Source organism: Necator americanus, chromosome X (genome assembly GCF_031761385.1).
Source record: "Necator americanus strain Aroian chromosome X, whole genome shotgun sequence".
Classification (NCBI taxonomy): Eukaryota; Metazoa; Nematoda; class Chromadorea; order Rhabditida; family Ancylostomatidae; genus Necator; species Necator americanus.
This window is the reverse complement of record NC_087376.1, coordinates 20,197,478-20,658,080: the sequence shown is the minus strand read 5'-3', so window position 1 is coordinate 20,658,080 and position 460,603 is coordinate 20,197,478. Positions and strand designations below refer to the sequence as shown.

The 460,603-nt window shown below is 42.7% G+C and overlaps 85 protein-coding genes across 124 annotated transcripts in view; 41 read left to right on the top strand and 44 right to left on the bottom strand.

Annotated features, from left to right (window-relative positions):
• Nucleotides 1-771: 771 nt before the first annotated feature.
• RB195_024433 (uncharacterized protein) lies at nucleotides 772-114,047 on the bottom strand (the record flags this gene model as incomplete). Of its 6 annotated transcripts, XM_064212207.1 has the most annotated exons (29): nucleotides 772-912; nucleotides 6,168-6,233; nucleotides 6,340-6,420; nucleotides 6,710-6,826; nucleotides 6,890-6,966; nucleotides 7,038-7,171; nucleotides 7,249-7,371; nucleotides 7,440-7,528; nucleotides 18,491-18,610; nucleotides 18,700-18,813; nucleotides 32,682-32,774; nucleotides 32,884-32,965; nucleotides 33,045-33,132; nucleotides 33,201-33,317; nucleotides 33,395-33,467; nucleotides 33,520-33,666; nucleotides 33,796-33,925; nucleotides 43,354-43,502; nucleotides 49,800-49,895; nucleotides 54,495-54,636; nucleotides 78,395-78,462; nucleotides 78,542-78,687; nucleotides 85,060-85,144; nucleotides 85,199-85,306; nucleotides 96,425-96,555; nucleotides 104,296-104,419; nucleotides 104,480-104,518; nucleotides 104,617-104,704; nucleotides 104,782-104,846. In XM_064212207.1, the coding sequence occupies 29 exons, from the start codon at nucleotides 104,844-104,846 to the stop codon at nucleotides 772-774; spliced, it is 3,033 nt and encodes a 1,010-aa protein (XP_064068087.1). The 6 variants fall into 6 exon arrangements, with proteins under 6 accessions (XP_064068087.1, XP_013292671.2, XP_064068088.1 ...); XM_064212208.1 differs by lacking the exons at nucleotides 772-912; nucleotides 6,168-6,233; nucleotides 6,340-6,420; ... (3 more) ...; nucleotides 7,249-7,371; nucleotides 7,440-7,528 and adding an exon at nucleotides 18,384-18,416; XM_064212206.1 differs by lacking the exons at nucleotides 772-912; nucleotides 6,168-6,233; nucleotides 6,340-6,420; ... (9 more) ...; nucleotides 104,617-104,704; nucleotides 104,782-104,846 and adding exons at nucleotides 31,355-31,486; nucleotides 96,678-96,804.
• On the bottom strand, nucleotides 14,937-15,470 carry RB195_024439 (uncharacterized protein; the record flags this gene model as incomplete). The annotated part of the gene is made up of 1 exon (XM_064212214.1): nucleotides 14,937-15,470. The coding sequence occupies one exon, from the start codon at nucleotides 15,468-15,470 to the stop codon at nucleotides 14,937-14,939; it is 534 nt and encodes a 177-aa protein (XP_064068095.1).
• Nucleotides 24,705-25,187, top strand: RB195_024438 (uncharacterized protein; the record flags this gene model as incomplete). Its single annotated transcript, XM_064212213.1, has 1 exon — nucleotides 24,705-25,187. One exon carries the CDS (start codon nucleotides 24,705-24,707, stop codon nucleotides 25,185-25,187), a length of 483 nt encoding a protein of 160 aa, XP_064068094.1.
• Nucleotides 25,329-25,619, top strand: RB195_024437 (uncharacterized protein; the record flags this gene model as incomplete). Its single annotated transcript, XM_064212212.1, has 1 exon — nucleotides 25,329-25,619. One exon carries the CDS (start codon nucleotides 25,329-25,331, stop codon nucleotides 25,617-25,619), a length of 291 nt encoding a protein of 96 aa, XP_064068093.1.
• Nucleotides 28,180-28,674, bottom strand: RB195_024436 (uncharacterized protein; the record flags this gene model as incomplete). The annotated part of the gene is made up of 1 exon (XM_064212211.1): nucleotides 28,180-28,674. One exon carries the CDS (start codon nucleotides 28,672-28,674, stop codon nucleotides 28,180-28,182), a length of 495 nt encoding a protein of 164 aa, XP_064068092.1.
• Nucleotides 29,336-30,037, top strand: RB195_024435 (uncharacterized protein; the record flags this gene model as incomplete). The annotated part of the gene is made up of 1 exon (XM_064212210.1): nucleotides 29,336-30,037. The coding sequence occupies one exon, from the start codon at nucleotides 29,336-29,338 to the stop codon at nucleotides 30,035-30,037; it is 702 nt and encodes a 233-aa protein (XP_064068091.1).
• On the bottom strand, nucleotides 102,100-102,378 carry RB195_024434 (uncharacterized protein; the record flags this gene model as incomplete). Its single annotated transcript, XM_064212209.1, has 1 exon — nucleotides 102,100-102,378. One exon carries the CDS (start codon nucleotides 102,376-102,378, stop codon nucleotides 102,100-102,102), a length of 279 nt encoding a protein of 92 aa, XP_064068089.1.
• A 519-nt stretch (nucleotides 114,048-114,566) lies between the features above and the next one.
• On the bottom strand, nucleotides 114,567-115,562 carry RB195_024432 (uncharacterized protein; the record flags this gene model as incomplete). Of its 2 annotated transcripts, XM_064212204.1 has the most annotated exons (3): nucleotides 114,567-114,857; nucleotides 114,951-115,342; nucleotides 115,445-115,562. In XM_064212204.1, 3 exons carry the CDS (start codon nucleotides 115,560-115,562, stop codon nucleotides 114,567-114,569), a joined length of 801 nt encoding a protein of 266 aa, XP_064068084.1. The 2 variants fall into 2 exon arrangements, with proteins under 2 accessions (XP_064068084.1, XP_064068085.1); XM_064212203.1 differs by lacking the exon at nucleotides 114,567-114,857 and having other exon boundaries at nucleotides 114,918-115,342.
• Nucleotides 115,563-116,201: 639 nt separating this feature from the next.
• On the bottom strand, nucleotides 116,202-116,609 carry RB195_024431 (uncharacterized protein; the record flags this gene model as incomplete). The annotated part of the gene is made up of 1 exon (XM_064212202.1): nucleotides 116,202-116,609. One exon carries the CDS (start codon nucleotides 116,607-116,609, stop codon nucleotides 116,202-116,204), a length of 408 nt encoding a protein of 135 aa, XP_064068083.1.
• A 290-nt stretch (nucleotides 116,610-116,899) lies between these two features.
• On the bottom strand, nucleotides 116,900-117,382 carry RB195_024430 (uncharacterized protein; the record flags this gene model as incomplete). The annotated part of the gene is made up of 1 exon (XM_064212201.1): nucleotides 116,900-117,382. One exon carries the CDS (start codon nucleotides 117,380-117,382, stop codon nucleotides 116,900-116,902), a length of 483 nt encoding a protein of 160 aa, XP_064068082.1.
• Nucleotides 117,383-123,039: 5,657 nt separating this feature from the next.
• Nucleotides 123,040-153,151, top strand: RB195_024429 (uncharacterized protein; the record flags this gene model as incomplete). Of its 2 annotated transcripts, none has more annotated exons than XM_064212199.1 (10): nucleotides 123,040-123,097; nucleotides 126,233-126,333; nucleotides 126,431-126,556; nucleotides 138,481-138,623; nucleotides 138,690-138,829; nucleotides 138,899-138,995; nucleotides 145,607-145,766; nucleotides 145,828-145,987; nucleotides 148,229-148,377; nucleotides 153,068-153,151. In XM_064212199.1, 10 exons carry the CDS (start codon nucleotides 123,040-123,042, stop codon nucleotides 153,149-153,151), a joined length of 1,218 nt encoding a protein of 405 aa, XP_064068080.1. The 2 variants fall into 2 exon arrangements, with proteins under 2 accessions (XP_064068080.1, XP_064068081.1); XM_064212200.1 differs by lacking the exon at nucleotides 153,068-153,151 and adding an exon at nucleotides 149,895-149,984.
• Nucleotides 153,152-154,094: 943 nt separating this feature from the next.
• Nucleotides 154,095-154,526, top strand: RB195_024428 (uncharacterized protein; the record flags this gene model as incomplete). Its single annotated transcript, XM_064212198.1, has 1 exon — nucleotides 154,095-154,526. One exon carries the CDS (start codon nucleotides 154,095-154,097, stop codon nucleotides 154,524-154,526), a length of 432 nt encoding a protein of 143 aa, XP_064068079.1.
• A 955-nt stretch (nucleotides 154,527-155,481) lies between these two features.
• Nucleotides 155,482-155,862, top strand: RB195_024427 (uncharacterized protein; the record flags this gene model as incomplete). 2 transcript variants are annotated; one of them, XM_064212197.1, is made up of 1 exon in its annotated part: nucleotides 155,482-155,862. In XM_064212197.1, one exon carries the CDS (start codon nucleotides 155,482-155,484, stop codon nucleotides 155,860-155,862), a length of 381 nt encoding a protein of 126 aa, XP_064068077.1. The 2 variants fall into 2 exon arrangements, with proteins under 2 accessions (XP_064068077.1, XP_064068078.1); XM_064212196.1 differs by having other exon boundaries at nucleotides 155,545-155,862.
• A 1,109-nt stretch (nucleotides 155,863-156,971) lies between these two features.
• Nucleotides 156,972-157,478, top strand: RB195_024426 (uncharacterized protein; the record flags this gene model as incomplete). Its single annotated transcript, XM_064212195.1, has 1 exon — nucleotides 156,972-157,478. The coding sequence occupies one exon, from the start codon at nucleotides 156,972-156,974 to the stop codon at nucleotides 157,476-157,478; it is 507 nt and encodes a 168-aa protein (XP_064068076.1).
• A 1,303-nt stretch (nucleotides 157,479-158,781) lies between these two features.
• RB195_024425 (uncharacterized protein) lies at nucleotides 158,782-159,078 on the top strand (the record flags this gene model as incomplete). The annotated part of the gene is made up of 1 exon (XM_064212194.1): nucleotides 158,782-159,078. One exon carries the CDS (start codon nucleotides 158,782-158,784, stop codon nucleotides 159,076-159,078), a length of 297 nt encoding a protein of 98 aa, XP_064068075.1.
• Nucleotides 159,079-161,019: 1,941 nt separating this feature from the next.
• Nucleotides 161,020-161,562, top strand: RB195_024424 (uncharacterized protein; the record flags this gene model as incomplete). Its single annotated transcript, XM_064212193.1, has 2 exons — nucleotides 161,020-161,136; nucleotides 161,410-161,562. 2 exons carry the CDS (start codon nucleotides 161,020-161,022, stop codon nucleotides 161,560-161,562), a joined length of 270 nt encoding a protein of 89 aa, XP_064068074.1.
• Nucleotides 161,563-162,535: 973 nt separating this feature from the next.
• Nucleotides 162,536-163,431, top strand: RB195_024423 (uncharacterized protein; the record flags this gene model as incomplete). 2 transcript variants are annotated; one of them, XM_064212192.1, is made up of 2 exons in its annotated part: nucleotides 162,536-162,973; nucleotides 163,045-163,431. In XM_064212192.1, the coding sequence occupies 2 exons, from the start codon at nucleotides 162,536-162,538 to the stop codon at nucleotides 163,429-163,431; spliced, it is 825 nt and encodes a 274-aa protein (XP_064068072.1). The 2 variants fall into 2 exon arrangements, with proteins under 2 accessions (XP_064068072.1, XP_064068073.1); XM_064212191.1 differs by having other exon boundaries at nucleotides 162,536-163,066.
• Nucleotides 163,432-163,629: 198 nt separating this feature from the next.
• RB195_024422 (uncharacterized protein) lies at nucleotides 163,630-164,903 on the top strand (the record flags this gene model as incomplete). Of its 2 annotated transcripts, none has more annotated exons than XM_064212190.1 (3): nucleotides 163,630-164,090; nucleotides 164,165-164,518; nucleotides 164,576-164,903. In XM_064212190.1, 3 exons carry the CDS (start codon nucleotides 163,630-163,632, stop codon nucleotides 164,901-164,903), a joined length of 1,143 nt encoding a protein of 380 aa, XP_064068070.1. The 2 variants fall into 2 exon arrangements, with proteins under 2 accessions (XP_064068070.1, XP_064068071.1); XM_064212189.1 differs by having other exon boundaries at nucleotides 163,630-164,222; nucleotides 164,354-164,518; nucleotides 164,570-164,903.
• Nucleotides 164,904-166,534: 1,631 nt separating this feature from the next.
• RB195_024421 (uncharacterized protein) lies at nucleotides 166,535-167,248 on the top strand (the record flags this gene model as incomplete). The annotated part of the gene is made up of 2 exons (XM_064212188.1): nucleotides 166,535-166,668; nucleotides 166,729-167,248. The coding sequence occupies 2 exons, from the start codon at nucleotides 166,535-166,537 to the stop codon at nucleotides 167,246-167,248; spliced, it is 654 nt and encodes a 217-aa protein (XP_064068069.1).
• A 4,248-nt stretch (nucleotides 167,249-171,496) lies between these two features.
• Nucleotides 171,497-172,979, bottom strand: RB195_024420 (uncharacterized protein; the record flags this gene model as incomplete). The annotated part of the gene is made up of 2 exons (XM_064212187.1): nucleotides 171,497-171,586; nucleotides 172,860-172,979. The coding sequence occupies 2 exons, from the start codon at nucleotides 172,977-172,979 to the stop codon at nucleotides 171,497-171,499; spliced, it is 210 nt and encodes a 69-aa protein (XP_064068068.1).
• Nucleotides 172,980-173,288: 309 nt separating this feature from the next.
• RB195_024419 (uncharacterized protein) lies at nucleotides 173,289-174,562 on the bottom strand (the record flags this gene model as incomplete). Of its 2 annotated transcripts, none has more annotated exons than XM_064212185.1 (3): nucleotides 173,289-173,622; nucleotides 173,674-173,838; nucleotides 173,970-174,562. In XM_064212185.1, the coding sequence occupies 3 exons, from the start codon at nucleotides 174,560-174,562 to the stop codon at nucleotides 173,289-173,291; spliced, it is 1,092 nt and encodes a 363-aa protein (XP_064068066.1). The 2 variants fall into 2 exon arrangements, with proteins under 2 accessions (XP_064068066.1, XP_064068067.1); XM_064212186.1 differs by having other exon boundaries at nucleotides 173,289-173,616; nucleotides 173,674-174,027; nucleotides 174,102-174,562.
• A 198-nt stretch (nucleotides 174,563-174,760) lies between these two features.
• RB195_024418 (uncharacterized protein) lies at nucleotides 174,761-178,794 on the bottom strand (the record flags this gene model as incomplete). Of its 2 annotated transcripts, XM_064212184.1 has the most annotated exons (9): nucleotides 174,761-175,147; nucleotides 175,219-175,692; nucleotides 175,916-176,004; nucleotides 176,642-176,835; nucleotides 177,824-178,057; nucleotides 178,128-178,283; nucleotides 178,412-178,485; nucleotides 178,542-178,652; nucleotides 178,726-178,794. In XM_064212184.1, 9 exons carry the CDS (start codon nucleotides 178,792-178,794, stop codon nucleotides 174,761-174,763), a joined length of 1,788 nt encoding a protein of 595 aa, XP_064068064.1. The 2 variants fall into 2 exon arrangements, with proteins under 2 accessions (XP_064068064.1, XP_064068065.1); XM_064212183.1 differs by lacking the exons at nucleotides 175,916-176,004; nucleotides 176,642-176,835; nucleotides 177,824-178,057; ... (2 more) ...; nucleotides 178,542-178,652; nucleotides 178,726-178,794 and having other exon boundaries at nucleotides 175,126-175,656.
• A 575-nt stretch (nucleotides 178,795-179,369) lies between these two features.
• RB195_024417 (uncharacterized protein) lies at nucleotides 179,370-179,864 on the top strand (the record flags this gene model as incomplete). The annotated part of the gene is made up of 1 exon (XM_064212182.1): nucleotides 179,370-179,864. One exon carries the CDS (start codon nucleotides 179,370-179,372, stop codon nucleotides 179,862-179,864), a length of 495 nt encoding a protein of 164 aa, XP_064068063.1.
• A 3,508-nt stretch (nucleotides 179,865-183,372) lies between these two features.
• RB195_024416 (uncharacterized protein) lies at nucleotides 183,373-187,966 on the bottom strand (the record flags this gene model as incomplete). Of its 2 annotated transcripts, XM_064212180.1 has the most annotated exons (3): nucleotides 183,373-183,507; nucleotides 184,488-184,571; nucleotides 187,271-187,966. In XM_064212180.1, 3 exons carry the CDS (start codon nucleotides 187,964-187,966, stop codon nucleotides 183,373-183,375), a joined length of 915 nt encoding a protein of 304 aa, XP_064068061.1. The 2 variants fall into 2 exon arrangements, with proteins under 2 accessions (XP_064068061.1, XP_064068062.1); XM_064212181.1 differs by lacking the exons at nucleotides 183,373-183,507; nucleotides 184,488-184,571 and having other exon boundaries at nucleotides 187,235-187,966.
• A 250-nt stretch (nucleotides 187,967-188,216) lies between these two features.
• RB195_024415 (uncharacterized protein) lies at nucleotides 188,217-189,893 on the bottom strand (the record flags this gene model as incomplete). Of its 2 annotated transcripts, XM_064212179.1 has the most annotated exons (4): nucleotides 188,217-188,358; nucleotides 188,566-188,745; nucleotides 188,912-189,100; nucleotides 189,340-189,893. In XM_064212179.1, the coding sequence occupies 4 exons, from the start codon at nucleotides 189,891-189,893 to the stop codon at nucleotides 188,217-188,219; spliced, it is 1,065 nt and encodes a 354-aa protein (XP_064068060.1). The 2 variants fall into 2 exon arrangements, with proteins under 2 accessions (XP_064068060.1, XP_013299509.2); XM_013444055.2 differs by lacking the exons at nucleotides 188,217-188,358; nucleotides 188,566-188,745; nucleotides 188,912-189,100 and having other exon boundaries at nucleotides 189,252-189,893.
• A 435-nt stretch (nucleotides 189,894-190,328) lies between these two features.
• RB195_024414 (uncharacterized protein) lies at nucleotides 190,329-190,760 on the bottom strand (the record flags this gene model as incomplete). The annotated part of the gene is made up of 1 exon (XM_013444056.2): nucleotides 190,329-190,760. The coding sequence occupies one exon, from the start codon at nucleotides 190,758-190,760 to the stop codon at nucleotides 190,329-190,331; it is 432 nt and encodes a 143-aa protein (XP_013299510.2).
• A 674-nt stretch (nucleotides 190,761-191,434) lies between these two features.
• Nucleotides 191,435-191,962, bottom strand: RB195_024413 (uncharacterized protein; the record flags this gene model as incomplete). Its single annotated transcript, XM_064212178.1, has 1 exon — nucleotides 191,435-191,962. One exon carries the CDS (start codon nucleotides 191,960-191,962, stop codon nucleotides 191,435-191,437), a length of 528 nt encoding a protein of 175 aa, XP_064068059.1.
• A 4,395-nt stretch (nucleotides 191,963-196,357) lies between these two features.
• Nucleotides 196,358-196,894, bottom strand: RB195_024412 (uncharacterized protein; the record flags this gene model as incomplete). Its single annotated transcript, XM_064212177.1, has 1 exon — nucleotides 196,358-196,894. The coding sequence occupies one exon, from the start codon at nucleotides 196,892-196,894 to the stop codon at nucleotides 196,358-196,360; it is 537 nt and encodes a 178-aa protein (XP_064068058.1).
• Nucleotides 196,895-197,286: 392 nt separating this feature from the next.
• Nucleotides 197,287-197,922, bottom strand: RB195_024411 (uncharacterized protein; the record flags this gene model as incomplete). Of its 2 annotated transcripts, none has more annotated exons than XM_064212176.1 (1): nucleotides 197,287-197,922. In XM_064212176.1, one exon carries the CDS (start codon nucleotides 197,920-197,922, stop codon nucleotides 197,287-197,289), a length of 636 nt encoding a protein of 211 aa, XP_064068056.1. The 2 variants fall into 2 exon arrangements, with proteins under 2 accessions (XP_064068056.1, XP_064068057.1); XM_064212175.1 differs by having other exon boundaries at nucleotides 197,287-197,718.
• Nucleotides 197,923-197,939: 17 nt separating this feature from the next.
• RB195_024410 (uncharacterized protein) lies at nucleotides 197,940-198,305 on the bottom strand (the record flags this gene model as incomplete). The annotated part of the gene is made up of 1 exon (XM_064212174.1): nucleotides 197,940-198,305. The coding sequence occupies one exon, from the start codon at nucleotides 198,303-198,305 to the stop codon at nucleotides 197,940-197,942; it is 366 nt and encodes a 121-aa protein (XP_064068055.1).
• Nucleotides 198,306-198,422: 117 nt separating this feature from the next.
• RB195_024409 (uncharacterized protein) lies at nucleotides 198,423-218,873 on the bottom strand (the record flags this gene model as incomplete). Of its 2 annotated transcripts, XM_064212173.1 has the most annotated exons (11): nucleotides 198,423-198,643; nucleotides 201,745-201,836; nucleotides 212,119-212,251; nucleotides 212,315-212,394; nucleotides 216,100-216,256; nucleotides 216,800-216,950; nucleotides 217,123-217,204; nucleotides 217,463-217,673; nucleotides 217,731-217,808; nucleotides 218,369-218,485; nucleotides 218,543-218,873. In XM_064212173.1, the coding sequence occupies 11 exons, from the start codon at nucleotides 218,871-218,873 to the stop codon at nucleotides 198,423-198,425; spliced, it is 1,653 nt and encodes a 550-aa protein (XP_064068053.1). The 2 variants fall into 2 exon arrangements, with proteins under 2 accessions (XP_064068053.1, XP_064068054.1); XM_064212172.1 differs by lacking the exons at nucleotides 198,423-198,643; nucleotides 216,800-216,950; nucleotides 217,123-217,204; ... (1 more) ...; nucleotides 217,731-217,808; nucleotides 218,369-218,485 and adding exons at nucleotides 198,687-198,873; nucleotides 198,948-199,063; nucleotides 214,395-214,506 and having other exon boundaries at nucleotides 201,764-201,836; nucleotides 212,315-212,414.
• A 5,708-nt stretch (nucleotides 218,874-224,581) lies between these two features.
• RB195_024408 (uncharacterized protein) lies at nucleotides 224,582-225,163 on the bottom strand (the record flags this gene model as incomplete). Its single annotated transcript, XM_064212171.1, has 1 exon — nucleotides 224,582-225,163. One exon carries the CDS (start codon nucleotides 225,161-225,163, stop codon nucleotides 224,582-224,584), a length of 582 nt encoding a protein of 193 aa, XP_064068052.1.
• Nucleotides 225,164-225,581: 418 nt separating this feature from the next.
• Nucleotides 225,582-226,226, bottom strand: RB195_024407 (uncharacterized protein; the record flags this gene model as incomplete). Its single annotated transcript, XM_064212170.1, has 1 exon — nucleotides 225,582-226,226. The coding sequence occupies one exon, from the start codon at nucleotides 226,224-226,226 to the stop codon at nucleotides 225,582-225,584; it is 645 nt and encodes a 214-aa protein (XP_064068051.1).
• A 117-nt stretch (nucleotides 226,227-226,343) lies between these two features.
• On the bottom strand, nucleotides 226,344-226,937 carry RB195_024406 (uncharacterized protein; the record flags this gene model as incomplete). Its single annotated transcript, XM_064212169.1, has 1 exon — nucleotides 226,344-226,937. One exon carries the CDS (start codon nucleotides 226,935-226,937, stop codon nucleotides 226,344-226,346), a length of 594 nt encoding a protein of 197 aa, XP_064068050.1.
• Nucleotides 226,938-227,620: 683 nt separating this feature from the next.
• Nucleotides 227,621-234,162, bottom strand: RB195_024405 (uncharacterized protein; the record flags this gene model as incomplete). Its single annotated transcript, XM_064212168.1, has 5 exons — nucleotides 227,621-227,737; nucleotides 228,986-229,110; nucleotides 229,190-229,319; nucleotides 229,382-229,464; nucleotides 234,063-234,162. The coding sequence occupies 5 exons, from the start codon at nucleotides 234,160-234,162 to the stop codon at nucleotides 227,621-227,623; spliced, it is 555 nt and encodes a 184-aa protein (XP_064068049.1).
• A 10,259-nt stretch (nucleotides 234,163-244,421) lies between these two features.
• Nucleotides 244,422-244,715, bottom strand: RB195_024404 (uncharacterized protein; the record flags this gene model as incomplete). Its single annotated transcript, XM_064212167.1, has 1 exon — nucleotides 244,422-244,715. The coding sequence occupies one exon, from the start codon at nucleotides 244,713-244,715 to the stop codon at nucleotides 244,422-244,424; it is 294 nt and encodes a 97-aa protein (XP_064068048.1).
• A 10,015-nt stretch (nucleotides 244,716-254,730) lies between these two features.
• On the top strand, nucleotides 254,731-259,142 carry RB195_024403 (uncharacterized protein; the record flags this gene model as incomplete). 2 transcript variants are annotated; one of them, XM_064212165.1, is made up of 5 exons in its annotated part: nucleotides 254,731-254,847; nucleotides 254,919-254,997; nucleotides 257,357-257,436; nucleotides 258,437-258,754; nucleotides 258,933-259,142. In XM_064212165.1, 5 exons carry the CDS (start codon nucleotides 254,731-254,733, stop codon nucleotides 259,140-259,142), a joined length of 804 nt encoding a protein of 267 aa, XP_064068046.1. The 2 variants fall into 2 exon arrangements, with proteins under 2 accessions (XP_064068046.1, XP_064068047.1); XM_064212166.1 differs by lacking the exons at nucleotides 254,731-254,847; nucleotides 254,919-254,997; nucleotides 257,357-257,436 and having other exon boundaries at nucleotides 258,338-258,754.
• Nucleotides 259,143-260,365: 1,223 nt separating this feature from the next.
• Nucleotides 260,366-260,773, top strand: RB195_024402 (uncharacterized protein; the record flags this gene model as incomplete). The annotated part of the gene is made up of 1 exon (XM_064212164.1): nucleotides 260,366-260,773. The coding sequence occupies one exon, from the start codon at nucleotides 260,366-260,368 to the stop codon at nucleotides 260,771-260,773; it is 408 nt and encodes a 135-aa protein (XP_064068045.1).
• A 5,046-nt stretch (nucleotides 260,774-265,819) lies between these two features.
• Nucleotides 265,820-287,737, bottom strand: RB195_024401 (uncharacterized protein; the record flags this gene model as incomplete). 5 transcript variants are annotated; one of them, XM_064212159.1, is made up of 14 exons in its annotated part: nucleotides 265,820-265,979; nucleotides 273,260-273,338; nucleotides 273,470-273,643; nucleotides 273,910-274,001; nucleotides 274,298-274,447; nucleotides 276,841-276,965; nucleotides 277,066-277,214; nucleotides 277,421-277,502; nucleotides 279,428-279,534; nucleotides 283,923-284,008; nucleotides 284,090-284,196; nucleotides 286,912-286,993; nucleotides 287,530-287,649; nucleotides 287,706-287,737. In XM_064212159.1, the coding sequence occupies 14 exons, from the start codon at nucleotides 287,735-287,737 to the stop codon at nucleotides 265,820-265,822; spliced, it is 1,545 nt and encodes a 514-aa protein (XP_064068040.1). The 5 variants fall into 5 exon arrangements, with proteins under 5 accessions (XP_064068040.1, XP_064068041.1, XP_064068043.1 ...); XM_064212161.1 differs by lacking the exons at nucleotides 279,428-279,534; nucleotides 286,912-286,993; nucleotides 287,530-287,649; nucleotides 287,706-287,737 and having other exon boundaries at nucleotides 284,090-284,186; XM_064212162.1 differs by lacking the exons at nucleotides 279,428-279,534; nucleotides 283,923-284,008; nucleotides 284,090-284,196; ... (1 more) ...; nucleotides 287,530-287,649; nucleotides 287,706-287,737 and adding an exon at nucleotides 277,979-278,107 and having other exon boundaries at nucleotides 276,841-276,983.
• Nucleotides 287,738-288,033: 296 nt separating this feature from the next.
• Nucleotides 288,034-288,555, top strand: RB195_024400 (uncharacterized protein; the record flags this gene model as incomplete). The annotated part of the gene is made up of 1 exon (XM_064212158.1): nucleotides 288,034-288,555. The coding sequence occupies one exon, from the start codon at nucleotides 288,034-288,036 to the stop codon at nucleotides 288,553-288,555; it is 522 nt and encodes a 173-aa protein (XP_064068039.1).
• A 104-nt stretch (nucleotides 288,556-288,659) lies between these two features.
• RB195_024399 (uncharacterized protein) lies at nucleotides 288,660-289,250 on the top strand (the record flags this gene model as incomplete). Its single annotated transcript, XM_064212157.1, has 1 exon — nucleotides 288,660-289,250. One exon carries the CDS (start codon nucleotides 288,660-288,662, stop codon nucleotides 289,248-289,250), a length of 591 nt encoding a protein of 196 aa, XP_064068038.1.
• Nucleotides 289,251-289,445: 195 nt separating this feature from the next.
• Nucleotides 289,446-289,769, top strand: RB195_024398 (uncharacterized protein; the record flags this gene model as incomplete). The annotated part of the gene is made up of 1 exon (XM_064212156.1): nucleotides 289,446-289,769. One exon carries the CDS (start codon nucleotides 289,446-289,448, stop codon nucleotides 289,767-289,769), a length of 324 nt encoding a protein of 107 aa, XP_064068037.1.
• A 1,388-nt stretch (nucleotides 289,770-291,157) lies between these two features.
• Nucleotides 291,158-294,441, top strand: RB195_024397 (uncharacterized protein; the record flags this gene model as incomplete). Of its 2 annotated transcripts, XM_064212155.1 has the most annotated exons (4): nucleotides 291,158-291,306; nucleotides 291,368-291,484; nucleotides 291,559-292,186; nucleotides 292,261-294,441. In XM_064212155.1, 4 exons carry the CDS (start codon nucleotides 291,158-291,160, stop codon nucleotides 294,439-294,441), a joined length of 3,075 nt encoding a protein of 1,024 aa, XP_064068035.1. The 2 variants fall into 2 exon arrangements, with proteins under 2 accessions (XP_064068035.1, XP_064068036.1); XM_064212154.1 differs by lacking the exon at nucleotides 291,158-291,306 and having other exon boundaries at nucleotides 291,468-291,484.
• Nucleotides 294,442-295,655: 1,214 nt separating this feature from the next.
• On the bottom strand, nucleotides 295,656-313,325 carry RB195_024395 (uncharacterized protein; the record flags this gene model as incomplete). 3 transcript variants are annotated; one of them, XM_064212150.1, is made up of 7 exons in its annotated part: nucleotides 306,862-306,932; nucleotides 308,703-308,814; nucleotides 308,866-309,003; nucleotides 309,085-309,225; nucleotides 309,282-309,475; nucleotides 309,616-309,732; nucleotides 309,854-309,887. In XM_064212150.1, the coding sequence occupies 7 exons, from the start codon at nucleotides 309,885-309,887 to the stop codon at nucleotides 306,862-306,864; spliced, it is 807 nt and encodes a 268-aa protein (XP_064068032.1). The 3 variants fall into 3 exon arrangements, with proteins under 3 accessions (XP_064068031.1, XP_064068034.1, XP_064068032.1); XM_064212152.1 differs by lacking the exons at nucleotides 306,862-306,932; nucleotides 308,866-309,003; nucleotides 309,085-309,225; nucleotides 309,616-309,732; nucleotides 309,854-309,887 and adding exons at nucleotides 295,656-295,670; nucleotides 298,266-298,369; nucleotides 298,824-298,997; nucleotides 313,234-313,325 and having other exon boundaries at nucleotides 309,282-309,399; XM_064212151.1 differs by lacking the exons at nucleotides 306,862-306,932; nucleotides 308,703-308,814; nucleotides 308,866-309,003; ... (2 more) ...; nucleotides 309,616-309,732; nucleotides 309,854-309,887 and adding exons at nucleotides 296,796-296,834; nucleotides 298,266-298,369; nucleotides 298,824-298,997; nucleotides 302,247-302,350; nucleotides 302,424-302,479.
• On the bottom strand, nucleotides 303,440-304,118 carry RB195_024396 (uncharacterized protein; the record flags this gene model as incomplete). The annotated part of the gene is made up of 2 exons (XM_064212153.1): nucleotides 303,440-303,774; nucleotides 304,025-304,118. The coding sequence occupies 2 exons, from the start codon at nucleotides 304,116-304,118 to the stop codon at nucleotides 303,440-303,442; spliced, it is 429 nt and encodes a 142-aa protein (XP_064068033.1).
• A 245-nt stretch (nucleotides 313,326-313,570) lies between the features above and the next one.
• RB195_024394 (uncharacterized protein) lies at nucleotides 313,571-314,008 on the top strand (the record flags this gene model as incomplete). Its single annotated transcript, XM_064212149.1, has 1 exon — nucleotides 313,571-314,008. The coding sequence occupies one exon, from the start codon at nucleotides 313,571-313,573 to the stop codon at nucleotides 314,006-314,008; it is 438 nt and encodes a 145-aa protein (XP_064068030.1).
• Nucleotides 314,009-314,126: 118 nt separating this feature from the next.
• Nucleotides 314,127-316,227, top strand: RB195_024393 (uncharacterized protein; the record flags this gene model as incomplete). 3 transcript variants are annotated; one of them, XM_064212148.1, is made up of 4 exons in its annotated part: nucleotides 314,310-314,585; nucleotides 314,638-314,892; nucleotides 315,030-315,220; nucleotides 316,104-316,227. In XM_064212148.1, 4 exons carry the CDS (start codon nucleotides 314,310-314,312, stop codon nucleotides 316,225-316,227), a joined length of 846 nt encoding a protein of 281 aa, XP_064068027.1. The 3 variants fall into 3 exon arrangements, with proteins under 3 accessions (XP_064068029.1, XP_064068027.1, XP_064068028.1); XM_064212146.1 differs by lacking the exons at nucleotides 314,310-314,585; nucleotides 316,104-316,227 and having other exon boundaries at nucleotides 314,776-314,892; nucleotides 315,030-315,233; XM_064212147.1 differs by lacking the exons at nucleotides 315,030-315,220; nucleotides 316,104-316,227 and having other exon boundaries at nucleotides 314,127-314,681.
• Nucleotides 316,228-318,745: 2,518 nt separating this feature from the next.
• Nucleotides 318,746-319,255, top strand: RB195_024392 (uncharacterized protein; the record flags this gene model as incomplete). The annotated part of the gene is made up of 1 exon (XM_064212145.1): nucleotides 318,746-319,255. One exon carries the CDS (start codon nucleotides 318,746-318,748, stop codon nucleotides 319,253-319,255), a length of 510 nt encoding a protein of 169 aa, XP_064068026.1.
• A 7,384-nt stretch (nucleotides 319,256-326,639) lies between these two features.
• On the top strand, nucleotides 326,640-327,308 carry RB195_024391 (uncharacterized protein; the record flags this gene model as incomplete). The annotated part of the gene is made up of 1 exon (XM_064212144.1): nucleotides 326,640-327,308. One exon carries the CDS (start codon nucleotides 326,640-326,642, stop codon nucleotides 327,306-327,308), a length of 669 nt encoding a protein of 222 aa, XP_064068025.1.
• A 104-nt stretch (nucleotides 327,309-327,412) lies between these two features.
• RB195_024390 (uncharacterized protein) lies at nucleotides 327,413-328,003 on the top strand (the record flags this gene model as incomplete). The annotated part of the gene is made up of 1 exon (XM_064212143.1): nucleotides 327,413-328,003. The coding sequence occupies one exon, from the start codon at nucleotides 327,413-327,415 to the stop codon at nucleotides 328,001-328,003; it is 591 nt and encodes a 196-aa protein (XP_064068024.1).
• Nucleotides 328,004-329,111: 1,108 nt separating this feature from the next.
• RB195_024389 (uncharacterized protein) lies at nucleotides 329,112-344,127 on the bottom strand (the record flags this gene model as incomplete). Of its 3 annotated transcripts, XM_064212142.1 has the most annotated exons (12): nucleotides 329,112-329,143; nucleotides 329,235-329,332; nucleotides 329,448-329,530; nucleotides 329,615-329,664; nucleotides 329,715-329,739; nucleotides 330,533-330,613; nucleotides 331,612-331,712; nucleotides 331,819-331,898; nucleotides 334,300-334,422; nucleotides 339,894-340,060; nucleotides 340,122-340,214; nucleotides 344,080-344,127. In XM_064212142.1, 12 exons carry the CDS (start codon nucleotides 344,125-344,127, stop codon nucleotides 329,112-329,114), a joined length of 981 nt encoding a protein of 326 aa, XP_064068021.1. The 3 variants fall into 3 exon arrangements, with proteins under 3 accessions (XP_064068021.1, XP_064068022.1, XP_064068023.1); XM_064212140.1 differs by lacking the exon at nucleotides 330,533-330,613 and having other exon boundaries at nucleotides 329,112-329,170; nucleotides 329,615-329,739; nucleotides 331,617-331,712; XM_064212141.1 differs by lacking the exon at nucleotides 330,533-330,613 and having other exon boundaries at nucleotides 329,615-329,739; nucleotides 331,617-331,712.
• A 3,511-nt stretch (nucleotides 344,128-347,638) lies between these two features.
• RB195_024387 (uncharacterized protein) lies at nucleotides 347,639-362,100 on the bottom strand (the record flags this gene model as incomplete). 2 transcript variants are annotated; one of them, XM_064212137.1, is made up of 12 exons in its annotated part: nucleotides 347,639-347,647; nucleotides 347,816-347,909; nucleotides 347,966-348,040; nucleotides 348,157-348,294; nucleotides 348,343-348,483; nucleotides 355,910-356,049; nucleotides 359,373-359,517; nucleotides 359,571-359,706; nucleotides 359,819-359,960; nucleotides 360,013-360,141; nucleotides 360,229-360,303; nucleotides 362,026-362,100. In XM_064212137.1, the coding sequence occupies 12 exons, from the start codon at nucleotides 362,098-362,100 to the stop codon at nucleotides 347,639-347,641; spliced, it is 1,299 nt and encodes a 432-aa protein (XP_064068018.1). The 2 variants fall into 2 exon arrangements, with proteins under 2 accessions (XP_064068018.1, XP_064068019.1); XM_064212138.1 differs by lacking the exon at nucleotides 362,026-362,100.
• On the bottom strand, nucleotides 350,675-351,169 carry RB195_024388 (uncharacterized protein; the record flags this gene model as incomplete). Its single annotated transcript, XM_064212139.1, has 1 exon — nucleotides 350,675-351,169. One exon carries the CDS (start codon nucleotides 351,167-351,169, stop codon nucleotides 350,675-350,677), a length of 495 nt encoding a protein of 164 aa, XP_064068020.1.
• RB195_024386 (uncharacterized protein) lies at nucleotides 362,038-365,057 on the top strand (the record flags this gene model as incomplete). The annotated part of the gene is made up of 4 exons (XM_064212136.1): nucleotides 362,038-362,186; nucleotides 362,248-362,364; nucleotides 362,439-362,689; nucleotides 362,749-365,057. The coding sequence occupies 4 exons, from the start codon at nucleotides 362,038-362,040 to the stop codon at nucleotides 365,055-365,057; spliced, it is 2,826 nt and encodes a 941-aa protein (XP_064068016.1).
• RB195_024385 (uncharacterized protein) lies at nucleotides 362,775-365,057 on the top strand (the record flags this gene model as incomplete). Its single annotated transcript, XM_064212135.1, has 1 exon — nucleotides 362,775-365,057. One exon carries the CDS (start codon nucleotides 362,775-362,777, stop codon nucleotides 365,055-365,057), a length of 2,283 nt encoding a protein of 760 aa, XP_064068017.1.
• Nucleotides 365,058-365,124: 67 nt separating this feature from the next.
• RB195_024384 (uncharacterized protein) lies at nucleotides 365,125-372,045 on the bottom strand (the record flags this gene model as incomplete). 2 transcript variants are annotated; one of them, XM_064212133.1, is made up of 4 exons in its annotated part: nucleotides 365,125-365,145; nucleotides 365,376-365,507; nucleotides 365,567-365,632; nucleotides 371,935-372,045. In XM_064212133.1, 4 exons carry the CDS (start codon nucleotides 372,043-372,045, stop codon nucleotides 365,125-365,127), a joined length of 330 nt encoding a protein of 109 aa, XP_064068014.1. The 2 variants fall into 2 exon arrangements, with proteins under 2 accessions (XP_064068014.1, XP_064068015.1); XM_064212134.1 differs by lacking the exon at nucleotides 365,125-365,145 and having other exon boundaries at nucleotides 365,358-365,507.
• Nucleotides 372,046-372,562: 517 nt separating this feature from the next.
• On the top strand, nucleotides 372,563-373,129 carry RB195_024383 (uncharacterized protein; the record flags this gene model as incomplete). Its single annotated transcript, XM_064212132.1, has 1 exon — nucleotides 372,563-373,129. One exon carries the CDS (start codon nucleotides 372,563-372,565, stop codon nucleotides 373,127-373,129), a length of 567 nt encoding a protein of 188 aa, XP_064068013.1.
• A 1,656-nt stretch (nucleotides 373,130-374,785) lies between these two features.
• Nucleotides 374,786-375,178, top strand: RB195_024382 (uncharacterized protein; the record flags this gene model as incomplete). Its single annotated transcript, XM_064212131.1, has 1 exon — nucleotides 374,786-375,178. The coding sequence occupies one exon, from the start codon at nucleotides 374,786-374,788 to the stop codon at nucleotides 375,176-375,178; it is 393 nt and encodes a 130-aa protein (XP_064068012.1).
• A 389-nt stretch (nucleotides 375,179-375,567) lies between these two features.
• On the top strand, nucleotides 375,568-377,173 carry RB195_024380 (uncharacterized protein; the record flags this gene model as incomplete). Its single annotated transcript, XM_064212129.1, has 3 exons — nucleotides 375,568-375,659; nucleotides 375,735-376,337; nucleotides 376,579-377,173. 3 exons carry the CDS (start codon nucleotides 375,568-375,570, stop codon nucleotides 377,171-377,173), a joined length of 1,290 nt encoding a protein of 429 aa, XP_064068009.1.
• RB195_024381 (uncharacterized protein) lies at nucleotides 375,865-376,344 on the top strand (the record flags this gene model as incomplete). Its single annotated transcript, XM_064212130.1, has 1 exon — nucleotides 375,865-376,344. One exon carries the CDS (start codon nucleotides 375,865-375,867, stop codon nucleotides 376,342-376,344), a length of 480 nt encoding a protein of 159 aa, XP_064068011.1.
• RB195_024379 (uncharacterized protein) lies at nucleotides 376,697-377,173 on the top strand (the record flags this gene model as incomplete). The annotated part of the gene is made up of 1 exon (XM_064212128.1): nucleotides 376,697-377,173. The coding sequence occupies one exon, from the start codon at nucleotides 376,697-376,699 to the stop codon at nucleotides 377,171-377,173; it is 477 nt and encodes a 158-aa protein (XP_064068010.1).
• Nucleotides 377,174-377,192: 19 nt separating this feature from the next.
• Nucleotides 377,193-377,579, top strand: RB195_024378 (uncharacterized protein; the record flags this gene model as incomplete). Its single annotated transcript, XM_064212127.1, has 1 exon — nucleotides 377,193-377,579. The coding sequence occupies one exon, from the start codon at nucleotides 377,193-377,195 to the stop codon at nucleotides 377,577-377,579; it is 387 nt and encodes a 128-aa protein (XP_064068008.1).
• Nucleotides 377,580-381,733: 4,154 nt separating this feature from the next.
• On the bottom strand, nucleotides 381,734-382,477 carry RB195_024377 (uncharacterized protein; the record flags this gene model as incomplete). Of its 2 annotated transcripts, XM_064212126.1 has the most annotated exons (2): nucleotides 381,734-381,874; nucleotides 382,136-382,477. In XM_064212126.1, 2 exons carry the CDS (start codon nucleotides 382,475-382,477, stop codon nucleotides 381,734-381,736), a joined length of 483 nt encoding a protein of 160 aa, XP_064068006.1. The 2 variants fall into 2 exon arrangements, with proteins under 2 accessions (XP_064068006.1, XP_064068007.1); XM_064212125.1 differs by lacking the exon at nucleotides 381,734-381,874 and having other exon boundaries at nucleotides 382,040-382,477.
• A 1,787-nt stretch (nucleotides 382,478-384,264) lies between these two features.
• On the top strand, nucleotides 384,265-389,923 carry RB195_024375 (uncharacterized protein; the record flags this gene model as incomplete). Of its 2 annotated transcripts, XM_064212123.1 has the most annotated exons (7): nucleotides 384,265-384,413; nucleotides 384,475-384,591; nucleotides 384,666-384,916; nucleotides 384,976-387,405; nucleotides 388,956-389,256; nucleotides 389,527-389,680; nucleotides 389,816-389,923. In XM_064212123.1, 7 exons carry the CDS (start codon nucleotides 384,265-384,267, stop codon nucleotides 389,921-389,923), a joined length of 3,510 nt encoding a protein of 1,169 aa, XP_064068003.1. The 2 variants fall into 2 exon arrangements, with proteins under 2 accessions (XP_064068003.1, XP_064068004.1); XM_064212122.1 differs by lacking the exons at nucleotides 388,956-389,256; nucleotides 389,527-389,680; nucleotides 389,816-389,923 and having other exon boundaries at nucleotides 384,976-387,425.
• Nucleotides 385,002-387,425, top strand: RB195_024376 (uncharacterized protein; the record flags this gene model as incomplete). The annotated part of the gene is made up of 1 exon (XM_064212124.1): nucleotides 385,002-387,425. The coding sequence occupies one exon, from the start codon at nucleotides 385,002-385,004 to the stop codon at nucleotides 387,423-387,425; it is 2,424 nt and encodes an 807-aa protein (XP_064068005.1).
• A 479-nt stretch (nucleotides 389,924-390,402) lies between the features above and the next one.
• Nucleotides 390,403-394,392, top strand: RB195_024374 (uncharacterized protein; the record flags this gene model as incomplete). Of its 2 annotated transcripts, XM_064212121.1 has the most annotated exons (6): nucleotides 390,403-390,579; nucleotides 390,637-390,688; nucleotides 390,834-390,927; nucleotides 393,834-393,938; nucleotides 393,987-394,031; nucleotides 394,383-394,392. In XM_064212121.1, the coding sequence occupies 6 exons, from the start codon at nucleotides 390,403-390,405 to the stop codon at nucleotides 394,390-394,392; spliced, it is 483 nt and encodes a 160-aa protein (XP_064068001.1). The 2 variants fall into 2 exon arrangements, with proteins under 2 accessions (XP_064068001.1, XP_064068002.1); XM_064212120.1 differs by lacking the exons at nucleotides 393,834-393,938; nucleotides 393,987-394,031; nucleotides 394,383-394,392 and adding an exon at nucleotides 392,811-392,925.
• Nucleotides 394,393-400,913: 6,521 nt separating this feature from the next.
• On the bottom strand, nucleotides 400,914-404,815 carry RB195_024373 (uncharacterized protein; the record flags this gene model as incomplete). Of its 2 annotated transcripts, XM_064212119.1 has the most annotated exons (5): nucleotides 400,914-401,041; nucleotides 401,171-401,251; nucleotides 403,224-403,804; nucleotides 404,046-404,648; nucleotides 404,724-404,815. In XM_064212119.1, the coding sequence occupies 5 exons, from the start codon at nucleotides 404,813-404,815 to the stop codon at nucleotides 400,914-400,916; spliced, it is 1,485 nt and encodes a 494-aa protein (XP_064067999.1). The 2 variants fall into 2 exon arrangements, with proteins under 2 accessions (XP_064067999.1, XP_064068000.1); XM_064212118.1 differs by lacking the exon at nucleotides 404,724-404,815 and having other exon boundaries at nucleotides 403,224-403,824; nucleotides 404,330-404,518.
• Nucleotides 404,816-405,205: 390 nt separating this feature from the next.
• RB195_024372 (uncharacterized protein) lies at nucleotides 405,206-405,598 on the bottom strand (the record flags this gene model as incomplete). Its single annotated transcript, XM_064212117.1, has 1 exon — nucleotides 405,206-405,598. One exon carries the CDS (start codon nucleotides 405,596-405,598, stop codon nucleotides 405,206-405,208), a length of 393 nt encoding a protein of 130 aa, XP_064067998.1.
• Nucleotides 405,599-407,254: 1,656 nt separating this feature from the next.
• RB195_024371 (uncharacterized protein) lies at nucleotides 407,255-407,821 on the bottom strand (the record flags this gene model as incomplete). Its single annotated transcript, XM_064212116.1, has 1 exon — nucleotides 407,255-407,821. One exon carries the CDS (start codon nucleotides 407,819-407,821, stop codon nucleotides 407,255-407,257), a length of 567 nt encoding a protein of 188 aa, XP_064067997.1.
• Nucleotides 407,822-408,622: 801 nt separating this feature from the next.
• On the top strand, nucleotides 408,623-408,853 carry RB195_024370 (uncharacterized protein; the record flags this gene model as incomplete). The annotated part of the gene is made up of 1 exon (XM_064212115.1): nucleotides 408,623-408,853. One exon carries the CDS (start codon nucleotides 408,623-408,625, stop codon nucleotides 408,851-408,853), a length of 231 nt encoding a protein of 76 aa, XP_064067996.1.
• A 1,371-nt stretch (nucleotides 408,854-410,224) lies between these two features.
• RB195_024369 (uncharacterized protein) lies at nucleotides 410,225-410,590 on the top strand (the record flags this gene model as incomplete). Its single annotated transcript, XM_064212114.1, has 1 exon — nucleotides 410,225-410,590. One exon carries the CDS (start codon nucleotides 410,225-410,227, stop codon nucleotides 410,588-410,590), a length of 366 nt encoding a protein of 121 aa, XP_064067995.1.
• A 132-nt stretch (nucleotides 410,591-410,722) lies between these two features.
• On the top strand, nucleotides 410,723-411,226 carry RB195_024368 (uncharacterized protein; the record flags this gene model as incomplete). The annotated part of the gene is made up of 1 exon (XM_064212113.1): nucleotides 410,723-411,226. One exon carries the CDS (start codon nucleotides 410,723-410,725, stop codon nucleotides 411,224-411,226), a length of 504 nt encoding a protein of 167 aa, XP_064067994.1.
• A 5,481-nt stretch (nucleotides 411,227-416,707) lies between these two features.
• RB195_024367 (uncharacterized protein) lies at nucleotides 416,708-417,024 on the bottom strand (the record flags this gene model as incomplete). The annotated part of the gene is made up of 2 exons (XM_064212112.1): nucleotides 416,708-416,873; nucleotides 416,951-417,024. The coding sequence occupies 2 exons, from the start codon at nucleotides 417,022-417,024 to the stop codon at nucleotides 416,708-416,710; spliced, it is 240 nt and encodes a 79-aa protein (XP_064067993.1).
• A 1,374-nt stretch (nucleotides 417,025-418,398) lies between these two features.
• RB195_024365 (uncharacterized protein) lies at nucleotides 418,399-420,320 on the bottom strand (the record flags this gene model as incomplete). Its single annotated transcript, XM_064212110.1, has 3 exons — nucleotides 418,399-418,518; nucleotides 419,420-420,090; nucleotides 420,212-420,320. 3 exons carry the CDS (start codon nucleotides 420,318-420,320, stop codon nucleotides 418,399-418,401), a joined length of 900 nt encoding a protein of 299 aa, XP_064067991.1.
• RB195_024366 (uncharacterized protein) lies at nucleotides 419,408-420,073 on the bottom strand (the record flags this gene model as incomplete). The annotated part of the gene is made up of 1 exon (XM_064212111.1): nucleotides 419,408-420,073. The coding sequence occupies one exon, from the start codon at nucleotides 420,071-420,073 to the stop codon at nucleotides 419,408-419,410; it is 666 nt and encodes a 221-aa protein (XP_064067992.1).
• A 2,211-nt stretch (nucleotides 420,321-422,531) lies between the features above and the next one.
• Nucleotides 422,532-422,747, bottom strand: RB195_024364 (uncharacterized protein; the record flags this gene model as incomplete). The annotated part of the gene is made up of 1 exon (XM_064212109.1): nucleotides 422,532-422,747. The coding sequence occupies one exon, from the start codon at nucleotides 422,745-422,747 to the stop codon at nucleotides 422,532-422,534; it is 216 nt and encodes a 71-aa protein (XP_064067990.1).
• A 69-nt stretch (nucleotides 422,748-422,816) lies between these two features.
• On the bottom strand, nucleotides 422,817-424,668 carry RB195_024363 (uncharacterized protein; the record flags this gene model as incomplete). The annotated part of the gene is made up of 3 exons (XM_064212108.1): nucleotides 422,817-423,732; nucleotides 423,833-424,414; nucleotides 424,496-424,668. 3 exons carry the CDS (start codon nucleotides 424,666-424,668, stop codon nucleotides 422,817-422,819), a joined length of 1,671 nt encoding a protein of 556 aa, XP_064067989.1.
• Nucleotides 424,669-424,812: 144 nt separating this feature from the next.
• RB195_024362 (uncharacterized protein) lies at nucleotides 424,813-426,266 on the bottom strand (the record flags this gene model as incomplete). Its single annotated transcript, XM_064212107.1, has 2 exons — nucleotides 424,813-425,190; nucleotides 426,177-426,266. The coding sequence occupies 2 exons, from the start codon at nucleotides 426,264-426,266 to the stop codon at nucleotides 424,813-424,815; spliced, it is 468 nt and encodes a 155-aa protein (XP_064067988.1).
• A 4,953-nt stretch (nucleotides 426,267-431,219) lies between these two features.
• On the bottom strand, nucleotides 431,220-437,241 carry RB195_024361 (uncharacterized protein; the record flags this gene model as incomplete). Of its 3 annotated transcripts, XM_064212106.1 has the most annotated exons (5): nucleotides 431,220-431,406; nucleotides 431,471-431,542; nucleotides 436,550-436,605; nucleotides 436,694-436,789; nucleotides 437,236-437,241. In XM_064212106.1, 5 exons carry the CDS (start codon nucleotides 437,239-437,241, stop codon nucleotides 431,220-431,222), a joined length of 417 nt encoding a protein of 138 aa, XP_064067985.1. The 3 variants fall into 3 exon arrangements, with proteins under 3 accessions (XP_064067985.1, XP_064067987.1, XP_064067986.1); XM_064212105.1 differs by lacking the exons at nucleotides 436,550-436,605; nucleotides 436,694-436,789; nucleotides 437,236-437,241 and adding an exon at nucleotides 436,237-436,325; XM_064212104.1 differs by lacking the exons at nucleotides 431,220-431,406; nucleotides 431,471-431,542 and having other exon boundaries at nucleotides 436,574-436,789.
• A 663-nt stretch (nucleotides 437,242-437,904) lies between these two features.
• RB195_024360 (uncharacterized protein) lies at nucleotides 437,905-440,748 on the top strand (the record flags this gene model as incomplete). The annotated part of the gene is made up of 1 exon (XM_064212103.1): nucleotides 437,905-440,748. One exon carries the CDS (start codon nucleotides 437,905-437,907, stop codon nucleotides 440,746-440,748), a length of 2,844 nt encoding a protein of 947 aa, XP_064067984.1.
• Nucleotides 440,749-441,388: 640 nt separating this feature from the next.
• On the bottom strand, nucleotides 441,389-442,578 carry RB195_024359 (uncharacterized protein; the record flags this gene model as incomplete). Its single annotated transcript, XM_064212102.1, has 3 exons — nucleotides 441,389-441,554; nucleotides 441,601-441,801; nucleotides 442,397-442,578. The coding sequence occupies 3 exons, from the start codon at nucleotides 442,576-442,578 to the stop codon at nucleotides 441,389-441,391; spliced, it is 549 nt and encodes a 182-aa protein (XP_064067983.1).
• RB195_024351 (uncharacterized protein) overlaps nucleotides 441,895-460,603 on the bottom strand; it is a gene marked incomplete at both ends in the record, with an annotated part of 82,117 nt that continues 63,408 nt past the window's right edge. The window contains 10 exons of one of the 2 annotated variants that reach the window (XM_064212092.1): nucleotides 441,895-442,348; nucleotides 442,397-442,568; nucleotides 442,660-443,017; nucleotides 443,272-443,398; nucleotides 443,465-443,898; nucleotides 443,945-444,196; nucleotides 450,479-450,608; nucleotides 450,672-450,874; nucleotides 453,713-453,860; nucleotides 453,917-454,002. In XM_064212092.1, the coding sequence (XP_064067974.1) occupies nucleotides 441,895-442,348; nucleotides 442,397-442,568; nucleotides 442,660-443,017; nucleotides 443,272-443,398; nucleotides 443,465-443,898; nucleotides 443,945-444,196; nucleotides 450,479-450,608; nucleotides 450,672-450,874; nucleotides 453,713-453,860; nucleotides 453,917-454,002 (2,364 nt within the window). Of the gene's footprint in view, nucleotides 442,349-442,396; nucleotides 442,569-442,659; nucleotides 443,018-443,271; nucleotides 443,399-443,463; nucleotides 443,899-443,944; nucleotides 444,241-445,791; nucleotides 445,871-450,478; nucleotides 450,609-450,671; nucleotides 450,875-453,712; nucleotides 453,861-453,916; nucleotides 454,003-455,832; nucleotides 455,944-460,603 lie in introns of those variants that run through there. The other variant, XM_064212088.1, reaches the window with a different exon arrangement.
• Nucleotides 456,055-458,551, top strand: RB195_024358 (uncharacterized protein; the record flags this gene model as incomplete). Of its 2 annotated transcripts, XM_064212101.1 has the most annotated exons (3): nucleotides 456,055-456,123; nucleotides 458,185-458,327; nucleotides 458,392-458,551. In XM_064212101.1, the coding sequence occupies 3 exons, from the start codon at nucleotides 456,055-456,057 to the stop codon at nucleotides 458,549-458,551; spliced, it is 372 nt and encodes a 123-aa protein (XP_064067980.1). The 2 variants fall into 2 exon arrangements, with proteins under 2 accessions (XP_064067980.1, XP_064067981.1); XM_064212100.1 differs by lacking the exon at nucleotides 456,055-456,123 and having other exon boundaries at nucleotides 458,188-458,430.
• RB195_024357 (uncharacterized protein) lies at nucleotides 458,703-459,107 on the bottom strand (the record flags this gene model as incomplete). Of its 2 annotated transcripts, none has more annotated exons than XM_064212098.1 (1): nucleotides 458,703-459,107. In XM_064212098.1, the coding sequence occupies one exon, from the start codon at nucleotides 459,105-459,107 to the stop codon at nucleotides 458,703-458,705; it is 405 nt and encodes a 134-aa protein (XP_064067978.1). The 2 variants fall into 2 exon arrangements, with proteins under 2 accessions (XP_064067978.1, XP_064067979.1); XM_064212099.1 differs by having other exon boundaries at nucleotides 458,703-459,020.
• Nucleotides 459,590-459,934, top strand: RB195_024356 (uncharacterized protein; the record flags this gene model as incomplete). The annotated part of the gene is made up of 1 exon (XM_064212097.1): nucleotides 459,590-459,934. One exon carries the CDS (start codon nucleotides 459,590-459,592, stop codon nucleotides 459,932-459,934), a length of 345 nt encoding a protein of 114 aa, XP_064067977.1.

Below are 460,603 nucleotides of genomic sequence, written 5' to 3'. Positions count from 1 at the left end.
ATAATGAATGTGGCAAAATCTAGAGCCTTTTGGCTTTACAACACAAATGGTACATTAAAAATTTGCGACATAAAGGTTTTGTTAAAACAACAGAAGCGCAAATTACAAGTTATTGCGTAAACTAGATAGATGAGCAATGAGTATGAGATATAAAGGCAAATGTGAAGGGCGTTCCTACCTGTGGGTATACAAAGATTCTGTATGAAGCTTCATATCCTGTGGAACCTGAACTCATTCATTGTTGGCAATCCAAAACTCTTTCCTCCCCCTCCCCAGTTAAATGAACAAAAAAAAAAAAGAAATTGCAACCTGACTAAAACACTGAAACAAGGAAGAACATGAATAAAAGAGGATTGTCTGAATTGCATCTACGAACCACTCCCTCACTATAAACGTCACCAGTATATATTATGTAGAGCTAGCTTCCACTTGTAACAATGAATACAGAGCAACGCTTAATCTATGTAAAAATAGGGTATATACAGTAGGTGTAAATTTTACACAACATGAAAATCTCACTCAACATCTGTATAATTTGGTGAGTTAAGTTTTCAAGGTTTTGGTTGGCGTAAAACAGAGCAACCATAGATGAAATATTTTTCGTACGCAAGCCTAAATAATCCCTCTCGCATACTTAACCAAAAGCAAATTCGTTACATGGATGAAATTGAATAAACCGAAGCCATACTAATACGAATGATGACCACTAGACACAAATTGAATAAACCGAAGCCATATTAATACGAATGATGACCACTAGACATGTCACTGTTAAGCGATTAAAGAAAAATCAAAGTTGAGGAACATCTGCTGATCAGCTTCTGTTATTATGTGTTTATCCTTTGCTGACGAAAAGCGTGGTTTTTCTTTGGTAAACTCGTCGTCAAAGTTCGACACGTCTTCTGCATTTTTCTGAAACGTTTTTTTTTTTAACAAGCGGATGGGAAGGTATAAGTAACATCTATTTGAAGAAAAATATAATATAATAATATAATAAAAATATAATATAATATAAGAATATATGTTGCAGGCATCTCCTAGGCTTTGTGATAAAAGAAATATCTTAGATATTAGTCTACCATCTGCAGATAGTTTTAGTTGTGTTTTTCTGCAGATATACATCTAAACTCGTCCTTCCTGCGCACAAACAACTGCGACAACGTGGCACAACCTTGAGAAGCATATGACACAGAAGTCACGATTATCTGCAAAGACATAGTCTAATTAAGAGATGTGCGATAGTCCTACGAGTTACAGTCCGCGTAAAATGTATTGCAGAAGGGCGACGGAAGAAGCGCAGTGCTCCCTCTCCATACAGAGCGACAAAGTTCCCGGAGCTCTTATTTTCCTTCTTCGCAAAATAGTTTGTGAGTTTGAAAAAAGCAGTTTGAAAAACGAAATTCATCATTTTTGAACTAAATGCAACTTCGAATCTAGTCATGCATACCCTTGCAGCATTTACTGTCAAGCTTGATTCACGGAGGCGGGACAAGAGGTACTCGCGAAAATCAGCTGACCTGCTTTCAGCGCCGTGCACTTCCGCTTAATTACAACTGCCGCTCCACTAGCTAAACAGCATCCACTGCCGTCTTGGATCACCTAAACCCCCCTCCCCACTACCCTCGAACCAACGCGGCGTGCGATGTTCGCGTTGTGATGGGGCGATGGAAACCGCGAATTTGAAAGGGAGAGAAGTGAAAAACGGGTTGACGCGACAAGTTCTGACATACGGATATAGGTAAACTGAGGATGAATTATAGAAGTCGACCTGGGCGCAAGTGGATGGCGCCAAATAATGTTTCGTGTGTAACTACACACCATGCAGGCAATTACGACATGATAAAATAATATTTTCTGACTTCGATTTTTATCTCCGTCATATCTTCCTCTACTTGTCAGGTGTGTATTATTTCTCGTCATTTCTCTCTAGTTAAAGTTAATTTGTTAGCTTGTTTGTCTCATGCATGCATTTTGTGTACGTTTGCATACAAGCTCCTTTTCTGTGGATTTTTCTCAGATATACGTTGCGTCCTCTAATGCGTGCTATGACATGCAAAATGGTAATTCCATCGGTTTTCTTCTTCTTTACGTTTCTTTTCACATATCTTGCTGTACCTTCTGCCATCCTTTGTTGTCGGATGTATATAATCACGCAAACAATTTGCTCTGGAGAAGCTTGATGTATACTGACATTGAATCCAACAAATTTGATGGTTTGTGTTGCTACTGATTGGCTGCATCCGAACGCATACAGCACACGCGTCTTGCGCACAGTCTGAAATGTCCAGGACTGGCTTCCTCTTAGCCTACTCTGCTTTGCGTAAGTGGGCGCGCTAGAGAAATATTGTAGAGAATTTCTTTTTACATATGATCAGTTTCACATCTTATGCAGTTTCCTGCAGTGCAGAAAAGGTGTTTGTATCTGAGAAAAATCCACAGAAAAGGAGCTTGTATGCAAACTACATAAAATGCATGCAAGAGACAAACAAGCTAACAAATTAGCGAGAGAAATGACGAGAAATAATACTCACTTGACAAGCGGAGGAGGATATGAAGGAGATAGAAGTCAAAATCAGAAAATATTATTTTGTCATGTCGTGAGTGCCCGCATGGTGTGTGTAGTTACACAAGTGGCGTTATATTCGACGCCATCCACTCCCGCCCAGGTCGACTTATATGCTTGTTAAACTGAGCACTTATTATCGGAAATTAAGGATAAGAAGTAAATCATTCTATGTAATTAAAAGATATGTCGTCAGAAGCGTAACTCATCTAAAGTGGATCGTCTAAATGGAGGCGAAATGATCCACCCTTTCAACTTGAGCCTTTTTGTTTTTTAGTGACATTTTATACGGTGGCAGGGTGAATGATAAGAGTGATATGCGTGAACTACGTTGGCATCACTTAAAAACTCCACGCAGATAACGGTTATAACAAAAACGTGTTGCAGAAAAAATAATAACACGTATATATTTTCAGAATCCCATAAGTTCACACATTTCACGCCCTATCTGTTCTACATAAACTCGCAGTGCAAAAGTATGTGTTCGACACGATGTCTTTCAACGACTTCAGTGTTCAACTCCCAACTGTAACAACTGCATGCACAGCAACTTTATGTCCTTATTACTTTGCATACATTCTTTAAGCTCCTTTCTACCTTTTATATTTTATCGCTTCATTTCTATCTGTTCTCTGCATAAAATCAATGTGACAGGTTGGATATATTAGTGGTGAAGAGAGACATCTGTGTCTGTCAGAAACGTTTAGGTGCTAGAACTGTGCTTAGGTGCTGTGCATGTTTGTGAGGCATTAGTCGCGCCTCCCCAGGCGTACGATGCCAGTTTTACTTAGCCAGATTTGCGAAAAGAAATACCTAGAAAGCGAAAAAAGTAAAGAAATATAGTATGACATCGAACAGTGTGACGTTTTTTTAAAAGCACATCCCTTGTATATTAAGAGATGAGTGACTGGTTTCCATCTCACAATTCAGGACAAATAATAGCAAATGGTAATAAACACTTCCACTCACACTTCTAAGAGCTATTTCATCTACGTGAACTTCTAAAACAACTCTTCTTAATCTATCGTTTCAAACAACTTTTATCGCTAAGTGTTTTCCCTTTTTGTTCGTTTTAAAAAGCATCGTAACAGCTGCCGGCGCGGCGAAGAAATGCATCGTGAGGTTGCCGACAGAGTCCACAGCTGCGCGGCGAAATGGACGGGGAAAGAGGTGTGGTCGGGGCGTCAGCGAGACATAGTACAACAGAACCGATCAGGTTAATGTAGCGGTTGTGACGCTCTCAGAAGTCGTGCAACTATCGACGCGAATTAACATTCTGGATTACCGGAGGCACATCATACGGGTACCTCTTGACCTTTCCCCCTGATTCAAAGAGGCAGGCACAAGAATACATGCGCAATCCTCTGCGCATACCGTTATTGATGGTGCACAAAGTTTAGCAATCCAACCGGATGCAAACTTATGAAGCGCATGCGATCCAATGCAAGAGGTGACTAATGCAGATATGTTGAACACGACAGCAACGCCCGACACATAGGACCATTAGAGAAGGCGCAACCAAAAATCCCCACCATTCCCGTACCTACATTTTTAAGGAAGGTGTAGGAATATAATAATTTTTGGACATTATTTTCCGCAAACGTACATGACCAATCACTGACGAAGTTAGAAGAGTTCAACTACCTATAGTCGGCTCGCGCTGGGGAAGCACGCGATGTAATTAAACGATACACCGTTACAGAGGATAACTAAGATTACACAATCACGCTGCTGACGCACAAAGATATGGGGACAATTCTAAACTAATAACAACGTTACAAGCTCGTCTAGAAAATGCAAGGGCAGATAACTACACGATCTAAGCGCAGAGCAACCTTTTAGAATATGTCATCCCTATTGTGACGCAACTAGGAAACCGGAGGTTAGTCTTAATCGTCCATACCTTACGCAGAAAGTTGTAGCGAAGTTTACCCTATCTATCCAACGAATAATACTTGAGCGTCGCTGAGGTAGGAATACCAACGAAGGCGATTGTATAATGCAAGGTATTCTAAAGGATCTTGATAAGCATATTACCAGAGGAACGTATTCACGATATGGTTGAAAAGAATGTAAGCAAAGGCGACGTTGTCTGCATGTGAAGTCCACAACGACCAAGGACCAACAAACCATATTGCTTGTTCTGTAAATTTGAAGGCAAAAAACCTGCATATTACATACGGTATCAAACCATATCAGAACGACACATCATGATGCAAAAACGCAAGTTATGCCTCAACTGTGGGAAACCAGGTCATTTCCTCAAAGAATGTAAAAGCGAAGGATGTCGTACAAAGCAAGGTAAAAAAAAAAAAACAACGCGCAGCAAACCAAACATATTCAACGCTAATAGATCCTAGTAAGAAAGCAGGAGCAGGGAGGATCGAAAATTGCACATACCCACTCAGTTCAGATGTCATTACTGGCTCAAACGATCAATTATTGCAAGAACCCCAAAAAGAAAACATGGTTCTCTGCAATACTGATTACAAAAGTAACTAATTAGGAGACGTGTTACTTCTGACAGGGTGTGCTCAAATTTGTGATTTTGACCCAAAAAAAAAAACATTAAAAGATGTAGAGATTCTCCTTGATACTGGCGCAGACAATTCGGTTATCACTGAACCACTGCACGCAACTTAGAGCTGGATTTGTCATCGTCGCGCAAGTTCACTACACATAATTTCGAGACAAACGAACCCAAAACTGCTGAATGCAGAATAACTACAGTAGACCTGTTGGATCGCGAAAGGCAAAAGCATCCGATACAATTATGAACGACTCCAATACTCACGGGGACCGGGAAAATGACACATTTAACGGAAGAGGATAATTCGTTCATAATGCGCAACGGCATAAAATTGTCCAAAAGAACATGGGAAGAGTAATCGATGCCACAGGTCCTTTTAGGGTGTGATCAACGACAAAAACCACTCGACAGCCTGGGCAAGAGGCTGAGATTGGCTAACGTCCTCACATATGAAGGGTCCACACCTTGATAGACCAGTGCTGACAATATTGCACTTGTTTCTACCCTGTCGAAGGATTTCTCGTATTCGACGCAGGTTAACACAAAGGATAGGCGACATTGTCGACAAACCTCCGTGACTCACAACACGGTTTGGATGTGGTCCACGCAGTTGAAACACTGAAGGAATGCTTCGCTTCGTCCAGCGCGCTAGATATGCATATGCGGATGTCCTTGTTGGATACCTTGTACAAGATGGTCAGCAAGCATATCGGACGGTAACTTGTCGGACATATCGGACGAAGGTCCTCTCGCTCACCTTATGGATAAGAACAGTTTGCGAACCCTTTACTAGTTTGGAAGTTTCCTTTCCTTCTGAAGATAGGACCTCATAAACGCTACTAGAATTAATTAGATGAAGCGGATGACCACCAGCCCGAAGAAAGTCTGCTGATATAAAATTAAGTCGGGGGGCTGCGCCAGGCTTCATGCTGTTGGTCGCGACTCGCACTTTCGGAGGGAGAATCTGTGGTGGAGCTTCACCAGTGGAATTTGTTATTATGATAACAAGCTTAAAAACTTGCAAAAAGCATCCTTTTGGTGAAAAAACAGCAACGAAATCAAAAGGAGACTTACAATCTGGGGCACAAACTGAGGCTTTATCTCTTTGCGGAGTAGACGATCCCATTCCCAATTTATATGCTAAAATTTAACAAATCATATACATTAGCCACACAGAAACCAATTATTAAGACCAAAGACTTTCGAAATATGAGCTCTATCAGAACTGAAATAAAGCAACTAATACCTTGAAAAAACGCTGCATTTTGACGTCTTCGGCATCTTTCTCCCCCGCTCCTAATCTTTTTTCGGGATTCTTCCTCATTAGCTGAAAAATACTACAGCTCTTCCAATACATAGTTAATTCGCAAAGAATTTGGAAGAATAGCTCTAAGAAAATGGTTTTCTAAGCTGAAAACTTTCAAACTTCATGATAGCAAAAATAAAGTCTTGAAAATGCAGTTCTAAGGGAGAAAACAAAGCAACAACAAAATTACACCGGTACGATATTTCAAGGACACTTTCAATAGTAAATAAAAGAAGTATGCTAGGCTACACTATGAGAAAAAAATTTCTCTGTAGCAGTCAGAAATAGAGGAAACAAAGCAGTAACGTACCCTTCGCATTATTGAAATGCTTTCGATTGATAAAAACCGCGGATAGCGCACTTCATCATTCACTATGCTGTCGAAAATTTCTTCTTCGTCATCACCACTAAAAGGAGGCTCACCCACCTAAACCGTGATGCACAATTTGAAAACAAGAAAACATAAAATATAAAGAAAGCGAAATCTGACCAGCATTTCGAAAATGAGAACGCCTAGACCCCACCAGTCAATAGCACGAGTATAAGATGATTCGGTTAGTACTTCCGCTAGAAAAGAGAGAGAGTGTGCAACAGAGAATCAATGCATAAAGTTAGTTTTGTAACTGCACAGAACATACGTGCAAGGAACTCCGGCGTACCACAGAAGGTACTTGTTTTGTCGCAGGGTCCCATACCTTCTTTGCAAAGACCAAAGTCTGCAAGCTTCACAAACCCATCCTTATCCAGAAGCAGGTTGTCTAATTTTAGATCCCTAGAAACAATGTCGCGCATAGCTGTGAGGAATTCAGGAACATTATCAATTAAAAATTTGAAAGTTGTGTACTGGACCTATATATAATGTTGTTTTTATGGAGAAATTCAAGGCCAAGCAGGACACACGCAGCATTAAAACAACTTCTTTCTTCGCTGAAGATATCGTCATGAATATGTCGCATAAGATCACCACCCATGCTGGAAAAGTGGAATTATGTGATCACGCCGAGAAACAATGTCACAGCTACAACCCAAACTACAATAACCTGTACTCCATTACGAAGAATACGTGCTCCGCAGATTGGAAACACCCGAAAGAATTGACAAGGAAAGGATGACGTGAAACAGTAGCTACCTGGAGTATCCTCTTTAGGCGTAAGTTATTGTCAACGATATACTCACAATATGTTCGACGTAGAAGAATGTAAGTGCTTGTATTGAACAATTGAAGTGATTCCTTTGAGGATAAGTATGTGGATCAAAACACTAACACAAATGTAGTGGCATGGAGCAATAAATAAAAGAATATATCTCCTAGTGGAAATGAGACATCCATTTCTGTAAAATTACCCAGTGTCGGCAAGACGATGCTGATTTTCGAACGAGATCTCTGCTGCGAAGTCATTATTCTAGTGTTACAGTTACAGAACTCCACTGTCTCACGCGGAAATCCAAAAAGGAGCTTGACCTTCGTGAACAAAGACGGATTAAATTATCCTTCTAACGTGGAAATGCGCTGCTCCCTTTTATAGTTCTTATTTAGGTGTGCTATAAATCACAGCCAATGCGAAAGGTGAAACTTAATATACTGCTGATCTTCACATCTAAATGTAAGACCAACTCCAGAGTATAGGTACTCGTTCCTAGCACCAAAGGTTCAATAGTGAAGAAGCTAAAAAAAAAGTGAAGTCATGCCTCACCAAGGTTTTACCGCTTCAAAGTGGCGTGAGATCCCCCTTGAATTGTGATACACAGTGGAGGTATTTTCCTCGGAGTGGTAGCCCAGGGAGGGAAGAAGTTCGACATTTCCGACTTATTCGGAAATCGGAACTCTAGCTAAGAGAAAATCAAAACTAAGATTCTCATCGTTTTGGCAAAACACCTCCTAGTGGATCGCAAGATGGTTTTTTGATCCATATAGGTTGCCGACGGCCTGTCAAAAAACATGATCATTGACCTCAGATCCGGATGATTCAAAAATCTGACACAGTGCCGAAATCTCGCGAATATGTTAGAGGCCGGCCAACATCCCAGCAATGCATGGCTCTATGGTGACGAACTCAATGGAGTCTGTTAAAGAAAAGCCACAGATACCATTGGAGACATCAGCGAAGCAGGCATTTACCCACCTCTAGCTTTACTAGTCTTTGCTCATTTCGAAACTTTAATAGAGCTTATTTCCTTTTTGGCATCAAGGCTTTGTAACGCTGCTACCCACAGATCCGATATTAACGATACGAATAACCATAATTGAGGCACAATTTCACTCAGCGTGACTATTGTATTCGTAATCAAATTCGTAATCATCAACGTATGCTAGGATCCCAGCTGCTGAAGTTTTAATGAGTGCAGGCAAGAAAAGCACAGAAGTTGTTTACGAGGATAGTTGTTTTCATAATAGTTTACAGTTTACGAAAACTCCAGCGAATGGTGCAGTTGGTTGGTTTTACTGGATTTCTGGACAAAGCTTTAAAGAAATGGGGTCGATACACATATGGTCCCGACAGCTTTCAAATTTTCCTACATTTTTTCTGTCGTCGAGAGATGAGGGTGCGTGTAAAGAGGTTCCCCGCAGATTTTCAAGCATGTCCCAATCATGCCTCGGCGGAGCAGTTAGCGATGGTGCGTATCCTAAGGAGATTCACCTTCGTTGCCCCCGAATAGCTGACTCTACCTACCTACCGTTAATCATACGCTGCATCACCGTCTAGGATATAATACACGAGCTACGAAATTTTTAGTTGATTTTCTTGAGCTCTAGCCAAGATTGGCATTGATCTTCTTTTATTAAATAACAACTAACGTTTCGGCGTTATCGCCTTCGTCAGAGCCTGGAAAAAATCAAAGCCATCTGTGATTTATCCTTTCAAGGGCCTTATCACCCTATAGAAAGCATTCAAACGATAGGTAAACTCAAACAGCAACACATCAACTAGTGCTTACCTCATTCATTAGATCTGATTATGCAACAGGCCACCCCACGTACCACAACTACGAGTCACAAGGGTTTTATATAGGGACCTGTCGAACCGCCCCGTAAATCAAAACCCGCACAGATTTTGATATGGGGTTAGTTCGTTTGTGATCGCAATGCGCTCATCCTTCCTGTTCATTTTTGGACTTTTGGCGGTGATCCTAAATGTCCCCAGTGTTCTGCGTGTTGTGATCTCGGACTTGTAGAATACTACACTAACCTCTACCTCTACTTCAGAGTTTTGATCATATATTCTACGGTGTGGGGTGGAGAGTTTAGATTTTGCGAGTCCATCTAATCCTTTTTCCCTATATAGTCGCCACCGCACAATGTGAATGTGATACGATACACCACTTCTGATACCATGCAATCACCCTCTCTGCCATAAGAGCAAACCACGGAGCTGCGAGTTGTGCAGAGTCGGTCATATGCACGATTACGTACCAGTTGACCTTTGAGATCCGCTGGAGGTATATACACAACCCCACGTCACTCTCTAGACCCGTTTTTTGTAGACAGCTCCGTGCCCCTCTCCTTACATCATGGGATATGTAAGGTAGACAGAACAGGATCTTTTCTGGGCCGTCCACTACCCTGCATCTTTGAAAGGGATCTCCAGTTGGGTACCCATTGGATATAGCCACTTCATGAGCCAAATGCGCAGACTATGTCTTTCTCCTGGCTACTCGATGTCACTCTTGCCTCTTGTCGCCGTCCTGTACATGTTACCTAGACAGATCTTTTCATTTTGAACTGAAATATAGTGGATTAAGATGTTTTTGCCACTGGGTTTTCGAGACTATTTAGTCTTCCATCTCCCAAGTAAATGTGCACATTCAAGAAAGCCAACCAGTTGTCTATCGGTCTCTCCCTTGTGAACTTAATGTGCGGACACTGCTGCTTGAGAAGATTGAAGCACGTGTTTAGTTCTGCTTGTGTTGAGCAGACGACGCAACAGTCATTTATGCAACGATAATACAACAGTGGTTTGCGGTTTATTATAGGCTTTTCGATCTTGGACATGGAAAGAACGGCGAGAGTGGGTGCCAACCTTTGTCCCATAGCTAAGCCTCTAAGTTGTCGGTAGTACTGTCCCGACTATCGGAATACAGAGCGATTCAGGCATTTATTTATTGTTTATTTTCATTCAGTGTCATGATCTGTCTAGTGCTCAATCAGTACATGTTCAACGAAGCCTGGCGCTGCGTGAGCAGTTCGTGAACGGCCTGCATCGCTACATCGTTTGAAACATTCGTAGAGTGACGTAACGTCAATGGACTCTATTACACATTCACGTTCAGACGAGATACTGCGAGGATGTTTTAGCAAGTTGTTAGGACTACTGAGGTGAGCAGAGCCATATCTGAGCAGCTGATTTAGGATTATGTTGAGCAGCCAGGAAATTCTGTCTTTGGGGCCCCGATATCACAAATGATGGGTCTCACTTTAAAATTACGTGGATTGTTCGAAGCGAGACCATTTTCAATCAAAAAATCATCAATTAAAAACCACGTTTCAACATGCCAAGATTCAAAGACAGTCGAACATGGGCTGGTACTAAATCGTTTTGGAGAATCAGACACAGCTATTAAGAATTCTGTGATGTGAGGTGATCTCAAATTTGTAACTGTACCCGAAACACGGGAAACCCTCACGTGCAATATGAGAGAAAAATGCACCCAATAGCTTCGAATTACGTATAGAAAAGTTTCGTTGAAAAAGCTTGCACTGCAGCTTTCAAAAGTGACTGGAATGAGGATAATCGTTATCCTGTCCCAAGCTTCTTTGTACCCTAATTTATTTCTGGACAGAGGGACCTCATATATCTCTGACCTCTTGGAAGAAATAGAGTTCACATAATAAGATTTCTAGACTTCCTGAAGATAATACCTAGACTAAACCCGCTCCCGTTCTCTCATTCTTCTCTAGATATTTCTTTTCTCTTTTCTGCGTCTCCATGAGCGACTGCAGCGTGGCTTGGCCGAGATATGTTCGTTATGTTTATACCGAGACATATCCACTAGACACATGAGATCTCGGAGACATTCGCCTAAGATCAGTCGGGACCATCTTTACCGTTCCCCGTGAGATGAAGAACGAATTATTTGAACAACTCTACTCAAGTATCAGGCCGTCACATGAGTCTCCTCCAACGTCTTTGATGACCTAATCTTTCCCGCGCATGTTCAAATGTGTTATGGTTCAGTGAGTGCGAGGATTGCACCCTTTAGATTTTCAGCTCGTCCTACTGTGGTGTGAACATACCAGCCTATCGTATTCACTTTTTCTCTTTAGCATCTATTGGAATCAAATCTAACACTCTTTTAATCAATCTGTCCTCTCACAATGAGATTGACCTATTTAGTTTTATCCCAAGTTCTCTCTAGCCATTTGACCTACGAGAGGACATGGAATCTTTGTGTACAAACATCCGCTTCGTAACGCTGACCTGCCGATCGCTGTCGAGCGAACTCCAACGAGTTGCTGTGTCCAGACTGCTGCAATATCTGCATGCGCCGCTTTCTGCATTGCAGGAAACGCGCATCAGAGGAGGTCTCGTCATCAGAACTAATCATCAAAACTACATTACATATTGCGGCAATGCTGATGAGAGGAAACTAAGAGGCTGCGCGGTAGCTGTGAGGAACGACTGCAATAACCTGATATAGGATTTTGGCTTAACATTGTCAAGAAGCGCTTTTGTACGACTGTGGAAGCATAGAGGACACAAACTCTGGATCGTAAATATTCACGCACCTAAGCAGACCGCTGAAGATTATCGCAAGAATGGTTTTTATGACTCAACACGCTGATATTCAAAATAACCAGCCAAGAGACAGCTATCGTCAGAACTTATATTGTATCGCAAAGATGGATTTCGAACAGCAGTGCTTGAAAAATGGTATTGTCCCGCGCAGCAAACGTCGGACAACAGCAGTCGCCTGGTAGATCCTTGTAACCAGACGAACCTCATCATTGCACCCAAGATTAAGAGGAAGCATCGACGTCACCAGCTTATGTGAGAAGGGACAACCGCTTTAACACCAGAAGAGCAGCGCAAGCGGAAGTAGATAACTTTTAAACTACAGCTCGACTACGTTTTGACAAGGAACATCCCTTGTCGAATATCTGAAGGTCTAGAGCTATGTGGGAGGTGGCATTTGATTTCGATCGTGTGGATAAATATTGAAGTGCGGACCAAGAAGAAGCTTAAGGACGCCAATTCTCTCATCAGTTGTATACAGGATGCTGCAAAGAAGACGCTCCCAATTTTGAGTTTCCCGAAGAAGTTCGCCTGTACACCTGCGGAGACTAGATCCACATACAACTCTGTGTCGCCCGCACTACTGGGGATGTGAGCCACAAAACGCGTCTGAGGTGAAAGTTGCTTCGTTAGCTGAAATGTAGTTGCCAGAACGAATGGACTTCAGGGGCTAAGGAGTTTTAAAGGGCAAAGGAGGACAAAAACCCAAAGAACGCCTATTTTTGAACAGTTTAGCGGTAAAATGAAGAGATGTTCGCCTGTCCTCAACACTGTCAATGGAGTCACTGTCGGGCAAGCAATCTTACCTATCTGGAGAGAACATTTCAACATCTTCCTGAATCGACAAGCGCCATCAACCACTGAACTCGAGCATGTCCAACGACGAAGGTACACCGCGGTCAGCGAGGAACCACCGACAGGGTCGGGAGTTCTGGCCTCTGTCAGAAAAAAAAGAATGAAAAATCTGCCAAAGACGATGGAATGAGCGCAGAAATGCTGAAATCTCTTCCTCCTTCTGGAGTCCGTGAGATGACGATTTACGATTAACCTCGCTCTCATTGATAGGCCAGTGATTAAAATGCGGCGGGGGTACTCGAAGTCTTATCCAGTAAGCCTTCCTAGACTTCGAAGCCACTTTCGGCTCTCCTCACCGAGGCGGTCTTTTCAACGTGCTTCCGCCGAGGGTGTTCCAGGAAAGTTCTTTCGCCTAATCGAGGACATGAATAGAAAAACAACCGCTTCGAGCACCAGTCGGATCTAGCTCATCGTTCAAAGTGGAAACGTGAGTAAGATAAAGGACTGTCGTGTCGCCTTTCCTGTTCAACTTTGCATTCGATGATATCATGCGAAGAACAGCTGAGCAATATCCTGCCGATAGCACCATCTGCACGTCCCTTGGTCGATCTCAATTACGCCGACGATGTAGTGATATTCGCTTCGAGCAGCGTCAAGTTGCAACATGTCGTCGACCTAGCGTCAAAGTTAACTGCAGCCTACGGTTACAACACCACCCTGATAAATGTAAACAGATATGGGTCTCCGCGAGACCCTCAGCAGGAATCAGGGTGAACACAACCAATTGAACTTATTGAGGAGTTCTGATATTTAGGTTGCATGCTGAAAAACGACAGCTGCTATGAGAGAGATATTCACTAAAGATGCGCTAGAGCCACTTACTTCTGCATTCAACTCCTTAACTGCCTGTAGTCGACTCCCATCAAGAAGTCAAGCTGCGAGTCTACCTATCCGCAATTCGCCCTATCTTAATCTACGGATCGGAAACTTGCGCAAAGCTGTCAACAGTAATGGAGAAGCTTGACTGCATAGAGAGAAAGCTAATTAGACGACTGTTATGTCCTTTCCTCGTCACATTATAAAGAGTTCATCTTATCATCTTGTCCCTGTTGTCCTGAGAATGTTCCCAGACTCAAACTGAAAAAGCCTCCTTATCGTAAAAGAAAGTTCTGGACGGAAGTAGTGAAGGAAGACTGAGGAAACTTGGCAGCGACAGGCAGTTCAGGCAAGACGTAAAGTTTCGCGGAATATGGACAGCGACGGATTGATAGATTCTGTGCGAGCTCAAGCTGAAGATCGAACAGGATGCCGTTGATTGATGGCAGTTGATGGTGGCATCATAGAAGATGGCGATGCTCGACATCACGGAAAGAGGAACTGTTTAGAGGCACGCTTGGCTACTTTTGGCCAATGATGTGCCATGACGAAGAACTTTACTCAGAAGTGGGTATGGTGTACCGGCGGATGAAGCGAGGAAAACATCACCATCCTGCTCCGCGCTCTAAAGTAGTGGCAAATAGTCTTCGCTTTCTTTTCCACATTATAAGGAGACAATCAGATCGCCTTGTCCAAAGTGCTTTGGGGATGCTCCCAGACTCAAACTGGAGGATGCCATCCGGAAGTAAAAGAAAGTTCAGGACGTAAGTAGTGAAAGAAGACCTTAAAAAACTTGGCACCGACAGGCAGTTTAGGCGAGACATAAAGTTTCGCAGAATATGGAAGAGCTACGGATGGGTAGATTCTGTGCGAGCTCTAGCGGAATATCGAACACGATGGGCTCAGATATGTTCACCTCGGCGAAGATGCAGATAAGCCGTATTAGGCTATAACATCTGCCCTCTGTTTAAATGAAAAATATGGATTCATATGATAGAAGATATTAAGGTGTTCGGAAAGTATCTGCCGAAATACGGCAAAATTTCAGAACAACACAACTTTTTAACAACATTTTATTATTCGACGAAATAATCTCCATCAACATTGACAACCTTCTCCTAACGTCTCACAAGATCACAGATTCCTTTGGCGTAAAACTCCTACGGTGGGTGCGGTAGAACTTCCCATTCGAGCTCCAGAATTTTCTGGGAAGTCTTCTTCGCGATGTGAGGGCGCGTTACCGTGCAGCAGGCGAACGTTGTCGAGCTTCAGGTGCTCCTTGCGGATCTTGTCGGCTAGTCTTTGCAGTTGAGCGCAGTAGACCTCGGCAGTAACTGCCGTGTTGTCCGGCAGCAGCTCGAAACGGTAGATTCCATGAACTCCCCACCAGACTCTCAGCATGACCTTCTTCTCATGGATTTCACCTTTCACGAAAGGATCCGGCATTTCATCGCTAGCGCAACACGCACGTTTGTGGGTGTGGTTGACGTAGAGGACCCATTCTTCATCTCCAGTGAAAATGGTGTCCAGCCAGTCGAATCTGCGGCTTCTGGATAACAGCTGAGTGCAGATTTCCAGCCGTCTTTGGCTGTTGCCGTCGCTCAATGCATGTGGGAGCCACTGACCCAGCTTCTTCACCATTCCGAGAGATCGCAGTCCTTTGCTCATGGTGAACAGCAAACAGCCAAGACTGGCAGCAAAATACCGCACACTTCATATGGATGCTGCTCCGCCAGATTCTTCAGTTCGTCGAACGATATTGCAGTCGATCGACTGCGGGACTCATGTTCGAGTTTCTTGTTTCCGGCTTTGGAGCGCTGGAACCAGGCGCGCACAGACCGCTCGGAAGGGGCTTCAGTGCCGAATACTTGACTTAAGCTTCGATGGGCTCCAGCGGCGGGGTGGTCAGATTCGAACGCGTAAAGGAGTACGTGTCGAAAATGGGTAGAATGTTCCGCCATTATAGGATGAAATAGGCATGGAAGGAGCCAGATATGTTATGTGTATACAAGCGGTAGTGTCCTTATATAATACATTTAAAACGAGAACTTCCAGAACATCTCAAAAAATCTGCGCTACTGCGAAATTTTTGGCAGATACTTTCTAGACACCCTAATATTATGAATATATACACACATAATACGACTGTAGCGCAAATGGGAGGAGGTTGGACTGCTCCTGCGAGATCAATGGTTAAAAACCGCCCTACAGCCAAGCAAGACTTTCATTTCTCCGAAGTTGATAGACTGGTGCCCGAATTGTCTAGGGAGGATAAAAACACTGACTTCACACATCGGCTGCCCCGACACGGATTGATACACAGAGACTTCATTCTTTATAATACTGTACATATTCCTCTGGGTCGCGAAGACAGGACATTTCTCTTAATTCGGAGCTGCCAACACCGACTAGGTGTTGTGGGCGCCGGTCTAGAACTTCAGAAGACATCTTTTAAGCGCTTTGTGAGTAGCACCTTTTTGGACGCAGCGATATCTGCCTATGTCTCCGCTACGTAGCAGAACGCTGGAGGAACGGTCGAGTCGAATAGATAAGCGTGAGGCTAATTGTTCGTAGTTTCCCTGACATACACGAATGTTCTTAATATTTAGAGAACGTCCGAGATACAAATATGATGATGTCGTCAGAACGAAGATTCGCCAATTGAACTCCTTTCAGTGAAACTCCGTGATTATCCCAGGTCAGTTTTTTTTTTTACATTACAGACGTTTTTAAGTGTCTTAGCAAACAATTCCGATTAGACTGTCTACCTGAGAGACACCCATGCAGACCTTGACTCGACTGGTCTTTTTATAGAGAAGTCTGTGAGACGACTACGTTTTCGAGAATAGCTCCATTACAAAGGTACTGTTTGAACACCTCCACAGTTAACAGGATTGTACTTGCTGTGCACATTTCAGCTTCTGCGTCGTTATCCGATCACGCTTTGGAATTCTACTGTCTTATTTCCATCGACGACTTCGCCTTGAAGGAACATTTAGCATCTGAATTCTTTGAGAGTGTGTACACATCAACTCTAAACAGTTCCCCACAAAATTGCCTGATTACTTCGTGGATTTCAGCTTTTGTTTCCTGAACATCCTTTTTTTTTTGTTTTTCATCTGAGCTGGCAGGACTGATGATGTCGAATGATATTTCATATTCAGTCGTCTTCATATTTGGCGTGATCATCTTTTGCTGACAATGAAGCGAGAGTAGTTTCTTGAGTAATGCGCACGTTTCAATTTACGATGAACAAACGAGGGCCTCTGAAGCTGTTTGTTTCAATTGCCATAGACGGTCAAACTTTAGAAACGTGTTTTTGAAGTCGGCGGAGTGTTCAAGAGGTTGCATAGTGTCTGCTCCATCTCTGCAATGAACTTGCACAGTTCTTCGTATTCAATGGAACGAAACTTCGGGTTGAGAATGAATTACTCAAGACAGCAAATGTTGTCGTTCGTCTAGTTCTGATTTTCCCAACAGGTTTTCATTGAAGAGTTCCTCGAACAAGATGATCATCAGCTCCAAACTATTATAATATATCAGTCTATTCTATTATAATATACCAGCCTAATATATCAGCCCTATTCTCACGTCCTCTCTCTGCATCGCTTTCGTTTTATTCTGGTGTTTTCAGAAATCCGAAGTGAATTTATTCGCTGGGTCTATATGGTCTGAGGACATTAATATTCAAGCAGACAGAAAAAAAACGAATTTAATATCTTCTCGATTGAACTCTTCAACAAGAAGTAGCATACGGTTGTTGGACATCACTGGATCTGCCATGAAAGAATTTGGTTCTAGAACCATGAATTCCTTTCCTATGGAGCTTCGTAATGTTCGAAAAACGTCTGCGAAAAATTTTAAGTATTTTTGGAAATCCACTGAGCGTTCTCTAGAGAAAAAGCGTATGATGCTAGGAACGGCAACATAAATGCGATTGAAACAAATATGGAACATATTTGGCCAGCTCATTACTCGTCTTCCTATGTCAAAAGGCTTTTCAGCATTCACAGTAAAGAGTAACCAAAGAGACCAACTTCTCCCCAGACGATATCAGAAGAGATTCCCCATTTAAAACATCAATACAACAAGAAGAATGATAGCCACATCCTATCTTCTGATGATATGATAATGAGTGAATGCTTGCGGAACATGTCCACAAAAGTAGAACAGAAGAATGCTCGAAATCAGGTAGAATTCGAGAGCTCTCTGCAGGAATTTCGAGCAAAAACAAGTGGAATGAGCACTTAACAATCACCAATAATACATTTCCTTTCATTTTTTCATTTTACTACGTAAGATGAAGATCTTATGCACGATAATATCTCAAGATTATTACTCATCATATAGGTTGGATGTGACATATATCTTTTATTAAATTTGGGCTGATTTCAGTAGACGATCCATAAAGGACGAAAGGAACAACGTTCAATTAGTTGTCGTCACATTTCTTGTTTCTACCCAATCTAGACCATAGACTGAACGAAAAGAAACTGGTATATGGGACTCAGGGTCTGTCAGCTTAATATTGCAAGTTTATTCTGCATTTTTCACATTCTTCTTCAAAGTTCTTGTCGTACACTATGGAGACACTTTCTGGACAGTCGACAGATTCTTGGATGTGTGAAAAAAAAAGAAATTACAACAAAAAATCGAAGCGTACGAAGGAAGAAAAGAAAACACCACACCTCAAATATACGTTTTTCGACTAGAAGCGACTCAACTTCGTCCCTTCCGAGAATATCTCCCTTTTTAAGGATCTTCAGAGCATAATATGCTGACGTGGGCTTATACTGAGCGAGAATGACCTAAATTGTAAGTCAATGACAATGTCAAATCAATCTAATCTCTAATATACAGCATCAAATGGGAAGGACGAAGTGCAAAAGAAGCTCACTTTTCCGAAGTGACCCCTTCCCAGAACGCTAACCATGCGGAACATATCAATAGACAAGTTGGTGCCTTTCGAGATCACTGGAGCAGCAGGAATCTGCACTGTCGGTTTCGGTACCTGTGCAGTTTTCTTTTGAAGGCTCAACTAACGAAAAATAAACATTCGTTCATGTTAGACATTACATATCATTAAAAGTAAAAATAACTGGCGTATCAATCCACTTAGGATGCGCCAACGCGATTTACTTCAATTCGTAATCGTTGGGGTTTTGGAACGCGTGTTGGGATATACAATGACTTGCGGGGCCAGTCGATGATCAAGTCAGTATTCTTATCCTCCAGACAAATCTGGTACCAATTTATCGAGTATGATATGATGTGTCAAGTCATTGGTTTTATTCTCGTAAGACAAGGCTAGTACCAATTCATTGGTTGATCGACTCCGGAGGGATGAAAGGCTTAGTTTGCACTAGGGCGGTTTTGAACCATGACCGTGTGGCTACGCATTGACTACGCAACGGACTTCCAACCGACTTCGCCACACCAGACTCTTACATACTATTATACAATATATATCATATATAACAAATAAGTTATACAATATATCAAATATGTTATACATTAGAAGCTTCTGATGTTTCTGGAACTACTCTCTAGTAATGGCTCAGCAGTTCTCTGCTTGGGCATAGAATTTCCAAAGTCAAGCTTACGATGGGATTTTCCTAAGGGAGAGGATGGGTATTGCAGACTTCGTTTCGACGCCCGCTTCTGTTTCCGTGCGTCAACACGTAACCTAAATGTACGAAAGTGGCGGTACGTAGCTAGGTTTGCTCCTTACAGGAGCAATTTTACAGTAATTTTGGCAGAATGGAAAAACTGAGTTCTGCAGCGAATATCTGGCCCATACAATACAATATTTCTCCTTTCACACGTAATTTTACTTTTTTACAGTGGCAACAAACGGTCGAAAGTTAATCCTCGACATTCACAGTGATCGACCATGAGTTTTCAAGTGGTATAAATCTCGCCAGGTTAAGAACGGTTATAACATCGTACAGGGAGCAGTTTATGGAACACCTTCACAAAGTTTGCTTTACAAACATTTGTTTCCATTAACGGCAGGAAATGAGAATTTGGTAATCCTATCTATCTCTTACCTATATCCTGGAAGAACGCCAAATACCTGAGAAGTGAAATTAAGAATTCTTATAGAGACAAGCCTTCGCTACAGCATATTATATAGCGCTATAGCATACGCTATAGCATACATATACCGAAAATATAAACATATTTACATCTAGCCAGAACTGAGTGATTCGACACTGCTCGGCCAGAAACCGGAATTTCCTCAAGTATCCACATTGCAAAAATCGGGTACGATGTTTGAAAACCAATTATCATGTTTTGACAGAACATCTAAGCAAAACTCTAGATGCAAAATTTCACCTTTCCAAAAGGTTTAGCTGTTTAAATCTGAAAAATGGAAAATGTCCAAAAATGAGTGAAAAGTTTTCAACTAGCCTTATTTAAAATCGAGAAGAAAAGCCAAAGCTATTTGAGCGGCTGTATGCATGGATGTAAGCAATTTTTGAAGAAGAGATCTGGCAAACATTATAAGAGTAACAACAAAAAAGTAGACGTACGGACGTGTAGATTAAGGTAGAATACAGTTGTCACGACCACGAAACGGTTCACAATGTCTCATTTACTTTTCGACTAAACTGCTTGGAATTACCGTTTGCTCTTGGTGCATCAACAAGCCCGCTGATTCCAATTCCTGGCACCATCGCACCGCGCCAAAGTATCCGTCACACCCCATTAGATGGCAGCAGCCTACTCGATGCTGTGAGACCCCTCTCAACTAATTTTATCACTTTAAAGCGCCAGGCACCTACCTGAAGCCATTGAGACGGTTTCACTGCTTTCTAGTATTTCGTTATATATACCTATATGTATTTGTATATACGTGATAGAATACCCCCCTTATTATATTGCATGATACTCCCAGTAATGGAACCAGTGGAACTAGTGGAACTAGTGGACTCCTTGTGCCAATCTTGACGATGGGTGACTTAGCAATTTCTTGCTGATCTAAACTTTGACCGATGACGGGCTGCTTCGCTGGTTCTAGCCGTGTTCTGATCAAAATGTTTTGTCTTATTTGCACTCAGTTGTCAATACGAGTACAAAAGATCAACTGCTTGAATAAATAAAGGATAAAGGACAAAGTGTCTGGCGTTAATCAATCCGCTTGGGGTGTGCCACCACGTTCACTTCAATTCAGACTCGTATGACGTTTACGAACGTGTAACTGGTCTATACAATGACTTGCGGGGAGTAGTCGATGTCACGTCAGTGTTTTTATCCTCCCAGACAAATCTGGTACCAATTTATCGACCCCGGAGAGATGAAAGGCTTGGTGAGCACTAGGGCAGATTTGAACCTCCGATCGATTGTGCAGGCAGCGGGACCTCTAACTTCCATTCTGTCGCGTGTCTAACGAAAATTTGAGAAAGAAGTGAGACAGGTCCAAATGGTGCAAGGTAGATGACCCACCGCTAGAAAACAGTTTGAGAGTGGTCTAAAGGTGTCGAATTCATGCGCCGGCACCAAAAAGCTGTAAAATGAGATGGGACGGGTCCTGCGGTGTCAGATAAGTGTCTAGGTGCAGCAAAGCGGTAAAATCGGATGAGACAGATTGCATTGCTGCGTTAAGAACTGAGGAGGCTCCAAAGGTAGGAACTGGTGCGACGGCGCAAAGACAAGAACCAGCATAGTATCAGTAATTGGAGTCAGTGTAAGCACGCATGCAAATGTTTGCTTAGATAGTTTCTTATGGCTTACGTGAACTAACGTAAAACCTTTATCAGTATTATCCACGTCATTTAATGTCGGCACATCGTTTTGTGTTGATTGTTTAGGAAAAAGAAACTTATAACTCGAACAATGCTTCGAAACTGTGGTAAAACAATGCTTCGAAACTGCGGTAAAAAACGAATATAGATGTAAAGTCAAGCTTGAATATTCTTCAAATGTAGTACTAACGCCTTTAGGAAAAAAAAAACTTTCATCAATGTTTGGATCTAAAAGGGAACGAAAAAAGAGTAGTTATGGAAAAGATAAATCTAATTAAGTGTCACTACTTTTAATTTTTATTAACAAACGGCTGCAAGCGAAGCAAGCACCACAAGAATTCTGAAGTCCGACGTTAATCGAACGTTCAGACTGATTTTTTACAAAAAAAAAAATGGAACTAGCCACAGGTGGCGTCATATTGAGCACTAAGAAGTCGAAGTAGGCAAATTTCATTTCCTCCACAGCTTGCACATTGTTTCGCACTCATTCGTTACGGCCAATTCAGTGCATTGAAGAACCATCTGTTTATGAAGATAGCTAATTGGGGGTGCGGGTTGGTGATTTAGGTGAGAGGCTCAGTGACAACCAGGATCACGCGTGTGATGGGATCTTCCTATCGGTGGGTCGTAAGAGCGTTATAAGGATGGAGAGGGAACACAAAAGGGTGGAGGGATGCAGAGTGGAGCGGTAAGTGAATGAAGCACAGAATGACGATTGGAGACAATGAAACAAATGCGAGGTTCAGGGTAGTAACGTAGCAGCGGAGGTCCTGCGTATTTTCATGCAGTGTTGCTCACTGAAGATAAGAGGCATCACCCCATGAATCTGGCGTGGTATGGATTTTCGCCTGCGGTTCTTCGAATGAAATGAATTGCCTATCTGGGCGTCCCAATGGATTTTCGACAAATTGCAGGCGGGCGCAAAGGAGGACGTCGTAAATTAGGTATATTCCAACGAAAATCCATACCACGCCAGATTCGTGGGGTGATGCCCTTAAATGTTGAGTAAATTTTTACTATTTCAGTAGTAGAAAATGAGAATGAACGTTTCTTTGTCCTTCCAGATGCCACCATTAGTGGAAAAGTTCAGTATTTGTTGGAAAATGAAAGAGCAGGATGTAAGCTTATTTTAATTGCATATATTTGGAACAAACTCATAGAATCATTGTATAAAATATCGTGGGAAAGTTCAATTTTTGTGGTAATCGCTAGAGAAGATGAGAATGCAAGATATTGTATTAGATATGACTTACTGCACCGAGAGTCCGCCCCAAAATTGACGGTTTGGCAACTCTTTGTTGCTCTAGGCGGAGTTCGATGTAGTGGGTGTTGTGTCGATGGCTCACCTTATGCGTAATCATAAAGCTCAGGAGTGCGCTGGGATTTTCTCACCAGAGGTCGTAAGAGGGGTGTGGGAGCAAGAGGTGGTCGCAAGGAAGATGGAAAGAAGAGGAAAAAAAATGAAGACAGCAAAGAGGAAAGCAGGAAAGAATAGAATTGCATTTAATTTTGAGGAGTTCAGAGAGCACATTTTTTGTAGAACTACTGCAGGGTAGGCTCCATAAAATGCTGAATAACGACGCCCACAGTAAATTTCATAGAATACAGTTTTGCATGTTTGTAGAGACGGATTTTGTCCATAATTGAATAAATTCTGGTGTTTCCAATTTCCCTTGTTTTTTAAACATAGTTGGAAAAAATTTTAAAATGGAAAAAAAATCAGAGAAACTCTCTCATTTTTTTCCATTTTAGAATTTTTTCCAACTATTACGTTGGTGACAAATTAATTTCAGTTTCGAGGTATGTGTAAATAAAACAATTTTTTTACCCTAAATTATTTCGTCTCAAGGCAAACAACACATACCTTTTGTAGTTTTTTTTTCCTGCTATTTCAAACTCTTTCAATATATAGCTGTCGCTCCAATTTTTTCAGCCGGCTTTTTCTAGGGCTCTGAAAAATCATGCACAGACACGACAATCGAGTCATCATGCTTTACGAATTTAAATTGGGACACTTGGCGGCAGAAGCATCTCGTAACCTTAACAGGGCTTTTGGGCCAGACTATCCTTGCGAACGGACAGTGGAGCTCTAGTATAAAAAAAATCGCTTCTAGCGATTTTGATCTCGAAGAAAAACCGGGTCGCGGTCGCAGGTCGTCGCTCTATAATGAAGATCTGGAGAGAGCCGTGCAATCAAATCCGGAGACTAACACACGGACGTTAGTAGAAGACCCGGGCGTACATCATACATACTACAGTAGTTAGACATTTGGCGGAAATTGGCAAGGTGAAAAAGATATCAAAGTGGGTGCCTCACGAGCTGACCAAAGAGCAGTATCTGACACGTTACGGCAAACTTTTTCCGAGCTCTTGATTCACATTCGCGTCAGCGACAGTTCACTAATTCAGACGATGTTGAAAGTGCTTTCCATAATTTTGTTGATTTCTGTAATCTCCTACTTCCAAAACCACCTCCAAAACGCATGTAGTGTTGTAAACATCGAATTTTGGAAAAATTACCATCAAAATGTTCTTCAATTTTCTTCCGTTTTGAAAAATCAAGATGCCGACGGGGATCGAATTCTTCACCGCCTGTAATCACTGTCAAGGAGTAAAATTGTGTGTTAGTAGGAAACATATGAAAATGCTTTTAGAGCGTGTCCTGCGCCGTTATCAATTCTTTTTTTCCGCACATCAAAAATCAAGATTCTGCCGGGAATCGAACTCTTAAAAATTTGTAATCAGGGTCAAAAGAAATTGTGTTGCCGAATGTACTCTGAGAATTTTTTCATGTTTCAACTTATATGAGCACACGTGTATTGAGATACCTCTAATTCTTGCAGTGAGCTGTCAATGCTGCCTATATTAGATCACACAATTTTATTTTACTTATAGCACTATGGGGCCGCCTATACAAGTCTGACTACTACCTACATGTGGTGACCGTGCTTTCACCGAACGCAATAAGGCATTCCAGTATTCGCTTTGGTAACGTACGAGCTAAACAGTTACAGGGCGCATGATTCTCATATAATGCGAAAAGGTGCAGTCGTCCACCACATCGCCAAAGCCCACAACCTGAAAGGTCAATTGCCTAGAGGGAGCGTGGAATCTTTGGAAACCACTATCCGCTTTGTCACGCTGAACTGCTGAAATGTCGAGTGACCTCCAACAAACCGCACTGTCCAGGCTTCTACGAAATCTCTGGGTGCCGTTTGCTACGCTGCGGGAAACAGGCATCAGAAATCGCCCTTTCATCAGTATCGGAGATTACACTATCTACTGTAGCAATGATGATGATGAAAAGAAGATAAGCTGCGCAATAGCTGTGAGGAACGACTACGCCAATATGATGAACGAAGTTGGCTCAACGCAGCTAAGATGCGATTTCCTACGACTGCGGGATCACAGAGGACGCATATTCTGGTTCGTGTGTGCCCACGCATCCACGGAGACCGCTGAAGAGAACAACAAGGACGCTTTCTATGATGAAGACAATGCGTTGATGTCTAGGATACCCAGCCAGCAGTTAACCATTGTCGGAATCGACGCAAACGCGAAGATGGGACGCGAACAAAAGTTCGATTTGTTAGATAAATGGTGCTTCCCCGTGAAACATACGTCAGATAACCGTTAAGGTTTCGCGACGCGACGTCAGATAACCGTTAAGGTTATCTGACGTCGCGTCGCGAAACATCGCGAAGAAATCACGCGCGACGAACGAGCTAGCTTTCTTCCTGGCCGATCTACGACTGACTAGGTGTTCATCGCCTGGAGAATGATCAAAATGAGGCAGAGGTATCCGAAGCCAACACATTTAGCCTTTCTGGACTTCAAAGTGGCTTTCGACTCTTCTCAACGAAACCATCTTCTCGACGCGCTTCGCGCCGATAGAGTACCGGGAAAGTTTCTTCTGTTACTTGATAACATGAATCAGGGAACAACTACTGCAGTTCGAACACCATTCAGATGTACAACACCACTTCAGGTGGTAACTGGAGTAAGACAAAGGGCAGTGACAGGATTCTTCCTGTTCAATTCCGCCATCGACGACATCGAAGAACAGTAAATCATTGTTTAACCGATATCATCCTAGCACCATTAGTACGCCCCCTGACCCTATCTCGACTACGCTGACGCTGTGAGAGTGATGTAGGTCATAGATGCGCTAAGGCCTATTCTACAATCAACCACTTGACGGAGTGTTGTGGTCGATTCGCATCGCTCGCAAAGTCAAACTCCAAGCCAACCTATATGCTATTGCCTTATCGTGATGTACGGATCGGAGAGGTGAGCAGTACAAGTTAGGAAGCTGCTTAGACGACAGCACGATTATTTTAGGCCCAGGGTATACCAAAATGAAGTTCTTTGCATGGAAGTAGATGTGGTGCACCGGTGGATGACACGTGGCAACTTCTGACACCGTCGTTAACAGAAAAGCGTCTTCGCTTCTTCGGTCACATTACAAGGAGACCAGCAGTCCGCCTTGTTCATAGTACTCTGAAGACTCCCAGATTCAAGTTGGAAGAGCCCACCCAGGCGGAACCAGAAATTCTGGACCGAAGTAGTGAAAGAAGGCCCTGGGGACGGTCGGCGTAAAAAGAGAGTACAGGCGAGACATAAGGTTTTGCAGGATATGTAATAGTGGAGAATGGCTTGATTCTGTGCAAGCTCTTGCTGAAGATCGAGAAGATTGGCTATGTTCAAAGACGACACACATCGATGAAGATGCAGGGAATCGCGTCATGTGATACTAATAATAATAGTGATAATATCAGCCCACCGATCAAGTCAAGCAAGTCATGGCACCATATATTAATATTTACTATGTTGTACTATTTTAATTTATTTATTAAAGTCCGATTTGTTTTTTAAATTCTATTTACCAAATTTAATTTTTGACTGCTATGTGAGCGGTAATAATGGAACGAATGAGGAGGGTGTTGGGGCACGTTTTCAGGAGTGGTTTTTTTCGCAACTGCACGGTTGACACTGATAATCATATGCTGTATTGTGAAGCCGTAAAAGAATCCATGTCACCCATACAAAAAAAAATTGGGAAGAGGAGAGTGTTCAAGCCTTAACAAAATGCGCTAGTAGCCTGACCACTCTTGACCTTCTTCATTTAACTCCCTTCCCTTTCGGACCAGTTCTCGACCTTGTCGAAGGTTTAAGGATCAGCCTCAATAGCGGCAGACGATCAGTGAATTCGATACCTAGCTGCGCCGGTTTCACAACCAACGTGCTTGAGTCATGCGCTGAACACTAGAGATACAATTGTAGGTTGCACTAATATCTGGCTATTTTTCTGATTACGTCCTGTGTGATTACAAAAAATGCTTGGAATTTATCGTTTTTCTGTCCATCTTCAATTGTTAAAGTTTACGGAGAGAGAATTAAGAAATTTTTCTTTTTTGTCCGTAGTACCAAGAAGACAAATTTTTCTTCTGTTCTCTGAAGTACCAACTTTTATGAACCAGCAAAGTTAGGTTTGCTCTCACTGTATTCAAGAACACTTTTTTTGAACACTTTGTAAATAAGCTTCGTCTGCAACTCTTGAACATTATCTAAAATCAGTAAAATAGAAAGGCAAATTTCGAAAAAAAAAAGAAAAACCAATTGAATTCGACTAAATGAGATTTTAAACTAAGCACTAAGTAAGAGCAGACCTTAACTGCCCAAATTCATATCTTTCATAGCTTCCACGTTGCTGCCAGTCCAATACATTGGAAACTCTTGTATTTCAAAAACGCAACGTTCAAGATTTTCTGACTATCGAATGGCAAATGTAAAATCCGGTGGATAATAAAAGCGTGGAAACACCATGTATTAGAAGAAGCAATGTTGTCACATTTGGAAGATCGTAAATAACTTCGAGAAAGCGCCTTGAGAAAAACTTTTACTAGTGCTCCATAGAATAAAGTTTGCTCCACAAAATAGTCAAATCACTGTTTTTGTGACCTCCTAGCTTTTTTAGAACTTAGAAAGAAAGAGAAAGAAGAAAATTTTTGAGATCTTCTAGTTTTTTTTTTTTGGAATTTAGATGGGACGAAATTTTTTCGACTCTTTTCGGATTTTTCCCATCTAGATTTTGAGTCAATCGGACGGTCCGGAAAGAGGAAAATCACCATATGGGGTTTCCTTAGATTCTTATCCGAATATATGAATGATTTTCAAAAACGCTGTTCCACTTCCATGGAATGGCAAAAGTTGCCAAATTTTCGATATTTGCTCGAGCGCGGAAAAGCGCATGGTCTTAAAAAAAAAGTCTAATGACTCAGGGCACCCCCTCTACGCCGTACATGGAAATGGGGAAAAACTGCTCTTAGGAACATGCGACAGTAGAAGTGCTGGTGGAGTTGGCGTCCTCGTCAAAACGAGTATGGCAAAGAACATCAACTCTTTCGAACAACTTACGACCCGAATTGGACGTCTGCGGATGAGAAGATGTAGACCAACCCCAACTTTGACTATATTCGTCGCTTACGCTTCAGCATCAAGCTACGAAGAAGAAGACGAAGCTTCGAAAGAGCAGTCGAAGATTTTACTTCACAAGGAAAGAAGAGAAAGCCGCCACGCTCAGAGAGCGAAGTTCCAGAACTATCATTAACTGGGATCCCTTTGCTACGCTAGCCGGTTTTGGGGAAGATTCCGCAATGGACAACATCGACGAGGAATATGACCGGCTCGTTGAACACCTTCACGACTGCACGAAGACGGCTGAGAGTTTTAAAGAGACGCCTATCTCTTAAACCCTTGAACTGATACACCAGCATGGAGCAGCACAAGCCGCAGGGAACCAAGAACTCACGTTCAAGCTCGCAAAGCTTTGCAGGGAGCCGATAAAGGAAGACCATAAATAGAGAAGAGCAGAAGTGCTGGCTGAAGCTGCAGAGGCGGGAAGAAGCTTCCGCTATGCCCTTCGAGACTTCGCCAGTCGCAAGACAAGGATGACTGCTCTTCGGAACCCGAAGGGAACAACCATTGCATCGAGAAAGGGAATGGAGAGAAATATCCACGACTTCTACTGTGATCTCTTCGACAGCCATGTCCACTTGCTTCCCCATCATCCGAGGGAAGACGGACATGTCATTCCAGAGATTCTTCCCTCCAAAGTACGACATGCAATCATGTCGGTAAGAAATCGTACGGCACCCAGTTCCGACAGAATAAGACCAGAACACCTGAAGAACCTTCCGTGAGTACTCCTCAACACCCTGGCGCGGCTCTTTACGCGTTACCTGTCGGAATGCAAGGTTCCTAAACAGTAGAAGACCAGCAAGACCGTGTTGTTATATAAAAAGGGAGATCCACATGAGATCGGCAATTATCGTCCAATCTGCTTACTGTCCGTCATCTACAAGCTCTTTACAAGAGTGATCCTTAATAGGATTGAAAAAGTCTTGGGTGAAGGACAGCCATGCGAGCAAGCAGGGTATTCGAAAAAGATTCAGCACGACTGACCACATTCACAGTGCTCCGAAACTCATTGAGGTGTTACGAGAGTACAAGATGCCGCTCTGTCTCACTGTCATCGACTTGAAGAAGGCATTCGACTCAGTTGAGACGGAGGCAGTCATGGAAGCATTGGAGAACTAAGGCATTCCTACTCAGCACATAAAGGTACTTCGAGAGTTGTACAGTAACTCCACGACCGGGATTTCCCCATTTTACAAGAACATCATCATTGACGTGAAGAGGGGGGTCCGACAGCGCGATACAATTTCACCCAAAATATTCACAGCCACCCTCGAGAACGCAATACGAAAGTTGGAATGGGACGAAATGGGAGTGAAGGTTGATGGTCGGCAGCTACACCATTTGCGTTTTGCTGATGACATCGTACTTATAACACCTAGCATCAACCAAGCGGAACGAATGCTGACCGAATTCGGCGAAACATGCGGATGCATCGGTCTTCAGCTGAGTCTGCAAAAGACGATGTTCATGCGTAACGGATGGGTCTCGGATGCCCCATTCAGGCTCAACGGATCGAACATATCCGAATGCATCAGCTACGTTTATCTGGGTCGGGAATTGAACATGATGAACGACCTGATCCCAGAGCTAGGCAAGAGGAGAAGAGCGGCCTGGGGAGCGTACAAGAGCATCGAGGATGTAGTGAAGAAGACCAGGAACACCCGGTTCCGTGCTCACCTCTTCAACACCACCGTACTTCCTGCTTTGACCTATGCTTCGGAAACCTGGGCATTTCGCAAGCAGGAAGAAAACGCGGTGAGCGTCATTGAACGCGCAATTGAAAGAGTGATGCTAGGAATACCCCCCTTCACGCAAGTGAGGCACGGGATTCGAAGTTCTCTCCTACGTCGACGATCGAAGATTAGAGACGCCGCCGCGTTGGCCAAGGAAAGAAAAGTAAGGTGGGCCGGACACGTGATGCGCTTCAACAACCGTTGGACAGGAGCTGTGAGCGACTGGGTTCCCCGCCATATTAAGCGCACCGCAGGAAGACCGCCCACCGGATAGTCAAATTTCTTCACGAAGCGCTTCAAAGAAAATTATGATGCTCTTCGAATCTCACGCGAAAGGAGGAACCACTGGGCGACTCTGGCACGCCATCGGGACACACGGAAGAATTACTGCCGCCCACTCGTCCAGTTCGAAGATTAACGGGAGTCAAGGTAATCAAGGACTCAGAACAAATCTGATGTTGAGAAGAAATTATAAAATTAATTAAAAAATTAAAATTAAAATTAATTAATTAGAATCAATTAATTAATCAGAAGAAATTTCACTTGGATTTCCGACTTTCCAAATTTTAGACAGGACAGAGATGGGAAACATGATATGCTTCCAATCTTTATACCATTTGGTTTGCAAAAAAAAAAGAAGGAACTAAGCGGCTACAAAAAATAGTGAAATGACAATTTTATAGGACAAACCTTTCTCTAGTGTTTGCCAAGGCGCTCTATCACGAAGTTATTTGCGATCTTCCGGACTTAACAATGCGTGCAGAGCTTTTTTTAGACATTAATTCAGGATTAAGGGCACTGCCTCGATCAATCTCAAAGAACATGCGTTTTCAGAACTGTTTGTAGTTTGCGAACGTGGGTGCAGTCTTACGATCACGCGGTGCGAGCCGATGTGTTAAGTTAGTGTTCTCATCCTCCCAGACAAATTTGGCACCAATTTATCGACCCCGAAAGAAAAGTGAAAACCATGATTGATACTAGCGCGGTTTCCTACCATCGATCGATCGTCAATCACTGCGGAACCTCTTGCAGACTGCGCTACTCCCGACCATTGTGGACAATTAATCCAAGTTTAAACTGGTGAAAACTATGTAACATCAAACTCTCCACCTTTTAGAAGTTCCTATCTCTTTTGCGAAAATTTCGCTCAGCAGAGTATCCAACCTGTGTTGCTCCATTATCATATTGTTAAAACAAAATGTTGATTTTCCGTTTTCCTTACTCATCGTTCCTCCGTAATTCGACCTATCACCTTCTTCTTCTTCTCTTAATCAGTTCAAAGGTTTTAGAATGTTGACATATTTAAACACTTCAGCAAATTTGCTTCAACTGTTTGGTGTTTCTTCGCTTCAATCACCCACCAAATTTCACCTTGTCCTCCGTCTCTCAGCGGATTTTCGACGCTGCGTTCTTAAAACAAAGAAAATTCTAATATGTTGAATTGGCGGTAATAGAGAACTATCACAACATTTGGAAGAGGTCGTATTCAACGGGGTCGTGCCCCACCACTACGCTTGAGCCTGTGCCAACTGAACCTGGTGTTGGTAGGTGGTACAATAATGTAGTTCGTCTTCATTAAAACGCTCAAGCATCAATCCCAGGCAGAAGTGTGATTGTTGTATGCAGCTGTAAAACAGTAAAATGAATATGTTTCGAATCCAACAATGAACTGTTCGATGAGGTCCTCAGGATCTCCATTCTGCAATTTTCGGCACACAGAACTCTGAAGTGCAGACAGTACTCGTCTGCCAAAAACAGAATTGAAAGGAACTGCATTAGGGGTAACAAGCACCAGGTTTGTATAATTTCTACAACACAACCGATTTCACATTGCATCATTTATATTACAACATACTAATTACGCAGCTGCAATGCGGTCACTATATTCGAAGCCTTTAGTCTGTTATTTGTGGGTGTTCATTGCTCTTATGAGAGCAACAAAATATTTGCCACAGTGCAGTTACCACGATAGAACTGCATAAAGCTATAAAAAGGCGATTTCTAGCCAGCATAGATGTTTGTTTCCAATTCAAATAGTCCCTGACGTCGTAGGGTACGCAATAAACTCCTGCACAATGTTCCCCTAGATAATCTCTCAAAAAATGGTTCTACATCCTTCAAGTTGCGTATAGTAATGCTTGAAAGAAGAGCAACGGAGGAAAAGTGTCATATTCATGATCAGTATTCGAAGCTATTCTGACTGCTACTAAAACAATTGGGGAGCACAGTTAAGCGTCTACACTGCAGAAGATGCCCCAGGGTTGTTGCCGCCCCACAAGTACGCTCTACGGTTTTACGCACACAAAAGCTTGAGATATGAAAATAGTAATTGGTACTTTTTTGCTCATGGAATGACTACTTCCCTTCTCGAGAATGACTTGATGCGCTGCAGTTGTCACAAATTTCACCAGCTTCCATTTTTTTATATTGTTTTGCTAATTTTGAGAAGTGGAACTTATTTTGAAGTAAAAGAGATTCAAGGACGAGTATAGCGCAGTCGATAAGAAGTTCGGCTGTGACTGCATGATCGATGGTTCGAAACTGTCTTGGTGCCAACTAAGCCTCATCCCTCCAGAGTCGATAAACTAGTAGTAGCCTTGTCTGCGAGAATAAAAAGACTGACTTGACACATCGTACCTTAATATTTACCTTACTAATTTTATTTTGTTGCACATCATACAACAATGGATGGTGGAAAAACAACTCCTTAGAAAGCTAGCGAACTGTGAACTATTCACTATCATTGATTTCAAAAGTTAATCGCCACCCTTTTTTGGTTCCATGATTTATTATGAAAGGAATAATGCTTTAACCATTTCACTCCTCCAAGAAGTGTGCGCTTCATTCGTCATCGAGAGGCGTTAAATAAAACCATCTGTAGGATGTCAAATATTTCGTGAATACCTTTATGACCTTACCGGAGATGACAGACTGACAACTTCCTCGTTCGTCTCACCAGGAACAGTTGACGATATCGACATTGTCCGAAGATTATGTATCAGCACAGTACTCTGAAGTAGAATTACAGCATAACAAACGATCCCAGTTAATATATTAGATAATTTTTGTACCAGCACAGTCTAAAAAGTAGCGTCCTGAAGTGTGAATAAAAAAACCTACCTCTTTTTGCGAGTGCTGATGTCGGTACAGAGAAGTTGCGGATCTTTCACCACCTAATGATAACGGTGATGTTTGTGAGGGTCTTAATGCTTCATTTTAATAAAGAATAGATGTGAAATGAAGAAAAATAGATTGGTACCACTGCTGGAGCCGCAATATACCTGTTGGAAACATCTACGTAACTTCCTGGACGCTCCTTGACCAGTTCTCTTACAGCAACCGAGCAAGACTTGCTGGACATCCCATGCACTGTACAATAAGCGAGGACTGATAAAACCGTTTATCTGAATATTTAAGAATCAGAATAAGTATCATACCTGATTGCGCAGCAGCGCTACCGTAGTCGACAATTGGTTCATTCTCACGACCTTTGAGCATGCGGGAAAGGGCATGAACTCCAAGCTGTTTTTTAGCGCCCGCCATATCCTTGCGCTCTTGAAATTGAAACCAACGTAAATTACCCAAAGCAGCAAACACTTAAAAGAATAGTAAATACTGCAAGAATACGTGCCTTTAACTTTAAATAATCTTTTCTGGCGCTCTAGCTTAGGTTTGCGACTCACAACTGGATTCAGGTACTTGAACTGGAAATAACTGTGTCAAATGCACTACCAAATTGGAGGCAAAGAATACAACCTCTGCGAACAAATCGCCGTGAGGCTCTAGATGCAACACCATTCCTGCTTGTCCAGTAGGTTCCACAAAGTTGGCCAACTTCACAGCTGTGAATGCACACATAGACCGAGAGTCTCGGTAAAAAACTTCGATCTCTAGTTCTTTCGACTGAAAGATAAATTGGACCGTTGACCGTAAGCTGACTACTGATACCAGCGTAGGAAATCGTAGTGTATGAAAAAATCAGTTTAAATTCCAGGTTTCCGACTTCTTAATTCCACTACGAACATAACTCACTCGATCAAGGTCTACACTGAATCGCTGGTCCCAGGCTTGCTGACTAAGAGGACGAACTTCGGTAAGACCAACTATTCGGCTGTCTACACGTAATAAAGCAAGCACTTCATCAGAGTGTCGTGTTAGAACACTAAAAAAGGGCAGTTCAGAGGAATTCCTCGTAGACTTCCGTGTTTCGCTATACATACCTATCAATTAGTTTTACAATGCGGGAGATTAGTACGTAGATCGGTGAGGGAAAAGTTGAAGTAACAAGTTAATGTAAGGCTTCACGAAAAAACAATGCTTTACAAACAAAGGTACAACATATGATCCATTTCCCCTTCTCACAACAACCACCTAAGGCCCCCAGACAAATGGCTTTTTCTTGCTTCTCGAGGTAAGAGGAATTTTGGTCATCTCTAAAGATACATCGAGAATAAATTAAGATTAGTAAACTTGAAGTTTCCAACTTAAGTGTTACTAATTTTTATCAAGTATCTTTGTCTTTGTTCCTCAGTGGACCACGATCTCTAGTAATACTATCTCCCGTGATTTGGTTGCGACCAGAGGACAGGACAGCCATTCGCGTTACGGTAACGGAGAGTGACGATTGAAGACACCGCAGTAAACATATCGATTGGCGCAACAGTTGGGATTTGTTATCTCGAAAGGAGCAGAGAAAAAATGAAAGGATGAATAACACGTATCAGCGAACCACGAAATGAAAAAGGAGTAAAACAGTAGCTTGCAAATCAACAACGAAATAAAGACCAGGCGATCAATATAATGCGGGAAACTACTCGGACCTTTCTTTCTTTTTGCAGTTCTTCATTATTTTGTTTCGTCTGACAGTCCATAAATAGGACAATATAGTTCTAGCAAAGTCCAAAAATCCTTTTCCTCCAGTTCTACCGCTTGTTTTGCTCCTGGAGTTCCTCTGAGACTACACCTTGTAATAAATTAATTTCTGTCTAGCCCAGTGGTGCAATTGCGCACGATTAGCATTTGTTGTAATCGGAATCACGGTAAAATTCCAAAGCATATCCTAGAAGAAAGCTAACTATTATATGCACAACTACATCAAAAAGCAGCGATTATTATAAATCGCTACAAAATAAAATCGAAGAGCAAAACAAGAATGAAACTAAGTTAATACAACTCTTTACTAGTACTACATAATCATATTCAGTCGCAGTTATACAGAGAAGGAAGTTAGGAGAGGGGGAGGGCACGCTCCAAAAAGTGGTCGTGATGGCTACCTAAGCAGGTTTCTTGAGGTCTGAGCCACTAAACAGAGTTGGTAGATCTGATATTTACGTTGATTAGCATAATTACCCTACACTAGCGCTTGTAGCACTCGAACATCTACACCGCTCGCGTTCGCCTGCTTTGTGACTTAACGGGAAATTTCACAGCTAGAGCACAATCGCTCCTCCCATACCAATCAACGATAGTAAGGCAGTCGCCAAATTCTTCCTTGGACCCTCGACTCACGTTCCGGGCACATACATAGTAATCAGAGGTAAATAATGAAGAGTAAGCAAGCTAACAGAAGTCACCAAATGAATGGCGGATTCCGTTGGTTCGGTAGTATGTTCTGCGACCTTCGGGAATATTTCCCAACCAATAAGAATTTTGAACGATTTTTTCAACTGATAAGCTTACAGACAGGAGCTTAGGAGGTCATTACACCGAATTCTAACACAAAATTACAATTGGCGGATAAAGATAATTATGCTAACTAACACATTTACTAAATCAACCAATCCTATTTACCGGCTCAGACTTCAAGAAACGTAAGTTACTAAACCTCAGGTAGAAAGGTTTAGTAGGTTGTTCACCTACTTAACCTTTCCACCTGAGTATAAAGGTTGTTCACCTTTTTTGAGCGTTGTTAGAAGACACTTCTTGGTGTCTTTTAACAACGCTCAAAAAAAAAAAAAAAAAAGGTGAACAACTATAAAAGGCAAAACGAAGAGATGCGTCAGCAGATTCGAGATATTTAGACATACTTGCTTTCTTAAGGACAAAAAAAAAAGGCGCAAGACACGAACACGAATAGGACAACGGCAGGAAGTACAACAACAATAAAATAAAAACGACAGAGAAAAACGGAACACAAGAAAACGGAACGACAAGGTAAAAAAAGTCAAAAGAATACTATTGTAGGCAGGTGAAACGGACTCCAAAGAGCTTTTCGACCCCTGTGAAAAACATAAGCGAACTCGTGCACATACGACACGATTTAATGTTACGCTGAACATGTGTAGTTCGGCACTAACTCAATACTACACCATTTCGGCGAGAGAGTGCCTGCTACGACAAATGCAAAATAAGTCACTGTTGGATGCGTATCGTTAAGTATCCTCAGACCTCGCGACCACCTATCCTTAGGGGAATGACTGCCAACGGCGATTAGTTGCGCTGCGCAGTAGTTAATAGCGTCAGCATAGCTTTGCGCTGCGTTCGCTGTATGCCCTACCCATCAGATCGTCCATCTTCGGCGCTCATCTTCTAATGAGTTGCGAAACATGCCTCGCATGAGCACGCTATCTGGCTTTGATTGATTTTTTTTTTTGTACGGAGTATCGATCGCGTACGTATAGAGATACATAAAACGATAGCATACGAGATCCTAGAATCAGAAAATAGTGATTTATTTGGGTAGAACAAACAAATCGAAACTTTTACAAATCACTGCAGTATCTTACATGCATTAAATACTCTGTATAAATACAAATATATCTATGTCTTCTATATAGTTTTTTTCAATCACAAATCTACATGTTCCAAAGACGAAGTTCTCTTTTCTACACCATTTAACTTCTATTTTGGAACGTTTTCAATTTTCAGTTTCATTAATGTTTTCTGATGTTGTTTTGTTCTTACACAAATCTTCCATGTTTTTGCGCCATTTTTGGCATTTTCATTTTCTACGTTTTTTTCCCGCTTTCTACGATGTTGCTTTTTTGTTCTTTGAAGCTTTCTAGAACTCAACTCTATCACATTATTCCAATACAAACACGGCACATGATCTCAGTGACATGGAGTGGATGGGCGTAGTTTAGTGATCACAGCTAGCCTAAGACATGCCTGCTCTGGTCTGGCGACAGCCTCTTCTGCAAGCACTTATCCGACTGCGGATACCTAACAACCGCCTCCTACCGTTCTCCAAGAAGAAATGAATAAGGACCTGTGTGTTGGCTTTTTGAAAGGAAGATTTGCGCTACAAAACGGTTAAAATGTCTTAAAAGGGTTAAAAAAGACGATTCTCCGAATATGCGTGTTTTATTTGTTCAAAGTACAGCAAACTATGTCAAAAACAACTACCAAAATGGCAGGAAAAAGTAGCAGCTAAAACAAAACAAATAACAACTTTACACCCGGACGAAAAAAGAAGCAGTGCAGTTCGCAAGAGGCCAAGATTACGTCATTAAGAAGTTAGTGAGTGCTACGCGAACGATAAGAGAAAATTAGGACCAAACTTTTGAGAAAAACCACCTGCACACAGTAGAAGAGATGACAGCACTACAAAGAATGTGCAGAATCAGAAAAAGAAAAAAGTGAAATGCACGTATAGTCGTGTAGTCTAGAAAACATGTGATGTGAGTGGATCGGATTTGCTCACTTTTAAACTGGCGAATCTTCCCTCAAAACTCCAGAAGAGACAGCAAAGACAGAGCGTCATAGAAGTGTGATCGGACCACACATTGTTCAGCACTACGAAACGATCGCTTGAAAGCGATATATTGCGACGAAATATGAACGCAGGCTTGATTTTGTTACCTAACTACAAAGATGATCTCTTCCCTGACAGTCAAATATCACAATTGTCATTCTATATTTGTATGCATGTGTTTATACAAGAAAGCATTACGTTAATGGAGACTAATGTCTAAACTTACACCTGGCTGCGAGACGACCCGTCCTTTGGACTAATGCTACCGCCCCGCGAAATTCAAAAGGATCACCACCTCGTCCCTTGTTTCAAAGGATTATGCTATGTTTGTTTCATTTTCGTGTGTTTCGCTGTTTTTACATCCGTCCTCGTCTTTGTTTCTGCCTTTCCATTCTTTATTGTTAGCCTTACGTTCCTTTCTTCACCCTGTCTTTACTTTCCAGCCTGTGAGTGTTTTGCCCCTACCAATCCCTAGTGCCAAAAACTATTCCAAGTTATGATGATAACGAACTTTCAGATATTTACACTGTTATCAGCGATAGCTATGAAAGATTAGTTCATTCCGTGAAATTTACCACACTAAATGGCTAACATGACTTCTGCATTTCTTGATGCGACTAGTTGATTGGACAATCACTGTTAACTGGCAAAAACAGTGAAGTGAAATGGCTTTATCATAGATGACAGATATCTTGTTAGAAACCAGATTTCTCATGTTGTGAGCAAAGAATACAAAGTTATTCTCCGTGTCATTCGCAGTGTTCATAGATCTGATCCGAAAATATTGTTAGGTTTCCTCAATTCTTGAGCATCGTCCCGAATATTGCTTTCAGATCTAGAGTGCCTTTCAAAAAATGAAAAACAACATAAAATAAATCTGAAAAGGTCCCGCAAATGTGCACAAGGACACGCTACGACTACTTTAACAAAATCAGTCAATTAAAAAAAAATCTCGCGCATTCCGTTTTACCTCTAGCAAGCGCTTTGTTTCAAGTCTTTTTGAGAACGCACGCGGATTTTTCCGAGGAGCTCTGAACAGAAACAGCATATCCGAGTCAAATTTCTGACGTCGTTGTTTCCCAGTTTTTTTTTGGAATTTGCTTTGTTCCGAGATACTAGGCAAAGCTAATGTTTAATGGATGCCTGCAGCTAGTGTTCCTGGTCCTCGTCAAAATTGTTGGATCGTAGGGTCTGCTATTTGTTTGTATACAAATTGAAAGTCTTTTAAGTACAAGGCTAACCCCAAACGATTCTTCTAGAACCGTAACCTATGTGTCAACATATTAGGTTGGTCCGAAAATTTGGACAAAAATTTATTTCTTGATCCGGAACTTTGGAGGCTTTGAATTAAAATCTTCTGGTGATCGAATATGGTAGAATGTTCTAGAAGCTTTCACCAGGAGGGTATATAAGGGCGCGCATTCTACTCGCATTCAGCCATGACTTCAACAAACCAAGGTCAAATTTGAACAATCGTGCTCTGGGCTACGCTTAAGAGAGATGCAGTATTCTGGTGAACCGTCGCCCGTTTGTTCCAACGGCTCGAGTCAGGAAATATTTCGCTTGGGGATCGAGATCCATCTGGCCTCGCCCTGGTAGCCCGACTGACTGTAATGATGAAGTATTGCAGAGACAATCGCATTGGCACTACACTCGATGACACTTAAGTGCGGCCGTACACCAATCGTCAGACATCTTCAAGCTCTCGCTTACAGAAAAGTGGTCCCGATTTGGGTTACCCACGAACTGATTGCTTCGCAGCTGGGGACAAGAGTGTGTGACAGTATCTGCTTTTGTGCCAACAGAGGCAGGAAGTTCTCCGCGGAATCATTACAGGGGATAAGAGTTGGGCGTTGTATATTAATCGTAAAGGCAGAAAAGTTGGCGCCCGCTTGATGAACCATCTCCTAAAGAGTCGAGAAGAGAGTTCCACGAAAAGATTTTGCTGTGTTGCTGGTGAAATTCTAAGAAAATGGTACTATGACATGCTAAAAAAAAAAGGGCGTGGGAACTGTCTTAGTTCCTATGAGGCACGTTAGAACTACAGTACATGCGATCAGTGATCCGATCCTCCTCAGAAATAGACAGGAATTTTTGCAAATTAGACAGTCTGGAGCCGGTATAGTGTAATCGATCACAGGTTCGGCTGCCACTGCACGAAGCCGCCGGAGTGCCAACAAAGCCTTTCATCTTTCCAGAATCGTAGTAGAATTAGTAAAGTACCAGACACGGATTGGATGATAGAAACACTGACTTGACGCATTGGTTTCCTCCGCAAGCCATTGTAAGGAGGAGCACCTGTTCATAAATCTCAAATGATTCTAAATTCGAGTAGACCGCTTAGGCGCAACTCCGGAGGGACTATTCAACACCGTGCACTTTACCTCGATTACCCTAACTACCGTTGACCTTCGAACTAGTCGAGCGGACGCCAGTAATTCTTCTGTTTGTCCCGATCGCGTGCCAGAGTCGCCCAGTGGTTCCTCCTTTCGCGTGAGATACGAAGGGTATCATAATTTTCTTTGAAGCGCTTCGTGAAGAAATCCGACTATCAGGTGGGCGGTCTTCCTGCGGTGTGCTTAATATCGCGGGGAACCCAGTCGCTCACAGCTCCGGTCCAACGGTTGTGGTTGAAGCGCATCACGTGTCCGGCCCACCTTACTTTACTTTCCTTGGCCAACGCGGCGGCGTCTCTAATCTTCAATCGCCGACGTAGGAGAGAACTTCGAATCCCGTCCCTCATATGCGTGAAGGGGGATACTCCTAGCATCACTTTTTCAATCTCGTGTTCAATGACGCTCACCGCGTTTTCTTCCTGCTTGCGAAATGCCCACGTTTCTGAATCATAGGTCAAAGCGGAAAGTACGGTAGTGTTGAAGAGATGAGCAAGGAGCCAGGTTTTCTTGGTATTTTTCACTACATCCTCGATGCTCTTATACGCTCCCCAAGCCGCTTGTCTCCTCTTGCCCATCTCGGGGGTCAGGTCGTTCATCGTACTCAATTTCCGACCCAAATAAACGTAGCTGCATTCGGACATGTTCGTTCCGTTGAGCGTGAATGGAGCATCCGAAACCCATTCGTTGCGCATGAACATCGTCTTTTGCATATTCAGCTGAAGACCGATGCATCCACATGTTTCGCCGAATTCGGTCAGCATTCGTTCCGCTTGGTTGATGCTAGGTGTTATAAGTACGATGTCATCAGCAAACCGCAAATGGTGTAGCTGCCGACCATCAACCTTCACTCCCATTTCGTCCCATTCCAACTTTCGTATTGCGTTCTCGAGGGTGGCTGTGAATATTTTGGGTGAAATTGTATCACGCTGTCGGACCCCCTCTTCACGTCAATGATGATGTTCTTGTAAAATGGGGAAATTCCGGTCGTGGAGTTACTGTACAACTCTCGAAGTACCTTTATGTGCTGAGTAGGGACGCCTTAGTTGTCCAAGGCTTCCATGACTGCCTCCGTCTCATGTGAGTCGAATGCCTTCTTCAAGTCGATAAAGAGGAGACAGAGCGGCACCGTATACTCTCGTAATACCTCTATGAGTTTCGGAACAGTGTGAATGTGGTCAGTCGTGCTGAATCTTTTTCGAATACCCTGCTTGCTCGCATGGTTGTCTCTCGAGCAAGACTTTTTCAATCCTATTAAGGATCACTCTTGTAAAAAGCTTGTAGATGATGGACAGCAAGCAAATTGGGTGATAGTTTCCGATGTCATGTGGATCTCCCTTTTTATACAACAACACGGTCTTGCTGGTCTTTATCTTTACTTTACTTTATCTTTAGAAAAAAAAACCAATTCCTTACAAAAGAAATAAGGTTTGCCACTGACAGTGATCGGCAACGAGTGTTCAAGTTTGGATTTTGTTATGTCCCAATGTTATGTTATGTCATGTTTATAACTTCCTTGAGGATGCACCTTGAGAAGAAACTTTAGTCGAATTTGGTGAAGGAAGATTTGGCTCTACGAAAGATCGTTTTTTTTTTGAGAATTTGTCTTGAAATTCGTATGAGATACAGACAGGAATTTTGGCAAAGCTTCGACCTTTTTCCCATCTAGCTTAGGAGAAATGCGACATCTTTAAACAGCGGAAAACGGCACTCTGATTTTGAAAAATCCTCCGCTACAGCTGGTATCCGACTGTTTTACATTAGATATGAGCTCAATAATAGACAATTGTTGCATGTCATGCACTTCTTGACGAAAGACCAAAAATAACTGACTTTGTGCGAATGGAGAAATCACACTCCTGTTTAAGGAAGTCGGTCACTTTACAAGTTTTGAAATTCATCAGAGATCTTTCTTAAATGAAAATGCACCCCTCTGTGAACATCCCCTCTGTTTGACGCTTTCCAGCTCGGAGAGAAGTGCACATTTAAAAAGCAATTAATGCTCTTGATAAGAAGTAAGTTTTAATGTCACTTAGGCGATCTGTAGCACTAGAACCTCTTCTGACGCAATCTCAAACATTAATCTTTCATTTCGATAGCTTTCATAAACAGTGCATAAAACATAATTTGCTCCTCACAAAACTTAATAACGCAAGCATTTGCTACGTATGCTAACACGGGTATCAGCAAATTCAGCGTCTCAGCAACCTGAACTGCAACTTCTGTCTGACACCAGTTTGGAAGTCACAGCATAATTTTTTTTTAAATCCCTGTTCCAAACATAGCTGAATGATAGGTTCACTTCCTGCTTTATGTACGTTAAACTACTTGAAGAAATTTACTGTCGTTTAAGAAAACTGCGTGAAACTGAGGTCTTAAGTCACTGAGCACTTTTTTAAATCACAGGTGAAGTGCACTTTTGTGTCGATATGAGCGTGTGTTGTCGTTCTATGCGATGAAAACGTTCCTTAGATTTTTGCAATTTCACTTCTAACGTTCCATTGTCTTTGGCTATTCACACATACCATGCCAATAATAATTCGGCTCGATTACCCCATCAAAATCGAATTTATTCTCGTCGCTGAGTATGGTTTTTTTTTTAATTCATCGAGTCACCCTAGTGGTCACCTCCGATTCAAACACCGTCATCAACATGGAATTGTGTCTGACGAAGAGAGACATTTATTTATTTATTATTTATTTTTTCACTGATTGAAGTTCGGCTTATTTGGTAAGCCTCAGCATTTCTTCATCAATGAAACAAAAGCAAAATCAAAAAGCAAAAGCAAATCAATTAAGGTCCTCTTTGCGAGTAATCCTTGCATCGTTAAAGGAATTTGAGGTTCTTCGTATAACGGCTCGCAGATACGTACTTTTCAAAAGTTTTCGACGGAAGGAAAATTTCTTTAATCCATGTTCACCTATGGTGGTCGTGAAATTGTTGTTCAATCCAATTTCTTTGGAAGATTTGATCTAGCCTTTTTTAAATGATAACCAAAATCTGAGTTTCACTCCAATTTCTTGAATGATAAACTTTAAAAAAAGTTAGAAAGAAAACATGGAACCAAGAAAACAGAATGATCTGTCGCCGACTAAGACAGATGATATTTGAAGAGCACCGATCCTCTCGTTACGCTTTGAAAAGAATTACTTAAAAAAAAAAACTGCAAATTGATTTCAGACCAAAACCTGTAATCCTTGTATTCTTGAGATGCTGAAATTCCTGGTACACGAATTAGTACCTTTTAGATAGCTAAATCTTGAACTACTCTGTTTTAGTGGGGATGAACTATCTTTTTATTCACGAATGGTACTAAACCCGATGTGAATGAAGGTAATTTAGCTACAACGGAATGATGCATCAGAGGGAACATTAACGAAAATCGCGATTGTTGCAAAGTAGTCCGTGAAGCTTGAACACGAAAGTCTTTTTAGTAATAGATGAAGAAAAAACACTAAAATGATTAAAAAGAACTTAAGATGAACTTAACAAAACGAACATACCTATGACCCCGTGTGGAAGATGTGCGAACTTTACTTCGACTTGTACTTTCAACTGCCAGGTAACTCGATGCCGTTGCACCCAAAGCCTCGGCACGTGGAAGGCGCCCAGGTATATCATTTATCAAGTTCTGACATCCTATCAGTCGTATCTTAACAGTGTTCTCACTTAGGAGACGGTCGATATGTTCACATTGAAAAAAAAAACAGCTCAGCAGCGAAACTATGAGAAGCAAAATAACGCACGAACAAAGGATGGCCATGAAAAACAATTGCTCGCAGTTATTTTTTTCCTTCACAGAGCAGGTGTGGCTCAGTCGGTTAGGGGTCCGTTGTACCCACACAGTACAAACTAAACCTTTCATCCCTCCGGGGTCGACAAATTGGTACCGGACCTGTCTGGAAGGGTAGAAACACTGACTTGATCATCGGCTGGCTCCCGCAAGTCATTGCAAAGGCCAACACGGATCCCAAAACCTCAGCGATTACGAATTCAGGTAAAAATAAAACGCGTTGGCGCATTCTAATTGGATTGATATGCCAGTGACCTTATCTTTATCTTTATTTTCTTCATTGATGGTCTGTAAGTACCATACGAAGTTCTATATGTCGTCATGCCTAAGTCGCAGGTACGGGAACGTCAAACTAGACTCAAGTATATACTGAACAGACTGAAGGGACAACAGTATATTAATATACTGTTGTCCTTTCAGTCTGTTCCAACCTGATTTCTATGCTAGGGAACTCCTGGTAACTCTTTAGCCAAATCAAAAGGGAAAACCCCAGTTACCTTCTTAAACCCAACAAAGAGACCTTTTCCTTGTCCCTTCTGGAACCTCGCTTCGGTATTCCTCACAAACCACATCTATCGGTTACTTATGCCTTGTCCTTGTCCCTTCTGGAACCTCGCTTCGGTATTCTTCACAAACCACATCTATCGGTTATTTAATTGCCTTTTTCTTAGTGTCTACAGTGATCATTGCAACGCAGTTGATAACAGGTTCGGCTGTGACCGCGTCAGTGTTTCGAATCCGACCGAGGTCAACTATGTGGTAGCAAATTACTTTCCAGCGTTGCATCGTTCTTGTCATAGCCTGTCGCGCCCCGAAGCGCGTACGACGACTGATTGGGAGTCGCATCAAAGCAAGAAAAAGCGTGCGGAAACGGTTGAAAGCGCAAGAATTAGAGATTTCAATTCGAGATTTCAACCCGCTGCAGTTTTTAGGTAAGCACCGAAGCTTTTATATTGATTTGTTTAAACTGTAGCAATCTTAATTACAGTATTAAGAGGTAACGTTCTGACGTCGTTGCCTGGAAAATCGAAGTAGTGATTTATACTCTCAATCATCATCCTACAGAAAGCATTCAGACGATAAGCACACTCAACGAGCAACATATCAGCTACCATGAGTCACAAGGGTTCATAAGACTTGACGGCCCGCCCAATAAATCAAAAGCGGCACAGATTTTTATATGGGACCAGTTCGTTTGTGATCACAATCATGTGATCACACGTTCTGTTCATTTTTGGACTTTTGGCACTTATTCAAAATGCCTTTATTGTTCTGCATGCTATGATGTCGGACTCGGAGGCTAGTATCGCCACTTCTAGGTCTATTTCGAAATTTTCATAACCTGTTCTACTGTGTACTCGGAGTCGGATGGAGAGCTTATATTTTGCGCGCTCATCTAGATTCTCCCTTACCTGAATAAGCAATGGGCGTCCCTTTTACCCTATGTAATCGTCACCACACGATCTGCACGTGATAAGATGCACCACTCCTGATAACATGTAATCAGTGACACTTGAGGTCCGCTGGTGGTATTTCCACAACCATGATGTCATTCTATAGACCAGCTTGGCATAGTCAACACCGTACTGCTCTGCTCATGTCATCAGATATATAAGGTAGAGGGAATGGAATCTTCTCTGAGCCACCCACTACTTTAGATCTTCAGGAGAGATGTCGTGCCTGTCGAATGACAAACTTTACAGTCCGATACCCATTGGACATTGCCACTCCACCAGATGTACGGACCACATTTTTTCCTGGCCATACGATGCCACGATTGTCGTCGCCCTGTAGATATTACCTATAACAGTTTTTTTCATTTTACTGGGATACGCTGAAAGATAGTAGAATAAGATGTTTTCGCTATCCGTTTTCGATAGCAATTAGTCATCTATATCCCAAATAAATATGCAAATTCAAGAAAGCTAACCAACTGTCTATCTCGGAATGCAGGTACGTCATTATTAAGACATGTAAGATTTTTCGACAGCCTTGCTGTACCAGCTGTTTCACCCCATACCCTGTTTAAACGGCGATATCGTTTCTTAACCACATTGGCGAAAGATATAGCGTTGGATTGTCATCCTCAAAATGGTGATGGAGAATCTGATGTTTCCAACTGCACGAAGATAGCGCATTTCAAATGAGCCTCCGCAGCCTCTGTTGAAACGGGGATATTGCTTTCTAAACTCATTGGCGGAGGAAGGAACATATAGATTTTCATCATCCAAGGTGTTGTCCCGTTCTCTATCGTTATCGTTATCTCTATATCTAGATCACATGATAGAGCAACAAATTCACCATCCTTGTCACTAACCGAAACCTTGATCTTCCCAGCTGAACAAAAACTGCAAATCTCACATAGGCCTCGGCGTTCTGCAACATCTTCAAATAACATATGTGACTTTAAAGGCATCACCCCACGAATCTGAGGTGGTGCAGATTTCAGGTGGAGTATTCTTATAAGGGATAGTAGATTATGGAGAGGAAGTGATTCTGTCCATTTCTTCCTAATTGCCGTAAAAAACGGCCCAAAAGATACGGCTTCGGCCGTTCTGGCGCACTATATCCTACAGGGAGTTCGACTGGAGCGCGCCAGCCTTGTGCGGCGCCGCATCTTCCGGGCCGTTTTTTATGGCAATTAGGAAGAAATGGACGGAATCACCTTCTTCTCCATAATCTACCATTCCCTATAAGAATACTCCACCTGAAATCCGTACCACCTCAGATTCGTGGAGTGATGCCTTTAAAGTGAGACCTATCATTAGTGGTATTGAGGCCTCACAGATAGAATTTCCTGACTGCTTAACATAATCTTAAACCAGCTGCTGAGATATGTCCCTGCCCACTTCAGTAGTTCAAAAAAAGGGGGAACGGTCAAGAGGTACCCGTATGATGTGCCGCCGCGTATCCAGGAGGCTGAGTGTCGTTAATTGCACCGCGCGTCTCCCGATACCGTCATAATCGCTACAGTAGCCTGATTGCTCCTATTGTGTTAATCCTTCAAGACGCCCCGCCCACGCCACCCTCCCCTCCCATTCCGCCGCGCCTACCGCTCTTACGACGATTTTTTTTCGCCGCGCCTACACCTCTTATGATGCGCTTTTAAAATCGAACGGAAAGGAAAGTACCTGGTATTAGATGTTGTTCGAAGGTCTACATAAATTAAGCTTGTAAGTTAATATAAAAGAAGGAAAGAATGAAATAAGTTAGTACAAGTGATATGCCATTTAGAAATGCGAGTGAACATGAAATTATCCTGTTTCGACTTGTTAGGTGGAAAACACTCATCCATCTCTGGGAATGCAAGAGATGTTTAAAAAAATGTCCCACTGATCTTCTTTACTTTTTTTTTTCGCTTTCTAAGAATTTCTTTCTGCTTATCTAGCTGGGTAAAACTGGCAAGGCGCGAATAATGCCTCACAGACATACACTGTACCCAAAGGTATATCTCAAAGATACAAAGGTCTCTGTTCGCCACTAATACACCTAACCTGTCATATTGATTTTATGCAGAGAATAGATGGAAATGAAGCGATAAAACACCGTTGAAAGAACTTTGAAGAACCATACAAAGTTCTATTATGTAAAACTGTATAAAACGTACAAGCAAGTATTGAAATATTTGACATGCGCTCTACATAAACATTATATCTATGTAAAATTTTGAAAAGGTAAAATGTAGAAAGGAGCTTAAACAATGTATACAAAGTAATATACCCCCCTGTTGCTGTTATTATAGCTGCAACACTTGAAAGTTGAACACGAATTCGTTGAATGGCATCGTGACAAACACATACTTAAGCACTGTTGGTTTATGTAGAAGACTTAGGGCATGAAATGTGTTAAATTATGAGATGTGTGAAAATATATGCATGTTATTCTTTTCCCTGGAGCATCTTCTTGAAGTAACTTTTACTTATGTAAAATTACATCGGATAGAAGGATCTACTTCTCTTTTGTTCCCAATAATATGCGCTTATTTTACTATATCCGTACATTCGAATTCGCTGCAGCAATTCGTCTTTCACTCCTCTTCCCTTCAAAATTCGCACTATCCACCGTTTAGTCGCGCGCGGCGTTGATCAGAGAGCAATAGGGAGGCGGGGTGTAGGTGATCTCAGGCGGTCGTGAAGGATATCTAGCTGGTGGAGCGGCAGCCGTAATTACGCGGAGGAGCGCGGTGCTGAAGGGAGGACAGGAGCGGTCAGTCGGTTTTCACGGGTACCTCTTGTCCCGCACCCCTAAAAAAAGTCCTCAAAAATCTTCTTGGTACTATGATTGAACGTGAGTGTGTTATAGGCAATAAATGTGTCTAAAATGAGTAAAATGAAAAATCTTTTATAGGTAACATGTGCAGATTGTCGCGGCAAGGGTGACATCGTATCGACGGGAAAAAATGTAGTCTGTACATATTGCCAGTGAAGTGGCAATGTTCAATGGGTATCGGACTGTAAACTAAGTCATTCAACAGGCACGGCATCTCTCCCGAAGATCCAGTGTCGTGGACGGCCAAGAAAAGATTCCATTCTATCCACCTTACATATCTGATTATATGAGCAGAGCACTACGGTGTTGACTATGCCAACCTGGTCTACAGAATGACGTCATGGTTGTGGAAATACCACCAGTGAACCACAAGTGTCCGTGATTGCATGTTATCAGGAGTGGTGCATCTTATAACGTACAGATCGTGTGATGACGACTACATAGCGTAAAAAGGGCGCCCACTGTGTATTCAGGTATGGGAGAATCTAGATGAGCTCCAAAATCTAAGCTCTCCATCCGACTCCGAGTACACGGTAGAATAGGTTATGAAAACTTAGATCAATTAATAATTAATAATAATTATTCAGTAGACCTAGAAGTTACGAATAAAGGTATTTCGGATAACTACCAAAAGTCCAGAATTGAACAGAAAGATGCGTTCATTGCGATCACTAACGAATTGGTCCCATATCGAGATCTGTGCAATCAAGATTTACGGGTCTGACCGCCAAATCCCCTATAAAAAACCTTGCGACTCAAAGCTGGCAGTATGCACCGTAACTTGTGTAAACATTTTATGGTGGAATGCCCGAAGCCACCCATTTTCTAGAAATCGGTGATGCTAACACTCAACAGTGTTGAGGGAAATATTCGCTTCGATCTTAAAGTAGACCCTATTTCTTAGTTGTTCTTCCCAGAAAATCGGCGACCTTAGCCAACATCCACATGTATGTTTATTTGCAATTAAACTGCACAGATGATGCATTAAAGCATGTTCGCGCCTAATTTTGAATCAAGTCAGTAGGAATGTGTAGAGACGCGACGATCATAAATGGTGGCTATATGCAATGTTTGTCATTGTTCTGAATTTCTAACTTCTTTGCTGTACTCAAGTTGGCTACGACTAAGATAGAACGAAAAACATTAACATTTTGTTTCGACAATGTCATGATGCGCAGATTATCTTTTTTTTTATTTCTAAGTATCTAATGAGTAGATTATTTCTAATGATCGCAAATGATTTCGCGACAAGAAGTCATTAAGAGATACTTTTGGCAATGATTACGGCAGTGCTTACGTCATTTCATGTTGCCACATCATTCTGTGCAAATTGCTGGAGAAAAGGACGAAAAAAACTAATGCTTCAAATGTTTAATGTTTCCAAATTGCAGCGGTGATAAAGGAATATATGTAGGTGTAGATCATAACTTCCTAGAAACTTTATCTGAACTTATCGTCCAAACGTTACCATATTTCCTTCTCTAATGCATCTATTACGACTGATCTCACGAAACCACTTTATTCCACGTCAGTAATATTAAAGACTCATACTTCTAAGAATTTTCAAGTTGAAAACAGAAACATATTTGTTTTCTATACGTATTCACACCGGTAAAAAAAAATCGCGAATATTCACTCTATGAACGAGTTTGGTTGTTGCTTTAAACGTTCAAATACAACTGAGATCCATAGATTTATGATGTTCCATGCTGCAAACCCAAAATATCTCCGCCTTTAAGACAATCACACCTTTCGTTTGCTTCTTTGAACGCGTCATTTTACTATTAGAGTGTAATCAAAAAAATGTGATGAAGATGCTAAAGCCAAACACACGATTATTCAAAATTGACTTTAAAGAAAGAATCTGAAATAAAATAGGGAACCCACTTCTAATCTGCCACTGACAGCAAGTGAAGGAGGTAACGTACTCAGTCGCCTGTTGTAAATACCACGAGGTAAGCTGGCAGTTTTTGAAGAGTTCCCCTAAAACTGAGAAGAGCAAATGCAGTCTAACCGAAAACTGTAATAAAAACAAATGTCAAAAAAGACCACGAGAGTGAAAGTTGCAGACAAACAATTAGAATAGAGAAAACATCAAAATCCTCCATATCAATGTACGATTATCAACAAAGCAGAAAAAAGCTTCCTGCACACTTTAAACGATAGATGGCCGATACGCTCTCACTTTCTCATTCTCTGTAGGTACAATAGATATTAGCCATAAATAAGCATTACAACAGTCTATTTGAAAACAACGCAAGGGGATTTTTATTGTCGGGTTCTCATGAATATGACAAATAAAATTTGAAACGTAGTTTAGCAACGAGCAACAGCAAAAAGCGAATCTCCTTTTATAGACATATCCGGTTGCGGAATGAGTCGTAAGCGTTTTCTTTTCAAACTCAAAAACACATATGGAAACAAAAAACACTGCCAAAATTTTGTATACTATCGGACAGTTTCGAATCTCTAGCTCTACACAAGAGTGGTGCTTTGGTTTTGATTTCCAACATTAATTTTATTGATTTTTATTTTGGCGAATCATTAAAACGAAAAACCGAAAAAGTGGGGAAAACAGAACATGTTCGACAATATTTGTTTTTTCTTTGCGTTTCACCGAGACGGTAAGGTCGTTGAAGCCGAAATTAGCGCTGTCTATAAGGGGAGCAGTAAAGAAGGAAGTTAAAGAGGAGCAACAGCAACAAGAGTTCAAAGAAACATATCCACTACTACGAGACATAAGTACAACCACTAGCGTCAATAGCGAACCTCTTTGAAGTCGCAACCTCCAAGGTATTTACTTCAAAAAGGATATCAATGGCTTCTCATTTCAAATGTAACCTGCATTCTAAGCACAGCTTTGCTGGAGCAGCATTTGTTGATTAGTGCAGGAATCGAAGGGGATGCGTGATGATTTTAGGGGTGTGTATAAGGACGTTGGAGGACTAAGGATTTCACGACTTCTGAAGAATATTAGTGATTAGATGTGATTTCAGTGCCCCATACAATACTGTAAAGCACAATGTGAGAGTTAAGTCTACACATTATCTTAAAGCGCTGCGAGAGTTTTTGCTGTCTGGATTGAGAAGCTCCCTCGCTGACGTTAGAACTCTTTCGCTTACCAAGAAGACTAAACTGCCTGCCCTACCTCAAAAAAAAAAAAAAAAATCAGTGATCTCTATTAAAATAGAACATTTTCATCTATACATTATTCCAATACATTTGCGACTTGTGCAACCGTTCGAATGCTTGCAAAAAAAAGTTTTATCCCAAGAAACAAACCCTTTCGCGCTCAGAAGGAATCTGAAAGATAGATACTGCAGAAAGAAATCCCGACAACAGGTGTGAAATGAAACTGGAGTAGGGACCGGAGCTAGAAGGATAAACGATGAAGTGCATCGCCTCGATCAATCTCTATGGAGATGCGTTTTCAGAACCGTTTGAGGATTATGAACGCGTCTGCAGCCTTACAATTACTTGCGGAAACTAGCCGTTTGTTGTTGTTTCAAGTCAACGTTTTCATCTTCCCGGACACGTCTGGTGCTAACTTATCGACCCCGAAGTGATGAAAGGCTTGGTTGGCATTAGGGTAGTTTCGAAGTAACGAACGATCGAGCAGTCACAGCAGAACCCCTCACCGACAGTGCTAAACTCGTCCCACAAGCAACATGGCAGAAGATCACTTATAATTACGACCATTAAATCAGTGACTGAGAGAAACATATTAGAAAAGAGTCCACGTAAAGAATGCTTGCTCTTCCTAAAAACTCGGCTGATTATGGTTCGATTAGTTTGGTCACGCAATTTTGTGGTTTTTCGCTCCTCTTAAACTTTCTTTCACCTATCACCCATATGCATCGATCAGAAGCAAACAATAGTCTGATGGCGTCAAATATGTGTTGTGTGGTGGCTGAAAAGTTATTTCCTACTTCTCGATTCTTCTTCTTCTCAGCTTCTCGATTTTTTTGGTGAGTTTCGCAACGCGCCGACGGATGTCGTTGTAGATCAATGAATTCCAAAAATCGCGCCCCTCAAACGTTGGACGTGAAAAACCATGTAAGCGTAAGCGGCTGCACTCGAAGCGGCACGGTGCAGACAGTCGAATCGAGCTGGAGCCATCGCGTAGTGGGGCGAGGAATGGAGCAGGGAAGGGTCCTACCTCGATGCTAACCACAACACTTTACCGCACTGTTTCGAGCACAGTCGTTTACGCAACTGCACCACCCTTCATTTCGTTTTGATCCTCCCGAACGCCATGAAGATGATATGTTCCATTATATTTACATATTTCTAAAAAAATATTTAATACTTCCGCCCAAAGGTTCTCTTTTCGACCAGCGAGTATTTCCAGCTTGAATCTGAGAGCATCTCAAAGCCAGCTTGCACAAGACTATTTAGATCCATTTCTTTCTCCGACCCGTACACCATGATGGGACATAAAGGAAGGAAACCGAAACGTGACTTCGACTTTACCAAACTCGAACTTTGACTTCGTTGGCGATAAAGGAATGTCGAATGGACCTTCGACGCCCTTCGACTATTCAAATGCCATCTTTCTGTTTTCTGGTGCCGGCGCACTAATCTGACGTTAAAATCACTCTCTCTGCCTTCTAGCTCCAACAAGCTAAAATGGCGCTGTCATACCCATTCCACACTAAATTATTGCTTTCTGAAAGAGTTATATCTAATCGCATCATGCTGCGGGAATGCTCCTACTCCCTTCTGTTAACAACACGCATAAGTTATGATGTGAAGTCGTCCCATCCCACGTCATTACTGTTTGGCAAAAACATGTGATGATGTTCAGAACCTCCGCTGCAACACGATGAAATAAGAATTAAGCGCCAAAGTTTGTTAGACGCTTCGCAGTTTTTCACAACAACATGAAAAAGTCTTTTTCTGTTTAGCAAGTAGTGCTGAGATTAAACATACAACAAACGTGTTTGATATATAAATATAAATATAAATATATATATACCAGTCTGAGCGTCCGGCTAAAGCCGGACATCAGACTTTCTGTGGCGTTTGCTTCGCTCGCTTTCACTGATCAACGAAAATTAATATTAGTGTTATTAGTTCTATGAAATTGGACTTGTGTATCTCCAACAATCTTTCTTCTTTTTTTATATATAACTAAAAGCGAAAGATTTCATAGTCTTCTTTCTAAACGCGTCAGTTCTACATTTGGAGAACATTCGAGCTTCAGCTTCAAACACTCCTTATCAATACATTATAGACAAAATTTAAAAGTATCACGTGAAATATGAGTTTTCCTCCTGTTTTCTATATACGGTTATCAAAGAATGATGATTTGGCATAAAATGACGTGAAAGACATCATCCTACTGATAAAGATAACGTTCCACGTCGGATCACATAAACATCTTGCTACTATTTAAGCGCGCGTTTGCATACGTGTTTCCACTTTTTGAGAACGGCATGCTACAAACTTGAGGCGAACGAAGAAGGAAACAGGCACGTGGAGGAATCATAAAGGTGAAGAGCAAAGCGCCCAGTGGTCAAGGCTATGAAACGGCTGCAACCATTTATCTTTTGCGTCATGCACACTAAGTTACTGCGCACCAATGACCGGGTCCACCGACGCCGGTGGATCCGTCGCACCCCATATTATAGCAATCTGGCACCGGCATACTAATCTGACTCCGTTGGACCCGTCGCAGCCCCTTCTATAGGTATCTGGTGAAGGGGCGCCAATGGACCCGTCGCACCCCCTTTTATAGGTATTTGGCGCCGGCGCGCCAGTGTGACGCCGTTGGACCCGTCGCACCCCCCTTTTTGAATTCCCTGACTCACACACACACGTGACAGAATAAGTCCGTTATTATATATCATGATATATATATACATATATATGTGTACACATATATATGTATACATGTATATACATACATGTATACATATATATATATATATATATATATATATATATATATATATATATATATATATATATATATATATATATATAAGCTTATTATATATATATATATATGAAGGCTTCCAAGCTCTTCTTAACATATGACTAAGACCAACCTGTCCTACCAATGCTTTCATACATCTCTGAATTGTGGCAGTGGTCAAGTGATAAACTGCTCGCATTTCACACCATCAGCCAGGGTTGGGATTCACTAGCAAGGCAATATTTTCTCCTTTTTTTTTGAGTATTCTCAGATACAGACACACGCATACACGTACACTAAACCCGTTACCAAAATCGGCTCTTTTTTGAAGAAGGATTTGTGGCCCACGAACAACTCGGATCTCAATCAATTTAACGTTTGGGGTTTTCTTTATGACGCACGTAATTTTTTGCTACTCTGTATATATATATATATATATATATATATATATATATATATACATATGTATATATATATGTTATATATGTATATATATATACATACATATGTATATATATATATATATATATATATATATATATATATATGTATATATATATATATATAAGTATATAGATATATATGTATTGACTATTGAATTATATCTATAAGAAGTAACAATATCTACAGCAAAAAAATTGTCTATGGATATGACTACTCACAGGAGGACTGCTAGGTGCTGATCCAGGAGGACTGAAATGGCGTTCTGCAAGTCTCTCTTGTGGTGATGATGAAGGAATGCGGGTTTCCTCCACCTCATTGAGCAATTCCCTGCGCCGATTGGATTCAGGAGGAAGCTGTTCACTAAATGAGGCCTCTTCATCCAATGAGACATTCGCAGAAAGTCAAAACGGAAATAACTGAAACATTACGGAACATTAAGAGCACAAATGAGAATTGCGTGAACACAATAAAACACACAGTGGTTAGAATCATGAAGTCTGCGGTAACATCTACTCATTAAATATTCGTCAATGAATGTTATTCGTCAATGAATGTTATTGCTATGCTGCGCATTACCACAGTATCGCTTTCAAACACACATTTTTCTCAAGAACCGAAGACGTCAAATGCAGGAGCAAATTTGACGATGAAGGGCGAAGTGCGTTTCTCATCCGCTACAGCTGCTATGAAGTGCCGGGTTATCACCTAGGGCACAGTAACTGTTAATTAATCTCCGGTAATGTTTCTTCCACAGCATAGACTGCTGCGTGAAACAGCTTACAGTGACCTCTATGAGGGCGATTTGCATAAACTCCAGTTGAGAATGGATCTTCATTTTACCAGTAATCAGATGTAAATGATTTCAGAGTGCAATCTTCCTCTGAGTATCACAACCATCAACTTAATTTTATTAGAGGAACAAGTAAAGAATTGCACCTCGACACCACCGTAAACAAGGTGCGAACCAAGTCTGAAGCGTTGAGCTGTCGCCCAAAGATGTTGGAGATATATTTAATTGAAATGTACTGGAAGCATTTTATATATTCTAGTAGCATTGATTCATTCGCTTACCCTAGTAAGTTTTTTTGAACTCTAACTCCCACTACCCTTTCTTTCACACATCTCATCCAAAAAATCGATATGCTTGAGCTATGCCAAAGCTTGATCCAAGAGCATCGTATCCATAACATACCCGGTTTGGTTAGCGCGAATCTGTGATGAAATTTTCGTACTTTGTAGGACGATTGATACCATAAACAATCGCAAAGTAAAGAAACAACAAAGAATAAAATTTTGAAAAAAATGTTCTAGATGTAAAAATGTTGGATACCCTCAAAAAGTAGATTTACACCCATAGCAAAGAGTTATATGACAAAATAGAAAAATCCAAACTCCAAGAGAGATTCTCTACATTCACATTTCAAAGTTGCTATTTTCCATGCAAGTGGATTGAGAGAATGACCATCACTAATCACTGTCTGAAGTTATCAGTTTCTTTACCAGTTCTACGCAAGACCAGGTTTGACATGCGCGGGTCATGGAACAGATGCCCTGGAATGATTTGTAGGTATGGTTAAAGGCATCACCCCAGGAGTGGTACGGGTTTCAGGCGGGTAATGTCTATGCGGGGTCGTAGATTGTGGAGAAGAGGGTGATTCCGTCCATCTCTTCCTGTGTCGGTGTAAACGGACAACCGCGGACGATGCGATGAGACGTTAGGTGATGCGCAACCGTTGCGCGTCGCCCCTCCTGCGATTCGTCCGAATTGGTTTTGGACGAATCGCAGGCGGGACAGGGCGCAAAGGTTGCGCACTACAACAGAGGCCGTCATGAGAAACAGTTCCTGGGTCCGTTTACATGCAATGAGAAATGAACGGAATCACCCTCTTCTCCACAATCTACGACCCCGTATAGACATTACCCACCCGCCAAAAACCCGTACCACCCCAGACTCGTAGGGTGATGCTTTTAACTTCTAAGTGGCGCAATAACGGACAGTCATGAATGCTAATGCTAGGTTATGGCGGACGCAGAGGGTTCTTCATAATACGTAGCCCACCAAATGAAGCAGATATGAGAGCAGAGAAGATTACTATCTGAACTGAAAAGATACGCACAACTTCTGAAGAAGGCGTAATTAATAGTGAGTACTTTTACTAAAAGACAACGAAAAAACCCAGAAAGATGTTCTACATCCCTTAGAAATTTACTATACCACTTAATGCAAAACAAAGCGAGCGAATGCAAAATATATAGTCAGGTCAAAACGATATGAATCACGAGTGTAGTTGCGGTGCATTTGCGTACGCTTTCAAAACGGTGCGGTGGAGGCAGCAGTTGGAACCGAGGTGGTACTGCAGCGATGGGTTGTGCCAGAAAGGGCTTCACTACGGTATTAGCCGCTACGCTCTACCGAAACGCCTCGAGAGAAGCCGAGCATACAATTGCACCGTGCTTCATGTTCTTTTGATCCTACTATAGTTTAACTGAAGGAAAAACAGTGCATTTAGAATTAGCAGATGCTGAGATTCCAAAAACCCTACACAAACAATGATATTGAGAAACAATCCCGCAAATCCGATGAGTGTGCTACTGCGTAAATGGTCCTAGGTTTTTATCCTTTGTTCTGCATGCTTACCAACAGAGTTTTGTTTAAAGAAAAGAGGTGCGGCTCCTGAAGATTATTTTCAACTAGCCGTTCTCTAAATAAAGAAAATGTTGATTTTTTCTGAACCACTTATCCCACAATCATTAATTCCAAGTTATTCCAACAATACCAAATATAATTAGGATCTAGAAAAAAGGAAACTACAATTGCTAATTAAGTGCTATGACGAAGTAAGGAAAGAAATCCCAACCTAAGAGTAAAGAAGGACAGGCGTTCTCAATAGTGTGTCGAGGGGTTACTCGCCTACTTACACACACAGGTCCTCGTAGAGTATCAGGAAGCAGGTTTTTTTTTTAGAAAATTTATAGTGTTCCATTCATATATTGGAAGCAACGTATGTTCGTCTGATTATGATCTCAAATGTGAGAATGAGGTGGGTGAAGCGTGTAGTTGATAAAAGATCCTCCTGAAAACGACCCCCTTCCCCCCTCTATGGAAGACCCCTAGACAATGGGGCGCATCAGGAAGTATCCAGAGCGACTGTCAGAATATATCCTTAGGAGTTGTGTGCGTTGATAATTGCGCTACGCTGCGGTCAGTAGAGGCAGAAGACTTTTCTGCAGCGCACGCCGGATGCCAATCTACTCTCCACGGCACCTTTGGTCCTAGGCAAATTGACCAAAGGTGTATGAACTCCAGAATGCGATGATGAGCGATGCAATCCGCATAGATGGTGAACATGAGCATGGAGGAGTGCTGTGTAAGATTCAAGAGATCAGATATTTACTTCTAATCGGATTCGAAACTTGAGAAACTTAGAGCTTGGCTTTATTTGTGTCTGAAATCCTATTTGTACTCGCCTTATTTTTCCAGTGTTATGGGTTATCCAGATATCCTTCTAGAAAACTTCTTCGTTTTTCATTTCTTTTGGTTTATGTTATTGGTGGTTGACTGATTGTTGCTGGTATCAATCGTCCTGCCAAGTGCAAAAACCGTCTTGCAGAGGAACACTATCCCTGCAGGCATACATTGTGGATAGAACACCGTATGACTGTGCCAGTCAACGATTATTTCTAGCCATATCGATTTCTTACACATGGGTAAATATGAATATATATATATATATATATATATATAATATAAAGTCGGTAAGAGGTTCCGCTGTGGCTACAATCGACCAAGGATTCGAATCCGCCCTGGTGCAAACCAAGCCCTTCATCCCTCCGTGGGCGATAAATTGGTTCCAAACCTGCCTGGGAGGATAAAAACACTGACTTGATTATCGGCTGGCCCCCGCAAATCATTGTGTTGGCCAACAAGCGTTCCAAAACGTCACCGATTACGAAATGCAGTGAAACTGTTGGTGCATCCCAAGTGGATTGATACGCCAGTGATGTTATCCTTTTTATAGCTATTATATAGTAACAAAGTAACGGTCTTCACTGGCCGTATTCATATAAAGCAACCTTTGAAATGTGTCAGTCATTTTGTGCCTCAAAATGCGCCTACGGCTTATACTCACCTTTACGAACTTTGTTTGCATTGCCTCCTCACACTATGAAAGCCGTTGGGTATGTCACATTATGTTGTGTTATATAGTGGGTGTGACTTTACACAAGATAAACGAAGGTTAAAGCTGACATTGCGTTTCGTTGCCTTCTTACATACTGTCGGTTTACTTTTGCATGCTGTTATCCCATCATTCTTCCTTCATTCTTGAAATTATAATGCCTTTTCCCGTCATTTTTATCGAGCAATTTTCATTTACAAACGGTTTTCTCATTGTGAAGCTCATATTTTACCTTTCCATTTCCTTATAAGCCCTTTTCATCAGGGTATACAAGTAGAAATATCACGCGCGCTTCCGGTGAAAGGCGTGGGCGGAGCTGTTATAGGCTGAGGGCGTAGATGATTCCTCTCAAACGTGAATGCAATGATGAGATTTTTCTGCTCGCAAAGGTCTATCAGACGAGAGTATTTGAGTGATATTGTCAAGCGATAACCGAGATTGTTAACAGTCTTTTATTACTGTTAACGTTTCGGCGTTGTCGCCTTCGTCAGAGCCTGCAAAGTAAGAGCAATCAATTTCTGGAAACCAATTTCTGCCTGCCTTTCACAACCGACGACTTCAGTAAAGCTATACGGGCTAGTCTAGTGAAATGCGGTCTCGAGAACCAAGTGAGAATTGTGGAAATACCTCCAACAAATCTCAAGAAGCAATTAGTTCGAAATGGAATGTACAATCGCTTCTGTACTACTCTATACTGTGTAATATGCCCATTCTGGAAGGAAGGCGACTGCGTGGTCTCTGGTGTAGACTATCTGATTTCGTGCAAAACATGTGGGGAACAATACATCGGTGAAACAGGGCGACCCTTTTGTGGCCGCATTAAAGAACATCTAAATGGGATGAAACAATCGAATGCAGCAACCCCCCTCGGAGCTCACCGCAGATAATGTGCCATGAGAATGTCCCTTTCTATATCGCTGCCACGATTTTATCGGACCCAAAATTATAGCTCGTAGAACTCTAGAGGTTTTGGATAAATGCAAAAGGTCCAAAAATGAATAGAAAGGAAGAGTGCATAGCCGTGACCAACGAGTTGGCTCTGTATCAAGACCCATGCTTTGATTAACGGGGTCATATGCGGGTCGCATCCTAATTAGTATTAGCGGAGCGATTCCACCACGCGGATGTCCGCTAACATCAACACGCCGCTACTGAGGTAGGCACAACGATTTGGGCTCCTTTGGTTTGTTTCTGGGTGTAATATCTTAGGGGATGATGAATTGATCTGGATGAGGCATTTAAGAGGATTGCAAATATTCTTACTTTCCAGGCTCTGACGAAGGCGACAACGCCGAAACGTTAGCTGTAATAAAAGACTGTTAACAATCTCGGCTATTACTTGACCATATCAATCAAATACTCTCAGTTATTATGCCAAGATTCAAAGAAAGTCGAACTTTGTGCTTCTGAAAGGTCTATCACACGATTTCCGATGTTTGCTCTATGGGATAGAACCACTTTCCGAGCCCATCGGATTGTTGTTTAAGTCCAATCTTTGCATCCACATCAATTCCGACGATTACCGATTGCTACCTTGGTATCTTGGATATCTACGTATTGAGTTCACTATAGACCGCGTCCTTGTTGTAGTCATGTTGTTGTGGTCTTCTTAGGTGCGTGAGCACTTATGATATGGTGCACCTAAGGATGGCACGTGGAAAACGTCTTGCCCGGCCTTCTGAAGTAGTCACGGAAAATCGTCCTCGCTTCTCTGGTCACGTTATAAGCAGACCATCTGATCGCCTTGTCCAAGTTGTCCTGACGATGATTCTAGGTCCTAATTGGAAATGGCCCCGTTGTCGTAAAAGAAAGTTCTGTAGAGATGGTGAAGGAAGATCTGAAGACACTTGGCGTTGACAGGCAGTTTATTCGAGACGTGAAATTCCTGTAAGGAAGACTGTAAAAGGCGGATAGTCGCGCTAGGCCGTAGCACACTCCCGCCGATTAAGTCAAGTAAGTCAATATAAAGTGCTGCAAGTAAAATAAAAAATATATAATATAATAGAGACGCGACTGATAGCTCACTGCAAGGATTAGAAGTGTGTCAAAACATGTGTGCTCATATAAGTTGAAAAGATGAAGCTCTCAACGTGCATTCGACGACGCAATTCTTCTTCTGACAATGATAACAAAGGGTCAAGGGTTCGATCCCCACCGGACTCATTATTTTTGCAAAGTAGAAAAAGCAGTTGGGAATTACAGAGAAAACAGTTCAAACCATTTTCACACTATATTGTACTGTTTGCACACAATTTTACTCATCGATAATAAAAGAACGGTTGAGATTCCCGCTGGAATGTTTCCATTTTTGCAAAATGGAAAAGAACTAATTTCGAAGCAGAACGCTTTCTAAAAGCATTTCCCTATCATTTTCTACTTCCTACACACATTTTTACTCATCAATAGTGACTACAGGAAATGGATGGTTTGATCACCGCCGGAATCTTGATGTTGCAAAACCTGCATTTTGCAAGAGTTACTGAGAAGAATATTCCACATTTCAGTTTAGGAATTTCTCTGAAATTGTATTTAGAACATTTTTCGCCAAGTATAGATGTTATTTAGAGGTCACTTTAAGGATTAGAAATAAGCTCTGATTGGAAATTACTGCTGGACTGGCCGGATTTTGTTAGCTTGAAATGAACATGAATAACGGACTAAAGAAGAGACGGGGTAAGACAGAAGTGGCGGATTTTTGTAAAGGAAGATTTGCACTATAAAACGGTTGAAATATCATTTACTGGGACCCTCTGGTTTTCTTTGAAAGCCAGTTGAGAAAAAGTTGGAAAATTTAGCATTTTTCTCAACTTCTCCTCAAGAAACTTTTGAGAGGACGAAAAATACCTGGAAGAAAGTGAAAATAAATTATGTAGCAAACATCCTCCTTTACAACATACTTCAAATCGAATTCATTTTTTACAGACTGCTACCTCAGTTATTAGACCTTGTTATAGTCATACAGATTTTGACCCGTAGCAGAAAATTTCAGATTTCGTGCTGTTCTCGTTGCGAGATTACGGTAAAAAAGTCGCGGTTAAAAAATTCGATGCCATATTTTGATAGAGCATCAAGGGAAACCCTTGAATGCAAATTTTGGTCTCTAAAGGTGTTCTGGTTCTCTCCTAAGAGAAAAACTCGAAAACTTGGGGGAAAATTTAGAATTTTTCCCAACTAGGTTTCAAAAAAATTACAAAAGCTAGAAGCTCCAAGCCTTATCGCAATACAGAAGAGATCTCTCTACAAATCGCCGCCAGCTTTATTGCATGAAATTCACTTTGAGAGCTGTTAATCGAAAATCCGTGGAGCCTAGTTTGTACTAATTTTATCCCTAACAGCGCCTGAAGATGTCTTTTTTTTCGATCAGTAATAGCATTGATATTGTTTTTTCGAGTGATAATAAGAAATTCGTTAGTGTTGGATAAGAAATGTGCTCTTTAGGCACTAATTGCAAAAGCCCCACTTTTGTCGAGGATTGATCCCTGACCTGAATAAAAACAGCTAGACATCACGTTGCGCCATTGAATGCAAGTGACCCTTTGCCTCAACTTAGAGTACGTAATTCATTACATAATTCATTGGTTGTAATGAAGGAGTGCCGAAGCAATGTTCGAGCTATGAAAGAAATGAAGTTTTTCTCCTACGGCCTCTTTGTACTCAATACGAAGTTACCTCTGGTTAGTTCCATTTCTTTTTATAAAATAACAGTTCAGATGAGTAATGTTTGGATTTGATGGTTATGAGAGCAAGCTAAATTCTTAGGAGGATAAGAATTTTCGTTGAGCCATGTGCAATTAAACACTTTGCTTTCCATTTCATTATCCTCACAAGTTCTATTATATTACTTATAATCTGTAATATTTACATCGTACTGAGTTCGAAGTAGATTATCTGAGCAAAAAAAAATCTTGACATAATATATAATATATAATATATATATATATATATATAAACTACATACAATATAAACTCTCCAGCGTCAAACCATCTCCATGCACCTGATAGGCGATCACTCTACCGTTTCACCATTGTCCAAAGCTAATTGATAATTGATAAGATAATCTATTTGATAAGGGTAAATAAACTTTTATGCATAGTGTACATGAATGTTTGTTTCCAAAATTTTCAAAACACTGCAAGTGATTAGTCCTTCGATTATAGAGACAGGTTCAAAGTTTTCTTTTAAATTTTATTAACTAAACTATCGTTAACTAAACATTTTTTAAGTCATTAACTGAGTCCGCACAACCGCAATTTTTGAAGAAAAAGTGAATGAGTGCACAGAAGTGTTCGAGTAAGCAGTAGGCTTCCTATTTTGGCGTAATATGAGACTTCCAGAACAGCAGCTGTATCGGCACTACTGTGGAAACACAAGAGAAACAGAAATATGTGGAAAAAGTGCAATGGATTGAAATATTTATTCCTGCATTTCCATCTAACCATTATATAATTCCTAGCCATTACTTTTCTGACGATTTTATTCCAGGTTTTACTGCTGTTACCTGTTTAGAAATATTAGTTATTGTTTTGGTTCCAAAGAAATGAAATCCAAAATTTAATGAGGTTCCAAAGAAATATGACAATGTTAGAGAACTCAATTTAAATATGATAAGAAAAGAAGAGTCGAATGCAAAAGTTTTTTAAACGTTTTATCTCAGCATTACTTGAACAGAAAGGTCTAGAACTGATCGCATCCATAAGATCAACTATGGATAAATGAACGGCATACTTAGTATTGAGCAACGCTCATCACTGCTTTTCCATTAGAACGATTTCATCTTTTTCAACGCTCTGCAAAGAGTTCGTTTGTTCGTTTGCTTATTTTTTACCATCATTTATGTCTACTTCTCCGTTCTGTGTGCTTTCTTTCCGTTCAATATCACAAAGCTACCACCTCATTTTTTTTCAACATTTTAGAGGGCGAGTGTTGTGTGGTGGTCAGAGATTCCGCTTCCTACGCGATCGATCGAAGGTTCGAATCTGCCCTAGTGTTCACCAAGTCCTTTCATCCCTCCGGGGTCGATAAATTGGTACCAGACTTGTCCGAGAGGATAAAAAAACACTTACTTGACACATCGGCTAGCCACCGCAAGTTATCGTATAGGCCAGTTACACGTTCGTAAACCTCTAACGATTCTGAATTGAAGTGAACGTGGGGCGCATCCCAAGCGGATTGATTAACGTCAGAAACTTTATCCTTTAACTTTAACCATTTTAAAACTGCTCAAATTAGTAGGAAACCTTCGCATTCTTCTTTTGGTCCCGTTAAATTGAGATTCTGGATAATATCACATAATAATACAATCATCATGCTATATAATAACGTGCTTAGTCCGTATGTGTGCCACGAAAATACCATTTAATGATGCAAAACTCTGCTCCGGTGATGTGACGAAACGTAGGCATGCAACTGATAGGCGAGCACTCAACTACTGGACCACTGCCTACACTTATGCGTTCATGTATGTTATCCTTGATAAGGCAAGTTTGTTTCTGTACATATGTTAGTGAAGGTAGATAAACTTTTATATGAATGTATACTTCCAGATTTGCAAATTATCATGCTACATAAGAACGGGCTTATTCAGTCAAGCGTGTGCGTCTGTGTATGTGTGTCTCAGTCGAGAAACTCCAAAAAAAGAGGGAGACGGGTACTAAGGCGCCGATTTGGTGAGCTGAAGCCCTAACGCGGTAAGATTGGGTGAGACGGGTCCTACGGCGTCGAATTCGTGTCACGGAGCCAGATAGCTGTAAAATGGGGTGGGACGGGTCCCACGTGGTCGGAATGGTGCGCCGGTGCCAGAAAGATGTAGAGTGGAGAGAGACGGGTTCCACTGCGTTGGATTGGTGCGCGGGAGCCCCAACGAGGTAGAATGGGTCTCTATGGTTCCTTCGCATATCTATTTCCCAGCATGTCTCCCTGATGCTGCTTAGCATCCTTTCTCAGAAAGAGGAAACACACGTGCAAACGGCTGCTCAAATACAATACATAGTAGCCAACGGTTTATGCTACTTGACGTAGAACGTTATTTTTATGACTACGACATTGATACAACATTTCATGTTAGCATATCATTCTTTACTAATAGTTGAGAATGGAGAAAACTCATACTTCGAATAATGTTTCCAAATTGTGGAGGTTTGAGAGAAAAATAGATGCAAAATCAAGTTTGATTGTTCTCCAAATATAGAACTGACGCATATAAAGGCAGCATACCACGAATCTGAGGTGGTGCGGATTTCAGGTGGAGTATCCGTCTACGGGGTCGTAGATTATGGAGACTGGGGTAGTTCCGCTCATCTCTACCTGCATCATTGCAAATAGCCGCCTTCAGAATGCTGTTTTGTACGACGCCATCTATTGCAACATTCACTCTCTTGCGCCGCCTCCGCCCTGCGATTCGTCGAAAATCCAATTTGGAGTGCCCCGATAGGCAGTAAAGGACGCTACGCGCGCAAGGGTGGCGCGCTACAATAGAAGGCATCGTGCAAAACAGCATTCAGGGGCCGGTTGCTTGCAGTGATTCAGGAAGAGATGAGCGGAACCACTCCGGTCTCCGTAATCTACGACCCCGTATACGGATACTCCACCTGAAATCCGTACCATCCCAGATTCGTGGTATGCTTCCTCTAAAGAAAAACCGTAAAATCTTTCATTTATGCCTAAGTTTTCGGGCAAAAAAGTTGAGCGTTGATAGAAAAATTCTAATTTTGCAAAAAAAAAAAATGTCGCTATTGTTATTTCTTATTGATCGGTGAAGACGAGCGAAGCGAACACCAAAAAAGCCTGAAGTCCGCCGGCTTTAGCCGGACGTTCAGGCTGGTAATCTGACCTCATTAATGAAGGTAAATTCAGGCTGGTAATCTGACCTCATTAATGATGACATAACAATAGTGTAATATCAATAATATTAATGATAACATATAATATATATATATATATATACATATATTATATTCCTGAAAAACAAAGCTGCTGATGGGAAATACACGGTTTCTCCTTTGGATAGTAGATAAATATGTATATAACCTCATTAATGAAGTCGAGGTTATTCTTGACACTTCCAGCATTTCGCACCTTACATTCGCTGACCCAAGCCAAAATGTGAGGATGTCAACAGCGCCGCTGGTTGCCATTAGCGTTCCACCGGGTATTTTCTTTTGAAAGGTTTTATTATGCTTCGAAATTGAAAGTAAAGGGAAGAAAACTGTTGATATGTGGAAATTGTGTCAGTGAATAAAGGATGCAAATAATGAAAGTGTCAATATCAATCTCAACTTCATTAATGAGGTCAGATTGAACTAATTGAACGAATTATTCAGCTATGGGTTGGAACGGAGTGTCACAGAACTCATCGCATGATGTGAATGTGCACAACTATTTGTTTGAACATGGATAGGATTAAAGAGACTTGTAAGTAGTTCTCAGTCATCAAAACCTCAAATTAACGATAATTAGCACTATGAACGCACTTTACAAGAATAGTTACTTTACAAATTTGTCGTCACTTCTTAATTCTTTAATGTATGTTTATTCAATTTATCAACTAATTCCTTGATAAACAGGGTGTGACCCAGGTGCAAATTGTAGAGCTGATGCCAATGCTACTGTATTGCTCATTTCGAGGTTGTCCCGCCCACGTTGTGCTTCGTCGTTTACGATGCTCGCGCAGCGACAACACGACGCAGAAGTAGAAGAAGTTGAGGGATTTCGTAAAAAGAAACAAATGAAAATTCTTCCTGATATTTTCATTCTTAGTGTCTCAGTTTGCAACCATGTGAGAAGACTGTTTTAAGAATTTGAACATACTTTCTGAATGTAAAAGAATTCGTAAATTAGTCTTAATCGAGCTGACGGATTTTTGCAGAGCAGCAAACGAGAAATAACCTCTGTGTAAACTCAAAGAGAATCCTCCATGTGCGACTTTCGATAAACCTCGGCATGTTGATGTTTCAACAATTGTTCTCTTTAATTGAGCCGGACACGAGGTTGTTACAATCCTTTATTCGTGACTAACGTTTCGGCAATATCTCCTTTTTCAGAGCCTGAAAGGATGAAGTCGAACGTGATTAATCCGATAAAACGCCTTATCCGCCCAACAAAGAAAGTCCTACGTTTACTGTTGGGGCTCATAGCTACCAGTAGAAGATAACATCGTACCTTAGGACCAGCTGACTATCCTGCTACTGCTGGATACCTGTTGTGAGGTGACTAGCGCAATTAAATATCAATAAAAAAACTCGCGCCCTTCAATAGGGCGCGAGTTCTCGCGTAATGCAGAGACATTCCTCCTTGCGATTCATCTTTGGGCCCTTGGAGTGGATAAAAAAAAAGCCTCCAAAGCTTTGCGCGCCGCAATACTAGGTTCGCGCGCCAAAATCGTGATCCTAACTTCAAAATCTTCTCCGTTATGATGCCGCACCCTATGACCACCTAATGCAGTGCAGTCACATGATTTCCTTTTGCCGACAACACTGCACACAGGAAATCATATAAACAACACATGAACTCATGCAATCACCCTCATCGTTGTCCGGGCATTTTGCACTCCGGTGTAGTGCAAATACAATCATATAGGCGATTCCGAATGAGTATTTGCTTAAGGTTACTAGGGAGGAGCTCCACGATGGCAACAGATTCTTCAAGTTTAGCTTTCCTCAGACAAAAGGGTACCTTCTCCATGCCAGGTTTGTTTTGGGATTAGTGCTCTTTTTGTGATAGGAACATAGGTGTGTAGCCGTTACTGACCGCAATTTTCCTAGCAAGCTCGATAGATTCTCGTCTTTCCTCTTTTGCTGTGCAAACGGAGGTGGCCGTGCGAAACATACTTCGTACTAGTGACCTTTTAACTTGTGTGGGATGAGCAGAAAGAAAGTGAACTACGTTATTCTTATTACTGGGTTTGCGGTACCACTTTGTCCTCTTTGTCCTGTGCGTTCTGTTTGAAATATGCACTTGGACGTTGAGGAAAGGTAAACATTCTCCTTTAGGCTTATCCCGAGTGAACTTTATGTAGCAGAAAGAATGTTTATTAGATGCACAAAAAACTAATTAATGATTAGATAGAATCATGCTTTATAATAACTTATTCTGTCACGTGTATGTATGTATGTGTGCGTCAGTCACGAAGTTCCAAAAAGGGAGAGAGACGGGTCCCACGGCGTCGGATTGGTGCGCTAGCGTCGTAGAGCCGTATAAGAGGGTTGCACGAGTCCAAAGGCTTTGGATTGGTGCGCCAGCATAAGAAAGCTATAAAGTGGGTGAGACGGGTGCCACGGGGTCGGATTGGTGTCTTCTAAGGAAGCTGTAAAATGGGGTAATTTGGTTCCTATGGCGTCCAACGGAGTGGAATTGGTGTGCCTTGGTGTAACAGTATCGCATAATAATTTCGTGTACATGTTGCAAAAGGTAAATGAGATGTTGCAACTGTTCTATAGTGAAGGCCACTGCCCGTAAGCGTTTCACCTGTATGACGTTTGCCTATTTCCTTGTACGACTGCCTCAAGTTGGTAACATGCCTTCTTCAGAAAGTGGAGACACCCATGCAAATAGCTGCTTAAATAGTAGCGAACAGTTCACATGATCTGATGTGGAACGTTATCTTGATAAGTACGATGATGTTGTTCACGTCATTTCACATGAAAACACCATTCTGTGATAACTGTTGCGGAAAAACAGGAGAAAATCCAGATTTCGTCTTAAGCTTTCAAATTGTGTCTATATTATATTGGTATCGAAGGAATGTCGAAGTTTGAACGTTCTCTATATGTGGAACTGATGCTTTAAGAAAGAATACTATGAAATCTTTCATCTAAATTTGTACTAAAAAAAAGAAGAAAGCATAATCAGAAGGCGAAAAACACAATTCTAATTTTACCGAAAATCCCACTACTACTTTTACTCTCCCACTCTATCCTGAAACGCACCTAAGAACGTCAATGGCTTTAAATTCTCAATTGAAACAGTTGTATTCCAAAAGATTTTTTCAGTGGTCGCGCGTCGCGTCGTGATGCGGCAGGTCAGGGCATTGATGGGGCACCATCAATACCCTGTCCTACCGCATCACAACGACATGGCCTGCCACTGATGTCAAGAACAATTAGCGAATGCAGTGACTTTGACGGCAATTCTGCACCTAGCGCTCTGCCCGCACCCTTTTCAAGGCCGTTGCCGGGGTGAGAAACGTCCTGGCACCTTCTTTTTCGCCCATAATGTCGATAGATTCAAACACATGACCATGACACTTTTTTATTTTCAGCGGGACAGTGGCATTTTCATTAGGGCCAAGTGAACCCAGGAAGAGAGGCGTTGGAAGTTTGTCAAGACGATGGAAGAGGATTTTAGAAAAACAAGGAGAGTTCGTTTGTATTTGAAAAAGCTATTTAAAAGTTCTTTTGGTATTAATTCTAAAAAAATCAAGAAAGCATAGAATATTGCAACATTTGTGGGATAACCCAATGTGTATTTGAATGGATCAGATGCACTTTTCTTTCAAGTGAATGCGTACATTTTAACGTGATGTCGCGTTAAATTGCTTGAAAATCAATCAAACAATCACTGTGCTGGTTTCTCATGACAGAAAACAAAATTTTCACAAGAAGCAAACGCTTGTTAAACTATAAATTGTCCAATTAACTGCATGCTATTATTATATTTGCAGTAACTTTATTCTTCGCATTTGTTTAAAAAGAGGAGCACACAGCGCAGTCTGTAGTCGATGTTTCATCTGATGATGACGTCCATAAATCTCTCTTGACCTACTTTCGCAAACCGTTTCTATCACAAATGTTTTCATCACTGAATAAAGTAGCTTAGGATCTTAGGATTCACACATTCATTGAGCTAAATTCTCTACATTTAGAAATTTAAAAACATTGGAAAACGGCGCTGATGACAAACACCAAATCAATGGTTTCAAAGTTCGGTTAAACAATGCCAAGACTGCGCAAAAGTCGAGTCGAAATCCAAGTAAGGTCAATAATTTTGTGCATGCAATAATTGAATGCAGATTGGAATTCTTCCTTCGCAACTTTAAATACAGCAGACCATTGCATAAAGAAAACAGACCTGAAGTCCATGAGATTGCAGAAAAAACCCAAAGTTCACAAGTGTTATTTCGCATGTAAGTTAAGCAGGCGTTGTTGGACCTTATAAGAATAATTGATAGCAAAAAGTCATTTAACATTCCTGAATGTCGGTGAAGTTCAATTTCGTGCCGATAAGAGCGAATGTTGCATTCCTTTGTAAAAATGCTCCTTCTTAGGTTGCCAAAAAATCAACTCCAAAGTTTCTTTATGAAAATAAATGAATGGTTCTTAAGCACATGATATCAAAAATAAGCCAATCTGCTTATCTCTTCAAAATAATTCCTTTTTTTTTTTTTTGCTAAAAACGATGTTTTTAACTCATGAGTACTAGTTAGTGGTCGTCTGAGACTAGAATATCTTCATCAATATGGAATACTGTAAGAGAAGGGGTGCGTATCGCTAGGTATGCGTAGCCTCCGCGACAACCTATCCTTAGGAGAATGACTGGCAACTGCGATTAATTGCGCTGCGCAGCAGTTAATAGCGTCAGTAGAACATTGTCCTGCGTTTGCCTTATGCTCCGCCCGTCACATCGTTCATTTTTGGCCCTCATCGTCTAATGATGTGCGAAACATGTCTCGTAGGAGCACGTTATCTCTGGTATTGCTTCTGTACGGAGCATAGATAGCTTACGTATAGAGATATATCGGATGATTGCACACGAAACGGTAGAAATAGAAAATAATAGTGTTTTATTCATGTAAAACAAGCTAATCGAAACTTTTACTAACTATTGCACTATCTTACGTGGCTTAACTACATCTATATCTTCTATGTAGTTTTTTTTGTCAATCACAAACCTAGATGTTCCAAAGAAGAGGTTCTCTTTTCTACACCATTTAACTTTTATTTTGGAACGTTTTCAATTTTCAGCTTCATTAATGTCTTCTGATGTTGTTTTGTTCTTATACAAATCTTCCATGTTTTTGCGATATTTTTAGCATTTTCATTTTCTACGTTGTTTTTTTGTTCTTTGAAGCTTTCTAGAATTCAACTCTATCACTTAAGCAGTACAAACTCGGCACATGACCTCAGTGACGTGATGGATGATCCTGGCTTCCTGGCCTCACAGGTAGCCTAAGATATGCCTGGTTTGGCCTACCGACAGCATCTTCTGCAGGCACTTTAGCTGCAGATAATCGGCTGCGGGTACCTAACGATCGCCCCTTAAGGACAGTAATTGATCAAAGATCGGAGAATTTAATAAGGTTCAATGGTACGTCTTGATTGCAGCAGTAGGCTTTTCTGCAAACTATCCTCGCACCGCTAGAATCTGGCGTTGGCGCATGACGGCTCGCTTATCTCTTTCGGTTAGAAGTATTGGAGAGTTGGAAAACGTTCACTAAACATTTACACAGTACTTGTAGAAAATTGATAACCACATCTACAATTTGATTCGACATTTTCATCATCTTGTCGCTTATCTATGCAACTTCCTTAGAAGCTTTCATTTGGTCTTTTTTTAATCACTAAGACGTCCCAGAATTTTCCACTTCATTTTCTTGACGGACATTAGAAATAAAAAGGTAGTTACGGATCTTCCTAATCGCCGTAAAAAAACGGCCCTGAAGATGAGGCTTCGAACGTTCCGAGGCGCTGTTGTCTACGAAGAGTTCAATTCGAGCGCGCCACCATTCTGCAAGCGCGGCATCTTCCGGGCCGTTTTTCACGGCGATAAGAAGGGATGAACGGAATCACCCTGTTTCCAACAATCTACGACCCCGTATAAGCATATCCCACCTGAAACCCGTACCACCCCGGACTCGTGGGGTGATGCCCTTAACTGTCAGGTTAACAAATAGAGTCAATCATGCGCGGAGAATTCGTCAGTAATCACTCAAACATTCAACATAGTGGACGGCACAGGGAACCTTACATATGTTCCGTCCACCATACATATCTGATGGCATGAGCAGAGCGGTAGTGTCTACGCAAAGTGGGACCAGAGAGGAGCGTGAGGATCGAGCAGAAACCATCAGCGAACTCCATGTGTCAGCTGGTACGTAATCGTGCGTATGACCGACTCTGTACAACTCCGAACCAGAGTCAAGCGTGTGATGTGAATTTCTCAACGTGAGGGGAGGGGAGGGGGGTGGTCGTAAGAGGGGTGTAGGAGCAGGCGTTGAAGTTATAATAAGAGGACAAAAAGAATAAGAAAGAAAGAAAGGAGAAAAAGACAAAGGGGTGGTCGATATTCCCTCCAGATGGCTAGAGTTGCATCCCCGACACCGACTCTAAGGACATTCTGGGAACATCTCTTTATTCTGGTGCAGTACTGTCCCAGTAGAGTGTAGGCTTTTCACGGGTTCTCGTTCAAAGTTCTTCGCTCTTGAAATCGCTCTTGAGGACATAGATGATTGTAGCGTCGTTTGCCCAACACAGACAAACTTGCGCTTTAATCTTCCCATGCAGCAGTACCAGCTCAATAAGTTCATAAGAGAGAAACCTCTAGGAAACTGGTTGCATTTGTTGAATCTGCATATTTATCTACTGGGTGGGATTTGGACGACTAAGTAGTATCGAAAACCTGGCATTAGAGAAAATCCTATCGTTTAGTGCATCAAGTAACATAAGGTTACAAGTAACATGCACAGAACGGCGGGGGATGGATGAAGTAGACAGGAAAAAACGTGGTATGTAAATGTGGCTCTAAATTACCAATATCCAAAAGGCACACAACTGCTGGAGACTGTGTTACTCGACAGGGATCAAAGAGAAAAAGACAACGGTTTTCTCTTTGACGGGGGTGGTCGATGTTAAATAAACAGATATAAAAGGATGCAAAAAAAGATGGCGTGCAGTATTTTTTTTAAGATTTTGCTGGTAGAATTTGACAACTTTAGACTAGTTTGGGAAAATTCTAAACAAATAAAGGACATCGAGATTAGGAAACGAGAAGAGAGAAATGATGAGAAATGTGAGGGATCATCAAGACCAAGGCAAGAAAAAGAGTTTACATTATACAATACGGGACTAAGCCATGCGGCCTTGCTTTAAAGTTTAAAAAATCTCACCAAGAAAATGGAAAATATTGAGTATGAGAGAAGGAATCAAAACGAGTGAGTATCCGTATTCCAAACTCAAATGTCAATTTGAGGGCAAACCATCAAACAACAAAGTAAATAAAATGCACTATAAATAATATAATAGAAGTTGTGAAAGTAATGAAATGGAAAACAAAGTGTTTTAAATGCGTGTGGGTAAGTAAAAATTCTGATCCTCCTAAGAATTTAACTTGCTGTCATAACCATCAAATCCTTTACATTAGAAATTTCCGGATTGTTATTTTATATAAAAGAAACGGAACTAACCACAGGTAACTTCGTATTGAGTACTAAGAGGCCGTAGGAGACAAACTTCATTTCTTTCATACCTTGAATAGTGCTTCGGGACTCCTTCCTTACAATCAATCAAACATATTATGTACTCCATTGAAACGCCTATTGATGCAAGAGGGCATTGCTAGGTGAAGGCGCAAGGCGATGTGCTTTTATTGTGATGATCCAGGATCAATCCCACACAGTTGTGTGATTTTTGCATTTAGCGTTTGGGAGTTTGAAGAGCATATTTCTCATCCGACAATGACGAATTTTCTTATTATCGCTCAAAAAAAGCTATTTCGTTCACGCTACCGTGCGAAAGAAAAAAGACATCTACAAACGGTATTAGCGATAAAATTAGTACAAAGTATGCTCCACAAGTTTCTGAATAGCGACGCTCAAAGTAAACTTCATACAATAAAACTTTCACAGAATTGAAGAAAGAGATTTTGTCCATATTCAAACAAATTTTGGTACTTCTAAGTTCCCTAGTTTTTTTAAACTTAACTGAGAAAAATTCTAAGTTTTTCCTCAAATTTTCGCGTTTTCTTTCAGCTAGCTTTTGAGAGAATCAGAACAGCTAGAGATCAAACTTTGCAGTCAAGGGTATTCCTTGAGGCTCTGTCAAAATATGGCAACGAATTCTTCAACCGCGGTACCGCAACCTCGCAACGAGAAAATGTGCGAAACTTCCGATTTTCGGCTGCGCGTCAAAATCTGTATGACTTCGATCAAAGTCCAATAATTGAACTCAGGATCCACAAAAACGAATTCGGTTTGAGGAATGTTGTATAGGAAAATTTTTTCACAGTTGATTTTCAATTTCAATGGTTCCAAGTGGTTCCCATAGTTCCAAATAGTTGAAATTTTTGCTAAAATTCTCAACTTTTTCACAAATAACTTACAAAAAATAGATGGTCCCTAAAAAAGACATTTTAACCGTTTTGTAGCGCAAATCTGCCTTTCAAAAAGTCAACACACTTGTCCTTCTTCATCTCTACTTGGGGAACGGTAGGGGGCGGGTGCCCGCAGTCGGATAAGTGCCTGCAGAAGAAGCTGTCGGCACACCAGAGAAGGCATATCTTAGGCTAACTGTGATCACTAAACCACACCCATCCATCTTCACGTCACTGAGATCATGTGCGGTATTTGTATTGGGAATAATGTGATAGAGTTGAGTTCCAGAAAGCTTTACGAGTTCAAGCTCAACTCGTTCATGAAGAATCGCAGGCAACCGTTTTAGACACTCTTCTGACCGTACCGACGCAAAAAAAAACTACATAGTTATAAGGAAATATGTAGAGAAGAATAGTGTAAGATGTCGAAATTGCCGAATAAATTAAAGAACAATGTAATTGAATGCGCATATTACTTTGTGTGGTGTTCTAATAAGAGGACAGGAGCAAGTTTTGTCTAGATCTTACTTTTAGGGAGTCCTATCAAATGAACTCTTTTTCTTCCAATAGATGAGAAATACAGAACGTCTCTATCTAGAAAAAAAATTGGGCTGGAAAAAGTTTTGACTTACACGATAACGATAATCCTCATTCCCGATACTTTTGAAAGCTGGAATGTTCATATTTCACGCAAATGGCTCACGCTTCTGGCAGTGTTACAAATTTGCAATCACATCACACTAAATTCCATTGGATGTGTCTGATTCCCCAAAACAACTTAGTAACTCGTGAATTATATCCTAGCCGGTGATACAACGATTAGCGACAGGTGAGCAGAGTCAGCTACTTAGGTAGCAACTAAAGGGAATCTCTTTATGATACGCACCATTACTAATTGCTCTGCTGAGGCGTGATCGGGGCATGCTCGAAAATCCGTCGGGATCCTCTTTACACGCACCCTTTCTTCTTCCGTCCATTATTCATGTTTACTTCAACCTACCAAGATCTGCCAGTCCAGCAGTAATTTCCAATCAGGGACTGTGATAATCGCTAAAATGACAGGAATGAAAATTAGTAGGAAAAATATCTAAATAACAACTATATGCGGTGAACAATGCTACTGGAGAGTTGCAGAAAAATTGCTGGTCAAATGTTCTTGCCAGTAATTTCGGTTTTGCAGAAAACACGATCTCGGCGGTGATCGAACTATTAGTTTTTGTGATCATTATGGATGAGTAAAAATGTGTGTAGGAGGTAGAAAGCAGTGAGAAAGTGCTTTTAAAATGCGTTCTGGGACGGTATTAGTTGCTTTTTCAACTATGCGAAAATGGAGAAATTCCGACAGGGAACGACTCTCAACCGTTCGTTTCCATTGTCGAATAGTAAAATTGTGCGCAATTAGTGGGAAAATGGTTTTGAAATGTTTCATTCCCTGCTGTTTTCTTCTATTTTGCAAAAATAATGACTCCGATGGGGATCGAATTCTCGACAGTTTGTTATCACTGTCAGAAGAAGAATTGTGTCGTCGAATGCACGTTGAGAGCTTCTTCACCTTTTCAACATATATGTGCACATATGTACTGAACCACCTCTAATCCCTTCAATGATTTATCAGTGCTGTCTTTATTACTATTAATCAATTAATTTATTTATTTATTTGCAGCATTTCATATTAATATTCACTATAGTACTGTTTATTACTACTATTAATATTAACCATGTTATATTATTTTGATTTACTTGTTAAGCCTTCAATCTGTTTTTTATTTCTTTTTATAATAACTGATTTCTGGGGAGCCTTCTATGGAAGGGACGTTTTCAACAGGGTTTTCTTCAAACTACACTCCTGACTTTAGTCACAAAGATAGGGTCATGAGCGCCTGGCGGCAAATCACAATGACCAACTGAAGGCAACGCTCGATGCTCACCCGCTCATAACCATAAAGAAAACTGCCAGAGCTCAAGGCGGATATGTTAAAACGCACATCAAGTGGAATCCAAAACACTGAACAAATCCAAACAACAAGTAAGGAAACCACCTGCCAGCATGATTCACAGAGGTGAAAGATGTTTCGAACAGGTGCGTATCGTTAGGTACCCGCTGCCTCCGCGACAAACTATCCTTAGGGAAAACGAGAGGCAACGACGATCGTTAATTGCTGTGCGCAGCAGTTAATAGCGTAAGCAGAGCATTGCGCTGCGTTCGCCTTATGCCCTGCCCATCACATCGTCCATCTTCGGCCCTCATCTTCTAATGAGGTGCAAAACATGCTTCGCAGGAGCACGCAGCACGGAGCATAGTTTTTTTTTTCAATCACAAATGTACATGTTCCAAAGACGAGGTTCTCTTTTCTACACCATTTATTTTATTATTTATTTTATTTTATTTTATTTTTATTTTGGAACGTTTTCAATTTTCAGCTTCATTAATGTTTTCTGATGTTGCTTTGTTCTTACACAAATCTTCCATGTTTTTGCGCCATTTTTGGCATTTTCATTTCCTACGTTTTTTTCCCGCTTTCTACGATGTTGCTTTTTTGTTCTTTGAAGCTTTCTAGAACTCAACTCTATCACATTATTCCAATACAAACACGGCACATGATCTCAGTGACATGGAGATGGATGGGCGTGGTTTAGTGATCACAGCTAGCCTAAGATATGCCTGCTCTGGTCTGGCGACAGTCTCTTCTGCAGACACTTATCCGACTGCGGGTACCTAACGACCGCCCCCTACCGTTCTCCAAGAAGAAATGAAGAAGGACAAGTGTGTTGGCTTTTTGAAAGGAAGATTTGCGCTACAAAACAGTTAAAATGTCTTGAAAAGGTTTAAAAAAGACGACTCTCCGAATATGCGTGTTTTATTTGTTCAAAGTACAGCAAACTATGTCATTAAGAAGTTAGTGAGTGCTACGCGAACGATAAGAGAAAATTAGCACCAAACTTTTGGGAAAAACCACCTGCACACAGTAGAAGAGATGACAGCACTACAAAGAATGTGCAGAATCAGAAAAAGAAAAAAGTGAAATGCACGTATAGTCGTGTAGTCTAGAAAACATGTGATGTGAGTGGATCGGATTTGCTCACTTTTAAGCTGGCGAATCTTCCCTCAAAATTCCAGAAGAGAAAGCAAAGACAGAGCGTCATAGAAGTGTGATCGGATCACACATTGTTCAGCACTACGAAATGATCGCTTGAAAGCGATATGTTGCGGCGAAATATGAACGCAGGCTTGATTTTGTTACCTAACTACAAAGATGATCTCTTCCCTTACAGCCGAATATCACAATTGTCATTCTATATTTGTACGCATATGTTTATACAAGAAAGCAGTACGTTAATGGAGACTCATGTCTAAACTTACACCTGGCTGCCCGCCCTTTGGATTAATGCTACCGCCCCGCGAAATTCAAAAGGATCACAACCTCGTCCTTTGTTTCAAAGGAATGCTTAGAAAAAACAACTTCATAACTCTTCCCCTCACAACTTTTCTTCTCCTCCTTCCTTTTCTATTAATTTGTTCTCCCATTGTACCTTTTCCCTCCTTCCTTTTCTATTAATTTGTTCTTTCATTGTACCTTTTCATAGGTTTAACGTTTAACTGACCCATACAATGACTTGTGGGAGCTAGCCGATGTGTAAAGTCAGCGTTCTTGCCCTCCAAGACAAGTCTGGTACCAATTTTTTGACTCCAGAGGAATATGAAAGGCTTATTGAGCACTAGGGCGGATTCGAACCTCCGATCGATTGTGCAGAGAGCAGAACCTCTAACCGACTGCGCTACACACGCCCGAAATTAGCACTTTTTTAAACAAGGAAACCTAAAATTTCATTTCATTTCCGTTTTTCGTCTGCGCGAAAATATGACTACTCCTGTTTTCCGAATTTTACATACAGTTCCCAACACTTCTGTTGTTTGAAGTTACCATGGCTGCCGTAGCAAAGAAATATTTGTTGCACAAATACAAATGTATCTATAAGAAATTATGTTTTCGTAGGAAGCTGCTCAAAATTTTAGTGTCAAATCGAGACCATTTACTCACTTCGGGTCCGGTGGTGCTCTTACATAATGGTAAAAATGACATAGGAAAATGAAGAACACAGCCTTGTTTCTCCTTCTCTTGTTACTGAAGTTGGAACAATAGCGAGGTTAAAAGTGGGTATTTTGCTCCTACGTCAAGATATATTTCATATTGGTGGCCCCCTCGATTCTAACGGCTACGTTCCACCGCGCCGCTTGCAACGCAGCCGCAATTAGACCGAGTTTCATTTCGCCTTGACCTCACCATAGTCAATTGAAATGGTCGTCGTCAGCTGCGGAAGAAAGGTCGAAAAGCCAATGTTCCAGTTTCATCCTTTACTTTTAAATCCGAAGATTATACTGCCCTTTCTTTCTTGTATCAGGATTTATTGTGATCACGAACATCTTTAGTTCTTTAGTTCACGGTAAGAGTTCTTGCAACAGCGTATAGCATTCATCTTCTATCTTCTGCTTGAGCCTATTTCGCTGAAACAGCGGAGGAAGTAGGCACACGTTGTACCACATTGAATTTCGCATCGCGTTAGCATTGGTCCAAGGGGCGAAGACCCCCGCAGCAGAGTGTAAGTTTAGATGCGAGTGTTAATAGAGGATTTTACTCACATGTACTTCCTCAGTGCCAATAGAATGAGCTCAACTTTTTCTTCGGATAGTATTAGTGTTTGCTGGGCCTAAAAAATAAGTAAGATGGCTGACTGAAATAAATGGAAATCACCTACTAAGAATAGACCACAACTAATGTTATCTTACATCGCTGAGACCCTTGTGGTCCGCCTTTTTTTGGGCACGAAGAATCTTTATCATATTTTTCGCTCCTTCGATAATGGCAGCTTCCTTCCACAAGCGAAAAAGAAGGTCATCTATAACGATATCCAACTGAGACTTTGACTCGCTTCCTGCAAATAGAAACGGCAATCTTGAGAAGGAAATAAACACAAAATGTACAATCACTCCGAAAAAAAAAAACACTGCCTGCCTTAACGAGGTGCTTCCAATCCAGCACAATTACATGCAATTACAATTACAGCTCATCACATCTACCGACTGTCGATTAGACACTGCCACAAATGCAAAAGTAACCAAAAGCGCATCCTAAGCTCATCTTAACCATCACCTGTAGAAGCGACACAGATTTTGTGCTCGGTATCCTTTAAGTGGCAATCTTCTCGAGGATTCTGTCTATGTTTCTAGTTGCTGGGCTTTAACCTCAACAGATTCCTGGAACACTGTGTATGTTTGTGTATCACTGTGTGCGTCTGCGTATCTGCATGTGTGGGTTTGCGTATGTGCGTCAGTGTATGTATATGTGTATATATGCGTATGTTTAGGTGCATATGTGTGCCTCTGCAACGGATTACCGCGTCAGTAGTGGCGTGGAGGTGATTCTGGGCGTCGAAATGCGACACGCAGAGAAATAGGTCTCCTGCAGGTCCTTCCGAGCTCTGAAAAGGAGTTCGACTCCTCCGGCTCCTCGAAACCGGAATATCACCTAAGAGTAAACCACTGCAAAGAAAGTCTAAAAGTCTAGAAGAAAAAAGCTAAGAAAAAGAGAATAGCTCAGTAACTTGCACACTGGGCCCAGCCGTCTCAGACATCGGACGCACATGCTGCTCAGGACGACTTTGATTCTGGACCAAGTCGACACACGCACCACTCGCCATGGAGACTGTCTCAGACTGTGCACTTAAAACGCGAGAACAGTCTCCATAGACGATAACTTGCATGTCCTTCTTGGAGCAATAGATATAGCAGCAGACATATGCACTAATCGCCATGGAGACTCTCGGATTTTGTCCTTAAAACGAGAGAACAGTATCTACAGACGCTGACCCAGATTCCCTTCCCTAGCTTCAGAGCGTATCAAATTCCAAGTGATGATTTAAGAGACCAATAGCAGAGAGAGAGAGAGAGCGACTTACGACAGATGAATGACATTTATTGTACATTCGTCATTCGTGGAAAGAAGGTTCCGTTGTGGAATGTAGGCAGAGTTTTGTTGTGCACATATCTGTCGTCCATCTTGTCAACTTTAACGAGAACTTGTCACTTCGTCTGGCCATTCTTCGCCTCCGTGCTCTGCGCCAAAAACCGGAAAACGGTAAAGAGGGTCCTCTTCTCGGCGACGCCTTTGAGATGTTAGGGGTCCAGTGGATATGCTGGGGTATACGCGAATATATCTCGACGAGGTCACGCTCCGGTCGTTCACGGAGGCGCAGAAAACCGTCTTAGATGCTCTTCTGGCCGCAGAGGCGCAAAGAATTCCACACTTATAAGGAAACATGTGTGAGTTGTCGAAATTACTGAATAAATTGAAAAGAATGTAGTTAAAAGTACCTATCATTTTGTGTGAATTTGTAAAAAGAGAACGGGAGCGAATTTTGTCTATATTTTGCCTTCAGCAAGTCTGGAAATATTATCAGATTAACTCTTATTCACATAAGAGGTGAGAGATACAGAGGATCCATCTGTCTGGAAATAAATTAGGCTTGAAAAAAGCTTGGAACTTGCAGGATAACGATAATCCTCATTCCCGTTACTTTTGAAAGTGAGCAGAGTCGGGTATTTAGGTAGGAATGAAGGCAAATCTCTTACTCACACCTCGCTAATTGCTCTGCCGAGGCATGATTAGGGCACGTTCGAAAATCCGGCGGGACCCTCTTTACACGCACTCCCAAAAACTTATCAGCATCATCAACTGCTACTCACCAACATCAACAGCTGATGAATCCGAATTGGACGCGTTTTATGACGAGCTGGAGGAATTGGTTCACAACGGGAATTCCTTCTACAAATTCGCTGTCGGGGACTTCAACGCAAAACTAGGAAAGGGTACAGAAGAGGAATACAAGATAGGAAGATTTGGATTAGGGACAGAAATGAAAATGGCAATGGTCTCGCCGAGTTGTTGTCCGCTTCATGAAGAAAGATCATCGTTGATGGACATGGGAGGTCGCTCAATGGCGCGACACGTGCGGATATCGACCACATACTCACCAACCGGAGGTGGTGTCTACTTGACGTCTCGGTAGTAACATCTTTTTGTCGCGGTTCTGATCACCGTCTCCTTCGTGCGAAAACACGACTTAGCTACACAGAAAGAACATCTGCTATCGGCAACGAAGGAGAAAAGAAGTCGTCCACGACGACTGTGTACTCGAGGACTGCTCGTCCCAAGGTAACTGGCACATCGAGGAGGGCCCAAACGTGGACTACGAGATGCTGCTCAGATGATTACGAGCCTGTACACAACGTGCCTCAAAGCCGCGCATGACAAACTTGGATCAAATTTCGAAGACCATCAAGGAATTGTTGGAAAGAAGGACTTGAACCGAATCCATCGCACAATGAGCGGTTAGTAGCGAACGCTAGCTGCAGAGAAGCGTTGCAGAAAAAACTTTCGAAAAACAGGCAGAAGAAGATTCTAGAAGCAGCACAAAGAAAAACGAGCCTAAAGAAGTGCCGAAGGGATCTTCTCGAATATAATATTCCGCTAGCGGCCTTGCTGAGAGAAGACGGGACTCGCACGTTTTCTCGTCGTGAGATGGAAATTATTACGGAGAGGTTCTACTCGAACCTTTTCCGTTCATCAACTCCTGTGTCAAGCCCGATATGTCAAGCTCCCCGAGCCCGATGTGTCAAGCCCCACTAGTGAAGATCCGCCACAGATTCTCCCTCCGGAAGTACGAGTCGCTATCAAGAGCATGGAACCTGGTACAGCCCCCGGACCTGATTTTATATCAGCAGACTTTCTTCGGACTGCTGACCATCCACTTCATGTAATCTTAGCGGCGCAAATGGCGTCCTAGCTTCAGATAGGATTACATGAAGATAGATAGGATCCCAGACCAGTGGAAGACCTCGCGAACCGTTCTTATCTATAAGAAAGGTGACCGAGAGAACCTTCGGGGACTATCGTCCGATATGGTTGCTGAGCGTCTTATACGAAGTATTCATCAAGACCATTCTCACGCGCGTATCTAGAACGCTGGTTGAAGTCTAGGGGCCACTTTCAAACCGTATCGAAGGTCATAGAGATTTGCCGGGAATCGCCTACCCTCTGTGTTAACCTTTGTCGACAATGACGAAGCATTCGACGGCATAGAAGCGAGTGCAATACTGTCAGCACTGATCGATCAAGGTGTGCACGCATCTCATGTGTGGACATTAGCTAACTGCACCGACTTATGAACCACTGCGACACTACTTTTCCACCGCCCCTCGCCATGCCTACTGGAAAGCGAATACAAGCAAACAATACTATATCTGTTGTGAAGCTGTTCACTGCACGCTTCTTGCTGTACTTCAGTTTATAATGAAATGAGTTGCTCGAAAGGAAAAGGACATATGTGTTGATGGAAAATTCCTCTAGAACGTTCGTTTTGCGGACGATATCGATCTCTTTCAGAATTATCAATGGAGCAGAGAGGATGCTCAAGGAATTAAACGAAGCAGGGAAGATAATAGAATTGCGAATAAACGTAAAGAAGACACAGTTTATGAAGAACATCAATTGCGAGGACCGAACTTGAAGGCTCCCAAATAGTGGAAGCTTCATCATACGTGCATGTCGGAAGTTCCACGAATATGGAGAACGACCCGAAGAAAGAACTGAATAGAAGGCTGAGAGCAGCGTAGATAGCATTCGCACCCGCCAGAGAAGCAACGGATCAACTGACGGACCAAGACCTTCCTGCCCATTTGTTCGACTCGACAGTTCTTCCAGCGCTCTGTTACGCAGCGGAGACGTAGGCAGACACCGCTGCCACGTCTAGGAAGCTACTCACTACCCACAAAGCTCTTGACGGATGTCTTCAGAAGTTCACAACACCCAGCCGGTCTTCGCAGCTCCGACTTAAGAGCAATGTTCCACCTTCGCGACCCAGCGGAATACATTTGAGAACAAAGGGTAGTTGGGCCGGTCACATCATGAGAAGAATCTACGATAGATGGACTAAAAGAACGCTAAAGTGGATCCCAAGAGATACTAAACGCCCTCGAGGGATGCCAACGAGATGGGTTGTTGTGTTCACTGCACGGATGGACCAGCTGAGAACTCAGCTGGATACGCTCGAGGAAATCGCCAACGTCACTCAAAAAACCTGAGCACATCTTGGATGACAATGGCGAGGGAAAGGAACGACTGTAAAAGATGTTGGGGCTAGTATGTACAGTAAAGACGGGCCACATAAGTATCTAAGTAGGTAAATGCAGACGTATATGTGGGTGTATGTGAGTATGTCATGTGTATGCATGTACGTGTATACGTCTATGTATTTGAATGCGCATGTGTGCATGTATGTATGTGTGCGGATTTATGTGGATGTATAAGCAGGGTTAAGCGTGGTGATGGGACGCGACATTCTTGAATACAACCCCTTCTTCTTCTTCAACGTTGATGCGACAATTCTCGGTTGCTATCAACTCAATATATTGGAAATTTCGTGTTTTTTGATAAACCAAAATCGAAAATTAGCCGAGGAGCAAATGGCAAATGAAATTCGGTAGCTGAAAAGCGAAGAAATACCTAGTAGAAGAATCAAGTTTGCTGAAATGCTGTTGAAATTTCGGTATTGATATTGATTTCTATTCCATTTTTATTCTAAAATCTATTAAATATTTTCACATACTGATTAAGGCATATAATACTACAAAGAAAAGAGGAGTCAGGAGCATAGGTCGAATAACAGAAGAACAATGAAAAAAAAAAAACTAACAAATTAACATTTTGTTTTGACAGTGTGAAATCGGACGGTGCAGGTTCGACACCCCGCTGATTCGAGTTTTTGCAAAAGAAATGAAAACTTGAAATCACTTCTAAATGGCGAAGAATTTATTTTTCAGCGGCTGAAAAGTGGATTTAATGGAATTTAATGACCAAAAAAGATGGGAAAAATGTCATTTTTCCCTTTCTTCTTCTCGTCAAAAATTTGGAAAAGCCGCGACGGCCTGAAATCGCGTGATGTGAACTCTGATAGTGAATATACTCGGCAACAACAATGAGTCCTTGTTCAAGATCGTACACCTTCTGAAGCGTGAACCGAAATCAGGGATTTTGGAAGTTTTCCCATTCCACAAAAGCGGAGCTGTAATAATTCACCCACATATTCGTACAGAGAGACTAAAGAAACCCTCATATGCAGAATTTCTTTTTTTTTTTCGGGCCGTCTGGTTTTCTCAAATTTTATTGGGGCATGTGCATGAACACAAAATTATATCCATTATCAAGTTCATAGATGAAAGATCTCTTGGCTATCTGTAGCTCATAACGGAGCTACAAATTGGTAATCACAGTGCACTACCAGGACGGTTGTTCTAAAGTTTGGGATTTATTTAATTGGTTTGATGAGTTTAAAGTAGGTGAAGGAAACTAAATACTTATTGTATCTAGTTTCCTTCACCTACTTTAAACTTTCTGTATTTACTGTATCTAGAAGGGTCTTGGTGAGACAGACTCGGCAGTCCTTCCAGCGCTCTGTTACGCAGCGGAGACGTGGACCACTTCAGAATAAAACAAAAATTGACCCCTCTATTTTGATACGAAAACATATGAAGGTTATGCAGTTTCTCAGTGTTGCAGCATTTTCACGCTTGAAATACAATCAGGAAAAAACGACCTGGAGTTCGCTACAGTTGCGCAAGCGGCTGCACTCGGAGCGGTGCGACTGAGTGTGGCGGAGGTCAAGCGTGTGATGAGATTTTCCCATTGGAGGTCGTTAAACGCATCACTTTACGAATCTGGGGTAGTATGAATTTCCGATGGCTAAAGACCATACGGGTCGTTGATTGCAGTAACGAGTGAGATAACGTTCATTTCTTCTTAATTGCCGCAAAAAACGGCCCGGAAGACGCGGCGCGTGCACAAGGGTGGCGCGCTCCAATCGAACTTCGAGCGTTCCGAGACGCTGGTTTTTACGACAAGTACGGAACGCTTGTCTCCGCAACCGGAAACGAACTCAATGAGAGTTGAAAAAAACACACAAACTGACGAAGTCAAAAACTAACTACGTATTACGAAAGTTGGCGTTTGAACTTCTAACAGATGTTGCTATCTTGAAAGTTGACGCAATTATCGTAATTGCATCATTTGTGGAAACTTTGTTACAGCAGCCTTCCTTGGAATCAGCTCCATCTCGGGACGTTTGTTAGCACATATTGTGCTTTATTATTAAGATACACAACTTTCAGTAACTTTAAGACACACGAATGTCAGTACCTTTCTTTCGGACTTGATTGTACGTTGCTTTTGAAAGGAGGTTATCAGAACTTACCAGCAGTGGGAGAATTAATTTCGTATCCTTGGTGAGCGATTTTTTCTATTTGCATCCGTAACAAGGCAATTTTAGCTTTGCTATCCTGGAGTAGCACAATGTTAACAGCGAAATAAAACAGTAAACTTAACAGACCTACATCAAGCATATTTTTTGAGTCTTCAAGGTATCTTCTACTAGCTGAAGTATTCGAAGACATGAACTTCTCCAAACCATCTTTCACCTTCATTTCTTTTTCGAGATCCTTCTAAACATCCCCAATATTTAATGAAGAAAGACGACAGCATACGGCACAATTAACCTTATTACTAAGTTGTGAATGAAATTCTACTTAAGTTCTCATTATACCTACATATTTATAAGCAATTAATATTCAATCCGTAAGAGCAGAAAAAGATCGGGTTTCAGTTAACAGAACACTCGATGCATAAAATTCATGATTATTAATACTTTTGGGGGCAGTGTACACATATCTGATCGTTACTTGCAAGTGGTGCTCCTGCTTTTAGTAAACAAGCAGGCACTTGAGTATACGTATTGGGAACTTGCGAGCTATATATCCTGCATTGTTATATGGCAAAATCTTCCCCTACATTGCAAACAGGTGCTGTCATTCAGCACTATGCCACAGTCCATACCCTGAAAGTTCGAATGCCTGAGGGAAACATTGAGTCTTTGGCAACAAACAAATATTAATACTTTAAAAAAAAGTGGCCACTGTACTGTCACACTGCATACGAACCAGCGTAAAAAAAACGCTTATAAGAGCGTATACTTGTTCCGGTAAACTTACCAAGCGATAAACGCCGGATCGTCGGCACATACTACCCTCTACTTCACTATGCGCAAAGTTCAGATTCAGACTAATCTTGCCGACACTTCACGGCAGTAAGAATTGGGAATTTGAATGAACACAAAAGTTGGCAAAGCGAAGCGTTCATTGAATAATATACAGGATTGTGAAATACAAAATTGTCTTTTCTGCATTAATAGTCTGTCTCTTCCATTAAGCTTTCCAGTTTCGAATGAAAAAAAAACATTGTAAGTTCGTTTAATTGACAGGCCCAGAGGAAAAGAAAAGCTACCTAAGAAACGCTTCTTACTAGTGAGAATTGAAAAAGGCTCCGAATATCTGATACACAGCACTATATCTAATATCTAAATCACCAAATCGAACAATGCTTGCTACTCCCATATTCAAGTATTCGAGTCAATCGATTCAAAGGAGAAAAATGGTCCTCTACAGGTTACCGCTTTGAAAAGCGAAGTGAATTGAGGAGCTCAGAGTAACTTCTAGGCTGTTTTGCTCTGCAAAGGGGACTGAAAACCTCACATTGGTTGTCCGTTCACCCTGGTTTTTGGTGAGGTTCTCGCTGGAATCCGAATCCACTCGCTTTTGGTCAGACCGGAGAATCAGTCATATGGAGGGCAGTGAGGAGAGTGGGAAACGGCTTCGAAGTCCAGGAAGGCTGACTGCACAGAATTCGAGTGTCGTAGATACAGATCACTCATCTCACAATAAACACCTGGTCAATCGTACATCAGCCAGGACAAAAACCGGCTTGTTTATCACGAGTGGTTTCTTCGCGATGTTTGATAAGCCGTTCCAGAACGATCCGCTCTAAGACCTTGTTCATTACACCACCAAAGATACTCTCGGTAGTTCTTGGGTTCCGTGATGAATAACTTTCTGTGGAGGGAAGTTATGACAGCGTGTTTGCACCAATCAGGTATCCTTTCTTCAATCCTTATTGAGGGGATCATCTTCTTCATCTCACGAATCACAGAAGGAGGAAGAAATCTCAGCATTTCAATGCTGATCTCATCATTGCCGCCAGACTGCATTCCTCATTTTCTGGACAACGACCAGTAGTTCCGAATCAGTAGGTCGTTCCTCGCTGACCAGGTGCTCGAGCTCAAAGACTGATGGCGCTTGTCGGTTCTGCAAGGTGTCTAGATGTTCCCTCCAAATGGCTAGGGTTGCATCCCCGACACCGACTCTAAGGACATTCTGGGAACATCTCTTTATTCTGGTGCAGTACTGTCCCAGTAGAGTGTAGGCTTTTCACGGGTTCTCGTTCAAAGTTCTTCGCTCTTGAAATCGCTCTTGAGGACATAGATGATTGTAGCGTCGTTTGCCCAACACAGACAAACTTGCGCTTTAATCTTCCCATGCAGCAGTACCAGCTCAATAAGTTCATAAGAGAGAAACCTCTAGGAAACTGGTTGCATTTGTTGAATCTGCATATTTATCTACTGGGTGGGATTTGGACGACTAAGTAGTATCGAAAACCTGGCATTAGAGAAAATCCTATCGTTTAGTGCATCAAGTAACATAAGGTTACAAGTAACATGCACAGAACGGCGGGGGATGGATGAAGTAGACAGGAAAAAACGTGGTATGTAAATGTGGCTCTAAATTACCAATATCCAAAAGGCACACAACTGCTGGAGACTGTGTTACTCGACAGGGATCAAAGAGAAAAAGACAACGGTTTTCTCTTTGACGGGGGTGGTCGATGTTAAATAAACAGATATAAAAGGATGCAAAAAAAGATGGCGTGCAGTATTTTTTTTTAAGATTTTGCTGGTAGAATTTGACAACTTTAGACTAGTTTGGGAAAATTCTAAACAAATAAAGGACATCGAGATTAGGAAACGAGAAGAGAGAAATGATGAGAAATGTGAGGGATCATCAAGACCAAGGCAAGAAAAAGAGTTTACATTATACAATGCGTACGGGACTAAGCCATGCGGCCTTGCTTTAAAGTTTAAAAAATCTCACCAAGAAAATGGAAAATATTGAGTATGAGAGAAGGAATCAAAACGAGTGAGTATCCGTATTCCAAACTCAAATGTCAATTTGAGGGCAAACCATCAAACAACAAAGTAAATAAAATGCACTATAAATAATATAATAGAAGTTGTGAAAGTAATGAAATGGAAAACAAAGTGTTTTAAATGCGTGTGGGTAAGTAAAAATTCTGATCCTCCTAAGAATTTAACTTGCTGTCATAACCATCAAATCCTTTACATTAGAAATTTCCGGATTGTTATTTTATATAAAAGAAACGGAACTAACCACAGGTAACTTCGTATTGAGTACTAAGAGGCCGTAGGAGACAAACTTCATTTCTTTCATACCTTGAATAGTGCTTCGGGACTCCTTCCTTACAATCAATCAAACATATTATGTACTCCATTGAAACGCCTATTGATGCAAGAGGGCATTGCTAGGTGAAGGCGCAAGGCGATGTGCTTTTATTGTGATGATCCAGGATCAATCCCACACAGTTGTGTGATTTTTGCATTTAGCGTTTGGGAGTTTGAAGAGCATATTTCTCATCCGACAATGACGAATTTTCTTATTATCGCTCAAAAAAGCTATTTCGTTCACGCTACCGTGCGAAAGAAAAAAGACATCTACAAACGGTATTAGCGATAAAATTAGTACAAAGTATGCTCCACAAGTTTCTGAATAGCGACGCTCAAAGTAAACTTCATACAATAAAACTTTCACAGAATTGAAGAAAGAGATTTTGTCCATATTCAAACAAATTTTGGTACTTCTAAGTTCCCTAGTTTTTTTAAACTTAACTGAGAAAAATTCTAAGTTTTTCCTCAAATTTTCGCGTTTTCTTTCAGCTAGCTTTTGAGAGAATCAGAACAGCTAGAGATCAAACTTTGCAGTCAAGGGTATTCCTTGAGGCTCTGTCAAAATATGGCAACGAATTCTTCAACCGCGGTACCGCAACCTCGCAACGAGAAAATGTGCGAAACTTCCGATTTTCGGCTGCGCGTCAAAATCTGTATGACTTCGATCAAAGTCCAATAATTGAACTCAGGATCCACAAAAACGAATTCGGTTTGAGGAATGTTGTATAGGAAAATTTTTTCACAGTTGATTTTCAATTTCAATGGTTCCAAGTGGTTCCCATAGTTCCAAATAGTTGAAATTTTTGCTAAAATTCTCAACTTTTTCACAAATAACTTACAAAAAATAGATGGTCCCTAAAAAAGACATTTTAACCGTTTTCTAGCGCAAATCTGCCTTTCAAAAAGTCAACACACTTGTCCTTCTTCATCTCTACTTGGGGAACGGTAGGGGGCGGGTGCCCGCAGTCGGATAAGTGCCTGCAGAAGAAGCTGTCGGCACACCAGAGAAGGCATATCTTAGGCTAACTGTGATCACTAAACCACACCCATCCATCTTCACGTCACTGAGATCATGTGCGGTATTTGTATTGGGAATAATGTGATAGAGTTGAGTTCCAGAAAGCTTTACGAGTTCAAGCTCAACTCGTTCATGAAGAATCGCAGGCAACCGTTTTAGACACTCTTCTGACCGTACCGACGCAAAAAAAAACTACATAGTTATAAGGAAATATGTAGAGAAGAATAGTGTAAGATGTCGAAATTGCCGAATAAATTAAAGAACAATGTAATTGAATGCGCATATTACTTTGTGTGGTGTTCTAATAAGAGGACAGGAGCAAGTTTTGTCTAGATCTTACTTTTAGGGAGTCCTATCAAATGAACTCTTTTTCTTCCAATAGATGAGAAATACAGAACGTCTCTATCTAGAAAAAAAATTGGGCTGGAAAAAGTTTTGACTTACACGATAACGATAATCCTCATTCCCGATACTTTTGAAAGCTGGAATGTTCATATTTCACGCAAATGGCTCACGCTTCTGGCAGTGTTACAAATTTGCAATCACATCACACTAAATTCCATTGGATGTGTCTGATTCCCCAAAACAACTTAGTAACTCGTGAATTATATCCTAGCCGGTGATACAACGATTAGCGACAGGTGAGCAGAGTCAGCTACTTAGGTAGCAACTAAAGGGAATCTCTTTATGATACGCACCATTACTAATTGCTCTGCTGAGGCGTGATCGGGGCATGCTCGAAAATCCGTCGGGATCCTCTTTACACGCACCCTTTCTTCTTCCGTCCATTATTCATGTTTACTTCAACCTACCAAGATCTGCCAGTCCAGCAGTAATTTCCAATCAGGGACTGTGATAATCGCTAAAATGACAGGAATGAAAATTAGTAGGAAAAATATCTAAATAACAACTATATGCGGTGAACAATGCTACTGGAGAGTTGCAGAAAAATTGCTGGTCAAATGTTCTTGCCAGTAATTTCGGTTTTGCAGAAAACACGATCTCGGCGGTGATCGAACTATTAGTTTTTGTGATCATTATGGATGAGTAAAAATGTGTGTAGGAGGTAGAAAGCAGTGAGAAAGTGCTTTTAAAATGCGTTCTGGGACGGTATTAGTTGCTTTTTCAACTATGCGAAAATGGAGAAATTCCGACAGGGAACGACTCTCAACCGTTCGTTTCCATTGTCGAATAGTAAAATTGTGCGCAATTAGTGGGAAAATGGTTTTGAAATGTTTTATTCCCTGCTGTTTTCTTCTGTTTTGCAAAAATAATGACTCCGATGGGGATCGAATTCTCGACAGTTTGTTATCACTGTCAGAAGAAGAATTGTGTCGTCGAATGCACGTTGAGAGCTTCTTCACCTTTTCAACATATATGTGCACATATGTACTGAACACCCTTTAACCTCCCTTCAGTAAGCTATCAGTGGCATCTGTAGTATTATCTATTATTATTTTGCTTGTGGCATTTCATATTAATATCCATTATAGTACTATTAATTAACGTTTGCTTGTTCGCTTATATTATTTTGATTTATTTATTAGGCTTCCAATTTGCTTCTTTAATGATATTTATTATAACTAATTTTCACTGCTGTATGAACGGCTGTACTAGTACGAATGAGGCGAAGAGGTTGATCTCTGGAGGGCCCTCCATGGGGACCGTGGAGGGCCGTTTTCCGGAGTGTTTTTTTTTTCAACTACACAATTGTGCATGGTATCAGGGGTGTTGTATCACGTGCAGGTCGTATGCTGACATGTATATAGGGGGGAACGAGAAGCTGGCTGTGTATTGGGTATACCCCCACTCGGAGCATACCCAAGAATACCTCACGAAAATCCAAAGGAAAAGTTGTCACAATTGTCCTTTCTAGTCCGAGATCACAGCAAGCATAACAATAAAGGCATTTTAGATAATTGTCAAAGTTCCAAAAATGAACAGAAAGGATGAGTGTTTTGCGCTCACAAATATTTAAGAACAGTCAATCATGAGCACAGCATTTCTTTATTTCCTCCACTTTCTAAGCCTTTCTTTTTGCATAGGAAGTCAAATAAAGCTGGCTCCAACACTTAAGATAGCACGAAGAAGGCGCCGCAGGCATGCCTTGTACCTTACGCAAGTCTCGAAGATAGAGGTGTTTGTTCCCAAGTCTTACGGGGAACGGTAAAGAGGGTCCCAGCGGATTCTCCGCGAATACCTCAGAGACATTACGTATCCACTGGATAAGTCGCTGGATACGCGACCATACCTCGATGATGTAGCGCTCCAGTCGTTCATAGAGACTCAGACAACCGTCTCAGATGCTTTTCTGGCCATAGAGGTGCAAAAGACCACACAGTTATAAGGAAACATGTAAAGAAGAATGCTGTCAGTTGTCGAATAAATTAAGAAGAATGTAGTTAAAAGTACATATCATTTCGTGTATGTTTTGAAGTAAGAGGACAGGAGTGGATTTTGTCTAGATTTTACCCTCAAGAAGTCTAGAAATCTTATCACATTAACTCTTTCTCATATAAGAGGTCGGAGATACAGAGAGTCCATCTGTCCGGGAATAAATTAGGGTACAAAAAAAAACGTGGGACCTGCAGGATAACGAAAGTCCTCACTCCCATTACGTTTGAAAGTTGGAATGTTCCGTTTTTAACGAAATTTTTCATACTTAATTTGGAACTATTAGATGCACCTTTCTCTCTTATTTTACGTGAGGATTTCTCTTTCTTCTGGTATGGTTACAGCGTTGAGATCACCTCATACCACAAAATTCCAGTGGATGTTTCTAATTCTCCACAACAATTTTGTAGCTTGTGAATAATAACCGAGTCGGTGACGCAGAGTATGATGTTTATCTGTAACCACACAGATAAACATCATACTCTGCGTCACCGGCTCGGTCAGGTATTTAGCTGGTAACGAAGGAAAATCTCTTTCTCGCATCACTGGTAATTGCTCTAGCGAGGCATGATCAGAGCATGCTCGAAAATGTGCCGGGACCCTCTTTACACGCACCCAAGTCTTACACCTAACCGGTTATACTGATTTTATGCATAGAATATACAGAAATGAACTGTAGAAAGTAGAAAGGAGCTTACTGAAATGTATGAAATTTTATTCAATGAAAAAGCAAGTACAAACAACTATTAAGATATATAACTTGCCTCTATATAAATGTTATATACGTGAGAATTTGCCAAATTATCTGAATAATTTTTCAGTTTAACGGGACAACTGGCTGCTTGACTGAAAATGTTTGAAAGTCATTCTATTCTAGAATTTTAGCACTCAACCAACCATAAGTGTGAACTTGTGGTGTGTTTCTCAGATGAGGTCAATGTAAGCATGATAATAGCATATCACCTCGCACTTTTTATGCTTATATCTTCGAGTTGGATGAAAATATTTATTTCCTATCTGTATTCCACGTTAACCAACAATATACGCTCAATCTGCCATTTTTGTATTTCACAATCTGCTGTGTTGATTTGCTTTTCACTCCTATCTTTTTGTTCCTTTCCCAATTCCCAGGCTTCACTACTCTGTCGCGACGCGAATGTCGCTAGTTAGTTCGAGGACGACAGAAGGGCATAATTCAGGTGATCACAGCCTGTCGTGGAAGCTCCCTGAAACTACCAGCAGAGGTGATAGCGGGGCGTTCTGGTGGCTGCCGCGGCCCGCGAGAATCGTCGGTGGCATCGTTGCAGGCAAAAACGAACATTGGATCGAAGGGGAAGCGTGCTACCCTCGAAAAAGGCGCGGAAAAGGTAGTGAGCAACCACCGCTGATACCACCAATGGGTCACGAAGGAAGATTGAGACAGCATGTAATGAAGAAACAGAAAAAGGAAATACAGTCTACGAGAGAAAATCCTCTCGAATACCACCTCCTCCTTCTCCAATGTTGCTGCGACAGTTCTTCGTTACTACCAACATATTAGGAATTTCTCTGTGTTGTGTTTCGAAAACACAACGACTAGAATTAGCCAAAGAACGAATAACGAATGTGAAATTCGTTAGCTGACAGAAGCGAAGAAACAGCAAGAAGTAGAAGAGTCAAATTTGGTGAAATGTTGTTGAACTATTGGTGTTACAATATTTGCACGTTCTAAAATCTATGCCATATCTCTAAACATTGACTGAAGCACATACTACAACAACAAAGAGAAAAGTGAGGTGCATGTGTCGACTTACAGAGGAACGAAAAAGAAAAACGAAAACATCAACATTTTGTTCTGACAATGTGATAATGGGACCACGCAGATTCAACACCTAGCTGAGCTATGTTTTCGCTGAAATGAAGAAACTTGAAACTATTCATAAAACGTGAATTTAATCGAATTCAATGATAAAAAAGTTCAGATTGTTTGCACACTGCTAGCTAAGGAAGATTTCAAATAACTTCGAGATAAGAGCATGTAAAGACAAAAATTCGGTAGGTTTTCATGGAAGAGTTGTTCTACAAAGTAGTAATACCGCTTACCGGAAACCCAAGTTTTTTTTGCAATTCAGATTGGACGAAATTCAAAATTTTTTGAGTTTTTTTTTTGGATTTTCCCGTCTAACTTTATAAACTTTATAGAACCAGACGATTCCGGAAAGGAAAAATTCTGCACAGAGTTTCTCTAAATCCTTGGTACGAATCTAGCAATGATTTTTTGGAAGTCTGTTCCTTTTCCTTGAGATGGGAAATCTTGCTAAATTCATGATTTTTGCTCGAGCGCCGAAAAGTATCTGATCATGAATAAAATTTGGTAGGTCGGAGTAATGTAATGCTAAGCAAATCGTTTTCCGGGATGTTGTAATCGAAAATTTTGAGACACGCACGGAACATGCATCCATGCTACTGTGTCTTTGTTGTCAACATGTTACTGTGCTACCCCTGCAAATTGAAATAATGTAATATGTGTAATAATTTAGTATTATTTAATATATTTTTAAATATATGGGATTATTTAATACTACAAATATTTTGTTCTGATTATTATGCTATGCTCCATTCACTACTGCCCACCGCCCACTCTCTTACGACCCCCATGGAAATGTCCCATCACAAGCTTACCCCTGCCTTCGAAATACTGAGATAGAAGCTTAACAAAGGAATACGCCAAACACCGAAATAAAGAGTGAAGCCCTCAACTGTCGAAAAAAAAACTGTTGTGTGCGAAAAAGAAAATGACATGGGAATCGTATATGTAGAAGAGTAGAAAGATGGTAGATGTGACAACGCAGGTCGATAATGATCCAAACATTTCCTCTATAATATCTAATCGATATCAGCTTATAAGTGCGAATCTGGGAGGCCAACCCGCGCTTCTCTCGAGGAGGCAATCCTCTCAGCGGTTGTGCGGGTGCGGCTGGCATTCCAGCATGTCAGCACAAAAGTCTGTATCCAAACAGGATTGATTTTTGATTTGATTTGACTGGCGTTGGACGACCAACCCAGCACACCAGATGCCAGACCCTGCAACACTGTCTGCGCGATGTGAGTGGAGCACGGCTAGGAAATGAGATTAGGACAACGACGTTGAAGAAACAGATTTGCCACTTCTAGGCACCTCAAACTTTGATTTGTTCACAATGATAGCACTTTATCGACGAGCCGAACATTATTTCACTTCTAGTACCTCTACATCACCTCTAGTATGGAGTTACCCTCCTTTCTTTTCGCCACTTTTGTTGTAATGGACCTTGCTGGCCTCCTGAACGTACTAGTGGCAGCTAATAACTCATTGTTCTGTGGCCTTCTTCAACGGCGGTATGCTTTGCAGTGAACCTCATTGTGAACTATCAATAACCACTTGGTCGATGAGCCACCAGACCTCGCCGCCCGTGCCGTTGTGAACTCTGCCGGCAGCTTAACTGGTGGAGTGGCAATCGTAATTAAAAAGCGCGCATCGCTACAGACAAAACAAAGGAGGCCAGCCAATTATCGCAGATACCTCTTGCCCCGCACCCTAAACAACGTAGTCTAGTTGATGAAGAAAGTCGCAACAAACAGCACTGGGCAACCCAATGAATAGTGCACTGGACTCAGGTGCGGACGCCCTTTGGTCTGGGGTCTTCGTGACGTCGCACTTTTTTACGTTTGGCGAAGGAATTCTTATCACTTGAACTGCACCCCATGAGCTCGACCTTTTTCACGTAAGGAGGATCCGGGTCCTCCTCATCGCATTTAGAATTGAAATATGTTCGCAAGCTTCACATACCTGCTACTACATAGTAATGCACCAAACTACTCTAGGCTTTGCTTATCTCCTTCAAACATTGCATCGTAAAAATAGAGAAATCAGGTTCTTTCGTGTGGTTATGACTGTGCATAGCTTTCTAGTTAGGAAAGTTAGAAAATAGTCTGATAGTCAGGAAAGCAGGAAGTCCTGCCTCTGGCTAATGTTTATCGGTTACCCACTCTTCCAGATCAAACATCCCGGATTCCGAAGAAGAATAGCTATGTTTTTATAACCAAAATTAGCTAAAGATTGAAACTTCTTCGCGATTCAAATAAATGGAGAGATAGGCCTAAAAGACCCAACATTAAACCTGTCTCCGCAACAATAATGTTCTGCTCTTCCATAAATAATACTTGCTCATGTGAGCAAACTGTGGGGACAACTGGTCCATAATGCCACAGTACTCTCAAGTTAGCTAAATAGTATCGAGCTCTTACTTTGATCATAGTGATCATCATGTGGGACACGCGCGTTAGAGGCATCACCCCACGAATCTGAGGTGGTACGGATTTCAGGTGGAGTATTCGTATACGGGATCGTAGAAAAGGAGAAGAGGGTGATTCCGTCCACTTCTTCCTAACTGCCGTAAAAAAACGGCCCGGAAGATACAGCTTCGAGAGTTCCGGCGTGCTATTTTCTACGAGTTCGATTGGAGCGCGCCAGCCGTGTGCACACGTCGCATCTTCCGGGCCGTTTTTTCCGCCAATTAGCAAGAAATGGACGGAATCACCCACCTCTCAATAATCCCGTATACGAAAACACCTGAAATCCGTACCGCCTCAGATTCGTGGGGTGATGCCTTCAAGGGACGCCGGTAAAATATGTACATGTCTCATAGGTGGTTTGTATTCAGTATTCGTTTTAAACGTCGATCGCTCAAAACATAAACGTCGTTTAAGCATTCTTAGTCTTGGGAAAAAGATTTCACCAAAGCAAGTTTGATATGGAAATTTTTAAAAAAATTGCACCTGAAGAGCAGACAGCCTTGCATTCTCCAGTATTTGATTACTGCTTCCAGCGACATCGACTTCGTTCGGTAAGTCGAGTGTAGCCCCAGTAACTCCCACAACAGCATCATCGCCTCGTGATTCTTCATCATCTATAAACGATCACAACAATAAGAGTGCAACACTCCTCGGTCACACGTAGAAACCGAATAGAAGTGAGACTACAAAAAGCCGAACCATATGCAAGTGTGGTGGTCGATTACTTTCTACTTACCCATCAATGTTTGAGGCATCGACAAAACGATTTCAGATGAGTACAGGGAAGAGAGAGTGACGCAGGACTCTGCCACTGCATCATCTACGCCACCCAAAATCTCTTCGCTCCTGCTTGTTCTAACCATATGATCCCTTTGAAAAATGTTGGCAGTATAGGCGCAACCTACCGCAACGGCTTTTTCCTTTTCTGTTTAATACCTCCAAAGCGAAGGTGTTTCCGCAAATACTCACTGCATACGACCAACAGACGACACTGATAACGCACAACAACACTTAGTTACCAACTAATACATGTTATTTCAACTAAGCTATCTTTCTACAATTCGACTAATTTAACACCAACAGAAGATCACGCACCGCGACCACATGCAACTTCTTCTGGGTTACGTCGACAACACTCAATAGAGACAGCAAGGACTAAGTCGTTTCTGGATATCTAACAACCACGACACAAAACTTGCAGTTTCGATGGAAGATGGGTGATATTATTCAATATGGTACTGGTATGAGATTAAATGAGACCGCAAATACAAGTCTGATTGCTGCCTGCTGGTGGTGGCCCTGCTTTCACTATACGCAATCAAGCACTTGACTGTACGCTTTGGGAACGTACGAACTATATAACCTGCGCAGTTAGCGCAAGATTCCCATATATTCCATAAAGGTGCTGTGGTCCAGCAAATCGCCAAAGACCATAACCTGAAAGGTCAACTGCCTGAAAGGAGCATGTAACCTCTTGCAACAACCAGTCGTTTCGTACGCTGAACTGCCGAACAATGTCGACTGAACTCCAACAAGCCGCCCTGTCTAGGCTTCTGCGATATCTCTGAGTGCCTTTTGCTGCGCTGCAGGAAACACGCATGAGAGATCGGCCGTCATCAGCATCGAAAATTACACATTATACTGCGGCGATGCTGATGAGAACAAACTAGGTGGCTGCACGATAGCTGTGAGGAACCATTACAACAACTTGGTGGAGGAATTTGGTTCAACGTCGTCTAGATGCGCCTTTACACGACTGCGGGATCGCAGAAGGCAACAAAACGCCTTCTATGATGAACTCAATGCGTTGGTGTCTAAAATACCCAGCCAGCAGGTGGTCATTGTCGGAATGGACGCAAATGCGAAGATGGGACTTGAACAACAATCCGATGTGCCAGAAACATGGTATTAACCAGCAGAAGGTAATTCGGATTAGGGTGAGCGTCTCGACATAGGTGAATAGGCGGATCTCATCATCGCTTCCACGTTCAAGAGGAATCATCCACGCCGTCAGCTCACATGGTAGGGTTCAACCCGTTTAAGGCGTGAAGAGCAGCGCAAGCGGAAGATGAGAATTCTCAAATATCAGCTTGACTACGTTCTGACGAGGTAAACTAATTACTATCCTGTTTTCCTCAGTTTCGAGATACGGTTCCAGAAGATAAACCAAGGAGTTCCTTCTCAACCGGAAATCGATAAATTCTAAAAGATGAAGATTACAGAACAAAATTTCGCTAACGTGTGTGTCTATTCATGTTTCAGCACGAACCAGGAAGCTTTGCGATGCGTATTCTTTCAAAAAGTGCATTCAACACGCAGCAAGGGAAACGCCGACGGTTCTAGGGCCGCTTTTGTTCGCTAGAGTAGAAGTTCGCTTCGTATCTAAGGAGACGAGATCCACATATAATTTTGTAGGCGCAGCCCGCAATACTGGTGATTTTGACCAGGAGAAGCGTCTGAAAAGGAAGGTACGCAGTCAGCCGCAACAAGACCGCGAAAACGAATGGATGTCGAAAGTAAAGGAGTTTGAAAAGGGGCGAGAGGACAACAATTAGCGGAAAGAATATGTTTTGCTAAAACGTTATGGCGGTAAGATGAGGTGTTCTCCAGTCTTCAACTCTGCCAAAGGACTGGGTGTTGGTGAAGCAATCTTGTCACCTTGTGAAAGTGAACCACAGATCGAGTCGGAGTTTCTGGTCTCCATACAAAAGATGAAAATGGAAAATCTGGTAGAGACGACGGAATTAGCGTAGAAATGCTGAGATGATGTGACAAAGATCATCAGCTCAATATGGATGGACGAAAGGATACCTGACGAAGGAAGATATTCGTCACGCACCCTAGGAAGTATCGAGGAATCTCTTTGCTGCGTTATGCACAAAGCTTTGAAAAAAATAATCCAGTACCGATTTATTAAACAAAGCGAAGAAACAACGATGGCTTTTGCCATGCTCCACGATGATCAAGTGTCAGCAAAGTTCGTTCGCTTGCTTGGTGACATGAATCAATGAACAACTGCTGCAGTTCGAACACCAGCCGGATGTACAACACCGCTTGAAGTGGAAAGTGGAGTGAGACAAGGGCCACTAGCAGGACCCTTCCTGTTCCACTTCGCCATCGATGACACCCTGCGAAGAACAGTCAATCACTTTTCTGTAGAGAAGAAGAAGAAGATAGTCTTATTACACTCAAGGTGCCCATTGACTAATCTCGAGTACGACGACGATGTTCTTATATTCCCGAAATCAGCACGAAATTTGAATATGTTGTCGAGCTTGTATCAGAGTTAGCTTCAATCTATTGACTATGCTGTACCTTGATAACTGCAAGCAGATGTGGGTTTCTTCGAGTTCTGTTACCAGGCTGAATGCTGAAAAACAACAGAAGCTACAAGAAAGATATTCAGCAGAGATGTGCTAATGCCTGTTCTGCATTCAACTCGTTGAGAAAGTGCTTGTGGTCGACTCCTATCACTCGTGAAGACAGGCTGTGTCTATCTACCCGCAATTCGTCTCATCATGATGTAAGGATGGGAGACTTGGGCAACACCGTCCACGGTGGTGGAGAGGCCTGACTGCACCGAAATAAAGCTGCCTAGACGGCTGCTTGGCTACTTCTGGCTTAGAGTTTGCCACAATGAAGATCTTTACGCGGAAATCGATGTGGTACACGGGCGGGCGGATACAAACTTATACGTAACAGATAATATGCATATCCTCTTCGAGCTTATGCTGAAATTTTCCATGTCTTTTTGTTTAAACATAGTACAGACCATCGGAAGTGATGAGAAAGATGTAATTTTCAACTTTTAATTTTTTTAATTTTATTTTTTTTCAATTTAAAAAAGACTGAATTTGCCGAGAGAAAATCTGCAAAGTCAGATCCACTGAAAATAGCTCGCAAAAGTTGAGTAAAACAAAATCTGCATAATATGACCAATATCTTGTCGTAAGAACCCAAAATTATGGCTAACTTTACGTTCATTTTGGACAAATGCTAAAAATTTAAAAATGGATATGTTGGAATGGATATGCTGCAGACAGACCAATGCGCTATTTTTATACTAAGACGTGATAACGAGCCTTTATCTACGATATCACGTCTGAATGGAATTATAGCTACTACAATGTGTAACAAAAAGATGGATTAACCCCTATGAAAGCCAATAATGGAAGATTTTACTATCTGAGGCTGCTAATTGATTCAGCAGCAGATTCAGCGTCTTAGAAAATCTAAGATTACACATTTTGTACAACAAAATTTCGATGCTTTTATTTATTTATTCAGACACACCAATGGTGCATAAAGAAAAGAAAAAAAAAAGAGAACAGTTGTCTGAGTCAGAACGTTGAGAAAACCTTACAACCTATCGTCAGTGGAACCTGGGACAGCCTTTTTCGTAGCGGATAACACGTCAAACTTGTTGTTCTCCTAATCCAAAAAGTGAAGAGTTATCTTATGATATCTATTATTTATTATTATTATTATTATTATTATCTATTATTATCTATTGATATTTATCTTCATACCGAGTTTTGAACAACCAACTTGGCCCAAGGCAACATGACACATTGGGATCTGTAGCGAATCCGAGGGGGGAGGGGTCTTGAGGAAGAGGGTTCACAAACTTTCGTCATTCCCAGACGAGTAACCACCACAATCTAGACAAGAACAAACCAGCAAGAAGATGCAGAAGTCAATAAGAGGAGGTTATTAAGAGATAGCAGGGGATATGACGGAAAATCAAAAAGAGATGTAGTTGCAAGACATTAGTGTCCTTGTTAGTGAATGAGTTTCAGCGACTTAGGTTTATAGGTCGGAAGGAAGCAAGGAGTGGCCACGCAGTTAGCTGAAAAAAGAATAAGCACAGGAGAAGGATTGCAAGAAAAAGAGGAACGTGAAAAATAATTAAGAGATATCACTGGTGGGAATCTATCAGTCCGTACTGTGCAAACGGCATCAGACATCTGAAAGTTGAAAAATAAATCTAGTAGAATGAGAACATCTAATAGAATAGAGAACACGCGATCAGGCATCAATATTCTAACAACGGCATAGGTCAATTTTCTCCAAACTCGTCTTGAATATTCTAGTGTTTCAAAGCCACGAGGTAAGAGCTCCAACCATCCTGTAGTTCTACAGAAAAAGTTACTGAACATCAGAACAAAGTCTCTATGTTGACTTTTTGCGTAATATAGGTTCAAACCACCAGCTCTTTCGCTAGTACGTGATCTGAAGTACCAATATTTGCGATATTTACTTACTGATGACTCGAAAACAGGTCAAGTCAGCGTATATACGTCCGTTCCTCAAGCTGTCCATACCTTTTTTGGGACGGCCGTTGTAGCTAGTCACCGTTAGGTCTAATTGTTTACAGATTTACAAGGTTTAAGCACCAATTCATCCGTACTATACTCAGCCATGTCTCCTTTACCTACATGCATAATCAAAGACTCGTCGTAGTTAATGCGCAAATCCCATTTGGAAGCATAGATGCGACAGTCGGACCCAATGCTCCGACCCCCTTCACATTAGATGGTTGGCGAAAGGACCCCCTTAACTTTTGGACGGTTGGAGGAGGAACCTCCTCACCTTTGGACGGTTGGCAAAAGAACCCCCTTCACTTCTGGACAATTAGCGAAAGGATCCTTATCACTTGAGCCTCACCCCATGAGCTAGACCCCTTTCACCTGAAGAGGGTCTGTCTCCTCCCTGTCGCACCTGTGTTTAGAAGCCCAGTCAGACATCCTAGGTAGTGATATCCGAAGTGCAGTACGTACTTCGTTGTGAATCTCATAATCATAGATGCCGTAAAATTTGGACCCTCAAAGCGAAGAAGTTATGAGCGCATTTGATAGGTCGATTGTGTAGATAAGAAGTAAGAGAGGGAGCAAGGTTCCATCTTGTGGAACTCCACTTATTCAACGGAACTTGGCTAAGTATTGGCCAACTTTGACCGACGTACTTCTCATGTTAGGAGAACAGATCATCCAGCCTAATATATGACCCCGTATTCCAAGGTAGTGGAGTTTTGCAATCACAGAGTATGATGAAAGTATAAGTACACCTCAATTTTACCACCATAATTTAGTTTTCGCGCTCCGCTCTGGGCCCAGAAGAGGCCTTATCGACATACTGTATTCGTATGATCATGTTTACTATGTTCCGTGGATATTCACTGACTGCAAAAATCGAAAGACGAAGGCCGAGATCGCACGATCCCTCGGTTTGACTCGGGTAACGGTCGCACAGATCACCAGCAAGTTCCAAACGTTTAGCACGATCGAAGAAAGTCCAAGATCAGGAAGACCTCCCCCACTGTGATGACGAATCAACTCGTGGACCTCGTCCGAAAGCGCATCGGCCGGAATCCGAAGCGCAGTATACTTCAGATGGCCCGAGAGTTGAAGGTATCGGAGTACACCATCCGAAACCATCGTGAAAACGTTCTAGGGTGTTCAAAATGTGGCTGTCTTTCCGGACAAGAGCAAGCAAGCCCACCTGATGAAATGTTGTGCCCAACACGCCTGGATGCGCTCTGCAGAGCACCTCAGGGCGGTGTTTTCTGACGAAAAACTCCTCACCGTTGAGGCCGCTTAGAATCGACAAAACCATCGTGTGCTTTCTAGGACATGCCAAGAAGCTAACACGAGAAGTACAATCGAGCGGCCCACCCGGTTCAGGTCATGGTTTAGGCGGTTGTGTGCGCCACCAGCAAGACACCGCTGGTGTTCGTCGAGCCAAATAAATTCAAGGTAAAAATCTACAAGGAATACTACCCCAAGACCATACTCGAGGACGAGCTGCTGTCTTGGGCCAATTCTCACTTTGGGACTGACCCTTGGACATATCAGCGAGACAGCGCGCCGGCCCACCTGTCCAAAATCGTTTAGCAGTGGGGCCGAGACCAGCTACTGTACTTCGTCGCTACTGACGATTGGCCGGCCTCCTCCCTGTACCTCAACCCTTTGGACTATGCCGTATGGAGTTATCTGGAGAAGAACACTTGCGCTACTCCTTATTTCAACAAGAATTCTAGCCAGAATAATAGTGGAGTCACTGAGAGACCGCTCTTCGTCGAGAATTGGAGAAAATCAACGAGGTTAGTAGAAGTCGAATCGGAGGTTAGTAGAAGTAGAAATAAACCCATGCTGTTGAGTGGTAGTCAGAGGGAACATTTCTAGCCAGAATAATAGTTTAACCCTGATCACTTTTCTCCATAACTTTCACCAGCGTTGGTAATAAGCTAATGGTACGGCAGTTGTTTAGCAAATTTGTACCTGGGAATTTTAGAATGGCTGTGACAATAGCGTTTTTCTATTGAGATGTGAGCTAGAAGAGAAAATAAAGTAGTAGCACACTCCTCGTACACGACTGGTGGGATTTCATCATGCGTTCCACTAACAAACCGTTTAAGAGATTTGAGGGATTCCTAGATATCACATAGACGGACATGTTAACAAGAAATTACTGCACTGCTATTGGACAGGATCAATGCCAACAATTTCCGTAATGGTATCGCTGCAGCTTGAAAAAAAAACATTGGCAAAATGCATAGTTAGAGCATTTGCTCTGTCAGCATCTCTAAAATAAGTAGCTCCTGTCTGATCCACGAGATATAGAAGCCATGTATTCGCTTTCATTTTGTGCCTTAAGTTCCATTCTATTTTCTTGATAGACAGTAGAAATTAAAAATAGTTCAGGAGAAAACATAGAGCTAAGAAAACGAAAGAACCTGTTATCGCCTTAGGCATGAAATTTGAAAGGACCTATTTGTTCGTTATACCTAGAAAGAGGTTTAAAAAACTGTAAAATTGAAACGGATGTCAGCCAAAGTAGTAGTCCTAGACGTTTTCCGAGGCGCTGGATTTGCTGCTACCCTAATTATTGACACCCTTCAGGTAATAAAATCTTGGGTTATTTAGCTTTGCGGAGATGAACCCTTTTTATATAAGACACTGAATATCAGCTGAGTCCGAGTGGTTACCGGGCTTGCGGGTCCAACCCTGGTTTTTCCTCCACAAATTATCGACAAGTGAACAGATAAGTTTGAAGCATCAACATTTGGTTATCACCTCGTTTATGTATAGAAGGGAAAAACACGAAGGTGATAATCTGATTTGAACAACATGTCTCTTGATTGAAAAGGAGACCTTGTTACTCCACCTGAAATATTCACACTCGTCTTTTTGATGTCTGCCCATAACTCTGATTTCAGCAGAAGTACTCACTAATTTCTTTAAGAACCAATACGGTGAAGACACACAGTTTGATTCGTCTAAAGAAAAATGGACTAGAATGCATAACATTCCCTGCTGTTTCCAGTGTATTGAACTATGGCGAAGATAACGAACCAAAAGCGCCTGTATCGTACACATCTAGTATTTGAAGATCATCCTGCATGTTGCTTATTTGGTCACTGAGATCACGAACTTCCTTTTTCAAGTAGTCCGATTGTTTCTTCCCATTTGTCGCTTTCTGTAGGAGAAAAACGAGAATGAAAAACAAAACAAATACACTCCACCTTACAAATCGCACCTGCATTTGCACATATCCTGCTTTAATCCTCATTTGCTTCTTAACGGCAGATCGAATGATTTTTTTCAACTCAATCACCCAAAACAACACAAATGAACAACATATTGTCGACTTGGAAAACTTCCATGTACACTAACCTCCTTCTGAATACTTCGTTCGTCCTTTATAGAAAATTGGTACTTTTCAGCAAGCTGTGCTACCTCCCTAGGTACAGATTCCCCTAGCCTAGAAAAAAAATCCTCATTACATAGAAACCTTGACAAAACGTTCTTGAAAGCAAATTTATCGGCGGAGCGACGAACGCGGCTGGCGATTCTTGAGAACCATTATACGAACTCCATGCCGCCGGCGGCACAACATCCGCCATGTCTGATGATCCTCCTGTAACATGGTTTTTATAAAACGGCAGTTAATACATCCACCGAACGATACAATTTCATCTGATGATTGCCTTGATGAAAGTAAGTTAACTAAAAATAAGTAACTCGCGAAGAAAGCGACATTTCCCCAACATAAAATAAATATTTATGTATCGTGACTGTGGATGACGAACACTACTTCAAACAATAACGAAGAAAACTCCTCTACAAAATGCTGCACAGAAAAACTACGTGCATAGAGGGGACAGAAAATCAACAAACAAAAAATAGCTGAACCTATTTCCAGAAGCACCCAGAAAGCTGAAGATGAAGCACACCATGCAAACGGAAGTAACAAAAAATGCCACAGATTTCTACCAGCTCATTGAAGTTGGATAAAAACAAAAGTAAAATCTGTTCCCAACCGATCACATGAGCAACATATTCAGGGAGAACTAGCCAAAAGATTTAGAATCGACATACAAAAACCAGTTCAGCTTCGGATGTTCACGGTAGAAATTCGAAAGAGATAAACGACTGTGATAGCACTGCCATCGTCACTAAGGTGCCACTGCATCTGTTCAGAAGTGAGGAGTGCCGGTATCGAGCGCCGCTATCTGGACTATCTTTCGCGGCTACATCGCAGGGCGGCGCGGTTGCGGTGCGGCGCTGCTGTCTCGCCTAGGCGACAGTGGAGCGAGAGCGCGCAATTGATCCATATGTGGATTTGTATACGTATATGAAGGCAAAGATATGAAGATGTTGTAGAATGTTCTAGGAGGTCACCTTAGTCGTATGATCCTTTGACGCTGGAGCATCAAATCATCTGTTGCTGTTACCTTCTCTTTCTTCATTTTCTATATACTGGTGGAACGTCTTTTCTCAGCTCTTCTTCCTTCAGTCATTTCACTACATGACATTCTTCAGTCTGCTCCGCCATGCAAACCTCTCCCCTTTGCAGTATCTGTGGGAAAGGAAATTTCTGCTGCGAAACCTGTATGAACATACAAGGACGCAGTAAAGAGAGCCATTCACGCGGAAGAGTTTGATTGTGAGGATTGCGGAAGAACATTCTTCTCATACAGTGGATTCAAGAAACAGGAAGGGATGTAAACATGCAGATAAATGAAATTTGCTGTGATTAACGTAGTTACCCAAGATAATTTCAATTTACTTTTAGAATGTTCACGGAGTCGCTGCTACAACATCACGAGCAAGCGTAGCAGATTCTTGCACAAGACATTCCGTCTAGTGTCCGGGTTGCGACCAAACATTCTGCAGCAACTCAAACTTAGCAAAACACTGTGAGGAGAAGCACAAAGACGGATATTCGGACTTCTCCATCATGGAAAGAACATTCGATTCTTGGACAAACTTTGAAATACGTGTCAAGTGTCGTCGCACAAGAGATTGCTAGTTGTCTTGGGTGCATCTACAATTTTCTATTCACCTTAGAAGTGGTTGGGTTCGAAGGAACGCGAAACGTCTCCTAAGCTTATAAGGCGAGGACACGCTAGCAGAATCCAGAAACAGTAAAGACGATATTTACACCTAGAGGATATGGAAAATAGATCGACTCGCAGGAAGTGAAGCAGCGATACGAAAGCACTAGGCGTGTACATAAGCATTGCTCTTGCTTCGCAAATGTAGTAAGTTACTCTTGCTCAAGTATCGCGCATGTAGATGAGAACGCCACTTCTACTCTTCAAGTGGTGTTAGCAGAGGGTTAATAAAGAGATTCATTATTATTGTTATAATAATTACTCATTAATTATTCACAGATGATGTCCACTAAATACTATGGGCGCTTACAAACGTGAACACGTAACAAACATGAATAATGACTAGTATCAACATAACAAGGAACCCGCTGTGCGAATGGCAACAAATGGTGGGTTATAACGGATTAATTACACTGCTAAGCATCCAAATCACTATATAAGTATATGTTACACCGTAATGATGTTATGAAAAGCTATCAACATGTACACTAGGTGGAATAAATATCCGTACAAATTATTTTATGTAACAACAAACAGGAAGCCAAGTCGAGGGACTATAGCTATATTAAACTCTAATAACACACATAAAGCAACTAAACGTATATTATTCTTACACTAGACTTCTTCAAGCCGCCAATGACCATTTTTGCAAACGGAACACTATCTACTTTCCCGAGAATAGCAGGCAGTGTGCGACCAGGCTTTGCAAACTATCGTTTGAACAAGGGCGGGTGTAGCGCAGTCGGTTGCAAGTTCCGCTGCCTGCACGACCGACCGGAGGTTCGAATCCGCCTTATTGCTCACCAAAAATTTCATTGCTGTGGGGTCGATAAGCTGCTACCAGACTTGTCTACGAGGATAAGAACGCCGCCTTGACACATTAGCTAGCCCTGCAAACCATTGTATATGCCAGTTACACGTTCGTAAACCTCAAACGATACTGAATTGAAGTGAACTTGGTGGCGCGATCCACTTTACCCTTCGTCCTTTTTTTCGTTTGAACGGCTTACCCAAAACACTTCATCGTGATTGCTCGCATTTGGATTTCTTCTACCACAGAAAAAAAAACAAGTCTGGAGGAGTTTTCTATCCGTTTGCAGGATATTTCACGCCTCTTCTTTCAGATCAATATCTCATCTATGAATTTCTTTCCATTCCATTTTCTCTCCGCTTTTCTAGTCAATCTCTGAAGTGTGTCGAAATAAATAGGGCAGGCGAAGTCCGCCATACTGTAGCATTTCTGCACTTGCTGTTTTATACTGTGTTTGTATACAGGGAGGTTTTGGTCCTGCCCCAGTCGTTTGCATAACGAACCTTCTACCAAAGAGCGTTCGTACTACAGCATTTACATCGTCATTCCCTCTATTCAGTATTTCGATCCAATCTACTTTAGACAACTCTCCCGCAACCTCAGAGAGTAGCGCTTCCATCCAAAACTTTATTTCGAAGAAGATAGTGGAAAGAGAACAGCAAAGTCCAACACACTTTTAGTTGTATGGAGAGCCTCTCTGCGATCATCCTGCCTTCTAACGTCCTCTAGAGCTACACTTTCATCGTTTACAAAATTATAAGATCCGACATCAGGAGCATTTTTGCAACGTGTAGCGGGGATCGAGACGGTGTTACCGCATTTGACGAAGATGACGTCGAAATTTCACAGGCATCCAAGCGATTCCGTAGGGGTCGCAACATACGACTACTTAAGAAGAGAAGTGATGGTAACACTGCTCAACACATGACACATATCAAACACAATGCAGTTGTCCTGACATGACACCCGTCAGGACAACTGCACTGTGTCTGATATGCGCAGACGCCACAACGTTCGTGAGAGTTAATCTTGAGTTAATATGTACTTAAACAAACACTATTCGTGTTCTCATTGGCTGAAGCTTACCTCTTCACTACAGTTACAAAGCGAATCGTTGATAGTCACTTCGTGCACAACTCCACTGCGACTTCTAGAGGCCACATTCCGAAGGTTTTCTGATTCTTTCGCGATTGTAGTCCAAATCAGACTCAGATTCGATCTCCATTTGAGCGCATTGAACAAAAAAGACACCGATGCATCTTTGGATTTCATCAACGCATCTTTGAGACATTGTACTTTCCCATACACATACATGAAAGGTTAACAAACCAAGCAGGAAACCATCTCCGCTCAAGTCATCTGTTTCAATTAACTTCACGGCTACAATATTGTCTCTATCCTGGATCAAAGACATTAACGAAGCGCGGTCATCCTCGCAGGTCCCACCATTCACCAGTCCATGACGTGAGGTAATATTCCTAGGAAATGTCAGAAATCCTCGTTAATTTCACATCCTTTGTCGTTTGATTTTATTAAATCCAGGTTTGCTGTTGTGCATTCTTTTCCGCTATCCATCTTGTCGATCTCAACTTTGAAGCTATCTGAAGTGTTACCAATGGCTGGAAATTGATATAATGTGGATATTGTTGCAGCCATACCGTTTGCGGTGGAATGCTTGGTACTACATCAGCTTAGTCGTTGACTCGCTTTCACTCTAAAGTAGGAAGGATGCGTAGCTGATGTTGTGCCCTATGTGCCCAAACCACGCCGTGACTTCAACTACGTTGTCACCACGGACTCTAACCTGCGAAAGAGGGCTTCAAATCTTTTGACATTATTTCATACCTGACCAAGACTACATTTGCGAAGCAAGAGCAATGCTTATGTACACGCCTAGTGCTTTCGTATCGCTGCTTCACTTCCTGCGAGTCGATCTATTTTCCATATCCTCTAGGTGTAAATATCGTCTTTACTGTTTCTGGATTCTGCTAGCGTGTCCTCGCCTTATAAGCTTAGGAGACGTTTCGCGTTCCTTCGAACCCAACCACTTCTAAAGTGAATAGAAAATTGTAGATGCACCCGAGACAACTAGCAATCTCTTGTGCGACGACACTTGACACGTATTTCAAAGTTTGTCCAAGAATCGAATGTTCTTTCCATGATGGAGAAGTCCGAATATCCGTCTTTGTGCTTCTCCTCACAGTGTTTTGCTAAGTTTGAGTTGCTGCAGAATGTTTGGTCGCAACCCGGACACTAGACGGAATGTCTTGTGCGAGAATCTGCTACGCTTGCTCGTGATGTTGTAGCAGCGACTCCGTGAACATTCTAAAAGTAAATTGAAATTATCTTGGGTAACTACGTTAATCACAGCAAATTTCATTTATCCGCATGTTTACATCCCTTCCTGTTTCTTGAATCCACTGTATGAGAAGAATGTTCTTCCGCAATCCTCACAATCAAACTCTTCCGCGTGAATGGCTCTCTTTACTGCGTCCTTGTATGTTCATACAGGTTTCGCAGCAGAAATCTCCTTTCCCACAGATAGCCACTGCTTTTTCCCGCCAGTCACACCAATTCATGAACTTGATAACGCAGAGATATGAGATTATTACTGTGGTCACGGCAACTCACAAGATTATAGCCACGGTAATCAACGGATCAGCTGGCCAAAAATGAGCCCTGCTTAACAATGATACACTCACAATTTCATCATTTCGATAGCACAAGGAAGGGAAGCACTATGTTACAATTGAAAAAGATTCATTTCCGTGGATGAGTCCCACTCTCAGCTCGATCTTGTCGTTTCTTGGTGACACAAGTAGCTTATGATGCATTTGTTGCTCCGGTCTGTATATGAATTCCCGGCACTGCAAGTTAAAAGAAAGTTTGAATGTGCTACTTGGTGGTCATATGTCTGCGTTACCGTCCAAACACTCAAACGTTCAATGAAAGCATGCATCTGCTCATTAAGCAAGCCACTAAAACACAATAAAGGCTTTCTGTTGGGTTGTGTTTCCATCTCTCTCCTAATAAAAAAAAGTTTTGAATTTTTTTTTGCTTTGTTGACAATCCTATGAGTGGATCAGCTGATGAAGTAGCGTGAGCGGACGTTTCATTTGTGGTCATTCATTTGTGGTTATTTCATTTGTGGTCACCGAAGGTGTTTGAACATTCATTACTGCATACTTCGCCACTTTAATTTTTTTTTTAAATTTGTGTTCCAGTCTCTGGGCAATTCAACACGCAAAAGTTATTTACAAGATTCCGGTTATCACAAATTCATCATCTATGTAGTGATCTACTACTCTCAATGAGGGTTTGAAGAGGGATTTGATGTGTTTATACAAGAAGAAACGCGCTAAACTAAATGTTTCCCTTTATTTCATTTGTGGTCACCGAAGTTGTCAAATGAGCTGCTTTCCACTGAAAAAAAAAACAAGAGAGCAGATATCCTCAAAATAGTCTTCTTTGGATTAAATTTGAACTACGTAGCGTAGTAGAGAGTTTGCGAAGATTTTTATACATTTAATTTAATTTATATACGGAATTATTTTCATTACATGGACATAATTGCGTGAGAATATGTTTTCGTTCAAGTAAAGGAACATCCAGTTTGTGTGGAGTGCGGAGATTCTGGGGTCTCGGCCCGTATCGTTCCAGTGAATAATAGATTGTTAAGTAAATCTTTATTGCTACAGACGACCGCACAGTACCAACGAAGGCGAAGTATATCTAACACATATCACGCAAGAGCTACTATAAGTGGGCCACGCCCATAACTACTTGAGTTGCAGTGAGATCACGATAAGTTACTATCATCGGCATGATGATATAGTTAGGTCAAAACGACATGAAGCAGTGACAGTTGTGTAGCAGCTGCGCTCAAAGCGGGGCGGTCGAGTGTAGCGGTTGGGATCATGTAAGGATCCTCGCTGCCGCCACTCATCTCTGCAGCTCTCCGGGGTCCCATCTCGATTCCCACCGCCGCCCTCCACCGCACCGCTTCGAGCTTAGCTGTTTATGCAACTGTCCGAGCTTCATGTTATCTTTGACTCGATATTTACTTCAAAAGTCGTTGAAACTTATTGATTCGTTAATTGAAACGGATTCGAGTTATAAGCTTATCCTCTTTTACTACATCTTTTAGGAGCATATATGTATATGTTTAAATGTTTCGAATAGGTTACGTTTTTTGATACTGAGCACATCAATAGCCATTCCCCAACACGACTGAAGCTTTTTCATTCGTCTTTCCACTATTTTTCCTAACATGCGCCGCTACCAGTGCTTGGAGGAGATTCTATTTAATTTTATATTTCAGAAACATCAGATTATGTTCAGTCGTTGCACCCGTCGTTCGCTATAGCGAAAGCATTTTACAAACCTATTAAAATAAAACATGTAGCACACTCATGACTCCAAACTAGGATATACCGCTCATGACGGATGGTTTGATATCAATTGAAGAACCCGTGTTTTACATCTAGTAAAGTACTCTCTGCGCCATGGACTCTATCGGTTTGTACATACACAAAACGTAGAGGTGAATGTGAAGCTGCTTGCCTGGCCATTATATTATGGCTCCTTTATATTCCTAACAAGTCTGATTGACCGGCTAACGCTAAGCTGGGGCAAGCTTCCACCTTCACTGATCAATTAAATGTAGAGGCATTTTCCAAGAAATAAAAATTGTATTTTTACTAACTACGCTTCTTTCATTTTTTCGTTTTAGAAGTTTAAGCATTCACGAAATGGTCATGAATTGAAGTGATGACTTCACGGTTCTCTTCTTAAAGGCGTCTGTACTACGTTTGGAGAATATTCAGACTTGATTTTACACCTACATATATTCCTTCGTTACCGTGACAATTTGGAAACATAATTCGAAGCATAGGATCTTCTTCTCTTTACAACAACTGGGGCAGAATAATGCGCTGACATGAAATGACATTAACGTCATCATCGTACTGAAAAGATAAAGTTCCACGTCAGATCATGTAAACTGTTAGCTACTATTTAAGCAGCCGGTTTCAATCATGTTTCCTATGTCTGAAGAAAGGATGTTACCAACGTGATAAGGCAAACGTGCAGGGGAATAGACAGGCGGAACAGTACATGGGGGAGAAACGCAACAGCAGCTTTCATGATCACATCATTTTGTTTGCTTCTTCACAAATTCGCTTGAAGGTTTTGCGCGGTACTACTGCTCCGCAGGGCTGTGGGATCCGTCTAAACTATTTGGTGGTTTTCTGGCGCTGGTAAACCAATTCGATGACCTGAGAGGACCTGTTCAACCCCATTCTAGCGCTTTGTAGCGCTGGCGTATGAATTGGACGTTGTGGGACCCGTCTCACTTGATTATAAGTGTTATTGGCGGTTGCGGTCCAATTCGACGTAGGACCCGTCTCGGTTCATTTTATCGCTTTCCGGCGCCAGCACACCTATCTAACGTCGTTCGACAAGTTTCACCGCGTTCTGGAATTTCGTTACACGCACAAACACACACGTGACACAATAAGCTCGTTATTATATAAAATGATGATGATTACGGAAGCGTATAAAGAGGGTCCCGACTGATGTTCGACCATTCCCGGGTCATGCAGAACAATTAGCGATGGTGCGAATCCTTAAGAGATTCATCTTCGCTGCTACCTGAATAGCTGACTCTGCTCACCTATCGCTAATGAAATGCTGCATCACCGGCTAGGATATAATTCTCGAGCTACTAAATTGTTTTGGAGAATTAGACACATTCAGTGGAATTTTGTGATGTGAGGTAACCTCAAATTTGCGACCTACCAGAAGCAGGAGAAATCCTCGCGTGAAATATGAGAGGAAGATGCATCTAGTCCACTCAGTAGACTTTTCATTTGTCTCACTTGAGTAAGCTGATCTTCGATCGCTCGCACTTGTATGCAAGGTGTACATAACGGCGGCGCCTTAACTCACGTCGTCGCAAAAGCACACCACTTAACACTCTCAATCATCTGCAATCTATCCGCATCCCGCAATCTACAACTCCATCACTAGCTTTTCCCCTTTATTCTCCTACCACATCAAATTTGTAGTATGCTACCTTCAAAAACGAGAATGTTTAGTCGGCTCCAAACGAAATGAAACACGGAACAATTAAGCAGCTGCGTTCGAAGCGGCGCAGTGCTCACAGCGGTTGGAATCGAAATATTACCATCGTCAACCACAACGAGGGAGGGTGGCAGCAAGGGTCCCCTTAGGTTTTAACCGCTATGCTCCCCCGCACCGGTTCGATCGCAACTGCTCATGCAACTGCACCGTTTTTATGCTTATGTGTATGGTGTATGTGCGCATGGTGTGTGTATGGTGTGTATTAGGTGTGTGTGTATATGATGTGTGTATGGTGTGTGAGTGTGTGAATGTGTGTATGGTGTGCATATGTTGTCTGTATGTTGTCTGTGAGTGTGTGTATCTGTGTGAGTGCATGTGTGGTGTGTGTATGGCGTGTGTATTGTGTCAGTGTTTATGTGTGTGGGAATAACTCGCTCAGTCACTGTGTGGGGGTCGCGTAGACAAGTTTGATTATGACCTGCAAGTGGTGGCCCTGCTTTCAGTAAACGCAATGAGACACTTGTATATACGCATTGAGAATGTACTACCTCTATAACCGGTACTGTTACAAAAGCTTCCCATACATTGCAAAAAGGTGCTGTCGTCCACACCATGCCAAAGTCCACACCCTGAAAGGTGAAACGCGTGAGGGGAACATGGAATCTTTGGCGACAAACATCCGTCTCGCAACACTGAACTGCCGTTCGCTGTATAGTGAACTCCAACACGCCTCTCTCTTGTGGATGTCGGCACAGCCGAAGATGAGTAGCTTTATTGAAGTCGAACCCGGCGAAGAGTACAGATGTGGACATAAAAACAACAGGATGATACAATGTATCCAACGCGGGTTTACTCTACACGAATAACACAGTAAAATTCCCATCCTACAACACCTCCCTTTTCAAGTAATCTCGTATCGAGTTCTTCGTGGGTCTTCCTGTAGTAGGCGGCGGGGTCATCGAAGGCGTTGCGATCTTTGAGACGAGTCGGCAGTCGGCGTTACATCATCGTCCTTGCTCGCGGAATCGAGTAGTAGTGGTCGAACACATCCAAGAAAGTGTTAGTCGCAGTTGTGCCAATCCTGGATCGCAACTGGTTTACGTGCCGATTCCATACTTCGTTTCTACAGCGAACAGTGTAGGTTGTGTTTCCAACACGGCGTTTGATGAAACCTGGAGTCCAAATAGGTTTCTGTCCTCGATAATTCCTGGCAAAAATCGCGTCGTTGATCTCAAAGCTGCGGCGTCGTGCTCCATTTCGACGATTTAATTGAGATTCCATTTTGACATCTCGTGTACTGTTTGTGAGATTTCTAGAAGGTAACATTAAATTCAGCTCCGTTCGCAGTCGGCGTCCAGGAAGGCTTCGGCAGTTGAACGCTGGTCAGGTGCAGACGGACAGAGAGTGGAGCGATATGCCATCAGAAACGTCTGTAGTGCGCTTACTGTTGGTTCCTCCCCCTTCAGCTTACCAAGTCCTCTTTTGAAGGTGTCCACAAAACTTTCTGCTTGTTCATTGCTTAGTGGATGGAACGGCGGCGTGCGAATGTGCATGATTCCTCGGCAACTGCAGAATAAACTGAGACGACGTGAACTGCTTTTCGTTGTCCGTGACGAGCGTCTCTGGATTTCCGAACTTGGTAAAGATTCACTTCATTGCTTGGATAGTGCCCGTTGAAGAGATCAATGACAATGACACATTGAAGAGATCTGGACGATTTCCGGCCACTTGGGGTAGGCGTCCACGATAAGTGGATAGTATAGTCCTTCCATCGGTCCGGCGAAATCAGCATGAACTCGAGTCCACGGCTGGTGTGGTTTCCGCCATGACTGTAGTTCAGCTTTGATCGAATCCTTTGCCACGAATGCACATCTTCGACAGGTCTTGACGAGTATTTCGATGTCGGAATCCATCGTAGGCCAATAGACAAAGCTTCTTGCAAGCATTTTCACCCTCGTTTGGCCTGGATGAGCTTTGTGTAGTGTTGAAAGAACACGATGTCGAAGTGAATTTGGAATCACTGCTTTCTGCTGTTGTAGTAGTGCCACAGAGGAGAATGGCGGTTGAATTTGGGCCAGTTTCCGGGCTTCATATAGTCGATCACAAGCTAGATAAGACTATCGGCTTGCATAGCACTCCTAATGGATTCGGTGGATACTGGAAGATGACGACAGTTTTCTGAGATTTCAGAAGTGACATCAGCATCTACTGAGGCGATTGCGTAGTCCTCCGGTATCGATGATTGTGGCGAGACGTGAAAGAGCGTCCACTTGGCCGAAATCCTTTGTGTTGATGTACTCGATAGTGAAGTTGTAGTTGAGCAGCATCGTGGCTCATACCTGAAGACGGTTGGCACCGTAGACTGGAATTTCTTTTTTGCTTCCGAAGGTTGCCAAAAGTGGTTTGTGGTCAGTCGTCAGCGTGAAAGCGTCGTCCATGGATGAAACGATGGAATTTCTGCACGGCGAAAATAAGAGCTTCCTTTTCAATCTCGCTGTGGTTCTTCTGTGGTTGTGTCAAGCAACGGCTTGCGTGATAAACGATCTTTTCGCAGCGGTGACAGAGAGGGTTCCTCCTGTAATTTGAAGCATCAGTGGCAACGGTGATCGGGAGACTTGGGTCGAAGTGGGTCAAAAAAGAGATCCGAGCTTAGGATTGCCTTAATCTTGTCGAAGAAAGACTGGCACTCCGGTGTGCAGACATGCGGTAGTAGACAAAATCCTTCTTCGTAGGAGTGTCTAAAGGAGTGCGTGTGGAGAACCCTGGCGAAGTTTCCGTAGAAATTGATGAGTCCCAGAAAAGAGGGAGTTGACTGACGTCCTTCGGAGCCAGTATCTTCTGGATAGCTTTGATCTTTTCTGGATCGTCCTTGTGCGTTGACGACGAACAAAAGATAGGTGATCTCCGTCTGCAGGAAAACACATTTGTCGAGTCGAATGAGTTCGTAGTCTTGTATCCGCTTAGATCTAGTCTAGTCGAGCATTGTGTTCGCCGATGGTTCTGCCAGTGACCAATATGTCGACAAGGTAGGCGGAAGCTCCGTCTGTTCCAGCGATAAGAGCATCCATACATTTTTGGAATATACAAGGAGTTGGTTTCACTCCAAATGGTAGTCGGTTAAAGCGATACAGTCCACGGTGCGTGTTGATAGTGAGTAGCTGCTTTGAGACGTCGTTCACTTCCAATTGAAAATATGCTTCGGCTAAGTCGAGTTGTGAAAAGTAGCGTCCTCCGCTGAGTTTCGCGAAGGTGTCCTCAGGGGTTGGAAGAGGATGCTGGTTTTGTTCTAGTGCATCGTTCAGTCCGGTTGAGTAGTCTGTGCAGAGGCGGATCGATCCATTTTCTTCTGAACGACGACGATGGATGCTGCCCATTCTGATCACTCAGAATGGGCAGCACCCATCGTCGTCGGCTCCAGCACGTGTATAAACACAAGTCGATCGATTTCGATTGAAATCCTTAACATAGCAGCATAGGGCACCGGGCGAGCCTTCAGAAAAACAGGCTTGGAGTTAGGCTTCAGAGCGAGTTTAACCTTTGACTTGGTACAACATCCCAGTCCAGGCGCGAAGACTGCTGGAAACTTCTTCCTCAGGTGCGCTGCGAATTCAAGGTGCTGAGCGTATGAATCCGCGACATCAGCGTCAGCATCAGCGACGGCGTATCAGCTACATTGGCAAGTACCATATCCTCGATGACCATCAAACTTGCATTCGTAGCATCCCCGAACGTTGATCCGTCCGTTGTAGCTGATACGCAGATCAGACTTCAGTGTCAGACGGAATGGTTGCAGCTTCGGTCGACCTATGGCGGTCCAGTCTGCTGTGCCCAGCAATATTACGTCTGCTTCACTATCAAGACGCATGCGTACTGTCTTCTCATCAATTTTTACTCTACGGTAGAAGCGGTTTACAGCGACGTCAGCATGAGTCGAAGCGATAGTGACGATGTCGGCAGATTTCCACTTCCGTTGCGGATTCCGCTTCTTCTTCTCCGGGAAATTTTTGCAGAATCCTCGCTTGTGTCCAGAGCGGCTCCACTCGTGGCATCTCTTCTTCACGAATGTGCAGTCTCTAGACCAGTGATTGGGTCCGCACTGAAAACAAGGTGACGGCGGCTCACGATTTCGACTCTTTCGCGAATCCATGACGTTGACGTGCGGTGGATTTGATCGTTCGAAGAATGCGACATTTCACCTATTCGCTGATCGATGCCCACTCGCGTTATCTTGCTCACCTTTTCTTTGACCTTTCTAGAGTCAACTTTAAACATTATTAGAATCCTAGAAAGAACAGACTTCGTATTATCATGAAGACTGGTAAATGAGGGCGTTCTTTCAGAACTTTCATCTTCTTTAAAATTGAGTCTTCAATTTCCGCATCCCAACTGAAAGATCAAAAATCCATCAATTCTCAAGAAGCAACTTTCCCACATAGTTTAAAGGATAAAGTTTCTAGCGTTAATCAATCCGCTTGGGATGCGCCTCCACGTTCACTTCAATTCAGAATCGTTTGAGGTTTACGAACGTGTATCTGGCCTATACAGTGACTTGCGGTGGCTAGCCGATGTGTCAAGTCAGTGTTTTCATCCTCCCAAACAAGACTGGTACCAATTTATCGACCCTGGAAGGATGAAAGGCTTGGCGAGCACTAGGGCGGATTCGAACCTCCGATCGATCGTGCAGGAAATGGAACCTCTAACTGCTACACTACACCCGCCCATTTTTTTTTTTTTTGGAATATCTGGGTAAATTCGAGCCCAGTTCTATTAGATTCGTCGTAGATAATCATGATCATGAAATTTAATAACGGGCTTATTCTGTCAAGTTTCTATGTCAGTCACGAAATTCGAGCTATAGAAGCCATAAAGCTTTTATAGCTAGCTACCTAGCTACCTAAAAACTAAAAGATAACTAAAATCCAGCTATGAAATTGGTTGCGACGGGACCAGCGGGATCGAAATGGTGGGCAATAAGTTCGTGTGCATGTCGCTAAAGGCAAATGGAGCGTTGCAGCCATTTCATAGCTGTGGCCACTGAGCGCGTTGGTTTTCACCTCTACTGCTCCTCTGTTTCTCTATTTCCTTGCACGTTTGCCTCAGTTTGGTAACATGCCTTCCTCAGAAAGTGGAAACACGAATGAAACCGGCTGCTTAAATAGCAGCCAACAGTATACATGGTCCAACGTGGAACGTTATCTTTATCAGTATGGTGATGTCGTTCACGACATTTCATGTTAAGTCATCATTCTGTGATAACTGTTGGGGGAAAGCAGGAAGAAGACCCGTACTTAGAGTAATGAGGGTAATGCTTTCAGATTGTGTCTATATTATGTTGATACCAAAGGAGTGTTTGGAACTGAAGTTTGGATGCTCTTCAAATGTAGAAATGACGCGAAAAAGAAGGAAACTATGGAATCTTTCGCCTACGTCTATAAAAAAAAGAAAGAAGAAGCATTGTTAGAAAAGCACAGTTCTAATTTTGCACAAAATGCCACTACTGTTAATTTTCATTGATCAGTGATGGCGATCGAAAAGATCACCACAGAATGTCTGAAATCCGGCTTTAGCCGGACGTTCAGACTGGCATTTTATATAGTTGCAAAGGTGCATGAACATAAATCCAGTTTTCTGGCCAAGAATTGGGACATTTGCATTGGAAAACACATTTATCTGCTGTTGAAATGTGAAAGAAAGGAAAACCATTGTGGTCCTTGACCAGTTTTCTAGTGATTGTCTCGTATGTAAGGGTCTGATTACTTTCCTAACCTTCACCCGCTAATGCCTCTCACTGGCATTAGTGAATTTTTGTGGTTTCTCCTAGCAGTCCGCGCGTTCTTTTTCTTCTATGGCCACTTATGCGAAAGAGGTGCGTTAGTTGGAGGAACAGCCGAACAATTAATGTCATGGTGTTTGTGAATTCATTTGTGAATTCACTTGGCACTGAAGTTAGACGGTGACCCAACATATTCAGGCAACGAATTATGATCTCTCGTGTTGCGAAATCAGTATTGTAGATGTCACCAAATTGATAGGAAATATATTTGTGCACCACAAATTGAATAATAATGCGAAAGTCGAAGAAAGAATATTGTCAGTGCTCAAGAACGTTGACAGTACAAGAAATATGGCGGATTATTGCGGATACTTAGGACTATGGAACGCATTTTACACTTAAAGATAGGTAATTTTCTATAGCGAAGAGACAATCGAGGGTGTGAGAACACTTGTTGTACTCGTGCTGCTGACTGCTTTTTCCTTTGCAACGGTGATCGATTCTATCTGAACCACTGGTAGCCACTCCACTGAATCTGATAGTAATTATATGTTTCAATCTCGATGTCTCAACTAGGTGTACTTGATGCCGCTCTTATAATGCTGACATAGATGTGAGAGGGCGTTTGCCGCTGCACCCTTCCTCTCGTAGGCAAACGCATACTATAAAGGATAGGTATTGTTTTGGTGGTTTCGCTGATGTTCTTTGACGGGACTTCTGCTAAAATTGCCGTAGTGAGACGTGCGACATTATTTGAGCAGCGGAGAAGGTAGTAGTAGTCACGTGACTGTGCACTACAGCATGGCCGCTGTATAATTGCTGCATGGCGGCTCTTGTGGAAGATTGGTCCCTCGCGATGGTCACATCAGGATCGTGTAAATAGGCGTCACTGATTTAGTTTCTTTGTGGCCCTGTAATTATTTGGCCCGTAACGCTACACAAAGTTTTTGGATATCAAAGCAAGTTGCCGTTGTATGCACTAGCACATCGTGCTTATCGAAATCACTGAAGAGGCATAATACTCATTTAAAAGCAGCATAGTTTTATCACGCAGCGAAAATGAGCAGGCCATGCTATCAAAAGTGTGTCAGTTCTTGTAAAAACTGATAGTTGATGAGTTAATCTAGCGGCAAAACTGAATAAGGCGTCCTCTTAATTGAAGCTAGTTTTCGTAGAGGTGGGAGAAGCAGAACTTTCAGTTCTATAGAACATTCTTCTAAGTCCAAACGGTCTAATTTTAACAAGCTTAGTTACTATGGCATTTAATAAATACTTTTCATGATAAGTAATAGTTAAGTGCTCAGTGGTGTCCTCGCGTATCGTGTTCCTTTTTTCTTCTGTTCTTTACATCTTTCATCATCATTCATCATCATCATCTTTACATGTATTTTTGAAGTTCTCGTAGTAAACGTCGCGTCTTTGGGAGAAGAAATTCTGGCGAACTCTTAATGATCAACCAGCGTTGAGGAGAACTTGCGAGGTTGGGAACTTTCCACTAACGTTAAGTTGTTTCTGCGTAATTCACAAATCTAAGAAGTGACATTCGCCCCATGTGTCTAAGAAGTGGAAACTACAGAAGTATTCAGAGCAATCGGGCTGCACGACAGCTGCGAAAGCAGTCCGACAAAATGACTAGTGAGCCCCAAAAAATGGAAAAAATTGCCTGATTGCCGTAAAAAACGGCCCGGAAGATGCGGCGCCGCACGAGGCTTGCGCGCTCCAATCGAATTCCTTGTAGAAAATAGTGCCCGGAACGCTCGAAGCCGTATCTTCCATCACCTCTTCCCCATAATCTAGGACCCGTATACGAATACTCCACCGGAAAACCGTACCACTTCAGATTCGTGGGGTGATGCTTGTAAGGAGTTTGTCAGGAGGTCATGTTCTCCAATGCTCCAACCGTTTTTGCTGTATGAGAAGAAAAAGCTGAATAAGGTTCAGAGAGCAAAGAAAGCTCTCGTCTGAAATCGTTTTAACGTATAAGCTTATGTGCAAGTCAAAATCTAAAGATTAACATATCTTCTTACTGTGTTCATCCGGGTGGGGCCGACCATATTCAAGACTTTTGCCTACTGAGCAATCAGACACATGGGGCGAATGTTACGTAGGTATAGAAGCAAAAGCTCTTTTCTCTGAAGATGAAAAAGCGTTGTGGCTTAACGATCCACCTGTTGCCTCGTTGAACACAGCGACAGGTGTGCACGCTAGGCCATCACAGTCATTTATTCTTCATTCTCTACAGTCACCCCTAAAGCTCTCTGAGATGAAGAATGATTGATTTTGTAGTCATTAATTTGTGGGTAACCCAATACACGTATTTTGTGGAACACTCTCATCAATCTTCATCATAACATTCTCATTTACGCGTCAAATACTATTTTCTTAAATAGTTTTTGTATAATAGAACCTCACATTGGAAAGTGTGCTCGTGTAAAGATATTATATTATTATATATTATATAGTAGAGGAAATATTACAATACACTTCTCAGGAAATTTTATTAGATCACAATTACATCCACCAAACAATTAGACAAATCTGCAGAAATTTCTCACTTATCCGACGTGTCAAATACTTTTTTCTTGGTATCTCTTAGAAGTAAAACTCATGCATACGGTTCCAATAGATTTTTTTACCAATTGACTTTCCCACACCGAAGACCATTTTAAGTTTGCACAACTAATACTCTTAATTCTTCTAACTCATTAGTGCTGTTGTTGCTTACAGGTTTAGGTTTTAGTTGTAGGTAAGGTTCCCAATATTCCTATAGTCTGAGATTTTTTAACATATACAGTGTATTTTTTTTACATAAGTCCTCTTTCTCACAGAAATATCACCATTGGTCGTTGGCTTTTCCTTTTGAGTTTTATAACGTTTTTTTCAATAATTTCCACTTTTTCACTATAAAGTCTCCTACGTGCAATTAACTAGTTTAGAGCACAACAATATGTATGTAAACAATGTTGTGCTTTTATTGTACATATTTAGGTCTTAACAGATTTGTAGACGTGCACAGGGACTTATGAAGTGATCTTGCGTAGACTTTCAAAGAAATTGAACTCTGAATAGTTATCCTGTAAGTAATGGACAAATCAATTCAAACATAATGCTTGTTCTCCAGTTTGTATCATGCAGAATGAAACGAGACGTTTTGTAATAGCAACACTGAGGAAAAAGGATGGGTATCTGTGGGAGAACTAAGAAATCTTTTTATTGTTAACTAAATCTTTTTGCGCAAACGTTGACATACGAGTATGAGTTATTAATCTGATAAGTGGAAATACTTTGACAACCGCATACTTAGCTAAATAGTAGTCATTCGGTAGCAACTTTAAAAACGTACGTTTTGGGAATGCCATCAGCAGAGATATTGAACCGAAGCAATAGTTACTTCTCAGAATTCCAACTTCTCTTTCGTTGTATAGATGATCGCGATAATATCTGCAAGAGAAACAAATTCGCCGCCAAGAGTTCTTATTAGCATCAAAAACGAAGTTTCTTATGGAAGAGTTGCTTCTCTGTCGGATGTCAATGTGCAGAGTTTCGGCTACGGAGATGATTCAAAACCGTCCTAGAGCTAAATTATGTTTTCATCCCCCCAGTGTTGATAAATTGGTACCAAACTTGTCTTGGAGGATAAAAACACCGGCTTCGTACATCACCTTGCCCCCAAGGCATTGTATGGGCTGTATATACGTTCAAACCTGAAACGATTCTAGACCATGTATTTATTTATACTGGCGGTTGAAGTGACTATCAGTGATATTAACGGGTTATCAGTAACTTTCAAACAGTATCGCGTAAGAATTAGCTGAGTAAGTGACTGAATCTCTTTCTTTCAATTTTCTTCCTCGCACTATCCTTTCTTCTTTGATCCTCCATGCTTATGTTTCTGCTTGCCTGTCCTTTTGTAACAAAGGCTGTCGTCATGCGTGACCTAATTATACGCAATTGTTTGTACGGAGTACCGTTCTGTAACCAGATTTCACGCGAACGAGCTTTGTTTTGTTATTTATGCATCTTCAGAGATTATGCTACTTTGGTTGGCGTTGCTGAACGTGATCACTGAAGTTTTTATGGATGGTTTTGGTGAGTTTCCGCGGATCTATTCGACTTTACTCTTGGGGCATATGTATGAATACAAACTTATATCCATTATCAGGTTCATAGATGAAAGAACTTTTGGCTACTTGTAGCTCATAGCGGAGTTACAAATTGGTATGCACAGTGCATTACCAGGACGGCTGTTCCAAAGTTTGGGATTTATTTAGTTGGTTTGATTAGTGTAAATTAGGTGAAGGAAACTAAATACTGTATTTACTGTGTCTAGAAGGGTCTTCTGCACACCTCGCATTTTCATATTGTAGTAGAAAGGTTGCATGCCTTTGTTGAAAGCCAGAGAATGTCCTAAAAGTTTCGTTTTAGGCTTCTTTAGAGAATTTCTGGAGCAGATTCCTACCTAAGGAATGTAACTTGTTGTATCGCTGTGTTTTGAAACATTTCGTACCTTCGTACCTTTACACCACTTCAGAATAAAATAAAAATTGACCCTTCTATTTTGATACGAAAACATATGAAGGTTATACAGTTTCTCAATGTTATTCGAGCGTTTTCACGCACGAGATACAATCAGCAAAAAACGACTTGGAGTTAGGTGCCGTTACGGAAGCGGCTGCACACGGAGCGGTGCTACTGAGTGTGGCGAAGGCCAAGCGTGTGATGGGATTTTCCCACTGGAGGTCGTTAAAGGCATCACTTCACGAATCTGGGGTAGTATGAATTTCCGATGGCTAAGGACTATACGGGTCGTTGATTGCAGAAACGAGTGAGATAACGCTCATTTCTTCCTAATTGCCGCAAGAAACGGCCCGGAAGACGCGGCTAGCGCGCTTTTGTAGAACATCGAGCGTTCTGTGGCGCTGTTTTCTACGGCAAGTACGGAACGCTCGAAGTTCTATTGGAGCGCGCAAACCTTGTGCACACTCTGCATCTTCTGGGCCGTTTTTTTTACGGCAATTAGGAAGAAATGAGCGTTATCCCACCCGTTTCTGCAAAATGCGACTCCGTATGGCATTTAACCACAGGAAATCCATATCATCCCAGATTCGTGGGGTGATGCCCTTAAGGGAAGGGGTTGCAAATGAAGGGGATCGTAAGGGAGTGTGGTGGGCAGTAGTGGATGGAGGATAGCATGATAACCAAGACAAAATATTACGCACAATTAAATAATTTCATACACTCCAAGATATTACACTAAATAATGTTAAATAATTACGCATATTACAAAATATTATATTAAGTTCTAGGGGTAGGATCATAACACGGAGGCATCAACATTTCGTTTTGGCAATGCACAATGTGTTGACAATGTGGCAATGAAACCCCGCAGGTACGGCAGCCCGCTGAGTCAAATTTTTGCAAAAGAGTTAGAAACTTGAGACCACTTCTAAAAAAAAAAGAAGAATTTGATTACACGTAGTGTTCAGCAGTTTAAAAGTGGATTTATTGGAATTCAATGACCAAAAAAGCTCAGATTCTGTGCACATAGTTAGGTCTGGGAGATCGCGAATAACATTGTGATAAGAGGACCTAGAGAAATGCATTGCAGGGCCTTTTATAGAAGAAGTTTTGCACTACAAAATATTTGCGTTGTTTTGGAGACTTTCTAGTTTTTGTTGGAATTTGGATGAGCCAAGATTTAGAATTTTCGATTTCTTGGATTTCTGCCATCTAAAATTTGAGGAAGCCGGACAGCCCGAAAAAAAAAGAAATTCTGCATTTGAGGGTTTCTTAAGTCCCTCTATACGAATATGTGAGTGAATTATTACAGCTCCGCTTCTCTGCAATGAGAAAACTTCCAAAATCCCTGATTTTGGTTCACGCTTCAGAAGGTGTACGGTCTTGAACAAGGACTCATAACTCACAACAATTTAATGCTATGCGGATCGCCTTTCGATATGTTGTAGCCGAGGATATTCACTATCAGAGTTCGCATCACATGATTTCAGGCCGTCGTGGCTTTTTCAATTTTTTGGTGAGAGGAAGATGGGGAAAATGCCATTTTCTCCATCTTTTTGGTCATCAAATTCCATTTAATCCTCTTTTCAACTGCTGAAAACTACGTATAAATTCTTCGCCATTTAGTAGTGGTTTTAATTTTTCATCTCTTTTGCAAAAACTTGAGTCGGCGGGATGTCGAACCTGCGTAGTCCCATTTCACTCTGTCGGAACAAAATGTTAATTTGTTAGTTTTTTTTTTTCATTGTTATTCTTTAGTTCGACCTATGCATCTGACTCTTCGCGTCTCCTTGTCGTGTCATGTGCTTTAATCAGTGTTTAAACATGTTTCATAGATTTTAGAATAAAAATAAAAATATTTGAATACCAATATTTCAAAAGCATTTCAGAAATTTGCTTCTTCTACTACAGCTTGTTAGCTCGCTTGTCAGCTACCGGCTTTCACATTTACCATTTGTTTCTCGGCTTATTTCCGATTTTTCTTCTTTGAAACACACGAAATTTTCAATATGTTGAATTGGTAACAACTGAGAATTGTCGTGGCAACGTTGGAGAAGATGAAAAAGAAGGGAGGGGGGTGAGGGATTGGGGTGTTCGAGATAGCCGTGTCCCATCATCACAGTTGACTCTAAGTGTGGCGATGTGATCGAAAGAGGACCTTCACTAGCACCACTCATCGCTGCTGCCCGACTTGTTCGCAACAGATCAATCGGTGCGCTTCGTGCGTGGCTGCTTATGTAACTATATCGAGTTTCTGGTAGTTTTGAACCGACTATACATCTGTACAAACCATTGTATCCGAGAATCAGCTCTATCTACTTCCTTTCTGATAATACTTTTTACGTGGTTCTGAACCACGGCGGAAGGCGTAGAGTTCGGATAGTAGACTGCGGAACTTTGTGTGGTTCGGCTCATCTTATCCTGATCAAGAATCGCATGTTTAAAGCTCGTAAGAAACTGCTGGGAACCGCCTTATTCCTACGAGGTGCGTAAGAAAGCACCCCTATGTACACGCTCTGGTCCCCTCAGCAGCCTACTTATTGGCGTAGAAGACGCCGTTTTTTACGTCAACTAGGGAAAGATGAGGAAAGATGAGCGGAGCCACGCTGGGTTCCGCAATCTACTTTCCGATGTCTACGGTTTCGTTGTGGATTCCGCACAAGTCAAAATCGTGGCATGCCGCCTTTAAACGACTCCTAATTTCAGTTGAAGAAGTTGCTTGCTCATCAGAAAGTTTGACAGTGATGCTGAATAAATCTGATCCAGATATTGCGCGTTGGATGAGTGATTCAAGGGCACAGCCGGTCGTGAGTTTGTGGTAATAGCGCGCATGTTTAAAGCTATGACCCGTCCAAAGACATATTTTCTTTGCTTTTTCTCAAGTCTGTCCATTTTTATGTTCAGGTGTATGTTTACGGTCACAAAACGCTTGTTCCTTGCGGAACATCGCTGAAAAATGATAGAGGACAGCAGAACTACAAACTCTCCATTCCCTATGGTAAACACTGTGACGTTCATCTAACAGATTTGGTAAGCCCTTTACTTGTAAGCCAAAGGTCTCTGTGTGAACTATCACTCCTTTGGAGACACCTTTGTTTGTTGAGTTAATTTACATGCAAGACTGATGAGTCCTGACTGCGACCATGTTCTTTGGTTTACTGGTTGTGCTCCAAGCTTCTTAAACGGTGTGACTCAATTTGATGAAGTTACGAAATGGAGGACATAGTTAAAAGCCGTCCATATTTTAACAACAGGAGCAATAATAATTAGATTCTCTAAAATCGGAAGGAGATTGTTTTTTATCCATAAAAGCAACTTAGAATCACGGCATTTTCCGCATTCGGTCGTAAATCCTTCATTGTACTTGAATATTGTACTTATCCGCTGCAGCCTTATTGAAAAATATGGCTACTAATTCATGTGGTTCAATCCAATTAAGAAAGTGTGTTGAGCTTAGATGTTGACCTGTTGGCAAAGTTGGGGGTTATAGTACTTAAGCATATTATTTCTAATAGCTACTAATTATGTATAAATTTTAAATTTATAAACTGTTATCATAATAAATAATGAGGGTCTTATTGCGTCACGTGTGCGTCAGTCATGATATTCCAGAAATCATTCAGACGGTTCAAACGGCGTCGAAATGGTGTTTTAGTGCCAAAAAGGTATGAAATGAAGTGGGACGTGTCCCACGGCGTCGGATTAGTGCGTTGGCGCCAGAAACCGCTAAGAGGAATTTGGCGATCGTCGGAATCGAACTCAGCGGGACTACTGGCACCAGCATTGCTTTATAATTTCAAGCGGTTTTGTTTTGAAGTAAATGAGAATTTGTGAATCGCTTTGTGGCCGTTACAACTGTATGCACCCTCACGTACGCCTCCGTACCCGCTTGTGGTAACCCTCACCATGTTTACTGGCTCCTTTCTTCAAACAATGGGTGCATGCATGCAGACAGCTCTTCAAATAGTAGTTAGCAAACAACATGAATTGATGTACCACTCTTATCTTTATCAGAATGATGATGGTGTTCATGTGACTTCACGTTTGCATTCTGCGTTAATTGCTGAGTAGAAAGAGGAAAACGTTGTCTAATACTTCGAAATATGTTTTCGAATTGCTGCAGTTTGAAAGGAATATAGGTGTAAAATCAGCCATGAGTATCCTCTGAATGTAGAATATTCAGACATTTATAGGAAAATGATTAAAAGAAGCCTTAAACAGTGCGTATGTTTCTTTAAAAAAAGAGCGAAGTAAGCTTCTTCAAAAAAACCTGTTCCAGTTCTTCGGTAGAAATTTGCGGGAAGTGCTCCTGCTTTCCATTTGTGTTCTTAATTGAAGAGAAGTGAAGCGAACTCCAGAAGAAGTCTCAAGCCCGGCTTTAGCCGGACGTTCAGAATGGCACTTAATCAGCCACGAAGTCATAAGTGATTGATAGTAGTTTATTTCGTAATTTTATTTCGTATTCAGATGGAGGTTCAAAAGCTCGCGAACTTTTCTACTTGAACTGTGAATAGAAACTATCTCGACATATCAGTAAACAAGAACATCATAAGCAATTCAAAAACAGAACATCATGAAAATGTCTACATTTGGGACAGAATCTAGAGAATCAGCTACGGTAATAATACTTTCTGATGAAAATGTAATGTTTGTGCCTTTTGATATGTTCTTCGAAGAGAAAATGAAAAAAAAACTTCCCATGGTAAAGTCTAGTGGAACATTATTGGTGGCCTTTATTGGTTTTTTTCTTTTAAATTAACTATTTCTTACTGGTATCCTTTTTCAATTTATTTTTTGCTTATGTTGTCAACTTTGATCCTAAGCCATTCAGCACTCTGCTCGGGTTTCAGAAACTGTACCATCCAATAATATTGATATCTGCAGCTGTCCTTTTCGAATATAGATATGATTAAGCATGCTTGGGAATTTTCGATAGTAAAAGTGTCAATTTTGCAGTAATCTGCTCCATTCGAAATGGTGCGGGATTAAAAGGGACATTTGCTAGCACAACTCTTCGTTGCAGCCCGCGATGGTCCCATCTCCATCACAGGCGGTGGTTCCATGTCGTTTTCACCCGACTACAGAGTCTACTATTTCTGTACTCCTTATTCTTGGCACAGAAACTAAGCAAATTTCCAAATCAATGCGTCTAAACAACAAACTCTTCAAATTTCCAAACATTGAGAACGTGACTTTGCAAAGGTATTTTTCTTTGGTATAGACATGCAACTGATTGACTTACTTGTTTTAAACGGCGACCGGATATTACGAGCTAATAATTATATCCGCACTCTCGCAAGGGTGTCGTCTTTGAACATGTCCGATCCTGTTCTGTCTTCAACTAGAGCTCGCATGGGAAGGATCAATTTGTCGCTGCTCCATAGTTTGCGTTACGTCTCTATTGAACTGCTTGTCAACGTTAAATGATCGCAGATCTTTCACCACATCTGTCCAAAACTTCCTTCCACGACCAGGAGGCCTTTTCCAGTTTGATTGTGAGAATAGGACATGCGAATCCTTAGGACAACTGGGACAGGACGACCAGCCAATCTCCTTATTATTTTATTGGCTAAAAAAGCGATGACGGTTTTTTGTGACTACTACATAAGGCCGGGGAAGATTTTGATATCTTTTCGCGTGAATGCTGCGTAATGTTCTTCGTTATGGCACATATCAGCCAAAAGGAGCCTAACAGTCGCCTGATCAGCAGTTCAAACGTTCTCGTGTACTGAAACTTTGGCATACTTTTGTCCGTGTTTTCCAATACTGTGCCTACGAGGTTTTTTTTTTTGACGAAGTCTTTATTTGTCTGACATTTCGGCTTTCTCGGCGTCTTCATAGGCGTAAATAAAAGGTGGTTGGAACAATTCTATGTTTATTCCGTCAACTGCAACACTATCCTGGGTTAGTGTCTCGATAATCGTTCAAGGTATTGAAAACGAAAGCCATATATATTGAAAATACTCTTACATAGTGTTCCAGGGGATGTGCTGCAGCTGGTAGCATGCATTTGTAACTGTTCAGTGCACCAGCGACACCAGGGACGATATAGATGATTTGATCCTGACTTACTTGACTTAAATGGCGGACTGATGTCATCGCCTGACGCGATTATGCGCATCTCCAGAGAGGTATGTCTCTAAACATGGCTCTGCCTAACCTTCTCGATCTTCTGCGAGAGCTTGCACAGAACCTATCCATTCGTCGATATTCCATGCCCTGCGAAACCTTACTTTCGCGTGAACTGCCTATCCACGCCTAGTGTCTTCAGGTCCTCTTTCACCACCTCAGTCCAAAACTCACTTTTTCTGTCAAATTGATTCTCTCATTTTGAACCCAGCAAACTATTTAGAACTCGTTGAACAAGGCAAACTGCTCGCCTAATTAACGTATGATCAAAAAAGTGAAGACGATTTTCTGTGGCCACTTTCGATGGCGGTGCAAGATTTTGATATCTTCCACGTGTCGCCGGTGCAGCGCATCGATTTCTGCGTAAAGATTTTTATTGTGGCATACCCTTGACCAGAAATAACCAAGCAGCCGTCTAAGCAGCTTCCTTACTGCGCAATCAAGCCTCTCCACCACCGCAGATGGTGCTACCCAAGTCTCCTATGCGTACATCATGATGAGGCGAATTACGGGCGAAAAATGGGGCGAAAATTTAGACTCGCAGCTTGAATTAGTTGGCGATAGGGGTCGACCACAAACACTTTATCAAGGAGTTGAATGCAGAACAGACCTTAGCACATCTCTGCTGAATATCTTTCCCGTAGCTGCCGTTGTTCTTCAGCATACACTCCAGGCAATAGAACTCATCCGAGTACGATCCGTTGTCCGTCCATCCTAATTTCCGTTTGTAATCTCCGAGGAGAATCTCACCTGCTTGCATTTATCCAGGCGTAAACGTAGTCCATAGGCTGCAGCCAGCTTCGACACAAGGTTATTCGTTGATCTATGTAGTCAAGTGAACGGAGGAACTCTCGCGGTACTCAATCGGTGCGAAGCGCGCTGAGAAGACGACCTCGGCGAAGTGCTGAACCACCTTTTTGTAATTATGGGAATCTTTTGCCATATAATAGTGCATGTTATATAGCTCGTACGTCCCCAATTTGTACACTCAACCGCCTGATTGCGCTTAGTTAGAGCAGGGCCACCACGAGCAGGTAGCAATCAGACTTGTACACGCGGCCTCATACGGATTTCATTTGCACATGCACTATCAGGAAGTTATAAGTCACAGAGCGGTACAATTGGAAAAAAAAATTCATTCGTTATCGACAAGCATTTCTATCATTCATTCAAGCGTTTCTTTCAAGTGCTCAAAACGTCTCCAGAGTCTTTCTTGTCGATTTTTCTTTTTCGTAGGCAGAGCGTGAGTTGTTTCGGAAACGCTCGTCCACTTCGGACTGTGTTGATGTTATGATGCAACAGTCAATGTATCTGCAAGACATTATCGGTGTGGGCGACAGCTTCTTCAATTATACTCATGAAGCAGATTGTCAGTACTGGTGCTAATCTTTGACCCATTGCTAACCTTCTTAATTGTGCGATTTTTTTTCCAGACCACGTGAAAATGTTACAATTAAGGCATTCCTTGATTAGGGCCATTATGCGAGATTTGCTAAGATCATGTTTCTATGTTGTTACTATGTAAGTCTATCATCTCACATAGACCTTGTAATGCCTCACTATTTTTCACATTCGTATAGAGTGAGGTCACATTGAAGGAATCTATCACGCGGTTACCCTTAACTCTCGCGTTACGTAATCATTCAAGGAAATGGTGCGTGTTCGACAAATTGTGATGGTAGTTTAAGTAAAATCTGGCTCACAGTTCTATTAAAGGCAGCATACAACGAATTTGGGGTGGTACGGATTTCAGGTGGAGTATCCGTGTACGGGGTCGTAGATTATGGGGACCGGGGTGGATCAAACTCATCTCTCCCTGTATCACTGCAAGCAACCGGCCACTGAATGCTGTTTTGTACGATGCCTTCTATTGCACCCTTGCACGCGAAGCGTCTCTTACTAAATATCGGAGCAATCCGAATTGGTTTCCGACGAATCGCAGGGCGGAGGCGGCGCAAAGGAGAGGGGAGCGTTGGATTTGTGGTATGCTGCCTTTAACTGGTGTCGGTTCTTCATACTACAATTTACGAGAGAACTAGGGTGTGTCATGCAGAATATTCATAACTAGGAGCTGTACTGTCTTCAAAATATGTAGAAGTTCCTGCATTGCATTTCCAACCTCATCACACGCAGTTAAAGCTCATTTTTGTCGTTTTTGACCTCTACTCTCTTTAAGACCGTGAATTGCTAATGAAATCGGAGCTCTGAAAGTGAGTTTTACACCATTTCTGAATTCTTAGAGATGTTGATAGCAGTCCGCATTTAAAGCAGTCGATGTTCAAGAAGATATTACTAGATTTTCAAAGATTTCCGCGCGTCTCTGCGGTTTTTGCAAACGCACTCGGTTCATTCTTTTCCTCCCGACAATCAACGGTTTCTTACAGGGTTTTCTACCACATTGTCCGCCAGCACATGAACAACGTTGAGCAGTCCTGAGAGAGATAAAAAATCTTTAAAAATTCAACCAGATCTTCTTGAACATCGACTAGTTAGAAGAACCAATGTTTTTCTTTCCATTCATATTTAGAACAAAAAAAAAATCCTTGTAAAAGTACAGAACATGATAAAAGAGCAAAGAAGGCAAGCACAAACAATGCAGCTACTGAAAACTTGCTAAACTTTTCCTGCCCGAGCTATTTCCTGTGGATCTGAATTTTCAAATTTTATTCATGCGATTTTCGCCTCTTTTAAACGGGTTTGCTCTTCCTACATTACTTTCGGTTGTATTAAATTTAGCTAAAAGAGGATGAAAATCGAAGCATAAGCTCGAAGAGGTGGGGCGTTGCAATAGATGGCGTCGTGCAAACAGCATTCTGGAGGCGGCTGTTTGCGGTGATGCAGGGAGAGATGAGCGGAACTACCCCGTCTCCATAATCTATGACCCCGTATACGGATACTCCACCTGAAATCCGCACCACCTCAGATTCGTGGTATGCTGCTTTTAAAGGACCACGAAATTCGATCCGTTAGTCTTCCCACATAACCTATTATTGGTCGGATTTTGAACGTGGTTGCTGATGTTGAGTTCATCTCATCGGGTTGCAGTTTCTGTTTTGGTGAGGCTATATTGGATGTAGTTGAGTTCGCCACAAAAAGTGTCCTTGTGCTCAGCGCTTTAATTAGTGCGAGTATCTAGAATCCAGAGTTTGAGTCCTCTGCGATCTTGCACTCATACAGTGGCGCACCTTGACTACACTGATCCATACTCCTTCAAAAGGGTGTTGTAGTCATTTAGCAAGGCAATTGTGCAGGCTACTCTCCTTTCATCAGCATTGCCGCAGTAGACGGTGTAGTTATCGATACTGTTGAGGCTGTAGGGCGATCTCTGATGTGTGTTTCCTACAATAGAGCAAACAGTGTATGCAAATATCGCAGTAGTCTGGATAGAGCAGGTGGTTGCAGTTAATTTGACCCTGATCGACAATTCAACATCACGGTTATTTGTTGTTAAGGATTCCATGTTCGTCTCAAGTATTTGATCTGTCTGAGAATGGGCTCCGCCAGTGTGCTGAAAGGCGGCTCTTTTCTACAATATTTGGGAATATTTGCCAGTTCGTGACAGTTCATGATATTTAGCTCTTACGCTTTCGGGGCAATACTGTGCGGGGGAACGGTAAAGAGGGTTCTCCGCGAATACCTCCGAGACATTACGTATCCACTGGATATGCCGCTGGATACGCGACCATACCTCGATGAGGTCGCGCTAAAGTCGTTCATAGAGACCTAGACAACCGTCTTAGATGCTCTTCGGGCCATAGAGGTGCAAACAACTACACACTTATAACGAAACATGTGAAGAAAAATGCTGTGAGTTGTCGAAATTACAGAATAAATTTAGAAAATGTAGTTAAAAGTACATATCATTTTGTGTGGTTTTGAAGTAAGAGGACAGGAATGGGTTTTGTCTAGATTTTACCTTCAGGAAGTCTAGAAATCTTATCACATTAACTCTTTCTCATATAAGAGGTCAGAGATACAGAGGGTATATCTGTCCGGGAATAAATTAGGGTACAAAAAAAAGTGGCACTTGCAGTTAACGAAAGTCCTCATTCCCATTACTTTTGGAAGTTGGAATGTTCCGTTTTTAATGAAATTTTTTACACCTAATTTGGAATTACTAGATGCACCTTTCTCTCTTATTTTACGTGAGGATTTCTCTTGCTTTTGGTATGGTTACAGCGCTGAGGTCACCTCATATCGCGAAATTCCAGTGGATGTTTCTAATTCTCTACAACAATTTTGTAGCTTGTGAATAATAACCGAGCCGGTGACGGTGAGTATGATGTTTAGCGGTAACCACACAGAGTTAGGTATTTAGGTGGTAACGAAGGGAAATCTTTTTCTCGCACCACTGGTAATTACTCTGGCGAGGCATGATCAGGGCATGCTCGAAAATCTGCCGGGACCTTCTTTACACGCACCCTACTGTGCGTTACTCAGATTCCTCACTGCGTTTAGTGAAAGCAGAGCTACCACCTGTAGGCTACAGAAAGACTTGTATACTTGGCTCTTGGATAACTCACCAGTTTTAATCCATTTAGCTTTGTTTATTCTTAGGACTGGAACTGCGTGAGGCTGCGGGCGGAAACTACAACTGACAAGGGACCCGTCTTGTTGTCAGTTGTGGAGGAGGCAATAACAGTGTTGAAATCAGTTTCAATGTCTTTGAAATGGGAATGAGAGTTTTTGAAAACGAGGAACGCAATGCGTGACCTGCAGTTGTTGTTAACGATAAGAGCATGATGCCTTGCTGCAGATTTTGCCTTTTTGTGCTCAACCATCATGAAACATTTGTACGCATGTGGAAAAGCTATCCGGCGCCGAAAAAGGTGACTCGTTCGTCTTCAAACAAGCAGGTTACCATAACCGGATTCGTGCATCGCATGGCCGCGAACAGCAGCTTGTTCGACTTTATCATAATGTAGGACGAAGAATAGTCTCTCCACGATAATTATACCTAGAAACTATCGTAGTTGTATTCCAGAGGAGATGTTTTAATGCGGATCCCTAGGTGCAAAAATTGAGAAGAGTGAATGAAACGTTGCGCCATCCATTAGTGGATATGACATTTAAATTTCTTGGGGCCAAAGCGGAGCTCGCATTAATTCCTCAAAATAATATCATGGACATGAATTCGAACGCCTTTCCTCATTCGCCAAAAAAGCCACATTTACAGTTGACAGAAATACGCCATTCCTTCTGAGGTTGGTACAGTATCAGGGGTCCGAGAACAAACGCAAGAATCGCGATGTGCGATCCCAACTGCTAGCTCCGCCGCGCAGCTTCGAGAGCAGCCGTTTACGCAGCTGCTCCGGGCTTCATGCAGTTTTGATCCGACAATACAAATTGTGGTGGTCAACTTTTCCGAGTCGCGGCAAGCAGATTTCTTCGAAGAGGGTATTTTTTGTCTTTGTAAATGATGGGGAAAAGTCATAGATAAAGATGGAGAATATTTCTTAGGTTACGCTCTTGAGGTCCTTCTCTTATAATATACTTTGTTTTTTCTCCTGTGTTAAAACGGTTATCACATTCCGAACAACTTAATGAAATGATTTTATAGCATGTCGAAAACGAACAAAATTAAGATTAGAGGCACCGTTTCATACAGAGGAATTAGATATATTACTAACAGATACACTATTGATTTTGTGATTCTGCCTCATTAAACGGTCACGCACGCTCTGTGAGTGGATGGTATAGAAGAGGGCTCGCTTCACATGTGGTCTTCATTTGATTCGGAACAGCTCTGGGGAGTAGGGTTTGACGTTCTTTGCTTGTCGCTTTGTTCGTCCGTATGGAGGAGCTTTTGGTTTTCGGGAAGACGTTAGTTGGCAATATATTTTTACGGTTGTCATATCTGTGAAATATTCCCATTTCTGTTGTGTTTATAAGACGTTTTTCCCTTTTCCCTTCCGTCTTTCCCCTCTTTTGGCATTACGCGCAAACCGAATTTCTTCTGCGTTTTGACGGTAGAATTTCACGTTTCTCGTGGGGAGCCAAAATTTCTGGAGCCAAAAGAATTTCTTTGTTCGGCTGGAAGCAAACTATAACACACTGATTTTCGGTGTTTCTATACTTCTTCGACCTCAAAAAGCTGCAACAGAAATGTTTGGTGTGTTCAATGTGTGATAAACGTCATCATAGAGATCATGTTGTGAAGTTTGGTTTGTGCTTCCTTCGGGCGGTAATTTTGACACAGGAGACATAAAACGTCTCTAACAATAATCTCTTAAACTGAATTCTGCCACACGCAAAAAGCGAAAACAGTTCCAGCGTAGTGCTCAGATCTGCTGCAATCAGATTAATTTCTTCAGGTACATGTAATACACATTTATAAAGACACTAACTTACCAAGACTTTTACTACGAAGAAGTTAAAAAATGAGTGGTCGAATGAATGGCTTACCCATGCCCTGCCGTCATAATATGTGCTGGTCTATTTATAGGGCTTTGCGAAAAGAAGTAGAAAATGAAAGGAATTACACTGGACCAGCGCAATTCCATTCTTTTTTGGGACCAATTTTGGTGAAAGCATTCAGCGAGTTAAGTCTACAGTCTATTAAAACTGCGGTTACAAGGGTTCTTACATATGCTGACGAGGAATTAATATACAGGACCGTTAAACGTTCGGATTTGTGGTGCATTACCGCCCAACTGGTGAAAATCGATTGGCAAAGTACTGTTGTTGCTCCCCGAATAACTTGCTTCAATCCTAAATGGAAAGTTGAATTCTGTGAATTTTACGAATATGAACATTAACACACTTAGTCTGTTAATGCAGAAAAGAGCGTGAGAAACGGCCCTGGTTGCACGACATATCTAAAGATGCAACATATAGCGGGCAGTAGAACGATGGCAGTCTGCAACACATTTGCGATTGTGCAGGTTGGAAAGCTTCTTCTGCTTATTTGGGTTATATTAGTTGGGCTGCGAACGTTGGACCACCATGGGATTGCGCGCGTCCTGTCGATTAATACGTGATAGTGGGGGGACTGGTACAACCAAAGGTGTTTCTCGCGATTTTTTCTCGATTACTGGACAGAATTGAACATGGTCACGATCATAGTCGTGAATTACCTCCTTATTCCTATCCACTCGTATATAGCACTCCATATAGAAAATTCCGTGATATGCTGCCTCTAGGTACGTGCTCAAAGTCATTAATCGCCATGAGAGTGTGGAAGTAACGCAATGACAGTGATTATGATGCGCAGACTGAAATGAGCTGGGTAAAGATCATGGACTCAAATTTTCGTGTTCTTCATAGTCTTTCATCACATATTATGTATACTGTGATCTACTTCCGGTATGATAATGTAGGCGTTTTGCTCCTAGTAACATGCTGAGTACTGGAAACATCCTGCAGGAAAGAAAAGGGAGACGACAGGGATAATCAAGGTTACCTCCAAGAGAAGGTGATAGACGGGTCTATTAGGTGATGGAGAGGGAGAAGACGAAGTTCAGTGCAATCTATCATTCAACGGGGATCAACAAAAATAGGAGATTAGAGCGAAGGAGCAATTGCAGGGCAGTGGTCTACTCATTTCTACTTCCGCCTACTTCTCATCATTTCCCTGAACCAGAATGGACTGGCGACAACTGTAGCTACCATCTACTCTAGACATGAGCTTTGTTGCGGTCTCATATCTTTGTTATGGGTGGAAAGTGTTACGAAGTTTTTTTTGATTAGAGAGAATTCCTTGCTTACATGCAGGGTTCAAAATCGTTCGCTCTTTTTCCTGATCATCATCTTGCATCTTCATCCTGGTGTTTTACAGTCGGTCAAAAGAGCTGCTCACTGCAAGATATTGATTTATTTCTGGAGTTGATATAAGTAGCAATTGTTCCACGCATTCTTTTTGCTCTTTCAAGCTCTTTTCATGAATGTACCTTGTGGTATACATGATAGAGAAGTAGTTCAAAAATAGACAAGGTCTGAATTCTATTTAAGGAGTGTGCAGCCAATAGCCAATTGTGAGATTTTGATCGAATTGATTGTATAAAAAGCCTTTATCACAATTTTGGACAAACGGACTGGCGAAAATCCAAGAAGGCCAAGAAATCCACTTTATTTGGACTTTCCAAAATCCGGTCGACCATATCAGTGTTACATCGTTTTTGTATGGCTGTTGATGACAGAGAAATAAACAGTAACAATAAACAGCATACAAATAAGGATTAAATAGCTAAGTATTAATAATAATAGTATTAATAGACCCTCCATAGTGATTAGAGTACGCTCAATCCGCCACCAATTCGTCCCGAAGAAAATCGTAGTGTCTGCCATTAATAAATCCGCTTGGGATGCGTCACCACGTTCACATCAATTCAGTATAGTTTGAGGTTTACGAACGGGTAACTGGCCTATACAATGACTTGCGGGGCTAGCCAGTATGTCAAGTCGGCGTTCTTATCCTCCTGGACAAGTCTGGTGCCAATGTGTCGACCCTGAGGGATGTAAAAGCTTGGTGAGCACCAAGGCGGACTCGAACCTCCGATCGATCGTGGAGACATCGGAACTTGAACGGTTTGATTAATAAGTAGCAAAAAAAGAGCAATAGATAACACACGTGCCTCTACTATGTAGCTCTTATCATTATTGTATATACATACTCACCATACTTATTCAAAATAGCATAGTGGAAGCTCTTATCGACTGCGCTACAGCCGCCCCCAAAATAAATAAAAGAAAATCATAGTTTATAATAGTCACCGCACGATGCTTAAAGAGAGCAAATCTGTCGGAAGTATTAATTCTACAAAGATTATATGAAAATCAGGGAATAGAAAATGGTGCGATACAAATAATATTTGGTGCGTTCAAAGGAACCAAACTACCGCACAGCGGAAACAACGATAGCCCTTGAAGACAATGTCGATACTAGCCTGTCGAAGGTCGTACACATCAATCACGTGTTCTGCTTATATACAAGAAGTGTTCAAACGATACGATACAGCGATGTCTCAGTGTTAGTTTTTTAAACTCTTGCGGCAGAATGGACGCCGTTTTTCTGCTTTTCGAAGGCAGTTTTCAGAGCTCATGAAGTGTTGGCATCAACAGGGGGAAAACCAAAGCCGAAGGTTGAGATGATGTTTCGAAGTACTGATGGCAGACCACTGAGAACTGCGAAGTTTGGAGACATCGTGGAATTCTATGTTACACTAACACCAGACAGTAAGGGGACAGTAAGAACTGTGTTCAGCACTGTATGAAAGATTCTTGAGTATATTAGTCTTGTTATAGAGGCTTACCACGGGATTTCGCCGAAGGAATGCATGTTCAGTGATCGAGAAGATATGCTTTCTCCGGATGCACGACATCTTACTTTTGTACAGAGCAGGTTAGTACGGAGATGTTAATCAATTGGTGAATCCGCTGCGTTCCGCTTCTTCCTATGATGAATTCTACCATACCTATATTTCTTCTCCTAGTTTCTATACTTGTCCTTGTACTCATTTGGTGCTTCCGGCGCCTCTTCGCTCACTTCCACCATCGTCTAATTTGAAACAAGTTTATTTTCCAGTTAAAGGCATCACCCCACGAATCCGGGGTGGTGCGGGGTTTAGGTGGGTTATGCCTATATGGGGCGTTGATTGCGAGGAAGAGTGTGATTCGGTCCACTTCGTAGTTGCCGTAAAAAACGGCCCGGAAGATGCGGCGCGTGCACAAGACTGGCACGCTCCAACCGAACTCGTTGCAGGAAATAGCGCGCCGGAACGCTCGAAGCCGTATCTTCCGGACCATTTCTTACAGCAATTAGGAAGAAATGGACGGAATCACCTTTTTCTCCATAATCTACAATCCGTATACGAATACTCCACCTGAAATCCGTACCAACTCAGATTCGTGGGGTGATGCCTTTAACTGGAGTCGGTTCTTCATACTACAATTTACGAGAGAACTCGGCTGTGTCATGCTGAATATTCATCACTAGGAGCTGTACTGTCGTCAAAATATGTAGAAGTTCTTGCGTTGCATCTTCTTAATGAGGAAGGAATGGCGTACATTCAAGTGGCGGAAATAAAAAAATACAGATCTTGCTTCAAAAAAAAAAAATAAAAATTTCTAAGAGAAGGAGTACCACATTTCCGAATCAGTACTCTTCACTTTGTGCACTTGTATTAATATGTTTCTATAGTTGCACAGTGCGTTTCTGCTACGTTTAATGGTGCGACAAATCGAATACACCTTGTGCGATAATCGATTATATTTCACAAGTGACTACAGCTCACCCCCCTTAAAGGCAGCATACTACGAATCTGGGGTGGTACGGATTTCAGGTGGAGTATCCGTGTACGGGGTCGTAGATTATGGAGACCGGGGTGGTTCCGCTCATCTCTCCCTGAATCATTGCAAGCAACCAGCAACTGAATGCTGTTTTGTACGATGCCTTCCATTGCAGCGCGCCACCCTTGCACGCGAAGCGTCTCTTACTACCTATATGGGCAATCCGAATTGGTTTCCGACGAATCGTAGGGCGGAGGCGGCGCAAAGGAGGGGGAGCATTACGAGAGATGGCGTCGCACAAAAGGTGATATTCTGGAGAAGGGTGTTTGCAGTGATGCAGGGAGAGATTAGCGGAACTACCCCCGTCTCCATAATCTACGACCCCGTATACGGATACTCCACCTGAAATCCGCACCACCTCAGATTCGTGGTATGCTGCCTTTAACTGGCGTCGGTTCTTCATACTACGATTTACGAGAGAACTAGGGTGTGTCATGCAGAATATTCATAACTAGGAGCTGTACTGTCGACAAAATATGTCAAAGATTTTCGCGTGTCTCTCATTCGCTGTTCATGTGCTGGCGGACTGACTGATAGAGGCCTGCAAGAAACTTTTGGTTTTTGTGAAGGAAAGGATGACCCGAGCAACATTCGCAGATGCCGCTGTTGCATTGAGTAGGACGCGACTGGAGACGTGTGCTATAGATTGATTATTCAAAGTTTATGATGTTTGAAAGTGAAAGGGACAAATTTATGCTCGATACCCAATCAACCATAGGTTCAGTCGCAAATATCAAATTTCTACTACTAATTAATCCTATTACCTGCAACGCAAGTGTGGTTTTTGCAAACGCACTCGGTTCATTCTTTTCCTTCCGACAATCAACGGTTTCTTACAGGGTTTTCTACCACATTGTCCGCTAGCACATGAACAACGTTGAGCAGTCCTGGGAGAGATAAGAAAATCTTTAAAAATTCAACCAGATCTTCTTGAACATCGACTAATCAGAAGTTAACTGCTAACAACATTTTCACGAATCTTGATAGCGATCCTCGCAGTAGTTTTCTTTGATCAGACCACTACTAGGAATCTTCACAATATCTTTTTTTTTTTTGAAACATTCACTACTCCACTAGTAATAGTATTTGGATGAGCATTATAACACCAACAACTTTATTCTTGCTTGCAAGCGAAAAAACAGTTTTGATAATTAGCTCTTGCGCATTTGAAGCAATGTTTTTCTTTCCATTCATATTTAGAACAAAAAATTCCTTGTAAAAGTACAGAACATGATAAAAGAGCAAAGAAGGCAAGCACAAACAATGCAGCTACTGAAAACTTGCTAAACTTTTCCTGCCCGAGTTATTTCTTGTGGATCTGAATTTGCAAATTTTATTCATGCGATTTTCGCCTCTTTTAAACGGATTTGCTCTTCCTACATCACTTTCGGTTGTACTAAATTTAGCTAAAAGAAGATGAAAATCAAAGCATAAGCTCGAAGAGAAAAAAAAAACATTTGTCCAGAATTGTACCTTTGTTCTCAACAAATCTTGATCGAATCGAATTTTATTAAACAGGTCAGTCGCGGAAATATGTGGATATGTCGGAAAGAATAATAAAATGAACAAAGGATAAAGTGTCTGGCGTTAATCAATCTGCTTGGGACCACGTTCATTTCAATTCAAAATCGTTTGAGGTTCACGAACGTGAAACTGACCTATACAATGACTTGCGGGGTTAGCCTGTATGTCAAGTCAGTATTTTTATCCTCCAAGACAAGTCTGGTACCAATTTATCGACCTCGGAGGGATGAAAAGCTTGGTGAGCACCAGCACGGACTCGAACCTCCGATCGATCGTGGAGGCATCGGAACTTGAACGGTTTGATTAATAAGTATAGTAAGAAAGAGCAATAGGAAAACACACATTCATCTATCATGTAGCTCTTATCATTACTGTATATACATATTCACCACAGTTATTCAAAATAGCAATTTGAAACTTCCAATTTCATAATTGTAGGTAGTATCAGTAAGCAGCAAAGATGACACTTGTCGGAAGAAAACTTTCAGTAAGTCGGAACATCCATAATTTCAAAATAATCAAATTAGTAAACGGGCAAACATTCATACTCGACAAAAGTGAAAACTATAATCAAAAACGGAAACCGAATAACTCAGCAATCACCAGGGACTAACATAGTACAGGGCAACGAAACCTGTGAAGTGACGTGCTCGCGGAGATCCTCCGTTGCGAACGTTTGAAGAGGATATTCCCGTTATTTAGCTGCACGAAAGATCTTATAGCCAAGCGCTAAGTATAGAGCTGTTTTCTATGCTACTGTAATTATTCATCTGCTCTCAGACATTGTCCCTCTCAGGTTATGATCTTTAGCTTGCGACGCTAACATTGCGACAGCGGTCTGGTCTCTGGTCGATTTTGGAAATTAGGCGTGGTTGTAATATACACTCATACTTGTAATATACATCTCCAACCCTAATCCAACATCGTCGATTTGCCGAACGAAGACTGCCTTGTTTTTGCCTGCATGGAACTAAAAATTGTGTTAACATTAAGCATTATCTTAAATTTACTTACTTAAACTTAATCGACGGGCTAATATGATTGCCTGACGCGAATGTCCGCATCTTCGCCGAAGTGTGTCGTCCTTGGGAAAGCTCTCCTCTCGATCTCCAAGAAGAACTTGCCCAGGATCAATCCATTCGTCGGTATTCCATATTCTGCAAAACCCTACGTCTCGCCTGAACTTCCTTTCCACGTCAAGCATCCTAAGGTCTTCTTTCACCACCTCAGTCCAGAACTTCGGATTAAGATGAGTTCTCTCCTGCTTAAATCTGGGAGAATCCTCAAAGCGCGTTGAACGAGGCGGTCTGCTGGTCTCATTGCAATGTGGCTGAAGAAGCAAAGACGATTTTCTGTAGCCACTATTGACTGCGGTGTCAGGTGTTGATACTTCCCACGTGATCTTCATCGGTACACCACATCGATGTCCGATGAAAATCTTCATTGTGGCATACCCTAGCCAGAAGGAGCCAAGCAGCTGTCGAAGATTCCTAAGTCGTAAGCAGCTTCCAACAGCAGCTATGTAGTCGATTTTTGCCGTCACTGTGGACGGTACTGACTCTCCATTCCGTGCATCATGATAGGGCAAATAGTAAATAGGTAGACTCAGAGCTTGACTTCGCCAGTGGTAGGAGTCGACGGCAAAAATTCCAAAGAGTTGGATGCAGAACAGGCCTTAGCGCTTCTATGATCTACATCGCTCTCACAGCTGCCGTTATTCTTCAGCATGCAGCCCATGTAGCAGAACTCATCTTCGAGTTCGACTGGCTGCCAGTCTACTCTGTTGAAGGTTGGAGGCTTCAAGGAGACTCACATCTGTTTGTAATTATCAGGGTCTAGGCGTGATCTGTAGGCTGAAGCTAGCTTCCATACAAGGTCGATAAGATATTGATGTTTCGTGCTGTTTTCCGATAATATCACAATATCGTAAGCGTACTCGAGATGAGTCAAGGGGCCTCCTGATGGTGCTAGAATGATATCGGTAAGACACTGATCTGCTGTTCTTTAATTTCGTCAATGGCAGTATTGAACAGAAAGGGTCCTTCCACTGCTCATGTCTTACTCCATTTACTACTTCAAACGGTGTTGTACATCTGGATGGTGCTCGAAGTGCAGCAGTGGTTCCCTTATTCATGTTATCAAGTAAGCGAACAAACTTTCCTGGTATCGGCGCAAAACGCGTTGAGAACACGGTCTCGCTGAGGAGAGTCGAAAGCCGCTTTGAAGTCCAGAAAGGCTGACTGCAGTGGCTTCGAATACCACCACTGATTCTTCTCCAGACTATGAACGCCTGGTCAGTGGTAGATCGGCCAGTACGAAAGCCAGTTTGTTGTTTCTTTGTGATATTTAATAAGGCGACCCAAAATGATTCGCCAACATAACATAACACGCAGCATTGAAATACGTCAGTAGTTTCTTGGACCCGTCATGGATAACTTCTTGTGAAATGGAGATATGACGGCATGTCCCCACGAGTCAAGTATCCTTGTGTCCATAGGGAATGAATTACCTTTGGTAGTTAAAGAATTCCAGAAGTAGAAGGGGATTCCAGCATTTTTACACTAATTCCGTCGTCTCCAGCAGACCTCCCATTCCTCATCTTTTTTTGGATACAGACCAAAACCTCCGACTCGGTCGGCTGTTCCTGGCTGACAACGGTGAACATCAGTCGTTAGACGCGCTCGAACTCAGGAGCTGATGGTTCTTGCCAGTTCAGCAAGATGTTGAACTGATACCTCCAAACTAGTGTGTTTGCATCACTAAAAGCGACTCCATTAGCCATGTTGAGGACTGAAGAACATCTTTTTATTTTGCCTTTATACTACCTCACTAAAGCTTAGGCTTTCAGCGGGTTCTTGCTTTGTGCTGGGTTGTGCTTCCATGCCTTTTCAAACCCCTTCGCTCTTGATATCCATTCATTTTCGCCATCTTGTTGCAGCTGGCGATGCAGCTTCCTTCTCAGACACTTCTCCTTGTTGGAATTACCAGTGCTGCTTGCGGCATATACAGAATTGTATGTGGATCTTGTCTCCGCAGATGCAAAGGCAAACTTCTTCCGCAGCATCTGAACCAGAATTGTTTCGCTTGCAGCGTCCTTGATGCACTTCGTAAAAGAATCCTCATCGCAAAGCTTCTTCCTGGTCCCTAATCCAACATGAAAAGACACACGTTAGCGGAAATTCGTTCTGCATTCCTCGTCTTTCAGAGCTTCCATTTCGATTTTTCATTGACGAGGTACTCCTCAGTTCCTCTTATGGAACCGCATGTTAAGGTTGAGAAGAACTGGGCGGTGCTCAGAGTCACATGCAACGTTCCAAGCGTAGCCGAGCTGAAGTTTAAGAGTCCTCATCTTCCGCTTGCGCTGCTCTTTAGGCGTTAAAAGGGTTGACTCCTGCCACGTGAGCTGATGTCGTCAGTAATTCCTCTTAAACGTGGAGGCGATGATGAGGCCTATCTGTTCACATAGTCACATTCACATGGTCGCCGTTGGCTTTCCGCTGGATGATACCATTTTCCCAGCACATCTGATTGTTGTTCGAGTCCCATCCTCGCTTTTGCGTTGATTCCAAAAATGACCACCTGCTGGCTGGGTATCTTGGACATCAACGCACTGAGTTCATCGTAGAAGGCGTCCTTTCTGTTGTCTTCAGCGGTTTCCGTAGGTGCATGAGCACTTGCGATCCAGAGTTCACGTTCTCTGCGATCCCGCAGTCGGTCTAAGCGCATCTGGACGACCTTGAGCCAGATTCCTCCACCAGGTTGTTGTAATCGTTCCTCACAGCTATCGCGCAGCCACCTACTTTCCTCTTATCAGCATCGCTGCAGTACATGATGTAATTCTCGATGCTGATCACAGGCTGATCTTTCATGCGTGTTTCCTGCAGTTCAGCAAACGGCTCGGAAAGATATCGCAGAAGCTTAGACAGGGCGGCTTGTTGGAGTTCACTCGACAGTGTTCGGCAGATCAGCGTGACGAAACGAATGCTTGTTGCCTGCTTGAGGCTTGGAAGATTCCAAGCTCCCTTTAGGCAGTTGACTTTTCAGGTTGTGGGCTTTGGCGATGTGCTGAACGACGGCACCTTTTTGTTTTCTTATTCTCCAGAAAGTAGAACTCTATACAAGGGATTTGTGGGGTTTTAGTTGTCCTGTGCATGAAATGTCGGAAATCATTGATCCTTTGGCAAATGTCAACGAAGAAGTCTACTTCTCAAAATTCAAGACTTTTCGATTTGGAAACCAAAGTACGGTGTTTGCTCAGTGCACTGTGCAAGTGTGTCTTGATGGCTCGGAATGTGTCCAGGTATGCGGTCAGTTAACTAATATTCAACGTAACTAATCAATTAATTTTTCTGCGTTTTTAGAATTGTTTCAAACGAGTATCAAATTCCAATTTGACAGCGGAGCGACTACGGTTTCGTCACAAGAGATCTTCTAACGTGCAGTACAGCAAAACAGATTTGTATGAGCAAGTGTCTGTGCGCGAGTCGCTAACGATTCTTGATGAACAGGAAACAGAAGAAGGTACAATTTATTATTATTGTCATTCTTTTGCAAGCTGGAATCTACCACATCTGTATCGGGTTGAGGAATAATTCGTGACCCTTATTCAACTAAAAACACACACAGAAATAAAAGCTGTTCCCTAAATTTTGTACCGTTCGCACCCCCTTTTATAGCTATCTCGAATCCAGCGTTATTGGGACCCGCGTCTTCTCCTTTGACAAGCTCTACCACGCCGGCACACCAATTCGACGCCGCAGGACCCGTCACACCCTCCTTTGTGGCTGTCTGGCGCCTTCGCGCCAAACCGACACCGCGGGACCCGTCTCACCCAATTTTGCTGCTATATGGCGCCGGCGCACCAATCCGGCGCCGCCGGATTCGTTGCAAACCATTGACACATACAGGCTAATCTCATTATAAATCATGATCATGATATATATTTATATACATACATATACATATAAACATAATATCGGCGTTCTGCAGCAAAAAGATATGTCACGCGAAACATCTATCCTGTGTTCGTGCGTGGAGAAATCAGCACAATTTAGAATGTTCTGCTGATTACACCCACGTAATTCAAAGTAAAGAACATAAAACCATTATTATTAATAAATTATCATTATAGAGAAGGTTTTTTTTACAAATGGTTTTAAAAAAAACTTTCTTTAAACCTGAAAATGGTCGCAAAATAAAAACCACTGAAGAACTGTTACAAATTTTTTGCCAAGGAAATTTTCGTACTACACGATAGCAGTGTTTTCAATTTTTGGAATTCTAAAGGCTACTTTTTTCAAATCATTAAATTCAAGTGTTATGCATATAAAAGGATTCATTTTTGACACATTAGTCAACGCTGAAGCTTCCTATGAGATGATTTGTGTCGTTTATAAAGTGTGTCGAATGAGACATGGAAAACCCACACATTTGGAAAAAAATGAAGGAAAGATTTTTTCCTCAACCCACGAGAATAACGAAAATTTATCATAATTTGCCTCAACTCGTCTTTCCAATTATATAGACATCAATCCGTTTGCGAGCTCGAGAACCATCGACAGAGTTCAGCTACTATTCTTAAAACCTATCTTTAAAATACATTTTGGAAAAATCACCCGTTTACCGATTAGCAGGACTGAGTCCCATATAATCGCACCATGAAGATATGTGATCAGGGTCAAGCGTGTAGTTAGGAAAAACCTTCCTGAAAACGACCCCTCCACTCACAGAAGGCCCTCCAGAAAGCGATCCCTCATCTCATTTTTTCTAGTACAGACGCTCATATAGCAATGAAGAATTAGTTATAATAAACAGAATTAAAGAAATAAATTGGACGCTTAATAAATAAATCAAAATAATATAATACAACAAATATTAATAAATAGTACTATAATAGGTATTAATGTAAAGTGCTGTGAGTAAAATAAAAATTTGTAATATAATATAGGCACCGCTGATAGCTCACTGCAGGGATTAGAAGTGTGTCAGTACATATGTGCACATATAAGTTGGAAAGATGAGGAAGCTCTCAAAATGTATTCAAAGACAATTCTTCTCTTGACAGTGATAGCAAACGGTCGAGAGTTCGATCTCCATCGGAATCATTATTTTTGCAAAATAAAAAAAAAACAGCTGAGAACGACAAAGAACACATTTTAAAACCACACTATTTCCTATTATCTCCACACATTGTTACTCAGACAATGGAAACGAACGATTGAGAGTTTGACCCTCGCAGGCATTCTTCCATTTTTGCAAAATGAAGAAAACAAATAGCACCTAAGCAGAATGCATTCTAAAAGCGATTTCATAGTGCTTTGTAAATCCTACACACAATTTTACTCATTGACAATGATTACATACGATGATTAGTTCGACTCCCGCCGGAATCTTGATTTTTGCAAAACAGAAAAGAATACTGACAAAAAATTCACCGGCACTTTTTCTGAAGCGGCTACATACTTAACAATACGGTGAAAAACGGAGCGTTTCTTTTTCTTCTAATAAATTTCGGCAAATGATGTTCTTGCAGAAAAAAATTCAAAAGCTTTTCTCTCAAGCTGTCAGTGTAAAGTGTGTGGTGTTCTTGAAAACGTTTATAGGCTTAACCACACCACTAGTAGTAGTAGTGGTTCTGCGACAATTCGTGTCTAGGTCTAAACCAGACAACTGTTTGTTTCCCTTTATTGATTAATCTTCACATGTGCTGGAAACGGTTCAAGCATACCTTCGGAGTCACCGTAAAATAAACATTTTATTCAGTGTCGTCAAGGTCCATTGAACAATGTCCGACGTCAACATCGCGTTTCCCTTTGTCGTTTGTGCTGTTTGTAGGAGTGATCTCAACAATTTGCATTGCATCAGGTAGCACTGCAGTTTACCTGAGTTGCCGACTCCTGAAAAGAAAAAAGGTGAGTTTTTTTCTTGACATACGTACCCACACATGGATATTTGTCCATTCGGAACTGACTTTCTTTCACTGCCATTCCAAAAAAGTTACCCTAAGAATTACACAAAAAATGGTAATAAATAAATGGTTTGCAGTGCGAAATTTCTAGTTGTTTTGATAGCACTTTGATTGCATGCCTGCTCCACTACATAGTGTACCAGTTTGAATGTCCTGCTAAAGTCAGACTTTTTTTGTGGTTTTCTTCGCTCGCCTTCACTGTTGTTGTCTGTTTTTCTAGCAACGTTTCCTTCTTTCTTTTTTTTGCTGTAAATTAAGGCGAAAGATTACATAAATTTCCTTTTTATACGCGTCAGTTATACATCCGAAGTATATTCATTCATCAGCTTCAAAGACTCCTTAGATACCAATATAATATAGCTACAATTTGAAAGCATTACTCGAAGTATGGGAGTTCGTCCTGATTTCCCCCAACAGCTATCAGAGAATGATGTTTAACATAAAATGGCGTGAACGACATCATCGTACTGATAAAGATAACGTTCCTCGTCAGATCATGTAAACTGTTGGCTACTGTTTAGGCAGCCGGTTTCACTCGTATTTCCATTTTCTGAGGAAGGCATAATAACAACCTGAGGCAAACGTGCAAGGAAACAGACGCAGGGGGGAGTCATAAAGGTGAAAAGCAATGCGCGCAGTAGCCATGGTTATGAAACAGTTGCAATTTCCCAATTACCTTTTGCGACATGCACACGAAGTTACTGTAAGATAATACAGCATTATGATACAACAATTCGACGCCGGTGGACCCGTCGCACCCCCTTTTATAGCTGGCGCTGGCGCACCAATCCTTTTGTTTCTTAATCGCATCATCGAAATTTTTGTTTCTTAATCGCATCGCGCTGGCCTCAAAAATAAGCGTAGCAACAAGAAGTCTGCTATGCAAGCAACTAGCGTCTAAACTGAACTATCCTTGATCATTAAATTGATAAGTAATTGGAAGTCTGTTACTCATGAAATGCGCTCGCGATGCAAATAACGATTCCGTTGAGTGTTTAGCAATCTAGTGCTTCTTCCAACTAATTCTTACTGTATTCATATTCAAACTCGTGGTAATAGACCTTGATGACCTTGTAATGTAACGTTTCCAAAGTCCCAATTCGGATGGCTGCAGAACGGCTGCCTCTCGAAACTGATTACATGAAGGAAAAAATCTTGACAAAAATATTGGCATGAAATAGTACTTTCAGTGGAAGTGCCAGTGGCTCTGTTTGCCATACATTGGCGGTATTCACTAACCCAGACACACTAAAGAGCTGCCGACAACCCCTGTGGTTGGCGTCACTGTTCTATTTGATATTTCGTCCAGTAGAACAAGTGCAATGATTTTTGAGACTAAGAACTTTACATTGAGCTATTACTAATGCCATGATCGTAGCGATAAGGATGTTCCAGGTCGGCCACGTAGTCTGATACCTGCTATTCAAGCAGTTGTCTGCCTGCGCTTGTCTTTTCTCTCAGAAAGGATTTGGCGAACATGATGACGGTAATGCACAGAGGAGTAGACAAACTGTATTCAACACTATGAATTTGCGAAATTTCTGCCGATAAAATAAATTAGCGACTTCGTACACAACTCATCGGAAATTACTACATCTTACCATGACAAAGCCAATCAGAAAACGAAAATTTCAATACGCATTCAGTTGTTCCAGATATGAAACGGTTCTTAGAGTGTCATTTAGACCAAATACAAATGTAATTGAAATTATTGATTGGTACCAGTGTGTTTAACGGCACTGGTCCCACCACATCTCACTGATTCACCCTAGGACCTGTCGCACCTCATTTTACTGCTTTCTGACGTTGGCGCATCAATTTAACAGTCATGGTGCTGCTATGGTTTGCCTTTTCTTCCTTACACGCTTTTGTTTGAAAAAAAGAGTTGACAGCGAAGAGAGAAAAGAAGCTGAAAATGGATAATCTATCTAGCACAGTGAAATCGTGATGTAGATTTTCCTCTGGATTCCTGCGGCTATGTGTGACTGCACTAATATGATGAATGCCGTGGTTAAAACAATAATAAAGTGACACAGGCGAAAAAATCGTTGCTGCACCACTGCAATGCGCAGCTACCACAGTCGCCTTGACGGCTTCCCTTAACGGGTTTCACTCTAATGGATGTGACATCAAAATTGCGATGCTAAGCGGACAGAAAGTGATAGGTTTAGGTGTATTACGTGGCGCAGAGAAAATTCACCAAATTTGTAGTATAATACATGATAAGGGCGGGTGTAGTGTAGCTGTTATTATATCATATCATATCATAGAGGTTCCACTTCCTGCGCGATCGATTGGAGGTTCGAATCCGGAATAATAATAGGAATAAGAATAATGACTTCTCGTTGCGGACCAATTTCTCCAGCTCCGTTCTATTCGGTTCTATTCGAAAAACGCGTTCTATTCGGTTTAATCAGCTGTTGATGTTGGTGAGCAGCAGTTGATGATGCTGATGGGTTTTTGGCCCAGAGGGCGGGGCGGAGAGAAGATGACCACCTTACAACAATTTGCTGAGGCGGTGATGAATCTTAGCAGTGGTATACTCTTAGCTAGGTTTACGATTCCGAGAAGCCGGAATGTCGGATGTATCGAACTCCTCAGCTCCGCTGTGCATCGCAGTTCGACGCCCAGAGCCACCTCCACACCACTACTCGAGGCCGCAAACCGTTGTGGAGAAAATGTATGTACATCTGTATGTATGTGTGTATGTGTGTATGTGTGTATATGTGTGTATGTGTGTGTAAGCAAGTAAGATGTGATTATGTTCACGATCTTAACTTACATACGCGGAAAAAAGAACTGAGTGCGAAAGTTTGTAGAAACGTTGCGATTCGTAACAAGAAATGCACCATGCACATGAAAGATGTAGTATACATAACTGTACAAGAAAAGTCAGCAATTAAACAAATAAACCTCGTAAACGAGTGCTGAAAAGGTGACAATGTTTATACAAAAGGGAGTAGGTGAGGAGCATTTATTACCCCAGTGTTGAGCACATCTTTCTTCCGAAGTTGAACTTATGACATAGGGTGTATAAAGTTATAGATCTTTCTTTTCGCCCTATTCATCTAGTAATGCTAAGATCAAACGCTGAACAAGGTTTTATATTCAATTCTTTTTTTTTGTCGTTTTGGGTTGGAGCTCTAGAACGTCACCACATGTTTTGTTATTATCGAATATGTTAGCAGCAAAATTTGAAAAAAGAAGAAAAGTGATCATAAATCACGATGTCTTAGCCCCTAGAAGGCTGCAAAAAAGGTATTTCAAATTTGAAAAACATCAGAAGAAAGAATTTCGAAAGAGAATGCGATAACATTGTGGTTTGTGAATGCTTTAAACAAAATCCTTTCAGCCTATCTGTATAACCGAACGACTTATCACTTTCACTCCTTCCGCTCTAGTGCCAACCAAGCATTTCAGACTTTGGAATCGATAAATCGGTGCCAGACTTGTCTGGGAGGATAGAAACACACCGTTGATACCAGGGTTAAGCGTAGTGATTTGACCCGACCCTCTCCGACCCCCCACCGATATTTTGTGTCTTACGCCTGCGGCGGTGAGGACACATAGTCGCGTTCGAGTACGGTATCATTGCGAATTTAAAACCGACCATTCTCCCTCCCCTCAGGTTCGACTCGGGCTGAGCAGGTTTTTGCAAAAGAGATGGAAATTTGGAATAACTTTTAGAAAATGAAGAATTTAATTCTACACAGTTTGCAACAGTTTAGAAGTAAATTAATATTCTTATAAATTATAAATTAGTAAACAAAATTTAATGACCGAAAAAGCTCAGATTCTGTGCACACAGTTAGGTCTGGCAGCTGGCGAATAACTTCGTCATAAGAGGACAAAAAGAAAAAGTTAAGGTGGTTTTTAAGAGAAGGCCTGCCCTAAAAAATTGTCATTTTGCTGTATTTTTATAACCTCCTACTCTTTTTGGAACTTTGATGGGACGAAGTTTGAAATCTTCCGAATTTTTTTTTTTGGGTTTGTACCATCCAAATTTTGAGACAACCAGAGGATCCGGTAAAGAGAAATTTTGCACATGGGGTTTTTTTAGACCCTCCATCCGAATACATGGGTGATTTTTTAGAACGCCGTCCCATTTTTTAGAATGGAAAAAATCACCAATATCCCAATTTTAGCTCACGCACCGAAAGGTGAGTGATTTTGAATAAAATTCGATAACTCGAAGCAAATTAGAGCGGAGCAAACATCTCCGAGTATGTTGTAGCGGAAGATTTTCTCTATCAGATGCTGCATCAAGCGTTCTCCAGGGCCTTGCCGTTTTTCCAAATTTTTGACGGAACAAAGATGGGAAAAGTGCCATTTTTGCATTTCTGTCTCATCAAAATTCCAAAAAGACTAGGAGGTAGAGAAAAACAGCGATGTGGCTGATTTTTAGCGCAAACCTAGTTCTCCTAGAATTTACTTAAACTTTTTCTTTTAGTCCTCTTATAACAAGTTATTTGCGTTCTCCCAGACCCCATTGTGCACAGAATCTGAGCTTTTTTGATAATTAAATTTAGTTAAATTTACTTTTAAATTACTTAATTTACTTTTTACTGTTGTAAACTGCGTAAAATTAAATTATTCATTTTTGTTTTTGTTCCAAATTTTAGTCTCTTTTGCAGAAGCGTGCATCGGGCGGGAGTCGAACCTGCGAGGTCAATTGTCACATTGTCAGTACATTGTGCATAGTCAAGACAAAATGCTGATTCATTTTTCGTCTTTCTTGTCGCTGTACATCTCTTGTCGATTTATGCATCTCATCCTTTTTTGTCCAGCTTCACGATGTCTACGTACTTTGTAATATTATATTTTGTTATGTATGTAATTAAAAATTCTTAGTTTAATATAATATTTTGTAACGCACCTAACTGACAAATATTATTAAATATTTTGAACCTACGCAAACGGAATAAAGGCGTTGTTATGTAGCATGATATCCCCTGATCCTTCGAGGCGCTACAAAGTGGGTTTCAGGATTAAGTGGAGCCGTAAAAATATGAATCAGATGTGAAGCCAGACACACGCGATAGAAGTATGTTTATCAGCCCCAAACTCCTCTAATGACAGACTGTCGGACTCTCTGTTTTGCATACTTTTGCTTCTCCCGCTATAATTGATGAGTAAAAGTTTAAAAGTTTTATGTACTGTAGTTTTATGTAGGTCACCTTCTGTTTGGTTTGCAACGCAGCATCAAATATGCTGTTGTTATAAACAATGCATCTCCATCAGAGGTGTTCGAACAATGAAGCTCCTAGCGTTCTTTCTGAATAAGACAGCACCTAAAAGATTCATTCGAATATTGTTGAATATAGAATGAGGGCAACGTATGGAGGAGTAGACATGCGCGGAAGCACGGACCACGTAAACAGGCAGAGAGCCATTTTAGTAGTAGTTAAACATTTACCTGATCTGACTAACGATCTTTATCTCTATTTGACGTTCGAGTCACTTTATCCTATCATGACGTGCTGCACTTAATGTTGGGAAAGGAGGCGATAAAGACTTTGATTTGTAGCGATATTCGAGCGATGTGGATATAAAATCAAGCTTGAATATTCTACAAACGTTATGCTGTTGTTATAAACAGCATAACGTTTGTTATGCTGTTTATAACAGCAGCATAACGTCAGAAGGAGTGACGTACCACAGATGAATGACGGTACACTCGTCATTCGTGGAGAGAAGGTTCCGTCACGAAATGTAGGCGGTGCTGGTTTTGTTGTGCACCCACCTGTCGTCCATCTTGTCTACTCTCACGAGATCTTGTCACCTCGTCTGGCTATTCTCCGCCTCCGTCCTCTGCGCCAAAAACCCATCAGTATCATCAACTGCTACTCACCAACATCAGCAGCTGACGAATCCGAAATGGACGCGTTTTACGAGGAGCTGGAAGAAGTGATCCGCAACGAGAAGTCCTTCTACAAATTCGTCGTCAGAGACTTCAACGCAAAACTAGGAAAGGCTACAGAAGTGGAATACAGGATCGGAAGATTAGGACTAGGGGACCGGAATGAAAGTGGCAATCGTCTCGCCGGGCTGTTGTCCGCCGCTCGCCTCTTCATGGGAATTCTAATTTCGTGAAGAAAGATCGTTGTTGGTGGACATGGGAATCGCCCAATGGCGCGACTCGTGCGGAGATTGACCACATACTCACCAACCGGGGGTTGTGTCTGCTTCACGTCCCGGTAGTACCATCCTTTTGTGATGGTTCTGATCACAGTCTCCTTCGTGCGAAAATACGAGTTAGCCACACGAATTCGATTGCCTACTCGAGGACTCCTTGTCACAAAGTGACTGGCACTTGAGGAGGATCCAATCTCGTTGTGAGATGAAAATCATAACGGAGAGGTTCTACTTGAACTTTTTCCGTTCATCAACTCCTGTGACAAGCCCGATCACCCCCAGTGGTGAAGCTCCACCACGGAGTCTCCCTTTGGAAGTACGAGTCGCTATCAAGAGCATGATATCTGGCGCGGTGCACATGATGTCCACCCCTCAGAAGGAAAGGATCCCAGACCAGTAGAATTCCTAGCGAATTGTTCTTGTTTATAAGAAAAGTACCCGAGATGACTTTTGAAACTACCATCCGATATTCTTGCTGAGCGTATTACACAAAGTATTCACTGAGATCATTATCGCGCGCATATCTAGGACGCTGGATGAAGCCCAGCCTCAAGAACAAACTGGATTCCATGAAAGGTTCAGCTGCTTGGACCACATCCAGACTGTGTCGAGGATCATAGAGGTTTGCCGGGAATACCGCTTGCCCTTTGTTCTAACCTTCGTCGACTATGAGAAAGCCTTCGACAGCGTAGAAAGGAATACAATACTGTCAACGCTGGTCAATCAAGGTGTGAACGCGTTGTATGTGAGGACATTAGCCAATTGCTACGATCAATGCACCACTTGAATACAGCTTTTCCAGCGCCCCGGTAATTGGAACGATGAGATGATACTTTATAGCCGAAGTTGTTTATGGCTGCATTGTAATAGGTAATGAAATCACTTTCTTGGGAAGGAAGGGGCATACGTGTTGATGGAAGATTCCTCTCCAACCTTCGCTTTGCAGACGACATCGGTCTCTTTCCATGAAAGAAAGATGACACAGTTTTTGAAGAACACCAACTGCGAGGACAGAGGAGTACAACTAGAAGACTACCAAATCGTGGAAACTTCGTCATACGTATACCTTGGACGTTCTATGAACATGGAAAACGACTTGAAGGAAGAACTGAATAAAAGAATGAGAGCAGCATGGGCAGCATTCGCACCCGTCAGGCGAACAACTGACGGATTTCCGTGCCCATCTCGACAATTTTCCCAGCGCTCTATTACGAAGCAGAAGCCTGGGCAGACACCATTGCCACTTCTAGGAAACTACTCGTTACTCACAGAGCCGTTAAGAGATGTTTTCTGAAGTTTAGCAGACGCACACAACAGATAGCCGGTCTTCGCAGCTCCGACTTAAGAGCACTATCCCATCTTCGCGACCCAGCGGAGTATATACCGAAAGCAAAGCATAGATGATCCGATTACATTATGAAAAGAATTGATGATAGATAGACCAGAGAACGCTAGAGTGGATTCCAAGAGATGATAAACGCCTTCGAGGCAGACAGCCGACAAGATGGGGCTAATGTGTTCGCTACACGGATGGACCAGCGGCGAGCTGAACTGGATACGGCTTAATGACCTCATCAAGGTCACTCATGAAACATGAGAACATTTAGGATGATAATAGCGAGTGAACGAAACGAGTTGAAGAGCTGCTGGGGCCCACGCGTCCAGTGAAGACAGGCCATCTAATTATCCAAGTAAGTAAGAAGGCAATCTTGAAAGGTTTTGCGGCATACTTGCTGCTGGTGTCAGCACTACATCGGAGGAATATTCAAACTTGATTTTGCAACTATCTTCCTCCTATACCACCACAGTACAGCTTTTCTCGCCTTCTCTCTTAACAATTAACATGGAACGACATGCTGGGATTAATAATAATAATGGATTAATTAATATAATATGCATACACTATCTGCTGGGATTGACGAAAGATTCCTGATCAGGTTAAAAGTAGAAACACCGAACTGCCCCGTTTTTTACAGTCTGATTAAAACGCATAAGCTTTCAAGTAACGACCTACGCTCAACGTCAGCGGAGACATATAAAATAAGGCCAATAATAAATTGCGTAGGAGGGCCAACAGACCGTTTCCCTTGGTTTCTAAATAGAATTGTGAGTCAACTACTACCAAAGTGTCTTCTCATCTATCGAGCAGTTCACAATTCCTTGAACGTCTTAAAAATGCAAGATTCGAAAAAAATTGTGTCATGGAGTCATTTGACGTGACGTCTTTCTACACAAATTTTCAAACCAAACAGGCGTTACAAGCGTTATCTGAAATGCTAGATAGACACGGCCGTAGTATAGAAACTAAGCAAGCAACGTATAATGATCCTGATCAACGAATGCATCCAGTGCAACATTTTTAAATGGTCAGGAAAATTTTTCTCTCAAATAAGAGGACTTGCTATGGGCCAAAGGTTTGCTCCAGATCTTGCCGTTTGCTTTATGAACAGAATAGAACAACCAGTGATTGAATGTCATCCACAGATGTACTGCCGTTATATTGATGATTGCTTCATTATAACATCAACGCAATCCGAAATGGACGAATGCTTTAGAACTTTGAATGAACGATCGCAGTACATAAAACTCACTCGAGAACAACCAAAAGGTGGTTGGCTGCCTTATTTAAATGCTCAAATAAAACTAAACAATGGCATTGCAAGTGTGAAATGGTATCGCAAGGAAAGCTGGAAAAACACACTGATAAACGCAAAGTCAGCCCATCCTAATGGCATGAAAAAGGCAATTATCCGAAATATGACCAAAACAGCAACAGCAATGTGCACAGGGGGTAGAGAACGGGAAGAATCACTAAAACTAGCCACAAGCATAGCTAGTTCAAACGGTTACTCGAGATTGAAATCTAACATCCAATCGAATTACGAACAACACAGTGAGGATCCCACGTGAAGGTAGAATTCCTTTGTGCATCCCCTGCATCTCGTCTCTGACTCCTTAACTGCTGCTATACACCGGAGTCTTCTGCAAGCACAGCTGCAAGATGATGTTGTGTATAGAAGAGGGATACAGGATAGGAAGATTTAGACTAGGGGACCGGAATGAAAATCGCAATCGTCTCGCTGGGCTGTTGTCCGCCGCTCGTCTCTTTCGTAAGAATTCTGTTTTCATAAAGAAAGATCATCGTTGGTGGACATGGGAATGGCCCAATGGCGCAACTGGTGCGGAGGTCGACCACATAGTCACAAACCGGTGTTGTTGTCTACTTCACGTATCGGCGTCTCCTTCGTGCAAAAACACGAATTAGCCACACGAAGTCGCCTACGACGACTGCGTTCTCGAGGACTCCTTATCCCAAGGTGACTGGCACATCGAGGAGGACCCAAACGTGGATTACGAGGTGCTGCTCTGAGGATTACGAGCGTGTGCTAAACGAGCCTTGAAGCTGCGCACGGAAACACTTGGATCGAATTTCGAATATCACCAAGGAGTTGTTCGAAAGAAGAAGGACTTTGAGGCTTGATTCGAATGCATCGCACATTAAACGGTTAGTAGCAAACACTAGCTGCAGAAACGCGTTGCAGGAGGATCTTTTGAAATACAGGCAGAAAAAGATTCTGGAAGAAGCTCAAGGAAGTCTGAAGAAGTGATGTACGGATCTCTGCGAATATAATATTCCGTTAGCAGCCTTCTTGAGCGGGTTTCGCACCTCTTCTCGTCATCAGATGGAAATCATTACAGAGAGATGCAACTCGAACTTCTTCCATTCATCAACTCCTGTGTCAAGCCCGATCATCCTCACTAGTAAAGCTTTACCACGGATTCCCAATTTGGAAGAAATGAATGGAGCGCGGTTCACATGACCTCCTACCTTCAAAAAGAAAGGATCCCAGGCCAGTGGAATCCCTTTCTCACGCGCATAATCTACAGCGTAGAAGCGAATGCAATACTGTCAGCGCTGGTCGATCAAGGTGTGGACGTGTCGCATGTGAGGACATTAGCCAATTGCTACGATCAATGCACCACTTGAATACAGCTTTTCCAGCGCCCCTCACCACATCCATAAGAAAGGTGGTAATTGGTACGACAAGGTGGTACTATATCGCCACAGCTGTTCACGGCTGCATTGTAATGGATAATTAAATCACTTTCTCGGGAAGAAAGGGAAATACGTGTTGATGGAAGATTTCTTTGCAATTTTCGATTCACGGACGACATCGTTCTCTTTTCGAGAAGTACCAATGAAGCAGAAACAATGATCAAGGAACTGAACGAAGCAAGGAAAATAATAGGACTGCGAATAAACAGAAAGAAGACACAATTCATGAAGAACGCCTACTGCGAGGACGGAAGAGCACAACCTAAAGGCTCCCAAATCGTGGAAACATCGTCATACGTATACCTCGGACGTTCTATGAATATGGAAAACGACTTGAAGGAAGAACTGAATAGAAGGATTAGAGCAGCGTGGGCAGCATTTGCACCCGTCAGAGATGCTACAGACCTAGAGCTACGAACTGACAGACTAAAATTTCCGTGCCCATATGTTTGACTCGACAGTTCTTTTAGCGCTCTATCACGCAGCGGAGACGTGGACAGACACCGCTGCCACGTCCAGAAAGCTACTTCCAGAGCTTTTGCAAGATGTATTCTGAAGTTTAATCTGCGCACACAACACCTAGCTGGTCTCTTCTGCTCGAACAATGTTTTGTCTTCACGACCAAGCGGAGTATATTTCGAAAGCAGAGCATAGATGGGCAAGTTACATTATGAGAAGAATCCACAATAGATGGGCTTAAAGAAGGTTGGAGTGGAACTCAAGAGATGATAAATGCCCTCGAGGGAGACCACCGAGGAAATGGAGTGATGTGTTCGCTACACGGATGGCCCAGCTGGAGCACAGCTCGGGGACCTCGTCAACGTCACTCGCAAAACCTGAGAACATCTTGGATGACAATGGCGAGGGAGCGAAACGAGTGGAAGAGATGCTGGGCCCCCACTTCCAGTGAAGACGGGTCATCTAATTATCCAAGTAAGTAAGAAGGCAATCTTGAAAGGTTTTGCGGCATACTTGCTGCTGGTGTCAGCACTACATCGGAGGAATATTCAAACTTGATTTTGCAACTATCTTCCTCCTATACCACCACAGTACAGCTTTTCTCGCCTTCTCTCTTAACAATTAACATGGAACGACATGCTGGGACGAAATGACCTGAACGTCATCATCATACTGCCAAAGATAAAGATCCTTCGTCAGACCATGTAAACATCTAGATACTACTAAAGCGACTCTCTGCATGCGTGTATCGAATTTCTGAATAAGCCGTCTGGCAAGTCCTGAATCACTACTCAGACTGAATCTGCAAAAAGAACAGAAGGAGGAAGAGCATGCGACCTCACTCCTTGCTGGTCCAGTCTCTATGTTTTTGACACCATCGCAATTTGGTGCGAACTCGTTGTGTCTGCGGGTGTCAGCCGAACACAATATACGGGTTCTCGGGCAAAGAAAGGTTGTCTCCGGCCATGTTCTAATGCAGAACACTACCAGAATGCAAAATAACCGCTTGCTGATTGACACCCGCTGCCTTTCCCCATTCCTTCAACTGCCTCATGTGGCAGGGCCGGGAGACCTCTCGCAAGATGGTCCCGCACTTTCATTTATTTCCACAGAGTTGCTGATATGTTATGTTACTTCACTTTTCTCATCCTTAAATTTTGCACACCAGTGTTAATATAGGGACTAAGCGCGCTATTATGCAGCATGCTATAAACATCCTCCTATAACAAGGACTGGATGGTACTAAACTTCTTTGTTAACGGTTTTCTTTAAAGAATGCGCTCTACTTGAGATAAAAGAAATAGTCGTAACAACGCGCGAGCGCCGCCCGACCCGACGTGGGGCATCGTAGCCAGCAAGCACTAAGCGTGATGTACCTTGTTTCATGTGTGCACCCCCAAAAATAATAGTTTCTTTCTCTGCTCGGCTTTTTCTCTCTCATTACGCAGTGAGGTTCCCACAATCATTACAACTCATCGCGTGTAGTTTCATTTCGGAGAAATAGAAAACTATATCAGTACTTCCCAAACTCGACGTTCTTTGAGTTATAGATTAGAGATTAGATTATAGAAGAAGCGTTTTGAAAAAATGAACAAATATTATTATTAATAAACTTGTTGATAAGAAACTTCACAATTTCTGAGAAGAGATAACACGAAGGAGAGAACTGGTAATCGAAGAGACTAAGAAATTAAGGGCAGTGTCTAAAGTTAAATACAAACTTGTTGTTCTTATTCTGCTGCTAACAGTGACCGCAGTGATTATTCATTGTGCCGTGAGTGAGTAATTAGATCTGGCCTATATTTGGTTACAGTTACAATCCCTAGATTAATTAGAGGCATCACAGTCGGCTGGTAGCGAGGTTACGTGGCGCGTCCCCACGTGCCGGATAGGACGTTAATTGCGAATCTAAAGCGACGTAATGCCTGCCCGCAGATGGGTTCAGGGGATGGACTCCGTGTTTCTGCTGTGCCAGGACCGGCACATAATACTTCTGTATCCCGCACATCGGTCCGGCCAAAAGCCTGCAGTCGAGTGACTGGAATGTGCAAGGTAGGAGGTTTGAAGTCGCCTTACAGATGAGCTCCACCTGTCCTCTCTGGAAGGACGATAAGTTCTTCTTAAACTTATGGGACTTCATTTCTCCAAAAGTTGGTGGAGTTGGTGTCGTCGACAACACGAATATGGCAATAAACATCACTGTATCTGTTATCTGTGTCTGTATCATTGGTTTTAAATTTTTATGCAAAACACAGTAATAGAAAAGAGTCTCCTGATTCCAGAGGAAATCCAGGTACGGTAGCGCCAGGTAGGAGGGGATTGCAGGAGTCATGTAGGCTACCGAAATGGAAAAGGACTAGGATGCCGATCTGTAATTATAACGCACGTACGCTTGCATCGGAAGCGGCCATCGAAGATCTGATGATGCAAGCCAAGAAGATCAAGTACTTGGTAGAATTGGAAGGAAATCCACTATGAGCTCCTCCCGTCGGGCTGATCACTCAGTTTGGACCCATAGTTACCACATTGAAGCAGACAATAATCAGATGTGGTCAGAATTGATCAATGGGAAAGGTGATGTGTTCCATCAAGATAACGCCAGGCCGCACACATCTTTTACGGAGTGTCAGAAGCTACGAGAGCTTGAATGAGTGATTATACCGCACTCTACGCATAGGTCAGACCAATCATCAAGCATCTATCCCTTTTTCAAGCATTTTCAAAATTTTCCTGATCGTACAAAACTGACCTCAAGAGAAGCTTATTAAAATGAGGTCAAGTTTTTTGCCAGTAAGGACGAGGACTTCTTCAGTTGCAGCATTATGAAATTGCCATCAAAATAGACAAACGTTGTCGAACCAAACGCATATGTTAATCTGAATGGGCTATTCCCAACTATGTTAGTTTCATCGTCGAAATAAAACAAAGAAAACGCGCAGAACTTTTTACTTCACCTAATATTTCTACCCACGGATCTCCCTTACTAGAGGAATCACAGCGGGTTAGTCGCGAGGCTACGTGGCGGGTTCCTGGGGGGCGGATAGGGGGCTAATCGCGGACCAAAAGCTACTTTGTGCTTGCCCAGAGACGCAGGTGGATTCAGGGGATGGACTCCTTGTTTCTGCTGAGCCAAGACTGACTTATGATATCCTTGTATCCTGCACGTCGGTCCGGCCAAAAGCCTGCAATCAAGTGAGTGGGAGGTGCAAGGGAGGCGGTTTGGAGTCGCCTCCAACAAATAAGCTCCACATATCCACTCCGGGAGAACGGAAGTTCTCCCAGAAACTCATGGGACTAGAGGCTTGCAACCTGCTCATGGGTTTTAAAATTTTATGCAAAACACAGCAACGAAAAAGAGTCTCCTGATTCTGGAGGAAAGCCTGGTACGGTAGCGCCAGGTAGGACGGGGTTGCAGGAGTCATGTAGGCTACCGAAACGGAAAAGGACTAGGATGGCGATCTGTACTTATAACGCACGTACGCTTGCATCGGAAGCGGCCATCGAAGACCTGATGATGCAAGCCAAGAAGATCAAGTACGACGTCATCGGACTGACGGAGACGAGACGACATCACCCTCTCAACGCCGTATATGAATCTGGAGAAGAACTGTTCTTAGGAACATGCGACAGTAGAGGTGTTGGTGGAGTTGGCGTCCTCGTCAACACGAAAACGGGAAAGAACATCGACTCCTTCGAACAACTTACGACCCGAATCGGACGTCTGTGGATGAGAAGATGTGGTCCAACACCAGCTTTGACTATCTTCGTCGCCTATGCACCAACATCAAGCTACGAAGAAGAAGTCAAAGCTTTCTATATGGACCTGGAGAAGTTCTACCGAGAAGATCATGCCTTCTACAAGGTCATAATTTGGGATTTCAACGCCAAAGTTGGCCCAAAAAGAACGCATGAGGAACTTCACATCAGGACCCACGGCCTGCAATGGATTGACCAGGGCAGAGGCTCTCCGAGTTCATCATGACGACTAAGACCATCCATGGGAACTCGCAACACAAGAAGCCGTCCTCTCTACGCTGGACGTGGGAGTCACCCGGTGGAGGGTACCGTAATGAAATAGACTACATCATCGTCAGTGAAAGGTTCTGCCTGACGGAGGACGCTGTTGTACCAAAGTTCTATACGGGATCGGACCATCGCCTCCTCCGAAGAAGATTTTCCCTCACAAGGAGAGCAAAGAAAGCCGCCAAGTTCAGAGAGAGAAATCCCAAGGCTATCATCAACTGGGATCTCTTTGCTACGCTAGCCGGCTTTTGGGAAGATTCCGCAATCGACGAGGAATATGACCGGCTTGTTGAACACCTGTCACGACCGCGCGAAGTCGGCTGAGAGTTTTAAAACCACCAAGAGACGCCTGTCTCTTGAAACTCTTGAGCTGATACGCCAGCGTTGAGCAGTACGAGTCGCAGGGAACCAAGAACTCACGTCCGAGCTCGCAAGGCTTTGCAGAGGCGATAAAGAAAGACCTTAAAAAGAGAAGAGCAGAAGTGCTGGCTGAAGCTGCAGAGGCGGGGAAAGCCATCCGCTATGCCCGTCGAGACTTCGCCAATCGCTACTCGGATGACTGCTCTCCGGAACCCAAAGGGAACTGCCATTGCATCGAGAAGGGAGATGGAGAAAATCATCTACGACTTCTACTCTGATCTGTTCGACAGCCATGTCCACTTGCCTCCTCACCATCAAAGGGAAGACGGACATGTCATTCCAGAGGTTCTCCCGTCCGAAATACGACATGCTATCATATCGGTGAAAAATCGTACGGCACCCGGTCCCGACAGAATAAGACCAGAACACCTGAAAAACCTTTCGCCAGTACTCATCAACACCCTGGCGAGGCTCTTTCACGTTACCTGTCGGAATGCAAAGTTCCTAAACAGTGGAAGGCCAACAAGACCGTGTTGTTTTGTGAAAAGGGAGATCCACATGACATCTTCAATTATCGCCCAATCTGCTTACTGTCCGACATCTACAAGCTCTTTACAAGAGTGGTCCTTAATAGGATTGAAAAAGACTTGGGTGAAGGACAGCCATGCGAGCAAGCAGGATTTTGAAAAGGATTCAGCACGATTGACCACATTCACACTGTTTCGAAACTCATCGAGGTATCACGAGAGTACAAGGTACCGCTCTGTCCCACCTTTATCGACTTGAAGAAGGCCTTCGACTCAGTTGAGACGGAAGCGATCGTGGAAGCTTTGGGCAACCAAGGCGTCCCTACTCAGTACATAAAGGTACTTCGAGAGTTGTACAGTAACTTCACGACCGGAATTTCGCCATTCTACAAGAACATCATCATTGACGTGAAGAAAGGTGTCCGACAGGGTGATACAATTTCACCCAAAATATTCGCAGTCACCCTCGAGAACGCGATGCGAAAGTTGGAATGGGACGACATGGGAATGAAGGTTGATGGTCGGTAACTACACCATTTACGCTTTGCTGATGACATCGTACTGATAACACCTAGCATCAGCCAAGCGGAACGAATGCTGACCGAATTCGATGAAACATGTGGATGCATCGGTCTTGAGCTGAATATACAAAAGACGATGTTCATGCGGAACGGATGGGTCTCGGATGCCCCATTTACGCTCAACGGAACGAACATATCCGAATGCACCAGCTACGTTTATCTGAGTCGGGAACTGAACATGATGAACGACCTGACCACCAAGCTGGGCAGGAGGAGACGAGCGGCTTGGGGAGCGTATAAAAGCATCGAGGATGTCGTGAAAAAGACCAGAAACACCCTGCTCCGTGCTCACCTCTTCAACACCATCGTACTTCCTGCTTTGACCTAGAAGACCAGGAAGAAAACGCGGTGAGCGTCATTGAACGCGCATTTGAGAGAGTGATGTTAGCAGTATCCCGTTCCACGCAAGTAAGGGACGGGATTCGAAGTTCTCTCCTACGTTAGCGATCAAAGATTAAAGACGCCGCCGCGTTTGCCAAGGAAAATAAAATAAGGTGGGCCGGACACGTGATGCGCGTTAACGACAACCGTTGGACCATAGCCGTGAGCGACTGCGTTCTGTGCGATATTAAGCGCACTACAAGAAGACCGGCGACCCGATGGTCAGATTTCTTCACGAAGTCTTTGAAAGAAAATTATGATGCTCTTCGTGAACCACGCGAAAGGAGGATTCACTGGGCTACTCTGGCACACGATCGGGACAAATGGAACAATTACTGGCGCCCGCTCAACAGTTCGAAGATCAGCGGGAGTCAAGGTGATCAAGGTGACCAATATTTCTACAAGAAAAAGAGCAGGATGATTTGTTGCTAGCAGCAGAAATAAGATTAATTCTCTGGTTTAAATTTACAATAAGTGCCACTAATTCAGGCTTTATTGACTACTGAGAGCTAATGAAGCGGGCATAACAGGTCTGCAAGTTCGGTGTTGTGGGGTTAGCCGGAAGTTCCAACTGGGTACTGTAATACATGTACACGTCCGTAAGAGAATAGCTCCGTTACCATAGAGCGTCATAGTAGAGCAAAAGTACAATCGAAATACTTTTAAAACAATTTAAAGATTTGTCTTTTGAGTCATATCCTCTCCGTTTAACTCTTAGACCAGCGTTACATGAGAGGGCATGAAAAGCGTGTACGAAACTCCTACATATTTACAGCAAACATCTGTGGATATCTACTCCGTATGCACACCATCGCAGTGGACGATGGTACGACCAACTTCCGCACCTGTTTACGCCGGCTATCCACGTTTCCACTGTGCACATCACACTGATGAGAGTTATCCATAAATAATTTCATTGGTTGAGCTGTATTTAAATTTACATTAATTAAAGGTAAATACCGATTTTCTGCTATCTTTGTCATTGAATAATTTCTCATGAGATTCGAGCTTGTTTTTCTCTAGTCTTCATTTACCGACGCTTATAAAAAATCTAGAAAATCATTACCTAACATCAATTCGATGTAATATCGATCAAAATGTTCACTCATCGCTTGGATAAAGGTTGATGCTATGCTCAATACTGGTTCGGACTGACTCAAAAGTCACTTTCTCCCTGTAACGTTACTATTGTTTTCTGCAGGTACAGTAGTGAAGTCGCCTTAAAAGCACTGCATGTTATGTTTTGCTGCACTCTGGATTATCTCTATATTTGCGACATATAACATGTAACTGGCCATTGCCGCTGTTGTTAGATATGGTTCAACACAGACATCTGAGGAGAGGTTAAGTGTAATCAAACTGCACTCTATTTCTTTTACATTTCACGGTCAGTTTCGTCGGACAGGCGGGTGGAGGGATGGGCGGATGGGCAGACGGACGGACGGATCCGACCAAACTGACCATGAAATGTATACGATACATACATGCATACATACATACACTCAACTCCAACAAGCCGCCCTGTCTGGGCTTCTGCGAAATCTCTGTGCGCCTTTTGCTGCACTGCAGGAAGCGCGCATGAGAGATCTGCCCGTCATCAGCATTGAAAATTACACCATTTACTGCGGCGACGTTGATGAGAACAAAGTAAGTGGCTGCGCGAAAGTTGTGAGGAACGATTACAACAACCTCATGGAGGAATTTGGATCAAGGTCTCTAGATGCGTTTTGTACGACCGTGGGATCGCAGAGGACGTGAACTCTGGATCGCAGAGGACGTGAACTCTGGATCGCAAGTGCTCACACACCTACGGAAACCGCTGAGGACAACAATAAGGGCGCCTTCTATGATGAACCCAATGCGTTGATGTCTAAAATACCAAGGCAACAGGTGGTCATTGTCCGAATCGACGCAAATGCGAAGATGGGACTCGAACAGCAATCCTATGTGTTAGGAAAAGGGTATTACCCAGCGAAGCGCACGTCGTACAACAATGACCATCTGGTCCACTTATGCGAACAGACGGGCATCATCATCGCTTGCACGTTTAAGAGGAATCATCGACGCCATCAGCTCACGTGGCAGGGGTCAACCGTTTTAACGCCTGAAAAGCAGCACATGTGGAACATGAGGACTCTTCAACTCGACTACGATCTGACGAAGAACATTCCTCAGTCAGATATCCAAAAATCTAGGGCTGTTTTTAACGTCTCGTTCGACTCTGACCACCGTCTAGTTCTTCTCAGCTTCAAGATATGGTTCTACAAGAGAAACCGAGGAGTTCCTCTTTAACCGAAAATCGACATGGCAGCTCTGAAAAACGAAGAATGCAGAACGAAATTCCACCAACGTGTGTCTATTCATGTAGGAGTACAGACCAGGAAGAAGCTTAGAGATGCGGATTCCTTCACAAAGTGTATCCAGGACGCTGCAAAGGAAACACTCCTGGTTCTATTGCCGCAAAAGAAACTTGCCTTTGCATCTGCGAAAACAAAATTCACGTACAATTCTGTATGTGTCGTGTGCAGCACTTCAACCAGGAAAAGCGTCTTAGAAGGAAGCTGCGTCGTCAACTGCAACAAGACCACAATAACGAGTGGACGTCGAGAACGATGGAGTTTGAAAATGCTTGGGAGGACAAGAACTCGCGGAAAGCTTATGCTTTACTAGAACAGTATAGCGCCAAAATGAAAAGATGTTCCCCTGTCCTTGTCTTAGCCCCCCCCCCCCCCCCCTAGAAATGAAGAATGAAAAATCTAGTGGAGACGATATCCTGGACTGACTTATTAAGCATCGCGAAGAAACAACGCGCGACGAGCAAGCTGGCTTTCGCCCTGGTCGATAAACGACTGATCAGGTGTTCATTTTGAGGAGCGTGATTGAAGTCTGGCAGCGGTCTTCGAAGCCGATGTAATTAGCGTTACTGGACTTCGACTCCTCATCGAGGCCGTCTTCTCAACGCGCTCCGCGCCGATGGAGTAGCAGGAAAGTTCGTTCGCTTGCCTGATGACATGAATCAACAAAGAACTGCTGTAGTTCGAACGCCAGCCGGATGTACAACACCGTTTGAGGTGTTAACTAGAGTAAGACAAGGGGCCGTAGTAGGACCCTTCTTGTTCAATTTCGCCATCGATGACATTATGCGAAGAACAGTAGATCAGTGTCCTGCCGATGTCATCTAGCACCATCAGGACGCCCCTTGACCGATCTCGAGTACGCTGACGATGTTGTCATACTTGCGGAAAGCAATACGAAACTTCAACATGTTGTCAACCTTGTATCGAAACTGGCTGCAGCCTATAGACTACGTCTGCGCCCTAATAAGTGCAAGCAGATGTGGATCTCTTCGAGATCTCGAACAGGAATCAGGGTTGGACGGACAACCGATATAACTATATAACCGTCGATGAGTTCTGTTGCCTGGGCTGTACGCTGAAGAACAACGGCAGCTACAAGAAAGATACTCAGCAAAGATGCGGTAAGGCCACTTCTGCAGTTAACTTCTTAACGAAATACCTGTGGTCGACCACCAACGAAATCAAGCTGTGGGTTTGTCTATATTCAATTCGCCCTATCATGATGTACGCAGTGGGCAGCACCGTCTGCGGTGGTGGAAAGGCTTGACTGCACGGAACGAAAGCTGCTTAGACGGCTACTTGGCTACTTTTGGCACAGGGTATGCCACAATGAAGATCTTTACTTAGAAATTGATGTGGTATAGCGGCGGATGACACGTGGAAGATATCAACGTCTTGCACCGCCATCGAAAGTGGATAAAGTAAATCGTCTTTGCTTTTTTGGTCATATGTTAAGGAGACCGGCAGATCGCCTTGTTCAACGAATTCCGAGGAGTTTGTCGGGTTCAAGCTGGAAGAAAGCCACCTGGCCGTTTTTGGCCAGTTCTGAACTGAGGTAGTGAAAGAGGACCTGAGTACACTCGGCATGGATAGGCAGTTCAGGCGAGACTTAAGGTTTCGCAGAATATAGAATAGCGACGAATGGATTGATTCTGTGCAAGCTCTCGCAGAAGATCGAGAAGGTTGGGCAGAGCTATGTTCAAGGACGGCACACCTCCGCGAAGGTGAGGGGAATCGCGTCAAGCGATGACATCAGTCTGCCGATTAAGTCAAGTAACTCATGCATATACATAGACATATACATAAAGATAGACATATACATATACATTTACATTTACATATACATACATACATATACATACAATGTCGGTAGTTAATGCCGGTAATGTCAGTCGTTCCTGAAGTTCAAACATGTCACTTTAGTCAAATTTACAAAATCGTCAGAGTCATGGAGTTATAGCTATAAGAGATCAAATTGTTCGCAATATTATGTAGATTACGAATATGTAACTATAATTTCACTTTTCGAAAAATATGTTCACGTCAAAAATCACATATCTTGGGGCGCAATTATCTCGGGGTCAGCCTTGTTAATGTGTAACCTCAGGTAATGGTTTCAGAAACTGTTTCCCTGATAGGTTTTGAAAATTCTAATGACATTCAATCGGTAGAGCTCGCAACTATATTGATGTGTAGATAATAAAGATCAAATTGAGGCGAGTTATGAAAAAAAGACGCAAAAGACGCGGATTCGCGTCTGTCTCGTCTTATGTCGAAGAATTAGCGATCCTATTCTATGTACATGTAGATATACGTATACGTTCACACAGATATATATGCATAATTATATGTGTGTATGTACAAAGATTACATGCATATAAACATATACGTACATACGTAGGCATATATATATATATATATATATTCGACCTCTGAAAGATGAAATGCTTGGTTTGCACTAGGGCGGTTTCGAACCCTCGACCGTGTGGCTACAACGGACCTCTAACCGACTGCGCCACATCCGCCCAAGTCATTCCATAGGCCAACACAGGTTCCAAAACCTCAACGATTACGAATTCTAGTAAAACGCGTTGGCGCATCCTGAGTGGATTGATACGTCAGTGACTTTATCCTTTATATATATATATATATATATGCACATGTATATATATATATATATATATATATATATATATATATGCATATGTACATATGCATGTCAATTCTCCCAGTTACTACTGATTTTTTATCTGTCATTCCTTTTTCTGTCTTCCCTTTTTGTTCTTCTTTAGCACTTCCTTTATTGCCTAATTCTCCCTTCCTCTACTCTAGTGTACTTCTTCCAGTTTTCTGTATTACAATCATGTTTGTCTGCGTTCTAGATTATTTCAGCCCACATAGTTGCGATCGTTCTACACCTTTATTTTTAGAAATCTCTTCAATTCTGCGCTTGTTTTATTTTCATCGTGATGGGAATGAATTTAAGCGGGTTTTTATTTGAACACTGATGAGATCTTTTGCTTCACTGATGTGGGTTACTTGAGGAGGTGTCTCCTCATATAATCTATAGAATGATAAACTAGTGTTTATTGCCATACCGGGGAGGAGAAACGAGAAGCTTTGCCGAAAAGAATTTCAGGAATTGTATTTATCAAACACAAGGAATTTTGAGGAATATCGGAGTTTCTCTCAAAGAGGTTGAAGTTTTTTTCCAAACTCTCAAGAATGCAGAATTTAAGAAAAGAACTTCTTTTCCAAGCATGAAAATTGTCTACATGGTAAAACATGACGTGGAAAATAAGTGGTGCGTGTAAAGAGTGTTCCGGAGGATTTCCGATCATGCCTCGGAAGAGCAATTAGCAAGGTGCGTATTCTAAAGAGATTCACCTTTGCTGCTACTTAAATAGCTGACTCTGCTTATCTACCGCTAATCACACGCTACGTTACCGGCTCAGATATAACTCATGAGCTACAGAACTGTTTTGGAGAATCAGACACATCTACTAGAATTTTGTGGTGTAAGGTGAACTTGTAACTGTACCAGAAACAAGAGAAACTCTCACGTGAAATATGAGTGAAGAATGTATCTAATAACTTCCCGTACACGAATATTATGTATGCCGAAAGTTTCGTCAAAACGTAACATTCCAGCTTTCAAAAGTAACGGGAGTCAGGATTACCGTTATCCTGTAAGTCCCAATGTTTTTCTTCGCATAATTTGTTTTCGGGCGGGGGGAATTCTGTGCCTCTCACCTCATGGAAAAAAAGACTTCATTTTATAAGATTTCTAGACTTCCCGAAGGTAGTATCTAGAAAACATACTTCCTTTCTCTTATTACAACACCACGCAAAATGACTTGCATCTTTAACTACATTGTTCTTTATTCTCTTCGATAATTTCGACAACTCACTGCATTCCTCTTTACATACTTCCTTATCCCATTTCTTTTATTTCTTTGGATCCCTATGGCCAGAGTGGCATCTAAAACGGTTGTCTGCGTCTCCGTGAAAGACTAGAGCGATCTCGTCGAGATATGTTCGTGTATGCCCCGACATATCTACTGGACACGTGAGGCATTGCCGGAGAAGCCGCCGGGACCCTCTTTACCATTCCCCCAAAATTAGTCTAAATATGTCCACAGATCTGAGATGTCGAAGAATTAGTCGCCAACAGAAATTCACTTCAGCAAGTGTGTTCCGCGACTATCTTTCTCAGCACATCCTCAGGAATGTTTGCCTTCAGAACAGCATTTTCACTCTCCAGTCGAAAAACCTGAAACAGTCATCCATTTTGGACTTCCTGTTCCTACTTCGATAGAGTGAGTTCCAGTAACAGTAAGAATAATAGTAAAGTACATGTTGACTCAAATAAATTAATTAAATAAATTACGTACTATTTTGTGTTACCCTGTTGCATGCTGATATTCCACTTTGTAATTTCCATAACTTTTTTTTCTGTTTGGCGCTAGAAGACATGTGTTTTCAAACATTCTTCTGATCACTCTTGCTCATACGTGTACATGGATTCGAATTCATCTTCATATGCAGTAAAAAAGGATAAAGTGCACGTCGCTATTCAATCTCTACGGTGATCCACTCACCGTAGAGATTGAATAGCGACGTGGACTCACGCGTTCGAACACAATTCGGAATTGTTTGAGGTTTACGAACGTGTAGCTATCATATACAGTGACTTGCGGGGGCTAGCCAGTGTGTCAAGTCAGTGTTTCTGTTCTTGCAGACAAGTCTATCAACCGCTAATGATGAAAAACTTGGTAGGGACCACGTGGTTTCGAACCACTGATGGACCTTGCAGTCACAGTCGAACCCCTTACTGACTGCGCTATACCCGCCTCGTACTATACTGTACACATTGTTAGAAAATATTACTGTAGTATGGGCGGGTGGATGTTATGGTCTGGCGCAGTTTATCCGCATCTTCGCCGAGGTGAGTCGTCCTTGCACATATTTCAGCCAATCCCGTTCGATGTTTCGATGGAGCTCGCGATCTGCCCATCCATCGCTGATCCATATTCTGTCAGATGTTTCGCCTCGCCTAAACAGCCCGTCGATTCCAAGTTTTCTCACATATTCCTTCACCACCTCCGTCGAAAACTTTCTTCCATTTCCAGGTGGTTTTCTTCAAGTTAGATTTGGAAGCATCCTTAAGACAACTATGATAAGGCGATCTGGTAGTCTCCTTACAATGTGACCAACAAACTGATGACGGTTTTTTTTGCGACTCTTAAAGGGCAGAGCAGGATATTGATGTTTTCCTCGCATCATGAGGCGGTATACTATATCCAATTCTGAGTAAAGTTCTTCGCTATGGCACACCGTTGGGGATGGAGCTCGACCAAACCCATTTCTATAAGGAGTTTAGTGCAAAACTGGGCTTAGCGCATCTTCGCTGAATGTCTCTCTCATACCTGCCATCTTTTTTCAGCGCGCAGCTCAAGTAAGAGAACTTGTCCTCAGGTACAGTAGGTTGCCCGTTCACCCTGATTACTGTTTAGGGTCAGATCATTTGTGATCACCTTGATCACCTTGACTCCCGCTGATCTTCGAACTGTTGAGCGGGCGCCAGTAATTGTTCCATTTGTCCCGATCGTGTGCCAGAGTAGCCCAGTGAATCCTCCTTTCGCGTAGTTCACGAAGAGCATCATAATTTTCTTTCAAAGACTTCGTGAAGAAATCTGACCATCGGGTCGCCGGTCTTCTTGTAGTGCGCTTAATATCGCACAGAACGCAGTCGCTCACGGCTATGGTCCAACGGTTGTCGTTAACGCGCATCACGTGTCCGGCCCACCTTATTTTATTTTCCTTGGCAAACGCGGCGGCGTCTTTAATCTTTGATCGCTAACGTAGGAGAGAACTTCGAATCCCGTCCCTTACTTGCGTGGAACGGGATACTGCTAACATCACTCTCTCAAATGCGCGTTCAATGACGCTCACCGCGTTTTCTTCCTGGTCTTCTAGGTCAAAGCAGGAAGTACGATGGTGTTGAAGAGGTGAGCACGGAGCAGGGTGTTTCTGGTCTTTTTCACGACATCCTCGATGCTTTTATACGCTCCCCAAGCCGCTCGTCTCCTCCTGCCCAGCTCGGTGGTCAGGTCGTTCATCATGTTCAGTTCCCGACTCAGATAAACGTAGCTGGTGCATTCGGATATGTTCGTTCCGTTGAGCGTAAATGGGGCATCCGAGACCCATCCGTTCCGCATGAACATCGTCTTTTGTATATTCAGCTCAAGACCGATGCATCCACATGTTTCATCGAATTCGGTCAGCATTCGTTCCGCTTGGCTGATGCTAGGTGTTATCAGTACGATGTCATCAGCAAAGCGTAAATGGTGTAGTTACCGACCATCAACCTTCATTCCCATGTCGTCCCATTCCAACTTTCGCATCGCGTTCTCGAGGGTGACTGCGAATATTTTGGGTGAAATTGTATCACCCTGTCGGACACCTTTCTTCACGTCAATGATGATGTTCTTGTAGAATGGCGAAATTCCGGTCGTGAAGTTACTGTACAACTCTCGAAGTACCTTTATGTACTGAGTAGGGACGCCTTGGTTGCCCAAAGCTTCCACGATCGCTTCCGTCTCAACTGAGTCGAAGGCCTTCTTCAAGTCGATAAAGGTGGGACAGAGCGGTACCTTGTACTCTCGTGATACCTCGATGAGTTTCGAAACAGTGTGAATGTGGTCAATCGTGCTGAATCCTTTTCAAAATCCTGCTTGCTCGCATGGCTGTCCTTCACCCAAGTCTTTTTCAATCCTATTAAGGACCACTCTTGTAAAGAGCTTGTAGATGTCGGACAGTAAGCAGATTGGGCGATAATTGAAGATGTCATGTGGATCTCCCTTTTCACAAAACAACACGGTCTTGTTGGCCTTCCACTGTTTAGGAACTTTGCATTCCGACAGGTAACGTGAAAGAGCCTCGCCAGGGTGTTGATGAGTACTGGCGAAAGGTTTTTCAGGTGTTCTGGTCTTATTCTGTCGGGACCGGGTGCCGTACGATTTTTCACCGATATGATAGCATGTCGTATTTCGGACGGGAGAACCTCTGGAATGACATGTCCGTCTTCCCTTTGATGGTGAGGAGGCAAGTGGACATGGCTGTCGAACAGATCAGAGTAGAAGTCGTAGATGATTTTCTCCATCTCCCTTCTCGATGCAATGGCAGTTCCCTTTGGGTTCCGGAGAGCAGTCATCCGAGTAGCGATTGGCGAAGTCTCGACGGGCATAGCGGATGGCTTTCCCCGCCTCTGCAGCTTCAGCCAGCACTTCTGCTCTTCTCTTTTTAAGGTCTTTCTTTATCGCCTCTGCAAAGCCTTGCGAGCTCGGACGTGAGTTCTTGGTTCCCTGCGACTCGTACTGCTCAACGCTGGCGTATCAGCTCAAGAGTTTCAAGAGACAGGCGTCTCTTGGTGGTTTTAAAACTCTCAGCCGACTTCGCGCGGTCGTGACAGGTGTTCAACAAGCCGGTCATATTCCTCGTCGATTGCGGAATCTTCCCAAAAGCCGGCTAGCGTAGCAAAGAGATCCCAGTTGATGATAGCCTTGGGATTTCTCTCTCTGAACTTGGCGGCTTTCTTTGCTCTCCTTGTGAGGGAAAATCTTCTTCGGAGGAGGCGATGGTCCGATCCCGTATAGAACTTTGGTACAACAGCGTCCTCCGTCAGGCAGAACCTTTCACTGACGATGATGTAGTCTATTTCATTACGGTACCCTCCACCGGGTGACTCCCACGTCCAGCGTAGAGAGGACGGCTTCTTGTGTTGCGAGTTCCCATGGATGGTCTTAGTCGTCATGATGAACTCGGAGAGCCTCTGCCCTGGTCAATCCATTGCAGGCCGTGGGTCCTGATGTGAAGTTCCTCATGCGTTCTTTTTGGGCCAACTTTGGCGTTGAAATCCCAAATTATGACCTTGTAGAAGGCATGATCTTCTCGGTAGAACTTCTCCAGGTCCATATAGAAAGCTTTGACTTCTTCTTCGTAGCTTGATGTTGGTGCATAGGCGACGAAGATAGTCAAAGCTGGTGTTGGACCACATCTTCTCATCCACAGACGTCCGATTCGGGTCGTAAGTTGTTCGAAGGAGTCGATGTTCTTTCCCGTTTTCGTGTTGACGAGGACGCCAACTCCACCAACACCTCTACTGTCGCATGTTCCTAAGAACAGTTCTTCTCCAGATTCATATACGGCGTTGAGAGGGTGATGTCGTCTCGTCTCCGTCAGTCCGATGACGTCGTACTTGATCTTCTTGGCTTGCATCATCAGGTCTTCGATGGCCGCTTCCGATGCAAGCGTACGTGCGTTATAAGTACAGATCGCCATCCTAGTCCTTTTCCGTTTCGGTAGCCTACATGACTCCTGCAACCCCGTCCTACCTGGCGCTACCGTACCAGGCTTTCCTCCAGAATCAGGAGACTCTTTTTCGTTGCTGTGTTTTGCATAAAATTTTAAAACCCATGAGCAGGTTGCAAGCCTCTAGTCCCATGAGTTTCTGGGAGAACTTCCGTTCTCCCGGAGTGGATATGTGGAGCTTATTTGTTGGAGGCGACTCCAAACCGCCTCCCTTGCACCTCCCACTCACTTGATTGCAGGCTTTTGGCCGGACCGACGTGCAGGATACAAGGATATCATAAGTCAGTCCTGGCTCAGCAGAAACAAGGAGTCCATCCCCTGAATCCACCTGCGTCTCTGGGCAAGCACAAAGTAGCTTTTGGTCCGCGATTAGCCCCCTACCCTCCACCCGGGGACGCGCCACGTAGCTTTGCGACTAACCGGCTGTGATCGAGGGAGATCTGTGGCATTTGTGATATATCATCTCAATTGCCTCATCCAGAACAAGTCATCATTCCCTAAGATGCTACACCCAAAATCGAAACCAGAAGAGTCCAAATTGTTGTGCTTACCTAGGTAGCCGTGTTGCCGTGATATTAGCGCGTGATAAAATCGCTCCGCTTATACTAGTTAGGATGCGACCCGCATATGATCGCGTAGATTAAAACCCGCAAAGGTCTTGATACAGAGCCAGCTCGTTGGTCACAGCTATGCGTTCTTCCTTTCTATTCATTTTTGGACTTTTAGCATTTATCCAAAACGCTTCCAAAGTTCTCCGAGCTACAATTTCGGGTTCGTACGATCGTAGAAGACAGGATGGCAACTATGCAGAAAGGAGCATATTACACAGTTTTGAGTCAGACAAATGCGATCGTACATTCTGTTTCGCACTAACTGCTTCTTGAGATTTGTGGGAGACTTTTCTACAACTATCACTTGGGACCACACCTAACCAGACTGGCCCTTATCGCCTTACTCAGGTCGTCGGTTATGAAAGGTAAGGAGAAACTGATCTTTTCGGAGTCATCCGCCTTGGCATAATCTCGTTGCGCAATAAGACCTAGCCTACGAGGTACATCAGCAATGTAGCCATTAGAGGTTGCGATCCACTGCGCTAGGTCAACCGCATCGATCCGCTCCTGGACATCAGATGTCACCCTTACGGCTGGCCTAAACATATTCTGAATGACTGATTTCCTTATTTTACAAGGGTGAGCTCAAAGACAGTGAACTATTCTGTTTTTACTACTTTACTAGGGCTTCGAAACCGTCGTGTCATCCGCTCACCGTTGGACCACTGTATTTCCACGTTAACAAAGGACTGCCAATTATCTTTGGGTTTTTGCTGTATGTGAGGGGATCTCTGGTTTACAAGCTCGAAACAAGTGTCCGTCTCGTCCTGAGTGGGACATATAATGCAACAGTCATCAAAGTGGCTCTGTATCAAGACCTTTGCGGGTTTTGATCTACGGGGTCATATGCGGGTCGCATCCTAACTAGTATTAGCGGAGCGATTTTATCACGCGGAGGTCCGCTAATATCACGGCAACACGGCTACCTAGGTAAGCACAACAATTTGGACTCTTCTGGTTTCGATTTTGGATATAGCATAATAAGCAATGATGACTTGTTCTAGGCGAGGCATTTGAGAGGATATATCACAAATGATCTGACCTTCCAGGCCCTGACGAAGGCGACGACGCCCAAACGTTAGCCGCAATAAAGTTTGTTAACAATCTTGACTGTTGCTTAAATTGGACTATCGACAATTTGCAATTCTATGCAGAGATTCAAGGAAAGTCGAACTATCGCGCAAATCAGAACTTCGGTAGGCGGTTCCTCGCTGAATGCGGTGAACATCGGTCGTTGGACGTGCAGGACCTCAGGAGCTGATTGCGCTTACCAGTGTTGAAGTGTAGGGTGTTGATGTGATACCTACACATTGGTAGGGTTGCTTCAGTGACAGCGAACCCATTAGCAGGTGAGGACAGGTGAACATCTATTCATTTTGTCGTTGTAATGCCTCAGTAGAGGACAGGCTTTTTTTTTTTTTTTTTTTTTTTGGGGGGGGGGGGGGGGTTCTTGCCTCCTATGCTTTTTTCTCTCTTTTTCTCCGCTCTTGATATCCGTTTGTTCTCGCCATCTTAGTGCAACTGACGCAGGTTCTTTCTCAGACACTTCTCCTTGCTCATTTTGTGTGTCGTGACATACAAAATTGTATGCGGATCTTGTCTCCGCAGATGCAACGGCAAACTTCTTCCTCGTCATTGGAACAGTTTTCTTTTGCAGCGTTTTCTTTGCAGTGCACTGAACACGACTGGTGAGAGAGTGGGCGTCCTTAAGCTTGGTCTGTAATCCAATATTCACCGACATCCGTTGGCGGAAATCCTTTCTGCACCTTTCAAATCTGTCATGCCTTTGGTTAAGGTTTAACTCCTCGATCTCTCTTTTGCAACTCTAACTTCAAGCTCAGAAGAACAGAAATGTGGTCGGAATCGAATGCGACGTCCCACACGGCTCTAGATTTTCTGATATCCGATTGGAGAATGTTCCTCCTCAGGACGCAGTCGATTCGAAGTTTGAGCATTCTCATCTTTCGCTTGTGCTGCTCTTTAGGCCTTAAAAGGGTTGATCCCTGCCACGTGAGCTGATTCCTCTTAAACGTGGAAGCGATGGTGAGATACGTCTGCTCGCAAAGGCCTATCAGAGTATTTCCGTTGTCAAATTCTGCTCCATGGGATAAAACCACTTTCCCACCACATCGGATTGTTGTTCAAGTCCCATCCTCGCATTTCCGTTGATTCCGAAAATGACCACCTGCTGGATGGGTATTTTGGACATCAACGCATTGAGTTCATCGTAGAAGGCGTTCTTACTGTTGTCCTTAGGGGTTTAAGTAGGTGCGTGAGCACTTGCGATCCAGAGTTCACGTCCTCTGCGATCCAGAGTTCACGTCCTCTGCGATCCCACGGTCGTACAAAACGCATCTAGAGACCTTGATCCAAATTCCTCCATGAGGTTGTTGTAATCGTTCCTCGCAACTTTCGCGCAGCCACTTACTTTGTTCTCATCAACGTCGCCGCAGTAAATGGTGTAATTTTCAATGCTGATGACGGGCAGATCTCTCATGCGCGCTACGACCCCGATTATGAGTGCTCTGCGATCCTGCAATCGTACGATGGCGCATCTTGACGACGTTGAGATAAATTGCTCCACCAGGCTATTGTAGTCGTTCCTCACAGCTACCGCGCAGCCTCCCACTTTTTTCTCATCAACGTTGGCGCAGTATATAGCGCAGTTTTTTTTTGATAACGGGACATTCTCTGATGCGCGTTTCCTGTAATGTTGCAAACAACAGATGCAAATATCGTAGCAGTCTAAAGTGGGTTGTTGAAGTTCATTCGACAGCGATCGGCAGTTCAGGTTAGTCGCGAGGCTACGTGGCGCCGGCTGGCAGATAGGGGCTAACCACGGACCAAAAGGGACCTTGTTCTTGCCCAGAGACGCGAGTGGATTCAGGGGATGGACTTCCTATTTCTGCTGAGCCAGGACTGACTCATGACATCTTTGTATCCCGCACGTCGGTCCGGCCAAAAGCCTGCAATCAAGTGACTGGGAGGTGCCAAGAAGGCGGTTTGGAGTCGCCTCCAACAAATAAGCTCCACATGTCCACTCCGGGAGAACGGAAATTCTAACAAAAACTCATGGGACTTCTCTTCTCCAGAAGCTCGTGGAAGTTGGTGTCGTCGTCAACACGAATATGGCAACAAACATCACTGTATCTGTTATTTGTATCTGTATCACTGGTTTTAAATTTTTATGCAAAACACAGTAATAGAAAAGAGTCTCCTGATTCCAGAGGAAATCCAGGTACAGTAGCTCCAGGAAAGACGGGGTTACAGGAGTCGTGTAGACCACCGAAACGGAAAAGGACTAGGATGACGATCTGTACTTATAACGCCCGTACGCTTGCATCGGATGCGGCCATTGAAGATCTGATGATGCAAGCTAGGATGATTAAGTACGACGTCAACAAAACGACTGAAACGAGACGACGCCAGCCATTGAACGCCGTATATGACATTGGAGAAGAACTGTTCTCACGAACATGCGACGGTATGGGAGTTGGTGGAATTGGCATTTCTGTCAACACAAGTATGGAATTGAACACCGACTCTTTCGAACAACTAACAACCTGATTCGGGAACTGATTGACTGGAAGTTGTTCAACTCCAGATTTGGCAACCTTCGTCGCTTACGATCCAACATTAAACTACGAAGAGGAAGAAGTCGCAGCTTTTTATATGGACATGAGGAAGTTCTACAGAAAAAGCCATACCTTCTGCAAGGTCATAGTTGGCAATTTCAAAATAGGCTCCAGAAGAACGGCTGTAAAACTTCACATTGCTACTCACGACGTTCAATGAAATGAGTAGGGAGAGAGGGTTTCCGAGTTCATCATGACGACAAAGACCATCTATGGGAACTCGTAATTCCAGAAGCCCTCCACTCTACGCTAGACTTAGGAGTCACCCGATGGAGGGTATCATAATGAAATTGACCACATCGTCGTCAGTAAAAGGTTTTACCTGACGGCTGTCGCTGTTGTGCTAAAGTTCTATACGGGATCGGACCAACGCCTTTTTCGTAGAAGATTTTCTTTCACACAGAGGGGAGAAAAGGCGGCGAAGTTCACAAAGCGAACCCCCTGAACCATCATCGGCTGGGAGCTCTTCGCTTCGCGTGGGAAGATAGCGTCATAGACAACATCGACGACGAATTTGAACGGCTTGTAGAACATCTTCATGACTGTAGGAGGAATACGAAGAGTTTCATTACACCAAGAGTTGGCTGTCTCCGGAAACTCTAGAGCTAATACGTTAGTGTGGAGTTGCAGAAGATGTAGGCAACCACGAACTTATGTTCGAGTTCGCAAGGCTTTGCAGAGTGGCAATAAAAGAAGACTTCAGAAAGAGAAGAGCAGAAGTGTTGGCATAACCTGCAAAGGCGGTGCAGAGTATTCGTTGTTCCTGTCGGAACGTGGCCAACCGTTCCTTTCCGGAACCCAGATTGAACAACAGCATCGAGAAGGGGGGTGGAAGAGGCAAGATCCCTAAGCAATGGAAAACCAACAAGACCGTGGTGTTGTATAAGAAGAGAGACCCACATGACATCGGCAACTATCGCCCAATCTGCTTACTGTCTACAAGCTCTTCACAAGAGTAATTCTAAACAGGATAGAAGGAAAATTAGATGAAGGACAGCCATGCGAGTGAGCAGGGTTTCGAAAAGAGTTCAGTACGATTGACCACATACATACGGTTTCAAAACTCATAGAAGTATCGCGAGAGTACAAGATGTTGTTGTGTCCCACTCTCATCGAATTTAAAAAAGCGTTTGATACAGTTGAGACCGAAGCGTTCATGGAGGGCTCTGCTTCACACCTAAAGATACTTCATGAGTTGTATAGCAACTTCAAAATTACTCTCTCTAATGAATAATGATGTCACAATCGACGTGAAGAGAAGGGTTCGTCGGGGCAATGCCACCCAAAATATTCAGTGCCACTTTCGGTCTCTTCTTCATTCAAGAATATTGAGGATGTAGTGAAGAGGACTAGGAAAATCCAGCTCTGTGCTCAACTATTCAATACTACCGTCCTTCCTGTTTCCACCTATGCTTCAGAAACCTGGACACGTCGCAAGCAAGAAGAAAATGCGGTGAGCATCATAGAACGCGGAATTGAAAGGGTGGTGCTAGGAGTAACCCGCTTTACGCAAGTGAAAGAAATTCACTCCTACTTCACGGATCGAAAATCAGAGACGCTGCCATATATGCCAAGAAAAGCAACATAAGATGGATCGGACACGTGATGCATATCAACGACAATCGCTGGACCAGAGACGTGAGCGACTAGATACCACGTGACATCAAACACACCGCAAGAAGACCGCCTACCCGATGGTCAGACCTCTTTACAAAATCTTTCAGAGAAAAATACGACGCTCTTCGAGTCCCTCACGAGAAGGGATACCACTGGACAACACTTGCGAACGGTAGGGACAAATGGAATTATTACTGGTGTCCGCTCGAGCAAATCGATGAACAACGGGAGCACAGGTAATACAGGTTGACGTTCGAAGACTCACTGAATACGTATTCGCTCATTATACAAGTACCTCTTAACTGTTTCTGAGGTAGTGAAGTGGCTCACAATGGAAGAACAAGAACCATGGAAAATTGCCTTCACCACGCCTTTTTTAACAGTGCGACAGCCGAAAAGTTGCAAAATCACCTAAAGACAAAGGAGGAAGAAATTAGTGACCTCAGGAACAGGAAGAGAACAGTCTGCTGCGATGACAGGTGCTCGACACTCACGATGGTGAATGCCTTCTCTACGAAAAGTCTCTCTGTCATACTGGACGGTGAAAACTGCTATGTTAATAGCAAACAGAAAAACCTTCACAAAGACTGGAAGAAGGTGTTATTGCGATGGAAGGTGGTGAAAGAAGGTGAAGGTGTAGTTGCGTAAGCGGCTGCGCTCGAAGCGGCGCGGTGGAGATAGCGGTTAGAAACGAGGTGGGACCATTGCTAACTACAGCGAGGAATGGTGTCAACAACACTCCCCCTAGATTCTAAGCGTTACGAGCGTTACGCCACGAGCATCCCTGCCAACTTCTCGAAGCATGAAGGTTATCGAATGCATCATCGACAGCGGGATTTATGGGATTAGCCATCTGTTCACCACTTAGTGCTGTTCTGTCTCAAATTTTGGGACCATCAGTGTCATTCATGCTCCACTAATTTGGACCGAGAGGAATCGCGATAGGCAAAACACCCTGAATCTCATCTTCTTACAGTTCAAGAGAGCATTCGACTGCATCTACACAGAACATCTAACACGCCTTGACACGGAATTGTCCGAGAAATTGATCAGATTAATCAGATAAGGTGATCCTTCTACAGGAAAGTCGATAAGTCGTTAGTCAAATCCTGCGGGGGAGAAGTGGGACGTAAACTTAAATTTAGTGCGTTAGTTAATTTAGCTTGGTTAGATTCAGGCACTATCCCGACTTCAAGAAGAGTGACCACTGATGTAAACGAGGACAGCATCGCCGGAATTTTTTGCATGAGTCTAACAACACCCATTCAAATGTCAAGGAACAGTGGTCACGTCTGAAATCTTGTACGGCCAAACCTGGTGGCTGGTGCAGCCGCGTAAGCAGCGAAGCTGTGCAGTGAGGCCAGCACTTGCGTAAAAAAAATGCGAAACTCGCTGTCTCCTCTTATTTCTGCAGTCCGAGTAGAGCTACATTCGCGGAGCGGCTTCGAGCGCAGTCGCACATGCAATTGTATTGACGGTCGTTATGACAAAGACTATGTTCCCTAACCAGTGACTTGAGATAGGGACCAACAGCTGTCCATCTCTGGTACAAAAAGATTCCCAACAATCCCAAGTGGAAGCCGTACAAAACAGTCATCTGGTCTGAAATCTCTATGCTGGTCTAGGAGAGAGAAGCCATTTTAGAGTCGTGAAGATGAAGATGTGACGATGAGCATGCCATGGCATCACATGCCTTGACCTCATCCACAACGACAGCATTTGGCATTGATTAGGACTGCCTCCAGTAGTTCTTAAAGTGTGCGAAACCCGAATCCAATAATGTAAACAAAATCTTCTCGACGAGAAAGACATTCTGTTTAGGACTAGCCATTGATCTCAGTGTACCATGCAAGTGGCAAAGAGAGCGAGCACATGGCAGAGAGCAGGCGACTGGCGCGACTCATAGTGCGATGAACCTGCCCTAAACAAACAGCCTTTTGAGTGATACATAGATTAAGCTGCAAAGTATGATGAAAAAACCACTGAGACAGAATATAACGCCAATAAAGTGTGTGATAAAGTGTCTGTAATCAGTCAGCTTCGGATGAGCCACTACGTTCACTTCGATTCAGAATCGATTGAGGTTTACGAACGTGTAATTAGCTTATGCAATGACTTGTGGGAGACTAACCGATGTGTTTTTATCCTACCACACAAATGTGGTACCAATCTATCAACCCCGTAGAGGTGAAAGGCTTGGTTGGCACTGAGGTGGATTCGAATCTCCGATCGATCGTGCACATAGCGGAACCGTTTACCGACTGCGCTACACCCGCCCGGAACGCCAAAACGTTTAATAAAAGAGCGCTTGATTTCACTGGTAGTAATGTTTGTCCCGGTAAGAGCAAAACACCTGCCTCTATGCTCACCCTTTTTGTGCCTGACACGTGCTCATTCCCTGCTTTTCCTTGTCCCCAACAACAGAACTGCAACCGCGTTCCTATGCGTTTGAATTCAATCCATCCCAAGCTACTTGTAGAACATATAGTACATGTTCGAATATCTTACCTTTTTGCTCATCAAACGATTAGGTATTATTTTATATTATTTTTGCAAAAAAAAAGTAATGGGAATGTCATGGGAACTAATAATTCATCTTTAGGTTATTCTTTTTTTCGAAATTCAATCGGATACGGTGGCTTCGATTCATTTGAAATCACTGCCGTTTAAGTCGTGAACAATTTGCTGAAACAACAGAATCTCCGTTTCGGCTTTCATTCATAAACAACACGAACATAACGAACTTCACCTCAGTGATCCTCATTGTATCACAATAATAATAGTGTTTTTTGTAACAAATGTCGGCAAACTATGTACGACCCATTCAATTCTTGGTTGTTTTTTGGTGTTGATGAGTTAGTCATGCTTTGCACAAGGACAATGCCTCAGAAAGCAGCAATGCAACGTAATTGTAGGCGACCAAAAATAACTGACTTACGTCCGACTCCAAGTCTGAAATTCTCGTTCGCATTACATCAAACTCCTCATGAACAGCGTACATTAGATGGGTTTTCACAAGATCCTGAACAAATCATTCGAGGAGTAATCATGCAACAAAGGCTTTTTTTTTGGACATTCTCAACTAAGTTCTCCGTTCATTTTAAGAGCAACAGATGCATCACAAAGTCTGCTAACATATCATGCGTCAGGATTTCTAATAAAGGAATACCATATGACTACGGTCACACCATATACTATCTACATTTACTATCGCTACAACTGACTAACTGGACATTGTTGTTCGATTCTTGGGATTCTCCAACAGAAAACAAAACACTGTATATTCGCGTTTTTTTCCTTCGTTAGATCTGAACACCAGTCAGTTGTATGTAAACGAGATCTATCACCAATCAGCGCTTTTCAACTTTTTGAAAAGTGTCATTTGCCACTATGACACTATACTGTGGAGTTTCTTACCTGCAAAGTGTTTTGAAGTTTTTCGCGACGGCATACGTTCTGGCCGTAGCCAGCTTTCAAAGGGTTAGCTTGAAAGGAATACATATAATTAGGTAAAAAAGTATATTAAAAATGCGAATCTCACGTCCGCTTGCTGAATATCTGAGATCAATTAGAATGGAAGAAGTAAGTACGGAATATAGCTCTGGGTATGTTTCTGTTTATCAATTCTCGACATAATCTAATGCGCCTTTTTGCACATCTTTATTATCATCTGTCTTTGATTTGTTTCGATTTGCAGGTGACCTAGTTTGACTTGCGTTCTCGTCCTCAGAAAATAAAACGGATCCACATTTACTATTTAATGAATTCCTCTACCATCACGAGCAAGAGAAGGTGGGGACTAAAGAACGTAGAAAAATATCAAAATTAGCAAATCCTCTTCTCATAGGACAGTATGGCGACCAGTGAGAGGCGATGAAACATGAAGTTGCTCAGGATGACTCTAATTCTGTACCGAGGCGACACATGCACGAATCGCCGAACGACTAAGACTGTTCTTGCGAGGAGCAAGCAGTATCCACCTACGTAGGCCTTTGTAACCATCTAGGAGTTGCAGTGCATATCAAATTTCATGTGATTGCTCTACACGAGATCAAGAACAGAAAGAGCGACGTAACACAGATGAATGACAGTACACTCGTCATTGGCGGGAAGAAAATTCCGTTGTGGAAGGCATTCCGTTCCTAAGCGGCATTAGTTTCATTATGCATCTATCTGTCGTCCATTCTGTTGGTTCTCAAAAGATCTTGTAACCTTGTTTGGCCATCCCTTGCCTTCGCTCTCTGCGCTAAAAACCCATAAGCATCATCGACCGCTACTCACCGGCGTCTGCAACCGATAAATCCGTCGCGCTTTATGAGAAGCTGGAGGAGGTAGTCCGCAAGAAGAAGTCCTACAAATTTGTTGACGGAGACTTTAACGCATAAGTAGGAAAGACCACAAAATGGAAAGACAGGATCGGAAATTTTGAATTAGTGGACTGAAATGAAAACGGCCTCGTCTCACCGAGGTTTCGCCGCTCGCTTCTTTCATGAGAATTCAATTTTTCATAAAGGAAAATTATCTTCGGTAGGATTTACCTAATGGCACGACTAGCGCAGAGAATGACCATAACAAACTCACCAACGGACACTAACTAGAGATGGTGACCACTTGACGTCTAGGCAGTATCATTCCGTTAAGATAGTTTTGGTCACCGTCTGCCTCGTGCAAAATGCGATCAGTAATTGCTACTAAGAACGCTAAACAAAGTATCTAAGAGTAGTAAGCCTTCTTCCATGGAAACTCTAAAAAAGTCATAGAGAGCCTACTAATGCTGTACACTTTTCGATACGTTAGCACCACTCTTTTCATATAAGAGAAAGCTTCACGATCTATCTAAGATTGGTATGGCTTTTCCCACTGAAAATTGTATTAAAACAAACAGGAAACCTGTTTTTTTTTTCGTTGATAGAATTAATTCATCATGAGATCAGAGTTTCTCGATACACTGACACCAGGCTTTTCATCTTGAAGAACGTTTCACAATGTATCTAAGAATAGTAAGGCGTCTTCCATAGAAGTTCTAACAAAAATTATAGAGAACCTAGGAAATGCCATGCAGTGAAATGTATCACGAGGTCAGAGCTTTTTCAATACAGTGACTACATTTGATACAGAGCGCTTCAGTCCACAAGTGAAGTCCTCCAGTGAAGTATATCACTATGGTTTTTATCTCCCTGATATTCTGACAACACTACCTTCATGGTTTTAAAGAATGGTTTCATGTGTGTCTGGGGTGGCAAAGCTTTATCTAATTAAAAGTCCAGCAAAAGATTTGAGTGACCCACATAGTTCTGCAGAGTGAAGTACACCACTACAGTCCGCAGCTTTCTAATATTCTGATAAAACCTCCTTCATGGTTTTGAAGTATGTTTATAGATGTATTTAGGAGCGGAAGAGCGTTACCCAATTAAATGTTCAGTAAAATGTTTATAATAAATGGACTCAGGTTACCTACTCAGTTCTTTACATTGAGGTTTATTATCATGGTACCGTTTTGTGATATTCTATTAATGCCCTCAATTCCTTCATTTCACTGCGTTCATTATGTTTACAATTATCGCTTTGCTGATGTTTTTAGGGTTTCTGTAATTCTAGAAAAATAATATTGTTGACTCAAATAAGTAATAAGAGTGAGATTTTTAATCACCTTTTTTTTGACCTGCCTCTCAGCTGTAACATTTTTCATAGCAAAACTTCATTGCAAACTATATTTCTCACCGATGCATGCGGTGTGTGGACCTTCAATCCGGGTGGACTTCTTACACGGAAGAATGCCACATATAATTGTCCGTGACTAAACACGTCTTCTGGCAGACACACTCCAACTTTGTCGAAGGATTGTCCCTGGGCTTTATTGATAGTCATTGCGAAAGCAAGGCGTACAGGGAACTGCCTTCTTCGTGGCAGTTGTTTTTCCCAGTTGTCAACCCTAAATATTACAGCTAGCTGGTTTTTACGGCTCCCACAAATGAAATGACATCGAAACACATTGCTCCCGAGGGTCTCTATTCTTAGTCGCGTCACGTTGCAGGGACCATTGAGGACGTCAAGATTGCGAAGAAGCGTGACGGTAGCGCCTTCCTTCAGTCGTAGCTCGTGAGGTGGCATTCCCATGGATTTTAACGTGTTAAGATACTCCATCGGGTACAACTCACCTGAGCTTCCTTCATGATACAATGCTTCGTTGACGCTTTTGTAAACACGCACATCTTGTGGGCCGCATGTGCATAGCCGTTCCAAGGCTTCATTATTCAGCTGCCTGACACTGATATTTGTAGAAGCTGAAAATTGCCCGTTCATAAAGGTCCGTACTTGCACTAATAGTCTCGCCGAAAATCTCCGTAACGATGCTTCCTTGACACCGGAAGTCTTCCAGAATTTGAACGCTTCCTTCATCATCGTTAGCGTTGCCATTGCCTATGCCCAGCAGGGAATTGGCCCATTCAAGTCCAGCTTTCATTTTAACTTAAAGCCGGTGAGTCTTGAAAATTGACCACAGAACAGATTTTGTCACGCATGAATCCACAAAATCTTCTCGCTGTCCGTGCTCTACTATGGTTAACACGTGTCGGAAATTGCCTGCTATGATGAATAACTTACCGCCGAATGGCCCATCGCTCTGCATGATATCACGCAGCAAACCTCCGACAACTTCAAGAGCGCGCTACGGAGTCGTAAAAATCTCATCCCAGATCATAATTTCAGTGGCCATAGGTTGTCGTGCTTCTTTTTGTTGTCGTTTCACCAAAGATGTGCGAATTCCATCAAGCATGTTGAGCTTGAACGTTGAAGTGACCGTTCGTCCACTTAACAGAAGGTTAGCTGCGATTCATGCCCAAGCAACACACTACATCGCTCGTCGCTTGACGTCGCTGTCCTACAGCCAAGTTGTAAATAGTATTATAAAGATCGTTGTTCCGCCAAGACCATCGATAAAAAAATAGCGTCCGTCATTGCGATCGATCGCTGCTAGGATATCATCAGCAGCACTCTTTTGATGCGAATTCAATAACCCATATAGTCGTGATCCTTCACTTTCATGCTGGCGATAGTCAACTGGAACATTGGGAAGTGAAGATCTTTGATTCACAGGTGGCACAACAATTTGGGTCAAATCTCTGCCAAGCAACAACATCCAATCGGCGACGTCGAAATAGGCGAGAGCAATTACCTTTTCCGCTCCTAGCCTTCTGCTGATGTAATAAGGCAGACAGTAGCAGAGCAAGCAATAAAAAAAAACTACGTAAAGTTGATACTGTCTGAAACTGCGCAACTTCCTGAATACTCTGGCGATAGTACGTGTCATCATCGAGAAATCCAGAAGCATTTGCTGCTTCAGAAAATTTTTTGTATGTGTACCCATCTACTGTTCTCAGGTCTTTGAATGACATTTTCCTTTTGGTGTTTAACAAAAAGATACGGAGACCGTATCGTTCGACATCTTCATCTTCTTCATCTTCGAAACCGTGTACATACGTGCTATTTCTTTCCCTCCACGTCTTCTTGGTTTCTAACCATGACGTGCTTTGAATGAAGAATGCTGGAGATCTGGTAATAAAAAAAAGTTGTTCATATCATCATCAATGTTCATATCAGACGGCAGGCCGTTATCGAAGACATTGGCACATAACCGGTTGGGCTCAAAATAAGCGGTAAGGGCCGTGAAGTTAGATTGTGCGCCATCTAGAGCTTGTTGTTCTTATTTCGCGATGAAGTGAACTGTCTGATATACTGTTAGATGGACAACCAATCTGCACACAGTGTGAGATTTTTCTTGCATAGCATACCCAAACACTTTGTGAAGAGCTTGAGGTGAGCAGACATACCGAGTGCTCAAATGCTGTTTTATCTCGTCTACCACCTGATTTCCACTACCATCAGAGTCGCTTTCAATAGTTATTCGCGCACGATCGGAACCCTTGTAGATGTATTTGTATAGATATTTCACCGCCGAAATTGTACCACAAATTTTAACATTCACGTGACAGTTAAACTTCATGAGGAGGTACAAATTGGTCGGCACGAACCACTCATCACTATATACTCTTCCATTAATTTCAACGATTCTGATTGTGCGATTCCGTCTCCTATACCACTGATAGCTGTCAGTTTCCATGGACGTGCTTTCACGAATCTGTTTGGAGAAACGATTTGCGCATCTCTCATCACGGATGCATGGTGATTGGGGATCGTCAGCACCACATTTTATGTGCATCATATACATGGTGACTGCCTCATATGCTTCCGGTTCTCCCTCTCTGTCTGATATTTCAGCACAAACAACATTATCTACGTCGGCTACTGTTTGCGCATTCCACACTTGTTTTATGATCAACAGCATATGACAATGCAGAAGACCCGTTTTTTAAATTTCGATGACAAAAAAATACGCTCTACTCCGCCGAGCATATGTCTTTTGAATAAGTTATCGAATAATTCCTTTATTTTTCCATTTAAAACGCACGCCGTTAGATCCGGTCTATGAGAGGCAACTTGTCCTTGGTAAAGGTTCTCTTGAATCTCGCGCCATTGAGAATTACAGGTAATCGTAAGAAAACAGGTGGGTTTTTTATATCGAGAAACTATAGCCATGAGGCCTTGGAGGGATAATTGCATTGCTCTTGGACCACCGATATGTGGCGATGCCAACACAATGCGATTTTCTGGAGGTCCGTCTTTTCCAGCTATGTAATCTTGCAGCCCTCTATAGGAGTCAGAGCGAAGATTGACCTGATGGGTTCTATGATAGTTTAAACGCTTCCGCTTTATTTTTATTTTAAGCATCAACTGCAAATTGCTGAAGGAATTTGCCTGAATGGAGAATCGGGTTGAAACTGTCACGAACGGGAAACAGGTAAGAGTAATACTTCATCTGGGTGATGCGGGCTCCCTTCGTTGTATCCCAGCCACCTCTTTCATTCGGAAAAAGAAGCGGATACATAAGAAGGTCGCTTTTTGTGTCAATATCGCTGATGTTTAGTAAAGAAGTCCCATTTGACTCTATAAAGAAAACTGCAAGACTTCTGGCAAGAGGAACATCATTTTCTTCTCCAACATACACAACTGCAACTTCATTAGCCGTAGGCAATGCACACTGACAACATGAAATATGGCTTCCCCTATTTTCTTCACAAACCATACGAATAGTAGTTGGTCGACGACTATCACGTATCGCTGCTTTTTCCTCAGCTCTTTTGACTTCATTCATATTTTTGAAGGACCGCGGATAAGGATAGTTTTGTGCGAACCACTCGCTCAGAAATCTAACGAGGTCTGGATTGAATCACAGCTCGATTTCTGAGCAATTGCAAGGCGCTGCTGAGCCGCCATTTCGGTGTCAAGAATGTAAAGTTGCTCATAATGTCGTCGTTTTCTTGCATTAGGATGTAAACATCCAATTCGATGATAAATTTGCCCATGAATACGATAACAATACGGCCCTCCTCCTCTCGAGACATCTGCTTGTGCACCCATTGAGGCCATCGCCAAAGCCGAGTTAAAGTTCCTTGTAAGAACCTAAAAAGTTCTTTTGGAGCTGTCTGTGCTCTGGATCTGTGAAACCTCTTAAGAAAAGCTGCATGAGATGCTCAGGGAAATTATTGAGTAAATCGAGGACAAACCGGCCATAATTGCAACAGTCGCTGAATGTGCCTGGATGCTGTTGTTTCACTTTGAACGAAAAGTGTCGCGCTCCACAGTTTACACAACTACAATTCATTTTTCCTAAGTATTCAGTTTCTGCTGTTCGAGTTCTAAGCGCTAAACCAATCGTCTCTAGTAGAGCGTGACGCCGCTGCCTCTCAACATCGGCGTGCAATCGTTGGGTTCGGTGTTCGTGATTATCGTTGAGACGTTGCATTCGTTGGGAGTATGCGTTCAAAATCAAGCGTTCGGAGCGCTTTGGCGGTGCCTCTGCTGTCGTTGTGAATTTTCAAGCAAACGTTCAGCTCTCTCCTCAGCGCTTTCCGTTTGTCTGCGCCTCTGCTGGCGCTGCGCATTTTCAAAGAGGCGTTCACTTCGTTCCTCTACACTTCCAGCTCGGCGCCGTCTGCACTGCCGCACCGAATTGGCTGTGAGACGTTCGGATCGTCTCCCAGCACTTTCGTTTTGGCACAATGTTTGTAGGCGCTGCCAACTTGTCATGAGCCTAATAGAACGTTGCTCGGTGTTCTCATTTTGGCGCAGCAATTGGTGACGATGTGGGTCCTCCAACTGTCTAAGAATACGTTCTGCGCTGTCTTCATTCTGTCTTTGAATTCGCTGGCTTTGTGCGTTCGCGCTCAGGCGTGCATTCCATACAACACTCATTTCAACAGTGCGGTGATTTCTTTGCCGTTCAGCATCATTGGCATGCATGCGTGGAAGTCCTCGTTCACGTGAAACTGCCGCTGGATTTATAGAGGTATCCATTCTCTTGAAAGCTAAAAAGGCAGCTAGAAGAAGCAAAGGATTCACAGTGAGGAGTTCATGTAGAGTGAGAGACTATTATTAACGCAAACTTTTTCCAGAAATATAACAACTCAACCTATCTCACGCTTGGAAAGAAGATCTAACAAACAATGGATTTGTGTAAGCCTGAACTCTTGTCGAAGTAAATATTGGGTAACAATTAAGAGTTATAAGTGCAACTATCAACTGGGAATCGTCTTAAACTTAACTTTCAGTTACAAAAGGAATTGAAAATACTATTATTCATCATGCATGCCTGTTTATGAGATAAAAGCGCACCCGAACCTTCCAACGTAGAGTGGCACACCACACATACATTATACACACATACACACATACACACATACGCACACACACACACACGGTTTCTGGCAACCTGACGACAAATAAAAAATAAGAAACAAACAAACGCAGGCCGTTAACGACTTTTATCACGCTCGTTCTGTTCCCGAACCTTCCGACGTAGAGGTTATTGCAGTTCAATTATCAAACATTTGATGTTACATTACAAATACGAAACCCTCCTTCAAACACACTACAAACGAAAACGATAAAACACGAGCGACCTGATCAGCAATGTCCTTAAACTGAGAGTTAACATAAAATGACATAAACCTCATCTTCGTACAGATAAAGATAACGTTCTATGTTAGATAGAATGTTAGTTGTTCTATGTTATGTATGTTATGAATCATGAAACACAACACGGGTAGTTGCCACGGCTACGAAACGGTTGCAACGTCCCATTTACCTTTTGCGGCACAAAATTACTGCGTGATATTACTGCACCACAGCACGCACAGCACGGGCGCACCAATCTGACGCGGGTGGAGCAGTCGCACCCCATTTCATAGGTTTACGACACCGGCACACCATTTCGACGACGGTGGCCCGGCCCCCCCCCCCCCTTTTTCCGAATTTCGTCTCTCACCCACACACACATACACACACACACACACACACACACACACACACACACGCACACACACACACACACACACACACACACACACACACACACACACACACACACGCACACACACACACACACACACACACACACACACACACACACACACACACACACACACACACACACACACACACACACACACACACACACACACACACACACACACACACACACACACGGACTGAGACTACTTTATTATATATCACCAGTCTGAACGTCCGGCTTCTCCTTCGAATTTGAGGCTGCGTATACATGTTTGACTTTGACCTGCACGTGGTAGCTATGCTTTTACTTTTATTGAACGCAATCAGGCACTTGAGTATACACCTTGGGAGCTATACAATCCGCACTGTTACTAGGTACAATCCTCTTATACTATACAAAAACATTTGTTCTACATTTGGAGAATATTCAACCATCAGCTTCAAAGACTCCTTAGATAGCAATATAATATAGATACAATTTGAAAGCATTATTCGAAGTATGGGAGTTCGTCCTGATTTCCTCCAACAGTTATCACACAATGATGTTTTAACAAGAAATGACGTGAACAACATCATCGTACTGATAAAGATAAGTTTCATATCAGATCATGTAAACTGTTGGGTACTATTTAAGCAGTTGTTTACGTGGCTGTTTCGACTTTCTGAAGAAGGAATGCTACCAACTTGAGGCAAGCGTGCAAGGAAATTGGTACGCGGAGGAGTCATAGAGGTGGAATGCAAAACTTGTAGTGGTCATGGATATGAAATGGTTGCGACGTCTCAAGCTATCGAACTCGTGGATGAGTTCTGTTATATGGGCTGTATGCTGAAAACGACGGCAACTACGAGAGAGATATTCAATAAAGATGCGCTGAAGCTAATTTGGCATTCAACTCACTAACCAAGTGCATGTGGTCGACTCTTATCGCGCACAAAGCCAAGCTGCAAGTCTCCCTACCCGCAATTCGTCGGGTGCGGGACAAGAGGTACCTGTGAAAAACGGCTGAGCGCAGTATCCTCCCTTCGGCACCGCGCTCCTCCGCATAATTACGGCTGCCGCTCCACCAGCTATACATCTTCCACGACCGCCTGAGATCACCTACACCCCGCCTCCCTAATGCTCTCTAATCAACGCTGAGCGCGACGTTCGCGCCACGACGAAGCGGTGGATAGTGCGAATTTTGATGCCGAAGCGAATTGATGTACGGATATAATAAACTAAGCGCATATTATTGGAGATAAAAGAGAAGAAGTAAGTCCTTCTATCCAGTGTAACTTTACATAAGTGAAAATTACCTCAAAAAAAAAATGCTCCAGGGAAAAGAATAACATGCATATATTTTCACACATCTCATGATTTAACACATTTCATGCCCTAAGTCTTACCTTTTTATCTTCGAGATATACTTTTAGGTACCTTTAGGTACAGTGTACAGTGTGTTACACAGCTAGATAAGCAAAAAGAAATCCTTAGAAAGCGAAAAAAAGTAAAGAAGATAGCATAACACCGATCAGTGGAACATTTTTTGAAACGTCTCTTGCATTCCCAGAAATGGATGAGTGCTTTCCACCTAACAAGTCGAAACAAGATAATTTCATTTTCACTCGCATTTCTAAATGGCATATCACTTATACAAACCTATTTCATCCTTTCCTTATTTTATATTAACTTACAAGCACACTTTATGCAGACCTTCAAACAACATCTAATACCAGTAACTTTCCGTTTGACTTTGAAAGCGCATCATAAGAGCTGCAGGCGCGGCGAAAAAAAAATCGTCGTAAGAGCGGCAGACTCTTGACCTTTCCCCGCAATTCGTCCTCTCATGGTGTACAGATCGGAGATTTGGGAAGTGCCGTCAGCGGTGGCGGAGAAGGTAGACTGCATGGAAAGAAAACTGTTTAAACGACTATTAAGCTACTTCTGGCCGATGGTGTGCCATAACGTAGAACTTCACTCGGAATTGGACTTGGTGTGCCAGCGGATGACATGTGGAGAACGTCAACATCCTGCCCGCCCCCTGAAGTAGTCACGAAAACCGCTTTCGCCTTTCTGGTCACGTTATGAGGAGACCTAATCGTCTTGCTGATAAGGTGATGTAATTTTTTCCGAAGTTTTCCAAAGGTTAAGTACCTTTTTCTTGCACAACTCAGGAAAAAAAATCCAAGGAGTTTTCGTTTATGATTATTCTCTAGCCAATGAAAAATTCATAGCCCAAAGGTGTAACGCTTTTTCGTTTATACTTGATTTTTTTTTGCGGTGTTTAGGGTGTGGTCAAGGGCGTGGTTTTCCTCGAAAACTGAAGTCGCGGTAGGACGAATCCTGTGGCTTCAAATAAGCGGGATGGTGTCAATAGTCAGTGAGGCGAGTTTCACGATGTTGAAATGATCCGCCAGAATGCAGACAGAGATGGTGGAACGAGTCTCACAACGTCAGATTGAGCGTTCAAGCTGGGAACTACTAAGATTGGTGGGACGGATTTTTCAGCATCAGATAGTGACTCCATTGTTCAGTTTTCTGGGGTTTAGATCGGTGTACCTGCACCAGAAAGCAGTAGGAGTGGGTGGCACCCCGTCCGGCGGCACAGTAAGGCATGTTGGCTACCAGAAGGTAGTGGATCGTACCCCACGGCGTCATATAGATACGCCAATTGAAGGAAGCTAGAAAGAGTCTCACGATGTCATAGAGTTTCAACGCCTGAAAATAGTACAATAAGGTGAGATGGGTTGTCTGGATGACAAATCACTACAATATATCTTCCTTTCGTCCACTCCTCACTTCTCATGTTTGCCAAATGATTTCTTCGGAAACTATATACACGCATGCAGTAGTCTAGTAGTTTAGTAGTAGCTAGCTGTTTGTGTCATCTGACGTAGGATTCCTATCTTTATATGTTACACTTTATATCCTATCTTACTTGCTCTTACTCCTACTTATACCCTTATGACGATGACGTTTAGGTTATTTAGCACAATTATACTTTTCTATGTTAATTGTAGAGGACGAAGACGAGAAATGCTTAGATGTCATGGCAGTATAGAAGGGACGAAAATGGTGGTTTCAAACAACGGGCTTAGTCTGTCGCGTGTGTGTATGCATGTGTGCGGAGCAAAATATCAAAGAACAAAAAGACGGGCCTCACGGCATCGAATTGGTGCACCAGTGCCAGAAAGCGGGAAAAGGAGCTGAGACGGGTCCGACGGCGTAAAATTGGTGCACTAACGCTAGAAAACGCCTGCAGCTGCACATCTACGGTGACGGCGCAAAAATTGGAATCAGCGCAGTCATTGTTGCAGCAGTACTAGGTAGTAATTCAAAGCGGATTTGTCAAGAAACGAATGAGACGTTGTGAAAATGAAAGGACGAGAAAATCTAATACTTAAAAATAGAATATAAGATTATATATGACTTACTTGACTTGACTTAATCGGCGGGCTGATGTCATCGCCTAACGCGATTACCCGCATCTTCGCCGAGGAGTGCCATCCTTGAACACAACTCTGCCCGTCCTTCTCGATCTTCTGCAAAAGCTTGCACAGAACCAATCCATTCGCGCTATTCCATATTCTGCGAAACCTTACGTCTCGCCTGAACAGCCTATCCACGTCGAGTATCCTCAGGTTCTCTTTCACCACCTCAGTCCAGAACTTCCGTTTTCGGCCAGGTGGCTTCTTCCAGCTCGAACCCGACGAACTCTTCAGAACTCGTTGGACAAGGCGATCTGCCGGTCTCCTGAATATATGACCAAAGAAGCAAAGACGATTTACTTTAGCCACTTTCGGTGGTGGTGCAAGATGTTGATGTCTTCTATGTGTCATCCGCCGGTATACCACATCAATTTCTGCGTAAAGATCTTCACTGGGGCATAAACTAGGCCAAAAGTAGCCAAGTAGCCGTTTAAGCAGCTTTCGTTCCGTGCAGTCAAGCCTCTCCATAACCGTTGATGGTGCCGCCCAAGTCCGTACATCATGATGGGGCGAATTGCGGATAGGTAGACTCGCAGCTTGACTTCGCTGGTGATGGGGGTCGACCACAGGAATTTCGTTAAGGAGTTAAATGCAGAAAGGAGTTAAAGTTAAAGGCACCCTGGTGGTGCTAAGACAATGTCGGCAGAACAGTGGTCGACTGTTCTTCGCATAATGTCGTCGAAATTGAACAGGAAGGGTCCTGCCACTGTCCCTTGTCTTACTCCAGTTAACACCTCAAACGGTGTTGTACATCTGGCTGATGTTCGAACTGCAGCAGTTGTTCGTTGATTCATGTCATCAAGCAAGCGAACGAACTTTCCTGGTACTCCATCGGCGCGAAACGCGTTGAGAAGACGGCCTCAGTGAAAAGAGTCGAACGCGGCTTCAAAATCCAGAAACGCTAGTTGCATTGGTTTCGAATACCGCTGCCAGATTTCGATCACTCTCCTGACGATGAACACCTGGTCAACCGTGGATCGGCCAGGACGAAAGCCGGCTTGCTCGTCGCGCGTTGTTTCTTCGTGATGTTTAATGAGTCGGTCCAGGATAATGCGCTCCAATACCTTGTACATAACACGCAGCAAAAAGACTCCTCGATAATTGCTGGGGTCCGTGACGTATGACTTCTTGTGGAGGGGAATTATGATAGCGTGCCTCCACGAATCAGGTATCCTTTCGTCTATCCATATTGAATGGATGATCTTTGTCATTTCACGATTCCCAGACCGAAGAAGATATTTCAGCATTTCTGCGCTAATCCCGTCGTCTCCACCACATTTTCCATTCTTCATTTTCTGAATACAGACCAGGACCTCCGACTCGGTCGGTGGCTCCTCGTTAACCGCATATGTCGGCCTATGAATGTGTTCGAGTTCAGAAGCTGACGGTGCTAGCCGGTTCAGCAAAGTTTTGAAGTGTTCTCTCCAAATTAGAAGGGTTGCTTTACCGACAGCTACTCCATTGGCAGTGTTAAGGACAGGTGAATATCTTTTCATTTTGTGGCTATACTGTTTTAGTAGGCTTTCCGTGGGTTCATGTCCTCCCACGCCCTCTCAAACTCCATCGCTCTTGACGTCCACTCGTTATTGTGGTCTTGTTGCAGTTGACGACGCAGCTTCCTTCTAAGACGCTTTTCCTGGTTGAAGTCACCAGCGCTGCGCGCGACACATACAGAATTGTACTTGGATTTTGTTTCCGCAGATGCAAAGACAAACTTCTTCCGCGGCAATAGAACAGGAGGCGTTTCCTTCGCAGCGTACTGGATACACTTTGTGAAGGAATCCGCATCTCTAAGCTTCTTCCTGGTCTGTACTCCAACATGAATAGACACACGTTGGTGGAATTTCGTTCTGCATTCTTCGTTTTTCAGAGCTACCATGTCGATTTTCGGTTAAAGAGGAACTCCTCAGTTTCTCTTGTGGAACCATATCTTGAAGCTGAGAAGAAGTGGACAGTGGTCAAAGTCGAAAGCGACGTCCCAAACAGCTCTAGATTTTCAAACATCTAACTGAGGAACGTTCCTCGCCAGAACGTAGTCGAGCTGAAGTTTAAGAGCCTTCATCTTCCGCTTGCGCTGCTGTTCAAGCGTTAAAAAGGTTGATCCCTTCCACGTGAGCTGATGGCGTCGATGGTTCCTCTTAAATGTGGAAGCGATGATGAGACCCGTCTGTTCGCACAAGTCGACCAGACGGTCATCGTTGTCCGATGTGCGCTCTGCTGCATAATACCATTTTCCCAGCACATCGGATTGCTGTGCGAGTCACATCTTCGCATTTGCGTCGGTTCCGACAATGACCACCTGCTGGCTTGGTATTTTAGACATCAACGCATTGAGTTCATCATAGAAGGCGCCCTTACTGTTGTCCTCAGCGGTTTCCGTAGGTGCGTGAGCACTTACGATCCAGAGTTTACGTCTTCTGCGATCCCGCTGTCGTAGAAAGGCGCATCTAGACAACGTTGAGCCAAATTGCTCCACCAGGTTCTTGTAATCGTTCCTCACAGTTATCGCGCAGCCACCTACTTTGCTCTCATCAGCATCGCCGCAGTATATGGTAATTTTCGATGCTGATGAAGGGCCGATCTCTCATGCGTGTTTCCTGCAGTGCAGCAAAAGGCACATAGAGTTATCGCAGAAGTCTGGATAGAGCGGTTTGTTGGAGTTCACTCGATAGTGTTCAACAGTTCAGCGTGACGAAACGAATGGTTGTTGCTAAAGATTCCATGCTCCCTTCAGGCAGTTGACCTTTCAGGTTATGGACTTTGGCGGTGTGCTGGACAACAGCACCTTTTTGCAATGTATGGGAAGCTTTCGCAATATAACAGTGCAGGTTATATAGCTCGTAACGTTCCCAATGCGTACACTCGAACGGCTGATTGCGTTTAGTTAAAGCTGGCCACCACGTGCAGGTAACAATCAGACTCGTATACGCGGCCCCGATATATATATATATATAGATATATATATATATATATATATATATATATATATATATATATATATATATATATATATATATATATATATATATATATATATATATATATATATATATATATGATAGTACACAATACAATGCCTCCACATTTTAATGGCACCAAAGGAATACAAATGTAAAATTAAGTTTGAATATTCTCCAAGTGAAGTACAGACCCCATTGAAAAGGAAAATATTAGACCTTTTATCAGCGCTTAAATTTCTTCAAGAAATGGGCGAAAAAAGCGTTGTGAGGAAAAGAAAAACTCAATTCTGTAGCCTCAAATTATAGAGAAAAGTTCAAATTTTTTTTTAAATTTTATCAACTAAACTATCGTTAACTAAACATTTATTTGAGCTATTAACTAACTCCGCACAACCGCATTTTTTTTTTAAGGAAAAGTGAACGAGTGTTCAGAAGTGTTCCAATAATCAGTAGGCTTCCTATTTAGGCATTATATTACACTTCCAGAACAGCACCTGGATCGGCACTACTGTTGAAGCACAACAGAAACAGGAAAATGTGGAAAAAGTGCAACAGATTGAAATATTTATTCCTGCATTTCCATCTCACCGTTATATATTTCCTAGACATTACTTTTTTAACGATTTTATTCCAGATTTTACTGATGTTACCTATTTAGAAGTAATTATTTTGGCTTTGTTTCCAAAGAAATGTATTCCAAAGGAAATGAGGTTCCGAAGAAATGTTAGAGAACTCAATTTAAGTATGGCAAGAGAAGAAGATTCGAGTACAAAATTTTTTAAACGTTTGATTTTAGCATTACGTGAACACAAAGGTCTAAAACTGATCGCATCCAGCTTTTATCTTTTTTAACGCTCTGCAAAGACTTCGTTTGTTCGTTTGCTAATTTTTCCTATCATTTATTTCTACTACTCCGTTCCATGTAGTTTTTTTTTCTGTTTAATACCAGAAAGCTACCTCTTCGTTTATTTTTTTTTTATCATTTTAAAACTGCTCAGATTATTGTACGCGTAGTAAACCTTCGGATTCTTCTTTTGGTCCTGTTAAATCGATTCTTCTCAACACTATCACATAATAATACAATCACCATGCTCTATAATAACGCGCTTAGTCTGTGTGCTTGTGTGCCAGGAATATACCCCATAATGATGCAAAACTCTGCACCGGTGATGTGCTCAACCATAGCCATGCAACTGATAGGCGAGCACTCTACCACTTGACCACTGCTAAAGTTATCCAAGTTTGTTGGCTTTGATAAGACAAGTTTGCTTCTGTCATAAGTTAGTGAGCGTAAATAAATTTTTAAGTGAACGTATACTTTCAAATTTGCAAACTATCATGCTATATAATCACGGGCTTATCATGTCACGTTTGTGCGTCTGTGCATGTTTGTGTTCAAGATATTCCAAAAAGAAAGGGAGACGAATACTATGGCGTCGGTGTGGTGCGCTGGAGCCCTAACGCGGTAAAATTGGGTGAGACGAGTTCCACTGCGTCGGATTGGTGCGCGGCAACTCCAACGCGACAGAATGGGTTTCTACGATTCCTTTGCATATCTATTTCCCAGCATGTCTCCTTGCTGGGAAACAGATATAAATATGATATGATATGTCTTCTTCAAAAAGAGGAAACACACGTACGAACGGCTGCTTAAATGCAATATATAGAAGCCAACAGTTTACGCGATCTGACGTAGGACGTTATGTTTATCACTACGATAGTGATATTTACGTCGTTTCATGTTAGCACATCGTTCTTTGCTAATAGTTGAGAACGGAGGAAACTCATACTACGAATAATGTTTCCAAATTGTGGAGGTTTGAGAGAAACATAGATGTTAAACCAAGTTCTATTGTTTTCCAAATATAGAACTGTCGCGTTTAGGGAAACACCATAAAATATTTCATCTATACTTTAATTTTTGGGTAAAAAATTGAAGAAAGCATTGACTGAAAAAAAAGAAAATTCTAAGTTTACAAAAAAATGTCGCTACTGTCATTTTTTACTGATCGATGAAGACGAGCGAAGCGAAAACCAAAAAAAAGCCTCAAGTCCGGCTTTAGCCAGACGTTCAAGCTGGTAATCTAATAACAAAATCCATATTTGTGCTACTGTTGCTTTTCCTAACCCTGTCCGTGTAACTAGAGTGCATTCAACCTCAAGCTTTCATACAGTATGCACTCAGTAGTACATCAGCATCACATGTACTGTTCATCAGCATAAGCAAGTGTCAAACGCGATTTATGTTAGTTCGTTAGCTTACTGCTATGAATAGTGCCAATAGGTATTTGAAAAATCGACCGAATGTTGTTATTGTTTTGAAGACTTGTTGAAGGGAGATATTGTTAACACAATTACCTTTGTTGAAGAATCTTACCATAGCTCGCTCTATTTTGGAATCGATTGCAGAAGTTGATGTTTGGGCCGTAGTATTCAAACTTGCCGAACAGCTGTAAACCATGGGCATAAGACTAAAAAAAGAGTGAAGAATACTTGAATTGGAATAGATGCTCAACACTAAAACCTCACAAGCAATGCAAGAAAAGGAAGAAAACATTTCCCTGTAAATGTCAGCGACCTCTTCTATAAAAAATCTATTTCAATAATGGAAGTATGTTTCTGGTAACTAGCTTAAAACTTAATAATTTACAATTCATCAGTTGATCGAATACCGAAGGTGAGAAAGCCGGTATAAGCAGAGCGCAATGTTTTTGTATTACTTATTAACATATTTAAATAGCCAGTACTGTTTTCGTTGGCCTGAACATTTCTTCCATTCGTCCGTTCCCCCATCCAAGTCCATTTGTACGTAACTTTTACAGGTCTACGTCCGTAATGCTCACTTAGCTGAGCGCCATCAGTGCAGTCCATCTCGTCGACAGCTACCTCCGACTGAGGACGTTTTATTACCATTTGGAGATTCACTTTAATGCTATTTTGGGACCACTAATATCGCTTCGTCTCATAATGTAACCCATCAATAAAAAAATTAAATAAATCAAACGTATTTCTCGACAAATCAGTAACGAAAAGTTCATTTCGCAGAGGTTTCAAACAACTTAGCTCTTTGTTTTTAACAGATTGAATGTCACTAAATGAGAGATTTTTGGAGCAGTAAAAATTCTGTTGGGCTGCAATGGTAACGCGTTGCGTGAGAGCCCTGTCCAATATGGGTCGCCAAACCAATGCCCCAACTTGCAACCTTGCTTGGTGAAGGGGAACGCGCAAAAATATCTCTTGCCCATTTTGAAACGCAGGGTATCTTGATTGAACTTTGACCTTCCTTGTATCTGGTTAAAAAGCTTTTTGACCGTCGGGGCATTTACTGGAATACCCTGAAAAATTGGCTGATTCAGGTTCTTTTTTTATACTAATTTGTACCATTATCCATAGTTTATTTACAAATAGTCTTTAGTTCAGGAAAGAACTAGTGTTAGGCAGTAATAGACGTTAACGTTAACAGTAACGTTGAATGCAAGAGACTCATCTTCTACTCACCTGCACTGAAGACCGTGATGATGACAGGTGGAGCTCACCTGTAGGGCGACTTCAAACCTCCTACCTTGCACATTCCAGTCACTCGACTGCAGGCTTTTGGCCGGACCGATGTGCGGGATACAGAAGTATTATGTGCCGGTCCTGGCACAGCAGAAACACGGAGTCCATCCCCTGAACCCATCTGCGGGCAGGCATTACGTCGCTTTAGATTCGCAATTAACGTCCTATCCGGCACGTGGGGACGCGCCACGTAACCTCGCTACCAGCCGACTGTGATGCCTCTAATTAATCTAGGGATTGTAACTGTAACCAAATATAGGCCAGATCTAATTACTCACTCACGGCACAATGAATAATCACTGCGGTCACTGTTAGCAGCAGAATAAGAACAACAAGTTTGTATTTAACTTTAGACACTGCCCTTAATTTCTTAGTCTCTTCGATTACCAGTTCTCTCCTTCGTGTTATCTCTTCTCAGAAATTGTGAAGTTTCTTATCAACAAGTTTATTAATAATAATATTTGTTCATTTTTTCAAAACGCTTCTTCTATAATCTAATCTCTAATCTATAACTCAAAGAACGTCGAGTTTGGGAAGTACTGATATAGTTTTCTATTTCTCCGAAATGAAACTACACGCGATGAGTTGTAATGATTGTGGGAACCTCACTGCGTAATGAGAGAGAAAAAGCCGAGCAGAGAAAGAAACTATTATTTTTGGGGGTGCACACATGAAACAAGGTACATCACGCTTAGTGCTTGCTGGCTACGATGCCCCACGTCGGGTCGGGCGGCGCTCGCGCGTTGTTACGACTATTTCTTTTATCTCAAGTAGAGCGCATTCTTTAAAGAAAACCGTTAACAAAGAAGTTTAGTACCATCCAGTCCTTGTTATAGGAGGATGTTTATAGCATGCTGCATAATAGCGCGCTTAGTCCCTATATTAACACTGGTGTGCAAAATTTAAGGATGAGAAAAGTGAAGTAACATAACATATCAGCAACTCTGTGGAAATAAATGAAAGTGCGGGACCATCTTGCGAGAGGTCTCCCGGCCCTGCCACATGAGGCAGTTGAAGGAATGGGGAAAGGCAGCGGGTGTCAATCAGCAAGCGGTTATTTTGCATTCTGGTAGTGTTCTGCATTAGAACATGGCCGGAGACAACCTTTCTTTGCCCGAGAACCCGTATATTGTGTTCGGCTGACACCCGCAGACACAACGAGTTCGCACCAAATTGCGATGGTGTCAAAAACATAGAGACTGGACCAGCAAGGAGTGAGGTCGCATGCTCTTCCTCTTTCTGTTTTTTTTGCAGATTCAGTCTGAGTAGTGATTCAGGACTTGCCAGACGGCTTATTCAGAAATTCGATACACGCATGCAGAGAGTCGCTTTAGTAGTATCTAGATGTTTACATGGTCTGACGAAGGATCTTTATCTTTGGCAGTATGATGATGACGTTCAGGTCATTTCGTCCCAGCATGTCGTTCCATGTTAATTGTTAAGAGAGAAGGCGAGAAAAGCTGTACTGTGGTGGTATAGGAGGAAGATAGTTGCAAAATCAAGTTTGAATATTCCTCCGATGTAGTGCTGACACCAGCAGCAAGTATGCCGCAAAACCTTTCAAGATTGCCTTCTTACTTACTTGGATAATTAGATGACCCGTCTTCACTGGAAGTGGGGGCCCAGCATCTCTTCCACTCGTTTCGCTCCCTCGCCATTGTCATCCAAGATGTTCTCAGGTTTTGCGAGTGACGTTGACGAGGTCCCCGAGCTGTACTCCAGCTGGGCCATCCGTGTAGCGAACACATCACTCCATTTCCTCGGTGGTCTCCCTCGAGGGCATTTATCATCTCTTGAGTTCCACTCCAACCTTCTTTAAGCCCATCTATTGTGGATTCTTCTCATAATGTAACTTGCCCATCTATGCTCTGCTTTCGAAATATACTCCGCTTGGTCGTGAAGACAAAACATTGTTCGAGCAGAAGAGACCAGCTAGGTGTTGTGTGCGCAGATTAAACTTCAGAATACATCTTGCAAAAGCTCTGGAAGTAGCTTTCTGGACGTGGCAGCGGTGTCTGTCCACGTCTCCGCTGCGTGATAGAGCGCTAAAAGAACTGTCGAGTCAAACATATGGGCACGGAAATTTTAGTCTGTCAGTTCGTAGCTCTAGGTCTGTAGCATCCCTGACGGGTGCAAATGCTGCCCACGCTGCTCTAATCCTTCTATTCAGTTCTTCCTTCAAGTCGTTTTCCATATTCATAGAACGTCCGAGGTATACGTATGACGATGTTTCCACGATTTGGGAGCCTTTAGGTTGTGCTCTTCCGTCCTCGCAGTAGGCGTTCTTCATGAATTGTGTCTTCTTTCTGTTTATTCGCAGTCCTATTATTTTCCTTGCTTCGTTCAGTTCCTTGATCATTGTTTCTGCTTCATTGGTACTTCTCGAAAAGAGAACGATGTCGTCCGTGAATCGAAAATTGCAAAGAAATCTTCCATCAACACGTATTTCCCTTTCTTCCCGAGAAAGTGATTTAATTATCCATTACAATGCAGCCGTGAACAGCTGTGGCGATATAGTACCACCTTGTCGTACCAATTACCACCTTTCTTATGGATGTGGTGAGGGGCGCTGGAAAAGCTGTATTCAAGTGGTGCATTGATCGTAGCAATTGGCTAATGTCCTCACATGCGACACGTCCACACCTTGATCGACCAGCGCTGACAGTATTGCATTCGCTTCTACGCTGTAGATTATGCGCGTGAGAAAGGGATTCCACTGGCCTGGGATCCTTTCTTTTTGAAGGTAGGAGGTCATGTGAACCGCGCTCCATTCATTTCTTCCAAATTGGGAATCCGTGGTAAAGCTTTACTAGTGAGGATGATCGGGCTTGACACAGGAGTTGATGAATGGAAGAAGTTCGAGTTGCATCTCTCTGTAATGATTTCCATCTGATGACGAGAAGAGGTGCGAAACCCGCTCAAGAAGGCTGCTAACGGAATATTATATTCGCAGAGATCCGTACATCACTTCTTCAGACTTCCTTGAGCTTCTTCCAGAATCTTTTTCTGCCTGTATTTCAAAAGATCCTCCTGCAACGCGTTTCTGCAGCTAGTGTTTGCTACTAACCGTTTAATGTGCGATGCATTCGAATCAAGCCTCAAAGTCCTTCTTCTTTCGAACAACTCCTTGGTGATATTCGAAATTCGATCCAAGTGTTTCCGTGCGCAGCTTCAAGGCTCGTTTAGCACACGCTCGTAATCCTCAGAGCAGCACCTCGTAATCCACGTTTGGGTCCTCCTCGATGTGCCAGTCACCTTGGGATAAGGAGTCCTCGAGAACGCAGTCGTCGTAGGCGACTTCGTGTGGCTAATTCGTGTTTTTGCACGAAGGAGACACCGATACGTGAAGTAGACAACAACACCGGTTTGTGACTATGTGGTCGACCTCCGCACCAGTTGCGCCATTGGGCCATTCCCATGTCCACCAACGATGATCTTTCTTTATGAAAACAGAATTCTTACGAAAGAGACGAGCGGCGGACAACAGCCCAGCGAGACGATTGCGATTTTCATTCCGGTCCCCTAGTCTAAATCTTCCTATCCTGTATCCCTCTTCTATACACAACATCATCTTGCAGCTGTGCTTGCAGAAGACTCCGGTGTATAGCAGCAGTTAAGGAGTCAGAGACGAGATGCAGGGGATGCACAAAGGAATTCTACCTTCACGTGGGATCCTCACTGTGTTGTTCGTAATTCGATTGGATGTTAGATTTCAATCTCGAGTAACCGTTTGAACTAGCTATGCTTGTGGCTAGTTTTAGTGATTCTTCCCGTTCTCTACCCCCTGTGCACATTGCTGTTGCTGTTTTGGTCATATTTCGGATAATTGCCTTTTTCATGCCATTAGGATGGGCTGACTTTGCGTTTATCAGTGTGTTTTTCCAGCTTTCCTTGCGATACCATTTCACACTTGCAATGCCATTGTTTAGTTTTATTTGAGCATTTAAATAAGGCAGCCAACCACCTTTTGGTTGTTCTCGAGTGAGTTTTATGTACTGCGATCGTTCATTCAAAGTTCTAAAGCATTCGTCCATTTCGGATTGCGTTGATGTTATAATGAAGCAATCATCAATATAACGGCAGTACATCTGTGGATGACATTCAATCACTGGTTGTTCTATTCTGTTCATAAAGCAAACGGCAAGATCTGGAGCAAACCTTTGGCCCATAGCAAGTCCTCTTATTTGAGAGAAAAATTTTCCTGACCATTTAAAAATGTTGCACTGGATGCATTCGTTGATCAGGATCATTATACGTTGCTTGCTTAGTTTCTATACTACGGCCGTGTCTATCTAGCATTTCAGATAACGCTTGTAACGCCTGTTTGGTTTGAAAATTTGTGTAGAAAGACGTCACGTCAAATGACTCCATGACACAATTTTTTTCGAATCTTGCATTTTTAAGACGTTCAAGGAATTGTGAACTGCTCGATAGATGAGAAGACACTTTGGTAGTAGTTGACTCACAATTCTATTTAGAAACCAAGGGAAACGGTCTGTTGGCCCTCCTACGCAATTTATTATTGGCCTTATTTTATATGTCTCCGCTGACGTTGAGCGTAGGTCGTTACTTGAAAGCTTATGCGTTTTAATCAGACTGTAAAAAACGGGGTAGTTCGGTGTTTCTACTTTTAACCTGATCAGGAATCTTTCGTCAATCCCAGCAGATAGTGTATGCATATTATAACGGGTATTATGCTCTGCACATAAGTGCATAATATTACATACAACAAAATAACTAGTTCTTCGCCAACTAGTTCTTCGCCAACTAGTTCTTCGCCAACTAGTTCTTCGCCAGTAGATAAAAAAGACGCGGAACTGTGTGTTATTCACATTTTGTTATGTCACGCCTCAATTTGATCCCTATTACAAAATCTAGAAGTCAATATATTCATGTGCACGGGCTGTATCGATTGTGTAATTGAAGTTAGAACTCCTTAAAAATAAAACTACAGTAGTTTTGAAAAACTCACCTGTGGCTGACCTTTGGCAAGACTGATTCCGAGGTAATTGCGCCGCAAAGATGTATGATTTTTGACTTGAATACATTCTTTGAAAAGTAAAATGAAAGTTACATATTCGTAATAAGCGTACTATTTTGAACAATTTGGTATCTCTCAAAGCTATAAATCAATGCCTTTAAGATGTTGAGAATTTGACTGAAGCAACATGTTTCAGGCCCAGGAACGATCGACATTAGTAACTTAAAATTTTTTTGTTATCAAATCTGCAAGAGAAGTATTTGATGTGGGATGCCCTTGTCTCTTGATTTTCTAGCTCCATAGGATTTTCCGTTTTGTGCATTTAAAATTACAACATCGATGTACGACATTACTACATTACATTATTTTGATTTTTGGAAGATCATAAATCGTTAACAAACAAAGTATGGCTTCGCTCTACAGATCACTTTAGAGAACAATTACAATTCTGTGGTTTGTTTCAATTTCTTCTAGAGTATGTATCAGCCGCGGTCACTTCTGAACCCGTAAAGATGAGGAGTTTTCATGTGATTTTACAAAGAGCTTATTTTTTTGCGATCTATCGAAACTTTTTCAAATATCAAATGAATATATTTTTCAGATGGAAGAGACCTAATGAGTAGTGTTGACTTCGAAAAGTGTTATGTAATTCAAAATTTCATCACAGAGTTCACGGAGGGTTTTTATCATTTAAGTATGCCGGCCTACTAGGTATCCTAAGTCACACACCAAGGTATTGTTGTGTTGCCGCATTGATTAGTGCATTTAAAAAGAATAGAACAACTATACACAAGAATACTTATAAAGAATAGAAGCACTTGTAGAGCCATATTCTTCAAGATTTTGTGTTTTATTTTTGGAATGTCCTAAAAAATTCCTAGAATTTTTTGAAATTAAGGATTCTGATAATGAAAGTGGGATCCTGACCAACTATACAGCTGCACATTCCTGACGTAATTTTAGACCCCATTTTGGAACTCCTACTCAGATTTATATTGCAGTAGTTCCTCATTTTTTAACTTAGTTTGTTCGGATGCAGTAATCAATGCGGCAACACAGCAATAACTTGATGTGTGGCAGGATCGTCAAGGCTATAGATTTTTGGCTCTGAGAGATAACAGTTTGTTCAGTTCATTTTTGGCTGTGAGAGATAACAGTTTGCAATGGTATGCACGTTCGGGTATGTAACTATCATTTTACTCTTCAACGTCAAAAATCATAAATCCTTGGGGCACAGTTATCTCGGATTCAGCCATGCCAAAGTGAGCCACAGGCAATTTTTCCAAAAAGTACTTTAGTGATAGATTTTAAGAGTTCTGTATATATACAATCGATAGATACGTGCATACGAATATACTGAAGCGTAAACTATATAATAGAGATCAAATTGAGGTGTGACATGGAAAAAAAACAAAAAAAAAACACTGATCCTCATCTTTTTATCTTCTGTCAAAGAATACGCGATTTTCATTTGCACTGTATCCATGCAACTGTATGACGTGTTCTATTTGCGCGTACCAGAGGCAGTGTCCTTTCAGCTAACCTTCCACAATGGTTAGTGCAAAGGATAAAACGCCACTACACTCCAGACATGAATGCATTTGAATTGCGCCATTTCAATTCTTCAGGTTTCTCACATTCACAAACAACTAGATCTTAGATCACTGGAAATACCATTTTAATACGTATATACTCCTTGGACATATCTCCCAAAAATTTGACGATTTTCCACAGCGTCGAGTGGACCAAACTGTTTTTTTACTACATTCATGCATGCACCGCTACTAATTTGTGTCCCAAAATCCGTCGCAAACCGGAATTCTTGGAAGTGGTCAAAATTAAATTTTGAAAGTACCATTCGAAAGTAAATGAGCTGCTGATTTCAAATATACTCCAAGAATTTACTTTTGACAAATGTGTGGCTTGAAGACGGGCAAAGTTTCCTCAAGCCCCGTTAATTACTTTCACACCTCCGCAATCCTGCCATTGGCATATCTCGCGGATACATTTGCATGGAAGGAAGGGGTGTTCAGGTTTATTTCTCAAAATTGGACAAAATGTTTATTACATCCGTAATCAGGAGGTCATTTAGAGCATTTTGATACCCCACATCATATGTTGGTTCGTAATTTCCATTCTCTTAAGAAATTTACGAAAGTGCTCCATCGAAGATTAATAAAAAGCCATACTTTCCAAGATGAGAAATATCTCCTTGGAAATTTTCCAGTGAACAACTTGCACTTGACAATAGCTTATATTGTAAGCTTCTAGCTTTGAAAATGTCTGGTTTTTCCAGTGTCAAACTTACAACATTACTCTATTTCGTTGTTTGGTCCAATTTTTGAGCAGCTGTCAACGGCTTAGAATTAACGCTTAATTCTCGTGATTCAGTACTTGCTTAGAACTCTCCTCTCTTTTTCGAGAAATGAATTAGGCGCCAACATTGGATGACAGCTGGTCATGGTTGTCGAGTGACCGAATTGGAGAAAATTTTCGTCTGTTTTCACAAAAAAAAACAAAAAACAGAAATTTTTGCAGCCTCTATGAATTTTTTCAGTAAATCAAATACCCAGTTCTTCTCACAAAGAGACGCTCTTTCGAATGATGTTGAATTCACTTTTTACAAACTTCAAAATTTCAACACTGACTCCGCCCTCTTATAGAGCAGGCGATATTCTATAGCTGGAATGGTTATCGCAGCCCAGGCACGGTCTGCCAGGCATCTCACACCTTCGATGGGTGAGTCCTCTGGCGATTCGGCGTCACAGAAAGACAATAATGTTTGAACATAAATGAACGGTTACGAGAATTCTAAAGAGTTCTTATTTGTAAAAACAGCAGTGATAATTTGAAACGACTAGGAAGGAAAATGACTGACGAAACTACACCAAGAAACAAAAAGAAGAGGAGAGAGAAGAAAAGGAAGAAGTGAATATTATTCGAATTGAACTGCAAGACACGAAAAAAATCCAAAAATTAAAAAAGTTACGATTTTTTCTTCCATAAAACGTCTTAATTTGTTACATGTCTGTCTTTTTCAGGAGGTTTGTTTCGTTTGTTTGTATTTCTTTCCGAATGTTTGTGAAATTGAAGCTGTATAGTTCTGATGACTGAGAACTCTTTAGAATTGTTGTCACTGTTCATTTATGTTCAAACATTATTGTCTTTCTGTGACGCCGAATCGCCAGAGGACTCACCTATCGAAGGTGTGAGATGCCTGGCAGACCGTGCCTAGGCCGCGATAACCATTCCAGCTATAGAATATCGCCTGCTCTATAAGAGGGCGGAGTCAGTGTTGAAATTTTGAAGTTTGTAAAAAGTGAATTCAACATCATTCGAAAGAGCGTCTCTTTGTGAGAAGAACTGGGTATTTGATTTACTGAAAAAATTCATAGAGGCTGCAAAAATTTCTGTTTTTTGTTTTTTTTTTGTGAAAACAGACGAAAATTTTCTCCAATTCGGTCACTCGACAACCATGACCAGCTGTCATCCAATGTTGGCGCCTAATTCATTTCTCGAAAAAGAGAGGAGAGTTCTAAGCAAGTACTGAATCACGAGAATTAAGCGTTAATTCTAAGCCGTTGACAGCTGCTCAAAAATTGGACCAAACAACGAAATAGAGTAATGTTGTAAGTTTGACACTGGAAAAACCAGACATTTTCAAAGCTAGAAGCTTACAATATAAGCTATTGTCAAGTGCAAGTTGTTCACTGGAAAATTTCCAAGGAGATATTTCTCATCTTGGAAAGTATGGCTTTTTATTAATCTTCGATGGAGCACTTTCGTAAATTTCTTAAGAGAATGGAAATTACGAACCAACATATGATGTGGGGTATCAAAATGCTCTAAATGACCTCCTGATTACGGATGTAATAAACATTTTGTCCAATTTTGAGAAATAAACCTGAACACCCCTTCCTTCCATGCAAATGTATCCGCGAGATATGCCAATGTCAGGATTGCGGAGGTGTGAAAGTAATTAACGGGGCTTGAGGAAACTTTGCCCGTCTTTAGGCCACACATTTGCCAAAAGTAAATTCTCGAAGTGTATTTGAAATCAGCAGCTCATTTACTTTCGAATGGTACTTTCAAAATTCAATTTTGACCACTTCCAAGAATTCCGACGGTTTGCGACGGATTTTGGGACACAAGTTAGTAGCGGTGTTGTATGTACATGTAGTTAATGAACTCACCTACTGTTCCAAAGATCACAACGACGGAAGTTAGCGCGGATGCGCACATCAGGCGGGTTCAACGATAGTACAAGGCCCTTCTTCAGCTTTTCATTGCGTACTTTACGAACAATTCGATAATTATCGGCTTTGCCTACAATAGTTTCTTTTTTTCGTTGTTACGGCTTTCATAGTGAAAGAAATAGACAATTCCCACTTTGCAAGTCACGGTTTTTTTGTGAGAACAATGAGTTGTCGTGTAACATCATGCTTGTGCATGGAGGTCCAGCTCTTGTTCTGGAGAACGATGGTGTTGACTGAAATCTATATTTCAATTTTGCTGCCCCACACTAAGAGTACTGGAATCGTCAATCAGAAATAAGAAAGATTATCTGAAACGTTTTTTTTCAAGTTCTCTCATTTCCCACTATTACCGTGTCTCTGAACTTTGGATTATTCTGACTAGTCATAACCTCGTAACCTCGGTTTTGCTTTAAAATGCTGTTAAGAACAAGCCAGTGAATGCAGGTCACAAGTGAAAAAAAAAGTTTTACCAGAACTACCTGTGCAGCACGCGCATCCACTAAAATGGTCAAGCATCATGGAGCTAAATCTTTCACTATACTAGAGTAAATTTTGAAAACTTCAGCTAATAAAAAAAACGGCTATTCAATTCTACAAGACGCGAATCGTGTTGAGCCCACCAACGCTCTTCAGATACAAGGAGTACACAGCGAGAGGTGATTATCCCACAATAAATGAAGAGAGCTAAGAGAAGTGTAATTCAGTAGTTACGGAGCGGTATCATGCAGATCAGAGAAGGCAGGGAAAATCTGCGAAAGCTGTACAACGAGATATGGGACGAGTACAAAAACTGCAAAAGTAAATCTGGAAAGTGAGATTCAACATTCGAAATAGAGCAAACTGAAGATGAATCTAGCTGCAAGCAACTGCTGCGGAGGCGAATGACCTCATATTTATGCTAACTTCTCTATTAGACGAAAGAAGATACACTCTAGACAGACTGAGTGTAAAAGTTGGTTACACTACCCGTTGTTCAAGAAGTGAATGTCACAATTCTGACGAGATAGAAGTCCAACACACGCAAAACGATGATGGCGAACATACTAGCAACCATAATGGGAACCGAATACTTCAAAGTCATTATTGCCGAACTCAGTCGATTCGAGAAGGACCAAACAGATTAACTCCGTCACCGATCGATTGAACCTCATGAGGCATCACTACCAAAATTTCACGAAGATGCTGAAGAGCTTGCGGAACAATGGGCGGTTTTCGAAACGCTAGTTCACAAAAAGAAGTTAGTTGTTATAGAAACAAATCTTACTACTCAATCGGTGCTTGAGAGGAAGAGGTTGGAAACTGAATCCAAAGAACTACAACTAGATCATAAAGACATTGCAGGAAAAATATTGCAATAAAACTACAAATAGGTCTCAGATAATGCTAAAATTGGTAAATAAAACCAGCAAACAACTCCGCAAGCAGCTGTTTAGCAGTTTTTGATCGAGTCCAAGGTTGGTCAACCAAATGAAATCGACAAGGTATGATGTACGAAATAGCTGTGACCCCATATGATACGAAACCATATTAACTAAATTTTCACAAGACATCACAAAACCTTTTCTGATATGTGGCAGAAGACTCGAACAATCGAGGACCTTCTGGTGCTGATGAAGAAAAATGTTACCGCAAAGGGCCATATTGAAGGCAGGCCAGGTAACTCAGTGAACAACAAAGTGAGTATTTTAAGAGAGAAATATATTAGCCAGCGACCTCCATCCAATGAGTAATGCATTTTTTGCCACAAGTGTCATCATCCACCACTGTTGTGCAGAACAATGACAAACCAGAACGGTCGGCACAAAACAATTAAAGAATGCTCATATAACCGTGGCAATTTAGGCTGCCAAAAACCAGACTGCTTTCGAAACTGCTGACCAAAGTACCATCCTAGATTTTGAATGTAACAGCTTAGGGAATGATGACTTGTTATGGATGAGGCATTTAAAAAGAGATAATGCAAATGATCTCATGTTCCAGACTTTGACGAAAACGATAACGCCGAAACGTTAGCCGTAATAACAATCTTGGCTCTTGCATTGTTTGTTAACAATCTTTGCTCTTGCTTCAAGTTGACAATCGACAAGTTGCAATCTCTGTGCCAAGATTCAATGAAGGTCGAACTTTCGCGCTTTTGCTGTTTTGTTTGGTGGGATTTGGAGAGAATCATCTACTATGAGCTCCTTTTATCGCGCCAAACACCTAATTTCAACCTCTACTGCCAACGACTGACCGAATTGAAGCAGGCGATCAACCAAAGGCGGACAGAATTGGCCAATGGAAAAAGTGTTCTGCTCCATCAAGATAACGCTAGGTTGCACACATCTTCAACGATGTGTCAGAAGCCCCGAGAGCTGGAATGGGTAGTTTTACCGCACCCGCCGTATATAGCAGACCTGGCGCTAGGTGAATATCACCTTTTCAAGGATTTGAGAAATGGATGACGGAACAACACTGGTCTCAAGAGAGGCTTGTGAAAATGTGGTGACCTAGTTTTCTGCCAATAAGAACAAGGACTTCTTCAATTTAATTACGGAATTATGAAACTGCCACCAAAATGGACATCAAAATGGTTATCAAACGAAACGGCGCATATTTGATCAGTTATTCCTAACTATCTTAACTTCATCGTCGAGACAGAGCAAAAAATGCTCAGAACTTTTCAATTCAGCTAATATAACGCACCCGAACATTGCATTTATAACTTAAGTTCACATGACAAGTGAAGTGAACATTTCGAATCGCAATAGGTAAAACAAAAATTAAGGAAATGCTTCATTCACCGATTCTGGAGCCAAGGAAACGGTGATTGAAGAGACAGTAGCCGAACTTTTTGACCTACCTAGACATACAAATGAACTGAACTATGTTCGGAATTGGTATTGAGGTATTGGTTTGGTTTGGTACATATTGAGTATTTCAAAGGTCACAGAGTACATATGAGAATTTGTACAGTCTATGGTGAAGTGATTGACATTAAAAATCAAACTAAACTTGCGATCACAAGTGGGTTTCCAAGCGTCAACCTCAGCCCAGTTGTCGAATTTCAAAGACAACTGTGTTTGTGTGGCAAACATGGAACTTAGAAAACAACATCAAACCACATATTCTAGTAGGAGTGGACCACCATCATGATTTAGTAACTAGTCCTTCCCTACTAATAAAGGCCCTTAAGCGACCTCTATACCGCAAAACAGTATTCGGACTGGCGACAAACAGAAAAGGGGCTGTTCATACAGAGAACAAGAAGGGCACTCTGTGCTACGGGCCCAGTACTGTACACGAAAACAGCGAACAAGAGCGTCTTAAAAAGGAGACATGATCCAAAAATAACTTGACGAAGGTTCAAACAGAATTTCATTCGAACAAGGGCGCACAATTGCTCCGTATACTTTGAAAGAGAACACTTCTAAACTTGAAAATGACTATGCTGTAGCTGTGCGCAGCTTGATTGCTGCAAAAAATGCTCCGGCAAAACCATCTGTAGCGTGAATGGTACAACAAGATCCTCAAAAACAACGAAGAAACTGATTTTATCGAGCAGTTTGAAGAGACTGAAATTAGCGCCGTAGGAGTCTACTGCAGTCCCGTATTTTTCTACTGTATTCTGGCATTTGAAAAGCGAACAAGAAAGCGCCTTTGAGAATATTTATTGATGCTTCATCAAAGCGAAAGGAAAAACTATACTTAAATGACGTGACGCACGAAGGAGATCATATTATGTGATGATGCTAAGATGACAGATGACAAGGTTGAGGTGCATTTGCCTAGATTGCAATGTACCAGCACTAAAGAGCAATCAATAACGTGCTAAAGACCTGACTTTTGCGACCACCATTATCTCCTCACAAAGAGTCTTTTAGAGAATCCACACGTTAGCCAACTACTGCCATTGTTAGAGTGGCAGTGATGACTTACTTGAAAACGATGATATCGACCATCCCAACCAAACGTTTAATGGTTAGAGGGCGTAAGAGCAATTGGCTAAGTCGTTCGGCCATTTCGGCAACCTCGTTCGAACTGGCTCCTCCTCCTGGTTCATCAGCAGCTCTAATTTGTGCCGTAATTTTCACAGCTGTAGCATTCAAATGTAAGAAAGTCACTGAGAACTTCAAGAACGACAAAAACGCACATCTATCAGGTAAATGTGGTGCTTCGCGGGTTTCCCGTCATAACCAGCTTGCACCTTCTACTATTCACATACTTGACTTAATCTGCAGAGCTGTCCGCACGCAGCTCTTCTCTTCTCATCATCATCTTCTCTGGGGTGCGTCGTCCTTAAACATAATCGAGCATATCCTGTTCGATCTTCAGCTAGAGTTTGCACAGGATCTACCCATCAGTCGCTATGCCGCATGCGGCGGAATTTCACGTCTCGATTGAACTGGCTGTCAACGCTAAGCGTCTTCAGATCTTCCTTCACCACCTCCGACCAAAACTTTCTTTCACGACCAGGAGCCCTTTACCAATTACGATCTGGAAGTATCCTAAGAACAACTTGAGCAAGACGATGAGGTACTTCTCATAACGTGACCAGAGAAGCGAAGGCAGTTTCCGTGACTACTTTAGGGGGCCGGGCAGGATGTTGACGTTCTTCACGTGTCATCCGCTGGTACACCAAGTCCACTTTCCCAAGTCACCGATCCGTACATCATGATAGGACGAATTGCGGATAGGGAGACTTGCAGCTTGGCTTTGTAGTCGATAGGGGCCGACCACAAGCACTTTGTCAGTGAGTCGAATGCCGAATTAGCTTCAGCGCATCTTTGCTGAATATCTCTCTCGTAGTTGCCGTCGTTTTCAGCATATAGCCCATATAACAGAACTCATCCACGAGTTCGATAGCTTATACGTCCTCCCTGGTTCTCGTTGACATTCTTGAAGACCCAAATCTGCTTCCATTTATCAGGGCGGAGTCGCAGACCGAGACTCGAGACTCACAAAGAGACGTGCAGACGGTGCTAGAATGACATCAACATGACACTGCTCAACTGTTCTATGCATTATGTCATCGACAGCAAAGCTGAACAGAAAGGGTTCCCCCACGGTCTATTGTCGCACGCCAGTTTCTACTTGTAGTTCATCCGACTGGCGTTTGAACCGCAGCAGTTGTTCTTCTATTCATGTTGTTTACTAGGCTTACGAAATCTAGTGGAATTCCATCGGGCGAAGCGCATTGAGAAGACGGCCTCGGTGAGTCGTCGAAAGCGGCTTCGAAGACTAAAAAAGCTAACTGTAGAGACTTCGAATACCACTGCCAGATTTCAAACACTTTCCTCACAATGAATGATCAGTCATTGATCGACCAGGGCGAAAGACGGCTTGCTCGTCACTGGTAGTTTCTTCGCGATGTCGGATTAGTTGATCAAGGGTGGTTCGCTTGAAGATCTCGTACATTATACGCAGCAATGATGTTCCTCGATAATTCTTGGGTTCCGTGACGTGAGTTCCGTGGATAGCCTCTTGTGGAGAGCAATTGTAAAAGCGTGCCTCTACGAGTCAGTATCTTTTGTCAATCCATATTGAACGAATGATCTTCGTCATCTCACCGATCCTGGGAGGAGGAAAAGATTTCAGCATTTCTGCGCTAGTTCCACCGTCTCCGCCAGATTTTCCATTGTTCATCTCTTGAATACAAACAAGAACCTCCGACTCCGTCGGACTCCGTCGGACTCCGTCGTCGCTGACCGCCGTATATGTCTGTGTTTGAGCGTGCACGAGTTCAGAGACTGACGGCTCTCGTCGGTTCAGCAAATTGTTGAAGTGTTCCTTCTGGGTGGCAGGGTTGTCTCCGCGACAACGAGTCCGTTGGCAGTGTTCAGAGGAACACCTCTTTATCTTGCCGCTATACACGTCCATTCATTGTCACGATCACGTTTCAGCTGACGACGCAATTCCCTTTTCAGATGCTTCTCCTGGGTAAAGTCACTAGTAGTGCGGGTAAGGCACACGGAATTGTACGTGGATATTGTCTTCGCAGATGCAATGGAGAACTTCTTCTTCGGTTTGCAGCTTCTTGAATGCATTTAGTGAAAGAGGCAGCGTCAACCATTCTCTTTCTGATACTTAACCCAATATTGATTGATACTCGTTGGCGGAACTTCTTTCTATATTCCTCGTTTTCCAGACATGCCAAATCGAGCTTCGCTTGATGTTGAGCCCCACGAGTCCTTTTCTGAAAACACACTATGATGTTGAGAAGAACTGATCGGTGGTCGGAATCGAATGCGACGTCCCAGACAGCTGTTGATTTTCGGACTTCTGACAAGAGGATGTTCTTTGTCAGGATGCAATCGAGCTGAGGCTTAAGAGTCAGCATCGCTTTCGCTGCTCTTCTGGCTTTAATAAGGCTGCCACGTACGCTGATCGCGTCGATGATTCCTTTCAAATGTGGATGCAATGATGAGGTTTGTCTGCTCGCAAAGGTCTATCAGACGATTTTCGTTGTACGATGTTTGCTCCATGGGATAGAAACATCTTCCAAGCCCATCAGATTGTTGTTCAAGTCCCATCTTTGCATTCGCATCAATTCCGGCAATTACCGCCTGCTGCCTTGGTGTCTTGGATATCAACATATTGAGTTCGTTATAAAGTGCATCCTTGTTGCGGTCCGTAGCGGTCTCGGTAGGGCGTGAGCAGTAACGATCCAGAGTTTGAGTCCTTTGCAATCCCGCAGTCGTACAAAGGCGCATCTTGACGACGTTGATCCAAACTTCGCCACCAAGTTGTTATAATCGTTTCTAACTGGTATTGCACAGCTTTCTACTTTCTTTTCATCAGTTGTAGTTGGCGTAAATCTCGATATTGATGAGAGGCCGATCCCAGATGCATGTTTCCTGCAATGATGCAAACGGTGTTTGCAGATATCGCAGAAGTCTAGATAGAGCGGCTTGTTGGAGTTCACTTGACAGCGACCAGCAGTTCAGTGTAACGAGACAGATGCTTGTCGCCAAAGATTCCATGTTTCCTTCAGGCATTCGACTTTTCAAGTGATGGGTTCTGGCATGATGCTGGACGACAACACCTTTTTACAACGTATGGGAAGCTTTTGCCATATAACAGTGCAGGTTATATAGTTCGCACTTTTCTAATGCGTATACTAAAGTGCTTGATTGCGTTTAGTAAACGCAAGGCCACCACTTGCAGGTAACAGTCAGACTTGTATACGCGAACACATACCCTCAAAGCACCATCCATAGCTTCACAAATACCTATAACAAGGAGGGTGTGCGAAGTGATCAGATGTCCTCAATCCCTCACTGGAGTACCTAACATAACTTGGAAACAGATGTAAATTTTCAACGAAACACGATTCACCTTATCGTCTTCGCCGTATGCGCCTGTCAAAACAGATGCATTTAACATGACTGTAATCTCAATTCTGAAACTGGCGAGTGTCATCGCAAACAAACGGTTTAGGATGTAAAAAGGCGCTTCATTGTAACGGATTGTGCCTTTTACATGGAAGATCCAACTCAGCCTCATAACTACATAAAAAGAATCAGTTGTAAGTGCAGTAACTCAGTTAACAACTGCCTGTGTCCATACGGCTCAACTGGTACGCTTCGAAACAACAGCGATGCAGCACTACCTATAGGTGATGTCGGACGAAATCATAGCCATCAAATACAACGAAGAAGTGGTCGTGAGATTAAAGTCAAAAATTCTCTATGATTCAGCTTGAGCTTGAATTAATTGAGAATCAGGATTGCATTGTTAAAGCCACGAGTGTTACCGGATGCTAAGATTGGTCCAAACGACGCGCAACTAAAGCTAACATGCGAGTTCCCAGAACAAATGTTGTTCACAGGCTATGTGAGACCAAAGACTCAGGTGTGAACCCAGATACGGTAAGTTATCAGAAGTCTGCCGTGATGGAAGAATGTGCAGATTAATGTGGTTGTAAGCATGTGTTTTCATAAGAAGTTTGTGCTAACAGGTAATCTTTGCTACAATAAACATTTGCAAAACTCCTCTTCAACCTTCGACCACCACTCTCACACTGTTGATTTGGTTCACTACTCGTTTGCTCACACCGGACGTAACCCCTCTACTAAGAACTTTCACAAACCACTGGAAACTAGCCGTGAGCGCTGCTATCTCTACCTAGCTGTCTCTATTGGACTAATTAACCCTTTGACGACAGCGCGGCTCAGCGGTGAGCCGTACGGTTTCCAACGGTTATTTCTCGTGATTTCCTATTTTTTGAAAAAGTTTTTTGTATTTAGTTGGTTTATTATCTTCGAATAATATCACACACAACATGGGCACGGAAAAAGGTTTCTAACTTTTGAAAACAAGAAACGAATTCAAGCGTTAGTTGCAAATCACACTTTTTGTGCATTCTTTAGAAATATCCAATGCAAAATTGGCTTTTTCATTTACTACAAACAAACCAATAAAGTTTTTGATCTCAGCAGCATATGTGTCATTAAATTTAGAATCCTTTTCCTTTCCCTGTTTACTAGTTTCTTCGTCAATTACTGACAACACTTCTTTGTCCAAATATAGCTCGCAAAAATCTATAGGTTTGTGACAGCTACGTGACTGATCATGTGGACCAAATTGATTTTGAATTGACCAAACTGAAAAAATTTTCAGTCATCATGAGTTTCTGCGTCGCTTAACCATTCGTCTGTTCGCTCTCACTATCTGACACCGACAATCTCTCATTAATTCTCGAATATTACTCCTTATCCGCAAGCAGCATTGAAGATAGAACCGTTTTCTATAGTTTCTTAATCAGATTCATCAAATAGTCTTTTGAAACTGTTCTCTAAATCGTCTAACTCAGATTCGTCCATTTGTGCCCGCTAAAACTCACTTAACTGTATGTAAGCAGAATGAATGAAGGTAAAAAAGTCCTATAACAAGCGATTAGCAACAAATACAAGATAAATTATGTAAAAAAGAAAGAATTTGTACACAGAAAAAAAAGTGGTAACCGTGGGACAACGCGGCCCACGGTTAACGTTGAGCCGCAGCTGCACGGTGCCCTAAAACGTGCCTGTCCCACGTTCCACACACACAAAAACGTGTACTATCGCCAATGGGTTAATTGGCTTACCTATCTAGCGGCTGCCATTGTTGGCATCTTTGATGTTGTATTTTGGAGTTGTCTGTTTCTCAACCGCGAGCCGAATAAATTTTGAAAAAAATTGTGGTTTTGGCCACAACATGCAACTTTGCTCCGCTAGATGACCGCTGCCGCGAAGCAATCACACGAAAAGTAACTGTAAGTTTAACGCCGTTCTCTATCGTCTACGTCAATCGAGCCGAATCCATTTTCACGGTCTAGCAGCGTCAACATCCAGCCACCCAATGCGCCACGCTACTCCACAACAACCGAGCCGCACGAAGGAATCCATCACTCAAACTTGAAGTTGCTATCGTGATCTAACCATTCTTATTGTTGTCGCCCGCGGCAGAAACACCGATCCCGATGATCATGAAGGGGCGTGGTATAAAGATACTACTCGCTGTTATAGTCGTTCTTGTTACAATTTACTTGTATCGTTCAGGAGTGCAGCAGATAACGTTCTTCCCACTCACTCAATTGCTCGCCTTCATTGCACATTTCCTGTCTGCCTTGTATTTTATAATAAACATTCCACTGAACCACCATTTTAGTCTGTCTAAACGGGTAGTGAAAACTCTAAGTCTCTATCATCCACTAAATAATAATCTTTGTTAGGAAAACTGTCATTTTAGCACAGAGAGGTCGCAGTTGGGATGAGGAAGCTAACATCAAATTAGAAAGGTGATTTGCAGGGCTCAAACTTCATCTGATGTATGGCTAATTCCATATTTTGATGTGGTCGTGAATCCAGTGTAAAAATACTTAACCATCAGCAAAAATGCTGATGAGAAAGCATGGATTTGTCTGACGACCTGTGAGAAGTTTTAGCAGACACAAAATCATTGCATTCACTCATGGAGACAAACTTTGCGAATGGTTCCATAATTTTGTATGCATTCATACCATAGCCTGACAGGTACGCCGATTACATTCATATACCAGGGTTAAAACAAAATGAAGCACGGTGCAGTTGCGTTCGCAGCTTCTCTCGAAGTGGTGCGGTGGAGCGTACTGGAACCCTTGCTGGCACACCCATCGCTGCGTTTTACGATGGTCCAACCTCAGTTCCAACTGCTGCCTCCATTGCGCCGTTTCGAGGGTGTACGCAAATGTACCGTGCTTCATTTCGTTTTGAGACGACTATAGGTTAGATACTATACAGTTCTCGTCAGATTTTGTTAGAGTATTTGTGTTTTTTGAAAACCATAGTCAATGATGTGCTCTTAACCTTCAGAACCTCCAGTAAAATAGTACTTGAAGTGTTTTGTAATTTATCTATCTGTACCAGTGTCACACTTCCACTTTTTAAATGCCTTGCCGTTAAAATACTGTGAACTACACATTTGACCAATTTGTTTGATCTTGTTGTCGTTGCGCTGTACAGATAAGGCTTAGATGGAATTGTTTTGCATCTGATGAGAGTTACTGCATGGACAAAGCAAAAGTTTCACTCAAACAAAAACCACGACCTGGAATGGTACACTTTACCTGTTTTTTCATGAGAAATATTCGTAGGGAAAAGATCTTAAATGGAAAGGTTAAAGTGGATAAGTTGACTGCGGCTAATAAATCTACATGGGTGCGGGACAAGAGGTACCCGTGAAAACCGGTTGACCGCTCCAGTCCTCCCTTCAGCACCGCGCTCCTCCGCGTAATTACGGCTGCCGCTCCGCCAGCTAGATATCCTCCACGACCGCCTGAGATCACCTACACCCCGCCTCCTTATTCTCTCTGATCAACGCCGAGCGCGACGTTCGCGCCGCGACGAGGCTGTGGATAGTACGAATTTTGAAGGGAGGGTTAGTGAAAAACGAATTGCCGCAGTGAATTCTACGGATATAGTAAACTAAGCGCATATTATTGGGAATAAAAGAGAAGAAGAAGATCCTTCTATCCAATGTAAATATACATAAGTAAAAATTATCTCAAAAGATGCTACAGGGAAAAGAATAACATGCATACATTTTCATACATCTCATAATTTAACACATTTCACGACCTAAGTCTTCTATATAAACTAGCTGTGCAGAAGTATGTGGTTGTCACGATGCCATTCACGAATTCGTGTTCAACTTTCAACTGCAGCAGCTATAATAACAGCAACTTTATGCGCTTATTACTTTGTATACATTCTTCATACTCCTTTTTGCATTTTACCTTACAAAATTTTACATAGATATAATGTTTATATAGAGCGCATGTCAAATATTTCAATATTTGCTTGTACGTTTTATACAGTTTTATATAATAGAACTTTGTATGGTTCTTCAAACTTTTTCAACAGTGTTTTATCGCTTCATTTCTATCTATTCTCTGCATAAAATCAATATGACAGGTTAGGTGTATTAGTGGCGAACAGAGACCTTTGTGTCTTCGAGATATACCTTTAGGTACAGTGTATTTCTGCGAGGCATTATTCGCGCTTCGTTAGTCGTTGGATGCCAGTTTTCCCAGCTAGATAAGCAAAAAGAAATTCTTAGAAAGCGCAAAAAAAGTAAAGAGGATAGCATAACACCGATCAGTGAGACATTTTTTTGAAACATCTCTTACATTCCCAGAGAAGAATGAGTGTTTTCCACCTAACAACTCGAAACTGGATAATTTAGTTTTCACTCGCATTTCTAAATCGCATGTCACTTATACAAACCTATTTCATCCTTTCCTTTTTTATATTAACTTACAAGCACACTTTATGTAGACCTTCAAACGACTAATACCAGGTACTTTCCTTTCCGTTCGATTTTAAAAGCGCATCATAAGAGCTGTAGGCGCGGAGAAAAAAATCGTTGTAAGAGCGGTAGACGCGGCGAAATGGGAGGGGAAAGTGGCGTGGGCGGGGTGTCTTAAAAGACGTAGCACAAGAGGAGCAATCAGGCTACTGTAGCGACTATGACGGTATCAGGAGACGCGCGGTGCAATTAACGACGCCTATTAGCCTCCTGGATACGCGGTGGCACATCATACGGGTACTTCTTGACAGTTCCCCAATCCTCTTGGGTTGCACCACCGCGTCCACTTCAATATAGAATCATTTGAAGTTTACGAACGTGTAACTAGCCTGTACAATGACGGGGGTAGCCAATGCATCAAGTTAGCGTTTCTATCTTTCCAAATAAGTGTTGTAGGGGCTAAGACGGAATCGAACGTTCGATCGATCACAGCCACAGCGGAACCTCTTACCTACTGCGCTACACCGCCCTGAAGTAGGAAGATATTGGACTTAAATCAATCCATTCGTCGCTATTCCATGTTCTGCGAAACCTTACGTCTCGCCTGACCTGCCGATTCACGCCGAGTGTCCTCAGGTCCTCTTTCACTGTCTCAATTAACAACTTCCGTTTTCGGCCGGGTGGCTTCTTCCAGCTTTAACCCGACAAACTCCTCAGAACTCGTTGAACAAGGCGATCCGGAGGTCTCCTTAACATATGACCGAAGAAGCGAAGACGATTTACTTATATCCACTTTCGATGGTGGTGAAAAACGTTGATATCTTCCACATGTCATCCGCCAGTGTACCACATCAATTTCTGCGTAAAGATCTTCATTGTGACATACCCTAGGCCAAAAATAGCCACGTAGCCATCTAAGCAGCTTTCGTGATGTGTAGTCAAGCCTCTCCATCACCGTAGATGGTGCTGTCCAAGTCTCCGATCCGTACATCATGATGGGGCGAATTGCGGATAGGTAGACTCGCAGCTTGACTGCGTCGGTGAAGGTGGTCGACCACAGGCATTTCGTTAAAGAGTTAAATGCAGAAGTGGCCTTAGCGCATCTTTGCTGAACATCTCTCTCGTAGCTGCCGTTGTTCTTCAGCATACAGCCCAGGTAACAGAACTCATCGACGAGTTCCATCGGTTGTCCGTCCACTCTGATTCCTGTTCGAGGTCTTGAGGAGATCCACATCTGTTTGCATTTATCAGGGACTAGACGTAGTCCATAGGCTGTAGCCAACTTCGATACAAGGTTGACAACATTTTGAAGTTTCGTACTGCTTTCCGCGAATATAACAACATCGTCAGCGCACTCGAAACAGGTCAAGGGGCGCCCTGATGGTGCTATCGACCAGGACGAAAGCCAACTTGCTCGTCGCGCGCTGTTTCTCCGCGATCTTTAATGAGTCGGTCCACGATAATGCACTCCAACACCTCACACATAACACGCAACAAAGAGATTCCTCAATAATTCCTAGGGTCCTTGACGGATAACTTCTTGTGGAGGAGAATTATGATAGCGTGTCTCCACGAATCAGGCATCCTTTTGTCTATCCATATTGAACGGATGATCTTTGTCATTTCACGATTCCCAGACGGAAGAAGATATTTCAGCATTTCTGCGCTAATCCCGTCGTCGTCACAGATTTTCCATTTTTCATCTTTTGGATACAGACCAGAACCTCCGACTCGGTCGGTAGCTCCTCGTTAACCGCATATGTCGGCCTATGAATGTGTTCGAGTTCAGAAGCTGACGGTGCTAGCCGGTTCAGCAAAGTTTTGAAGTGTTCTCTCCAAATTAGAAGGGTTGCTTTACCGACAGCTACTCCATTGGCAGTGTTAAGGACAGGTGAATATCTTTTCATTTTGTGGCTATACTGTTTTAGTAGAGTATAGGCTTTCCGTGGGTTCATGTCCTCCCACGCCCTCTCAAACTCCATCGCTCTTGACGTCCACTCGTTATTGTGGTCTTGTTGCAGTTGACGACGCAGCTTCCTTCTAAGACGCTTTTCCTGGTTGAAGTCACCAGCGCTGCGCGCGACACATACAGAATTGTACTTGGATTTTGTTTCCGCAGATGCAAAGACAAACTTCTTCCGCGGCAATAGAAGCAGGAGTGCTTCCTTTGCAGCGTCCTGGATGCACTTTGTGAAGGAAAACGCATCTCTAAGCTTCTTCCTGGTCTGTACTCCAACATGAATAGACACACGTTGGTGGAATTTCGTTCTGCATTCTTCGTTTTTCAGAGCTGCCATGTCGATTTTCGGTTAAAGAGGAACTCCTCGGTTTCTCTTGTGGAACCATATCCTGAAGCTGAGAAGAAGTGGACAGTGGTCAAAGTCGAAAGCGACGTCCCAAACAGCTCTAGATTTTCAGACATCTAACTGAGGAACGTTCCTCGCCAGAACGTAGTCGAGCTGAAGTTTAAGAGCCTCCATCTTCCGCTTGCGCTGCTGTTCAAGCGTTAAAAAGGTTGATCCCTTCCACGTGAGCTGATGGCGTCGATGGTTCCTCTTAAACGTGCAAGCGATGGTGAGGTCCGTTTGTTCGCACAAGTCGACCAAACAGTCACCGCTGTCCGACGTGCGCTCCGCTGGATAATACCATTTTCCTATCACATCGGATTGTTGTTCGAGTCCCATCTTCGTATTTGTGTCGATTCCGACAATGACCACCTGCTGACTTGGTATTTTAGACATCAATGGATTGAGTTCATCATAGAAGGTGTCCTTACTGTTGTCCTTAGCGGTTTCCGTAGGTGCGTGAGCACTTACGATCCAGAGTTTACGTCTTCTGCGATCCCGCTGTCGTAGAAAGGCGCATCTAGACGACGTTGAGTTAAATTGCTCCACCAGGTTCTTGTAATCGTTCCTCACAGTTATCACGCAGCCACCTACTTTGCTCTCATCAGCATCGCCGTAGAATATGGTGTAATTTTCGATGCTGATGACGGGCCGATCTCTCATGCGTGTTTCCTGCAGTGCAGCAGAAGGCACACAGAGATATCGCAGAGACCTAGATAGGACGGCTTGTTGGAGCTCTCTTGCTAGCGTTCGGCAGTTACGAAGCGAATGGTTGTTGCCAAAGATTCCATGATCCTTTCAAGCAGTTAACCTTTCAGATTATGGGCTTTGGCGACATGGTGGACGACAAAACCTTTTCGCAATGTATGGGAATCTTTCCCCATATAACAGTGCAGGTTATATAGCTCGTACGTTCCCAATGCGTACACTCGAACGCCTGATTGCGTTTGGTTGAAGCAGGGCCACCACGTGCAGGTACAATCAGACTTGTATACGCGACCCCAAAGTGCAATTAATCCGTGGAAAAATGGACTTCAAATCACTAAAAATTCTGTAAATGCAAATACAGTGGCGGGTAAAACCATTTCTTTGGGTGCAAAGAAGAGAAAGCTGTTGTCCGCTGTAATGTTATTCCAACTACTGTTACTGAAATGTGCCAACAAAAATTCGAAAATTAGTACGTCATCGCGAAAGTTCCCGGAAACGACCGGCCAAAGAACACTACTGGCATAATTGAATATCATGCTTTTGGGAGAAGATGGTAGAAATCCACATTTAGCCAATCGATGTTCAAGAAGAGTGTGTAAATTTTCGAAGATTTCCGTGTGTCTGTCTCGGAGGACCGTTCAACGTCGTTCACTCGCTGGCGGACTGTTTGGTAGAAGACCCTGAAGGAAACCGTTGGTTCCCATGAAGAAAAGGATGACTCGAGTGGCATCTGCAAAAGCCGCATTTGCATTGAACTGAACAAGATAAGGCACGTGCGCTATTCAATGATTAGTCGAAGTCTATGTTGCTCGGAAGCAATAGACAAGCTTGTGCTCGTTGCCCTTAATATAAAGCTTCCTCGCATCCTTTCAACTTCGTATTTTCTATGCAAATCTCAGGAATTTGTTTAAGAAATGCAGAACGTGATAAAAGAGCAAGATAAGAAGGCGAAAAGCAGGTTTTCTTCCCGAAGTATTCACATTTTTTAAGAGGAATTACATTTAACTTATACATTAAATTACTTCCAATTATATGCACTAGATTTAACCGAATGAAAATGAAAAATCAGAGCACGAAAAGAAAAAGGTTTGTTCACCACTGTACTTTGCGGGAATCTTGATTGCTCATCTTTCAACTTTCTTTCATAAGCATTTTCATGAGCGCAGTCCTTCTATCAGTTGCATCAAAGTGGAACATAGAACTAAAGTGTTTGAAAAATCCCTTCGCTTTTGTGTAGCGCTAGAAATTACCATTCTGCGTGTGTCCTCCAATGAAGTAGAAATTTTGGAGTCATTTGACAAATTGATGTCACAATTCACTTAAATAATTGTATACTGATGCAGCAGGGCAAACATTGTTGAAAAAGCACTAAGAGACATGTCACCACATCTTTCATAGGCAGCGTATTACGAAATTAACGTAGTGTGGGAACCTGAAGAGAACATAGAGTTGTTGTAGATTACGAATAGGTGTATTCTCTCGCTCAATTCTCTCCAATTCGCTCAATCCTATACACCCTGATCCAAGCAATCCCTGAAAAAACACGATGGGAAGGGCGTTTATTCCTACGAGGTATGTTAGAGCGCGCTTAATTCTACGCTATGCTATTCCTACAGCAGCCTATTCATTTATTTTACTCGAATAGGCTGGTGAAAATACCTAACTGTTTGCTCGTGCGCCCGCGCAAGCGTGGGACGTTTTCACGTACCTCGTGGAAATAAGCGCTGTTTCTCACTCCGTTTTTCAAGATAACCGGAGAAATTGAGCGAGACCACGCCCATTTTCGTGATCTACTCCCCAAACTGTTTTCCATCAATATTTTCTACACTCCGTCAATTTCGTGATACCCTACGATTACAGGAAGAGAGCCGAACCGATTCTTCACAAACTTAATTTCAGGACAAATCCAGTGCTCTTCGTGTCGCTCGCTAAAGGTGGAGCCACAGAATGATTTTTGCAATCTACGGACAGAATTGACAAATATTCGTGATAGGCAGTCTCACCCTAGCAAAGACGTCATTATTTTCCAAATCACTTTCACTCGACTCGAAATCCAGTGAAGAGCGGATGGCATGTGCTGTTCCTTGCTGCTCTGAGCAAGTTCTATTTAGCGAGTGCGCTAACTGACCTAAAACAGAATGGCGCAGGTCTGAGTTCTGTCCAGGATTATCCAAATTAATCCTCTACAATAATTAAACAATATTCACAATGTTTAGAAGTCTGGTAAAGAAGAGCGACTTCAGAGACTTTCTCTTCTGCAATCTTAGATGTGCTTTTGTCGTAGTAGTCAAAGCAGTTCCATCGACCACGTTCGTATTTGCTTTCTAGCGGAACTATCTAAATGAAAAGGCATAATATTTCTGTAAATCAAACGTGTAGCGCTGTGTAGAACAACAAACACGAAATCGTGATGAAATGATGGCTTTTGGAAGTTGCGGGCAGTTTATGGATCTCGAGGAGATACGAAGAGGCTTTTGATCCCCTGAAAGTGGACAAAAACAAGTGCGATTTCAATGACATTTAGCATAACGCAATACTACTTACAGCAATTGCACTGGAGCATTATCTCTTCCAATTTCAATTTCTACTGAAAAGCATAACTAGGTTTATTTGATAGGAATCTGAAAGCCTGCCGATTGAGAAAGCTTCTGAAATCTTTCTCAATCGGCAGGCTGGCATTATTGCCTAACGCGGTTCTCGCATCTTCACCAAGGTGTATCGTCCTTGAATACAGCTTTACCCAACTCTTTTCGATCTACAGCATGAGCTCGCACATAATCCATCCACTCTTGTGTGCGACAAAAGGTACTCGCGAATATCGGTTGACCGCTGCTGATGTGCCTTCACCGCCGCGCTCCTCCGTGTAATTACGGCTGCCTCTCCACCAGCTAGGCAGCATCCACGACTGCCTGGGACTTCCTAGACCTCGCCTCCTTGCGATTGCATCGTTGCATGCGAGACCTTTGTATCGCATCGAAGCGGTGGAAACTGCGGATTTGGAAGGAAGAAGAGTGAAAAGCGAATTGACGCAGCAAGTTGTGAAAAATGGACATGGTGAATCGAGCGCATATTATCGGAAAATAAGAAAAAGAAGTAGTTATTCTATCCAATTGAAAGATATGTAATCAATGTTTTTCAACGAGTTCATGTTCGACTTTCCACTGCAACAACAATGTGCCATCAACTATATGACACAGATTTACAGATACAGTAGATACAGTATAATCTCTGTCTTCAACTTCACAAAGCTTAGATGATTAGAGTTAAAGGCCTAAACGTACACCGATTAGTCCTTATTTCCCGCCTTTGAACTGAAAAAAAAACCATTCAGATTAATGTCTTGTCGAATTTCTATACAGATATAATGTTTATATGGAGCGCACGTTAAATACTCGTCACTGCTCCATATTATGCGAGACTTGGCGCCCCATGTGAAGTGCCCCTCGACGCTGAATAACCAGAGTACCTCAGGTCAAAAATGCCCGGCAATTCAGCGTAACCAAACCAAGCGTATTCTACTATACCTCTAGACATTCGATCTATTTTAAGTTTTTCGTTCCAGTATACGCTCCAGACACCTACAAACTGTACTTTTTACACAGTAATAATTTTCGGAATTTTCCCAAATATTGCAAAATGACGCTACTGTTGCTGAAATATTATCTATATGATATTGTTCCTCCAAAATTTCCACCTTACGCTCTTCTGATCAAGCAAATAAGTAACTCGTGACATGATTTCTCTCATGCGATGTCGTCCGATGCCCTCTGACCATAGTCAGTACTAATTTACTGCCAACTCAATGTATTAGAAATTGTCTGTGTTTCGAAAACGCAACGGCGAAAACTAACTCAGATTACGAATAGCAAATGTAAAATTCGGTAGCTGACAGGAGCAAAGAAACACCAAATAGTAAAGGAAGCAGAATTTGCTTAAAAGCTGTTGAAATATTGATGTTGAAATATTTCCACTTCCAAAATATATGAAATATTTTTAAATACTGAATGGAGAACATAATACGAGACTAATATATATATATATATATACAATTTTTCTACCCAAAAATTCAAGCATTTTATGGTTTTTCCCTAAGCGCGTCAGTTCTACAGTTGAAGAACAACCAAACTTGATTTTACATTTATGTTTCTCTCAAATCTCCACGATTTGGAAACATTATTCAAAGTATGAGTTTCCTCCGTTCTCAACTATTAGCAAAGAATGATGTACTAACGTGAAATGACTTGAACATCACTATCGTAGTGATAAAAATAACGTTCTACGTCAGATGGCGTAAACTGTTGGCTACTATGTATTGTATTTTATCAGCCGTTTGTACATGTGTTTCCTCTTTTTGAAGAAAGGATGTTAGCAGCATCAGGAAACATGCTGAGAAATAGAGGCGTACGAAGAGACAGTAGAAAGCCATTCTACTGCCTTGGGGCTCCCGTGCACCGTTCCGACTCCGTGGGACCCCATTTTACAGTTCTCTGACTCCGGCAACCTAGCATCAATAGGAGATTTGGTTATCTAGAGAGCAAATTTACCAAGACTTCACACACTGAAGGAAAAGAGATCTTTTTGGCGAGTCAACTGCGCGCTCACGACCTTAGAACGGTAAAGAAAATGGCTCGCTCGAGGCATGGAAGAAAACAATCATACGATGGAGGCAATGTTTTCGAGGAACGCTAAAGAGGACTCCATAGGTTTTTCCGCGGATGCCACTGAAATCTATTCGAATAAACACTTTTCTGTCCAAGAAATCAAAATTGCAGAAGGTCGCTCTCTCAAGCACCTGTCTTCGACCCACGTTCCTATCTATTTATCTGCTTCAAAACTGCCAGCATTACTTGTAAGATTCACACGAAGACAACATAGGCTACAGAAGTTTGGGAATTATGGGGTCGAGGATCTTCATCCTGCTACTTTTGAAGGCTGAAATGTTCCTTGTTTCCAACGAAAATATTTATATGAATAATTCGAAGTCATTAAAATCATCTTTTCCCCATATTTCTCCTGACTGGTTTTCCAAAACAGTTTAGAAGTTCATGAACCACAACCTACGATATCCAAAAAACGTTTCATGATTATTGAATTACATTATGATCCTTTTCAATTTCTGGTGATGCATGCATATTATCGGCGGTAGGCGGGCAAAGTCTGCAATTTAATCAGAATGCCAGTCGATAACATCATGTGAAGAACAGTTGAGCAGCTCTACCGTCAGCCAGCGGCACGTACCTTGGTCGGCCTTGAGTACGACGATGATGCAAAAATGTTCGCTTCAAGAATGTGTGATGTTGTAACATGTTGAGAGCCTTGTACTGAAGTTGGCCGCAGTCTATTAACTGCGACTTCGCTGTGACAGATGCAAACAGATTTGGATCTTTGGATACACGGCGGAAATCAGACTGGACGGACGAAGAATTGGAAGTTTACGAAGAAATGGATATGCTGCACCTGCGAGTGACACGTAGAAAACATCAACATTTTGTCTGGTCTTCCAAAGTAATCGCAGAAAACCTTCCGCTTCGCATCTTTAATCATGTTATGAGATGATCACCTGATCGTCTTGTACAGGTTGTTCTGAGGGTGCTCTCAGAATCAGACTAGAGAAGGCTCGCTGGTTGTGAAAGAAAGTTCTGGACGGATTCAGTGAAAGAAGATCTGAAGACAGTTGGTTTTGACAGGTTGCTCAGTCGAGAAGTAACTTCTGGCAGATTGCGAAGTAACGACAGATGGTAACATTCTATGCGACCTCTCGGCTGAAGATCAATCAGGATGGAATTGGATATGTAAGTGATGTGATATATAGATATGCCGTTTAAGTCAGGTGTAGAATATAATTCCAAAATAATCTGAAAAATTCCTCTGTTTTATTGTCATCTGACCCTTATTCTGAGTTACTTTACATGTGGGTTTGAATGCTTATATGCTACAGTTGAATGCCTCCAACATAACACCTTCACTTTTGCGAGTGTCATGATAAGGTGCGGCGCTATTCAGTCCAAAATGACTCTGTTATTTGTCGTTTTGAAGGAAAACTGAGTTTCATGCAAGAAGGATTACTCTTCTTAAAAACGGGACTTTGCGCTTTTTTGGTTTTGCGATTCCAATTTTCTTGCTTTACTGTCTCAATTCTCATTAATCTAGTGTTTTCTAACTTAAGTGCGGACCTGACGTGCTCAGTCACACTTGGCAGTTATCTAGCGAGAGAATCAAGAATAGGAAACTTGTCGTCCATGAGACCACCGAAAAATCATGTTGTCGGGGATTTTGGTATTGACGAGGGGACAATTCTGAATATCTAGATCTCTCCTACTTCGCACAATTTAGTTTACACGTCTCAATTTGTGTGAGTTCGGATGAGTCCGTCATACACAACAAATAGCCCTTTAACATAGAATTTTATTTCCACGGACTACTTATTTATTAGCGTGGATTTGTGGCAATTTGATGGCAGCAGAACCTACTTTCGGAGCACACACACTTCCTTCGTTAAATTACTTCAAAGCTTCCATTCAATTTTAAGCTGCATTAGATTTTAGCGCTATGTACTAACATTTAATGCGTGTAATCCTGTTCGCACATTGCATAGTGTCAATCTCTAGATTTTCCAACAGTTACAACATTGAAAGTTTTCTTTTCGAAGTACAAATTCTTTACAGAATTGACCATAACAAAAAATTATCAAATCTCGTAACAAGCCTGAGATCATCCACTTCTTTTAAGGTTTTTGTGTTACATTTCATTCCTTCATTCATAGTTATTATCATTATGTTTGCAGTAATGCAACAAAATTAGCGTAATATAGGTTTCTTTCAGGAGAAAGATTTACCAGATTCATCATTTACGTGCCCGGAACCTGTTTACATACGATTTCCAATTGAACACATTGTGTACAGAAACGCATGTGGTCAGTTATCGCTGTACCATGCCAGGAATACTTTAAACTCAATGAAGTCTCCGAATTTGTGAGAACAATAAAACTTTCCATTTTTAAGACTGCGCAGTACTATAAGCTATAGCTTCCGCATAAGCCACACTAACGAACTGCCATAAATAAAGTGGTATTTAGAATACCGTTACTTTCCTCTGGAGTGATACTTTCTACTTCGGAGTAGGTGTGGTCCTTAGCGAACTCGTCAATGATATTGAACTTTCCTTCCGAGGAATCGTACATTTTTGAAACTAATTTCAAATGCAGCTGAAATGAATAAAAATCTACCCGCCACCCCAACAATAAGGCGAATAATTGTAAAGATGTGGAACGAATGAAGAGTCGTAGAAAGAGACTGAGTTCTAGTCGACAAGATTAGAATGTTAGGATGAGCTACAGAACATTGTCAATAAAATGAGAACATCGTGGAGTGCAGACGTTCGTGTGTACGTGGATGAACCGCCCCTCCACAAAGATCATTGCAGTGTAATCAGAGAACAGTCGTGTGGATTATAGTTTCTTTAAGTTTGGGCAGTCTGCTTCTGCACGTTTGTTAGTTTTCAGCACAACATGTAACTATTTATTTATTGTTGCTTAGCAGCGGTATGGAATCGTGAGAAACCACCTTGCACCTCAAAACCTCCCCAATTTCAAGTAGTTTCAACATAAATAGGAATTTCACGAAAATGACTACTAGACACTACATCCATATTGGAAAAAAGTGCGCATCATCACCTGTTGCAAACCTGTTCTGATGTATGTGCGGGAAAGAGTAGGAGCTATGAAATTTTGCAAAGGTTATATATAGTCCCCATTCTTGTCTGTGACCATCTGCCATCGATCCGTAGGTCGCTGGACACTAGCATACACTGTATAGGCCCGGCCCCAGCCCTGTATAGGGACACTGTATACTGTATAGGCCACATTGCATCACACCTTCGATTCAACTCTTGAGCTTACTTCCAAATCCAAACCACTTAATGTTCTACTAAAGCAATCTTATCTTCTTATCGAGTAGTTTTTCAAACTCTCTTTGGACCACCTTGGAAAAATAGTCTGAAAAATTGTCAAGACCAATAGAAATACTCGTGCTGCATTGGTTCTGCAATGTTGCCTATTTCTACGTTTCTACAACAGTATCAAATCATTTTCTAAAATCATTTCTCACTGCGGAGAAAAACACACAAAGAAAGAGCGTTCGATAAAGATAAGAGGTCAGGCAGAGTGCTGTGATTCAAACGAGTGGTCATGACGAATTGAGTAAACAGTCGATGACACACAGTGCAAAGCCATTTTTTAAACGCGAGTAGTGAGCAAAACTGGCTAGCAAATCCATCTTTTTACGATTGTCCATTGTAATTTGTAGTTTACAGCTGAAAGGGGGACGAAAAATGCATGTTTTGTAAACAGAAAATGTAGAAAACCGACTTAGAATAGAACACTGGTAGTTCTTGTTTAGTCTTGTTGTTCTTTAGGTGGTGAACTCAACACGATTTTTTTTACGAGATTGCTCAGAATTACTAGGTAGCATGTAGAGGTTCTCTTGCCTAATCTTTTCTGAATCCAATTGAGCATATTATGGGGAGAAAAAAAACATTTCCATGAAATAAAAAGGGGTTTCGGGTTTTCTTCCCAGAATAGACAGCAACGTGAATCAACAATAGCTGGTGAAATGAGAGAAAGCGAACAGGTTTCACATCCTTGCCCTTTAAAGTGATATAGATTGTGAAGTTCTAGAGAGACTTCTGGTTCTATCAATCTTAATGAGGTCAAAGGGAACAACTTTGAAAGACGTCCACAGGGTACTCTATTTATTAAAGATTTTTTTTTTCAGGAACTTAGGTAGGATGTAAAAAATCCTCTTAGTAATGACAAAGTCCTCAATTACGTTGTGAACATTCAGCGTTAGTATTAATTTTGAATCTCAAATGAGTAGTATTACAACGGTTCCGGACTTCTTTACTTTTCACCAACCTATATCAGTCAAGTGGCTAAAAAGTTGGAGGAACGGTAAAGAGGGTATTGCGAATGCCTCCGAGACTTAACATGTCCAGTGGACATGTCGGCGGATACGCGAACATACTTCGACGAGGTCACGCTCTAGTCGTTCATGATGACGTAAAAAAATGTTCTAGATGTTCTTCTGGCCAGAGAGACGCAGAGAACTGTGCAGTTACAAGGAAGTACGCAAAGAAGAGTGGTGTGAGCTGTCGAAGAAGTCGAAGAATAGTAGTGTTAGATAGAAGTATATGGGATTTTGTATGGTGTTCTAATAAAGAAAGGAATTGAGTTTTTCTTTATATCACCTTCCGAAAGTCTAGAAATCTTGTCAAATTTGAACTCCTTTTCTTCCTGTAAGTTCCAAGAAGTCAGAGACACAGAAGGTCCCTCTGTCCGAAAATAAATTAGGCTACAAAAAAGCTTGGTAGTTACAGGATAACGATAATTCTCATTACCGTTACTTTTGAAAACTGGAATGTTTCGTTTTAACGAAAATTTTTATGTGCGTAATTTGAAGTTATTAGTTATCCTTATCTCATATTTCACGTCAGGATTTGACTTGCTTCTGGTATGATTACAAGTTCACCTCACATCGCAAAATTGCACTGGAAGTGTCTTATTCTCCAAAACAATTAAGTAGATGGTGAATTATATCCTACCCGGTGATGCAGCGTATGATTAATGGTAGGTAAGCAAAGTCAGCTATTCAGGTGCCAACGAAAGTGAATCTCTTTAGGATACGCGCCACTGCTAATTGCTTTGACGAGGCATGACCAGGGTATGCTGGAAATTCCGCCGGGACTCTCTTTACACGCACCCAAAAAGTTGCAAGTTGTATCTCAGCTCGGTCATTAAGAACGCAGAGGGATGGCGATTAGATCTCACCCTTCCGACGTATACTAAAAATGTTGGTGAGTTCAAAGCGGTGATTAGCACATGTCTTACAGTTTTTTTCTCTGCGGTATGTTTGCGATAAGCGCAAAAGGCCACACCTGTTCATGAGAATACATGGATATTCGTTCCCCACTGACTGGGCATCTTTCCTATCTATTTCTTTTTTCATTAGAGTTAGAATTTTCGCTGGAAAGTTCCGCACGTGACGAAGTTGGAGAGATTTTTTGAGTGATATCCAGCTGAGCTCTCGCTTATTTGGTTCATTCAATGCATACATCATTAAAGGCATCACCCCACGAATCTGAGGTGGTACGGGTTTTCGGAAAAGTATTCGTATACGGCATAGTAGATTATGGAAATGGCGGTGATTCCGTCCATTTCTTCCTAATTGCCGTAAAAAACGGCCAGGAAGATGCGACGCCTGCACAAGGCTGCGCGCTCCAATCGAACTCGTTGTGGAAAATAGCGCGCCGAAACGCTCGAAGCCGTATCTTCCGGGCCGTTTTTTACGCCAATTAGAAAAAAAAATGGACGGAATCACCCTTCTCTCCACATTCTACGATCCCGTATACGAATACTCCACCTGAAGTCCGTACCACCTCAGATTCGTGGGGTGATGCCTTTAATTCTCTCACTCCTTTGGGGCGTTTTGCATCTCTTGTGGTCCTATGAGTCCCAAGGGCCTCTGAGTCCATCATTAGCCGTTTCTCATTGCAGAGCAACCAGTTCAGCTATACTTGACTATTTCACGGAATATTGTTCCTAAGTCGAATTACGAAGGCCGTCATGGTGTTGTTTTTTTTCTGGTACTACCCGACTAAACTTTTGAAGACAACCTTTCAGAACCGAGCAAATGGAAAGTAACTTCGCAGACGGCGGCAGTGCATTTCCCCCTCTGTTTGGATCTTCTTCTACGTTGTTCTCTATGTTCGCTGAACATGTTGGTTTCTGAGGCACATACACGATGAGATGCCCATTATTTATTCCGCGCAAACTTCTTCTCCACTGTATTGTCTATCTTCTCTTTTCCGTACATAATGTGGCTCCATGAGCATCGTCTTAGTTCCACTAGTCCTTTTCAAAAACAAATATTGTCAGCAAAACGAAAAAATGGAACGGATCTCCCATCAATAAGTACTTCATCATCTGTGTTATGTTTATGCAATTAAAACTGTGCCAGAATCTAACTAATTCTCTAATGTTCTGAACGTGCTTGCGAGAGTGATTTGCGGTGTAACATCGAAAGTGAATTCGAATAAAAGTTACAACACTAAGTAGGCTTTTTGAGACGCTGAATTAGGTTATACACGAATTAACAGCCCTCAGCAAAATCTTGCGCTATTGAATATTGCGGGAGTGGATCTGTCTTTTTGTTACGCACTGTGCGCAAAATAACCGCTATCTTCGCAATAAACAAACACAAGAATCCTTGTAGGTAGGGTTTCTCAAGCACGAAGAACATGGAAGGATGTCCAATATATCTACAAAATACAAGATCCCAGAAACAATCCGTTAGTTGGGATGGGATAAAGAAAAATATAAAATGAAATCGACTATGGTATACTATAGCGGGCTTATTTTGTCGCTAAAGCACCGAAGCACCGAAAGAATTCCAAGCGGTTTCGTTACAAAGTGATTGAGACATTGACATTGTTTTATGGCCGTCACAACTGTACGCACCTAATGTACATCTTCGTATGTCTACTCGTGCGTAGTTACCTTTACTACAGTTTCCGGATCCTCTCTTCAGATACTGGATACATGTCTGCAGACAGTTGTTTAGGTAGTAGTAAGCAGTTTACTTGATCCTACGTAACTCACTCATCTACATCAGGAGATGATAGCGTCCATGTGATTTCTGTTTTAACTGCTGAGTAGAAGGACGAAAACCTTGGCTAACACTTTGAAATATGCTTTCGAATTGCTGTAATCTCAGAAGAATATAAATGTGAAATCAAATTCGAATATGCTCTGGATCTAGAGGGTTCAGACACTTTTAAAATTACTACAAGAAAACATAGATGAACGCATCCATCAATGCGTTTGTTTCTAAAAATAAAAGTAAAAAAAGAACAATTTCAGATCTCTGGCAGAAATTTGCGGAAAGTATTCCTGCTTCAAATTTGTACTGATAACTGAAAGGAAGCGAAGCGAGCACCAGAAGTGCATGTGCCTCAAGCACCTACGTGTTTAACGAACATAGAGAACAACGTAGAAGAAGATCCTAACAGAGAAAAGAATGCAGCACTAACTTTCCCGTCAAGTAACGTACAACACATTCGAAAGAGCGTCTCTTTGTGAGAAGAACTGGGTATTTGAGGTACTGAAAAAATTCATAGAGGCTGCAAAAATTTCTGTTTTGTGAAAACAGACGAAAATTTTCTCCAATTTGGTCACTCGAAAACCATGACCAACTGTCATCCAATGCTGGCGCCTAATTAATTTCTCGAAAAAAAAGAGAGTTCTAAGCAAGTACTGAATCGCGAGACTTAAGCGTTAATTCTAAGCCGTTGACAGCTGCTCAAAAATTGGACCAAATAACGAAATAGAGTAATGTTGTAAGTTTGACACTGGAAAAACCAGACATTTTCAAAGCATAAACATTTTGTCCAATTTTAAGAAATAAACCTGAACACCCCTTTCTTCCATGCAAATGTATCCGCGAGATATGCCAATGGCAGGATTGCGGAGGTGTGAAAGTAATTAACGGGGCTTGAGGAAACTTTGCCCGTTTTCAGGCCACACATTTGTCAAAAGTAAATCCTCGAAGTATATTTGAAATCAGCAGCTCATTTACTTTCGAATAGTACTTTCAAAATTTAATTTTGACCATTCCCAAGAATTCCGACGGTTTGCGACGGATTAATCCGTCGGCGACGGATTTTTGGACACAAGTTAGTAGCGGTGTTGTACGGACCACCTGACGAAACAAGATTTTCGTCCTCATCCGTCCGACTCGACAGTTCTTTCAGCATTTTATTACCCAGCAGAGACCGTCTGCAAAGTTACTTGCCATGTGCTCGGCTCCGAAAGGCTGTCCTCTAAAGTCTAGTCGAGGAGTACCAGAAAAAAACAACACTCTTACTGCCTTCGTAGTTCGACTTGGGAACAATATTCCGTGAAATAGTCAAGTATTGCTAAACTGGTCGCACTGCGATAAGAAGCAGCTAGTGATGGACTCAGAGGCCCTTGGGCCCTTGGGACCTAGAGGACTTCAAGAGATGCAAAACACCTCAAAGGAGACCACTAAAGAATGTTAATGATGTATGCATTGAATGAACCAAATAAATGAGAGCTCAGCTGGATATCACTCAAAAAAATCACTCCAACTTCATCACGTGCAGAACTTTCCAGCGAAAATTCTAACTATAATGAAGAAGTAGATAGGAAAGATACCGGCTCAGTGGGGAACGACTATCTAAGTATTTTCATGAGCAGGTGTGGTATTTTGCGCTTATCGCGAACATACCGCAGAGAAGAAAGTTGTGAGACATATATTAGCAGAATCTAGATTCTATTCTACTCTGTTACTAATGACTGTGAAAGTGTGGAACGACCCGAGATCGAGTCGATAAAATGTTACGATGAGCTACAGAACACTGTTAATAGCATGAGAACGTGGTGCAGTGCAGACGCCAGTGTGTTCGTCAACGACCCGCCCCTTCGCAAAGACCGTTACAGACCAACCTGAAGACGGTCATGTGGATAACGCAAGTTCCTTCAAGTTATGGGTACTCTACTTTTGCAAATTAAAAAAAAAATATATAGAAGGTTCATACAAGAACACCAAAAACAACGTTTCGGATTTTCTTTAACAACTTATGAACTTTTTCCGTTATTTTGATTGCTAAATGTTGTGTATGCACGTATTGCTTTTTTTACATTAGGAGTCATTCTTAACTTTAACGTTACCAGTTGCCAGGGGTCGGCAAAATAGCGCTAGTATTGAAATATTCTCACCCTTGTTCATTCATATAGTGAATGGTGATGAGGCTGGATTCGCAAGTTGCTTCAGAACACAATAACGTTCTCCAATATCAGAAAACACACTTGGAGGTTGAAAAACTGAAAAAAAAACGTCCCCACAATTTGCTGTTTTCCTGCTTCACCGCATCAGAAGCAACCCAGAGATGATTCGAGTAGTAACTTCTTTGCACAGAATACTTTAGCTCTTTATTTGCTGGATTCCGTACCATACTCAGGAGTGATCTCGATAGAAATCTGTAGCTATCTTCTTTCCATTGAAAGAGGAAGATGAAGAGTTAACGACTCAAAACGACACGCACAACATTGATAATATTTCTCTTATATAAAGAAAGATGGCGCTCAAATCGAAGTAGGTTTAGGCGTGTAGAGCCATCATGGCCTGTCTATCTTTCGTCATGCGCTGCTGTCCACATGTAGTACAGACAGCGGATGCAAAAGGCACATGACATTAAAGGACTCCAAAACCAATTTTGTGCTGTGTTTAGTAGCCGTCGTGGGACTAGCAATTTTCTTAAGAATTTCAAAAAAAAATGTTATGTGAATGCAGTGATGGATGCCATAACTAATGACAAAATAACGGGTGCCATGGGACCGTTGCGGGAGATATCCAATACCGATCCGAAATATCCTGGTATTCGTCATTATTGTGAATCTTGCGATTTCGTGGAACTCAAACATAGACGAGAGGACAGAACGTTCCCACGATAAATGTGGGATGATCTCTTCTCTTTGTAGCAAAAGTGTGGACAGGTTAAAGCGGTCTGTCTGGTTAAAGCTGGAAAACATCACCTGGCCGACGACGAAAGTTCTGGGCTGAGGTTGTGAAATAGAAACTAAGAAGACTCGACACTGATACACATCCACATCCACACATACACTTAAACACCTATAGAAGCATACATATATACACGCTGACACACATACGCACTGAAACACATATGCACCACAAAGACACACTTGCATAGTATACACACGTGCGGGTATACGTATATACACAGATATACGCACGTCAAAACATATAGTACATACACACATCCGGGTGAAAATGTCTAGTGGCAATTGCTTGTCTGGCTAAAAACGCGATCAAAACCAGTGTCAACGTTGGAAATAATTGGCAAAACAATGTGAAGCCCTTGATACCATCTCTCCCGGCGAAACAAAAACCCAGAAGGTAAGGCGTACGAGGATCACAAGACGTCTGAGCACACATTTGTAGTGGTAGAATTTTTGGGAAGGATGTAAGCAAAAAAAAAAAAATTAAATATGGATCACTTTTTTTCAAACGTGTTTGTCACAGGACAAAACTGCTTCATCTGTAAACCATACTATCTGTCTCCTTCAGAAATATTTCCACTCATAAAAAATTCTGTATTTTTTTAGAAGGTGAATTCTACAATCTGAAAACCAACCCAATTATTGTTTGCATAGCAGTACTTTTTGAGACTTTCTGATAACCACAACAGTTCACAGACAATAAGTGTAGTAGTGCGCTGAGCTCACTTGTCATCTTCTTTTTTAAACTTTGTTAGCATTCTTAACAAGATCACTACCACTCTAGTAAGATGAGTGTCTTGCATCAGATCATGTTAACTGTTAGGTACTATTAAGGCATTTGTGCAAATGTCTGTAGCGCTCCTGAAAGCAGGGTACAGCAAACACCATAGAAATAACACACATGGCAGTAAACGTGTGGAGATCTACGTTAAGATGCGGTACTGATGATTCTCTTGCTACTGCAATAGAGGCAGTTTTTGACGACAGAGTTTTCGTCCACTTTCTTTGACTTGACATCGTGTCTTTGGTGCAATCTAACTTCAATCTTTGACGCCAGCGCACCACACGATCTGTCACGCCCCAATTGTATGCAACGTGGTGGGGGAGCACTTATTTGAAGACGCAGTACTCCTGTCTCATCTCTCTAACTCTCAGCTCCGGCGCATCAATTATACGTCATGGAACACGTGGTGAAACGCAACGCATGCAAACCCTCTCACTTCATTTTGGTGCTTTCTGGGATTGACGTCGCAAGGCGTCGTAGGATCTGAGATTCCATCCAATCTTACTACTTCCCGGAGTAGGCGCACAATCTGACGCTTCTAAAACCGTCACACTCTATCTTTCGTGACGAACCGCTGCTCGAGAGTTAGGAAGGGGAACAATGGAGTAGGACTAGCCTCACAGTGACCAACTGTGTGCCCACTCCAATGAGCAGTGGAATGGCGCGGAATGGGTCCCACTGCCCGAATAAAAGCTCGAGTTCAGAAAGCAGAAAAATGTAGTGTGACGAGTCCTTGCGCATCCACACTTGCGTGTCAAGTGAGTAGCACTGGTTTGTTTCCTACTGATGCAACTTTTTTATTTTTATGGAATGTTTATTGATAGTATTTAATATAACTTATGGAATATAACGCAAACAAACAAACAAACACACTAAACGCGTTGTTATATAGCATGATAACTGAACGATGAGAACGAAAATAGGGAAGCAAAGAACGAAAGATTGAGACAAATTAACAGATTGGAAGATGACATTCAGAAACACTCTAAATTTGGAGAGCAAAAGCATGAGTACGCCACTCAAACGAGGTTGACAAATCACCTGAACTTTAATAACGATTTCTGCGGAACTGATTCAGAATTTTTTCGACCCTTTTCTGAAGTTGTTGGCTCAGTTTCGAAAGTAGCAACTTTTGTCTTTTTAAATTATTCTTTCTCACACACGCCTAGTATTAGGGCTGGTCATGAACACAAACTTAATAGAGTAACTCCTTTCATTTGATCAAATCAAATATTATTTGAACATTCGTTTCAGTATTTAAAAAAATAAAGTCGCTGGCGCATCAATCCACTTCCGATGCACCAACGCGTTTTACTGCAGTTCATAATCGTTAATTTTCTGGAGCCGTGTTGGCCTATACAATGACTTGCGGAGGCCAGACAAGGACCAAGTCAATATTGCCCATGTTTGACTATCTTTGAATCTCGGCATGTTGAAACGTAGTTTTTAATTGATTTTCTTGAGCTGTAGCCAAGATCGGTACTGAAACTTCTTTATTAAACAACAGCTAACGTTTCGGCGTTATCGCCTTCGTCAGAGCCTGGAAAAATCAAAGCCATTGGTGATTTATTCTCTCAAGCACCTCATCACCCTACAAAAAGCATCCAAAAGATACACGACTCCTGATACCATGCAATCACCCTCTCTGCCATACGGGCAAACCACGCAGCTGAGAGTTGTGCAGAGTCAATCATACGCGCGACTGCGTATCAGCTGACCCTTGAGGTTCGCTGAAGGTATTTCCACAACCCTCACGTCATTCTCTAGACCCGCTTCTCGTAGACAGCTCCGTACCGCTCTACCCATATCATCAGATATACAAGGTAAACAGAAAGGGATCTTTTCTGGGCCATCCACTACGTTGGATCTTCGAGAGGGATGTCGTGCTTGTCGGGTAGCGCTATCTCCAGTTGGGTACCCATTGGATGTTGCCACTTTATGGGCTAGATTTACAGACCATGTTTTTTCTTGGCTACTCGATGAGACTCTTGCCGCCGTACCTTGTTCATGTTACCTATAACAGATTTTTTCATTTTGATGGGGTGCGCTAAAAGATAGTGGATTAAGATGTTTTTGCTACTGGGTTTCCGGTACCACCTAGTCTTCCATATCCCAAGTAAATGTGCACATTCAAGAAAGCCAACCAGTTGTCTATCGGTCTCTCCCTTGTGAACTTAATGTGCGGACACTGCTGCTTGAGAAGATTGAAGCACGTGTCTAGTTCTGCTTGTGTTGAGCAGACGACGCAACAGTCATTTATGCAACGATAATACAGCAGTGGTTCGCGGTTTATTATAGGCTCTTCGATCTTGGCCATGAAAACAATGGCGAGAGTGGGTGTCAGCCTTTGTCTCATAGCTAGGCCTCTAAGTTGTCGGTAGTACTGTCCTGATCATCGGAAAACAAAGCAATTAAGGCATTTATTTATCAGTGTCATGATCTGCCTAGTGCTCAATCCATATATTTTTAATGAAGCCTGGCGCTGCGTGAGCAGTTCGTGAACAGCCTGCATCGCTACATCGTTTGAAACGTTCGTATAGAGTGAGGTAGCATCAAAGGTCTCTATTACACATTCATGCTCAAGCGATGTACTGCGAAGATGTTTTAGGAAGTTGTTAGAACTACTGAGGTGAACAGCGACATATTTGAGCACCTGATTTAGGATTATGTTGAGCAGCCGGGAAATTCTATCTGTGGGGCTCCCGATACCATTTTAAAGTCACGTGGATCGTTCGAAGCGAGAACATCACGTGGATCGTTCGAAGCGAGAACATTTTCAGAGGGCTTCTAAGTTTTGATTAGCGTGTATAGGACTGGAAATGCGGGTAAGTCGTTCTTGAGACGCGTAATAAGGTTTTTTGGTAGCCCTGCTGCTCCAGCTATTTCTACCCAAATCCTGTTTAGGGGGCGATATTGCTTCCTAAACTCATTGGCGGAGGATGGCACATATAGACAGTCATTCTCAAGATGCTGTCTCGTTATCGCCTTTTCTAGTTCACGTGATAAAACAACAGATTCACATCCCTTGTTACTAACGGAGACCTTGATCTCTCCAGCTGTAATAAGATTGCGAATCTCACGTAGGCCTCGGCGTTGCGCGACAGAGATTGAAATTTACGTATCTTTTCGAGAAACGCTCCAAAACGGAGTATACCGATGTTGCGAACACTCGAAAAGGTGTCTACCGTTGTCTACCGTGGGATTGCGTTCAGGTGGTTTATACATCATACGCGGGAAAGGTATTGAGGATAGGATACTCGCTCAGCTATTCTGTTCTTTTGCTTTCGCTCTTCCTCTTTTGTTCTCAGTCGCAACCTATCATGAACCAATTGGAGGTCGACCACGATCTTTCGTGATACCTCCGGACTTATTGACTGCACAGGCTAGAAGCTAGGGCCGAGATCCTAAACGGAAAGCGGGTCAGCTGAGATGAGTACATCGCCAATCACAGAAACATTAAATGAACTTTGTGCACTGTCGTTATTATCAATGGTGCCATTGTGATCTGAGGTAGATAGGTAGAGGTAGACATACATGGGTATAGGTAGAGGTAGACATGCAGAGGTAGATTCAACAGATTTACCAACCTTCTGATGTTACTGATGGTCTACTAATCGTCTGAAGGAGAGAGTGATTGCATGGTATCAGGAGTAGTGTATCGTATCACGGGCAGGTTGTGCGGTGACGATTATATAGGGGAAACGGGCATCCACTGTGTATTAGGGTCAAGGAGCACCTAGATGGACTCGCAAAATCTAAAATCTTCACCCCACTCGGAGCACACCGTAGAATATGTATCCAATCTCCGAAGTAGAGGTAGAAGGTAGTATATTATCCTACGAGTCCGAGATCACAGCACGCAGAACAATAGAGGCATTTAGGATAACTACCAAAAGTCCAAACATGAACAAGAAGGATGAGTGCATTGCTATCACAAACGAGCTATCCCCATATCATGACCTGGGTTTTGATCTACGGGGCGAGCCGTGAGGTCCCTATATAAAACCCCTGCGATTTATAGTTGTGGTACGTGGTGGTCTGTTGCGTTACCAAGTTTAGCTAGTGAGGTGAGCACTAGCCAATGTGTTGCTGTTTGAGTTTGCCTACCTTTTGGATGCTTTCTGTAAGGTGATGAGGTGCTTGAGAGGATAAATCACTAATGGCCTTGATTTTTCCAGGCTCTGAAGAAGGCGATAACGCCGAAACGTTAGCTGATGTTTAATAAAGAAGATCAATACCAATCTTGGCTACAGCTCAAGAAAATCACTGAAAACTACAGATCAAGTCAGTGTTTTTATCCTCCCACACAAGTCTGATACCAATTTGTCGACCCCGGAGGGATGAAACGCCTTGTTCGCATAGTGTAGCATTACATAAAATATTTTAAAATCAAGTTGTTCGAATATTCGAAGATGGGAGGACTTTGAATGCTAGCCACAAAATATGCAACACCCTTTGCTCAAAACATACACTACTCTCAACCCTCAACTTTGCTCAAAAACGATGGACAATGCAGCTAGATGACTAAGGTATATAGGTAGACCCGAGGTCTTAATCCTGCACCTTTCAAATGATTCTTATCATTGGAAAGGTTAGTAGTAAACTGCAGGCTAGGCATTCAATTTAGAAGAGCCAAATATGAAAGTCAGCGATTGACTGTTATTTGTCGTCCGCTTTCTTTATTTGTTTTATATGTGGTAACTGAGGTAACTATGTGGTCACCTAGCACCGACTTCGACCTCTTTTTTTACCAGTCTTTCAAGAGAAAATAGGTTTACTCTAGCTCGTTGTGAGCTTGGAATGCACTCCCGCCAGGACTGTGTGTTTTATTTGTCTAAATTAGAAATATCCTTTCTCCGGGTTAGAGGTCCGTAGTAGCCACATGGTCGATGGCTCGAAACTGTCCTAGTGCCATCCCTCTGAGGTCGATAAAATGGTACCATTCCCGTCTTGAATTAAAAACACTGACTTGATTATCCCTACAAATTATTCTATAGGCCAACACGCGTTCGAAAACCTCGACGATTACAAATTGCAGTAAAACGCGTTGGCGCATCCCAAGAGGTTCGAACGTGCAGTTGGGAAAAAACCCCCTCATAACGACTCTCTCCATAGAAGACCCTTCAGAAAACGACCCCTTCTTTCTCACTCTTTCTAGTATAGCCGCTCATATAGCAAGGAAAAGTTAATTATAATAAACAGAGTTAAGGAAATTATAAATAGGACGCTTAGTAAATAAATCAAATAATTCAGTATAGCAAATGTTAATAAATAGCGCTAAAATGGACATTAATATAAGGTGTCGCAAGTAAAATTAAAATATATAGTATTTACAAATATAGATGCGCCAGATAGCTCACTGTAAGGATTAGAAATATAAAAGAAATAAAGGAAATGTAAAGAAATATAAATCAGTATATATGTGCAAATATAAATTGAAAAGATGAGGAAGCTCTCAACGTGTATTCGACGACACAATTCTTGTTTTGATTACATGGATTGAATTTGAATGAAGTGATTACAAACGATCGATCACTGCAGGAACTATTATTTCTGCCAAATGGAAAAAAGTGGAAAAAACAGCTGGAAACGAAGGAGAACACGTTCTAAAACCATTTTCACATTATTTCCTACTATTTATAAACAACTTTACTCATCGACAATGGAAAGGAACGGTTGAGAGTCCCATCCCCGACGGAAATTCTCCATTTTTGAAAACTGGAAAAAAGCACTAATACCAGCGCAGATCACATTCTAAAAGTATTTTCATATTATTTTCTGCCTTCTACACATAATTTCAATCACTTACAGTGATTACAGACAATGAATAAATCGATCCTTGTCGGAATCTTGATTCTTGCAAAACCGAAAAAAAAATTACTGAGACGAACGTTTCACTGGCAGTTTTTCTGAAATTGTATTTGAAGCACTGTTCATTCACCGCACATATGTACTAATTAGAGGTCATTTTAGCTATTAGAACGAGGCCCTGATTAGAAATTACTGCTAAACTGGTCGGATTTTAGTAGCTTGAAATAAATATGAATAACGAACTACAGGGTAGGGTGTAGTGTAGCGGTTAGAGGCTACGCTTCCTGCACGATCGATCGGAGGTTCGAATCCGTCCTACTGCTCACCAAGACTTCCATCCCTCCGGGTCGCTAAATTGGTACCAGACTTGTCTGGGAGGATAAAAATACTGAATTGACACATCGGCTAGTCACCACAAGTCATTGTATAGGCCATTTACACGTTCGTGAAGTTCAAACGATTCTGAATTGAAGTGAACGTGGTGGCGCATCCCAAGCGGGTTCAGTTTATATCCATATATTATTCAGTTTGGTGAATGTTTTTCCCGGTGGCCACTATTGTCATGCATCTACAGACTCCCCATTCGTGAACGATTTTCATCATAATCATCGGAAATGAACGTTTCATGTTTTCGTTTTGTGGTCAACTCCGCTCTCATCGCCCATGAAGTCAAGCTCCGAATCTACTAATCCATCATTCGCTCCATCATGACGCACAGGTTGCAGACCCGCTCCTGTCCGTTGTTCGTCGAAGGAAAAGCTGATCAGAGGTATGGGCTGTACGTCTACGATGACGAAGCTCGTCGAGAGCTTTAATAACGACGCGTGGGAAACGTAAACATCTCCCTCCCGAAGTAATTACGGAAAACCGTCCTGTCTTCTTCGAACAATTCTTGTGAGACCATCAGGTAGCCTTGCGAAAGGTGCTCTAACAAAGGATAAACAGTGACTCCTTGAAGGCGGAAATCCTACATAAAGTTATGGAAACAGAGAAAGCAGATCTGAGAGCTTTCATGTTGGTAGACAGTTCAGGCAAGGTCTCACATCTGGGAGAGTACGGAATCACGGCAAATGGGTTGGTTTTGTGGGAAGTGACTCTTGCTAACGATCTAACGATTGAACGGAATTCGATCTGCTTTGCTTGATGACCACATTTTGGCGAAAATGCAGACCGCGACTTTGGTTCGTAATACTTGCAAGATTTGTTGCCGAAGCCAGGTTGTATACACATTTCTATATGTCACTATATGTCACTCTAGGGGCCACGCATTCGAGTCTGACTGCTACATGCTCGCGCTGACTCTGCTTGTACTAAAACAAAAAACATGTAGCAGAAACTAACTAGCCTTTCAAAGAACCATAACACCTACAGAGACCAAAGTTTGCAGTTAAGGGTTTTTCTTGGTCTTAGATTTCCCGCAACACCTCAAAATCTGTATGACTTCAGATAAAGTCCAGTAACACAGCTACTAGTTTATAAAGTCAAATTCGGTTTGAAGTACGTTGTAGAAGAAAATTTCCGCTATCATAATTCATTTTTACTTTTTTTCAGATAGTTGTGGTTCTCTCAAAAGCTAGTAAAGAAAAAGTTGAGAAAGAATGCCTAATTCCTCAACTTTTCTCAACTAGCTTCCAAAAAACCAGAGGGTCCTTGAAAAAGATGTTTTATCCTTTTAAAGCGCATATCTTCCTATACTGAAAGCAACCACCTTTGTCTTCCTCCGCCTCTTCTGTAGTCCGTTATTAAAGGATAAAGGATATTAAAGGATAGAGTGTCTTGCGTTAATCAACCCGCTTGGGATGCGCCACCACGTTCACTTCAATTCAGAATCGTTTGAACTTCACGAACGTGTAAATGGCCTATACAATGACTTGTGGTGACTAGCCGATGTGTCAATTCAGTATTTTTATCCTCCCAGACAAGTCTGGTACCAATTTAGCGACCCGGAGGGATGGAAGTCTTGGTGAGCAGTAGGACGGATTCGAACCTCCGATCGATCGTGCAGGAAGCGTAGCCTCTAACCGCTACACTACACCCTACCCTGTAGTTCGTTATTCATATTTATTTCAAGCTACTAAAATCCGACCAGTTTAGCAGTAATTTCTAATCAGGGCCTCGTTCTAATAGCTAAAATGACCTCTAATTAGTACATATGTGCGGTGAATGAACAGTGCTTCAAATACAATTTCAGAAAAACTGCCAGTGAAACGTTCGTCTCAGTAATTTTTTTTTCGGTTTTGCAAGAATCAAGATTCCGACAAGGATCGATTTATTCATTGTCTGTAATCACTGTAAGTGATTGAAATTATGTGTAGAAGGCAGAAAATAATATGAAAATACTTTTAGAATGTGATCTGCGCTGGTATTAGTGCTTTTTTCCAGTTTTCAAAAATGGAGAATTTCCGTCGGGGATGGGACTCTCAACCGTTCCTTTCCATTGTCGATGAGTAAAGTTGTTTATAAATAGTAGGAAATAATGTGAAAATGGTTTTAGAACGTGTTCTCCTTCGTTTCCAGCTGTTTTTTCCACTTTTTTTCCATTTGGCAGAAATAATAGTTCCTGCAGTGATCGATCGTTTGTAATCACTTCATTCAAATTCAATCCATGTAATCAAAACAAGAATTGTGTCGTCGAATACACGTTGAGAGCTTCCTCATCTTTTCAATTTATATTTGCACATATATACTGATTTATATTTCTTTACATTTCCTTTATTTCTTTTATATTTCTAATCCTTACAGTGAGCTATCTGGCGCATCTATATTTGTAAATACTATATATTTTAATTTTACTTGCGACACCTTATATTAATGTCCATTTTAGCGCTATTTATTAACATTTGCTATACTGAATTATTTGATTTATTTACTAAGCGTCCTATTTATAATTTCCTTAACTCTGTTTATTATAATTAACTTTTCCTTGCTATATGAGCGGCTATACTAGAAAGAGTGAGAAAGAAGGGGTCGTTTTCTGAAGGGTCTTCTATGGAGAGAGTCGTTATGAGGGGGGTTTTTTCCCAACTGCACGTTCGAACCTCTTGGGATGCGCCAACGCGTTTTACTGCAATTTGTAATCGTCGAGGTTTTCGAACGCGTGTTGGCCTATAGAATAATTTGTAGGGATAATCAAGTCAGTGTTTTTAATTCAAGACGGGAATGGTACCATTTTATCGACCTCAGAGGGATGGCACTAGGACAGTTTCGAGCCATCGACCATGTGGCTACTACGGACCTCTAACCCGGAGAAAGGATATTTCTAATTTAGACAAATAAAACACACAGTCCTGGCGGGAGTGCATTCCAAGCTCACAACGAGCTAGAGTAAACCTATTTTCTCTTGAAAGACTGGTAAAAAAAGAGGTCGAAGTCGGTGCTAGGTGACCACATAGTTACCTCAGTTACCACATATAAAACAAATAAAGAAAGCGGACGACAAATAACAGTCAATCGCTGACTTTCATATTTGGCTCTTCTAAATTGAATGCCTAGCCTGCAGTTTACTACTAACCTTTCCAATGATAAGAATCATTTGAAAGGTGCAGGATTAAGACCTCGGGTCTACCTATATACCTTAGTCATCTAGCTGCATTGTCCATCGTTTTTGAGCAAAGTTGAGGGTTGAGAGTAGTGTATGTTTTGAGCAAAGGGTGTTGCATATTTTGTGGCTAGCATTCAAAGTCCTCCCATCTTCGAATATTCGAACAACTTGATTTTAAAATATTTTATGTAATGCTACACTATGCGAACAAGGCGTTTCATCCCTCCGGGGTCGACAAATTGGTATCAGACTTGTGTGGGAGGATAAAAACACTGACTTGATCTGTAGTTTTCAGTGATTTTCTTGAGCTGTAGCCAAGATTGGTATTGATCTTCTTTATTAAACATCAGCTAACGTTTCGGCGTTATCGCCTTCTTCAGAGCCTGGAAAAATCAAGGCCATTAGTGATTTATCCTCTCAAGCACCTCATCACCTTACAGAAAGCATCCAAAAGGTAGGCAAACTCAAACAGCAACACATTGGCTAGTGCTCACCTCACTAGCTAAACTTGGTAACGCAACAGACCACCACGTACCACAACTATAAATCGCAGGGGTTTTATATAGGGACCTCACGGCTCGCCCCGTAGATCAAAACCCAGGTCATGATATGGGGATAGCTCGTTTGTGATAGCAATGCACTCATCCTTCTTGTTCATGTTTGGACTTTTGGTAGTTATCCTAAATGCCTCTATTGTTCTGCGTGCTGTGATCTCGGACTCGTAGGATAATATACTACCTTCTACCTCTACTTCGGAGATTGGATACATATTCTACGGTGTGCTCCGAGTGGGGTGAAGATTTTAGATTTTGCGAGTCCATCTAGGTGCTCCTTGACCCTAATACACAGTGGATGCCCGTTTCCCCTATATAATCGTCACCGCACAACCTGCCCGTGATACGATACACTACTCCTGATACCATGCAATCACTCTCTCCTTCAGACGATTAGTAGACCATCAGTAACATCAGAAGGTTGGTAAATCTGTTGAATCTACCTCTGTATGTCTACCTCTACCTATACCTGTGTATGTCTACACTGCAAGATCGATGGTTTGAAACCACGTTATGAAGTGTAAATCAGATATTTCATGATAAAATGGTGCCAGAGTTATTTGGAAGGATAAAAACACTAACGTGATTTTGTCATTGCACAGTCATTGCAAGTCGTTGTACAGGCCAACATACATTCGTAAAACTTCAGCGATTCCGAATTGCAGACAAAATGCTCATCCCAAGCGGATTGATATGCAGGAGACCTTATCTTTTTTATCCTTTAATATATACAGTTTTCCAAAGCAAATGACCAGAGTAACCTCCTTTAAGAGATTAAATGTTGAAAATAAGGTCATGAAATTCCTTTTTAACACCATTTTTCCGTTTCAGTCTTAGTATGGAGCCCTAGTGAAGACTTCTAGGACAACTCATTAAGTAAATCATTCTTCTGCTTCTCTCTCTCCAATTTTAGAAAGTCGTTTGCTAAAAGAGCAAAGTGCTCACCATTACCTGACTCGATCCAATCTTTATCCAACATCATATCTCAGTCCACAAGTGGATTGCTTTTTGTTACACAAAAAGAACTGCGTTAAACTCATGTGAAATCGACTTAATTCCTTTTTCCGTTTCCATCTTGATTTTAACAGTAATAAGCGTGCTAAGCTAAGCTGGATACGAAAATATGAATACGAGCTCCTTTTAAAAGTGGTGTCGAACGGCATGCGTGTGATAGTTCATTAAATTCTGGCCATAGCTATGGCGTGTTATAAATAATGAAGTTTTGATCGAGCATGACTAATATTCAGTCAAACACCGGGCTTTTAATGCGATACTTATAGGAAAGGGTGACGAAAAATTGTAGGTAGATCGAGCTGAATGGTGCCACAAGAAAAGTTAGAGCTGCTGCAGATAATGACATGTTTATTATTTATGGAAAACTGGAATAATGCACAAGCGTATATACTATGAATTGACGCAGGTAAGAGCTCAAAAATACAATGTTCCACAAGGCTACGCAAACGAATTTAGAAAGACTGTTGAAGACAATTCCTTCTCTTGAAGATCACATCGCTCAACAATGTTAGCAAAAAAAAAAGAATAAACCTTTTTCAATTATTGGCTATGTGAAGGTATAACATATATAACAATTGGTACATTAAGCAACACTGAAAGAACATCATGGCAACGAGATCACAAGGAGTTCTGCAATAGGCTATAGTAGGAGTGAAAGGAATAACATAAGCCACGATATTGCTATTTCGAACCTTCTGCTACCACCTCTTTATTTACATCTTCTTAATGCAACAATATATGGAGGTATACAGCCTAACCACAGGAATCATTTCTTCAATTAACTTTATACTCTAAATGACCTTCCGTTCCGCGATGAAGAGATGTTTTTGTTACACTAAAAAAGGACCAAAATAGTTTGTGAAATACAACGAGTAAGTCGAAACTACGAAGAAGACTCCCTCATCACAGAAAAAGAGGAAGTTCGTTATACCATGACATAAAGCACTAAGTTGCCCGCCTAATCCAAGACAATTAGAGAACATTGACTGATGGAATCTCCTTTTCAAATCTCACGAACATCTTTAGTGCATGGATGATGGTCTCCGGTACAATTGCTTCTACCGTTCTTTTGCATTTTCGCAGGAAATCTACAACTTAGAATTCACGAAGAGCGACGACAGCTTGCGTGGGGTTACAGATCGGAATCTTGGATTAGTTTTTCTATCAAGAGATACTGAAAACAATCGCAGCTATGAAGCGCAAACATGTGTTGAAAGCAGTTGGGTATTCAAATTCCTGGCGAAGTGTCCGTGATCGGGTTCTAATTCGAATCCCGTTCCAACGAAGTCAAGTTGTGAACCTACTTGCCCGCTATTCGTGGAACATGTGTCGATCGAATGTATCCCCCGTGTCATTAGTTGATGCTGTGGAACGAAATATCAGAGAGCTGAAGGACGGATTCAACGGCGTCCCCGTCGATTTGGTGTACTGACGCCAGCAAGCACTGGGTAATGCACGGTTGGAGCGACGGCGCAAAAATCGGGTTCAGCGCAATTATTGATGCAGCTATGCCGGACAATAATTCCAAGCTCATTCATGCAGTCGTTACAAGCAGTTTCATAGCCGTGGTAACTGCGTATTTTGCGCTTCATCACTATGTAATCTTCCGCATTTCTATTCCCCTGCACATTTGCTTTAGGAGGCTCGCTACTTCTTGGTAAAAACATGCGATGATGTTCAGAATCTCAACGCAAACTCTACGAAAATAGAAGAATTAGGTGCGAAAGTTTGTTGCAGTTTTGGATTACGTACCTTTTCTCACAGCAACATAAAAAAAACCGCAGCACCACAAGCTTTGTAGTTTTAAAAATTGCACATGCACACGCGTAACGAAGTAGTAAATATAATCCACATAGAAGAATTACCAAAGAAACGAAAAAACTCTGTATACAAATGCTGAAAAAAACGGAAATATTTAAGAAGAAGGCAAAGATCTAATCTAATGCTGAGATTAAACGTTTGAATAACGTTCACGTTTGATTCCTTTTTGTTGTGTTTACCCCAAGCTCCTAAACACAATCACAACAAAATTTTAAGATGTAATTGTTATTTTAGATGTTTTATATAGGTAAAACTTGTGAAAGAAAGGTAGGCACAGAAGATAATGGCTAGAAAGGAATCTTTGTGAAAGGATATAAGGGAATCTTTGTTTGTAAAATTAGAGACGAACATGCTCATAAGACTCTCCCTAACATATAACTAAAAGTAAAACGTTTCATATATCTTACTATAATTCTAGAGTGTAATTCAGTGATAGGCTGCTGTCTGCCAGGTGGGTGGCACTTGTTCGTTCACCGCATGGAACATACTTGATTTGTGTGAAGTATTTTCGTGACTCGCAGACAAACAAACACACAAACACACGGACTAAGCGCTTTGTTATATAGCATGATTTTGATGTATGTTTAAAAAAAACACTGTCACGTTCTCACAGCTCCTATTGCAAAAGGAAGTCAGTATCAATAGTATCGATAATTGCAGGCAATTGCAATTGGAAGCACTTTGCACGACGTGCCAACATCCGCAATCTCCGTAATTTTCGTAGCATTCCTCAAAAAGGAAAATTTGCAAAAGCGCAAAAAATAGATGGAATTGATGGTTGCTCGAAGATATTGTTTGATAGGAATGTACGTACTGCCGTGATCAGCAGCATCTCCAAAGTCGATGACCTCTAAAAATGGAGCTTCGTTCAATTCTATACAAAGCAAATGGAAAAACTTGAAACAGCTGTCGTGCCCGCCACGACTTTCCCAGCCAGCCGGCACCCTTTCTCACACGGCGAGCGGGAAACATTGCCATTGGCAATGTATTACGGTAACGCTCCCACGCCGGCCGCAGTATATAAGGGCTGGCTCCGAGCACTCTGGGTTCCAGTTCCTTTTTCATCTTTCTTGTGGTGTCGTAATTCCGTGCTCGTGTTCGTGCCTTTCGATCGATTGCTGCATCACAACTGCATGCCCGCACTACACCATCTAACCCTGGCGGGCTGATCCTGGGCCCGAACCGCAACCACAAACCATCTATCACCGAGGACCACAACCAGTGAGCCTATGACAGGCCCCTATATTCTTCCGCCGTTTATGTCGTGTATTTATGCATTGCCGTGTAGTGTCGTTATAAGGAATAAACCACTTGTGTATAACCACTCTCACCGCATTATAACCGCAAGGGAATACGTTGGGGGGGGGGATCAGGGGGCAGCCCCGAGGTCCTTTAAGGGGAATCGGGGCGGGGGATGGGACCCTGGGCATGAGCGCGCAGGGTTTGGAGGGGCTAGGCTGCCAACCGGTGGCTAGCCCAGCACAGGCCCCTCCGGATCCGGGCACTCGGCCCCGGGTCCTACCCGCCGCTCCTCCTCGTAGCGGATCCGGGGCACGACAGTGGTGCATGGGCGAACCGAGCCCGTTGTCGTGCGCTGGGCGATCCTGAGGGTTCTCACTGCCCTACGCTTACCCATGTCGTGCCGGGTGCCCATCAGCATTGGATTGGCACCGCACTCGAGCATGGGGGATAGCTTTGTGGGTGCAAGAATTCATGTGAGGGTCACGATTGGGGTTATTGCATTCCACATGTAGAGGACTGAACCAGGATTACCCTAGGGGTATAATCTCCATAGCGGTAGTTGCACTGGCACTCCTGCCGGCACACATTTTGGGATGTGGGCTCATTAAGCGCCTTGCGCTTAGTGCAGCTTGTTCCTTTCAGTTGTCGCAGATTCCCCGCCTCTGTGCTGTCCATGCTCCCACGTCCCAGCCATACCATTTTTACTACTTTGTTCGCGTACGAAAACAAAACAAAACGCTTTGCACACTTCACATTAACCCAGACAGCCTAACCATTAATCGCCACGTTACGCCAGATATCCTGTTGGGTATCGACTACTTCTGAGAGGTCCTGAAAAAGGACCCACCAAAGCAGTTATCCTCAGGGTTAATGCTCGTTAACACGCGATTTAGACCAGTAGTCTCGGGATCAACCTTTTTTCGTTGATTTACTGAGACTATCCAAAAATCATGTAACCACATCACCATCCTCATCGCATCGACATCACTCGCCTCTGGGACCTCGACCGTTTAGGCATAACGGAGGATCCCGATCCATCTGTCGACAAGAAGGAGGACACTCGGATCTTGAAACGTTTTCAGGATACCGCCCAGGTGATTGACAGCTATTTGCGCGTCCAATTTCACTGGAAGTCATCGCACCCTCGCCTTGCCGACAACAAAATGTCAGCCCTTAAGCGTCTTTAGAGCCAATACCGCTCCTTCCAAACCAAACCATCCCTCTGGAAAGCATATACCTCAACTTTTACTAACTATATGAAGCAGGGCATAATAGAGGAGGTCGACAAGCACCAGTTCGACGACCACAGATTCTATTATATCCCGCATTAGGCAGTCATAAAGGAAACATCCGCCACCACCAAATTAAGAGCCGTGTTCGATGCGTCCTCTCATCATAGAGGCGCACCGAGAATAAACGACTGTCTCCACTCTGGTCCCGCAATCCTTCCAGATATGGTAGGATTGCGGGACCCTCTTCCGCAGCCGCTTAACACCAAACCTTATTGCCGACGTAGAGAAGACTTTCCTTCAGATTCGTTTACAACGTAATCAACGGGATGCCACTCGTTTCCTTTGGCTTCAAAACCCTAGCCTACCACCAACTCCGGATAATCTTCGGATCTTCCGGTTTACACGTGTACCATTTGGAATAACCGCGTCAACTTCCCTTTTAACCGCATCCATCCTGTATTACCTTCATCTTAAACCATCGAAGCCACTCCATAAAGAGATCGAGCACAACATCTACGTCGACAATGTCCTTCTTAGTGCCTCGTCTGAGCGACAAACCATTAAGAGGTACCACTCTTCCAAATCCCTATTCAATTCCATGCACATGAGCCTTAGAGAGTTCTTGTGTAACTCCACCACTGTTAACCAGCCCATCGACCCATCTGGCGGAGTCAGGAATCCATCATCTGTGAAGCTCCTTGGTATCCCCTAGGACTCACGCACCGATTTCCTTCTCATAACCCTTAAAACAGCATCCTTGAATATGTACTCTAAGCGCACAGCGCTCAGTGCATGTTCATCCACCTTTGATCCACTTGGTCTTCTTACACCATTTTTAGTGCCCTTCAAGGTATTCATTCAGGACATCTGGAAGAAAGAATACCAGTGGGACGCTCCGTTTGACCACGAAGACCATCAGCGATGGGACGAATTGGTCCAGCAACTCAAACATCCGTTGCCACCAATTCCACGTTTCATAGCTTCCACAAACCGCAATACCACGTATGAGCTCGCAGTCTTTGGAGACGCCTCACAACGTCTCTTTGCCTGCTGTGCTTACCCTATTTGCCACTCACCCTCAACCACTTCTTCACAACTAATCATGGCTAAGTTATTGTTAGCAACGGCTAAACTCCAGATGACTATGCCACGATTAGAGTTACTCGCATCCCTGATAAGTGTACGTCTAGCACGCTTCCTCCATCATCATCAACTCCATCTTAAAATTCGCGCTATCCTTCTTTTCTGACTCGAAGATAGTGCTCCATTGGATCCACTCATCTCGTCCACTCCACTCCACACGGTTCGTTCAGAATCGAGTGAACAAGATCCGCACCATCCTAACCAATTTTTATCAGGCAGACGTTCAGGCGAAGCTCTACTATGTGCAATCAGACTCGAATCCAGCTGATTGTGCAACTCGTGGACTATCGATGGCTGACGCTCTCAACCACATCTGGTGGCATGGACCATCCTTCCTCTGTTCCCCACTGTCGGACTGGCCTAAGGCCGATACGGACTTTCCTCTACCTCAGGATCTTTGCCCTGAGGCGGAGCACGAGTTTTAGGCCCTTAGCGTCCTTCCGACTCAACCATACGAATCACCACTCAGTTCCCGTGCCACTAGTAGTTACCTTAAGCTCATTCGTTCAACCGCGTATCTGCTTAAGAAGTTCATCAAAGCCCTCTTCTTAAAAACCCGCATCCGCAATTACGTCCTCAATCTAACCACCCTCAATCAGTTGTACTGTCCAAGGACGCTTCAGCCTTAGCGATCACCAATGCGGGAACTCTCCTTATTATGGAAAGTGAATCCACGTTGAAACGACTACCACTGAACAAGTACAACGCTCACCGCGCTGCAGATGGATTGATCCGATGTCCGAATCGACTAGACCATGCTCGGACTTCGTCTGAGTCATCTGCACCTATCCTTCTTATTCCGGAGCACCACTTTGTTCATCTTCTCGTTATGTACCATCACAAGACCGGGTTCTCTTCAGCCGTTCACGTCACAATCGCCGCTCTCCGCTTTTCATAGTTTATTTCATCTATCAAAACCACAATCACCAGAATCCTTCGGCTCTGTACAGTACGTAGAAGAGCCCAAGGGCACGCTTACCGCTATCTTGAGAGGCCTAGTCTCCCTCCGGAACGAGACAACCGCTCTAGACCGTTCCAGAAGGTTGGACTAGACTACTTAGGACCACTTTACTGTAGCGATCAGCTCCATTCTCAGGCCAAGATTTGGATCTGTCTATTCACCTGCATGGCAACCCGCGCTGTACATCTCGAGTTAGTCCACAATAACACCGCATTCGAGTTTTTACTCGAATTTCGCCGCTTCATTGCTCGCAGAGGTACTTCGGACCTCATCATCAGCGACAATGCCACCACTTTCCGCTCAGCCAACGACTCCCTACAAAGTGCCATCTATAACCGCAAAGCCGTACAAAAGATATCCGCTCAACTCGCTAATCGCAAGATCGAATGGGGGTTCATTACTCCTCTTTCCCCATGGAAAGGAGGATTTTATGAACGTCTAGTCAGTCTCTTTAAATCCGCATCCAAGAAAGCCATCAAACATACTCTATTACCACTTTTACAATTTCAGACCTTGGTTGCAGAAATTGAAGCAGTGCTCAATTCCAGACCACTTTTATCCACCAGCGATACATCATCCTAACCACACGTCCTCCGACCTATAGATTTCGTCTCAACTGCAAGTGGAACTCCAGTTACTATCTCCAAACCGCAATTCTCTCTATATCCCTTCAAACCGCCTTTCGGAATGGTACAAGGAGACACTCGCTGTATTGAACAACTTTTGGGACATCTGGTACAAGGACTACTTATCCGCAATATCCGCACGTCACCAACACCGCATCCACCAAGGAAGGTCAAGTCCACTCATTCCTTCGGTAGGAGACATTCTCATTGCCGACAAGAATGTTCCACGTGGGCAATGGCCTTTAGCCATCATAACCACTATCCACCGCAGCAAAACCAACATACTCAGATCAGCATTGCAAATGGTCATGAGTTGCAGAGATCGATCAATCAACTACATCCATTGGAGATTTCTGCAAAGGAAGACCTACGACCGAAGAAGAGCCGCCAACAACTGCAACCTACACGGATCCAACCACCACGAGCAGCTAAACGGGTACGATTTGCACTTGGTACGAAGCAAGCGTGAGTATTTACTTGCTTTTAGTATTTTGTGCTTTTTGTTTTCTCGTTTGATGCTTTTTACCTCTTTAGTTTGATGTCTTATTTGCTCTTGGTGCTCTTTTCCATTTATATTTCACTTGATTCCACTTTGCATACCATTTTTATTATTTCTGGTTATTGTTCTGCTTTACCATTTAATTCTACGTTTTGCCACTTATTTCCACGTTTACCACTTAATTACCACTTTATTCCATCATTTTCCGCTTTATCCGCACCCTGCCACATCCTTCCGCACCCTACCGCATCCTTCCGCAGCTTGCCACATTGTACCGCATCGATCCGCATCCTATTCCGCACGCCCATGCCATTTCGTTGACCGTACAGCCATTTCTTATTTGTCCTTAAGTTTTTGCGCTCCAATCCACTTTCCCCGTCTAGGACCAGTATTACTGTAGTTAGCGTACCTTGTAGGTTATGAAATCCACCTCACTTTTGTCGCGTCATCTTCGCAGCCGCACGTAGGTCCTTTTTACCCTTTTCTTTGCTTTTTTTAATTCGTTTTTGTCGTACTCGTGTTCACCATCCTCTCTACCTCTTAACCATCTATCCTAGCACCTTTACCACTCTTTTTTGCAGATATTTTGTTTAGTTTTTTTAGTTTTTCATGCTCTCATCTCCTTTTGTTACATTTTTTGCACATTACATTTTTACTTCTTATTATTAGCATTTAGTCGTTTTTATTTATTACCTTTTTACATCATAATGTGTGTTTGTACTTGTTTTCTTTAGTAGAACACCTGTTATTCCCTTTTTGTAGTTTAACATTGATTTTTTTGAAGACTTCATTTATTTCGTAACAACTCTATTGTTATTTCGTAATAGTTGCTCCACCTATTCTAGTTCTTACTTACTCATCCCTTTGCTCCCTAAGTTATTGTTTTAGGTTCACCTTTTTATCTTCCTTTTTAATTGCCCCTTGTTTGCTTGTTAGTTATAGAGTGCCACGCAGTTCTTGAGCCGTGACCTGGTATTCAGACGGGTCAACTCAGGTTAACTACGTGGTACTGAGCCATCTTCGCCATTCATAGGTGCTACCGTTTATCCCTTTACCCTTATTTATGCTATTCATCCTTACCCTCTTTCGTCACACTAGTACGACTCATTCATACCACTTTAGCATGTTTGCAGGATTCTCCTAGGTCTGACCAATCTAGTGTCTTGCTTACTCATTGCTCATTTATTAGCTATTTATGGATAGACAGCAATCCTCTACTAAACCACCTGCGCAACAAGGAGCACAGGTAAGGTTCTAGTTGGAATTCAGTTTCTTCTGTACAGTTTCCCATTTCTTGTTTACCATCTATTTATGCTTCCCCGCTTAGCCACTATTGATGCTCATTCACCCCTTTTATCTTGTGTCGAATGCGTGGCCGGTGCTGATCCATACTCGTCACCACACTCGGAACCGTAGCCCACTTAATGGAAGCACACGATCTTTACCCTGACGAGCATCCAACCACCACTATCCCTCCATAACACACCAAACATAGCCACTACCAAGCCAAGTACTCGAGAATTCAAGGGTCATCCGCATCATCCAACTAATGACCACTTTACCACATACTACACCATCTCACCGTACCACAATTACGTACCATCTTACCAGCACATACTTATACCACGGTACATCATTATACCACAAACCACATATACCACCTTACCATCTGTAGTCGACCACTGCATGGCAACGTTCACGACAATGCTTAATCATCTTTACCACCACAATTACCACTACCATAGTTGTACGACCCACTCTTGTGAGGGACTTTACCATCTGTAGTCGACCACTACCAATTAATAACCCCCTCGTTTGCTTGACGGCATCTTTCGACATGGGATTTCAACCCCCCTCAGAAAAACCACAGTGAGGAACGCTAAATTCTTCCTCACAACCTCGCCGTGGCCGTTCTAGGAAAATTCATCGATCTCTTTATATTCCAGGTACTAGTTGGGTCCCATCGTCAACCATCCATGCCTAACCACTGCCATGTGGAGCCGCTGCCCATGTCGAGCCGCTGAACTCCTGTGTCAAACCGCCGTCATGTCGAGCCTCTGCTGTCATGCCATACCATTAGAACCCAGGTCGAGCCGCTGTTGTTTATGTCGAGCCGCTGCATGTTGCCGTCTCTTCCTACTCAACATCGTCCACATGGTCAACCACCTATGTCAAGCAAGCCAGTACAACGTCATACCATGCGTCGTCTACATCATCATCAGGGAAGACCTTTGCTTACGGGCATACACCTGCTGTCCTGTAGGGTAGTCTTAGGTAAGTGTGGGCGGCAGCTAGAGTAATCCACAGGTTGTGTATGTTTCACTCGTAGATGACGGGTTCTCGGCTACCATTTGGCCCTTTGGGGTCCCATTTGTGGCCAGTACCTCCATCTTCGCCCTAGCGGTTTTTTTCGGCCGCCCTCAGTGTCGTGCCCGGCACGACTTCCCCAGCCAGCCGGCACCCTTTCTCACGCGGCGCGCGGGAAACATTGCCATTGGCAATGTATTACGGTAACGCTCCCACGCCGGCCGCAGTATATAAGGGCTGGATACGAGCACTAGGGGTTCCAGTTCCTTTTTCATCTTTCTTGTGGTGTCGTCTTTCCGTGCTCGTGTTCGTGCCTTTCGATCGATTGCTGCACCACAACCGCATGCCCGCACTACACCATCTAACCCTGGCGGGCTGATCCTGGGCCCGAACCGCAACCACAAACCATCTATCGCCGGGGACCACAACCACTGAGCCTATGACAGACCCCTATATTCTTCCGCCGTTTATGTCGTGTATTTATGCATTGCGGTGTAGTGTCGTTATAAGGATAAACTGGGGAACGGTCAAGAGGTACCCGTATGATGTGCCGCCACATATCCAGGAGGCTAATGAGTGTCGTTAATTGCACCGCGCGTCTCCTGATACCGTCATGATCGCTACAGCAGCCTGCTTGCTGCTGTTGTGCTACGTCTTCAAGACGCCCCGCCCACGCCACCCTTTCCCCCCACTTCGCTGCGTCTACCGCTCTTACGACGATTTTTCTTCGCCGTGCCTACAGCTCTTATGATGCGCTTTTAAAATCGAACGGAAAGGAAAGTACCTGGTGTTAGATGTTGTTCGAAGGTCTACATAAAGTGTGCTTGTAAGTTAATATAAAAGAAGGAAAGAATGAAATAGGTTTGTATAAGTGACATGCGATTTAGAAATGCGAGTGAAAATTAAATTATCCAGTTTCGAGTTGTTAGGTGGAAAACACTCATTCTTCTCTGGGAATGTAAGAGATGTTTCAAAAAAATGTCTCACTGATCGGTGTTATGCTATCCTCTTTACTTTTTTTGCGCTTTCTAAGAATTTCTTTTTGCTTATCTAGCTGGGAAAACTGGCATCCAACGATTAACGAGGCGCGAATAATGCCTCGCAGACAAACACTGTACCTAAAGGTATATCTCGAAGATACAAAGGTCTCTGTTTGCCACTAATACACCTAACCTGTCGTATTGATTTTATGCAGAGAATAGATAGAAATGAAGCGGTAAAACGCTGTTGAAAGAAGTTTGAAGAGCCACACAAAGTTCTATTATAGAAAACTGTATAAAACGTAAAAGCAAGTATTGAAATATTTGACATGCGCTCTGTATAAACATTATATCTAAGTAAAATTTTGAAGAGGTAAAATGTAGAAAGGAGTTTATAGTTTAAGTTAAGGAGTTTTAGTTATACAAAGTAATAAGCGCATAAAGTTGCTGTTATTATTGCTGCTACACTTGAAAGTTGAACACGAATTCGTTGAATGGCATCGTGACAAACACATACTTATGCACTGCTAGTTTATATAGAAGACTTAGGGCATGAAATGTGTTAAATTATGAGATGTGTGAGAATATATGCATGCTATTTTTTTCCCTGGAGCATCTTTTTGAGATAATTTTTACTTATGTAAAGTTATATTGGATAGAAGGATTTACTTCTTCTCTTTTCTTCCCAATAATATGCGCTTAGTTTACTACATCCGTACATCAGAATTCGCTTCAGCAATTCGTTTTTCACTTTCAAAATTCGCAATATCCACCGCTTCGTCGCGCGCGGCGTTGTTTAGAGAGCAATAGGGAGGCGGGGTGTAGGTGATCTCAGGCGATCGTAGGGAATGTCTAGCTTGTGGAGCGGCAGCCGTAATTACGCAGAAGAGCGAGGTGCCGAAGGGTGGACAGGAGCGGTCAGCCGGTTTTCACGGGTACCTCTTGTCCTCCCGCACCCGGATAAACAGCCCTGAGGCCCTTTAAGGGGAATCGAGGCAGGGGATGGGACCTTAGGCACGAGCGCGCACGGTTCGGAGGGGCTAGGCCGCCATCCGATGGCTAGCCCAGCGCAGGCCCCTCCGGATCCGGGCAGTCGGCCCCGAGTCCTACCAACGATACCCGCCGCTCCTCCTCGGAGCGGATCCGGGGGACGACAACGGCGTTCTTCTCCTCGGTTTTCTCTCACTGTTCATCATCATTCATCACAGCACTGTTGAACTTGTTGCTTCGTTCCCTCGTTCAAATATTCTCAAATTCAATTTCACACTCTAACTCGAAGTTCTGCTTATGCGATTTATAGTGCTGAAGATTATGGCCGTGAGCGGCATCTTAGCAGGCTATGCAATTCGTTGGTTCAGTCAGTCGAGTTCAAGGTAGCCTTAGTCGTTGAGTATCGAGTCTTGACAGAAAATTTTGCGCTTTGTATTACAGCAGATAGTCTGTGAAACAAACTGAAGCCTGGTGTAACTGCGGCCGAAGCGGTTCACTAGAATGCTAACTCATTCCTGCAGCCTGTTGTAGCTAGCAAATTTCACTGTTTTATTTCTTATTTTAGCATGCTCGTGTTTTTTTAATATTGTTGATAGATTATTACAAGAGGATATTGTCAACAGAAAAACGGAAGAAGAGGCAAACAACAGCAAATCGAAGCTATGTTTGAGGCCAGTGATGTCTATGATTATTAGCGATGACTACTAAACAAATTCTTGAACACTACGAACGGAATTACCTACTGAAGACTTTGTAACACTTGTACGTCGAGGATGTCTGCATAGTGAAGGAATCGACTGCAAAAGACGTCATCTGATTGGCACTCTTCGATCTCGAACGACTTCCCAAAGCACGGTACACCTCCATATGAGGACGGAGGAGAAACACATGCACGTACCCTGACATTGGAAATATCATAGAAATTAAAATCTTCTCCAAGGATGTATTTGCTTTGCTCGCTCTCTAGTAGCAAGGAGAGGATTTTACCAGAATACTGCTACTACTACACTACTTTGTTGCTCATGAATCATTTACGTTTAGAAGATAAGATAACTGTTAAGTGAAATGGAAGAGTGTACTTTAACGTAGTAAAAGTCATCAGTTTATTTTTCCTCGAGTATTTCTTTGAATAGTAGACGATGAAAAGAGAAACAACTTGAGGCGTAGAGAAACAGCAGTTTGCACATAATCTATTCCACCAATTTGGAGTTGCACAGAACATCCACAGCTAAATATTGTTTCAGTGTAGTGCACATTGGATTATTTAGCACCGTGCCTAATCACAACATGTCAGGGCAGTAACGTTTCTGCGCTTATCGATGCAATTACTCAGGGATGGTGTGAAAAATGACAGAGGAAGTTCTCATCAATAGTCATCGACCCACTAAGCAACAAACTTAATAAAAACTGTGCGCAATAACGAATCGCATCACTTTATCGACTTATCTTTACTTCTGAGATGTGAAGAAAAGTTTCATAACGAGTGCAGTACACTACTTATTAGGAGTTCACTGTAGGTCATCGTTCGGGGAATTTTTCTATGTCAGTTTCTTCAAGCAATAGAAATGGTATGAAACGTCTTCGAGAATGACACCGAAGTCGCACAATACTAGGAACAAGTCTGTGAAGCATATACCTTAGAAGAATCAGGACCCGAATTTTACCCAACTAGGCAACTACTTACGCGGAAGCCATTATATGAAACCATTCAAAATGGATTTTATCATCTGTGCGGTTATTAAACGTCGTTTTGTTGCATAACTTTAACATCAATATAATATAACTTTATCACTTATATTAACGTGATTTCGTTCCATCCTCCACAACGGTTTACAGCCTCATAGTGCGTGGAGGTGACTCTGGGCGTCGAACTGCGATGATGTTCGTCCTCCGGCAGGGTCTCCCAAGCTGAGAAGGATCGGAAGCCTAGTTAAGAGTAAACCACTGCTAAGATTCACCACCGTCTTGCCAGAATGTCGCAAGGTGGCCCCCTGATCCATATAGGTTGGGCGAAGACCTGTAGTGAAAGCTAAGCTCGCCGTGGCAGGGCTGCTTAGTCTGGGAAAAAGTATTTTTGCCACTCCAGCATATTCACTGCCTCAGTACCCTGCACACTGGGCCCTGCCCTCTCAGACAAATCTCAGGTTGCTCGAGACATCTTTGATTCTGGATCAAGGCGACACACGCACGACTCGCCATGGAGACTGTCTCAGACTGTGTACTTACAACGCGAGAACAGTTTCCACAGACGCTGACCTGCATGCTCTTCTCGAAGCTGCAGAGCGTATCAAATTTCACGTGGTTGCTCTGCAGAAGACCAAATGCAGAAGGAGCGACGTACGACAGATGAATGCCGGTACACTCTTCATTCGTGGAGAGAAGGTTACGTTGCGAAATGTAGACGGTTTGTTGAGCGCTCATCTGTCGTCCATCTTGTCGATTCTCACGAGAACGAGAAGTCCTTGTCTGGCCATTCTTCGCCTCCGCTCTCTGCGCCAAAACCCATCAGTATCATCAACTGATACTCACCAACATCAGCAACTGATGAATCCTAAATGGACGCGTTTTACGAGGAACTGGAGGAAGTAATCCGCAACGAGAAGTCCTTTTTCAAATTCGTTGCCGGAGACTTCAAGCAAAAGTAGGAAAGGCCACAGAAGAACTCTCTTTTCATGAAAAAAGATCATCGTCGGTGGACATGGGAATCGCCCAATGGCGCGACTCGTGCGGAGATTTACCACATACTCACCAACCTCAACCGGAGGTGGTGTCTACTTGACGCCTCAGTAGTACCATCCTTTTGTAGTGGTTCTGATCACTGTCTCCTTCGTGCGAAAATACAACTTAGCCACGCGATGGAAAACAGCATCTGCTATCAGCAACGAAGGAGAAAAGAACTCGTCTGCGACGACTGCATACTCAAGGACTCCTTGTCCCAAGGAGACTGGCACATCGAGGAGGACCCAAACGTTGACTACGAGATGCTGCTAAGATGATTACGAGCCTGTGCTGAGCGTACCTCCAAGCCGCGAACGACAAGCTTGGATCGAATTTCGAAAATCCGAATGTATCGCACACTGCGCGGTTAGTGGCAAACACTAGCTGCTGAAAAGCTTTGCAGGAGGATCTTTCAAAATACAAGCACAACAAGATTCTGGAAGCAGAACGAGTGCAAAGAAGTGCCGCAGGGATCTCTGCGAATATAATATTCCGCTAGCAGCCTTGCTGAGCGAAGACAGGATTCGTACATCTTCTCGTCATCAGATGGAAATCATTACAGAGAGGTGCAACTCGAACTTCTTCCATTCATCAACTCCTGTGTCAAGCCCGATCATCCCTACTGGTAAAACTTCACCACGGATTCCCCCTTTGGAAGAAATGAATGAAAGTTGGCACGGTGCACATGACCTCCTACCTTCAGAAAGAAAGGATCCCAGATTAGTGGGAGACCTCGCGAACCGTTCTTATTCCTAAGAAAGGTGACCGAGAGAACCTTCGGAACTACCGTCCGATATGCTTGCTGAGCGAAGCATTCACCAAAATCATCCTCACGCGCATATCTAGGACGCTGGATGAAGACCAGCCTCAAGAACAAGCTGGATTCCGTCAGGGGTTCAGCTGCTAGGACCACATCCAGACCGTGTCGAGGGTCATAGAGGTTTGCCAGGAATACCGCTTACCCCTTGTTCTAACCTTCGTCAACTATGAGAAAGCCTTCTACAGCGTAGAAACGACTGCAATACTGCCAGCCTGCTGGTCGACCAAAGTGTGGACGCGTCGTATGTGAGGACATTAGTAGACATTAGACACGACTAGTATACAGCTTTCCACCGCCCTCTCATTATACCCATTGGAAAGGGAGTACGACAAGGCGATGCTATATCGCCGAAGCTGTTCACGGCTGCATTACAATGGATAATGGAATTACTTTCCTGGGAAGAAAGGGGCACACGTTTTGATGGAAGATTTCTCTCGAACATTCGTTTCGCGGACGACATCGTTCTCCTTTCGAGCAGCACTAATGAAGCAGGAACGATGCTCAACGAATTGAAGCAGGGAAGAGAATAGGACTGCGAATAAACAGAAAGAAGACACAATTCATGAAGAACGCCTACTGCGAGGACGGAGGAGTACAACTTGAAGTCTCCCAAATTGTGGAAACTTCGTCATACGTATACCTCGGACGTTCTATGAACATGAAAGACGACTTGAGGGAAGAACTAAATAGAAGAATGAGAGCAGCATGGGCAGCATTCGCAGCCATCAGGGAAGCTACGGACCAACTAACGGACCAAGATCTTCGTGCCCATCTGTTTGACTCAACAGCTCTTCTGGCGTTCTGTTACGCAGCGTTGACGTGCGTAGACACCGCTGCCACGTCTAGGAAGCTACTTACTACCCACAGAACCCTTGAGAGATGTCTTCTGAAGTTTAACCGGCGCACACAACACCTAGCTCCGATTTAAAAGGAATGTCCCGTCTTCGCGACCCAGCGGAATATGTTTTGAAAGCAAAACATAGATGGGCCGGTCGCATCATGAGAAGAAACGACGATAGATGGACTAAAAGAACGCTAGAGTGGACCCCAAAAAATGCTTAACGTCCTCGAGGGAGACCGCCAACGAGATGGGGTGACATGTTCGCTACACGGATAGACCACCTGAGAGCTCAGCTGGATACTGCTCAAGGACCTCGTCAACGTCACTCACGAAACTTGAGAACATCTTGGATGACAATGGCGAAGGAACGAAACGAGTGGAAGGGATGCTGGGACCCGCACGTCCAGTGAAGACGGGCCATCTGAGTAAGATTTCGTTCCTTAACTTGAACGGATGTTATGAGTTATTCCGTTGAATTAAGTGATTCTGCCGATTCTGGATTCATGGAGGGTGTTTTGTTGATGATTGATTGGACGTGCGACCATCGAATACTTTGTAGAAGCTTTAGGAAAAAAAGAAAAAAGTTCGTGCAGCCATCGAATACTTTGTGGAAGGTTCAGAAATAAAATTATTGGATCATAATGATCAATCAACGGGATTATCTTTGCTGCTATTCTTAGTTCTAGATTTTTATATTCAAAATGTGACAAGCTGCGTCAAATGAATTCAGAAAGTAGACATTGAGGAATAACTCAAAAGAACAAAACACATATCCAGAAGGACTGTGGATGAGAAGAACAAACAAGGTGCCGTGTGCGTAATCAAGTTCGTACTGTCGTACGTAGTTCAATACATTCAGATTCAAAATTATTGAAGTACATTTGTTATTTCGGTTGCTTTAGGTCACCCAAAAAATGAGTTTTTTTCTTCAACTGCACTGTGGGAGTATATTTCGTCACAGACAAAGGAATTTTGGAAGAGAGGTATTAAAAATTTCGGAAAGGGGCTAACTGCGGGCCAAAGGTGACTTTGTGTCTGCTTTGAGATGCAAGTGGGTTTAGGGGATAGGATATCTCCTGTGCCACGACTCATATATAATATCTTGTATCCTACAGTCGTTAAGTCAGACCCCGCAATCAAATGACTGAATGGTGAAGATTAGGGGGTTTGGAGTCGCCTCCAACAAACAAGCGCCATCTTTCCATACCTAGAAAGCACGACGTCCTTCCGGAAAACTCGCAGGACCAGATGCTTGGAAGTTCCCTGTAGGTGTCAAATCAAAACGTAAGACGCTATTGAGAAAGAATCTCCTGACTCAGGATGAACGTCTGGTATGGTACGGCAGAGCGGGGAAGGGCGAAACAGAAATGAGCTAACTAAGCTAATCTGTACATACGTCGCATGTACGCATCGAGTACGGCTACTCAAGATTTCATTATGGAAGCCAGGGAGATTGAATACGACATCACCCAATTGACCGAGACCAGACGCACTGACCGCCGTTCAGTAGAGGAGTTGATGGAGCCAATGTCCTTGCCGACAAAGGTATGGTAATGAACTACTAATTTTTCGATTAACTGACGAATCAAATCGGTCGTTTAAGCGTGAAAATACGGATCAACACCAACTTTGACTACTTTCATAGCATATGTACCAACATCGAGTTACGATGAAGGCAAAGTTGAAGAGTTCTAGGAAAAGGATACTTACAAAAAGGAATGATAACTTCTATAAGGTCTTGTTGGTGATTTTATTGCCAAAATTATCCCTAGAAGTCCTGTATTCTGAGAAACTCCTGAACAAATTTAAATCAGGACAAACGGTCTAAAATGAAGTGGGTAGAGAAAGAGGCTCTCCGAGTTTATCATGGAGATCTTTTACGTTAACCTTATTCCGAACAGTTCTAGAAAATTTCTCTATGTCAGATGTGAGAGTCGCCCGGTAAAGGATAATTTAATTGTAGACTTGATCGGCAGTAAAAGGTGTTTCCTGGCGAATATCGTTGTCGTCACAGAGTCCTATGCCAGACTGGACCATCACCTCCTTCGAGGAGGATTTTTCTTCACACGAAAAGAAGAAAAAGTCGCAAAGTTTAGAGTGCGCAGTCCGAAGACCATCGACAACAGAGACCTCATCGCTTCGCTTGCCGGTGTTTGGAAAGAAACTGCAGTTGACAACATCGGCGACGAATATTGCGAAAATGATAGAACATCATCACGACTGTGCCATTTAAGCGGTTCCAAAACCACCAAGAAATGTTTGTGTGCGGAAACTGAGGAGCTGAGACGTCAACGTGGAGCTGCCAGGCACTGCAGAGAAGTGATAAAATAAGAGCTCAAGGAGAGAAAAGCGGAAGTGTCACCTAGAGCAACAGAGGGGAGAGAGCATTTCAATACGTTCGTCAGAACAACAGCCAAGCAAAAACTGTCTTCCTGAATCCAAATAAGACAGCCGTTGGGTCGGAGCTGTCAGTGACTGTATACTACCCAATAGCAAACGCTCTTCAAGAACTGACCCGGTGATTTATAATTCTTTACAAAATCATTTGAAGAAAGGTACGACCCCTTCCGAGTTTCTTGTGGGAAGAGAAGAAACTGAAAAATACTTGCTCGCGATTGGGACAAATGGAGCTTGCTCGAGAAGATCGACGAACACCGTACACGGGAGCAGAACATATTATAAAAATAAATCAATTGCTTCAACGATGACTTGTATTCTACTATAGTGAAAATGATTTTACAGAAGTGTCGATGCCGCTCAAGCGCAATCCACATGTACTACAGATACAGAAATAAAAGTTAGTATGTTCATAAGCTTCACCAACGTAGCGATTACACTTTTTTCCTGGGATATGCAGCGGTTTCTACGCCTAAAAGAAGACAATTCAAAGTTTTGCTGGAGAAAAAGAATGTGGTTTGTTTGGATGTCGTGAAACATTACGTTGAGCACTGTAAAGCGACAGCAATACGACATTACTAGAAAGATGGTCGTCCGCCACATGTCTACGATTGTGCGGGTGGGGCAGTATCTCCTGCGTATTTGCGTTACATAAGTAGGATTGCTGATAGCTTCTCATAACTTCCGGATTATTAGGTGAGATTGAACGTAGTCGTGAATGACACCATTATCTCTATTTATTCGTGCATAGATCCCAACACCGTCAATTTCGTGATTTTCTGCCTTCGAGAAAGCGATTGGAATCGAGGTGGGAACGTCGAGAATTGCAGAATTGTGCTAGCAAGTGTCCTCCCTCAATCCTAAGCGCTACTCTCCACTGTACCACTTTGAGCGCAGCCACTTAAGCGGCTGCACCGTGCTTCATGTTGTTTTGACCCTACTGTAGTTGAGTAAGAAACATAAAACTAACGCTACAAAACGTTTCATCACCATCATCGTCGAATGGTTGAGTGTGGATTGCTACCAACTTCTCTTATAACTTTGAAACAAGTTCATTCCAATAGTTTTCTTTGTTCGATGACTTTTAGGGATATTCACTGCATCTTCGCAGTTCTCAAACGTTCACAAATTCTAGCAGTAGCACTTCGGTGAATACTATAACAGACCACAAGTTTTTTTCTTTTTTGTACACGAGAAAACTGCTTTGATAATTAGCTCTTGCACATTTATAGTAGCTTGTTGCTTTTTAGCCATGTCAAATGGGAAGAAATCTGTTAAGGAAATGTGAAATGTGACAAAAAAGCAACAGAAAGACCAAAAGAATGGAAAATATTACGAAAACTGACAACATATGAGAGACATCGCAACAAACAAACAAATACATACGCAAAAAGCTTATTCACCTGGTTCTCGAGCCTAATCCACAATTGCCAACACAGCGTGACCACTCATTCCATGCAGACCACTCGCCATCCACTGATTCTGTAATTCAGACATGTTAGCAAGACTGTTTCAATAGAGGAAGCATTGCTGAATTTCGCCAGTAACTACTATGGTTACAAAAAGTGCTCTGCTGTAAGTTAAACTATGAGTTTTATGAACAAAAAGCGAACCGATACAGGATTCAGAGGCACACACTGATGTTTGGTGTGCTAAACCACGACAGATTTCCCCACCAAGTGCTGGAGACGGGCTATCACATGCACGAGCCCGAGACTGAAGCGCGAAACCGCAGCCGGTCGGACAATTGCTCCACGAAGACCACTTTCCCCAGGATCCGTCTACCGCTGTAAGTGGGACAAAATTAACCAAAAAATGCTAGCAAAAGGGTTTCGGAATTATATAGGCTTTATCCCTTATGAACTCTGGAACGATTCGATCAGTGGTCAGAGAGCACCACAGCAATAAAAAAAGACTAAGCAAAAATGGAGTCAGAGCCTGCGAACTTATCATAAACTCGTGCGTTGCTCAATAGAAAGTAATGCTACTTTGTGTTCTTTTCAAAACGCTATTGCGTAAAAACAAGCGATAACCAAGTGATGAACTAAATTACAGCGACCGCAATCGTTTTCACAAGACTGCAGTTCATAGTCGCTTCCAGAGCATGGCTTGCCTCCTTGAGACGGACGTGGCTCCGAACAGAATCTGAAAAAGAGTAAAAAAAAAATTGTTTCTTAACCAAAAAGTAGTAGCATTAGAGAAGAGGTCGTTGTACAAAAACTAGGTTAAATTGCTAAATATAGCGAGAAATACACCATAAGTTGTTGCAAGGCAAGCAAGAGATGACAACTAACAGTGAGAAGTAAGAATTGGATAAAATAAATATATCTCACGTTCCAAACTAAAGGAAAGGGCTGATTTGGAGAGTGATGTCATCTTTCACTTTTAATTACTTGACTTTCTAGAAAACATCTACACATATGTAATGTTTCTGAACTAGCCTGGTTCTACTCCGATGGGCATCTGTACAGGAGCCTGCACAATCAGTCCACTCCCCCCATTCACTCCATCCTCCATCTACCCGTTTGCCACATGGATGGGAGGATGTGCACAGTCTCTGTTCAAAAGAGTAGCCCACACAGTACGATCCCCTGGAATTACTTTGGTTTACCAAAACAAGCGAAGCTCCCAAATACTGGTTGCCTTTTCGCCATTCATCCTCTCATAATGAAAAAATATGAAGAAAAACTGTGCAATGTAACTTTCGCTCATGTTTGAAAGGGAGAACTCATCGAAACCAAGGAAGGACTCTGTCGACTTCATTACTAGGAGGTCGTATATAGTGGACTTATTGAGCAAATCAAAGAACAACGGGAACACAGGTGATAAATTCAATTTGTTGTTCAGTGTTGTCGATCGATGCAACACGAAATTTTTTTTTTTTTGACTCACGTACAGAATAATGAGATGTCAGCAGGTATGAATGTTTAGGAGATAGAAGAAACTTTGCAAAAACTTGGGGAGACCAATGTCTTTTATTGAAGAATTAGGAACACCTGACAACAGAAAAAATTTATTGTCCTCTACTTGTACATCATACAGTCTCGCTTAACATAGATCCTCAGGTTCTGCTATTTTTGAATCGATTCCAAAATTTTCACCAACTTTTTTTTCTTTTTCGGCACGTCTGGTTCAGGGTTGTTAACGATAACACTACAGTGTAGCCTGTCAACTAAGTATTGAAGACTGTTTGTCGAACGGCACTTGGCACAGCGCACTGCGTTGAGCAATTCTCGTTTAAAGGCATCACTCCACGAATCTGAGGTTGTACGGATTTCAGGTGGAGTACTCGTATACGGGATAGTAGATTATGGAGAGGGGTGATTCCGTCCATTTGTTCCTAATTGCCATAAAAAACAGCCCGGAAGATACAGCTTCGGGCGATCTGGCGCTCTATTCTCTACGAAGAGTTGGACTGGAGCGCGTCAGCCTTCTGCGGCGCCGCATCTTCCGGGCCGTTTCTTACGGCAATTAGGAAGAAATGGACGGAATCACCCCCCTCTCCATAATCTACTATCCCGTATACGAATACTCCACCTGAAATTCGTACCACCTCAGATTCGTGGGGTCATGCCTTTAAGTGTAGAACACACGTGCAACATGTGCACGCTGTCATGGTTTCATCCGTGGCTGCCAGACGCTAACGCTGAGGCTAGACTGCCTTGTGGACGTTTTCAGGTGTGTCCTTTGTCTTCGAGCTTCCTCACCTAGTATCACCGTCGTAAAAAGATTAGTTTTAGCTTATTGTGGACTGACTGTTGCGATAGTAATCCTGCTTAGTATGAGGGAAACAGCAGGTTCAGGCATTTGATTCATAGGCTTGGCCGATCGGTCAATGGTCTGAAGCTAACATCTGGAGGATCATGACTGAACGCCTCTAACTCAGAATCCCACCTAGTCAAGATAGCAAGAAGTTTGTTTCTCGGTGTCGAGTATGTGCCCCAGTATGTGGCCTTGCCGGTATGGATATTCTCTGCTGGTTGCCAAAGCCAAATCACTTTGCTTCAATGTGGGGACGCAAAATCACGTGTCTACGACATGTTACTGGTCAAGATGTTGTTTTAACCGACTTCGAAATTTCGACAAACGAACTTCCGAATGGACATTTGCCGCGATAATATGCTTCACTGGGAAAAAATAGGAAAACCGATCTAAACGCATTCATGGTTTTCTCGGCCTCCTTTGCTTTTTCAAGTACTAGCAAAGTGCATCACCACTTCTGAGTTAAACGAATTAAATGACTACTTTGTTAATGTTAGGACTCTCGTGAAAATTATTGAACTGTAGCTTCCACGACGAACGTTACTCCCCTAAAAAAGGGGTCTTATGTCAAATTGTAGCAAATTATCGATTTTGAGATTCGTTTCCCAATCATCTGTTTACAGGCAGCGTATCACGAAATTGACATAGTACGAAAACTCCGGCGAAAATGTAGAGTTCGGGTTGTAGGTAACGTGAACCAGCGTGAGTCCGTTCACCTTCCCTAATCAACGTAAGAAGCAGTGTGGAGACGGCGTTTTTACGATGATATCAGTTGCGACCACCGTTGTGCATCAACGAGCATGCGAAAACAGTGAGATCCTCTCAGCAGAATATTCAAGTAAAACCAATGAATAGGCTGCTGATGGGACATGAACATGTACAAGAGGGTGTGTTCTGACGTAGGAAATGAAAGGGTTCCCATCCCGATTAAGGAAAAATGAGCGAAGTTACGCTTGTTTCCGTAATCTGAAACTTAAACTTTACGTTTTCTCTGCGGTTTCCGTACCACGTCAATTTGGTGATAAGCTACCTTTAAGTCCTTCTTCGAAAACAATCATAATGCTTTCCAAACATTCATGCCTTTATTCAACTAGAGCTTGTATTATGATTTTCACACGAGCCTTCAAACTCCAGTAAATTGTTCGGTGTTGTTGCATATTGTGTACGTGTTGCTCTATACAAAATAAAAGATAGATTCACCTATACAGAACTACAATAGTACCTGTTCGACGGAAGTGGATCAGAACACATCCGGTTACGGATTTGATGCCCTGTGCCTTGGCAATCCTTTGAACATTCTGACCATTCCGACCATGAAGACCACCCTCCGGGAGAAGCGGCACATGACTGGAGTTGATGTTGAATCTAGTTTTCATTACTATAGTAGATTCTCAACTCTTGTTAGGATACCATCAGTTCTGACTACAATTATGATCAATGCGCCTACCATTGGAAAACATGGTCTTTGTTGGAGCGCGCAGCCAGTGCAAAATCCCTGCACTTTTGGGTTAGAAAGGAGGCAAAATCTTCTCCTACTTTCCATCATTGTGAAACACGAACAAGCGGACCATGGCGACCACGGTGACCACATAGGAACTTTAATGAGAAATTTATTAAATGTTTTCAAATGTGTCTTCTTTTCTCTGAAATCCATTTTTTCTCATGTGTTGGAACGTTTTTCTATCATTCCGGAATTAGGTAGCAGAAAAAATGCCCTTTGTATGTCAAGGTCAAGTGGCATGAAAACACCATAACGGTCAAGGAGCGCTTCAATATAATTTTCTGAGTACACTCAAACTGACCGTTTGATGGGTAGTCTTCCTTTCGTCCTAAACACTCTATGTGTGCAGAACATGAGCGAGATTCCGTTGAAAAGCCATGACACTGCAAATAATTGCCAAATTTCACTTTTTGAGGTTCCAAAAAGAAATTTCAGGCGAGAAAAGGTATACGTTTTACAGCCGAAGGAGTGATAATGTCAGAAAAGCCAAGGGATTTCTGCTAATCATAATCGCAATTATCAAATTTGTAAGTGAAAAGGAAGACACATGAGCTCCGTTTTTCCTACGAATCTCATAAGATACAGTCTTGGGCAGTAACCTCAGGCAGCAATATACATCTTTTTCGAATTCCTGCTTGCAGAGAAGCTAAAAGCTGAAAGCGTAAATAATCAAATGATGTCATTTTTGCAAGGAAGTATTGATGGAGACAATGACCTGAACGTAAGGTATTTTCTAATGATGTAGCTCATGTCTCAAATCACACTTCACTTTTTTCTGTAAGTAGTTACACAACGTGAAAAGCTAGAACTCAAGACTCAATTTGCCGCAAAAGTCGATTTGTACATTAGTAATACGCACGAAACATAAGCTCATGTACACATTTGTGACAGCGAACAATGAAGTCGTCAAAATAGTAGAAACGATCATAATGCGAGCAGGAGGTGAGCGAGAGTGTGGAGCAGTTGGGAATCGTGGGGACAGAAGCATCACGATAAAAGCAAAAGCAGGCATGAGACTTTTTTAGATGTGGAGGAGACAGAACGCATGGGTAGGAAAGGGTGCGTGCAACCCATATTGGAAGCGGTATTGAACATGAAATAATAACGCATGAATGTGCGAATGGGTGATGATAGGATCTGAGCGTACTCCAGTATAAGGAGGTTTCCTCAAAATATTCGACACACATTATGCAACTGATTGATAAAAGAGAAAAGAGCAGCAGTCTTCGCACCAACAAATCTATCACTGCATGCAAGCCGCCTGTTTTCAGCTTTGGTGAACAGTTAAAGACAGCGTATCACGAAATTGACGAAGTTGGCAACTCTGAGCGGAATTGTAGAGTTTGGGGTGTGGATATACGAGTGCCCACTCAATTCCCCATAAGTGTCCTGAAAAGCAGCAAGAGAAAGGCGTGTGTTCCCACGAGGTACGTGAAAACGCGCCGCCTTTTGGCATCAAATTCCTCATCAACCTATTCGTTGGTTTTACTTGTAAAGGCTGGTGAGGAGACCTCATAGATCTTTCACCGTTCGCTCGTGGATGCACCTAATGCACAAACGCGAAGCATTTTAACGAACTTTGTAAGAACAAACGCCGTTCCCACGCCTTTTTAGGACGATAAGGGAAAATTGGATGGAGCAACGCTTATGCTCGTAATCTACATCCCAAACTCTATATTGTCCAAAAGAGATCTCAAAATCATCAGCTTCGTGGAACGCTCCCTTCATTTTGTCAACTTTTCTAATAATAAAGTAGTATTGTCTTCCTCACGAATGTTGAGTTTACTATAATTTCCCTTATAGATATATGTTGACCTCCTGTCATCAGTCCTTACGAAAGTATTTACTGTTCCTCCATAAAGCTGAAAAAGTTCTATACCAATCATCACTTCGCGCTTTCTTGATCACAGCAAGCTCTCGGAATTATGCGGGTCATTTAAAACAACGGAAATCGCCTTGTAAGCCTTTAGCCCTCCATATGTGAGCTAAGTAAGCTTGCAACCTTAGCTCTCCATGTCCCTACACTGAAAACAATTTCATGTCACTGCAAATAATTTCTCTACAGCAGTGATTGCACAATCACATCAAAATTAAGCTTATGAGAAAGAAAAATTGTTGCTGCTCACGCAGTTCGGTGTATGCAAAGAAAAGACACAATTTTTCTTTTTTGCAAAGCAATCACAATCGCAATGGTCTCTAGTTAACTCTATCCATTCAAACCGCTAATCAAATAATAATGTACTTTTCACATCATGTCTGCTGAATGATACTCTACAGATTTTTATGACAAATTGCGAATAAGTAGTACCTGAAATAAAAAACTTTGTAAGCAATGGCGTCTCCTTGATTGCATGCCACCGCCACCGCATGTTACAGAACACAAGGACCAGGCAGACCAAGATGACCAGCTCTCCTCTCAAAAAGACAGTTTCTCAGTATAAGGTCAGCGATTGCCACTTACAGTAGACGTTAGCCAAATTACAAAAACCTTTCGAAGTGAGCAGTTTCGTAAAATGTAAGCGTGAAATGAGTTATAATGCAGTATTTTTCTAATGATTGCTTCAGATTCAATTTGCTCTATAAGAACAAGAATTATTAAGCGCGGAGACGTTTCTTTAAAGGCAGTATATCATGAATCTGAGGTGGTGAGGAAGTCCGCGTGAAAAGCTAGAGACGAGGTTGTTGATTGCGGGATCCGGGGTGGTTCTGCTCATCTCTCCCTAATCGCCGTAAAAACGGCATGGAGGATGCCGTTTCTCGAGATGATCTCAGTTGCAACGAGTCACCTTTGTGCACACGCTGCGTCGTCCTGCGAGCAATCGAAAGCCAGTGAGCTCTCCTCGACTGCTTATTCCAGTAAAACCAGTGAACAGACAGCTCAGGGAACCGGAGTACAAATTGGCACGTTAAGGCGTACCTGGCAGGCGGTTACCACACAATTTTTTTTGCGACGATTAGGAATAGACGAACACAACAACCCCGGACCCAGCAATCTACAACACCATGTCTAATTTTGTGCATGATTTCCCTTACCAGCTCAGATTCATAGGTGCCTGCGTTTAAACTGCACTAAACTGCCCTTAAAGCAGCATACCACGAAATTGGTGATGTTAGGATCTGTTAACCAATACATTGCAGTAGTACGCGAGTATGAGCGCGGTAACTGCGAATCGCATCCCTCTCCCGCGTCAATCCAAAAAAACGTGTGAATTATCCCTGCATGATTCCTACTAGATCTCACACATTTCAGTTAGTGAGAAATTGTAATTTTTCTTTTCCAACAGAGAGAGGTTGGAGTAAAAGCATGCAAACAAAAAAGCTAAACTTTAGTCCGTCACTGTGTATGCAGCTCCTGGTACGATATGGCTTCTTGCAAGGAAGAATTTCTGCTCCTTTTGAACACGATAATGACCAGTAAACAATATACACTCAAAATCGAACCTTTTCCAACGTTTTTATGATCATTCCACCTCAGACAGACTTCGAGGGATGGCTTCTAGAACTGAGATCGACATCACCTTAGTTTTTTCTTCTATGCAGAGAGACAGTCGTCGCATGTAGCGTGTTTTTACTACTATACCATACTTTTTTTGCAACAAACCGCATCAGTGGTTTCGAAAACTTTTGGATTCTTTTGTCACGCAGAGTCCGTAGTCATCGCAGATCGCGCACAGATATTTTCGTCCTCCTTGTTCTTCATTCTCTCAGGACTAACGAGGTGTGATGAATGTAGAAGGTGATCGAAATGCTTATGAGCTATTAAGAACAGATGGTGTCACAGCCTTCCTGCAGGCTTTCCTCTCACCTACGCCCAGCAAGCTATAAAAAATTGAGGATTATAGGTACATTTGTTAAGATTCCTTCACACGACCTTGGATTTTTGTTTTGTTTTGGAAAAGAAATACTTTTCGTTTTACGCCACTTTTCTAACTGTGCGCATACTTGGACCAGACGATAGACAAGAGAAACCAACAAGATTTTGTAATTGTATTTATATGTTGTGTAAACATCTATTATTTGTTGTATGCCCTCAGCAAAGTTCCGCTCTTAGCTTCTAGGCTATAAGCTTTATCAACGATGGGAATAATAGCGATTCCAAAACTTTTGCATCTACCGCTTGAATATTTGCTAAAACATAACTTCGTAATGAATTTCATACATATTTATCACAAAATAAGCCCTGGAGTCGTAATCATTCGTCCAAACAATTAGTATACCTTGCGTAATCGGAGATCTGTTCAGAATAGGCATGAAGGCGATTTCTTTGTAGATTTCTTGTACGGAGTATTACAGAATTTGAAAATAATGTTTTTGTTTATTTTTTCATGCTTCCGTTCTCGAAAGAAGAATAAATCGTTCAGAGGCTTTCTGAGTATAATAAGCTTTTTTTTGAGCGCCGCGAGATAAGGCAGGTCCCGTATGGGCGCATTTGGGGTCTGCATTAATCTTCAGACCAAGACTGCAGACCGTTCGGCTAAGAGAAGCAGAAAACAGTAAGTGATGAAGAGGAAAAAAAGATTCGGAGTTCAATGCTCAAAAGTTTCTTTTTTAAACTTTTTGCATTCCTTCCACTTGGAGAATCAATATCCGGGTTAGTTCAGAATGTTCTTAAAGCTTTCTCTCTGCTTCTTCAAATCAGTTTTAAGAGGAAAGGTTCTAATAAATCCAAAGAAGACAAGGACGTAAGCTAACAGAAAAACTCGCTAACGAAAAATAACTTTTAAAATCTATTGTTTAAGAAATAAAAAGTTGGTGTATTTTAGCGAAGTCCAAAAAAAAACGGTTCGTACAAATTGTTCATAGCCTATCAGCACAAGTAAAGCAACGACAACAAAACGTAGTTGATAAGATGCCGTTCCATCTCATTTTTCTGCGTCCTGGCGCCAGCGCACAGGTGTGACCCTAGAACCCTTCACACCCCAACTTCTTGCTTTTTGGCGCTGTGACGCCATTGGACGATGCACGAATCCGCGTTGTACCGGTCTCTAGAGAGAACCAGAACGTCGCGATTGAACCCGTTTCATTGCGTAAAGCATTTTCCTGACGCCCAAGCACACAGACACAGACAAGCACACACAGGCTAAGCTCGTTCTCATGTAGCACGATCATAAATAATATGATGGGAAGAGATATTAAATGGTATGTCATGTAGGTAAGATATAATGTCAATGATGACAAAACCATAATTACATCTGAGAGCACGCATTCTCCTAGCGTGATGTGCGCAGAAATATCTAACCACATCGCCCGTATCTACACAACAAACCATGGTGGCTACACCAGTCTACCTACGTCTGACTCTGCACTGGTATTTTTCTACTTGGTATTTTTTATATATAGAGGAAAAACTTTCTCAAAGAATTTTATAAGTGAGTACAAATTTTCTACGGCTTCTCCATAAATCATCACTTTCAAAAACAATGAAACTTATTGCCATAGTTCTCATCTCGCTTCGGATTATGTTGTCAACTTTCGGGTTTTTTTCCATGGAAATGGTTTTGGTAATTAGCTCTTGCACATACAGAGCTACTGCTTGCTTGAAAGCATCACCCCACGAAGGTCGGGGGGAGGGGTGGTTTATGCCCACACAGGGCCGTAGATTGTAGGGAATGATTGATTCCGTGATTCCGTTCATTTCTCCCTGTATCAGTGGAAATGGACGATCCCGGGACGCTGTTTGCGTATGACGAAAATGCGCAACGGCACGCTGTAAAAGAGCACGTCGTGGGAAATAGCGTTCCGCGATCGTCCGTTTCCACTTATACAGGACAGAAACACTCTCTTCCTCCCCCCCCCCCCCCATTTCCGTATAGGCGTAACCCACCTAAAACCCGTGCCACCCCAGGTTCGTGGGGTTATGTGTTTAAAGGCAGCATATCACGATTAGTACGGGGTGCTGCAACCACAACGAAAGCCTAGAGTTTGGGATGTAGATTACGGAAACAAGCGTCGTGGAAAATGGCCACCGCACCACCCTTGTGCATGGACTGCATTCACGGGAGGTCTTAAACCACCGCTGACCTCTCCTCAGTAAAATATTGAAGTAAAACCAATGAATGATCTGCTAATGGAATAGTACTTGTGTACAATGGTGCGCGTTCTGAGGGATGATGAGATCGCTTCCGTAATCTACAACTCGAACTCTAGGATTTCGTTGTAGTTTTCGCATCACTTCAAAATCGTCCTACGCTGCCTTTAAAGAAATAAGAGAGTACGAAGTACAAAAAACATAATACACTATTTCTGGTTTTTCGACTATTTCCAACAAATCCGAAACTGCAAATTTTCTTTCCGCAATTTTTGCCCTTATTAGGCGGGCCAAGGACTTGTGATTCACTGTGTTAAACGCCGATTGATTGATTTCATTCTTATTCAATAGGGAGAGAAGAATAACACGTTTGCTTCCAATTACTTCTTACTAATAAATGATTGCTTCCAAGAACTTTTATATACAGGATTATATACTTTTATTACTTTTATAAGATTATTACATTTTTGACATCATCTTCAATCATTTGCACTAGATTTAACCAAAACCAAGTAAAGAATCAAAGAGAAGAGGAAAAATGGTGTATTTTTGTTCACTACTACTTTATTAAGATTTTGTCAGAAAATCGTGATTAGGTCGGATCTTTTTTCTGTTGAATGTTATACGAAATAAGAGCAAGAGAATCCCACTTTGTTCAACGTTTAAAAAATGTTGACTGCGCTAAACATCCGTTCTGAAGAAAAAAACTGAAGGTTGAGGCATTAACACAGGATACGTTAACATTTACAACTGCATTATAAAGTAAAATAACTACCATCAGGGCAACCCTGCATATTGCAGTTTTCACTGTCTGCCCGGTGAGACTGAAGAGGACAATTTTGCTCGCCGCAAACACGTGTCCTAAAAAGCATTAGGCAAAACATTAGATAAAAATAGGTGTATCCAAAAAAAAAGAAACAAAAAACTCGGTACCAAACTCACCTTCTCCTTCTTCCGGTACCACAACTATGCGAACATTCTGACCACTCAGACCATGCCCCTTCTCGACTGTTTCCAACAGTAACAATTTGTCCTCCATGTGCCACTACCTGGATACAAAAAAGGAATTGGTTGAGTTGAAAGAAATCTTACCGAACATATCGTATATCTACTAGATTGAAGGGATAGTTTTGTTTCTTGTAACTAAGATGTTGTGGGAACTCATACCACTGTAATATTTTAGTTTTTCAACAGTAACAATTTTCTTATTTAAAGTCAAAGTTGAGGCTAGGATAACCTGTAGGCACATGTGCGATCGCACTCCAGTTTCTAAGCCATAAATAAATTCTGAGACATTAACTATTTGCAACCTTTTTTTTGTCGTGATCGTATAAAATGAAACGTTTCGGAGCAATTCAAGAACAACAGCTATTATATGGAACAGTTTATTTTTCATAAGGTAAAAAACGGCAAAATTTGCAACGCAGACACAGCTCTTGCTTCTACCCCTTTTATTTTTTTTCATTATTTATTTTGGTCACCAGTCTGAAGGTCCGGCTAAAACCGGACTTCATACTTTGTGTGGCATTTATTTCGCTTGCCATCACTGATCAATAAAAATTAATAACAGTGGCATTTTCTGCAAAGTAGGAATTCTGCTTTTCTAACAGCGACTTCTTCTTTCTTTTTTTAAAAATTTAGGCGAAAGAATTCATAGTTTTCTTCCAATTCGCGTCATCTCTACATTTGAAGAACTTCAGCTTCAAACGCTCCTTCGATACCAACATAATTTAGACACAATTTGAAAGCATTATCCTGAGTACGGGATTTCTTCCTGTTTTCTCCCCAACTGCTATCACAGAATGATGATGTTTAACATAAAGTGAAAACGACATCATTGTACTGTAAGATAACGTTTTACGTCAGATCACGTTAACTGTTTGCTGTTTAAGCGGCTGGTTTCATTCGTGTTTTCACTTCGTGAGAAAGCATGTTACCAATCTGAGGCAAACGTGCGAGGAAACAGCAGAGGAGTCATAGAAGGAAAGAGCGGCACCGGCTATGAAACGGTTGCAACGAATCATACACCTTTCGCGACATGCACACGAAATTACTGCGCGATGCTGTTGCACTATGACGCAGAAATCTAACGTCGTTGGATCCGCGTCACCCCATTTTACTGTCTTGTGGCGCAGGCGCACCAATCCGACGCTGCACGACCCGTTTCACCCCATTTTTTCAGCTATCTGGCGTTGGTGCACCAACTTGACGCCGTGGGACCTGTCCCGTCGGACCCCCTTTTCTGAATATTCGTGACACACAGACAAATACCCACACACATGGACTAAGCTCGTTATTACATATCATGATGTTAGAATAATGATATGCAAGTTCCGGTTCTCGAGGAGCATTGTTATTTTTACCCATACCGGTTTTTACTATTTATTGCCCGACGTTAGAAGAGCATGATGATTATGACTGCGTTGTAATGGAGCAGCTGTGCTTTTCACTCCCGTCCAGGTAAAATAAATCTGCTCAAATGTTGGATCCACTGAGTTAGTTTTTTTCTGTTGTTAGAATGAGAAGTTTCAAGTAACTTTTTGTACTTCTATAACATCGCGTGTTGGATCGATTGTGAATTGAGCTGTAATTTATTCGTCGAAATTTGCAGTCTGTAAAGCATTTGTATTCCCGACGTGGCAGAATCGGCAAAAGCGCGCGGACGCAAAACAGTCACAAAATTGGCAATATTCAGATCTTTTTGAATAGATGGAAGTAGTGATGCAGTTCACGATTATGAGTGTAATCACACTCAATTCCCCTAATAATCTAAAAAGACGTGTGAAGCACCTTGTATCTTCCGCTTCCTCAGCAATGCAACTTATTACGTAAACACCAACTACGTGCTTTGAGAGCAATCGCTTACACAACATTACCGAGCTTCATGTTGTTTTGACCAAGCTGTGTAACCAGAAGCTTCATTTGCAACCATAGTCTTCAGAGTCCTGCGTTTTTGGCCATTTTCGTCTTACAATTTTATAATCAACACCTGTGAGGAAAATTTTAAAAATATTAAGAAGAGAATAACTTCTTGGCATATGTGATGCAAAAACGTAGAGTTCTATCATATCCGAGTCCTGTTGAGTTGTGTTTTTAGTCAAAAGTTCTATAAGCCTCTGACTTGAGACGTCAAGCTTACTCTTGTCACAGAACACGCCTTTGGTTGTTCGCCACTTCAGCCGTGCGGCGTTTACTCGAGCCGTGGCCTAACGTGTAAGCCTCCCCTCAGATCGATCGCGGAACTGAGATATTTGAAAGCAGGTGTCTCCGGAATGTCTGTGACGTTTGTCCTAAGAGTGTCGCTCTGGTCTACGCCACCCGTTATGTAGTCGGTCTTTTTGACGTTGAAATGTAGTCCAAACATTGCTACTCTATCGCATCTCAGTTGAGTTTGCTGCTCCAGTTCCTCTTTGTGTTAGGACGCCAGCATGATGTTGTCAGTGCAAAGTAGCGTCCAAGGTGTAGGCTTCAGAAAGTCTCATTTTGATATCTACGACAGTTATGAAAAGCAGCAGAGAAACGGCAAATCCTTTTTACAGGCCGAAGGAGATGCGAAATTTCGCCGACGTTCCTGTAGCCGTTTGCACTTGACTTCGTGGATCAGTGTAGACCATGTGGACACATCTTGTTAGCCCTTCTGGGGCAGAATGTCATAGTGAAGCGTAGTATATGACTGATCGAACGTTTTCTTCAAGTTCTTCAAATTGAAGAATGTGAGATGCAGTGGTTTCTGCTTCTCATGATGCTTCGCCGCACTGATTTACAGACAGACGGGCAATGTCTCGAATACTGCTGTCGATAGCGCGTTCAAAAGTCTTCATACTGTGAGACAACACTTGCCTCGGCCTGAATTTTGAGCACTTGAGTTTATTCCACGGATCTCCCTCACTAGAAGGATCACAGCCTGTTAGTCGCGAGGCTACGTGGCGCGTCCCCGGGTGGCGGATAGGGGACTAATCGCGGACCAAAAGCGACATTGTGCTTGCCCAGAGACGCAGGTGGAATCAGAGGACAGACCCTCTGTTTCTGCTGAGCCAGGACTCACTCATGACATCCTTGTATCCCGTACGTCGGTCCGGCCAAAAGCCTGCAATCAAGTGACTGGGAGGTGCAAGGGAGGCGGTTTGGAGTCGCCTCAAACAAATAAGCTCCACATGTCCACTCCGGAAGAACGCAGCGTTCTCCCAAAAACTCATGCGACTAGAGACTTGCAACCTGCCCATGGTTTTTAAAATTTTACGCGTGTCACAGTAATAGAAAAGAGTCTCCTGATTCCGGAGGAAGGCCTGGTACGGTAGCGCCAGGAAGGACGGGGTTGCAGGAGTCATGTAGGCTACCGAAACGGAAAAGGATTAGGATGGCGATCTGTACTTATAACGCACGTACGCTGGCATCGGAAGCGACCATCGAAGATCTGATCATGCAAACCAAGAAGATTAAGTACGACGTCATCGGACTGACCGAGACGAGACGACATCACCCTCTCAACGCCGTATATGAATCTGGAGAATAACTGTTCTTAGGAACATGCGACAATAGAGGTGTTGGTGGAGTTAACCTCCTCTTCAACACGAGTATGGCAAAGAACATCGACTCTTTCGAACAATTTACGACTCGAATCGGACGTCTGCGGATGAGAAGGTGTGGACCAACACCAGCTTGACTATCTTCGTCGCTTACGCTCCAACATCAAGCTGCGAAGAAGAAGTCGAAGCTTTCTATATGGACCTGGAGAAGTTCTATCGAGAAGATCATGCCTTCTACAAGGTCATAATTAGCGATTTCAACGCCAAAGTTGGCCCAAGAAGAACGCCCGAGGATCTTCACATCGGGACCCACGGCCTACAACGGAATGACCAGGGGGATAGAGGCTCTCCGAGTTCATCATGACGACTAAGACCATCCATGGGAACTCGCAATTCCAGAAGCCCTCCTCTCTACGCTGGACGTGGGAGTCACCCGGCGGAGGGTACAGTAAAAACAGTAAAAAAGTAGAAATAGACCACATCATCGTCAATAAAAGGTTCTGCTTGTCGGATGTCGCTGTTGTACCAAAGTTATATAGGGGATCGGACCATCGCCTCCTCCGAGAGAGATTTTCCTTCACAAGGAGAGCAGAGAAAGCCGCCAAGTTCAGAGAGAGAAATCCCAAGACCATCATCAACTCGGATCTCTTCGCTACGCTAGCCGGCTTTTGGGAAGATTCCGCAATGGACAACATCGACGAGGAATATGACTGGCTTGTTGAACACCTTCACCACTGCGCGAAGAAGCCTGAGAGTTTTAAAAAAACCGAGAGACGCCTGTCTCTTGAAACTCTCGAGCTGATACGCCAGCGTGGAGCAGCACGAGCCGCAGAGAACCAAGAACTCCGTCCGAGCTCGCAAGGCTTTGCAGAGAGGCGATAAAGGAAGACCTCAAAGAGAGAAGAGCAGAAGTGCTGGCTGAAGCTGCAGAGGAGGGGAAAAGCATCCGCTATGCCCGTCGAGACTTCGCCACTCGCAAGACGAGGATGACTGCTCTCTGGAACCCAAAGGAAACAGTCATTGCATCGAGAAGGAGGATGGAGAAAATCATCTACGACTTCTACTCTGATCTCTTCGACAGCCATGTCCACTTGCCTCCTCACCATCTGGGGGAAGACGGACAAGTCATTCCAGAGGTTCTCCCGTCCGAAATACGACATGCTATCATGTGGGTAAGAAATCGTACCGCACCCGGTCGCGACAGAATAAGACCAGAACACCTGAAGAACCTTCCGCCAGTACTCATCAACACCCTGGCGAGGCTCTTTACACGTTATCTGTCGGAATGCAAGGTTCCTAGACAGTGGAAGACCAGCAAGACCGTGTTGTTGTATAAAAGGGGAGATCCACATAACATCGGCAACTATCGTCCAATCTGCCTACTGTCCGTCATCTACAAGCTCTTTACAGGAGTGATCCTTAATAGGATTGAAAAAGTCTTGGATGAAGGACAGCCATGCGAGCAAGCAGGGTTTCGAAAAGGATTCAGCACATTGACCACATTCACACTGTTTCGAAACTTATCGAGGTATCACGAGAGTAGAAGATTTCGCTCTGTCTCACCTTCATCGACTTGAAGAAGGCCTTCTACTCAGTTGAGACGGAAGCGGTCGTGACAATCTCAGTACATAAAGGTACTTCGAGAGTTGTACAGTAACTTCACGAGCGGAATTTCGCCATTCTACAATAATATCATCATTGACGTGAAGAGGGGGGTCCGACAAAGTGATACAATTTCACCCAAAATATTCACAGCCACCCTCGAGAACGCAATGCGAAACTTGGAATGGGACGACATGGGAGTGAAGGTTGATGGTCGGCAGCTACACCATTTGCGCTTTGCTGATGACATCGTACTGGTAACACCTAGCATCAGCCAAGCGGAACGAATGCTGACCGAATTCGACGAAACATGTGGATGCATCGGTCTTCAGCTGAATCTACAAAAGACGATGTTCATGCGGAACGGAGCTGGGCAGGAGGAGACGAGCGGCTTGGGGAGCGTACAAGAGCATCGAGGATGTAGTGAAGAATACCAAGAACACTCGGCTCCGTGCTCATCTCGTCAACACCACTACTCGTACTTCCCGCTTTGACATACATGCGTGCGGAAACATGCGCATTTCGCAAGCAGAAAGAAAACGCGGTGAGCGTCACTGAACGCGCAATTGAGAGAGTGATGCTAGGAGTATCCCGTTTCGCGCAAGTGAGGGACAGGATTCGAAATTCTCTCCTACGTCAGTGATCGAAGATTAGAGACGTCGCCGCGTTTGCCAAGGAAAAAAAAGGAAAAACGTGTGCCGGACACGTGATGCGCTTTAACGACAACCGTTGGACCAGAGCCGTGAGCGACTGGGTTCCCCGCGATATTAAGCGCACTACAGGAAGACCGCCGACCCGATGGTCAGATTTCTTCACGAAGTCTTTGAAAGAAAAAATTTGATGCTCTTCGTGTCTCACGCGAAAGGAGGAACCGCTGGGCTACTCTGGCGCGCGATCGGGACAAAGGGAAGAATTACTGGCGCCCGCTCGACCAGTTCGAAGATCAACGGGAGTCAAGGTGATCAAGGTGAGTTTATTGCCTTTCTTCTTCCGAACGGGCATTGTCTTGTTTCGTCTCCAAACCACATGCGTCTTCATTTCTTCCACAATTCGTTCCAGAAACTGCGCCGGGCAGTTTACAGGATTCCAACCCCTAGTTAGGGCTTACGCTGGCAGAGCTGGGAAAATTTGTGAGTGGGAGAACTTTTCTGTTGAGATTCTTTCGGAGTACTTACACTTTCTATCCCTTTTTCCACTCCATTGGAATGCTTCAATTTTCGTCAGTGACGCCGTAGAACTTTTCAACATCATCGTCCTAGCGATGACGAGATTTCGCTAGTAGGTGGATGAGGTGTTCGCCATCGCGTGTGTCTAGCCTCTTATAATTGTCACCGTAGCGGGCAGCTTTAGCTATGCCCACTGCTTTTTTGGCTTCCTGTAATTATTCCAATTTTAGAGCTTCTTATTGTTGAGAAAGACGTTACAAAGGTGCTTTTTCTCATGGGCCCTCGCCTTTATTCCTCCCAATAACCACGTCTGTTTCTCTATCTTCCGGCGGCGTGTTATATCGAGCGTTGCGCGAACTTCTTCGATAATCTCATTGTTTGCAAACCGACATGCATCTTTCACGTTCTTGGTGGGTGACAAATGTTCCAAATGCTTTCAATTCCCCTCAGTCTTTATCATTTAATGTTTGAATTTTTCATTTCTACAATCGTTTTCTCTTAATTTGATACAGCTCCTGCATATTTTTTTGGGTTCAGAAGATACACTTTCCTCACTCTTCTTCCCAGAATAAGTTCATACGGCATACACCGCTAATGGGGCCGCGTATACGAGTCTGATTGCTACCTGCACGTGGTGGCCCTGCTTTAACTAAACGCAATCAGGCGTTCGAGTGTACGCATTGGGAACGTACGAGCTATATAACCTGCACTGTTATATGGCGAAAGCTTCCCATACATTGCAAAAAGGTGCTGTCGTCCAGCACACCGCCAAAGCCCATTACCTGAAAGGTCAACTGCTTGAAGAGAGCATGGAATTTGGAACATGGAACAACTGCCTAAAGGGAATCTTTGGCAACAACCATTCGTTTCGTCACGCTGAACTGCCGAACACTATCGAGTGAACTCCAACAAGCCGCTCTATCCAGACTTCTGCGATATCTCTGTGTGCCTTTTGCTGCACTGCAGGAAACACGCAGAGGGATCGGCCCGTCATCAGCATCGAAAATTACACCATATACTGCGGCGATGCTGATGAGAACAAAGTAGGTGGCTGAGCGATAGCTCTGAGGAACGATTACAAGAACCTGGTGGAGGAATTTGGCTCAACGTCGTCTAGATGCGCCTTTCTACGACTGCAGGATCGCAGAGGACGTAAACTCTGGATCGTAAGTGCTCACGCACCTACGGAAACCGCTGAGGACAACAGTAAGGACGCCTTCTGTGATGAACTCAATGCGTTGATGTCTAAAATACCAAGCCAGCAGGTGGTCACTGTCGGAATTAACGCAAATGCGAAGATGGGACTCGAACAGCAATCCGATGTACTAGGAAAATGGTACTATGCAGCGGAGCGCACGTCCGACAACGGTGACCGTCTGGTCGACTTGTGCGAACAGACGGGCCTCATCATCGCTTCCACATTTAAGAGGAATCATCGACGCCATCAGCTCACGTGGCAGGAGTCAACCCTTTTAACGCCTGAAGAGCAGCGCAAGCGGAAGATGAGGACTCTTAAAATTCAGCTCGACTACGTTCTTGCGAGGAACATTCCTCAGTCAGATACCCGAAAATCTAGAGCTGTTTTGGACGTCGCGTTCGACTCTGACCACCGTCCAGTTCTTCTCAGCTTCAAGATACGGTTCCACAAGAGAAACCGAGGAGTTCCTCTTCAACCGAAAATCGACATGGCAGGTCTGAAAGACGATGAATGCAGAAGCGATGGAGCAGAAGAAAATTCCGCCAACGTGTGTCTATTCATGTTGGAGTACGGACCAGGAAGAAGCTTAGCGATGCGGATTCCTTCACAAAGTGCATCCAGGACGCTGCAAGGGAAACGCTCCCGGTTCTATTGCCGCGGAAGAAGTTTGCCTTTGCATCTGCGGAAACAAAATCCACATACAATTCTGTATGTGTCGCGCGCAGCGCTAGTGACTTCAACCAGGAAAAGCGTCTTAGAAGGAAGCTGCGTCGTCAACTGCAACAAGACCGCGATAACGAGTGGACGTCAAGAGCGATGGAGTTTGAGAAGGCGTGGGAGGACAGGAACCTGCGGAAAGCCTACGCTCTACTAAAACAGTATAGCGGCAAAATGAAAAGATGTTCCCATGTCCTCAACACTGCTAATGGGGTAGCCGTCGGTGAAGCAACCCTTCCAATTTGGAAGGAACACTTCAAGATCTTGCTGAACCGGCTAGCACCGTCAGCTCCTGAACTCGAACACGTTCATAAACCAACATATGCGGTTAACGAGGAGCCACCGACCGAGTCGGAGGTCCTGGTCTGTATTCAGAAAATGAAGAATGGAAAATCTGGTGGAGACGACGAGATTAGCGCAGAAATGCTGAAATATCTTTCTCCGTCTGGGATTCGTGAGATGACAAAGATCATCCGTTCAATATGGATAAACGAAAGGTTACCTGATTCGTGGAGACACGCTATCATAATTCCCCTCCACAAAAAGTTATCCGTCACGGACCCAAGGAATTATCGAGGAATCTCTTTGCTGCGTGTTATGTACAAGGTACTGCAGCGCATTATCCTGGACCGACTCATTAAACATCGCGAAGAAACGACGCGCGACGAGCAAGCTGGCTTTCGTCCTGGCCGATCTACGATTGACCAGGTGTTCATCGTCAGGAGAGTGATCGAAATCTGGCAGCAGTATTCGAAGCCAATGCAACTAGCGTTTCTGGACTTTGAAGCCGCGTTCGACTCTCCTCACCGAGGCCGTCTTCTCAACGCACTTCGCGCCGATGGAGTACCAGGAAAGTTCGTTCACTTGCTTGATGACATGAATCAACGAACAACTGCTGCAGTTCGAGCACCAGCCGGATGTACAGCACCGTCTGAAGTGGTAACTGGAGTAAGACAAGGGGCGGTGGCAGGACCCTTCATGTTCAATTTCGCCATCGACGACAATATGCGAAGAACAGTCGACCAGTGTCCTGCCGACATTGTCTTAGCACCATCAGGGTGCCCCTTGACTGACCTCGAGTACGCCGACGATGTTGTTATATTCGCGGAAATCAGTACTAAACTTCAACATGTTGTCAACCTTGTATCGAAGCTGGCTGCAGCCTACGGACTACGCCTACGCCCTGATAAATGCAAGCAGATGTGGATCTCTTCGAGACCTCGAACGGGAATCAGGGTGGACGGACAACCGATAGAACTCGTCGATGAGTTCTGTTACCTGGGCTGTATGCTGAAGAACAACGGCAGCTACGAGAGAGATGTTCAGCAAAGATGCGCTAAGGCCGCTTCTGCATTTAACTCCTTAACGAAATGTCTGTGGTCGACCCCCATCACCAACGAAGTCAAGCTGCGAGTCTACCTATCCGCAATTCGTCCCATCATGATGTACGGATCGGAGACTTGGGCAGCACCATCAACGGTTATGGAGAGGCTTGACTGCACGGAACGAAAGCTGCTTAGACGGCTACTTGGCTACTTTTGGCTTAGGGTATGCCACAATGAAGATCTTTACGCAGAAATTGGTGTGGTTTACCGGAGGATGACACATGGAGGATATCAACATCTTACACCGCCTTCCAAAGCGGCTGAAGTAAATCGTCTTTGCTTCTTTGGTCATATATTAAGGAGACCGGCAGATCGCCTTGTCCAACGAGTTCTGAAGAGTTCGTCGGGTTCGAGCTGGAAGAAGTCGCCTGGCCGAAAACGGAAGTTTTGGACTGAGGTGGTAAAAGAGGACCTGAGGGTACTCGGCGTGGATAGGCAGTTTAGGCGAGACGTAAAGTTTCGCAGAACATGGAATAGCGGCGAATGGATTAATTCTGTGCAAGCTCTTGCAGAAGATCGAGAAGGTTGGGCAGAGCTGTGTTCAAGGACGGCACACCTCGGTGAAGATGCGGCAATCGCGCCAGGCGATGACATCAGCCCGCCGATTAAGTCAAGCAAGTCAAGTAAGTCAGGGTTCACTGACACACAACAGGACCTGAATCTCTTTGCTTTGCAGTCAGCTTACCTTTTCTTTATTTGATTACCAGTCTAAACGTTCAGCTGTAGCCGGACTTCGGGTTTTTTTTTTGTGTTCGCTTCGCTCGCCTTCACTGATCAATAAGGAATAACAGTGCGACTTTTTTTTTTATAAAATTGGAATTGTTTTTTTTTCTATCAACTCTTTCTTTAATTTTTTTAACCCGAAAATTCAAGCATAGATGAAAATTTTACCAGTTTCCCCTAAACGCGTTAGTTCTATATTTAGAGAACATTCAAACTTGATTTTACATCTATGTTTCTCTCAAACCTCTATAATTTGGAAATATTATTTTGGAAACGTGGGAATCGTCCCTCCCCATTTTACAGCTATCTGGCTCTGAGGCACGAATTCGACGCCGTAGGACCCGTCTCACCGAATTTTACCGTGTTGAAGCTACAGCGCACCAAACCGACGCCATGGTATCCGTCTCCCTCTCTTTTTGAAATATCTTGACTGAGACACACACATACACAGACGCACACAGGTGACAGAATAAGACCGTTAATATGTAGATAGTTTGCAAATTTAGAAGTATATATTCACATAAAAGTTTATTTACCCTCATTAACAAATGACAGAAACAAACTTGTCATATCAAGGCCAACATACATTAAAGCATAACTCTGGGCCGTGGTAGAGTGCTCGATTATCAGTTGCATCGCTATGGTTCGGCACATCACCGGTGCAGTTTTGTATCATTATGGGGTATGTTGGTGACACACAGACACCACACACATGCACACACACGGACTAAGCGCGTTTTCATATAGCATGATGATGATTATATTATTATGTGATAATGTTCAGAAACTTAATTTAACAGGACCAAAAGAAGAATGCGAAGGCTTCCTACACACTACAATAATCTGAGCAGTTTTAAAATGGCAAAAAAAAAATGAAGTGGTACCTTTGTGATATTGATCAGAAAGAAAGCACAAGGAACGGAGTAGTAGACATAAAGGATAGGAAAAGCTAGCAAACGAACAAACGAAGTCTTTGCAGAGCGTTAAAAAAGATAAAAGCTGGATGCGATCAGTTCTAGAGCTTTGTGTTCAAGTAATGCTAAGATCAAACTTTTAAAAAACTTTCGCATTCGATTCTTCTTTTCTTGCCATTTTTAAATCGAGTTCTCTAAAAATGTCATTATTCTTTGGAACCTCATTTCTTTTGAAAATTTCTTTGGAACCAAAGCATAATTAATCCTTCTAAATAGATTACATCAGTAGAACCTGGAACAAAATCGTCATAAAAAGTAATGTCTAGAAAATATATAATGGTTAGATGGAAATGCAAGAAAAAATGTTTCAATCTAGTGCACTTTTTCCACATTTTTCTGCTTTTTTTTTGTGTTTCCACAGTAGTGCCCATCCAGGTGCTTTTCTGGAAGTGTCATATAATGCCTAAATGGGAAGCCTACTGATTAGTCGAACACTTCTGTACACTCATTCACTTTTTCTTCCAAAAAAAAACTGCTGTTGTACGGACTTAGTTAATAACTTAAAAAATGTTTAAGTAACTATAGTTTTTAGTTAAAAACTTAAAAAATGTTTAGGTAACTATAGTTTAGTTATTAAAATTCAAAAGAAAACTTTCAACCTGTCTCTATAATCGAAGGACTAATCACTTACACTGTTTTTCAAATTTGAAGGTAAACATTTCGATTTGTTTTGGAATTTGTAAGTCATAAACACAGGTGTCCTTTTATCCGAGTACAAAGAAGATCTGTTTTTTCGCCGTATCTCTTCCTCTATATGTTTGTTTTTTTAAGATATGAAACAAACTAAGTCAGAAATCATACATTCACTTTTTTGCAGGAAGGTCATCCCCGTCGAAATGCATTTTCCATCTCGCTAAAGGAAGAGAAAGCCGCAAGCTTCACAAAGTGAGATCCCAGGACCATCAGAAACTGAGACCCTTGATTAGGCTAAAGGAAAAAAGTGGCGTTGTTGGTCTTCATCACAAACAAGGAAATATCGCAAAAAACAAGATCAACGATAAATACAAACTGTTCGTGAAACATCTTCACTGCTGTACAAGGAAAGCTGCGTTTTAAAACCACCTAAGGACTCTAATTTCGAAGGATTCGGATTTAGCGGACATGTCAGCGTGTGACCACAGCTGCAAGCTACGACTAAACTTTGCAGAGAGGCAATAAAAAATGATCTCAAACAGAGATGAACAACAATGTTTACTTGAGTGTTCGCTAACTTTGCCAGTCAAAAAAAAAAGACTTCTCAACATTACCGTAAAAAGAATGATGTGTCATTTTTGAAGTGTCACTTCCCTTCCGTAGCTCTAGCTGTCGGAATGCAAAGTTCTGTTCGCCTGATAATCCTGCGCGACCTAGTTATTGTTTAAGGAGTGAGGTCTACAAGCTCTTTACAAGAGTGACCCTGAATAAAATACATTAGTAAGCTGTAATGCAAGCGAACAAGGCTTGGAAAAGGATCCAGCGCGATTGAACACATGTACACAAAGTTGAAACTCGTCGAAGTATCGCGGAAGCCCAAGTTGCCGCTCTGTCTCACTTCTATCGGCTTAAAAAAGGCTCTCGATTCAGGTAGTGCTCATAGAAGCCTTTAGCAATCAAACCCCACTCAATACGGTCAGATTTTTTTGAAAGTTTTATAACAATTTTGCAAGCAAATTTTAGCCAGGAAGGAAATCAGCGTCAGCTGCACTCTCAAGGACACAGTGCAAAAGCTGGAAGAGGTTACACGGCAGTGAAGATTGATAGCCTTTCTTCATTGATTCTTCGTTTCGTTGATGAAGTACTTCTTACAGCATTGAGGTGAGCAACAATCAGGCAAATTCTCTCTTCTATTTGACGTCGCAAACTTTCAAGAAAACGGTTGAGAGGACCACTACGGGCTATTTCTAAGTTTGGTTTGCCTTCTGCTGGCGGAACCTGATTCTCGTTGGTCTTTGAAAGGACTCAGAAGAGAACCAAGAGTTTGTCTATTTATCAGCTAGCCGGAACAATATAACTTCTGTGCAAGATTTACAGGTTCGTGATTTACTGGTGAAGTTGAAGGATGGAAGACAAGTCAAACGCACACCGCCAACGTAGTCGCCCGGGGCAGAAGAAGTAACTGTGTCTACAAGTTCTCCAAAAGGTTTCTGGTTGGGCGAGTTTTCCTTGTTGGTATCTTTGAGTAAGGTTCGGAAAATTATCTGAAGGTGTCAAAACAAGAACGCGAAATACCTGCTAAAGATCCAAGAAACAGAGGCATCAGTTTATTTTGTACGACAGCTCTTTTTACCCACAGGACAGATGGAATTAAAAGTGGATTGCAGATGAAATTATTCGGAAAATCATTTCTTTATTCGCGTGCGGAAAATGAAGTCCGTGTTATGAGAGTTCATTTCGTCAGTACTATTGGAGTCAAGGATTGCCTCTTCGTGCAAAATGATGCCCCGAGTGATGCCTGTAATTCCTCGATTTGTAGGCGGCTTTTCACATTTCCGCTGTGGTACTTGTAAACTGTGTTACAAACTGTACATATTGCTTGCAAGAATTCAGCGACTATCGACTTTAAGGATTCTCCGAACGCTGCCTTTTATACAATGCCTTAACAGGTAGGAACAAAATGGTAAGAAGACATATTTTTCGGTCTAAGGAGAATTTTCTCATTTTCAGCCTTTCTTGACTTTTGTTGGTATTTCTTTTCCTTCTATTCTATCTTTTCTTTAATCTTCTTAGAAGTAAGAATAGCGACATGTGCAAATATCTGGCGCTGGGCGTACTGCCATTGCTAATGTTCGTCAGCATTCTAATTTGCTCATCTTTCTAAGTTGTCCCTAGCCGTCTTATTGAAACATACCCTCCTTCTTCCTTTTCCAGTTATCAGTTCGATTTCAGGGTGGACGTTCGATAAACCTGCCAAACCGCACCACAGATCGCACGATTCTTCCACGCGTGACTCGCCTGAAGAAGAATAATATATTCAAAGCAGCTTCCAATCTAGCTTTTTTCCAAACTAAAGAAAGCTGCCGTAAATTGCTTAATGGAGCAACTAGAACTACGAAACCAGTTATCCCACTTATAACTGAAATGTTTCGCTTTTCTCCAGTACAATAAAGAACAAATATGCGTTACTATGCGTCGGCTGGATTTTGGTGGGATCAAAGCTATTTCTAGCTAGCTAGCTGATTTCTGTTCTAATACCGACAGAACGTTGAGTTTTTCTCTTAAAGCAGGTTATTTTCGATAACATATAGCAGACAAAGGCTACGAGCTAACATTAACCCTGCTCGTCTACATGTTAACAGAAATCGCTTCATTTTCGTTTTTTTTTTTTTTGCTTCCTGCCCGCGTTCGTAAGCTAATCACATGAAGGACTAACACGTTTTACACCTTGTAAGAAAAAGCTGCTCGATACCTTCGCAATTTGCACTTGAACTACTAGAGTGCAAAATGCACTGCCTCGATCTTGTCCTCATATGGTAACGGGAGCACGAAGAACACTCAGACCACTCGGACCAATCATCCCAAACAGGGCATGGTCCAGGTACACAGCGCCTCTGTCGTAAAGAATCCGATGATGGACAATGTCCTTAAAGAAACATCACGAAAGTAGTGTTAAAGCAGATGACATATTTCAATACTGAGACCAGCAAGTCTGATGTCTAATTCGGTCCTTTTTTCATTGCACCTGATGTCGTTGTCGAAATCCAAAAATCTATGTAGTTTCGAGAACTCTACCATGAGTGGGTCTTAGTTGTTGTTAGCACTGCCTTACGCATAGCTCCATCTAATTTCAAACGGGAAATACTAAGTTTTGATCTCTTTTAAAGTGGATATCAATTGCGTTTGCCGAATTCTTAATTGTTAGACTCTTTGACATACTCAAGCAAGAGACCTTCATACACGGGCAAATCTACTATACAGCGGCTAAAAGCGTGCTAGTGTGCCGCGTCCTCGGTGAAAGAGTTGGTCCTTTCTACCAAGAGCGACGAGGTCCTTTTCTTCTTGTTATTCATGTTTCTTCCCTTCCTCATTTCTTTCTTACGTTCGTGCTCAAATATGATTGCAAAATCTTAACAAGATCATTTTTCGTTAGTTTCATCAATTTTAAGGCAGCTTTTTAAGCCTGACTTCGTGAAGATTTTCTCCTCTGCTTCTTCATGTAACTGAACAAAATAGGCGTTTCTGTAGCTGTATGTCTAGTGGAATCTCAAAATCCGTCTCAGAAAGACGTCAACTTCATATTTTAAAAAAACTCCGGGGAAATGTTTTGGCATCAGAAGAAATTACTGAACTAACGAAGAAGCATTTTCTCAGTACTGCGAATATCAAGGATGTTAATCGTGCACAGTTGTTCAAAAGATGGGACAGAGATTAAATTCCCAGAAACAAAAATTTCAGAGACGCCGTCCCAGCAGAACAAAAGATGAAAAAATGGAAACGTTCCTCGATAAAACTACGCAATGCTATTCATGGATAATTGTACAAAAAAAAAGAATTAAGGAAAGAAAAAAAAACAAATAGAAAATAACTTCGAGGTGGACGTCACGCTCTGTGGAGGGCGGTCAGAGCACGCCTTCACCGAGGATACGGGGCGTCCCTTTCTTGCCTTGTCATGCATCTCCATTGGTAGTATTTCTTCTCGGAGTCCTCTATTCTCGGAGTTGGAAGTGCTAATAAATATCAAAAGTGCTCTTTTTAAATCTTCTTAAGCACTTACTATTTGGGTAAACTTCTTTGCAGTAAAATTTGTCGTATTTTTCCACTTAATAATCAAATGACCTTACGATGCAAACCGGCAAATATAGAGTAATTGAAATAATTTTGGGTAGTTGTTGCTAACGCATGAGTAGTGAGGATGTATTTCCTGAAAGCTGTCTTGCAAGTTTTGCCAGATGAAAGCCAAATTGCGCCTCATAGCACATTTTTTTTTTGTTAGAGTTCAACATTCAAACGTCTCATCGAGTTGTCGAACAAAAAAGGTTTTTTTTTGAATACCTGAGGGTTTTGGAATTTAAATTCTGGACTACTTCGGAATGTCAAATTAAAAACGACACTTTTTTCTCGTCAGAAACTAGTTCCTCCCCAAAAACCTCGAATATTCGGAGGGCTTCTGCGTCGATATTTCAATAGTTCCTTCATCGATAGAGAACGAAACGAACGACACCATTAAAATCAGCACTTTTGCTTGCATGTTACCTCATCATAGCTTCAAGTCTTTAAAATTTGATTGTTTTTTTTATATCGCTGTAGGTGTCGCGGTTGAGAACACCGTTCGATGTTGGTTTTTTCCTGATAAAAGGTTGATGAGAAGGTCTAGTCAACCTTATATTCCTACTTTCTCCCTTATTTTTTTTTATTCAGCACGCAATTGAAATTAATCAACAATATACTCGCCATTCTTAGTCATTACAGTGCTCCACCTAATGGACAGGTCAGGGATCAAGTCCTTCTTCCAGAATTGGGGATTCTGGGGAGTCGAGGAAATCAGCGATCGCTCGACTAATGTCTTCGAACTTGGTGGAAGTTTTCTCGCCCAAAAAGGCATTAAGGGAGCGGAATAATTGATACTTAGAGGGAGCTATGACAGGAAAACATGAGAGATAGGTTATTGTGTCACAACCTAGCACTTGGATTTTTTTTTTGAGGATCTCCTTAGCTATATGGAGTCTCGTGTTATCATGAAGGATTTGCACCAAAGCTCTTCGGTCTCGCTTTTCTCAAACACCTTTCGCTAGTTTCTGGAGCTGAGTGGCGAAAATTACAGTGGTGACCGTGTGTTTTTGCAGAAGCTTGTACTGCAGCTTCCTCTCGAATCCCATAAGAGGCTGAGGAGGGTGTATGTTCAATGCGTGGGGAAGTCTCCGAGGGAGCCACTCGGAACGTTATAACTTGAAGTCGTAGAGTAGCCAGCTCTTCTTCAGCAACCGGGTCTTCCGGAAACTCTTTTCTATGCAGGCAGAGGAGGAGAGACTGAAAGATGGATACCCGGGTGTACCGCATGTCATCCGTCGAGGAATGATGGATCCATTGAGTCAGCATTTTTTTGTAATTCAGGGTGTGGAGGTGGCCAAGGACGGTTAGCCGGGTACACCGGAGTTTCATCGCGACACTGCGGGTGCTAGCTTCCGGATCCTCCTTGACAGCATCGAGAATAGTGGTGTCTTCAACATATTGTGGGGGCGTCCCGACCGGGGCTTCTCTTCGAAAATTTCGTCTATCTTTGCAAATCAGCGCGGACAATCCTGATGGCAGCGATGACCTCCCCAATGCGCTATCGATGTTGCGGACCACTGTCGTCGCTCCACTGCCGTGGTACCATTCAAAGAAGATGTTTCAAAGCTGCTTTTGTGAAGTTAGTGATTGACTCTCTTTGACTTTGTAATTGATTAGATTTAGATTTGAATTTAGAATTTGTTCAATCGCTGATAGTGGAGGGTCGCGTGTGGGAGTCTGATTGCCACCAGCTCAATCAGGCAATTATGTATAGTCTTTGGGCACGCACGAGCTATATAACTTGTACAGTTATATGGTATTGAATAGTTATATGGTTATATTTGCAACATCTGGAAGTTATATAGATTTTCCGAAGGGATGCTTCTGTGCATGCTGCCAGAACCAAAAAGGTCAAATGCCGAAAGAGCTTAGAATCTTTAGTAATAACTCCCTGTTTTGTTACGTTGAACTATCGGACATCGTCGACCGTAAGAATTCGGATCATAGACAGTTTGCGCAAAACCCGAATTCTCGCATGCTGGCTGAAAAGTGACGATTGGTTGGATTCTGCGCGAGCTTTTGCTGTAAATCGAAGAGTTTGGGCAGTGCTCAAACTCCTCACTGCTGCTGTGCTCAACGACGACACGCCACGACACGCCAGCAACTGCGTCAAGCAATAATACCGGCCAGCCGATTAACAATAACGTGTCGTAACTGACTATGAACCTAAAGAAACACTGAATTTATTTGCTATAATTAAGGGCAGCATATCACGATATTGACGTAGTGCAGAACCCACAGTGAAGGCGTAGAGTTTGAGTAGTAGACTGGAGAATCTAGCGTGCTTCCGGACATATTTCCCTTATCTTCGCAAAAAACTGCCTGGAAGACGGCGTTTTTTCCTACGAGGTAGGTTGGAACGCACCACTCTTGTGCAGACGACGCGTCTAGTCAAGCTTTTCCATCACTACTGCCGACGCTGCCCACGTCTCCGATCATTATTATGTTACATTATGATAGGGCGAACTGCGGATAGGTAGACTCGCAGTTTGACATCGTTGGCGATGGGGGGTCGACCATAATGCCAACTGTAAAGGCTTCGAATACCGCTGCCAGACTTCAATCAGTCTTCTCACAATAAACACCTGATCAATCGACAATCAACCAGGGTGAACGCCGGCTTGCTCGTCACGGGTGGTTTCTTCGCGATGTCGGATTAGTCGATCCAGGATTGATGCGCTCCAAAACCTTGTACATTACACGCAGCAGTGATATTCCTCGGTAATTACTGGGTCCCGTAACGGATAGCTTCTTGTGGAGAGGAATTATAATAGCGTGTATCTATGAGTCAGGAATCCCTTCGTCAATATGGATTGACGTTATGTTTCGTTCAATATGGATTGACGAAGATCATTCGTCAATCCATATTGAACGAATGATCTTCGTCATCTCACGAATCCCAGAAGAAGGGAGAAACTTTAGTATTTCTGCGCTAATTCCATCGTCTCCGCCAAATTTTCCATTCTTCATTTTTTGAATACAGACTAGAACCTCCGACTCCGTCGGCGGCTCTTCGCTGACTGTTGCGTATATTTGTCTTTGAGCGTGCACGAGTTAAGGTACTGGCGGCGCTTGTCGGTTCAGCAAAGGCTGCCTCCAGATGGGTAGGGTTGCCTCCCCGACAGCGACTCCGTTGGCAGTGTTCAGGACAGGCGAACACCTCTTCATCTTGCCACTATACTGCCTTAGCAGAGTATAGGGCTTTCTAGGATTCTTATCCTCCTAACCCTTCTCAAACTACTTCGCTCTTGACGTCTATTCGTTCTCACGGTCACGTTTCAGCTGATGACGCAACGTCCTTCTCAGACGCTTCTCCTTGCTGAATTCATTCACCAGTAGTGCGAGCAACGCATACAGAATTGTACGTGGATATTGTTTCCGCAGATGCAAAGGCGAACTTTCTTCCTCGGTAAAGGTTCTTCCTGGCACTGAAACCGGGAGCGTTTTCTTTGCAGCATCCCGAATGCATTTAGTGAAAGAGTCAGCGTCGTCCACTCTCTTCTTGATCTGCAATCCAATCTTGATCGACACTCGTTGACGGAACTTCTTTCTGTATTCCTCTTTTTTCAGACCTGCCAGATCGTGCTTCGCTTAAAGTTGAGCTCCACGAGTCCTGTTCTGAAACCATAGCATAGAGCTGAGAAGACCTCGGCTGTGGTCGGAATCGAATGCGACGTCTCAGATAGCTCTAGATTTTCGCATGTCTGACAGAGGGATGTTCTTCGTCAGAACATAATTGAGTTGAAGCTTAAGAGTCGGCATCTTCCGTTTTCTCCACTGCTCTTCTGGCGTTATTGGGGGTTGTTCCTTGTCACGTAAGCTGATAGCGTCGATGATCACCATTAAACGTGAATGAAATGGTGAGATATGTCTGCTCGCAAAGGTCCATCAAACGATATCCGTTGTCGAATTCTGCTCCATGGGATAGAACCATTTTCTAAGCACACCGGATTATTTCAAATCCCATCTTTGCATTCGCATCAATTCCGACAATTACTGCCTGCTGGCTTGGTTTCTTGGATATTATTGAGTTCATCATAAAACGCATCCTTGTTGTGGTCTCCTGCGGTCTCCGTGGGTGCGTGAGCACTTACGATCTAGAGTTTCAGTCTTCTGCGATCCCGCAATCGTATAAAGGTGCATCTTGACGACGTTGGTCCAAGCTCCTCCACCAAATTGTTATAATCGTTCCTAACAGCTACTGCACACTCCTACTTTCCTTTTATCAGCATCGCCGCAGAAGATGGTGTAATTGTCGATACTGATGAGAGGATGATCTCTGATGCATGTTTCCTGCAATGATACAAACGGTGCATGCAGATATCGTAGAAGTCTGGATAGAGCGGCTTTTTAAAGTTCACTTGACAGCGAACGGCAGTTCAGTGTAACGAGACAGATGTATGTCGCCAAAGATCCCATGTTCCCCTCTTGTATTAGACCTCTCAGGAAATGGGCTCTGGCATGGTGCTGGACAACAGCACCTTTTTGCATTGTATGGGAAGCTTACATGCAACGCTTCAAACCTAGCAGTTTGCTTCACATTGCGTCACAAATCCTATCGCTTTGGATGGACTATATGCGGATGATTTCATCTTCTTTTTCTTAAGAGGCAATAGAGTGCTCTCTTGCGTGCTCAGATAATCCTAGTTTAGACAGAAAAATACAAGTGCAGCAGTAGTTACCGAAGCTGATGCGAAGGAGATGGTGGTTCTCGTTTAGCCTGAAGAGCCAATAAGGTACCTTCTGGCTTTGAAAGGAGGTTGTTTTTGTTCCGCTTTTTGCAGTTATAAAATGAACCTTTTTAAAGAAACGGCCAACAATTTTGTACTCAGATAAACCTCTTTGCCGATAAGATCGACCTAAAGTGGAGCAAAGAATATGAATGTGATCAATCTATTGTGTTACATTTGTAACCGTATAATATACTCGCTCGATGAATGCTGAAATGGTAGGAGTGTGATGTATTGAACACTAGCAATTCTGTAGGCAGTGATGTGTTATCTACCTCATCGATCAACCAAGAAATGCGAACATACTAGTGGTTAGAATATTCGTGGACTCTGTACATTTCCTGTATTAAGTTATCCTTCTGCTCTCTCTTTACTTGTACTCTGACTCCATCCAATAGAAGAATCAATTCTTTTTGCAAATTTTCTGTGTATTATTGCTTTGTTTTTGTTGCTTATATTTTGTTGGTTTTAAATACCTTCGCAACGGTTTGTCATCGCAGTGTGGAGGCGAGCCTCGAATTGCTATACACAGCAAAGGTACGTACTTTTGCAGTCTACCAAGCTGAGAAAGAGTCCAACGTTTATAATTTCATTTGAATTCAAACAATTAGTTGAAGCTACTGCTAGATTCCACACCGTTTTGACATAACAAGTCGCAACATGGTTCTCCGATCTATATAAGTTGGGGATGTTTTGTGGTGGAAATCACATCAGACTTAGCACTACTGTTTAGAACATGGGAAAGGTATTCACGAAGGAATAGAATCCGAAAGCCCAAATATTACGGAAACTTCTGAATAGAAAGATGAGAGTAACTTGGGCAGTTTCCCCCCTCCCCATTAGGAAACCGACCAGGACTTTTGTGCTTGTCTGTTCGAATCGAACGCTCCTTCAGCGTTTGGCTACGCGTTTATATGACGGGCGGACACCAAAATCACATATAAGAACTTTTTTGCTACACTTAGAACGCTTGAGAGATGTCTTCTGAAGTTCAGCGCACACAAACACCTTGCCGATCTTAGCAACTTCGACTTAAGAAAAATGTGCTGTCTTCGAGACCAACATACCAAAAGCCAAGTATAGATTTTATATTTCCAATGTAAGTAGAATCGACGATTATAGACTAAAAAACGTTGGAGAGGATCCTGAGAAATGCTTAACTCCCTCGGGAGCGACCAACGAAATGGGCTGTTGTGTTCGTAGCACCGATTCAAAGGAAAGAAATATATGGAAACAATGCGTAGACTGTAGGAACAGTGAAAACGGGCCATCTAAGTATTTAAGCAAGTAAGACTTTGAATATGAAAGCGCAGTTACGCAAGGTTGTGGCCGTATCGTGCGGTGCTAACTGTAACAAGCTTTACTAACTTACAATACCACTTTTCATGACTCTATATATTCAAAAACTCACTCTTGATATTGATATCGTATAGTAGGAAATCCGATAACTAATTGCAAATGCTCGAGGTTTCTAAAGAATTTTCGAACGAATAAGTAATCTGCAGTCGCCATGATTTCGAACTATTGGATAAACAACAGAAAGAAAAGAAACCTGAACTTTGCAATAATAGGACATCAAATACGCGACTGTTGAAATACTGCTGGGATGTGGAACACAAGAGCAATTTCTATCTGTTATTATTATCTTAAGAGCCATCTGATTTGTTTTAAAAGCATTGTAAATTATGCGGCGTGGCTCTTCACCTTTTTTGGAACGAAGTTCAGTTCCACAATACGGTTGAGCTTTTGTTCTATATATTACCATTAGTATGGACGTGCTCATGCTTTTTTGTAAAATTTTCTTTTGAAGAACGTTTCCATGTTAGTTTGTTTTGGGCGTGTTATTTTCGCCATGTGATTAACAAAATTTCAGCGGACATAGCAATCGAACCGCTCACGCTCTATCCAGCACCGTTGCCCTCCATTTTCAATGTCTTCTTTTATTCCTTATCTGCAAAGCCTTGCGAGCTCTGATGTGACTTTGTTGCATATGGTTCGTGGCTCCAACTCTAGAGTTTCTGGAAAGAAGCATTTTTTATGGCTTTCTTGCGATATCACTCAACTCGGTCATATTCTGAACGTGTTTTCCGATTTTTCCGGTTTTTGCTGTGTTTTCCTAAATACTGGCTAACAAAGACTAGAGTCCCCTGCTTTCATCTGTGATTTTTTTCGGCCTTTTCCCAATACTACGAGGAAAATTCAACTTCTCGAAATGGGCGAAGGTGCAATCTCGCTAAGAAACTTTTCGGGACTGGCACAACAATAGTCAGACGAAATTTTGTGTTGATGACGATGTGCCCGAATTCATAATACTATTTCGCCCCGGTTGACCTACGTCTCCGGTGTAGAGAGGGGGGCTCTTGGGATTGCAGATTTCTATGAGTCATTCCACTCGTCATTGGAAAACCCAGTAGGCCTCTCCTTTCGTTCGCATCATGTAATCCACATATGCCTTTCAGGTGTTTTCTAGTTGCAGCCTTGAGTTGAGGTCACTAACAAACCAGAAGAAACATTGAGCCTGCCAAGTGAAGTAGAGCGATTAATAGGATAGACCCTGTTTTTGATGTGCTAGAATTATACAAACTCTACTGCTGTCGCATGTTCCTAGAAACAAATCTTATAAAACGTCACATTTTCGCGTCACGTCATGCTATCTACTATTAGAAGAAGCGCAAAATTGTTCGTCTGTGGGGTCGGCACGAATCTTCACGGATAGTCAAGAATTGGACCTCAAGCTCGAATGACTGGACCTATCTATAGCATTCTATGCTAAGATGCCTCTGATAGCCACAAGTTTACTGCGTACGTCGTACAGAGGGAATGCGAGACAACATTTGAAATGGAATAAGCAGCATGTTCAACAGTATTGTACGAGTAGTTATCACGACCGAGACAACGTGAAAAAGGCGGTTTCACTTTTTGCATTGCACGTGTGCGACAAGTTCCACGGTGTCACACATGTGCGCCAGAAAGGAGTGTTTGTGTCCGACGAAATCTGAGTGGTGTATTCATGCCAGAAAATGGTAAGACAGGCCCAACTGAGTCAGTTTTATGCGCCGAAGCTAAAAGGGGGACCAATGTGGTTATGTGTCGATACTGGAAATAAAGTCAAAAGAATTGCGGAGTATACGAGGAAAAAAAGACATTTTTTGACGTTTGAAAATAGCTGTCGCGGTTGCACCCACAGTGCTGTATCCTATTGCAAGAAATAATAGACGCAAAACTACCGCTTATAAAATAGCCAGCAGTTAATGTGAGTTGATGCTATATTCTAATTCCCCAATATGATAATGATAATCACATCATTTCATGTCAGCTCATTCTAATAAGAATAAGAAAAATGGAGTTTTGCTGACTACTTCGAATAATGTTTCAAAATTGAAGCAATATGAACCGAATACAGATATGGATTAGTTATATAGTAGTTGAATGGATTTTTTAAGATTGCAGTCCCGAAGTATATTAAGCAATACTGCATGTTTTATCAGTACAAACATTTCAAAGGAAAAATAAAGCTTGTTAGAACAGGGTTAAGTCAGCGGCGGAAAATCAAGGATAAGGAATCAAGGCGCTCAGAAGTTTCGTCACCACTTAAGGTAGCGACAGTTACAAAAAGTCTGAAAATCCAGCGTCAGCCGGACGTTCGGACGTTTTTGCATTACAGTAAATAAAAAGTGCTTGGTGTCATAGTTACATTTCTTGCTAGTATTTTGTTCTTTTTTAAAGCTCTCGAAAAAAACCAATAGCGTGCTTATTCTCGTTTGTGGGTAGCCGTCAAACAATCAAACCTTTTTTACAACTTCTTTCCTTGGATTGGAAGCCTTCACCACATGTTTGGCTGCATTCCGTCCAATCACTCCAATCCTCCCATTCAAAATCTCTGGAGTTCGCTGGACAGGGCTGCAAAATAAAAAAAAGATATCCACTTGCCCAATACCGCTTATGTTTAACCTGTTCATTGCAGGTCCGTGCTTGTTTGCTAACAATTGTACATAAGTTGCCGTCACAAAGACGTTCACGGATTTGAAATCCAATGCCACATGACACTGAGCAAGGCAGCCAATCTCCCCATGTATTTGATGAACACCGCTGCAACAATCCAATAACTTACTGCTTATTTAAAATTTGAGTAATAGTCTGCTTCACTGCAAGATTTTGTAGGGAATATACCACTATATTGCACTCCTCAATTTCGTAGGCTGTCCCTTCACATTTTCCAAGTAGAGGGCAGAGCCTTTCTCTTTTCCTATGTCCTCCATCGCAAGACTGAGAGCAGTCATTCCATTCAGACCATTGCAACCAACAGGTTGTCTGAATCCGTTTTCTTCATCTACTTGCATTCCCAAAAAGTATTAAAGCAAACAAACCTTGTTAGAACCCCAACATGGCCATTTTTCCTCCTTTAGCAATTCGCCGTCGCAATTAGCAGTCAAACATATTCTCTTCTTCGTTTGTTTTTCTTGCCCACACTCACCATGACACGGACTCCAAGTAATCCAACTGCTGATCAGCTGGCAATCAGAAAGGGGTGGAAAACAGAGCCTTTGCTCTTCAGATCCTCCTAAAACATACTAGTGTAAGATGTGTGCCTTTCAAGATTCTCCATCAATGAATTTAGGTTGCGAAGTGAATGCTCGTTAAGGGAGTTCAACTGCACGGACTGTTAACCGCATCATCGACTATGTTCGATATAAGTCGAACCTCGCCGCGCAACTGATGCTATATAGACTGCGTAACCAGGTGCGAAGCAAGTGCTTTCGCACGAACCAGTCGAATGAGCCAGCTCGACTAGTACAATATGCGGCCGACTGGTTAAACCTTCAGTGAAATAGTATGTGAAGGTGCGGAGAGACAAGTTGCTCCAAAGCTACTTATTTTGCTCTTCTCGTATCAAACATTCCCTCGTCGAGGTGATAATATTAGGAAAGCGTCGACTTACACGTGTTTACCACATCACCATCACTAGGCATCATCCCACGAATCCTGGGTGGTGCGCGTTTCAGGTGGGTTTTGCCTATACGGGGCCCTAGACTATGGGGAGGGGGTGATTCCGTCCATTTCTTCTTAACTGCCGTAAAAAACGGCCCGGAAGATGGTTGCGGGGCGCTATTGTCTGCGAAGAGTTGTGTTGGAGCGCGCCAGCCTTGTGCACTTGCCGCACAGTTTCCAGACCTTTTTTTACGGCGATTAGGAAGAGATGAGCGGAATCACCCTCTTCCGCACAATCTACGACCCTGTATAGGCATAACCCACTTGAAACCGTTACCACCCCAGTTTCGCGGGGTGATTCCTTTAACCGCGTTTCCATAGCTCACGACAACCTCCACGGAGCTCGTTTCTTCCCTTTCCATTGATTTTCATTACTTATTCTCGCATTCTGTATCACTTTTCTAGTTTTGTTCTAACTTTTTGCTTGTTAATATGCTTTGGAAAGTCGAATCTGTTGATAGTGGGATTATAATCTATCCATCTATCGTATCTGTGTTAGCAAATGGTTCACTAAGAACAACCTTTTTTTGATTTGTTTTATTTTTCATTTTATTTAGAGACTAATCTCATCTGTTCTCCGCGCGAAAAAGAAATATAGAGAAATGAATCAATGCAAACCATTGCTGATAATAATTGACGAAAAAAAGGGCACTGGCAAAGCTGCTAGCAGGGTCAAGTGTGTAGCTGGAAAAAAAAACCGAAAACGTTCTCTCCATAAAAGACCCTCCTGAAAACGACTCCTTTGTCCCATTCTTTCAAGTAAAGCCGTTTATAAAGCAATCAAAAGTTAGTTGTAATAAATTTGATTACAGGAACAAATTTACGTTCTATAAAAAGTTAAAATAAAATGATAAAAAAGATAAAGTCACTGGTCTGGTAAAGTCTCAATCCACTTGGGATGCGCCAACGCCTTTTAATGCTATTCGTAATCGTTGAGGTTTTTGTGGAACGCGTGTTGACCTATACAATGACTTGTGAGGGCCAGCCGATAATCAAGTCAGTGTATTTATCCTTCCACATAAGTCAGTTACCAATTTATCGACCCCATAGGTATGAAAAGCTTGGTTTGCACTCTGGACGTTTCGAATCATCGGTCGTGTGGCTACAAGGGATCTTTAACCGACTGCACCACTCCCGTCCCGTAAAAAATGATATAATGTAATAAATATTATTAAAAAGTGGTATAATGAATACTACTGCATAGTGCTGCAAAGTAAGTAAAGTATAATATAGTATAGATACCAGAGACAGCGCACTGCAAGAACTAGAAGTGTCAGCACGTATAAACACATATAAGTTCAAAAGATGGGGAAATTCTCAACGTGTGTCCGACGAAAAAATATATGATTTGGCAGTGATAACTAACGGTTACGAGTTCGATTTCCGAAGGAGTCAATTGAATCATTTTTGCAAAATGGAACCACAATTTATTTTCACTTTTTCCCAGTCGGTATGTTTTCTCTCAAAAGTTAAGTGAAAAAAGTTGAAAATGTTGCTAAAATTCCTACTCTTTTCTCAAGTAGCTTTCAAAAAAAAAACCCAGAGGGTCTCTGAAGAAGGTAACTCAAATGTATTACAGCTCGGAAAACGCATCCTTTTTTGACCTATTTCCGTCTTTTCCGAAGTCTGTTACTCATGCTTGCTTCAACCTAACGAAATCCAACCAACACAATTCAACAAGACTGAGTGCGAGAGGATTGATTTTTCTTTTCTTCCTCTCTTCGTTCATCTCAATCCCCTTCTCTTTCCTCTTCCCACTCATCCCTCCCCATCACTGTCCTCCTCCTTCTTCTCCTACCCCCTATCACTACGACCCTTGTTGCAAGAATCCCAACAAATGCTTGATCCTGACCATGTTGGTACTCCTATTTAATAAGTGCGTAGAAAAACTTCTCTTTGTAAAATCAATGTGACTGGTTAGGTGTATGAGTGGCGAACAGACACCCGTGTGTCTTCGAATTACGCCTTCAGGTACTACGGATGGGGTGCGTGTAAAGAGGGTCCCGGCGGAATTTCCAGCATGCCCCGGTCATGCCTCGTCAAGGCAATTAGCGATGGTGCGTGTCCTAAAGAGATTCACTTTCGTTGGCACCTAAATAACTGACTCTGCTTACCTACCGCTAATCATACACTGCGTCAGCGGCTAGGATATAATTCACTATGTGTTGAATTGTTCTGGAGAATCAGACACATTCACTGCAATTTTGTAACGTGAGGTGATCTCAATTAAGTAATCGTACCAGAAGCAAGAGAAATTCTCACGTAAAGTTTGAGATAAGGATGTATAGCTAGTAGCTTCAAATTACGTGCATAAAAATTTTCGTTAATTCCAGCTCTCAAAAGTAACTCAAAAGTAATGAGAATTAACGTTATCCTGTAACTCCCAAGCTTTTTTGTAGCCTAACTTATTTCTGGACAGAGGGACCTTCTGTATCTCTGACTTCCAGGAACCTACAGGAAGAAAAAGAGTTCAAATTTAGTAAGATTTCTAGACTTTCTGAAGGTGTTATAAAGACAAACTCACTGCCTTTCTTTATTAGAACACCATACAAAATCCCATGTACTTCTATCTAACGCTATTATTCTTTGACTTATTCGATCATTTCGACAGCTCACACCACTCTTCTTTACATATTTCCTTGTAACTGCGCAGTTTTCTGCGTCTCTGTGGTAGGAAAGACATCTATGGCGGTTGTCTGCGTCTTCATGAACGACTGGAGCGTGACCTCGTCGAGATATGTTCGCGTATCCGCCGGCATATCCACTGGGCACGTTATGTCTCGGAGGCATTCGCGGAGAATCCGCCGGGACCCTCTTTACCGTTCCCCCTACGGATGTCTGCAGCGCATTAGTCGCGTCGCGTAGGCGTTGGATTTCAATTTTACTCAGCCAGCTGTGCAAAAGAAATCGGGAGAAAACGAAACAGGAAACAATCATAGTGCAACATCGACCAGTGGTACATTTTTCAGAGTATATCTGGTATTTCCATAAATGGATGGGTAGATTCCATTTAACGATTCAGAACAGGAAAATATACCCTTTCATCCACATTTCACTTCCATGCACATTTTACTTTTATAAACAAAAAGATATACTTTTCGCAAAGATTCAAACCACTTTTATTACTAGATACTTCTCTTTTTTGTTCGATTCAAAAAGCAAATTGTAATATCTGCAATGTAAAATGGGCGGAAAAGGCCGGGTGGACGGAGGCATCAACGATACGTAGCACAAAAGGAGTGGCCAGGCTCTATGGCACTCATGACGCTGTCAGGAGCTGCGCGGAGCAATCACCGACGCTAATTAGCATTCTAGATGGCGGCACATAACCTTCCACAACGGTTTACCGCTTCGTAGTGGCGTGGAAGTTCGTCCTTTGGCAGGGTATCCCGAACTGAGTAGTAGTTCGACACTTCCGACATTCCGAGTTCTCGGAATCGGAAGCCTAGCTAAGAGTAAACTACTGTTTCACCATCGTCACCATCGTCTTGGCAAATGTCGCAAGGTGGCTCCCTGATCCATATAGGTTGGGCGACCACCTGTGGTGAAAGCTAATCTCGCCGTGGCAGGGCTGCTTAGTTTGAGGAAAACTCTTTTTGCCACTGAAGCATATTCACTGCCTCAGTACCCTGCACACTGGGCCCTGCCGTCTCAGACGTCGGTCGGTATGGCGACCAGTAAGAGGCGACCAAATCTTAGGTTGCTCAGGACATCTTTGATTCTGGACAAGGCAACACACGCACGACTGGCGATGGAGACTGTCTCAGACTGTGTACTTACAACGCGAGAACAGTTTCCAAAGACGCTGACCTGTATGCCCTTCTCGGAGCTGCAGAGCGTATCAAATTTCACGTGGTTGCTCTGCAGGAGACCAATTGCAGAAGGAGCGATGTACGACATAAATGACGGTACACTCGTCATTCGTGGAGAGAAGGTTCCGTCACGAAATGTAGGCGGTTTGTTGAGCGCTCATCTGTCGTCCATCTTGTCGGCTCTCCCGAGATCCTTTTACCTTGTCTGGCCATTCTTCGCCCTCCCTCTGCGCGAAAAACCCATCAGTTTCATCAACTGCTACTCACCAACATCAGCAGCTGATGAATCCTAAATGGACGCGTTTTACGAGGAACTGGAGGAAGTAATCTGCAACGAGAAGTCCTTCTGAAATTTCGTTGTCGGAGACTTCAACGCAAAACTAGAAAAGGCTACAGAAGGACTCTCTTTTCATGAAGAAAGATCATCGTTGGTGGACATGGGAATCGCCCAATGGCGCGACTCGTGCGGAGATTTACCACATACTCACCAACCTCAACCGGAGGTGGTGTCTACTTGACGCCTCAGTAGTACCATCCTTTTGTAGTGGTTCTGATCACTGTCTCCTTCGTGCGAAAATACGATCTAGCCACGCGATGGAAAAGAACATCTGCTATCAGCAACGAAAGAGAAAAGAAGTCGTCAGCGACAATTGCGTACTCGAGGACTCTTTGTCCCAAGGTGACTGGTACATCGAGGAGGACCCAAACGTGGACTACGAGATGCTGCTCAGAGGATTACGAGCCAGTGCTGAACGTGCCTTGAAGCCACGCACGACAAACTTTGATCGAATTTTGAAGACCACCAAGGAATTGTTGGAAAGAAGAAGGACTTTGAGGCTTGATCCGAATGCATCGCATATTGAGCAGTTAGTAGCAAACACTAGCTGCAAAAAAGCGTTGCAGGAGGATCTTTCAAATACAGGCGGAAGAAGATTCTGGAAGCAGCACAAAGAAGAACGAGTCTAAAGAAGTGCCGCATGGATCTCTGCGAAATCTCTCTCTCTCTCTTTCCGCTAGCAGCATACTGGGCGACGGGACTCGCACGTCCTCTCGTCGTGAGATGGAAATCATTACGGAGAGGTTCTACTCGAATGTTTTCCATTCATCAACTCCTGTGTCAAGCCCGATCATCCTCACTGGTGATGCTCCACCACGGATTCTCCCTTCGGAACTACAAGTGAGTCCATCTTGTATTCCATGCTACAAGAACCTGGCACAGCCCCCGGACCTGACTTTATTTCAGCAGACTTTCTTCGGGCTGCTGGCCATCCACCTCATGTAATCTTAGCAGTGCATATGACATCCTATCTTCAGAAAGAAAGGATCCCAGACCAGTGGAAGACCTCGCGAACCGTTCTTATCCATAAGAAAGGTGACCGAGAGAACCTTCGGAACTACCGTCCGATATGCTTGCTGAGCGAAGCATTCACCAAAATCATCCTAACGCGCATATCTAGGACGCTGGATGAAGACCAGCCTCAAGAACAAGCTGGATTCCGTCAGGGGTTCAGCTGCTAGGACCACATCCAGACCGTGTCGAGGGTCATAGAGGTTTGCCAGGAATACCGTTTGCCCCTTGTTTTAACCTTCGTCAACTATGAGAAAGCCTTCTACAGCGTAGAAACGACTGCAATACTGCCAGCTCTGGTCGATCAAAGTGTAGACGCGTCATATGTGAGGACATAAGCCAATTGCTACGATCGATGCACCACTAATATACAGCTTTTCCACCGCCGCCTCACCATACTCACTGGAAAGGATACGACAGGGCGATACTATATCGCCAAAGCTGTTCACGGCTGCATTGATAATGAAATCACTTTCCTGAGAAGAAGGGGGCTTACGTGTTGATGGAAGACTCTTCTCGAACCTTCGTTTGGCGGACGACATCGTCCTCTTTTGAAGCAGTACCAATGAAGCAAAAAGGATGCTTAACGAACTGAAGGAAGCAGGGAAGAGAATAGGACTGCGAATAAACAGAAAAAAGACACAGTTCATGAAGAACCTCTTCTGCGACGACGGAGGAGTACAACTTGAAGGCTCCCAAATCGTGGAAACTTCGTCACACGTATACCTCGAGCGTTCATGAACATGGGAAACTACCCACAGTGCTCTTGAGAAATCTCTTCTAAAGTTTCACCGGCGCACAACATCTAGCCGGTCTTCGCAGCTCCGACTTAAGAGGAATGTCCCGTCTTCGCGACCCAGCGGAGTATTTATCGAAAGCAAAGCATAGATATGCCGGTCACATTATGAGAAGAATCGACGATAGATGGATTTAGAGAACGCTAGAGTGGATCCCAAGGATGCTAAGCGCCCTCGAGGGAGACTGCCAACGAGATGGGGTAACGCGCTACACGGATGGACCAGCTGAGAACTCGGCTCAAGGACCTCGTCAACATCGCTCAAGAAACTTGAGAACATCTTGGATGACAGTGGTGAGGGAACGAAACGAGCGGAAGAGATGCTAGGGCCCGCACGTCCAGTGAAGACGGACCGTCTAAGTATCTAAGTAAGATGGCGACACATTATAAGGGTACCTCTTGACCGTTCCCTATTATATACATATCTTATGTATATTAGGAGCGGAGCACAGTCGGTAAGATGTCTGCTGTGGTTGCAGGTCGATGGTTCGAAACCGCCCTATTGCCAACCAAACCTTTCATCATTCCGGAATCTATCCAGAATCCATTTAAAGGACCAAAATTTTAGATACGTGCATTAACAACTATTTGTTCCCCATTTCATTGCCTTCGCTCTCATTGCTTTATTTCTAATAATTTTGACGTTTTGCAATGATTTTAGTTGTTCAAATATTCGATGGAACTTGTATTGACAGCTGATAAGAAAAACTGATGGTTTTCTTTTTAAAACAACTCACTCCAAAGCAAAGCTGTAGTTCAGTACGTATTGCGTATTCTTGTACGGTACGTATTCCGTACTTATATTCTCGCATTCCTCCTCACCTCAATGTCTTTCATTTGTCTAGTGTTTTCCCAAACTGATTCCGGACCAAAACGTTGTGTAAAATTTTTTGCGAAATGCTTTAGAAATACATCGCGTCGTCTATTTTTCTTACATTTTGTACCACTTGATATGTGTTTATTTAGAATCGACCACTCTCTCGTCTTTCGTCTTTTCCTCTCTACTCTCTTAATTAATCTCCTCAACCGACCCCCCCCCCCCCCTTACGTCTCCCCTACTGCTCCCGGATCACTCTTACGACCCTCCTGTTGAAAGATTTTCAAAGCACGCTTGGCACCTGCTGCTAGACAAACCTTAATTTGTCAACAATGCAAATCACACTTCTTTCGGAGGAATCTCAAAGAAAGGGTGTATTTAAGCAACCTGCAGCCTTTTATGCGACTGAGGGAGAACATTCGAGCAGAGATTTAGAAGAAATCTACAACCTGAGACTCAAAAAAGGTCATGATGGGTGTTTTAAAAAGAGCTCAATATAATCTACATAATAAGTGTTTGGCGTATCAGTTTGCTTGGGATGCGCCAACGCGTTCTGCTGCAATTCGTTATCGTTCAGGAATTTGGAACACTTGTTGGCCTATGCAATGACTCGCGGGGCCCATGTATCAAGTCAGTGTTTTTATCCGCCTAGACAACTCCGGTACCAGTTCATAGACTCCGGAATGATAAAAGGCTTGGTTGACACTAGGGTGGTTTCGAAAAAGAGACCGTGCAACCACAGAGGACCACCGACTGTGTTCGGAAATAGCCGCCGAACCTCTACCGTACTTCATTATCCTCGTAATGCATTATTACAAATATACTGCCGTGACACAGTGTTATAGTACGATTGTGTAAGAGGCAGCGCATCGACTGTCCTCAGTGTAGTCTTGTTAGCGCACTAGATAAGAAGCAGCATACCAACTGACGCCGAGTAGCGTGCATGCTCATGCTAGCGTCTGCCACTATTCCATTGTTATTCGGGCCAAGGATCCTACCACTGACAAAGTATTCCACTGAACCACTCTACAAAAGGCACTACACAACCTTCGGTGCATAGGCCAAACTAATTGGCTTTCCGTCTCCATAGATAAAGGATGAAGGATAAAGTTTCTGGCGTTAATCAATCCGCTTGGGATGCGCCACCACATTCACTCCAATTCAAAGTCGTTTGAGGTTCACTAATGCGTGACTGGCCAATACAGTGACTTGCGGTGGCTAGCCGATGTTTCAAGTCAGTGTTTTTATCCTCCCAGACAAGTCTGGTACCACTTTATCGATCCCGGAGGGATGAAAGGCTCGGTGAGCAGTAGAGCGGATTCGAACCTTCGATAGACCGGCGGAACCTCTAACTGCCACATTACATCCGCCCAAAAACTATATGCAGTAAGCGGACCATCTCCATAGAGGTCGAGACAATTCAAGAGCTAAAGAAAAGCTCAAAAAACTGGAATATTCCAGAAACCCGGTCTCATCCAAAGAGCCAGGGCAAATCAAGAGCGAAAGAAGAGCTCAAATAACTGAGAAAACCACTCAGTTAAATCCATCTCTCACTAGAGATCAGAACAAAAAGAAAAATAAATCACTGCACAACAAACTGGCACAAAAGGTCAATTTTACAGAGATAAAAAATGTCTCCTAATCTCCACAGGAAACCAATCAGCGCTCAGTTGCTGCAAACACTGCTGACAAAATACTAGCCTTACTCAACAAAATTAAAGCTGACCCGGGACGACAATAAACAATACGAAGATACTACAGCTGCAGTACACCTCATGATAGGAGGAATAAGAATAATTGGGTCAAGCCGGGACCACCTGCAGAACTTAATTGAAAAACTCAAAAAAAAAGAGTATGAAGAAGCTGAAATCAAGGCAAACAAAGAAGAACCCAAAGAAACTCGGAGAAATTGACAAGGAAAGTCAATTCAGTGAAAAAAAATTGCAAGCAAACGATATAGCAACATTTTGGAAGCATGCACTAACGAATACCTAGATTAAAAAAAACAGAAAATCGCTGCAAATCTTAGAGTTGATCCATTCAAAAGTGAACTCAAACAATTAGAATTTATGGATGACGATAAAGTTAAAACAGAAGATGCACAATGGCTATCAGAAGAAGTATCAGAAAATTTGGGTGATAAAGAAGAGTCTATTTGTCGGACGTTGAAACCAAAACAACTCGACTTATCTCGTTTTTACGGAGACGAAGAAGAATTCCCAGAGTTCTGGACAGTTTTTGAAACTCTCGTACATGAGAGCAAAGCATTAAACACAGTTGAAAAGATGCTCTTATTAAAGGACAGCCTCAGAGGAAGAGCCGAGATGGCTATTAAAGGCATACAGCTCGTTCCACAAAACTACAAGTGGATGATTGAGGAACTTAGGAAAAATTTTGGCAATAAGCCAACGAACCGAGCTAACATTGTCCAAAAACTAGTCGATATGCACCCAACAAACGGTACCGCAGAAAGCTGTATCGCAGCATACGACAAAACTCGAATGCTTATTAATCAAATGATTTCAGCAGGTCAAGACATACGCTGCATGCAAGACGCTACGCGGACCCAAATATTCTAGAGAAATTCCCCTACAGCATTGTCAAGAACGTGTTGACAACTATACAAAACAAGAAGAGGTGAAAATAAATGATGTCATGAAAGGAATCGAAAAAGGGATTACTGCAAAAAAAAATCGTAGAATCGCGATTAAAAAATAGATTAAACAAACGTAAAGCACCAAAGAGAATTGAAGAACACACAACCAGTGAGTATAGGAAGAAACTCAAAGCGTGTGTGTGTTTTTTTTTCGGAAATCAGAATCATGTATCTGCTTACTGTAGAACAGTTACAGGAGTACAAATTAAACGAAGTATTGTCAGAGAAAAGAAACTCTCTGCTGGAAATATTTCGTTTTTATTGTTCATGGTCAGATTGTCCCACATGTGGGAACAAAAATTTGTGTCTATCAAGCGGTCCAAACATCACAAACAAGTGTTCTAGGCACCACAATCGAGCTAACAACACCAATCAATACAATACGCGACAAGCAGAGGCGGATAACCGAACTAACACAGAGGCATGGCGCAATAGAGTAAATGTTATCCGGCAAATAGCAGGCGGACGTCAACGCAAGTACAACTTCAGTAGCGGAAGAAAGTGAGTAAAGTCACCGTTGGAAAGAACAAATCGTGCTGATGACAGCAGAAGTAAACGTTTGGAGCCACAAAACAAAACAATTCAAAAAAGCATTTTTCTTCCTTGACACTGGAGCGCGAAAAACGCTCATAACAGAAGAAATGGCAACAAAACTTCCAGCAATACATAGGCGGGCGTGATCTACAATTCGCAGATGACCAAACAAGTATGACATATGGTCTAACATTAGTAAACGAAAGGTCAGAAGCAGATATTCTACTCAAGATGTCTGAACACGATGGATTAGGCATCAGTACGAACACTGCAAAAGGTGCCGACGCTGCGTGCGACTACTTCAAAGACTATTCAAAGACAATTTCTTTCGAAAGTGGCTGCGTAACCGCACCATTCCCGTTGCGAGACAACATTCATCTAAACGTCATCCAGACAGAAAGGGAACATTTCTCTTAGTGACGTTATGGAAACTGGTGCATCGTTTGTAAACAAAATTCACGACATTCTAAATTCAAGTCGACTTTCAAAAACAATGGTCAAAACAATGTGACATAGAAGCAACATTCACGCAAACACGACTTCAGAACCCACACAAGGACTTGTGCAGATTCCTATGGGTGGAAGATGTAACACAGCCACGTACAAAGGAAAACATTACGTACTGTAGATTCAAAAAATTACCATTCGGGATAACCGGATCTCCGAGCATTTTAAACATGGCAGTACTAACCTTTCTCAATATGAAAAATACTCTGCTATCAAAAGAAATAGCCAGGAATCTGCGCATAGATAATATCAGGTTTCAAGCAAATTCCGTAGACGAAGCCATTTCGAAATGCAAGGAAGCAAAAAATATATTTGCGGATAATGTGCTCTGACCTACGAGAATTCATATCGAACAATACAGAAATGAATGATGCTCTCTCTAAAGAAGATAGACTATCAGGAAACAAAATAAAACTCCTGGGCGTTAATTACGAAAGATGAGTTCTCAGTCGAGACAAAATTCTCTTTAAAAGAGAAACTTACGAAACGGGATATCGTAAGTCAACTCAATTCAGTGTATGATCTTTGGGAGATAATGACACCATTACGGGTACGAGACAAGAAGTACCCTTGAAAACCGGGCTGACCGCTACTGTCCTCCCTTCAACATCGCGCTCCTCCGCGTAATTACGGCTGCCGCTCCACCAGCTACATATCCTCCACGACCGTCTGAGATCATCTACACCCCGCCTCCCTATTGTTCTCTGATCAACGCCGCGACAAAGCGGTGGATAGTGCGAATTTTGAAGGGAGGGGGAGTGAAAAACAAAGAATTATCGAGGAACATCATTGCTGCATATGAGGTACGAGATCTTCAAGCCGACCACCCTTGATCGACTAACCCGACATGGCGAAGAAACTACCCGTGACGAGCAAGCCGGCTTTCGCCCTGGTCGATCAACGACTGACCAGGTGTTGATTGTGAGGAAAGTGTTTGAAATCTGGCAGTAGTATTCGAAGCCTCTACAGTTAGCTTTTTTTTAGTCTTCGAAGCCGCTCTCGACTACTCACCGAGGCCGTCTTCTCAGTGCGCTTCGCTGCGGTTCAAACGCCAGTCGAATGAACTACAAGCAGAAACTGGCGTGCGACAATAGACTGTGGGGGAACCCTTTCTGTTCAACTTTGCTCCCGATGACATAATGCAAAGAACAGTTGAGCAGTGTCATGTTGACGTCACTCTAGCACCGTCAGCGCGTCTCTTGGTGAGTCTCGAGCACACTAACGATGTAGTAATTCTAGCATCGCGTAGTTACAACACGTTGTTAACCTTGTATCGAAAAATTAGCTTCAGACTACGGACTGCGATTCCGCCCTGATCAATGAAAGCAGATTTGGGTCTTCTCGAGAATGTCAACGAGAATCAGGGAGGATGTACAAACTATCGAACTCGTGGATGAGATCTGTTATGCGGGCTGTATGCTGAAAAACGACGGCAACTACGAGAGAGATATTCAGCAAAGATGCGCTGAAGCTAATTCGCCATTCAACTCACTGACCAAGTGCATGTGGTCGACCCCTACAAAGCTAAGCTGCAAGTCTCCCTATCGGCAATTCGTCGGATGCGGAACAAGAGGTACCCGTGAAAAACGGCTGACTGCCCTCTCCTCCCTTCGGCACCGCGCTCCTCCGTATAATTACGGCTGCCGCTCCACCAGCTAGACATCCTCCACGACCGCCTGAGATCACCTACACCTTCCTATTGCTCTCTAATCAACGCCGCGCGCGACGTTCGCGCCGCGACAAAACGGTGGATAGTGCGAATTTTGATGCCGAAGCGAATTCTGATGTACGGGTATAGTAAACTAAGCTCATATTATTGGGGATAAAAGAGAAGAAGTAAATCCAATTTTATACAATGTAACTTTACATAAGTAAAAATTATGTCAAAAAAATGCTCCAGGGAAAAGAATAACATGCATATATTTTCACACATGTCATGATTTAACACATTTCATGCCCTAAGTCTTCTATATAAACTAGCTGTGCATAAGTATGTGGTTGTCACGATGCCATTCACGAATTCGTGTTCAACTTTCAACTGCAGCAGCTATAATAACAGCAACTTTATGCGTTTATTACTTTGCATACATTCTTTGAACTCCTTTCTGCATTTTACCTTTTCAAAATTTTACATAGATATGATGCTTATATAGAGCGCATGTCAAATATTCCAATACTTACTTGTACGTTTTATACAGTTTTATATAATAAAACCTTGTATGGTTCTTCAAACTTCTTCCAACAGCGTTTTACCGCTTCATTTCTATCTGTTCTCTGCATAAAATCAATGTGACAGGTTAGGTGTATTAGTGGCTAATAGAGACCTTTGTATCTTCGAGATATATCCTTAGGTACAGTGTATGTCTGCGAGGCATTATTCGCGCCTCGTTAATCGTTGGATGCCAATTTTACCCAGCTAGATAAGCAAAAAGAAATTCATAGAAAGCGAAAAAAAGTTAAAAAAAGTAGCATTACACCGATCAGGGGGAATTCTTTGAAGCATCTTTTGCATTCCAAGAGATGGATGACTAATTTCCATCTAACAAGTCAAAACAGGATATTTTCATTTTCACTCGCATTTCTAAATGGCATATCACTTGTACAAAACTCTTTCATCCTTTCCTTCTTTCATATTAACTTACAAGCACACTTTATATAGAGCTTCGAACAACATCTAATACCAGCTACTTTCCTTTCCGTTCGATTTTAAAAGCACATCATAACAGCTGTAAGCGCGGCGAAAAAAAATCGTCGTAAGAGCGGTAGACGCAGAGAAGTGGGAGGGGTGGGTGGCGTGGGGGGGGGACGTCTTGAAGACGTAGCACGAGAGGAGCAATCAGGCTACTGTAGCGATTATGGTGGTATCAGGAGACGCGGTGCAATTAACGACGCTCATTTGCCTCCTGAGGACGTGGCGGCACATCATACGGGTACCTCTTGACCGTTCCCCCACCATTAGTAATTAAACTGGCATATAGTGGAAAGATACTGTACCGAAAGATTTACACAACAAATGGTACGCGGCCTTACATGAGGTTAACGATGTATCGATTACCGTACCTAGCCGCTTATTGAGTGAACACATTGCTCCTAATAAATCCTCACTCTGGGTCTTGCTGATGCAAGTAAGGTCTCCATAGCAGTATGCGCATACCTAAGGTGCGAACAGAACAATTAGGTCACGCAACTGATTAGCGGCAAGATTAGACTTGCGCCCAAAAAGACTTTTCAAACAATACCGACACTGGAACTGGTAGGTACTGTATTAGATTTGCGCTTGGCAACTACAATAATAGAGGTTGCAAAAAATATGTTTACAGAGGTGAACATAATCAGTGACAGTGAGATCACACTTGCATGGACAAAGTCTTCAGGCAAGCTTCCCATTTTTGTTACCAATCAGACGGACAGAATTGCAAAAATACGGTAGTTTTGAACCTCTAATTTTCTGACAGACAATTTTTGCCATGTACCAACACTTAAAAACCTTGCTCATGAATTATGCTGGGAACAAGTGGTGTAACTGCAGCCCTTATTCAACGATTCGTGGACAACGTTGGCTTGCTGATGAGAGAAACGATTGGCCGTTGCGATTAATAGCCGACATTGGCACTGATTACACAGAAAATGGATGCAAAGTTTTACATCACGGCAACATTGCGGTGATTACCTCTTCAACATCCACAACAATCGATTTATCAAGATTCTCCAGCCTGACGAAAGCCTTGCGGACATTGGCAACTGTTGCTAAACTTCTAGTCAGATGCGTGGAAAGATGTAATGTAAAAAGAGGCTCACATATAATGGTACGAAGCATAACAGAATTTGAATCTGCAAAAGAAATTTCTGCTGCAAACCTGAGATTGAGTGAAAAATTTATTATAGCAGAAATACATAAAAACATCTTAATTACAGGGCTGTCAACAAGATTTCATAATCAGAAATTCATCAGGGACAGCTTCGAAATAATCTAATTTGAATCTAAAATTCAAAATCTTATTGTATGATACAAAGAATCTCATCTTTCCCAAACGATTCGGATTTGGCCAGATTAATCATACAAGCCTTCCACATAAAAAATGCCCATGCTGGAAAAAACATACGCTGTCTTTAGTAAGGCAAAAATATTGGATTCCACAACCATCACGTGCAGTAAGAAAATAATTGGGAATGTGTTACATGCAAAAAGTTTCACGGTCTACCATTTGGAGCGCCTGAAATGCCACCACTTGTACCAAACCGGGTTGCAATTAAGAAGGCATTTAAAAATGTTGGACGCGATTTAATGGGACCATTTGAATCAAAAATGAATGAAAGAATGTACCTATGTCTGCACACTTGCTTAACAACAAGAGCAATCCACTTAGAAGTGACTGAAAATCCATCAATTGGAGCATTTTTAAACTGTTTCCTCCGTTTCACATTGCGTGGAAGGGTTTTGCAACTTATTGGGACGGACTTTGGAAGCAATTACAAGCCAGGTCATTAGGTCATAGACAATAAAAAAAGATGATCTCGGCGAAAGCTCAGTTATGACCGACTCCGCTTCTGAAGGTATTAAATGGATTTTCAGAAAGCGGTAGGAAGAAGAAAGCTATCATTTGACAATCACCGCTCAAATTGAGGTCATTATAAACACCAGACCAATTGCAATTTCAGCGGGACATCAATGAGACCTGTCGATTTCCATCAGAGAAATTTGAAATTCTCGATTCCAGTTGTTGCTACATGACAGAGATCATGATGAAGACTACGATCCTAACCTAATCCAAAGCGTGACACAAGCAAAAGAAGCACTCGAATTCTCGGAAAGGATATCCAACAGGTTTTTGAATGCTTGGAACACGCAATACTTAACAGTATTAGGGGATAACCAAAAAAGACATCCCAGACAACCAAGACATAGAAAGAATATGATCCAAAAATTGGAGAAATTGTTCTTGTTGAACGGGAATTGATTCCACGCGGTAGCTGGATATATGGCAGAGTTGATGAGATTATTCAAAGCAATAATGGACAATTTCGGATGATAAAACTACTCATGCCAAGTGGAAAAATATTACAAAGGCCGCTAAACAAAGTTCATTCGCTGGAAATTTCTTCTGATGCTCCTGTAAACAACTCTTCTGTGCAAGAAGAATATTCTCCTAGCGATATGAAAATTCCACTAGCATCTCTTGACGAGGCGCGAGATTCTCAAAGAACTGAACAATTCATTATTGCCTCGATCAGAGGCGCGAGATGCACTTGCATTTCTTAGCGAGTAGCGAAATCTACCGAACTCACATGCAGGGACGAGAGACTCACTCACTCCTCCGTCATTCTACTTATTCTTCAACTGTTATTCAACTATTCTTCCATTACTGTTCCCTCATTACGCCTTACCAAAACCATAACATGCCTCTGCGAATATATGCCAACACCATTGCTGCGAGGTATACGCAACATATACTCTTGCTTTATATCGTTGTATCTCTATTGTTATTTAATTGTTATTGTTTCCTCTACTATTATTGGATGCCTACATTGTGTGGCTGGGCGAGTGTTCGTCAATAGCAGCCGAACCTCTACCGTTCTTCATTATCCTCGTAATCCATTGTTACAAATATATTACCGTGACAAAATGTCGTAGTACGATTGTTTAAGAGGCAGCGCATCAACTGTCCTCAGTGTATTCTTGTTGGCGCACTATATAAGGGGCAGCATACAAGCTGACCCCGAGTAGTGTGCATATTCGTGCTAGTGTCTGCCACTATTCCATTGTTACTCGGACCAAAGGTCCTACCACTGATAAAGTATTCCACTGAACCATTTTCTACAAAAGGCACTACACAGACTGTACCACACCCGTCCTTAATATACATAAGATATGAATAATAATGGGGAACGGTCAAGAGGTACCCGTATAATTTACCGCCATCCAGAAAGCTAATTAGCGTCGGTGATTGCACCGCGCGGCTCCTGGTAGCATCACAATCGCCACAGTAGCCTGGTTGCTCCTTTTGTGCGACGTATCGTTGATGTCTCCGTTTCTGCCCATTTTACATTGCAGATATTACAATGCGCTTTTTGAACCGAACAAAAAAGAAAAGTGTCTAGTGATAGAAGTTGTTTGAACCTTTACGAAAATTAGATCTTTTTATTTATCGTTAAATGGAAACTACAAATCCATTTATGGAAATACCGGGTATACTCTGAAAAATGTATCACTGGTCAATTTGCACTATAATTGTTTCCTTTTTCGTTTTCTTGATGTTTCTTTCTATATGGACCTAGAGAAGTTCTACCGAGAAGATCATGCCTTCTACAAGGTCATAATTAGCGATTTCAACGCCAAAGTTGGCCCAAGAAGAACGCCCGAGGATCTTCACATCGGGACCCACGGCCTACAACGGAATGACCAGGGGCAGAGGCTCTCCGAGTTCATCATGACGACTAAAACCATCTATGGGAACTCGCAATTCCAGAAGCCTTCCTCTCTACGCTGGACGTGGGAGTCACCCGGTGGAGGGTACCGTAATGAAATAGACCACATCATCGTCAATAAAAGGTTCTGCCTTGCGGATGTCGCTGTTGTACCAAAGTTCTATACGAGATCGGACCATCGCCTCCTCCGAAGAAAATTTTCCTTCACAAGGAGAGCAGCGAAAGCCGCCAAGTTCAGAGAGAGAAATCTCAGGACTATCATCAACTGGGATCTCTTCGCTACGCTAGCCGGCTTTTGGGAAGATTCCGCAATGGACAACATCGACGAGGAATATGACTGGCTTGTTGAACACCTTCACCACTGCGCGAAGAAGGCTGAGAGTTTTAAAAAAACCGAGAGACGCCTGTCTCTTGAAACTCTCGAGCTGATACGCCAGCGTGGAGCAGCACGAGCCCCAGAGAACCAAGAACTCCGTCCGAGCTCGCAAGGCTTTGCAGAGAGGCGATAAAGGAAGACCTCAAAGAGAGAAGAGCAGAAGTGCTGGCTGAAGCTGCAGAGGAGGGGAAAAGCATCCGCTATGCCCGTCGAGACTTCGCCACTCGCAAGACGAGGATGACTGCTCTCTGGAACCCAAAGGAAACAGTCATTGCATCGAGAAGGAGGATGGAGAAAATCATCTACGACTTCTACTCTGATCTCTTCGACAGCCATGTCCACTTGCCTCCTCACCATCTGGGGGAAGACGGACAAGTCATTCCAGAGGTTCTCCCGTCCGAAATACGACATGCTATCATGTGGGTAAGAAATCGTACGGCACCCGGTCGCGACAGAATAAGACCAGAACACCTGAAGAACCTTCCGCCAGTACTCATCAACACCCTGGCGAGGCTCTTTACACGTTATCTGTCGGAATGCAAGGTTCCTAGACAGTGGAAGACCAGCAAGACCGTGTTGTTGTATAAAAAGGGAGATCCACATGACATCGGCAACTATCGTCCAATCTGCCTACTGTCCGTCATCTACAAGCTCTTTACAGGAGTGATCCTTAATAGGATTGAAAAAGTCTTGGATGAAGGACAGCCATGCGAGCAAGCAGGGTTTCGAAAAGGATTCAGCACATTGACCACATTCACACTGTTTCGAAACTTATCGAGGTATCACGAGAGTAGAAGATTTCGCTCTGTCTCACCTTCATCGACTTGAAGAAGGCCTTCTACTCAGTTGAGACGGAAGCGGTCGTGACAATCTCAGTACATAAAGGTACTTCGAGAGTTGTACAGTAACTTCACGAGCGGAATTTCGCCATTCTACAAGAACATCATCATTGACGTGAAGAGGGGGGTCCGACAAAGTGATACAATTTCACCCAAAATATTCACAGCCACCCTCGAGAACGCAATGCGAAAGTTGGAATGGGACGACATGGGAGTGAAGGTTGATGGTCGGCAAGTGAGGGACGGGATTCGAAGTTCTCTCCTACGTCAGTGATCGAAGATTAGAGATGTCGCCGCGTTTGCCAAGGAAAGCAAAATAAGGTGTGCCGGACACGTGATGCGCTTTAACGACAACCGTTGGACCAGCGCCGTGAGCGACTGGGTTTCCCGCGATATTAAGCGCACTACAGGAAGACCGCCGACCCGATGGTCAGATTTCTTCACGAAGTCCTTCAAAGAAAAATATGATGCTCTTCGTGTCCCACGCGAAAGGAGGAACCACTGGGCTACTCTGGCGCGCGATCGGGACAAATGGAAGAATTACTGGCGTCCGCTCGACCAGTTCGAAGATCAACGGGAGTCAAGGTGATCAGGGTGATCAAAGTGATGAACTCGTCAATGATAAGTTGTTCTCATAATCCAAATCGAATTTCTTTTCGTCACCGCAAACGATCTTTTTTGAATTCATCAGTTCACGTTTGCTGGTCGTCTGGTGCTTGAGCCTATTCGTCGACATGGAATTGTGATGACACGTAAGAAGCATCCTTCTATTACCGACTAAAGTTCGAGGAAATTGGTAAGACTCACCAAAACTCACCAAACTTCCACTTTTTCACTCATTGCGTGCACAAAATGGTTAAAAAAAACACTTGGATTTTGACTCAACGTTTCTGCCGTCTCGTTGTAGTACCCAAAAAAATTCCGCAAAAAACTATCCGCGGCTGATATGTAAAAAAAGCTGCTTGGTCGTCATTAACTCGGCTGATATTTTCTCAGTAGCACAATGAGCACATAAAAGTCTGGTTTGTAATGATTCCGATTAACAATGGGACTTAAACGGCAAATAAATGTGTGTAAGTTTAGCGTCCATGCGTACACTAGTAGTACTGCGCTTGCTTTTTGTCAAACGCTAAAGATCTGTAGATTACAAATTTCACTGTATAGGAAACTACCACTTTGAACAAGTTTTGTTGCATATGGTAACAGAAAATAAACTGTACCGAAACAATCCGTTTGTCCACCAGAATTAAGACAACTGCGTTTTCGCGACTGACGACCGTTCCTCCCACAGGATTGGCTGCACGCAGACCAAGTTGACCTACATCTTGGTAATAATAAAATTCAAATGCTGGTGCTTAGCGACAAAACACGGGATAAACAGGGTGAAGAAATGCATTTGAAAAAGAACATAATGCACCAAACATCGTGCATACCAGTCACTCCATCTTTTTCTAGGATTCTTATCCGGACAGTCATCCTCGCCAGCAACAAGTGCCTTGCTATCACATCCGAGCTTCTGCAAAAAAATCGAGTAAAACCACCTCTAAGACACATTACTACATCGAAGTAAAAAAAGAAGACGTCTGATCAAATTTCTAACTAGACATATTCCACTAATGCAGAACTGATCGAGACCGCATGGTGTTCCATCTGGAAATTGTCCTTTGTTCCGAATAAGTTCCGAGCCGATTAGATGACACCAAACTCGGCAAGGTTGTGTCGAATCTAAATTAATGAATGTGCTATTCACAGTATTTGTTCTAGTGCTTGCTCATAAAAACTAAACCCGTAGTAAACCATCCACAAAAATGTGTTTCAGGCTCTTACGTAGATACTGCTCTGCAGCAGTAGTATCGGTAGTGGAGTGGAAGAGAAGCTAGAAGGCCTAGGTGAAATGACTACAGAAGTTTGGTAGAGAAACATAGGTCAACGTCGTTTAGATGCAGTTGGCGTTGCCATGTCATCCAGCAGGTGAAGTGATGTCGGAATGCGATGAGATTGCGAAGATAGGACTTGAACAACAGTTCGATATGCTACGAAAATGAAATTATCTATAGGAATCGGATAACGGTAACCGTCGACTTATGTGAACAGACTGACCTCATAATCGCTTTCACATTAAAGGGGAATCATCGACGCTATCAACTTACGTGGCAAGAGTCAACCATTTTGACGTATGAAGAGCAGTGCAAGATGAGAACTCTCAAACTTCAATTTACCCACGTCCTGACGTGGAACATTCCTCTATCAAGAGTTCAAAAATCTAGAGCTATTCGGAACATCGCGTTCGACAGTGACCGCCGTCCACTTCTCTTCATCTTCAAGGTACGGTTCCACAAGAAATACCATGAAGTTAGTTTTCAGCCGAAAATCGACATGGCAAGTTTCAAAGACAAAGAATGCAGAACGAAATTCCCCCAACAAGTATCTGTTCATGTAGGAGTGCGAACCAGGAACAAACAACGATACGGATTCCTTCCCAAAATGCATCAAGGGAAACGTCATGGAAGAAGCTTACCTTTGCGTCTACGGAAACAAATCCTCTTATAATTCTGTATGTGACGCCCTCAGCATTGGCAGGTTTCACCAGGAAAAGCGCCTGAGAAAGAAGTTACGTCGCGAAGCAAAGCGAGCGAAGGAGCTTGAAAAGGCATGAGGGGACAAGAACTAGCGGAAACCATATGCTTTACTAAAACAGTACAGCAACAAGGTGAAAAGAAGTTCTTAAGTCCTCAACACTGTCGGTGGAGAGGCTGTTGGTGAAACGACCCTTTCAAATTAGAGAGATCATTTCAACATTTTGCTGAAAAAGCGCCATCAGCTCTTGAACACGTTCATTGACCGTGTAGCGCGGTTAGTGAGGAATCATCAACTGCGTTGGAGGTTCTGATCTGTACCCAAGGAATGAAACGTGGAACGTCAGGTGGAAGCAATAGAGTTAAAAATGGTAGGATGCCTTCCTCATTCTGAGATTCGTGAGATGACAAAGATCATGCGCTCAATACGGATCGACGAAAGGATACGTGACTCATGGAGACATCTTATCATAATTCTTCTCCACAATAAGTTATTCGTTGGGGATCCTAGGAACTATCGAGGAATCTTGTTGTTGAGTGTTTTTACAAGGTTTTGGAGCTCATTAACCTTTACCGGCTTAACCAAACCTATCGCGAAGAAACAACGCGCGATGAGCAAGCTGGCTTTCGTCATGGTATCATCTACATTTGAGGTTTCATGATTAAGAGAGTGATGGAATTGTGGTAGTGGTATTCGAAGCCAATGTAGTTAGCCTTCGAAAATTGGAACCTTTGATTGTCCTTATTGGAGCCCCCCATTGAAGCCGTATTCTCAACGTGCTTTGCGCCGATGAAATAGCAGGGAATGTTCAAACGCCTACTTGATGATACGAACCAATGGAAAACTGCTGCAGTTTGTACACCAGCCGGATATTACTAAGGTCCTGAAAAATCAAGCTCGATAAGCTGACCGTTCAAACATAATATAAACGATGTCATCAAACGACACAGTGCTTGTTCTATAATTCTTTTTACTTTCGGGAACAAGGCTGTAAACGAAGCAGAGTCATAGGAATGTAACCTCACGTTCAAATCCGTCTCCTGTGAGCTGCTGATCGGGCTTCACTGGATCAAATTTTATGCTTGAGCATATTTTATTAGTGTACTCTTTGCGGGAAAGACCTAGAATAGGTAGAAGTCGTGCTTTTCAAACATGTCTAAAAGAAGTGAAATCATGAGGACGGAAATTACGACGAAAAGTGTTGCCCAAACAATATTGAAAATTAACCTTGACATGTGCTGTAGTGGGTGGAACATAAAATTCCTCTTATAGCTGCACCTTCGCACTGCAGTCCACCATTATTTGGTCTTAAAAATAGAGTTGTGATGCATAGAAGACTGTACGGTTTTAGTCCCTCTTAATCGTCAAATAAACTGATTAGATGAACCTCTCAATAACTCAACACAAACAAAAATAGTTCTCTAACTAGTTTTCTGTAAACCATTTCCAAAAGTCATGAATGTCATAAAATCAGTCTTTGTGACGAAAAAATTCATCAGAGATTACTTCTTTTTGTCTGTAATGTGACATTCTCTGTGCTAGGAAACAAACGAAAAAAAAAAGTTTATGTCACAAAATGCGCATTCTTCCAATGAGTGGAACTATCGAGCTGAGAAATTCAACGGTAACATGGCAAACAGTATTTTAAGTAAAGATCCAAATCATTTTCCCATCCATTTTCTTCAAATATTCTTGAGTTGCGAGACGCTAGCGCCGTGATATTTTCTTAGTTACATTTAGTATTCTAGTACATGAGTGCTCGTTAAGATACAATGCTATACAATGTTTTTATAAAGCTAAAATAGCGAGAATTCACTTCAATTATTTATCTCTCAGATTTGTTGCAAATAGGCCTTAACGGGCAATAGTTGTTCCTAAAGATGTGCCGATAAAAACCAAGTTCTAACGGTTTAGAGTGGTACAACGAAAGTTAAGCTTCAGTTTGAGAACGAAGTTAAGTGATGGTTCAGCGGCGCAGACGTCTATTAATGTTTCTTTCGAGTTTTTTATCAAACTGCATATTCCATTCTTTCTTTTTTTATGTGTGAGAAACTGCTGGCGTTTCGTGGTGAAGCGGGATGTCTACGACAAGTACTACCATATGTTAGTGCGCGTCGCTAGTGTGAAAACAGTTGGAGCGAATGACATGGCAACCATACGATAGCAACGGAGTTTGAATTTGAAAGATATGTAAAGTAGTGAAAGAAAAGTATGAGAGAGAACCGATACAGCGGACACGTAACAAAACTGAAAAGAAAAAGAATAAGACTGCTTCACAATGTTTATTTTGGAAGACAAAAGGGGAAAAACATATCTCACTGATTCTACAAGGGTAGATGAACTCTTGCAGATCGCTTTGCTACTGCGTATCGTTCTCTCTTCTACCATATGCTCTGATCTGCCTACTATTACTACAGAGAATTTAATAATACCAGTCTCTCCTATTTCAATTTTAATTTGTCTCCGTGATTTGGAAGAGTACCAATCTTTGAAGTCGAATGCTTTTCCTTAACCATTCTTCGAAGAATTTGCGAACATTTTATCCTCTTTCCTCTAGCTCACAGTTCCAGTCAATCATTAATTTAAGCTAAAGTCTCATCTTTTTGAAAAATTATGTAGTCATTCCCTCTCCAAAAACTCACCCATCTCAAATTATCTGAAACTTTTAGACCAGTATCCTGCCCATAAACTGGAATTTTCAACCAAAATCGTCAACTTCTACTCGTCAACACTGATATTTGCCACCTTCAAGAGGAATTTTCTCTTTAGATCTTTGTCGGTAGAAATTGAAGGAACTCTCCGAAGAGACAATTCATGAAGAGAGCGACCACATAGTTAACAACTGAAGAACAACTCTACAGTAATATTATTCCCTTCTCTTCCGTGTAGGTGATAAGATTCGGCTGCAATACGGGAAAGAACATTTGCTTTGATGAACGAAAGAAGTGGACACGCAGATTGCATTGCTCGTATAAAGTGAGTGGTACATAAAGTTAGTATCGTAATATTTGAGAGAGAAGCTGTAGTCTATGGTACATACCATAGACTACAGCTTCTCTCTCAAATATTACGAGCCTGTACTGAACATGCATTGAGTCCCTATTTATGTAACAAATATGGATTGAAGGGGCTGCGTTTACAAGTCTGATTGCTACCTGCTTGTGGTGCCCCTGCTTTAAATAAACGCAATCAGGTGTTCGAGTGTACGCATTGCGAACGTGCGAGCAATAACCTGCACTGTTATATGGCAAAAGCTTCCCATACAATGCAAAAAGGTGCTGTCGTCCAGCACCATGCCAGAGCACATACCCTGAAAGGTCGAATGCCTGAGGGAAACATGGAATCTTTGGCGACAAAGATCCGCCTCATTACACTGAAGTGCTGGTCGCTGTCAAGTGAACTCCAACAACTCGCTCTATCCAAGCTTCTGCGATATCTGCAAGCACCCTTTGCTGCATTGCAGGAAACACGCATCAGGGATCGCCCTCTCATCAGTGTCGACAATTACACCACTTACTGCGGCGATGCTGATAAAAAGAATATAGGAGGCTGCGCAGTAGCTGTTAGGATTGTAAAGAGAAGAAAGAAAAGTTAGGAACGATTATAACATTCTGGTGGAGGAGTTTTGACCAACGTCGTGAAGATGCGTTTTTATACGATTGCGGGATCGCAAAGGGCTCAAACTTTGGTTCGTAAGTAATCACGCACCTACGGAGACCGCACAGGACCACAACGAGGACGCGTTTCCTGATGAACTCAATACGTTGATATAAAAGATTCACGTCTAGCAGGCGGTAATTGTCGGAACTGATGCGAATGCAAGGATGGGACCTGAAAAACAACCTGATTGGTTCTATTCCATAGAGCAGATATCGGAGAACGAAAATCGTCCGATAGACCTTTGCGAGCAGACATATCTCACTATTTCATTCATGTTTAATGGTAATCATCGACGCCATCAGCTTACGTGGCAAGGGACAACCCCATTAACGCCAGAAGAGCAGCGGAGAAAACGGAAGATGCCGACTCTTAAGCTTCAACTCAATTATGTTCTGACGAAGAACATCCCTCTGTCAGACATGCGAAAATCTAGAGCTATCTGAGACGTCGCATTCGATTCCGACCACAGCCGAGGTCTTCTCAGCTCTATGCTATGGTTTCAGAACAGGACTCGTGGAGCTCAACTTTAAGCGAAGCACGATCTGGCAGGTCTGAAAAAAGAGGAATACAGAAAGAAGTTCCGTCAACGAGTGTCGATCAAGATTGGATTGCAGATCAAGAAGAGAGTGGACGACGCTGACTCTTTCACTAAATGCATTCGGGATGCTGCAAAGAAAACGCTCCCGGTTTCAGTGCCAGGAAGAACCTTTACCGAGGAAGAAAGTTCGCCTTTGCATCTGCGGAAACAATATCCACGTACAATTCTGTATGCGTTGCTCGCACTACTGGTGAATGAATTCAGCAAGGAGAAGCGTCTGAGAAGGACGTTGCGTCATCAGCTGAAACGTGACCGTGAGAACGAATAGACGTCAAGAGCGAAGTAGTTTGAGAAGGGTTAGGAGGATAAGAATCCTAGAAAGCCCTATACTCTGCTAAGGCAGTATAGTGGCAAGATGAAGAGGTGTTCGCCTGTCCTGAACACTGCCAACGGAGTCGCTGTCGGGGAGGCAACCCTACCCATCTGGAGGCAGCCTTTGCTGAACCGACAAGCGCCGCCAGTACCTTAACTCGTGCACGCTCAAAGACAAATATACGCAACAGTCAGCGAAGAGCCGCCGACGGAGTCGGAGGTTCTAGTCTGTATTCAAAAAATGAAGAATGGAAAATTTGGCGGAGACGATGGAATTAGCGCAGAAATATTAAAGTTTCTTCCTCCTTCTGGGATTCGTGAGATGACGAAGATCATTCGTTCAATATGGATTGACGAATGATCTTCGTCAATCCATATTGAACGAAACATAACGTCAATCCATATTGACGAAGGGATTCCTGACTCATAGATACACGCTATTATAATTCCTCTCCACAAGAAGCTATCCGTTACGGGACCCAGTAATTACCGAGGAATATCACTGCTGCGTGTAATGTACAAGGTTTTGGAGCGCATCAATCCTGGATCGACTAATCCGACATCGCGAAGAAACCACCCGTGACGAGCAAGCCGGCTTTCGCCCTGGTCGATTGTCGATTGATCAGGTGCTTATTGTGAGAAGACTGATTGAAGTCTGGCAGCGGTATTCGAGGCCTTTACAGTTGGTATTCTTGGACTTCGAAGCCGCTTTCGACTCTCTTCACCGAGGCCGTCTTCTCAATGCGCTTCGCGCCAATGGAGTTCCAGGAAAATTCGTACCTAATAAACGACATGAATGGAAGAATAACTGCTACGGTCCAAACACTAGTCGGATGAACTACACCGTTCGAAGTGGAAACTGGATTAAAACAAGGGGCCGTGGCGGGACCCTTCCGTTTAACTTTGCCGTCGATGACATAATGCGAAGAACAGTTAAGCAGTGCCCCGCCGATATCCTTTTAGCACCTTTTTAACCTTAACCTCGTATCGAAGTTAGCTGCAGCCTACGGGTTGCGGCAAGACGCCACTTGATATCCATCGTCAGTACGGTGGTGACGATGTTGTTAAATTCGCGAAATACCGTACGGAACTTCAACATGTTGTCAGCCTTATATCAAAGCTTGCATCGAAATTAGTTCGAAATTGTCAATCCATATTGAATTGTCCACATTTAACAGGGAGGAGTCGCAGCCTACGGACTGCGACTCCTCCCTGTTAAATGTGAACAGATATGAGTTTTCTTAATACCCTCAACGAGAAACAGGGTGGAGAGGCAACCTATCGAACTTGTGGATGAGTTCTGTAATGTTCTGTTTGGGCTGTATGCTGAAAGACAATGGCAGCTACGAGAGAGGTATTTAACAAAGATGCGCTAAAGCTAACTCGGTGCTCAACTCATTGACCAAGTGCATGTGGTCGACCCCCATCGCCAACGATGTCAAACGGCGAGTCTACCTATCCGCAGTTCGCCCTATCATAATGTAATATCATAGTGATCGAAGACTTAAGCAGCGCCGGCGACGGTGATGGAAAACCTTGACTACATGGAGAGAAAGCTGTTTAGGCGACTGCTCGGCTGATGATGTGCCATAAGAAAGAGCCTTACTCAGAAGTGAATATGGTGTGCCGACGAGTGACGCGAGGAAAACATCAACATCTGGCTAGGCCTACTGAACTAGTCACATGAAACCGTCTTCGCTTCTTTAGTCATGTTATGAGGAGACCGTCTGATCGTCTCACAGGAGTTGTTCGGAGGATCCTAATTAGAAAAGGCCTCCTGGTCGTAAAAGAAAGTTCTGGACGGAGGTGGTGAAAGAAGATCTGAGGACACATGGCGTTGACAGGCAGTTCAGTCGAGACGTGAAATTCCGCCGATTGTGGAATAGCGACGGATGGGTAGACTCTATGCGAACTCTAACTGAACAGCGAATAAGGGCTCGGATATGTTCAATGACGACACACCCCGGCGAAGATGCGGATAGCCGCGTTAAGCCGTAACACCAACCCGTCGATTAAGTCAAGTAAGTAAGTCATGGATTGGATTTTGAAACCCAATCCAAAACTTCTTGAAAAAAGGTTTTTTGTTCTCGATCCGAGTTCAACATGGGCTGGTGGGAATCATTAGATAAGAAATAGATTGCATAGTAATTTAGGGAGTTAGAAAAGCGCTGAAAAAAAAATTCCCGAGATCAGGGGACTTTAAAAATCGACGAAACATGCTCGGATACGGTGTTTCGTTTACAGCCTCTTACCTTGCTGTGAGATGCAAGAGATCGTCGATCAAGAAGAGATTCTGCGCAAACCAATTTCTCCAAATCTTGTGCAAAGCAACAACATTACCACTGGTAAAATACCATCCCGAACTCTTATCGCAGGCGCCAAAGTCGCGATTGAGAGCAAGATAGCTAGCAATAAAGCCTGAGCTTGATCTCAAATCAGCTAACCTCCCAGAGGCTGGTGGTAACTCTCTGCAGGCAATTCCAACAAAGCATGACAAAACCTCAAAATAAAAAAAGATCTCAATCCAGTTGAAGGCCTCGCATACATTTCTTGGTTACAATAGAGATGAGCGAAAAGTCTTCGAAAAAGCCTCTCAAAAACCTTGCTTACAGTTTCAAACGAGGTGTTCACAAAGATTCATTCCCATGTGCGTTTCAAAGACACAGCATGAAGCCAAACCTCAAGAACAACTTGCATTCGTTCCAGGTTTTAGCGATACGAACCAATGGACCACATTCGGGTCGTGGTGAGGGTCACAGAAGTTTACCGAGAACACCAACTCTACCTCGTCCTAAATTTTCTCAACAATGAGAGAGTGTTCGACACTTTAAAAGAGAATGCAAAACGAATGCGGTCGATCAAGAGGTAAACACGTAAGGACATGAAGACTTTAGACAGCTTTCGTCGATGAGTCACTATTACAAAACTCAAGAAAAGTACAAAAGAGCTTGAACCCGGCTTAATTCATCTGAAACATGGGCGTGCCATCACCTACGTTGGGCTTAAGACGTATTTAGGCCATTTCCATAGTTGAGACTCTTTGATCGCGAGCACTGAATTGGCCTGCACCAGTAGAGAAAATCAGGTAGGTGAATGTAACGTTTTGTCTGACGTGTGTACATCCAAAAAGGAAAGACGAGCCGCAGCCTGCGTGTGATCTGAATGAGAGGTTGCAGCAAGGTAATTCCGATTTGCAGCGTCATCGCAATACGATTCGCAGTATATTGCATACATCCAACTAGTGAGAGGAGTTACTGCAGTGTTAGAGATCAGGCGAGTTCAAGGAACCAAAACTTTCAGTGACATCAGCGATGGAGCACACAACTCCTAGACTTTGTCCTAGTTAATCTTACTAACACTTCAATGTTCATGGGCCAGTTATATGCAGGTCCGATCAGTTGCGAATGTACCATCAAGATCGTTCAATGTTGATCTTCACGTCAATGTCTCGGCAATGCATGCAGTACTGTTTAGAAAAAAAAAGAATCTCGTAACGTTGCCTTTATGGACGTAATGACGAAAATGTATAAGTTGAAGTTTTTGAACCTTCAGAGGAAGAAATGAACAAATAAAAAAAAAACTACATATATCATCACCCGTGATGTGGAAACGTTTGTTCTGCCTTCCTGTAACAGAAATTAGCATTCAGAACTTCGCCTTTCAAGCGAACTCATAACGCAGCAACTCTTGTTTTGTAAATTTGACTTCCGTGGACAGTATTTTTTCTATACATCTCCCAATCTAGTGATCTGACTAGAAAACGGCGGACCTTCTGGGCTTCAACCAAGGAGCTTTCATTTGTAACCGAGCAACTCTTTCGTCTAACAGCGAACATCAGAGTAATTCTATTCAACACAAACATTCTTCCTTTCTTCGGGATTACGATTATAGAATCCATGACTGTACGCAATCACACAGTGGCCACGTTAATTCTTTGCCAGCAAACGAAAAAAAAAACGCGAATCTGCGTTATTTCGTTTTCTCCTTCTTTTTCTTTATTTTTTCTACACCATTAGATTAGGACAACAATCGATCCGTGATTACGATTTCCCGCACTTTGTTTGCCCCAAACGTCATATATCCTAAAGGTGGGATTACCTTAGAGCCTGATATCTTAATTTGTAATCGCTTGTTATTTAGAAAATAAGTGTTTTGGTAAAAGTTTTTCAAAGTTCAAACTAAGCTAGATTGATAGGACTCGTCATTACGAATCCAATAGTGTCCAAGTGTAATGATATAGAGGAAAATGAATCAACCTACGAGTTAGGGAGAAAAAAAAACGCGGATCCGCGTTTTTTTTCGTTTTTTGAAGAAAAATTACTGTAGCTACCGCAAATTTGTTTATATTATCGTATATATTATTATTTATCCTGTTACTCGAGCACCCCACACAATCTACGAGATTTTACAAACTACAAACTGGAGCTCAGTCCTGACATCAAGAGAACAGCTGGGAAAGGTGATCATGATTTTTTTTCTAAACTTAACTCTGCACTCTTGCCGATTTGCCGAGAAAAACCACTGTCTCCACATATGTGGTGAGCACAGCTGAGAGGATCCAAAGCTCTGCGGCGCTTCTACACCTCTCTTATCAAACCCAAAAAAAATCAAATGACTTAGTAAAAACATAATGGTTAAATCCCAGAAATCTATTAAAAGTACCGAGCAAACTGTACCGCAGGGAAGTAGAAAGTATAAGCGTTGTGGAAGCAAACGGATGATAGCTACTTACGCTGGATCTGTGCAGTCACGATGTTGTGGCATCACTTCCACGCTGCCGGAAATTTGGCAATGTTGCACGGGACATTTATCATGATTGCTCCATCTCGACCATCTTCCGTGCACCACAAGAGGCGGTACACCCGACGGCCATGGTTGACATCTACCTTCGTGACACCACTAAGGTAGTTTCAGGGTATTGAACAAGGAGAGCTGCCAGGAAAGGGACGAGAACAACTACCTTATGATTGCCACAGTAACTCCCTTCTAGAGCCGGATGAGCTGTCGAAATTGTGGAGCCACCATTACCACACCATAATATGCGACAGATATCCTGCAAGATTTACGAAGATATAGTTTTACCCCCGCACCTGCTTGTTGACCTATTTTGAAAGCTATTCTGGGAAAACACCCGCGTAATAGATCTTAATCAATAAGATTGCTCGAACGATGTTGAATAGCAACAGAGCAATTGTTGCTACCAACTTCATTCATTTCCCCTTTTTTAGTTCTTGAGTCTTTTGAATACAGCTCATGGCAGGGAGCAGAAGGGAAGTTTAATCATGATTCCCTCAGGTGAGAAACTTTTATGCGACTTGAATGCAATAATCACACACGCACGCACGCGAGACGCTGTACAAAAGCGTGCTCAGCTATCCAGTTTTTCAAAAAAGTAAAAATGATTAATCTATTCAAATAGGTAGACAAAATCATTGCATCCCCATTCAAAATGATTCCTCCTGAATTTTTGGAAGGTGGTGCATCCTGTTCAGCAGAATGCAAAAAGCTAGGAAATTGTGGTCCATGATTCTTTTCTGGTTGTTGTCTTTTTTGACGACTATTCTCCGAGTCTCAATGATGCAACGTATTAGAAAATAAAAATGAGATGATGTTTGGGAGCTCAACATAAACATGGCAAATGAAGTGTTTAGTTTGTTATACGAGGCCTATAATCTTAGTACTGAATTCGATCCTTACCATCCTCTCTTTTGAATGTTTCCACCTCACCTTTTTGGCATTTGTACACAGTTCTTCTGCTTCTGAGATAAATTTTTACATATGGATTATGCTCACTACTTCGATACATGTGTGTATCTTTTTAGTTAGAAATCACAAGGTTTCCAGAACTCCGTCTTTTCATGTTCATGTTGTTGTAAGAAAAAACTTGTGTATACTAAACTTATGACAGAATTTCATAGGTGGTTCTTTTTTCATCGCGTTTAATTTGAGATCATGAACATCGCCACATCTTTTCGGTCGGGTGGAGCGGTCCCACAGCGTCAGTTAAGTGTGTTGTCGTCTGAAGGCAGTGAAACGGAACTTACAGCGCTAGAAAGAAAAAAAGTTCAGGTAGAATCGTCCCCACCACATCAGCTTAACGTGTTTACATCGAAAGACAGTAAGGCAGTTCCTGGTCGAATCAGTGCGCGAGTTTCTAAAAGAAAGAGAGAGGGGTGGGACGGCTGCGTGGCGCCAGTAAATTATGTTAGCGCAAAAAGACGGTGGAAGGGGTCTCACAGCGTCAGTTAGATGCGCCAGCGCGGAAAGGTAGAGTGGTTGGGTAAGATGGGTACCACAATGTCAGAAGAATGTCCTCAGTGACTGGACCCACGGAGTCGGAGTGGTGCACGACATTAGAAAACCGGAGAATTTGGCGCGGCGAGCGCCATAACGTGCTGTCCCTGCGCCAGAAAGCGGTAGAATGGCGTGAGACAACATTGACGTACGGTAGATGCGCCGGTACCAGAAAATAGAGTGGTTGAGTAGGATAGGCCACTCGACGTCAGATGAACGTGTTGACTACAGAAGGCAGTGAGACGGGTCCCACCACGGCGAACTAGTGCACTAGCACGAGAAAACAGTAAAATGAAGTGAGACAGGTTGTGTGCATGCGCTTCACCCAAATGTGTCCCTTTGTTGTATGACCATGCCTCTATACGTTATCCTCACCGTGCTTGCCAAACGATTTCATCACTAAGTCCCAAGTTCCACCTTCTTTGAATCTTGGCATCGTAGAGTTTACCTGTGTACTACTTTTTGAACAGAACCAAGATTGTTATCAATCTTTATTCTTGCTAAAGTTTAGGCGTCGTTGCCTTCTTCAGAGAATGAAAAATCAGAGACACTTGTAATCTACTCTTTCAAACGCCTCGTCATCCCAAAAATATGACTTAGCCAACAGATTATTCAAAGACAACGTCAGGAAAGCAGACCTCTATAGCGCTCACCTTGTCGTAAAATCGTGATATCAACGGACCACCAGCTCTGAGAGTTGGGCAGCTAGTAGCAATTGATAACGATGCTCCTCGTCTCTGACCCCGTAGGTCAAAAACCGCAAAGGTTTTGATATGGCGCCAGATCGTTGGTCACAGCAATGCATTCTTTTTTACGATTCATGACTGGACTTTTGGCCGTGATATAAAACGCTTCCAATGTCTTGTCGCCAGAACGTCTGATTCGCGTGCCAAGATCTTGAAACTGGTGTTGTCATGGCAATGTCTACGATGAACACCTAAAAGGGTTGATGGTTTTGATTTTACGAGTCCGTCTAGATGCTCCTTGACGCGAATACATATTGGCCTTCCTGTTTTGTCAATGAACTCAGCCCCACATAACAGGTGATTAGAGAGATAACCTCGATTTCATCAGTAATTCGATACACGCATGCAGAGAGCCACTTTAGTAGTAGTTAGATGTCTACCTGATATGAATTAGGATCCTTATCGTTATCACTATGATGGTCACGTTTACGTCATTTCGTCTTAGTACGTCGCTATTTGTGAACTGTTGAGAAGGACAGCCAAAAAATCTGAGGTGGTATAGAGGAAATATACTTCAAAATCAAGTTTGAATATTCAGAAGAACCGCTGCTTACAACAAAAACAGGTTTAAGTCCGTGACAGAAACTTGAAGAAAGTTCCTGTGCTTTAAAGTCTCATTGACCAGTAAAGACGAGCGCAGCAAGTACCATAATAAGTCTTTATAGCATGGAATCTCTAGGAACAGTAATCGATTTCGTCATGATGAGCTGAAAAGCGGTGTCGAATTGACGGCAACAAACAGCCCTGTCCGTACTGCTGCGATATCTCTTTGTACCGTATGCTGCACTACAGGAAACTCTCATCACACTTTAGCCTCTCTATCCCGTTATCGTTGACTACATCTTCAGGCGAGATGATGCTAATGAAAAGAAAGTGGGAGACCGCACGATCGTTGCGAGAAACGACTTCATCCACTTGATGCAGAAGGTTGAATCAGCGTTCAGGATGTGATTTTCTATGGCAATAGAACTGCACAGAACTCAAACTCTGAATCATAAATACTCACGCGCTTGTGGAATGCGCTGAAACTAACAAAGACACTTTTTAAGATAAGTTCATCAAGTTGGTATAAAGGATACCCAGAGAGAAGGCAGGTATTGTCAAAATTGAAACGAATGAAACATGGGACGCTAAAAACAATCCGATGCACTTTGACAATAGTATTAACCTGCACGGCAGGTATTCTACTGATCGACCTGCTTAAAAGGACAAAATTCGACATCAACGACCAAAAGCAATCATCATTAGATAATATAACAACGAAAAAGAACGAACGACGGAAAAAAGTTGCTTCAATTGTGTCGTGAGATCAGAAAATTGTATGGGTAATCAGGAGAGAAGTAAGTTAAATAGCCGTGAAAGAGCAAGGAGAAGAGAAAAGTTTATTAAGGCAATATGCCAGCAAGATGAAGAAATATTTTATCGTCTTCACTGCTCCTAGACTCTGGCTTTCGGTAAGGTGATTCTATTTTCGGGTTTCTGTCTTGAAGACTAAAAAAAGGGAGTGTGATAGAGAACAGAATAAGTACGGGAATTGTTAGATTTCCTTCGTCATCTGTGATTCGTGAGATTAATGATTATCCTTTGATATGGAACGACAAACGATAACTGACACGCAGTGACATGGCATCCACTTTTGTATGCCTATTAAAGAGAGCATATCACGAATCTGACGTGGTATGAATTTCCTATGGAAAGATTCTTTACAAGGTGGCAGATTGCGGAACCCTGGTGATTCCGCTCATCTCTTCATAGTCGCAGTAAAAAAAAACGGCTCAGAAGCCGTCGTTTTTTCTACGATAGTTTGTATTGCAGTGCCCTAACCTTGTGCACGCGCATCGACGAGCGAACCTTTGAGGATCAATAAGGTCTCCTCACCAGCTGGGGCGGGTGTTGTGTAGCGGCTACAGGTTCCGCTTCCTGCATGATCGATCGCAGATTCGAATCTGCCCTATTGCTCACCAACGTTTCACCCCTCCGGAGTCGACAAATTGATGCCAAACTTGTCTGGGAGGATAAAAACACTAACATGACACATGGGCGAACCCACGCAAGTCACTGCACAGGCCAATTACACGTTCGTGAATCTCAAGCGATTCTGAATTGAAGTAAACGTGGTAGAGCATCTCATGCGAATTGATTACTTTATCCTTTATCCCTTTATCCTCACCAGCCTATTCAAGTTAAGCTGATGAATAGACTGTTGAGGGGAACCATAACGTGTGAATAGAGGTGCATTCTAGCGCACCTCGTAATAATTGAAGCAATCCCCATGTCGTTTCTTACGATGATTACGTAGAGATGGGCGGGACCACGTGGTTTTCCGCATACTACGGCCCCGTATAGAAGCTTTCTATGACAGATCCACACCACATCAAATTTATGGTATGCTGCCTTCGAGGATAATAGCAACTATCAAGAGACACAAGAGTCATTGTTGTATGCTATGTACAAAGTTTTGAAAAGGATTATACTGGAGCTGCCTATCAAATATCGCAAAGAAACCACCTACGAAAATAAGCGGATGTGGGTGTTCTCCTTGAATGAAAATTAGAGTGCGCTAGAACATAAACCAACTTGCTTTTGTCCTAGCCGGTAGATGAGGTGTTGATCGTCAGGAAATTGTCTGACGTGTGGTTGGTATGGTTAATCCTCTGATACAACAGACGAAGTAGTTACTCACTACACCATTTTGAATTTCGTGGCGCGTTAGCATTGGTCAAAGAGGCGGAGCCTCGCGAAGCCGGATGTAAGTTTAGATAAATGTCCATTGATCTCAAATATGCTGACGATGTTAAAATTCTTGTGCGAAGCATCGCAAGACAACAACATTATCGAATTCGAATCAAACCCACTTACAACTTAGATACATCATTTTCAACTTGATGTATGTAAGCAAACGCGCGTCATCTCCTCAAGCTAGGAATCGGATCAAAGAGTAAACAGATGACCAATTGATCTACTACATGAGTCCTGTCTCAACATAGACTACATGTTCAAAAAAAAAAGCTGTTACGAGAAATATATACGACTAAGATGTGCTAAAGCCATTTCCGTATTCAACTCTTCTAGCTACGAAACGAAATAGCTGTAATCTACCCAAACTGCCAACTGGATCTACACGATCTGTTATTTCCCTAGCACATTCCATTCCTTTAACTATCGATTTCCCTATAGCAGGAGAATTGGGCAGCACCGCCTACGGTGATGGCAAAGGTCGACTGTACGTGAAAAAAGCACTCAGCCATCTTCTCGGCTTCCCTTGGCCTAGGGTATGCTTTAAGGAGTATGCAGGATTATGCATGAAAAACAACATCTGGCTTCGCTACCTACAGTAGCTACAGTCGGGTCAAAACGACATGAACCACAGTGCAGTTGGGCAAGGGGTTGCTCTCGAAGCGGCGCGGTGGAGATAGCGGTTGAAATCGAGTTGGGACCATTGCTGACTCCTTTCTCGGCAGGCCTCCGCAAGTCATTGTATAAGCCAACAAGCGTTCATAAAACCTCAATGATTCCGAATTGCAGTCAAGCTCCGTTGGAGCCCCCCTAGCTGATTGAGAGACTTTGTCCTTTAGAATTTTATACAGTAGTAGACATTTGAAAAACGATGCAATGCTTTGTAATTGCACGACCGCCACTTTTGAAACCGGATCTTTTGTGTCGCTTATAGTCGGATCAAAACGACATGAATCACGAATGTAGTTGCAGTGCATTTGCGTACGCATTCGAAGCAGCGCGGTGGAGATAGCACTTGGAACCGAGGTTGGACCGTCGCAAACTGCACGCTCTTAGCCGCTTCGGTGAAACGGAACAACCCTTCCATTAGACAGACGTTCTTGTAAACTTAAGAAAACTTCTCGAAAATATCGGATACACTTCACTTTCATTGAAGGACGAAGTACGATATCTTAATCGTAAACATCTCATCCGCCCATTTCCTATCACTTTTGACCTAAAACCATCTAAGGAGTTAATTTAATCAAAGGTAGCTATTTTCGACCGCTCGCTTGTGCACGCCGCACGTGCGCAAGGGTCGGACGTTTTCGCGTGACTTGTGCGAACAAACACCGTTCTCACGCTTTTTTTCAAGACGACTAAGGAGAATTGAGTGGAGCTACGCTAATACTCGTAATCTACACCCCAAACTCTATAATATCCCACAGATACTCCAACATTTTCCTGATGCATTGCCTTTAAGATCCGTTGGCATCAGCTCTGCATCACAGGTACATTTCTGAATAAGATTAATAACATTGCTGAACATACGCTTGAGAACTTCATTATAACTTATGTTAATTCCTAGTAAGGCGGCCACAAAATAACTAGCGAAGGCCAGTCGATGTATCAATAAATTAGTGTTCGTTAGTTTACCCTCTCAAACAAGTTTAGTTTAACAATTTATTTAGCGATGGGAGACTTGGGTAGTTTAGAACGAAGACTGGAAGGTCTAAAACAGTTTCGAACCACGAACCGCGTAGGAGAACTGTACCTCTTCTCATGCAACCACACCCGCGTTCAAAAAATTGGTTGAACGTAAAACCTTCAGCTTACCCCAATTACAAAAGCCAAGCCTTTCGAAATTTTGACTCATCAAAATTTAAGCAATCACCTTCACTGATTTGTCAATTATTAAATTGGATTTAATAGGCTGCTCAGTGCTTCTCCTAATACCCAATTTCGACAAAACCGCGTAGAATACAATGATAGTAGAATTATGATAATATAACAATATAATGTTCATTTGGTAACATCCATGCGATAATATAATTACTGCACGTACCCTGCTGGACTCTTTTAACTTTATCTGTGGATTGGAATCAAATCTAGTAAAAATAATAGTAATAAGAGACACATGTGGTGGCTAGACATAGCAGCTGAAATTTTAGTTGCTACTACATAGAAATCATTGATTTTCAGTGACTCCAGCAAAGGTAAAGATCTTTTCTTTTCTACAATTTTTATCGGTAATTGCTGTTCAGTTCTACTAACTTCAGTTCTCTTAAATTATTACTCTACAACAGTCGGGTTAACGTTACCAAAACCAAATGTATCGTACAGCACTTCTTGTATGGTAACTTTGCCTCATGGTCAATTGAATCCGGTTTTTTGCCTCAGAATAAAAGACTGAGTGTTGCCATCAATGGTGCGCTCAAATACTCTTACTTTTATGTGTTATCAGAAAAATTCATAACGTTATTTCTGGTCTTTTTAAAATGATTCTGAAGAAATCACTTGAACTCTATTTTTTCCGCAAAATTGTATTAAAAAAGAATTTCAATTCTTGTGGAAAATCTGAGCTGAGCATCTATGGTATCAGCAGCACTGCACAAACTGGTAGAAATAAGAAACAACGTTTTGAAAAAATATCAGAAATTTTTGCCTCCTGGTACACTGCGCCACTTAAATGCAACGAAATTCTTCTCACGGGCAGTACTTGTTACCACACCTGTAAATATTTTCATACTTAAGTCTTGAACAGACCTATAGAAACTTTTTGAACACGATGTATCGCTTAAGGTCATTTCCTATCGAAGCTTGGTTCACCAAAAATTTCTAAATTTTACAGCGCTTGGATCTTGCTTCAACTATAAAAAGGATAAACCACCAAAACTACCTCCATCGACCGACCGCTTGGTATTTCAACTTTGTAATCACGACCCCAAAAATACGCACACTGCTGATCAGCTGTAAACCTTTGACCGGGAGCCCTAGAAAGGAGCATTTAGAACTCAACATTTTGAAAGATCAAACTGAGTGCTACTGCCTTCCGTCTTGAAGATGATTGCGCCCCAACAGCCCAGGAGAACCGTCACGCAAGCAATTGCCCTTTCCGGACTCGCTGTAATGTCCGAATTAATTGTTTAACTTGAAAATCAAGTCTTTATAGTAAGATTTCGCCACTTCTATGCAACGAGATCAATCTTCAGAAAAATTTTGAGTAGTACTGTAACTTACTCCAGCTGTAACAAAAAAGCGTTGAACTCTCGAACCGAACATTGCGACCATGTTGTTTTACCAGCGCCATTCACAGCAGACATGAGACAACAAGATTTACTGCACTGATTTTGCACTCCATCATGAACCATGCCCATACTTAAGCATTATTTCAGAATGGATTGTTAGGAAATAAGCAAAACTCACTTGTGCCCCATCTCATGTGCAAGTACAAATGATCTGCCTAAATGTAGGCCTTCAACCAAAGAGCATGCAAACAGTTGATCGCACATCCTTGCAACTGGCGCCACACCGGCCACAGAGGCAGTTGTGTGATATATATCGTAACTGAAGATACATACATATATCGTAACTAATATTTCTGAGACAAGTACCGGAACTGTTACTAGACTGTTCTAACTTACATTTAGCAGATATCCTCTGCCATCTCTATTCAATTAGTAACAACACAAACACTAAGGTAACACTAGATAATCTCTCAGGTGAGTCTCAGATATCCGTGGGATTATAGGAAAGTTTGAAAGAGCTGCAAATCTGAAGCGATGCGAAGTAGAGAAGCAGCTGCACATGCAGCATTACGTGTCTTCTGCCTACGGTCGCGCTATTCTTGCTCGGGTCACAGCCGCCATGTTCGAAGGAGTCCGGATCCTGACCGGCTAGAATCGAAGCAATGCTGGTAAGAAGGTAATCGTCGTCTTCGTTGTGGATTGCTAATTGGGTACCAATCATCGTGTAATCCGTAACTGATGCTTCGGGGAGGCAGAAAAAGATATCGAAATCATAATCTTCTTCTTCCTTGTGCCACAGCCTGACTGCTCCACACCTTTTTTCATCATTTTGTAGAGAATTTTTCATTTATTCTCTCATCGTTTTATGTTACGGTCTTCTTTTTGTGCCTAGACTTGCTATATTTCCAGCATTTCCTGTTGTTTTCCCCCGTAAATTACTACTCTCTCTCTTGATTTTATCTTATTTTCACTTCCGACTGCTGGTCTTCTAGAATATTGCACACCTGTTATTGACCTTGTTATTGAGGCTGTGTGTAGAAGACCGTGAAATTCATTGCGGAAGACTATCCTGGCTTGGAAAAGGGTAATCAAAGTTGCTCTTTATATTTGTTCCACTTATGGATCCTTTTTTACTTGTAAAACTAATCAAAGAAACTCCCCTTGTTCCTCTCAGTGATCGCATCTTCACCACTTGATCTCTATTTCACTCCACTTTTTTCACTCATTTTCATGCACATTTGTCATATCTGTGCATTAGTGTAATGTGCAATATGGTTTAATGTCCTCGCAAGTGTAGATAAGAAGGACAAGCCCAGGGAAGGTTCTAAACTTGTTGAGCGGAGAAAAGCATGGGAATAAGACACGACTCCTCTCTGAAAGGGAAGGGAATATAGGAATGGAAGGAGCAAAGGTCGAGCAGAAGTGAGCTGCCTGAGGAGTTTGACTCCGGCGCTGGGAGTTCCTACTGAGTTCTTGCTTTCATCACCTTATATATGAATTCAATAGCAACTAATATCAAAAACGCACAAATTGTGTTAACATTGTGAACCTCAGATAGTCATTAGTAATTCCATGTAAAGAGCACTTCGAGTGATATTTCTGAAGTATTTAGTGAAAGAAAGCTTGCTCTACAAAATGCTCGAACGAAAAAAATGTAGGAAAACGAGAAGCGAGAAAAGCACGAAGTTTAAATTGTGATAGAGAAAATCCTACAACAAGCCAGAAACAGAACATTTTATAGAGTATGGTGTGAGTTACTAGACACTAATCAAGATCAGTAGGCTGTAGAAATCAGAATTTTAGCAACTCTTTCCAGTCCAAGGAACGACGACTTGCTTCGACAAATAATCCTAATTTGGATGGAGTGTCTAGAAACTCCTATTTGCAGATTTTCTCGTTTCCAGTTGGTCAGATACGCTGAAATTTGGGATGAAAAGATCCAAAAAACTTGGAATTTCCAGTTTGTCTCAACAAAACTCCGAAAACTAGCAGATATTGACCTCACTTACTTGACTCAATCGGCGGGCTGACGTCATCGCCTGGAGCGATTACCCACATCTTCGCCGAGGTGTACCTTCCTTGAACATAGCTCTGCCCAACCCTCTCGATCTTCTGCGAGAGCTTGCACGAAATCAATCCGTCTGTCGATATTCCATATCTCGCGAAAACTTACGTCTCGCCTAAACTGCCTATCCTGGCCGAATATCCTTAGGTCCTCTTTCACCACCTCAGCCTTTAACTTCCGTTTTCGGCCAGGTGGCTTCTTTCAGCTTGAACCTGAAAAACTCTTCAACACTCGTTGAACAATCCGATCTGCTGGTCTCCTTAATATATGTCCAAAGAAGCAAAGATGATCATGTGTAGCCACTCTCGATGGCGGTGTAAAATGTTGACATCTTCGTCTCATCTGCCGGTACAACACATCAATTTCCGCGTAAAGCTCTTCATTGTGGCACATCCTAAGCCAGAAGTAGCCAAGCAGCCATCTAAGCAGCTTCCTTTCTGTGCAATCAAGCTTCTCCATCACCATAGACGGTGCTGCCCAAGCCTCCGACCCGTACAACATGATGGGGCGAATTGAATATAGGCAATCTCACAGCTTGTCTTCGTTGATGATGAGAAACGAGACATTTCTTTGAAAACTTTAATAGTGAAGTGACCTCAGCACATCTTTGCTGAGCGTCTTTCTCGTAGCAGCCGTTGTACCGGATGCAGCCCAAGTAGCAAAACTCATCGTTCGACCGGTTTTCCGTACATCCTGATTCCCGTTCGAGTTCTCGAACGGGAATCAGGATGTACGGAAAACATTCAAACAAAGAATTCCACATCTGCTTGCGTTTATCAGGGCGTAGACGTAGTCCATAGGCTGCAACCAGCTTCGATACAAGTTTCGTACTGCTTTCCGCGAATATAACAACATCGTCAGCGTACGCAACATTGATCAAGGGGTGTCCTGATGGTGCTAAGATGATATCGACAGGGCACTGATTTACTGTTCTACGCATAATATCGTCAATTTCGAAATTAAACAGGAATGGTCCTGCCACTGCCTCTTGTCTTAGTTCACTTGCCACCTCAAACGGTGTTGTACATCTGGTTGGTTATCAAGCTGCAGCAGTTTTTTGTTGGTTCGTGTCATCAAGCAAGTGAACGAACTTTCCTGATGCTCTATCGGCGCAGTACGCGTTGAGAAGACGGTTCCGATAAGGAGAGTCGAAAGCGGTCTCAAAGTGCAGAAAGGATAATTGCATCGGCTTTGAACACCGCTGCCAGTATTCGATCACTCTCCTGACGATGAACACCTGATCAATCGTAGATCGGCCAGGACGAAAGCCAGCTTGCTCGTCTTTCTTCGCGATGTTTGATAAGCCGGTAAAGGTTAATGAGCTCCAAAACCTTGTGAAAAAACACGCAGCAACGAGATTCCTCGATAGTTACTAGGACCCTTGACGAATAACTTGTTATAGAGTAGAATTATGATAACGTGTCTCCACAGGTAGGTATACTTATGTTCATCCATATTGAGCGAATGATCTTTGTGATCTCACGAATCCCCGACGGAGAAAGATATTTCAGCATTTCCACGCTAATTCCGCCGTCTCCGCCAGATTTTGCATTTCTCATCTTTTGGATACACATTTTCATCGTTGACCGCGATGTCGGTCTATAAACGTGGTCGAATTCAGGATCTTAAGGTGCTCGCCGGTTCAGCAAGGTCTTGAAGTGATCCCTCCAAATTGGAAGGGTTGCTTCACCGACAGCCACTGCATAGGCAGTGTTGAGGACTCGAGAACTTTTTTATCTTGCCGCCATATTCCTTTAATTTCCGCGGGTTCTTGCCCTCTCATCCCCTTTCAAACGCCTTCGCTCTTGACGTCCACTCGTTATCGCGGTTTTGTTGTACTTGTCAACGCAACTTCTTTCTCAGACCCTTTACCTAGTGGAAATTGCCATTGCTGAGGGCGACACATACAGAATTATACGAGGATTTTGTTTCTGTAGACGCAAACGTAAGTTTCTTTGAGGCATTGGAACCGGAATTGTTTCCCTTGCAGCGCCCTGGATGCACTTTGTAAAGGAATCCGCATCACAAAGCTTCTTCCTGGTCCGTATTCACACCTAAATAGACACACTTGGCGGAAATTTGTTCTGCATCCTTCTTCATTCATATGTGTCATGTCGATTTTCGGTTTAGGAGGTATTCCTCGGTTCCTCATGTGGGACCGTATATTAAGGCTGAGAAGAACTAGACGGTGGTCAGAGTCGAAAGCAACATCCCAAACAGCTCTGAATTTTCGGATATCCGACTAACGAATGTTCCTCGTCAGAATGCAGACAAACTTTAGTTTAAGAGTCCTCACCTTCCGCTTGCAGTGTTCTTCAGGCGTTGAAAGGGTCGACCTCTGCCAGATGAGCTAATGACGTCGATGATTCTTCTTAAATGTAGAAGTAATTATGAGGCCCATCCGTTCACATAGGTCGATCAGACGGTCACCGTTGTCCGACGTGCCATCAGCCGGATAATACAACCTTCCTAGCACATCGGGTTGTTCTTCGAGTCCCATCTTCGCGTTTGCGTTGATTCCGACAACAACCACCTGCTGGCTGGGTATTTTGACATGAATTCAATTGATCATCGTAGAAGGCGTTTATACTCTTGTCCTCAACGGTTTCGGTAGGTGCGTGGGCACTTACGACTCGGAGTTTACGTCTTCTGCAATCCCGTACAAATGTCGTACAAACGCGCATCTAGACGACGCTCAGCCAAATTCCTCCACCAGGTTCTTGTAAACGTTCCCCACAGGTATCGCGCAGACACCTACTCTCTTCTTATCAGAATCACTGCAGTATATGGTGTAATTTTCTATGCTGATGACGGGGATCTCATGCGTATTTCCTACAGTGCAGCAAACGGCACACAGAGATATCACAGAAGCCTAGACAGACGGTTTGTTCGAGATCATTCAACAGCGTTCGCCAGTTCAGCGTGATGAAACGAACGGTTGTTGCCAAGAATTCCATGCTCCCGTCAGGCGTCAGGTGACGTTCAGGTTAAGGGTTTTGGCGATGTGGTGAACGACAGCACCTTGCGATATATATATATATATATATATATATATATAAATGTATTGTAATGTATTGCAATTGCAATGTATGGGAATCTTTCGCCATATAGCACTGCAGGTTATATAGCTCGTATGCTTCCACTGCGGTCACTCGAACGCTTGACTGCGTTTATTTGAAGGTCTCACCCCACGAATCTGAGGTGGTACGGATTTCAGTTGGGGTATTCGTATATGGGATCGTAGATTATGGAGAGAGAGAGATGGGTGATTCCGTCCATTTCGAATCTAATCGCAGACGGGGTTGGGCGGAGCGCAAACAAATGTTGTTTCTAATGACGGGTTGTGTTGCGCATTGCAACACAACCCGTCATTAGAAACAACATTTCGGGGTCGTTCGTTTCCACTGATGCAATGAGAAATGGACGAAATCACCCCCCGCCCCTCCATGATCTACGATCCCCAATATGATTACTCCACCTTAAATTCGTACCACCTCAGATTCATGGGATGATGTCTTTAAAGCGAGGCCACCACGAGCAGGTAGTAATCGGACTTGTATAGGCGGTCAGCAGACATTAAAAACAGTAACTTATCCTTCTTGATGTGTAAATAATCTCCTGCGAAATTAAGTGTTTCTCAAGGTCTCCTAAAGCATTTTTCAAAGTTCCCACGAAGCTAATAACCACATTTCTTCCTATGAAAACTAATGTCGGCGAGAACAATTGCAAGCACTGAAAAACCAACTGCACCGACAGCACTTGGTCTCACAGCTTTTCAAGACAGGGGTCTCAGCACTCAAAGACACGCAGGACCACAGAGTTCCGACTTCCGATTAGTCTATTGATAATCATTTTTTGTCCATGTCTAACTTTGCTTCTATGTTGAAGATGACGTTAGTCAACTACTACCAAAAGTGTCTTCTCATCTATCAAGCAGTTCATAGTTCCTTGAACGTCTTAAAAATGCCATATTCGAACAAAATTGTGTCATGAAATCATTTGACGTGACGTCTTTGTACACAAACGTTCAAAAAAAAACAGGCGTTACAAGCGTTATCTGAAATGCTAGATAGACACGGCTATAGTATAGAAACTTTTAGTCTAAACAAACAACGTATAATGATCCTGATCAACGAATGCCTCCAGTGCAATATTTTTAAATGGTCAGGAAAATATCTCTCTCAAATAAGAGGACTTGCTATGAGCTAAAAGCTTGCTCCCGATCTTGCCGTTTGCTTTATGAACAGAATAGAACATCCAGTGATTGAATGTCTTCCACAGATGTACTGCCGTTATATTGATGATTGCTTCATTATAACATCAACGCAATCCGAAATGGACGAATGCTTTAGAACTTTGAATGAACGATCGCAGTACATAAAACTCACTCGAGAACAACCAAAAGGTGGTTGGCTGCCTTATTTAAATGCTCAAATAAAACTACACAATGGTATTGCAAGTGTGAAATGGTATCGCAAGGAAAGCTGGAAAAACACACTGATAAACGCAAAGTCAGCCCATCCTAATGGCATGAAAATGCAATTATCCGAAATATGATCAAAACAGCAACAGCAATGTGCACAGGGGGTAGAGAACGGGAGGAATCACTAAAACTAGCCATAAGCATAGCTAGTTCAAGTGGTTACACGAGATCGAAATCTAACACCCAATCGAATTACGAACAACACAGTGAGGATCCCACGTGAAGGTAGAATTCCTTTGTGCATCCTCTGCATCTCGTCTCTGACTCCTTAACTGCTGCTATACACCGGAGTCTTCTGCAAGCACAGCTGCAAGATGATGTTGTGTTGGTGAACATCCCGAACGACAGCATCAAGCGACAGTTAGCTCGCAATAGATTCTACGATAGGCAATGCGGGTCAGAATGTTGCGTGGTTTGTCCATTCGGTAAGGCCACTGATTGCACGAACATCGGAGTTATTTACCAAATAGAATGCTTAACGTGCAACGTCATTTATATTGGAGAAACTGGAAGGATGCTGAACATGCGTATCAAGGAACATTTGGTTGGTAGAAAGCGAGGGAGTTCGATGACACCGTTAGGGCGCCACAAAAATGATAAGTATAATGGAAATGAGTTTGAGGTAAAATGCACGATATTAGCGCACGAGAAAGAAATCAGCAAAGAAGGCATTGGAAGCATTCTGGATTTCCATCAGGAATCCGTCCATGAAAAACAAAAATGAGTGCTTATCAATTACCAATGACTTCTTACCGTTCGTAACACTCTGTGAGCTATTAGTACCTATCTCTCGAAACTTTAAATGAATTTAATACGTGCTGAGACCCCATACATTCACTTCAAAACGTTGCTTTGCTCAGCACACCAGTTTTCAATTCGGTGTAGCAAAGACTCAACACTGACGACGTTTTTTCTGGTTTCAGAAATGGAACAAGTGAACATAGATTACGTATCCGTCAGAAGTGACGGATTAGCTCTGTCGGTTGACAGAAATTTCATGCAAGTAAGAGACATTGTTGGACAAGACTACAAAGAGTGTTTACCGTTCCTTCTTTTTTCCTTCAACAGGCCCTTCATGTGGTCTCAAAGAAGTTTTTCATACATATTATGCAAGCGGATGTCTGAGGTTACACAGGTCACAATACTCTTACGTATTTTGATGATAAAATGCAACTCTGAAGAATACCTTCTACGCACCCTGTGAGCAAAACACCATGATCCCAGTGTCCGACATCAGTTAGGTCAGTTCCAGGATTGATATGTGCTTGATGGCGACAGAACGCATCTAGTAAGCTCTGAGCTTGGCCGTTCTTGTGAACGAATGTTGCTAAGTTGCTCTAAAAATCGTCATGGAACACTGTCATAATTATAACGAACCACTGTGTAGAGACTACTTAGCCGATGTAGAAGAGCTGTGAGAACAACATGTTATGATTATGAGATGTGGCAATTTGACAAATAAATCTACCCCGTTTCCTGGTCTTTGAACCTTGTTAGCTTCCATATTTCTCTAACGATGTTTTGTCCAACATATTGATACCATGGGAATCTTAGTCTCAACAACTTGAAGATGGCTTCACCGATTTTGAAGAAAACACCCCGTACAACTCTAGACACCCAATCTGCATGCGTGCAAGTAAGCCGTAGCTCAGATTGTGACTAGCATTTAGGTAACACCTCGAACCAAGCCAGCGGCAAAAAAAGCCCTGTTGATAGCTTGCTATACATTCTGATTATTCACTCAGATTCCTTGTAGAACTAAAAAGTGCCTTCAATGTCTCACTAGCAATGACGCCAGTCGTTCGTGCAACTGCCGTACATGTCACATTTGAGTGATCAGCCTTATGCCAAAAGCAGGGTCACGCGTGGTGATGGGACAGAACACTCTCGAACCCCATCCCTCCACTCCTTTTTCTTCTTCTTCTCCTATTTTGCTGCGACAGTTGTTGCCAATTCGATATTGGAAATTTCGTGTGTTTAGAAAAACCAAGATCGAAAATTAGCCGAATAACAAATGGGAAATGCAGAATACGGTAGCTGAAAAAAGCAAAAAAAAAACCATGTAGTAGAAAAAGCAAATTAGCCAAAAAGTTGTCCAAATATTGGTAGTGGAATGGTTTCATTTTTATTCTAAAATCGATGCGGTATTTTCAAATACTCATTAAAGCACGCAATACGACAAAGGAAAAAGAAGAGTGAGTAAGGGGCACAAATTGCAGAAGAACAATTTAAAAAAAAACCAAAAAATCGACATTTCCTAACAACAGTGTGAAATGGGATGATACAGGTCCGACACCCCGCTGAGTCAAATTTACACAAAAGAATTAGAAACTTCAAACCACTTCTAAAAGATGAACAATTCAATTATACGTTGTTTTCAACAGTTTTAACGTGGATTAAATAGAAATTAATTGCCAAAAAAGCTCAGATTCTGAGCACATTGCCAGATGTAGAAGATCGCAGATAACTTCGTGATGAGAGGAGCTAGAGTAATATTATAGGTAGTTTCTCAGAGTTTTTCAGAGAAAATTTGCCCTACAAAACAGTCATGCCTCTTTTTTTCCCATCTTCTAGTCTTTTTGGAACTTATATTCGAAAATTTGGAAAAACGACGAAATTCTGGTTGGAAGGAGATCTGCAAAACATTAAGTTGCTCTAAACAATTGGACTTTGTTTGACTCGAGAGCAGAAATCGGGAATTTGTGACGCTTTCCCATTGCAGAAAAGCGGAGTTTTAATAATTCACCTTCTTTGTCTTTTCAGATTCTTCTTCTTTTAGAAGTGATTACAAGTCTCTAAATGTTTTCACGAAAATCTTACTCAGCGGACTGTCGAACCTGACCGCTTGCATTGTCATATTGTCTACATAATGCGCATTGTTAAAATGAAATGTTAATGCTTCTATGTTACTTTCCTACGCCTGGAACTTAATATAATATTTTATAATATATGTAATTATTTTATACTGCGTAATATTGTTTTGGTTGTCATGCTACGCTCCGTTTACTGCTGCCCACCGCACACTCCCTTGCAACTACTTCCTACTCAATGGAAACACATCACACACTTGACCTTGGCCAAAGGAAACTCCTTCTGCTCAAATTCTTCTGTTTTTTTTCTTCTGTATATGAATCCTAATCCCTCGGTCCATTTAGCCAATATGCAGCTCGCTGTAGTGCAAAACCTTGGTCCAAAAACGCCGTGAATATTGAACATGACTCCAAATAGTACCTCATTCGTGAAGCATAATGGTGACGATCTGAATTTCTGGGAAAAAATCCAAATGCTAAGAGTCAATGTTGCTATTTCTGCCAGAAAGGTCCAGGCGCATATGCTATATATTATTTGTGTTATCTACAGCAAATGCACATTTACGCAAACCCAAGCTGTCAGCGTTTATTTAAAGGCAACGTATTACTATTTTGACGTGGTGTGGAAACCAGAGCGAAAACCTAGCGTTCGGGTTGTAGATTACGGAAAACAGCTTGGTTTCGCTCATCGTTCCCCAATCGTCGTATAAAACAGCGTAAGGACCGTGTTTTTCCCTACGAGGTGCGTTATAACACGTCTTCTTGTACACGCTCTAATCCCCTCAGCGGCCTGTTCATTGGCCTTACTTTAATAGGCTGGTGTGGAATAATTATTGGTCTTCGACCGCTCGACGCTCGTATACAGGCGTGCTGCAACTTATTTCGTAGCAAAGACAAGACCACATCAAAATCGTGACATGCTGATTTTAAATTAGAGCGTTTCGGTCGAAACAGTTGTACTAACTCTTGGTATCCAGATTTCCCACAGAAATTATTATCGCTACGTTGTAATTTTCGATTTGGGTAGTTTTCTAACTTACCTGTAAGACAAATCAGATTACGTTTTCGTGTTGTGACAGGTTGTATGTAGGCTAAGCGGGCTGAATAATGATTGTTCACATAAATGAGCACTTGAGCAGTAAATGACGAGGGGATTCCCTTCAACAGAGTGACGATGAGTTTAATGTGACATGTACGACACCTGGACGCAAAACTGAAATCACCGAGAAGAAAATAGTTGGAGCGTTCTTGCCTTTGACAGAAGAACTAAATGAGAACAATCGGAATGAATGCTTGAAATCCACTAGTGCACTATTCCCTTTCCTATCGTTGTGTGACTTAAGAACCCAAATGTCAGTCACAAACTTTAATTTTGAAAATTACGAACAAGTGGTTTCGATATTTGCTACGCGCATCGTCGATGTGTTAACGTGTTTAGATTTTCCAGAATGGTCTCACTGCTTTTGAGCAAAACACCTTCATATAACTATAGGTAAGGAAAGCATATGAGAAAACTGTGATATACACATATGATATGCTTCAGAAAATTTCATTTCGATGTTGCCTAAAGAGAACCGTTCCTCGTCACCCATCATGAATTCTAATGACCTGCATCTTTTTTTTTAGTTTGGAGCATCTAAAGTCCTCGAAGAGGTGTTGCACATCCTACAAGTACCTGGAGGCTTTTTTTCTGTTCTAAGAAGGTTTTGTTTGTTACTGTGTAATACGATGCTATGAGCTATAATACTATGAACATGGTGATGATGAGGAGGAGGTGATGGTGAATAGGGATGACTATCTTCATCGAAAAAGAATGCAATATGGGCTACGCACACAGCAATACCACTTACCGGTTGTGACTTCCACATTTCAAATCTTACTATGACGATCTCCAGATTAGGCGAAAGTGTTGGCTGCTGGTAAAGAACGTGAACGTTATTGATAAGTGCTAGCGAGAAATCTAATAAGTGTTGTTCAGCGTCTTGGACGTATTCTCTGAAAACATACCCCTGCAATACCATTCAAGATTATATTGATTGATTGTTTACCTTTGAAAGTGTTCAAATAATTGAGAATCGAGAAATAGACCGATTTCTAAGGTGATGGGGTCCATGTTCGGAAAAACGAATGGTGAGTCCAAATTTGCTGACGAGGGTACCGTGTAGTTGAGGGAAAGGATTTTCGCTAGAAAAATCTTTGTTTACTAATCGTTGTGTATTAAGAGGTTCTTACAAAAAAATGACTTTGCAGGAATGATGGTAGTGTTGATGGTAACATAATTCTGGGCAACACAAACCTGCGATCGAATCATCCGTACTTTCACTGGTGTCACAGAAAGGCTCGTTGATCTCGTTCAATCTTATGACATCTTCCTCAACATTGCGCTCGAACTTCGTTAGTAGACTCGGAGAGCGTTTGAATACAAAGTGCTCTCCAGACTGTAAAGTTATGACTGAGTTTCTGTCAATGATTGTGCAACATGTAGATTACACAGTGATGTTGAAGTCGGTGAGGGATGGATTGCAAAACGACGAAGTGATCGTTCATTACTAGAGTACCCATTAATGAGCGGCAATCCGATATTGCAACAGGTACTCCGCCGTGTGATGAAACAGTACCCTGGAATCGAATCTTTAAAGATATTGGGAAACTGACGAGATACTCTGCAGCATAGAGTAACCTCATGCATAAAATTATTTGTGAAACCTGAAAATGACAGTCGTGCTCCAGATCCAGACCTTTCTTCTCCATCACTTCTGTACCATTTCGAATGACAGTCATCTAAAATAAATCTCAAGCACTCGTATAATCCGCATCTAGAAATCCTAAGAAATGGGTTCTGCGCACAATTGAGCGTATTTTGAGAATTTTCATAGGTCTCGTATTTATTACCAATACACGGCATAGAACCGTATAAGGTTTAAGTTTTTTAGAGGCGTATCGGTCTTGTATGAGTTGCACCTTCGCTGTTGAAAATCAATCAAGAAGGAGACAAAAAGCTTGTTTTGTGCGGGAATTAATCATTTTTGCTTTGGTGAAATGTTTGTCTATGTTTTGCATCATATTGTTTTGTGTAAAGGCAGCATACCACTGAGTGCTGAGGTATCTCCACAAATATATAAGGTTATGGATGCAAATCGCAGGCATGAGCGCGATTACGCTCAGTTCCAACTAATTATCCAGAATATCACAGATCCTGAGACTTTTGCATACGTGACATTTGTAAGGTGCCTCGTTGGGGGATCAGGTGCGAGAAGGCCGTGTCGTACGTCTTTTCGTCTTTTCTGAATGACTACGGGAACTGAGTGTGATTGCGCTCATGCTTATGAACTACATCTCTAACTCTATCTATTAGTGGAGAGATGCCGACACCCACAATTTCGTGATATGCTGCTTTCAACTGTAACGTAGGCGTAACATGCACCTATATCCTAGCCTCGCTCAGACGCAATACACCTCAAATAGGCGAGCGCCAAAGAGCTAACGTAGGTGTCTTTTCGTTGACTGCCCACAGAAGACGGAAGGACTTATCCTTTATTGTAACAACTGCTAAAAATTTTTATTCACTGTGCAATCCGGAAAACTGCGTGTTGCAACGTAACTAAACTTAACAAGTGGCTGATGGTCATCTCCAACAATAATTGTCAAAAATCCGTGCGGAACACAGGTGACTCTGCAATATTACTTACGTTACCCCATGTAAAATTCGGTTGGACGTTTTGGCTTTGTATGTGTGCACACATAATTCCTTCGATTTGCATCTCATTTCTTGTAAAGCTTGTTTTATTCCCTGCAGAACCCATTTCTTAGATCTTCTAAACAGCATAACGGATCCTGGGAACGGATTCGGCTTTTGTAACATAAGGAGTGTAGGCCCGAAAACCACCATAAACAGTTTAGAAAACAAGTGCGAAGTGTCGAACTGACGCCAAGGCTTCTATATTTGCTAATTACTCTCCAGCACTGTCCCACACTCCCCATAATCTGCCACCGTTCGCGTTGCGATAACGTAACCGGAAAGCAAGAAAAAGTTGGAAATTTAGAACAGTGAAAAATTATGAGAGAACTTGGCAATTTTTGCATCCTTTCACTTCTTTGCTCTCTCGATTCAGAATTGAATACGAAAACTGTCTTTAAAAAACATCGGTACTGTCTAATTGTGATTAAACTTACGAAAAGGTCTTGATCAAGACCGCAGATCTCCTCACCCAATCAGTATATACAGCTCACTATGTAAATATATCGATTCTCTTATGAAATCCTCTAAAGTACAGCAGTCACTGTGAGTGATTAGTGTTGATCAACCAATCATTCACAGTGACTGCTGTATTTTAGAGGATTTCATAGCACCAGGCAATCTATTCTTCTTTTATTATAACATTTATGTACAATATGGGGGTCGCGTATACGAGTCTGATTGCTACCTGCACGTGGTGGCCCTGCTTTAACTAAACGCAATCAGGCGTTCGAGTGTACGCATTGCGAACGTACGAGCTATATAACCTGCACTGCTATATGGCGAAAGCTTCCCATACATTGCAAAAAGGTGCTGTCGTCCAGCACACCGCCAAAGCCCATAACCTGAAAGGTCAACTGCTTGAAGAGAGCATGGAATTTGGAACATGGAACAACTGCCTAAAGGGAATCTTTGGCAACAACCATTCGTTTCGTCACGCTGAACTGCCGAACACTATCGAGTGAACTCCAACAAGCCGCTCTATCCAGACTTCTGCGATATCTCTGTGTGCCTTTTGCTGCACTGCAGGAAACACGCAGAGGGATCAGCCCGTCATCAGCATCGAAAATTACACCATATACTGCGGCGATGCTGATGAGAACAAAGTAGGTGGCTGAGCGATAGCTCTGAGGAACGATTACAAGAACCTGGTGGAGGAATTTGGCTCAACGTCGTCTAGATGCGCCTTTCTACGACTGCAGGATCGCAGAGGACGTAAACTCTGGATCGTAAGTGCTCACGCACCTACGGAAACCGCTGAGGACAACAGTAAGGACGCCTTCTATGATGAACTCAATGCGTTGATGTCTAAAATACCAAGCCAGCAGGTGGTCATTGTCGGAATTAACGCAAATGCGAAGATGGGACTCGAACAGCAATCCGATGTGCTAGGAAAATGGTACTATGCAGCGGAGCGCATGTCGGACAACAGTGACCGTCTGGTCGACTTGTGCGAACAGACGGGCCTCATCATTGCTTCCACGTTTAAGAGGAATCATCGACGCCATCAGCTCACATGGCAGGGTCAACCCTTTTAACGCCTGAAGAGCAGCGCAAGCGGGAGATGAGGACTCTTAAACTTCAGTTCGGCTACGTTCTGGCGAGGAACATTCCTCAGTCAGATATCCGAAAATCTAGAGCTGTTTGGGACGTCGCGTTCGACTCTGACCACCGTCCAGTTCTTCTCAGCTTCAAGATACGGTTCCACAAGAGAAACCGAGGAGTTCCTCTTCAACCGAAAATCGACATGGCAGGTCTGAAAGACGATGAATGCAGAAGAAAATTCCGCCAACGTGTGTCTATTCATGTTGGAGTACGGACCAGGAAGAAGCTTAGCGATGCGGATTCCTTCACAAAGTGCATCCAGGACGCTGCAAGGGAAACGCTCCCGGTTCTGTTGCCGCGGAAGAAGTTTGCCTTTGCATCTGCGGAAACAAAATCCACATACAATTCTGTATGTGTCGCGCACAGCGCTGGTGACTTCAACCAGGAAAAGCGTCTTAGAAGGAAGCTGCGTCGTCAACTGCAACAAGACCGCGATAACGAGTGGACGTCAAGAGCGATGGAGTTTGAGAAGGCGTGGGAGGACAGGAACCTGCGGAAAGCCTACGCTCTACTAAAACAGTATAGCGGCAAAATGAAAAGATGTTCCCATGTCCTCAGCACTGCTAATAAGGTAGCTGTCGGTAAAGCAACTTTTCCAATTTGGAAGGAACACTTCAAGACCTTGCTGAACTGGCTAGCACCGTCAGCTCCTGAACTCGAACACGTTCATAGACCGACATATGCGGTTAACGAGGAGCCACCGACCGAGTTGGAGGTCCTGGTCTGTATTCAGAAAATGAAGGATGGAAAATCTGGTGGAGACGACGGGATTAGCGCAAAAATGCTAAAATATCTTCCTCCGTCTGGGATTCGTGAGATGACAAAGATCATCCGTTCAATATGGATAAACGAAAGGTTACCTGATTCGTGGAGACACGCTATCATAATTCCCCTCCACAAAAAGTTATCCGTCATGGACCCAAGGAATTATCGAGGAATCTCTTTGCTGCGTGTTATGTACAAGGTACTGCAGCGCATTATCCTGGACCGACTCATTAAACATCGCGAAGAAACAACGCGCGACGAGCAAGCTGGCTTTCGTCCTGGCCGATCTACGACTGACCAGGTGTTCATCGTCAGGAGAGTGATCGAAATCTGGCAGCAGTATTCGAAGCCAATGCAACTAGCGTTTCTGGACTTTGAAGCCGCGTTCGACTCTCCTCACCGAGGCCGTCTTCTCAACGCACTTCGCGCCGATGGAGTACCAGGAAAGTTCGTTCGCTTGCTTGATGACATGAATCAACGAACAATTGCTGCAGTTCGAACACCAGCCGGATGTACAGCACCGTCTGAAGTGGTAACTGGAGTAAGACAAGGGGCGGTGGCAGGACCCTTCATGTTCAATTTCGCCATCGACGACAATATGCGAAGAACAGTCGACCAGTGTCCTGCCGACATTGTCTTAGCACCATCAGGGTGCCCCTTGACTGACCTCGAGTACGCCGACGATGTTGTTATATTCGCGGAAATCAGTACTAAACTTCAACATGTTGACAACCTTGTATCGAAGCTGGCTGCAGCCTACGGACTACGCCTACGCCCTGATAAATGCAAGCAGATGTGGATCTCTTCAAGACCTCGAACGGGAATCAGGGTGGACGGACAACCGATAAAACTCGTCGATGAGTTCTGTTACCTGGGCTGTATGCTGAAGAACAACGGCAGCTACGAGAGAGATGTTCAGCAAAGATGCGCTAAGGCCGCTTTTGCATTTAACTCCTTAACGAAATGTCTGTGGTCGACCCCCATCACCAACGAAGTCAAGCTGCGAGTCTACCTATCCGCAATTCGTCCCATCATGATGTACGGATCGGAGACTTGGGCAGCACCATCAACGGTTATGGAGAGGCTTGACTGCACGGAACGAAAGCTGCTTAGACGGCTACTTGGCTACTTTTGGCTTAGGGTATGCCACAATGAAGATCTTTACGCAGAAATTGATGTGGTTTACCGGCGGATGACACGTGGAAGATATCAACATCTTGCACCGCCTTCGAAAGCGGCTAAAGTAAATCGTCTTCGCTTCTTTGGTCATATATTAAGGAGACCGGCAGATCGCCTTGTCCAACGAGTTCTGAAAATTCGAGGTTCGAGCTGGAAGAAGCCACCTGGCCGAGAACGGAAGTTCTGGACTGAGGTAGTAAAAGAGAACCTGAGGACACTCGGCGAAGATGCGGGTAATCGCGTCAGGTGATGACATCAGCCGCCGATTCGGTCAAGTAAGTCATGTACAATATGTAGTTCAAAACTTATCCAGAGCCTTAGTTGCGTTGAATTTTTGCCTTAAAAAAAATCAAATTCTTGCTTTTTCACATGTCTAAATCTCGCTTAGCTACGATTCCTTTTCAATGTCTCGCAACGCAACAACACTAGGCAATGCTGGGGAGTATCTACTACAGTTGGCGTTGGCGCTGGTGACGGCTCCGCGCCTAGCACTTGGCTTGCACCTTGCTCATGGCGGTTGTCCGGATGAGAAAGCCAACGCTGAGCAATATTAAGTAAAATTTCTCACTATATGAGGGCTAACAAGGCGATAAGGTTTTAGGTCGAGCACAAAGTCATCATCCCAGGCAGAAAACCGTATCTGAAGCCCTCCTTCCTCTTTCCGCACCCTTCTGGTGTTAATCACCTGGTATTTCGGAACCTAAAATTCTTCAAAACACGTTACAACTGCAAGGCAATCGTTTAATTCAGTTTTCTAACCTGATGATGTTCGTCAACGCCAAACACATACTTTAGCTCTTGCTTCGTGAGCTTGTGATGAAAACCCTATAACAGAAAGTTGTTCCCTGGCCACTGCTTGGTGCACACAGCATCACAATATATAAGGAACTTCTTGGAAAATCTGATTCTTCTAAATCATATCTGAATCTTTGTGGAGCTTACACTTCAACCGACAACATCCACCAACACCGGCACAAACTTCTGTTCCAAAATCCGTCGCAAACCGGCGGAATCGTTGGGAGTGGGCAAAATTAGATTCTAAAAGCATCATTCAAAAGTAGATGAGTTGCTGATTTTACGTATACTACCAGAATTTAGTTATAACAAGGGTGTGAGCTGAAAAAAGGCGAAGTTTCCCCAACCTTTGTCAATTACTTTCACACCTCCGCAATCGTGCCATTGGTATATACTCCATTGAAGGAAAAGGTGCTTGTAGGATTCGCGATTTTTTCTCAGAATTGGACAAATTGTTTGGTACATTCGCAATCAGGAGGGTATTCAGAACATTTTGGCACTCCGCATCATATGAAGGTTAGAAATTTCGATCGTCTTCCTAAAGGCATCACTCCACGAATCTGAGGTGGTACGGATTTCAGGTGGAGTATTCGTATACGGGTTGGGAGACTACGGAGAGGGGGGGTGATTCCGTCCATTTTTTCCTAATTGCCGTAAAAAAAACGGCCCGGAAGATACGGCTTCAGGCGTTCTGGCGCACTATTTTCTACAAGGAGTTGGACTGGAGCGCGCCAGCCTTGTGCGGCACCGCATCTTCCTGGCCGTTTTTTACGGCAATTAGGAAGAAATGGACGGAATCACTCCCCTCTCCATAGTCTCCCGTCCCGTATACGAATACTCCACCTGAAATCTGGACCACCTCAAATTCGTGGGGTGATGCCTTTAAATTGACGAAAGTGCTACATTGAAAGTTTAGTAAAAAGGTATACATTTCTAGGTGTAAAAAGCCTGCTCGGAACGTATCTAAGCGAGCTGTTTTTTCTGTTCTTTTTTCTCCTTTTAACGTTTGTTCTTGATTACAGTTCAAATAGTAAGTTTCCGTTTTTGGAAGTGTTTAGTTTTTTCGTTGTCAGACTGACAACTATATTTCATCTCGTTATTTGTTCTAATCCTTGAGCGACTGCCAATGGCCTACGGTGGACTTTAATTCCCGTGACTCGGTATTTGCTCAAGACTCTCCTGTGTTTACAAGATGTGATCTAGGCGCTTACTTAGGATTTCAGCTAGTCTTGGTTCTCGAGCGTCCAAATTGGAGAAATATCAGAACTATGCATGTCAAATCATCACTGTTGTCTTTATGAGTGGGAACTGTTTCGAATTGTCGTCACCGTTCACTTATATTCAAATGTAGTGGTGTCTATGTAGCGCGAAATTGCCAGAGCAGTCGCCTAGCGGAAGTGTGTGATGCCTGCCAGATCATGTCTGAGCCGCGATAACCATTCCATGCATGTTATATAAGTGGACGGAGTTAGGTGTGAAACTTTAAAACCTTGCAAATCAAAGTATGCATCGAAAGGGCAACTCGCAATAACCCGAGAAGAACTGACTATTTCAAGTAGGAAAATAATGCTAAGAGGTTGCAAAAATCACATTTCTTGCGAAAACGGTTGAAATGTCCTCCAATTTGGACACTTCAGAACCACAACCAGCTGCCATCTTATGTAAGCACCTTGTAGACCAGATCTTGTAAAGAATAGAGTCATGAGCAAGTACCTAGTCGCGACAATTAGGCGTTCACTGTTCATTGACAGTCGCTAAAGGTATTTATGTTTTCTTGTTATGCCAACGAGGTTTAGGTGAAACTTTTTTGTTGGCCTGACGTTTCGACAAACTCGTCTTTTTCAAAGGCCTGAAAATGGTTCGAGGTCTTTGATACCATGCATATCCCATCAAACTCCTCCTCTCTCCTCGCCAACCCCCGATATTGTTCCAAGTACACCACGCAAGACCTTAAAAGGAAACCGACTAGCGGGGTGGGTAAACCACCGCGTTCTTAAAGATTGTCACCAAGGCGAATGAGATCTACGCACTGTGCGGTATCCTTATGTACTGGTGTCTGGATAACGTTAAAGAACTGCATATGGGGCAATCATATAGCTCACAGAGTGTTACGAACGGCAACAAGTCATTGGTAATTGATAAGCACTCATTTTTGCTATTCATGAACGGATTCCTGACGGAAATCCGGAATGCTTCAAATGCCTTCCTAGCAGATATTTCTTTCTCGTGCGCTAATATCGTACACTTTATTTCAAACGCACACAAAAATGATAAGCATGATGGAAATGAGTTTGAAATAAAGTGTACGATATTAGCGCACGAGAAAGAAATATCTGCTAGGAAGGCTTTGGAAGCATTCTGGATTTCCATCAGGAATCCGTCCATGAATAACAAAAATGAGTGCTTATCAATTACCAATGACTCTTGCTGTTCGTAACACTCTGTGAGCTACAAGATTGCCCCACATGCAGTTCCTTAACGTTATCCAGACACCAGTACTTAAGGATACTGCACAGTGCGTAGAGCTCATTTGCCTTGGTGACAATCTTTAAGAACGCGGTGATTTACCCACCCCGCTAGTCGGTTTCCTTTTAAGGTCTTGCGTGGTGTACTTGGAACAATATCGGGGGTTGGCGAGGAGAGAGGAGGAGTTTGATGGGATATGCATGGTATCAAAGACCTCGAACCATTTTCAGGCCTTTGAAAAAGACGAGTTTGTCGAAACGTCAGGCCAACAAAAAAGTTTCACCTAAACCTCGTTGGCATAACAAGAAAACATAAATACCTTTAGCGACTGTCAATGAACAGTGAACGCCTAATTGTCGCGACTAGGTACTTGCTCATGACTCTATTCTTTACAAGATCTGGTCTACAAGGTGCTTACATAAGATGGCAGCTGGTTGTGGTTCTGAAGTGTCCAAATTGGAGGACATTTCAACCGTTTTCGCAAGAAATGTGATTTTTGCAACCTCTTAGCATTATTTTCCTACTTGAAATAGTCAGTTCTTCTCGGGTTATTGCGAGTTGCCCTTTCGATGCATACTTTGATTTGCAAGGTTTTAAAGTTTCACACCTAACTCCGTCCACTTATATAACATGCATGGAATGGTTATCGCGGCTCAGACATGATCTGGCAGGCATCACACACTTCCGCTAGGCGACTGCTCTGGCAATTTCGCGCTACATAGACACCACTACATTTGAATATAAGTGAACGGTGACGACAATTCGAAACAGTTCCCACTCATAAAGACAACAGTGATGATTTGACATGCATAGTTCTGATATTTCTCCAATTTGGACGCTCGAGAACCAAGACTAGCTGAAATCCTAAGTAAGCGCCTAGATCACATCTTGTAAACACAGGAGAGTCTTGAGCAAATACCGAGTCACGGGAATTAAAGTCCACCGTAGGCCATTGGCAGTCGCTCAAGGATTAGAACAAATAACGAGATGAAATATAGTTGTCAGTCTGACAACGAAAAAACTAAACACTTCCAAAAACGGAAACTTACTATTTGAACTGTAATCAAGAACAAACGTTAAAAGGAGAAAAAAGAACAGAAAAAACAGCTCGCTTAGATACGTTCCGAGCAGGCTTTTTACACCTAGAAATGTATACCTTTTTACTAAACTTTCAATGTAGCACTTTCGTCAATTTAAAGGCATCACCCCACGAATTTGAGGTGGTCCAGATTTCAGGTGGAGTATTCGTATACGGGACGGGAGACTATGGAGAGGGGAGTGATTCCGTCCATTTCTTCCTAATTGCCGTAAAAAACGGCCAGGAAGATGCGGTGCCGCACAAGGCTGGCGCGCTCCAGTCCAACTCCTTGTAGAAAATAGTGCGCCAGAACGCCTGAAGCCGTATCTTCCGGGCCGTTTTTTTTACGGCAATTAGGAAAAAATGGACGGAATCACCCCCCTCTCCGTAGTCTCCCAACCCGTATACGAATACTCCACCTGAAATCCGTACCACCTCAGATTCGTGGAGTGATGCCTTTAGGAAGACGATCGAAATTTCTAACCTTCATATGATGCGGAGTGCCAAAATGTTCTGAATACCCTCCTGATTGCGAATGTACCAAACAATTTGTCCAATTCTGAGAAAAAATCGCGAATCCTACAAGCACCTTTTCCTTCAATGGAGTATATACCAATGGCACGATTGCGGAGGTGTGAAAGTAATTGACAAAGGTTGGGGAAACTTCGCCTTTTTTCAGCTCACACCCTTGTTATAACTAAATTCTGGTAGTATACGTAAAATCAGCAACTCATCTACTTTTGAATGATGCTTTTAGAATCTAATTTTGCCCACTCCCAACGATTCCGCCGGTTTGCGAGGATCCGTCGGAGACGGATTTTGTTACAGTAGTAACGGTTTTGTATATCGTAAACTTTAGCACAATGACTGAACAAAGTTGTTTCTTTCTTAGATTTCTGAGGACTGTAACCGTTAAAGTTTTGGTTCTCCGATTTATTTTGCATTAAGGTGGTGATATTCATCGGGCAAATTCTGCGGACAATTTATCACCTATAGTCTGATCTCCTCTCAGTAATGCTTCTATTTGTCGCCGTTGCGTACGATGATCTTTCAGTTCTGCTGTATTAGGAAATCTGTTTTGGAAGATTTTGTGAAACATACTTCGGGAGTCCTCTTTTAATGTCCTTTTCCGTCGAACCTTGTAGCTCACGGTTGCTGTCAAAAGATTGTCGTCGATGTGCCCCACATGTTTGGTCTACCTAATCTTGGCTAATGAGACAATGCCCCTAATCTTTCTTCGCTGGTACAGAAAACCCCAAATCTCCTCTTTCAGCTATGCATAAAGGGATACTCTCAGTATCATCCTATCGGTGGAGCGTTCGGTAACTTTAACCGGATCTTCCTTAATGTCGCGAAGTTTTCCTATAGTGTGGGTCAAAGCTGGGAAAGCGGTGATTTCATAAAGGTGGGCAGAGATCCTGATGTTTTCAATCTGCTTTGCTGCATACTCGGTGCTCTAGTATGTAACACAGCTGCTCGCTTCCTATTTCTCAGCCAGAAGGTCTGTTTTTATCCGCTTCATTTTTCTGTGCAGATAAACACTGGCGGTGCAATCGGTTATGTTCTTTTTCTGAGCATGAAGCCGCCGTGAAAAACCAAATCGTTTCCCATGAGCATCGTCGTTTCCAGACCCGACAGCAGATCGATCTTTCTGTGCATTTTGTCGAATAGTTTGCTTATTTGCCCTAGCTGACGCTTGACGTTATAAGTACGACGTTATTAGAGAAGCGGAGATGAAGTGGTTTATCTCCTGGATGGCGAAATTCCTGTCGCGAAAATTCTGCGTAGTTACAAACTATTTTGAAATATTAGTTGTTCAGAGCTTCAATGACCTCTTCCGTCTCAACTGAATCGAAAGCCGTTTCAAATCGATGGAGTTGAGACAAAGAGGCGTCTTATACTATCTCGAGACTTGATGAATTTATAAATGACATGTATTTGGTCAATAGTGCTGAACCATTTTTCACACATTGTTTGTTCGCAGGCTACTCTTCGCGTTATTTCTTTTTCCAATCCTCATCGACTTGGTCTTTTCTCAGCTTCTCTCAACTCTCTGCAATGACCCGTGAAGGCCCGCAAATGAGTGCATGGTTGCCGCTTGTATGGTCCCACTTCGATATGTCAGGTGACTAGTCGAAAAGAAGTCCCAGAGCCAGTCACTCCGATGCTCTATATTGCTGTATCTTCCAATATACAGCTAGCAATGCAAAAACTCCTGGCTAATAATTGTTTTATTTCTTTTCTTTGTGGCTTTTCTGGAATTCCTGGCTTCCTTTCCTTTCTCCCTGATCCCATGTACAATTTTGAGACAACAGCGAAGGCCGCAACACGGAATCTTCTATAGACGATGGTTGGGTCTACTTCATTATTGGCCCATACCCGCCCTTCGATTTCATAAATGAAATAATCTTTGTATCCTTATTTTTACGACGATGAATTTTAAGTTATTTAGCACTATCATGCTTTTCTATGTCGACTGTTGGGGATCATAGCCGTGATAAGTGCATGTGTTGCGTTCCATCCATTTGTGTTCGCTCGCATGTCTATTGTCTGCATGTCTGTCTTATGCTAACACCCTTCCTTCAGAAATTGGAAACATGCAAACCGCTGTTCATATAGTAACTAAAAGATCACGTGATCTGACGTAGAACCTTAACTTGATCACTACGAGGATGATGTTCACGCAGTTTCATGTTTGCACATCATTCTATCTTAACTCCTGTAGATTAGGATGAGAATATCTAATACTACTTCAAATAATGCTTTCAAATCCTCCACAACGGTTTACCGTTTCGTAGTGGCGTGGAAGTGACTCTGGGCGCCGAACTGCGATGCACAACGGAGGTTCGTCCTCTGGTAGGGTTTCCCGAGCTGAGAAGTAGTTCGACACCACCGACATTCCGGGTTATCGGAATTGGAAACCTAGCTAGGAGTAAACCAGTGCTAAGATTCACCACCGTCTTGACAAGGCAAAATGTCGCAAGGTCGCACTCTGATCTATGTAGGTTGGTGACGACCAGTGGCGAAAGCTAAGCTCGTCTTAGCAGACTAGCTCAGTATGGGGAAAAGCCTACATGCCACTCTAGCATACTCACGAGCATGAAATCTGGCACAGCTCCCGGACCTGATTTTACATCACTAGACTTTCTCTAGGCTGGTGGTCATCCGCTTCATGTAATTCTAGCGGACTACATGACATCCTATCTTCAGGAAGAAAAAATCGCAGGGCAGTGGAAGTCCTCGCAAACCTATTCTTATTCATAAGAAAGGTGGAGAACGTTCGGAACCACCGTCCGCTATGCATGCTGAGCGTCTTGTATAAAGTATCCACCAAAATAATTCTCACGCGCATATCTAGGACACTGGTTTAAGCCCACCCTAAAGAACAAGCTGGATTTCGTCAGTGTTTCAGCTGTATGACCGACATCCAGACCGTGTCGAGGGTCATAGGGGTTTGCCAGGAATACCGTCTGCCCCTTTTTTTAACCTTCGTCGACTATGAGAAAGCTTCGGAGAGCATAGAAACGAATGCAGTACTATCAGCGCTGGTCGATGAAGGTGTGTACGCGTCGTGTCTGAGGACACGAGCCAATTGCTACGATCGATGCAAAACTACGATGCAACCTTTCCACTGCCCCCTCAGCAAATCTATTGGAACGGCGGTACTACAATGGATAATGAAATCACTTGATTGGGAAGAAAGGGGCATACGTGTTGATGGAAGATTCCTTTCCACCTTTCTTTCTGCGGACATCGCTCCCTTTTCGAGAAGTACCAGTGAAACAGAAACGATGATCAAAAAACTGAACGAAGCAGGAAAGAGAATAGGACTGGGAATAAAAAGAAAGAAGAAACAGTTTATAAAGAACGTTTACTGTGAGGGCGGGCACGTTGCCAACATGCCTTTGCCTTACTGTGAGGACGAAACGAGTGGAAAAGATGCTGAGGCCTGCAGGTGCGGTGAAGACGGGCCATCTAAGTAGGTAAGTAATGCAATGTGCAGTTTCCACCTTTCAATTCCAGCGCAGGTCAGAACTTACAGGTGTATTATTTGGTGCAGATGCAACTATCAGACGATCACAATCAGGTAATACTCCCTGCTAGGAATGGTTGTCAAATTTTTTCGCGACGAAGAATCAATGAGCAGGGTCAAGAATGCGTTGAGAATTTCTCAAATGCAGGGAGGGAGGTCGTAAGAAGGGTGTCAGAGCAGGAGGGCAAAAGGGGGCAAAGGCAACAAGGCAAAAGAGAAGAAAAATAAAGAGAGCAAGAAGAAAAAGACGAGGGACAGTCGATTTTAAATGCACATGTTAAGGGATGCGAGATGTTAGAAAGATAGATGGCGTGAAGTATTTCTTTAGAGATTTTGCTGACATAATTTCACAATTTTTGGGCTGTGCCTAGCTTGAGAAAACACTAAACGAAAAAGGACATTGAAATTAGGATAAATACCAGATGTCGTGAGTGCGAAGACAAGAAAAAGAGTGTGAATTATACAATGCGTTCTGAACAAACCCTTGCGATCTTGTTTTAAAGAGAGTTGATCAAGAAAATTTCGCGAAAAAATGAAAATATTGAGTATGAGAGGAAGAGTCGAAACGAATGAATATCTGATATCCACAGTCAGCTGTCAATTTGAGGGCAAACCATCAAATAACGAATTAACTATAGTACATTATAAATAATACAGCAGAAGTTGTGAAAATAATGAAATAGGAAGCAAAGTGTTTTAATGGCACGTGGCTAAATAAAAATCTTGATTCTCTTAAGAATTTAACATGCTGTCTTAACCATCAAATCTAAGCACTACAAACTTCTGCGTCATTATTTTATTCACAAGAAATGGAACAAGCCAGAGGTAACTTCGTATTGTGTACGAAGAGGTCGTAGGAGGCAAACTTCACTTCTTTCATTGCTCGATTATTGCTTCCGCTTTCCTTCATTACAACCAATAAAATGTATTACGTACTCTATAGAAAAGCACTTTGTCCATCACTAGTATTTGAAGGCGCGATTTGATGTGTCGGTGTTTTTATTGCAGCGGTCAGAGATCAATCCCCGACAAAAGTGGGATTTTTGCATTTCTCATCCGACAGTGACGAATTTATTAGTATCATTTGAGAAAGCAATTTCGATGCCGGTACTGAGCGACAAAAAAGATCTACAGGCGTAATAAGGGATTAAATTGTTATAAAGTAGGTTTCACAGGTTTCTGAATATGGACGCTCAAAGTGAATTTAATGCGATAAAGCTGGCTGTACACGGATCTCGCTCACTAGAGTGATCGCAGCAGATTAGTCGCGATGGTACGTGGCGCGTCCCTGGGTGGCGGATAGGGGGCTGATCGCGGACCAAAAGCGTCCAAAAGCCTGCAATCAAGTGACTGGGAGGTGCAAGGGAGGTGGTTTGGAGTCGCCTCCAACAAATAAGCTCCACATGTCCACTCCGGAAGAACGCAGCATTCTCCCAAAAACTCATGCGACTAGAGACTTGCAACGTGCCCATGGTTTTTAAAATTTTACGCGTGTCACAGTAATAGAAAAGAGTCTCCTGATGCCGGAAGAAAGCCTGATACGGTAAGGTCAGGAAAGACGGAGTTGCAGGAGTCATGTAGGCCACCGGAACGGAAAAGGACTAGAATGACGGTCTGTACTTATAACGCACGTACGCTGGCATCGGAAGCGACCATCGAAGATCTGATCATGCAAACCAAGAAGATTAAGTACGACGTCATCGGACTGACCGAGACGAGACGACATAACCCTCTCAACGCCGTATATGAATCTGGAGAAGAACTGTTCTTAGGAACATGCGACAGTAGAGGTGTTGGTGGAGTTGGCCTCCTCGTCAACAAGATTATGACAACAAACGCCGACTCTTTCGAACAACTTACGACCCGAGTCGGGCGTCTGCGGACGAGAAGATGTGGTCTAGCCCCAGCTTTGACTATCTTCGTCGCTTACGCTCCAACATCAAGCTACGAAGAAGAAGAAGAAGTGGAAGCTTTCTATCTGAACATGGAGAAGTTCTAGCGAGAAGATCATGCCTTCTACAAGGTCATAAATGGCGATTGCAACGCCAAAGTTGGCCCAAGAAGAACGCCTGAGGAACTTCACATCGGGACCCACGGCCTACAATGGAATGAACAGGGGAGAGGCCCTACGAGTTCATCATGACAACTAAGACCATCCATAGGAACTCGCAATTCCAGAAGCGCTCCTCTCTGCGCTGAACGTGGGAGTCACCCTGTGGGGAGTACCGTAATGAAATTGACAATATTATCGTCAGTTAAAGGTTTTGTCTGACGGATGTCGCTGTGGTGCCAAAATTTTATAAAGGATCGGACCATCGCCTCCTCTGAGGATGATTTTCGTTTGCCCGGAGAGAAGAGACGCTATCCGGCTTTTGGGAAGATTCCGCAATGGACAACAACGAGGAATATGACCGGCTCGTTGAACACCTTCACTACTGCACGAGGAAGGCTGAAAGTTTCAAAACCACCAAGAGACGCCTGTCTCTTAAAACTTTTGAGCTGATACGCCAGCATGGAGTAGCATGAGCCGCAGGGAACCAAGAACTCACGTCCAGGCTCGCAAGGCTTTGCAGAGAGACGGTAAAGGAAGACCTTAAAGAGAGAAGAGCAGAAGTGCTGGCTGAAGCTGCAGAGGTGGGGAAAAGCACCCGCTATGCCCGTCGAGACTTCGCCAGTCGCAAGACGATGATTACTGCCCTACGAAACCCGAAGGGAACAACCATTGCATCGAGAAGGGAAATGGAGAAAATCATCTACGACTTCTACTCTGATCTCTTCTACAGCCATGTCTACTTGCCTCCTTACCATCTGAGGGAAGACGAATATGTCATTCCAGAGATTATCCCATCCGAAGTACGACATGCTGTTATGTCGGTAAGAAATCGTAACGCACCCGGTAACGACAGAATAAGACCAGAACACCTGAAGAACCTTCCGCCAGTACTCAACAACACCCTGACGAGGCTCTTTACACGTTACCTGTGCAAGGTTCCTAAACAGTGTAAGACCGTGTTGTTGTATAAGAAGGGAAATCCACATGACATCGGCAACTATCGCCCAATCTGCTTACTGTCCGTCATCTACAAACTCTTTACAAGAGTGATCTTCAATAGGATTGAAGAAGTCTTTGATGAAGGACAGCCATGCGAGCACGCAGGGTTTTGAAAAGGATTCGGCACGACTGACCACATTAACACTGTCCCGAAACTCATCGGGGTATCACGCGAGTACAAAATGCCGCTCTGTCTCATCTTGATCGACTTGATAAAGGATTTCGACCCTGAGCGACCTCGACTTCGACTTCGAGCGATTTCGACTTTGAGACGGAAGCGGTCATGGAAGCCTTCGACAACAAAGCGTCCCTACTCAGTACATAAAGGTTCTCCGAGAGTTGTACAGCAGCTTCACGGCCGGAATTTCGCCATTTTACAAGAATATCATCATTGACGTGAAGAAGGGGATCCGACAGGGAGATACAATCTCACCCAAAATATTCACAGCCACCCTCGAGAACGCAATGCAACAGTTGGAAAGGGAGAGTGAAGGTGGTGGTCGGCAGCTAAACTATTTGCGCACTGCTGATGACATCGTTCAAATAACATCTAGCATCAGTCAAGCGGAACGAATGCTAACCGAATTTGACGAAACATTTGGATGCATCGGTCTTCATCTGCAAAAGACGATATTCATCCGTAACGGATGGGTCTCGGATGCCCCATACACGCTCAACGGAACGAACATATCCAAGTGCACCAGCTACGTTTATCTGGGTCGGGAACTGAACATGATGAACGACCTGAACCCCGAGCTGGGCAGGAGGAGACGAGCGGCTTGGGGAGCGTACAAGAGCATCGAGGATGTAGTGAAGAATACCAAGAACACTCGGTCTCCGTGCTCATCTCGTCAACACCACTGTACTTCCCGCTTTGACATACATGCGTACGGAAGCATGCGCATTTCGCAAGCAGGAAGAAAACGCGGTGAGCGTCACTGAATGCGCAATTGAGAGAGTGATGCTAGGAGTATCCCACTTCACGCAAGTGAATGACGGGATTCGAAGCCCTTTCACGTGTCAACGATCGAAGATCAGAGACGCCGCCGCGGTTGCAAAGGAAAGTAGAATAGGTTGGGCCGCACACGTGATGCGCTTTAACGACAACAGTTGGACCAGAGCCGTGAGCCACTGGGTTCCCCGCGATATTAAGCCCACTATAGGAAGACGGCTGACCCGCTGGTCAGATTTCTTTCACGAAGTCCTTGAAAAAAATTATGATGCTCTTCTTGTTCCAAGCGAAAGGAGGAACCACTGGGCGACTCTGACACACGATCGGGGCAAATGGAAGGATGACTGGCTCCCGTTCGACCTGTTCAAAGACCAACAGGAGTCAAGAACTCAATAACTCTAAACGCTGGCTGCAATTTGAAGAGAAAGATTTCTTCTGTATTGCTATAAAGCGTGGAACTTCTAGCTTTCGCAGTTTTTTTTTGAAACCTAGTGGAGAAAATTCTGAATTTTGCTCCAAATTTTCGGAGTTTTTCTCAACTAGCTTTTGAGAGAACTAGAACACCTACAGAGACTAAAATTTGCATTCAAGGGTTTTCCTTGATGCTTCTCTTAAAAGTTAGTTGAAAAATTTTGAAAAAAAATGCCAAACTTCTCAACTTTTTCTCAACTAGCTTGCAAAAAACTGGGGGGTCCCTGAAAAAAAAATGTTTCAACCATTTTAAATTGCAAATCTTCTTTCACAGAAAGCAGCCACCTTTGACTTCCTCCGTTCTCTTCTGTAGTCCGTTATTAATATTTATTTCAAACTACTAAAATCCGACCAGTCCAGCAGTAGTTTCCAATCAGGGCCTGGTTCTAATCGCTAAAATGACCTCTAAACACCTGTATGCGGTGAGCAGTGCTCTAAATACAATTTTAGAAAAGCTGCCGGTGAAATGTTCTTCTCATTAATTTTTTTCCGGTTTTGCAAAAAATCAAGATTCCGGCCAGGGTCCAATTATTCATTGTCTGTAATCACTGTGAATGAGTAAAATTGTGTGTAGGAAGTAGGAAATAGTGAAAAATGCTTTTAGAACGCTGAATCGGTATTAGTTGTTTTCAATTTTGAAAAAAGTAGGAAAAATTCCGACAAAGATCGAACACTCAACCGTTCTTTTTCATTGTCGATGAGCAAAATTGTGAGAAAATAGTAGGAAATGGCGTGAAATGGTTTTTACAATGTTTTCTTTGCTGGTTTCACTCGCAGCATTTTGTATCAATATCCACTATGGTGGTATTTAATAATATTTGCTATATTATGTTATTTTTGATTTATCATTGAGCGTCAAGTTTGTTTCTTTAATTCTGTTTATTTTCAGAATTAAAGCTGTTTTTTCTTGTTTCTAACAGTAATTCTTCTCGATCTTTCTTCCAAAATATCAAAACTGTTGGAAGATTTGGCCTTTTTGGTAAAGAGACATTTCTGCTTACATTCAAGGAGCATACGACATTGATTTCACATCTATATTTCTTTGATATCACTTCAATTTAAAACATTATGTGAAGTATTACACTTTTCATCTTTTTTCCCACATTTAGCATAAAATAATCTGTTAATACGAAATGAAGGTTATCATCGAGGTTATCATTATACTCAAGGTAAGAATCCTACGGCAGTTCACAGAATCTGTTAACTACTACTTGAATAGTTATTTGCGTGTGCATCTAGTTTCTGAAGCAAGGATATGCCTATCTGGATTTGAATGAAACGCTATTCAAGCATTGTTACAGCCGTGAAAAAGTTCATACCGTTTCAATTAGCTCCAGATTCGCTGAAAACTATTGAACGGTACTAGTGTACCGGTAATTCCGTTCATTTCAATTTCTTCCCGCATCTATCGCATGCTCTGGGATCCTTCTCACCTCTTTCAGGCATAGGCGCACCATTCTGACGCTTTGGAACCCTCTCCACCTCATCTTCCTGCTTTCTGGCGCTGGCAATGCTGTGAAACCTGACCTGTTCTACCAAATTCTTCTGCGTTGTGACCTCAGCGCATAAATCTAGCGCCGTGAGATTCCTTCCACCCCTCTTTCTGCGTTCTATCACCAGCCAACGTGATGCCGCAAGACCCGTTCCAAATCACTGTCCTGCTTTCTAGCAGTGGTTACGCCGGTTACAAAGCTAAATTCAAATATAAATTTGCTCGCTTTGGACGGTAGCGTGGATTACAAAACCGTTTTTGCTTTCTTACCTTTTTCAGATTTTGGGAGAACAATATACAGTTGGCAGTGTGAGAAAATAGGGTTAATAGTTTTTGCGGAAATGTCTAATTTATGAGAAAAATTGCGAAGACTTAATATAGAGACGATCCAGTGGGTTCCTTTGTAAAATGTAAGTGATGGGTTTTGCAAGTCTGCTGATAGATACCGTAACCGTTCCTTTCAAGGACGGAGCTCTCCCACCCTGGACTCATAAGAGCCTGCGCTTGAAGCTCACTAGGAGTGACTCTAGCCACCCGAAACCACCAGATCAAGGACGCGCGGAACGACGCTGCCGATACCAAGGACCGCGACGGCATCCCGTACCCCAAGAGAATACTACCGATTTGACCGACACACAGACTAGAGGTGATTTTTGCCTTATACGCGGGTCGAGAGCTCCTCCCACTTCCCGATGCTTACGAAAACAATATGTAAAAGATTGTGAAATTGCTGCTTTTATGCAAAAAAGGACTCTTAAGACCCAGAACTAAGAATGCTGGTCTTTATTCGTAATCAGCGTATGCTAGAGCCCAACTTTAAGATGCTAGGAAAACGCTCAAAAATGAGGAAAATGGATAAAGTCAATATTCTCGCTCAAGGTGACAATCATATTTGAAATCGAAGTATGACAAAGCCCTAGTTGGCATGCTCATAATGAGTCCAGAAAGATGTCTGTATGCAATGACTAGCATCATTCATTGTCGTAATCCTTGATAAATCCTTTTCCACTAGTTTTGTAGTTTCTCCTGCTGTCACGGTGTTTCTTCGAAGACTTCAATTAGTAGGTAGTGGATTTTTGGCACATTTCGTCATTCAATTGTGCACGAACAGCTTCCTTTCTAGCCGCTTTTTTCGTATTCTGCCGCAATTGCAGTTGCAAAAATGGTAGTTAAGCATACAACATATGTAGACATATGAAGAAATGAGGCACAACTCTAATCTCCAACCAACCAAAAGCTGAATGGTCCCCTAACAGCAAAACAAACGATAAAACTAAGTAACTGTAAATGACTTTTCAAGACCAATTATTTTTACTCATATTCGATCAAGCGAAAAAGAATGAGGAGCTGTCAAAAACAGTTTCAAAACTTGAAGACTTTAAAAATTCAAAAAGGTAGCTGTCTTGCTCGGCGTGAAGATCTAAGCATTAAGCTCGTTCCAATATATTTCACGCCGACTGCATGTGGGTGTGTATATGTGTTCCGTAAACAAATCTGGACAGATGTACCGATATCGAACGCCATCTTTCTGGAGACAGTATGACAATGCCGAGTGACGCTTTGTCATATGCGTCATATACGTCGAGCAACAGGCAGTCACAGAAAAAGATTTCTTTATGGAAATGTTGCTGGATGCGAGAAGTGGTGTCTCTACATTAACATGAAACAAAGAAAAGAGTGGGTGACCTCGCAAAACGCGCCGAAGTCGCTGATTTTTGCCTCTTGGATATTCCATTTTTGACCCTCAAAAATCGTGAAAAATCGTGAATAACTTAATAATTCGAAAAAAACCAATTGCAATAGTGTTGCACAGCTGAAAGTGCTCTTTCGAATATTGTATACACTTTAACAAACAATACACAAATAATTGTAAAATAGTATCCAAAATAAAAACGCTACAAACTTCTGGACCAACCTAGTTATCGATTAATTCAAAGATTATTGAGATTACTTGCTGAAATGCTTTCAACATATTGAAGTGAATATTTGTTAAAAAGGAAAGAATTATAGCAACTGTGAGGTCAAAAATTCTGAAGATGCATTTCAGAATTTGGGGTATAAATACAAATTTTAACCGAAAACGAAACAATTTCGAGTACACTCACTCTCCATTCTCATCCATTCTTTCAAACAGTGTTCCATGATGGGACAGTAAAGTTGAGTAACCTCTAAGGAACCGATTGCAAACAAACATAGTTGGTTTGGAAATTTTTAATTGAGATTTCTAGGTTTGTAGTGGTGTCGTATTCCACGCTTCTGCTCAAACGTTTCAGCGAGCACCGCTGCGGTATATGTAGTGTAGCAGCGTATAGGACAAGCAAACACCTCTAGATCTTGCCGCTTTACTGCTTTAGCAGAACATAGGATTTTCTGAGTTCTTGTGTTCTCACGCCCTTTCGGACTCCTTCTCTCTTGCCCTCCACTCGTTCTCACTATCACGTTTCAGCTGACGACACAACCTCCTTACCACACCAGACGGTTCTCCTGACTAAAGTGACTGATGTCACCAATAGCTCGCTCAAGTAGCGCAAGGTGGCAGAAGAACTCGGCGGTGGTCGGAATCGACGTCTCAGATAGCTCTAGATTTTCACATGTCTGACAGAGCGATGTTCTTCTTCGGAACGTAATCGAGTTGAAGCTTAAGAGTCGGTACCTTCCGTTTTCGCTGCTCTTCTGGCGTTAATGGGGTTGTCCCTTGCCACGTAAGCTGATGGCGTCGATGACTACCCTTAAACGTCAATGTAATGGTGAGATATATCTGCTCGCAAATGGTCTATCAGACGATTTTCGTTGTCCGATGTCTGCTTCATGGAATAGAACCATTTCCATGCACATCGGGTTGTTGTTCAGGTCCCATCTTTGCATTCGCATCAATTCCGACAATTACCGCCTGTTAGCTTGGAATCTTGGATATCAACCTATTGAGTTCATCATAAAACGCATCCTCGTTGTGATCCTGTGCGGTCTCCGTAGGTGCGTGAACACTTACGAGCCTGAGTTTGAACCCTCTGCGATCCCGCAATCGTATAAAGGCGCATCTTGACGACGTAGGTCCAAACTCCTCCACCAGATTGTTGTAATCGTTCCTAACAGCTACTGCGCAGCCTCCTATTTTCCTTTCATCAGAATCGCCGCAGTAGATGGTGTAATTGTCGACACTGATGGGAGGGCGATCCCTGATGCGTGTTTTCTGCAATGCAGCAAACGGTGCATGTAGATATCGCAGAAGCCTGGATAGAGCAAGTTGTTGGAGTTCACTTGACAGCGACCAGCAGTTCAGTGTAATGAGACGGATCTTTGTCGCCAAAGATTCCATGTTTTTCTCAGGCATTCGACCTTTCAGGATATGTGCTCTGGCATGTGCTGGACGACAGCACCTTTTTGCATTGTATGGGAAGCTTTTGCCATATAACAGTGCAGGTTATATAGCTCGTACGTTCGCAATGCGTACACTCAGACGCCTGATTGCGTTTAGTTACAGCAGGGGCACCACAATCAGTCTTGTATACACAGCCCCTTCAATCCATGTTTGTTACATATATGGGCACTTAATGCATGTTCAGTACAGGCTCGTAATATTTGAGAGAGAAGCTGTAGTCTATGGTCTTTCTTTATGTACCACTCACTTTATACGAGCAATGCAATCTGCGTGTCCACTTCTTTCGTTCATCAAAGCAAATGTTCTTCCCCGTATTGCAGCCGAGTCTTATCACCTACACGGAAGAGAAGGGAATAATATTACTGTAGAGTTGTCCTTCAGTTGTTAACTATGTGGTCGCCCTCTTTATGAATTGTCCCTTCGGAGAGTTCCCTCAATTTCTACCGACAAAGATCTAAAGAGCGAATTCCTATTGAAGGTGGGAAATATCAGTGCTGACGAGTAGAAGTTGACGATTTTGGTTGAACATTCCAGTTAATGGGCAGGATACTGGTCTAAAAGGTTCAGATAATTTGAGATGGAAAGCGAATGACCACATAATTTTTCAAAAAGAGGAGACTTTAGCTTAAATTAAAGATTGACTGGAACTGTGAGCGAGAGGAAAAGAGGATAAAGAGGAAAGAGTATAGGATAAGAGGATAGGATGTGTGTGTCAGTCACGAAATTCGAAAAGGGGGGTGCGACGGGTCTCCCGGCGTCGGATTGCGCGCCGGCGCCAGATAGCTATAAAAAGGGGGTGCGACGTGTCCAGCGGCGTTAGATTGGTGCGTCGGCACCAGATAGCTATAGTGTGGGATGCGACGGTTCCGCCGGCGCCAGATACCTATAGAAGGGGGATGCGACGGGTCCACCGGTGTCACATTGGTGTGCCGGCGCCAGATATCTATAGAAGGGATTGTGACGGGTCCAGCGAATTCCTCTGTCGTGGTGTAAAAGTATCGCACAGTAAATTCGTGTGCATGTCGTAAAAGATAAATGGGACCTTGCGAACGTTTCATAGTCGTATCCACTTTCTGCGTTTCTCTTCACCTCCTCCTTTCCGACTCCTCCGCTCTTCAGAAAGTGGAAACACGAATCCTAACTGCTGTTTATATAGTAGCCAACTGTTTACATGATCTGATGTGGTATCTTTGTATCTGATATCTTTATCAGTACGATGATGTCGTTCACTTCATTTTATGTGGAACATCATTCTGTGATAAGTGTTGGGGGAAACAAGATTGAAATCTATACTCTGAATAATGATTTCAAATCGTGTCTATATTACACTGATATCGAAGGATTGCTCAAAGGTGAAGTTTGAATGTTCTCCAAATGTAGAACTGACGCGTCTACAAAGAAAACTATGGAATTTTCAGTTTAAATTTCCTTTCAGAAAACGAAGAAAACGTTAGAAAAACACAAATCTAATTTCACAGAAAATGCCACTATTATTAATTTATTTTCATTAATCAGTGATGGCGAGCGGAGCGAACAACACAGAAAGTCTGAAGTCCAGCATTAGCCAGATGCTCAGACTGGTATATATATATATATATATATATATATATATATATATATATATATATACATATATATATATATACATATATATAAATAAGTCGCCGAAAGCCTTAATTATATATATATATATATATATATAATTGGGAACGTACGAGCTATATAACCTGCACTGCTATATGGCGAAAGCTTCCCATACATTGCAAAAAGGTGCTGTCGTCCAGCACACCGCCAAAGCCCATTACCTGAAAGGTCAACTGCTTGAAGAGAGCATGGAATTTGGAACATGGAACAACTGCCTAAAGGGAATCTTTGGCAACAACCATTCGTTTCGTCACGCTGAACTGCCGAACACTATCGAGTGAACTCCAACAAGCCGCTCTATCCAGACTTCTGCGATATCTCTGTGTGCCTTTTGCTGCACTGCAGGAAACACGCAGAGGGATCGGCCCGTCATCAGCATCGAAAATTACACCATATACTGCGGCGATGCTGATGAGAACAAAGTAGGTGGCTGAGCGATAGCTCTGAGGAACGATTACAAGAACCTGGTGGAGGAATTTGGCTCAACGTCGTCTAGATGCGCCTTTCTACGACTGCAGGATCGCAGAGGACGTAAACTCTGGATTGTAAGTGCTCACGCACCTACAGAAACCGCTGAGGACAACAGTAAGGACGCCTTCTATGATGAACTCAATGCGTTGATGTCTAAAATACCAAGCCAGCAGGTGGTCATTGTCGGAATTAACGCAAATGCGAAGATGGGACTCGAACAGCAATCCGATGTGCTAGGAAAATGGTACTATGCAGCGGAGCGCATGTCGGACAACAGTGACCGTCTGGTCGACTTGTGCGAACAGACGGGCCTCATCATTGCTTCCACGTTTAAGAGGAATCATCGACGCCATCAGCTCACATGGCAGGGTCAACCCTTTTAACGCCTGAAGAGCAGCGCAAGCGGGAGATGAGGACTCTTAAACTTCAGTTCGGCTACGTTCTGGCGAGGAACATTCCTCAGTCAGATATCCGAAAATCTAGAGCTGTTTGGGACGTCGCGTTCGACTCTGACCACCGTCCAGTTCTTCTCAGCTTCAAGATACGGTTCCACAAGAGAAACCGAGGAGTTCCTCTTCAACCGAAAATCGACATGGCAGGTCTGAAAGACGATGAATGCAGAAGAAAATTCCGCCAACGTGTGTCTATTCATGTTGGAGTACGGACCAGGAAGAAGCTTAGCGATGCGGATTCCTTCACAAAGTGCATCCAGGACGCTGCAAGGGAAACGCTCCCGGTTCTGTTGCCGCGGAAGAAGTTTGCCTTTGCATCTGCGGAAACAAAATCCACATACAATTCTGTATGTGTCGCGCACAGCGCTGGTGACTTCAACCAGGAAAAGCGTCTTAGAAGGAAGCTGCGTCGTCAACTGCAACAAGACCGCGATAACGAGTGGACGTCAAGAGCGATGGAGTTTGAGAAGGCGTGGGAGGACAGGAACCTGCGGAAAGCCTACGCTCTACTAAAACAGTATAGCGGCAAAATGAAAAGATGTTCCCATGTCCTCAGCACTGCTAATAAGGTAGCTGTCGGTAAAGCAACTTTTCCAATTTGGAAGGAACACTTCAAGACCTTGCTGAACTGGCTAGCACCGTCAGCTCCTGAACTCGAACACGTTCATAGACCGACATATGCGGTTAACGAGGAGCCACCGACCGAGTTGGAGGTCCTGGTCTGTATTCAGAAAATGAAGGATGGAAAATCTGGTGGAGACGACGGGATTAGCGCAAAAATGCTAAAATATCTTCCTCCGTCTGGGATTCGTGAGATGACAAAGATCATCCGTTCAATATGGATAAACGAAAGGTTACCTGATTCGTGGAGACACGCTATCATAATTCCCCTCCACAAAAAGTTATCCGTCATGGACCCAAGGAATTATCGAGGAATCTCTTTGCTGCGTGTTATGTACAAGGTACTGCAGCGCATTATCCTGGACCGACTCATTAAACATCGCGAAGAAACAACGCGCGACGAGCAAGCTGGCTTTCGTCCTGGCCGATCTACGACTGACCAGGTGTTCATCGTCAGGAGAGTGATCGAAATCTGGCAGCAGTATTCGAAGCCAATGCAACTAGCGTTTCTGGACTTTGAAGCCGCGTTCGACTCTCCTCACCGAGGCCGTCTTCTCAACGCACTTCGCGCCGATGGAGTACCAGGAAAGTTCGTTCGCTTGCTTGATGACATGAATCAACGAACAATTGCTGCAGTTCGAACACCAGCCGGATGTACAGCACCGTCTGAAGTGGTAACTGGAGTAAGACAAGGGGCGGTGGCAGGACCCTTCATGTTCAATTTCGCCATCGACGACAATATGCGAAGAACAGTCGACCAGTGTCCTGCCGACATTGTCTTAGCACCATCAGGGTGCCCCTTGACTGACCTCGAGTACGCCGACGATGTTGTTATATTCGCGGAAATCAGTACTAAACTTCAACATGTTGACAACCTTGTATCGAAGCTGGCTGCAGCCTACGGACTACGCCTACGCCCTGATAAATGCAAGCAGATGTGGATCTCTTCAAGACCTCGAACGGGAATCAGGGTGGACGGACAACCGATAAAACTCGTCGATGAGTTCTGTTACCTGGGCTGTATGCTGAAGAACAACGGCAGCTACGAGAGAGATGTTCAGCAAAGATGCGCTAAGGCCGCTTTTGCATTTAACTCCTTAACGAAATGTCTGTGGTCGACCCCCATCACCAACGAAGTCAAGCTGCGAGTCTACCTATCCGCAATTCGTCCCATCATGATGTACGGATCGGAGACTTGGGCAGCACCATCAACGGTTATGGAGAGGCTTGACTGCACGGAACGAAAGCTGCTTAGACGGCTACTTGGCTACTTTTGGCTTAGGGTATGCCACAATGAAGATCTTTACGCAGAAATTGATGTGGTTTACCGGCGGATGACACGTGGAAGATATCAACATCTTGCACCGCCTTCGAAAGCGGCTAAAGTAAATCGTCTTCGCTTCTTTGGTCATATATTAAGGAGACCGGCAGATCGCCTTGTCCAACGAGTTCTGAAAATTTCGTCGGGTTCGAGCTGGAAGAAGCCACCTGGCCGAGAACGGAAGTTCTGGACTGAGGTAGTAAAAGAGGACCTGAGGACACTCGGCGTGGATAGGCAGTTCAGGCGAGACGTAAGGTTTCGCAGAACATGGAATAATGACGAATGGATTGATTCTGTGCAAGCTCTCGCAGAAGATCGAGAAGGTTGGGCAGAGCTGTGTTTAAGGACGGCACACCTCGGCGAAGATGCGGGTAATCGCGTCAGGCGATGACATCAGCCCGCCGATTGAGTCAAGTAAGTCATATATATATATATATATATATATATATATATATATATATATATATATATATATATATATATATATATATATATATATATATATATATATATAATTTAGGCTTTCGGCGACTAATCTCAACTATCTTTAAGTTAACGATAACTACTAGGTTGCGAACGTAGCGTTTTTATTTTCTATGTTATTTTATAATTATTTGTGCATAATTTGCCAAGTGTATACAATATTTAAAAGAACACTTTTAGCCTTCCATTCATGTTAGCAGTGTTTAGGACAGGCGAACACCTCTACACAGAGCGTAGGATTCTCTCGGGTTCTTGTCCTCCCACGCCTTTTCGAACTCCTTCGCTCTTCACGTCCATTCATTCTCACTATCAAGTTTCAGCCAAAGAAGCAACCTCCTTTTCAAACCAGACTGTTTTCCTGACCATTAGCGCAGCTCCAACTTCTTCCTCTGTTCTAAAAGTGGAAAAGTTGTCTCTACAGCGTCCTGAGTACATTTAGGAAAAGTCAGTATCATTCACTCCTTTCTTAGCCCGTATTCCAATAGTGACCAACATTGATTGGGGGAACTTCTGTCTGCTTTCATCGGATTTCAGACATGCCGAGTCGAGCTTCGGTTGAAATTGAGCCCCACGACTCCTTTTATGTAACCATACCATCAAGCTGAGAAGAGCTGAACGGTGGTCGGAATCGAACGTGACGTCCTCATCCTCCGCTTCTGCTGCTCTTCAGGCGTCAAGAGAGTTGACTATTTACACATAAGCTGATGGCGTCGATGATCCCTCTTGAACACAAAAGCGATGACGAGGCCCGTCTGTTCACACAAGTCGACCAGGCGATTAGCGTTATCCGACTTGCGCTCCGCTGGATAACACCATTTCCCTAGCACATTGTTGTTCAAATGATATCTTCGCATTCCAACAATGACCACCTACTGGCTGGGTATTTTAGAAATCAGCGCATTGAGGTTGTCATAAAAAGCATTCTTATTGTTGTCTTTAGCGGTTTTTGTAGGTCACTTAAGATCCAGAGTTTAAGCCCTCTGCGATCCTGCAGTCGTACAAAGGAGCATCTAAACGACGCTGAGCCAAATTTCTCCATCAGATTGATAGAGTCGTGACAGGCGACAAAAATTGAAAATGGTTCTTTCCCAAGGAACAAACATCGGATAACGGAAATCGGAAATGGTCTGATACACCTTTGTAGGCAGACGAATCTCATCATTGCATCCAAGCTAAGGAGCAATCATTGACGTCTTTAGCTTACGTAGCAACGGACAACCCCTTTGACGCCAGAAGAGCAGCGAAAGCAAAAGAGACCGACTCTTAAACTTTAGCACGATTAAATTCTGATGAAGGACACTACTTGTCAGATATCCGAAAATCTAGAACTGTCTTGCACTAGTTTTCGACCACCTCCCAGTTCTTCTCAGCTTTATGGTATGGTTTCAGAAAAGGACTCGTGAAGATCAACATTTAGCGAGTTAACTCGATTTGGCAGGTCTGAAAAACGATGAATACAGAAAGAAGTTCCGCCAAGGAGTGTCGATCAATACTGGGTTACGTATTACGAAAAGAGTGGACGACGCTGACTCTTTCACTAAATGCTTTCAAGACGCTGCAAAGAAGATGCTGCCGGTTTTAGCACCGTTAAAAAAGTTCGCATTTGCATCTGCGGAAGTAATATCCACGTACAATTTTGTATTTGTTGCCTTCACTACTGGTGACATCAGCTACCTTGCGCTACTGGAGCAAGCTATAAGTGACATCAATCACTTTAGTCAGGAGAGCCGTCTGGTCTGGTAAGGAGGTTGTGTCGTCAGCTGAAACGTGATAGTGAGAACGAGTGGAGAGCAAGAAAGAAGGAGTCCGAGAAGGCGTGGGAACACAAGAACCCAAGAAAATCCTATGTTCTACTAAAGCAATACAGCGACAAGATTTAGAGGTGTTCACCTGTCCTATACACTACTAACGGAGTCACTGTCGGGGAGACAACCCGGTCCATCCGGAGGGTGCATTTCAACGCTGTGCTGAGCCGACGATGGGCCGTCAGTCCCTGAACTCGCGCACAGCGAAAGACAAACATTCACCGCGGTCACCGAAGAACTATCGACGGAGTCGGAAGTTCCGCTCTGTAACCAAAAAATTAAGAACGGAAAATCTGGCGGAGGCGATGGAATTAGCGCAGAAATGCTGAAATCTCCTCCTCCTTCTGAAATTCGTGAGGTGACAAAGATCATTCGTTCAATATGAATTGACGAAAGGACACCTGATTCGTGGAGATACGGTACTATAACTCCTCTCCTCAAGAAGCTATCCATCACGGAACCCAGGTGTTACTGATAAAAATCACTGTTGCAGGTAATGTGCAAGGTTTTGGAGCGAATCATCCTGGATCGACTAATCCGACATCGCGAGGAAACCACCCGTGACGAGCAAGCCGGCTTTCGCTGGTCGATCGACGATTGATCAGGTATTTATTGTGAGGAAAGTGAATGAAGTGTGGCAGCGGTTTTCAAAGCCTCTACAGTTAGTTTTTTTGGACTTCAAAGCCGCTTTCGACTCTCCTCACCGAGGCCATCTTCTAAGTGCGCTTCGCGCCAGTGGGGTTCCAGGAAAATTTGTACCTAATAAACGTCATGAACAGAAGAACAGCTGCTGCTGTTCGCACAGCAGCCGAATCTACTACAAAGTTCAAAGTAGAAGCTGTAGTGAGACTAGAGGCCATGAAGGGACCCTTTCTGTTCAGCTTTGCCGTCGATGACATAATGCAATGAACAGTTAAGCAGTGTTCCACAGATCTTGTATCGAAATTAGTTGCAGCCTACGGACTGCGACTCCGTCCTGTTAAAATCGAGCAGATGTGAGTTTTCCCAAGAGCCTCAACGGGAAGCAGGGTGGAGAGGCAACCTATCAAACTCGTGGATGAGTTCTGTTATTTGGGCTGTATGCTGAAAAATGATGGCAGCTACGAGGGGGATATTCAGCAAAGATGCGCTAAAGCTGACTCGGCATTCAACTCATTGACCACAGTTGCCTGTGATCGACCACCATCGCCAACGAAGTCAAGCTGCGAGTCTACCTCGCCGCGATTCCCCTATCAATATATACGGATCGAAGACTCGGTTAGTGTCGTCAACGGCGGTGGAGAAGCTTGATTGCATGGAGAGAAAACTGTTTAGACGATTGCTAGGTTGCTTTTGCCCGCTGGTGTGCATAAGGAAGAGCTTTACGGTATGTCGACGAGTGACGCGAGGAAAAGATCAAGATCTGGCCCGGCCTTCTGAAGTAGCCACAGACAACCGTCTTTGCTTCTCTTGTCTCCTTATGAGGAGACCGTCTGATCGTCTTGTTCAAATTGTACTGAGAATGCTTCCAGATCCTAGGTGGAAAAGTCTCCCTGATCCTAAAAGAAAGTTTTGGACGGATGTGGTGAAGGAAGATCTGAGGACACTTGGCAGTTCATTCGAGACGTAAAATTCAGCCGTTTATGGAATAGCGACGGATGGGTAGATTCTATTCGAACTCTAGCTGAAGATTGAATAGGATGGGCTTGATATGTTTAAGGTCGGCACACTCCGGAGAAGATGCGGATAATTAGGCAGTAGTACCCTCCCGCCGATTATGTAAGCAAGTTCGCGAGGTTGATATGTTTCGAAAACAAGTTGTTAAATATTTCCTTTCCGCGTTTTATTCATCCATCAGCAAATTATTCAATCCATTTGCCGGCATTGATGCAGGTGACCACGAAAGGCTTGCTTGAGTGGAGAGACAGATGAAATTGTTAGAAGCGAGAAAAATATTAACTATAATCAATAACTGAAAGAGCTGAAAAAGGTAGATTTACCACAGTATTCTATAACGAATATTTAACGAGATTGAATTTTCTAGACAGGTGTTGTGTGAAAGAGGGTGTTGAAAAGACATTACGAGGATTTAGTTGACTATGTTGTAATAACAAGTCCAGTCAATTTCAGACTAAATTTCATCAGCTTCGGATGGCTTCAGACTCGTTGTCTTTGACAGCAATCTTTGATTTTTGTTGTTAATATTGGGCATTTACACTGTATAGATTGTCATTTGTCCTCATTGGACACTTTCTTGTTCGCAGTCGACAAGCCTTCGACCATTTTTTGAACGACGACGGAATAACGCTGCCAGTAGAAAGGGCAAGGATAGGTGATATTGCGTCGCTAGTGCTGTTGTCACTGTGAAAAACTGTCTGCTAGTAATTCTAGTCTCACATATGATGCATGTGTGAGAAGAGGAATATTTAGGGAAACTAACGGACTGTACACGTTTTGAATATGGAATACCGTAAACAAATGTTACTGAAAGAGTAACAATAACGGGCACAGTTAAGTGCGAACTAATGTAATTCTCACTTCTCAGAATAAAGAAATACACGTTAACGCGATGATGTGTACCTACAATAAAATAGTGGCAGCGAGTATACCTACGTTCACCAATAGTGCTTTCTCTTGTTAAAACGAGAAACTCCCGCCGATGCTAAAGAAGGAGAATACAAAATCTCTTTTGGACTTAAATGAGTAGAAAAGAATAACAACTGAAAATAAACCTAAACTCATCCAAACAGCACGCTTTCTTCTCCTTTTTTCATTTTGCTAGCACACCAGCGGCAGCCGTGTAGCAACTACTGTGCCCAAAATACCACCAAGCTCCGGATGAAACTCAAAGGTCAAGCGAAAAATGCGCTGTCGGATAGCATAGTGTGAGGTTCGAGATCAACCCGTTCTTCGAGAGAAAAACTTTCACGCAAACACCAGACTCTTGATTTCTGACGAAAATTTTTGGCGGAAACACGCGGAACACTTTCGGACTATTCTTCCGAGAAATTCGAGATTTTTTTAGCATCCACGATATAGGATAGGTACGGCGACTCCATCAGAAAACGAAAAAACGAGAATCTGCATTTTTTTCCTTTTTTCTGGCGAAGAATTACTGTGCCTACTGTATAATGCAATGGATAGGTGTCTAGGAGACAATAACTATGTAAAAAAAAACATAACTCTTCAAATAATTGGTGGGGTAGCTTCCACATCATTCCACAATAAGAAAGAGAAAACGCAAAGGGACGAAAACATACCTCAGCGACAGAAATTATTAGAAATACAGCGGCGCAAGAATTCATAAGAGCCATGCATTCAGTGATCTTATACGGATCATGCGCAGTCAACGACTTTGGTGCTGAACAAATTGCATCGAGGAGAATGAGTTGTATGAACCAAAACGAAACGAAGGCAAACAAACGAGGGGATGTCCAAAACGGAATTAGAGACTGCTAACATGAGGATCGAATAGCGCTAATCGTTGTCTAATAAACGAAAAAATGCAGGCGTGTGATGGAAGCCGTTGGCGTAAACAAAAATGAAGATGTAGAAGGATTGGATCAAGAGAACTGGATTGCTATCGTCACCCGAATGGCAGCTTTGGACAGTGGCTTTGGATAGGATATTCATTAAGCCACCATAACCAGATTTGAATAGGCTATGACTAAGATGCTAGCGCTTGGATCGAAGATGATCTGGATATTACGCGACACCGATTATCTCTATTAAAAGTGAACTGCCTCCTAAACACCTTCGTCATCTTTTCTGGAAGCAATGTTGAATTCGTCGTATTGATTTGATAGGTGGATGGAGAGTTTTACCATCAATATAGTATGACACGTTTTGCAACCATCAAAGTAATGTTTGTGTAACTTTGTAACACCGATAGTAAAAATGCAACATATTGCTCCACAACCCAAAAGACTCGCATTAGATCGCACCAGAAGAAAAATGAAACTTTACATACGATAACAAGAATGACTTATTACATAAAACATAATGTATTGTCCAAACAATAGTATTTTGAACTTCAAAATCTTCTCAATCATGTTTGCATCATAAGTGCCACATTCTCCCGTTCTTCGTTGTTTTTTTTTCTGCTGTAAGGCTCTGATATGAAAGTGTCCTTAGTTAGTTGTCAAATAGCATTTGAATTCATCTTTATTCCGTCAGAAATTTGCGTTCTCACGTTAGCAAACCTACCAAAACTCACTGAAACGATGCGCTTATATCCAATTGTATTGATCAGAATATTCCTTGCTTTTATCGCGCCATCTGAGGTTCACACAGAGTGGTACTCCCACTCACATCGGGTCAAGATGATTTACGCTGTGATAAAGTGTTTTTTTTTTCAAAGCCTACAAATAAAGCGAACAAGCTAGAACAAGGCAACCTCATACCGATAACGAGGACAAAACAAGTGATGATCGCCAAACAATGAAAAATAAACCAGTAATTGCTACCAATCTAAATACTAACATGTTGTAATTAGTTTGGCGATTGCTTGTTGTGTTATATAACTATTTAAGACCAAATATCTGCGAACACTTCGTATTCAAGTTTGTTTTATCATGCACCACTTCAAACAATGATGGTTGTTTTTTGAACCAGTCGGTCGATGTAACCTGTGTGGGGTATGTTTTTAAGCTCGGTATAGTCCACCATAATGAAAGCAATTGCAGTCGTGTGACATCGCACAGGTACAATGAGAGTGAGAGTGGATCGAGGTCAGCGCTATTACAATTCGAAACTAGATTCGCTCCCAAAAGGACAAATCCAAATCTGTCTGAAAACGATCACACTTTTCTCATTTCTTCGATAATGAACAATGATAAGACGTGATTATGAACGTGCTAAAGCCAGCATTAACGATCTAAAAAGTTTTATTCTGTTGTCACATTTAGTCTTACAAAAACCGTGTAAGAAATCAATTTTAAATTTTCACTGAATGATGTTTCTATGTTCTATCTTAATTACTTTACTTTACTTCTTATTTACTACCTATTTATTTTACTATTTACTTTATTCACTGTGTCCAGCTTGTTGACTAACGCACATCAATTGTGGTCCCTTTCCAGGTACCAGTAAACGGTGAGGACAACCACTACATTACTGGAATCGGTCTATTTGTGCCAACAACTACTACTTTTGTACCTCATGTGCGGGAAAAGTTATGCTTTTCTTTCTTCTCTTGATCATTCACTAGCCAACTTCCTGCAGTGGTACTCGTTGGATTTTTGTCGGTATCACTTCAACTAAGTAGGCGTTGTGTAGAATACCTTCTTTTCGAAATACTGTTTGTTCCTTTGGTTACGTTTTGATAAAATTACCTTAGCGCAATTCTGCACCTAAAATTCCGCAGAAATCTCGCAAAATGTACATAGATATTGTCGAAAATTATGTGCGTTACAGGGAGATGACATCATTATCAATTGATCTTTATAGATTCGAGGCCTATCGATAATCGACAATCTCGTCCTCAGCCCAATCTTTGGTTTCTCTTCTTGCGCGAAGGTGTGGAACTGCTGGGAAACATTTTAGGACGTGAATGCTGCTTTTAACTGAACACCACAAATGAAAAATAGCGCGAGCAAATGGCATTGTCAAATTACTGTTTCTCTTCACACCGTACTAATGGATACCAGATTCTCTTGAACACCTCGTACCAAAAATGCACAATTGTACGCCTAATTTTCGAAACTGAACATGGAATTTGAGCAATGGCAAATAAGAACTATATTTCCATATCAGTTATTCTGGATACTGATGTGCGACAATGAATGCAGTTGATCGCACTTATTCACGTAAAAAATATGGTCTAGAGCAGTTGTAGGTAACTTCTACGGATCCTTCACGCTGGAAAAGTATTCACAAAATCTGTCGTCATAAGTCATCTAATTATAAATCAACTCTCCAAAACACTAATGAACTTACTGAGGATGTCATCGAATTGTACTGCATTTCTATTAACAAGTTTTTAGATGGAACTGACTTGACTCAGACTATTTAGAGGCCGTTCATTAAAGATTGAAGAGGAGCTGTTGGAGACCGCAGTCATGTAAAAATGAGTGAAAAGATTAAGCACAGCGAATGTGTTCCAGTAGTGGTCGCGTTCATCGTATGTAGATGTGCAATAGACCGTACAGCCCCTCGCGGTGGTGTCGCTCTGCTGTCTGTCACACCACGATTAAGTTACGATCCGAACACAGCGCAACACGCCGCTGGCGAAGCCTGTTTGATAGATAAAAATTCTCACATTAAGATATGATTCAAAGAATAGGAATCTCTTTTAAATTGCTACGACAATACAATTTTTGGACCTTAAATGAAACCAGAATGAGGAAAAGAGAATTGGTACACTGGCGATATTTCTCAGCGGAACCTGTTTGATAATAAAACCTGTTTCACACCTCCACTCAGAAGAGCAAAATACAATCGTAAATCCTCATCTACTAACAATCGCGAGAAATAACAATTAGTAAAGATTAAAGAGGAGCTGTTGGAGACCGCAATCATGTAAAAATGAGTGAAAAGATTAAGCACAGCGAATGCGAACAATTAATAGTGTAATACTTTCTAAATTCTTTGGCATAGGGCGTTTTTAAAGAAACTTATCAGAGAAGTACCAAGACATATTCAGGTAGAAGAATCTTGTTTAACTCATTTACGCTGTGAAGCAGATCGACTCCTATCATCGCAGTTCCTAAATGGAGGAATTATTGGCACTCGCTCAGTCAGTTCGAAGGAAAGGGGGGGAGGCAAGGTGGTCAAGGAAGTCAAAAACAACAGGACAATAACCTACCATAGAGGCTGAAGGATTCTGTAACGAAAATTTGAATGATACAGATTTTTTTTTGAAATAGAAAGTGAGGTTCATAACTGACCGCAGCTGAGACATATTATAGAAAAAATCAAAGCAGTTTATAGGACAAAGGGTGTTCTCCATCGTGTTATGCCGAAAGAAGCCAAACCCAATTTGTTAGCAATTTACGAACTACCAACAATCACAGTAAGTAATATAAAACACCGAAATTGTAACTTCAGCTGCAAAAAAAAGAATCCTATTGAGCTAGGAAGTCGAGAGACAAGGGCATCCTATAACAAATGGTTTTCTTCCAGAATTTGAAATCAAATAATTTTTAAGATACTAATTTCGATCGTTCTGGTGTTGAAGTAAGTTACTTCGGTCAATTTTTAAAAATCCTCACAGCCATGGAATTAGAGCTGTCAGAGATATCAAATTGTTCGCAATAGTATTTAGATAACGAATATGTAACTACCATTTTACTTTTCGAAGAACATATACACGGCAAAAGTCATATATCCTTGGGGCGCAATTATCTCGGACCTATCCTTGCTCATATGTAGCCGCATGCAATTTTTTTCAAAAAGTATTCTAGTGGTAGGTTTTGAGAGCTCTAATTATGTACAGTCGATAGGGCACACCATTACGCGTCAACTCTTGCTCAGATATAATGATAGACATCAAATTGAGGGGAGTTATGATGAAAAAACAAAAAAAAAACGCGTTTTTTTTTTCGTTTTTTGGCGAAGAATTACCATGTTTACTGCATGTGTTCTCACGGTTCGTCACGACGTCTTTCAACGAGTTTTGTTCAACTTTCAAGTACAACATCAATATGAACAACAAATGCTTGCCACAAATCTGTAGTTATACAGGTATGTAAACTCTGTTTACATCCCAACAAGGCTAAAATAAAAAAAAATTAGAATTAGAGATTTAAATGGACTTTGATCAACTCTTTATTATGCTTATTGCAGAATGAATCCATATAATTTCTATATAGAGTGCATGTGAAATATTCTAATACTTGCTTGTGCGTTCTATCCAATACAACTTCATATAATTCTTTCAACTCTTTCCTACTTTCTACAGCGTTTTGTTGCTTCATTTCTATCCATTCCCTGGATAAAACAATATGACCGGTCACTGTATGAGCAGCGAATGGACACGTCTGTGACTTAAGTATAATTCGTGTGTGCGAGGCGTTAGATGCCAAAACTACTTAGCCAGCTGTGTGCGATGTGCAAAAAGGAATACCTAGAAAGTAAAGAAATATAAAATAATACTTGAGGATAATTTTGAAGGATAATTTTTAACACACTTAACTTGCATTTCTATAGATGGATAAGTTGGTTTCATCTAACAATTCAAAACAGGATGATAAACACTTCCACTCACATTTCTAAACGACATTTCACTCAAATAAACTTTATAAACAACTCTTCTTTATCTGAAGTCTCAAACAATCTCTGTAGCCGAGCGCTTTCCTTTTTTCTGTTCCAATCGAAAAAAGCATCGCAAGAACTGTAGAAGTGACGAAATGGGGTGGCGCCAGTAAGACGTAGCGCAAGAAAGCTGCAATGTCGCTGCGGCGATTATGACGCATGAGTCAGGACTCGCGCGCTGCAATTATCGGTTCTTCAAACTTCTTTCAACAGCTTCATTTGCTATCGCTTCATTTCTATCTATTCTCTGCACAAAATCAATATGACAGGTTAGGTGTATTAGCGGAGAACAGAGAAATTTGTATCTTTGAGATATACCTTTGAGAACAATGTATATCTGTTAGGCACTATTCGCGCCTCGTTAGTCGTTGTATGCCAGTTTTATCCAGCTAGATAAGCAAAAATAAATTCCTAGAAAGCGAATTTTTTTTAAAAGAAATTAGCATTACACCGATCAGTGGGAAATCTTCTGAAACATCTCTTGCATTCCCAGAGATGGATGGGTGGTTTCACTTAACAAGTCAAAACAGGATAATTTCATATCACTCACATTTCTAAATCGCCATATTACTTTTGCAAAACTCTTTCATTCTTTCCTTCTTTTATATTAGCTTACAAGCACACTTTATGTTGAGTCTCAAATAACATCTAATACTAGGTACTTTCCTTTTCATTCGATTCTAAAGGCGCATCATAAGAGCAACAGACGCGGCGAAATGGGTGGGGAGGGTGGCGTGGGCGGGGTTCAGGGAGAGGTAGCTCAAGAGGAGCAATCAGGCTACTGTAGCGATCAGGTAGGTATCAGGAGACGCTCAGTGCAGTTAACGACTCTCACTAGCCTCCTGGATACGCGGCGGCACATCATTCGGGTACCTCTTGACCGTTCCCCACGATACGCTAATTACGCCTACGGCAACCAGTTTGCCCGAAAATATCGATTTTTAGAATTGTTGCTTACACTTCATTTGAGCACTTAAGCCCGATAAGATCTTTATTATTCGGGGTTCTTGCATTGATTACGAGAAGGACAGCAATATCAAGCAAAAATGTCGACGTCATCCATTGACCTTCCAATTCTTTCTAAGTCAGGCAAAATCTTGCCAAATTGGGTTCCTACATACGCTGATTCATCTACGCCTTCCTTGGCCGAATGAAGCCTCACGTATAGGAGGCTCTCTTATACGTTACTTATAGATTTATTTGTCATTTTGAGTAAAATATTCTATACATAGCAAACAGTATTACAAAACCAGATGTGTGGAGTTACCTCTACTTTAGCTCATTAAGCTCTGCTGAGCCCTTTCAAACATTAAAACATTAACTTCACTACTACGATTGTTTAGTTCGAATGATTATGGCCGGAAACAGCTGTGAACGGCTGCTAGTTACTAAATTTCCAATTAATAACAATAAATTAACTAAATAGCCGAGCCAATTCGTGACCAATTGTGACATTTTCATCAAACTACTATCTTCGTTTATAGTACAACTTCAGATACACAATATAAACAAACAACAAAGGCGCAATTTGAACTTCAGAACCTCAATCTGCCTGGCAATGGCAGTCCAGGGACAAACAATCAACAAGATTGAGATATGACGATACCATAAGAGTACTTGGGTGGCCTGCTGACTATAGGTGAACAAGACATATCAAATGAATTCTTGTGTTTTACTAGATATAACTTTGCATTTGAATTCTGCCAGTTTTAACGCGCAGATGCGTCAAGTGTATACTCCACACTGTCATTTTGCGACAACTTTTTACTTCCTTCTGTACTTCTGGTGCAAGTGTGGATGCCTAATACATTGTTCATTGAGGTTTTGCTACTCGATCGAGATTCCAGAGCGATACTGGGTACTGAGAAAGTAGTCCGAACTTCTTTTCAAAGAGCAATTCGCAATAAATTACAACATTAACAGGTGCTGTTTCGGTTTTTCTCTATGACATCGAAGCACCTTGCGGTTACAAAAACAACACATTTCTTTCAGTGATGCTTCACCGATGAAGAAGATTACCTCGCATCTGAAATGTTTATCAACACGAAATGCTCAGATTTCGTTCCGATAGATCTGACTAGAACTTTCCTTACAATCCGATGGCCGACTTTGGTTTTAGAGCGTCCTCAGGGCAATCGGTCCCCGCAAATATATGTACGCTTCTGGTAGAACGAAATCGAGCCAAGTTCTCATTTTTGCTTACACTGCTCTTCAAGCACTGAAGTGCAGCGTAACTGGCTTTTGGTATCTTAGAGTTCTGAAAGGTACTCTTGTATTGGTCTTCAGAGGTTTCCGCTCACCGCTGCGTGAGCACTCATCTAAAGTTTCAGTCTTTAGCGATCTCGCAGTCGTGCAAAACGAGTCTTGAAGGCAATAAGCCTAATTCCTACACCAGCATATTGTAGTTGTCCTAGCTATAAATATGTTCAGCCCAGCCTCTTACTTTCTTCACATTAGCATCCGCAGGTGGTATGGTTTCCTATGCTGATTGTGGAGTGACCTCTGACCTGTATTTAATGTAATGTTGCAAACGGTGCATGCTGTGATCGTAGTAGTTGGGAGATAGCTGCTTTTTGCAGGTGACTTATTTCTGCAGTTCTGCGTTACGGAACGGATATAGCTGCTACTGTCTTATGTTCCCTTAGACATTATTTGTTACTGTCTTTGCTATATATGACCCCTCAAACTGTAAAGACTAGATAGAGTCAAGCTCCAGACGTTGGCTGTGTAAAGTTCTTTTTTTTTGAGCCCTGCGAGGTACAAAGAGAAGTTCAAAAGAGAACACTTGACGTAATCATCAGCATTCAAAAAGATTAACATTAAAATCCCATTGAAACAGAACTCAGGGCGTCGTTACATTAGGGCATTCTTACGATCAACAGAGCAGTGAAAGAGAACGAAAGGCCTCTTGACTTCAATTCATTCTTTTTCGGTTTTGTTTGAGTTCATCTGCACACGAGGTCGCTATGATCTTCAATCATTGATAATAATTTAATCCATGTGCATGTTTTTTGATAGCCCTTTAAAAATGTCACGAAATTAACCAACAATGTTATAACACTTCCCATACTATTTCATCTTTTCTATATTCCAAAATAGGGTACGCAAACTTTGAAATTCTATTGCTAATTTTCTAAACACGATATCAAGCAAAGAAGTGACTCCTTTGCTTGAGATATCAAATACAGATATATTATCTATAGCAAAACCAATTCGTACTAAACCATTTCCAGGGAGAAATTCCCTCGTTAGTATAGATATTCATAAAACAGTTATCAGATATTTTTTCGGCAATAGCACTTGCCTTCATGACAAAATTATTGATAGTTCTATAGCCGCAGCACAGAATGTTACACTAATCATCGAGCTTGATCCCATTCTGATAAACTACAATCTTTCCTTGCAACAGCAAGATCATCGCCGCACACGAGGTCGCTATGCTCTTTATTCTTGGCTAATGTCACGACGAGTTCGCCCACTTCGGAACCTGAAAGCGAAAAATTGAAAGTGGTTTATCAGAAAAAATAGCCTTGAACGGCTAACAAAAAGATCCTATGTCTACTTTTAAATCTTGTGGGTATAAGTGAAGGTAGAAGAGATGGTATAAGACTCACACCTTTGTATCGCATAGAATCTTCTTCTTCCTTAATTGTCGGTAGATAAAAACATGTTGCAACCCAATCGTCGGAAGCACTTCCTGATAGTGTTTGTATTCAGTAGGCAAATTGTGCCCATTCACAGCATCGGCGTGAACTTTTCAGAAGTCAAGAAGATGGTAAACGAGTTAGACCCAAAGTTGACGATTTGAACAAAAAGCTCCGGATAGTCCTCTCAATGAATATTGATAGAAGAAATTGATAAAAAGTAAAGCTTTGGTTAGAAAAAATACAGCTGTTTATCTAGGTAATACTATATTACGTATATCTCATTATTAACATCATTGAAAAAAAAAAACAATTTAGATTCGGCAGCTCCTGGGTTTCACATTCCATATACGCTGGGCCAAATTCCAATGCAGAGCTAGCAGCGATACCCCAAACAACCAGAAGGGCAGGAGAAGAGTTTCGTATAATTCTTCGAATGCTTGTAATTATAGGTGATGTTTAACCGAACTTAGATTTTCTTTGAATGCCGCACACTCTGTCAGGAGGTTGATACTGCGGTAAGGGTCAAGCGTGTTGTTGGAAAAAACGCTCCTGAAAACGACACCTCATAGAAGACCCTCCAAAAACCGACCTCCTCATTTCGTTCTTTCTAATATAGCCGCACATAGCAATGAAAAACTAGACAAAATAAATAGAATTAAAGAAACAAACTTGACGCTCAATGATAAATCAAAAATAACATAATATAGCAAATATTATTAAATACCACCATAGTGGATATTGATACAAAATGCTGCGAGTGAAACCAGCAAAGAAAACATTGTAAAAACCATTTCACGCCATTTCCTACTATTTTCTCACAATTTTGCTCATCGACAATGAAAAAGAACGGTTGAGTGTTCGATCTTTGTCGGAATTTTTCCTACTTTTTTCAAAATTGAAAACAACTAATACCGATTCAGCGTTCTAAAAGCATTTTTCACTATTTCCTACTTCCTACACACAATTTTACTCATTCACAGTGATTACAGACAATGAATAATTGGACCCTGGCCGGAATCTTGATTTTTGCAAAACCGGAAAAAAATTAATGAGAAGAACATTTCACCGGCAGCTTTTCTAAAATTGTATTTAGAGCACTGCTCACCGCATACAGGTGTTTAGAGGTCATTTTAGCGATTAGAACCAGGCCCTGATTGGAAACTACTGCTGGACTGGTCGGATTTTAGTAGTTTGAAATAAATATTAATAACGGACTACAGAAGAGAACGGAGGAAGTCAAAGGTGGCTGCTTTCTGTGAAAGAAGATTTGCAATTTAAAATGGTTGAAACTTTTTTTTTTCAGGGACCCCCCAGTTTTTTGCAAGCTAGTTGAGAAAAAGTTGAGAAGTTTGGCATTTTTTTTCAAAATTTTTCAACTAACTTTTAAGAGAAGCATCAAGGAAAACCCTTGAATGCAAATTTTAGTCTCTGTAGGTGTTCTAGTTCTCTCAAAAGCTAGTTGAGAAAAACTCCGAAAATTTGGAGCAAAATTCAGAATTTTCTCCACTAGGTTTCAAAAAAAAACTGCGAAAGCTAGAAGTTCCACGCTTTATAGCAATACAGAAGAAATCTTTCTCTTCAAATTGCAGCCAGCGTTTAGAGTTATTGAGTTCTTGACTCCTGTTGGTCTTTGAACAGGTCGAACGGGAGCCAGTCATCCTTCCATTTGCCCCGATCGTGTGTCAGAGTCGCCCAGTGGTTCCTCCTTTCGCTTGGAACAAGAAGAGCATCATAATTTTTTTCAAGGACTTCGTGAAAGAAATCTGACCAGCGGGTCAGCCGTCTTCCTATAGTGGGCTTAATATCGCGGGGAACCCAGTGGCTCACGGCTCTGGTCCAACTGTTGTCGTTAAAGCGCATCACGTGTGCGGCCCAACCTATTCTACTTTCCTTTGCAACCGCGGCGGCGTCTCTGATCTTCGATCGTTGACACGTGAAAGGGCTTCGAATCCCGTCATTCACTTGCGTGAAGTGGGATACTCCTAGCATCACTCTCTCAATTGCGCATTCAGTGACGCTCACCGCGTTTTCTTCCTGCTTGCGAAATGCGCATGCTTCCGTACGCATGTATGTCAAAGCGGGAAGTACAGTGGTGTTGACGAGATGAGCACGGAGACCGAGTGTTCTTGGTATTCTTCACTACATCCTCGATGCTCTTGTACGCTCCCCAAGCCGCTCGTCTCCTCCTGCCCAGCTCGGGGTTCAGGTCGTTCATCATGTTCAGTTCCCGACCCAGATAAACGTAGCTGGTGCACTTGGATATGTTCGTTCCGTTGAGCGTGTATGGGGCATCCGAGACCCATCCGTTACGGATGAATATCGTCTTTTGCAGATGAAGACCGATGCATCCAAATGTTTCGTCAAATTCGGTTAGCATTCGTTCCGCTTGACTGATGCTAGATGTTATTTGAACGATGTCATCAGCAGTGCGCAAATAGTTTAGCTGCCGACCACCACCTTCACTCTCCCTTTCCAACTGTTGCATTGCGTTCTCGAGGGTGGCTGTGAATATTTTGGGTGAGATTGTATCTCCCTGTCGGATCCCCTTCTTCACGTCAATGATGATATTCTTGTAAAATGGCGAAATTCCGGCCGTGAAGCTGCTGTACAACTCTCGGAGAACCTTTATGTACTGAGTAGGGACGCTTTGTTGTCGAAGGCTTCCATGACCGCTTCCGTCTCAAAGTCGAAATCGCTCGAAGTCGAAGTCGAGGTCGCTCAGGGTCGAAATCCTTTATCAAGTCGATCAAGATGAGACAGAGCGGCATTTTGTACTCGCGTGATACCCCGATGAGTTTCGGGACAGTGTTAATGTGGTCAGTCGTGCCGAATCCTTTTCAAAACCCTGCGTGCTCGCATGGCTGTCCTTCATCAAAGACTTCTTCAATCCTATTGAAGATCACTCTTGTAAAGAGTTTGTAGATGACGGACAGTAAGCAGATTGGGCGATAGTTGCCGATGTCATGTGGATTTCCCTTCTTATACAACAACACGGTCTTACACTGTTTAGGAACCTTGCACAGGTAACGTGTAAAGAGCCTCGTCAGGGTGTTGTTGAGTACTGGCGGAAGGTTCTTCAGGTGTTCTGGTCTTATTCTGTCGTTACCGGGTGCGTTACGATTTCTTACCGACATAACAGCATGTCGTACTTCGGATGGGATAATCTCTGGAATGACATATTCGTCTTCCCTCAGATGGTAAGGAGGCAAGTAGACATGGCTGTAGAAGAGATCAGAGTAGAAGTCGTAGATGATTTTCTCCATTTCCCTTCTCGATGCAATGGTTGTTCCCTTCGGGTTTCGTAGGGCAGTAATCATCGTCTTGCGACTGGCGAAGTCTCGACGGGCATAGCGGGTGCTTTTCCCCACCTCTGCAGCTTCAGCCAGCACTTCTGCTCTTCTCTCTTTAAGGTCTTCCTTTACCGTCTCTCTGCAAAGCCTTGCGAGCCTGGACGTGAGTTCTTGGTTCCCTGCGGCTCATGCTACTCCATGCTGGCGTATCAGCTCAAAAGTTTTAAGAGACAGGCGTCTCTTGGTGGTTTTGAAACTTTCAGCCTTCCTCGTGCAGTAGTGAAGGTGTTCAACGAGCCGGTCATATTCCTCGTTGTTGTCCATTGCGGAATCTTCCCAAAAGCCGGATAGCGTCTCTTCTCTCCGGGCAAACGAAAATCATCCTCAGAGGAGGCGATGGTCCGATCCTTTATAAAATTTTGGCACCACAGCGACATCCGTCAGACAAAACCTTTAACTGACGATAATATTGTCAATTTCATTACGGTACTCCCCACAGGGTGACTCCCACGTTCAGCGCAGAGAGGAGCGCTTCTGGAATTGCGAGTTCCTATGGATGGTCTTAGTTGTCATGATGAACTCGTAGGGCCTCTCCCCCTGTTCATTCCATTGTAGGCCGTGGGTCCCGATGTGAAGTTCCTCAGGCGTTCTTCTTGGGCCAACTTTGGCGTTGCAATCGCCATTTATGACCTTGTAGAAGGCATGATCTTCTCGCTAGAACTTCTCCATGTTCAGATAGAAAGCTTCCACTTCTTCTTCTTCTTCGTAGCTTGATGTTGGAGCGTAAGCGACGAAGATAGTCAAAGCTGGGGCTAGACCACATCTTCTCGTCCGCAGACGCCCGACTCGGGTCGTAAGTTGTTCGAAAGAGTCGGCGTTTGTTGTCATAATCTTGTTGACGAGGAGGCCAACTCCACCAACACCTCTACTGTCGCATGTTCCTAAGAACAGTTCTTCTCCAGATTCATATACGGCGTTGAGAGGGTTATGTCGTCTCGTCTCGGTCAGTCCGATGACGTCGTACTTAATCTTCTTGGTTTGCATGATCAGATCTTCGATGGTCGCTTCCGATGCCAGCGTACGTGCGTTATAAGTACAGACCGTCATTCTAGTCCTTTTCCGTTCCGGTGGCCTACATGACTCCTGCAACTCCGTCTTTCCTGACCTTACCGTATCAGGCTTTCTTCCGGCATCAGGAGACTCTTTTCTATTACTGTGACACGCGTAAAATTTTAAAAACCATGGGCACGTTGCAAGTCTCTAGTCGCATGAGTTTTTGGGAGAATGCTGCGTTCTTCCGGAGTGGACATGTGGAGCTTATTTGTTGGAGGCGACTCCAAACCACCTCCCTTGCACCTCCCAGTCACTTGATTGCAGGCTTTTGGACGCTTTTGGTCCGCGATCAGCCCCCTATCCGCCACCCAGGGACGCGCCACGTACCATCGCGACTAATCTGCTGCGATCACTCTAGTGAGCGAGATCCGTGTACAGCCAGCTTTATCGCATTAAATTCACTTTGAGCGTCCATATTCAGAAACCTGTGAAACCTACTTTATAACAATTTAATCCCTTATTACGCCTGTAGATCTTTTTTGTCGCTCAGTACCGGCATCGAAATTGCTTTCTCAAATGATACTAATAAATTCGTCACTGTCGGATGAGAAATGCAAAAATCCCACTTTTGTCGGGGATTGATCTCTGACCGCTGCAATAAAAACACCGACACATCAAATCGCGCCTTCAAATACTAGTGATGGACAAAGTGCTTTTCTATAGAGTACGTAATACATTTTATTGGTTGTAATGAAGGAAAGCGGAAGCAATAATCGAGCAATGAAAGAAGTGAAGTTTGCCTCCTACGACCTCTTCGTACACAATACGAAGTTACCTCTGGCTTGTTCCATTTCTTGTGAATAAAATAATGACGCAGAAGTTTGTAGTGCTTAGATTTGATGGTTAAGACAGCATGTTAAATTCTTAAGAGAATCAAGATTTTTATTTAGCCACGTGCCATTAAAACACTTTGCTTCCTATTTCATTATTTTCACAACTTCTGCTGTATTATTTATAATGTACTATAGTTAATTCGTTATTTGATGGTTTGCCCTCAAATTGACAGCTGACTGTGGATATCAGATATTCATTCGTTTCGACTCTTCCTCTCATACTCAATATTTTCATTTTTTCGCGAAATTTTCTTGATCAACTCTCTTTAAAACAAGATCGCAAGGGTTTGTTCAGAACGCATTGTATAATTCACACTCTTTTTCTTGTCTTCGCACTCACGACATCTGGTATTTATCCTAATTTCAATGTCCTTTTTCGTTTAGTGTTTTCTCAAGCTAGGCACAGCCCAAAAATTGTGAAATTATGTCAGCAAAATCTCTAAAGAAATACTTCACGCCATCTATCTTTCTAACATCTCGCATCCCTTAACATGTGCATTTAAAATCGACTGTCCCTCGTCTTTTTCTTCTTGCTCTCTTTATTTTTCTTCTCTTTTGCCTTGTTGCCTTTGCCCCCTTTTGCCCTCCTGCTCTGACACCCTTCTTACGACCTCCCTCCCTGCATTTGAGAAATTCTCAACGCATTCTTGACCCTGCTCATTGATTCTTCGTCGCGAAAAAATTTGACAACCATTCCTAGCAGGGAGTATTACCTGATTGTGATCGTCTGATAGTTGCATCTGCACCAAATAATACACCTGTAAGTTCTGACCTGCGCTGGAATTGAAAGGTGGAAACTGCACATTGCATTACTTACCTACTTAGATGGCCCGTCTTCACCGCACCTGCAGGCCTCAGCATCTTTTCCACTCGTTTCGTCCTCACAGTAAGGCAAAGGCATGTTGGCAACGTGCCCGCCCTCACAGTAAACGTTCTTTATAAACTGTTTCTTCTTTCTTTTTATTCCCAGTCCTATTCTCTTTCCTGCTTCGTTCAGTTTTTTGATCATCGTTTCTGTTTCACTGGTACTTCTCGAAAAGGGAGCGATGTCCGCAGAAAGAAAGGTGGAGAGGAATCTTCCATCAACACGTATGCCCCTTTCTTCCCAATCAAGTGATTTCATTATCCATTGTAGTACCGCCGTTCCAATAGATTTGCTGAGGGGGCAGTGGAAAGGTTGCATCGTAGTTTTGCATCGATCGTAGCAATTGGCTCGTGTCCTCAGACACGACGCGTACACACCTTCATCGACCAGCGCTGATAGTACTGCATTCGTTTCTATGCTCTCCGAAGCTTTCTCATAGTCGACGAAGGTTAAAAAAAGGGGCAGACGGTATTCCTGGCAAACCCCTATGACCCTCGACACGGTCTGGATGTCGGTCATACAGCTGAAACACTGACGAAATCCAGCTTGTTCTTTAGGGTGGGCTTAAACCAGTGTCCTAGATATGCGCGTGAGAATTATTTTGGTGAATACTTTATACAAGACGCTCAGCATGCATAGCGGACGGTGGTTCCGAACGTTCTCCACCTTTCTTATGAATAAGAATAGGTTTGCGAGGACTTCCACTGCCCTGCGATTTTTTCTTCCTGAAGATAGGATGTCATGTAGTCCGCTAGAATTACATGAAGCGGATGACCACCAGCCTAGAGAAAGTCTAGTGATGTAAAATCAGGTCCGGGAGCTGTGCCAGATTTCATGCTCGTGAGTATGCTAGAGTGGCATGTAGGCTTTTCCCCATACTGAGCTAGTCTGCTAAGACGAGCTTAGCTTTCGCCACTGGTCGTCACCAACCTACATAGATCAGAGTGCGACCTTGCGACATTTTGCCTTGTCAAGACGGTGGTGAATCTTAGCACTGGTTTACTCCTAGCTAGGTTTCCAATTCCGATAACCCGGAATGTCGGTGGTGTCGAACTACTTCTCAGCTCGGGAAACCCTACCAGAGGACGAACCTCCGTTGTGCATCGCAGTTCGGCGCCCAGAGCCATCGAATCACCTTGAGGTATTCAGCATCAGCCGGTATACCAACAGAGTGCGTAATAGCCAACTAACAGATTTCCTTATTGAAGTCTTTGTAATCGTGCATAAACAAGCGATCAATAGGGAAAAGTCACGCATAATCCACTTTATCTGCACTACATTTACCAACTTGAGCCAGCGTACTTGCTCTTCATTGCAGCTATGCTTCTACTTTTTCTTATTGATCTTACACTTCTGTTAGCTTCTGAAGATCTCGTTTGTCATCCGTTCCTAAGCGAATTTTCGATGCTACGTTTCCGTATCACTGCGGATCTTCAATACATTGAATTGGCTGCAACGGAAAGAATGCCGAAGCAATGTCCAAGCTATGAAGGAAATGAAGATTGCCTCCTATGGTCTTTTAGCACTCAACACAATGTCACCTCTGGTTAGTTTCATTTCTTTCAAACAAAGTAGTAACACTCAATTTTGTAGTGCTTAGATTTGATGGGTTTGACAACAAGTCGATTTTTTCAAGGGATCAAAACTTTAGGTAGCTAATTGCATTTAGAATGATTGGTTTTCTATTTTATCACCTCCACAACTTTGTCACGTTATTTGTTATGCATCACATTTATTCAAGATTTCAGTTGTTTGTGCGAATTCAAAAGTAACCGAGAGGCTCGTTTATAGAAATCTTGATATTTCAGAAAGGATGCTATTGCCACTGATACGTTTCCTTTGTCTACGAGCTTCTTCTTTCTCCTTTCTGAATATTTTTCTTTTCGTTAATGTAATTACCGCCGTGCACGTACGACGACATATGATTTTGCACGGTTTGTTCCACCGAAGCGACTCCGACGTCATCAAGCATAAGTTAGAGCACCAAAAAAATGCTAAGTCGTCCATCTTCAAGATTGGCTCAAAAAGTGCAGTAGTTTCATTACCAGAATTATGAAGAATAAATTTTTTGAAAATCATTTTGTGATTTGTGTATCCTCTTTTTAGCTTAACTATTCATGCAACAATAGTCTTCCTCAACCGCCACCGCGAGTCTTCTTCAATCGTTTTTCAATTCAAATATTAAACAAATATATTTTGAACTCAAGTACTGAATATGCATCATCGACGTTTTTTCTTCCTTGAGACAACTCCTTCATTTTTTAGTCGCAGATATCGGGACCTGAAATAAAACTTTAGAATACGTTTCAGTTGTGAATATCTTCTGATATGCGGTAAAAACATGCCGTTCACTTCTGATCCTCCTTCAAGTTTCAGCACTACGTCTGAAAAGAAGCAGTTTTTACTTCTGTTTTTCTGCTGAATGTCGCATACCTAAATTACAATAAATTTTGTACGCCTCAATATGTGTTTATTTAAAATCGACAACCCCGTCTCTCTTTTCTCCTTGCTCCTTGCATTTTTTTCTGATTTTCCGACCCCTAGTTTAATTTTCTTCTTAATTTTCCGATCCCCTCTTACGAGCCCGCCTGATCCGACACCCTCTTACGACCCCCCGTTGAGAAATTCTCAACACACGCTTGACGCTGCCCCGGAGGGATGAAAGGCTTGGTGAGCACTAGGGTGGATTCGAACCTCCAATCGATCATGCAGGAAGCGGAACCTCTAACCGCATCACTACAAACGACCCATAAACAAGTGAATACGTATTAGGGTGTTCGGAAAGTATCTGCCGAAAATTTCGCAGTAGCGCAGATTTTTTGAGATGTTCTGGAAGTCCCCGTTTTAAATAAAATATATAAGGACACTACTGCTTGTATGCAAATAGAATAGCTCCCTCTTCCTTGCCTATTTCATCCTATAATGGCCGAACATTCCACCCATATTCGACACGTACTCCTTCACGAGTTCGAATCTGGCCACCCCGCAGCTGAAGCCCATCGAAACTTAAGGCGAGTATTCGGCACTGAAGCCCCTTCTGAGCGGTCTGTGCGCGCCTGGTTCCAGCGCTTCAAAGACGGAAACAAGAAACTCGAAGATGAGACGAAGAATCTGGCGGAGCAGGAGATCCATATCAAGTATGCGGTATTTTGCTGCCAGTCTTGGTTGTTCGCTGTCCACCGTGAGCAATGGACTGCGATCTCTCGAAATGGTGGAAAAGCTCGGTCAGCGGCTCCCACATACATTGAGCGACAGCAACCCAACCGCCAAAGACGCCTGGACATCTGAACTCAGCCGCTCTCCAGAAGCCGCAGATTCGACTGGCTGGACACCATTGTCACAGGAGATGAAAAATGGGTCCTACGGGAAAATGGGTACGTCAACCACACCCACAAACGTGCGTGGTGCGCTTGCAGTGAAATGCCGGGTCCTTTCGTGAAAGGTGAAATCCATGAGAAGAAGGTCATGCTGAGCGTCTGGTGGGGAGTTCATGGAATCTACCGTTTAGAACTGGTGGCGGACAACACGACAGTTACTGCCGAGGTCTACTGCGCTCAACTGCAGACACTGGCCGACAAGATCCGCAAGGAGCACCCGAAGCTCGACAACGTTCGCCTGCTGCACGATAGCGCGCGCCCTCACATCGCGAAGAAGACTTCCCAGAGAATTCTGAAGCTCGGATGGGAAGTTCTACCGCACACACCGTGCAGCCCAGAACTGGTCCCGAGCGACTACCACCTCTTCCGATCGCTTCAGCATCACCTGGAAGAGAAGCGCTACGATGATGCTGACCACCTCAAAAATGACCTTCGGGCTTTCTTCGCCCCCAAGTCGCCGGAGTTCTACGCCAAAGGAATCCGTGATCATGTGAAACGTTGGCAGAAGGTTGTCGATGTTGATGGAGATTATTTCGTCAAACAATAAAATATTGTTAGGAAGTTGTGTTGTTTTGAATTTTTGCTGTATTTTGGCAGATATTTTCTGAACACCCTAACAGACCCTAATATATATATATATATATATACCCTAATACACCCTAATATATATATATATATATATATATATATATATATATATATCAGTCTGAACATCCGGCTAAAGCCGGGCTTCAGACTTTCTGTGGTGTTTCTTTTACTCGGTTCACCAACAACAAAATTAATATTAGTGCCGTTTTCTGTGAAATTAGACTTGTGTATCTCTAGCAATCATTCTTCATATTTTTATTATAAATAAAGGCAAAAGATTTCATACCCGTCGCAACCCCTTCTTTATGTATCTGGCGCCGGTGTACAGGCCGCAACCCCTTTGATAGGTATCTAGCGTCGAGGCAACCACTCGACGCCGGTGGACCCGTCGCACCCCCCTTTTCGAATTTCGTGACTGACACACACACATGACAGAATAAGCCCTTTATTATATATCATGATATATATATATATATATATAATTATTTGTATATATTATAGAAATATAAAGACGTTCAGACTGATCACCTTAATCACCTTGACTCCCGTTGATCTTCGAAATGGTCGAGCGGGCGCCAGTAATTCTTCCATTTGTCCCGCTCAAACTGGTATATATAAATAATTATATATATAATTATTTAGATTTATTTATTTATTGAGCCTCCGGCTAAAGCCGGACTTCAGACTTTCCGTTACGCTTCCTCACTGGTCAACGAAAATGAATATTAGTGCCCTTTTTGTAAATTAGGCTTGTGTACTTCTAACAATCTTTCTTCATCTTTTTTTATTAAAAATAAAAGCGAAAGATTTCATAGTTTTCCTTCTAAACGCGTCAATTCTACATTTGGAGAATATTCCAACTTCACCTTCAAACACTCCTTCGATACTAATATAATTGGACACAATTTGAAAGTATTACTCGAAAATTGGGTTTTTCTCGTGTTCTCCCCAAGAGTTACCAAAGAATGATGTTTTAGCACAAAATGACGTGAAAGACATCATGCTACTGATAAAGATAACGTTATACGTCAGATCATGTGAACCCTTCGCTACTATTTAAGCAGCATTCATTTAAGCCGTTTGTATGCGTGTTTCCACTTTCTGACAAAGGCATGTTACCAACTTGTTGCAAACGTGCAAGGAATTGGTCGGGTCAAGGAGTCATAAAGGTGAAAAGTAACGCGCCCAGTGGGTATGGCTAAGAAATAACTGCAAGGTCCAATTTACCTTTTGCGACATGCATACTAAGGTATTGCGCACATTTCGACGCTGCGGGACCGTCACACTCCCTTTTATACCTATCTGGCGCCGGCGCACCATTTCGACGCCGGTGGACCCGTTGCACCACTTTCTGTGGATATCTGGCGCCGACGCACCAACCCGACGCCGGTGGACCCGTCGCACCCCCCTTTTCGAATTTCGTGACTGACACACACATACACTCGTGACAGTATAAGCCCGTTATTATATATCATGATGATGATGATGATGATATCATGATATATAATAACGATATGTGATAAATGTGTGTGTCGATCACGAAATTGGAAAAAAAAAGGTGGGGGGGGGGGGGGGGGGGGGGGGGGCGCGACGGGTCCACCGGCGTCGGATTGATGCGCCGGCGCAACAAAGCTATGAAATGGGGTGCGACAAGTCTACTTGCGTCGAATTGGTGCGCTGACGCCAGAAAGCGATAAAATGGGGTGACGCGGGTCCAACTGCATTTAATTGCTGCTCCGTACTGCAGTAGTATCGCACAGTGACTTCCTGTACGTGACGCAAAACGTAAATGGAACGTTGCAACCGTTTCATAGCCGCGGCCACTGCGTTGCACCTCTATGACTACTCCGCGTCTCTATTTCCTTGCACACTTGTCTCAGATTGGTAGCAGGCCTTCTTCAAAAAGTGGAAATACGAATGGAAGTGGCTGCTTTAATAATAGCGATCCTGTTTACATGATGTGACGGTATCTTTACCAGCACGATGAGACTGTTCACGTTATTTTATGTTAAACATCATTCCGTGATAAATTGTTGAGGAAAACAGGAAGAAAACGCATACTGAGGGGAATGCTTTCAAATTGTGTCTATATGATGGTGGTATCGAAGGAGTGTCTGAAGTAAGAATGTTTTTAAATGGAGAAATGACGCGAATAGAAAGAAACTTAAGAAGTTTTTCTCCTAAATTTATACTTTAAAAAAAAAGGAAGACGTTGTCAGTAGTACACAATTCTACTTTCGGAGGAAACGCCCCTACCATTAATTTTCAATGATCAGTGAAGGCGAGCGAAGGGGAAACCACAGAAATATATAGATATATGAAATATAGATATATATTTCTGTGTTATTTTGTGTTTCTGTATTTTATATTATATATATATATAAATATATATATCATGATATATATATATATATATCATGATATATAATAACGAGCTTAGTCCGTGTGTGAGTGTGTGTTTTTTTTTTGTCTGTGTGTCACGAAATTCGAAAAAGGGGGTGCGACTGGTCCACCCGGCGTCAGATAGCTATAAAATGAGTTGCTACGGGTCCCGCGACGTAGGATTGGCGCGCCGGCGCCAGATACCTATATAAGAGACTGCGACGGGCCCCGCGGTGTAGGATTGGCGCGCCGGCGCCACATACCTATAGAAGGGGGTGCGACGGGTCCACCGGCGCCAGAGAGCCATAATATGAGGTGCGACGGTTCCACGGTCGTCGGATTGGCGCGCCGGCGCCAGGTAGCTAATGGACTGAGACGGGTCAGGAGCATCGAAATGGTGCGCAGTAACTTCGTGTGCATCTCGCAAAATCTAAATGGCATGTTTCGCAGCCGTGGCCACAGGGCGCATTGCTTTTCACCTTTATGACTCCTCCGCGTGCCTATTTCCTTCTTCGTTCGCCCCAAGTTGGTAGCATGCCGCTCTGCAAAGCATGCAAAAGGCTGCTTAAATAGTGGCAAGATGTTTATGTGATCTGACGTGGAACGTTATTTTTATCAGTAAGATGATGTCTTTCACATTATTTTATGCCACAACATCATTCGTTGATAACTGTCTGGGGAAAACAGTAGGAAAACCCATATTTCGAGCGATATTTTTAAATTTTGTCTATAATGTATTGGTAAGGAGTGTTTGAAGCTATAGTTCGAATGTCCTCCAAATGTAGCACTTACGAGTTTAGAAAGAAAACTGTGAAGTCTTTCGCTCTTAGTTATAATATAAAAAAGGAAGAAAGATTGTTGGAGATACACAAGTCCAATTTCATAGAAAACGGCACTAATATTAATTTTCGTTGATCAGTGAAGGTGAGCGAAGAAAACACCACAGAAAGTCTGAAGTCCGGCTTTAGCCGGACGTTCAGACTGGTATATATATATATATATATATATATATATATAATGCTATATAATAACGCGCTTAATCCGTGTGTGTATGTGTGTGTTTGTATGTGTGTCACGAAAATACTCCATAATGATGCAAAACTCTGCACCGGTGAGGCGTCAAACCATCGCCATGCAACTGATAGGTGAGCACTCTACCTTTTATCCATTGTCCAAATCTGTGTAACCAGGTATGTTGGCTTTGATAAGGCAAGATAGTTCCTCTCATATGTTAGTGAGGGCAAATAAACTTTTATGTGAATATGTACGTTCAAATGGATGGGACCCACGGCGTCGAATTCGTGCTCCGAAGTCAGATAACTGTAGAGTAGATTGGAGTGGAGCGGGTCCCCTGGGGTCGGAATGGTGCGCCGGTGCCAGAAAGCTATAGAGTGGGGAGAGACGGCTTCCACTGCGTCGGATTGGTGCGCAGGAGGCCCAGCGCAGAAGAATGGGTTTCTATGGTAGAATGGGTTTCGCTTTGCATACCTACTTGCCAGCATGTCTCCTCATGCTGCTAACATCATTTCTTCAAAAGGAGGAAACACATGTGCGAACGTCTGATCAAATACCATACATAGTAGCCAACAGTTTACGCGATCTGACGTAGAGCTTTAGTTTTATCACTAAGATAGCGATATTCACGTCATTCTATGTTGGCACTTCGTTGTTTGCTGATAGTTGAGAACTGAGGAAACTCATACTTCGAATGATGTTTCCAATTTCCATATTATATATAATATATATATATATATATATATAGGGACGTGTGTGGCGCAGTCGATTAGAGGTCCATTGTAGCCACACGGTCAAGGGTTCGAAACCGCCCTAGTGTAACCAAGCCTTTCTTCCCTCTGTGATCGATAAATTGGTACCAGACTTGTCTGGGAGGATAAAAACACTGACTTGACACATCGGCTGGCCCACGCAAGTCATTGTATAGGCCAACACGATCACGAATTCCACTAAAACGCGTTGGCGCATCCCAAGTGGATTGATGCGCCAGTGACTTTTTTATCTCTTTATATATATATATATATATATAAAGAGATAAAATATATATATGCCATGGGCCGGCTGACTGCTACGTGACGTAGTGGCCTGCTTTAACTAAACGTAATCAGGCGTTCGAGTGTACGAATTACAGACTACAAAATTGCGTACGAGCTATATAACCTAGTGGTGCGAATTAGTGCGCCAATGCCAGAAAGCTACAAAATGGGGTGCAACGTGTCACACGGCGTCGGACTGGTGCGCTGCCAAATATCTATAAAATGGGTGCATGTCGCTAAAGGTAGGTGGGACGTTGCAACCGTTTCATAGCCGTAGCCACTAGGCGCGTTGTTGTTCACGTTTATAACTCCTCCGCGTGTCTATGTCCTTCTTCGTTCGCCTCAAGTTGGTAGCATGATTTCATCAGAAAGTGCAAGCATGCATGCAAACGACTGCTTAAATAATAGCGAACAGTTTACATGATCTGAAGTGGGATGATATCTTTCACGTCATTTTATGCCTAAACATCATTCTTTGATAACTGTTTGAGGGAAACAGGAGGATAACTCATATTTCGAGTAATGCTTTTAAATTCTGTCTATAATAAATTGGTGAGGAGTATTCAAAGCTGAAGTTTGAATGTTCTTCAAATGTAGAACTGACGCGTTTAGAAAGAAAGCTATGAAATATTTCGCCTTTAGTTATAATAAAAAAAGATGAAGAAAGATTGTCAGAAATATACAAGTTTATATAGTATAGTTTATATAGTATATACAACAAATATTTCACAAAAAACGGCACTAATGTTAATTTTCGTCGATCAAAGGAGCGGAGCGAACTCCACAGAAAGTCTGAAGTCCGGCTTAAATCGGACGTTCAAAGTGGCATGGCGAAAAATTCCCACACATTGCAGAAAGATGCTGTCGTCCAGTACATCGCCAAAGCCCACAACCTGAAAGGTCAACTGCCTGAAGGAAGTATGGAATCCTTGGCAACCGTTCGTTTCATCGTGCTGAGTTGACGAACGCTGCTGAGTAAACTCGTACAAACCACCCTGTCTAGGCTTCTACGATATCTCTGTGTATCTTTTGCTGCCCTGCAGGAAACATGGATAAGAGATTGGCTCGTGATCAGCATCGAAAAATACACCACATACTGCGGCGATGCTGATGAAATGAAGTAGGTGGTTGCGCGATAGCTGCGAGGAACGATTACGACAACTTGGTGGAACGCTGCAAAGAAAACGCTACCGATTTTAGCACCGAGAAAGAAGTTCGTCTTTGCATTTGCAGAAACAATATCCACGTACAATTTTGTATTTGTTGCCGGCACTGCTAATGACTTCAGCCACCCTGCGCTACTGGAGTGAGCTATTGGTGACATCAGTCACTGCAGTCAGGATAGCCGTCTGGTTTGAGATGGAGGTTGCGTCGTCATCTGAAACGTGATTGTGAGAACGAATGAACATCAAGAATCAAGGAGTTCGAAAAGGGGTGAGAAGAGGAGAAGCCGAGAAAAACCTATGTTCTGCAAAAGTAATACAGCACCAAGATCAAGAGGTGCTCGCCTATCCTAAACGCTGCTAACGGAGTCATTGTCGGAAAGGCAAAACTTTCTGCCCATCTCAAGGGAACATTTCAATACTTTGCTGAACCGGCAGGGACCGTGAGCCCCTAAACTCATGCAAATCCAACGACAAAACACAACGAAAGACATAGACAATGATAAATCGCAATCAGCGAAGAACCACCAAGAGTCGGAGGTTTTGGATTGTATTAAAGGAATGAAGAATGGAAAATGTGGCGGAGATGATGGAACTAGCGCAGAAACGCCTAAATCTCCTCCTCCTCCTCCTGGGATCTGGGAACTGACGAAGACCACCCCTTTAATATGAAAGGATACCTGACTCGTAGAAATACGCTACCATAATTTCTCTCCACAAGAAGGCATTCGTTTTGCAACCCATGAACATCCGAGAAATATCGCTGTTGCGTGTAATGTACAAGATTTTGTGCAGATTTTCCTGAATCGGCTAATGTAAAATTGCGAAGAAACCACCCGCGACGAAAAAGCAGGTTTTTGCACTGATCGATTGACGATTGGCAAGCCGTTTATTTTGAAAAGAGTGATTGGAGTGTGACTACGGTATTAAAAGCTTCTACAGTTAGCTTTTTTAGACTTCGACGCCACTTTCGATTCTCCTCATCGAGACCGTCTTCTCATCGCGCTTCGCACCAATGCGGTCAAGAAGTCCTACTGTTCGTACACCAGCCGAATTTACTTCACCGTACTCGAAGTGGAAACTTCAGTGAGACAAGGGCTGTAACGGGACCATTTCTGTTCAACTTTGACTTTTTAACCGCTTACATCATGCCAAGAAGAGTTGAGCAGCGTTCCACTGATGTCATTCTAACATCACGCAAAGTTGCAACATGTTGTGAACCCTGTAGTGAAATTAGCTGCAGCCTACGGACAGGGTGGAGAGGCAACCTATCGAACTCATGGATGAGTTCTGTTATATGGGCTGTATGCTGAAAAACGACGGCAACTACGAGAGAGATTTTCAGCAAAGATGCGCTAAAGCTAATTCGGCATTCAACTCATTGACTAAGTGCCTGTGGTCGACCACCATCGCCAACGAAGTCAAGCTGCGAGTCTACCTATCCGCAGTTTGCCCTATCATGATGTACGGATCGGAGACTTGGCCAGTGCCGTCAACAGTGATGGAGAAGCTCGATTGCATGAGGAAAAAGTTGTTTAGAGGATTGTCAGGATATTGTTGACCGATGGTGTGCCATAACGAACAGCTTTACTCAGTAGTGGATATGCCTTACCGACGGATAATACGTTGAAAACGTCAACATCTAGGCCGGCTTTCTGAAATGGTCACAAAGGCCGTCTTCACTTCTTTGTTCACATTATGAGAAGATCGTTTGGTTCAGGTTGTTTCTGAATGTTTCCAGATTCTAAGTGGAAAAGGCCCCTGCTCACAAAAGGAAGTTCTGGACCTAGGTGGTAAAGGAAAATCAGAGGATACTTGCCGTTGAAAGAAGTTCAGACGAGAAGTATTGTGGAATAGCGACAGATGTATAGATTCAGAGAGTTTCGTCTCGCCTTCGTCTCTCCTCGCCTGGACGTTGTCCGCCGCCCGCTTCTTTCCTGGGACACTAATTGGAGGTGATGACTGATGACTACTTCACGTCTCGGTAATACCATCCCTTTGTAGTGGCCCTAATCAAGGTCTACTTCCTGCGAAACGACTCAACGAAACGATGGAAAAGAACATAAATTGTCGATAACGAAGGACTTTTATAACGATTGCATACTCGAGGACTCTTTGTCCCAAGGTGACTGACACATCGAAGAGGATCCAAATATGAACTACGAGATGCTGCTCAGAGGATTACGACCCTGTGCTGAGCGTGCTTCGAAGCCACACACGACAAACTTGGATCAATTTTCGAAGACCACCTAGGAATTGCTGGAAAGAAGGACTTTGAGGTTTGATCCAAAAGCATCGCACATTGAGCGGTTAGTAATAAACACTTCATCACCTTGATCACTTTGACTCCCGTTGATCTTCAAACTGGTCAAGCGGACGCCAGTAATTCTTCAATTTTGTCCCAGTCGCGTGCCAGAGTCGCCCAGTGGTTCCTAGTTTCGCGTGGAACATGGAGAGCATCATAATTTTTTTGAAGGGCATCGTTAAGGAATCTGACTATCGGGTCGGCGGTCTTCCTGTAGTGCGCTTAATACCGTTGGGAACCTAGTCGCTCACCGCTCTGGTCCAACGATTGTCGTTAAAGCGCATCACGTGTGAGGCCCAACTTATTCTTCTTTCCTTGGCAAACGCGGAGGTGTCTCTATTCTTCGATCCCTGACGTAGGAGACAGCTTCGAATCCCGTCATTCACTTGCGTGAGGTGGGATACTCCTAGCATCACTCTCTCAATTGCGCATTCAGTGACGCTCACCGCGTTTTCTTCCTTCTTGCGAAATGCCCAGGTTTCCGAAGCATAGGTCAAAGCAGGAAGTACGGTGGTGTTAAAAAGGTGAGCACGAACCCGGGTGTTCTTGGTATTCTTCACTACATCCTCGATGCTCTTGTACGCTCCCCAAGCCGCTCGTCTCCTCCTGCCCAGCTCGGGGTTCAGGTCATTCATCATGTTCAGTTTCCGACCCAGATAAACGTAGCTGGTGCACTTGGATATGTTCGTTCCGTTGAGCGTGTATGGGGCATCCGAGACCCATCCGTTACGGATGAATATCGTCTTTTGCAGATGAAGACCGATGCATCCACATGTTTCGTCAAATTCGGTCAGCATTCGTTCCGCTTGACTGATGCTAGATGTTATTTGAACGATGTCATCAGCAGTGCGCAAATAGTTTAGCTGCCAACCACCACCTTCACTCTCCCTTTCCAACTGTTGCATTGCGTTCTCGAGGGTGGCTGTGAATATTTTGGGTGAGATTGTATCTCCCTGTCGGATCCCCTTTTTCACGTCAATGATTATATTCTTGTAGAATGGCGAAATTCCGGCCGTGAAGCTGCTGTACAACTCTCAGAGTACCTTTATGCTGAGTAGGGACGCCTTGGTTGTCGAAGGCTTCCATGACCGCTTCCGTCTCAACTGGGTCGAAATCCTTCATCAAGTGGAGGAAGGTGAGACAGAGCGGCATCTTGTGCTCTCGTGACTTCGATGAGTTTCGAAACAGTGTGAATGTGGTCCGTAGAACTTCTCCAAGTCCATATAGGAAGCTTCGACTTCTTCTTACAAACACAGACAACAACACGCGACGACCAAGCCGGCTTGAGCGCGGGGCAAGAGGTACCCGCGAAAATCGGTTGACCGCTACTGACCTGCATTCAGCGCCGTGCGCCTCCACGTAATTACGGCTGTCTCCCAACAACGTAGACAGCATTCACCGCAGTCTTGAATCACCTGAACCCCGTTTCCCTACTGCCCTCAAATCAACAACTCGTGAGGCGATGGCGTTGGAAACTGTTAATTTGGTAGGAAGAGAAGTGAAAAGCGAATTGACCAACAAGTTCTGATATAGAATATAGTAAACTGAGCGCATATTATAGGAAATTAAGGGGGAAAAATAAATCCTTCTTTTCATTCAAAAGATATGTCATCAGAAGTATACCATAGCATAGCATACTATAGCAGAGACTTCATGTTCTTATCCTTTTGTATATCATTGTCATTTTAAGGAGACCAGCAGATTGATGAGGGGCATCGAATTTGTGCAGGGAATAAATAGGAATAATTCTTTAAATCAAAGAACTATTCCTATTTATTCCCTGCACAAAATCAATACATGTTGGGTGTGTTAGTGGTGAACAGAGACGTCTGCATCTGCGAGATACCCCTTTAGGCTTTTAGGCCCAACCTTCTGGATCTTCTGCGAGAGCTTGCACGAAATGAATCCATTCGTCGTTATTCCATATCATGCGAAACCTTACGTCTCTCCTGGACTGCTATCCACGCCGAGTACTCCTTCATCAATCTGCTGGTCTCCTTAAAATAAGTCCAAAGAAGCGAATCTTGTATAGCCGCTTACGATGGCGGTGCAAATGTTTATATCTTCCACGTGTCATCCTTCGGTGCACCACATCAATTTCCGCGTGAAGCTCTTTATTGTGGGATACCTTACTCGAGATCGGTTAAGGAGTGCCTTGATGGTTCTAAGACGATATCGGCAGGACACTGGTCGATTGTTCGTCGCATGATGTCTTCGATGGCAAAGTTGAGCAGGAAAGGTCCTGCCCCTTGTCTTACTCTACCACTTCAAACGGTGTTGTACATCGGGCTCGTGTTCGAACTGCAACAGTCGTTTTTTGATTTATGTCATTAAGTAAACGAAGAAACTTTCCTGGCACTTCATCGGCTCAAAGCGCGTTGAGAAGGCGACCTTAATGTCGAGAGTATGGAGAGGCTTCAAAGTCCATAAAATCCAATCGCACCGGCTTCAAATACGGCTACCAGATTCCCATCACTCTACTAACAATGAACACCTAGTCAATCGTAGATCGGGCGAGACGAAAGCGAGAAGAGGAACGGTCAAGATTTACCCATGTGATGTATTCAGGGTCGATAATTGCATCGCACTGCTCCTGACATCGTTATAATTACCACAGCAACCTGGTCGCTACTCTTCTGCAACGCCTCACTGACGCCACGCCCACATCATCTTCCCCGCCCATTCCGCCACGTCTGCCACACTTACGATGCGATTTTTCAAACGAAAAAGGCGAGCGCTTGTTGGTTAATATTGTTTGGAACTAGAGATTAAGTAGAGTTGTTTAAAAATTCGGCATAAGTGAAATAGCGGTTAGAAATGTGAATGGAAGTGTTTGTTATCGTTTGTTATTGTTTGCTCTGAATTTTGAGATGGAAATCACCCATTATGAAAATACAAAGGACATTGTGAAAAAATGGCCCATTCTTCCGTGTCATGCTGTATTTCCTTAGTTTTTTCGCTTTTTAGCCATTTCTTTTTGCATATTTAGCTAAATGTAGCTGACATCCTACTCCTGGAGAGGCGCGACTAATGCCTCGCAAACACTCGTAGTACCTAAAAGAGTATCTCGCGGACACAGAGGTCTCTGTTCACCACTAACACACCCAACTTGTATTAATTTATGCAGAGAATAAATAGAAATTAAGCGATAAAAATGTGGAATGTAGAAGGGTATTCAAAGAATGTATACAAAGTGATAAGGAAGTGAAATCTCTGTTCATGCAGCTGTTACAGTTGCAAGTTGAACACTGAAGATCGAACAGCATTGAACTCGTTGCAAAACATTTTGACGAAAACACACCTTTTTGCTGCGTGTTTATATAGAAAAGATAGGGCGTAAAATGTGTGATCGCAAACACCTAGTCAATCGGGTAGATCGGGCAAGACGAAAGCGAGGTGAGGAACTCTTCTTCTTCTTCTTCTTCCTAGCGTTTGTCGCGTTGTTGCAGGGTCCGCCTTTCTGCTTCTTGTCTTCCATTTGGTTCTATCCATTGCATCAGCCGTACACAAACGCGCATCTATCATATCCAGCTTCACACCGTCTAACCAGCGAATCTTTGGCCTCCCACACGGCCTCATTCCTGAAACGTCGAGCTTCAGAGCAGTTTTGGCAACGGAATTTTCCTCTCGTTGCAAGACGTGACCAAACTATCTCAGTTGCGCCTCCTTCATCTTCTTGATTATCGGGACGACGCCGAAGATGGAGCGTACAGTGTCGTTGGATACTTTTTCTTTTAGCGTTACACCTATCGTCCACCTCAACATCCGCATCTCCATAGCGTGCAACACTCTTTCCAAGGCTTTCGTCGTCGGCCAGCACTCGCATCTGTAAAGGGCAACAGGACGCACAACCGTCCTGTAGATCTTCGGCTTCAGCCGGACAGGGACTTTCTTGTCGCACAGTACACCTGTTGCAATTTTCCATTTCATCCATGCCGCATCAACACGTGCTCGACCTTCTTGATCAATATCGCCTGTGGAAGTCACTTTGGATCCAAGGTACTTGGAACAGTTAACCTTGTTTAATTTGGTGCCAGCGACACGAATTGAACCATCCTCTATCCTTGGTCCGCACTCCATGTACTCAGTTTTTGATGTGTTGAGGCGCAATCCATATTGCTGCAGCTTCCAAGACTGTACTGGTTTTTGAAGATCATCTCGAGAATCCGACGCGAGCATGACATCGTCGGCAAAGAGTAGGGTCCACGGATGCTGATTCTGTATTTCCTTCGTTATCGTGACTATGCACAGTATGAACAGCAGGGATGAGAGGGATGAACCCTGATGAACCCCTACTTGTACAGGGAATGGCCTGCTTGTTCCATCACCACATCGTACAACGCTGGTAGGCTTCGCATAAAGCAGCTTCGTCCACAGCACATATTCTTCTGGTGCTCTATGCGACCTCATGGACATCCATAACAGCTCATGTGAGACACGGTCGAAAGCTTTCTCGAGATCTAGAAAAGCAAGATGCACACTGCGGTTCTTCTCTCGATGTTTCTCCAGGAGGATACGGACAGCATGGATAGCATCTATAGTATGGCACAGCAGTCGTATAGGCCTGTACGAAGTGCAGTCACACGGTCACGAAAGTTTGCGAAACATCTGGAGTCCGTCGTTCTGCAACGATCTTGTTAAATAGGGTTGCGAGCCACACGGACCCTCGATCTCCTAGCAGCTTCCAGGCATCAGCAGGTATGTCATCAGGACCGGTTGCCTTGTTCGACTTCATTTTTGCGAGGGCAGCACTGACTTCGACGGCAGTAATTGGTAGAACAGGACCCTCGACGCTGGGAACAGTTGGGATGGGAGGACGACAGAACTCTTCGTTACACAAGTGATTGTAGTAGTCTCGCCACCTCTCCAGGATCTGACTAGAGCGGCGCAGAACGACTCCATCAGCTCCCTTAACGATCTTTGTGTGCTCCATATCCAACGTTGAGCGATGACGCGCTCTGACTAAACGATACACTGAACGCTCGCCTTCTCCGGTATCTAGCATGTCATACACAGCCTTGTAGCAGTCCGAATTCGCCTTGGAGACTGCCTTCTTAGCCTCTCTCTTCGCCGCTAGGTAAGCATCCCGATCTTCAGGTTGACGTGTCCTCCACCAGAGCTTATACTTGGACTTTTCACGAATTGCCGCCTGAACTTCCTCGTTCCAAAACCACGTAGCCTTTTGTACCTTTGGCTTACCTAGAGTCGTCTTTCCCAGAGTGTTTTCTGCGGTCAAGCGTATAACGCTTGAAGTAGGCGACTACATTTCCTCTACACTACGAGTAGGGTGGAGAAGTGTAGATGGAGCCACGGAAGCGAAAAAATACCTCCTCTCGATCCTTAAAATTCCACCACTTGATGCGTTGTGCTTCAGTCCTTGGATGTCTCTTCCTTGGGAGATTTTCAAATCCATAACAAGCAGATGGTGTTGAGAAGCGACATGGTCTGTAGGGATGACTTTTGAATCCTGCAGAAGTCGGCGATCTCGTCGGCGTAACATCCAGAAATCTATTTGTGTTTAACGACCGCCGCTGGTGTACGTGATCAAATGCGATTTTCTTTTCCGATACTGCGTGTTAGCAATGATCAAGTCACTTGCAACAGCATACTCCAGGATTCGCAACCCGTCTTCGTTACGAGCTCCTTAACCGTATCCACCATGACAACTTTTGAACTCGTCTTTCCGAGAACCGACATGTCTGTTGAAGTCTCCTCCGATTAGAAATACTTCTTCGCCTTCCAGGGATTGGACGTACTGTTCCAGAACTTCCCAAAAGCACGCCTTCTCTTCTTCACTACAGCCCACCTGTGGCGCATAAGCAGAGGCGACTCGCAATTCCACTTCTCCTGTGTCTATTTTTACAGCCACCAGGCGATCCGATAGTAGATCCACCGCTGTGACGCTGTTTTTAAGCGACTCGTTCAATATGATACCAAAGCCATTGCGATTTGATGTGCCGTGGTAGATGAGCTTGTAGCCATCGCCTAATTCCCTTGTCTTGGAGCATTTCCAGCGAGTCTCCTGTACACAACATAAGTCAACACGGCGTTTTCTGAGACTGTCTGCCAGTTCACGACTTCTTCCAGTAAGCGTCCCAACGTTAAGTGTTACCAAGTGCACTGGATGTTGCTGACGATGGCGGACTAACTTCTTAGGCCGGCTCCGTCATCTAGCCGGTAGTCTTTGCATAATTGCCACATTGACCGGGCGAGGACAATGCGCGTCGCTTTTGAGGTACGCTCTAGCATCCGAAGAGCACATAGTAGACATTAGTAGTATGACGCGACGGAGGTGTTGTCCTCGGTCGGCTTGTCGCACTAGCAAGCTAGCAGCCTAGCACCGAAATCGTCGTACTACCTCCTCACCTAGCTAGCCTGTAGCCTTGGCCCAAGGACCGAACTACTAGCCGGATACCTTTGTGGCATAGTTGAACCTGCCAAGACGGAGTCTAGCTCCACCATAGCTGCCCGACGGTCACCGCTGCGCTGCTCTGAGGCGTGAGGTAGGATTTGCAGCAGAAAATCTGTGAAATTATGGGATGTGTAAAAATATATGCATGCTAGTAATTTTACACGCATATCACTCTCATCACTCAGCATGTCACCTTTTGGCATGCTTCTAATGACATATCTTTTAAATGGATAGAAGAATTTACTTTTTCTCCTTAATTTCCTATAATATGCGTTCAGTTTACTATATTCCTATATCAGAGCCTGTTGGTCAACCAGCTTTTCACTTCGCACATGGAATTCTTGTTCATGTCACATCTTCGTGTTCCGACAATGACCACCTGGTTGGGTATTTTAGAGATCAACGTTGAGTTTGTCATAGAAAACGCCCTCATTGTTGTTCTCGGCGGTTTCCGTAGGTGCGTAGGCACTTACGATCCAGAGTTTACTTCCTCTGCAATCCTGCAGTCGTACAAAACTGCATCTAGGAAATGTCAAGCTAAATTCCTTCGCCATGTTTTTATAGTCGTTCCTCACAGCTATCGCGCTATCACTTACTTTCATCTCATCAACGTCTCCGCAGTATGTGGTGTAATTTTCGTTGCTCATTACGAGCCATCTTATCATATCATCATCATATCTTATCATATGTTATCACTGTCAAAAGAGAAATTGTGTCGTCGGATACACGTTGAGAACCTCCTTATCTTTTCAATTTATATGTGTACATATGTGACATAATTCTACTTCTTGAAGAGAGCTATCTCTGGCTACTACATTATATTATACACCAGTCTGAACGTCCGGCTAAAGCCGGACAAGACTTTTTGTATCGTTCGCTTCGCTCGCCTACATCGACCAATAAGAACTAACAGTAGTGACTTTTTTGTAAAATTAAAATTGTCCTTTTTATCAAACCTTTCTTCAATTTTCTTCCTCAAAAATTTAGGCATGGATGAAAGATTTCATGATTTTCTTCCTAAACGCGTGAGTACTATATTTGTAGAACAATCAAACTTGATTTTACATCTATGCTTCTCTGGAAACTCTACAATTTGGAAAAATTACTCGAAGTATGAGTTTCCTCCGTTCTCAAAAAAAATTAGCACAGAATGATATACTAACATGAATTGAAGTGAATATCATCATCGTAGTGATGAAGATAAAACTCTACGTCAGACCACGTGAACGTGTGTTGGCTAGTATTGTATCTAAGCAGCCGTTTGTATGTGTGTTTCCACTTCTGCGCATGTGAGCAGTAGAGCGGATTTCCACAATCCGCTCTACTGCTCACCAAGCCTTTCATCCCTCCGGGATCGATAAAGTGGTACCAGACTTGTCTGGGAGGATAAAAACACTGACTTGAAACATCGGCTAGCCGCCGTAGGTCATTGTATGGGCCAGTTACACGTTCGTAAACCTCAAGCGGTTCTGAATTGAATTGAACGTGGGGACGTATTCCATGCGAATTGATTAACGCCAGACACACCTTTATCGTTTGTAGTATATTACTTTATTTTAATTTACTGATTGAGCGGAAATTTGTTTCTTTAATTCTATTTATTATAAGTAATTTTTGATTGCTGTAAGAGCGGTTATACTAGAAAGGATCTGATGAAAAGGTCATTTTCAGAATGGTCTTCTATGGAAAGGGTCGTTTTCAAATTTTCTTTTCCCAACTACACGTTTTACCTTAACTATAATTATTTGGATATTTGTTCAAAGAAATGAAACGAGAAGTAATTTGCAAACAGTAAACCAAACGTGCGGCCACTGATGGGCATTTTGCTGTACAGAAACATCTAAACATTCATCTCCAATCATTGAATGGTTTCTTTTTTTTCCAAAACCTCTTCAGTGTTTTCTTTTGATAATTCTATTTTGTGGATTACAATAAAAACACATCCTACATCATAATCGTTTAAGCTGCGTTCCTCGAATATATGCATTTCAAGTACTGTTATCACGCTTGAACGTATGCACAGAAATTTTCACCCTGAGATGTATTATTTGTGTTCGTGTTTGCATAGGAGCGATACATAAGGCTGAGTGCTTGATACACAGTGTAATTTAGATTGGGTAAAATGGTGAAAGTTTAAACACTGAAGACTTTCTGAATTTCGAAGGAAACTCTCCAATGAATAAAAATATAGCAGAAAGTATAAAAGTTCCTGTGCAGCAAAATATCCATCCGAAAGTGAAATCCGTGTGCTATTACTGGCCGCACAATTGGTTTACAACTTGCACATAACATGACTTTTCTCTTCACTTCTTTAAATATCCAAATACTTGTAGTTAGGGTCAACCGTATAGTTGAAAAAAAAAACCTTCTAAAAACGACCCTCTCCATAGAAGACTATACCGAAAATGACACCTCGTCCCTTTCTTTCTACCATAACCACCCTTATAGCAATCAAAAATTACTTATAATAAATACAACTAAGAAACAGATTTTCGCTCAATCAATGAACCAAAATAAAGTCATGCTATATAATAAGGAGCTTAGTCTATTGGGTGTGTGTGTTTGTATGTGTTTAAAACGAATTTCCAAAAAGGGATGCGACGTGGCCTGAAAGCTATAAAATGGGGTGGAAACGGTCCAGCAGAGTGCTGTGCCTAGCCTACGTAGCTATAAAAGGGAGTGCGAGGGGTTCAACGGCGTCGGATTGTTGTGCCATAGTGCAGTACTATCGCGCAGTAACTTCCTGTCCATATTGCAAAAGGTAAATGGGACGTTGCAACCTCTTCGTACTCGTGGCCACTGCCCGCGTTGCTTTTCACCTCTATGGCTCCTCCGTGCGTCTGTTTCCTTGCGCGTCAGCCTGAGGTTGGTAAGATGCCGTCCTCAAAAAGTAGAAACACAAATGAAACCGGCTGCTTAAACTAAAGCCAACACTTTACATGTTCTGACGAGGAACGTTATCTTTATCAGTACGATGATGTCGTTCACGTCATTTTATGTTAAACATCACTCTGTTATAGCTGTTGGGGAAAACAGGAGGAAAACGCATACTTCGAGTAATGCAGAAAACACTTATCAGTGACTGTCCGGTTATCAGCGCCGAATAATACATCATTTGCGATACACATGAGAACGGCAACAACCTTGTGGTGAAGGAACTTAGCTGAACGTCGTCTAGATGAGCTTTTGTAGGAATTGCAGGGGATGAAAGCTCTGGATCGTAATTATTCACGCAGCTAAAGCAAGCCCTGACGCCTAAAACAACGACCTCTTTTATGACAAATTCAATCTGTTCAAATTTAAAATATCCAACGAGCAGGTGGGCATTGCCAGGGTCGATGCGAATGTGAGGAACTATTGGGACTTCAACAGCAATTTGATATGCTTGTGTTATTCTACTGGAAAAAACATCAGAAAGTTGTACGCCTGGTCGACTTATGCGAATGGATGGATCATCAGTTCGACGTTCAAGAGGAATCACCGATCCTCGTCCTCTAACAATATGAACGAAATAAAGTGAATATCAACGTGAGCAGAAAATGAGAACTCAAATTCCAGCTTAAGCAAATTTCACGAGGATTTCATCAGCAACACCGCCTAGAAAGAAGCTTAAAGATGCAGATTCCTCTACAAATGTACCTAGGATGCTGCAAAAAACCCTGCTTGTTCTAATGCTAAGAAATGAATTCTCTCGATCTCGACTACTCCGACGATGTGACAATATTGACTTTAATCATTGCGAAGCAGTAACATGTCGTCAACCATCTGTCAGAAGTAGCTGCAGCATACGTATCACGACTCCAACCTCATAATTGCAAACAAATGCGAATCTCTCCAGGACTCGCGACGGAAATCAAGGTTGATGAAGAAGCAACCGAACTCGTAGATGATCTCTATCACCAGAACTGTGTGACGAAGAACAACCCTAGCTACGAAAATGAGAAGCAACAAAAATGCCTAATTCGCCATTCAGCTCTTTTACAAAGTGTCGACTCACATCGCCTACAAGTCGAGCTGCGCGTCTATCTATCTATTTACTTTTCGTCTTGATGATGTATGAATGGGAGACTCGTGCAGCTGGTTAACGGTGATGGTAAAGATGGACTGCGCAGAAACAATTTGTTGGCTACCTTTGGTTTAGTGGATGCCACAGTGAAGATCTTCACGCCGAAAAGAATGTGATGCTCTGGTGGATGGGACGCGGAAGGAATCAACATCTTGCACTGCCGTCTGAGTTGAACTGTTTCCACTTCCTCAACCGCATAATGAGGAAGCCAACAGACTGACTTGTTCTGTGGTCTTTTTGGGATTGAAGTTATGAGACGAGACATAGTCGAGAGCATAAGTTCTGAAAAAAAAGTGGCGGAAACACGACTTGAAGACTCTCGTTGCCAATAAGCAGTGCAGGCGAGACATCAGATTCCGCAGGATGTGAAATTCAAAAGAATGTTTCGATTCCGCGCGAGTTCTTTCTCGGCAAAGATGCAGTAATATCAGCCCGTCTAATGAGTCAGGTAAAGCATTGTCTTTTCGGCTTCACCTTTAAGCTTATCTTTGCACAGCTTTCCTTGAATCCATCCAGTATCCACTACGCCTGGCTGACTCCCGGTGTGCTAAAAACAGTGCCATCAATGAAGACGTTTAAATTGTTGGAAGGTAAACGTATGAACATTTCTCAACGGATGCAATTTCTCCTACCAGCCTCTGCGGCTACAGTCGATGCTACTCTACTTTCTCTTCAATCTTCTCCTCATGGTTTTAAGAGTTTTCTCAAAACCTTCTCTCTCAGAATTTTTGCGGACGTCCTCTTATAGTTAATCCCGCTTGTTCTGCAACGTCAACGTATCACAACACAAGGTTCCTGAGGAGTGGAGTCCGGTGGTGATTTACAATCGCGTGGTTCTTTTTTCGACCATTCGTGAATCTGTTTGATGAACTAATTGTATTCTTCTCCGATGCTGACCATCCATCTCCATCTTCCTGGAAAATTGGAAAGCTTCTGTTTGACAATGCTCTTTGCACTTTGCTTCTTCTTCTTGTGAAAATCTTCCTTAGTGTCGACGTTAGTAGCATTTCAGTAAAACAACAATATCTGGTAGGCAAGACGCTCTGCTGGCAATGATGGCGTTGGTTTCTTCAAGGTATTCATCAGCGTTTCACTTCTAAAAGATAAATAAATAAGATTTTTTTCAAAGACGACTTGAGATTAAACTGAAACGCTTTGTGTCGAAAGTAACATAGCAACATCAAATTTGTATTTAAAGGATAAAGGACAAAGTGTCTGGCGTTAATCGATCAGCTTGGAAAACGCTACCACGTTCACTTAAATACAGAATCGCTTCAGGTTTACGAACGTGTAACTCGTCTATAAAATGACTTGCGGGGCTAGCCGATGTGTCAAGTCAGTGTTCTTAACCTCCCAGACAAGTCTAAAACCAACTCACCCACACCGGAGGTGTGGAGCCCTTGATTGTAATAGGACGGAATGGGACCTCCAATCGATCATACAGCGAAACCTCTAACCGACGGCGCTACACCCCCTGCCCCATCCCTGAGTTTGGATTTAGCACCTTAAAATGCGCTTTTGTTCCATGGCTTCGGACCAGACTTCGCATGGGTTTCCCGCTGCTTGTGTTGCATTAGTCTAAGCTTTGCGATGACATGATGATATGACTTTTGATCGTCCCGAAAAGTCTTATGATATCGCACTCAATATCTTTGACAATAGACTTTAAAGACAATATCAATAGATTTTTAATTGTTGCTTCCGATGCACGAGCTTCGTATGTGCAGATCGATGGGATAGTCGTTTCGCATTTCATCGTCCTAAATGGCTCTTACTTTCTCACCGACGCTCTTTCGGAATTTCTTTTTGAATTTTTGTTAGTACCTAGAGAACATGTGGATAGTTCGCTGATCCCCACTTCCACTAGGACAAGCACAGTTCACAATTGGATCACTCCTAGAATAAGCGAAGTAAATTAGAGATTTTAGAGATTAGAACCTATTTGTTAGAGGCAAGTTTAAACTTCTTCCCTTTCACCTTCCAATTATTTGACTGCAGGTTTTTTTTACGCCCTACTAATGTGAACAATGCAATCCGTATGCGCATAAACACATCATACACATACACCTATTTACACGCACACAAAAATTATAGATCCATTTTTCCATAGCAAAATCAGGGAGCTTATGACACAGACTACTGATAACGGTGCAGATAACCATAGGCAATACCTTTCTTCCGTCTTCCAAACCTGCCGTTTGAAAACACTGAAGAAGAAATATCCAATTGCATTCGACTACTCGCATGTGTATGCGACGAGGACACAAAGGTGGTGCGTTGCGACCAAAGTCACTCTCGTTTCCGTAATCTACAAACCGAACTCTACGCTTTTCCTTTCCTCTTCCTTTTTTACCACGTCAATTTCATAACACGCTGCCTTTAAGTGTCATGAATCGACTGGAATCTTCACATATGAAGAGCAGCGCAAGGAAGCTGCCAACTCTGGAACTTTAGCTGAACCAAAAACCAACATTTCTAAAGGCATTCTAAAGGAAGAAAACGCAGGACAGAATGGGGTGTTTGTTCTCATGATAGTACGGAACAGAAAGAAGCTCTAGAGTTACATAGTTCCTGCACATTGTGCGTCCACCACAGACAGAACAATTCCAACGCTGATTTTGAGGAAGATGACGATAGCCTATCAATACGGAATGGTGAAACTTGAATCATAGAAGATTGGGGAGTATCGGTGCTCCACGACTCAATACTGAGGAAAAATTATTTCTGAGCACATTCGACAGAGGCAAATATGGGTGACTCTGCCGCTCTCGTTAACAGGATAAAGAGAACGAAGAATCTTCCATAATATTCATTCTTTGCGACATCTACGTCAATACTGATTCCCGGAAAGCCCTGAAAAATTTCGCATCGAGACTCACAGCCTAGAAAAAAGTGAATAGGCGAATGATTCTAAATTTATCAACATAATTAGTATCATTCATCAAAATTTGAAAGCAAGTCAACCACCATATTTTTCGAAAGCAAACCTAGTAGATAACTGTAATTCAGAAAATCTACACGGTTACCACCTTCTCCAACGGGGTTTTCTTCGAACGGTGGAAACATCGAAGCCAACAGAGCTAGATCCCAAGGGCATCATCGGCTGACATCTCCCGGATCGCTAGCCAGATTTTGGAAGGACTGGTGCCCCAGTGTGGTCCTCGTGCGTAATACACCTCATTGTGTGTTTATTTTTAAAATAAGAAAAAAAACTATATGTACACAAGACCCTTTCAATTTCGACCTGTGAACCTTGGGATTGTGGAATTGAGTCAACTAGTGGTTTTTAGAGAAATAGATTAAAATTAATATGGACCTTTTGGTACACAGAAAACTACGTCATTTTCGAGCTGAGACTTCGCAGTAAAGATAAGACAGTATAAAAAAGTAAGAAATGAAAAGCAGTGTCTTTGTGTGGACATGAATAGTTGTTTGTACTCTGCGGTTTGTAGTGAATGTAATGATTATTCATTGTTCCACAAATCAGTCGTTAGTCAGTTGCAAAAGTTGTCTTGTGTTTGGCTTCTTTTATTGCTCGCTATGATTTTATCTTGAGCGTACTAGAAGTCAATGTACACGTTTTCATTAAGAATCCATCCAAACAAGAATGGCATTTTCGAGCAAATCTGCTGCTAGTATTACTCAGAAACGTACTGAAGAATGCAAGGAATGGAAAATAATACATGGAGCTGGAAATATACATGTATTCAGTTGTTCTGCTGTCAATAATAGTGAACTTCCACAGCCTTGAAAAATGTGTGCGATCATTGACCGACATTCTTCGGCTTCTTACCAGCCTTAACCCATCAAAAGTGTATTGATGTACATAAATGAAGATCAACCTACAAAATCTTCGCGTAAGTGACGCTCAACACGATCGAAAGAACAAAAAGAAGAAACATGCGAGCAATTTTGGAGAGGATTCAGCACAGTTGACCACACACACAAGGTTTCAAAATCCACGGAAGTATTGCGGGAATACAATACGGTGCTGTATCTAAAATCGGTCTCGTATCTAGAATCGACCACGTGAACTCTTCGACTCAGTTGCGAATTACACAGATAATTTACTACCAAAAATTTTGGTGGCTGGCAGATGAAACGAATGCTGACTGATGAAGGCGAAACATGTGATAAGGATGGCCTGAACTTGAGATAAACAATATTCGTGAGAAACACATGAGTTCGATTATTATGATTATCTTTTATCACGCTCAACAGAATGAACCTATCCAAATGCTTCAGAAATGTGCATCTGTGGCGAGCCATCATTCTGACTAACTACATACATATCTTGATAGCTTAATAGTGAGAGACAAGCAGCTCGAGAGCATACAACGGCATCTACAATGTAGTGAAGACCAAAAGGAGTTGACTTCTGGCCAACTCTCTACGGATGATCACGTGCAGTAGAATCGCCAGAATTCCTCGCCACAAGACGAGGAAGGTGCGACTTTTATGTCTTTTTTTCATAACACACTTCAATTTGATCTGTACTATAAAATCTATACATGCATAGGTTCGTGTGTGCGAGCTCTACTGATTGGATATAATTAGAACTCTTGCCTTCCATCTATGGGTTGTTCCGATTTTTCTATAATAATTCTCACCTGCGATCAATTTTGAACCGGCGAAGATGGTAAGTTTTCATGTGTTTTTACAAAAAGCTCATTTCTTGCGATTTATTCTTTAACATACCTTCAAATAGCAATTGGATATGTTTTTCAGGAGGAATAGATCGTATTGTATGGGGTTGATTTAGAAAAAAATCTGTATCATTAAAATTTTCAACACAAACTCGTTCAGCCTCTATGGAAGGTTATTGTCATCTAGGCACCCTGACCCACCAGATACCCTAAGACACATCGAGCAACGGCCGTATTATCGCACTGGTTACTACGTTTGAAAGGAATAAAATAACTACAGTAAGAGCCTTGTACCTACAAAGCGATATTCTTCAGTACTTTCTCTTTCATTCCCAGAAAGTTTTAGAAATTCTCGAAATTCGTTGAAACTGAAGATTCTAATAATGAAATAATGCTTAAATGTGCTGCTGTCAATCTCTGATGTAATCTTAGGCCCATACTTTGGTAGTTCTGCTTGAATTTTGTACTTCTGCTCTGAGAATTGTATTTCAGTGGTTCTTCATTTACCTAAATCATTTGTTTGCTCCATTCCAAAGATCGTAAAAAGATTCGTTTAATCGTAATTGCTTTCTTTAACTTGATTAAATTTGATTAATTCAATTTTGAAAAGCGAAGAATGCAAGTAGAACCGAAAAGTGAAGGGAATAAAAAATAAAGCAGATTATTTTGAAGAATCTCTCTGCAGGTACAACACTGTTCTCTGTACCTATTCTGTTCTCATCAAATGTAGTATATAATGCCATAACGCAGCCGTAGATATGTGTCCTATGGCATCTGGTGGGGAGTGTGTAGATGATTATACCCTTCTTTAGAGGTTGATGGAGACTGTTATGAGAATTTGAATGATACAGAATTTTTCGAAATCAGCACCATTCAATAGATCTTTTCCTCCTGGAAAAAATACATACACCTGATCTTCGAAATTTTTTCGATAAACCGCAAAAGCTCTTTTTAAAAACACATAAAAAGTCCTCATCTTTGCAACTTCAAAACTGACCGCAGCTGAGAAATATTATTAAAAATCGGAACAATTCATGAGACAAGGATTGGTCTCTATTGTATAGTGCCGCCAGATGGTAAGCCTGATTTGTTAGCGATTTACAAACTGCCAAAAATCACAATAAGCGGCATGAAACACCTAAGTTGTAAATTTAGCTTAAAAAAACAGAACGTCCTGTTCAGCTAAAAAAATTAAGAGACAAGGTCATCCTACAATAAATAGTTTTCTTGCAGATGTTGTGAGAAAATAATTTTCAAGCTACTAATGTCGATCGCTCCTGGAGTTGAAACACGTTGCTTTAGTCAATTTTTCAACATCTCCAAAGTTATGATATTACAGCTGTGAGAGATATCAAATTGTTCGCAATACTATGTAGATTACAAATATGTAACTATCAGTTTACTTATCAAAAAAAAAACATATTCACGTCAAAAATTATATATCCTTGGGGCGCAGATATCTCGGACCCAACCCTTTTAATGTGTAGCCGCAGGTAACTTTTCCAAAAAGTATTTCATTGGTATGTTTTAATAGCTCTTTTATATCCAATCGACAGAGCTCGCACAAACGAATCTATTGATGTATAGCTTCCATAATACAGATCAAATAGAGGTGTGTTACGAATCAAAGACGAGTAAGGTTGAATATGTCTCTTTCGCCGAAACGTCATCTAGGTTCTACGAGAAAGAAAGCGCGACAACAACCTGAATTTCTTCACAAAGTCCTTGAAAGAAAAAATATATTCTCCTATTTCTCTATTGACCTTGATAAAACAAGAGAAACTCTAGCGAGAAATAGAAACAAATGAAAGCGTCATTTTGGCTCTTGCTCTAGCAGATCAACGAGAAGACAGCCGGCAGAAGTGATGGTTTGAGATATAACGATGATCTACTTAGTATGGATTCAAATTTTGGGAATTCAAACAATTTGGCTGTATCAGCTACCGCAGAAGACAAGGAAATTCGCAGATTTCGTAGACGAGCTGGACGCAATATATCATGCAGTTGTAAGAGTAAGGAAAGAGTGCACACATTTATCTCAAGGTCGAGAAAATATATTACGCGTTTTCACCTTGGAGTCAAAAAACTGCGAAGAAATAAAAAAAAACCCAAATATCGGGACAGACCCAAATAAAAATAAACCCATTTTTGTACGAAAAATACAAGGATCAATGGAAAGGCAATGGATAGCAGTAAATAGTCAACAAACTAGATTTTTGTGTACAACCTACACCGAATCTTACATAGAAATACAAACAATATTCCGCTGGTAAGCAGGAATCTACCTCCGTCCACCTTCCAATCGAGCAGATCCTAATGAAATACTAGTCAAACATATAATGAAAGCTACAATACTCAATAGCAAAAGCCAGATCACTAAAACTAGCATAAGTAGGCTGACCATCTGTCCAAACGCAACATTCGAATTAGCGAGTCTCACCGCTGACGATGTTGGAGGCACTCCATTTCCATCTATTTCACACTTTACCACTTGATCCTGCAAAACAAAGGACAAAGGAAATGCACAAGTAGCGGGGTCCTAGCTAAGTTAAAGATAACTAGACAAAGCAAAGCTGTGTCTGATGCTTACAGAACTTCTACAAAATTCTACACTGCCTTATATGTTGATGTTTGCACTGTGGTCCACTTTGAGGGGGAAAACGCTGGGAAGATGAAAGTGTAACAAGATCAAAGGTGAGAATGAATAACGAAATAGAAAAACTATTATAAAAAACACGCAAAAAGTTAAGAACACTAAAACTCAACACAAAGCAGGAGTGCAACTGAACTAAATGGAGTATTGAGTTGTCCTCTTACACTAAGCAATTATGCATCGAATCTAGGAAAACTTAGCGATTGACATTATGTCCCGTTGCACAGCTTAATATCCTAAATATCCCATGTTTGAGACTCAAAAGGTTTAATTCCATGTCTATAACTCACTACCATATGCAAATTATGCAAATCCGCAGCCTTCGCATGTTCCTGTTTTTATATCGCCCCGGAATAAGATCTCCCCTTTATTTTTCCTCAAAACAACTGGTACAGAGCTTTTCCAGCGCAGCTAAACGAAAGGTCATGCGATTTTAACTAGCAATTATCCTATAACTTTGTTATGACTGACCTACCACGGATCTCCCTCACTAGAGGGATCACAGCCGGTTAGTCGCGAGGCTACGTGGCGCGTCCCCGGGTGGCGGATAGGGGGCTAATCGCGGACCAAAAGCGACCTTGCGCTTGCCCAGAGACGCAGGTGGATTCAGGGGATGGACTCCCTGTTTCTGCTGAGCCAGGACTGACTCATGACATCCTTGTATCCCGCACGTCGGTCCGGCCAAAAGCCTGCAATCAAGTGACTGGGAGGTGCAAGGGAGGCGGTTTGGAGTCGCCTCCAACAAATAAGCTCCACATGTCCACACCGGGAGAACGAAAGTTCTCCCAGAAACTCATGGGACTAGAGGCTTGCAACCTGCCCATGGGTTTTAAAATTTTTAAGCAAAACACAGTAATAGAAAAGAGTCTCCTGATTCCGGAGGAAAGCCTGGTACGGTAGCGCCAGGTAGGACGGGGTTGCAGGAGTCATGTAGGCTACCAAAACGGAAAAGGACTAGGATGGCGATCTGTACTTATAACGCACGTACGCTTGCATCGGAAGCGGCCATCGAAGATCTGATGATGCAAGCCAAGAAGATCAAGTACGACGTCATCGGACTGACCGAGACGAGACGACATAACCCTCTCAACGCCGTATATGAATCTGGAGAAGAACTGTTCTTAGGAACATGCGACAGTAGAGGTGTTGGTGGAGTTGGCGTCCTCGTCAACACGAGTATGGCAAAGAACATCGACTCTTTTGAACAACTTACGACCCGAATCGGACGTCTGCGGATGAGAAGATGTGGCCCAATACCAGCTTTGACTATCTTCGTCGTTTACGCTCCAAGATCAAGCTACGAAGAAGAAGAAGAAGTGGAAGCTTTCTATATGGACCTGGAGAAGTTCTACCAAGAAGATCATGCCTTCTACAAGGTCATAGTTGGCGATTTCAACGCTAAGGTTGGCCCAAGAAGAACGCCGGAGGAACTTCACATCGGGACCCACGGCCTACAATGGAATGACCAGGGAGAGAGGCTCTCCGAGTTCATCATGACGACTAAAACCATCCATGGGAACTCGCAATTTCAGAAGCCCTCTTCTTTACGCTGGACGTGGGAGTCACCCGGTGGAGGGTACCGTAATGAGATAGACCACATCATCGTCAATAAAAGGTTCTGCCTGACGGACGTCGGTGTTGTACCAAAGTTCTATACGGGATCGGACCATCGCCTCCTCCGAGGAAGATTTTCCTTCACAAGGAGAGCAGAGAAAGCCGCCAAGTTCAGAGAGAGAAATCCCAGGACTACCATCAACTGGGATCTCTTCGCTACGCTAGCCGGCTTTTGGGAAGATTCCGCAATGGACAACATCGACGAGGAATATGACCGGCTTGTCGAACACCTTCACGACTGCGCGAAGAAGGCTGAGAGTTTTAAAACCACCAAGAGGCGCCTGTCTCTTGAAACTCTTGAGCTGATACGCCAGCGTGGAGCAGCACGAGCCGCAGGGAACCAAGAACTCACGTCCGAGCACGCAAGGCTTTGCAGAGAGGCGATAAAGGAAGACCTTAAAGAGAGAAGAGCAGAAATGCTGGCTGAAGCTGCAGAACTGGGGAAAAGCATCCGCTATGCCCGTCGAAACTTCGCCAGTCGCAAGACGAGGATGACTGCTCTCCGGAACCCAAAGGGAACAGCCATTGCATCGAGAAGGGGGATGGAGAAAATCATCTACGACTTCTACTCTGATCTCTTCGACAGCCATGTCCACTTGCCTCCTCACCATCTGAGGGAAGATGGACAAGTCATTCCAGAGGTTCTCCCGTCCGAAGTACGACACGCTATCATGTCGGTAAGAAATCGTACGGCACCCGGTCCCGACAGAATAAGACCAGAACACCTGAAGAGCCTTCCGCCAGTACTCATCAACACCCTGGCGAGGCTCTTTACACGTTATCTGTCGGAATGCAAGGTTCCTAAACAGTGGAAGACCAGCAAGACCGTGTTGTTGTATAAAAAGGGAGATCCACATGACATCGGCAACTATCGCCCAATCTGCCTACTGTCCGTCATCTACAAGCTCTTTACAAGAGTAATCCTTAATAGGATTGAAAAAGTCTTGGATGAAGGACAGCCATGCGAGCAAGCAGGGTTTCGAAAAGGATTCAGCACGATTGACCACATTCACACTGTTTCGAAACTCATCGAGGTATCAGGAGAGTACAAGATGCCGCTCTGTCTCACCTTCATCGACTTAAAGAAGGCCTTCGACTCAGTTGAGACGGAAGCGGTCGTGGAAGCCTTGGACAACCAAGGCGTCCTTACTCAATATATAAAGGTACTTCGAGAGTTGTACAGTAACTTCACGACAGGAATTTCGCCATTCTACAAGAACATCATCATTGACGTGAAGAGGGGGGTCCGACAGGGTGATACAATTTCACCCAAAATATTCACAGCCACCCTCGAGAACGCAATGCGAAAGTTGGAATGGGACGACATGGGAGTGAAGGTTGATGGTCGGCAGCTACACCATTTGCGCTTTGCTGATGACATCGTACTGGTAACACCTAGCATCAGCCAAGCGGAACGAATGCTGACCGAATTCGACGAAACATGTGGATGCATCGGTCTTCAGCTGAATCTACAAAAGACGATGTTCATGCGGAACGGATGGGTCTCGGATGCCCCATTCACGCTCAACGGAACGAACATATCCGAGTGCACCAGCTACGTTTATCTGGGTCGGGAACTGAACATGATGAACGACCTGACCCCCGAGCTGGGCAGGAGGAGACGAGCGGCTTGGGGAGCGTACAAGAGCATCGAGGATGTAGTGAAGAAGACCAGGAACACCCGGCTCCGTGCTCACCTCTTCAACACCACCGTACTTCCTGCTTTGACCTATGCTTCGGAAACCTGGGCATTTCGCAAGCAGGAAGAAAACGCGGTGAGCGTCATTGAACGCGCAATTGAGAGAGTGATGCTAGGAGTATCCCGTTTCACGCAAGTGAGGGACGGGATTCGAAGTTCTCTCCTACGTCAGCGATCGAAGATTAGAGACGCCGCCGCGTTTGCCAAGGAAAGTAAAATAAGGTGGGCCGGACACGTGATGCGCTTTAATGACAACCGTTGGACCAGAGCCGTGAGCGACTGGGTTCCCCACGATATTAAGCGCACTACAGGAAGACCGCCGACCCGATGGTCAGATTTCTTCACGAAGTCCTTGAAAGAAAAATATGATGCTCTTCGTGTCCCACGCGAAAGGAGGAACCACTGGGCTGCTCTGGCACGCGATCGGGACAAATGGAAGAATTACTGGCGCCCGCTCGACCAGTTCGAAGATCAACGGGAGTCAAGGTGATCAAGGTGATCAAGGTGACTGACCTATAACTTTTATAACTTATATGTTCAATGTGGGGGAACAAAAAGGACCTACTATATACTCAATAGTAGTTAAAGGATCCAGCGAAAGAGAAATTCTGGGAAAAATTCTTACAGCAGATCTGTCAAAACGGTCTAACATTTCAAGCATTTCTGTTGACTTCATTCCACTTTGGTCTGCGTTTATTAAGTAATCCATAGAGCTATGATTATCTCTTATTACGAATCATGAAGAGCAACTGATCACCAAACATGGATATGAGAGCTGCCGCGGAACTTAGTACGCGCGTTCAAATGAATACTCTACAGAACCTCGTGTTCCTGGCTAGCAAGGTCTTTCCCATAACTCATTTCCCATTAGTATTGAAGTGTTGTGGTGTGGTCTGAAATGGCGCTTAAGCTTAGGGGTAAATACATCAGATTATAGACAGGTGCAGCGCAGTCGGTAAGAGGTTCAACTGCACTACCGATAATTGGAAACCGTCCTAGTGTTGAGCAAGCCTTTCATCCCTCCAATTTAGATAAGTCGGCTATCAGACTTGTCCAGAAGGGAAAAAACAGTGATTTGACACATCGGTTCGCCGCACAAGTTGTAAGGCTACACACTTGACTTGCTTGGCTTATTCGGCGGGCTGATGACATCGACTGACGCGATTACCCGCATCTTCGTCGAGCTGTGTCGTCCTTGAACACGGCTCTGCCCAATCTTTTCGATCTTCTGCGAGAGCTTGCACGAAATGAATCCATTCGTCGTTATTCCATATCACGCGAAACTTTACGTCTCTCCTGAATTGCTATCCACGCCGAGCATCCTCAAGTCCTCTCTCATCACCTCAGTTCAGAGCTTTCGTCTTCGGCCAACTTTTCCAGCTTGAGCCCGATAAACTCCTCGACACTCGTTGACCAAGGCGATCTGCTGGTGCCCTTAATATACGGCCAAAGAAGCGAAGACGATTTTCTGTAGCTATTTTCGATGGCGGTGCAAGATGTTGATATCTTACACGTGTCATCCGCCGGCACACCATATCCACTTCTGAGTAATGTTCTTCGTTATGGCACAAAATAGATCAAAAATAGTCAAGCATCCCTCTAAGCAGCTCTCTTTCCTTGCAATCAAGCCTCTACATCATTGTAGACGGTGCTGCCCAATCATGATAGGGCGAATTGCGGATAGGTAAACTCGCAGCTTGACTTCCTTGCTGATGGGGGTCGACCACAGGCAATTCGATAAAGAGTTGAATGCGGAAATGGTCTTGGCGCATCTTTGCTGAATATCTTTCTCGTAGTTGTCGTTGTTCTTCAGCATACAACCCAGATAACAGAAGTTATCGACGAGTTCAATTGGTTGTCCGTCCACCCTGATTCCCGTCCGACGTCTCGAAAAGACCTCTATCTGCTTGCATTTATCAAGGCGTAGACGTAATCTATAGGCAGCAGCCAACTTCGATACAAGCTTGACAACATGTTGAAGTTTCGTAGTGCTTTTTGTGAATATAACAACATCGTCGGCGGGCTCGAGATCAGTCAAGGGGCACCCTGATGGTGTTGAGACGATGTCGGCAGGACACTGATCGACTGTTCTTCGTGATGGCGAAGTTGAACAGAAAGGATCCTACCCCTTGTCTTACCCCGGTTCAAACGGTGTTGCATATCCGACTGGTGTTCGAACTGCAGCAGTTGTTCGTTCATTCATGTCATCAAGCAAACGAACGAACTTTCCTGGTACTCCATCGGCGCGGAGCGCATTGAGAAGACGGCCTCGATGAGGAGAGTCGAAAGCGGCTTCAAACTCCAGAAATGCTAAATGCATTAGCTTCGGATACCGCTGCCAGAGTTCGATCACTCTCAACAACGAACACCTAGACATTCGTAGATCGGCCAGGACAAAAACCAGCTTGCTCGTCTCGCGTTGTTTCTTCGCGATGTTTAATAAGTCGGTCCAGGATAATCCGCTCCAAAACGTGCATAATACGCAACAAGGAGATTTCTCGATAATTCCTAGGGTCCGTGACGGATAATTTTTTGTGGAGAGGAATTACGATAGCGTATCTCGAATTAGCTATCCTATCGTTGATCCATATTGATCTTCGTTGCAAGAAGATTTTGGTCATCTCGCGAATCCCAGACGGAGGAAGATACTCCAGCATTTCTGCGCTAATTCTGTCAACTATACCAAATTTGCCGTTTTTCGTCTTTTGGATACAAACCAGAACTTCCGACTCATTCGGTTGTTCCTCGCATATGTTGGCCTATGAACGTGCTCGAATTCAGCAGCTGACGGCCCTTGCCGGTTCAGTAAGGTCTTGAAGTGGTCCTTCCAAATTGGAAACGTTGCTTCGCCGACAGCTTTTCCACTGGAGGTGTTGAGGACTGGAGAACACCTTTTCTTTTGCAGCATCCTGGATGCACCTTATAAACGCATTGCAATCCTTTTCCGTACTCCAACATGAATAGACGCACGTTGGCAAAATTTCGTTCTGCATTCTTCGTCTTTTACACCTACTGTGTCGATTTTAGGATGAAGAGCTACTCGGTTTCTATTGTGGAACCGTACAGTGAAGCCGAGGAGAACTGGACGGTGGCCACTGATATTCGACGTGCGCTCCGCTGGATAATACATAATACATCCGCTAGATAACACATACATTATGCATAATACACGCTAGATAACAGCGCCAGATTTTCGGATATCCGACTATTGGATGTTCCTCGTCAGAACGTAGTCGAGCTGAAGTTTGAAAGTCCTCATCTTCCGCTTGCGCTGCTCTTCACGCGGTGAACGGGTTGAACCCTGCCAAGCGAGCTGATGATTCCTTTCACACGTGGAAGCGATGATAAGGCCAGTCTGCTCACATATGTCAACCAGACAATCACCGTTGTCCGATGTGCGCTCCGCTAGATAATAAAATTCGGATTGTTGCTGGAGTCTTATCTTCGCATTTGCGTCGATTCCGACAATGACCACCTCCTGGTTTTGTATTTTGGACAACAACGCATTGAGTTCATCATAGAAGGTGTTGTCCTCAGGTGTTTCCGTAGATGCGTGGGCACTTACGACCCAGAGTTTACGTCCTTTGCGATCCCGCAGTCGTACGAATGCGTGTCTAGACAACGTTTCCAAATTCCTCCACTAGGTTGTTGTAATCGTTCCTCACAGCTATCGCACAGCCACCTACTTTGTTCTCATCAGCATCGCCGCAGTATATGGTGTAATTTTCGATGCTGATGACGGGCCGATCCCTCATGCGTGTTTCCTGCAGTGCAGCAAAAGGCACACAGAGATATCGCAGAAGTCTGGATAGAGCGGCTTGTTGGAGTTCATTCGACAGCGTTCGGGAGTTCAGCGTGACAAAACGAATGGTTGTTGCCAAAGATTCCATGTTCCCTTCAGGCAGCTGAACTTTCAGGTTGTGGGCTTTGGCGATGTGCTGGACGACAGCACCTTTTGCAATGTATGGGAGTCTTTCGCCATCTAACAATGCAGGTTACATATGTCATAAGTTTCCAACGCGTACACTCGGACGTCTGATTGCGTTTAGTTACACCAGAGCCACCACGAGCAGGTAGCAATCAGACTTCTATACGCAGTCCGCCGTGACCAACGCCCTGCATTTTACCTTTAACCTTTACTGTAGATTAGACGGAAGTTGTAATCACATGACTGCGGCTTTTAGAACCGGATCATTTGTGTCGCCTGCATGTTTTCTAACAACATTTATTTGACTCGAGCGATATCAGTCAATTTCCGTGACATCATGGATTTGCTGAATGTACTGATTCAGGATGTTACATCAAAGAAGAAGAGTCTACCCTTCAACAGTCAATCTTACAAACATTAAAAACATTTATTCAAAAACAAATAATTATCGGTGACATCTCACTTTCATTGAAGGACGAATTAAGATATCCTTATTGTAAACATCTCATTCGCCTATTTGCTACCACTTTTAACCAAAAACCATCTAAGGAGTTGTTGTCACGTGTTCACATTAGAAGAATAGTCGAAAAAATGTTAGCTGTTCTTGATATTACACATACGCAAGCCTACAACTTATTTACAAAACTTTACGCTTTTCATAAGTTAAATAGCAAACATAACACTAATTTTGTAAACAACATTATTTTCACGTAAACAAAAAGCACTACATTGGTTTTAAACAATGCTGCATGTAATTGGGTGCGAGAGAAGAGGGGTCCGCGAAAATTGGCTGGCAGTCGCTGACCCTCCTGAAACGCTGTGCACCTCCGCGCAGTTACGGCTACAGCTCTACCAATGGGGGGAGGGGTAACACCGCCTGGAATCATCCACACCCGCCTCCACCCCTTCTTGTCTTTGAATTAACGCTGTTAAACTACGATTTGCAAAGAGAAAAACCAGAGAGGAGTAGAAAGCGAATTCACGCAGCAAGTTGAGATATATGAACCCCTCTGAAGTCGATAAATTGTTAGCAGACATGCCTAAGAGGATAAAACATTTACTTGTCGGCTGGAGTCCGCAAGTCATAGTATATGCCAATATGCGCTCATTAAACCTCAAAGATTCGAACTGCGTTGAAGCATCCTTAGAGGTTCTTCTCCTTAGTGACCGTTGGATTGTCACTCAAGACGAATGAGATCTACGCACATTGCAATCTCCTTAAGTACTGATGTCTGGATAGTGGTTCACTAGTCCCGATAGTCGGTGAGAATGGTCAGTTTGTTTTCCTTTCGGAATTCCTGCGTAGTGTGCTTAGAACGACATCGAGACTTGGCAAGGAAAGAGAAATTTGAAGGGATATACATAGCTCAAAGCTCATCAAGCGCTTCGAACCATTTTCAGACCTTTAGCAAAGACGTGTTTGTCGAAGCGCCAAGCCAAATACATAGCTTCACCAAGACCTCCTTAGTATAACAAGAAACATAAGTACAGTTCCTAACGCCGAGTTTTCAAGAAGAGAGGACTTCGAAATAGTTCCACTCACTTTTTAAACGATATTTCGCTTATCGGTACTTCCTTTTTGTTTACATCGCAAGAGCTGCAAACCTGGCGGGGCATCGGCCTCACGGAGTGCGAGAAGAGCTGTTGTGGCGATTACGACACTGTCTGGAGCCGCACAGCGCAACTATTAACTAAGTGTTCATTAACTTTCTGGATATGCAACGGTACATCAAATAGGCATCACCTGAGCGCATCCTCCATGTAATTTATTTGGTGTACACAAAATGTTTTATGTATCAGGATGATTCCTTTGCATTAGCATACCCTTACACCTCACAGATCTCAATAGCTTTGATAACTATTTTTCATAAATTGAATATCAATAAGAAATGTACTAAAGACCAAAAAAGAAAAGGGCCAATCGTTCAAGGAACGCTGCAAATTCTCGAGATCGGAAATCGGGAGATAGGAAGTCGAAAAACAACTTGAGTCTGGTAGTTTTTAGGATGTTTTTTGAACCTTTGAAAGGATTATTCGAATGCCCGAAACAGATGATAATTTGAGAGGACTGCGACCCTTCGCAGTTGCATTTTTCGGAGTAGTATATATATCCTAAGTGACCATGTCATTGATGTTGAGTAGCCCTAAAACAGCATCACGGCGTGAGCCCTAGAAAGAGCACACCAAAACTTTGGAGACGGCTAAACTGTTTCTGCTACAGCAACAATTCTCTTTGCAAAGGCTATACGGGAATGTAAGGTGGGCAGTGATGATATTGCTAATGCGTTGTTGCTGCTGGTTGGTGCCCACATGCCAAATTCTACTTGTGAAAAATGACTCAATAATATCGTTCATAAATCCCGAAATACTAAGCGTCTTTTTTGGATCGCGGAACGCTTTTATATTCTCTGCTAGAAAGCTCCAAACACACTAGCAACACTGTGTTTTCCTTTTTATTCTTGAAGTAAGTTCTTTAAGAATTGCACTATTTGAACGAAGAAAAAAGTATTTTCTGATGTTCTCATCAGATAACATTTCCAGATCATCGGATCACTTAAACTCCGGTTATTTTGCTCTACCTCAAGGAAACGTCGTTCCGCTTCCACTTATTTTGACGGGATATTGTAAGGGTGCATGTAAAGAGGGTCGTATCGGGTTTTCAAGCATGCCTCGATCATGCCTAGGCGGAACAATTAGGGACGCGTCCTGTGGAGATTCACAGTCGTTGCTACCCTGAAAGCTGACTCTGCCTATCTACCGGTGACCGTGCGTTGCATAACCGGCTAGGATATAGTTTTAATTGATTTCTTTGAGCTGTAGCCAAGATTGGTACTGATCGTCTTTATTTAACAACGGCTAACGTTTCGGCGTTATCGTCTTCGTCAGAGCCTGGAAAACTCAAAGCCATTAGTGACTTATCCCCTCAAGCGCCTCATCACCCTACAGAAAGCACTCAAACGGTGAGCAAACTCAACAGCAACACATAGGCTAGTACTTACCTCATTAGCTAGACCTGTTAACACAGCAGACCACCACGTACCACAACTACGAGTCACAAGGGTTTTATATAGGGACCTCACGGCCCGCTCCGTAGATCAAAACCCGCATAGGTCTTGATATGGGGATAAATCGTTTGTAATCGCAATGCACTCATCCTTCTTGTTCATTTTTGGACTTTTGGCGGTTATCCAAAAGGCCTCTAGTGTTCTGCGTGCTGTGATTTCGGACTCGTAGGATAATATACGAACTTCTACCTCTACTTCGGAGTCTGGATGACATATTCTACGGTGTGCTCCAGTGGAGTGAAGGTTTTTGATTTTGCGAGTCCATCTAGATGCTCCTTGACCCTAATACACAGTGGGCGTCCCGTTTCTCCGATATAATCGTCACCGCACAACCTGCACGTGATACGATACACCATTCCTGATATCACGCAATCACCCTCTCTGCCATACGGGCAAACTGCAGCTGGAAGTTGTGCAGAGTCGATCATACACACTGTTACGTACCAGCTGACCCTTGAGGTTTGCTGGAGGTATTTCCACAACCCTCACGTCATTCTGTAGACCCGCTTTTCGTAGACAGCCCCGTACTGCTCTACTCATATCATCAGATATTATATATAAGGTAAACAGAAAGGGATCTTTTCTGGGCCATCCACTACGTTGGGTCTTCGAGAGGGATACCGTGCTTGTCGGGTAGCACCATCTCCAGTTGGGTACCCATTGGACATTGCTACTTTAGTCTAGCTAATGAGGTAAGTACTAGCCTATGTGTTGCTGTTGAGTTTGCCTACCGTTTGAGTGCTTTCTGTAGGGTGATGAGGCACTAGAGGGGATAAGTCACTAATGGCTTTGAGTTTTCCAGGCTCTGACGAAGACGATAACGCCGAAACGTTAGCCGTTGTTAAATAAAGACGATCAATACCAATCTTGGCTACAGCTCAAAGAAATCAATTAAAACTACGTTTCAACATGCCGAGATTAAAAGACAGTCGAACATGGGCAATACTCAGATACATAACATAGGCTAGGATATAATTCACGAGCAAATGAATCTTTTTTGAAAATCCGACTCATCCCGTGGAACTTTCTGATGAGAACTTTGAGAAATATTGTGATGTAAGATGATTTCAAATTTCTAGGCGTATCAGAAGCAAGAGAAACCCTCACGCAAAATATGAGAAAAGGATGCATCTAATATAGCTCAAAATTACGTATATGAAAATTTTCGTTGAAAACGGGACATCCCAGCTGTCAAAAGTAACGGGGTGAAGATTATTGAAGTACTGTAAGTTCCAAGCTTTGTGTGGTCTAAGTTGTTTCCATGTGAAACTTTCGAATAATGGTGGTACTTGTGAAACAAGTAAAGGAATAGGAGTGGAAGAAAGTAATAAAAAGCTGGTTGTGTGAATGGTATGTAGGTGTTTAAGAGAAGGACCTTCTGCATCTCTGATCTCTTGGAACAAAAAAAGAGTCCATTTGTTAGGGTTTCTATACTTCCTGTAGTAACATCTATTCAAAGTTCCTTCCTTCTCTCTATTAGTAGATCACCACACAAAATACCAAGTAGAATTAAGTACACTCTTTTCAATTGAACCCAAAATTCCAACAAATCTCACCATTCTTCTTTTCATATTTCTTCGTAACTGTGTAGTTCTCTGCATATCATTGGGCAGAAGAGTGTCCAAGGAGGTTGTCAGCTTCTTCACTAACGACTAGAGCATGGCTATGGCGAAGAAAGTTTACGTCTCCCCTGACACATCCACTGGACACGTAATGTCTTGGAGTCATTCGCCAAAAACCCTACGGGTGCCATTTTACGTTCGCAAAGCATAGCCTTATTACGTCCTGTTCACAGCGCAAGGTATTAAGTGAGTTACATCACTGGTATGAAAGTGGTTATATGTAAATTGCCAAAAGCACGCATTTCAAAAGTAAGGACGATCAAAAGGTTGCGCGTAAGTGTTTTAAATGTGCAAAAAGTTAAATGCAAGCTTTGTATGGTTGGATACAACTTTTAAAAAGCATAAGAACATACATGTTACCTGTGAAAAATCCGGACTTTTGTATTCATGCTGTAAAAAGTTTGAAATCTCGCAAGTCTGAGAAGCGTATTTCTTCATCGAAGTAACATGCATAGCGTCTTGCGAGGTATACAAACCAATTGTTACCGAGAGTTGCATGTTTCATCATGTCATAACGTATGAGATAATGGTGATGTCCCGTGGAGAATTCCGCGTTCTAGCGGATTAAAACAATCCGAAGAGAAACTCCAACAAGAACAACCCTCAAATGCGAAGATTATTCCTTCTTTTGTAAAATACCAAGCACTATATGTATATTCTGCACGTAAACAGCTCATCGAAAAACGTTTACTGCGAGCCATCATCAAATCTTTTGCCTCTGGGTGGTTTGTATTCAACATTATCTGAAAGTCCAGTAAGAATGTACATGCAACGAAAGTGAAGTCTCCACTTTATTTTAAATAATTTCACAGATAGTAAAAAAAAAACTCCTGAATTATAAGTACTATAATGCAGACAAAAGAAATAGCAGACCAAAATGTAGCCCAAGGCAACAGAAGTATTCCAAAATTCACCACAACTGTCTGGTGAGAGAAGTCTATTAAGAATTGATATCCTCACTCAGTTACACCTTAGATATTTTTGATGGGATGAGTTAGACACAAAATAAAACAAGAAGGACAAGAACATATTGGATGCAGTTGGGGTTTGTCGTGTCCGTGGTTCAAAGTATGTATGTTGCATACAATGTTTGATACAGAGACAGTAAAGGTATATAGTGCCTCAAAAGAGAGATTGGATTCAACTCATTTCAGAGATCTAAGCACTAGGTGAATAACGGTGACAATGGTAGTTTTAGATAGTCTCTGCAGGAAGCGTTTGCATAATACTTGTGTTCTAAGGACACCCTCAGAATTTGTCTTGCAGAATGAAGAACTCAGTCGCACTCGCAAATTGAAATGACAAGCGTAGCGGAAGTTGTAAGGCCAGGAACTTCACCAGATCTACCTTTACGGTGATCGAAATCGGATCTGAACTTGTCTCTGACAGTTCTTTCTTTGCACTAGAAGCCTGATGCAAATGATCTCGATTGATTGTTGTGTTCGCTTTGAATAAATAGACGCAACAACAGACCGAACGTTATACATCGAAGAAGCATCACCCAAAAATTCCTCCATTTCATGTCAGGATACAATATACGTGTCACATTGCACAGCATCCAAATCTTAACTGTTATGTGGCACGCAACGTTTGCATGGAACTTACATTTGTGCTATGGTGACTCAACTGCATACGTCCTTCCTCGCGTACGTGTAGTTGGATTCCCATTTGTAACAATTGTTTGACGTGCTCCGCATTTGTAGAAGAGAAGGACCAGTCATGTAAACGTTCAGATCTTCAATAGTTTCGAATATAAATTGTTTAGGTTTAGGCACACTTGAGATTCTGAAAAACCTACGACATAATACATTGTGCGGAATGACGTGGTTTTCTTCGCTGAACGTCAAATAATTCTTCTAGGAAACTCTGGGTTCGCTCCCGAATTTCCATGGCTTCATCAGCCTCGGTAGGTCGTTGATTGGCACCGAACGGATTTGCATATATGTATGTTACGGATGAAGATGAAATATCATCTGCCCGAATAAACATGCGGCGCGGACTCTAAAAATAATCTTAGTAACAAACAAAGACACAGAGGAATTTGAAAAAAACAAAGAACCCAGGCCTGTTCAAAATGAGTAATTTCAATTCCAAAAACTCTGAGCGCTGAACGACAGTGGGCAACACTGGCACGCATAGTTTCTTACCTTCTCTATCAGGAGAATGACTTGACAACCCACTACACGGAAGTGTGAGGAAAGTCACAATACTCTTTCAAAATAATAAAATAAAGAACTTGCGATGAGCGTTCTGGAAATCAATCGCAAATTCACATCTAATACAAAAAAAAAAAACATGGCAAACAATTTAAGTACACGCTAGTATTAGTCGCGCCTTCCCCGAAATTCAACGCGATAAATTCATCAAAATTCCGATCGGTGAAGCAATGACAGTTTCCAATTTTTCATCGAATTTCGTATCCTCTAAAATGTCTGGTCCATTCTTGATTGTTTTCATCCCAGGATAACTCACTCCTTAAGCGTAAATGGCTTGCGAATCTGCTGCAATTTTTGTCTCCGATTCAATTCCCGGCGTAAATACGATAGTAGGAGCAGCATCTCTGGCCCATTTCACTTCGTGTGTTAACTAAGTGACCTCTGTCACCCAACCGAATATACGTTTCACAAAAAATGTACAAAAATGGATAACATGAAGAGAGAGAAGACAGCAACATTGCATTGCATTTTATTGCAAGCAACAATAGGACGACGGAAAAGCACACATTTCTATGCGAAACAAGAATACAACTTGTTTGAAGAAAGCGTAGTATGACTAGAGAAGCGTGAAGAAGAAATAGGAAGAGGTGGTTAAGTTAACCGTGTAAGAATACGTCGTAAATGATAAAGTGTCTGGCATTGATCAATCCGCTTTGGATGCGCCATCACGTTCACTTCAATTCAGAATTGTTTGAGGTTTACGAACGTGTAACTGCCATATACAATGACTTGCGGGGGTTGGTCGATGTGTCAAAGAAGTGTTTTTTATCCCTCAGACAAATCTAGTATCAATTTATCGACCCCGCAGAGATGAAAGGCTCTGTGAGCACTACAGCTGATTCGAACCTAAGATCGACCGTGCAAACAGTGGAACCTCTTACCGACTGCGCTACACCTGCCCTAGCTCTATAAAATAGAATGATAATAGTTATCTGCTAGGACCTCTACACCGGTTTACCTCCTCATGGTGGCGTGAAAGTGACTATAGGCGTCGAAACATAGATGCGATAGTTGGAAACGGTGCTACGACCCCTTCAGTTTTGTGCAGTTGAAGAAAGGAGCAAACATCGAGAATTTGGGATGTTTTCCAACTCCAGGAAAGCGGGGCGGCGTTTCAATAAAAAAATCCATATATACATATTGAGGGACTGAGGAAACTCTATATGCAGAATTTCTTCTTCTAGGCCCGTCTGGTTCCCTCAAAATTCAGATGGGAAATACCCAAAAATAAGTCGAAAAATTTTGACAGTAAGCAAGAACTGCCCTATATCTTGAGAAACGTTAGGGCTTACTTGTACAAGATGTCAAGTACCCGAGCCTTAGTGAACTGAAAGCAATTTCAAGACCGCTTAAACTTCAGCACGCCTAAATACCTCATTTGCAAAGTAAGAATTGACCTTTCATTTTGCAAAATAACCGGCCCTACAACATAACACTCATGACTCCGCTTCTTTTCCAGTAAAGTTTTTATGGCATTTTTCGTTGCTGTCGCACCATAGATTTGCCATTTCATTTTTAAGTCAAAAATGGCAAAAACAATCTCAGACTAAAGCTCATGGTTAAACCTATGGGTTATTGCGCTAACAGATGAGTCGTTTACATAGAATTAACTCGCCCACTCGCACTGAGCAATTCGAAAATATGAATCTCGCAACCAAGAATGTCAAATTTCAGGAACTCTACCATATTGTACGGAAGATTGCCTACTAGGTATAGCATCCTGTCCTTTTGTGGACTCTCTACCCGACCCCTTCCCCTGGTAATTTGGTATTTGGACGAAATTTGAACTTAGGATACTTGAAACTTGTATCATGATTTTGGTGATAACATAAGGAAGATCACTTTTTAGAAAAACATCTGTGATCCTATATGACATTCTCAGAGATATGTCCGGTCCATGAACCAAAAATCGCTGCAACTGACATACATATAGTCTCCTCCACGACATGAAATCTAAGAAAAATCTGGAGATATTCTGTACTTGAGAAAAATCGCACTTGGATTTTCCTTTTTTAATTTTCGAACGGGGGATCAACTTGAACACAAAACCAGTGGCTGCTAGAACGCACTCGTCATTCGGAAAGTTGGTATTTCTGTAGGGACAATCACTTCCAATCAGAAATACCAACTTTCCAATTTTTTGCGACACTGCAAGTTGACAGAGACAAAAGCTAGGAGGTTAAAAATCCCATGGAGGTTTCGCAAGCCAAGAGACAAAGCAATAAACTTCTTTAAATACAAGAAAGTTGGAATTCTGTATAAAAGACTACCATATTCGTGGTTGTCATACACCAGAACTAATGTAGATGACGTTACACTAGGTCTAGGAAAAAATTATAGGAGAATCTACGAATCGATATTTTCCGTCCCGACTAACGTACGCAAAACACCGGTGTACTTTGTATTAGGCAGCTCAGTTACAATGCATTAGATGCAAAGTTACTGATTCATCCCCTTAGAGAGATGCAGAGAGAACATGTATAAATACTGCTGTTTCTTTCAAACAGTGTGCTCGTCATTTCTGGAAAATATGAGTTGGCTTCCACACCTCAACTTTTAAGAGTTCCGGAACGACGATGGGAAAGCGTGAGGGGTACATTATAACGGCAGTAAAGAAACTCACATCATTTGGCTGAGCTCCAATACTTAGTGGGAGGAAATGAGCTTCAGTTGTCAACACGTAGTTATCAGGATCAAATAGGAGATCTCCTGGCTCCGCAAAAATCATATATAAATATTTAAACGTTTCCGAAAGAACGAACGAATCCATCCTTAAATTAATATGATGGGGCAACACATGGAAAATATATCTCAAACCGCTGTCTACCGATCTTCATGCGACATCGTACGGACATCTTTCACCCCGGCAAATCCACAGGGGACACGAACGTAATCATTTATGCTGTCCATTACCTGGAAAGATCAGCCCTGAGGTGAGGTCTTGCAAGATATAAATCACATGCCCCATCCAAAACAATGCTTCCTAACGATAAATGAGATCAGTGTGAACACCTCGTTTTTGGACTCTTGCCCGGGTATTTCTCACATAAAATACCAAATTCTAAACATAATCATTCAGAGATGCAGTCTTCCCCTCCATATACTCTCTTTACCAAAACTTTGAAGTAAAATTTGAAAATGCAGTACAATTGTCAACCCACACAGTCTTCCTTCCGTGATCCTACCCGCCCACATTCTTTCGCTAGTTGTGGGTAGTGGCAAAAAAATCTTCTAATTACATTTATTTATATCAATCCTATATTTATACTAATTCGTTTACATTTAGTACGATGTTATGTCGACCCCAGTGAGCAATGTATACAATTCTACACAACAGAAATGGAAACCAGACTAGGAGAGTAATAGATCGTGGAACTTCGGCTTCTACGCACAACCTAGGAAATAAAGTAATTCAGACAATCAGTTTTCTTTTGTCTTTACGAAGAGAGAGTTTACTTGCAAAACCAGAGGGCTTTAACGACGTCGATGATTTCACATAACAAGAAATATAAATCGAGATTGTCAATGTCACTGTGCTCGATTTTTACCATTGTGCCTCAGGCTTTGGGTCAAGATTTTCATCAATTTCTATTAACATTTAATTTAATAGCATTTAATAGCTATTTCTATTAGCATTTAATTTAATAGCATTTAATAGCAATTTCTATTAGCATTTAATTTAATAGCACTTCGGTGTTCTGCCTTCGTCCAAGACTAGAAGGCAAAAGAATGTGGAGGTGTATCCACACAGATAGTGAGTGCACCTAAAGAGCAACGGGCTACTGCTTACATTAGGTGCTGGAATTTTGTGATGAACATATAGTCACAGCTGTCAATTCAAGAGGGTTTTACATGAAGAACGATGCGCCCGATAGATTGGAATTAGCCCATGGTTTTGATTTGGAAGCAGCTCATTAGAATCGGTATGTACTCATAAGTTATGTTAATTTTGGACTTTCCTCAGGAAGTGTGAGGAAAGTCACAATACTCTTTCAAAATAATAAAATAAAGAACTTGCGATGAGCGTTCTGGAAATCAATCGCAAATTCACATCTAATACAACAAAAAAAACGGCAAACAATTTAAGTACACGCTAGTATTAGTCGCGCCTTCCCCGAAATTCAACGCGATAAATTCATCAAAATTCCGATCGGTGAAGCAATGACAGTTTCCAATTTTTCATCGAATTTCGTATCCTTTAAAATGTCCGGTCCATTCTTGATTGTTTTCATCCCAGAATAACTCACTCCTTAAGCGTAAATGGCTTGCGAATCTGCTGCAATTTTTGTCTCCGATGCAATTCCCGGCGTAAATACGATAGTAGGAGCAGCATCTCTGGCCCATTTCACTTCGTGTGTTAACTAAGTGATCTCTGTCATCCAACCGAATATACGTTTCACAAAAAATGTACAAAAATGGATAACATGAAGAGAGAGAAGACAGCAACATTGCATTGCATTTTAGTGAGAGGAGCACACATCACGCCTCACTCACACTCAGTGATCCATTCTCGAATATCTTGTGATTATACATTCACGTTCTTAGCCCTGTAGTTCTGCTTTGGCATCTTATTTGTAATTCCCGGAACGCCCCCTCGTTCATTATGAAACAGATCTGCTTGATTGGAATTTGGGTCCGCGTATACGAGTCTGACTGCCACCTACACGTGGTGGTCTTGCTTTAACAAAACGCATTCAGGCGTTCGAGTGTACGCATTGGGAAGGCACGAGCTACATAACCTACAGTGCTACATAGCGAAAGATTCCCATAACTTGCAAAGACGCGCTGTCGAAGCCCATAACCTGTAACGTCACCTGACGCCTGAGGAGCCATGGAATCTTTGGCAACAACCATTCACTTCGTCACGCTGAACTGCCGAACACTATCGAGAAAACTATAACAAACCGTCTGTCTAGGCTTCTGCGACATCTCTGTGTGCCGTTTGCTGCACTGCAGGAAACACGCATGAAAGATCGGCCCGTCATCAGCATCGAAAATTACACCATATACTGCAGCGATGCTGATGAGAAGAAAGTAAGTGGCTGTGCGACAGCTGTGAGAAACGAGTAAAACAAACTGTTGGAGGAATTTGGTTCGTCGTCTAGATGTGCCTTTGTACTACCGCAGGATAGGAGAGGACGTAAACTCTTTATCGTAAAAGCCCACGCACCTACGGAAACGGCAGAAGTGCCCACGCACCAGACAACAAGAATAAGGATGCCTTCTATCATGAACTCAAAGCGCTGATGACCAAAATACTTAGCCAACAAGTGATCACTGTCGAAATTGACGCGCAAATACAAAGACGAGCCTCGAACAACAATCCGATGTGCTAAGAAAATGGTATTATCCACCGGAGCGCACGTCGAATAACATTGACCATCTGGCTGACTTATGTGAAGAGACGGGCCCCACCATTGTTTCTACGTTTAAGATGAATCATCGACGTCATCAACTCACGCGGGAGGGATCAACCCTTTTAACGCCTAAAGTACAGCGCGAGCGGAAGATGAGGACTCTTAAACTTCAGCTCGACTATTTTCTGAAGAGGAATATTCCTCAGTGAGATATCCGAAAAAGAGCTGTTTGGAGCGTCGCATCCGACTCTGATCACTATCCAGTTCCTCTCAGCTTCAAGATTCGGTTCCACTAGAAAAATGGAGGAGTTCTTTCTCAACAGAAAACTGACTTAGTAAGTCTGAAAGAAGAAGAACGCAAAACGAAATTCCGCTAACTGTTGTTTATTCATGTTGGAGTACGGACCAAAAAGAAGCTTTGCGATGCGGAGTTCTCCACAAAGTGCATCCAGGACGTGGCAAGAAAAACGCACCCGGTTCTTTTGCCGCAGAAGAAGTTCGCCTTTGCATCTGCGGAGACAACATCCACGTACAAGTGTGTATGTGTTGCCCGCACTACTGGTCACTTCAGCCAGGAAAAGCGTCTGAGAAAGAGATTTTGTCGTCACCTGAAACGTGATAGTGAGAACGAGTGGACGGCAAGAGAGAAGGAGTTCGAAAGGGCGTGGGAACACAAGAACCCGAGAAAATCCTATGTTCTAGGAAAGCAATACAGGGACAAGATGTAGAGATGTTCGCCTGTCTTATACACTGCTAACGAAGTAACTGTCGTGGAGGCAACCCGGCACATCCGGATGGAGTATTTTAACACTTTGCCGAGCCGACAAGAGCTGTTGTGCTTGTTGCGTCGTCAACTGCAACAAGACCGCGATAACGAGTGGACGTCGAGAACGAAGGATTTGAAAAGGCGTGGGAAGACAACAACCCGCGGCAGACCTCTGCTTAACTAAAACTGTACAGCGGCAAAATGAAAAGATGTTCTCCAGACCTCAACACTGTTAATGGAGTGCCTGTTTGTGAAGCAACCTTTCCAATTTAGTGGGACCACTTCAAGATCCTGCTGAACCGGCAAGCGCCGTCAGCTCCTGAACTCAAGCACGTTCATACACCGACATATGCGATTACAGGCATCACCCTACGAATCTGGAGTGGTATGGATTTCCGATGGAGTATTCGTATACGGGATCATAGATTATTGAGAGAAGGGTGATTCCGTCCATTTCTTCTTAATTGCCGTAGAAAACGACCCGGAAGGTACGGCTCCGAGCATTCCCGCGCACTATTTTCCACAAGGATTTCGATTGGAGTGCGCCAGTCTTGTGCACGCGGGCATCTTCCGGGCCGTTTTTTACGGCAATTAGGAAGAAATGGACGGAATCACACCCCTCTCCATAATCTACTATCCCATGTACAAATACTCCACCTGAAATCCGCACCACCTCAAATTCGTGGTATGCTGTCTTTAACGAGGAACCACCGAATGAGTCGGAAGTTCTGGTCTGTTTCCAAAAGACGAAAAATATAAAATTTGGTGTAGCCGACGGAATTAGCACAGAAATGCCGAAATATCTTCCTCTTTCTGGGATTCGCGAGATGACCAAAATCTTCTCGGAACGAAGATCAATATGGATCAACGATAGGATAACTAATTCGCAGAGATACGCTATCCTTGCAGAAGACTCTGCAGAACCGGCAAGTACCGTCGGTTTATGTCTATTTCTGACAACGGTATTCTAAGATAATGCAATTAGCCTTTCTGCACTTCGAAGCCGCATTCGACTCTCCTCTTCTCAACGTGCTTCGTGATGAAGTACCACGAAAGTTCGTGTCATCGTTCGGTGTCATCCTAGTGCCATCAGGATATCCCTTGATCGACCTCGAGTACGCTAACGATGTTGTTACATTCGCGGAAAGCACTTCAGCATGTTGTCAACCCTGTATCGAGGCTGGCTGTAGCCTACGGACTACGTCTACGCTCAGATGAATGCAAGCAGTTGTGGGCCTCCTCGAGACCTCGAACAGGAACCAAGGTGAAAGGACAATCGATCGAACTTGTCGATGAGTACTGCTACCTAAGCTGTACGCCTAAGAACGGCAGCTATTAGGTTGGACAGAAAGTCTTGTCACCCATTTTTCAAAATTTCCAGAACATTCCATTTTTGGGCGGAACCCATGTTGCACCATGTTGTAGTTGTAGAACATTCTCGAAGCTTCTCCACAAAAGATATATATAGCAGGGGCCTTCCTTAACTTTAATCACGAGCTATCATCTTCATTGGATGGCGTGGCGACATTAAAGCAACGGCAGAAGGCCGCAACACCAACACCAACTTGGGCGAAGGCGCCACTACTATCAAGGCTGTCAAGCAAAGGCTCCGCCACTCTCGACGCTGTCAAAGACGATCCGGAGATCAACAACCGCATTCTTGCGACGAGCCATTCGACAGTCGTCAGTCGTCTCCAAGCCCTCGGCTCTACAGAAAAGTGCTGGCTCGATGGATCCCTCAGACCGTGACGGATGGCTCCCTGTTTACCCGGGTATCCATCTAACAAACTCTCTTTCTTCGCCCGCATCGGAAAGAGTTTCTCAAAGATCTTATTGCTGAAGATGAGAGTTGGGTTCTCTACGACTCTACAGCTCCAGAAGTTCGCGTCGGCCATTCGAGAAAAATGGCCGAACGAGCTTCGGTGCACCTCCACCACAATAACGGTAGGCCCATATAGCTAAGGAGACCCACAAAAAACTGGAGGAGCTAAGCTTGGAGACGATGCTCCATCCCGCCTGTTCTCCCGACCTTGCCCCCTCAGACTATTTCCCCCATTTATTCCAGCCCCTCAAAGCTTTCCAAGCTAAGAAAATCTTCAACAAGTTTGAAGAAGTCGAACAGGCGGTCAGCGACTTCTTCCACTCCCAGTCTCTCAAGTTCGGGGAGAAAGGGATCGGTGATCTGCCCATTAGGTGGAACACTGTTGTAGTTGATAATGGTGATTGTATTAATGACTAATTTCTATTGTAAGTTGAGTAAAGAAAAATAAAGCAGAAAAAACGACAAATGGCGGCAAGACTTTCTGTCCAGCCTAATGCAAGAAAGATATTCAACAAAGATGCGCTAAGATCACATCATCATTTAATTTCTTAAAAAATGCTTGTAGTCGAACCCCATCATCAACGCAGTCAAGCTGTGAATTTACCTATATGCAATTCGCTGCTTAGACGGCTGCTTGGCTACCTTTGGCTTAGGATATATCACAACGAAGAGCTTTACGCGGAAATTCATGCGATGAACCGGGGGATGACACGTGGAAGATATCATCATGTTGCACTGCCATCGAAAGTGGCTACAGAAAATCGTCTTCGCAATTCTAGCCAAATCAAGGAGACAGGCAAATCGCCTTGTTCAACGAGTTTTGAGGAGTTTGTCGGATTCAAGATGGAAGAGGCCATCTGGCCGAAGACGGAAGTTCTGGACTCAGGTGAGGAAAGATGACCTGAGGACACTCAGCGTCGATAGGCAATTCAGCCGGCACGTAAAGTTTCCCAGGGTATAGAATAGCGACGAACGGATTGATTTCGTGCAAACTCTCGCAGAAGATCGAGAAGGTTGGGTAAAGCTATGTTCAAGGACGGAACACCTCGACAAAGACGCTGGTAATCGCATCAGGCGAAGACACAGCCTGCCGATTAAGCTAAGTAAATCAATAGGGCTAATGCAGCTTATCCACACCTCCGCCGAGAGGGTCGTTCTTGAACATATTTTCGCCCACTGTTCTATCTTCTGGTAGAACTCGCAAAGAATTTGACGATCTGTCACTGTTCCATATTCTCCGAAATGGTACGTTCTGCCTTAACTGCCTGTCGATGTCTAGTTTCTACGAATCTTCCTTCACCACCTAGGTCCAGAACTTGCTTTAACGTTTAGGAGGTCTATCCCACTTTAAGGCTGAGAGTATCTCCAAGGCAACTTGGAAGGCGATCTGATGGTCTCTCTATGATGTGACTAAGGAAGTGAAGACGGTTTTTTGCGACTACTTCAAGGGATGCAGCAAAATGTTGATGTTTTAGGTGCACAACACCCACCTCCGAGTAGACCTCTTCGTTCTGCGACAGCATTGGCAAAAACTAGCCATACATCCGTGTGAGCAGCTTTCTTTCCTTG